The sequence below is a fragment of the Tamandua tetradactyla genome, chromosome 4 (assembly GCF_023851605.1).
Source record: "Tamandua tetradactyla isolate mTamTet1 chromosome 4, mTamTet1.pri, whole genome shotgun sequence".
NCBI classification, from domain to species: domain Eukaryota; kingdom Metazoa; phylum Chordata; class Mammalia; order Pilosa; family Myrmecophagidae; genus Tamandua; species Tamandua tetradactyla.
This window is the reverse complement of record NC_135330.1, coordinates 4195801-4650416: the sequence shown is the minus strand read 5'-3', so window position 1 is coordinate 4650416 and position 454616 is coordinate 4195801. Positions and strand designations below refer to the sequence as shown.

Below are 454616 nucleotides of genomic sequence, written 5' to 3'. Positions count from 1 at the left end.
AGTGGTATGATATATTTAAGATACCGAAAGAGAAAAACTGCCCACCAATAATTCTATATTTAGCAAAACTGCCCTTCAAAAATAAGGGATAGTTTAAAACATTTTCAGACAAACAGATACTGAGAGAGCTTGTGAAAAAGAGACCTACTCTATAAGAAGAAATATTAAAGAAAGCACTATAGGCAGATGTGAAAAGACAGGAGAGAGAGGTCTGGAGATGAGTGTACAAATGAAGTCTATCAGTAAGGATGAAAAGGGAGAAAAATAATAAGATATGATATATCAATAAAGTCATGATGCATGCAACAACATAGATGAATCTTGAGGATGTTATGTTGATTGAGATCAGTCAGAAACAAAAGGAAAAATACTGTGTGGTCTCATTAATATGAACTAACATTAAAGAGCTAACTTTGAGAATTAAAGCTGAGAACACAGGTTATCAGAAGATAGAAAGAAGGCAGAGATTAGGCATTTGATGCTGAATGAGTACGGAATGCTTAATAGGATTGATTGTAAAGATCCAGAAGTGGAAAGCACAATAGTATCTGATGGTAGCACAATAACGTAAGTACACTGAACTGAGCTGAGTATAATTATGGTTGAAAAAGGAAGGCTAGGTGCATGTATGAGACCAGAAGAAAAGATAGAAGACAAAGACTGGGACTGTATAACTTAGTGAAACCTAGAGTGGACAATGCTGGTGATTAAATGTACAAATATAAGAATGTTTTTACATGAGAGAGAACAAATGAATTTCAGCAGCACAAAATGTTGAAAATGGGGTGGTATATTAGTCAGGGTTCTCTAGAGAAACAGAACCAACACATATCTGAAAATATGAGATTTATAAAGGTGTCTCACGTAACCGTAGGAATGGAAGAGTCCAAAATCTGTAGGGCAGGCTGTGAGGCTGGTGGCACTGATGAAGGGTCTCAACAAACTTCACAGGCGAGGCTTGCTGGCTGAGGAAACTGAAAAAGTCTCTCTTCTCCCTTAATAGTCTTCAACTGATTGGATTATTTTGTTTAAGGGAGACATGCCCTTAGTTGATTACAGATGTAATCAGCCACAGCTGCAATCAACTGCTGATGATTTAATAAATCAACCTCTGGTCCATCAACCAACCACGAGCTATCCTTGCAGCTACAATCAGGCCAGTGCTTGCCTGTGGGCACATCACCTGGGCCAGGTTAACACCAGAACCTGGCCAACACAGAAGGTTTATTGAAAAAATGCAATCAATACAAACTAGGGTCTATAGTTCAGTAACATTGCAATATACGTTTATTAAGTGTAATAAAGGCAATATGCCAAAGATAGATGTTAATAAGAGGTGGATATAAAGGAAGGAAATGGGGTTTTGGTATTGTTTATTTTTTATTCTTCATTTTTCCCCTCTTCTTTCTTTGTGGAAGAAATGGAAATGTCCTCATGTAGGTTGTGTTTGGTGAATGCATAGCTATGTGATTATGTCAGGAACCATTGATTTTTTACTTAGGATGGATTTATGATGTGTGAATAAAACTGTTTAAAAATAAACAGAAGGATACAAGTCCTGTATGAAATGTGGAGAGAGAGATACACCTATTCACTGTTGTTAGGGAAGTAGACTGGTGCAGCCCCTCTGGAGGGCAGTGTGGGGTTCCACAGGAGGCTAAGTATAGCGTTGCCATATGAATATGCAAACCAGCTATTAGGCAAATACTTGTAAGAAGTGAAAGCAGGTGTGGTAGTTAGGTTCAGGTGTCAACTTGGCTAGGTGAAGGTGCCTAGTTTTATTGCTGTGGACATGAGCCAACGGCATGTGAACCTCATCTGTTGCTAATTACATCTACAGTCGGCTAGGAGGCATGCCTGCTGCAATGAATGATGTTTGATTTAATTGTCTGGTGCTTAAATGAGAGAGCTCAGTGTAGCACAGCCAGAGCAGCTCAGCCCAGGCCTTTGGAGATGCAGAAAGGAATAACCCCGGGTGTTCTAGTTTGCTAGCTGCCGGAATGCAACACACCAGAGACGGATTGGCTTTTAATAAAAGGGGATTTATTTTGTTGGTTCTTCAGAGGAAGGGCAGCTAACTTTCCACTGAGGTTCTTTCTTACGTGGAAGGCACAAGATGGATGGTCTCTGCTGGTCTTCTCTCCAGGCCCCTGGGTTCCAACAACTTTCCCCAGGGTGACTTCTTTCTGCATCTCCAAAGGCCTGGGCTGAGCTGCGAGTGTCGAGATGAGGAATGCCAAGCTGCTAGCAGTGCTACGTTGCAATCTCCCATTTAAGCACCAGCCAATTAAGTCAGACGTCACTCATTGCAGCAGACACGCCTCCTAGCTGACTGCAGATGTAATTGGCAACAGATGAGGTTCACGCACCATTGGCTTATGTCCGCAGCAACAAGACTAGGTATGCTCACCTGGCCAAGTTGACAACTGAATCTAACTAACACACCGGGGAAGGTTGTTGGAACCGAGAGGCCTGGAGAGAAGGCCAGCAGAGATTGCCCTGTGCCTTCCCACGTAAAAAGGAACCTCAGTTGCAAGTTAGCTGCCTTTCCTTTGAAGAACTATATGTTAACTAAATAAATACCCTTTTATTAAAACCAATCCATCTCTGGTGTGTTGCATTCTGACAGCTAGCAAAGTAGAACAGCAGGGATATGAATGGACATTTGCACACTGGTGTTTATGGTGGCAGTATTCACAGTTTGCAATGGATGGAAGTGGCCTAAGAATACACTGAATGATAAATGGAAGGCTGAACTATGGCATATGCATACAATGGAATATTGAGCAGCTGCAAGAAGGAATGAAGTTGTGAGCTATGCAATTAGGTGAATGAACCATGAGGGCAGAATGTTGAATGAAATAAGCCAGTAATGAAAAGACAGATATAATGCCTCAATTATATGGACTAACTACAATGCGCATACTCTGAGAATTGAATTTGAGAGCAGAGATGATCAGAAAAGACTTATTGTAAAGGTTCCTAGATTGCAGGCTCTTACAGCAGTCACATCTATTCCTGAGAGTTCTTTGTATATAACCTGGTTGTTCCCTGGAATTTCAGGTATCTGTGTGAAACTTGCGCCTCAGAGCTACAGTTCTGCAGCTATGAAAGTCAGCATTACCCCATACTGCAACTGCTAAAAAAAAAAAAAAAGCTGAAAAAGAAGTCAGCCTTCAATTAAAGACATGAACAAAGCTGATCTGGTTAGGACTAAGGTCAATCAGATGAAAGGTTAAAGGATGATATTGACTGTATTTTAAAACTTCAATTTCTGTGTGAGACCAAAGGAAGAGATATTTATTTGGTGCAAAATTTATATTTTCTATGGCACACTATCTAATTTAATTTGTATGGGCAGTTTATTCGAACACAATAATTACATGGAACCTTGAAAAGGGAGTGAGACTTTGTTGGTTTGTACAGGTTAGTGTGATAATCTGATACATCCAGAGTAACCTGGTACAGAAGATTTAAAAATCCCATTGAGGAACTAGGGAAAAATGTGGAAATATTAAAACTTCTCCACTTGGGGAAACCCTGCTTCCTCACAAGCATTTGTGTGCTGGTTTGAAACTGTTATGTACCCCAGAAAAGCCATGTTCTCTTAATCCTAATCCAATCTTGGGGATGCAGACCCATTGTTTGGATGGGACATTTTGATTATATTATTTCCATGGAGATGTGACCCCGGCCATTCAAGGTGGGTGTTAGTTAATTTACTGGAGTCCTTAAGGAGCCAACACAGACAGCAGACATAGACATTTGGAGATGAAAACAGAAATACTCTGGGTGCTGAGCAAGAACTCACAGAAATAGCCAGAACCTGGAGAAAGCCAAGAGAAGCTGAGAGATGAAATCCAGAGTTTGCCTCAGAGAAGTTTTAATGTACAAACAAATCAGCCTGTAGGCTTATTAAAATGCAAATTTGGATTTGGCACATCTTGAGCAGGACTGGAGATTTCGAATTTTGAACATATTTAGTATGTTGAGTATGCAAGGCCTTAGAGCATGAACCTTTACAATGAGACTTTCCTGACCATCTCTGCTCTCAAATTCAATTTTCAGAGTATGCACATTGTAGTTAGTCCATATAAGTGATGCATTATACTATCTGTCTTTTCATTACTGGCTTATTTCACTCAACATTCTGTTCTCATGGTTCATTCACCTAGTTGCACAACTCATGCTCTAAGGCCTTGCATGTTGAGTAAGCAAGGCCTTAGAGCACACTTCCTGCATCTCTCTGCTGATTTCTACAGGACTGACCACTTTAGCTTTCTGGGCAATGAAGAAATCAAACTGGAATATGATGCTCCAAGCAGCTCCTGTTTTTCCTCACCAGACCCACCTCCCCCACAAAGACACTGGAAAGCTGCAAGAATCTAACGGAAATATACTTAACCAGGGCATAGCAAAGATTTCCCTTCATTCAGCATACATTAAGGGGCCCCCTGTGTAGGTGCTAGGAGAAACAAAGGTCATTAAGACAGACTCTTGAGTTGATCACAAGCCAGAGGAAACAAACATACGCAAGTCAACTCACTAGCGGAATGAACTAAGGCAATGGAAACACAGAGGCAGGAATTAATCCTGCAGGGGTGAAGCATGGAAATATGTGCAGATATAAAATTTATAAAAGTGTCTCACATAACCGTGGGAACGTAGAGTCCAAGGTCTGTATGGCTGGCTGCAAGCTGGCAGCTCCGATGAAGTTCCTCATGAACTCTTAGGAGAGGCTAGCTGGACAACCACAGGAATGGATGACTCCAAAATCCACAGGGCAGGCTGTGCAGCTGACCACTCCGATGGAGGGTCTGGACAAACTCCACAAGAGAGGCTCGTGGGCTGAAGCAGGAAGATAGCTGTCTCTTCTGAATCCTCCTTAAAAGGCTTCCAGTGATTAGATTAAGCATCACTCATTGCAGAAGACACGCCCCTTGGCTGATTACAAATGCAATCAGCTGTGGGTGCAGCCAACATGATCATGATTTAATTGTATGAAATGTCCTCATAGCAACAGACAGGCCAGCACTTGCCCAACCAGAGAAACAGGTACCACCACCTAGCCAAGCTGACACATGAACCTGACCATGATAGTGGTCTAGGACAGTTACTCCTTTTTGTTTAGTTTTTTTTTATTTAAGGAAACAAATAATATACTTAAAACCAACAAAAATGAATATCTAAGTTAGCTTAACCATAGGCATAAATAAAGTGTCCATATAATTATTGTAAAGCCTGTGTTTGCACAAGTTTCATAAATCAGTTTAAAATTAAGGCAACAAGAAAAAAAATCTACATATTCAGATAGCAAAGTTCTTAAACTCTAAGTATTAAAAACTAAGATATCATTTGATCAGCTGTCAAAACTGTGAATGTTCTCAAAATATCTAGTAGAAAGTTCTTACAAATATCTGCATTGCTATAGTAATGATCTATATTACTAAATATTTTCCTCATTTCAGGAAAATATAAATATACAAATATTTTTACCATTGACATATGGGAATCTTAACCACCTAAAATGGATATCCTAGTTAGCTTATCTACAGGCATATTTAAAAAAAACCTAAGGAATCATCATAAAGCCTGTTTGTACAATATGTTTCATAAACCAATTTAAAATTAAAGCAAGGAAGGAAGAAAATCTATAAATACAGATATCAGAGTTACTTGAACTGTAAACATTAGACATTATCTTAAATACCATTTGATTAGGCATTCTGTATGCACTCTCAAAATATCAAGTAAAAAGTTATCACAAATATCACCTTTGCTATAGTAGTGATCTATGTTCCTAAATATTTTCAAATTTTTATTTCAGGTGTTTATTTTATCTAGTATTACTATAATTGCCTATAGTTTTTTTTAAACCATTTTTAGTTGTAAAATATAACATACAGAAAAGGAAGAAAAAAAACAATTTTCAAAGCACACTTCATAACAAGCAGCTACAGAACAGGTCCCACAGTTTGTCACGGACTACCATGCCCTCATCTCAAATTTTTCCTTCTACTGCTCCAAAACACTGGTGGCTTTAACTTGATCACAGTCGTAAAAATGGAATCATACAGTATCTGTCCTTTTGTGTCGGACTTATTTCACTCAGCATTATGTCTTCAACGTTCCTCCACATTGTCATATGCTTTGGGACATCATTTCATCTTACTGCTGCATAATATTCCATCACATGTATATACCACATTTTGTTTATCCATTCGTCTGTTGACAGGCACCTGGATTGGTTCCATCTTCTGAAAATTGTGAATAGTGCTGATATGAACATCAGCATGCTCATGTTTTAAAACAGAACCTTTAAAAGGAAGTGAGTGACATGATCAGAACCACATTTTAGAGCTACATGTAGAATTAATCTACAAGACATGCCGTTTAGGAAGCTCTGGAAGTTTTCCTGACGAGAAAAAAAGAGCTAAAAGAAAAATAAAAATAATGTAGAGGAGGAGAAAGCTATAGTAAACATTTCCAAACTAGGACAAACAAGTATTAATGTTTCAAGAGAAGATCTTTGCTAATCAGAGTGTGAACTGTTACCTTTTTGCAAAGTAATTTCTACTAAAATGAAAAATGTACCTATCTTTTGCTCGAGATTCCATTTTGGGGAATCTTTTCAACAAAAAAGTACTACTTCAAAATAATGTTAATGTTTTGCATTGTTGCATTGTTTGTAGTGGCTGAAAACTGCAAACTAAATTTCTAAATATGGTTTAACTATACTACGAACTACTATATAGCTGTCAAAAGGGTATTTTACCTTTATTAACGTCAAGGGATATACCCATGTTAAGTGAAAACAAAACAATTTCCATACATGAATGTGTATGTAAGCGCCTCAAAGGAGTAGGGGAAGTGACGGCGGAAAGGGGAGGAGATTACATTTTTCTAACTACATCTTGTTACCTTTCGACTTGCTAAATTCCTACGACTTAAGTAATAATACAAATTCAAATAAAAGTGAGAAAAGAACTCTAAATCTAAGTGTTTGCCGAGTGAGTCTTTACACGATAAATGTAGCTCTGTCGCTACCAGCAGAGAAGCACCGCAGGATTCTTCAAAGTACCGGACCCGCGAGCAAACGCTTTTCACGTGTGCGGTAGCCGACTCGGCTTCACGCATGCGTGGTTGCCTTAGTTGGCCTAGACTCTCTGGGGACTCCGCGCGGCTTTGGGTTTGACCCCGTCAGGCTACCGTCGCCGTGACCGGAACAGTGTTTAAGGTTTACTTCCGGGCGTGTCTGCAGCTTCCCCTTCCCTCTTTCGCGTTTCCATCCCTCCCCCTGCTCCCTTTTCCCTTCGGTTTCGTTGTTTCCTTTTCCCGTGGAGGCCGATCCCTAAGTCGTAAGTCTAGGATCTGGTTGGTAAAGCAGAGCTTTTGGAGCGGGATGCGGGGAGGTTTGGGGTCTACTGTTAATTGAGGTATTCGGAGCCTAAAGGCCCGGGTGGGATTTTTGTTTGCGGGAGGAGGTCGGGTGGGGGTGAAAAGGAAGTTTCCCCACGAAGCGAGCGTGGGCGGGACTCAGCCTGGATTGCGGGTGGGTGGAACGTACCCCTAAAATGGGTAGCACGGGGGAGGGGCGAGTGTGAGGAAAGGAAAGATGGAGGACAGAGAACTGGCATAGAATTCAGCATCAATCTTTCTTTAAACCCAGAATTCGGTATCAGTCCTGCTTTAAACTTTTGATCGAAAAAGAATTTCATACTAACGAGGGTTATTTTGACTGTGAATTTTATTTGGTAGCCATATTTTATTCCCAGACTAATTTATTTCTCTTTCCTTCGAAGAAACCTCTTTTTGCTACACGCTTGCCTGTGCTTACGCATTGTAGCCTTTTAAGGGGCATTACAAACAACAATCAAATGTAGATGTACATTTTCTCATGGAAGCAAAGTAGGGGAATCAAGTGTAAAGTAAGCTACAGATAATCTTTCCCCGATTGAGGGTATTTGTTCAAATTTGGCATAATATGTAGACATAGTTCTGTTTCATTAGTCAAATAAAGAACATATTAGGTCAAAAAGATTGACCTGTAGATTGATTCTCTTCAGTTTCCTAAAACATTTCAGTAGCTCCGTATTACAAAATGAATTAAATAAAACTTATTCAGTGGGACTCTCACGTCATTCTGCAATACGGCCCCCAAGTTAGCTTTTCAGCTTCGTATCTCACCACCACCTATGGTTTACCCCCAAACATCCGAAGTTGTTGAAACGCTTTCATGGATTTTCCCCACGTGGAATGCCTCCAACTTAATTTTAAAGGCTCATTTCAAAAGCTCTCTCGCTGGCTTAAATGTTACATGTTACATGTTAGATGCTGCATAAAAAAAAAAAAAGAAAGGACAATGTAAATATAAGCAGTTCCTGACATTTGGTAATATACTGATATGAGATGCAGGTACAGAACTTGACAGCTAAAATAAACATTTATATGTTGTGAGTTTTAAGGTAAGATAACTAGATAGCCTATGGGATCATGTTCTCCATGCCCTCCCAAAATTTTAAATCAATCCTCTTAGTCTGTAGTGTGAGCTGAGAACTCTACAAAATCTCAGCAACAGGTTCTGGAGAATTGGAAGAGAGAATATAGAATCAAATTTAACTGTTTTTTTTTTGTTTTTTTTTTTTTGATAACAGCACAGTAGGAATAAGTCTATTAGTAGGAATAAGTTCCCTATTAGGGAACTGAAATTCTTTATTAATTGTGGTGATAATGACCCTAAAGGTAATTTTAGTTTTCTGTTCCATGCAGAGGACAACAGGATGTCCTCCCTCCCTGGGTGCATTGGTTTGAATGCAGCAACAGCTGCAGTGGAGTCTGAAGAGATTGCAGAGCTGCAACAGGCAGTAGTGGAGGAGCTGGGCATTTCTATGGAGGAACTTCGGCAGTTCATTGATGAAGAATTGGAAAAGATGGACTGTGTACAGCAACGCAAGAAGCAGCTAGCAGAGTTGGAGACATGGGTAATACAGAAGGAATCTGAAGTGGCCCATGTTGATCAGCTCTTTGATGATGCGTCCAGGTGAGGACTGCATGAAAACGAGAAGGAACTCTCTCCGTTGGCGTTTTTTAAAGTATAATTGTTCATGACACAGTGCCAAACACATTATGCTTTACTACTTTTTTCCCTAGTAAGATCACCTAAGGAGTGAGGATTGTCATGAGTTTCTGACTTATGTGGTTATGGAGCATTAATGAGTTCCTAAAACTTCTATCAGCTTCTAAACCCCAAAAAGATTAGTTTCTGGTGCCCTCTTTGTCACTGAGAACATATTTTCAAATAATCACAAAGTAAATTATGAAGTAAGGTTGAAAAGACTTTGAACTTATTTTCCAGATTTTCAAGGAACTAGTTTGGAAACCATACCACCATTTAAAATGTTTTTCTATGGTAAGCATTCCAAATTCTAAACAGACACTTTGGAATATGGTCTGTAAGTTAAGGGCAGTCTATATTTAAATATATATAAATCCTAACGACTCTTACACCTACCTTCTCTGCTTTTCTACATATATTCCAATATTAGGGCAGTGACTAATTGTGAGTCTTTGGTGAAGGACTTCTATTCCAAGCTGGGACTGCAGTATCGGGAAAGTAGCTCTGAGGATGAAGCTTCCCGGCCTACAGAAATAATTGAGATTCCTGATGAAGATGATGATGTCCTCAGTATTGATTCAGGTAAGAGATAAGGCTTTGGATAGGGAAGTTTCAAAGATTGAAGTTGAAACTCTGAAAGAGGAGCAGATGAAAACAGAAGAGGAGAAACTGTTATCACTAACTTCATATTCCAAACTACCTGACTTGCCTGCTAGAGGAAAAGAATAGAATATTGTTAGCATAATAAATACAATGTCTAATTGCATTGTCCTCCTTTCCCTATCCTGGATAATCTCTATTCTGAATTCCCTTGCTTTTCTTTGTAGGTGGCATTAGTGCCTATGTGTGTATAATTTACATACCATAAAATCCACTCATTTTAAGTGTATGGTTTGAATTTTAGTAAATTTACACAATTTTGCAACTTTCCCCACAATCCAGTTTTAGAATACTTGGATTACCCCTAAAAGTTCCCTTGTGCCTGTTTCCCATCAATCCCCATTTTCACCCCCAGGTACCACTGATCTGCCTTCTGTTGCTCTAGTTTTTCCTTTTCTAGAAGTTTTTTAAAAACAGAATCATTCAGTCTGTTGTCTTCTGTGTCTGGCTTCTGTCATGTAACATAATGTTTTCAAGTTTCATCCCCAGTGTTGCATGTATAAATAATTAGTTCTTATTTTGCTGCCTAATATTCCATTGTATGAACAGACGACATGTTTTTATCCATTCCCTGGTTGATAAACAATCTAGATTTTTCCAGGTTTTGACTATTCTGGGTAATGTTGTTATGAACGTTTGCATGTAAGTCTGTGTATATTTCATTTCTTTTGGATATATATCTAGTAGTAGAATTACTACCTTTTATGGAAAATGGATGTTTGACCTTTTAAGAACTGCTAGACTATAGTAACTATACCAGGCTACATTCCTACTAGCAAATCATGAGTGTTTCGTTTCCTGCATCCTTGTCAGTGCTTTCAGTTGTCAGTCTTTTATTTCAGCCATTCTGGTGGGTGTGTAGTGGTGTCTATCACATTGTGATTATAATTTGCATTTCACGAATGACGATATTGAGCTTCTTTCATGTACTTATTTATCTTTTATATATATTCTGAAAGAAGTAACTCTTCAGATCTTCTGCCTTTTTGGAAAGTTGGGATGGTTTACTTTCTTTCTATAGACTTAGAAGACTTATTCGTGTATTCTGGGTACAATTCCTTTATCAGATATGTTTTTCCAAATATTTTCTCTGAGATTGTGGCTGACCTTTTCATTTTCTTAATGGTGTCTTTTGAAGAGTAAAAGTTTTTAAAGTAAGGGTTGAGGATTTTGTTTTGCATGTCACTATCAAGTTCCACCACCATTTAATGTAAAGGCTGTCCTTTGGAACATTTGTCAAAATCAAAAAAATAAGTAAATAAACAAAAAATACATTGACCATGGGTGGGCCATGGTGACTCAGCAGTCAGCGTTCTTGCCTGCCATGCTGGAGATCTGGGTTTGATTCCCGGGGCCTGCTCATGCAAAAAATATATATATATTCATTGACCGTATATGTGGATTATCTGTTTCTGAATTCTGTTGTGTTAATTACATTGATCTAAATATCTGTCATGCTCACACTATAACTTTTTGGTAAATATTGAAATCAGTGTAAGTCCTCCATGCTTATTTGTATTAATATATATCCCATATAAATTTTAGGATGTTTGTCAATTTTTGCCAAAAAGCCTGCTGAAATTTTTGATAGGGACTATGTGGAGATCAGTTTGGGAAGTATTGGCAGTTTAACAATATTGAGTCTTCTAAACCACAAACACAGTTTATCTATTTATGTTTTCTTTAATTTCTCTCAGCAATGTTTTATAATTTTGTGCTTTTTGTTAAATTTATTTGCAAGTATTTTATTCTTATTGATGCTAGTGTGAATGGAATTATTTTCTTAATTTCATTTTAGGATTCTTTGTTGTTAGGATGCAAAAATACAGTTGATTTTTGTATATTTATCTTGTAGCCTGCAACCTTGATAAACTCACATATTAGTTCTAGAAGCTTCTTGTGGATGGGTTCCTTAGGATTTTCAATATAAAAGATCATGTCTGCAAATAAAACTTCTTCTTTTCTAATCTGGTTGTCTTTTATATCTTTTTTCTTGTCTTATTACACTCACTAGAACCTCCAGTACAATATTGAATAAAAATTTTAAGCACTGACTTCCTGGAGGGTGCCAGGGTAGTTCAGTGGTAGAACTCTCGCCTGCCATGCAGGAGACCCGGGTTGGATTCCTGGCCTGTGCACTTCCCTCCTTGCCCCCCACCCCCAATTGTTTTTCTTTTCAACAAAACAATAATATGCTGTAATAATGTGATAGTCATCAGAGCAGACTTCTTTTCTGTGTTCCTGATCTTAGGCAGAAAGCAGTTTGTCTTTAACTGTTAATTATGTTGTTAACTATTGTTTTTTTTTGTAGATGTCCTTTATCAGGTTGAAGGAAGTCCCTTCTATTCCTAGTTTGCTGAGCGTTTTATCATAGCAGTGTATTGGGTTTTGTCACATACTTTTTCTGTATCCTCAGATGATCACATGGCCTTTGTCTTTCATTCTCTTCGTAGAGTGTATTACAATAATTAATTATTGGATGTTAAACCAACCTTGCATTCCTGGAATAAACCTGTTTTGGTCTTGGTGTATATATTTTTTATATATTGCCAGATTAGATTTAATTATATTTTGTTAAGGAGTTTTGCATCATGTTTATCTGGAATAATGGTTCGTAGTTTTCTTGCGCTGTCTTTGTTTGGCTTTAGTATCAGGGTAATATGGGCCTTATAAATTAAGTTGGAAAGTGTTCCGTCCACCTCTGAGTTTGTGTGGAATGGTCTTATTTCTTCCTTAAATGTTTGATAAATTTACCAGTGAAGTCATCTTGCCCTTGACTTTTCTTCATGGGAAGACTTTTTAAACAACATTTTAATTTTACAATAATTCTTGATTTAAAGAGCATTTGGAAAAATAGTATGTAGAGTTTCTGTATACCTTTCATCTAGTTTCCCTGATTGTTAATATCTTATGTTACCAAAGTACATTTGTCAAAACGAAGAGGCAAACCTGGTACATTACTTTGATCTAATATACTAAATTTCACTCAATTTCTGTTATTTTTCTGTTTCCGGATCCAGTCCAATATATCATATTGAATTTATTGTGGGATACTTTTTAATTACTAATTCATTTTTTGGCTTAATGTATATCTTTTTAGGCTTTTCTGTTTCACCTTGGATTGGTTTTGGTAATTTGTGTTTTTCTAGGAATTTCATTTAAGTTGTCTAATTTATTGAAAAAATTGTTCATAGTATTGTCTTAAATTATCCTTTTAATATCCGTGAATTCTGTAGTGATGGCTCTTCTTTCATTCCTGATTTTGGTAATTTGTTTTTTTCTCTCTCTCCTTTTTCTTTGTTCATCTAACTAAAATCTATCAGTTTTGTTGCTTTTTTCCTAAAAATCAGCTTTTGATGTCTTTTTTTTCCTGTATTAGAGAAGTTGTGATTTTACAGAACAGTCATGCGTAAAATACAGGATTCCCATATACTACTCCATTACCAAGACCTTGCATTGGTTTGGAACATCTGTTACAGTTAATGGCACATTTTAATAATTGTACAAGTAATTAAAGCCCATGTTTATGTTAGGGTTGACTGTTTGTGTGGTGTAGTTGCATGGCTTTTTTTTGTTAGTTTTATCCTGTAACCATATATACAATATAACGTTTCCCCTTTTAATCATACTCAGATATATATATATATTTCAGTAGTGTTAATTACTGTTCACGGTGTTGTGCTACCATCACCACCATCCATTACCAAACAGGAACCGTGTACATTTTAAGCCTTAACTTCCCATTCGCTATCCTCATCCCATCCCCTGCGAACCCGTATTCTAGATTCTGATTCTATGAGTTTGCTTATTCTTATTGTTTTGAATCAGTGAGATCATACAATGTTGTCCTCTTGTGCCTGGCTTATTTCATCCAACATGATGTCTTCAAGTTTCATACATGTTGTCATATAAATCAGAACTTCATTCCTTTTTATAGATGAATAATATTCCATTATATGATATGTACCACATTTTCTTTATCAGTTCATTGGATGATAGACACTTGGGTTACTTCCATCTTTTGGAATAATGCTGCTATAAACATCAGTGTGAAACTATCCTTCAAGAACCAGCTTTCAGTTCTTTAAGGTATATACCTAATAGTGGGATTGTCAGGGCATATGATAGTTCTATACTTAACTTTCTGAGGAATTGCCAAACTGCCTTCCACAGTTTGTCAGTCTTCCATTTCACATTGCCATAAGCAGTGAATGAATATACCTATTTCTCTGCATTCTCTCCTACACTTTTTATTTTCCATTATTATTTTTTTTTAGTAGCAGCCATTTTACCTTCATGATAAAGTTCTTTGAGACACAAAAGTTTTTTATTTTGATGAAGTTCTATTTATTTTTTCCTTTTGTTGTTTGTGCTTTGGCTGTAAAGCCTAAGAAACCGTTGCTTAACACAAGGTGCTGAAGATGTTTTCCAGTGTTTTTCTGAAAGTTTGATAGTTGTATCTCTTCTGTTTAGGTCTTTAACCCACATGAGTTACTATTTATATATGGTGTGAGGTAGGGGGTCCTCTTTTTTTTTTTTTTTTTTTGTAAATGGAGATTGAATTTTCCCAGCATCATTTCTTGAAGAGACAGTTGTTTCCCAAGTGAATAAATAGTCTTTGCCATCTTGTCAAAAATCAGTTGGCCTAAGTCTGAGGATTGATTTCTGAGCTCTTAGTTCTATTCCATTGGTCTGTATATGTGACCTTGAGCCTCTCTGTGCAGTTTTGCTGGTGCCTTTTACCAGTACCATGTTACTGTGCCTTTGTAATAAGTTTTAAGATTGGGAAGTGTGATTCCTCTAACTACATTCTTTTTCAAGATGGCATTAGCTGTTTGGGGCCCCGTATCCTTCTGTATAAATTTGATGATTTGTTTTTCCATTTCTGCAGAGAAGATTGTTGGAATTTTGATAGGAATTGCAATGAATTTATAAATTGTTTTCAGTAGGGCTGATATCTTAATTATATTTAGTCTTCCAATCCATGAATATAGAATATTCTTCCATTTATTTAGGACTTCTTTAATTTTTCTTGGTAGTGTTTTCTAGTTTTCTGTATGAAGTTCTTGCTTAAATTTAGTCCTAGATATTTGATTCTTTGGGTTGCTCTTGTGAATGGAACTTTTTTCTTGATTCTTCTGATTGTTCATTACTTATGTATATAAAACACTACTGTTTTGCCTGTTGATCTTGTAACCTGCAACTTTGCTGAATTTATTAGCTCTGAGAGCTTTGTTGTGGATTTTTCAAGATTTTCTTTATATAGGATCATAGCATCTGCAAACAGGGAAAATTTTATTTCTTCCTTCCCAACTTAGATGTCTTTTATTTCTTTTTCTTGCCTAATTGCTCTGGCAAGAATTTCTGTACAGTATTGAATAACAGTGATGACAGTGGGCATCCTTGTCTTGTTCCTTATCTTGGAGAGAAAGGTTTTAGTCTTTCACCATTAATTAGGATGTTAGCTGTGGGCTTTTCATATACGCCCTGTATCATATTGAGGAAGTTTCCTTCTGTTCTTAGTATTCTAACTTTTTATCATGAAGGAGAGCTGGATTTTATAAAATGCTTTTTCTGTGTCAATTGAGATGATCATGTATGTATTTTTTTCTTTAATTTTGTCAATATGGTGGGTTACATTAATGGATTTTCTTATGTTGAACTAACCTTGCCTTTTAGGGATAAAGCCTACTTGATCATAGTGTACAATTCTTTTTTGAGTTGTTGAAGAGTTATAATTTTATAGTTCTTTGAAAAGAACCCAAGAGTAAAAATTTCTTAGTCCAGTAAAACAATTTCCAGTGGAAATGCACTTCTGTACTCAATTGTGTGGGAACCTCCCCTCCCCTTATGTTCACTGATTGCTTGATGGGAAGCCCATCTCCTGCCCTACCTCAGGGCTTTTAGATCCAAATACCCAAATACCCATTGCTCTCAGTCTTTTTTCTCCAAACAGAAACATGGGGTCAGCATCTTCTCCATCAAAAGTCATATTACTTAGCAACACCTTTTCATGCTGTATCGAAATTCTGGAACAAAAGGCACTCCCCTGGAAAACACGGAGTCCCATCCACCCACACTTGGATAGAAAGCAAGGGTAGGCGTTGCCATGTGGACATGACAGTGGGGAAGGATGGAACGTGAGGGACAGGGGCAGAGGAGCTGGGAGCAGCTTCCTGAGGTGAGTGGAACAAACCTGAACTGACCATGGTTATGTCTGATCAAAGACAAAAGCCTGGGTGAATGCAGGCTGAACAGGCTGCTGTCAGCTCCTCCTGAGGCCCTGCCATGTGGGCCAGGCAGGGCTTTCCTGCAGCGGCAACATTCAAAGCCCCAAAAGAGCCCATGTCCTGAGTGATCCATCAGATTGAATCAGGCCATCTGTCTGGTATAATGCTTGCCCCAGGAAGGGCCCATGGTGCATTCATCCTCCTTCTAGGAATCAGGAATTGAGTTCAGGGTCTGGACCACAGGACAAGCAAGATCTAGTGCAGTCCATTGGGGGTACCTGGGTGCCAGGGCTCCCCTCAGAAGCACATTATCCAGCCCAGGGCCTCAGGCCTCCTGCCACACTTCCCACTCCCCATACCCCTGTGTAGGCAAAAATCCTGCCGGCTGCAAGGGAGTAGGCTCAGGACCACAGTGGGCTGAGAGTCTGCAGACTGAAATCCTGGAAAGGTGTAGGTGACAGGGCCCAAGCTTGATGGACACACACAAAAAGAGGTGGACATAGGTGCTGCTGACTGCTCACCACCACCACATCCCTCTGCTTCAAGGGCTGTCCTCGAAGTAGCTGAGACCTTGCCAAGCAGCAGTGGTTTATACCCCCATTGACCACTGGTGCTGAGCAATGAGCAGCATCAAAGCAACTGAAAAAGTGGCCCACCCTGACACTGGTTCTTTTTTTTTTCTTTTTCTTTTTTGGCTAAGACAATGATCATTTATTGCCTAATGGTTTTGAGGCTAGAAAGCCAAAATCAAGGCCCTGGCAAAACCATGGTTTCTCCCCAAAGACTTGCATTCTGGTGTTGGCTTGTCACAATCCCTGTGATTCTTTGGCTTGCTTCTCTGCTCCTATCATATGGCAGTCTCTCTCTTCTTGTGTCTGCTTTTCTAGTTTCTGCTGATTTCCACTGACTTCCAGCTTCTGTCTGTGGCCTTTCCCAACTGCTGGCTTCTGGTTTCCTCCCTTTAAAAAGCCTTCAGTAATATGGATTAAGACTCACCCTTACTCATTTGGCAGCACCTTAACTAAAAATAGCATCTTCAAGAGGTTTTGTTTACAATAGGTTCACACCCACAGGAATGCAGATTAAGAACTTGTATTGGGTACATAATCCAGTATACCACAGAGATATATAATCTTGAGTTAATTATTTATAATATTTTCATTTTTACATATAATTACTGATGTTTTCAGATACTTTGCCAACTCTACAATTTTGTTATTACCTTTCCTTGAGAGCATAAGTGTCTTAGCAGGGATTTTTACATTTTGCATCTCATTTTCTTTTGATTATTAACATAGCATCATATCTGTAGGTTTATCTTTGTTGTCTTTCCTAATATAGTGAATTTTACTTCTTTTAGTCCATATAGAAATTTTTATGTTTATTGCTTTTCAGAAAAACAGTCTCACAGTCTCTTATCATTCATTCTTTCTAATGAGTTTGTATATCACAAATTACTTTATGAAGTGCTCCATGCATTTTAGTATTTTAAATTTTAATTTAATTTCTGCTTTTGTAATTGAATGTTTTATTTTCCCCTAGTCTATTTCATAATTAAGTCCAATAAAGGCAATAATTTTCTTTCAGAAATGTATACATAGGAAGTTCAGTATGTCTTGTTCAATTAGTTATGTGGTTATATCATGATAAAATAGAACTCTAAATTTAATTTTATCTTCCTCCTAGATGTTTTTATTTTCTGAGTGGACTTTACACAGTTTATCCTGAATATATAGTTTATTTTATATTCAGAGAATGTTGCCATTGGCATTTATAATCTATTGAGATTTTGATGAGCCCAGTGCATGATTTATATTTCAGGTTTTTATTATTATCTATAATGAATGGATTTTCTTATTAACAATGCCCAAAATTCAATGTGTTTTAATTAAATGAAGAATATTGATTATGGATTATGTATTCAATTATTAAATAAACTTTTAGTTTTATATTGGCCCAAAATCATATTAATTTTGATATTTTAACAACCCTTCTACTGGTTTCTGAAAATCACATCTGTTTTTCCCATTTTCAAATGTAATCAGATTTTTTGTTTTAATACTGCGTGACTTCAATTACTGTTTTTTTTTCAGTATTTCCCTCCAGGAATCTTACATGTATGGTGTGGTAGACGTTGTTGGTTGCTTGACAGTGTTTATATATCTATACTTCCATTTAAGAAAAGAGACATACTTAGCAGGTATGCAGACTTTATCCTTTATTCTTTCCCTGGCTGGGTATTGGATGATATATTCGCTGAGGAAAGACTGTTAGCATCTGGGGTTCCTCTGTTCCTGGGAAGAAACGTGGTGATGTCTACTGGTCCTTCTCTCCTGGGCCTTGGTTTCAAAATGGCTCTTTCAGTTTCTGTGGGCCTTTCGGACTTCCCTTGGTATATTTTCTTTCTCTCTCCTCATACCAGTTCTTTTTTTAAATTATTTTGTTATTATTATTATTATTAATTAAAAATTTTTTTTTAAATACCAAAAAACTCCAAACGCAAACGTTCGTAACTTTTGATCATTTCATTCTACATAAATAATCAGTAATTCACAATATCATCACATAGTTGCATGTTTATCATCATCATCATTTCTTGGAACATTTGCATCTATTCAGAAAAAGAAATAAAAAGAAAACAGAGGGCGGGCCGCGGTGGCTCAGCGGGCAAAGTGCTTGCCTGCTATGCCGGAGGACCTCGGTTCGATTCCCGGCCCCAGCCCATGTAACGAAAACGGAGAAACAAAATACAATAAAACAAGAAAATGTTTAAAAGATGTTTCCCTTTCTTCCTCTCTTCCTTCCTTCTATCCTTCCTTCCTTCTCTCTGTCTTTCCTTTAAAAAAAAAAAAAAAAAAGAAAACAGAAAAATATTCATACATACCATAGCCCCCACGCCTTCCCCTCACCGATCACCAGCATTTCACTCTAAATTTATTTTAACATTTGTTCCCCCTATTATTCATCTTTATTCCATATGTTTTACTTGTCTGTTGATAAGGTAGATAAAAGGAGCATCAGACACAAGGTTTCACAATCACACAGTCACATTGTGAAAGCTATATCATCATACAATCATCTTCAAGAAACATGGCTACTGGGACACAGCTCCACGTTTTTTTTCTCTTTAAATTTTTTTTATTAATTTTTAAATTAAAAAATAATTACAGGAAAGAAACACAAACATTCTTAATATGTGATCATTCCATTCTACATATGTAATCAGTAGTTCACAGTATCATCACATAGTTGCATATTCATCATCATGATGATATCTTAGAACATTTGCATCAATTCAGAAAAAGAAATAAAAACACAACAAAAATAAAAGGAAAACAGAAAAAAAAATTATACATATCCTACCCCTTACCCCTCCCTTTCATTGATCACTAGCATTTCAAACTAAATTTATTTTAACATTTGTTCCCCTATTATTTATTTATTTATTTATTTTTAATTTCCCCTTTATTTATTTATTTATTTTACATGGGCAGGAACTGGGAATCAAACCCGGGTCCTCTGGCATGGCAGGCAAGCATTCTTGCCTGCTGAGCCACTGTGGCCCCTATTATTTATTTTTATTCCATATGTTCTACTCGCCTGTTGATAAGGTAGATAAAAGGAGCATCAGACACAAGGTTTTTGCAATCACACAGTCACACTGTGAAAGCTATATCTTTATACAATCATCATCAAGAAACATGGCTACTGGAACACAGCTCTACATTTTCAGGCAGTTCCCTCTAGCCTCTCCATTTCCTCTTGGATAACAAGGTGATATCTACTTAATGTGTAAGAACAACCTCCAGGATAACCTCTTGACTCTATTTGGAATCTCTCAGCCATTGACACTTTGTCTCATTTCACTCTTCCCCCTTTTGGTGGAGAAGGTTTCTCGATCTAGGGGCCTATTTTTAGTAGTCAGAATTTGTTAATTAATTCCACAATTGGTGTTTGGTTGGGCTCAGCCCCTGCTGCTGGTAAAGTCCCTTTTCTTTCCCCTCTGGGAAGCAGCCTGTGGGGGAGGGGCGCTGGCTGCCACAACTTGGGGAACTCATGGTTCTGGGGGGGCCTGCAGCCGGTCCAGCTAGTCCAGACTGGGGTATGCTGTATGTCCAGTCACTGACGTGGCCCCAGGAGCTGTTCTGTATTGTTTCTGGTTATTTAGTAGTTGTTCTGGAGGATGAACTAAAACACACACATTGCTAAGCCACCATCTTGGCCCCTCCACATATTTCCTGATACCAGTTCTTGATCCAAAGATTTCTCTGGAACAGGAAGGCATTTTGCCATAACTGTTACACAGTTATCAAGGTGACTCTCTTGGATGCCAGTAACCAACAAAGGCACATGGACATCTGACATTGCTCAGGATATCCTGAGTGAGGGACGAGCTGGGGTTGGCATTTCTGATGTGGCAAGAAGCATGAGCTGTAGGCAAAGGTTTTCCCTTTCATTACATTCATATGGCTTCTCTCTGGTGTGAATTTTCTGATGTTTTAGGAGATTTGTACCACAGTTGAACGCTTTCTGCATTTGCAAGTAAAGGGCTTTTCTCCAGTATACATTCTGTTTGGTGACGTTGGAGAAGTATCTGAGCATTTTCCTGTGCTGAGCATGCTTAGAGTGCTTTGCTCTGGCATGAACTTGCTGATGATAAATATGATGTGTCTTGTACTTAAAGATTCATCCACATTCATTGCATTCGTAGAGTTTCTCTGGAAAGCAGTGGATATGGGAACCCTCTTAAAGTTATTGTTGGATGAAACATCAAAGGCATCAAATAGATATTTCTAATGTTTTGGGCTCAGGTCTGGCCCCTTATGCTTTCTGGCCAAGATGGACCTTTTGTTTAGGTTTTTATTTTCTGACACTTGCTCTTCTTGGAGAATATCCTTCTATACCTCTGCTTTTTTTTCGCTGGAGTCTGTGTCTCCTTTTTCTTGACCATAGGTTTTTCTATCCTGTTCTGGTCCCAGGAAGGAAGAAGGGCCACATGGAAGCCAGTAAGGATTCAGGGTGCACAACCCTGCACAACCTTGCAGGGCAAGACCAGGGACGAAGTTTTTTTTTTAATAACTTTTTAAAAATTATTTATATTGATAAATTTTCACACACATACATTCCATACATTGTGTATAATCAGTGGCTCACAGTATCATTACATAGTTGTGTGTTCATCATCATGATCGTTTTTTAGAACATTTGCATCATTCTAGAAAAAGAAATAAAAAGAAAAAACTTATAGATACCATACCCCTTACCCTGCCCAATTTATTTTACCCTTTGTCTTCCCTATTGTTTATTTATTTTTTATCCATATTTTTTATTCATCTGTCCGTACCCTGTGTGCCAGTTTGAAAGGATTATGTAACATAGAAAAGCAATGTTTTAGTCTTGATCCTCTTGTGGAGGCAGCCATTTCTTTTAATCCCTATTCAGCATTGTAGGTTAGAAGCTTGATTAGATTATCTCTATGGAGATGTGGGGCGCCCAAGTGTGGGTCTTAACCTTTGATTAGATGGAGCTGTCCTTCCACCCATTCCAGGTGAGTCTTGATTACTTTACTGGAATCTTTTAAAAGAAGAAATACTTTGGAGAGATCATGCAGAGCCACAAGAAAGCCATGAGAACCACAAGAGCCCATGCACCCAAAAACCTTTGGAGATGAAGAAGGAAAATGCCCCTGGGGGAGTTTTATGAAAGAAGAAGCCTGGAGAGAAGCTAGCAGACATTACCATGTTCCCCCATGTGCCTTATCAGTTGAAAGAGAATCCCTGAACTTCATCAATCTTTCTTGAATGAAGGTAACCTCTTGTTGGTGCTTTAATTTGGACATTTTTATAGACTTACTTTAATTGGGACGTTTTCACAGCCTTAGAACTGTGAACTAGCAACTTATTAAATCCCCCCCCCCCCCCCCTTTAAAAGCCTTTCAGTTTCTGGTATATTGCATTCTGGCAGGTAGCAAACTAGAACATCCTGGATAAAAGAAGCAACAGACAAAAGATTTTCACAATCACACTGTCACATTGCAAAAGTTATACCTTTATACAGTCATCTTCAAGATTCTAGGCTATTAGAACACAGCTCAGCAGTTTCAGGTACTTCCCTCTAGCCACACCAGTATAGCGTAAATGAAAAAAGGATTTCTATGTAAAGCATAAGAATAACCTCCAGGATAATCTGTCAACTCTGTTTGAAATTTCTCAGACACTGAAGTTTTATTTTGTCTCATTTCTCTCTTCCCCTTTTTGGTCAAGAAGGTTTTGTCAATCTCTTAGTGCCAGGTCCTGGCTCATCCCTGGATTTCTGCCCTACATTGTTAGGGAGAGTTACACCCCTGGGAGTCATAGGGACAAAGCTCTTGAGTCATATGAACATCCATCCTTGTGTGTCATTTGTAAGCTGTCAGATTACAATATACCAGAATTGGAATGGCATTAATAAAGGATATTTAATGAGTTATAAATTTACAGTTCTAAATCTATAAAAATGTCCAAACTAAGGTATCCAATAGAAAATACCTTAATTCAAGGAAGGCAGTTGGTCAGGAACACCTCTCTCAGCTGTGTAGTCACATGGCTGGCATCTAGTCCCTTACTCCTGGGCTCTGTTGCTTTCAACCTCTGCTCCTGTGGGGGTTCTTCACTTCACTTCTCCAGGGCTGGCTTTCATCTCTTGGCTTCCCTTGGCTCTCTCCAGGTTCTGGCTTGTTTAATATCTTGTGGTGACATCTGCTGGGCTCCAAGCATCTCCAGACATTTGTCTTTATTGTTTAAATGTTGGCATCTGTGTCAATTCTACTCTAAAGTTTTTGTTGGCTCTGTCATTTCTGACTCTCTTTAAAATGTTTCCTCTTTTAAAGGATCCCAATAAACTAATCAAGACCCACCTGGAGTGGGTGTAGTCACATCTCCATCTAATCAGATTGGGTGTGCAACATCTCCGTGGAGATAATCAAATTTCCTACCTATAGTGCTGAGTCAGGCTTAAAAGAAATGACTGCTTCCACAAGATTGAGTCAAGATTAAAATATGGCTTTTCTGGGGTACGTAATAGATTCAAACCAGCACATTCCACCCTCTGGACCCCAAAAAAGATAATGTTTTTCTATATGCAAAATACATTTGCTCCATCACATTATCACAGAAGCCTTAAACCATTTCAGTAACAAAATCACATCAAAATCTGTTACAGACATGGTCTGTTCTAAGGCAAAAATTCTCCTCTGACTCTGGACCTGTAAAAACTCAGAACAGATTATCTGCTGCCAATATACAGTGCAGGGACAGTCAGAGAATACATATACCCATTGTCATAGGGAGAAATTGAAAGGTGAACAGGGATTACTGGACCAAAATGGTTCAGAAAGGCTGTAGGAGAAACTCCACTAGATTTCAAGGTCTGAGAGTCATTTAGCATCAGGGTTTTAGAAAGCACAGTTCCACCCTTCCCAAGGGCCTTTCCAGTGGCCTTGCTCTCTCTCCAAAGGCTGGAGTGTGTTGCTACACTGGGGCTTGTTGTGGGGACTACCTTTTTCTCGGTTCCAACCTCTCCAAGCTTCAGGGCAGCATCCAGGCTCTCTACCATCTCCCGGGTACATGCTCAACTCCTCCAGAACAATGGGGTGGCAGCTAGGCTCCCCCCAGTCTCTGGTTTATGTGTTCCACCCTCTCCAGGGCCTGAGGTGGCACAAGTCTTCTCTTAACAGTGAAGTGGAAGGCCCACCCTCTCCATGTATATGGGTTGGTCTGCTCTCCTGGCCCAAGGTTTCCTCGCTCCAGACTTTAGCCTCCATAGTTCTGCCTCTGAAGACATTTTTCCTTTACTTGTCCCTTTTCTGTCCCTTTTAGTCCAGACTGGCAGTGGTTCCATTCAAACATATTCCTCAAGACTCTTGTTGATTTTCTATGCAGTGTGCTAGGATTATATCCGTCAGATAATAGGACTTTCCATAAATCCTTTCTAGATAACCCCATCTCAAATCCCTGCTTGTCCTGTAATGACTGACAACTACCATGCTTGGATAAATCCTCACATGGGCCCTATTCACTGGGGTCTCACTTTCTGGAAGCCCTAGAATTTTCCAGAACAGCAATTTCTATTTTCTTTGTGTGCAAGAATTCAGTTCACCACTTACCTCTTTCCTCTCACATTTTACTATAAGCTTCAAGGAACAGCCTGACTGGCATGTTACACATATGGTTTGAGATTTTGTCTGCTTAATATCCGAGTTCATCACTCAGATTCTGTCTTCCATCTACCAAGAATGTCTTCCTTCCAGTTTTCAATGACATGCTTATCATTTCTCTCTAAAGCTCTATCAGAAATATCCTTAGAATCCACATTTCTACTGACAGTCTCTTGAAAGCATTCTAGGCCTCCTCTGTTAAGTATATCACAATTCTTCCAGAATCTTCCCCTTATCCATTTAAAAAGCTATTCCAGGGCGGTGTGATGGTAGCTTAGTGGCAGAATTCTTGCCTGCCATGCTAGAGACTTGGGTTTGATTTCCAGTCACTGCCCATTTTAAAATAAAAGAAAGTAAAAAGCTATTCCAACATGTTTGGTTTTTGCAAACTACAGCAGCATCCCACTTCTCTGGTACCAAAATATGTCTTAGTTTATAAGCTGCCAGATTGCAGTATACCGGAATTCCCTTCTATAAAGGTAATTTAATAAGTTATAAGTTTCCAGTTCTAGGCCTTCATAATATCCAAACTAAGGGATGCAGGGAAAGATACCTTAATTCAAGGAAGGCCAGTGGGTCAGGAACTCCTCTGTCAGCTGAGTAGTCACATGGCTGGCATCTTCTGGTCCCTTGCTCCTGGGCTCTATTGCTTTCAGCCTCTGTTCCTGTGGGGGTTCTTCACTTCGCTTCTTCAGGGCTGGTTTTCATCTTTTGACTTCTCTTGGCTCTCTCCATGTTCTGGCTTGCTTAACATCTCACGGTGATGTTTGCTAGGCTCCAGGCATTTCTAAGCATCTGTGTTTCTGGTCTCCAAGTGTTGGCATCTGTGTCAGCTCTCCTCTGAAGTTTCTTTTGGCTCCATCATTTCTGACTCCCTTCAAAATGTGTCCTCTAAAGGATCCCAGTAAACTAATAAATATCTACCTGGAGTGGGTGGAGTTACATCTCCATTAAATCAGAAGTCACACCCACGGTTGGGTGCATCACACCTCCATGGAGATAATCTAATCAAGTCTCCTACCTGCTAGTGCTGAATCAGGATTAAAAGAAATGGCTTCTCCCACAAAATTGAGTCAAGATAGAAACATGGCTTTTCTGGGGTACATAATAGATTCAAACCAACACACTTTATAATTATTTCTTTGGAAATGTCTCACTTTTGACACAATTCTTAATTTTGCAAGTTTGTAACCAAAACTCTGGTGCTGAAAATCCTCTGGATGGCCTCCTACTGACCATGTGAACGTGCCTAAGGGGGAGGCAGCTGCATCTGTATCAGGGCCATCTTGACCCTCTATATCTGGATGAGACAGCTGGCAAGTAGAAATCCAGTAAATACCTTCCTATGAGGAGCAAAATGAGACCCTCCCATTGTGAGGCACCACATGCACCCTAGTCGCCAGAAAAACAAGCAAGAAGGCAGACACTCCCTTTGTCGGTGCCCTGCCACATGCCAGCCTTTCCCACAAGCGCCTTATCTGCATGGTGCCACCTGGGTAGGAGACCACTGAGGGTTCCGCATCTGTCCAGTACTGAGGCAAGGATACTTGGCACCTGATGCTCTGCTCACTCTCTGTGCTGGTTTGAAGATATTATGTACCCCAAGAAAAGCTGTGTTTTAATCCTGATCCAATCTTGTGGGAACAGCCATTTCTTTTAATCCTGATTCAGTCTTGTGAGGCGGAATGTTTTGATTAGATTTATCTACAGATATGTGGCGCACCCAGTCGTGGGTGTGACCTTTTGATTAAATGGAGATGTGACCACCCGTTCCAGGTGGGTTCTTGATTAGTTGACTGGAATCGTTTAAAAGAGGGAACATTTTGGAGAGAGTCAGAGCTGATGGAGAGAGAGCCAACAGAAACCTCAGAGCAGAGCTGACTGGCAGAGAACAGAAACATGATTATTTGGAGATGCTTGGAGCCCAGCAGACATTGCCTAAACAAGCCAGAATCTGGAGAGAGCCGAGGGAAGCCAAGAGATGAAAGCCAGCCCTGGAGAAGCAAAGTGAGGAACCCCAACAGAAACAGAGGCTAAAAGCAATGGAGCCCAGGAGCAAGGGACCAGCAGATCCCAGCCATGTGATTTTCCAGTTGATAGAGGTGTTTCAGACCCATCAGCCTTTCTTGAGCCAAAGTGTCTTTCCCTAGACACTTTAGTTTAGACATTTTTATAGTATTAGAACTGTAAGCTTGTAACTTACTAAATTTCTCTTTTAAAAGCTATTCCATTTCTGGTATATTGCATTCTGGCAGCTTAACAAACTAATACACCCTCCCATATAGTTCTTTTTTTTCTTTAATTTATTTATTTATTAATTTAAAAAAATTGACAACAAACATGATTCACATATGATCATTCCGTTCTACATATATAATCAGTAATTCACAATATCATCACATAGTTGCATATTCATCATTTCTTAGAACATTTGCATCAATTCAGAAAAAGAAATAAAAAAAGAAATAAAAAGAAAACAAAATACCATAACCCTTACCCCTCGCTTTCATTGATCACTAGCATTTCAAACTAAATTTATTTTAACATTTATTCATTTTTATTATTTATTTATCTTTTATTTATTTTTATTCCATATGTTTTACTCGGACTGTTGACAAGGTAGATAAAAGCAGCATCAGACACAAGGTTTTCACAATCAGAGTCACATTGTGAAAGCTTTATCATTGTTCAATCATCCTCGAGAAACATGGCTACTGGAACACAACTCTACATTTTCAGGCAGTTCCTTCCAGCCTCTCCATTACTTTTTTTTTTTTTTACATGGGCAGGCACTGGGAATCAAACCCAGGTTTCAGGCATGGCAGGTGAGAACTCTACCTGCTGAGCCACTATGGCCTGCCCTCTCCATTACATCTTTGCAACAAGGTGATATCTTCTTAATGCATAAGAATAACTTCTAGGATAATCTCTCAACTCTGTTTGGACTCTCTCAGCCATTGACACTTTGTTTCATTTCACCCTTCCCCCTTTTGGTCGAGAAGGTTTTCTCAATCCCTTGATGCTGAGTCTCAGCTCATTCCAGAATTTCTGTCCCACATTACCAGGAAGGTCCACACCCCTGGGAGTCATGTCCCATGTAGACAGGGGGAGGGTGGTGAGTTTGCTTGCTGTGTTGGCCGGAGAGAGAGGCCACATCTGAGCAACAAAAGAGGTTCTCTTGGGGGTGACTCTTAGGCCTAAATTTTAAGTAGGCTTGACCTATCCTTTGTGGGGTTAAGTTTCATATGAACAAACCTCAAGACTGGGGGCTCAGCCTATAGCTTTGGTTGTCCACACTGCTTGTGAGAATATCAAGAATTCAACTTGGGGAAGTTAAATTTCTCCCCATTCTCACCATTCCCCGAAGGAGGCTTTGCAAATACTTTTCCACTCGCTGATCAAATCACTCTGGGATTCATCGGGGCATCACTCTGGACAAACCAACAAAATCTCATGTCCTGCCCAAGATTCCAAGTACTGATGGTGTTCAATCAAGCTATCTAGATAAGTTATATTAGGAAATGCACTAGTCAAAATATAAATTTTGTAACAAATAAACATTTTTTGCTTTAGTCTCACACATAAGTTGAAATTTTAAAATATTAATCACCATCTATTTTCAGCACCTTGTAGTATTGACATTCCTTTGTTCTTTCTCATGCAAAAAGATTTTTAAATTTGTACATTTAGTCACTCTCATTATATACTCTAAGCATTCCTAGATTATACCATCTCAGTCTTGATCATCTATCTTTCTTTCTGATTTCATTTATGCCCCCAGCCCTCCATATAGTTCTTTTAATATGCTGTTGGATTCTGTTTGCTTGTATTTTGTTGAGGATTTTGGCATCTCCGTCATGAGAGATAGTGGTCTGTAGTTTTCTTGTGGTAGGAGGGTGATCTTGGCCTTAGCGTGAATTAGAAAGTCTTCCTGCCTCTTCAGTTTTTTGAAAGAGTTTGAGCGAAATTGGAGTTTGTCTTGGAATGTTTGATAGAATTCCCCTGTGAAGCCATTTGGCCCTGGACTTTTCTTTGTTGGGAGGTTTTTGATTACTGAGTCAGTGTAGTTACTTTTTGTGTTTCTAAGAATTTGCCCATTTCATCTAGCTTATCTAATTTACTGGCATACAGTTGTTCATAGTATCCTCTTATAGTCCTTTTTATTTCAGCAGGGTTGGTAGTAATGCCCCCTTTTCATTTCTAATTTTTGTTGTTTGTGTCCTCTCTTTTTCTTTGTCAATCTAGCTAAAGTTTTTTTTGTCAATTTCATTGACCTTTACAAAGAATCAATTTTTGGTTTTGTTGTCTTTTTTTGTTCTATTTCATTTATATCTACTCTAATCTTTTATTTCCTTCCTTCTGTTTGGTTTGGATTTAGTTGACTCTTCTTTTCCCAGTTCTTTGAGTTTTGAGGTTAGGTCTGTGATTTGAAGTCTTTCTTCTTTTTTTAATGTGAGCATTTAGAACTATGAATTGACCCCTCAGCACTGCCTTTGCTGCATCACCTAAGTTTTGATATATTGTGTTTTCATTTTTGTTCTCTTCAAGATATTTAATAATTTCACTTCTGCTTTCCTTTTTAACCATTGGTTAAGAGTATGCTGTTTAGTTTCCACATATTTGTGAATTTTTCATTTGTCCCTCTGTACTGATTTTTAGCTTCATCCCTTTGTGGTCAGAGAATATACATTGGATTATTATTATTTTTTTTAATTTACTGAGACTTGTTTTGTGACCCAACATATGGTTTAACCTGGAGAATGATCCATGTGCCGTTGAGAAGAATGTGCCTCAAGGTGCAGGCAAATTCTGGAGGAGGGTCACCCCAGAGAAAACTTTCCCAAGTCAGTCTTTCCAGCCAAAACGGGGCCAGGGACCCACAAAGCATGTGTAGACTGGCTCCCACATTCTCTGGGGAGGGTGATCAGGTAGGGTACCAAGGGCTTCTCTGATGGCTCCCCATGGCTGAGCTTTTCTTTCCTGCCAAGCAAATGGAGCCTGTCAGTTAACTGTCTCCCGCAACCCTGAGGAAGCACAGCATCTTTTCAGTCCCACCACCACCACTTCTATCTTGGGAGAGGTGAAACAATGGCTGCTGCTGCATTTCTCCAGGGCTGGTTGAAACCGTAGCTGTGTTCAGAGCCAGCTCCCCAGCAGTCTGAATTCACTAATCAAAAACCATGATTAGATCTTGGGGAAGAGGATGTTTATGTTCCTTTCTGTCATCAGCGAGCTAGCCAGGGACTGGCCCCATAGTGGCCTGCTGCAAGAATGGGAGATGGGCGCTGGAGTGTGGAGAGCACAGTTTATTGTTCTTTACTGTAATTTATTAGCCTCTTCCTCCCACTCTTTCCTGAATGCTGTACAGTGTTCTTCTGGCCTCCAGAGTTTCAAAATATTTGTTTCAGTCAGTTCCTGCCTTATTAATAGTGGTTTTGATGGAAGGATTGAGTCTTTGTGCTCCCTACATCACTGTCTTCCCACAATCATCTGCATCCTTGATTTCTCTCTGCTCTTTTTCTGTTTGTAATTGTATTTATTTACACTCTGATCTTTATTAATAGTTCTTTGCTTTTACTCTGAGTTCAGTTTTTTTCTTTTTCTACCTTCTTAAAGTGGAAGCTTAGATTATATTGATTTCAGACCTTTCCTTCTTCCTTCCTATGTAAACATTTGAAGCTATAAATTTCCCTCTAAATATTGCTTTGCTGTGTCTTATAAATTTTTATGTTATGTTTTCATTTCCATAGTTTTAACTTCCCTTGCAAATTTTATTTGACCCATGGGTTATTTAGATGAATATTGCTTAATTTCCAAATAATTGGTAATTTCCCAGATTTCTTTCCATTGGTAAATTTTAATTCAGTTTCGTTGTCTTAAGAGAACTTAACTATCTGTGAGCGTAATCTTTTTAAATTTGTTTAGACTCGTTTTACAGCCTAGAATATGTTCTCTGCTGGAGATTGTTCATAAGTGCTTAAAAAGAGTTTGTATTCTGCTACTATTGGTTGGAATATTCTGTAAATGTCTGATTAAGGTGGTTGATAGTATTGTTCAAGTCTTGTATATTAGTGATTTTCTGCCTGGATTTGAAAATTCCTTGAAAAAGAGCTTTGAAATCTCCAGTTAAAATTGTTGAATTAGAGTAGTGGGCATGCACATGAGAAGTAACTGCAGAATCAGAAAGATGGAGAAAGAGCCAAGAAAAAAAAACTCTGTTTCCAGAAAATCTCCTGAAAAAAAAGAGGAAGGCTTATCAGGCCCTCAGAACCACCCAGGCAATGCAGGCACTTTTGGAAAACAAGCATAGAAAAGGAAAACAGTTCACTTTTAAGCAACTGGAATCATTCTTCATTGATTCACAGCAGCAGCAATGTGATAAGATATGCCTCAAATGGCTAGAAGTGAAACCTCATGGCTTGGGTGCCAGATGAACATTCCTTGTCCCCTGTAATATGATTGCAAAGATTCAACTGAATAGGTTTACTGGTGCAGAGGACTGTTGAAAGACTTCACTGGAGGAAGATTTTCAGTGGTGTATTTGTGAAAGTGACCCCCACAACCCTGAAAATGCTGCATACAGTGGAACATTATGTGACCTGGGGATTTCCAAATCTGAAGTCTTTCTGGGAACTCATCTTGAAACGTGGACAAGCCAAAGTGAAAAATAAGAAAGTCGCATTAACAAGAAAGTAAAAAGACAGCCTACACAATTAGAGACAATATTTGAAAACAATATGTCAGGTAAAGGTCTAGTATCCAGAATATAAAGAGATTGTTCAACTCAACAACAAAAAGACAGACAACCCAGTTACAAAATGGGCAAAAGACATGAACAGACACTTCTCAGAAGACGAAATACAAATGGCCAAAAGGCACATGAAAAGATACTCAACTTCCCTGGCTGTTAGGGAAATGCAAATCAAAGCCACAATGAGATATCATCTCACACCCACCAGAATGGCCATTATCAAAACAGTAAACGACAAATGCTAGAGAGGATGTGGAGAAAGAGGCACATTTATCCACTGTTGGTGGGAATGTCAAATGGTACAACCACTGTGGAAGGCAGTTTGGCGGTTCCTCAGGAAACTAAGTATAGAATTGCCATATGATCTGGCAATACCGTTGTAGGTATCTACTCAGAGGACCTGAGGGCAAAGACACAAACGGATGCTTGCGCACCAATGTTTATAGCAGGATTATTTACAATTGCCAAGAGATAGAAACAGCCCAAATGTGCATCACCAGATGAGTGGCTAAACAAGCTGTGGTATATACATACGATGGAATGTTATGCAGCTGTAAGACAGAATAAAGTGATGAAGTATGTAACAACTTGGGTGGACCTTAAGGTCCTAACTGTACTACAATAATGTTAGGACACTGAATGAAGCTGAATGTGAGAATGATAGAGGGAGGAGGCCTGGGGGCAGAAATGAAATCAGAAGGATCTAAAGATAGATGATAAAGACTGAGATTGTATAATCTAGGAATGTCTATAGTGTATAATGATAGTGACTGAATGTGCAAATTTAAAAATCTTTTTGCATGAGAAAGAACAAAGGAATGTCAATACTACAGGGTGTTGAAAATAGATGGTAATTAATATTTTAAAACTTATGTGTGAGACTAAAGAAAAATATTTTATTTGGTACAAAATATATTTTGACTAGTGCGTTTCCTAATATAACTTATGTGGACAGTTTAATTGAACACCATAAGTACATGGAACCTTGAGTAGAGCATGAGATTTTGTAGGTTTGTCTGGAGTGATGCCCTCATAAATTCCAGAGTGATTTGAATGGTGAATTCAAAAGTATTTGCAAAGTTCCCTTCAGGGAATGGCGAGAAGGGGGGAAAATTCAACTTCCCCAAGTGGAGAATTCTTGATATTCTCACAAGCGGTGGAGATAACCAAAGCAATAGGCTGAACCTTCAAAGTTGGGGTTTGTTAATATGAAATTAACCCTGCAAAGGATAGGCTAAACCTACTTAAAATTAGGCCTAAGAGTCACCCCCAAGAGAACCTCTTTTGCTTCTCATATGTGGCCTCTCTCTCAGCCAACACAACAGACAAACTTACTGACCTCCCCCTCTTTATGGGGGACATGACTCTTAGTAGTGTGGACCTTCCTGGCACTGTGGGACAGAAATCCTGGAATGAGCTGGGACTCAGCATCAAGGGGTTGAGAAAACCTTCTCGCCTGAAAAGGGGAAGAGCAAAATGAGAAAAAATAAAATGTCAGTGGCTGAGAGATTCCAAACAGAGTCGAGAGGTTATCCTGAAAGTTATTCTTATGCACTAAATTGATTATCACCTGTTCAGTGAAAGTGTAATGGAGAGCCTAGAGGAAACTGCCTGAAAATGTAGAGCTGTGTTCCAGTAGCCATGTTTCTTGAAGATGTTTGTATAATGATATAGCTTTCACAATGTGACTGTGTGATTGTGAAAACCTTTTGTGTGATACTCCTTTATCTACCTTATTGACAGATGAGTAAAGCATATGGATTAAAAATAAATTAAAAGTGGAAACAAATGTTAAAATAAGCTCAGTAGATTGAAATGCCGATGATTGGTGAGGGGGAGGGGAGGCGGTATGGTATGTATGAATTTTTTTCTTTTTTCTTTTTATTTCTTTTTCTGAATTGATGCAAATTTTCTGAGAGGTGATTGTGGTAATGAATATACAACTATGTGATGATATTGTGAGTTATTTTTTATGTACCAAGAATGGAATGATCATATGGTAAGACTGTGTTTGTATGTTGTTATGTTTGAAAAAGAAAATTTTTTTTTAATTATAAACTAGCATTATGATTCTGACTTCCATCCGTGCTGACTTTCACAGGTGAGACAGAATGGAGGTGTGGGGAGCAGTTCGTAAAAGAAAGGAGACATCACATGGACAAAAGGGAAGTAAAGAAATAGTAAAGAGAGTGAGAGAGCAAGAGAGAGATAAAGGAGAAGGAATTGTACTAGGACGAGTCTTAGAAGATCCCTATTACTTACGTTGGTTTACCAATCAAGGGTTCAAAGAAAGGGAGGAAGGAATGAATGAATGGAGCATGGGGACTTTTTTCATCCTTTGCAGGGCATTCTATATGATATTGTCATGGTGGATTCATAACATTATGCTTTATGTCAAAGTCTGTAAAACTGTGCATTATAAAGAGTGAACCTAATGTAAACTATGGACTTTAGTTAATAATAATGTGTCAGTGTTGGTTCATGAATTGTAACAAATGTACCACACTATTGCAATATATTTACATAGAGGAAACTTAGGATGGGAGGGGTATGTGAGAACTTTGTTACTTTATGTGTAACTTTTCTGCAAACCTAAAACTGCTGTAAAAATAGTTTAAAATAAATAAACAAATTAAAAGAAAAAAAAAAAGAAAATCCCGTTGACAGCACAATGATTGAGAAGCACCTGGGGAGGTTTGGTGTCATTTGCTTGGAAGTCTCATTTATGAAATTTCCTTCCCGGGTCATGATTTCCAGAGGATCTCCCAGTTCTTGTGCCCATTCCACCTCTCAGTGGTCCATCATGCTATCAGGAGTAAAGTTGGCTTTTTCAAGGAGATGGGCTCACCTGGTTATCGGGGCAAAAGCATCAGTCAGCTCATCCAACAGCTGAACTAGACACAGAATCTCTGAAAGCACATTACATTGGAGGCCTCTGTTTGTCTTTTGAGTAGTGAAATATCTTCAAAGAAAATTGTTTTCTACTCTGTTTCCCAAACTGAAGGGAAAGGATCAGATGAAAGACAGTGGGTAATGTGCATGGCAGACATCTCTCATATCACAGCCTGGTTCTGAGAGAAAGTGCCAGTGTATTTTTCCACATTGCCACTACCTCTTCTGAAATGAACAAAGAACACGTAGTTGCCACAGAGAAGGGAGTTCAGGTTTTACATTGGCCTGGGGTTTAATGTAGGTGAAAACCCAAGTATGTATACCATACTCCCGACACCCTGCAGCGGTGGACCAAGCTCAGGGCATACATGAATCTGGGGGTTCATTCCTAGGACTTTGTTTTGGAAAGAACTTGAAATATAGTTAGAAGAACACACACACACACACACACACACAATTGTTGACTTATCTGCTTCTCTTTTCAGTTTTGTCAGTTTTTCCTACATTTGTATCTTCCTGGTATTTTGGATATTTTACTACTATAAAATTGCTCATTTGCCTCTAGTAATATTCCTTGCCTTAAATGTGACATATTAATGTAACCTTCCTAACTCAATTATGGTTACCATTTACATGGAGTATCTTTTTTCCATCCTTTTACCTTCCATCTGTTTTTTTCCCTTTGAATTTAGAGTACCTCTCTTACAGACAATACACAGTTGATCAATGTCTTTTTAAAATCCATTCTCACAATCTCTGTCATTTAATTGTAATGTTGAGTCCATTCACAGCTAATTTAAGTCTCAACATAGCGTGATTTACATCTGCCATTTTGCTTTTTCCCTGTCTCATGTCTTCTGTTTCTCTTTTCCTTCTTTCTTCCCTTCCTTTGTGTCAGACAAATGTTTCAGTACACCATTCTAACTTCTCTGATTTTTTTTCTTGATAGTTACATCTTACCTAATCATAATGTACCACAAGTTGGTACTGTCCCAATTCCAGTAAAATATAGCAACTTTGTACCAGTAGAGCTCTATTCTACTCTTCCTTTGTGCTACTATTGTCAAATGTATCACATCTACATATGTTTTAAAGTCAACAGTTTATTTAATTATTGTTTTATATAGTCTTATATTTAAGTTAAAGAAGAGAGAAAGAGTTACCATCTAATGTCATTTTTCTCCTTTAATATGTCTTGTAGTGCAGGTCTGCTAACAGTACATTCTCTCAGTCTTTGTTTATCTGGGATATAAAATTCTTGATGGACAGACTTTTCTTCCAGCATCCTGAACATGCCATTCCAGTTCCTTCTGACCTCCATTATTTCTTGAATTGTATTTTATAATGTATGCTTGAGTCAGTTTATTATTAATAGTAAATCCTTATAGTTGTATAGCATTTTACAGTTTTGAAAGAACTTTAACATATACCAATTAAACCCTGACAAATTCCCTGTGAGGTAGGCAGAGTAGGTGTTACCTTCCTAATACTAGAGAGGTAACCAAGGCTCCGATGTGAAATAAGGTCACACAGTTGGTAAATGATGGAGCCAGAACTAGAACCACGGCCTTCTGATATGCTGCCTCCTTGAGAACATTTAAGTTATGATAGCCTGTGCTTTATAATCAGCATTTCTCTCCTACGATGTTAATCAAATCTGTTTTTTTGTTGTTTTAATATTTTTATTGAGAAATCTTCACACACATATATTCCATATTTGGTGTACAATCGGTGGCTCACAATATCACATAGTTGTTGTGGTAGTTAGATTGAGTTGTCAGCTTGTCCAGGTGAAGGCACCTAGTTCTGTTGCTGTAGACATGAGCCAACGGTACATGAACCTCATCTGTTGCTCATTACATCTGCAGTCGGCTGGGAGGTGTGCTTGCTGCAATGAATGATGTTTGACTTAATTGGTTGGTGCTTAAATGAGAGAGCACAACACAACACAGCACAGCTCAATCAGCTCAGCATACCTCATCTCAGCACTCACAGCCCCGCCCAGGCCTTTGGAGATGCAGAAAGGAATCACCCCGGGGAAGGTTATTGGACACCAGAGGCTTGGAGAGAAGGCCAGTAGAGGTCATCCTGTGCCTTCCCACATAAGAAAGAATCTCAGTCAAAAGTTAGCTGCCTTTCCTCTGAAGAACTATACTTTAACTAAATAAATCCCCTTTTATTGAAAGCCAATCTGTCTCTGGTGGTTTGCATTCCAGCAACTAACAAACTAGAACAGATGTGGTACCAGAAGTGGGGTGCTGCTGCGGTTTGCAAATACCAGATATGTTGGAATAGTTTTTTTGGATGGCTAAAGGGAATATTTTGGAGGAACTATGAAGAGAATGATGGAGAAGTCCTGGAGTGCTTTAAGAGACTGTTGGTGTAAATGAAACCACTGCCAATCTTGACAAAGAAGGCCACAAAAAGGAAAAATTGGGGTTTGCAGAGTGAGAACCATGGAAGCTTGGATCTGAAGCCAAGAAACCTTCGCCAGGAGAGTGGACCCATCCATATACATGGAGAGGGTGAGTTTACCCTGAAGGGTGAGGATGAGTGTTCCACCTTGTTGCAGTGAAAGAGTCATGCAGCCTCAGGCCTTGGAGAAGGTAGAGCACGCTCCTTGGGGGACTGGGGAGAGCCTGGCTGCAACCACATGGAGGGGTTGAGTGTGTGCCCCAGAAATGGCGAGAGCCCAGGTGTGGCCCTGATGTCTGGAGAGAGTGGAGCCAAGAAAAAGGTGGTCTCCTCCATGTTCCCCGAGGTTGATTCGAAAAGAGGCAGGCCACTGCATAGGCCCTTGGAAAGGGTGGAACTGCCACTTCGTAAACCCAAAGGATGAATGACTTTCAGATTTTGAAATCCAATGGTGTTTGCCCTGCAGGTTTTACATCTGTTTTCCTTCTAATTTCTCCCTATGGAAATGAAAACCTGTATCCTGTGAATATCCTCCTTTGCATATTGGCATCAGACAACTTGTTTTGAGATTCACAGGTCCACAGTCAGAAGAGAATTTTTTGCACCTTAATATTGTTTAAGGTGATGCGTGTAGTTGCCAAGTTGACAAGGGGTGGACATGTAGTAGTTAGATTCAGTTGGCAACTTGGCCAGGTGAAGGCACCTAGTTCTGTTGCTGTGGACATGAGCCAGTGGTACGTAAACCTCATCTGTTGCGCATTACATCTGCAGTCAGCTAGGAGGTGTGCCTGCTGTAATGAATGGTGCTTGATTTAATTGGCTGGTGCTTAAATGAGAGAGCTCAGTGGAGTACAGCCCAAGCAGTTCAGCATACCTCATCTCAGCACTCACAGCTCAGCCCAGGCCTTTGGAGGTGCAGAAAGGAATCACCCCAGGAAAAGTTGTTGGAACCCAGAGGCTTGGGAGAGAAGACCAGTAGAGATCATCCTGTGCCTTCCCACGTAAGAAAGAACTTCAGTTGAAAGTTAGCTGCCTTTTCTCTGAAGGACTATACTTTAAATAAATCCCCTTGAATTGAAAGCCAGTCTGTCTCTGGTGGTTTGCATTCCAGCAGCTAACAAACTAGAACAGTTGTATATTGATTGTCATGATCATTTTTTAGAATATTTTTATCACTCCAGAAAAAGAAATAAAAAAAAAGAAAGCTCATACATCCCATGCCCCTTACCCCTCCCTCTCATTGACCACTAGTATTTCCATCTACCCCATTTATTTTACCCTTTGTCACCCCTATTATTTATTTTTTTTACCCATATACTTTTATTCAGATCTTATCTGTTTTTAGTAAGTTTGATAGCACCTTTCTTTAATATCCAGAACGACTCAAACTGTGATGGACATTTCTTTTCTGCTTTTTTCTTTTCTTTTTAAATATTTTTATTATAAACAACAAACAACATACATTCTTGACATAGTTACAATCAGTGGCTCACAATATCATCACATAGTTTTAGATTCATCACCATGATCATTTTTTTGAACACTTACATCTCTCCAGCAAATGCAAGAAAAAATAAAAAACTTGTTCATGTCATACCCCTTAACACTCCCTTTTATTGACCACTAGTATTTCAATATATGGACATTTCTGCCCTGTTACAGAATGATTTCTTTCAGACTTATCAAGCATTATCCTAAGATGTATCCTCGGCTATAATTCTATTTTGTGACATGAACAATTTGTTTTAGAAAATTCTGCAAAAGTATTTCTAACTCAAACTTGCTTAAACTCAGAAAATACAGAACGGGTCTGGTTATATTTGTGAAGGCTTTGCTGTCTTTCCCAATATAATTTTTTAGATGTATATAAGTGAAAAATAAGGAAAGGTGTTTAGCAGCATAGCTATTCCAGGAAACCTATGCAGAGTGCACCTAAATGCAACTTATCACACACATTTGTTTGGCCTTATCAAGGAAGGAGAACCTTTGTTGGCTTTATTGAGGAAAGAGAATAATTAGAATCTACTTTGAGTTTGAGCCCATCTTGTATGTGACATCCTCAACAACAAACTAGAAAAAGGGTCTGAATTATACCAGTAGGAGGGTTCAAGCAGTAGTGACCAAAGCCCTTTGCATGTGCTAGAAAGCAAGAAAACACATAATTCTGTAGTAGTTTTCCTTCTATCCATTGTAAATATACTTTATCAAGGCAGATTTGAATGAGGTATGCATCGTCTGTGTTAAATTTATTCAGTAAAAGATTGAAACTGAATGTACTGACTGCTTGTCAAAAGCAGAGTAAGAGTGAGCAGGTGCTAAGGCTTGCTTTTGTGAAGCTTTTTTCTATAGTGGAGAAGCTAACCCTACTAGTTATGCCTAAGAACTACTTGCAGAAAACCTTTTTTTTTAATTGAAAAATCTTCACCTACATACATTCTATACATGGTATACAATCAGTGGCTCACAATATCATCACATAGTTGTGTGTTCATCTCCATGATCATTTTTTGGAACATTAGCATCACTTCATAAAAAGAAAAAGAAAAAATTCATATATCCTATATCCCTTAACCCTCCCTCTCATTGACCACTAGTATTTCCATCTACCCAATTTATTTTAACCTTTGTTCCCCTATTATTTATTTATTCATATTTTATACTCATCTCCATACCCTGGATATAAGGAGCATCAGACACAAGGTTTTCATAATCACTTGGTCACATTGTAAAAAGTACGTAGTTTATACAATCATCTTCAAGAATCAAGACTACTGGAACATGGTCCAACAGTTTCAGGTACTTCCCTCTAGCCACTCCAGTGTATCATAAACTAAAAAGAGTTATCTATATAATGCATGTAAGAATAATTTTCAGGATAACCTCTCTACTCTGAAGTTTTGCAGCCACTGAAACATACTTTGTCTCATTTCTCTTTTCCCCTTTTTGGTCAAGAAGACTTTCTCAGTCCCTTGATGCTGGGTCCTGGCTCATCCCAGGCTTTCTGTCCCATGTTGCCAAGGAGATTTACACCGCTGGGAGTCATGTCCACGTAGGAGGGTGGGCAGTGGGTTTACCTGCTGAGTTGACTTAGAGAGAGAGGCTGCATCTGAGCAACAGAAGAGGATCTCTGGGGGTGACTCTTATGCCTAATTTTAGGTGTTCTCATTTGCTAGCTGCCAGAATGCAATATACCAGAAACAATGGCTTTTTAGAAGGGGGAATTTAATAAGTTGCAAGTTTACAATTCTAAGGCTGTGAAATTGTCCATATTAAAGCAAGTCTATAGAAATGTCCAAATTAAGGCACCAACAGGAGGTTACATTCCCTCAAGAAAGACCAATGAAGTTCAGGGTTTCTCTCTCAACTAGAAAGGCACATGGCAAACGGTGATATTTACTAGCTTTCTCTCCACACTTATTGTTTTATGAAGCTCTCGTGGGGTGTTTTCCTTCTTCATCTGCAAAGGTCTCTGGCTAGTGGACTCTTGGCCTTGTGGCTCTGCTGTGGTTCTCCGGCTCTCTTCTTATCTCAGGCTTCTTTCCAAAGTGCTCCCTCTTTTAAAGTATCCCTGTAAGCTAATCAAGACCCACCTGGAATGGGTGGAGTCATATCTCCCTCTGTTCAAAAGTTCAGTACCCACAGTTGGGTGAATCACATCTCTATGGAGATAACCTGATCAAGTTTCCAACCTATAGTGCTGAATAGGGATTAAAAGAGACAGCTGTCTTTACAAAATGGGATTAGGATTAAAACATTGCTTTTCTAGGGTACATCAATCCTTTCAAACTGGCACATTCCATCCTCTAGACCCTAAAAAAGATGTTTTTTCCCCATATACAAAATACATTAATTCCATAACAATATCAGAGAACTTAAACCATTTTGGTAACAATACAAAATACACTGCAAGGTTAAAACCAATACAGAGTCTCATCAAAGTCAGCAACAGGCCTGATCTGTCCTGAGGCAAAATTCTCCTCTGGCTCTGGACCTGTTAAACCTCAGAAGAAGTTATTTGCTGCCAACATACAAAGGAGAAACAGTCATAGGATACATATACCATTTCCACAGGGAGAAATTGGAAAGAACATGTGGGTCACCAGACCCAAGCAAGTTTGAAAACCTGCAGGGCAAACTCCATGAGATATCAAAGTCTGAGTCATTTATCTTCAGGGCTTTAGAAAATGTCAGTCCCACCATTTCTAAGGGCCTAAGCAGTGGCCCGCCTCTCTCCAAATGCAACCTTGGGAGACATTGGGGAGACCCCTTTTTCTCAGCTCCACCCTCTCCACACATCAGGGCCGCACCTGGGCTCTCTGCCATCTCTGGGAACACACTCAACCCTTCAGTGTGGTGGCAGCCAAGCACTCCTCAATCCCCAAGGAATGTGCTGCACCCTCTCCAAGGCCTGAGGTAGCACCGCTTTTCCACTGCAACGAAGTGGAAGGCCCATCCTCTGCCTTTGGGTCATACTCAACGTCTCTATGTGTTTGGGTGGGTCTGCTCTCCTGGCCCGAGGTTTCTTGACTTTGCACTTTAGCTTCCATTGTTCTGACTCTGAAATTATTTTTCCTTCAACTGTTGGCTTTTTTGTCCCTCTCAGTACAGGCTGGCTGTGCTTCTCTACATTCAGATCCTGCAACACTCTTTTTTCATTTTTTTTATAGTAACCTTGGATTGTGGCCATCAAACATAAGGACTTTCCACAGATCCTTCCTGGATAATTCCATTTCCAATCCTAGCTTTCTCTGAAATTGCTGACTGGTTCCACATTTGGCCAAATCCTCATGTGGGGCACTATTTTCTGGGGTTTCCTTTCCTGGAAGCCCAGAATTTTCCAGAACATCATTTTCTGGTTTCTTTGTACCCAAGAGTTCAGTTCTCAGTTTATCTCTTTCCTGTCACATTTCACCATAAGCTGCAAGTAGAAACCGGGCTGTACTTTCCACCTTTAATTTGGAAAGCTCTTCTGCTAAATGTCCAAGTTCAACCATAAGAACATGGAACCTTGAGTAGGGCATGAGATTTTGTTAATTAGTCCAGAATGATGCCCTGATGAACCCCAGAGTGATTTGAACAGTGAGTAAAAAAGTATTTGCAAAGTCCCCTTGGGAGAATGGTGAGAAAGGGGGGAAATTCAGCTTCCCCAAGTTGAATTCTTTTTTTTTCTTTTTTTTTATTGATTAAAAAAATTAACAAAACATTAAAATATCATTCCATTCTACATATACAATCAGTTTCATCACATAGTTGCATATTCATCATTTCTTAGAACATTTGCATCAATTTAGAAAAAGAAAAAAAGATAACAGAAAAAGAAATAAAACAGTAATAGAGAAAAAAGAGATTATACATACCATACCCCTTACCCCTCGCTTTCATTTACCACTAGCATTTCAAACTAAATTTATTTGAACATTTGTTCCCCCTATTTATTTTTATTCCATATGCTCTACTCTTCTGTTGATATAGTAGCTAAAAGGAGCATCAGACACAAGGTTTTCACATTCACAGAGTCTCATTGTGAAAGCTATATCATTGTTCAATCATCATCAAGAAACATGGCTACTGGAACACAGCTCTACATTTTCAGGCAGTTCCCTCCAGCCCCTCCACTACATCTTGAACAACAAGGTGATATCTACTTAATGCATAAGAATAACCTCCAGGATAACCTCTTGACTCTGTGGAATCTCTCAGCCATTGACACTTAGTCTCATTTTACTCTTCCCTCTTTTGGTCGAGAAGGTTCTTTCAATCCCTTGATGTTAATTTTCAGCTCATTCTAGGGTTTTTCTCAGTCCCTTGATGCTGAGTCTCAGCTCATTCCAGGATCTCTGACCCACGTTGCCAGGAAGGTCCACACCCCTGGGAGTCATGTCCCACGCAGAGAGGGGGAGGGTGGTCAGACTGCTCGTCATGTTGGCTGGAGAGAGAGGCCACATCTGAGCAACAAAAGAGGCTCTCTTGGGGGTGACTCTTAGGCCTAAATTTTAAGTAGACTTGACCTATCCTTTATGCAGTTAAGTTTCATATGAACAAACCCCAAGACTGGGGGGCTCAGCCTATAGCTTTGGTTGTCCCCACTGCTTGTGAGAATATCAAGAATTCATGAATTCTTGATATTCTCACAAGCAGTGGGGACAACCAAAGCAATACGCTGAGCCCCACAAAGGGTAGGTCAGCTTAACCCCACAAAGGATAGGTCAAGCCTACATAAAATTAGGCCTAAGAGTTACCCTGAAGAGAACCTCTTTTGCTCAGATGTGGCCTCTCTCTTCAGCCAACACAACAAGCAAACTCACCGCCCTCCCCCGTCCACGTGGGACATGACTCCCAGGGGTGTGGACCTTCCTGGCAACGTGGGACAGAAATCCTAGAATGAGCTGACACTCAGCATCAAGAGATTGAGAAAACCTTCTCAACCAAAAGGGAGAAGGGCAAAATGAGACAAAAGAAAGTGTCAATGGCTGAGGGGTTCCAAACAGAGTCGAGAGGTTTTCCTGGAGGTTATTCTTACACATTAAATAGATATCACCTTGTTAGTCTAGAAATAATGGAGAGGCTGGAGGGAACTGCCTGAAGATATAGAGCTGTGTTCCAGTAGCCATGTTTCTTGAAGATGATTGTATAATGATGTAACTTTCACAATGAGACTATATGATTGTGAAAACCTTTTGTGTGATGCTCCTTTTATCTACTTATCAACAGACAAGTAAAACATGGAATAAAAATAAATAATAGGGGTAACAAATGTTAAATTTAAATTGAAATGCTAGGGAGGGATCAATGAAAGGGAGGGGTAAGGGGTATGGTATATATGAATTTTTTTCTGTTGCCTTTTTATTTCTTTTTCTGAATTGATGCAAATGTTCTAAGAAATGATCATGATGATGAATATGCAACTATGTGATGATATTGTGAATTACTGATTATATATGTAGAACGAAGTGATCATAAGTTAAGAATGTTTGTATTTGTTGCGATATTTTTAAAAAATTTTAAATTAATAATAAAGAAAAAGTCAAGTTCATGGTTTTTAAAATCTGCCTTCCACCCAAAGCCACTAGTCTGTTTTGCCACATTATCTGCCATTTTGAAACAAGAATCACCTTCCTTCCAGTTTGCAATAACATATGCCTCTTCTCTGTCTAGAGCCTCATCAGAGATATCTTTGGAGTCCACATTTTTACCAGCAGTCTCTTCAGGGCATCCTAGGCCTTCTAGCTTTTCACAGCTCCTCTAGAATCTTCCCTTTAACCATTTAGAAAGACATTCCAGCATGTTTGGTATTTGCAAACCACAGCAGCACCCCACTTCTCTAGATTTTACCAAAATCTAGTCTAGTTTTGTAGCTGCCAGAATGCAATATACCAGAAACAGAATGGCTTTTTATAAAGAATTTAATAAGTTGCAAGTTTACATTTCTAAGGCTGTGAAATTGTCCAAATTAAAGCAAGTCTGTAGAAATGTCCAAATTAAGGCACACCAGTAAAAGGTTACCCTCCCTCAAGAAAGGCCAGTGAAGTTCAGGGTTTCTCTCTCAGTTGGAAAAGCACATGCTTTTTCTCCTGGCGTAAGAAGTCTCCAGATTTCTTACTAAAGAAATCAAACAGTTTGGCTAAAGTGAAAATTTTGCAGCTACATTTAAGTTTTCTGAGATACAATTTGGGAATATCTAGAATGTTCTAGTTCAGTGTACTGAGCTCAGAACCAACTAGATTTCTGAAATACATCTAGGCTAGCTTACATTCCTTCCGTCATTGTCATCTTCTTCATATTTTCTCCTCAGTGGGTTAGATTCATTGGCAGCATTCTGTGATCAGAGCATGTTGGTGGTAATAAGAATATTTGGGGGCCCAGTCATTGAAGGATTAATTAGAACATTTTGAACTGCAGTTGCTGCAGGAACTGGTTTGGCAGGTGTGGACTGAGAAAGTGGAATCTGCGCTGTAAATCTTTGACTTGTCACTGGTACTGGCGTTACAACTTTATTTAGGACAGATACTCTTTGTGGGGCCGCTATCTTAGGAGTGGTAGGTCTGCTCTAACAGCAACAATGCTTAACCGTTGAACTAGTCTTCCATGGTTAGGTCCCTTTTGTTTTTTCAATCTATTTAATTTATTTTAACATTTGTTCCCCCTTTTATTTATTTATTTTTAATCCATATGTTTTACTTCTCTTGGCAATAAGGTAGATAAAAGGAGCATCAGACACAAGGTTTTCACAATCACACAGTCACATTGTGAAAGCTGTATGATTATAGAATCATCTTCAAGAAACATGGCTACTGGAACACAGGTCTACATTTTCAGACAGTTCCCTCCAGCCTCTCCATTTCGTCTTAGATAACAAGGTGATATGTACTCAGTGCATAAGAATAACCTCTAGGATAACCTCTTGACTCTGTTTGGAATCTCTCAGCCATTGACAGTTTATTTTGTCTCATTTCGCTGTTCCCCCTTTTGGTCAAGGTTTTCTCAATCCGTTGATGCTGAGTGTCAGCTCATTCTAGGATTTCTTTCCCATGTTGCCAGGGTGGTCCCCACCCCTGGGAGTAATGTCCCACATAGAGAGGGGGAGGCAATGAAAATGAGTTTGCTTGTCGTGTTGGCTGAGAGAAAGAGAGAGGCCACATCTGAGCAACAAAAGAGGTTCTCTTCAGGGTGACTCTTAGACCTAATTTTAAATAGGCTTAGCCTGTCCTTTGCAGGGTTAAGTTTCATATGTACAAACCCCAAGATTGGGGGCTCAGCATAGTAGTTTGGTTGTCCCCACTGCTTATGAGAATATAAAAAATTCTCCACTTGGGGAAGTTGAATTTTCCCCCTTTCTCGCCATTCCCCCAAGGGGACTTTACAAATACTTTTTTATTCACTGTTCAAATTCTTCTGGGTTTTATCGGGGCATCACTCTGGACAAACCTACAAAATCTCATGCCCTGCTCAAGGTTCCTTGTACTATGGTGTTCACTTAAGCTGTCCACATAAGTTATATGAGGATATGCAGTAGTCAAAATATAAATTCTGTACCAAATAAACATTTTTTGCTTTAGTCTCACAAAAGTTTTAAGTTTTAAAATATTTATTACCATCTGTTTTCAACACCCTGCAGTATTGACATTCTTTTCTTCTTCCTCATGCAAAAAGATTTTTAAATTTGTACATTTAGTCACTATCATTATACACTCTAGGCGTTCCTAGATTATACTATCTCAGTCTTTATTGCCTCTCTTTCCTTCTGATTTCATTTCTGCCCCCAGGCCTCCTCCCTCTCTCCTTCTCACATGCAGCTTCATTCGGTGTCCTAACATTATTGTATTACATTAAGGTAGTATTGTGCTATCCATTTCTGAATTTTTACGATCAGTCTTTGTGCTGGTTTGAAATGATATATGTACGCTGGAAAAGCTATGTTTTAATCCTACTCCCATTTTGTAAAGGCAGCCATTTCTTCTAATCCCTATTCAGTACTGCGTACTTGAAACTGTGATTAGATCATCTCCTTGTAGATGTGATTTGATCAAGAATGTTTGTTAAAAGAAAAAGAAATACAAGGCATCAAAATTGGAAAGGAAGAAGTAAAACTATCACTGTTTGCAGATGATATGATACTATACGTCGAAAACCCTGAAAAATCCACAGCAAAACTACTAGAGCTAATAAACGACTACAGCAAAGTGACAGGTTACAAGATCAACATTCAAAAATCTGTAGTGTTTCTATACACTAGCAATGAACAAGCTGAGGGGGAAATCAAGAAACGAATTCCATTTACAATTGCAACTAAAAGAATAAAATACTTAGGAATAAATTTAACTAAAGAGACAAAAAACCTATATAAAGAAAACTACAAAAAACTGCTAAAAGAAATCACAGAAGACCTAAATAGATGGAAAAGCATACCATGTTCATGGATTGGAAGACTAAATATAGTTAAGATGTCAATTCTACTTAAATTGATTTACAGATTTAACGCAATACCAATCAAAATCCCAACAACTTACTTTTCAGAAATAGAAAAACCAATAAGCAAATTTATCTGGAAGGGCAGGGTGCCCCGAATTGCTAAAAGTATCTTGAGGAAAAAAAACGAAGCTGGAGGTCTCACGCTGCCTGACTTTAAGGCATATTATGAAGCCACAGTGGTCAAAACAGCATGGTACTGGCATAAAGATAGATATATCGACCAATGGAATCGAATAGAGTGCTCAGATATAGACCCTCTCATCTGTGGACATTTGATCTTTGATAAGGCAGTCAAGCCAACTCACCTGGGACAGAACAGTCTCTTCAATAAATGATGCCTAGAGAATTGGATATCCATATGCAAAAGAATGAAAGAGGACCCATATCTCACACCCTATACAAAAGTTAACTCAAAATGGATCAAAGATCTAAACATTAGGTCTAAGACCATAAAACAGAGGAAAATGCAGGGAGATAGCTTATGAATCATATAATTTGGGGCGGTTTTATGGACCTTACACCTAAAGCAAGAGCACTGAAGAAAGAAAGAAAGAAATGGGAGCTCCTCAAAATTAAACGCTTTCGTACATCAAAGAACTTCATCAAGAAAGTAAAAAGACAGCCTACACAATGGGAGATAATATTTGGAAACGACATATCAGATAAAGGTCTAGTATCCAGAGTTTATAAAGAGATTGTTCAACTCAACAACAAAAAGACAGCCAATCCAGTTACAAAATGGGAAAAAGACTTGAACAGACACCTACCAGAAGAAGAAATACAAATGGCCAAAAGGCACATGAAGAGATGCTCAATGTCCCTGGCCATTAGAGAAATGCAAATCAAAACCACAATGAGATATCATCTCACACCCACCAGAATGGCCATTATCAACAAAACAGAAAATGACAAGTGCTGGAGAGGATGCGGAGAAAGAGGCACACTTATCCACTGTTGGTGGGAATGTCAAATGGTGTAACCACTGTGGAAGGCAGTTTGGCGGTTCCTCCGAAAGCTGAATATAGAATTGCCATATGACCCAGCAATACCATTGCTAGGTATCTATTCAGAGGACTTAAGGGCAAAGACACAAACGGACATTTGCACACCAGTGTTTATAGCAGCATTATTTACAATTGCAAAGAGATGGAAACAGCCAAAATGTCCATCAACAGACAAGTGGCTAAACAAACTGTGGTATATACATACGATGGAATATTATGCAGCTTTAAGACAGAATAAACTTATGAAACATGTAATAACATGGGTGGACCTAGAGAACATTATGCTGAGTGAGACTAGCCAAAAACTAAAGGACAAATACTGCATGGTCCCACTGATGTTAACTGACATTCAAGAATAAACTTGGAATATGTCATTGGTAACAGAGACCATCAGGAGTTAGAAACAGGGTAAGACAATGGGTAATTGGAGCTGAAGGGTTACAGACTGTGCAACAGGACTAGATACAAAAACTCAAAAATGGATAGCATAATACTATCTAATTGTAATTATGTTAAAACACTGAATGAAGCTGCATCTGAGCTATAGTTTTTTTTGTTTGTTTTTTGTGTTTTTTGTTTTTTTCCTTTTTTATATATTTTTTTATTATTTTTATTTTTTTCTCTATATTATCATTCTGTATCTTTTTCTGTTTTGCTAGTTCTTTCCTAAATCGATGCAAATGTACTAAGAAATGATCACACATCTATGTGATGATATTAAGAATTACTGATTGCATATGTAGAATGGAATGATTTGTAAATGTTGTGTTAGTTAATTTTTTTTAATTAATAAAAAATAAAATAGACGAGTGGCTAAACAATCTGTGGTATATACATATGATGGAATATTATGCAGCTCTAAGACAGATTAAAGTTATGAAGTATGTAACAACATGGATGGACCTAGAGAACATTATGCAGAGTCAGACTAGCCAAAAACTAAAGGACAAATACTGTATGGTCTCACTGATATGAACTGACATTAGTGAATAAACTTGGAATATGTCATTGGTAACAGAGACCATCAGGAGATAGAAATAGGGTCAGATAGATAGAAATAGGGTCAGAGACCATCAGGAGATAGAAATAGGGTCAGATAATTGGAGCTGAAGGGATATGGACTGTGCAACAGGACTGGATACAAAAACTCAGAAATGGACAGCACAATACTACCTAACTGTAATGTAATTATGTTAAAACACTGAATGAAGCTACATGTGAGAATGATAGAGGGAGGAGGGCTGGGGACATAAATGAAATCAGAAAGAAAGATAGATGTTAAAGATCGAGATGGTATAATCTAGGAATGCCTAGAGTGTATAATAATAGTGAATTGTACAATGTACAAATTTTTTAAATGTTTTTGCATGAGAAAGAACAAAGGATTGTAATTATTGCAGGGTGCTGAAAATATATGATAACTAATACTTTAAAATGTCACATTATGTGTGAGACTAAAGCAAAAAATGTTTATTTGTTACAAAATTTAGATTTTGACTAGAGCATTTCCTAATATAACTCATGTAGATAGTTTCGTTGAATGTCATAAGTACTTGGAATCTCAGGTAGCACATGAGATTTTGTTGATTTGTCCAGAGTGATCCCCCGATGAATCCCAGAATGATTTGATCAGTGACTGGAAAAGTATTTGCAAGCCCCCTTTGGGGAATGGTGAGAGTGGGGAGAAATTCAACTTCCCCAAGTTGAATTCTTGATATTCTCACAAGCAGTGTGGACAACCAAAGCTATAGGCTGAGCCCCCAGTCTTGGGATTTATTCATATGAAACTTAACCCCACAAAAGATAGGTCAAGTCTACTTAAAATTTAGGCCTAAGACTCACCCCCAAGAGAGCCTCTTTTGTTGCTCAGATGTGGCCTCTCTCTCCAGCCAATATGATGAGCAGTCTCACCACCCTCCCCCTCTGTGCGTGGGACATGACTCCCAGGGGTGTGGACCTTCCTGGCAACGTGGGACAAAGATCCTGGGATGAGCTGAGACTCAGCATCAAAGGACTGAGAAAAACCCTAGAATGAGCTGAGAATTAACATCAAGAGACTCAGAGAACCTTCTCAACCAAAAGGGGAAAGAGTAAAGTGAGACAAAGTGTCAATGGCTGAGAGATTCCGAACAGAGTCGAGAGGTTATCCTGGAGGTTATTCTTACGCATTAAGTAGATATCACCTTGTTCAAGATGTAGTGGAGAGGCTGGAGGGAATTGCCTGAAAATGTAGTGCTGTGTTCCAGTAGCCATGTTTCTTGATGATGATTGAACAATGGATATAGCTTTCACAATGAGACTCTGTGAATGTGAAAACCTTGTGTCTGATGCTCCTTTTAGCTACTATATCAACAGAAGAGTAGAACATATGGAATAAAAATAAATAATAGGGGAAACAAATGTTAAATTGTTTGAAATAGTGGTAAATGAAAGCGGGGGTAAGGGATATGGTACATATAGTTTTTTTTTCTCTGTTATTTTATTTGTTTTTCTGTTGTCTTTTTCTTTTTCTAAATCGATGCAAATGTACTAAGAAATGATAAATATGCAACTATGTGACGATATTAAGAATTACTGATTATATATGTAGAATGGAATGATTTCTAAAGGTTTTGTTGTTAATTTTTTTTAATTAATAAAAAAAGTTTAAAAAAAAAAGTGGTTGTTAAACTGGATTAGGTGGAGGCGTGTCTCCACCCATTTGCGTGGGCCTTGATTAGTTTACTGGAATCCTATAAAAGAGGAAACATTTTGGAGAAAGCTAGAGATTTCGGAGAGCAGAGAATGCTGCAGCACCATGAAGCAGAGAGTCTACCAGCCAGTGCTTTGGAGATAAAGAAGGAAAACACCTCCCTGGGAGCTTCATGAGCAGGAAGCCTAGAGAAGAAATTAGCAGAAGATGCCATATTTGCCATGTGCCCTTCCAGCTGAGACAAAAACTCTGACCATGTTCGCCATGTGCCTTCTCACTTGAGAGAGAAACCCTGAACTTCATCGGCCTTCTTGAACCAAAGTATCTCCCTGGATGCCTTAGATTGGACATTTCTATAGACTTGTTTTAATTGGGACTTTTTCTCAGCCTTAGAAATGCAAACTAGCAACTTATTAAATTCCCCTTTTTTTAAAGCCACTCCGTTTCTGGTATTTTGCATTCGGACAGCTAGCAAACCAAAACAGTCCAGTTGTACAATTTGTGTCCCTTCAGCTCCAATTACCCAATATCTTCCCTGTTTCTATCTCCGGATGGTCTCTGTTCCCAACTGAAATTTTCCAAGTTCGTTCACTAATGTCAGTTCATATCAGTGAGACCATACAGTATTTGTCCTTTTGTTTCTGGCAAATCTCACTCAGCATAATGTGGTTAGATCCCTTTTTTTTTTTTTTAAGCATACTCATATATATATATATATATATATATATATATATATATATATATATTTGAAGGAACATGGAGACAGGTGTGGAAAACTAGTGGGTATCTTGGATGGCCTAGGGAAGTGATTGTAAAATTTTAACATACTTCAGAATCACCTGAAGGGTAGAACGGGAGTTTTTTTTTTTTTTTTTTGCCAGAGGAATTAAGGGTATTTATTTTTATTTTTATTTTTTTTTATTAATTAACGGCAAAATAAAAAAGAAATTAACCCAACATTTAGAGATCATACCATTCTACATATGCAATCAGTAATTCTTAACATCATCACATAGATGCATGATCATCGTTTCTCAGTACATTTGCATCGGTTTAGAAGAACTAGCGACACACCAGACAAAGATATAGAATGTTAATATAGAGAAAAGAAATAAAAGTAATAATAATAGTAAAAAACAAAAACAAAACAAACACAAAAAAACAAACGAACAAGCAAACAAAAACAAACAAACAAACAAACTAAACCTATAGCTCAGATGCAGCTTCATTCAGTGTTTTAACATGATTACTTTACAATTAGGTATTATTGTGCTGTCCATTTTTGAGTTTTTGTATCTAGTCCTGTTGCACAGTCTGTATCTCTTCAGCTCCAATTACCCATTATCTTACCCTGTTTCTACCTCCTGCTGGACTCTGTTACCAATGACATATTCCAAGTTTATTCTCGAATGTCTGTTCACATCAGTGGGACCATACAGTATTTGTCCTTTAGTTTTTGGCTAGACTCACTCAGCATAATGTTCTCTAGGTCCATCCATGTTATTACATGCTTCATAAGTTTATCCTGTCTTAAAGCTGCATAATATTCCATCGTATGTATATACCACAGTTTGTTTAGCCATTCTTCTGTTGATGGACATTTTGGCTGTTTCCATCTCTTTGCAATTGTAAATAATGCTGCTATAAACATTGGTGTGCAAATGTCCGTTTGTGTCTTTGCCCTTAAGTCCTTTGAGTAGATACCCAACAATGGTATTGCTGGGTCGTATGGCAATTCTATATTCAGCTTTTTGAGGAACCGCCAAACTGCCTTCCACAGTGGTTGCACCATTTGACATTCCCACCAACAGTGGATAAGTGTGCCTCTTTCTCCGCATCCTCTCCAGCACTTGTCATTTTCTGTTTTGTTGATAATGGCCATTCTGGTGGGTGTGAGATGATATCTCATTGTGGTTTTGATTTGCATTTCTCTAATGGCCAGGGACATTGAGCATCTCTTCATGTGCCTTTTGGCCATTTGTATTCCTCTTCTGGTAGGTGTCTTTTTCCCATTTTGTAACTGGATTGGCTGTCTTTTTGTTGTTGAGCTGAACAATCTCTTTATAAATTCTGGATACTAGACCTTTATCTGATATGTCATTTCCAAATATTATCTCCCATTGTGTAGGCTATCTTTCTACTTTCTTGATGAAGTTCTTTGATGCACAAAAGTGTTTAATTTTGAGGAGCTCCCATTTATTTATTTCTTTCTTCAGTGCTCTTGCTTTAGGTTTAAGGTCCATAAAACCGCCTCCAATTGTAAGTTTCTTAAGATATCTCCCTACATTTTCCTCTAACTGTTTTATGGTCTTAGACCTAATGTTTAGATCTTTGATCCATTTTGAATTAACTTTTGTATAGGGTGTGAGATATGGGTCTTCTTTCATTCTTTTGCATATGGATATCCAGTTCTCTAGGCACCATTTATTGAAGAGACTGTTCTGTCCCAGGTGAGTTGGCTTGACTGCCTTATCAAAGATCAAATGTCCGTAGATGAGAGGGTCTATATCTGAGCACTCTATTCGATTCCATTGGTCTTGATGCCAATACCATGCTGTTTTGACCACTGTGGCTTCATAATATGCCTTAAAGTCCGGCAGCCCGAGACCTCCAGCTTCGTTTTTTTTCCTCAAGATGTTTTTTGCAATTCAGGGCACCCTGTCCTTCCAGATAAATTTGCTTATTGGTTTTTCTATTTCTGAAAAATAAGTTGTTGGGATTTTGATTGGTATTGCATTGAATCTATAGATCAATTTAGGTAGGATTGACATCTTAACTATATTTAGTCTTCCAATCCATGAACACGGTATGCCCTTCCATCCATTTAGGTCTTCTGTGATTTCTTTTAGCAGTTTTTTGTAGTTTTCTTTATATAGGTTTTTTGTCTCTTTAGTTAAATTTATTCCTAGGTATTTTATTCTTTTAGTTGCAATTGTAAATGGAATTCGTTTCTTGATTTCCCTCTCGGCTTGTTCATTACTAGTGTATAGAAATGCTACAGATTTTTGAATGTTGATCTTGTCACCTGCTACTTTGCTGTACTCATTTATTACTCTAGTCGTTTTGTTGTGGATTTTTCCGGGTTTTCGGTTAGATCCCTTTTTATTAGCACCACACTCTAACCAACTGAGCTAGCCGGCCGCAGATCCCTTTTTAATCAAGGACTTCAGCCTATAGTTTGGAGCTGTTAAAAGAGTATCTGTCTGCGCCTGCGCACCGCAGCAGCCAAGCCGCCCGCCCTCCTTCTCCCCCCTCCTTCTCCGCCGGCCCGCCGCCCGGCGCCCGCGCCCCGCAGCAGCCGAGCCGCCCGCCCTCCTTCTCCCCCCTCCTTCTCCGCCGGCCCGCCGCCCGGCACCCGCGCCCCGCAGCAGCCGAGCCGCCCGCCCTCCTTCTCCCCCCTCCTTCTCCGCCGGCCCGCCGCCCGGCGCCCGCGCCCCGCAGCAGCCGAGCCGCCCGCCCTCCTTCTCCCCCCTCCTTCTCCGCCGGCCCGCCGCGCGGCGCCCGCGCCCCGCAGCAGCCGAGCCGCCCGCCCTCCTTCTTCCCCCTCCTTCTCCGCCGGCCCGCCGCTCGGCGCCCCCGCCCCGCAGCAGCCGAGCCGCCCGCCCTCCTTCTCCCCCCTCCTCCCCCTCCTCCCCCTCCTGCTCCAGCTGCTCTCCAACCACCACGGTGCCCTCTTCCCCCGCCTTCACCGTGCTCCTCCGCCACCAGCCTCGACAGCCTTGCCGCCCTCACCTTTCCTCCTCCAGAACAGCTACTGGGGGAGTGGAGATAATACAGAGCAGCTCCCGGAGCCACGAGGGAAATCAAAGGGACAGCGTACCCCATCCTGGAACGGCTGACTATCTGGGAGAACCAGCTCCGGTGAGATCACCAAGGGGCACGGGCTTTCCTGGGTGGGACGGCAAGCGACCGGAGTCCCTCCCTTCCACCTTCCCGGGCCAGCTGGTAGAGTTGGACAGGCGGTCCCCTTAGGCCGCGGCGGCTGGTGCCCCCACCACACGAGGCCCCCCGGAACAACTGAGATAGTTGGTTCGGAAATCCCCAGACTGCGGAGAACAGTGACCGGGGGATCCCTTCCAAACACGTGACTCCCCCGTCGGCTGGGAACAGTGCACTCTCCCGGGCTGCGACAGCTGGCGCCCTCCCGCCACGCTTGGTGCCCCGGGCCGACTGGCTAATTTGGCCGGACGCTCTCCTGTGCTGCGACGGCCGGCGACCCTCCCCGCGTTTGGAACCCCGGGCCGGCTGGCATTCTTCCAAGACGCTTCGGTTGCCGAACCTCCCCTACGGCGAGAGTTTTCCAGAGTTGAGGGACCCACAGCAACTTTCGCTGGTGGAACCCACAGACAGGCGTGTGCCACGAGCGCCACCTACTGGGCAGGATAGGAAGAACAGAACCCAGAGATTGCACAGAAAAATCTTTCCACCTGTGGGGTCGAACACCCGGGGAAATCTGACTAAATGCCCAGACGCCAGCAGAAGATAACGGATCACGCTCAGAAAATTGAACATATGGCCCAGTCAAACGAAGAAACCAATAGTTCAAATGAGATACAGGAGCTGAAACAACTAATGCTGAATATACGAACAGAAATGGAAAACCTCTTCAAAAACGAAATCGATAAATTGAGGGAGGACATGAAGAAGACATGGGCTGAACATAAAGAAGAAATAGAAAAACTGAAAAAACAAATCACAGAAATTATGGAAGTGAAAGATAAAGTAGAAAAGATGGAAAAAACAATGGATACCTACAATGACAGATTTAAAGAAACAGAAGATAGAATTAGTGATTTGGAGGATGAAACATCTGAATTCCAAAAAGAAACAGAAACTATCCGGAAAAGAATGGAAAAATTTGAACAAGGTATCAGGAAACTCAAGGACAATGTGAACCGTACAAATATACGTGTAGTGGGTATCCCAGAAGGAGAAGAGAAGGGAAAAGGAGGAGAAAAACTAATGGAAGAAATTATCACTGAAAATTTCCCAACTCTTATGAAAGACCTAAAATTACAGATCCAAGAAGTGCAGCGCACCCCAAAGAGATTAGACCCAAATAGGCGTTCCCCAAGACACTTACTAGTTAGAATGTCAGAGGTCAAAGAGAAAGACAGGATCTTGAAGGCAGCGAGAGAAAAACAATCCGTCACATACAAGGGAAACCCAATAAGACTATGTGTAGATTTCTCAGCAGTAACCATGGAAGCTAGAAGACAGTGGGATGATATATTTAAGTTACTAAAAGAGAAAAACTGCCAGCCAAGACTCCTATATCCAGCAAAATTGTCCTTCAAAAATGAGGGAGAAATTAAAACATTCTCAGACAAAAAGTCACTAAGAGAATTTGTGACCAAGAGACCAGCTCTGCAAGAAATACTAAAGGAAGCACTAGAGTCAGATACAAAAAGACAGAAGAGAGAGACATGGAGAAAAGTGTAGAAAGAAGGAAAGTCAGATATGATATATATAATACAAAAGGCAAAATGGTAGAGGAAAATATTATCCAAACAGTAATAACTCTAAATGTCAATGGACTGAATTCCCCAATTAAAAGACATAGACTGGCAGAATGGATTAAAAAACAGGATCCTTCTATATGCTGTCTACAGGAAACACATCTTAGACCCAAAGATAAATATAGGTTGAAAGTGAAAGGTTGGGAAAAGATATTTCATGCAAACAACAACCAGAAAAGAGCAGGAGTGGCTATACTAATATCCAACAAATTAGACTTCAAATGTAAAACAGTTAAAAGAGACAAAGAAGGACGCTATATACTATTAAAAGGAACAATTAAGCAAGAAGACATAACAATCATAAATATTTACGCACCGAACCAGAATGCCCCAAAATACGTGAGGAATACACTGCAAACACTGAAGAGGGAAATAGACACATATACCATAATAGTTGGAGACTTCAATTCACCACTCTCATCAATGGACAGAACATCTACACAGAGGATCAATAAAGAAATAGAGAACTTGAATATTACTATAAATGAACTTGACTTAACAGACATTTATAGGACATTACATCCCACAACAGCAGGATACACCTTTTTTTCAAGTGCTCATGGATCATTCTCAAAGATAGACCATATGCTGGGTCACAAAGCAAGTCTTAACAAATTTAAAAAGATTGAAATCATACACAACACTTTTTCGGATCATAAAGGAATGAAGTTGGAAATCAATAATAGGCGGAGGGCCAGAAAATTCATAAATACATGGAGGCTCAACAACACACTCTTAAACAACAAGTGGGTCAAAGAAGAAATTGCAAGAGAAATTAGTAAATACCTAGAGGCAAATGAAAATGAAGACACAACATATCAAAACTTATGGGACGCAGCAAAGGCAGTGCTAAGAGGGAAATTTATTGCCCTAAATGCCTTTATCAGAAAAGAAGAAAAGGCAAAAATGCAGGAATTAACTGTCCACTTGGAAGAACTGGAGAAAGAACAGCAAACTAATCCCAAAGCAAGCAAAAGGAAAGAAATAACAAAGATTAGAGCAGAAATAAATGAAATTGAAAACAATAGAGAAAATCAATAAGACCAGAAGTTGGTTCTATGAGAAAATCAACAAGATTGATGGGCCCTTAGCAAGATTGACAAAAAGAAGAAGAGAGAGGATGCAAATAAATAAGATTAGAAATGAAAGAGGAGACATAACTACTGACCTCACAGAAATAAAGGAGGTAATAACAGGATACTATGAACAACTTTACGCTAATAAATACAACAATTTAGAAGAAATGGACAGGTTCCTGGAAAGACATGAACAACCAACTTTGACTCAAGAAGAAATAGACGACCTCAACAAACCAATCACAAGTAAAGAAATTGAATTAGTTATTCAAAAGCTCCCTAAAAAGAAAAGTCCAGGACCAGATGGCTTCACATGTGAATTCTATCAAATGTTCCAGAAAGAATTAGTACCTACTCTCCTCAAACTCTTCAACATAATCGAAGTGGAGGGAAAACTACCTAATTCATTCTATGAAGCCAACATCACCCTCATACCAAAACCAGGCAAAGATATTACAAAAAAAGAAAACTACAGACCAATCTCTCTAATGAATACAGATGCAAAAATCCTCAATAAAATTCTAGCAAATCGTATCCAACAACACATTAAAAGAATTATACATCATGACCAAGTAGGATTCATCCCAGGTATGCAAGGATGGTTCAACATAAGAAAATCAATTAATGTAATACACCATATCAACAAATCAAAGCAGAAAAATCACATGATCATCTCAATTGATGCAGAGAAGGCATTTGACAAGATTCAACATCCTTTCCTGCTGAAAACACTTCAAAAGATAGGAAAACTTTTCCTATCTTTTTCCTTTCCTGCTGAAAACACTTCAAAAGATAGGAAAAAAAAAGTTCAAGGGAACTTCCTTAAAATGATAGCGGGAATATATGAAAAACCCACAGCTAATATCATCCTCAATGGGGAAAAATTGACAACTTTCCCCCTAAGATCAGGAACAAGACAAGGATGTCCACTATCACCACTATTATTCAACATTGTGTTGGAAGTTCTAGCCAGAGCAATTAGGCAAGAAAAAGAAATACAAGGCATCAAAATTGGAAAGGAAGAAGTAAAACTATCACTGTTTGCAGACGATATGATACTATATGTAGAAAACCCAGAAAAATCCACAACAAAATTACTAGAGCTAATAAATTAGTACAGCAAAGTAGCAGGCTACAAGATCAACATTCAAAAATCTGTAGCTTTTCTATACACTAGTAATGAACAAGCTGAGGCGGAAATCAAGAAACGAATCCCATTTACAATCGCAACTAAAGAATAAAATACCTAGGAATAAATTTAACCAAAGAGACAAAAAACCTATATAAAGCAAACTACAAAAAACTGCTAAAAGAAATCACAGAAGACCTAAATAGATGGAAGGGCATACCGTGTTCATGGATTGGAAGACTAAATATAATTAAGATGTCAATCCTACCTAAATTGATTTACAGATTCAATGCAATACCAATCAAAATCCCAACAACTTATTTTTCAGAAATAGAAAAACCAATAAGCAAATTTATCTGGAAGGGCAGGGTACCCCGAATTGCTAAAAACATCTTGAGGAAAAAAAACGAAGCTGGAAGTCTCGCGCTGCCTGACTTTAAGGCATATTATGAAGCCACAGTGGTCAAAACAGCATGTTATTGGCATAAAGATAGATATATCGACCAATGGAATCGAATAGTGTGCTCAGATATAGACCCTCTCATCTATGGACATTTGATCTTTGATAAGGCAGTCAAGCCAACTCACCTGGGACAGAACAGTCTCTTCAATAAATGGTGCCTAGAGAACTGGATATCCATATGCAAAAGAATGAAAGAAGACCCATCTCTCACACCCTATACAAAAGTTAACTCAAAATGGATCAAAGATCTAAACATTAGGTCTAAGACCATAAAACCGTTAGAGGAAAATGTTGGGAGATATCTTATGGATCTTACAACTGGAGGTGGTTTTATGGACCTTAAACCTAAAGCAAGAACACTGAAGAAGGAAATAAATAAATGGGAGCTCCTCAAAATTAAACACTTCTGTGCATCAAAGAACTTCATCAAGAAAGTAGAAAGACAGCCTACACAATGGGAGACAATATTTGGAAACGACATATCAGATAAAGGTCTAGTATCCAGAATTTATAAAGAGATTATTCAACTCAACAACAAAAAGACAGCCAACCCAATTACAAAATGGGAAAAAGACTTGAACAGACACCTACCAGAAGAAGAAATACGGATGGCCAAGAGGCACATGAAGAGATGCTCAATGTCCCTGGCCATTAGAGAAATGCAAATCAAAACCACAGTGAGATATCATCTCACACCCACCAGAATGGCCATTATCAACAAAACAGAAAATGACAAGTGCTGGAGAGGATGCGGAGAAAGAGGCACACTTATCCACTGTTGGTGGGAATGTCAAATGGTGTAACCACTGTGGAAGGCAGTTTGGCGGTTCCTCAAAAAGCTGAATATAGAATTGCCATACGACCCAGCAATACCATTGCTAGGTATCTACTCAAAGGACTTAAGGGCAAAGACACAAACGGACATTTGCACACCAATGTTTATAGCAGCGTTATTTACAATTGCAAAGAGATGGAAACAGCCAAAATCTCCATCAACAGAAGAGTGGCTAAACAAACTGTGGTATATACATACGATGGAATATTATGCAGCTTTAAGACAAGATAAACTTATGAACCATGTAATAACATGGATGGACCTAGAGAATATTATGCTGAGTGAATCCAGCCAAAAACTAAAGGACAAATACTGTATGGTCCCACTGATGTGAACGGACATTTGAGAATAAACTTGAAATATGTCATTGGTAACAGAGTTCAGCAGGAGTTAGAAACAGGGTAAAACAATGGGTAATTGAAGCTGAAGGGATACAGACTGTGCAACAGGACTAGATACAAAAACTCAAAAATGGACAGCACAATAATACCTAATTGTAAAGTAATCATGTTAAAATACTGAATGAAGCTGCATCTGAGCTATAGGGTTTTTTTTGTTTTTGTTTGCTTGTTGGTTGGTTTGTTGTTGTTGTTTTTTACTATTACTACTACTTTTATTTCTTTTCTTTATATTAACATTTTATATCTTTTTCTGTTGTGTTGCTAGTTCCTCTAAACCGATGCAAATGTACTAAGAAACAATGATCATGCATCTATGTGATGATGTTAAGAATTACTGAGTGCATATGTAGAATGGTATGATTTCTAAATGTTGTGTTAATTTCTTTTTTTTCTTTCCGTTAATAAAAAAATAAAAAAATTAAAAAAATTTAAAAAAAAGAGTATCTGTCTGAATATGCAACTATGTGATGATATTGAGAATTGCTGATTGTATATGTAGAATGGAATATGTTAATATTTTTGTTTGTTAATTTTTTTTAATTAATAAATTATAAACGTTAATAAAAAAAGAGTATCTGTCATCATGCAATTCTATAATTGACAAAAAGGCATATTTTGTAGACCACTGATTAAATGTTTAATAATTTGTCTTTTACAAAAAAAAAAGTATCTGTCAGATAGCAGTCTAGGGCCTGCATATGGTTTAATCAGTGGTAGAGGGGCCTTGCAATATCCAGTAAAAAAAAAAATCTTAGGGAAGGGAGGTAAAAGATTTGTCAGCAGCACACTGGATTGCCAGTCTCACAGCATCTGCATCAACATTAGCTTTCTTAGCATGGCTTAAATAAATTTTTGCCTCATCCAGAATCATAGTCATGTATCAGAACACTAAGTCCAGCATTTGATTTGTAATCTTTGGTTCATACTCTGTAATTCCCATGTCCTTCAGGAGCTGTGCCATCACCAAGGCATCTCTCCAAGTGTTTTTGGGAGCCTCCATCTTGGTCAGCTCCATGTTATCCAGCCAGTCCATCCATTGTGTTTTCATATACTTCTTTCTGACCCTTTCCTTTTCCCCTCCCCTTTTGTAACTCCCATTACATATATGGTGGAGCACTTACCATTAACCCACAAGTCTCTGAGACTGGGTTCATTTTTCTTCAGTCTTCTCTTCATTTTTTGGATTGGATAATTTCTCAGTACAAATGTCTATATTCTGGTTTACTGATCCTCTGCCATTTTAAATGCATTAACCCCTATAATGAATGTTTCAGTTCAGTTTTTGTGCTTTCAACTCTAGCATTTCCATTTGATTCTTTGTATAGTTTCAGTTTCTCTCTTGAATGTCCCCCATTGACTAATTTTTAGCTTCTTTTCCTTTAAATCTTTGAAGATCATTTCCTTTAGTTCTTTAATTATATTTAGAAATTTAAAGGGTCCACTGAGAGTCACTTTGTATGACAGCATTTTTTCCTGAGGATAAATCAGTTTCCTGTTTCTTTACATATCTCATCATTTTTTGTTTAAAACTGGACATTTCAGATGATGTGGCAACTCTGAATTTTAATTTGTTTTTCTGAGAGTTGCTGGTTTTCTTTTTTAGTAATTTTCCCAGACTTCAACTTCTGAGTCTTTCTCCCTTTAATATGCAGGTGTTGTTGACTCGGTTCAGTTTTTTTAACTTTTCTTTTTTAAGCTGGACTCCTAAGGATCACCCCTTTTTTTTCAGTTTATTGGTGATCTAATGAGTTTTACAGAGGTATGGGGAATACATTTAGGGTTGCATCTAGTTCTCAATTCTCCCTTTACTTTCACTTTTTATCAGGTTCTTTTGGGTATTCACTACATATGCACAGTTTAGCAGTCAGCCAAGAATGTGTCTCACCCTTTCAATGGCTCTTTTATTTTTGGGATCTCCTTGTTAAATTTTTGACTGGTTTGCTGCTCATTCTAAACCAGAGCTGCAATTTTTGGGCTAGCAAAACTACTCATTGTCAGGACCAGCCCCTTGCTAGTAAAGCTGTATTTTTTACCCACTGGACTGGAAATGGGGTACTGTTGGCAGCTTCTCCATGCAAGAAGTCTACAGTCTTGCCCCTGTCTTACTGGAATCTTTAGAAAGTTTGTAGGAATAAAAATATCTTAATTTGTTGTTGCCTTTGATCAATTTCTAGTGCTTTGAAGTGATTATTTTGATAATTTTGCCCAGTTTTATACTTGCTTTCTGCATATGGGAACCTTTCTGACATTGCCTATTTTTCAACTGTATAAATGGAATGAGACACACTGTATATGCATTCTTCAGTCAGTATTTGCTTCTTTTCTTCAACATCATGGTGATGCATGATAGTTCAGTCACTTCTTGTGATATAATATTCCACTGTATTAATATACTACAATTTATCTAGTATTCTGATGGTGGGCATTTGATTTGTTTTCAGTTTTTTTGCAGTTACGAATAATGCTACTCTGAATACTCTTTAACATGTCTCCTGATGTATATGTGCAAGAGTCTTTTAGGTATTTATACTGTAAGAGTAGAGTTGCTAGTTCCTAGGATGTGGGGATTTCAACCTTACTGGATAACAGCCAACAGATTTCCCAGGTGATGGTTCAATTTATAGTTACACAGTGGATGAAAGTGTTTGGTATCGATTGGAGTTTTCATTTTGCCAGTAATTTATATAACAAAATTTGCTGTTTTAACCACTTCAAGTGATTCAAGGCCATTAAGTACGTTCACAGTGTTGTATAATTGTTGCCACTATCTGTTGCCCAAAACTTTTTCATTTTTCATCACCCCAAACAAAAATTCTGTATGGGGAATAAAGCTCTAACTCCGCATTCTCCCCTTTCCCTTAGTCCCTGATAACTTAATCTACTTTCAGTCTCTGAATTTGCCTGTTCCAGATACCTCATACAAGTAAAATCATATAGGTGGAATTGTCCTTTTGTGTCTGGCTTATTGCACTTAGTGTAATGTTTTCAGTGCTCATCCATGTTGTAGCATGTATCAGAATTTCATTCCTTTTCATGATTGAATGATATTCCATTGTATATATACACCACATTTTGTTTATCCATTCATCTGTTTATGGACCCTTGGTTTGCTTCCCCCTTTTAGTTATTGTGAATATGTTACTGTGAACCTTGGTATACAGATATCTGTTTGATTCCTATTTTCAGTATTTTGGTTTCTATACCTAGAAGCAAAATTGTAGAGTCATATGTCATCTATGTTTAACTTTTTGAGGAATCGCCAAAAACTATTTTCTGCAATGGTTGTGCCATTTTATATTCTCACCAACAATGCACAGAGATTCCAGTTTCTCTAAATCCTCTGCAATGCTTATTATCCTTTTTTTTCTTAATAAGAGTCATCTTATGATTATAAGGTAATAGCATGTTTAGTCTTGTTTTTTAAACAATTTTTTTCTCACACTATGCAGTCTGTCCAAACTGTGTAATCAATGGCTCTTGGTATAATCAGAGTTGTGTATTCATCACTAGCATGGTATTTTTTAACTTTTATTTTGAAATAATTTCAAACTTACAGGGCAATTGAAAAATAATACAGACCCCATACAGAGAACTCCTATATACCGCCACCCACCTTGATGCCCAGATCTACCAATTTTAGCGTTTTGTCACCTTTGTCATATTATTCTGTATATTTACCATCTGTCTGTCTGTTTCTGAACATTTAAGAACAGGCTGCACACATCATACTCCTTGGACATATAATATTTCCATGTACACTTGCTATGAAGTAGGATAGTCACTTACATAATCACCTTAAGTATACAGTTATCAAGGTGAGGAAATTTAACATTGATATAAAGCTTACATTATATATTCTAAGTTTTTCTTATATCCCAATAATGTCCTTTTGAGCCTTTTCTCTTCCATTCCTAAATCCTAAACAGTATCACACATATTGCATTTAATTTTCATTATCTCTTTAGTTTCTCTTTTTTCTCATTGAGATTTTGATTTGCACTTCCTAATGAGTAAGGATGTGTCTCTTCATATGCTTATTGGCCATTTGTATGTCTTTTTAGATGAAATGACTGTTTTGAGTCTTTTCCCCATTTTTAATAAATTGGATCTCTTTTGTTGTTGCTGTTGAGTTGTTGGAATTCTTTCTATATTCTGTATATTAGTCCCTTATCAGATATATGATTTGCAAATATGTTATCACATTTTGTGGGCTATCTTTTCACTTCTCTGATGGACAAAAGTTTTTAATTTTGCTGAAGTCCAATTTATTATTTTTCTGTTGACTGTGTTTTAAGTGTCATATTTTTTAATAAACCTTTGATAAATCTAAGGTCATGAAAATTTTCTCTTATGTTTTCTTCTAAGAATTTTATAGTTTCAGCTCTTAAATTTAGGTCTTTATGCACTTTGTTTGTATATGGTGCTAATGTAAAGGTCCACCTTTATTCTTTTGAATGTGGTAATCCAGTTTTCCCAGCGCCATTTATGGAAAAGACTGTCCTTTCCTCATTGAGTGGTTTTGGCACTTCTTATTGAAAATCAGTTGCCTAGCAAGCCACCAAAGCAAGAAGCTGAAATCATAAAACTCAGAAGAGAAGGCAAAAACCAGCTGAGGAGGTAGGGATCCTGGCAGCGCACTCTTGGGATTCTCGATTTGGACATTTTCCCAGACTCTAACCTTTAACCACACATGGATGGTGGCCAAACTTCACCAAGTTGTTCCTTGGTTTTTCCCACAGTAATTCTCTACTTATTTGGATTCTTCTCAGTGATGAAACCATCAGAACCATTTGTTGTGCCTTATTTATCAGCAACAGATAAAAATATGAACCTCAGTGAGATCACGAAAGTTATCCTTTCTCTTTGGAAATGTTCTTACCTGGTGCTTCTGCTTGCCTTGTTCGTTTTCACCGATTATGTCTGCTACAAGCCAATTATCTTAGAAGGCATCAGCTTCATTTTGACCTCGGTGCTGTTCATATTTGGTCAAGGATTAAAGTCATGCAAGTGTTAGAGGTCACTTATGGTTTGGTCTCTGTCACCGTGGTGGCCTGCTATGCCTACATCTACAGTGTGCTCAGCCCAGAACATTACCAGAGTGTGAGCAGCTTCTGCAGGAGTGTGACATTGGTGGCCTACACAGTGGCCTCTGTGCTGGCTCAGCTCCTGGTGTCTCGGGCCAGCCTGTCATACTTTATCTCAACATCATCTCCTTGGCCTCTGTCTCTGTGGCCTTCCTTTTCTCCCTTTTTCTACTGATGCCTAAAAGAGCATATTATTTCATGCAAAACCCAGGAAAGAAACTCCTCAGAAGTCATCAGGGAAAGATGTTTTATTAAAAGAGCTCCATAAGGATCACCAACCAGTCTGCCAAGCTTCTTTCAACATATCAGGGCCTGTGGATGATGGTCACTTGAGCAGCCCAAAGCCAAATAATGTGGCTTAGAGAGTTTTTACCCAGTGATTCCAAGATTTCAGGGAGTGCTACTCCTCAAAGCATCTTTTTTACTGGTCCCTCTGGTGGGCTTTATCCATGGCAAGTTTTAATTAGGTTTTGAACTATGTTCAAATCCTGTGGGATTACGGAGCACCATCTCATGTACAATCTCTAACGGAGCCATGAAAGCCCTTTCAACCTTTGGAGGGGCCATGGCAGCCTTCACTGTACGCTACATGAAAGTCTACTGGGATCTTTTGGGAGAATTGGCATTGGGGATCTTCTCAGCAGCAGATCTCAGTGTTACACAACTAATATTTGGGAGTGCTATGCTGGTCTTTTGCTATTCAAGTCAGGTTACATGTTTCTTATGACCATAGCAGCATATCAGATTGCTGTGAATCTCAGCATGAGTGCTGTGCCCTGGTGTTCAGAATCAACACCTTTCTGGCCTTGACCATCCAGACCATCCTAACTGTGATTATGGTGTGTAATAGTTCGGTTCAGGTGTCAACTTGTCCAAGTGAAGCACCTAGTTCTGTTGCTGTGGACATGAGCCAAAAGTACGTGAACCTCATCTGTTGCTCATTATGACTGCAGTTAGCTAAGAGGTGTGCCTGCTGTAATGAATGATGTTTGATTTAATTGGCTGGTGCTTAAATGAGAGAACACAACATAGCGCAGCCCAAGGAGCTCAGCATACCTCATCTCAGCACTCACAGCTCAGCCCAGCCATTTGAAGATGCAGAAAGAAATCACCCTGGGGAAGGTTGTTGGAACCCAGAGGCCTGGAGAGAAGGCCAGCAGAGATCACCTTGTGCCTTCCCATGTAAGCAAGAACCTCAGTTGAAAGTTAGCTGCCTTTCCTCTGAAGAACTAACAAAATAAATCCCCTTTTATTGAAAGCCAATCCATCTCTGGTGTGTTGCATTCCAGCAGCTAGCAAACATGGTAGAAGACCAGGGCCTGGGGCTCCCAGTCAGTATTCAGTTTTTTTATTTATCGAAGTTATTTCTCAGTCATTGCTGGAGTTTTCCTGGTGAGAAGCATTTACATAATCTGTTTAGCCAAATGCAAAAAGAAACAATGTCCTTCTAGTGATCAGAATCCAAATGGATTATTTCACCCAGTGCCTGATATGGGCAGAGTAACACAGTTTTAGCCTGATCTCACCTAACATGGTCTCAGAGCATGGGTGACTGAAAATATATGGTACTGTGTGTATGTCCTTTGGCATTTTAATGTTTTGTCCTAGATTAACGTATTGTGAAAATGGGGATCGGATGCTTAATATGTGCAGAATTTTTAACTAGGAGGAAATTAAATCTTTGGGCATGGAGAGAGGTAAAGGTAACACAATATGATGCACTGAATTATGAGTGTGATTGCAGTTGAAAGGGGAGTTTCAAAGTTGAGTGTAGCACTAGAAGGAAAGCTCGAGAATAAAATATGGGGCTCTAACACAGTGAACCCTGTGGTGGAGGATGACAGTGATTAAATGTACAAATATAAAAAGGATCTTACATGAACAATGTATGCCACTAATACAAGAAGTTAGTAATAGAGTGGTATATATTGCCAACTATGGACTATTGTTAAGAGTAGTATTTTAATATTCTTCCCTCGACAGTAACAAATGTACCACACCAGTGTTAAGGGTCAGTGGGGATCGAGGATAATGGGGATGGGATGTTCTGTGGATATTTATTGTACACTTTGGATGAGCTGTATGATGTATGAGTGTATCTCAGTAGAACTAAAAAAAAAACAGTTTCTTTTAGATGTGAGAGTTTATTTCTGGACTCTATCCTTTGGTCTATATTTCTATCCTTTTATTACTGCCATGCTGTTTTGATTATTGTACCTTTGTAGTAAGTTTTGAAATTGGGGAATGTGACTCCTCCAATTCTGTTTCTACTTTTCAAGATTGTTTTAGTTTGTGGGGGTCCCTTGAAATTCCATGTGAATTTTAGGATGGGTTTTTCTATTTCCACAAGAAATGCCATTGAAATTTTGATTGGGATTGCATTGAATATGTAGATCACTTTGGGTAGTGGTTTTATTAACAATATTAAGTCTTCTGATCCATGAACACAGGATATCTTTCCACGTATGTAAATATTTTTAAATTTCTCTCAGCAATAGTTTATAGATTTCAGCGTGCAAGTCTTTCACTCCTTGATTAAATTTATTCCTAGATATTTTTTTCTTTTAGGTGCCATTGTAAATAGGATTATTTTATTGATTTCCTTTTCAGATTGTTCATTGCTGGTTTATAGAAACAGCTGATATTTGTGTGTTGATCTTGTGTCACAACGTTGCTAAATGTCTTTATTATAGCATTATTGCTCTCTTATGGATTCTTTGGGATTTTCTATATATACGATCATATGATCTGCAAATAGAACTAATTTTACTTTCTCCTTTCCAATTTTGATGCCTTTTATTTCTTCTTGCCTAATTTCGCTGGCTAAAACTTTCAGGACATTGTTGAATAGCAGTTGTGAAAGAAGTCATCCTTGTGTTTGTCTTGACCTTAGGAGGGAAGTGTTCAATCTTTTACCATTGATTATGATGTTATCTGTGAGTTTTTCACATATGCCCATATCTGTGTTGAGGATGTTCCCTCTATTCCTAGTTTTCTGAGTATTTTTATCAAGTAAGAGTGTTGGGTTTGTCAAATGTCTTTTCTGCATCAATTGAGATGATGACAGATTTTCTTCTTTATTCTGTTCAGTGTATTATACTGATTGATTTTCTTTTGTTTAATCACCTTGTATTCCTGGGATAAATCCCTCTTGGTCATAGTGTATAATCCTTTCAGTGTGCTGTTGGATTTAGTTTGCCAGTATTTTGCTGAGGATATCTGCATCTACAGTCATAAGGGATATTGGTTTGTAATTTTCTTTTCTTGTGATACCTTTAACTGGATTTGATATCAGGATACTACTGACCTCATAGAATGAGTTAGAAAGTGTTCCTGCCTCTTGAAATTTTTTGGAAGAGTATGAACAGGTTTGGTGTTAATTCTCCTTTGAATATTTGGTAACATTTACTGTCCTGGGCTTTTCTTTGTTGAGAGGATTTTTATCACTGATTCCTTTTCTTTCCTTGTTATTGGTCTGTTAAGCTTTTGTATTTCTTCTTGAGTCAGTTTAGGTAATTTGTGTGTTTCTAGGAAATTGACCATTTCATCTAGATTATCTAATTTGTTGGTACACAGTTCATAATATTTTCCTCTACTCCTTTTTATGTTTTGTAAGGTTAGTAGTAGTGTCCCCACTTTCATTTCTGATTTGAGGTATTTGTGTCTTTCTTTTTTTCACACACATGCATTCTATATATGATATACAATCAGAGGCTCAAAATTTCATCACGTAGTTGTGTTTTCATCACTGTGATCATTTTTTAGAACATTTGATCACTTCAGGAAAAAAAAAACTCATATGTACCATACCCTTTACCCTCACCCCTCCCTCTCACTGACCACTAGTATTTCCATCTACCCAATTTATTTTACCTTTTGTCCCTCCTATAATTTATTTATTCTTTATCCATATTTTTTACTCATATGTCCATACCCTGAATAAAAGGTACAACAGACATAAGGTTTTCACAATCCTGTCACATTGTGAAAGTTATATCTTTATACATTCATCTTCAAGAACAAAACAAAATATGGTTTAGCTGTACAATGGAATATTATTTGGCAATAAAAAGGAATGAAATACTGACACATGCTACAACATGGACTGACCTTGAAAACGTTAAATGGTAAAAGCCAGACAAAAGAGACCTCATATTGTATTTTGTTTATATGAAATGTCCAGAACAGGCAATTCTGTGGCAACAAAAGATAGATTAGTGATTGTCAGGGGTTGGAGAAAGGGGGGAATAAGGAGTGACTACTAATGGGTACGAGATATCTTTTGGGATGATCAAAATGTTCTGAAATTAGTGTTGATGGTTGCCTGACTTTGGAAATATACTATAACCCATGAAATGTATATTTTAAAAGGGTGAATTTTATGGTATGTGAATTATATCTCAATTTTTTTTTTACTTAAATGAAATTTAAAATTCATTTTCTCAGTTGAACTAGCTACATTTCATTTGCTTGGTGGCCACATGTTAAGGGATTAGACAGGAGAGAGATAACATTCCCATCATTGCAGGAAGTTCTGTTGGAGAACTCTACTCAGGAATAAACATTTTTGCTTAATTCATTGTCCACATCTTGTTTTTTAAATTGCACAAATAATTCATAAGTAAATAATTATAAAACTTCAGATACACAATGAGCACCCCAAATCCCACAGACGACCACCTGTCCCAGTACTGTATCCAGAGTTTAGCAGTGTTATCCATTTGCTGCATATCTTTCCAGATCCTTTTGAGTGCTTTACATGTATTTAACTTTATCTAAATCATTTTCAGTTATTATCAATAATACTTCAATTGTAATGCTTTCAAGTAGCTTAGTTCTTGATTTCTCTGAAATTCTTGCATTTAAGTCTTTTACGCTGAGAGTTCTTCTCATCCATAGGTGATGCTGGGAGTAGAACTCCAAAAGACCAGAAGGTGAGTTCGGGTGTGTCAGGGAAGGATGAGCAATAAGAGTATGAAGATGGGAGAAAATGGTCCGATTCATTTACTCAGTTCACGCATTGACATTCATCCTGTAATCAGCCCTCTGCTTTGCAGTCCTGTAGTAGTCAAAAGAAGTTACCAAGAGTTGCATGCACTAAGTACTGAATACCTAATGAATGTAAAATTTAAGTGGCCAGCCAGCAAAGATTAATCAAGGAAAGTTTCCTAAAGATGATTTCTGAACCAAGTTTGCAAAAAGGGGAGCTTTTGCCTGATAAAAGTAGCCATGTAATGCCAAACATAACTCATTCCATTTTATTTTTTGAAAGACAGATTATTTCTAACCCATGCTACTATTTTGGAATTTGTTTCCCTCATCCCCTCCCCTATAGCTCCGTGAAGCTATGGCTGCCTTAAGAAAGTCAGCTCAGGATGTCCAGAAGTTTATGGATGCTGTCAACAAAAAGAGCAGTTCTCAGGACCTGCATAAAGGTCAGGATCAGGAGCTACCTGGATATGGGTGGAGGGGATGAGGAGTCTATTCGTAAAGGTTTCATAGATAACTGGCTTTTCATTGGCAGCTCAGAATCCTTCTCCTCTCTTGGTTTTTCTTTCTTTTACATCACTATCTGTGTGTCCACATAAGATTATTTGTGATTTTGTTTTACTTCTTGTCTGCTTAAGCCTTTTGTCCGCTGACGGTGACATGCCAGACTCGTTATCCTTAATAGTTATTAAGTCCAGTTACAGTGATGTTGATTTCCTAGTCTCTGATGGCTTTAACAAATACCTTTTTAGCTCCCCACATTTAGGCTGTTTGCGTGCTCCTGATTACTTTTGCCAAGTGAAGATTAGAAAAAGAAGAGTGACCAGAATTCCTATAAAGAGGTCTGAAGGAGCTTTGCTTGTGGAATGAGGTGAATTGAGTCAGCTGTGTCTTATTTGTCTGCTTTTGGCCAAGAGAACAGGAAAAGTGGTTAGAGATCAAAGACCAGCCCATTTCTCCTAATTACCCTACTTCCTTCTTCACCTTTCCAGTCTCTCCTCAGTCTGTGACATAACTCTTTAGAACAGCTTTGCTCCCTTCCATAGGAACCTTAAGTCAGATGTCTGGAGAACTGAGCAAAGATGGTGACCTGATAGTCAGCATGCGGATTCTGGGCAAGAAGAGAACTAAGACGTGGCACAAAGGCACCCTTATTGCCATCCAGACCGTTGGTATGTTCAAAGTAGAGGAAGAACTAATGAAAGGCATCCCTGCACATTCCCATTGCTGCGTGCTTTTTTCCTCTGCAACCTTCCCTTCTGTCTTTCTTATAGCAGCAAGGATTTATACAGAAACTAATCGTCCTTTCCTTTTTTTTTTTTTTTAATTTATCTTTCCCTTTTACTCAGGACCAGGAAAGAAGTATAAGGTCAAATTTGACAACAAAGGAAAGAGTCTGCTGTCGGGGAACCATATTGCCTATGATTACCACCCACCCGCTGACAAGCTCTATGTGGGCAGTCGAGTGGTGGCCAAATACAAAGATGGGAATCAGGTCTGGCTCTATGCTGGCATTGTAGCTGAGACGCCAAACGTCAAAAACAAGCTCAGGTACATGAACAGAGGATTGTCAGGGGAATGGAGACTGGGAATGTCTTCCCTGTTTAAGTCATAGTCCAGACCTCACAATTGGCTTTTGGGTTCTTAGTCCCCAGTGGCCAGGAACCCAATCTCCCAAGAGCCAAGTGGGTGATTGTTTCTCCTTTTCTTTTATTTTTTTTTTGTTTTTTCCTTCCCTCAAGAAGAAAACTTGAAGGAGGAAAGTTTGAGGAGAGTAATCACGATTGGTTAGGGAACTAGGGAATTTATGTAGAAGGAAGAGATGAAGTGGAGACTAAGTAAGTGGTTTTCTTTTTTTTATATTTTTATTGTAAACCTTACCAAACAAAAATGCAAACATTCTATACATGACATACAGTCAGTGGCTCACAATATCAACTCAAAGTTGTATATTCATTACCACGATTATTTTTTTGAACAGTTGCATCTCTCCAGCAAAATAAATAAAAAAGAAAGAAGAAAAACTCATACATCCCATACCTCTTACCCCTCCCTCTCATTAAACGCTAGCATTTCAATCTCCCCAATTTATTTTTTTTTTTAAAGGAAGGAAAGACAGAGAAGGAAGGAAGGATGGAAGAAAGGGAAACATTTTTTTTTAAACATTTTCTTGTTTTTTTATTATGTTTTGTTTGTTTGTTTGTTTTTTACATGGGCTGGGGCCGGGAATCGAACCGGGGTCCTCCGGCACGGCAGGCAAGCACTCTTGCCCGCTGAGCCACCGCGGCCCGCCCTCCCCAATTTATTTTAACCTTTATTCCCCCTGTTATCTCTTTTTTATCCATATTTTTTACTCATCTGTCCATATCCTAGATAAAAGGAGCATCAGACACAAGGTCACATTATAAAAGCTGTATCATTATACAGTCTTCAAGAAACATGGCTACTGGAACACTGCTCTACAGTTTCAGGCACTAAGTGGTTTTCAACAGCATAGGAATCTGATAGTGGAATAAGAATAAATGATTTTTGAGCATGTGGAGATATGTTGTTAGTTTTAAAGGAGAATTCCTAACTCTTAGGGTAGAATGAAAGAATAACAGGAAGAAAGGAGTAAACTGGAGCACATTCCCTGGGGTGTGTCCTGTTTGTGACCCAGAAGAATAGAGGCTGTGACGAAACAATTTTAGTAGGTCGTGTGAAGTATCTCCTGTGTTCATTAGCCTCAGATCTTTCCACTATCCCTCTTCCCTTACAGGTTTCTCATTTTCTTTGATGATGGCTATGCTTCTTATGTAACACAGTCTGAACTGTATCCCATTTGCCGGCCACGTGAGTGCCTCCCTCCTTCCTCCTTAGTTCTATCCCTTCCTCCTTTACTTTGTAGTTTTTCTTATAGATGCCCAGTTGAAAAGTTGTGGTTTTTATTTGGTACATAGGAGTCTACCCCAATCTTGAGTTAAAGGTTGATTAATGTCTTTTGAAAGAGACAGGTTTACATGTGGGGGGGGGGTGGGAGTGTTTATTATTTTATAAAATAGTTTCAAACTTACAAGACAGTTGCAAAAATGATACCACTTCCATACAGAGAATTCCACCATACCCCCCACCCAGATTCACCAGCTTATGTTTTACTGCATTTGCCACATTCTGTCCGTCTTCCTGTTTACTTATTTTCCGCATCTGGGAAAGTAGGTTGTGTATATCATGCTCCTACAACACTTAATACTTCTATGTGCATTTATTTCCTAAGGGCAAGGATAGTCACCTAATGTAACCGCCTTAAATGCAGTTATCAAATTCAAAAAAGTTAACATTGCTCTAAAATTTACAGTTGGGAGATAGAATTTTATTCGTTCATCTTTAGTATTGGATTTTTGTAGCCAAAGAGTGAGAGACTAGAAGATCATAACTGACCTTGGGTGGACTGCTCATACTATAGAAGTATTTTTTATTTCTTTGCTAAGTGGTTTAGATTTGCGATGTGATTCCTTTCCTAGTCTCAGACTTCACCCCACAGGTGTGATCTGTAGTCTGCATAGTGCTTTTCATAGAAGCTGTATTAGATAGGGACTTCACGGTATCCTCTACACTCATGACCCTAGCTTAGGGACAGACTCCTACAGAAGCAACTCTTTTCAATTGTAAGAGAGTCAACCAACACTGCTTCCACATAACATGATGGCAAACACATTCATGGTCCCTGAAAAGCCTTATAAAAACTGAGACAGATGGACAAATTTTAAATTTCATGTCATGATACCAGCTGATGCTTTTTGATTTACCACGTAACTTATATCAAGAAATTAGCAGGAATTTTCCACTTGAATTTTCCTGAGGAGAAATATCCATTCATATGAAATCGTGACTCATTTATATTTTACATTGTTTATTAGGTATTTGATTTACTTGATTTGATGTGCATTTGCACATTAGGTTTAAGTTAAGTGGTCCTGTTTTTTATTTTATTTGAGGTTATGAGTTGATTTATTTTTTTTCTCCTCCCTAACGTGGAAAATACCAAATATCACCCTGCCAACCTTGTTTCCCTTTCAAGACATGCCATATTTGCCCTCTCTCAGAACTTCTTCTTCCTTGGGACAGTGAAAAAGACATGGGAGGACATAGAAGACATCTCCTGCAGAGACTTTATAGAAGAGTACATCACTGCCTACCCCAACCGCCCCATGGTGCTGCTCAAGAGTGGCCAGCTTATCAAGACAGAGTGGGAAGGCACCTGGTGGAAGTCCCGGGTGGAGGAGGTGGATGGCAGCCTCGTCAGGATCCTTTTCCTGGTGCGGGTCCTCCCCTGAGCTGTGGGGGTGGGGCAGGGGTAGGTTGGGGCCATAGGAAGCAGTAATGAGAAGGATTTCATATGTATACCATAGTTTCTCTTATTTGTTGTCTTACCTGTTTTCACTTATTTGTGATCAGATTTTACCTTGTCTTTTAGTTCTTTTGGGAGTGGCTGTTGAGAATGAATTCCATGAATTTAATTATGACACTGATCTGTGTGGTTTTATTATTATTTTTATTATTATTATTGTTATTATTTGGCATGGTCAGGCACCAGGAAGCGAACCCTGATCTCTGGCATGGCAGGCGAGAACTCTGCCTGCTGAGCCACCATGGCATGCCCTTTTATTATTTTTTAATCTCTAGGAATACTCACATTGGATTTAGGTACAGAGAAAGTAGGAGGTTCAGTTTACCCAGATTTAGAGTATTGGTAGGAAGGACAGTGGGAAAAGAAGAGGCATCAAGGAACTGAAGTTCTTGATTTTTCAAGGCTCGGTTTAACTCTTAGATTATCTGTACCCTTTTTTTTTGTTCTTCATTTTTATAATTTTGTGATTTCAAGAATGTTATACAAATGGAATTATATGGAATGTAACCTTTTGGGATTGGCTTTTATAACTCAGCAAATTCCCCAGATCCTTCTAAGTGGTTGTGTTCTTTCCTTTTTTAACTTATTTTTTTTTAACTTTTTTATTGTGTAGTATAACATACATACAAAGCAAAGAAATTTAAAAAGCAATAGTTTTCAAAGCACTCTTCAACAAGTACTGATCCCAGAGTTTGTGGTGGGCTACCATACAATCCTTTCATATTTTTTCTTCTAGTTGTTCCAGAATATAGGAGGTTGGAGGGTTTAAATATTTTTTTTATCATCACAGTGGACTTTTTTTTTTCCTTTTTTGTATGTAAAATAAATATGTACAAAAAAGCTATAAATTTCAAAGCACAGCACCACAGTTAGTTGTAGAACATATTTCAGAGTTTGACATGGGTTACAATTTTACAATTTTAGGTTTTTACTTCCAGCTGCTCTGAATACTGGAGACTAAAAGAGATATCAATGTAATGATTGAGAATTCATATTCATTTGTTAAATCCTGTCTTCTCTGTATTATACCCTTTCTTTTCTCCTCTCTCCTTGTTAAAATTATGTTTCTTCACTGTGCAGTCTCAGCCCTTTGCTCCCAAGTCCTGTGATGTTTTTCATATTACAGTACTTAGTGTAGACATAGGTTCCTCCTGTTATTTCTTAAACAAGAAATACATTGTTTTCTTCCTTATATACCTGATGTCTGCCGTGGTAAGCAAATATGCTCCACAAATAACAAGATATCCCCCCCACTCATCCTTCCCCCGAATCCCCCAGGATGACAAAAGATGTGAATGGATCTATCGAGGCTCTACACGACTAGAGCCCATGTTCAGCATGAAGACGTCCTCAGCTTCTGCACTGGAAAAGAAGCAAGGGGGACAGCTTAGAACACGTCCAAACATGGGTATGTCCTGAAAGATACTTTGGCAGTGCCAGACCAGCAAGAGATTATGTTCAACAGCTATGATGAACAGCTTTGTTCATCAGGGTGACACTACTGACTTATTGGAACCAGGACATGTGTCCTGAAGTATTTCTACTATTAGTGATGGCTCTGTGGTGCTGCTTCTACATGCTATGGTGCTGATTCTCTTTAAACAATGACATAAAGATCTGAAACTGGTTTTTGTTAGATTTATTAGAGATAATAACTACCTCTGTTATCCATGTGAGAATTACCTGCTTCCTGTGTTACCCTTGATCAGTTTTTTTATATGTATATATTTTATTGAGAAAACTTAACACACATACAGTCCATACATGGTATACAGTCACTGGCTCACAGTATCATCACGTTGTTGTTTATTCATCACCATGATCATCTTTAGGACGTTTGCATTACTCCAGAAAAAGAAATAAGAAAAAAGTAGAAACTCATACATCGCATACCCCTCATCCCTCCTTGTCATTGACCGCTAGTGTTAAAATCTATCTAATTTTTACCCTTTATCCCCCCCAGTATTTACTTATTTTTTTACTCAGCTGTCCATACCCTGAATGTAAGGAGCACCAGACACAAGGTTTTCACAATCATATGGTCACGTTGTAAAAGCTATGTAGTTATACAGTCGTCTTCAAGAATCAAGGCTACTGAAACATAGTCCAACAGTTTCAAGTATTTTCCTCCAACCACTCCTATATACCATAAACTAAAAAGGGATACCTACATAATACATAAAAATAGCTTGCAGATAACCTTTCAGCTCTCTTTGAAATCTCTCAGCCATTGAAACTTTATTTTGTCTCATTTTTCTCTTCCCCCTTTTGGTCAAGAAAGCCTTCTTGGTTTAACGGGTGGTTCAGTGGTAGAATGCTCACCTTCCATGCGGGAGACCCGGATTCGATTCCTGGACCATGCACCACCCCCCAAAAAAGAAGTCTCTCAATCCATGATACCTGGTCCCAGCTCATCCTGGGAGTCCTGTCCCACATTGCCAAGGAGATTTATACCCCTGGGAGTTACATCTCATGTTGGGAGGGGGCGGTGTAGGGGAGGGCAGAGTGTTCACCTGCTAAGTTTGCTTAGACAGAGAAGCTGTATCTGAGCAACAAATTCTCTGGGGGTGACTCTTAGGCATGATTATCAATAGGCTTAGCTACTCCTTTGTAGGAATAAGTTTCATATGGGTGAACCCATAGGCTGATTCAATTCAAAGGCTCAGCCTATTGAATTGGTTGTCCCACTCCTTGTAAGAATATTAGGAATTTCCCAGATGGGGAAGTTAAATATTTCCTCATTTCTCCCAAGTCACCTGAAGAGCACTTTGCAAATACTTTTTTGTTTTCTTCCCACATTACTCTGGGATATATTAGGGCATCACCCTAACCTGTACAGACCAACAAGATCTCACACTCTGTTCAAGATTCCATGTAATTATGGTGTTCAAATAAACTGACCATTCAGTTAAATTAGATAATGTGCTATTCAAAATATAAATTTTGTACCAAATAAACATCTCTTCCTTTGGTCTCACACAGAAGTTGAAATTTTGAAATAGGATCATTATGATCAATTTTTTAACCCCAGATGGATTTTTTTCCCCCACTATTCTGGGCATGCTTTCTGGTTGATTTTTCCACCAACATTAGTTCTTCAAAAAATGCGTTTTTGAAAATACTTTAACAAAGCAACATGATCACTTAAGTAAATCTTCAGAGGCCGAAAGATAAAGTGTTATTTAAGTCAAAGCCCAGTATAAATGTTTGATATATATGCGAGCATTCCCACTTATTGATGGAACTGATAGTCTTAGCACCTTTTCAAAATATTTCCATTGCTTCATTTTTTTTCATAAATTGAAGATTAGATGTGTGGATGAATACAAACGACACAGCTCTCATCCTCACACTGGTCAGTTTTTCCTTTTTCCTGTAGGTGCTGTGAGGAGCAAAGGCCCTGTGGTCCAGTATACCCAGGACCTGACCAGTACTGGAACCCAGTTCAAACCATTGGAGCCCCCACAGCCAGTAGCTCCCCCTGTCCCACCCGTTCCACCCGCCCCACCTCTGTCTCCCCAGGCAACTGACAATGAGTGAGTGCTGTACTGTCTTTTTTTCCAGTTTTTTGTTTGTTTGTTTTCATATTTTCTGCATCCCTTATTCCGTGATCTCTTCTATTCTCCCCTAGAAGCTTAGAAAGCCAGCTTGCCCAGTCACGGAAGCAGGTAGCCAAAAAAAGCACATCCTTCCGGCCAGGATCTGTCGGCTCTGGGCATTCCTCACCTACATCCCCTGCGCTCAGTGAAAATATCCCTGGTGGGAAACCTGCGATCAGCCAGACACACAGGTGAGGAAATCTCAAGTTTTCTGCTGGTGGGTTGGCAATGTGGAACAAGCAGCCAACATATTAGGGCTCCAAGGGGCTTGGTTAAGGTTATGATGGTAAGGAGTACAGACTTGAAAAAGGAAACTTTAACCTTATAAGTTTCTGCAGATATTAATAATTGAATTAGAAACTGGGTGCTTGGAAATAATGACATCACCAGAAAGTCATTTGTTAAAACGTCTTTAACATGGTGTCATCATTGATACAAAAGAAAGGAAACACAGCTTCTTCCCTTGATTTCTGGGAGTTAGTAAAGTTATTTATAGGACACAGAAAAAAAAGCAGTGTTAGAAGAATGGACTTGACTTCCATAATTCATATGCAAATAAATTTTAGGAAAATGTGTAAAGGTATAGTGTTGAAATAGAGGATAGATCAGTGAAGAATAACCAGAGAGAGTCATTGTCCATATTGGGGACTGAATTGGCAAGAGAAGATCTTACTTTGTTCTGTCATCTTTAGCTTCCAGGCCACAGATTTTTGAAAGTTGAGAGAGATGGCTTACCAGCTGGATGGGGCAATTGTACAGCAAATAGATCCTGCTGCTTTCTGATCGCTTGCATCTCATTTACAGATCACCTTTAGGTTCAGCAACCTCTGCCCCAGCACTCCCAGCACTCCCTGCACCCCCCCCAGCACCTCCAGCCTTCCATGGCATGCTGGAGCGGGCCCCAGCAGAGCCCTCCTACCGTGCCCCTATGGAGAAGCTTTTCTACTTACCTCATGTCTGCAGCTATACTTGTCTGTCTCGGGTCAGACCTATGAGGAGTGAGCAGTACCGGGGCAAGAACCCTCTGCTAGTCCCACTACTCTATGACTTCCGGCGGATGACAGCTCGACGCCGAGTTAACCGCAAGATGGGCTTTCATGTTATATATAAGACACCCTGTGGCCTCTGCCTTCGGACAATGCAGGAAATTGAACGCTACCTTTTTGAGACTGGCTGTGACTTCCTCTTCCTGGAGATGTTCTGTTTGGATCCATATGTTCTTGTGGACCGAAAGTTTCAGCCCTATAAACCTTTTTACTATATTTTGGACATCACGTATGGGAAGGAAGATGTTCCCTTATCCTGTGTCAATGAAATCGACACAACTCCCCCACCCCAGGTGGCCTACAGCAAGGAACGTATCCCGGGCAAGGGTGTTTTCATTAACACGGGCCCTGAATTTCTGGTTGGCTGTGACTGCAAGGATGGGTGCCGGGACAAGTGAGTTGGGTGGGGGAATTGCTGTCCTCGCTTCCAAACTCCATGTGGTTTCCTTTCTCTCCACCTCTTCCTTTGCCTTATATCTGCACTACTTTCCCTACTTTCCCCACCTTGCTTTACTTCCCTTCTCAGCTGAAGCTCCTGCCATAAGGACTCTTTGAAAGCCATTATGAGGTAGAGGCTGCAGCTGAGTAATCTTTGGTAACTGGTGTTTGTGTCTTTCTCGATTCTTCCCCTTTTCCTTTACTTCCCTCCATCATGCTCTCCACTGTCATTTTGTTTCTTTTGCCATCTCTTTACGTTACTCTTGTCTTTTCCTTTCTCATTTCAATGTATGACACACAAAAAAAAGAAATTTCATTACATTACCCCCATCCTTTTATTAGTCCTTCCTGCCCCTGAAGAAAGTCTCACAGCCCTTGTCATTTCCTCCTGTCCCATACAGATCCAAGTGTGCCTGCCATCAACTGACTATTCAGGCTACAGCCTGTACACCAGGGGGCCAGACCAACCCTAATTCTGGCTACCAGTACAAGAGGCTAGAAGAGTGTCTGCCCACAGGGTAAGTAGTCAGGGGAAAATGGAGCACCTCAGAGACCATGCTCCTTAGCTTGTTCTTGTTTTTCTGTACTTGTATCAGAGCCCATCGGAATTCTAAAAATAGTAAGCAAAAAAAAATAGGATACTGAAACAGGAATTTTATTATATTAATTAAATCATATTTTCTGAATTTCCATCACATATTTCTTTCTTGAGCTTTCCTTGAAGTGAAGACAGCATGATTGAGTAGTCTCTAGCAATTTTCTTTTGTAGTGAAAGGTGATCTTTCATAGCAGATTGAATGACCTGACAAATTGGCAAGTCAAATCTTTGAAAATGAATTTTCTAGGAAATACATTACTGAGAAGGACAGAAAAGAAATGGAGGGCATGATCTCTGTTCTTAAACAGTTTCCTGTTTAGTAGGAAATAAAAACACACGTCATCTAAAAATATTTAATAGGTTTATTATAATGCAGGTAGAGGTATGCACTGAAGAAGAGCTGTAAAACTAGAGGAATCACAGTGGGGTTGACCAGAGAAATCTTCCCAGAATAGAAGACCGTTAAGATGATTTTGACAAGTGGTCAGGGATTTGAACTGGAAATAAGGTAATATCAAAGTAAAAGAGGTAGCATGGCACCCAGGTCTTTGAAGTTAAGAGTTTGTCAAAAAATGAAAACCTGGGCGGGTCATGGTGGCTCAGTGACAGAGTTCTCACCTGCCATGCTGGAGACCTGGGTTTGATTCCTGGTGTCTGTGCATGATAAAAAAAAATGAAAATCTGGTGTAATTACCAGGTAATTACATACATACTTACATATAGGTAAGTATATGAAACAAAAGAAACACTTTTTAAATGGCTGCCAGAGAAATGCCCACTGTTTAGAACAGAACCTGGCTCAAGGTAGGTGCCCAAGCGTTTGTTAAGTGAAGGGGGAGGCTTTGGACTAGCTACTGCAGATCCATAAACCCTGTCTTTGATGAGCTTACAGTCTAAGAAGACACGTTTATATAAACACATAAAATATATGCTGTAAAAGATGCATTAGTGTAGAGGGTATGTGACCTAATCTGACCCTAATTGAAGACCAGCTGTGCCATACTCAGTAACACATTCTTTGATGTTTTGCCATTCACTCAATATTTTGTCCCATGGTGGAGGACACAGAAAAAGCATATCCTCAGGGGTTGTACATGTTGGCTCTTTTACTACATGCATATTTGTAATATGTGTGGAAATCATTACATGAAATAGGAGAAAAGAAGCAACTGTGGCTGTTTTAATAACTTGAAGAGGAACATATTTTTGTTGAATCTAACTAACAGTGAGAGAAACCTGTGGATTAGTAGAAAAGACCTAGATAAGTTGAGACTTTGGTTCTGCTCCCTAGGTGACTTTCTAACCTTGGACAAACCTCTTGTTTAATTATGTTTCCTAATTAGAAAGATGAGTTAATTACTTAATTGGTCTCTAATTGGTTTAAGAGTTTCCTTCTCTGAGGGCAAGATTAATTACTGTATATTCTCAGTGCCTGGCACATACTAGGTAGTTGGCAAACATCTGTAAAATGATTTTATTCTTTCAATAAATACATATATTGAGCACCTGCTACTGTACTCTAGACATTATTATAAGTGTAAAGGTTTAATAATAAATAAGATGGATGAGGTCCCTTCTTGAACTTCTACTCTACTGGGGACAGGAAATAAAAGAATAAAAATAGCAGATAGTGATAAGTGCTGTGTAGAGGGAAGAATAGTTGTCTGCTTTTGTTTGAGTGGCCAGGGATGTTCTCTTGTAGGTTAAGACTTTAAGCTTATATCTGAATGACCAGATGGTAGTAGCCACACAAGTAAAATAGAAGGAGCATTCCAGATTGTGAAAACTCTAAAGCAAAAATGAGCTAGGCAGATTTAAGAAAGAGGGGAAAAAAAGAAAGAAAGAGGAAAAAAACTAGTTGGCTGGAACATTGTGCTCAAACAGCAGAGTTGTGAGAGGTGTTCAGAGAGAAGAGATAGGCAGGGATCTGATTCTGTAGGACTCTGTAAACCAGAATGGAGAGTTAGAATCAAATTCCAGGTATGATAGGAAGCCATTAGAGGATTTTAAGTAGGCAAGCAATATGAACTGCCTTTTTAAGATTATTCTGGCTTCTCTGTATAGACTAAGTCTTAGGGGAGCAAAGGTGGAATTAGGAAGACCAGTTAATGAGGAGATCATTATAGGAGTGTAGGTGAGAGATGGTAGTGGCTAGGGCTTGAACTAGAGTGGAGGTGACAGTAGAGATGACAAGGATGGATTTGGGGTGCGTTTGGAGGTAGAGCTACAGAACTTGATGAATTAACTATGGAGTGGGAAAGAAAGAGACGAATCCAAAACAATTCCTAAAGTTTGGGGCTTGAGCAGCTAAGTGTATAGTTGTTGGTGCTTCCACTGAGAGGGAAGACCAGGGGAGTTGCAGGTGTGAGGTGCATTCAGTTGCTATATTAGCCATGTTAATTTGGCATGCCTGCTAGGCAGTCCACATGAAAATGTCAAAAAAAGGCAGTGGGGTTTCTGAGAGGGAAGACATAGGAAGATTTAGGAATCATTACCACTAGAGTAGTATTTAAAGCCTGGATGATGTTATCTAGAGAGAATATTGACAAAACGAAAGAAAATGGAGTCCAGGAGTGAGCTTGGAGCTCTCCAGCATTAGAGGTTGGGCAGAGGAGAATCAGCCAGGATTTGAGATTGAAAAAGATTGGCCAGCAAAAGAGGAGGACAGTAGAGTGGGATATAACATGATATACTGCTTATACATGAAGAGGCGATTTGATCAACCTAGTGCTTCAGATGTAAAACGAACAAAGAGAACAAAAAGAAAAAGAAGAGAGAATGCATCAGTGATGTAATTTAGAAAATGTCCCAGAATTGAAGGGGCTGTTTGCAAATTGAAAGGCCCAGTCAGGTCCCAGCATGATGGATGAAAATAGATCCCCACCAAGACACGGGATCATAAAATGTCAGAATGCTGAGGACAAAGAGAAAATCCTAAAAACTTCAGGAGATGATAGACTGCATTAAAAAATAAAAAACTGAAATGCCTTAAGATATCTGAAAACAACACTCGAATATTTGTCTATAACCTGGTCATTCCCCGAAACTTTGGGTGTTTATGTGCCACCTGAGACTCAGAGTTGGAGCAGTGAAGCTGTGAAAGTCAGCATTGTCCCATTCAGCAACTGTTAAAAAAGATGAAAAAGTGGTCAGACTTCATCTGTAGATATGAGTGAAGTTGATCTGGGTAAGACTAAGGTAAATCAGAATACTGGGTAAAGGATGATATGGCCCATATTTTCAAACTTCAGCCTCTATGCAAGATGAAAGGGAGAGATGTTTATTTGGTGCAAATTTTATATTTTGGGTAACACATTACCTAATTTAACCTGTATGGTCAGTTTATTAGAACACCATAATCTTAAATAGGGCGTGAGATCTTGTTAGTTTGTACCGGTTAGTGTGATACCCCAATATATCCGAGAGTAATTTGGGCAGAGAATATAAAAAAGTATTTACAAAGTCCCCTTGGGGAACTGAGGAGAAAGGAGGAAAAATTCAACTTCCCCATCTGAGGAATTCTTAATATTCTCACAAGATGTGGGACAACCAGTTCAATAGGCTGAGCCCTCAATCTTGGGGCTCGCCCCATGAAGCTTATTCCTGTAAAGGAGAAGCTAAGCCTACTGATAATTTTGCCTAGGAGTCACCCCCCAGAGAACCTCTTTTGTTGCTCAGATGTGGCCTCTCTCTCTAAGCCAACTTGGCAGGTGAACTCACTGCCCTCCCCTCCCCAATATGGGACATGACTCCCAGGTGTGTAAATCTCCCTGGCAGCATGGGACCTAAATCCCAGGGATGAACTGGGACCCGGTATCATGGTAATGAGAAAGCCTTCTTGACCAAAAAGGGGAAGAGAAAAATGAGATAAAATAAAGTTTCAGTGGATGAGAGACTTCAAACAGTCGAGAGTTTATCCTAGAGGTTGTTCTTACACATTATATAGATACCCCTTTTTAGTTTATGCTGTATTGGAGTAGCTGGAGGGAAGTATCTGAACTGTTGAACTGTCTTCCAGCAGCCTTGATTCTTGAAGAAGAAGACTTTATAACTATATAGCTTTTACAATGTGACTGTGATTGTGAAAACCTTGTGTCTGATGCTTCTTTTATCCAGGGTATGGACAGATGGGTTAAAAAAAAAAAGGATTAATAAATAAATAAATAATAGGGTGAAAAAAAAACACTGGAAGCTGGAAGGCACTTGGGAAATCTATTCAGAATTCTAAAGGAACATTATTTCCAATCTAGAATTCTAAAACCAGGCAAACTATCCATTAAGTGTGAGACCTGCAGTGCCTCAAAATTGATATCTGAAGATTCTCCTTCTTGGGAAGCTACTAGAAATGTACCAAAATGAGGGGGAAAGCCAGGAAAGAAGAAAGCATGTGCTCTAAGAGACAGAGAGCCAAAAGGAGTGAAGGGAATCGCTGGATGGTAGTGAAGTGTGCTCGCAGGCTGACAGCTTTGCACTAGTAAAGCAGTTCAAATGACTTACAAGAGACGCTTCTTCAGGAAGATGGGATTAATAGAAAATCTGGTGTTATCTGTGTTTTTAGAGGAGATTGAGACTACTGGCGAGATCTGGGAATGAATTTGTACTGAATACATAGAGAACTAATCAAAGGAAAAGATAATTATTCATTTCAGTTGCATCACTGTGTCATGCCTTAATTATAAACAAAAATCTGAACCCTGTAACAGTGTTCAGATTTGATAGTGTTAGATGGTAACTACAGGAGTGTTTTAAATACCTGTTTTTTTACAAGTTTGAAATGTTTCATAAAAATATTTTTCAATAACAACTTTGGTGGTTATTTAATAAGCGTTTATAGTTTTAATAGCTTCCCTCTGCGCTTGTATTTCATTCTAACTCTTAACTTTGGGTTCCGAGGCACCCTATTATCTGTCCTCTTGTTATCTCTCTCCCTCCAAGGCTGTTCCAATCACATTAATATTCTTCAGTTCTGGATCTAGCTCATCCAGTACTTTTCTGCCTACCTTTAGGGCACTTGTACATGCTGTGTCCTCTTCTTGGCATCCTTCCACTGTTCTTTGTGTAGATATCTTTGTCCTTGAGTTCTCATCTGTAATCTCACCTCCTCAGTAAGACCTTTCCTGGTCACTCTAAAACTAGGTCATTTGCACTCCCTGTATTCTCTCGTTGAGCGCCACGTTTGTGTCTCTGTCTTTCCCATGATACAGTGAGCTCCATGAGGGTGGGGACCTTGTCTTCTTATTTGTCTTGCTCACCTTTGTAGCCACCAGCAGCTAACTAATCCCGTGACATAGTAACTGCTCAAACAAATTTTGTTGAATGAATGAATGAATCTCAGTGTAGCTACTCCAATGGTTTCCTGTGATGGGTAGACCTAAGTTCAAATTCTGGCCCTGACTTTTCCAAACTGACTCTGTTATACACCTATAAAGAGATTAGCACCCCACCCCAACCCTCAGTGGGGCTTTTAGAGACCTAGTAAAGTGGTTTCTTGATCTTGTGCCATCTGGTGCCACTTACACGGTGTGTTTATGACAGTTCAGTGAGTTGTCAACTAATGTGTGCACTTTTCTCTATGAATAAACATAGAGATTTTTCTAAATAAAGAAAAAAACACCTTAATAGGGCTGCTTTGAGGATAGGATAAGAGAATATATGTAAAGTATTTACATAATGGCAGAAAAAGTACGTGCTCTTTCTTAGATCTTTATTTTACAGGATAACATCTCTTTAGCTAGTGGGCTCTGACTAATGTCATTAGCCAACTAACTTTAAATGTCTTCCTTAAATTTATGTATCGGGGAAATAAGTAAAATCCTAACACAGCAAAGCATATAGAGCAGAAATATTGATACCTGAAAAGATAGCAGTTTTCTCAGTGTAACTATATGATCTTCCTTTAATGTTGACGTTTGTTAGATCCCTCTGATAAATTGTTAAGTTCTTAAACTAAACAGACTATGAGCTCCCTAAGTGCAGAGATTATGACCTTTTTCATTGTTGTATTCCCAGTACCAACCACAGCTCTTGTTGCTTAATTAATGTTGACTGAATAAAAGAATGAAAGTCAGCTTTACTGAAAAAAAGAATCTGGTGAATATTAATTAGTATCAACTCCTCCCATCTCTTGACTTTCTTTCAGTATCTGTCTCATATTTTCTGCTTTTCTCACATATTTTTTAATCTGTTTCTACAAATTCATATAGTCTATGTACTTTTTTTAATGGACTTTTAAAAAATGGATTCATATCATAGTTTCCTTAGCTTTTCTCCAGGTGGTAGGTATTGTGGTATTCATTGTTATGAACTGTACTATTATAAATATCTGTAAATCACTTTTCCCCTTTCTAAATTATTTCCTTGGGATAAATATTCCCAAATGAATCAAAGGGCTTAGACAGCTCAATAAATCCACTCACTTATATCATTACTTAATTTTCAGTCTTTATCCATGATGAATTATAAATGACAATACTTTAAGAATTATAACAGTTTTGTGGATTTATTGGATGTTCTAGTGATCACATCATTTTATTCTAATCTCTTCCTAGGGTGTATGAATGTAATAAGCGCTGCAAATGTGACCCAAACATGTGCACAAACCGGTTGGTACAGCATGGACTGCAGGTTCGGTTACAGCTATTCAAGACCCAGAACAAGGGCTGGGGTATCCGCTGCTTGGATGACATTGCCAAAGGCTCCTTTGTCTGTATTTATGCAGGTTGGTGATGAAATATAAGGGTTGATTTCTGAGTTGGGACATGGTGGGGAAACTGAACCAGAAAGAAGTTGAACATGAGGAGAAAGTGCTTGTCATGTGGCTGGGAATAAAAGGAGAGCAGAATTTTCTTATGCAAAGAACATGATGAGTGATGTGCCTGTCTGGATGGACCAAGGAGGGACAAAAGTCTCCATAAAGACAAGAATGAAAGGGATGACACTGTTAATAAAAGTGATGGGGTGGGCCACGGTGGTTCAGCAGGCACGGTTCTTGCCTGCAGTACTAGAGACCCAGGTTCGATTCCCAATGCCTGCCCATGCCAAAAAAAAACAAACAGAGTGATGATGCTTCAGAGGGGGAAACATGATTGTTCAGTGTATCGTTTTCTCCCATATCTCCCCACTTTACCACCAGAGCCTTTTAGCTTAGCTGAGAATTTTCTTTAGGATAAACAGAGCAAAGGAAAGAAATGGCAAGAGGGAAGGTGTGAGATTATAGTAACTTCCCCATGCTTTCGCAGTTAAGACACTAAAGAAGGAGGTATCATCAGAGAGAGAAATGAGAGACAGAAATCAAGTCATTTTAATTGTGTGCTGGTGATTGGGTACTGACGGGTATGACCCTTATTCCTTCTAAAAGGTCCCTAGAAGGCCTTTCATTCTCTTTCTTCCCAGGCAAGATCCTGACGGATGACTTTGCAGACAAGGAGGGCCTGGAAATGGGCGATGAATACTTTGCAAATTTGGACCATATTGAGAGTGTGGAGAACTTCAAGGAAGGCTATGAGAGCGATGCCCCCTGTTCCTCTGACAGCAGTGGCGTGGACCTGAAGGACCAGGAAGATGGCAACAGCGGTACCGAGGACCCTGAGGAGTCCAACGACGATAGCTCGGATGATAACTTCTGTAAGGATGAGGACTTCAGCACCAGCTCTGTGTGGCGCAGCTATGCCACGCGGCGGCAGACCCGGGGCCAGAAGGAGAATGGATTGTTGGAGATGGCTTCCAAGGACTCCCGTCCCCCAGACCTCGGGCCCCCACATATTCCTGTTCCCCCATCAATGCCTGTAGGTGCCTGCAATCCACCTTCTTCTGAAGAGACACCCAAGAACAAAGTGGCCTCATGGTTGAGCTGCAATAACGTCAGTGAAGTTGGCTTTGCTGACTCTGACAGCCGGTCATCCTTCAAGACCAGCGATGGGGGGGATGGTCGGGCTGGGGGAGCCCGAGGGGAAGCTGAAAAGGCCTCTACCTCAGGACTGGGCATCAAGGATGAGGGGGACATCAAGCAAGCCAAGAAAGAGGTAAGCAGTGGTAGAAAACTCTGAGTCGAGGCTTTGTTTCACTTTGGTGCAGAACAGACTCACTATATGAGTCCTCACGTGTAGGTTATACTTGGTGGACATTTCTGTGGCAAACCTTATTAAATTTCCTCCTCTAGGCAGCACATTCCTAGTGTTTGTTTAAGGAACCAAATCATTTTGGGGGTGTGGAATAGAAGTATCTGATAAATTCCAAACTGAAGTGATTTTTAAGTTTTTTATTCTGTTTTATGTTATCTACATGACTGCTTTCTTCTACTAGACCAGAGAAACAAGAATGGATTCTAAATATATTTTTGATGCTATTGACAATTTCCACAGTACAGGAGGTACACTTTGTTCCTGGTCTCTGTAAGACTCTGCTTGTGGCATTTTCCATGAGTATGATGCCCTGTCATTGGGAAGGGTCAGAGGTTTCTCCCATGGGTTTTTGGTGATGGGAATATGGTTGTGCTCTGAAGTTACAGAGTAATTTCTCACCCATACCCCACTTGAGATTGTGTAAAGAGGCCATTTGAGATAGTCCAAGTAGTGGAAGTGTTACCTTGGACCCTAAAGCATTTACCTCTTCACTTATTTTTATTCCAGGACCCTGACGACCGAAACAAGATGTCAGTGTAAGTGTCATTCTTTCCCATCTGTTCCTAAATCTGATTCTCCATTCAAGCTTAGGTATACTGAAAAACAGCCAATAACCTGACCTCTTTTCCCATTTTTTCTTCTGCCATCAGATTTACTGAAAGCTCTCGAAATTATGGTTACAATCCGTCTCCTTTGAAGCCGGAAGGACTCTGCCGCCCACCTAGTAAGACTAGTATGCATCAGAGCCGACGACTCCTGGCCTCTGCTCAGTCCAACACTGATGTAAGCACCTTCTCAAGTTTACCTTACCCAACCTTCTTTTTATTCAGTCTGATTAAATGAGTAAAAAGGGCATCCTCCGCACCTCATCTCACCAAATCCTTTACTATATTTCTATTAGGTCTTTTGTTCTCCAGCCTTGCCTCATTTTCTTTCATCCAACATTTAGTCTTTCTCTTGCTACAGTCTCAGCTCCTTCCTCCCTTACTAAAAATAAGAGCCAGGCCTTGAAGGGGCCCTCTCCATTTACTCTTCTTTCTTTTTCTCACCTTTCTGCTTCCTCAGGATGTCCTCACACTGTCCAGCAGCACAGAAAGTGAGGGGGAAAGTGGGACCAGCCGAAAGCCCACTGCTGGTCAGACTTCAGCCACAGCGGTTGACAGTGACGATATTCAGACCATCTCCTCTGGCTCTGAAGGGGATGACTTTGAAGACAAGAAGAGCATGTCTGGTAGTCTGGCAGAATTGGGCACGGGGCAGTGGGTGGGGGGAGAAGAAATGTAGCAACACTGAGATAGGGTATTTTTTAAGGGAAGGGGAAAAAATCCAGATCCTAAGAGTTGAAGTATCGCTTACCAGGCTTCCAGACCCCTAGAAGACCTGTTACTATTGTTCAACCTGTTTTCTTTCCAGTTCCTCACTCTTTTCCCTTAGTTCCTTTGTCCAACAGATTTGATCAGCTTGAAAAAAACTGATATATAGGAGCCCTGCCTTAGAGTTGTAGCTTATTGGTATTCAGATGCAATGGGTGGGATGAAAAGAGAGGTAGAGTGTCCAGCCATGAGTTGGGATGGATCCTGATCCCATTCTTTTTTCCTGCACAGGTCCAACAAAGCGCCAAGTGGCAGTAAAATCAACCCGAGGCTTTGCTCTTAAATCAACCCATGGGATTGCCATTAAATCAACCAACATGGCCTCTGTAGACAAGGGGGAGAGTGCACCTGTTCGTAAGAACACACGCCAGTTCTACGATGGGGAGGAGTCTTGCTACATCATTGATGCCAAGCTTGAAGGCAACTTGGGCCGCTACCTCAACGTAAGATCCTTCCACCCGTTCAGATGCTGGATTATCCTGTTGTCCTCACGTTTCTAGTTCTTTTAACACCACTGTATATAATCCTACCTCCTTTTCTTGTTAAAAATTCTTGATTTCAGAGGATCTTAAAGAATGCTTTCTTCCAGAACATCTCTGCTAAAGTTGGCAGAGTCTGATGGCATCATTTGGCTCCCAACTTTTACTCACCCCCCAAAGCCATATTCTGTTTATTTTCTTGGCTCTTATTCCATCCTATCCTTAAACCTACAGCACAGCTGCAGCCCCAACTTGTTTGTCCAGAATGTTTTCGTGGATACTCATGATCTCCGCTTCCCCTGGGTGGCCTTCTTTGCCAGCAAGTAAGAGGGAGTCAGAAGGGATGGCTGTGGGGAGGGAGAAGCAGCCCAGAGCTGGAGAGGGGAAGGACCACTGGAATCCTAAGGGCCCCTCCTCCACCCATGTGCCAGTTCCCCTACAGAAATGTATAACCCTAGATGCCTAGTTTACTTGTTGTCTTCCCCACACCCCCATCCTTTTCTTCCTCTTCAGGAGAATTCGGGCTGGGACAGAACTTACTTGGGACTACAACTACGAGGTGGGCAGTGTGGAAGGCAAGGAGCTGCTCTGCTGCTGTGGGGCCATTGAATGCAGAGGGCGACTTCTTTAGAAGGATGACCTTCCACATCTTCACCCCTCCTGAGCTGACCTTTCCTCAGGAACTGACCCTCAGATCTCCAGTCTAGCTATTCCTGAGCTCCTACTAGAAATGGGGATTCAGGTTCAGTCCCTTCCACTGTGGTGCTAGCCGACGGGGTGGGGTGCAGAGTCTTTCCACCTCCTGAGGCGCTGGGGTGGGGTGGGGAGAGGTTGCCACCAACCCAGGCTGGACGTGCTGCCCCCCCTGCCTGTTCAAGTGCTCATACTTCTAGCAGACTTGATTCCTCGGATGGGGCTTGGCTTGTATTGTTTTTTTTGAAAGTCTTTTAACAGGTGGTAACATAAGACTGTGATTTAATTTCTCTCCCTCACCCTACGTACACCACTTCTGGGTCTTTCAGTGAAGTCCACCCAGCCCACCCTTCCCACTGGGCAGCTGTCACTCATCTAGTACCTTGGATTTTTCTCGTTTGCCATGTGAAGTTAAAGAAAATATTATGTAATTGTGAGAAAAGCATAAGAAAAATTATCTTAGTTTATTTAGTTTTTCATCTTAATTCGTAAGTCTCAGACACTTGTTGCCATGTTTTAATCTTTAATATATTTTAATTAAAAAAAAATTAACAGTATATTTTGGTCTGAAATGGTCCCTCTGCTGAAATGTCAGGTGCTAGCTGTAATTCTGGCTTTAAAACCAAAATCTCAAATGTTTAATAAATAAAAATTGGAACTAGTTGCCATTCTACTCCAGACCAGCTAGCCTAGCTGAAGGGAAAGGGGGGATGAGGCCAGAGAAAGGAGGCAGCTAGATCTTGGACCTGTGGCTCCAGGGCCGGCCGGCAGAGAAGTAACCAGAAGAAAGCCCATCTGAGCAGTCCCCAGGATAGACCCTCGTTTTTGGCAGAGGTAAGATAAGGGTCCTACGTATGCCTACACTAGATCCTTTTGTGCTGGGAAGGAAGAAGTTAAAGGCAGCTCAGCTTTGGTTTGAAGGTGAACCTTGGTCCAACGTTGGCAGAATGAGGCCCGCAGATGGGACAATAAGGCACGACCCTGGCTCCCAAGACCAGGGAGTCAAAGGCAAATAGGTATGGCCAAATTCTGAAGTACAAGGAATGTGAATTGTCATCCCTATCCCAGAGCCAGGGAGAGGGCTCAAAAGCAACAGGGGGGACAACCTGGAAGACAGAGAGGAAAATAAGACCATCTCCCTCTAACAGAGGCTATAACTTATCTCCCCTCCACCTGAGGAAAGAACAGGTTAAAATTTGGTTTCAAGGCAACTGGGTGGCAAAGAAGCACGGAGAGAGGATACAGAGAACTCTCCCCTCATTCCTCCTTTCTCCCCAGAGCTTAAAGTGACCCTGTGGGAACAGGGTAGTTTCTTGGCTTTAGGCATCCATCTGAGGAGCAGCTGGGACCAAGGTTCAGTCAGTCTTAGGGTGGCTGTTATTGAGGAGGGGGTGCCCGTTGGCTAGTGGCCGGCTCTTGGTGCCCGCCCCCGCTGCAGCCTCCTCCCCCTCCGAGCTCTCGGTTTCTTCCCGGTCGCTGCGCTCATCTTCAACTAGCTGTGAAGAGGGATGAACAGGTTACACGAGGTCCCAGAATGCCTCAGGACTCCCTCCTTCACGCCTGCTCCAGGTCTATCTGGGACCCCACACTAGTTTCTTAGAGGGTTTTGGGCATAGGAGGGGATTGGGCAGTTTCTAGACGTAGGGGTTAAAATGGGGGCAGAGCCTTCACCTTTCCAGTTATGAACTTGTGGGCCATGCGCAGTATGAGGTAGGCCCAGAAGATATGCAGCAGCTGCAGCACACCCATCATGGAATTGAAGAAGTAGTAGCCAAAGAAGGCAGGATAGAGCTCCAGTGGGTACACCAAGGTGCAGTGCAGGATCCTGGCAGGGGAAGGGGAGGACAGACTGTACATGTCAGTAAGAGGGGAGGGGAGGGACTGTAGATAACTGAGGCGGGGAAAGGCCGGACTTTGTATGGTCTGTCGTCCTCCTCACCAGAAAGGCAGGATGACGAGTCGAGTGATGATGAAGACGATGGCGAAGATGATGAAGATACTGTTGCAGGTGTTCTTCCATCCCGCGTAGTTGAACATCTTGGCTGACTACACAGAGAGCCCCCCATCCGCTGTCACAGCTCCTGCCTCTCCCGTATAAATTCACATGTAATGTACATCCCAGTTAACACGACCACCTCCCTGGTTCTAGAAGTGCCCTATCCTCCAAAAAAAAAAAAAAGACGGGGCTGGAGCACTGGCTCTCGGTGTGAGGGAATACCAGAACACCTGACCTCAAGCAGGTAGTCAGAAGAGTCGTGCAGAGCCATGATGAGAGTCCCTGCCCGGATGTAGTTGGCAAACCAGGAGAAGCTGATGAGGATGATGGTGGCCACATGATGGATGACCTGCTCCTTGAAATCCTGCAGAGGAGGTAGAGCCTCCAGGGACCTTTTTCCTACACCCAGGTCCCACCAGAATCTTCCTCCCCCTCACCTGCAGTTCTCCATAGCCCAGAGAAAAGGCTCCATCCAGAGCACCCAGAAATCAGGAGGCCTTTGATCCCAGCGCCTCATTTTGGCCCCTGGGCTTAAGGAACAGCATCTGGACCTACCTTTCGTTTGACATCAGAAGCGATGCTGAAGAGCAAGGACCAGTAAAAAGAAAGTTCAATCATGTAGTACCAGTACTGGGAAGGGATGGTGCTCTGGGAGAGAGAAGAGTGTAAGGGATCCCGCAACCCTGGACCCAAGGGTTTCACATCTCCAGACCCAGCCCTTCATTCCCAAGGTTACACTCGGCTCCGTGACCTCATCCCTTCTAGCACATTTGAGAAAATCTCCACAAGAGCTGGTGTGTCCTAGTCCTATGCTAAATGGTTCCCTTAATCTCAATCCCCATAGAAGGAAACATGACCTGTCTCGTACCTGTATGGGATACCCCTCCCAAACTTTCTTCATGTCATAAAACCAGGGTTTCTGCAGAGAGATGGTAACAGGTTAGAAGAGGAGAGACCCAAGTTCTATGGCCTCACCCCCGCCCCCTTCTCCAGAGAACCTACTCCCCACCTCCAGCAGCCCCCACTCACGTCCACGATGACAGCCATGCCCGCGACGAAAGCAATTAGATAAAATGTGAATCTCCAGCTGGAAGAAGCAAAATGCTAAGAGCAGGTAGGAGAATGGCACAGCTGTCCAGCAGCCCCCAGATACACTCTCTCAAGAATATTCTTAAAACCAAATTCACCCCCTCGCCTCGATACTCTCTCCCATAGTACTGCCGTGGCCCATCCCTCCCAGCGAGGCACCACGGACCTTCCTCTGCCACCCAGCTTCTCCTGCCCCAACCTCCAACCTGGCTTCTCGGAACTTCTTGAGGAGACTAGGCCGGTCCTGGTTGCGGCGGCGGCGGAACCACCGCTCTACCTGGCGCCCGGAGAGCCCACTCTGCCGAGACAGAAGCTCCAGCTCTACCTGCATGTGAGGACGCAGCGGTTAGGCTCAACCTGGGAACACCTCCGCCTCCCCACCTCAACCTGGGAGCACCACCGCCTCCCTACCTCTCCCATGCCTTCCCATCTCTTTATCCACCAGAGCTGGCCAGGCAACCCGAGCCATTCCCTCGCCCTCCCACGGAACCCAGCAGCTCCCAGTCAGGGTCTGTGCTTCGTACCTGCTTAGGCTGCTTGCCGCTGGTCAGGTAGAAGTGCTCCAGGGTGGGGTTTGGGGGGGCCCGCAGCCGAGTTTTCTCCTTTACATTCAGGAGGGCGGCCAGTGGTGTAGCCACGTACCTGAGGAAGGGACACGAGTGAGAAGGTGTCTGGCACTGTTGAAGCACCTCGATTTCTCGGTAGCCGTAGGCTGGAGAAGGGAAAGGACTGCAAGCTCAGGCTACTTTTCTGAGCCTCGGTTTCCCCAGTTTCCTAATACCCCCCCCCCCCCGCCTCGCTTCCTGGGACTGCCCACTGCTGACAAAGCTGCTTGTGTTCTCTAGCAGCCAGGCAGGGGGGAGGACAGAGTACAGAGTGAGAACAAATAACCATTGAAGGAAAGGGCCTAGGGGTGCTGTGCCCTCAGGGAGACAATGGAGCCTTCAGTGGGGGGCACACAGTGGGCCAGGACAAGGGCAGTCAGAACACAGAGGTCCAGGAGCAATTAGACAGCAACAGACAGAGCCTGCCGGCCAAGACGCTGGCAGGCGGCAGCAGGAGACTGGTGTGCTCACAGCTCAAAGAAGTATCGGATGATGAGGAACAGCAAGGCCATGGGCAGCGTGACGTAGAGGTCCGAGGCCTTGGCGTAGACGCGCCCGTCCCGGTCTTCTAGGTCAGCCCAGGTTAAGTTCACGGGCAACCACAGCCGTTCCCACCAGAAATAATCATACAAGGTCTGCAGCATCCTGAGTGGGAAGAGGGGAGGCGTGGGGAGGGAGAGAGGAGGAAAGTCCCTGGTTGAGCACAAGAGAGCAGTGGCTGGAGACTAAGAAGCCCTGGGGTCTGGTCCTGGTTTGTTTCCTCATGCATAACGTGGGGGCTTCCCACTTCTAACACTTACTCTCCACAGCAACTAAGGTGATGCTGATACTAGAGATTCAACGGGAGAAGGGAGGGACAGGCAGCATACCCTACTCCCCAGTAGAAAGCCTGCAAGTCCTGCCTGCCTGAAACCTCACCGTCACCCAATCACTTTGCTCACCCAACCTGGGAGCCTGCAGGACTTGGCTGGAGGAGCAGAGCCAGTGCACCAGCGAAAGCTTCGTCTCCACCTTCCAGCCCTGTTCCCAGCCCCCTCCTCCAGCCCCCAGGCTAACACACACCTGGCAGTTCCCCCCCCCCGGGGGGGGGGGGGAGGGACAGGCCCAAAAAGCAGATTACAGAACTGAGGCAAGGCTTCCTTCCCTTTCCCTACAACCCACCCACCTGGGCAGCAGGTCTCTAGGGAAAATCAAGAGGCCAGGGTAAGGCAGAATTATGTCCCCAAGTGATGCTGGGCTCCAGGACAATCAGTGGACGTCAAGCTACTGCACACAAGCCTGACCCCAGGCCACGACCCCTAGCTGAAGCCTCTTTACAGAAAGAAGGTGACAACGAGGCTCCTTGGAGGGGGCAACGGAGACAGCAGAGCCGATGTCTGGAGTAGCCAGGAGCCACTCCTTAGAAGGGCTCAGCCAGAAAGCAAAAGCCTAACTGCAAGGAACGGTCATCACAGACACCCCTCTGCACAGGAAAGGGCTGGTGCCTACACCCTCCTCCCCCTTTCCTCCACCAAACAAGAAATGTACGACAGGGGCGTAGCCACCACTTGAATAGCCACATGAGGTGGGCAGTGGTCTGTCCTGGGGGGAGGGGGGGCGGCGGGGGTCAGAGCTGCTTGAAGCAGCGAGGTTGGTCCCAAAGGGTCAATGGTGCTGGGCTGGGCCCCGCCCCAGGCCTGGCAGTCCCAAGATCCAACTTTCAGACGAGAGGCCGAGACGAGGGAAGGCACTCCCCTCCCGCCGGGGAGAGCTGGGACCCAGCGGGCCTGCTGCCTCCCCGGGCAACTCCACCCCCGCCAGCCACTGAAGCACTTGCGAAATCCCTCGCCTGTCACTGGGCCGCTATTCCAGCTCCAGGACTTTACCCCCTTGTCCCCCTCAGCTTCCCGCCCCTGGTCACCTGGATGAAATCAGAGGTCAACACTGACAATAAAGGAGCTGCAGCTCCACCCCACCCCCTTCCCCGTTAAAACACACACATTCCAGGCTTCCTGGGCACCCTAGGGCACTGCCCGGGCCCCCTCCAACTTAGCCAGAATAAATGTTTAATTAAAGAGATGAGAGCCTTTTGAGGTGAGCAAAGTCAAATGTAATCATCCACAGTGGAATTTTCCCCATGCAATCACACATGCGCTTATTTTTGTAGAGAAAATCTATAAAAAATTGAATAGAGGACGAGGGTGGAAAACTGAGCAGAGGAGGGATAAGAGGGCATGCCTAGCCACGTCAGCTCACCTCCCTGTCTCCCTCTCCACCTTTTCTGCGGAGCCCGACTGGAGGGAGGGAAATACACCTGACCCACCTGACCGCTGTGTCCTCCCGTGAGCTCTGAAGCCAAGGGTAGAGCAGGCCTAGAAGCCGCTCCCCGTCACCCTGGGAAGTTTCTCTAGCCAGGGGCATTTGAGGAATAAGGACCCAGAGGGCTGGAAGTGCTGGGGTGAGTGGAAGGCCTCTCTCTGACTCCAGCTCCCAAGGAGGGGAGCTGGGGAGGGTGGCAGAGAAGGTACAAGAGGGCAGGCAGGGGAGAGGCCCAGACAGTGCAACTCTCTCGACCCCAGGACAAGTGGACACTGATCCCCTTGCATGTGAGTGGGTCAGGAGTGGGGATAACAAGATTGCTGGGGCTCTCACACGTGGTTTCAGGCTTTCTGGGAGCACAGTCCTCCCTCCCCGCCCCTGCCTTGCATTATCCAAGCCAAGAACCATATCCACCTGCCCCAGGGGGACACACCCGTTCAGCAGACCCAGAGCACCTGTCTGACTCAAGGGGCCGGGGGAAGGGAACATGGTGGGGGCTCCCAACCGACCCGCCTCACATTCCCAAAGAACCCAGAAGTCTAGTCCCCCTGGCTGCCTGGTGGTCTTTTGGCATCAGCACACGGAGTCAAGCAAAGAATCCCATAAGTGAGAGGCTGGGAGACAAGCCCTGGCCTCAGGGCAGTGACTGGTGGGGCCTATGGAGGTTTGTCTGTCACAGAACTTACCCTACGCATGTACAGCCAGGCTGCCTGTGTCTTTCCCTATGGTTCCCTCCCTGTCTGTCTGTCCTTTGCTCTCACTGTCACAATAGCATACCAGGAGGCGCAGCCGCCACCTTGCGAGGGCCTGGCTGGAGAGTGACGAGCTGAGCGGAGCTCTCAGGGCACTGGATTCCCGGGAACTAAAGCAAGCCCCCCAGCCCCAATGCCTTGCACCAACGCTGACTGAGCCCCACCCCAGGAGATCAAAAGGGGAAAAGGATCCCCCCCGACCCGGGGGCAGAAGTTTGGCCTGAGGGGAGGGACTCACAGACCTGATGTGATGCCCCCACTGGCTCTCACAGCTCCAGGGAACAAGAGGAAAATATACAGGGGGCAGGGAGGGAAGAGAATGACACACTCCCAACTTCTGGAATCTGAGGGACCACAAAACAAAACAAAAAGGTGGAGGACTGAATAGTCTTCCTTGCTGGAAACTTTTTCTTTTCAAGCAGCAGCAGCAGGTCATGAACTTGAAAGGCTGCAAGCATGGATGGGGCGGAGGAAAAGTGTGGTATTACCCGACGGTGCTGTATAGGTCCAAAGATGGGATGGGGTGGGAGGTAGGAGCAGCGATCCTCAGGTCTGGTCTGGGCTGCTTCACCAGACCCCACCAGGGGACGCGGCCCTCAGGGGCAGGGTGCGGCGAGCAGGTAGACGCAGGTGGGGGAAGGTGCAGGCCAAGCAGCCTGCAGCAGTGACAGGAAGAAAAAGACCACGTTCCTTCCAGGAGAAAGCTGGCCAGAGGCCCCAGGGCCCCACACGGAGCTCCCTCTAGAATGGAAAGTCTGTGCAGGTCACCCCATAGTCAGGCCAGCCCCCGGGGGCCAAGCCTCTACTCTCAGGGCCCATCACAGGTGCAGTTGGCGACTCAGCCCAGTCCCTCCGACTCTGGGCGGCGACTATTCGTCCCCTCCGCCCCTGTCCTCATCCTAACACAGAGCTGGGGGGGGGAGGGTGCCCGCTGGAGGCCGTCTCTGGGCCCACTTTCTGGGAAGAACAAACCTGCAGATCCTCAGAGCTCTCTGTTCCCGGGCCTGACACTAGGGGCCAGGCTTGGAGAAAGAGAAGGCCCGGCGCCCGAGCTGAAGCTGAGCGCCGCACACCTGCAGTCAAGCCCTGCCAAAGGCCTCGGGCCCGGAACCCTGCAAGCAGCCCCTGCGCCCCGAGCGGCCCACACCCCATAACGGTCCAGGGCCCGGGCCGGGCTCGGCCGCTCCTTCCTGCTTCCCGTTAGGCAGACAGGCGCTCCGGCCTCCCGGCTGGGCGCCGCGGGCTCCGAGAAGAGGAGGCGCCCTGCCCGCCCGGCCCCGGCCCCGACTGCGGCCCGCGAGGCTGCCCGGGGACGCCGAGGCGCCAGGCCAAGCTACCCCAGGGCGCAGGGGCCGGCCGGCCGCCATGAGCGGCCCGGACAGGCCCTGCCGCGCTGCCGCCCCTGCCCTGCGACCCGGGGCCGCCGGCTCCCGTGTCCTCCTCCCGGCCCCTCCGCGGACCGCGCCCGGGAGGCCCCCGCCCCTCCAGCTTTCGCGCGACCCCTCCCCGCGCCCACCCCGCGCCCTCCCGGCGCCCTCCCGGCGCCCACCCCGCGCCCTCCCGGCGCACTGCCCCGGGCGCGGGTCCGGACTCACTTGGCCGCGGCGTGGACTGGCGGGGCCGGGAGCCAAGCTCCGTGTCTCCTCGGTCCGGGCTCCGGGCCCCCCACCCGCGCGGCCTGGCTCCGCTCGCGCCTCTCCTCCCCCTTCCGCCCGCCGCCTCCCTCCCCAACTCCTCCCGCCGAGCCCAGCCGAGCTCCGTCCGAGCTCAGCCCGGGAAAGAAAGGCAGCGGGCGGCACCGGAGCCGGAGACCGGTCGGGGGCCTGAGGCCGGGGCGGGGACGGGGGGAGTGGGGAGGAGGGGAGGAGGGGAGAGGGGAGGGGAGGGGAGAGGGGAGGGGAGGGGAGGAGAGGGAGGGGAGGGGAGGGGAGAGGGGAGGAGAGGGAGGGGAGGGGAGAGGGGAGGAGAGGGAGGGGAGGGGAGAGAGCTGGAGGGGAGGAGGGGAGAGGGGAGGAGGGGAGAGGGGAGGGAGGGGCCCCTGCGCGGGGGCTGCTGCATCCCAGGCCCGGCCCGGCCGGAGCGCACCCCGCGGGACGCCTGGCCTCCGCCCGCTCACAACACAGGGCGCGGTGGCCCCGCAGCCTCCAGCCTCCCCGGGGGGTGGGAGGAAGCTCCGCCCGCGCAAACCTGGCCGCCCGCGAGGCGTCCTCACGGGTGAGGCACACACTTGGCACCCCGGGGCCCCGAAGGCGCGGGGAGGGCGGCCCGGCTCCGGGCGAGTGCCGCGCCCTCAGGTCCGCGGAGCCTGCGGCCCTTCCCCGCCCCGAGCCCCGGCGCCCGCCGGCAGACCCGGGAGCGTGCGGGGCCCGGCTGCTGCTGTGCACGCGTGTGTGCCGCCGCACCACTGTATCCTCGTTTCCCTTGTACAGGGGGTTTGTCCTGCGTGGTCTGGTGAGATGGACGTTTCGGGGCAGATGGCACCCGGTCACCCCGCAGCCCTGGAGGGCCGGCCTCCCACGCGGCCCCGGCCGGGCTGAGGTCTGGGCGCCTGAGGGCGCTGGGCCTGGAGGGCGGAACGAGCTCCGGACCACTCCCCAACGGTCCGTCCGCTCGCCCTCGGAGTGGGACCCACACCCGGGGCTGCCTCCGCGGAAACGGGGCCCGTACCTGACCCCCAGCCCTCGCCCGTGTTTTACACACACACACACACACACACACACACACACACACTACACACACCCCCGCGGCAGGAAGCGCAGCTCCCCACGCCTTCCTCAGACTCCTGTTCCCTAAACGCACCTCTGCCAGCGGGCCCAGGGCATCCTCTGCGGCCCCTCGAGCCTTTATGTCCCTCTCTACCCCCCCCACACACACTCTCACACACACACTCTCTCTCACACACACACACACCTCACTGTCCGGCCTGGCTCCCCTCTAGCCTCTGAACCCTTTTCGCGGGCGGGCTCCTAGCGCGGCCCGGAGCCGTGTGGGTCCCCACCAGGCCCTTAAACGCGGCCCCGGGAGGGCTGAAGGCGGCCTCTTTTTAATTTTTTTTCCAGATAGGAGTGGGGCGGAGAAGCTTTGGGGCAGAAGTTGAACGCTGGGGCCTGAAGAAATACAGATAAGAGGGTGTCCCCCTCCCCCAGGACGCGGAGGAGAACGTGGCTGCGGAAGGGGCCGGCGGGACCTGTGGCGGCAGGACTGCCGGTTCCGGCTGAGCGCGCTGACCCGCCGGCCCGGCCCCGGGCACTCCCGCTCCCTGCCCTTGTGCCCCACCCCGCCCCCACCGGGCTCGTAGGGCCACACCCGCAGGGCCCCAGATGCCTGCCTGGTGGTGACTCACTTCCTCTGCCTGGGCCGCGGAGCCAGTCCTCAGCCCAGGATCTAAGGGCCTGAGCTGGCTTCTGGGACAGGCCAAGATGCAAAGCCCAGCTGTGGAGGTTGGGTCCTTCCAGGTCAGCTCTAGCCCTGCCACACTGAAGTCTGGGCAAAGGAGTAGATCCCGACGAGCACCTGAACAGAAAGCCTTCAGGTGCCAGGGGTTCCCGAAAGAAAAAGTTTCCTAATAGGAGGAAAAATGGCAAAGAGGAATTTCTATGTATTCTGAAATAATGCGGTGCAAACTATTAGCAGAAAAGTAATATGGGTCAGTGGTAGAACTCTCACCTGCCATGCAGGAGATCCGGATTCAATTCCTGGCCCATGCACTCCCCCCACCCCCGCCCCCCCCAAAAAATCAACAAATGGTGGTGCAATCAAAAGAATGAAATGTGACCCCACCATACAACACACAGAAATAAAAAAAAGTAATATGGGGCTCCTGGTTGAAGAAGTGTTCATGGACCAACAGGCGAGGCACCCTATGTCTCTGCTTATTAACCCTTGCACAGTACTAAGAGGGAACCCAAATCAGCCATCCCTTCACCTGAGTGATGAAGAAAACATTCAGGAGTTAGGAGACCTGGATTCTGGTCCCAACTCTGTGGCCTTGGGAACCCACCTGGCCTCTATGGTTTAGAGCGTGGGGGTGGAAGGTGAGTTGGACAAACCAAAACCCGGAGCTGATGGGAATGAGACCCACCAGTCTCAGTGACACGATTGCAAACGCAGCACACCCAGTCCTTACACCCAGCCACCGAGGACTGGGCTTCGGCCACCCCCCCGGATTCTGTCCAGCTTCTCCGATTTCAAAGTTCAGCCGTGCTGTTCTGCCAGGAATCCCTCATAGAGGACTTGACTAGGAAAACAAGGATCTTTGCCCTCCCTGCATGTCTCCCCAAACCTGCTGGCATATGTGGCAATAAGAAACTCTGAAAGGCATAAAAAGCCAAGGACATGGTGGCCCTGCCTGTGGAGCGGCCAGCCAAGGAAGTCACTTGCGTGTGCCCAGAGGTCCATCTCTGCTGAATCCCTTGAGCAGATGTCCACCTGAGGCTCCTCCTCTGGTTCTGCCTGCCCACCAGGTATACCTACTAACATGGGGAATAGAACTCTGCTGTCTGGGGGTGACGCCGGAGCCACAGGGTACCTCAAGTGGTCACTAGAGGGCGCGAGGGACTCAGTGGCTACTGGTGCCCTCTTGTGGCCAGATAGGGTATTGGCAAGGAAGACGCAGCAGAAATACAAGGGAAAGGAGTAAGGATAACCCATTATAAAATAATATCATAACAATATTTATTATTATATATTACTCAACATTTTGACCATGTGTATGTACCACAATTTCTCCAGCAGTCTTCTAAGTGTTTTTATGCTTGCTAATTAATTTCCTTCACAACAACCCATAATATAAACACTATTGTTATCTCTATTTAGATGATGAGGAAACTGAGCAGAGAAAGGGTAAGTTAGTTATCCAAGGCCACTAACTTGGAATTCTAATTCCAAGGAACATGGGTCCACAACGTTTACTTTCAACTGCCATGCTGAGACTCAGTCCCATTTTTCAAGTTGCCAGGTAAAATACAGGACGCCAATTAAATTGGGATTTCAGATAAACAACAAATAATTTGTCAGCATAAGTATATCACATGCAATATTTGGGTCATGCTTATACCAATAAAGTATTCATTGTTTATTTGAAATTTTAATTTAACCGGATGGCCTGCATTTTTATTTGTTAAATCTGACAACCCTAATTTACAGGCACTTTTTCCTTCTGAGTCCCAGCACACACAGTGCTTCCTTTACTCCTCCAAAGATACCTGTCCTCAGATGCCCCCTGTCGCCCACTCCACCCACACCCCATCCTCTCCCAATATTGTCATTTTTCCAAATGAAGAAATTGAGATACAGAGAGATGAAATTATTAGCTAACAGATGACAGAGTAGGAGATCGAAGTTCTCCAATTCTAAAACCATCCGATGTTCTCCACTTTAATGGGAGAGAAGAGCTAGAAGGAGTGATTGCCAGCACAGAGTTCTTCCCCATAGCCCCTCCTCAGTCCTGGTCTGCTCTGTGGAAACCCAGCAGGTCCCTCCCGAGGTGAGGGCTCTTGTGAGGGTCTTCCTGGGTTGAGGGTGTGGCAGAACGGAGGAGATGGCCCTCTAGCTGCTGTGCCCAGGCCCTATCTTACCTCTCTGGGGAGGCAGGAAAGAATCTGCTCCCACAACCAAGGGAGCAGGCTGTGAGGTCTGAGCAATCCTTAGGGGCAGGCAAGGCTCCCTGGGACTGTTCACCTGCTGCGCTGCGCTCTGATGGCCTCGAGCCCAGCTGCTGGTGTTGCATCATGCACCTAAACCGGCCCAAGAGCCCTGGCTGCCAAAAGATCACAGCAGGGGCCCAGGGAGCCTCCCCAACTTCCTGCCACCTTTCGGGAGTGTGGTGCTTCCCTCCTCAGGAAACACCCTTTGCATTTTTCTCTCTTGACTCTGCAGATTTGCTCCCACTCCCAAATAGCCATGTCCTTCCTTCCCTGCAGCCGTAAACAGCCCCATCACCTTCCCTGCCCAGCCCGGCCAGCCGTAGGAGTCAAGGCAGTTTCCGGGCTGGGACCACCTCTGGGGTGTGGGTTGGGGTGTCCTGTTGGTATGTGCCCCAACAGGTTTTCCTCCATCAGCCTCAAGATCAGCGCGGAGCTTGTCTGACCTGCCCCCTCAGGGAGCTGGAGCCAGAGGCAGAGCCAGGTCAGAAGCTGGACTCAGAGACAGGGCCACTGCGGGCCCACCTGGCCCCACATGGAGAGCAGTGCAGAGCCTCCTGTGGCTGGGACTGAGCTATGGAGAAGCCAACTGGGGCTCACTTGGTGGGGCGAGGCCTGGTTCCTTGGAGGAGAGGTGCTAGGTGGGGAGGTGCCTCTAGTTGGGACTGCCTGGCCCTCTCCCACGCCTGGGAGGGGCCAGAGCCTAAGACAACAGCCGGGCTGGGCTGCAGGAGACGCCCCCTCAGCTCTCCCCGGCTGCACAGGCGGGCGCTGCTGCCAGAAACTACCAGGCCCAGCGCCTCTGGGTAAGCACTGGACCTAGGGTACCTTGCTGATCCCTTGGGGAGGGAGGGGTGAGTTGTCCTTCTCCCACAGGACAGCCTGCTCCCTTGCTCAGGCACCAGGTACCCACAGAAACTCACCTTGGCTTGGACACTGCACCTGCGGACCCGAGACTACAGCCTGAGACTAAGGGGGAGCTAGGCCGGCAAGCAGGTGCGCGGGGCTCTGGGCACGGGGGTAGGGGGCTAAGGAGCTGTTATCTTCCCCCCACCTCCCCCCAACTCCCCTGTACTGCCCCGGGGGTCCCTGAGCTGAGAGCTGAGCCAGGCCACGGAGAAAAAGGACAGGGTACCTCAATCCAAGGGCTGAGGACTTGGGGAGGGTTTGTCTGCGGCCGGTGCTAGCAGGTGTTTGAGCATCTCTGCTTCCCGAAAGGGGGTGTGAGATGGGGAAGGTAGGGGCTTTCTTTCTAGCCCTCCACTTCAGCTCCAGGGCTGGCTCCCAAACCTGCCAAGCAGGTTGATGTTATTTATTTATCTATTTTTTCCTGCAACAAGGGAAAGGACCAGGCAGTGGAGGCCCAGGCTGCAGAGTCTGGGGATCATGAAGACGCCCAGAGGGCTGGAAAATACATTGTGATTAGCTCCTGTTTTCTCTCCCAGGGCAGACACTACGCCATGTCTGTCACCAGAGAGAAGATGGTCCCATCCCTGAGCCAGCAGACCCTCGGCCACCTGGGCCTTGCCAATAAGGTTGGGGCTCTTGGGATTTGGGGATCATTTTAAGTATCTGGACTCGGGGTTGTGAGGTTGGGAGAGGGTCGGGGGATGGGAAGAGGAGAGCAGGCCATGGGCTGTGCGAAGGCCGAGCACCGGCAGGGGCCTGGCACCTGTGATGCCTCCTGCCCGCCCCCCCCCCCCCCGCCCCCTGCTGCTACTGGCCACCCTGTGCCTTCACAGGCGGCAGCTTGGGGCACCTTGGGCACCCTCAGGACCTTCTTGAGCTTCAGTGTGGACAGGGACGTGCAGAGGCTCCTGACGGCCATCGCAGGCCAAGGTGAGCCCCAGGCCCCCTTGCCCTTGGGGAGCTTCTGCAAAGGCTCCCTGCAGACCCAGGAGCCAGAAAGGAGGAGCTAATGATGCTCACAGAGGCTTGTGAATGCCTTCATCCCTGTATGTCCAGTACCAGGGTAGGTGGGCCCTCCCCAGTCTGGCAGTGCCCCTGCCAGGTAAGTCGTGTTATTTCTATCTTACAGATAAGGACCGATAAAGAGGCTTCCCCAAGTTCACGCGGCTCATAATGGCAGAGCTGGGATTCTAACCTAAATCTGCCAACTCCAAAAAGCCTTTTCTTTTTTCTACCAGGCCAGGCCACCTTTCCCTACATTTGAGTCACGTTTGCATGTCTTTTGGGCAGTTTATTTGCATCTCCTTTTAAGACCAAATGCAAGTGGGAGGGCAATTGGAAGGGCCTCTGCTCCTTCCCTGCCCAGTTCTCCCCTGGATCTCTTTCTGTCCTCCCTGGAGGCCCCACGTGGGTGGAAGAGGGGGTCCCAGCCCTAGGCCAGCCCTGCACGGGCTCTGCAGGCTCACAGCCCAGCCCCCATCTTGGCTCAGGTGTGGACAGCAGCGCCATCATGGATGTGCTGACCAATCGGAGCAGAGAGCAAAGGAAGCTCATCTCTCGAGCCTTCCAGGAGCGCACTCAACAGGTGAGGCTGCTCTGACATCCAGGAATCAGTGGCTGTGGGGGGAAGCCCCTGGAGGGACTGTGGGGTGTAGCAGTGGCCACAGAGGCCAGCCCTGCCCACTGGCCAAACAGAGCTGCTGCCTCTGCCTGCAGTGAAACCCAGCTGAAGGCCACGGGAAGGGGTTGAGTCTTGCCAGGCCCCCGCACACTTCCGGGGCCTTCAGCCTCACCCCTGTGCCTCTGCCGTGGGGACGGTTTGTTGTAGGACCTGCTGGCATCCCTGCAAGCCGCGCTGTCCGGCACCCTCGAGAGGACTGTGGTAGCTCTATTGCAGCCTGCAGCCCAATTTGATGCCCAGGAATTGAGGGCAGCTTTGAAGGTACCAAGAGAGGAAACTTGCTGGGTGTCTGGGAAGTGAGGGCACCAGCGAGGGAAGGAAAGGGCGAGTCACCCATGCCCACTGTAGAGCCTTCTCTAACCATCTGTATTGCTGCAGGGACCTGGTCCGCGCCCTTAGAAGGAGAAGTGGTCAGCATTTGCTCTCTACCCCCAGGTCTGCCATCCTAATGACAGACCCAGTCTGAGTGGCCTCCCATTTTCTTGTAGGGCTCAGTGTCTGCTGAGGATGTGGCTGTGGAAATTCTTGCCACCCGAGCCCCACCCCAGCTGCAGGAGTGCCTGGCCGTCTACAAACAAGGTAAAAGCACAGAGGAAAGGGGCTTCAGGAGCCGGAGAGGGATCCAGAGGACAGCCTGATCGTCTCCTGTACTCCCTATGGCCTCACTCTCCAAGTTCTGTTCCCTCGGGAGTCTCTCCCCACTCCCCCACCAGTGCCTCAGTCTCCCCAGGGGAGAGAGCCAGATGTGAAGATGTGTTCATTAAGAGATCACATTATGAGAGGCAATGATTAACCCGCTTAGTCTGGAGCTCCAGGGCAAATTCCAAACTAATGACAGTGCCATCACACCACATCCCAGGCCTGACAGAGCCTTGCTGCACCCTGGGGGGAAGTGGGGACTCTATAAACTGTGGGCATCTCTCTCAGACCCCCGACTCCTGCCATCCTGCCTGTCTGCCATTCATCTCGCCCAGCACTTTGTAACTCTCCTTTTCTCATTCTCATCTTCACCACCACTCCCCTTTTTCTTGCTTTCCCTGCTTTTCCTTTGATATCTCATCTTGCCCTATCTTCTTAATCTCGCTCCTGCCTCTCGCTTCTGTTTTTCTCTCTTCCTGTCCTTTTCTCCCTCTTCTGCTCCTTCCCTTCATCACATCCTACCTCATTCGTCCATGCCTCCGATGAGGGGTCCAGGCACTAGTCTAGTGTCTTGGCTCATAGGCCGGGCTTCCCTGACCCATCCACACTGCCTTGCCACAACTCTACTAAGAGACGTCGCTCAGCCCCGGCATTTTGGTACTTTGAAACAAGACCACCTGCCCGGTGTCCACAGTGCATGGGCTACTCACAGCTTAGGGCTTTTCAGAGGTGGCAATGATGGTCCTTCCACGTAACATCCTGGACCAGGAACTGGCAAGCTCCTGCAGACAGGAGACTGCAGGGCTGCCAGGTGTAAGGGCATTTGACAGATCTGGGTGTATCAACACTGGGAAAAATGAGGAGGAATCAGAGAACTCCCAACACCACCCCAGATTTCCAGGTGGAGGCTGAGAAGGACATCAGGTCTGAAACCAGTGGCCTCTTGCAGGACCTGCTTTTGGCCTTGGTCAAGGTAAGGAGGGTGGAGCCGCAGGGGAAGGAGGGCTCACTTAGCAGGGGAGAAGACGGGATAGACGCGGGAGCACTGCTGTGGGACAGTGGACAAAAGGGGGCTGTGGGTTGGTTTGCTGGCTTGACCCTCAAAAAGTTCTCCAAGAACAATTCCTCTTCCTAGGGGCGCCGTGACAGCTACTCTGGAATCATTGACTACAACCTGGCAGAACAGGACGTCCAGGTGAGCAGACAGCTCGGTACTTTGCACAGCTGCACAGGACACCGTGGCCCTCCATGTCGCAAAGCCGAGTGAACCCTAACCTGTGCACCCATGTGTCCTGCAAACCCGTCCCTGCCTTTTGCAGTGACTGGAGGTGGAGGCTGGGGCCGCCATACCTGAATAACCCCTCTAGCCCCTGACTCCTGAATCCACAGGAAGTGAGCCTAGCATCAAGTAGATTCTCCACTTTGGCAGCTAAGTGGGGGAACCTACCGCAGACCCTCCCTTGAAAACTGTTTAACTCCTTCAGCACCAGGAGTTTTCCAAATTGGGGAACACAGTGAGGGCAGAGTCCCTAAATCCTGTTCCTTTTATTAAAGTCACCAAAACAAACAAAAAACCTAATTAATCCACAGTCTCATTTTAACCTTCTCCACCCTTTAATCCCATCCAACTTCTATGGCTGTGTTGCTAGACTGATAGATTCTGAGAACATCCTAACTGTGGTTCCCAGCGCCAACCAATGAATGAATGATCTGACGACCAATGCTGACCATGATTCAAACACCTAGATATGATTTAGAGGCAGTTTGTCGGCAGAACGAGGCATTTACATGGGAAAATAAACCATTGTCTTTTACCTTCTGGATTAGGGCAGGGAGGCACCAGGTCACCAAGGACCCCCAACCCCTCAAGCCCCCCAAGTTCTGACTTCAGTGTCTTGCTTACTAGTAGAGCTGCCAGCCTCCTTCCCTCTCCAGTCCCTCTGCCTCAGGCAAGGACTTAGCCAAAGCAGGGTTTGATGGAGGAAGGGTTTGTCTGGGAGGCCAGGAGAAGTGGGAAAATGGCAAACCAGGGCCCTGGACTGACCGCGGTGAGGGTAGAGCTCTGAGGCTCTCGTCTGCAGGCCCAGGACCCAGTGCTGGAGGCCTCCACTGCTCTCCAGGCCCTGGGGGCAGGTTGGAAGAAGCCAGAATACAAGCCAGAGATTCATCAAAACATTACCGTCCCTGGGTGCTTGTCCCCCACCCTCTTCCTGGTTCACCCTTCCTACCAGGCATTACGGGGGGCCGAGGAACCCAACACAGAGGAAACGTGGATCCTAATCTTCACCCAGCGAAATGCTGAGCACCTCATCCGAGGTACACCCAGGAAGGTGGAGGGGTGGGGGGGCTCATTCTTTTCTATGACAATTAACCTCCCCCCCCCCCCCCACCAGTGTTTGAGCAGTACCAGCGGCTCACAGGGCAGGAGCTGGAGGAGGCTGTCCGGAAGCGCTTCAATGGCGAGGCCCAGGCAGCGTTGCTCCACCTGGGTAGGGACCTGCTTGGACTCAGTGGGGCAGGGTCTCCTCTGGGGCAGGAAGTTGCAGCTGTAGCCCCTGCTGTCCCTCTTTCCCTCTTTGCTTCCAGCCTCGGTGATCAGGAACACACCGCGGTACTTTGCTGACAAACTTCACCAAGCCCTCCAGGTGAGAGGGGCACTCCTTTCCCCTCCCTTTGGAAAGAAAATTGGGCCACACCTCCTGGGCAGGAAAAGGGAAGCTTCAGGCTGCTACTAATGTAACAACCTCACATCTACTTTATAAACACACAGTAGCTCCCTTCCCCTGGGGTTACCATCTGTTTCCTCAGGAACAGAGGAGTGAGGTGTGGTTGGAGCTGTTGACTCATAATGGAACCAAACCTAAAATTTTGGCCTCATTAATGGCTAGCTGGCCAAATGGAGATGCAGAGTTGCTCTATAAGACAGTGCCTTGTCTGGTTTCAGCTGTTGCCAGAAGGTTGATGATAAATGTAGCAAGAATAATAACCAGAGCCAGCATCTCTTAGGTGCTCATTATGTGCCAGGGCCTTTGCTGAGCACGTAACACACAAAGCAGTTAATTCTCACAATCAAGCAACAGTATTACCCTTGTTTTATAAATGAAAAACAAAACAAAACAAACCTGAAGCACAGAGAGGCCAAGTATCTTGTCCAAGGTCACACAGCTAGTCAGTCATGCTGTTTTCCTACAAAACACACACTGATCCTCTAAGACAGTTATTTAACTGCCACATGTCACCTTCTGGTCTGCTGTGCCATAAATGTTCTCAGCACCAGGGTCACCTCTCTCCACGCTGTGGTCAGACTTTGTTCCATATTAGCTGTACCTAAATTGGCAACCCTGGGTTAAGTGATTTCACCAAGGATTCTGCTCACTGAAGCAGATCTCCTATTAGTAGAACTGTCCCCAAACTATAAAGTAAATTCACCATGTTAAGGAAAATGTAAAATTTGAAGAAGCCAAAGGTAGTTATCATCTTGGCTGATGGAAAACTTTCTGTATACTGGTCGAGAAACCATTATGGCTTGTTGACTGTCTTCAACAGGCAGTGCATGTAAACTTATGTTCTGTCTTGCCAACATCTCCGTCTTGACAGTAGATTATTGTGCTTGCTTAATAAAACCTGTACTATTATAATGAATCAACACTAAGATTCATCTGAAGAGTTGTGGTTATCTGTCTAAATTTCTGTCATAAAAGCAAGCCTGTATGCCAGCAGTAAATTGTTACAATGCATGTAGATTACGGGACCCATGCTCTCAAATGAAAAACACCAGATTTATCTTAGAAGTAGGAGTCATAACAATGAGATGGGTTCATTCATCTGGAATTTTAAGAAGAGGGAGAAAACTCAATCAGGATATTTCTGCACTTTTTGATGAGAGACATGTGAAAGCATAGACTGGGTAGAATATTTATTGAGAAAAATAACGTTCAGTGAAGGATGAAGATTTCAGATATACTTGGATCAAACGCAACCTTATAATGAATATTCATTATGAAGATCCTGGGGCAGATGAGATGCCAAATACATTCTCAAGTATCACGAAAACTAGAATTATATTTACTAGCTTTGGTGTAGGTAGGGTGAACATCATATTCGAATTCTTTGAAAATGACTCTCCTATGGATAGTATAGACAAGAAGTACACCCATGAGTATATTCAGTTAGTGAGCAACTCTCTCCCCACTATACCACTTTGGAATAACAGGACTTGGAAAAAGGGGAGGGTGGAGATTGGGGAGCAACTGATGATTTCTATCACAATGCAGAACCAATGACGGGAGACTTAGAATAAGGTGCCTTGAGGCCTACCGACAATGAGATTGCGAGTCCCAGCGAGACACACCGTTCTGTTTTACTTCGTCATTTTCTTTCGTTCCTTCCTGGGAGTTTATGATCTGTGGGGATGCCGTGAGTGGGGGCTGCAGGCAGCGCTGGGAAGGTTCTCTTGAGTCAGGTGACTCAGAAAGCTCTGAAAAAGAGGATATTAGGAAATGGTGACAGCACCAGCGCTTATCTCTTGACACAAATAGAATTTTTGTAAAGACAAGTTTTTATTTAGAAATTTCGTCATTATGACACATCCATAATCATCTATGATTTGTTGATTTATTGTACCTCTACGATTTTCCAAACTGGACCCTCCATTACTTGGACCAAAAAGCACAAGGCCTGGTGGAGACACAGGAGGAGCACAGCGAAGCTGAACCTCAGAGGGCCGGCCAAGGAAAGCCATGTGTAGGGAAGGGCACACGACACAGCCCTGACGAGCCAGGGTCGGTATCAGAAGCCCAAAACCCTAATCCCTATTGCTTCCATGGGCAGGAAGCAACTCCACAGTCACTGATTTGGAAGTTAAAAGGCCTTCCTCTTTACGCCGGAAGTCTCTATAGGCAGTAGTAGGTCTTCTCTAGTCTTGTCGGCATGTCTGCTTTGGGGCTGCTCGAGGGAGGAAGGCTCTAAACTAGCGGCAGGGCCGGGAAACACGAGCGGAGGGAACGAGAGCTACACTCCAGCTGCTCCCACGGGAGACAGGCTCGTGCCTCCTGCATCATCTTCCATGAGGCGAACACAGGATTTTTGCCCTCAATGAGTCTGCTTCTCTTTTCCTTTGGCTCTCACCTCATCTCCACTTCCTAGACTAATTCACCACGTGGTCCAGCCCCTAGACTTAGTGAGAATCTTCCTAACACTCTGCAAAAGCTGTTTCTTCCTCTGCCAGGAAATGGAGCCCAGTTACCAAGTTCTGACACGCATCCTCATCTCTCGGAGTGAGACTGACCTCCTAAGCATCCGAGCTGAGTTCAAGAAGAAATTTGGGAAGTCCCTCTATTCTTCCCTCCAGGTGAGACTTAGCTAGTTCTCGGCATGGAACCTCAGAGTCTCCCTGCCCAGCTGCCACCCCGAGCCCCCCTGCACACAGCCCAGCCTGTGGAACTCACGAGTCCTTGGTTAACTTAGGGTGGGCCTCCTGGCAGCAGGGAGGGACCTTCCCTCCCAGACGAGTTACGGAGGGGACAGGTGCTTGGGCCATGGCAGTGGTGGCTCCTTCTAACATTTGACTCCCTTGTCTGCAGGAGGCAGTGAAAGGGGATGGCCGGTCAGCCCTACTAGCCCTGTGCAGGGCTGAAGACATTTGAGCCCTCCCTGCCCCCACCCCGCATGGCATTCAAGGATCTGAGAGTCCCAAGTTGGGTTGAGCCAGCAGGAGACCAGCTGGGCCTCCAAACAGATCAACCCTTCCCCGAGCACCACATACCCCAGCTTCTTGTTGTGGAACTCCCAGATTTCTTCTAAATGCCCCAGTCCCTCATCAGAAAGTGCTGTCTGCACCTGGGTCCTCTAGCAGTGTCTTGGGTATGGGGTATGGGATCGCTTTGATTGTTTCTGCCTTACTCATTTTTCTTCTCATACCCTTTTGGCCTAGAACATCTCATTGCAACTTGAATTCTTTTGGCAAACTTCACTATAGTTTGCGTTCCTGACTGAAGTTTGGAGCAGGACGTGGGCTGGGAGGGGGCCTCAGAGTCAGAGGCACCTTCGATGTGCATTTGGATCTTCAACAAGAACCTTGTTTCTGGCTCCAGTTAGCAATGCTACTCGCCTGTTTCTCCCCCTCCCCTACCCCATTTTTCTCTCTTACCCAGGAAATTTCAGGCAAAATAGTTGACAAGTAGGTACCAGGACGAGGTAAAAAATGAGGTTAAATGACTAGGATGAGAGGAAGGTCAGAGGTCGCAAAGGACCATCTGTATGAACTGGGAAGCAAGCAGAAGGTCAAACTGCCCTGCCAACCTGAGAAGTCCCAAATACATCTCTCCAAAGCAGGGACCTGGCAACCCACCCCCAAAATTAGAGCCCTGTTTCCCATAGAAGACCTATTAAAATCAGATAAAAACAAAAGAGAAAAAGGCACGCGTTGGCTCCCCCTGCTGGTACTATTAGAAAGGACAAGCACCCCACAGACGCTGCATTCCTCAAGTACTCAACCCCACTCTTGCAGGGTAACAAACAACAGATCTCGGGAAAGAAGTTTTATTTCCAAGCCCCTAGGAAGGCATTACAAATAATGGGGCTAGAACCCACATCAAACCCTGAAACAAATGGGGACGAGCCCGCTGGATAGCCAGAAAGACCCAGCAGGTCAGGGTGGTAAGTAAGGGAGAGGCAGTCTCGGCAGGGACTCACCCTGGAGTCCGAGTATGAGCGTTAGTGTGATAGTTCCCGGGAAGGGGAGTTAGGGATCAGAAATCCTCACCTCGCCAACCTCAGCGTTGCCCTGGGTGGTTGAGAGGAAGAGAAGGCAGCAGCACATGAGGGCAAGGACCTTACCGAGTCTGACCTTGGCATTTATTGCCTGCTCGGATCCCCAACCATCCACAAATAAATGACCCTGCGGATCTCAGGGGTTGAGGTAGGCGAGCAAGCCCAACAGCCACAGTGACAACCTCTGGTATTGGGGCAGAGCTAGAGGAGAACACAGTCTGACTCCTGCTTCGGCCTCTGCCGACGCTCCCCGGCTGGGCGTCCAGGTGTGGCTCCTCTCCCCTGTATCAGATTTAACAATTGTTTAAACATCCATCACCCCTGAAGGACCACAAGGATAGAGCTCCTAGAAGGGGGCAGGTGTTAGGATTGGGAGGGGCGGTGGGGAGAGAACAGGATGGGCACCGGGGCGGGGGGACAGGCAGAAGAAGAGCCCCAAGTGAAGCCTTGAAGAGAGCAAAGCAGCAACTACTTTCAGCCCCTGCCTCAGCTGGGTGTCCTGGCCCAGGAGGCGCAGGGGCTGGAGCAGTGGAGCGCGGGTGCAGGAGGCGGGCCCTGCAGGCTCACCTGTGGCGAGGGGGCCCGGAGCTGTGCAGGCTGGGCCGTGGGCTGCTGCTGGTACTCCTCCTGCTGAAGCTGCTGAGCCAGCTCCAAGTCACTGAGACCCAGCGCGCCTTGTGGCTGCTGCTGCAATGACAGGGCGATCAGATAGTCCTAGAGAGAGAGGGGAACAAGAAGAGGAGTTGTGCTGCAATGACAGGGCAATCAGACAGCGCTAGAGAGAAAGCAGGAGGAGTACAGGAGTTGTACGGTGGGCCAAGGCCTGCGAGGATATTCAAGCCACGGTTCCAAAATAGACTTTTCCCTTCTATCAAACTCTCAAGCTCCTTCTCCCTCCAGAACAAAATGACACAGCCAGGTGTGGTTTGTCTTGGTGGTGCCAGACAATACACAGTGGGGAGATGGCCTGTAGGTGGTAACAGTGAAGGGCCATGGATGTCACATGTTGTGCTCTCTAAGTGATAAAATGCATGCAGTTCATCCATGGCAGAAGGCTCTCTGAAGCAAACAGAACCTCTGCACGTTCCCCAGTGGTCCCACACACCTGGTCCACCTGCCGCTGCTTTTCTGGGGAGCCACTCCCACCTTCTGCTCCAGACCCCTTGCCCAGGGAGTGACTTAGGTGAAAGTCGGCGTCACAAAAGCAGCTGTCTCCGTCCACATTGTGCAGGCTCTCCCATACCACCTGCTCCTCCTGTAGAAAACCCTGGTCGGTGACCAGTAGGTACAGGTGACTCTGCAAAGAGAAGGACAGAGCTGATTGGTGGGAGAGGTGATACGGAGGCAGTTTCCTGCAGGAGAGCGTCCGTGATTCATAGGTAGAGTCCCTCTGAATCGACTGATGTGTCAGCTGGAACATGCCGGCAGGAGCAGGTGTGGATCTTTTCTAAACATGCACAGCTGTGGGAAGAGGGGGGGCCTTCGGGGTGTGTCTCCAGTTGGGTGTGTATGTGCTGGTGACTGCACTCAAGCAGAGCTCTCAGGGTTGGGGTGCTACACAAGACCCTGCTCCCCGTGGGTTCCCTGATGGCTTCGCGGATAAATCCCTGAGGCCAAATGCCTCTCCCTCTCCTCCTCAATTGCTAGGAGGCAAAGGCAGTTCTAACTGAAAGACTACAGTATTGTTCAAACATTCCACTGCCCTTTCCTGGGAGAGGATTATAGTTTCCTGCCCCATTAACGGCAGGCTCAGCCCTACAGCTCGCACTGGCCAAGGAGGGGAAAACAGAAATGACACGTGTCATTTCCAGGCAAAAGCATTAAGAGCTAGTGCAAGGCGTCCCCCTTCCTCTTCTCCCCCAAATATTCCAGATAAAGGCTGCCTGGGTTCCAGGGTGAAGATGGTATAGAGCACAATTGCAGTCAATTTGCAGTGGGCACGTTGCATGAGTGAGAAATAAAGCTTCATTGTGGTAAACCTCTGGGATTTTGGGGTCATTTGTTATTGCAGCTTAATCTAGCCTCTCCTGACTGAAACAATGAAGCTGGAGGAAAAGACATAAGGAAATGATAGCCCACCAACTCCTACCTCCAAACCCTCATCACCTTGTGCTTTATCATAGTGCTAAAGTGGTTGTTCCGGAAAAAGACGCTAAGTTCGCCCTCCTTGGCGGCCGCCGTCAGCTCACACAGCCCATGGTAGGTCAGCTGTGCTGCCGTGGTCTCCAGGAACTGCTCGGCGATCAGGCCTGCCAGAAGGCACAAGACGGGGTGCAACTTGACTTCGCTCCCAAGTCCACAATGGGCAGGATCACGCAGAGAGCCCCTGTCCAAAGCCCTAGGGGTCAGACCCCTTCAGAAATCCCTTCCTTGCAGCCAGGATGGACTCATTCGTTCACTCAACAAATACCTATTGAATACCCAGCCTGGTCCAGGCACTGCACTAGGCATTAGAGGGAACTTCAGTGAAGAAACTGACAAATCCCCTCGTGGCACTTACATTCTAGTGAGATGGGGCAGGGGTGGGAAGAGAAAGACATAACATAGTAAATGAGAAACCTAAGTGGCCACCATTTCCTCCATGCACGGCGAGGGCATGAGTTCTGCAGGGAAGGCGGGACAATACCTTCGGTCACAAGGTTGGTGTCGCTGGAGTGTTTGCAGGTAATGATCTTCTCTACAAGCTGGTTGTAACTCAGTTTCCCAACTGCGTTCACAGCCTCAGGACTCTGCAGCAGGGGGAGGGTGGGGTAATAAAAAAAAAAAACCTGAAATCTTTTCAGGAAGAAAATTAACTTCACCAGGACCATAACCTTATAACCAAAGGACCCAGAACTTTCGATGACTAAAGAACTGCCCCTAACTGTATATGGTTTGCTTGCATTTGAGTATTAAAAAAAAGTTCAAGTTCAAGGAAGTCTGTACTGGGTCTTGCCTCTAAACCTTATTCCTCCCGTAGGCCAGTCTGACCCTACTGCCACCCCACAAAGCTGTGCCTCCCTCGTGTCAGTGCGAGCAGGATGAGAGTATCTTTGGGGCCCTCCTGTCCTCACCTGTGGGTCGACAAGCCAGCCGTGGTACAGAGGTATGCCGAGGAGGTCAAAGACACTGCACTCCGGCGTGTACTCAAAATCAGAGGTGCCTGTGAACCGCACATTCACATCCAGGCCTGTGGCCAGCTTAGGCAGCACCGTCATCGCATCATCCACATTCTGGGGCAGAAAAGAAAAGGACGGGGGTCCTGGTCTCCCCTCCCTGCCCTGCCTCCACTCCCACTTCCAGAAAGACAAAATGAATCCTTTCACTCTTCTTCCCTGGTTCTCTGACAAGTCATTCCATTCCTCCCTTGCTTCAGCCCTTCTTTGTCTTATGTGAATGAACATATTTTCTCGGTCAGAGATATACCCTCCTCCTCCTCTTCCTGCAGAAAGAAATAGTCCAAGGAACCCTCTTGAGAAGAGGCAGAAAAGCAGCTCTTAATCGTCCTGGGTGTCCACTTACAAACCGCAGCCCTTCATGCTGATTTTGCCTCACCTGCTGAAAATTCAGCTGAAGTCCCTCTGACTTCTCCTGGGGCTTGATGGACAGGAGGCAGTCTCCTACAAGACAGGATCCCTTATCAGTTTACCCACCAACTCTTCCAGAAGTTCAGCTTTTTCTTCTCCCGGAAATGTGGGTACTGTCTCAGAACCACAGACATTTAGAGCTGGAAAGGGCCTGAGAGTCCCAGGGACCCTCATTTCTCAGAGGTGAGGGACCCACCCATAGTCGCCTACAAAAGCTATGGGCAGAACTGACGCTACAGCTCGGGGCTCCTGGCAACCTGACTTCTGCTTTTCCTTCTCCAGCTTTGCAGGGAAGCCCCGTGGTCCCTCACCCTCTCTGCCACATCACTGCCCCAAAGGGGAGTTTCTCAACCTTCTGGATTTCTGGCTGGGTCAGCTGTGGAACCCCTCGGTCGGGTGGTTCCTCTTCAAGGCGCAGTCACTCACCAAGGTGGGCCATGAGCTCATCCGACGTGATCACTTCCTTCTGCGGGGGCAGCTTCACCTGGAGGCACAAGGGACGAACAAAGGGTTAGCCATGGGCATGCTCTGGAGGAGGAACCCCGAGAAATGGGGGTCCGGGGCCTAATGGGGTGGGGAGAAGAAGGTTTGCATGGAAGGACCATGCAGGCATCCCATCATGCTGGAGAGTAGGAGAAACATTTTGTTTTGTATTTAGGAATATCTCATCTCCTTTGTTCAAGCTGGAGAAATAGGAAGAATAATCTGGAAAGTTTTAACTGGTCTGAGAAAATCAGGATAACCAAAGAGGTGGGTCAGGGAAGCGTACTCTTCCTCAGTCTCTTCTGAGCTCCTGTCCAAGCCCTCTCTTACCTTCCACTGAAGAAAGAGGATGTTCATGATGGCCAGAAGAGGGCAGGGGCCATTACTGCTCTGGGTGATGATGGGTGTGCGTTCTCCCTTCCAGGGGATCCACTTCACACAGTAGAAATCTAGCTCAGCCGGCCGGGCCCTCGGGGACGGGGGCAGCTCCTGGGGCCTGGAGCACGCCCCCAAAGTCTCTACCTCAGGCCTTGGCCCTTCTTGGCTTGGGTTACCTTCAGGTGGAGGGGACTCGAGATGCCCCTGGCCCTGGGCAGGCAGCAGAACTGGGTCTTCTGGCTCCTGCTGTCCGGCCGCCCCACCAGCATCTGCGGCACCCTTTTCCTGAAGGTGCTCGCCTGGTCCTGACAGAACCTCGTCATCTTCAGGGGTGACTGCCTCCGTGGCACTCGCCTTATCAGAGGCCGGCTGCTCAGACTGATGGCACTCCATGGCCAGAAAGAGTCCACTGAGGAGCACTGAGGGAAGTTTTCTCACCTCAGGGACTTGCCTGAGCACGCCCAGGCTTGGTATGTTACAAAAGGAATGGTCCAGACAGAAGGAAACCAGCAGGGTGGAAACAGATCCAGGAGAGCCTTGGAAAAGAAATGCAGCGTGGAGGGCTGGAAAGCATCTGCACCCTTCTCCTGGCTATGGGTAGCACATGTGCTTCTCAGTTTGTGTCAACAGGGGGCCCCAGGCTGAGCTCTTTCCACTTCTAACTTGCTGTGATCAGATGGAAGCAAGGCGAGCACAGGGTTTTCAGGCTTGGGGGTGGTGATTCCAGCGGGATTGAACACATCAGACAGAGTCAGCTTTCCTGAAACACAACAGGAAATGGAGAAAAGACAGAGAGGGAGGGATAGTGAAAAGGAGGAAGACAGAAGAGACAGAGATGAAGAAAGAAATATTAAAACTATATACTGGTATATACACCATATACACTTAATACGGTGCTCTTTAGCGCACCCTGTAATTACGTCAGCACCCCATCACACCACACCAGACCCTGCCCCTGCCTCGTCACAGAACACCCTGAGCACATAGAGTTTCTCGCATCCCTAGGGAAAACTTCCCTCTATCTCGTCCCAAGGGATGAGAAGATTAGGAATCGCAAAGTGCTTGGGGAGAAGCGGCGCGATGCAGAGAGTCAGTATCATACCCCTAGAGATGAAATTCTGGTGAGAAAGGAGAAGTCCGTCTTCTCACAAGCCTCCAGTGAACCTTACACAATCCCAAACCACAGCAAAAAGACCTAGGGAGGGGCTGCCTGTAGGTTAGAGGGGAAATGGAGGCCAAGGGGACTTGAAACAGGCTGGCTCTGATAAGTAACCAGATTAGAAGCACAGAAAACCCTCCTCTCAGATTCCTGCAATAAGCTTCTCTTGACAGCTGGAGTTGAGAGAGCAACTTCTTAGGCCCGCTTTGTTCCAAGAATGGCCTAAACCTGGAGATATTCTCTTTGCCCCTATTTACATGGAACATGAAAACACGGATTAGTGATTTCCATTAAACAAGTACTTCCTCTACATTCATCGGCCTGCGTGGATGTTCTTTATTTCTATTCCCCTCATTCTGGCCACTTTAGACCTGAACTCTGAACCTGTTCAACCTGCTCTCTATCAGCATCGAGTCAATCAGGGAAGCATTTATTTAATGCGGTGGGTGGTAAACAATAAAAAGCCACAAACTCCACCCTCTGGAAAACATCCTCCTTGAACCTCCTTGCCCCCTCCCACTTACTCAGAATGGGAAAAGAATTGTTAGAATTCTTGTCTTTTCTCTGGCATCCCTCCTAACCCAAGGCAGTGCTACCCTCTCGTATACAGGCAAAAATTTAGGCGTAGGGGAAAGCCTCAGAGATGAAGTTGAGGGACAGGAAGATTAAAGAAATAAGCCTAGTCACCCAAATTGATCACCCTTCTGATCCGTATAATGTATGCTAGCTGCATCTCATTTTCACATTGCTTTAGAGTCAGAGTAGCCAAAATTTGCCTGTAGGCCTTACACCTTTTCTTGTTTTTCTCTTTCTTCTTTCTTCCTCCCCTCCCAAATGGCACTTAGGGTGAGCCTCAGAAGCAGACACTAGGGCCTGGGAAACATAAGAAAGCCTGGAGAAAAGTGGGGTTCATGTCTTATCTTTTCTGTTTGGTGCCAGAAATGAGCAATAATTAAACGGGGCTGGGCAGCCAGCTGGCTTGGGGTACGAGCCAAAAGAAACCAGGAGCTGGACACTCAAGGGAGCTGGATCTCAGAGACAGGGCACAGCTAAATGGGTTGAGCCTTAGGAGGCAGGGACCGGAAATGCAAGGGAGGGTTTCCACCCTACAAGACACACCCCTAGTATGTATCGTGAGGATTTCAGGGTAGCGATGGTTGAGGGTGGGGTGGGGTGGGGTGGGGTGGGGGAGGGTTCTTGAACAAACCGAGATTTCATCCTTTTCCTCCTCTTTCTCGGATTCTCAAATCCCACACTTTCTTTCAGCTGGAATTATCCTCTGGTCGTGGGTGAAAATAGGCTTTAAAATGGCCCAGGCCCCTCCCTCTCCAGTGCCAAAAAAACAACAGTGAGAAGTCCGAAGGGGAGAAGTCTAGAAAATGGGCAGGAACCTTCTTCTCCTGCCAAGTCCCCTGCCCAGCCTTCTCCATCTGACCCAAATCCCCGTGCAAGAAACAGCTCAGATTTCCCCTCAGAGGAAGCCAAACAGCACGGCGGGAGGAAACGAAGAGGCTGAGCAGCATCCCTTTGCACATACACGCACATGCACACAGGCGCGCACACACACGCACATGCACACGCGCGCACACACACACAGCTCCTCTAGCAATTCGGGTTCGCAGAGACCCGGGCTGGGAGGACAGTCAGCGCCAGCTCGCCGGGGCTGAAGAGAAAAGAGCCGGGGCAGCGAGGCCCGGTCACCACGGATTCGTACCTCCCGGCGGCGGGCGCCGCCCCGGCCCGGCCACCTTCCAGCTGTCAACGCCTCCGGGCCCAGGGGTCTGGGCCACGACCCGGGGAAGGGGGTGGGCGCGGCAGGGGCGCGGCCCGGGTCCCCCCCCACCCCCGCTCCGGGTGCCCTCCGGGTCCTCAGCCGCCGGGTCGAGGCGCGCGCTCCAGGCCCCGACGACGAGCTGGGTTTAAAAGGAAGCTGGTGGGTTTTCTTTTCCTTCCTTCTCTCTCCCTCTCCCTCTCCCTCTCCCTCCCTCTCTCTCTCTCTCTCTCTCTCTCTCACTTTTCTCCCATCGGGACAAAGAAAAATTAGTCCAGGACAAGCTCCCCGGAGCAGGGGTGGCCTGCCCGGCACTGGAAGGTTCCCATCAGGGCTTCCTGACTCGGTCAGCAGCTTGGTGATCAACAGAAAGGGAGAGCGAGAAACAAGGAGAGGAAAACAACAGACCCTTTCTCTTTGCTCTGCCTGCGCTGGAAGGGCCGGAGCGCTTGTGCCTCTCTGGTGAGACGTGGGAAGAGCAAGTGCCCTCGCTGGGCGGGGAGGAGCAGGGCTGGACAGCAGCAGCACGCCTGGTCTGGGCGTCCCTCTCCCTCCCTCTCCCCCTCTCCCCCCTCCCTCTCCCCTCTCCCCCTCCCTCTCCCCCTCTCCCCCTCCCTCTCCCCCTCTCCCCCCTCCCTCTCCCCCTTTCCCCTCCCTCTCCCCCTCCCTCTCCCCCTTTCCCCCTCCCTCTCCCCCTCTCCCCCCTCCCTCTCCCCCTCTGAGTGGCAGCGTTTTGCTCTGGACCCACAGAGGGTCCAAAGAGCATGATATTTGCACATTCACTCATTTAACGTAAAAAAACAATTCCCGATCCTTTCCAAGTCCTCGATGTGTTATTTATTGTCTATAAATGAACCTGGTTGAGCTGTACCCCAGGTGGTGCAGAAAAAGACGTGGGAGAAACCCCAAGCTCTGGGAAGAGGTGAAGCAAGGAGAGCCCTGGGCTGAGCTTGCCCCTGTGCTCTGGTCCCTGTTCCCACCACAGACCTCGGCTTCCCAACTGTCACCGCCTCTAAATTCCCAGCTTGGGAGCTAGAAAAGCTGGTGCCAGGCTAGTGGTGGGAATTAAAGTGAAGATCAGTAAATGGGGAACATCGGAGTACGTTTATTTGCAGTACTCTGCGCTGCGCTGGGATTGGAAGGTGGCAGTTAAGGGAGATTGGAACTGAACTCCACACTCCCACAGGCTCCCAAACTCTACCTACGGGGCTGCCACAAGATGAAGGGCACAGGACAAGGGCAGTTAGAACAATGAAGGAGCAGGGAGCGAAGAAACAAAGTTACAACAGTCCAGAAGAGGAACGACAAAACGCTTGCAGTGGCTGTGGAGAAAACAAGCCTACAGATTTGTAGAGGAAGCAGCAGCAGGAATTTGCAACAGGCAATAGGTATTAAAAAAAAGGTCAAAGATTTTTCTGTTTTCCTTGCACGGGCAACCACAAAGTTGGTGGCAATGAGTCTATTTGGTAAAGGGGAAATTCTGAGAAAGGAAGATGAAAAGCTGTTCTTGCCACGTAAAATTTAAGATGCCCACAAGACGCTCGGTTTAACAAATGGAAAGATGCTGTATTACTAGCCTGACCCGAGACGGAAAGTTCGGACTCCACAAAGGGAAGTTACCGTGACACATGAATTTGTGTGTCGAACGAGTGACCTCAGAAAATTCTCTTTCCCTCAATCCTTGGGGCCATTTCGAAGCTTCTGGACTACATTTCCCAGGACACCTCGCGCCACGCACTAATCCGCGCCTCGGAAAGACATCCCATGAGCCTCTAGGCGCAAGACGCTGCGTCCACCGCCCGGGGGCGGGGCGACGTCGGACTCCCGGAGCGCCTGATGACGCACTTCCTGCAGGGGCCGGAGCCAAAGCGTCTGGTGGCGGGTTCGAGTCCCGCCTCTTGACACGCGCGTCTCAGCTCTGAGACTGGGGCGGGGCGCGCTCGCCGGGTAACCTCTCCTCAGCGAGGGGCGGCGGCCGCACACCTTGGGCTTCACCATGGAGGTTTACCTGCAGGGTTGTCGAGCTGCTCTGCAGGTAACGGATCCCTGCCTGTGACCGTGAGGGATGGAGCGTGAGGTCCAGGAAGGACGGAGACGAGGGTCCGTGTGGAGGGAGCGCCGGGTCGTGGGGAGGGGGCGAGGGGTCTGATCGGGTTTGGGGCCCGATGGCCGAGGACGTGGCTTACGAGGGTGAGAATGCCGCCAAGTGTCCCGCTTTTGGGCGTCAGCCTTCAGGGGCTGCCCCAGAGCCGGGAGGAGAAGCGGCGGCTCTGGGTTTTCCCGGGCGCCTCTGCCGCTGTAGCCTGGAGCGGTTCCGCCGGAGGACGAGCCTTGCGTTTATTCGTGTTCCCCGCTCCGGGCCCGCTGGCTCCGGGAGAAACCCGGGGAGACGGAGGGTACCCTCAGGGCGTTTCTCTCTGGTGGGCTGCACGCATTCCAGATCCGAGGTGGTGAGGGACTTTTACTTTTAAATCTCCATATTTAGGCTAAACATGCACAATTTGCCAGGCATGTCTGTTGACCCACAACCTGCATTCCTTCCTTTGCCTCCAGGTTTCTCCCTTGACCTTAACGCACACAAATTACATAAAAGTTCTTGGCTTGGAAAGGGTAAGCACAAAGCGTGTTTGTAATCAAAACTATAAACCCGACTCCTGAATGGTTTGTTGCTTGTTTTTAGTAGCCTCTGAGCCTCGGACTCACCCAGTTATGCTGACTGGTCCGGCAGGCTAGGCTGCTATCCCCAGTTAGCTGCAAAAACTGGCTAGAGAGTCACCTCGTCCCCTTACTGGAAGTTATGCCGCCCCTAAAGAAAGCTAGACACATGATTGAAACTAGAAATTCTGGACAAGGGATTCTGATTTTTAAACATTGGTAAGAATCACCTAATTTCTGCAGCAGACCCAATTAACTGAAATAAATGAATGTTCTTACTTGAAGAATAGAGGTGAAGTTTAGTTTTTACACTAATGTCTTCTTTATGAAGTACACTTGTTGGGAAAGTTGTTTCAGTGCGTAAGACAATTTGGAACCAGTTCGTTCTCCTTACCTCTGATTCCACCACTGGGTTCCCATTGCAGGACTAATGTAGAGTCTTTGTGGCACTGTTCTAAGGGCTAAGCAGTTGTATCCACCCTCCCCCTGTAACAACCCAAATGGCTGGTCTCTTTTCCATCAGTTGGCAAAGAGCCCTTTAGATCTGAAACCTCCCCAAACAGCATTTCTTCACATGTATCTCCCCTCCAGCATAGGTCCACATCCCTCTGTTTTACAGTATATCCTCTATAGCAGGCTGTTCAGTAGGAAACTGAAAAATACTTGGGTTGCTGGCATCCTGACCCTTCTCTCCTTGTATTCATTCATCCTCCGAAGAGCAAGATCTAGGTCTTCCTTTTTCCAAACTTGTGAACTTGTGGAAGGTGAGATTGTATCTTCGAGTTCTCATCATCACGCAGTCTAGCAAGGGCAAGGAGAAATAAGAAAATTAGACTCTAGAAGTGTTAGTGGGTGAAGAAAGCTGATAATCTGTCTCCTGTTGATACTATATTTTTAGCATTTGATATAAGATGAATTTTCTTCAGCCTCTGCTGCAATAATAGGATGTTCCATTTAAAAGAAATCCTGTATAACTAAATGTCCTGTTCTTGTTGACTCACCTTTCATTTCTAGTATGAAAAAATCATTCGCTTCAGTGTGGGGCTGCATTCAAATTTAGTTGTTCACCCAGGCACCTCTGCATAATCTGTGTTTTCTGTTTCTCAAGCATGAGGCAGGAATCAGGAGTGGCCAGCTGTCTTTAGAATTTTGCAGTCCTGGCATTGGTCCCATTTTCTTAACTAGGTGGGCTTCTTTATCTCTGTCTTCTTACCTCATTTTTTCCTCCCTCATTTGTTATTTTGAAAAGTAGGCATCAGACCAAGTTCAGCTTCAGAAGGAATGTGGTTTACTCTGCCAGCCCTAGGACCCCCTCCTGCCTGCCACTTAAAGCCACAGACAAAGAAAACACCAGGACAAGAGTGAATTTGACTAATGGGTCCTTTCTTTTTTCTTTTTTTTTTTAAAGACAAAGGAAGTCTACATTTATGTGTAGCCCTCAAGTTGTATTTCTTCCATCCATAGTTCAGGCTTCCTCATGCTGCTAAGTTTAGCCCTATTTGCCCTGAACCCTTTCTCTGATGGTCAGAAAACTGAGGCTGTTTGTCTTGTGCCTTCAGCTGGTGGGGGAATGATTTGGGGTTAAGAGTTACATGTGTTTTTCCTAAATGAAGAGGAGCAGTTCCTTAGAAGATGGTGACTGTATACCTGATTTGTTCAGTGCAATCCTCATTTACTCTGGCATAATCATTAGCAGCATCCCTTTTCACTCACAGAAGCTTCCTGGTTTGACTGGCAAAGTTTATCATCACCCGAACTCAGAAGCCATGTTAAGGACTTGGGATAAAGCCCATAAAAAGATATGAACTCCTGAAGGTAGAAATTCCATATGAGAGCCAGGAGTGGTGGAAGACAGATATTAGAAGAAGAGAATTACTCTGGTCTAGGTGGTCCAAGAAGCCTTCACAAGAAAAGGGGGCTTTAGGTAGTGCTTGAATGGATGGGGGGTGAGGTGGGGTGGGCGGGTAGAGAAAAGGAGGACATGGAAGGGAGCGGCAGAATAGGCACTAATACTGCATTTGATTTTATCCTTGTACCTCCGTGGAATTTGCTACAATAGTATCTTCATTCTTATATGAGGAAAATGAGACTCAGAGAGGGCAGATTCCCACAATAAGTAAGAAGCAGAGTGAGATTCAACCCCAAAGTCTGTGATCTTTTCAAATGGTGTCTCTGCTCGCTTCAGGCTGGGAAGAACAAATAGTGCCAGAGGGCAGAGCCTGGAATGTGCATGTCATGTTTTGGGGGTGACCAGCCCAGTCAGGTCACTGCCAGTGGGGCTGGGAGGCAGTGGTGAAATGCCACTGTCTCCCTTGGTCACTCCGGTTCCAACGTTGGTTATGAGTCCCCGCGTATTCCTTTAGGCTGCTCTCTGGGCTTCCCTGAACACAAGGGGAGAACTGGTTAGTCGTTAACCTTCCTCTAGAGATTATTTCCCCTCACCTCAGCCATGAAGTTGTATTTGTTCCGTACTTTCTGCTTAGCTTTCTCTTGATGCAGGGGATCTGACTGCTTCAGCTACTGTTTAGAGTGAAGCAGCGCTAAGCTAAATGAGCTTTGATAATACTTTCTGAGGGGCTCTTCGTGTCCAGCAGTAGGGCTCTCCTCCTTGGTCTGCCTTTTCTCTGTTGCTCTTACCTTTTTTCTCCAGAGTCAGGGCAATGTGGCCTCTCAGTGTTTATTTAGTTGCCTTTTTAGAGAACACAGTGCCCCCACTTACTGCCTCAGCGAGCATGTTATCTCTGCAGCCACTTATCTCAAGTGCCTTGCTGTCACTTTGGTCCACAGCCATCTGGGCAGTTTTGGTACCTAGGAAACAGGGCGCCTTCTCTGATATGGGGAGGAGGAATTACAAGTGAGTGGTTACTGTAGGACTAAGGTCTCGGATACAGAATCCTCTTATTGTGTAGGGAAAGTTTAATGTCAGAAGAGAATCTTCCCTTCCGGGAGCTGCTCAGTAGTACCAGGCTGGCCTGCCCCACTCTCAAAAACAGGCCTAGAGAAATGGGTGCAGGGGAGAACCTGAGGGCAAACTCCCCAGGGGCCCTTTGTCCAAAATCCTGACAAATAATTTCTGCCTTGTATACTTCTCTCTAGAGGTAGGAGTAAGAGATGGAGAAGATGGTAGTTTAAAAACAAAATCCTGTCTAGTAACTAGACAGTTTTACCACCAGAAATCTCCTAAAATTGCCCCTTTCTAGTTTTGGCTATTCAGTGGCTGCCTGGGAGGTAGGGTGGGTAACTTACAGAGGCAGATAGTTCCTTATTGCCCTAGATTCTCTTTTTTTTCCCCAGAGTTATGTTACTTGAGAACTGTTTCTTGCTGTGTTTTACTTCTTTGAACCCCCCTTCCAACTTTTTCAAACTCTTCTACTAGTAAATCTTCCCTATTGAAAAAACCAGAGTATATTGATTTTCACCTTCCTATATCCCAGTAGTTTACAATCGGGGGCCATTCCTGTCTGCCAGGGGACATTTGGTAAATCTGGAGACATTTTTGATGGTCACAATTGGAGGTGGCTCTGGTGTCCAGTGGGTAGAGGCCAGGCATGCTACTAACCATCCTACGTGCAGGTCCCACAACAAAGAATTATCCAGTCCAAAATGTCAGGAGTGCTGAGGTTGAGAAGCCTTGCTATAACTGGTATGTCTCATTCTGTCTCTCCTTATCCCTCTCTCAGGAGCAGGCTAAAATAGAAATTCAAAAGTAAAGTAGCAAGAGAGAATTCCTATGTTGTAAGCTGAGCTATAGGCTTTATGGTTTCATTCCTCCCAATAGAATGCTCATATCTGAAATAAAATGATAATTCTTAAAATACCTACCTGCCTTATTGGATTGTTTTGAAGATTAAATGCTTAGTTAATGTCTGTAAAAATGTGAGAACAGTTCCTGGCACACTCAGCAAATGTTAAAAGCAAAGCAAAAACAAACCCTTCATTTGCTACTGTGGATGCTGCAGATTTTAATGTATCTTATTTTTTAATACTTTGATAGCCAAGGGGACACCAGGGAACAAGGCTAATAATAGCAGCAGAAATCCCTCCCTTTTCAGAGTTCTTACCAGCAGCTTTAAAAATAAAAGCTCAAGCAGCAGCAGCAGCAGCAGCTGTTCTTGCCTCTGCCCTTTAATGTGAACCTGCTTGGTAGTGTCTGTTTCCTGAGTTGTGAGAGGTATTGGTTATGTGTGATTATTGTTGAAGTTTCTCAGGGTAGGGAGAGTTTTCATGGACATCTGGATAGTTGACAGTTTTATTCTCATGTTTTACATTCTTTTCCCTATTTTGTAAATGGAAAAAAATTAGGTTTGATATGCCCAAGAAGCATAGCTTTGATATAACAGCAACTCCAAATGCTCTACCTTTCACTTCCTCTGTAGTACCCAAAGAAGCATAAGATAATCGGAGATTTGCTATTGTTCTTCTGTAAGTTACATTTAAGGAGACAGTGGCAGAGAGAGAAAAGAGTGCTTTTCAATTACCTGAATGTGTGACTTAGCCAAATGCTTGTGCTCTGACTGCTAATATCCTCTTCCATAAAATGAGGACCCGTAAGATTATCTGACTTACCCTGTCTTTGAAGACTGGTGAGAGGATGTGTGTGAAACCCTATATGAATTTAAGGTGGATGGGAATGGATAGAGATATTTTAGTTGGTATTCCATTCTCCTTTCTTTCCAGGAGTCCCGGCCTCTACATGTTGTGCTGGGAAATGAAGCCTGTGACTTGGACTCCATGGTGTCTGCTCTCATCCTGGCTTTTTACCTGGCAAAGGTGAGTACCTAGAAACTGAGTCTCTTAGAATGAAAAGATTTGGATTCAAGACCCAGCTCTACCATTTATCAGCATTTACCCTTGGGTAAGTTAAATCTCTTAACTTTGCTAAGTTGCATGTCACCATCTGTCAACTTAAAGTGATAATATTTTACAGTGTTGCTGTGAGGAACAAATAAGTAAATGCATTTTGTATTTGTAAACCATAAAACAGTATTCAGTTTATTGACTTCCTTATAGTTATCCATGATCCAGTGCATATTCCTCTTGTCTGGATCAGCTCTTGGAAACTAGTTATCCTTTTCCTGCCGCATCTAGAATAGGTCTTTTCTATCTGCTACCTTGTTGACCTTCATGTTATTGCTAAGAAGAAGGGAAGGCAAGAATGGTATGTTCATATTTGTTGATTAGGTGACTATGGCTTTGAAAAAGGCAGTAACCTGCCAAGATTATGTCTCCCTCGTCCCAGTGGTTTTGTTACTTTTTCCTTTCTCTTCCAAAACATTTCAATAACCTTCTCACTTTCCTATTCAGACAACAGAGGCTGATGAAATCTTTGTGCCCGTTTTAAATATAAAACGTTCTGAGCTGCCTCTACGAGGTGACAACGTCTTCTTCCTTCAGAAAGTTAACATTCCAGAGTCTGTCTTGATCTTCCGAGATGAGATTGACCTTCATGCACTGCATCAGGCTGGCCAGCTCACCCTCATCCTTGTTGACCATCATGTCTTACCGAAGTAAGTGGAAGGATGTTAAGTTGATACTTATCATGTGCCTTGCTAGGGCTCTGAAGAACAAAATATAAAGGAAAGAAGGAAGAATTTTTGCTGTGATATAAGGGTCTCGCAGACTGATTGTAATTGATAGGTCATATGAGATGCAGAAAATCAACAGAAAATGTTGTTAGTTTTCTAGTTGTGCAAGTAATAAAAAAAATTGAAACATGGAGAGTTTTCAAATTAAAGGGCAACTAAATCATTTCAATGTGCCTTTGGTATCATTTTAAGATTTTGCAGCAGGTTTGCTATAATAGAATCCTTTGGATAATGGTTACAACTCTAATTTTTAAAAGGCTAGTAAAATAATTTTCTCTATAAACTCTTGGTGACTTTAGAATAACATACTATGGTAGTCTAAATATCTCATTAGTGTCTGTTTAACAAATGTGCACACATCATAATTCCATCCTTAGTTTAAGATAGGGAAAAACTGGCAAAAAAGCGACACTATTATAACACCAAGTGTGTCTGCCTACCGTTAATATTAAAAGGCATATTTTTTTTCTTGAGCACATTGTGGTTGTAGCAGGACATTGGCAGAGGGTAGCTGAAGGATTAACGCAACCTGTCGAGCTATGAGAATGAAGGGGAAGCAGAGTCCTGATCCTCAAGGAAGTTTCAGGAAGAGAAAGCTAGGCAAGCAGATCAATGTAATGAATGTTAAAGATGAGTATTAACTGTCTCTCTAGGGCGCAGTAAGTACACAAAGGATGGAATGGTTAATTTTACCAGAGGGGAGGAGAAAGCATCAGGAGAGGTTTCCTAGCAGAGTTTACCCTTGATCGAAGTCTTGAAAGAGGGCTAAATGTTCATTTGGCCAACGGGGAAGGGAAAATAGTTAGAAAAGGTATTCCAGGTAGAGGGAGTTATTAATATAAGCGAAGGCAGGTAGGCGTGAAATAGCATAGTGAGTTAGGAGAACTGGATTTGTTTTGCACAACTGGAGCAACAAGTGTGAGGGAAAAGTAGGACATGGGAGAAGATTAGAGTGGTAGGCAGGGGGCAAATCCTGGAGGACTTGCTAAGGAAAATGAACTTTATTCTAGGGCAGTGGGAACTGTTATTAATTTTTATTTATTCAGTGTCCTAAAAGATTCAAATTTGCATTTTCAAATGATCACTCAGCTTAGAATGGCCCAGGACTGATAGGTGTTTGGTTAAGACACTATTGGAAAGGTGATGGTAGAGTTATACAGGGAAGGTCAAGTTTAACAAATGAGTATGAGTGCTGAATCATTATACTGATACTTCTTTTAGCCTCCAGTACCTTAGAGCAGCTAGAAATAAAAACCTAACATTGTGGAACAGTAACCCATACCGAACTCTGAAATCTGTTTTACAACCAGTTGTTCTGATATACTTTGAAATTTATTGCTTTTATGTATATGTGTTATTTAAAGAGAAGGAGGAGTATAAGAGAGAAGATAGGATTTAACAAGTGAGTAGGACTGCTAAATCATTATATTGATATTTGTGTTAGTCTCCAGTGTCTTGGGGCAGCTAGAAGAAAAAAGGGAAAATCGTGGAATTGTAACCCATACCAAACTTTAAAATCTGTTCTATAACTACTTGTTAAAATGTACTTGAAAATTTATTGCTTTTTTTGTATATATGTTATATTTCACAATAAAAAAAAAGCTAAAAAAAATACAAAATCCATACACAGAACTCCAGTATACCCCACTCCCTCTAGACCTAGATCAGCAAAGTTTAACATTGTATATAATGTTTTAATAATGTTGCAAAACAATAATCCCAAATCTTTTGCATTTCATACATTTAGTATCAAGTAAAAGTAAGTTTTTCAGAAATTTCTTCTTTGATTGTTTGTGAATCTCACAAGGAAATGCGTGTGCCCAATACTTATTAATTATTAATGTTGTTTTAACTTGTGGGAGGAAATTTATTTTGTACACAAAATTATATCTTGAAATTCTTCCTCATTAATATTAATTGATAGATATCTGTGACCATTTATGCTTAACCTTTAATAAATCCAATTGTGTTTTAAAAAATAGGATTGAGTAAACCTTCTCAACTGAAAGGGGGAAGTGAGAAATGAGGCAAAATAAAGTGTCAGTGACTGAGAGATTTCAAATGGAGTCGAGGGGTTAGCCTTACACATTGTATAGATAACCCCTTTTTAGTTTAAGGTGTATTAGAGAGGCTAGAGGAAAGTGTCTGAAAATGTAGAGCTGTATTCCAGTAGCCATGTTTCTTTAAGGTGATTGTATAATGATATAGCTTTCACAAAGTGACTGTGATTGTGAAAACCTTGTTCTGATGCTCCTTTTATCTATGTTATGGACAGATGGGTAAAAAAAGAAAAAGAAAAAGAGACTATTGGAACAGTCCAGATGAGAGATAATGACGGCTGGTGTAAGGCAATAGCAGAGGGCTGGTAAGGAGGATTGGATAGGAATTAATAATGTGAAATAAGCCACAGGACCTAGTGACCTGCATGGCATTTTGAAAATGAGTGGATTGAGGGAACAGGAGAGATTTAGAATGTTGCATGTAAAGGGAATGCAATTCGGGATAAGATATTTGCAGTAGATAACTTTACCAAATTCACTTATACACTATTTAAAGATGACTTCAGTTGTAACATTAAAGAAACAAGTTGAGAGGGTGAAGCCGAGGTAGAAGAACTTTGTCTTGGGCAGAGTTCTAAGCCTTTGCCCAAGATATCCTGTATATATCATGTGTAAGGTGAAGATTGGTTAGATGCTCCTGGACTTCCCCTACCGTTCTTTCTCTCTCTTTTTCCTGTTCTCCCCACTCACACAGAAGTGATGCTGCCCTAGAAGAGGCAGTTGCAGAGGTGCTAGACCATCGTCCCATCGAGCAGAAACACTGTCCTCCCTGCCATGTTTCAGTAGAGCTGGTGGGGTCCTGTGCTACCTTGGTGGCGGAGAGAATTCTGCAGAATGCACCAGAGATCTTGAACAGGCAAATTGTAACCCTCCTGCATGGTAAGGGTGGCTAGTTAGTGGTTTCACAACCCCACTAGGTATACTAGTACCTCGATTCCCATGCTAGAGAAGGGTCATTAGAAAGTCTAGACTCTTCTGGCCTAACTGTACCATCTCAGATGTTAGGCACAAACCAAAGGATGGGATTCCTTCCCAGGACAATTAGGCATTTGCTGAAAGGCCTTTGGGGAAAAAGAGAGTTGGGCTAGACTGTCTTACAGCTCATAAGAGTCTCTGATGGTATTTGGCCTGCTGAAAACGGCCATCTCTCTCTGACTGGATTGCACAAATCTTCAAGGTTTGGGATGTTCAGGTTTCCTTTCGTTCTTTCTCCCATTTCCCTGCCTGCATTTTAGTTTGGATTTGGGAGGTTTTATGCAGGACACAATCAGTCACAGTATTTTGTTTTGTTTTGTTTTCAATGAGTTTGCCACGCGATCTCCTCTGTATTGGGTCCTTTTGGTTTGTGGGTTCTGTGTGTTGTGGTTGTGAGTAGAGGGCCACAGGATTCAAGTCCTGCCATCTCCTTCTCAACAGGTACTATCATCCTAGATTGTGTCAACATGAACATGCAACTTGGAAAGGCAACCCTAAAGGACAATAAATATGTGGAGAAACTGGAGGCCCTTTTCCCAGATCTACCCAATAGAAACGATATCTTTGATTCCCTGCAGAAGGCAAAGTTTGATGTATCAGGTATAACGTGTAACACTGACTGTCCTCCCTGCCACCTGAGGAAACAGGTGGACTGACTTGTTCATTATATTCTTAAACACCATCAGAACAATTTCAGAACATACATAGTGATTTAAACTTTAAAAATATGTATTTTTTAATTAATTAATTTATTTTTAAAATATAACGATATACAAACATGAACATTCTTACTGTATGATCATTCCATTCTTGATATATAATCAATAACTCACAATATCATCACAGAGTTGTATATTCATCATCATGATCGTTTCTTAGAACATTTGTATCAATTCAGAAAAAGAAATAAAAAGAAAAAAGAAAAAAAGTTCATACATACCATACCCCTTACCCTCCCTTTCATTGATCACTCACATTTCAATCTACTAAATTTAAAATATATATATTTTTAAGAAAACGAACAATACACTTAGAACCATCAAAATGGATATTTTAGTGATTTAAGCTTTTTAACTAAGTAAGTATGAGCCAGAGAGAAACTAAGGTAGCATGTGAGTCTGCTCATGAACTAATCAATCATTTGTTGGATTGTTCTATCTTGGTACTTAGATAAGATGAAGAGAAATATATTAAGATTCTCAGAGGTTTCAAGTCTACTTAGAGAATATAGAACTTATAAAGTATGCTGAGGGAATATTGAATTAAAGATCTAGGTAATAGGGTAGGAAGTCAGAAGAAGCATATTTAGGGTGAACATCAAAAGTTTAAAAGAAGCAAACAAAAAATCTACATAATCTGTACCCAGATGTCACCTGTTAACTTATAGAAACGAGAGAAAGAAAACTACCACATATATAGAGATAGAAAATTAAACAGTACAGAAAGAGACAAAATCAAAAGTAAAAACATCTCTTCTTCTTCACCCCTTCTCTCCAAAGTCCCTTGTTCCAAAGGTAATTTTTTTTCTTAAATTAATTTTTATTACTAAAACCAGTCAACATACAATATGAACATTCTTTTTTTATTGTATGGTTGTATATTCATCATCGTAATCATTTCTTAGAACATTTGCATCAATTCAGAAAAAGAAATAAAAAGAAAACAGAAAAAAATGCATACATACCATACCCCTAACCCCTCCCTTTCATTGATCACTAGCATTTCAGTCTACTAAATTTATTTTAACATTTGTTCCCCCTGTTATTTATTTATTTTTAATCCATATGTTTTACTCATCTATCCATAACATAGATAAAAGAAGCATCAGACACAAGGTTTTCACGATCACTATGCAAAAACTGTATCATTATACAATCATCTCCAAGAAGCATGGCTACTAGAACACAGCTCTACATTTTCAGGCAGCTCCCTCCAGCCTCTCTGTTACACCTTAACTAAAAGGGTGATGTCTGTTTAATGCTTAAGAATAACCTCCAGGATAACGTCTCGACTCTGTTTGGAATCTCTCAGCCATTGACACTTTATTTTGTCTTATTTCACTCTTCCCCATTTTGGTCGAGAAGGTTTTCTCAATCCCTTGGTGCTGAGTCCCAGCTCGTTCTAGGATTTCTGTCCCACATTGCCAGGAAGGTCCACACCCCTGGGAGTCATGGCCCACGTAGAGAGGGGGGAGGGCAGTGAGTTTGCTTGTCATGTTGGCTGAGAGAAAGAGGCCACATCTGAGCAACAAAAGAGGTTCTCTTGGGGGTGACTCTTAGGCCTAATTTTAAGTAGGCTTAACCTATCCTTTGCAGGGTTAAGTTTCATATGAACAAACCCCAAGATTGGGGGCTTAGCCTATTGCTTTGGTTTTTCCCATTGCTTGTGAGAATATCAAGAATTCTCCATTGGGGAAGTTGAATTTCCCCCCCAAAGGTAATTATTGAGACCCAATAATTTAAATAAATTTTTTATTTTATAATCACGATTTCAGTTATCTCCCATCTTCACTGCCCCAAAAAGATGCTGTTTTTCCTTTTCTGTGGCCCATTTTGGTATCTTCAGCTTCTTGGTCTTGGGACCCTGGGCTCTCCTGTTTGACCCCTACTCTCACATCCATCTTCTAGGACTGACTACCGAGCAGATGCTGAGAAAGGACCAGAAAACCATCTACAGACAAGGCACCAAGGTGGCCATTAGTGCAATATATATGGATTTAGAGGTAAGTGCAAGATATGGGCACAGGCAGAAAGAGAAAACCTCTAGTTATATATATGTAACCTTGTCTCCCACCCCAAATTATACCCAATTACACCCAATCTATTAAACAGGCCTGCTGGTTCACATACAAAATATACCTTATGTTGTCTCCTTTTCTTCATCTCTGCTGCACCCACCACAGCCCATCATCTCTCAATAGCCTCCACACTGGTTTCCCTTCCTCCAATTTTGTATCTTGCAAACCATTCTCCCTGCAGCAGCTAGAGTGATCTTTTTAAGAAGTAAATCAAATCATATCAGTTCCTCCCTTCACTGCCTTCTCATTACACTCCTGTTAAAATCTAAATGCTTTACTCTGGTTTACAGGGCTGTATTTGATCTGGTCCTAGTCTTTCTCACTTCAGCTCATTCCACTCTACTCACAACACTGGCCATGGTAGTCTTTCCATTTCTTGAAACTACTAAACTTATCCCCAGCTCAGTGCCTTAGCAGTTGCTTTTGCCTTTGCAAAGCTGGTTCCTCCTTATCATTCAGCTCTCAGCTCAGATGTCTCCAATTTTGGTAGGTTTTTCCTGACCACTCTAACTGAAGTATTGTCCCCTGTGCTCAACAATCTCTAGCAGTTATCTTGTTTTGTTTTCTTCATAGCACTGAACACTCTGAAATTATCTTGTTTCATGGTTTCCTTGTTTATTGTCTATGTCCCTCTACTATTTTATTGACTCCACTAGAGCAGGATCCCTGTTTCTTTTGTGTCTGCTGTATCTCCAACACCTTTGGCAGTGCTGGGCACATAGTAGAACTTGTAAATTTTGTTGAATGGGTGAATGAATATTACATTGATAATGATGATTTCTCTCTCTATATATATTTTTTTAGAGAAGTGTAGGTTTACAGAAAAATATTATTATAATTGCACTGTTAACTGTGGTCCATCGTTTACAAAAATTAGACTTCACTCTTTGTGTTGTGCAGTTCTCTGTTGTTGTCTTTTAAAAACTTTTATACTAGCAAAATATATAACTGAAAATTTCCCTTTTTAACCACAAATATATAATTCACTGTTTTTAATTACGTTCATAATGTTATGCTACCATCACCACCACAGTACCAAAACTTTTCCATCACCCTATTCTGTACTAGTTAGGCATTAACTCCCCATTCTCTACCCCCACTATAGTCACTCCTAAACTATATTCTAGTTTCTTATTCTATGAATTTGCTTATTCTAATGATTTAGTGTTATTGAGATCATACAATATTTATCCTTTTGTGTCTGGCTTATGTCACTCATCATCATGTTTTCAGGGTTCATCCGTGTTGTGGCATGTATCAGAACTTCATTCTTTTTCATGGATGAATAATCTTCCAAAGTATACCTACGTGTATGTATGTGTGTGTGTATATATATATATATATATATATACACCACATTTTCTTTGTCCATTCATCTGTCAATGTACGCTTGGGTTGCTTCCATCTTTTGGCAGTTGTGAATAACACCACTGTGAACATCGGTGTGCAAGTACTTGTTAAAGTCCCTGCTTTCAGTTCTTTTGGGTATATATCCAGAAGTGGGATTGCTGGGTCATATGTTAATTCTATACAAAATTTTCTGAGGAACTACCAAACTGTTTTCTGTAGTGATTGAACCATTTTACATTTCCACCAATAATGAACTAATGTTTCTATTTCTCCATATCCTCTCCAACACTTATTTTCCATTTTTTTAATAGTAGCTATACTAGTGGGTATGAAATGGTATCTCATTGTGGTATTGAATTGTATTTCTCAAACAGCTAATGATGTTGAGCATCTTTTCGTGTACTTTTTGGGCATTTCCTTTTTCTAGTAGCCTCAAATCTTGTTTCTACATTTATGTGTCGTTCACTTTCCTTGGACATTAATTTTAATTATCCAGATTATATTTTTCCTATTCTTGTTTGTGTTAAAAATTAGACCTAATAAAAAGCATTTTACTCTTAAAACAAAAACAAAACAAAAAGGAAATGCTTTGTTTCAGTTTACTGTGTTTCCATTTCCATTGAGTCTATAATTTATGAATATGCAACCTTGTTTACTTTTTATTTTGTTTATTTATTTATTTTTTGATCATTCAGTTATACATATATAATCAGTAATTCACAATATCATCACATAGTTGCATATTCATTGTTTCTTAGAACATTTTCATCAATTCGGAAAAAGAAATAAAACGAAAACAGAAAAAAAAAGATTATACATGCCATACCCCTTACCCCTTGCTTTCGTTGACCACTAGCATTTCAAACTAAATTTATTTTAACATTTGTTCCCCCATTATTTATTTATTTATTTATTTACTTATTAATTTTAAAAAATTAACAAATGAACTAAAACATTAATATGTAATCATTCTGGTCTACATATAATCAGTAATTCACAATATTTATCACTTAGTTGCATATTCATCATTTCTTAGAACGTTTGCATCAATTCAGAAAAAGAAGTAAAAAGACAACAGAAAAAGAAATAAAATGAAAACAGAAAAAAAAAAGATTATACATACCATACCCCTTACCCCTCGCTTTCATTGATCACTAGCATTTCAAACTAAATTTATTTTAACATTTGTTCCCCCTATTATTTGTTTTTATTCCATGTGTTCTACTCGTCTGTTGACAAGCTAGATAAAAGGAGCATCAGACACAAGGTTTACACAATCACACAGTCACACTGTGAAAGCTATATCATTATTCAATCATCCTCAAGAAACATGGCTACTGGAGCACAACTCTACATTTTCAGGCATTTCCCTCCAGCCTCTCCATTACATCTTGAATAACAAGGTGATATCTACTTAATGCGTAAGAATAACCTCCAGGATAACCTCTTGACTCTGGAATCTCTCAGCCATTGCCACTTTGTCTCATTTCACTCTTCCCCCTTTTGGTCGAGAAGGTTTTCTCAATCCCTTGATGCTGAGTCTCAGCTCATTTTAGGTGTTCTCTCAATCCCTTGATGCTGAGTCTCAGCTCATTCCAGGATTTTTGTTCCATGTTGCCAGGAAGGTCCACACCGCTGGGAGTCATGTCCCACATAGACAAGGGGAGGGTGGTGAGTTTGCTTGTTACATTGGCCGGAGAGAGAGGCCACATCTGAGCAACCAGAGAGGTTCTCTTGGGGGTGACTCTTAGGCCTAATTTTAAGTAGGCTTGATCTATCCTTTGTGGGGTTAAGTTTTATATGAACAAACCTCAAGACTGGGGGCCCAGCCTATAGCTTTGGTTGTCCACACTGCTTGTGAGAATATCAAGAATTCAACTTGGGGAAGTTGAATTTCTCCCCACTCTCACGGTTTCCCGCAGGGGACTTTGCAAATACTTTTGAATACTTTTCACTGATTGAATCACTCTAGGATTCCTCGGGGCATCACTCTGGACAAACCAACAAAATCTCATGTCCTACCCAAGATTTCAAGTACTTATGGTGTTCAGTCAAGCTAGCTACATAATATCTACATATTAGGAAATGCACTAGTCAAAATATAAATTTTGTACCAAATAAACATTTTTTGCTTTAGTCTCACACATAAGTTGTAATTTTAAAATAGTAATTACCATCTATTTCCAGCACCCTGCAGTAATGACATTCCTATGTTCTTCCTCATGCAAAAATATTTTTAAAATTTGTACATTTAGTCACTATTATTATAGACTGTAGGCATTCCTAGATTATACCATCTCAATCTTTATTACCTATCTTTCTTTCTGATTTCATTTATGCCCCCAGCCCTCCTTCCTCTATCATGCTCACATGCAGCTACATTCAGTGATTTAATGTAATTATATTACAGTTAGGTAGTATTGTGCTGTCCATTTCTGAGTTTTTATATTCAATCCTGTTGCACAATCTGTATCCCTTCAGTTCCAATTACCCAATATCTTACCCTATTTCTATCTCCTGATGGTCTCTGTTACCAATGAAATATTCCAAGTTTATTCACTAATGTCAGTTCATATCAGTGAGACCATACAGTATTTGTCCTTTTGTTTTTGGCTAATCTCACTCAGCATGTCCTCAAGGTCCATCCATGTTGTTACATACTTCATCACTTTATTCTGTCTTACAGCTGCATAATATTCCATCGTATGTATATACCGTAGTTTGTTTAGCCACTCATCTGTTGATGGACATTTTGGCTGTTTCCGTCTCTTTGCAATTGTAAATAATGCTGCTATAAACATTGGTGTGTGGTTTTCTTTTTTTTTTTTGGTGGGGGTGGGTGGTCGTTGGCGATGCATAGTCTGGAAATTGAACCTAGGTCACCCACATGGAAGGCAAGCATTCTACCACTGAACCACCTGCTGGCTTACTTTTGCTTAACCTAGATAATATAACACAATTTCTTTTGTTTTCCTCTATAATTTACTTTTTTTTTTTCTGTATGGCCCGGGTCACATTTCATTCTTTTTTCATGCGAGTATCCCATTATTACAACACCATTAATTGATTTTGGGAGGGGGATGATGGCGGGGGGAGTGCATGGATCAGGAATCGAACCCAGGTCTCCCGTGTGGCAGGCGAGAATTCTACCAGTGAACTGCCCTTGCACCCCTACTTTTGTGTGTGTGTATATATAGGGGGCGGGGGATTATTTCCTAAATATAACTTACTTTTACCATTTATGATTTTCTGCCTTTGAAGCATCCCAATTGGGTTATGAAATTGGAATGTAACTGCTGATTTTAGTTCAATGTGTCTGTAAAATGCATTCTGCTATCCACGCAATATTTCTCATTTCTTGTTCTTTTAGCTTTATGTATGCATAAAACATGCCATAGTAGAATTGTCTGTCATTTGTACCTCATGCTTATAAAACACATTCTCCAGCGTCTTTACCTATGGTCTTGAAAAAGGCTTGTGTACTCCATAATGATCCGCCACTCTTCATCTGTTCAAAGTCTTCTGCGTGAGCCAAAAGGCACAACCCCTCAGGGTAGGGCTTGCCACAGACTGGGTAGAGGGACTCCCAGTCATCTTTGCTCAGTTCAGTGCCAGAGGAGTTACGAGTGATGATAAAAGCATGTCTGTCAGCTTCAAACTCCAGAATGGGGCATATAATTTTTGTATTTCTCCTTTATTCTTTTGTGTATGGATATCCAGTTTTCCCAGACCCCTTTATTGAAGCTGAGTGGACTTGGCACCCTTGTCAAAAATCAGTTTGGCGAGGGTGGGCAATGGTGGCTCAGTGGCAGAGTTCTCGCCTGCCATGCTGGAGACCCAGGTTCAATTGCTGGTGCCTGCCCACACAAAAAGAAAACAAAAAAACAAAACAAAACAAATCAATTGGCCAGGGCAGCGCAATGGTGGCTCAGTGGCAGAATTCTCACCTGTCATGCTGGAGACCTGGGTTCAATTCCTGGTGCCTGCCCATGCCAAAAAAAAAATCAACTGGCCATAGCTGTGAGGGTCTATTTCTAAACCCTTAATTTTATTCCATTGGTCTGTATGTCTGTTCTTGTGCCAGTACCATGGTGTTTTGACCACTGTAGCATTGTAAAAATTGTTAAAATCGGAAAATATGAGTCCTTCGACTTCGTTCTCTTTCAAGAAGATTTTGGTTGTTTGGAGCCCCTTACTCTTCTATATAAATTTAATGATTGACTTTTCTATTTCATTGAGTGCCAGGAGCTAACAAAAACATACAGACCAATGCAGAAAATACCTTTCATCATATTGGCCAAATTGGCTCAGCTTTAGCCAGTGCTCTCCTTCAGGGTTTAGACCTCTTGTCAAGATCAGTCCCAGGCAAATGCGAAGGACAGGGTCCTCTCCCTCTTTTCTCAGTGCATTTCTTGTCCTGGGTTTGTGTTTGTTTTTGTCCTTAAGCATTCCCCCACTTATGGGCCTTCAAAGGTTCCCTCTACTCTCTATGAAAGAGACTTTCTCCACCTCCTGGGTGCTCTGTATTGTGATTTAAAGCAGGTAATCAGGTAATCTTTTTTTTTCTTTGAAAATCCAGTGTGTATGTGTGTGTGTGTGTATATGTATATATATATATATATATATATATATATATATATATAAACTTTTTTATTGAATAATATAACATATATACAAAGCAAAGAAATAAAAAAGCAGTAGTTTTCAAAGCACTCTTCAACAAGTAGTTACAGGACAAATCCCAGAGTTTGTCATGGACTGCCATCATCTCAGATTTTTCCTTCTAGCTGCTCCAGAATTTAGGAGGCTAGAAGGCATAAGTATTTTTTATCACCACAATCAACTTTTTTTCCTTTTTGTGGAAAATAGCATATATACAAAAGAGCAATAAATTTCAAAGCACAGGAAAAACAAAACTATAGGCTGAGCCTCCAATCTTGGGGTTTGTTCATATGAAACTTAACCCTACAAAGGATAGGTCAAGCCTACTTAAAATTAGGCCTCAGAATCACCCCCAAGAGATCCTCTTTTGTTGCTCAGGTGTGGGCCCTCTCTCCAGCCAATACAACAAACAAACTCACCACCCACCCCCTGTCTATGTGGGACATGAATCCCAGGGGTGTGGGCCTTCCTGGCAACATGGGACAGAAATCCTGGAATGAGCTGAGACTCAGCATCAAGGGATTGAGAAAACACCTAGAATGAGCTGAGACTCAGCATCAAGGGATTGAGAAAACCTTCTCAACCAAAAGGGGGAAGAGTGAAATGAGACAAAATAAGTGTCAATGGCTGAGAGATTCCAAACAGAGTCAAGAGGTTATCCTGGAGGTTATTCTTACGCATTAAGTAGATATCACCTTGTTATTCAAGATGTAATGGAGAGGCTGGAGGGAACTGCCTGAAAATGTAGAGCTGTGTTCCAGTAGCCATGTTTCTCAAAGATGATTGTATAATGATATAGCTTTCACAGTGTGACAGTGTGATTGTGAAAACCTTGTGTCTGATGCTCCTTTTATCTACCTTGTCAACAGACGAGTAAAACATATGGAATAAAAATAAATAATAGGGGAAACAAATGTTAAAATAAATCTAGACAGAATGCTGGTGATCAGTGAGGGGAAGGGGTGGGGGGTATGTTATATATGAATTTTTTTCTGTTTTCTTTTTCTGAATAGAGGCAAATGTTCCAAGAAATGATCATGATGATGAATATGCAGCTATATGATGATATTGTGAATTACTGATTATATATGTAGAACGGAATGATCAAAAATTACGAATGTTTGCGTTTGGTATTTAAAAAAAAAAATTTCAAAGCACAGCACCACAATTAGTTGTAGAACATATTTCAGACTATGTCATGGGTTACAGTATCACAATTTTAGGGTTTTACTTCTAGCTGCTGTAAGATACTGGAGACTAAAAGAGATATCAATTTAATGATTCAGTGATCATATTCATTTGTTAAATCATGTCTTCTCTGTATAACTCCACTATCACCTTTGATCTTTCTGTCCCTCTCTTTAAAGGTGTTTGGGCCATGGCCATTCTACCTTTTTTATGTTGGAAGGGGGTGTCAATAATATGGGGTAGGGCGATGGAACTAGCTGATGGTCTCGAGAGGCTGGGCCCTCTAGGTTTCAGGACTTATTTGGTCCACCCATCTGGAGGTTGTAGGTTTCTGGGAAGTTACACTAGTACACATGGAAGGGTACACTAGTACCCTTATAGAACCTTATGTAATTTTCTAGGATATTACATAATATCTTACATAATAGCCTTTAGGATTGGCTGGAATGGTCCTGGTTGGGGGTTGGCAGGTTATGATAGGTAGCAAGGTCTAACTGAAGCTTGCGTAAGAGCAACCTCCAGAGTAGCCTCTTGACTCTATTTGAACTCTCTCTGCCACTGAAACCTTATTAGTTACACTTCTTTTCTTCCTTTTGGTTGTGATGGCATTGTTGATCCCACGGTGCCAGGACTAAATCTATTCTGGGAGTTGTCTCCCATGCCTCAAGGGAGATTTTTACCCCTAGATGTCATATCCCATGTAGGGGGGAGGGCAATGATTTCACTTGCAAAGTGAAAATTTAGAGAGAATGAGGCCACATCTGAGCAACAAGAGGTCCTCCAAAAGTAACACTTAGGTATACTTATAGGTAGGCTAAGCTTCTCCACTGCCTATGTAAGCTTCACAAGAGTAAGCCTCAAGATCAAGGGCATGGTCTGTTGATTGGGTGTCCCTAAAGTTTGACATAGTATCTGGGGGTTCCCTGATGTAAAGTTTAATAGTTCCATATTTTTTCTCCCACCCCTCAAGGGACTTTGCCAATACTTTTTGATTATCTGCTTAATGTACTCTAGGATGTAGCTAGGCATTCCATTAAGCTATACAGGATTAAACAATCTCCTTCTTATTTTGGGCTCCCTGTGTTTCAGTTGTTCAAATGAGCTATACACATAGGTTAGATTATGCACTATAGATAATTTTGGTTCCAGACCAAATAAACCTTTCTTCCTTTGGTCTCAAAGAGTATGTGTGATTCTAAAATATAAACAATGTCTTCCTTACCCCTGTGTTCTGAATTACTTTAACCCCAAAAGCAGGTAATCTTTTAAGGCCACTTCAACTTGATGTTTCTTACACTACTTTAGCTGTCAGCAAGCTGCTTCTACCTGCAGGATAGGTTTTGAGAGTGCGAACCAGAGATGAGTTTCCTAGTTCATTGGAGGAAATAAATACTGTACTAGATTTTGGAGAAGAGTAAAGCATATAAATTGGCAAAAAAGGAAGAGTCAAAAATACAGTTGTCATATGTCTGTTCTTATTTGTATGTACCATTGTTCTGTTTTAGAATAAATACCTACAAGGCAAAGATTTGCTGTTTGATTGCAAAAGCAGTAAAGTCTTGTACTTTACATACATTACCATTTTTTAATTCTTAAAGCAATCATATTTTATAAGTATTTTATCCTTAGTTTATAGATGAAGAAACTGCAGTTTAGGGGATAACATGACTCCTTGATCATATAGCCAGGTAGTCAAAGAACTGATCTTCACACCAATTCTGTCTGAATCCAAAGCCTTTCCTCATTCTACCACATAGTCTCCTAGCCCATATGTCCCTCTTTTATGGAGCACAAGTCCCGGGTTAACATGCAAAGAAACCATAAGAACTTTTTGTTGATGATAACAAGGATGATCCAGCTGTAGTCTTTATCCCTCTTTTCCATTTCTTCTCTTTCAGACCTTTCTGCAGAGGGCTGGCCTCATTGCTGATCTCCATGCTTTCTGCCAGGCACACAGCTATGATGTCCTGATTGCCATGACTATCTTTTTCAACATGCACGATGAGCCGGTGCGGCAGTTGGCTATTTTCTGTCCCCATGTGGAGCTCCGAATGGTGGTGAGTCTGTCTCTTCTCCAGTTGAGGGTCCTGCAGAGCTCTGCCTGTAAGGGTTGCTCTGTGCTCTAAGTTCTTCTTCTTAGTTGTTGTATTTACACAGAGGTCCCTTGTCCTATTTTGCGAAGGTCCCCTCCCCTTTTTTCCATCTTCTGTATATGTGAATAGGCTTACTCAGACTGTTACTGAGAAAGGGAGAGTCAAAGAGAATTAGAGACACATTTAGACTAAATGTGTTTTAGAAGGATGCTTACTTAGAAGGAACTTGAAATCTAGTTAGATGCAAATGTTATAAATCTGGGGTTGAAATTCAATTCTTGGTTTAATCATAAATCAATTAATTCCTTTCTTTTTATCCTATTGCCTTAAAAATTGGAAACACACGGGAAACCTTTTCTGTTCCTTACTATGCAGGGATTAATTACTCTATATAGTGAGAACTTTGTGATCTGGGAGCAGGTTTGATTTCTTTCCTGATCTTCAGTTTGGCCACCTTTCCCCACTTCCTCCCCCTTCTTTTAACTACTGAAAAACCCAGAAGAATTTAAAAGTGGACTTAAGGCAGTCTAGGAAACTCTTTGGTTTGCTTGGGTTATATGAGATTGGTGAATCTTGGTGAAGGCAACTGGATAATCCTTTTTACTCTTAAACTGTATGTCTGCAGGCCACGGTGGCTCAGCAGGTAGAGTTCTCACCAGCCATACCAGAGACCCGGGTTCAGTTCCCGGAGCCTGCCCATGTCAAAAAAAGAAAAAAAAAAAATGTATGTCTGTCCTTTTCCTTTTCCACTGCTCTTTTCCTTTGTCTTCCCCCCCCAGGAAGCAAATATAATACATTCAGTGGAAGGTAGTTTAACACCATGGAAAGAAGTATTATTTTTAAAATGCAGGTGGACTTGATTTTCTGTCCTAGGTTTTGCTACTTACTGGCTCTTTGGACCAAGGCAAATCAGTTAACCTCTCTAAGTCTATTTCCTCATATGTAAATGGCATCATGGCACCTACTTCAATGGTCTAATACTGTAATTAAACATAATATATGTAAAGTACATTGCTGGACACACAGTAAGCACCCAGTAAATGGTGGCTATTCCTAATCATAAAAGAAAGGGAGCTTTGGCTACAAGAAGTACCTCTTCCTACCTTCCTGAATCTAGGGCCTTCTGTGTTGCTGTTTGGAAGCTAGGTAGAATATCAGATGACTCCACCATTGCCCAGGCTGTTTCTGTCTTTGGAAATAGGAGTCCCCTTTTCATGGGCTGCTCTTCCATTCCCTCTCTTCATCCTGTGTTAGGGGTAGTATTATATAGTGATGTAGAATTCAGGCTTTAGTGCAAACCTAGTTTCGACTTTCAGCTTTGCTTCATATTCCCATGATATTAGGCAAGGTACCTAACCTCCTTAAGCCTCAGTTTTCAATTTCCCCACCTATAAATGAGGGTAATAGAAATGCCAATATTATAAACTTTTTGTGAGGAATAAATGAGATAATATCTGTAAATGGCCAGACATGGCACTGTGCCAGGTAAAGTCTCAATATTTTATATCTCCCACCCTGACTTTTGTTTATTCATTCCTTCTTTCTGCCTTAGTTCTTCCCCTGACCTCAGGAGAGAGATAATCTCTTCCCAGTTAAGCATAGGGCTCAAGTTTTTAAGTAAGGAATATACTTGGACGCAACACTAGATTAGCTGCTGGGGGACCTGAGTTCTGGTTCAGATTCTGCTGTTACCTACGTGATTTGCTTAAGGTACTTGGTCTCTCTGAGCTTTGGTTTACTCATCAATAAAATGAAATATATGATTGCAAATATTTGTAAAACACAATGGATGTTAGCTGAACTTCCTTGTGTTGCAAGCAATAAAAGTAAACTTTGGATGACTTAATTTAAAAAGTCTTTTCTCCTCTATAAGGAGAAACCTCTAATTTAGAAGCCTCAGTTCTTTGCTACTCCAACTGATACATCATACCTCCATTCTTGTCTCCTCCTCAGATATGCCGAGTCCTGGAACACTCCTACTCTCCCTCCCTAAACCTGACCCCAGCCCCAAGCACCCACCCTAACCTCCAAGCCTATCATCAAGGCAACACCCAGGTCTCTCGGAAGAAACTTCTACCTCTGCTCCAGGAAGCCCTATCAGCATATTTTGACTCCATGAAGATCCCTTCAGGACAGCCTGAGACAGTGGGTGTGTCTAGGGAGCAGCTGGACAAGGAAATGGACAGGGCAAGTAACTCCCTGATCCCTGGAATAAGTCAAGATGAGGAGGACCCTCTGCTGCCCCCCACACCCATGAACAGTTTGGTGGACGAGTGCCCTCTGGATCAGGGACTGCCTAAGCTCTTAGCTGAGGCCATCTTTGAGAAGTGCAGCCAGATCTCACTGTCACAGTCTACCACTGCCTCCCTGTCAAAGAAGTGACTCTTGGGAGGGGAAGGGATAGTGGGAGAGGCTGCTTGACCAATCCCAAATGCATGTTTTGAGATGTTTGGAAATTTCAGCAGTTCTGTCCTCATTGCTCCAGGATCTGGTGTATTGTTCTCATAAACCTGGAAGTAGAAAGAAGTGAAGGAAAGCAGTTGCTTTCAGTGAAGAATGGTTTTCTAGCTTTTCTCCCCAATTGACCAATCATAAAAATGCTATTATTTAATTTTATTCTTTAGATCTACACTGACTTTCCTCTATTTAATTTGCCAGGGTGCAATGCAATACATCTTCAGTCCCAAGAAAGTAGGACAAAAAGAATATGTACTCCAAAAGTGCCCTTGGCAAGGATCTTGAACAGAGCTAATATCTGTCATAGAACCATGGATTCTTTGATTGTCTCCATGTATTCTTTATTCACTTTATTCAAGTATTTATTGAATATCTACTTAAAATTAGATGCATTGTAGAGTGTGCTTTGGAAACTTGCTCCACAGTTCAGCCTTTAGCAGATTTCCATTTCCGTGACTCTTCTTTCTACCCTCTGTTGGTAATACAGCTTGATTCAGAGATGGCTGACTTTCCATTCTGAGTTTATTGTGACTATTGCAGGTCTTGTTTGGGAGCAGATTGGAGGCTTTCTTCTGTCCTGATCGGGTGGCCTGACTGTGAGGTTCTTTGACACCCTCTGTCCCAGAGCCACAGAGGCCCTGAAGAGACCTTGAAGACTCCCTGTTCTTGAGAGTTCAGGAGGCACCCAGGAAGGCCTTTGGGCCTCAAAGGCACTCCTCCAAAAGACAGCAGAACCAGAGTGAGAGCCCTGGTTCCATCCCCTGCCTTGGCAGAATTATCACTTTCTTATCCATCTCTTCCTCTTCCTGCTCATATTAAAAGGAAGCATGAACTAACTAACTGGATTCTAATACTGACTGCCACGAACTGTGTGTAGTTTGGTAAGACACTTCACTTCTCTGGGTCTCAGTTACCCTGTCTGTAAAACTAATGGTTTGAATTAGATGTTCTCTGATATTCTGTGATCTGCCTCTTACCTGCCATCCTTTGTCTCCTCTGCTTCTCTGAATTTTTGTTCTCTTTTCCCTGGGAATGCTCAGGGTCACTCGATTGTCTGTTTATGTGGGATCGTACCGAAGGACTCAATCTAGTGTAGCATGTACAAGGGGATGATTCATACCATAGTTGTCCAGCAAAGAGCTCCCTCCCGCTGACTCTTGGTTCTGCATGTGGAGAGTCTCCCTTTTTTCTTGGGACCGACCCCCACCCCCAACCCACTGCTCTGTTCCATGTAGGCTGCCAACAACTTCACTGAACAGTGAGATATGTGATGGTTTTGATATGACGTCTTCCAGTACGAGGGAGGCAGTCTGCCACTTAGAGGGGACAATGTCTGTAGCTATTTGGAAGGTAAAAATAGTAGTGTGATCGCTGAACCAAAGGAATTTATGTTTTGTAACTTGGGTACTTAATTTTACATTTTGTTAAAGTATTAAATATTCTTTTCCTGTTTGGAGTCTTACTGTCTCTTTTTATAATTATAACTGGGTCTTTCCCTATGATAATTGTTTTAGCCTCCTAAAGATTCATGTCCCTTCTTCCTGTTATACTTACTGTCTTCTTTCTGATGACACTTTTTTGGGAATAAGGAGCAGCACAGGCTTCCAACTTCCCTCATTCTCAGCCTTTCCTTTAGCTTGTTTTTCTACCAGAACTCTCCTTATAACAAACTTCTCTCTTCCCAATTCTGTTTATGCTCAAAAAGTAGGCCCAACATAGTCTTATAACCTAAATGGCTACTACAGTTCCTTTTTAAACAAAGTTGCTTCCAGAAGGTTATAAGGGGTCTGGAAAGAAGAACAAATTAGCTTCCTGGACTCACCCAAGACTAGTCACCCTAGGAAATGCACTCTTCTCCCCAAAACCCGCCCCCACACGGGAGGCAGGGTTTTTCTTTTGGACAAACCTGCTCCTTGGGAGAAGAGGTAGCAAAACCTGTTTGAAGATGAGTTTACTTCCCTTTCACACCTCCCTCCTCCTTGGAGGCAATAGCAACAGCAGCTGAGACAGAAAAAGGGTAAAGAAGTGTTGGGGAGCTGGCCACTCCAGCTCCCCAACAATTCCAAGTGTTTAACAGAAGGAGGCAGGAAGACTTAGAAGATGGGAACTATACAAGAAGCAGAGGAAAACGCACTAGATTTTGGGTGAGTATTGGCTTACTTTTTTGGAAATGGGGAGTGAATAGTCTGAGGGACTTTCCCACTGTCCCACTCTTATAGGTCAGATCTCAGGGTTCCTGGAGTAGATGAAACTGTAACAATTAATTTGCAGAGAACAGCTTAGAGTGGCTTTAAGTAGGAAGTATTCGTGTGGTATGGGAAATGAGAAATGGAATTCCAGAATAATTCCCTGGCCAAAAAAAGAAAGGAAGTTTCAATATTTTATCTGATGAATCTACCCGTGATCTTTGTTTTCCATCCCCCTCCCTCCAGAATGACCATCAGGAAAGCTAACCCAGAAATGAGATGAGGTCCAGGTTCCCCATCCCAGCTCATCTCTCTTCCCCCTACCTCCCCCCACCCTTCCACCTAGGCCATGGTTTCTCTAGCCACTCCCCAGCATGGTGGAGGGAAGGCAGGCCTGACTAGGTGCAACTTTGTCCCTTGACCACTGGGCGGATCTCTCTAGGTTCCAACCCTTTATAATGCGGAACACCTCTGCCCTCTACTTGGCAGGTAGAGCAATTGCCTTAGAAATAAAAATGATTAGCTTCGTAGTGCATTCTTCCACCGTTCCTAAACCCAACAGTACAAGTAATCTTCCAGCAAATGGTGAAGTTGGGAGAAACATTTGTCTAGGAGATAAGAGATCTGAGTTCTTTTTAAGGCCTTTCCTCTGCTCTGTTCCTTAATTCTTCAATACAGTCTTTTCTACCAGTTCCTTAAGACACTGCCTAGATTATCGTCTCATGAAAATCCTCTCTTGGGGGACTATCTTAGGGCCAGGGAGAACACAGAAGCAGCAGAACTAGGAGCAGCCTTGAGACTTGGGGAGCTGGAGTTGAAGGAAGAATGGCAGGATGAAGAATTCCCCCGGTGAGAAAGTGCGAAGGAGGTTGGGAGAAGGGGGGATTGGTCACAAATGGAGGGCAGGGATGGTGAATTAGGACTTGAAGAAAAGAAAGGGAAAAAAGAAAGAGGCAATAAAATCATAGCAGGTAGAGAGAATTGATAAATTGACACCTGGTTGGATGCCTTCAACCCACATCACTGCCCCTTTTAATCACTTCCTCTCTAGATTGCTTCCGGAGGAGGCTGGCCCTTCTGAAGATCCTGAAGACTCCAAAGGAGGCTCACAGGCAGGTAGGTGAAGTAGAGAGTAGGCCTCAAATTCCCAATTCTAGTCTAGCAAAGGGCTGTCCCTTGTCAATTCTACTTCTGCTTTCCCGAGTGTCCTGCGTCCATCCTTCTCCAGAGTTGACCCCATATTATTTCATATATAGGAATTATAATCAGGTCTCCTCCCCGCAACACACATGCATCTTTCTATTTTTTTCTCCCCTCCTTTAACCCCAGGTACTCCCAGCACTTTAGCCTTGTGTGGCCATCGCCCCATGCGTAAGCGTCTTTCTGCCCCAGAGTTGCAGCTGAATCTGACTGAGGGGACAGGAGATAATGAAACTTCTCCCATTCACTCTGCACCTTCCTCTCCTGATGGCAGTTCTGACCTGGAGATAGATGAATTGGAGACGCCTTCAGACTCGGAGCAGTTGGACAGTGGACATGAATTTGAATGGGAAGGTGGGAAACAAACTTGGGGTTTGTTAGTAATAGTAGAAGCCAGTAGTAGTAGTAGTAGAATCCAGTGTTAAAGAAGCCCAGGATGGATTTAATGGGACTGAAAATAGAACTAGCAAGGTGAGGACCATGAGGTAAGGCCACAAAATCAATTTCCTCAGAATGGAAAGGTAGAGCTTACAGATTGAATGTAAGAATAGTTAGTAGAAGATGGAATCCTCTATTTTTGGAGGAAAGCTTTATTGAACGATGTTTCATGCTATCACTGAGCTAGGACTGGGGTTATAAGATGAATAAGATAGTCCCTACCCTCAGGAAATGGGTGCAATTAAGGGTTATGATGTACATGTATATAAGTTACATCGCAGGCATAGAGAAGGAAAAGGTCGGGTCTGCGGAGAGGTGATTCTGAGATGATTTTTTTTTGCATGGCAGGCACCGGGAATTGAACCCGGGTCTCCAGCATGGCAAGCAAGAACTCTGATACTGAGCCACTGTGGCCCACTCCTGCTTTAGATGAATTTTTTTTGATTTTTAAATTAATTTTAAAAATTTTTTAAAAATATGACAAGAAAGAAACACAAACATTTCTAACATATGATTATTCCGTTCTACATATATAATCAGTAATTCACAATATCATCACATAGTTGCATATTCATCATCATGATCATTTCTTGGAACATTTACATCTATTCAGAAAAAGAAATAAAATGAAAACAGAAAAAAAATTTATACATACCATACCCCTTACCCCTCCCTTTCATTGATCACTAGCATTTCACACTCAATTTATTTTAACATTTGTTCCCCCTATTATTTATTTTTATTCCATATGTTTTTCTCGTCTGTTGATAAGGTAGATAAAAGGAGCATCAGACACAAGGTTTTCATTATTGAGATGAATTTTTGAAAGCTAAAGTTGATGTCCATTAGGTAGTTGGAGAGAGTGCATTCTAGGTAGAAGAAGCAACTTGAGTATAGCATGGCTATTCAGCTGTGGAGATGAAGAAACAATGACAAAAGAAAATGCTGGGAATAGTAGGTAAGGGTCAATTCACGGAGGCCCTTACTGTCATGCCAAGATTTTGCCTAGAAGCAATGGGGAATCGTAAAGGGAGTAACATGATCAAATTTGATGGCTCTGAAAAAATTGGAAACAACCTGAAGTTCCATCAGTACAGTATTAACTCTGTAATTGTACACCTATACAATTTACTACTATGCAACTATTTTTTTTAATGAGGAAGCTCTTTCAATTGCTATTGAAAGATTGGGCAGAATGGTGGATATATAGTAGGGGAGAAAAGACAGCCTGCTCTGGCAGTGGTGTAGGGAGTGGAGTGAAGGAGCTCAAGACTGGAAGCATGGACACCAGTTAGGAAGCTAGTATGAAGTCTTGGTGAGAACACTAATAACATGAACCAGGACCATAGTAGTGGAGAAGATGATGAAAGAAAAGTATGGAGGCAGGTGGAAAAGGATGTAGGGTCCAGTTAGTTTTAGGGCTGACAGAGAAGAGTCTCAGATGACACACAATTTTCTCTTTCAGGTAGCTAGATGAATGATGGGATAATTCATGTAGACAGGAACCATGGGGGAGGGGGAGAAGAGAATGTGTCTGAATTCCACTTTGGGCCTGGTGAATTGGAGATGACAGTGACAATGTCCACTCTAGGCATTTAGGGATATGGGTCTGGAGTTAGGAAAGAAGTCTGGGTTAGAGGGCAGATTTTGGAATCTTTACCTTACTAGTGGTAATTAAAGACATGGGAATGGATTAGCTCATCTAGGGAAAAGCATGTAAAGAAAGAGAGTCTAGAAGAAACTGTACTAGCAATGGCCATAGACCTGCCATAGTGCAAGATCATCCCAGAGCCATAATTTAATGAGAAGGCAGGGGTAATGAATGAGATACAGTGGGGAGGAACCAGGAAGGGATTGAGTTGATTGGACAAATTAGGCATGAAGAGTCAAGGAAAAAGTTGAAGAATAAAAGGTTGGAGTAGTAAACTCTAAGAATCTGGGAAATATTAAAAATATGTAAGGTAGGAATTCTGCCTTGTTGATCTTTCCCCATCCTTCTCTTTTAGATGAGCTGCCCCGAACAGAGAGCATGGGGGCCAGTGAGGCAGCTGAAAGCCTGGGCCGGGGATGTATGTGGGATGTGGCTGGAGAAGATGGTCGCCGTTGGAGGGTATTCCGAACAGGACAGCAGGAGCAGCGAGTGGACATGACTGTCATTGAACCCTATAAGAAAGTCCTATCTCATGGAGGTATTGGCTGGCATAAGTAGAGGGGTAAGAACTGTGGATTCTTGGAAAAAAATGCAAAACTGAGAACTCAGTTATTGGGTTCAAAATCCTTCCTATAATTTCCAGAGACCTCAAGACTCCCTCAACCTGTATAAATGCACTTGGCTCTTTGTTGATAATGAATTTTCCCTGTATGCACCTCAGGTTACCATGGTGATGGCCTCAATGCTGTCATCCTCTTTGCTTCCTGTTATCTACCCAGAAGCAGCATCCCCAACTACACCTACGTCATGGAACACTTGTTTAGGTGAGGTGGGAGCCCAAAGACAGGCAGAGAGGTTGTTCAGGAAGAAAAGGCAAAGAAAGAACCACTTCCAAGATCAGTAGTTGATTACAGAGTCTATAATAATGTCCCTCTCATTCCCCATTGCCCGACACACACACCTTCCCTGGTAATTTCATCCCTACAGGTATATAGTGGGAACTCTGGAGCTACTAGTTGCTGAAAATTATCTGCTTGTTCACTTGAGCGGAGGCACAAGCAGGGCCCAGGTTCCAACGCTGAGCTGGATGCGCCAGTGTTACCATACCCTGGATCGGCGGTGAGACTCTTAAGACAAAAGGGCTCCAACCCTCTTAATCTTTTTTCCATCTTTTCATTCTTACTTCTGCCATTTAGTCCCTTCCACTCTTTCTGTATTCTTCTACATCCCTTTCTAGCTCTGTCCTATCTTCTGTCCTCTCTTGGAGTAAGAAAAATCTGGTTTCAAATCTTTAACATTTATGACCTAGGCCAAATCACTTAACCTGTCTGGGCCTCAGTTTCTCTATCTGCAAAATGGAAATGATAATACAATTGCTTTGCCACTGGGTATGTGTGAAAATCAAGTCAATAATATAGTATTTTGCCTGACATGTAGAAGGCGCTCTTCATTTTCTCCTAGTTTTGCTCTTTATTTAAATTTCCACATCTCCATTGTCTTCTTTTCTTTTTTTACTTCATCACTGAGCCACGTGTCCTTTTAACCCGTGATGTTCCTTTTTTTTCCATTGTTTCTACCATCTTTCTTTGCTCACTTTTCTCTTTCTTCCTGCCCCATTCCTTTTTTCCCTCCTTACTGGTCTTTTCCCACCTGGAGTTTTGTAAATAGTTCTGATCATGGAGGGATGGAACAAAAGTAAAAAAAGGTACAGGAATATGGAAGGGAACAAAGAACTTATGTGAGGTAAGGGCACAGGAGAGAAGTAGGGTAGCCAAAACCAGGAGGCGGGATTCTGAAAGGAGAGTTTTCTAAAAATGAGGAGCATGGGGGGCTAATAAATAAGGTGGATGGGGCTGAGATTGCAGCTAAATTTCTGGGACAGATAGGTCCCAGAAATCTAGAAATAAGGAAGTTAAAGTACTCTACCAGATATCCATTAGATAGCTCCACCTGATCTTCAGGCACAAAGGTGGAAGTACTAGGATAATCTCACATTCTTCTTCAGGCTCCGGAAAAACCTGCGGGCCCTCGTGGTTGTCCATGCCACGTGGTACATGAAGGCATTTCTGGCATTGCTTCGGCCTTTCATCAGGTACTCGCCCTGGGGACAAGGGCCCCTTCCCTCTTTCCCCAATTTCAAACTCAAGATAAAAAAGATCTTGTCCCACCCTGACCCTTTCCAGCTGTAACCACTGCATTTCCCTTTGTAAGAGTATCCAGGAGCTCTCTTCCCAGTACCAAACACACACTGGTTTAACCCCTCTTTCAGCTCCAAGTTCACACGAAAGATTCGTTTTCTGGACAGCCTAGGGGAGCTGGCACAACTCATCTCTTTGGATCAAGTCCACATCCCTGAAGCTGTCAGACAGTGAGTGCTGAGCTTAAGAATGAAGGTTTGGGGTGGGATGTGGAAAGCCAATCCCCACTTTCTTAATGCTTTGGGGGAGATAGAAAAGAGCTAAAAGATTGAGGCCCTGCTTTCAGCTGCTTCAGGGTATATGGGAAAACAAACTGCAATATGTTCCAAGTCGAAATTAAGGAAACTACTGCATCTACCAAGAACAGATGGAAAAACTGCACAGAAAAGTGCTGAGGCACCAAAGAATAAAAGAATAATCACAATACAGGGGTTAGAGGAGATTCAGTCCAGCTGTAGAAATTAGGAAGGGATATGTTGGTAGTGAATAGGAGAGTATATCCAGCGGGAGAGGGGTACAGGGGAGTAGAGGATCCTAAATGATGACTCAAGCATCCCATCATCCAGCTCTTCCAGTTCATCTGGCTTCTCTCCCCAGACCAGTAAGACCCAGACCATCTTGTCCGTCTGCCACTCTGCTCCCCACCCCCTATCTTTGTTCTAGGCTGGACCAGAATCTCCGTGCCTCGGGAAGGGCCTAGCCCGGGACTGATAAAGGGCCTTAGGACCAAGTGAAAATATTGATCTGCCTGTCCCCTAGTCCCTGAAACATCTCAGCTGTTTTTGTAAACTGTCTCATCCTCGACTCTACTGGCACTGACTGGCTCTTCACATCTCCACGGGGTTTCATCCCTTCCATGACCCTGCCTTCAGCTGCTGGGTGACTTTCATTTCACCTGTGGGGGAGGGAGGCCGAGGGCAGTGGCAAAAGCATTTTGTACGGGCAGTGGGGAGCTTTGGGTTTTAGTCCTGCTTTGGCTGTAGAACGTTAGAACGTTGGGTTTATTTCTTCATCCCTTTGGGTCTCATTCCGCCCCCCTCCCGAATGAAAGGGCTGTAGTCCTTTCCGCCTAGGGCTTGGCAGCAGTTTGTGAAGGTGAGGGAAGAGCTGGGCTTAACCCCTGCCCGCGGAGGGTCCGGAGACAGCGCGGGTCCCAAGCGGCCCGAATCAACTCGTGAAGGACTGCTGTGTGCCTGCTTTCCTTCCTAGGCCTGGCTGCTGCCTGTGACCCTGGGAAGGCGTGCTTTCAAACCTGGATGCTTGCTCTCTTCAGTAAATTCAGATGTATAGCGGTTTAATAAACTGCGATGAGTTAAGCACTGGGCCGCGGAAATAAGCCACACTTCTTTCGGCCCCTTACATCACCATCCGCCTCCCAGTTCTGCCACAGGGTTCTCCTGCCGGGGTTCCCTGGGACGCTCAGCTCGGCCGCCAGGCTGCGGGGCGGGGCGCCGGGCGGGGCGGGGGCGCGGGGCCGAGGGCGGGTGGCCAGGCGCGGGGCTCGGGGGGCGCGGGGACGGCCCTCCGCGCGCCTCGGTTCAAACGCCCCGGCGGGTCGAGAGCGGAAGGGAAGGAGCGAAGGTAGGCGCCCGGGCTCCGCAGTTGGCCCCCTCCCAGCCCCGAGCGCCCGGCCCCATGGTCCCCGCCGCCGGCGCGCTGCTCTGGGCCTTGCTGCTGAGCCTGGGGCTCCGAGCGGCGGGGGCCGAGGAGCAGACCCAGGAACCCGTAGGGCTGCAGCGGGTCAGTTTCCACTTCGGGGGCCTAGTGGCCGGCAGCTCCGCGCCCACCGCCCGAACCAGTCGGAGCCCGAAAACGAGGCTAACGCTGGAGGATGAGGAGGAGGAAGACGCCGACGACGCCGCCGCCACCGCCGACCGCCTGGCGGTTCCGGCCGCCGCCGAGCTCCTGGCCGCCTCGGTGGCCACCGGCGTCACCCGGCCGCAGGGGTCCGGGGAGGAGGAGGGGGCCCTGGAGGAGGAGGTCGTGATTGACGCCGGAAAGAACAACTCCAACAAAGCCGGGGCCCGCAAAATGACCCGTACAACTGAGGCGCCCAGCACGAGGTTTCGCGCGAATTCCCAGCCGCCCGAGATCAGGCTGACCACAGGCCTGCCCCCCCCCTCGTCGAGGTCCTCCACCGACCAGCCGGTCACCGACGTCAGCCTGAACCAGTGGTCGACGGCTGGGGCCACCCCTAACCCCTGGCCTCCGCCCTCGAACACGGCCATGCCGCCTGCCGAAGAGCTGCGGCTGGTGCTAATGCCCTGGGGCCCGTGGCACTGCCACTGCAAAGCGGGCACCATGAGCCGCACCCGGGCGGGCAAGCTGCAGGGCCTGGCCGGGCGCCTTCGGGCTGGCGCGCTGAGCCAAATCCGCACGGAGCACCGGCCGTGCACCTACCAGCAGTGTCCCTGCAACCGGGATCGTGAGGAGTGCCCCCTGGACGCAGATCTCTGTCCAGATTGCAAGTCTAGGGCACAGCCCAACTCCAGACTCAGCCCCAGCCCCAGCCCCAGTTCCAGCCCCAGCCCCAGCCCCAGCCCCAGCCCCAGCCCCAGCCCCAGCCCCGCTCTTGTTTTTTGGAAACGGGTCAGGATTGGACTGGAGGATATTTGGAACAGCCTCTCTTCCGTGTTCACAGAGATGCAACCAGTAAGTGTGGGGTGATATGCCAGGATCTTTTTTCATGAATCTGTAAATTCCTTATATCCAAAACCCTCTTGCTATGTCAGACAGTACACTCTCGTGAACTGTTACTGACTTATCTGCTAGATTATCAATTCATAGTATACATTGTTTACTGATTGGTATTGTTGTTGGCTGTTAATCCCAGTCGTATTTTATTTCTTGAGCAACTGCTGATTGGTTAACAGGCCACATGCTTTATTAGTCATTAGATGGTTACTAACCAAATAGTTAAGACTGTAAATACATAAAGACTCTTGATGTACAGATAATGGTTATAGAGGGATCAAATATTTCATTAACCATTTTGTTGTCCACTTATTAATGCAGCTAAACAGTACCATGGACAATATTCGAGGTATTACTGTGTGCTAACTGATCAATCCTCACTACAATCCTACGAGATATTATCCTATCTTTTTTTTTTAATTTTTTTTTTATTTATTACCTATCTTCTCTTTTCAGATGAAGAAACGGGTTTACAAAGGAGTAAGTGGCAGAGCCACACGTGGGATTCAAACCTGGGATTGTCTAACCCAGAGCCCACGACTATAGGTGTCGCCCTATAGTGCACCCCAAAGAACTGCCCTTTGGGGATTCTTCCCAGCAACCTGAGAATTCTCGAGGAAGGGCAGTCCCCTGCTGGACCAGGAGTTACCAAAAGTTTGATTGACCCGATAAAGTATTCTAAATTGATACAATGACAGATTCTTTGGGGAGGAAGGGCATACAATGTGCTATATTTCGTCACTTTGGCAATTTGTTTTTATCCTTCTCCTTGTATGTCCAATATCATGACTGAATATAAACAAGGAGCATTAGTGAGGGAGAAGTTTTGAGGGAATAAGAGTGTGTTCCAAGAGGGAGATGAAGCAAGGAAGGGAAAATATAGATGTGGTTGTAATTTCCCCTTTTCTCTATTTTTCTTCCTTCCCCAGATAGACAGAAAACAGAGATAATGGGCACTTCATCCACAGAAGGTGTCAGCATCTCAACCTCTCTTCCTCTTTCAATCCCAGCACCCACTGGATATTTTTAGTACAGAAAAACAAAACTGAAAAAAAAAATCGTTTGGTCTTGTGTCTTTTTACAGAGGTATCTGAGAGGGGAGAGACCTCTCAAACTACAAGGCTGACCAGACTGGCAGCATCTGGCTTAGTGCCCAACTCCTTGACCCCCAGGATCAAATGTGATGTTGCTCATTTTCCTCCTTTTCCCAGTTGTTTTTAAACAAGTACATCTTTAAAGATGAAAAATCCCAGTCGCACACTAAGAAAGGGGGATAGGAAGAGTGAGTGGAGCCCTTCAAAGATGGTGATCTTTGCCTTGCCTTCACAATACATGGCCCTCTTGCCTCAGAAAGGGCAATGTTGGCACAAAATTCCATCTCAGCCACTTTAAAGAGTTACCATCATTGGGGCCCTATCTATCCTTTAGCCCAACACACACCTGTAGTGATTACTCTGCAATTATTTTGCTTAAAAAACTTTTATTTGAAAAAAAGGCATTTAAAAGTCCAACACTTTTTTACTATAAATTATGATTCTCAAACCCATTCCCAAGTGATGGTAGCATACACGTTAGAAAAGGTAGCTAAAGGCAACAGCACCAAAGGAGAGGGAAAGCCGGGTCCAAAGGACAGATAGGAGGCTGAACGAGACTGAAGACAGGAAACCAGAAAATTTGGGCCGTCCCCCACCTTTCTACCCTATGTTGTTAACCCTTCAGATCTAGTAAAGCCCTCAGGTTATTGAGCTACTTAATGTAACAAGATGAGTTATTTTCAGAGCAACCAGCTTGACTGGAACTGAGAGTAAATTGGGAATATATCTCTATGGCCAATGTTAGACCCTGCAAAACTGCAGAAAATATACTGGCATTTGTAAAAATTAGAACCACAGTCACCGTAGGTGGAGACAAACCCAGTAGATGATGGAATTAGAAGAGTGGATCTGCCCATGTTCCTTACCCCCACTAACAACAGGATATTTTTTAAATTACAGAGCTAATGAAACACCCCAGCCTTCTTGTCTCCGAGTAGGCAGGAGACATTTGTCTTGTTCTGCCTTCCCAAATAAATCACCCTGTAAGAAGAACCAGAACATAGAACACCTGAGAAAACTAAAGGTGCTTAAAGACCCTGCTCCATATTGCTTTCCCACCTAAAGCAGGCTCTTCAGTCTGGTGGAAGTGGGACCTGGTCTTCAGACAAAACTCCCTGAGTTTTATGTGTCTGGTTCCAGGATTTGGGCACAGAAATACAGCTTAAAATTTGGGGAGGACAAGCTGGGGTGTATTCAGCACTACTGCTTTTCTCTCCCCTCTTCCTACCCCCATCATAACTCTGTTTTGTAGGAACCCCCCCTCCAGACAGAATGAAGGAGCATGGTACATGACCATCAGAGACACGAACCCAGGCAAGCACATGAACACACTGAATAAGGAATTGTTTGGCGATAAGTGCAGCTCTACCCACCCTACTGTACAAGGGATCCTAGTTCATGCTCAGCCTTAGGGTAGGCAGTGGGATGGAAGTGGGGGTGGGGGTGGGTAGAAATCACATGAGAAAAAAATCTTTATTCTAGAGCTGTGTCCACTAGGGCACATTTGGCAATGTCTGGAAACATTTTTGGTTGTCACAAACTAGGGTGGGCCAGGGATGCTCCTTAACCTCCTATAATGCAAGGGCAGCCCCCCCACTACAGGTACCCAGGCCAAAACATCACAAGTGCCTAGATCAGGAGACCTTGCTCTAGAGCCTCTGTGTTTCCATGCTGTGAGGATCTTTAGGCCCCTCAATTCACAGTGCTTGTTTTCAACATGCTGGTCTCTACCCTCCCATCCTCAACGTCAGGAAGTCCTCCCTGAGATATAATGCCTCATTTTGCTGCCTTCTAGGTTTCTCTCCAGACTGCTTTACCTCCCCTCACCTGGGCCAGCAGAGAGGTTGGCAGAGGGCAGGCCAGGTCCCCAGGACTTAAATGAGTGAAAGGAGTGGTCATCAAGCAAAGATCTACCTCTTAAATCTTATTCAGTGGGAAACAATAAGGTTCCTAATAGGGATGGAGTGAAGGGCAGAGGTAGTAGTAAGATGGGAGTAATTAAGAAAACTCATCTTAAATTAATATTTTAATTAATTAAAAAAAAAAGGAAAGTTACTGGGGAACAAATAATGCTACAGCAACTTAGGTTACAGGCCTAACTAGAGAAAGATCCTGTTACTGGCAGAGAGATATTGCGGGGCTGTGAGCTTAAGGTCTGCAATCTAAAGAGTGGACTTGGAAGTAGTCACTTAGCCCCTGCCTGAAATCTGCTTCAATTCATTCCAGGAAGAGAAAGGGAAAGGGTGGGGAAGAGCAGGGAGGTAGGGAGCTTTTCAGCAAAACCAGCTTCAGCTTTGTAATCTCACCCACCTACCCCATTTAAGAGTTCCATAGTAAGAGTTTAAAAACACCTGGTACCCAGACCATCATTCAGGAGACCAGAACTCATTCCAGGTTTCCGGAGAACTCCTATCTCAGACCTGAGGGTGTCCAGTGCTTCAGCTGAGTGCCTCTGGCCAACGAGTAGTCACTTGGTCAGTCCTGCTGCCTAAACCCCATCTCCAGGAGGGGCTATAGCCAGAGGGAGTAGAGGGAGTCCAGCCCCCAAGCCGTTTGAGGCACTGTTAGGCAGACGGGAAAAAGGGGCCGTAGGTAACTGGTTCTAGGGGGGTTTGGTAGGGGCAGCATCTCTTCTGGGCTGGACACAGTAGGGATTGCAAGACGGCAGAACCTGGATTTAAAAAAATAAAAGGAAGATCCGCTTCTAAGAAAACAGAGGCCTTAGGGAGAAGACATCACCTAGTGCAGACCCTTAACTATTCTTTTCTAGTGTTTCTACCTATCTGCACGACCCCCTCTGCTTTTCTGGAATTTACATTCTTGAATCTTCCATTCTAATTTTCTCAACCCCCTTTATGTCCCATTCTTGCACCAGGAGATGAGGGTTCTGAGGCAGTGAACAGGATGTGTTGGTAGGGAGCTGGAGGTGTTGGGTGGGTTTCTCTAGCCACTCACCATTCCTATTGGAGCTACAAGCCCCTAGAATTGCTCCATGGCCTGTCCCGATTTCCCTTGGATCTCATCTGCTCCTGAACTGCACCTGTCTGTGAAAAAGCACATGTAAGACACTGTCTTGGGCTTCCATCTCTCATATTAAGATCTCTCTTTTACCCTCCAGAGGGCTTGACCCTACCTCACTGACATCTTAGACATTATTTAGAACAGAAGTGGTCAGCCTTCTTCCTGCCCCAATATGCCCAAATACAGAATAACTTACTGTGATACCAAGATAGTTCTTAATCAGGAAGAGAATTATGATTTTCAGAAAAAGCCCTCCAATTAATTCTAAGACATAAATACGCCACCCCCATGCCCCATGAAGAATAACCTGCTAATGGCAGGCCCAGAGACCAGAAGTACAGGGTCTCAGGTTACAGTTATTAACCAGAACTAGAATCTCAGATTCTTGCTTTCCATTGGGTATTTTTTTTCAGCAGTTTTATTGAGATATATTCACATATCATACCATCAAGTATTTTTTTTATGTCTCCCGTTTGAAACTTCTAAAAGGAGACCAGTTCAAGACTACACACTCACATTGACCTCTCCCCATCCCCTTGTTACCATGGCAAGTCCGTCTCCAGCACCCATCTCCCCAGAGCCAATGTGAGTCAGGTGGATGAAATTCATGGGTTCCCCAATCATGGTCCGGTCAATCCGTCTCCTCTTCTTCTTCTGCTTGGACAAGACAGGGGAATCATGTCTGAAGCCCCCTCCCACACTCACAGCCGAGGAAAGGAAAAGAATCTTGAAAACCACTAGGGAAGAGCTAAGTGCCTGGTAGGAAAAGAGGACATAACAAAAAGACAGGGCAATCACTAGTGTGTGAAAGGCAAGGCGGAAACAACCACAAACGCCAGGAGGACAGGACTAGGCTGGGGAGGGCAGGGGCTGTAGAATAGTAGACAAAGAAAAGACAAGTCAAAGACACCTCTGGCTGATGAGGAAACAATGGGGAAAGCTGACAGGCATCAATCTCTACCTACAATCCCTGCCCAGCTCAGAATGGATGGGAACAGGAAGTGACAGCTAGCACTTCTTCCATCACCCAGTCCCCTTTATTAGGTATACATACCTAATATACCTAATATGTATACCTAATAAAGCTTGGCCACAGAAACTATCCCGACAGACAGGGAGGCAAGGGGTATACATTTTAGACAGCAGATCCTACGTGGTTCACAGAATATGGTAACTGATTCCTGTATGCTGGGGTGGGGTGGGGTGGGGAGACTCACCGGCTGGGGTTTCTCTACCACGCAGCAGCCAAGTTTGTGCCAAAATTCACTCATGTTCCCTGATGGTTCCAGTTTCACTCCTTTGCCTGAGGCCCCAGAGGGCTCTTGTTGTGGTGCCTTGACCGCCACTCCTCACTGACCCCAGGTATGACAGCACTCTGATAGTACTCAGCCGGATGGGTCTAGAGAAAGTGGAGTCCCTAGAACCCTTAGCTGATCAGAAAAGTTGGCATCTCAGACGCTGAGAGACTAACAGGGCCAGAGGGCAGGGTGTGAAGGCAGGCACAAGGTTATCTCTTCCTCAGGTTTGGAACACTGGATTAACAGAAAGAAAAGAGAGAACAAATGTTAATCAGAGATTCCCCTCCTCCCTTTGGAAAACCTGATGTGCCCACATTTTTCTGGCTCTCCCTTAGTGACCCTAGTACTGTACAACACTAATCCCCAAACATAAGGATCGCACAATCTGACCCTCAGAGAAAGGACTGAACTAGAACGATGCCAAAGGATTAAGGAGCAGTGAACAAGGAAGAAGAAAGAGGCTAGGATAAGAGATGGGAAGAGACCAAGGGATAGTGGCAGAAAAGGGCAAAGTTTGGGGTGCTACAAGTTTCAGCTCCCTTCTCTCTGAGTTTGGGTAGAAGGGGGAGGAGCATTTTGAAGAGGAAATAGTGGTTTTTCTCATTTTCACAAACAAGGCCTCCACCCTTGTCCCTTCCGTTTACCCTACCTTGCCCTGAACTCCAAGATTCTCTTTAAGAACAAGCCAGGCCTTGACCATCTAGGTCCTAGGAGATCAACTGGAGCAGGGCAGAGGACTTCAATAAAGACTTTCTAGAAAGAGTGAGGAATTTCTTCCCTCTTTGCATCCACTGTTCTTGTTCGTTGCCCTCAACTGAGATTCACCTGCTCCCAAAGCCATTTAGCAGTTCCTTTATTCCTGGACCTTGACATCCGTGGTGAGCTTTGTGTGCACTCCCTGCGTCTGTGTCCTGTCTCTCAGCACTCCTGAGTGTGCACCTCTGTTTGCACATGTGTGGCATGGCCATATCTCTGCGTGTCCTGTACAGATCTGTGTATAAGTTGTAGGTACATGTGCCTGGTATCTTGTCCCATGGGGAATCTTTTTCCAGCCTCCCCACCCTCTTTACATGTTCTGTCATGCCCAAATCTGCTCTCTCACACCCTATAGGCCTGGGCCTCCCTTCCTCCTCCCCTCATGCCATGACCTGTTCTCTCCTCCCTCCTTAACACCTCCACCCTAAGGTTCATTAGCCAACCAGAGACATGTAACTTTCCAATGGTCCTAGTATCTAAGGAAGAACTTCCTCCCTTTCCCATTACTGCCCAGCTAGGGCAGGGCACGTTTGGGTTTCTTCTATATGCACTGTCTTTTCCTAGCCCTTCAGTTCACGTACCCACAAATATTCCAAACAGAGCAGTTACATGAATATTACATGACAGCATGAACAGGAATCTCTCTTCCTTCCAGGCCCGGAACTCTGAGGCTCTGGCACCCTCCATGCATCTAAGAACTGAGATTTTTTTTTTAAACAGGCTTGAAGTGAGGTCACACAAATCCCAAGACACAGCTTCCAGGAGAGGGAAGGACCCAGGAGCTGGGCTTTTTCTTACTTTCCTTCCTACTACTAGGGAGGAGGAGTAATCAGACAGGGTGCAAGTCAGAACACAGCTGTCCGAAAGGGGAGCTGTGGTCAGCAGGGAAGTCAGTCACAAGGTTTGCCCTGATGGTGGTGGTGGTGGTGGCAGGCTGTTTAAGAGTTGAGGGGGGGAGATGGAGAAAACAATGAAGAATCAGAGGAAACCTTTCACCCCACCCACTGACAGGCTTTATTGAGACGACTCTCCCTGGACACCCCCACCCCAACCCTGTTCAAATTGGAGTGGACAGAAGTGGATGGTGCTGGGAGGGGAGAGGAAGGAGGAGGAGAGAGAGGGAAAGGGGCAGGAGAAGGAACAAGGACGTTTCTGTTCCTATTCCAGGGACTTGGCCAGAGCTGGGTAAAGGGAAAGTGTGTGTGTGGGACTTGGCATGAAATGACCAATGACGATGAGAAGTGACCAGGAAATTCCATTCCCCAGGACATTAGGGACTCTGGAATTGGGGAGTGGAGTGAGAGTGTGGTGAACACCGGGCAGGGTAAGTGGGGTGGTGGGCAAGGCCAGAAAAGGAAGTACAGGCAATTGGCTGCCACTCTCTTTCTTGAAAGCAGCCAGAGAGAAGAAAAAGGCAGTCCTGAGCTGGTGAGCTCGGAAGGAAAAGGCTCTCAAATCCACTGCCCTCTATTTCAGCCCCACAGTGAGAGGCTGGGAAAACAGGAGGGATCAGGATTAGACTGCATAAAGCCACATCGCCTGGGCTGAATAATGCTGAGAACTCAGTCTCTCTGAGTTCCCAATAGGAAGAGTGAAATAAAGAGCCAAGAAAGATACCCACCCACCCACCCAGGTCACAGCAGTCGGACTTAAGAGGAGGACTCCAGCCTGGCTCCCTGCCCAAGCCAGAATTTCTCTTTCCTCCTTCCATGCAAGAGAAAGACGAGGTAGCAAGGCTTGCTTTAGAGAACTCCAGGCCTTCAAGGTGACCCTGCCTCCGAGTCCTCAAAGCTGTAGGGGAAAGGGCAGGGAAAGGGGTAAGAGAAGGGTCGCGGGGAGAAGGATGTGTAGAGTTCCACCTCCTTACCTCCCCGGTTCTGTTCTGGCTCCAAACCGGTTCTCCCGGTCCCGCTGCCTCCACCCCAAATCCTCCAGCCCGCTGCCCGACAAGCCTTCACAAGAAGCAGCTGCAGAGAAAGAAAGAAAAAGAGAGAACTGAGAGAGTGGACTGGACAGTTCTGGCTATAAGCCCCGGGCTGCAGCTGATGCCCACTGCGGAGCCCACCCCCCCATACAAGGAGGCTGCTGGGGGCCGGACCCCACGTCTGGGCAAAGTGACAAGCATCTGGCCCCGCAGCAGCCCTGCTTTTCCCCCGGGAAGGGGCCGGTGGAGCTTAACGGGAAAGAGAAGCAGGCGTTGAACACCCCCCCCACACACACAACAGACTATCACACGGACGCCATTTCTGCCCCCCCCCCCCCCCCCCCCATCCAGAGATTCTCTGCATATCCCAAACCCAGCTCGGACTGGGACTTCTCTGGGGATCTTCCGGACTCCGTCTGTTTTCTGTGGCTGCCTCAGTCTCCGACTGGGGCCTTCCCGGGCCGCGCCCTCCCCGGCTGTGCCTGGCACACGCCGCCACCGAGACGAGCTGGGCCCGGAGGAGCCGCCTCCCCGCCTCTCCCCGCACCGCAGCCTGCTCCTTCCAGTCCCCTCGTCAGCGGCCTCGGCCGACGCGCGGCGCGAGCGTGGATGGACCTGGGGGCGGCAGCCCTGCCCGGCCCGGGCCCTCGGCGCCTCGACGCCCTCGGGCCCCGCAGCTCCCGCGCGCAGAGCGGGCGCCCGGCCGGCCCCCGCCTCACCTGCTCCTCTCCCACTCCGAGGCGTCGGCGCAGCTGGCGAGGGCCTCCCACCCGGCGCCGGCCCGCTGGGGTTCCCAGGTCGCTCCCGGCTCGCAGGGGGAAGCGGAGGGCGGGCCGGCAGAGGTGCGGCCGGCCGAGGGCGGAAACGGCCGCGACGCGCTGACGAAACCCGGCCCCGCGCGGACGCGCAGCTCCCCGCCCGGACGGAGGCGGCCCTGCGCGGCGGGGCTCGGGGGAGGGCTTGGGGGTGGGGGGGCCCGGACAGAGGCGGCCCTGCGCGGCGGGGCCCAAGGCCCCGGAAGGCCGCCGCCCCCGCAGCGGGCTGGGCACCCGAGGGGCGCACCCGCGAGCCTCGCGTCCCCTTTGCGCATCGGACGCTGCAGGGCAAAACGGCGCTGAGGCCTGCCTGCCCCGCACCCCAGACCCGCCGAGCCCCCAGACTCTCAGAAACGCCCGCCCCTCCCCACTCCCACTCCCCCGTCCCCTTGTGCTCTACCCGCCATGGAATACTGCGAGTTTTATTTTCTCACTGTGGGGGTGGGGACACGAGTCGGGAAGGGTTCGGGGAGGGGTGAAAATATTTCTGATTTTCAAAAACACCTTCATAACTTAAAGGAATAAAGACCCTTCCTTCTTTCCATTGTTGATTTAGGATTAAGATCTTAATCCATCAACCTACAATGAAAATGAAGGACAACTAGCTGCTCATTCATTGCACCCCAGTCAGCTTGGGGTGCTGAAGGAAGTGGGCGCAATGTAACAGTCCAGCCCAGTGAGCCTGTGGCGATGCGGGAGTCCGCGATCCCTCCTGCGGTCTGGACCTGGCGAGTGAATTAGCCGAGTCAGGCTGGGAGGGAGAGGGGCGGGGAGTCCTTCCGCTCTCCTTAGGAGGGGCTGCGCTGCAGGGAGGCAGCAGACTGGCTCAGTCCCTGGCGAGGGAGAGGGACTGAGAAGACAAAGCCGACCGCGACCCAACAGCTCTCTTTCTCCAGCCCAGAGCACACCCGGAGCCCCCGAGGCGCTCCCTCCACCCTTGGAGCACACTAGTAATTCACAGATAACAGGTAAAATAAACTGAGGGAAGGGAGTGGGGTGGGGGCTAGGGGGCTGCAAAGGTAGAAGAGCAGCCTCTTTGTGGTTAGGTTGTAGACCCCAAATGAGGATGAGGTAGGGGACCAGGAGGAGGGAAGAGGGCGCTCCGAACAATGGGTAGTTATTTAATCGCCGCTTTGCATCTCTTTTTGAAAGACCTCCATCCATGCCTTGCTGTCCTTTCCATAGACATTATTTTCTAACAGCTTTACATTAGGCATTATTTCTCAGCATTTACCTCCTTATTTTGAGTCTCTTTTCCTATAATTCATTGTCCTGTGTATTTTAACATCTTCAGTCTATATCTTCCTTTTTAAGCTATTATAATTCGGTCTACCTGTTTTTTTTCTTGATGACTCTTTCTTTAGCCCTACTATTTTACTCCAGCCTCTTCTCTATATTTCCCAATTTTTCTTAGTGTTTCATTGCAACTCTGTGCTCACCCTTGTCAAACTTATCTATCTCCATTTGGGGAGGAGTATGGTATAATATTGAGAGTAATCCTGACCTCAAAGGTTTCCTTCTCCCATTCTCACATTTTACCCCAAAGAAAGAGGCAGCTTGAGATAGGAAAGGTGGGCCTCTGTGTCGGAGAACTGTTGGACCCCATATTGACACAAGTACAGCCCCAGGAACTAGGTATGGGGACAGATTCTGGAAAAAGATGTTTATTTGCAGCTCATTGGAATAGGTAGGGGAAGAACATGGCTAACAGGAAAATCCAAAATCATAAGAAAATGCCCCAGAGCTTCCATCCCCTGTAGCATCCCTCCCCCTCCCCTCCCCACCAGGGCTGCATGACACAGCAAGGTCTGCTGGGTACACCCTAAGGCTCACTAAGGCCCACTGAGGGTTTGGACAAAGGGTGTGTCTTTTTAATCTGTATATTCTTTCATCAGGCATCTCTAAGAATATACGGAGTGATATTTAGAAATTACCTTAGCCTAAAATATCTGGATAATTTTAAATGAAGGACAGTGGGAAGCTTTTATTGAGTATACATTGTGGTACAGGATACTATCTAAGCCCTTTAAGATAAGTAAATGACAGATAAGTGACCATGCCACCTTGAGCATGGGTGGAAAGCATTGGGGGAGCAGGGGGGAAGGTAGCTGGAAAGGGTCCTTTTGCAAAATTTGAAAAACGTGGATGTTAAATCCATACTATATTAAATCAGAAATTTCATTGATATAATGAATATTTTAGCTTCAATTTTCTGTATAATCTTACCTTCTAATCCTGACATGATTTTAAAAGCCATGTCTGCTTGGATGAGTATCTTTCTGGAATGCATTTGCATTTTCTGTGCATTTCTCTGGATCACTGTCATCAGAGATCATAAGGCCTTTAATATTTTGTAAAAATTCCCTTAGTATTTTTTACTTGCAAAATAAATTCTGCCAAACACATAGGGGCTGTTTGCGCAGTTTTTATACTCTGGGTATAAAAGAAATGAGTCAGTCTGCCCAAAAAACCTTTGTCCCCTTCTCAGATTCTAGCTTGCTCTCTACTGCGTTTGGCATTTTCACTATTCAGATTAGAAGCACAAACTATCAACATCTAACCCAATGAATAGCTGTTTTTCAAGAATGAGGAATTCTTGCAAGCTTTGAGAATCTTGGTATAGGATTATATAAAGCTGTAGGCAGCAATCTATGATCAATACATTGAAGAGGGATCAGATTGGGAACTGAGATCAGGGTTCTATCCAAACTGGCCGGAAGACTTCATAAATCACTAGACAATTTCTAAGGTGTCTTCTACTTTTACAATTTTTTAGTCTTACCCCACCCCCACCCTGCCATGATTCTACTTTTTTAAGAGCCTCTTATGTGCCCAGCATTCTGCTAAACTCTGAGGGTAGGGTGGGGTGGGGGTGGGGTGTGCTCTTAAGGGAGGGATATAAAAGAAGCCAGGGAAATATTGATAAAATTATTGGGGAAAAAAAATCCCTGAAGGCAAAAATCAGTAATGCTATTGACTCCTGGGGTTTGCTTCTTAGGATCTCTGTGTCCCCAGGTCCATGGAGAGGGTTGGTTAATAGCTACAGTCATTTTCCATATCTTTCAGTGCACATGTCTCTGCAAATGACTATGGAGATGATCAGAGCTAAATATTGTAGGATGATGACCTCACCTTTCCAACATGCTTCCCCACCCTTCTCCAGTCCTCCCCACATTACCGTCCTTCTAAGTATCTTCTCTGCTGAGTAATGCTCAGTTTCCAGGGTTTATTTTGGAGCTTGAATCTAAGAAGAAAAAGGGCCACTTAGAATTTGCTTTTAATTTTAAAAACATCCTAGTTTACCCACTCACCACTCATAATGCCCCCACACTCTCATATATAACCCTGTTCTAGATTAATGTTTTCTTTTTCTGTCTTAATAGAGACATTTCATATTAGATGGGACATTTTAAAACTTGTTTAAGGCCACTATTTAGGAGAGTCAGGGATGAAGAGAATAATGGAGTGTGTTGGAAGGAGGCCTTTGGAAACAAGGTTCTATTTCTGGAGACGGGAATGTTCTTTAGCAGGTAAAGCAATGCTGCTTGCCCCTTTGCTTGGTTAGGTAGTAGGAGGGTGGAGGCTGAAGGTATTGCAGCCATATAACATCAGGGTGGTGGTGGGGTGAGCAAAAAAGGTGACAGAACTGCTCTTGAAACCATGGGAAAGTGTCTGATTCTTTTAAGGGACCTTCCCCTTCCAATCTAAACTTTGTTCTCCTTACCTAGAATTTCCAATCCAGTTGGTCTCACCGCAATCAGGTATATTTTAGCACCGAGATTAGAAAAAAGAGATCCTGTTATAGCATAGGAAAATTCTTCTAACACCTGGATTTTGCTCTGAAGGAGAGAGACATTGCTAGGCTGTTAAGGCATATCTGTGAGCTCACAGATGGGAGTGACAAGGCATTCATTGTAGTTAGGGAAATTGGTCAGCAGCCTGAGTGTTTTTTGGTGTGTGCAAAGCCCAGCACTTGTGGAGAATGTTCAGAGAAAGACTGGTTTTATCCTTGGGGAGACTCAGTCCAGGCATGTTGGTGTGAAGTTTATAAGCAAGGAAAGGTCATGGGCCACAAAGAGGTTGCTACAGCATGAAGACTGACAAGTGGTTTCTTTCTAGGGAGCTATGAGGGACCCTGTGAGTAGCCAGTACAGCTCCTTTCTTTTTTGGAGGATGCCCATCCCGGAACTGGATCTGTCAGAGCTGGAAGGCCTGGGTCTGTCAGATACATCCACCTACAAGATCACAGGCAGCAGCGTTGGCAAAATGACGGGGCCAGCAGCCGAAGCAAAGCGGGAGAAAACTCCGGAAGGCGATGCCCTCCTCCAGTACAGCACCTTCAACTTCTGGAGAGCTCCCATTGCCAGCATCCATTCCTTCGAGTTGGACTTGCTCTAAGGCCAAACCTCCTCTCTCCCACCACCTTGCTGTCAGTCTTCCCTTTCCTCCCCTTTGCAATTTAATCTTGCTCTCTCCTCTCCATTGTGTCAAGGTGGTGCTGATGAATCTGCTAGTTGTATTTATTTATTTATTTATTTATGTATATTTATCTATTATCTTCTCTGTTTCTCTCAAGCCTTCAAGTCACAAAATAGAGGGTTCGAGCAATGTAGTATTGGGTTAAGGGATTCCCCAATCTCCCCAGGTATTAATTCTGAAAAGGAGACCTGATGGGGCACTACAGGGGGTAGTACTGTAGTGCCAAATGGAGGACTGAGTTTTACTCCATTTTATCAACTTCAGAGATTGAACAAACCTTCCTAGTGGCCTGTTTCAGCCCAGTAAAAAGCATCTCTTCAAGGGATGAAGAAAGCCTTGGGAGTTTTAATTTGGGATTATTTGCTTCAAAACAGTAGGATTTCTAAAAGGCTAAATTGATAAGACTTGCTTTTTTTGATCCCTGCACATTCTTGTAATACACTGTTTTCCTCAGCCAAAATGGGGGTAGTCAAAGGTGTAAAACAAGAAGAAATGACATATTATGGAAAGTGAAAACAGGGGAAAGCATTGAACCATTTCAGAAATAGCAAAGCTCCCTTCCTGGAAATGTGTTCCTTCTTCAAGCCTGCTTTTGCTCCTAACTGTGGTTTGAAAAACCAAGTTGAGGAAAATCATTTAGATTTCAAGTCTTAAAATGCAATTTTGCTGACTATTGTGATAAGTTATAAGGTTTTGGTTCAGCCTTTTGAAAGCACAGTGTTTCCTGCTTGGTATTTCAGTCTTGCCTTCTCCTTATATTTGCCATGCATAATGCTGATCAGTGGGCCTGGACAGTTCTTCTGCTCCTTTGAGACTATGGAATGAACAACCACATTTTGCCCCTACCCCTTGTCCTCACCCCTCCCAGAGTTACTGCTGCTAATCTGTGCTGCCATTTACTCATTTATTTAATAAAGACATTCAATCCCAGGACTGAATTCTAATTTTCCTCTGTTTACAGGGGAGCAGTTTAGATCTCAGAAATTAGCCTTGCTGTCATGGTCAGCTTATATGTTTTATCACTCTAATATTTATTATTATTTTTAAACTTTTTAATTGTATAGTATAACATATATACAAGGCAAAGGAATAAAAAAGCAATAGTTTTCAAAGCACTCTTCAACAAGTGGTTATAGTACAGATCCAAGAGTCTGTCACGGGCTACCATGCAATCCTCTCATATTTTTCCTTCTAGCTGCTCCAAAATATAGGAGGCTAGAGGGCTTAAATATTTTATCATTACAATCAACTTTTTTCCTTTTTTTTGTGAAAAATAACATATATACAAAAAAGCTATACATTTCAAAGCACGGCGCCACAATTAGTTGTAGAACATATTTCAGACTTTGACATGGGTTACAATTTCACAACTTTAGGTTTTTACTTCTAGCTGCTCTAAAACACTGGCGATTAAAAGATAACAATTTAATGATTGAGCATTCATATTCATTTGTTAAATCCAATCTTCTATTATAACTCCATCATCACCTTTGATCTTTCCACACTACTCATTGGGGTTGTTTGGGCTATGGCAATTCTAAATTTTTTATATTGGAAGGGTCTGTCACTGACATGGGGTTGGGAGATGGAACTATCTCATGTTCTGGAGAGGCTGGGTGAGGTTTCAGGACATATCTGGACCAGGGAACCATTTGGAGAGTGTAGGTTTCTGGAAAGCTACTCTACTGCCTGGAACCCTTGTGGAATCTTATATATTGCCCCAGCTGTTCTTTAGGATTGGCTGAAATAGTCCTGGTTGGGTGGGGGTTGGCAGGTTATGATAGGTAGTAAGATCTAACTGAAGCTTGCACAAGAGAAACCTCCAGAGTAGCCTCTTGACTCGACTTGAATTCTCTCTGCCCTGACACTTTATTAATTACACTTTTCCCCCTTTTGGTCAGGATGTAATTGTTGATCCCAAGGTGCCAGGTTTGGATTCATCCGAGAATTCTCTCCCACGTTGCCAGGGAGGCTTTCACCCCCAGATGCCATGTCCCAGGTAGGGAGGAGGGCAACGATTTCACTTGCGGAGTTGGGCTTAGAGAGGCTGAGGCCACATGTGAGCAGCAACAGAGGTTCCCAGAAGTAACTCTTAGGCATGCCTGCAGGTAGTCTAAGCTTCTCCACTACCTACATAAGCTTCACAAGAGTCAGCCTCATGATCGAGGGCATGGCCCATTGATCTGGGTGTCCCCAAAGTCTGACACAGTATCAGGGGATTCCCTGATGGTAAAGTGTAATAGTTTCATATTCTTTCTCCCCTCCCTCAGGGGACTTTGCCAATACTTTTTTTTTTTTTCTTTATTAACGGAAAGAAAAAAAAAAAAGAAATTAACACAACATTTAGAAATCATACCATTCTACATACACACTCAGTAATTCTTAACATCATCACATAGATGCATGATCATCGTTTCTTAGTACATTTGCATCGGTTTAGAGGAACTAGCAACACAACAGAAAAAGATGTAAAATGTTAATATAGAGAAAAGAAATAAAAGTAGTAATAATAGTAAAAAAAAAAAAACCCTATTGCTCAGATGCAGCTTCATTCAGTGTTTTAACATGATTACTTTACAATTAGGTATTATTGTGCTGTCCATTTTTGAGTTTTTGTATCTAGCCCTGTTGCACAGTCTATATCCCTTCAGCTTCAATTACCCATTATCTTACCCTGTTTCTAACTCCTGCTGGACTCTGTTACCAATGACATATTTCAAGTTTATTCTCGAATGTCCGTTCACATCAGTGGGACCATACAGTATTTGTCCTTTAGTTTTTGGCTGGACTCACTCAGCATAATATTCTCAAGGTCCATCCATGTTATTACATACTTCATAAGTTTATCTTGTCTTAAAGCTGCATAATATTCCATCGTATGTATATACCACAGTTTGTTTAGCCATTCTTCTGTTGATGGACATTTTGGCTGTTTCCATCTCTTTGCAATTGTAAATAACGCTGCTATAAACATTGGTGTGCAAATGTCCGTTTGTGTCTTTGCCCTTAAGTCCTTTGAGTAGATACCTAGCAATGGTATTACTGGGTCGTATGGCAATTCTATATTCAGCTTTTTGAGGAACTGCCAAACTGCCTTCCACAGTGGTTGCACCATTTGACATTCCCACCAACAGTGGATAAGTGTGCCTCTTTCTCCGCATCCTCTCCAGCACTTGTCATTTTCTGTTTTGTTGATAATGGCCATTCTGGTGTGTGTGAGATGATATCTCATTGTGGTTTTGATTTGCATTTCTCTAATGGCCAGACTTTGCCAATACTTTTTGATTACCTACTTAATATTCTAATATTTACTTTCAAGGAAGAATGACTTCAGTAGCATATATACATAAAAATAGTGAACTTCAGGTTGCACAGGTAGGTAACAGGAACGGAGGAATCAACTTAAGATTAGAAAAAACCGCAACCAACCACTCTCCTGAAGGCATCTGCTTGTCCACTGAGTACCCACCTCATCCAAAAACACTATTTGAAACTTAAAAATGGTTTGTGTACCTACCATATAAAAAGCACTGAACTTGACGGTGTAAGAGGATGTAAGCAGGAATGAGAATATACCCCTCAGAGAAACCGCAAATGCCAATATGGATAATGGTGGGCCTTAAATACTTAAAAAGTGCACTGACTCTAGAGAAGTTCAGAGGAGGGAGACGTGCACCTCCAGCCCAGGCTTTAGAGGCCCACCATCAACGACAAAAGCCAAAACCCAATAAAGGACAGGGCCAGAAGAATGCTGCTGCGTCCTTCCTGTGTTGACTGATTTTCAAGAGCTTCTTTCCCATGCCACTGGTTATGCGGAGGGCCAGGGTCAAATGCTCGGTGAATAAAATGACTTAAGTGGATCTGCAAACCGCAGGCTTCAGCCTCTCCCAGCCCCTCAAAAACCAATGGGCGAGGTGTCGGCTTCGCGGTTGGCGCAGATCACCCGGCCGTGGTGCTCACGTTCGGGTTCCGGCGGGAGTCATGTGCCCGGCACAGAGCTCGGCCAGGGGCGAACTCAGCCACGTCCCAAACAGCTTCGCTGAGGCCCGGACAGGGCGGCACATGTTTCTCTTCAGCCCCAAGACCGGTCCGGAAGCCACGGCCATGAAGGGGGACGCAAACTACAGCCACAACCTCCAGAAGGTCTGACTCCTCCACAGCCCGCTGAGGCCTCGGCGCCGACACAGAACACCGGGCCGGGTTCCCCGGAACTACACGCGCCTTGTCGGTAACCCTCCGCCCCGCTAAGTAGTTCTGCTTACGGTGTTTTGGATGCCTATTTCTTCACCTCAGAAGACCTTCGATAAATAGGAAGTGCATCTCGAGAGCGCGTCCCCTTATGTTGAAGTGGAAATACGGGTTTTTCGAATCATTTTTCCCTCATAGATCCCTCCGCTAGAAAGTGCGCCCCGGCGCTTCCTTTTCCGAGTCCGCCATCTTGTTCCCTCCCTCCTTCCACGAGGGGGGGTTCCCGGCCCCCAAATATGCACCTAGGAAAAGGCCAAAAAGTAGCCGTCACTGACAGGGACTCCTAGCTAGCGAAGGAAACGCGACCAAGCTGGCGGGCTCGGTGGAAGCGCAGCCGGCAGCGTTGCGGACGAGGAGGTGAGGGAAGGACGGCCGCGGGAGGCCCGGCAGGGCGGGGGCGGCGCGGGGCCGAGGAGAGCGCGCCCCCTCCCCAGGCCTGCATTTCTGGGCGCCGCACAGTGGGCCGCTCGCCGTGCGGGAGCACCGGGGACGGGGACGGAAAGGAAGGGGATGTTGTCGGGAGGAAGGGGAGGGGACTGGGAAGAGGTGAAGGAGGAGGTGGGGGTGAGACCTGCGGCCGGGGAGCGGGCGGGGAGCCGGGCCGCCGGCGTGGCCGCTAGGGGGCTGCGCCCGGGCGAGGCCTTGTGTCCGGCCCGCGACGGACGCCCTTTTCCCGAGACAGTTTGGTGTCAGGACTTGGGGGGTTTGTGACAGGGAGGAGCGGAGGCTCATCTCCCACCTCAGTGATAATCTGAGGGTAATTTAGTGGGCCCAGTAACCTGAATTTGAGTAAAGGCTCAGTTCTTTATGGGCAATAAGTAGCATTTGTTGGTTCTTGCACAGTTGTTTGTACAGCTGGCGGCCCAGTGGGGACGTGTGCAATGCAAAAAGAAAAAAAAAATGGGATTCTTCTGTTCCAATTCTCTTTCCCGTTAGCTTTCTCCTATTCTTACAGATTTCCTTGAGCCAGCGCTACCCTGCAAAGATCATCCTACTCCTATCTTCCTTCCCAGAAGGACTACTTTCTAGGGTCTCTTTTCTTTTCTTTTATTATTATTTTTAACGTCTTTGGAAAAGGAGATCCTTTGGCTTATCTTCAACACTTTAACAACATTTTTGGCCATTTGGAACCATTTTTGGACCGTGCCCTTTGGCCCACCAAGTCCAGTAAAGTGTTCTTAAGCATCTGTTTTCAAGCATGCTTTGAATACAATGAGAGGAGAACTGCCGCACCCAAATTCTTATATAAACAAAAATAATTATATTAATAGAATCCATGAAAGGCAAGCTCAAGAACTTCATAATTTATAAATTATTAAAACACACTTATTGAAAGTTCTCATGTGTTTATTTGGGAGGAGGGGGCACTTTGTGTTATCTTATTCATTTGTGTTATTTTATTCATTTCCATAAATCTAGGATTTTGGATTTAGGCAAGTAAGGCCTGGTTTTGTTTCATTTTATATGTAGGGTCAGTGGAGCTCCATACAGTAAAGGGGAATCCCTTTGTTAGTGATGTGGGGGGGCACACTGTCCTCTTCTGGTTTGTCTCTTACCTGGTACTACTGCCACTGTTGACATAGGATACCGGGAGAATGGCATGTAGTCCCAAAATTGCTTTTACTTAAAAAAAATACGTGTTACTTTTACTTGAGAGGAATGCTTTAGGTTAACTCAAATAACTAAGGTTAGGGGAAGAAAAGAGTCTTGAACATATTCCTAGGAGACCCGTTTTAAATCAAGTGATAACTAGTGCACCCTATTTACTTGCTAATGCCAAATTTAACTAAATCTTTGTAGAATAGGGAATAAGAGTTTTCATGGCCTATTTGAAGAATGGGATGACATATTTGGGTCAGTTGCCATTTATTGGTACTAATGATACACTACTCACAAATATGATTAAAGAAAAGATAAAATAAAAATATTTATGAAAGCAGACTATAGTGGAAAAAGTTGACCACCTGAAAATATTTTACAAGAGATTCGTGTTGAAGACACCAGCTACAGTGTGATGAAATCAACTTATTTAAAAAATCAGTTTCCCAGGAACGCAAAGCCAACCAGATTTCTCCTTAAGCAGATATCCCAACCTCCAGCTGAATTTTTGTTTTTTGTGGTAGGGATTAAAGTTGAAGTTTTAGTACTCAGGACAGATTAATCCTGCTTAGTGTCAGCATTTCTGAGCATCCCTGTCTAGGGCATTCTCTCCCTTTCTGATCAGTAGTTGTAGAGGTGTTTAGACTTCTATAAATAGTTCAATTTGAAAAAACATGAGTCATTTCTGACTAATAAATCACCAAAAAATTTGTTCTTGTTTTTAACTCTTCTTGATAAGATAATTAAATTGAAAAGAAGATTTGGTATTTTAAAAGGAAGATAACCATGGTGAAATGTGGAGCATCAGTGTTCTGAAGAACATTTTGCTATCATTTCTTTCTCTAGCATATTTTCTTCAGTTCCAAAATCTGATACTTGATCACTTTATAAAAGTTCACGTTCTACCCCTGAACATGCTAATTCAGAGATTCAGAGGGTCTAGACTGGAGCTTTGGGTTTATTAATTTTGAACAAACTATTCCTGTGGTCTCCTGGATACCCAGCTTTGAGCACAAAGCTCTATTATACACACACACAATATAGCTCTATAATATATAGATAGGAAAATGAAATCACAGAGTGGCAGAATGATTTGCCTAAGCCAGCGGATCTCAAATTTCTTATTTCAGGACCTCTTTAAACTCTTAAAAATTATTCAAAGTTCCAATGTATTATGTCTATTGATTATTTAGTGTTCTGGAAATTAATTTTCAAAATTGTTTACTTATTAATTAGCTTAAAATAACAATAATGAACTCATTACATATTAACATAATAGCACATTTTTATGAAAAATAAATATCAAATGAAGAAATAGAAGAATGGCATTATTATATATGAAATATATATTCTCTAACATCTGGCTTAAGAGGGTCAACTGGATTTTCATGCTTCTTCATTCAGTCTGTTGCAATGTGTACTTGGAATAGGGAGGGGTATTTTAATAGCTTTTTCAGATAAATTTGGGGTATGCTGGTTTGAAAATATGTACCCCAGAAAAGCCATATTTTTTAATCCTAACTCAGTCTTGTGGAGGCAGCTGTTTCTTTGAATCCTAATTCAACAGTGTAGGGCAGCAACTTTTGATTAAGTTATCTCCGTGGAGATGTGGCTCACCCAGTTGTGGGTGTGACCCTTTGATTAGCTGGAGATGTGACTCTAACCATCCTAGGTGGGTCTTGATTAGTTTATTGGAATCCTTTAAAAGAGGAAACACTTTGGAAAGAGTCAGAGATGTCAGAGCCGACAGAAACTTCAGAGCAGAGCTGACTCAGATACCCACACTTGGAAAACAGAGACACAGATGTTTGGAGATGCTTGGAGCCCAGCAGACGTCGCCATGAGATGTTAAGTAAGCCAGAACCTGGAGAGAGCCAAAGGAAGCCAAGAGATGAAAGCCAGCCCTGGAGAAGCAAAGTGAGGAGCCCCCGCAGGAATAGAGGCTGAAAGCAATGGAGCCCAGGAGCAAGGGACCAGCAGATGCCAGCCACGTGACTACCCAGCTGACAGAGGTGTTCCTGACTTATCAGCCTTTCTTGAATTAAGGTATCTTTTCCTGGATGCCTTAGGTTGAACAATTTTATACAATTGTAAATTTGTAACTTATGAAATTCCCCTTTTTAAAAGCCATTCCAGTTCTGGTATATTGCATTCCAGCAGCTTGCAAACTAACACAGGGAGTATTCTTCTTTGATGCTGTTCAGAAATTCATCAAATAGCAATTTCTTAGAAGTTAGTTGCAGTGAAGAATCTGAAACCATATTGATGAGGTTTTTGTATTGTTACCTTAAATCCCACTGGTCTGTCTTTCACTTCTAATGAATCTTTTTACCCATTCTTGATTTTGTAACATCATCCATTAGTCATCTGGGAAATATTGGTCACCAAAATTTTCAGATCTTCCAAATATAAGTATATTTTATTATACAGCATCTAAAATCACAATATTACCCCTAATTTCATCAGCAAAGTCTGTAAGTTTTAGGAAGCTATCAAGCTCACAGTGATGGAGACAGGTTTTCAACAATTTTCTTTTTTGTTTGAAAGCTCAAATTGTAATTGATAATTTAGCAATAAATACTGTTAGTTGTTTTCCTTGAAGTAGCGATCTCATTTTGTTCATTTTCAGGCAGATGTCTTGCCATACATCTGAGTCTCAATACCCTTCATTTTTCTGTTCATAATTCTTTCATGTAAAAGTGGTATTCCATGAGAAAGCAATTATTACAACTTGCAACTTTTCCTCAAGAAAACTATTGTATTTCAGTATGCAGCAGAAGTGCTTTATGCGTATTTCTCATTTCATCAAGCAGAATTTATGAAAACATGTAATCAGGAGTTGAAATTTGATAAAATTGATCATTTTTACTGCTTCATCAAGGACGTTAAGTAGAGCTGGCTTTTTCCCTCCCTGAGAGTAAATGGCAGTGAAGAATGAGTAGTAAGTAATACAGTTTGACATGTGCTTATCACACTAATCTTTAAAAAGAATTTCCTACTTATATTGTACCTCATGTCCATTTAATTCTAAATAGTCCAAAAAAAGAAAGGAAAACACATGTGAGTCTGCTACTTGACAGTATGTTGCAATTATATGGGGGAACTCTACAATATGTTTCCATTATTTTATTACTTAATACATTGATTTATATCTTATTTCATCAAACATCTTTCACTTTTTACTCTTTGAGATATTGCATAATATGTTAAAATGAAAATACTTACCTGGAAGTAAATGGTTTAAACTGGGAGAACATATAACATTCAAGTTGGAAGGTCTTCCTGTCTAAGACATATATAAGAAAAGATTTTAAAACACAGATACTAAGAATTAATACATTATTAATTTCTCCAAGTTCCCCCAAAGACTCTTAATTCCTATGGATGCCCCCAAAGTACAAATTATTTCTATTTGTAACTCTTTCATTATCTAAGTTATCCTATCTTTAAATTCTGCTTGACACGTATTACTTAGAAGCTTAAGCTCCATTGAAATACACTATAGTGTACACATATGATATCTGCCCTTGCAGATGTACCATTAGTATAAATATTAACATAATGAAAGAGGGAAATAATGTCTTAGTAATATAATAAAAATGGTTTTCATTTAGTGGACCCCTGAAAAGATATCAGGAAACACCAGGAGGTCATGAATCATACTTTGTGAACTGCTCGCCTAAGCAGATAACTATTTGAGCACGAGTTTGAGTTTATTATATCTTTTCACCGTAGTCAGGAGATAAAAACAAGGATAACAAATGTAATTTGATTTAGAAACCCTGATGTGTCCTGTTTTGTTGTGCCATCTGAAGAAATAACAAACCTCCAGGAAGAATGATTCCTAATAAGGACTCCATAATTTTCTGTCCAGTTGCAGCTTCACAGTTGGGCATCCTGCTTATTCCCTGTCTAAAGATCAGGGTGAATGTTTCCTTGCTTTGTACTGTGTTCCTCAAAATAATGTTCTACCCATTGAATTTCATGGGGATGAAATGCTTTCTTATTGATTCCTGGGTCTAGAAAGGTAGAATTAGACTTGTTTAGGGGTGTATTGTGCATATTTTCCAAATATTTTTCTGGAGATTGAAAGTGTGGGAGTCATCTTCTAAGACCTGAACTTTCCCAAATATCTGATTGCTTGTTTTAGATGAGGTAGGAAGGAAGTGACCTACCAGCCTGTCAGCTTGAGAAATTTCTTACATACATTCACAAAAAAGAAGTTTTTAAAAGACATTTTACAGGCAGCCTTCCTTGTTTTTGGGTTTTAGCCTCCTGAAAACTTTTCTTTCTATGCATAAAAGATGTCTTTGGTGGACTTGGGGAAGAGGTTACTAGAAGCAGCAAGAAAAGGCCAAGATGATGAAGTGAGAACACTGATGGCAAATGGCGCCCCATTTACCACAGACTGGGTAAGCTCCTTGGAAAGATCTCTTAATTTTACCCAATGTGTGATTTTACCTGCCTTCTTAAAGGCTAAACAGACTTTACTGATTTTTCTTTATTTCCTCTCTGCTTCATTCCCCCCTATAAAAGTTTTATTTTCATTGTCTCATTTCAATATGGTTTTCTTTTTCTTTTCATTTTCCAATTTGATAGAGTCTCCTTTGGATGTATAGGTGGCAATTATGAGGTATTATGTATTTGTGATTTTTTTTTAATGTGGTTTTTTGGGGGGTGGGTGGGGGCAGTGCATGGTCCAGGAAACAAACTCGGTTCTCCCACATGGAAGGTGAGCATCCTACCACTGAACCACCCGTGCACCCTTAATGTTTTTTTAAAGTATTTTCTAAAGGTTTAATTCTCTCTGGAGTGTACTTGGCTTATAGACTTTTGTAATTAGCTAGAAATCCAGGAAAATCGGCATAAGAATGTATTTCTAAACTAATGAATGCTTTGGTTCACTTCTCTAATATGTCCTGATTAATAAGAAATAGTCCAGCCATTTTGTTCCCTATACCTTAAAAAACATTCAAGAGGAAGGTGTAATTTCAGGAGCCTAGACAGCCAACTAGGAGAGGAGAGAATTTCAGTAGATCCAAGTTCAGGCTTATAAAAAGGTCTTTTTTAAAATTCATAGATGTTGTAAATATTGCCTACTTTTGACAGTTTGTGAGAAAGCATCCTCTATTATGGGGTGATTAATTCATAACTTTAGAGGCCAGCAGGTTCTCAGTGCTTCAGAAAAGGAAGAAAGGAAATCCATGAGGTGATCGTTTCTATAAATAGACCTGAAGAACGGTGTGAATTAAATCCAGTCAGGCAGAGAGGCTGAATATATGAAAAGCAAAGAATAAACTAAATTTGCTTAAAACAGAGAGCATAACACAAAGAATCTACATCTGGCCAAAGTAGATGCCAATAGATAACTCTTCTAAGATTTAGCTTGAGGTAACACAGACTTGCTTTTTGCTGTTGACACACCATTGCTAAATTTTTATTGCCTTTTCATCTCATCAGTCTTGTTTGCTTTGCTTTCCTGTAGCAACACACTTTTCTTCCAACCAAATGTATATCACAGATTACATGTGTAAAGTTCTAATCTTTGCCCTTTCCCTAAGAATTGTTTTGAACCTACCTCTCTCTTCCTGTTACACTTGACTCAGAATGCTCTTGTCAGTCCTTTTTTTTTTTTCCACCTTCTTCTAAGCTCTGCTTAAAATAATCATGTCCTTTAGGGAATCTTACCTGATAAATCCACCTGACTTATTTAATTGGTAGAATATTTATTTTCCCTTTAATGTATTGTTTATTTTTAAAATTAAATGATTTCTTCAGTCCTGTCTGCCCAACCAGATTCTCTCTCCAAGGACAGATGCAGTAGGATTCACCTCTTGTTCATTTGTCTCTGCAGTAATGCACACAGTAAATATTAAATGAATATTATCTTCCCACAGCTTGGAACATCACCCCTCCACCTTGCAGCCCAATATGGTCATTATTCCACAGCAGAAGTGCTCCTTCGAGCAGGAGTTAGCAGGGATGCCCGGACCAAAGTGGACAGGACCCCTTTGCACATGGCTGCAGCTGATGGACATACACACATTGTGGAACTCCTTGTTAGGGTAAAGCAAGAAGACTGGTGGGCTATGTTGAAAAAAAGGACATTCACCTTCCTCTTTGCTTGCTTGAATGGGTGCTAGGAAACTGGGTTGGAAAGAAATAAGTTAGGACAGTTTATAGCATTGAGTTGCATTTCTTTCAAAAGTCATCACGGCTATGAGGAATTCGTTTTCTAGTCTTTAAAAGGCTGAACAGATTTTATTGATTCTTCATTCCCTTTCTGCAGGTGTTCCCTTCATTTATGCCTATTTTTTCAGACACTCGGCTCTCTGTTAATTAATGCAACAAAAATCTGTTCTTTTCCCTTCCTTTCCCATCTGTTATAATTTCCCAGTAATGTCCTTAGAAGACCCACTCATTGAAAGTATTATGTCTGTCAGCATTCAGGAGAATTTGAGAAATATTTTCCATTGATATTCCTTAAACAGGAAGTTGAATATGTATAATTTTTATGGAAATCTTCTGTATTTGGTGATGTATTTGGTGATTTGCACCTGTGTCTATTTGAAAAATTACTTTTTCTATGACAGAATGGTGCAGATGTGAATGCAAAGGACATGCTGAAGATGACAGCTTTGCATTGGGCCACAGAGCACCACCATCGAGATGTCGTAGAGCTGCTTATCAAGTATGGAGCTGATGTCCATGCTTTCAGCAAATTTGATAAATCTGCCTTTGACATAGCCCTGGAGAAGAACAATGCTGAGATTCTGGTCATCCTCCAGGTATGGTTCTTTTTTATGTTCCCCAGAGTATACTTGAGTTGAAATTAAAATTTTTTTTGTAGGTACTAAATCAAAACTGAATTTTCCCGGTCTTTCAAAGTAGTATTTATAATATTTCTCAATTTTGTGATACAGTGGTATTTTTTATTTTAAAGAATAACATTCTTTGAAGCCCTGAAATAGTCATAAAGAACAATGTTATAGCCAACCCATGAAAAGTTCCTTTTCTAATTAAGCTTGACTTGGAACAGTATAAAAAGCAATTTTGTGTTTTCTGAATGTACATCCACAGATATGAGCTAGTACATAGCTCTAAAGCATATTGAGTCATAAGGAAGCCACCTCAGAATTAAAATCAGCTTCAGTTATTTCATTCGTTAATTTATTGAGCAGGCACCTGTATATCAGTCACTGTTCTAGATTGGGGACAAAAGGATGAGGGATACAAAGATTATTAGGACATAGCTGTATCCTTGAAGTATTCACAGGATGATGGCACAAAAAAGACAGGAAATAAAGCATTAGAGAACTACAAGATAAATAGATGTGTAGCAGGTATTTCGATAGCACAGGAGAAAGAGTATTAATGATGCTTTAGGGAAGTCTTAAAGTATACATAAAATTTGATCTGAGTCTTGGAGGAAAAGTAGGCAGAGAAGTGAGAAAATATTTCAGGCTAGGAGAACAAATCAAAGAGAGTTGTCCTGGTGACATGGATGTTCAGAGAAAATATTCAGGAAAGAGTAAGTAATTCTGTAACGAGAATGGCAAAGGAAGTAAAGTTTGAAGGGGCAGGAATTAAGGCTTGGAGAGTTGGGCTAGGCAGTGAATGTAGAGGTATGCACTGGCATTCTATGGCATTTGGATTATTTTGTGGGTGATGACGATCCAATACAAACATTTAAATAGAGAACTGATGGGAATAAATTAGAAAAATGAGTGGAGTCTGGTACACAGACTAGAGAGAGGAGACAAGGCTGAAGAACTGTTTAGTGACTTTCATTAATCTAGACAAGAGCCAATGAGATGGAATCTTGAATAGGGTGTGAGATTTTGTTGGTTTGTCCAGGTTGGTGTGATGCCCGGATAAATCTCAGAATGATTTGGACAGTGAAATAAAGAAGTGTTTGCAAAGTCCCCTTGGGGGAATAGTGAGAAAGGGAGAAATACTCAACTTCCCCATTTGGAGAATTTCTGATATTCTTGCAAGCAGTGGAGACAACCAAATCAGTATTCCTGCAAAGGATAAGCTAAGCCTACTTAAAATTAGGCCTAAGAGTCACCCCCAGAGAACCTCTTTTGTTGCTCAGATGTGGCCTCTCTAAGCTGACATGGCAAATGAACTCACTACCCTTCCCCCTCTGTGTGGGACAGAACTCCCAGAGGTGTAAATCTCCCTGGCAACATGGAACAGAAAACCTGGGATGAATTGGGACAAGCATCAAGGGATTGAGAAAACTTTCTTGACCAAAAGGGGGAAGAGAGAAATGAGAAAAATAAAGCATCAGTGGCTGAGAGATTTCAAACAGAGTTGAGAGGTTATCCTGGAGATTGTTCTTACACATTATATAGATATCCCTTTTTAGTTTGTGGTGTATTGGAGTGGCTAGAGGGAAGTAACTAAAACTGTAGAGCTGTGTTCCAGTAGCCTTGTTTCTTGAAGATGATTGTATAATAAAACACCTTTTACAGTGTGACTGTGTGATTATGAAAACCTTGAGTCTGATGCCCCTTTTATCTAGGGTATGAACAGATGTGTAAAAATTATGGATTAAAAAAATAAATAATAGTTCAAACAAATTGGGTAAATGGAAATACTAGTGGTCAATGAGGGGGGCTAAGGGGTATGGTTTTTCTTTCTTTTTCTGGAGTGATACAAGTGATCATGGTGATGAATATACAACTATGTGATGTTATTGTGACCCATCAATTGTACACCATGTATGGAATATATGTAAAGAATGTTTGAATGTTTGTATGTTGTTCTAGTTTGCTAGCTACTGGAATGCAACACACCAGAGATGGACTGGGTTTTAATAAAAGGGGATTTATTTCATTAGTTCTTCAGAGGAAAGGCAGCTAACTTTCAACTGAGGTTCTTTCTTACCTGGGAAGGCACAGGGTGATCTCTGCTGGCCTTCTCTCCAGGCCTCTGGGTTCCACCAACTTTCGCCAGGGTGATTTCTTTCTGTATCTCCAAAGGCCTGGGCTGAGCTGCAAGTGCTGAGATGAGGTATGCTGAGCTGCTTGGGCTGTGGTACATTGACCTCTCTCATTTAAGCACCAGCCAATTAAATCAAACATCATTCATTGCAACAGGTATACCTCTTAGACGACTGCAGAGGTATTCAGCAACAGATGAGGTTCACACGTCATTGGCTCATGTCCGTAGCAACAGAACTAGATACCTTCACCTGGCCAAGTTGACAACTGAATCTAGCTACCACATATGTTAAGTTTTATCAATAAAAATATTAAAAATAAAAGAGCCAACGAGACCTTCAACTAAGGAAGTAACAACAGAGGATAGAAGAGGGGGCAGATAAAAGAAGAAATTTAATAGTAATTTAAATTTACTGAGAATGCATAATCTGTTTAAAGCTTTTAGTTAAGGGGACAATACTATATGAAAAGTAGATAGCCATGAGTGAACCTTGAAGAACATTTTCATATTGAGTGAAATAAGCAAAACACAAAAGGAAAAGTATTCTATTCCACTTATATGAAATATCTAGAATATGCAAATTCATCGAGATGGAAAGTACATCATAGGTTATCAGGCGCCACGGGAAATGGGGAGTGATAGTTTATTGGGTGCAGAGTTTCTGTTGGACTGATGAAAAGGTTTTAGTAATGGATGGTGGTAATGGTAGCACAATATTGTGAATCTACTATCATTGAATTGTACACATGAAAGTGGTTAAAATGAGAAATTTTGTGCTATATATATGTTACTATAATAATTTTTAAAAATTAAGAAAAAAACATGTAAGTGGAAAATTTAAAAGATAAAGAAGAGAAAGTATCACTTAAATATATATTGTGGTTATCTCTGAAAGGAATTGGAAGGTGTGGTAGTTAGGTTCAGGTGTCAGTTTGACCAGGTGGAGGTGCCTAGTTCTGTTGCTGTGGCCATGAGCCAATGGTATGTGAACCTTATCTATTGGTCATTACATCTGCAGTCGGCTAGGAGGCATGCCTGCTGTAATGAATGATGTTTGGTTTGATTGGCTGGTGCTTAAATGAGACAGCTCAATGTAGCACAGGCTAAGCAGCTCAGCCCAGGCATTTGGAGATGCAGAAAGAAATCACCCTAGGGAAGGTTGTTGGAACCCAGAGGCCTGGAGAGAAGGCCAGCTCACCCTGTGCCTTCCCTCGTAAGAAAGGACCTCAGCTGAAAGTTTGCTGCCTTTCCTGTGAAGAACTAACAAAATAAATCCCGTTATATTAAAAGCCAGTTCGTTTCTGGTGTGTTGCATTCCGGCAGCTAGCAAACTAGAGCAGAGGGACACTCAAAAGAAATTGATGATGTACTAATTCATACGTGGATTAGGGAAAAATGGATATTTATTTGGTTATTATTTTACAAATTTGCTCGTACATTATATGCGGCATTATTCATGATATTTCATAATAAAAAGGTTAAAAAATAAAGGAAGATAAAGAGATTTATAAAATAGCCATTTCTACTGTATTTTCAGGGTTGATTTGTTTGTTTTTTCTGACAGATGGCTCCCTATAGATAGGTTATCTTCTTCAACTTTCATTTCCTTGTTTGGCATCCCTTTCATAAGTGGACAGTTTTAGTAGTGATAATGTTTGTAGAAAAAATGCCTCTGAAAGTAAAAAATATGTATATAAAATAAAGATAAGCATCTTTTCACTGAAATTGAACAGATATCCCTGGAAGCAAAGTACAACATATGAAACTAGACTTTAAAATCTGGCACTCATTTGTTTGCTTGTTCTGTATTCTCCTAGGAATTTCTTCAGTAGCAGAATGAAACAAATAGTTGGACAAAACTCTGGAGAATATTTTTCTCTGTAAGGAATAGGGACTGTCTTCCCAACACATTAATTTATAGATAATTTATCATGAAATATTACTGCTGTAAATTATTTTCTAGAGTATTTAAGCCAGTTTCCTCATTTTTTAAATGTAAAACCAAGATCCAGAGATGTTAAGCAAATTGTTTAGAAGTTGCGAAAAATGCACCTTGCTTTTTGAAAGTAGAAACAAGCTTGAGAAAGCAACTTAACATCTCTTTGCCGTGGTCTGAAAACAAACAACAGTCTTAATGAGAACTTTGAGCTACCTGGGATATTGTGTGCCACTGGAACTAGTTCTGCTTGATAAAGTATTGTTAAGAATTGGGGATGGGTTGGAAAAGACTGGATAACTTAGGTTAGTAAGTATTCTGACTTTGAAATATCCTGCCTTGTTTGGTAGGAAGCAATGCAGAATCAGGTGAATGCTAATCCCGAGAGAGCCAACCCTGTGACTAACCCTGTGAGTATGGCTCCTCCATTTATCTTCACATCTGGAGAAGTTGTCAACCTTGCTAGCCTTGTTTCTTCAGCCAACACCAAAACAACCTCAGGTAAAGTTCTGATAATGTTGCATTTATTTTAGACTTAAAAATAAACAGAAACCCAGGTTTTTCTATGAAATGAATGGATAACCTGTCTGAAACACTCTTTTATTATAATATTCTGCAAAATAGAAGATTTCTAAAAGATCTAAACTAATACGCTTATTCTTTCTGGGAAGAAATATTACTTAAACTGAGGAAAAACCAGACACAGAAATTATATGTGGATGCTTATTCTGATAAAATGTTCTACAGATTAATCTTAAAAGGCTATGCCTGACCCCAGAATGAAAGTATAAAGGTGTTTCAGTAGAATACTGCTAAGGAAAATAGTTGAATATTCACAGTATAAAACAGTAGCAAATACAGCAGAAAAAAACACAAGTGCTTGATGGACTGCTGACATAATAGTTTGATTATTTGAATAAAGATAAGGGTCTTGGTTTGTCCTTCAGAACATATGTAAAAATAAAATAGCAGGGAAAAGCATGTGGTGTTGATCTTTTGAGACCCATGTGTTTTTGTTTGTTTGTTTGTTTATTGTTGTTTTTTACATGGCCAGGTACCAGGAATCAAACCTGGTCTCAGGCATCTCAGGTGAGAACTCTGCCTGCTAAGCCATCGTGGCCCCTGCCATGTGTGTTTATTGAAAGCTTCTCTCTAAAAAGGAGAAAATGAGTTTATTTTAAAAATTTCCTCTTATAAATATTTGCTTTATAATGGAGGAAATTGTGTCCTCATTTAAATAATTTTTCCCATTGACTCTTAGTTTCTTTTTTTGTTTCTGACTTTAATTTAAAAAGAAAAACTGTGTTCCTAGTTAAATTTGTATAATAGCCAAAGAAGGAAAATTAATAAAGTATTATTATTGAAAGGCAGTGTGGTAAAATAGAAGGAACATATGTACAGTCTACATAAAATTTTAGATTCAGAATTGGCTTTAAATACTGGTTTATTAATTGACTAGCTGCTTGACCTTGGGAAAGCTACTTCTCTAAGCCTTGATTATTTATCTGCAAAATTGGGAAACAATAATGCCTACTTTATAAGGCTGTTTTGAAACTTTGAGATTTTGTATTTCAGTACCTATTTCATAGCAGAGCTACAATAATAACTATTGTTAAATGAAAATATACCTTCTTAATGAAGGTTTTCTGTCATAACCACAAGGGGGCAATAGTGACCTTTATTCTGTAGATCATCAGCACTAAAAATTAACCACTTTAATTTGCCTTCAACTGGATGATTCAAAAAGTTTGGCTTAAATATACATAGACATGTAAACAGGATGTTCACAACCCTTTGGATTTATAATGTTCAGGCCACATTTATTAGAATTAGTGCTTTTATAATCCAAAAATCTTCAAAAGCCAACAAAGTTATGTATTTACAAACATGTGAGAAGAGCTAGAGTTGACCTTTGGTCTAATTACTGAAATTCTGCAGACTCTGATCTAAAATGATAAAGTTGAATACATTCAGGATAGAGATTTTTTGCCTTGGTTTCCATAGGCCAGTAATGTGTTTATCATCTTGTTTTCTACAGAGCTATTCTTTTTTCTCTTCTCTGTACATTGTCAACTACAAATTGAAATTGCTAGACTATCACAAGATAGAGCTGAAGCAGTTCTACCCAGCCATGTCCCTTTAGGTGGGTGACCTACTAAAGCTTAACCAGTACAGATGAAAGAAAGGGAAAAAATGATAGGACAGATTCAGGTTGCATTAGTCAACCAGTTTAAGGATTTTTTTTTCCTGTATAGGGTAAATAGGCTTCTTGTTTCTCATTAGCCAAGATTATTATTATTTTTAAATAACTTAAAGTAGAGATGCATGGTAGTTCAGTGGTATATTCTCGCCTGTTATGTGGGAGATCTGGGTTCAATTCCTGGCCCATGCACTCTCTCCCCCTTGCCCCCCCCCCAAAAAATTCAACAAATGCTGATGCAATAACAGGATATTCACGTGGAAAAGAATGAAATGTGACCCCCACTGCACAGCATACAAAACAAAACTGAAAATATCTTGGGATTATCATTTTGGTGAATATTTCTGATACAAACTCCAGATTGTAAAGTTTGCTTTTAGCTTTCCATGTGTTCCTAAAGATATCAGTCATCATCAAAGCTACCGTCAAACTGCAGCCACTTGGGAAAGCAGACTAATTTAAACATTAATCAAGGCAATACACAATTATGAAGATGAATTTCCTGTTCCTGTAGAATCATGAGATGCATTCCAAAGTCAAATGTAAATAGCTTTATATTAGTTCATAAATGGACCAGATGAATGAGGTTCCAATCTGAGCTCTGACACTTTGTAGCTATATGACATTGGGCAAGTTACTTAGTTTCTCAGCATCTAGATTTTACTAACTCATTGAGATTGTCTAGCCTACCATAGTATACTTTGTTTTCCTACATCCTGGCCTGGAGAGTTTATTTATAAAAGCCATATTCCAAATAGGTTTCATAGTCATCACTGATAATACCTCCTCCCTTCCAAACGTAATAGAATCCAATGTATCTTACTTTGTTTGATGTTAGGTCTTATATTAAAGAGAAGAAATAAATGTACTTTATTTTCCTAGAATGCACTGGGATAAGTTTAGAAAGGTAATTTGCATTGTCTCTTATCAGTTTCAACTGTGTATGTCAGAATACTAAACATGATTTGTCACAAATATTCTTTCTTCATTTTGCTGTTAATAAGTTGGGTGAGTTACCATGTTTGAAGCAAAGGGAGTGCACTCTTAGGTTGAAATCTTCATATGCTAAAAAGTACTTAATGCCTTTCTCATGAAGCAGTTCTACCTAGCTGTCTCCTCATATGCTAAAAAGTACTTAATGCCTTTCTCATGAAGCAGTTCTACCTAGCTGTCTCCTCCTTAGCCAGGTGCCCTACCTGATGCCTTGTTACTTGAACTTTAATTATAACAGCCTTATTATTAATTTATTTATTTAAACATAACAACATATGAACACGAACGTTCTTACCATACGATCATTCCATTTTTTTTTTTTTTTGACATGGGCAGGCACCAGGAATCGAACCCAGGTCCTCTGGCATGGCAGGCAAGCGTTCTTGCCGCTGAGCCACCGTGGCCTGCCCGATCATTCCATTCTTGGTGTATAATCAATTACTCACAATATCATCACATAGTTGTATATTCATCACCATGATCACTTCTTAGACATTTGCATCAATCCAGAAAAAGAAATAAAAAGAAAAAAATTCATACATACCATACTCCCTCCCCCTCCCTGATCACCAGCATTTCAATCTACTAAATTTATTTTAACATTTGTTCCCCCTTTTATTTATTTATTTTTAATCCATATGTTTTACTCATCTGTCCATAAGATAGATAAAAGGAACATCAGACACAAGGTTTTCATAATCACACAGTCACATTGTGAAAGCTATTATCATTATACAATCATCTTCAAGAAACCTGGCTACTGGAACACAGCTCTACATTTTCAGGTACTTCCCTCCAGCCTCTCCATTATACCTTAACTAAAAAGGTGATATCTATATAATGTGTAAGAATAACCTCCAGGGTAACCTCTTGACTCTGTTTGGAATCTCTCAGCCATTGATACTTTATTTTGTCTCATTTCACTCTTCCCCCTTTTGGTTGAGAAGATTTCCTCAATCCCTTGATGCTGAATCTCAGCTCATTCTAGGATTTCTGTCCTGTGTTGCCAGGGAGGGTTACATTCCTGGAAGTCACATCCCATGTAGAGAGGGGGAGGGCAGTGAGTTTGCTTGTTCTGTTGGCTGAGAGTGAGAGGCCACATGTGAACAACAAAAGAGGTTCTCTGGGGGTGACTCTGAGGCCTAATTTTAAGTAGGCTTAGCCTGTCCTTTGCGGGGATAAATTTCATATGAACAAACCCTCAGATTGAGGGCTTGGCTTATTGCTTTGGTTGTCCCCACTGCTTGTGAGACTATCAGGAATTCTCCAAATGAAGAAGTTGAATTTTCCCTCTTTCTCGCCATTCCCCCAACGGGACTTTGCAAATACTTTTTAAAAAAAAATTTTTAATTTATTAATTAAAAAAATTAATAACAAACAAACAAAAATATTAACGTATCATTCCATTCTACATATACAATCAGCAATTCTCAGTATCATCACATAGTTGCATATTCATCATTTCTTAGAACATTTGCATCGATTTAGAAAAAGAAATAAAAAGACAACAGAAAAAAATAAAATGATAACAGGAAAAAAAAAGACTATACATACCATACCCCTTACCCCTCGCTTTCATCTATCACTAGCATTTCAAACTAAATTTATTTTAACATTTGTTCCCCCTATTATTTATTTTTATTTCATATGTGCTACTCATCTGTTGATATGGTAGATAAAAGGAGCATTAGACACAAGGTTTTCACAATCACACATTCACATTGTGAAAGCTATATCATTATTCAATCATCATCAAGAAACATGGCTACTGGAACACAGCTCTACATTATCAGGCACTTCCCTCCAGCCTCTCCACTACATCTAGAGCAACAAGGTGATATCTACTTAAAGCGCAAGAATAACCTCCAGGGTAAGCTCTGACTCTGTTTGGAATCTCTCAGCAATTGACACATTGTCTCATTTCCCTCTTCCCCCTTTTGGTGGAGAAGGTGTTCTCAATTCCTTGATGCTAAATCTCAGCTCATTCTAGGGTTTTTCTCAATCCCTTGATGCTGAGTCTCAACTCATTCCAAGATCTCTGTCCCACATTGCCAGGAAGGTCCACACCCCTGGGAGTCATGTCAGAGAGGGGGAGGGTGGTGAGACTGCTCGTCATGTTGGCTGGAGAGAGAGGCCACATCTGAGCAACAAAGAGGCTCTCTTGGGGGTGACTCTTAGGCCTAAATTTTAAGTAGACTTGACCTATCCTTTGTGGGGTTAAGTTTCATATGAACAAACCCCAAAACTGGGGGCTCAGCCTATAGCTTTGGTTGTCCACACTGCTTGTGAGAATATCAAAAATTCAACTTGGGGAAGTTGAATTTCTCCCCGTTCTCACCATTCCCCGAAGGGGGCTTTGCAAATACTTTTCCACTCACTGATCGAATCACTCTGGGATTCATTGGGGCATCACTCTGGACGAACCAACAAAATCTCATGTCCTACCTGAGATTCCAAGTACTTATGGCGTTCAGTCAAACTATCTAGATAAGTTATATTAGGAAATGCACTAGTCAAAATATAAATTTTGTAACAAATAAACATTTTTTGCTTTAGTCTCACACATAAGGTGACATTTTAAAATATTAATTACCATCTATTTTCAGCACCCTGCAATAATGACATTCCTTTATTCTTCCTCATGCAAAAACATTTTTAAAATTTGTACATTGTACATTTCACTATGATTGTACACTCCAGGCACTCCTAGATTATACCATCTCAATCTTTAACATCTATCCTTCTTTCTGATTTCATTTATGTCCGCAGCCCTCCTCCCTCTATCATTCTCACATGCAGCTTCATTCAGTGTTTTAACATAATTATACTACAGTTAGGTAGTATTGTGCTGTCCATTTCTGAGTTTTTGTATCCAGTCCTCTTGTACAGTCTGTATCCCTTCAGCTCCATGCAAATACTTTTTTCTTCACTGTTCAAATCACTGTGGGATTTATCAGGGCATCACTCTGGACAAACCTACAAAATATCATGCCCTATTCAAGGTTTCATGTACTTATGGTGTTCAATTAAACTGTCCACATAAGTTATATTAGGAAATGCACAAAATATAAATTTTGTACCAAAGAAACTTTTTTTTGCTTTAGTCTCACACATAAACTAAAGTTTAAAATATGAATTACCGTCTATTTTCAGCACCCTGCAGTATTAACATTCCTTTGTTCTTCCTCATGCAAAAACATTTTTAAATTTGCACATTTAGTCACTATCATTATACACTCTAGGCATTCCTAGATTACACGATCTCAGTCTTTGTCGTCTGTCTTTCCGTGTGATTTTATTTGTGCCCCCAACCCTCCTCCCTCTATCATTCTCACATTCAGCTTCATTCAGCGTGCTAACATTACTGTATTACAGTTAGGTAGCATTGTACTATCCATTTCTGAATTTTTACAATCAGTCCTATTGCACAATCTGTATCCCTTCTGCTCCAATTACCCAATATCTACCCTTTCTATCTCTTGATGGTGTCTGTTCTTAACTGAAATTCTCCAAGTTCATTTACTAATGTTAATTTATATCAGTGAAACCATACAGTATTTGTCCTTTTGTTTCTGCCTAATCTTACTCAGCATAACATCCTTGAAGTCCATCCATGTTGTTTCATACTTCATAACTTCATCATATGTATATATCACAGCTTGTTTAGCCACTCATCTGTTGATGGACATTTTGAACAGCCTTTTTTTTTTTTACTTTTATTATTATTATTATTATTTTTATATACCAAAAAACACATAACATACGCAAGCCTTATTTTGATCATTCTGTTCTACAATATATAATCACTAATTCACAATATCATCACATAGTTGCATATTCATCATCATGATCATTTCTTGTAACATTTGCATCTATTCAGAAAAAGAAATAAAACGAAAACAGAAAAAAAAATTCATACATACTATACCCCTTGCCCCTCCCTTTCATTGATCACTAGCATTTCAAACTAAATTTATTTTAGCATTTTGAACATCCTTATTGTTTAATTGCTAGTGTTTTACTGTTAACGTTATTCCAACCTCCACAAGGAACATATATCAAAAAAGTGCTTGTTTGTCTCATTTGAGGAAGAGTTTGTGTGTTCTTATGTCAGCATTTGGTATGACAGGCCGAGTGATGAGAAAAGCATCAATCAAGCAGGAGAATTAGGGAACAAAGTGTAGCTGAATCTTTCTTTTCATAGAGTCATTAGAGACTCCTTCTGAAGGTCAAGGCTTTGTTCCACTCAGACCATTTGGTTCTCTAAATATTTATGAGAAAATTAGAAAAGAACGGAGGTATCATTACCCCCTCCATCCTTATCCCCACTCCCACACTCATCATCCAAAAGCTTTGAATAAGCTGGTTCAGCTCTTTGAGAGGTAGTACACAATAATCCACCTTTTTAAGGAAAATCTTCTGAAATTCAATCTATAAACAAGTTAGTTTACCTAGATTAGTCATATTAGAAAAAGTCTCTTTGCTCTGAGGAAATATTCACTCTAAGGAGTGCTAAATAGGAGTTTCCTTAAGTATTTTACAAATAGCTGACTCCTTAATAGAAGAAAAGATTGAAAAAATCTTTAGGCATAGGTAATGGGAGAACTTAAAAATTAAGAGTACATATAAAAAGGAGATAAGTATGCCAGTCAGAGTCCAGTCAGGAGACAAAACTATACAATAACATATGCTTTAATTATAAAAATTTATATATAGTTTCTAAATTTTATAAATGTATAATTTTATATATAATTTATAAAGAATTATTAACTAATAACAATGGATTAACTACTAAGGGATAAGGAGAACTCTGAAGAATATAGGAATTGCAGATATATGAAGTATCCCCTACATCTGTTCTGAGAAAGCTTTATCATGTGCCAGTTGACAAAAAAGAAAGATTTATAGGGTCTAACGCCAGTATCACAGGGCAAGGCAAAGAAGGGTGGAGTTGGAGTTGAGAGGCAATAAATTAATAACTTATACAATAAATATCTCTGAAATTATAGTAAAAGACATAGAGAAATGAAATTCATTTATAAAAGTTAGATTTATGTAAACCTGTTGAGTAACTTTTATTCATAAAGTTAGGCATGCCAAGTCGGACCTATTTCTTCACCACTGTATAGCTTGGGGTGAGCTATACCTTGTGTGCTTACTGCCTGTTGCCTAGGGGAGCTCTGTACAGGCAGCCTAGGGAGTGGGTCTATTGCTCAACACTGGCAATGCCAGTAGACTGATTGAATGAGGGGAATGCAGTACCAAGCATATTTATTTAATCAACTTGAAGAGTTATGGTTGTTTTGTTTTGTTTTTTTAGCAACACAATAATTGGTTTATATCAGTTTGCATTAAAGAACAAGAGTAAGGACATTAGAGAGAAAACTGGGGTTTTAATTTAATAAGTCATTTTTAGTTTGTCTCAATTTACTCTCTCCACTGGACCTCATTTGCCTTTTTTACTAAAATAGGTGATCCCCATGCCTCATCAGTACAGTTCTCAAATTATACCACCTCAGTGCTGGCCACCCTTGCAGCTCTTGCTGAGGCATCAGCCCCCCTCTCCAACTCACACAGAGCTACAGGTAGGTAAGGGATATCTGCTAGGTGAATCACTATTTTCTTCTTTTGTTTTTAAGCCTCCAGCAGATTTAATTTGCATGAAATATTAAAGAATTGTGATTAATTAGAGGCAGCTAAGAAAAAGGGATATAGAATCATTGAGCATCAGATAGAAAAGTTGCTAAGTGAAATAATCAGATAGCTGAATACTATCAGAGAATGACTGGACTATTCCTTTGTATTTCTGCGGTTTAAAATTTGTTTGCCCTGACTCCAGTTGCTTCAAATTCAAATGTTTAGTCATATATTAGCAAGTTTTTTGGTGACGTTGTGCTTTGATTATGCTATCATAGAATGATTCAAAATAGCAGCCTAGATGTTTTGAATTAAACTATCAAAATATGTGGGACTGCTGCCTTTCTTTGTAATATCCTATGTCCTTCAGGTTGGCTTATTTTATTTTCACTGGAGATATTACTTTGGCATTTCCAGTGGAGTTGGGTGGGCAGATTTGTGGTGTATAGCGCCCTTCTGATAGTTAAAAAACGAAAGAATTTCAAGACACTTAGCCAGAGCCAAGGGTCTGTAGGGAAAAGGCCTCAGTAGATAGGGACAAAAGGCTCAATAGTCGTTTGGAAATCTTTCTGGGACCCTCTAGAAGTCTGCTCCATCATAATTGAAAGCAGATTGTTCTGATTTCTTTCTGCCATTGACATTTGGGTGGTGAGAAGATTACTGCAATCCCATTTTTCCTACCAGCTGCAATTATAAAGTATCTAGTTAGATGTAAGTGGGCAACATGTCAGAGAGGAAAGTGATGGATTAAACTTGTCCTTGCTATTCTAATTGATTTGCTCTTTGATCTTGGATAAATCACTTAACTTTTCCAGGTCTGTGTCCTCGTTTCTAGCATAATGGTTGGATTAGGTTATCTGTCAAGGTCCTTTCAGTGATCACATTTCCTAGTTTTGTTCGAAGGCTCGGTTTCCATTGAACTACTTTCATGTGTGATTCAGATAGCCCACATCCAACTTCTTGTAAAGTTCTACCTATGACTCTTTAGATAGAGAACTTCTGTAGTGGTAAGGACTGTTTCCCCTATTAGTGCTTGCTTTATTTGATATAATGACTAACCAAACTGAAAATTCTTGATTCTACATGATATGTGTTAAGCTCTTGGAAAGGTACCTGACACATAGTAAACAGTAAATATTAGCTGCTATGAGTATTGTTGACCTGTCAGATGGGAGGAGCCATGTCCTATTTTTGTCTATCAACCTTCTTCAGTATTTTGACTTGACATATTTTGTTAATTTACTATTAAATCTCTCCATTTTCTTTTTAAAATACATCAACTCTAATTTATAGATCTTTTTCTAAGATCCACACATTTATTTAGGCTTTCAAGATGCTCTCTGAAAAATGGGTGCTAAGATAAAATATGTTTTGGGAAATTCAGTATATCTTTTGGAGAGTCACAATGCTCATTAGCCTATTAAAGTCTCTGATACTTCTAAAAAATAAAAAAAAAAAGCCTAAAAGTTTAAGCATATTTAAATGTGCATTTTGAAAATTTATTTGTACATAGAACCCATCTTTAGTGGAATCTAATATCTCACTGAAGACATTTTAGAAAATACTGTTCAAGTGCATTTTCTATTTTGTTTTCTCTTCTGACTTAGCGTTGTTAAATGCTAACATTTTTTCTCTTTTTGCATGGGCAGGCACTGGGAACCGAACCCAGGTCTCTAGTATGGCAGGTGAGAAGTCTGCCTGCTAAACCACCGTGGCCCAAATGCTAACATTTTTTTTTCAAGGTTTTCTGTCCCTGAATTTGTCAATTCAAGGAGGCTGAAATTGCTATACTCTTGTTTAAAAACAAACATACAAACTGAAATTTTAAATTTACTTTTGTCATCTCTAGCCAATTCAGAGGAAATCGTAGAGGGAAATTCTCTTGACCCATCAATCCAGCAGATGATGGGGAGTGGAGGCCAGAGGGTCATCACCATAGTGACCGATGGAGTCCCTCTGGGTAATCTCCAAACTGCAATCCCTACTGGAGGCATTGGCCAGCCATTTATTGTAACAGTGCAAGATGGACAGCAAGGTGAGTTTGTCCCATTTAGACAATTATTTATTAAAACATATTTTGGACTCCAAAATTCCCTAAAAATGAGGCATTAAGACAAGTTTTGGGAGCAAGAGAATGAAAGTATAAGATGGGGGCAAAGAAACTCTGAAAAACAAAAAGAAACCAGATTTGCAAAAGGTAATTTCCCTAATACATACAAAATTTGTGAGTGAAAGCCAATAATTTAGTAGAAAAAAGAGCAAATAATTTAAGTAATATGCACCAATAGTTCCCAGGAAAAAAATACTTATGGCTTTTAAAAATGTGAAAATATGTTCCACCTACACTTCATAGCAAAAGAAATGCAAATAAATACTGTACTGACCCCCACTGCTCTCAAGATAGTAGAGTAAGAAGCTTCAGGGCTCCATCCCCCAACAGAAGCTTTAAACAACCATCAAGAACTGGAAGAAACATCTTTCTCAAGGTTCCAGAAAACAGTTAAAGGATTGCAGTAACAGCAGGTGCTGAATCAAGCAAAGGGCCTCTTAAAAGCAATGGGATCATGTGGTGCCCTCCCCTCCCCTCCCCCACCCATCACCAGCCTGGAGTGGTAAGGTTCTCTGGTCCTTGTTCCAGAGGGAACAGAATAATCCCTGTGCACTTCCTGGGAGTGTTAATGTCTGATCTAATTTATTTGGTGGTGTCCTGAGGGACTTAACTGTCCAAAATTTGCCCTATATGTAGAAGGTAGCTAACAAAGCACTCCTACAAAGTACTGTGAGAGAGCAGACAAGTAGCTGATTGGGGCAAGGGATTGCTGGCTATCAGACATACAGTGCTATGCCCAGGACTGTGAAGAAACTGTTTCCTAGGGAAGAACTGTCTCTGTGTAGTTGGGGAATTCCTAGAGCCAAATGCATGTACCCAAAACAATGTACTTGCTACAAAGGACCTGGGAGGTCCCTGTACTTTGATCTGGAGCTATCCTCTAAACTCTTGGTATGGATAAGCCATGAAGGAGAGCACTGGTCAATCTGCAAAGACTGGGAAAGGTGTTTTTTTTCCCTTCCTCCTCCTTATTTATTTATTTATTTTTTGTTAGTTCCTGGCATTCAAGGAAAACTCTGCCATTATAGTAGCTGGATACAAGCTTAAGGAACTTAATGCCTCAGAGTCTAAATTCTAGTGATAACACATTTAAATATCAAAATATCCAGGTTTCAACAAAAGATTACAAAACATACAAAGAAACAGGAAGCAATAGCCCAGGCAGAGGAGAAGATTAAAGTATTAGAAACAATTAGTGAGAAAGACCAACTTTTAGAACATAACAAAGACTTTTAAAAAATGGTCCTTAATGTACTAAAAAAGGTAAAGGAAAATGTGGACAAAGAACTAAAGGAAATCAGGAAAACAAATATTGAACACAGAGAATATCAATCGAAAGGTGGAAATTATGAAAAGGAAGCAAACTGAGATGAAGACCACAGTAACAGAAATTTAAAATTTCCTGGAGGAGATCAGCAGCAGGTTGGAGCTGACGGAAGAAAGAATCAGTGAATTTGAAGGTAAGACAATTGAAACATCAGTCTAGGGAGCAGAAAGAGGAAAGAATGAAGAAAAATGAACAGAGCCTGAGAAACCTGTGGGACACCATGAAGCATGCCAATATATTCATTATAGGAGTCCCAGAAGGAGAAGAGAGAAAGGGGCAGAAAGAATATTCAAAGAAATAATGGCTGAAAACTTCCCAAATTTAACAAAAGACATGAATAAACATACATCCAAGATGCTCAACAAACTCCAAAGATGATAAACCCAAATAGACCCACACTATGCCATGTTATTATCAAACTGTCAAATGCCAAAGACAGAAAATTCTGAAAGCCATAAGAGAAAAGTAATCTGTCATATAAGGGATCCTAAATGAGAATAAATACTGATTTCTTTTTGGAAACCATGGAGACAAGAAGGCAGAAGGATAAAGTGTTTAAAGTGTTGAAAGCAAAAAATTGCCACTCAAGAATTCTATATCCAGCGAAACTCTTTACAAATTAGGGAAAGGTCAAGGCATTTCCAGATAAACTAAAGTGGAGAGAGTTTGTCATCACTAGATGGGCCCTACAAGAAATACTAAAGGGTGTTCTGTAGATTGAAAGGAAAGGATGCTGAAAAATTGACTGAAGCTACATGAGGAAGTAAAGACCTCTGATAAAGATAATGACATGGGTAAATACAAATACCAGTACTATTGTGCTTTTTATTTGTAACTCTGCTTTTTACTTCCTACAGGACCTGAAAGGCAAATATATAAGACACAATAATATATCAATGGTTTTGGACTCTCAATGTAATATAATATGTATATTATATTTAATATATATTATTTGTGACAAGACCTACATAAAAGTGGGAGGATGGAAGGGTACAGGAACATAGTTTGTGTATGCTATTGAAGTTAGTTATTAAAGCAAATGAGATGATTATAGATTAAGGATTTTAAATTTAAACCCTGTGGTACTACAAAGAAAATATCAGAATATGCAGATTCATAGAAACAAAGGGGGGTTGCAGCAGGGGAAATGGGGAGTTAATGCAAAATAAGAATAGAGTTTCTGTTTGAGGTCAAGGGAAAGTTCTAGTAATGGATAGTGGTAAGGTACTGCAACATTGTGAGTATCAGTAATCTCACTGAATGGTATGCTTGGGAGGGGTAGGGGTGGGAGGATTTATGTTGTATATATAGCTCTACAATTTAAGAAGAAATATAAAAAGCCTTCTTGACAAAAAAGGGGGAAGAGAGAAATGAGACAAAATAAAGTTTCAGTGGGTGAGAGATTTCAGAGTAGAGCAGTTATCCGTTAGGTTATTCTTATGCATTATATAGATAACCCCTGTTTAGTTGATGGTGCATTGGAGTGGTGGTAGGGAAGTATCTGAAACTGTTGAATTGTATTCTAGTAGTCTTGATTATTGAAGTTGGTTGTATAACTTTATAGCTTTTACAGTGTGATTGTGCAATTATGAAAACCTTGTGGCTGATGCTCCCTTTATCCAGGCTATGGACAGGTGAATAAAAAAAAAAGAACAAAAAATACATACAAATAAGTCATAAGGGATGGGGGAGAAGAGAAAAAAAAATTGGGGTACCTTGTAATACTAATGGTCAATGAGAGGGGTATGGAATGTATGGGTTTTTTCTTTTTTCTCTTTATTTCTTTCTGGAGAGATGTAAAATGTTCTAAAAACAATCATGTTGATGAAGACACAATTATGTGATGTTGTGAGCCACTGATTGATTTTTAGTGGACTGTATGGTGCGTGAAGATATCTCAATTAAAAAAATAGAGAGAAACTAAAGGGACAAGGACAAGTAAATGCAATACATAATACTGGATGGGATCTAAGAATGCAGTAGAAAATGCTCAAAATAACACTGGGACATAAAAAAATTGAAATATATAATGTAAGCTGTATGTCAATGTTAAATTTCTTGAACATGATAAGGTAATTACCTAAGTGAATATTCTTATTCATAGGAAATATACATGGAAGTATTATGTGTTCATGGAGTATGATGTGTGCAGCTTGCTCTCAGATGTTAAGAAAGTTCGTAGATAGATAGAAGACAAGACATGCAGATGACAACAGATAGATTGGTAGATTTGGGTATGTAGGGGGTTGGGGGTATGTTGTAGTTCTCTATACGGGGATTGCTTATTTGTTTGTCTCTTTCAACTGTCCTGAAAGTTTGAAATTATTTCCAAATAAAAAGTTAAAAAAAATACTACACGAGATACCATTATAACACACGGTGTTGTTAAGGGTGTGGGGGAACGGGCAGTTCTGTAAATCCCTGGTGTGAGTGTAAGTTAATGCAACTTCTAAAGGGCAAATTGGCACATACTCTTGGCTTAAAAGTTGTTTTTCTAGGAATTTATGTTCATACAGAAATGACATGTACAGGAAGTTATTCACTATAATATTATTTAAAATAGTCAGATTGAAAAGAACCTAAGTATAAGTGAATTGGGGACTAGATAAATAAATTAGGCAACACCAATACAATGAATTGTTTTTGCAGCTATAAAAAACAATGAGGAAACTTTATATATGATCCAATCTACAAAATATTATAAGAGCAAGAATCAGGACACTGTATATAGTATACTACATTTGTATTTGAAAGAGGGGAAATGTATGTATATAAGCTATTATAATCATAAACTCAGGCCATCTCTGGAAGAACATTCAAGAAAGCGGCAATTTTGGTTGCATTCAGGAGGGTCACTTGGTAGCTGGTAGGGGGCTTTTCACTATATAGATTTTTATAGATCTTGATTTTTAAAAAAATTTTTAAATTAATTTTTAAATTTTTAAAAAATGACAACACATTCATTTTTAAAAAATGTATTAATTTTTAATTTTTTAAATACAAAAAACCACCAAACGCAGACATTCTTAACTTTTGATCATTCCGTTCTACATATATAATCAGTAATTCACAATATCATCACATAGTTGCATATTCATCATCATGATCATTTCTTGGAACATTTACATCTATTCAGAAAAAGAAATAAAATGAACACAGAAAAAAAATTTATACATACCATACCCCTTACCCCTCCCTTTCATTGATCACTAGCATTTCAGACTCAATTTATCTTAATATTTGTTCCCCCTATTATTTATTTTTATTCCATGTGTTCTACTTGTCTGTTGACAAGGTAGATAAAAGGAGGATCAGACACAAGGTTTTCACAATCTCATACTCACATTATGAAAGCTGTATCATCATACAATCATCATCAAGAAACATGGCTACTGAAACACAGCTCTACACTTTCAGGAAGTTCCCTCCAGCCTCTCCATTACATCTTGACTAACAAGGTGATATTTATTTAATGCGTAAGAATAACGTCCAGGATAACCTCTAGGCTGTTTGGAATCTCTCAGCCATTGACACTTTATTTTGTCTCATTTCCCTCTTCCCCCTTTTGGTCAAGAAGGTTTTCTCAAGCCCTTGATGTTGAGTCTCAGCTCATTCTAGGATTTCTGCCCCATGTTGCCAGGAAGGTCCACACCCCTGGGAGTCATGTTCCATGTAGACAGGGGGAGGGCGGTGAGTTTGCTCGTTGTGTTGACTGGAGAGAGAGGCCACATCTGAGAAACAAAAGGGGTTCTCTTGGGGGTGACTCTTAGGCCAATTTTTTTTTTTTTTTTTTTTTGCGCCAGCGGAGCCAGGTGAGCATACCCATGCCCACCACTCGGCCCGTGGTGCTCTTAGGCCTAAACTTGAAGTAGGCTTGACCTTTCCTTTGTGGGGTTAAGTTTCATGTGAACAAAACCCAAGACTGGGGGCTAAGCCTATAGCTTTGGTTGTCTGCACTGCTTGTGAGAATATCAAGAATTCAACTTGGGGAAGTTGAATTTTACCCCTTTCTCACCACTCCCTGAAGAGGACTTTGTAAATACGTTTTTATTCACTGTTCAGATGACTCTGGGATTTACTGAGGCATCACTCTGGACAAACCAACAGAATCTCATGCCCTACTCAAGGTTCCATGTACTAATAGTGTTCAATTAAGCTGTCTACATAAGTTATATTAGGAAATGCACTAGTCAAAATATAAATTTTGTACCAAATGAACATTTTTTTGCTTTAGTCTCACACATAAGGTAAAATTTTAAAATACTAATTACTATTAAGTTTCAATACCCTGGAGTAATGACATTCCTATGTTCTTCCTCATATAAAAAGTTCTTTAAATTTGTACATTTAGTCACTATCATTATACACTCTAGGCATTCCTAGATTATACCATCTCAGTCTTCATCGTCTATCTTTCTTTCTGATTTCATTTATGTCCCCAGCCCTCCTTCCTCTATAATTCTCACATGCAGCTTCATTCAGTGTTTTAACATAGTTACATTACAGTTAGGTAGTATTGTGCTGTCCATTTCTGAGTTTTTGTATCCAGTCCTGTTGCACAGTCTGTATCCCTTCAGCTCCAATTACCCAATATCTTACCCTGTTTCTATCTCCTGATGGTGTCTGTTACCAACGACATATTCCAAGTCTATTCCCTAATGTCAGTTCATATCAGTGAGACCATACAATATTTGTCCTTTAGTTTTTGACTAGTCTCATTCAGCATAATGTTCTCAAGGTCCATCCATGTTGTTACATACTTCATAAGTTTATTCTGTCTTAAAGCTGCATAATATTCCATCGTATGTATATACCACAGTTGTTTAGCCACTCATCTGTTGATGGACAGTTTGGCTGTTTCCATCTCTTTGCAATTGTAAATAATGCTGCTATAAACATTGGAGTGCAAGTGTCTGTCTGTGTCTTTGCCCTTAAGTCCTCTGAGTAGATACCTAGCAGTGGTATTGCTGGGTCATATGGCAATTCTATATTCAGCTTTTTGAGGAACCGCAAAAGTGCCATCCACAGCAGTTGCACCATTTGACATTCTCACCAACAATAACAGTGAATAAGTGTGCCTCTTTCTCCACATCCTCTCCAGCACTTATCATTTTCTGTTTTGTTGATAATGGCCATTCTGGTGGGTGTGAGATGATATCTCATTGTGGTTTTGATTTGCATTTCTCTAATGGCCAGGGATGTTGAGCATCTCTTCATGTGCCTTTTGGCCATTTGTATTTCCTCTTCTGAGAAGTGTCTGTTCAAGTCTTTTTCCCATTTTGTAATTGGGTTGGCTGTCTTTTTGTTGTTGAGTTGAACAATCTCTTTATAAATTCTGGATACTAGACCTTTGTCTGATATGTTGTTTCCAAATATTGTCTCCCATTGTGTAGGCTGTCTTTTTACTTTCTTGATGAAGTTCGTTGATGCACAAAAGTGTTTAATTTTGAGGAGTTCCCATTTATTTATTTATTTCTTCAGTGCTCTTGCTTTAGGTGTAAGGTCCTTAAAACCGCCTCCAGTTATAAGATTTATAAGATATCTTCCTACATTTTCCTCTAACTGTTTTATGGTCTTAGACCTAATGTTTAGATCTTTGATCCATTTTGAGTTAACTTTTGTATAGGGTGTGAGATACGGGTCCTCTTTCATTCTTTTGCATATGGATATCCAGTTCTCTAGGCACCATTTATTGAAGAGACTGTTCTGTCCCAGGTGAGTTGGCTTGACTGCCTTATCAAAGATCAAATGTCCATAGATGAGAGGGTCTGTATCTGAGCACTCTATTCGATTCCATTGGTTGATATATCTATCTTTATGCCAGTACCATGCTGTTTTGACCACTGTGGCTTCATAATATTCCTTAAAGTTAGGAAGTGTGAGACCTCCAGCTTTGTTTTTTTTCTTCAAGATACTTTTAGCAATTCAGGGCACCCTGCCCTTCCGGATAAATTTGCTTATTGGTTTTTCTATTTCTGAAAAGTAAGTTGTTGGGATTTTGATTGGTATTGCGTTGAATCTGTAAATCAATTTAAGTAGAATTGACATCTTAACTATATTTAGTCTTCCAATCCATGAACACGGTATGCCCTTCCATCTATTTAGGTCTTCTGTGATTTCTTTTAACAGTTTCTTGTAGTTTCTTTATATAGGTCTTTTGTCTCTTTAGTTAAATTTATTCCTAATATTTTATTCTTTTAGTTGCAATTGTAAATGGAATTTGTTTCTTGATTTCCCCCTCAGATTGTTCATTACTAGTGTATAGAAACACTACAGATTTTTGAATGTTGATCTTGTAACCTACCACTTCGCTGTACTCGTTTATTAGTAGTTTTGCTGTGGATTTTTCAGGGTTTTTGATGTATAGTATCATATCATCTGCAAACAGTGAGAGTTTTACTTCTTCCTTTCCAATTTTGATGCCTTGCATTTCTTTTTCTTGTCTAATTGCTCTGGCTAGAATTTCCAACACAATGTTGAATAACAGTGGTGATAGTGGACATGCTTGTCTTGTTCCTGACCTTAGGGGGAAAGTTTTCAGTTTTTCCCCATCGAGAATGATGCTAGCTGTGGGCTTTTCATATATTCCCTTTATTATGTTGAGGAAGTTCCCTTCTATTCCTATCCATTGAAGTGTTTTCAACAAGAAAGGCTGTTGAATTTTGTCAGATGCCTTTTCTGCATCAATTGAGATGATCATGTGGTTTTTCTGTTTTGATTTGTTGATATGATATATTACATTAATTGATTTTCTAATGTTGAACCATCCTTGCATACCTGGGATAAATCCTACTTGGTCATGGTGTATAATTTTTTTAATGTGCTGCTGGATTTGATTTGCAAGAATTTTGTTGAGGATTTTTGCATCTGTATTCATTAGAGAAATTGGCCTGCAGTTTTCTTTTCTTGCAATATGTTTGTCTGGCTTTGGTATGAGGGTGATGTTGGCTTCGTAGAATGGGTTAGGTAGCTTTCCCTCCTCTTCAGTTATTTTGAAGAATTTGAGCAGGATTGGTACTAATTGGTTCTTGAATGTTTGGTAGAATTCACATGTGAAGCCATCTGGTCCTGGAATTTTCTTTTGGGGGAGCTTCTTAATGACTGATTCAGTGTCTTCACTTGTGATTGGTTTGTTGAGGTCGTCTATTTCTTGTCGAATCAGTGTTGATTGTTCATGACTTTGTAGGAAGTTGTCCATTTCATCTACATTGTTGAATTTATTAGCATAAAGTTGTTCGTAGTATCCTCTCATTACTTCCTTTATTTCTGTGGGGTCAGTGGTTATGTCTCCACTTCCATTTCTGATTTTATTTACTTGCATCCTCTCTCTCTTCTTCTTTTTGTTAACCTCACTAAGGGTCCATCAATCTTATTGATTATCTCATAGAACCAACGTCTGGTTTTGTAGATTTTCTCGATTATTTTCATGTTTTCAATTTCTTTTATTTCTGCTCTAATCTTCATTATTTTTTTTCCTTTAGTTTTCTTTGAGGTTAATTTGCTGTTCTTTCTCTAGTTCTTCCAAGTGGACAGCTAATTCCTTGATTTTTGCCCTTTCTTGTTTTTTGATATAGGCATTTAGGGCAATAAATTTCCCTCTTAGCACTGCCTTTGCTGCATCCCATAAATTTTGTTATGTTGTGTTTTCATTTTCATTTGCCTCGAGATATTGACTGATTTCTCTTGTAATTTCTCCCTTGACCCACTGGTTGGTTGTTTAAGAGTGTGTTGTTGAGCCTCCATATATTTGTGAATTTTCTGACACTGCCTATTATTGATTTCTAGTTTCATTCCTTTATGATCTGAGGAAGTGTTTTGTATGATTTCAATCTTTTTAAATTTATTGAGACTTGCTTTATGACCCAGCATATGGTCTATCCTTGAGAATGGTCCATGAGCACTTGAGAAAAAGGTGTATCCTGCTGTTGTGGGGTGTAATGTTCTATATATGTCTGTTAAGTTTAGCTCATTTATTGTATTATTCAAATTCTCTGTTTCCTTATTGATCCTCTGTCTAGATGTTCTGTCCATTGATGAGAGTGGGGAATTGAAGTCTTCAACTATTATGGTAGATGTGTCTATTTCCCTTTTAAGTGTTTGTCTCAAGTATTTTGTAGCATTCTGGTTCGGGGCATAAATATTTATGATTGTTATGTCTTCATGCTGAATTGTTCCTTTTATTAGTACATAGTATCCTTCCTTGTCTATTTTAACTGTTTTACATTTGAAGTCTAATTTGTTGAATATTAGTATAGCTACTCTTGCTCTTTTCTGATTGTTATTTGCATGGAATATCTTTTCCCAACCTTTCACTTTCAACCTATGTTTATCCTTTGGTCTAAGATGCGTTTCCTGTAGACAGCATATAGATGGATCCTGTTTTTTAATCCATTCTGCCAGTCTGTCTTTTGATTGGGGAGTTTAATCCATTAACATTTAGTGTTATTACTGTATGGGCAGTACTTTCTTCTACCATTTTTTCTTTTGGATTTTATATGTCATATCTAATTTTTCTTCTTTTTACCTTTACTGTTAGTCTTCATATCTATACTCTTCTCCGCACCTCTCTCTCCTTTCTTAACTTATCTGTCTCTAGAGCTCCCTTTAATATTTCTTGCAGAGCCGGTCTCTCAGTCACAAATTCTCTCAGTGAATTTTTGTTTGTAAATATTTTAATATCTCCCTCATTTTTGAAGGACAGTTTTGCTGGATATAGAATACCTGGTTGGCAGTTTTTCTTATTTAGTATCTTAAATATATCATCCCACTGTCTTCTTGCCTCCATGGTTTCTGCTGTAAAATCTATGCAAAGTCTTATTGGGCTTCCTTTGTATGTGATGGATTGTTTTTCTCTTGCTACTTTCAAGGTTCTCTCTTTCTCTTTGACATCTGACATTCTGATTAGTAAATTTCTTGGAGTACGTCTATTTGGATCTGTTCTCTTTGGGGTATGCTGCACTGCTTGGATCTGTAGTTTTAAGTCTTTCATAAGAGTTGGGAAATTTTCAGTGATAATTTCCTCCATTAGTTTTTCTCTCCTTTTCCTTTCTCTTCTCCTTCTGGGACACCCACAACACGTATATTTGTGCGCTTCATGTTGTCGTTCAGTTCCCTGAGTCCCTGCTCATATTTCTCCATTCTTTCCCCTATATATATTTTTTGCTTGTCAGATTTCAGATGTCCCGTCCTCCAGTTCACTAATCCTATCTTCAGACTCTTGAAATCTGACATTGTAGATTTCCATTGTTTTCTTCATCTCTTATACTGTGCCTTTCATTCCCATAAGTTCTGCGATTTGTTTTTTCAGACTTTTGATTTCTTCTTTTTGTTCATTTCTTGCCTTCTTTATATCCTCCCTCAATTCATTGATTTGATTTTCGATGAGGTTTTCCATGTCTGTTCCAATATTCTGAATTAATTGTTTCAAGTCCTGTATCTCATTTGAATTTTTGATGTGTTCCTTTGACTTGGGCCATATCTTCAGTTTTCCTAGTGTGATTCATTATTTTTTTTGCTGGCATCTGGGCAATTAATTACCTTAATTAGTTTATTCTGGGGAGTGTTTTCACTTTTTTTTTCCTAGGATTTTCTTGCTGGATGACTTTGTTGTCTACCTGTTCTTTGACATTCACTTCAGCTTATTTAGTCCTCCAGCTTAGGTTTTGTTTAATAGATCAGAATTTTTCAGTTCTTGTTTTTTTTGTTTCCTGCCCTGCCTGTATGGTACCTTTCCCCTACCCCTTAGGAGGGTCTACTGAGGTATTATAGACCCCAGTCAAATTTTCCTGGACCAAACTGGTCTCCTCTCAGGAGGAAAGAGTCACCTGATTCAGTTTTCCCTGAGGGTGAGACCCAGCAGATTAAAAGATTTTCGTACGTAGTCTCTGAACTCAGCATTTTTCCTACTCTGCCCAGTATGTGGCACTTTTCTGCCTGCAGGTCCCACCAGCATAAGGTGATGCGGTACCTTTAACTTCAGCAGACTCTCCCTGTGTTCTGGGGGGGCTTGCAGCCGGTCCAGCTGGTCCAGACTGGGGTATGCTGTGTGTCCAGTCGCTGATGTGGCCCCAGCAGTTGTTCTGTACGGTTTCTGGTTGTTTATTAGCTGCTCTAGAGGACAAACTAAATCCCACACCTCGCTAAGCTGCCATCTTGGCTCCTCAGATCTTGATTTTTGAACCATATGAATATATTACTTATACAAAAGATAAGTAAAATATTTTTAAAAAGAGAAAGAAACTGTTCTAGTTTGCAGGCTCCCAGAATGCAATATAACAAAAACCGAACTGCTTTTAAAAAGGGGAATTTATTAGGGTGGAAGTTTATGGTTCTAAGGCCATGAAAATGTCCAAATTAAGGGAAGACTATAAAAATGTCCAAACCAAGGAACCAATAAGAGATTACCTTACTCAGGAAGGGCCAATGAAGTTCAGGGTTTCTCTCTCTCAACTGGAACGGCAAGTGGAGAGCCTACTAGCTTTCTCTCCTGCCTTGTTTCATGAAGCTCCCCCCGGGGCGTTTTCTTTCTTCATCTCCGAAGTTCTCTGGCTACTTGGGCTCCTGTGATTCTCATGGCTCTTGTGGCTCTCAAGCTTTTTCCAAAATGGTTCCCTCTCAAAGGGCTCCAATTAGTGATCCCACTTTGAATGGGGGGAGACACATCTCCATGGAAATAATAAAAAAAAGCTCCCAGCAATATTGAATGAAGATTAAAGGACATGGCTTTTCTGGGATTCACCACAGATTCAAATTAGCACAGAAACCAAACTATCACAATTTTTTTTAATTGACAAAGCAAAACAACATACAAACACAAACATTCTTACCATAGAACATTCCCTGCTTGGTGTGCAATCAGTGGCTCACAGTATGTGTCATCACATAGTTGTCTGTTCATCACCATGATCATTTCTTAAAACATTTGCATCACTCCAGAAAAAGAACTGAAAAGAAAAAACTCATACATACCATACCCCTTACCCCTCCCTCTCATTGACCACTAGTATTTCCATCTACCCAGTATATTTAAAATAATTTTTTTTATTAATTAAAAAAAATTACAGAAAGAAACAAACATTCCCAATATGTGTTCATTCCATTCTACGTATATAGTCAGTAATTCACAGTATCATCACATAGCTGCAGATTCATCATCCTGATCATTTCTTAGAACATTTGCATCAATTCAGAAAAAGAAACAAAAAGACAACAGAAAAAATAAAACAAAAACAGAAAAAAAAACCATACACACCATACCCCTTACTCCTCCCTTTCATTGATCACTAGCATTTCAAACTAAATTTATTTTAACATTTGTTCCCCCTATTATTTATTTTTATTCCATATGTTCTACTCATCTGTTGAAAAAGTAGATAAAAGGAGCATAAGACACAAGGTTTTCACAATCACACACATTGTGAAAGCTACACCATTATACAATCATCATCAAAAAACATGGCTACTGGAACACAACTCTACATTTTCAGGCAGTTCCCTCCAGCCTCTCCATTTCGTCTTAGATAACAAGGTGATATCTACTCAATGCATAAGAATAACCTCCAGGATAACCTCTCCAACCCGGTTGGAATCTCTCGGCGATTGACACTTTGTCTCATTTCACTCTTCCCCCTTTTGGTCGAGAGGATTTTCTCAATCTCTACCCAATATATTTTAACCTTTGTTCCCCCTATTTTTTTCTATACCCCTTACCACTCCCTTTCATTGATCACTAGTATTTCAATCTACTCGATTTATTTTAACCTTCGTTCCCCTATTATTTATTTATTTTTAATCCATAGCTTTTACTCATACCCATAGACAAAAGGAGCATCAGACACAAGGTTTTCACAAGCACACAGTCACATTGTGGAAGTTATATCATTATACAGTCATCTTCAAGAAGCATGGCTACTGGAACACACTCTACAGTTTCAGGCACTTCCCTCTGGCCTCTCTAATACACCTTAAACTAAAAAGGGGATATCTATATAATGCATAAGAATAACCTCCAGGATAACCTCTGGACTCTATTTGAAATCTCTCAGCCACTGACACTTTATTTTGTCTCATTTCTCTCTTCTCTCTTTTGGTCAAGAAGATTTTCTCAATCCCTTGAAGCTGAGTTCCAGCTCATTCTAGGATTTCTGCCCCACATTGCCAGGGAGGTTTACACCCCTGGGAGTCATGTCCCACGTAGAGAGGGGGAGGGCAGTGAGTTTGTTTGCTTTATTGGCTGAGAGAGAGAGGCCACATCTGAGCAACAAGGGAGGTTCTCTGGGGTGACTCTTAGGCCTAATTTTAAGTAGGCTTAGCCTGTCCTTTGTGGGGATAAGTTTCATATGAACAAACCCCAAGATTGAGGGCTCTGCCTATTGCTTTGGTTGTCCCCAGTGCTTGTGAGAATATCAGGAATTCTCCAAATGGGTAAGTTGAATTTTCCCCCTTTCTCGCCATTACCCCAAGGGGACTTTACAAATACTTTTTTTTTTTTTTTAATTTTAAAATATGAATGACCATCTATTTTAAACACCCTTTGTTCTTCCTCATGCAAAAACGTTTTTTTAATGTGTGCGTTTAATCACTATCCTTGTACACTCTAGGCAATCCTAGATTATACCATCTCAGTCTTTATTGTCTATCTTTCCTTCTGGTTTCATATGTGCCCCCAGCCTTCATCCCTCTATCATTCTCACATGCAGCTTCATTCAGTGTACTTACATTATTGTGCTACAATCAGGTAGTATTGCGCTATGCATTTCTGAATTTTTACAATCAGTCCTTGTGCACAATCTGTATCCCTTCTGCTCCAGTTACCCAATCTCTACCCTATTTCTCTCTCCTGATGACCTGTGTTCTTAACTGAAATTCTCCAAGTTCATTCATTAATGTTAGTTCATATCAGTGAGACTATACTGTATTTGTCCTATTGTTTCTCAGCATAATGTCCTCAAGGTCTATACACATTGTTACATGCTTCATGACTTTATTTTGTTTTACAGCTGTGTAATATTCCATCATATGCATCCACCACAGCTTGTTTAACCACTCGTCTGTTGATGGATATTTGGGTTGTTTCCATCTCTTGGCAATTGTAAATAATCCCGCTATAAACATTGGTGTGCAAATGTCCATTGTGTCCTTACCCTCATGTCCTCTGAATAGATGACTAGCAATGGTTTTGCCAGGTCATATGGCAACTCCATACTTAGCTTCCTGAGGAACTGCCATACTGCCTTCCACAGCAGTTGTACCATTTGACATTCCCTCCAGCAGTGAGTAAGTGTGCCTCCTTCTCCACATCCTCACCAGCTTGTTTTCTGTTTTATTGATAATGGCCTTTCTGGTGGGTGTGAGATGATAGTTCATTGTGGTTTTGATTTGTATTTCCCTAATAGCCAGGAATGTTGAGCATCTTTTCATGTATCACAATTTTATTCCTTAAAAATGTTAGAGGGGTTGAACAGGGGAGCATTGGTATAATTGCCTTTCTTTGTTTTACCATAATTTTGGCTTGACCTAAATGATTATATGGATTTTATAGTTTTCACGTTATTTGAGGAGATGGATCTCTGCAGTATGGGAAGAAAAAATAGGAATTAAGTCTTATTTATAATTCCAGCTTTGATATAGTAAGTTCTTCTTAGTTCAATCTGGAAATATGCTACTGATATTTTTATGAAGATGGTTTTTAAATCTTTTAAGCCTCCTTGGATAGTTGAGGACTTGGCTTATAATACAGATAAATAAGAACCAAGTTGTTTTGGAGAAAAAGAATAGAACTTGATATTTTACCTAGATAAACCACACTATTTTTTAAATAAATTTATTTAACCTGGCCCAAGAAGGAAAACTAAAATTTTATTTTATCTGCAGCAAATTTTAAATCCCAATTTAAACTTTCATATTTACTCAACATATATTTGAGTTGCTTTCCATTGCCATTAGTTGATGATTACTCAAGAAATACAGGCTACTTTTTAAATCAGTCAAACCAAATAATCAGATAAATTTTCTGTTTAAGAAAAATTATAGTGCATCTTGAAACCTAAAATATCTTTTAAACGTTTTATTTGAGATAATTATAGACTCATTTGTAGTTCTAAGAAATAATACAGAGATTTTATATTTCCACCACCTGATTTCCCCCAATTGTAACATTTCATGTAACTGTAATATAATATCACAACAAGAAAATTGTCAGTGATACAATCCCTTGACCTTATTGGGATTTTTTCCCAGTTAAACATGCACTCATTTCTGCACGTGTGTATGTACTTAATGCTGTCTAATTTAACACATCTATAGATTTGTGTGAGTACCACTGCAGTGAATATACAGAACAGTTGCATCACAAGGATCCCTTGTGCCACCCTTTTATATCCACAGCCACCTCCCTTCTAATCCATGGCAACCAATGATCCAATCTCTACTTTTTACTTTTGTCATTTCAAGAATGTTGCATACAGATAACATCATACAGTATGTAACATTTTGAAACTGGCTTTTTCATGCAGCATAATTCCCTTAAGATCTATCTAAATGGTATCAAAAGTTCATTCCTAGTGTGCATAATGGTTTGGTGGTAGAATGCTTACCTGCCATGTGGGAGTCCATGTGCCAAAAAAAAACCTTCCTTTTTATTGCTGAATCTTATTCCATTGTATGGATATATTTTGGTTTATTTAGCCATTTACCCACTGAGGGACATTTGAGTTTCCAGTTTTTGACCATTACAAATAAAGCTTCTCTGAGCAATCACATAGAAGGTTTATGTAGATATAAGTTTCATTTCTCTGCGATAGATACCTAAGTGTACAATTGCTGGATCATATGGTAAGTGGATGTTTTGTTTTGCAAGAAACTTTTATTTTCTACAGTGTAATTTCTACATTAGTATTAGCAGTGGATGAATAATCCACTTTCCCTGCATCCTCATCAGCATTCATTGTTATTACTACTCTTTATTTTATCCATTCTGATATGTATATAAAGCATCAAGCATGTGTTATGTGTATGTGTGTTTGTGTAGACTCTTCTGTCACTCATCTCTGAAAATAAAAATAACTCAGTGGCAAACGACTTTCATTAGAAGTTTCTCAAAAATCTTATGTAAAGATTTCAAGCCTTCTTTAGAAAGGTCATTCCTGCAAAACAGATAAGCTAATTGGTCATAACTGCTGACCCAGGGTCAGACATCTTTATATATGAGCATCAGACACGGAATTTATATGTAATGTTTCCAAACCTACAAATCTATATATACCCTTCCTTCCTGAGGCCTCCCTAGTGCCTCTCTAATCCTTTGTTTCTCTTTGCAGGGCCACAACTTAACCTGTTGATTCTAAAGTTCAAAGAGATATAAAAAATAAGATCTCAGAGAACATATTTTAGTTTGTTTTCTAACTAAAAGCAAGCAAAACACCTTTGTTTCATTATGTATTCATTACCTGTAATTGATATCCTTTGGCTTGTAGTTCTAACTGTACCTGCTGGTCAGGTTGCAGAGGAGACCATAATTGAAGAGGAAGAGGAAGAAGCAGCAGAGAAATTGCCACTGACTAAGAAACCAAGGATAGAGAAGATAACAAACAGTGCGGAGGAAACCAAGGTAATGGTTTTTGCAGTGGTGGAAGGAAGATGAGAGAAAGAACTGGAAGCCGTAACCTATAAGGCCCGAACTCTTCTTCAACCTTTTGTCCCCTTTCTAGATATTCTATGATCAGGAATTTTTGCCTGGTTTGCTTTTACAGGAAGACAGTGAAAGAGAGCTGCTACAGCAGCAACTCCAGGAAGCCAATCGAAGAGCTCAGGAATATCGACACCAGCTCCTAAAGAAAGAGCAGGAGGCAGAACAGTACCGTCTCAAGCTGGAGGCTATGGCCCGGCAACAACCCAATGGAGTTGATATCACCTTGGTTGAAGAGGTGGCTGAGGTAGATGCTGTGATAGTTACAGAGGGGGAGGTAGAAAGAGAGGAACAGAAGTGATTGGGGCAGCAGAAACCATCGAGCCTCATACTGGAGTTTCCATGGAAACCATTTAATCTTAACATGCAAGGGCCACAATGTACTGTGCCCATTTTTTTTTCTCTTTTAAAAAGAAAATATGGGGGGCATACATTGTATAAAAATTAAGAATGTCCTTCAGAAGAAAACTATAGCAAGGTACAGTGCTTGGGCTCAGGAAGGCTCTCTGTGCAACTGGAAAATTCAAAACCAAATTTACTTAGGGGACAAAAGAATAAGGACCAGATTTGTCACCTCATATAATTGCTTTAAACACAGAGGTAACATAATGCTGGATGTTGTGGATTGATTGTTTTTAAAATAACTTTCTATTGAGAGATTTTAAGATAACATTCCTGGGGGGGTGCCTGAGTGGTTCAGTGGTAGAATGCTCGCCTTCCATGTGAGAGACCTGGGTTCGATTCCCAGATCATGCACACACACACCCAGACAACAACAATGACAACAACCAAAAAGTTAAAAAGATAACATTCCTAATATATATACACCCAGAGCCTTTAATAATCATACCACCAAGTGACCTGAAAATTTCCTTTGGGTTTATGATTTGTGTGTATTGAGGAAAAAAACCTATTAGGAGGGAGTTTAGAAGCAAACTTTGGTGAAGAGAGAAGGAAAATACTCCACTCCAAAGGAGGAAGTGCACCTAACTATTCTGAGTTAATTTCACTGAAAAGTAATTTGTGCAATTGCCTGACAAATTTGCACCTATTGTGTGTCATAGCTCAGATACCAGTTTGAGAAACTGAAATAGAGTTTTTTTAAAAACTGGAAAGGAAAGAAACCTTGTTTGTGTGGGAGAAGTATATTTAAAACCAAAATCCTCCAGGCTGTGCTTCCACAATGCTGGAATGTGGCCAAGAAGAGGCTTGTAGGGTTATGAAACAATCTGGTCTTAAGATATAAACTTTTCCCTGGCTGGAGTTTGTAGAATAGCAATCAGGAGGGTAGTCTTTTGTCAGAACAACTTGTTTCCAGACATTTCTTTAGATAGTATCAAATTAAAACTCTTTAATTTTATAAAATTTTGTTGAATTTTCTAAGTGTTATTCAGAACATGTGTGCCTTCCTTTCTGTGGAGCTTAGATGGTATGCTCTTCTATGCAAAACAGAGGGGGGAGAGGGAGAGACAGAGAGAGAGATGAATGCTGAGGATGTTGTGTAGTTTTGCTACCATTTGGTTTGGGATGAGTAAATTGTCCTGTTTCCTTAAGCACAGGCCTAATATAGAGCTCTATGTCTTACAGGGTTCAGTGCTTATGGGCAAAAGGGAAAAAACCGTCAGTGCCTTACAAACCAAAGATCCTGGCCAGTATTTTGTCTGCCTTCCTCCCTTCTCTTCCACATGCCTGCCCCACCACCCGGACCTTTACTAGATTTTCTTTGCATGTCAGCATGGAGTTTCTTTCAAAAGAAAGGAAATATGGCTGGAGAGAGAGGTTGAGGAGAGGTTACATTACAGAGGTCATTGCCTTTGAAATTGGGACCTCATTATTCTAGACTTGCTTTCTTTGTTGTAAATTAGAAGAAGAAACCAGAGGGGGATTGCCAAGTAAACATCTGAATGACTGTTTAGAATACTGTTTTCTTAATTAGTGATCACGGGGAAAACATGCATTTTTAATTTGGAAAAAAATTTGACAGCTATCATGGCTCCACTTACCTTGATTAGTGAAGTAATTTATTTGCTGTGTTTTTCCATAGGTACAGAATGATTTTGAACTCAAAATAGATTAAAAACATAATTCCCAAACCAAATTTAACAAACAGAATTGGGTATTAGAGGCTGTAGGCAAAAAGTCAGTTTTGTCCCAGGTTTCAGCACCAAAAAGAAAGAAAAAATCAGTTTTGAAATTAGTCTTGGCTACTGGCCACCTTAACTAGGTTTCTTCCACTGACTTGAGTACTTCCCAGATGATCAGAGATTACTTTGGATACTTGGGGCTGATGGGGGTGGGAGAATGCAGCACAGGGGCTAGGTAAGGATGAGGATGAAATTATGGTTATCTCCTGTCAGATCATTCTGTTCTTGTCATGTTTTTCTTTTTTCTACTTCCCTTTGGGGATCAGGTGCTAACAGAAAGCTATGTGCTCAATTGCAGAGCCTTAGCTTAATTAAAGGGACCAAGTTTCATTTCCAATGTCTTTTATTTATGTTCTTGATTTATATGTTGACTTTAATTCCTTTTTTTTTTTTTGTAGGTGGGTGGAGGTTAACTCTATAGATGATACTGAGGCCCAACCACCTTTCTCTGGGATAGCTAATGATTAGGGGCTGGGAGTGTCCCTTTAGTGCTCTTTTCTAAGTGCACAGAGTCCCAACTTCTGGGAGAAACTGTTTAGGAATTCTTATTTTTTTTCTCTAGGTGGCTATCATTCCAACCCTGCCCCCCAAATTCTTTAGTATAGCTCAAGTCATTTTTGATGACAGTCTCTGAGATAGGAGAGTTTGTTAGAGGAGAGTCGAATAGGAAGGGAACTGTCTGGAAAGGGGTGGTTAGCAAAAATGAATGTTTTTTTTTTTGGAATAGACCTGTTAGCATCCTAGAGAAGAGAAATAGGATCTGATTTCCTGTTGTATTGCTATGGGAAGAATGGTGCATTAGGATGCCTTGAATTATTCAAGTTAAACATTAAATGCATTAACAGCAATACAGTTTCATGATTTTGTATATCTTTCCGGATCAACCAGGGAAGTTGGATAAAGTTGCTTTAGATCGTCTGAGTTAGTGGATTCCAACTAGTTTATTAGCAAGGTTGAATTACAGAGAATCAAATAACAGTTCCCATTCCCCAGACAGGTACTTGAGCAGGAGAAATTTGGAGCTTAGGATGGTGGCCTACTTTAGGATAAAGCTGCTTTAACAATATCAGTATTAATGTCAGGAATTTTGAGACTCTAGTTTGCATTTTGGTTGTAAGCTTCTCCCAACAAGAGAGGAATATCTAAGTCTTGTATTTTTGTTCCAGGGAAATTAATTATAAAAATGCATTCCCTTCCTGTTACTACCTCTGTGGGATCTTAATTGTCTTGCCAGAGTTAGGGGTCTCTTTTCAGTGAAATATGGGAGAACTCAGCTTTGGGTTTTCTGTGTTTTTGAGCCCAGTGCCTTAAAAGACATTCCTTTTCTCTGTCAGATGTCTGTTTAATTATTTTTGGTTTTGCCTTTCCGTCTTCTTCAGCCTAACCATTGCATTAATTCATTTTTCTGTGCACTCAGTAACGTTAGGTATTTATGGCATACAAAATGTCTTTCTTTATATTGACATAAAAATAATGAATTTGCTAGTGGGCTTTCCAGTTGAAGTTAAGTTTTATGTGACCAGAGCATTTTTTAATACCCTTTCCGGATTTATGTTAGTGTGTGCTTTTATAAACACATACGGATTTTCCCACTTTTACTCTTTGAGGTTCAGCTCTAAATATTTTTATTTCATTAAACATAGAGTAAATTTTTAGGAGTCATTGAAATGTGCCAAAATAGGGTGCTGAAGAACAAAAAGCATCACCTTGGCCCTCTCTCTGAGAGATGCATCTGTTGGAGGGAGCTCTAAGCAGCAGTCATGAGAAAGCTGAGGAGCAAGGCTCCTGGGAGAGCCAGTACCTGGTTTGAAAGGGCTTTGTTTAGCATATAATGTGATGACACTGTGTGCTGGAAGATTCAGAGCAGTGTCCGAGGTAGAGGTGGGACTGCCCCTCTAGAGGGCAGACGTCCTTTCTACTCCTTGGCAGCTCTTTTGACTGGCACCTGTAAATCTTTTACACCTCAAACAGGAAAGAAACCCCAGAAAAAGAGCCATGGCGGAAGGAACAGACATTCTATATATCTGCTTTCCTAGTTTAGAAATAGCATGCTAGGGAGAAAGCTTGTTGTGGCTCTCTCCTGATATTAATGGGGCCTCCAGAACTAAAAGATTGGGGCATAAAGTGAACTTTTCCCAGAAGTGGGAAGTATTTCTGGTCCTATTTCATTGGCGAGTGGCCTCTTATTCCCTACTCCTGTGGGCAGACCTGTCTCTGTAGGAACAGAAAAAGAGTTTTAGAATGGAATATATGTCAAGACCACCTATGTCCTGCTCTGTTCTTATCTCTGCATTTTACATGATGAATATTTCTCCTTATGCCAATTTAGTTAACAAGAGACCAAGCGCAGGAAGGGTGTCAAATAGCTTTGAGTCTCTGATAGTGCCTTTTTCTGCGCCTCACTGGGATTAGGGGGTGGGGTGACATTCTTAGATTATACAGTAGCAATTAGTCTTGTTAATGGCAGGAAATTGTGATTCCCTATCTCTCTACTTTTTCCCCCCAACAACTTCTGCTACTGTGACCCCATTGTTATCTCAATGGGTCTTTTCCAGGTCTGAACTTAATTAGTAGATCATTTCTAATTAGTGGGCCTTGTCTCTTCCCTCTGTATTCCTCTTTCCCCACCACATATTATATGTTTATGCTGAAGAGATTTTTTCAGTGAATTAACCTAAGTCACACCCTACACCCTGTGCTCCCTCTTGGCTTCAGTCCTCTTTGCTCTTTCAACAATAATGGTAGCAACTCCCTTCCCTCCCTTTGTCCCGGGCACTCTCCAGGGCCATTTATGAAAGTTGGGGTGAGGGGAATGCCTGGAGTCTTCTCAGTTGCCCTTAGTTTTCAGGTTGCCTGACAGCTTTATGTACAGTATGTTTTTAGAAAAACTTAATTATACTTTTTAAATTTAGGATTGTAATGAAATAAGAGTTTGACTCTGATGAGCAAGTTTGTGTGTATGTATATCTGAGTGTGCACTGTGTATATATACCTATACGGATCTATATTATATATACAGTTTTTGTACTATCATTTAAAATAAAGATGTTTTTTAATAAAATGTCAGTCTTACCATTTCAGTGTGTCATTGAATTTTTTTTTTCATCTCCTGGGCACTCCCTGATCACAGATTTATCTCAATAGCAAGCCCTCCCTGTCCAACTGAGCTAATGAGGTGAGCATGGGGAGGGTTCTTTTTTTTCCCTGTAGGGATCTCTTTTTATCTTTTCATATCCTATGCATTGTTTTTATCTAGCTACCCATCTCAGCCTGATATTCTTGTCAGGCAGAGAAAGTTGAGGTAGAACTGAGGTGAGAATGAAGAGAGTTTTTGACTGTCTTGTTAAATTTACATGTCTACCTTCTTTGTCTCATCACTATCCGTCCCCCTTTCCCTAAAAGCAAATAGCCAAAGGAGAACAGGAGGTGAAGGAAATGATTCCAAGCCCTCATGTATGAGCAAATTCAGTACTGAGATGTGTGTGTATGTGTGCAGTGGGTGAGTGGACATCAGGCTCAGGGAGGCTTGGAAATAGCGGATTTCTTTTACTGACTGTTCAGCTATTCTTAGTTAATAAGTTGCTTCCTTCTATCTTGGTTCAATTCAGCACACATTTATTAAGCAGGTATAAGAGCAGGACTGTGGCCTAATCACCATGGATAGCCAGGGCTGAGGAGACCAATCTTGGGTGCCAGGTGGTGTCCCCATTGAGTGTGTTCTCTAAAGGTGCTCCTTGGCAATACGGATGCCTATCTGTGAAAAAGATCAGGGACACATGAGCACCTGAGCTCAACAACTGGAGTCTCCAGGCAGGCTCTCAGAGTCCATTTTAGGAAATTGAACACCTAGCATGTACTAGGCTGCATGTGGATAATTACTTGTTGGTAAATACACATAGCCAACAAAACTGAACACATTAATTACAAGGTACTTCTGGCAGCTACCTCATAATTGTACATGTAGTCTTTGCTGTGCTGACAGAAAAAGAGTAGAGACTTGAGAAGCTTTAAGAAGCAAAGAGATAAAGAGTCTTGTTGAATTCAAATTCAGGTAAATCATCAGGATATGGGAAGGATTGAAAGGAATAGGATAGAAACCTAGGGTTCTCTAAAAGGTAATATTCTTAAGTGATGGGAAAAACACATAAACTATGGCAACTTTTGTAAGATTTTATGTGAACTGAGCACTCCACCCCAGGAAGATCAGTAGGTAGAAAACACATGAAAGGGTTAAAGTAGAAGCAATCTAGTGATTACACCTGTGTAGGACTCGTGCAAGCTGTTTGGTAGGTAACAAGGTAAGTTAGTTCAGATTACAGGAGACTCCTAAGCATGTGTGGGGCTGCATACTGCTTCCATAACCAAGACTAAAATTTAAGAAAAATTCCTCATTGTGGAGGAAAGTGATGTTTGCGATAGGAGCCAATGTTAGAAATGATAGTAGTTACCATGTTTAACTATTGCTGTTATGTCTAGCAACAAGCTGCATAGACACATATATACTGATCGTTTAAGGTGGATATTATCTTCATTATATAGTTAGAAAAATTGGTTGTGATTTTGCCCAGAGTCAAACAGCTTACAGAAATTATTCTCATCTTTTCTAAAACTACAGTTTCTACACTGAGTTATAAGTATTCTTTTGCTATAATTTCTCTTCTAATCAGAGTACTGTCTTATTCACTTAACTTTGGGCAGTGTACTCATCTAAGGTTGCAGTTAAGAAATGGGGAGAAGAAACTTCTCCAAGTAGCCTTTCTTGGAAACCCCCGAAGTAAATTTTGCTCTAAAACTAATTCCAGGGATACCTTCATAGAGGTGCTGGCCAGCAGTGCTTGAGCAAGGAGAGTTTTATCCTGGGAGGCTGACCGGTAAGAACTGCATCAGTGGGCTTCCCTGGGCTTTGGCTTCAAATTGGATTCAACCAATATGGTGCCCTGTCAGGAGACTGGAAGGAGGGAGGAATGAGATCAGTGTATTGATTTCCCAGGCTCGCTCCCTTGGGGTCACCTTGGCCTAGCCATGCCATTTGGTTAATGTTCACTGCTCCTCTCAAAGCAGCACTCCCCTTCTAGGTCCCAGGAACCAGGAAATTGGAGAGATTACCTTTGTCCTTTCCAGCCTAAGGCTATTACTAGTCTAGTTACTGAACTATTCCTTGCCCTTACTTTAAAAAAAAAATAGATCGTCATTATTTTGAGCATTTCTTGGGACCTTGTCTGATACACCTGGTAAAGGTAGATAGATGATCTTATGATTCATAGGCTACAGGTTTTATCTATGTACTTGAACCTTATTCTTATACATCTAACCTTAATTTCTTGAGTCAGTAGTTCTCAAGGGTCAATTCTGGATTAGCAGAGAGTGACTCATACCCATTCCCAAGGGTGGCGGTAGCCTCAAGGAGACATAAATCTGAGAGGCAGTAATAGCTCAGGCCCCTGTGACTTAGCCCCCAAAGAGCGCAAGATGCTGAACAGCTTTTCAAGCTTTGTGACGGTGGAACCTTCTGTGTTTCAGATCCCCAAAGCCTCATACAAGCTGATAGATTCTGCCTGTTGGGGCCCTGGCTTCTCCATAACCTCCCAGGATGCCTCTGAGAAATCAGCTTAGAAATCCCTGAGGAGAAAAACTATACTCCTATTGGCAAATTCTGATTTTTCTAAAGACAAAGCTTGAAGTAATAGATTCTGAGTTTTTAATCAAAAGACTATCAGTAGGTTCTTTAATTGGGGTCATTTACTCCTCTATTGTCAGTGGTAATTTATTTGAAATCATCCTGTTAACTTACTATTCATTACTCTGTCCAGAAGTATTTTATGAGTATTTAAGAATTACTTTTTGGTAGTAGTCTACTTTATTTTGGGCAAATACTTTCTCACAAAGCACTTAATTGAAACCTATGCTTGTATAGGTTGTCATATATGTTCTGTCCATTCTTTACAAAAGAAACTGAGGTTCAGAGACGTTAACTGAATTGTCCAAGGTCACACACAGGCCAGTGAGTGGCAGAATTCAGGTACTGCTGCTCTCCCTGTAACATGGTTGCTTGCACTAACCCTGAAATGGTCTGAGAGTCCAGTTCAGACACTGGGCTAGACAGGTCTCCACCTTCTTAAAAATACTAATAAATGAACCTCCTTCACAATTAAACAACAACCAGGACTTTGACCTATAAATTGCTGGCGCCTGCAAAGGGTAATAAGGTTAAGTTTCAATTCGCCTGCAAAGGGTAATAAGGTTAAGTTTCAATTGCATGTACCTAAACCTGAAGATCATTTGCCCTTTTTTTGGGCAAGAACTGCATTTGTAAAATTTGTGCTTCAGAGGTCTGTAAAGGGCTGCATCCTGGAAATTTTGCCTTTCCTTGCTTTAACACCTTGAAGAGGATAATAAGGTCACGTGAGTCGAGACTGCCCTCTCCGCCCCGGCTCTCCCCCACGCGTAGGAAACTAGCTCTGCGCTCAGGGCATCTCGGTTTCACCAGGGCGCCCAAGGGCCCCTCAAACCCGGGAAATGAGCTCCGCCAGGGAGCCGGGCTCCCAAAGACAACGAATTAAGGAGTGAGGAGCGTTCCGAGAGCACTGAGAAACCTTGAGATAGAACCTATAAACGAAGGTTCTAAGGATGTAAAGGAAAAGGAACTGCTTAGTCAAAGTAGTTTTCCTTCTAATACCCAGCTCGGTCAGGAACAGCCCTAGGCGCACGTTCAGAGTGTTTTCCCTTAATTAGCATCCCGTCCGAGCCTCTCAACAACCCCATTTCACAGGCTGAAAACGGAGGCACAGGAGAGTATTCAGGGCCTTCCAGCCGAGGACGCTGGGGCGGCGAGTCCGGAGCAGGCTCCTAGCGCGGCTCGGACGGGGCGGTGGAAACGGCCACGCGCCAGCCACTGGCCTGCCTTGTAAATCCACAAAGCCGCCGCCGCTCCCGCGCGAGGTCTTAAGTGGCCTTAGCGAGAGGACTGGTGGGTGGAACAAGAGGGCCTGATGGCCCTACCCATTGGCTCGCGAGGTAACGGACGGGCATCTGCAGCCAACCCCGAACAGACTAAGGAATCAGCGCGACGGCCGCGCTGGGCCCGGCGGGAGGGAGCTGCGCATGCGTACAATGACGGTCGCCTCCCGCTACCTGACCCGGAAGCGCTCCTCATCGAACAGGGACAGGCTCAGTCCCACAGAGCGAAACGTCTGCTGTTTCTGCAGCCCACCAGCTGTTCCAGCCAGCTTCTTAGGACAAGATTTCCTGATGTGCGACTTCATTGTCTTTCACAGCAGCTTCATCTTATTTCCCCTAACATACCCCCGCTGCCCCACCTCCTCGTACACACATTGGCTACGACAGGGAAAAAACCCTTATTTTTCGGCCTAGAAAGTGCTGCGCCTCCGCGTGCGCTCCCCAGCCTCGCCTAAACCCCGCCGTGGTCCCCCGGGCCCTGGCTCATCCCCTCACGTCATTTCTTTGTTGTCTCCTTCAGGAAACTCCTGATTAACCCCGGTGGGCCTCCAGCCCTCCCAGTGACTCGGGAGAGCGCTCGGGACGGAGGAGGCGGCGGCGACGCCGGGGCAGTGGCGGCCCGAGCGCGGCGGCCGGTCCCCGACGCGCCCGTGCCCCGCGAGTGAAGGCAGGAGGCGGCTCGGGACACAGCTGTATTGGGAAGCGGAGGCTCCTACACAGTAGGAGGCCGTCCCGGGAGGCCCGAGGCCGGAACGCCAGTGCGTGGCCCCTGCCCGTCCCCCCGCCAGCGGCCCGCCGGGGGCCCAGTTCACGGAGGAGGCCCGGAGGGGCGAGTTAAGGCAGCGCGGCTGGGAGGGAGGGGGAAGTGGGAGCCTGCCTGTCCCCCCCAAAGCTGGCTCACTGAGGGGACGGGCGTTTCCTCTCCCACTCCTCTCTCGGGGACAGGGGAGGACAGTCAACAGTCAATAAATAAACCCGAGGCGGCGAGGAGGCGCCGGGGACTCGCAGAGTCCAGGGCGGCAGGAGGCGCGGCCCCTCAGAAGCTCAGATGGCGGCCGCTCGCGACGGCCGGCGGGGCCGGGGGCCCGACCCAGGGGGCCTTCGGGGCCAGGTGCGGCTTCTCCACGTCCACCCTCTTCAGGGCGCGGCCTCGATACCCCTCGGGCCGGCCCAGGTGCGGGAGGTGCCTGCCGGGGCCGCCTGAGGGGACCCGCGTGAGCAGGGCGGGGGGCGCCCGGTGCGGGGGGCAGGGCAGCCTGCGGGGGCCCCCGATGCCCAGCCGGGGGGCGGGGGCGGGCCGGACGCGGGGGGCGGCGCGCTGGCCCTCGGGGGGCACGTCCAGCCGCAGGGGCGGGGCCCGGTCGCGCGGGCGGGCGCGGGAGGCGACGAGGGGCGCGGCCAGGGGCCCGGGCGGCTGCGGCTCGGCCGCCCTCTTGGGGGGCTGCGGGCCGTGAAGGTAGCGCAGCAGTTCCTCCAGGGTGGTCACCTCCACGGCCTGCCCGGGGCGGTCGGGGGGCGGCGGCCTGACCAGCACGCGCGGCGCGGGGCCGCCCGCGGGGTTCCCGGCGCGCACGCGGCCCGGGCCCTCGGTGGCGTTGTTGCCGTTCTGGTTCCACTCCCAGGGCACCCCGGCGGCGCGGAGGCGCTTCACGGGCAGCTCGGGCGTGGACTCGGGCGTGGGCAGGCAGGCCAGCTCCGGCGGGGCCGCGCCCTCGGCGGGGGGCAGGAAGGTGGTGTAGAGCTGGGGCGCCGGCCCGGGGTCGCCGTCCTTAGGCGGGGCCGGGGGGTCCGGGCCGCCCCCGTGCAGCCGCGCCAGGCTGCGGAGGGAGAGGGCCCGCGGGAGCCCGGCAGTCTCGATGTCCTTATTCCGAGGTCGGTGCGCGCGGCGACAGGCGCAGGAGACCAGGAGGCCGGACACGGAGGCGCCCAGGGCGAAGGCTGCGGCCACGCTGGCCAGGAGGAGAGGGACCGGGACGGCGCGGGCGGCCGAGGCTGGGGGTAGGTCCCGGCGCACGCCTGCCGACCGAGAGGGAGGAGGGAGGCTCAGCGGGAGCGCTGCGGGCCGGAATGGCGGACCCAGAGGGGGCCTCGGCAGGTTGCGGGAGTCTAACTCGTCTCGCCTGCTGTTGCTCAGCTGCACCGCACACAGCCTCGACCTTTCTCAGGAGTCACCGCCCCTTCCCCTCAATGCACACAGCCGGTCACACTCCCCCATCCCAGCTCTGGCCCCTATAGCCATGCCAAGAGCAGCTGCCATACTTTGCCAGCGCAGAAGGAGGGCGGCCTGGGGCGCCCAGCTCTGGGGAGGGGAGTCTCCAAACAAGCATAGTGAGCACCAAACAGGAGTCAGAGAGGGGCTTAGAATTCTCCAAGAACCAGCAGCCCCACACCTCACTCTTACCCGCCCAGCCAGCCCCCTTACCCTGAGTGTGAGCTCCAAGAGTGGAAGACTGGGGCCGGGGGTGGGCATCACTGGGGGGGCTGGGGGTCTCAGGGGAAGGACCAGGACCCAGAAGCACTGGTGACAGAGACCAGGTCAGAGCCAGTGAGGTTCCTGCTCTCCACCTCTGACACCCATCCAGGGATCTCCCACCCTTTGGAACCCAGCCTCTACTTTCCTGTGGGAGTGGGGAAGGGCTCACCATGCAGGAGATTTCATTCATTTATTTGTTCAAAAACTATTTATTAAGCACCTACTATGTGCCAGGCACTGAGCTAGACACTGGGTGTTTGGAGGATGCTGACCCTTTTCTGAGACTCTCAGGGTGTTCAGCCAAGAGAACTGCTGCGGCCAGGGGGGCACAGACTGGAGTACGTGGAAGCTGAGCAAGGGAAGGGGAAGTTGGGACAGGAGGACTCACCATAGGTGGAATCCCCTAGGCCAGACTGACTCCCGGTAGCTCCATCTATGAAGAAGGAGAAAAGAAAAAAAAAAAAAAATAGGGGGAAGGATAGATGTGGGGGGAAGCTTGGTGAAGAACTGACTGGGGTGACTATACAGGAAGAAGGAAAGACGGGAACCCATGCCCAGGATGGTGCCTGAGGCCTTCAGAGCCACGGGCAGCTCTGACAATGGCTGCAGCCCGTCCTTTTGTTTACCTTGGCAGTCGCCATCCTCCGCGGACTCCAGGTCCCCAGCTTGATCCACCTCAGTCCTGAGAAAAAAGAGGTGGTGGATCGTTGCAGTTCTGCTTCTTGCCTTCAGCCCCCACCCTGGCCTCTCCTAGTGGTGGGGAACTTTCTTCTCAGGAGCCACAGGTGTCCCGCACTTACCCACCAGGTCCCCTGATATCCATACAGCCTCTGGAGCTGTGCCATCCACAGTACGGGTCCTGAGAAGCCCGACAACTCCTAAGGAGAATTGAGTCTGTCGAGGCTCCAATCACCTTCCGTCCCCTGCTTCTTCCTCTCTCTGCCCTACAGGAAGCCCCCAGCCCCGACCCTATTCCTGACCCTGGTTATGCCTACCCACAAAATGCTCGCGGCAACTTTCCCCTCCTCCCCACAAAGCCTGCCCGGCCAAAAGCACCTCTCACCTCCAACAGGCCCCGTGCTGGGCACAGCGACTGAGAGGGAGGTAGACGATACAGCCAGAAAAAGCCACAAAGAGCCTATGACCCTCAGTGTCCAGCTCCAGCCCCATGACCCGCTGTGCTGTTTGGGCTGCCCGCTTCCCGCTGCACCTGGGGTGAGGCCGGAAGGAAGCAGGGGTAGGCAGCTGAAGGCTCCCTCTTCCCTAGGCGAGGTGAAGAACAGAGGTGGCCGGGAGGATGCAAGCAGCTGAGCACAACCCACGGAGCTGGGGCTCCTGAGTGGTCGGTCACCCGGCCTCTCCAAATCGTCCGGCCTTCTTGCAAAGCCCCTTTTTCTACTCTCACCTCCTGCCAAGCAGGAGCCCATGTTGGAGTTTCCCAGCCCACACCGGCCTCCCACGGCCACCTCCCGTTCCAACCCTGCTCTGTGGAGGGCAGCCCTCTGAAGGCCTCACCGGGAGGCGCTGTAGGCATCAATCTCTTCCAACACGATGGGCTCAGGGCTCGCAGACCGCCCCCCCGCAGGCAGCACCTTCAGCACTGTCCCATCATTGGAGCCAAGGAACAGGACTGTGGTGTTAGCATAGGGACCAGCCGTCCCGTCCACAGCTATCTGGGTCAGTAGGGCCCTGGAAGGATGGATCAGGGTGACTCGACAACGATGTGGAAGCTTGAGCATTTGAAAGGCAGCCCAGGCGTCCTAGCACCCGCTCCTGGGTCTTCCCCCACGCTTCAGGGTTTAGTTCTCTCCCTTACTCTTCCTCTCACAATGCAATGTGCCTTGCGGGATCAGAGAAGGAGGAGGAATCTGGGGAGTCTTACTTGCTGGTGAGGGTGAGCAGCGGTTGATGAGTGGCAGGTGGCACAGCGGGGTCTAGCAGTGGGTGAGCCTTGATGAAGGTCAGGACATCATCAGGAAGGTCTCGAGACGAGGGGAACGCAGCAGCTTCACCTATTCCCGCACAGGACCCCGGCCTAGAGGGCACACGGGAAGGAGCAGCCCGAGGGTGAGGAGGCAGGCTCACCTAGGGCTCCGTGCCCCCCCCCCCCCCCCACATGACTGATGACCCTGGCTCCCCCTACATACAGCAGGTCGCACCGTTGCTTCCACTCCCGATGTAGCCCTCCAGTCCCGCTGCCCACCTCTTCTTGGAATCTAGGTTGGGGGCCTCCAACCCTGGGGTCTCTCCTGCAGTCAGACCACTATGGTTTCCCACCCCCACCCCCTAAGCTTTGGACACCTTAACCACCACCCCCACTCCCATCTTGGGAGCAGATTCTACTTGTTTCTGCTCTCTCAAAATCCATCCCCATGCTGGGTACCTGGGTGAGGGGACTCTGTCCTCGGACACGGGGGTCCAGGCCCCATCCGGACTCCGCTGCTCCTTGAATTTGCCCTCAAACCCACGCTCAATATCGTCCAGGTAGAAGGCGCACACCGCAGAGCCTGGAATGCTGAACAGCCAGAAAAGGATGGTGGGCTAGGCGTTGGAAGGGGCCGCACGGTTCTTCCTGGGTAAGAGGTGGGGTTACCCTTCATACACTGCGCTGGGAGGTGGAGGCTTGGGAGGTGGGAGCCACCGGGAGCTGGGCTAGGAAGGAAAAGGTGGGCAGAGCAGCAGCCTGGCCTTGAACGGCGATTCCTTTCACCGCCTGACGATAGTCTCTGGAGGGGGAGCTTGGAGAGTGCTGGGGCAGGGGACAGACAGGCCATGCCGGCCAACCTGATGCCCACCTATTGGTCTGCGTGGTGAAGACCCCAAAGAGAGCAGAGCGACCTTGGAGGTTCACAGGCCCAGTCATGGCCTGCAGGACATCAAAATAGAAGGTTGAGTCCCCAGGGACGGAGCAGTTGAGCCGCAGCTTCAGGAAGGACGTCCAGTGGCGGTCCAGGGCCCGCGGGGAGCCGCCCACGTCGCGCTTGCACACGCGGGCCACGCGGGAGAACTGCACCTGTGGGGGGCCGTAGGGCCAAGTGGGGGGAAGCAGTGTTGCACATTTAGAGCACCGAGAGGCAAATGTCGGGGGTCAAAACAAAGGGCACAGTGCAGGTGAGGGGCCCAGCAGGATATGGAGGCGAGGCCAGCGGGCTGCTCCGTGGTGCTGAGGTTAGCATCAGGAACTCTCCCCTGACCCAGACCAGCTCTGCAGGATCCCCTGAGCCTCCGGCCCAAGCCCCTCCTTGCTCACCCTCCCCAGCCCAAGCCCCTCCTTGCTCACCCTCCCCAGCCCAAGCCCCTCCTTGCTCACCCTCCCCAGCCCAAGCCCCTCCTTGCTCACCCTCCCCAGCCCAAGCCCCTCCTTGCTCACCCTCCCCAGCCCAAGCCCCTCCTTGCTCACCCTCCCCAGCCCAAGCCCCTCCTTGCTCACCCTCCCCAGCCCAAGCCCCTCCTTGCTCACCCTCCCCAGCCGGGCGTCCTCCACAGAGACCTCTCGGAAGAAGAAGTAGACATGGTCTCCGTGCTCCAAGGCATGGACGAAGTGCGGCTCTGAGGGGGGGGTGGTGGCAGCAAAGGGAACGGTAGAGCTTCTGCACCTGCCCAGAGACCCCTGGCCCCAGGCTCGCCCCCAGCACCGCCGGGTGCCGGCGCCCCCGTGCCGATCCTCCCCCCCAACCTCCCCCCGCGGCCGGCCGCCGCCCTCCCCCAGGCCTGCCCTGACCTCGGAGCCACTTGGAGTCGTACTTGGCGGAGCGGAGCGCAGGCTGGGGACCCAGGCTCCTGTAAACCACGGCGTCGCTGGCCTGGAAGTCCGCGGCTGTGGCCGAGTACAGGCTGCCCTCTGGGGGACAGGTGGCAGGGACCAGGACACGGTCAGGAGTGTGTCCTGGCTCGTCCTGGGCTTCCCACACCCCTACCTTGGCCTGGGCCCGCCCCTTCCTCTAACCCTCCCTCACGGGACTGGAGAAGAGACCAGGCTGGGAGACGGGCTAAGCTGAGAGCGCCCTCCAGCCTCGTGCCTCCGTCCTGACTCCCAGGTCCGCACCTGCGAAGACAGCCACGTTGGACTGGGTGGCATCAAAGGGGCAGCGGGCCTGCCCGCTCAGCTCCTCACCCTCCTGCTGCAGGGAAGCTATCTGGGGACAGAGAGAGCAGATTCTGGGAACCCTTGGGGTCTCGGAGTCTGACTTTAAAGCCCACTTCTTCAGGCTCCTTTGCCTCCTTCCCCGTCCCACCCTCACCCTCTGGGGACACCCATCCCTCCCCACTCAGTTGCTGGTCCCGCTCCAACAAACGGATGGCCCATTTGGGCCCCCCTTCCCCCTCCCCCTGTACCCCATAGCTGCGGCAGGTGGGGCTGAATGAGTTTGTCCCGCAGGCAAGGAGCGTCTGGGAGTCCCAGGGGAGAAGAACACGGATGTAGTTGTAGCACTCGTCCTAGAAAACCCCAAATTCCAGGTCAGTGGCTGAGGTCCCTGGGAGTGGGACTAGGGGTCCCAGGCAGACCAGTGAGAGGCAACGCCCAGCCGGGCCATCTGTCAGCTCTGGAGCGTGGGCAAGTCCATCCCGGCCTCTCTGAGCCCCACTGTTCTTTTTCCGGGAAGCATGGAAGGGAAGCTAAGGATCATTATTTCCCTTCCCTTCCCACGCGCGCTGGTCCGGCATGGGAGAGCTGTGTGGGAGACGGGGCATGCTGGGGACTGCCTGGACACAGCCTAGAGGCAGAGAACTCTCCTTCCCTCGAAATCCCCATGCGGGTCCTCACCGTCAGCTTCCCCCGCACGGCACAGTTGCGTACGTCTTGGCTCCTCCACGTCAGAAACTGCAGGAGGAGGAGAGGGAAAAGCATGGGCCCCGCCGCCCTTCATGGTTCCTTCCCGCCCGCTGGGCCCCACTGCAGCCCCCCAGCCTCATCACTGGCCGCCTCCCACCCAGCCCCGCACCTTGCTGGGCACCAGCCCCTCCCCTTCTTCTTGGACTTGAAGATCGAAGGAGAAAACGTGGTCCCTGAAAGGGCAGGGAGGGAGGGGTCAGAGCCAAGCCAAGGCACCCACCCAAGCTCTTTTCCTTCAGCAGATGGGGGACAAACAGCGCGGCCCTCTGGTCCCGTATTCTCCCCCTGACCCCAGGCCTTGGCATCTGTGCTCTGGGTGCAAACATGTCCCATGGCCTGTGCCCCTGCGTGTGTCCCTGTGAGGTGCTGCAGCGGCCATGCAAGCCCCATGCCCTAGGAGCACGCATGTCCGCCCCACAACTGTGCCATGGTGTTTACCGGGCAGCCACCAGCAAGGTCCGGTTCAGGGTTAGGAATTTCTGGAAGTCCAGCCCAAGTTCGGCAGCCACAGCATCATCATCCAGGCCCCGGAACCAGGATGATGGGGACGCCCCTGGAGGACACGGAGAAGCGGGGAGCTGAGGGCCAGCCAGATACCACACATCCCCCCAACACCCTCCCCAACCCATGAGAGTGGGAGCAAGCCACCCGGCTGTGGCCATGAGGGGTCTGCGAGGTGAGGTATGAGTGCCCTGGGGCTATTAATAATACTAAGAACAGTTTAACCTGGGCAAGCGCTGTACTAACACTTGGGACGCACCCTTCATTTAATACAACCGCCCTAGGAGGGGCACTCACGGTGGCCCCACTTCCCACAACAGAAGCCTGAGCTCAAAGCCGTTAAGGAACCTGCATAAGCTCTTTGAGCATGGCGGTGGCTTCCAGATTCAGATCTAGGTCTGTCAGAGCCCGGTGCCTTTTCAGAACTGCTTTAGGGCCCACCCTGGGCACCGACTCATCTTGAAGCATTTACTCCTGCCAGCTCCCCACAGCCCCTCTTTCTGCAGCCTCCCCTCGAGGTCCTGCAGGCTCTCCAAGGTTTCCGCCTCTTCCGACCAATCCTAGCATCCACCTGACTGTCCGCCTGACATCACCACAGTCATCAGAGCCCAGGGGCAGCCCTGAGCTCAGGGAGAGATGATTTAACATTTGCATAGCACTGAGAACTGCGTCTGCACATTTCAGTGTTTGCTGTTCTTATTTGTCCCCCAGTAGTTCCCCCCATAACCTAACTGCAGTTCCCCTGTAGGCAAAATTGCTCTCAATCCTATGTACATAACCGGAGCCTGTACGTAAAGGTTCTTCTTTAAAAAAGTGGGTTTCTGGTTCCTGTCATGGTGAGCCCAGGCTTGAGGCTGGTCGGACAACTGGGGGAGAGGAGGTAAGTCCCAGGCCTGCATTTCGCAGCTGGTAATAATAGCAAACACATATAAAGCACTTACTTGGTGCCAGACAGTGTTCTCAGCACTTTCTGTGTACTGCCTCATTTATCCCTAAATAGTGCTATGACCTGGAATACTAACATTCTCACTTTGCAGACGAGGAGACTGAGGCAAACCGAGGTTTGATAGCTGGGCCAAGGTCACACAACTAACGGGCAGCTCAGCACAGGGGCACATGTGCTCGGGTTTGTTTGGGCTGAGAGTCCACTCAGGGAGGAGACGTGCCTGACCCGAGGGGCCGGCTCTGTCTGCCTTTCTGTACCCCTTTGCTGGTCAGACTCTTGGCTTCTTTGTGGCTGGGAAGCTCGCACCACCTGGCCTCCCACGCAAAAGCCTCTACTTGCGGACGCATGAGCTCATGCACAGGGGCACGGTCCCAGGACACTCACCTTGCAGGTCAGAGGTCAGCAGAGGGAGGGGGTCCTGGGGAAAGGCAGCCTGGGTATGGGGGAGTGAGAGCAGCAGTAGCAGTAGCAGCAAGGGCATGGAGCAGGGGGCACGGGGCATCCTGGGCGGGGCCACTCAGGCCCCAGGGGGTGCCCCCTCACCCATATGCTGGCCCTGAAAGAGAGACAGAGAGATGTGGGGGAGGAGGCCAAGTTACCCCACCCCTGAGGACGCAGGGCTCTTCCTCTGGTCTGTCCCCAGGAGGCCCTGTGGGGTGGGGGAACCGCTCTCCCTGGCACCGCTGCAGGCCTGCCGGCTGTCACCGCCACTCAAGGCCCTTCCCTCTCCACTGGCCCAGGCTGGCCGGTGTGAGGCCGGCTGGCGATGACCCACTGAGGACAGGACCCGGGCCCTCTCCCAGCCTTCTCACTCGGCCTTTCCTACTCCCGAGGTCTGGGACATTTGGTAGGTGACACCTTCTGGCATCCCTCTTGCTATCCCCTTCTCAGCTATTATTAGACACTGAAGCCCTAAAATTAAAAATAGTGACTCCCTGGCACTGGGAGAAGGAAGAGGGCATCATGTCTGCTTCCCCCTCCCTTGCAGACCACCACACCACCTCGGAGCAGGGCAGGCATGGTGCCTGGGCAGCGGCAGCTGTGCACGACCACCCTCTCTCTAAGACGGAGGAAGAACAGAATCTTCCTCAAGAGGGGAACAGCCTGGGGTCATGGTCCTGGTCTCAGTTCCCGCTTCATGGGCCCTTCCCAGGACTGGGAGAAGCTGGGTAGAGTGGGGAGGTAGAAGGGGGGCTGTCTTAGCCAAAAATGAAGCTGCATCAAAGCCAGATCAGAAGCTAAATTTAGCGCTGGCTGCAGCTGTTTCTCTGACCACTGTGCCCCCTTCTAGCCTCTCTAGCCCCCGTTCCCTCCCGGCTCCTAAGAACCAGTGCACGTACGTGGGGGGAGAACGGACCCACCCCTTTCCAGGAGCCAGGGACAGAAAGGGCTACAGAGGTGAGGGGAAATGGCTTAGCATGCCCCTTTCCCTTCCTTCCCTCATCAGGCCGCCTCTGAGATTGAAATATAAATAATTCAATGGCAGGCAGGCAATTGTAGCCCAAAGTCCAGGAAAAGATGGGTATGGTGGAAGGGATGGTGAGCCAGCCTTCCTTCCGCCCATGGGGGCCCAAGCCGCCTGCCCCTGGATGCACAGCGGGAGGTACAGGCCAGCTTCCTGCCTTCCCCTGAAATTGAAGTGAGGGGCTGAGCAGGCTCTGGAAATCAGGTCAGCAGGCATGAGAATCCTCTCCTCTGTGAACAGGCAGCTACCCTTCACCAGTCTTCCCTTACCTATCGCCCATGCCCCTAAAAGAGACACCCGGGCGTCCTGGACCAGCCCCCTTCCATCCCCTTAACAATTCCACTCCTGGAGCCAGAACCCAGTTTCCAAGTACCCCCCCCCGTCCCCCCCCCCGCCCCACCCAGCGTCACTGGGGGGAGGCTGACGTCAGGTGGGGCCCAAGAGAGCTGGAGGAGGGAACGGGTGGGAACACCTAATGATGCCCCCGCCCCAGGGGCAGATCTAATGCCCCTCTGGTGCTGAAGGCCGAGCTGCCCTCACCCGCCCGGGCCCGCCAGGTTCCGGATGCTGGCGCTCCCAGAGGAGAAAGGGACATGGCTTGTCTCTGATCCTCCTTCTGCCCCCTCCCTCAAGTTGCCCTGGGCAACTAGCATCTTCACCCTGGAAACAACTTTGGTCTCCAGCAAGTGGGGAGAGCGGCCAGACTATCCTGTGGCTCCCTGACCCCGGCTTCTTCCACCCCCCGCCCGCAGGAGCCGCTGCCTTTCCCTTACCTGGGGTGGCGACTCTTCGGGGGGCCTGAGGAGAGCAGAAGAGCTTGGACCTGACAGAAGGGGAAGAAGAAGGGAAGACGGAGTTATGCCTTCTCTGCCACATCCCTCGGAAGCAGATGTGAAAATTCAGGAAAAGTCTGCTGAGGCTGGGGTGGGGAAGACGCTGCCTGGAAAGCCAGGGGCTGCTGGGACTTGGGCTTGGTTACAAAGGCCCAGCGTCGCAGGGACACTTCATGTCAGGGATGGGAGGGCAGGAGCCCCAGCCAGATACTCCCGGAGCTGCATGACCAGCCTTGGGGAAAGGGGCCACTGGGAGTTTGTGGGGTATGGCGGCCACTCCCACATTAAAACCCCGGAATCCAGCAGTCTTCTTAGCAATAGCGCCCTGGCTGGGGACAACGGAGGCTAATTTGCATCTCATTTACATGCTCTTCATTTCATCAGGCAAAATGCTCTAATAGCAGCACCCCAGTCCCTTCTTTTCTTCCCTGAGAGCAGGCCCTGCTGCCCTCCCTTGCAGTCTCTCTCCTGTCACCAGCTGAGGTCGGACTAGTCCAGCCTCTAAACCAGGGGACTGGCCCCCGCTTCGCCCTCCGGCCCCTCCAGGGTACAGCCTGAGAACCTTCCAGCAGCATTCCAGGGGCCTCGCCTGCACCCTGGCCTAGGGCAGGGCTCACTGGGCCCTGGGAGCAGTCCCAGCTGCTTCCTCCCCTCCAGGTCCCCCCCTAGGTGGGCAAAGGAAGCACCCCTTCCTTCCCTCCCCCCAGCACACAGGCACCTCTGGGGGAGCCTGGAGAAAAGGAGACGGGGTGGGGACAATGGCAGGAAGCCCTCGGCCTGGTCGCCTGCCCGCCCCAGGACTTTCCTGGGGGCGGGGGCCGGGGGGAGCGAGGGCCGCGGAGCTGGCGCGTTCCCGCGGGAAGACGCCTCGCCCGCCTCGCGGTCTCGGGTGGGCACTTGGCCTTCCTCGTGCCCGGCACCCAGCGAGGATGATCCAGTGTCTAGAGCCTCGCACGCGGGGCCCGAGGCTCGACGTGTTTCCCCCTCCCTGGCTCTGGGGCTCCGAGAAGGGGCGGGAAGCAGAATCCGGGCCGGGACCCGGTCCCAGAGCCACGTTAGCGGGAGGAGGGGCTGGAGGGCCTGCGGGCGCTCGGGGTGCGGGGCCGGGACGCGGGGCGCCGGGCCGGGGTGCGCGACGGCGGGTCTTCCAGGCCGTCGAGCAGGGCCGGACCCCGGCCAGCGCCAAGCGGGGTTCGCCGACTCGGGATGGGGCGGCCAGCTCGGCTGCGCCCCGGCAGACCCCAGCCTAACAAAGCTCGGACCAAGGAGGATGAAGGAAGAGACGCGCGCATGGGGCCGGGGTCTCCAGGACCCCGTTCCTTGACACGGCGCCGCCGCCCCTCGGCGGGTGTAGGCTCCGCCGGCACCAGGAGAGGGGCGCAGCGGTGACCCGGGTCACTACGCGCCCCCTTCCCAGCCCTGCAGCGACATCGCGAGTATCGGATTTTCGGTGGGTCTCGACACCTCAGTTTCCCTGCCTGGGCGGGAAGAGGCCAGGTCTGGCACCCTCGGGACGATGCGCGCCTCAAAACGATCCCGGTGCGCGCCCCCAGCCCAGGGGACTCGACCCGGAGAAAGCACAGCCCGAAGCGCCCCGATAGTGCGCCCTCGGCCCCCGCGCCCCGGTGCACCCCGACTCGGGGTTCACGGCGCGCGGCCTGCCCCGGGCGCCCCCCGCCCCCCGTCCCCGCCCCCGCCCCGGGTACTTGCTCCGGGGCTCGAGTCGGCGGGGTCGAGCTCGCAGTGGGCGGGCGGGGGCCGCGCGCCGCGCCGGGGCTGCGCAGGCAGGTGACCGGCGTCCAGCTGGATGGAGCCTGGATGCGGGATCCGGGGCGCTGCGGGGCCGGCGAGACCCGCCGCCGCGCCTCGACCCCACTCGCGCCGCGGCTCCGCGGAGGAAAACAATGCGACCGCCCCGAGCTCGGGCCCGGCCCAGCGCCCCTCCCGCTCCGTGGGCCCGCCCCCGGCCCGCCTCCGAGCGCCGCGGCCACCGCCTGCCCCGCGCCGCCCACCCGCCGCCCGGCTCGGGGCGGGCACTCCGGAGCCCCGCCCACAGGGGTGGCCCTGCCGGGAGGCTGGCCCAAGACGGGGACGCGGACCCGCGGGCGGTCGCGGAGACCCGGGCTGGGGAGGACGCACGGAAGGGGAGACCGGCTGGGAGCCGAGGGGTCCCAGCGTGAACCAGGAGAAGCGCCGCGGAGACAGCTCACAGGGAGGAAGGAAGGGACGCTGGGAGAGGAGACGGGAAACCTGGGGGCCCCGGCCGGCCGGGCGGGCTGAACTTTAGGGCCAGGGCCACAGCACCTCCCTCCCGTCCCCAAGGGCTCCACCGCCTCTGGCCCTGCTCACCCAGCCTCGGGTCCATCTCAGCCCCCTCATTTCCACCCTTGCGCCTCCTCAGGGTCTTCCTGACCCCAGCATGCGCCCCCCCCCCCCCCCACACACACACTGTCAAAGCTGGGTGGGCTCAGGCCACTGGGCCAGGACCTAAGGACCCGGGAAGCCAGGGTGGCTGGAGGGCAGGTTATTGGCTGATGGAGGATGGGTGAGAGGAGTCGAAGCCAAGTGACAGATGTGGGGATAGACAAACTGTCTCAGAATCACACAAAAAGAGGAGTAACATGGAGAGAGGGAGAGAGGGAGGGAGGGACTGGAAGAGAGAGAGAGCCGCAGAGCTTTTCTGCCCTACAGCACTGGCCTGATAATGCCCCATATTTCTTCAGAGCACCCCAGCCATCCCTCCTAACAGCAGAACTCTCTCGCCATCCCTGCCCTCCATAAAGTATCATTGATTCTGGGAATGCCAGCTTGGAAGAAGAATGAGGCTACCTCAGATGCACTGCTTGGCTCCCACCTTGGTGGGATTCTTTCCCGCGTGGGGTGGGGCTGGGACAAAAGACATTTTCAAAATTCCCAGAAAAGTGGGTGGCCTGGGAGACACTGGCATCCTTAGATTGTTTTATCTGAATGGGCACTTCCCCCACATTCTGGTCTCTGGACTGGAGATCAAAGATGAGTGTGGGAGACACAGATAGAGAAAGCCAGGTGAACAGTGAGATAGCAAGTCAGAAACGATGGAACAATGCCTTTGCAAGATTAACCTCTGAGGAATCTTGGGTCCAAGACAATTCAGTGAACAGTTGTGTCTGTTTTAAAGGCTAAAGAGAGGAGAAAGACAGAAGCACTCAGAGGTTGAAAAAAATCTCCCCAGCTCCCTCCCCAGGACCTAGAATGTAATAGGTCCACAATATGTGCCTGTTGAATAGATTAGTGAATGAGGATTAAGGCAGAATTTGAAGTCTCAGGGTCCAGTTCTGATTTCAGTTCAATCCAGTAAGCATTAAGTACGTACTTCAGCCCCAGTACACTGCGGCATATGGTCCCACTCTTGAAAATGACCATCTAAAGCAAGACTTCAATATAGTAAATTATTTTTTAAGCTAAACTGAACATCAGTTCCCAAATGTAAGAATAAGGGAATAAATGCACTTTATGGGAAAGATGTTGAATACAGTTTATTGTGGACAACAGGAGAATTTTGGTGGGAATTGCTTTGGTTTAAAGGAAAGAAGAAAATGTTCCAAAGAGGGACACAGCTTAAGCAAAGGCTTTTACTTGGTGAGCATGGGATCTGAAGCATCGATACCTAAGGTCCTACGAGGCTGATATGCAGGAAAGGCCTGGTTAGAAGGAGGGGCAAGGGAGGAGGAGACAAATTATGAAAGGCCTAGAATGCCAGTTGAATAGGTTAAAATAATCTGATAGAAACACAATAACATTTAAGTACTTGAATAAATTTGTAACTTGTCAAAATTGGTGTTTTAGTAAGAACATGGGGGATCCACTAGCAAGAAGATAGAGAAGTTCAAGGATGAGGAGAGGGGCAATCAGTCAAGGGTGGTAGCACTGGGCATGGAAACAAATGGATGAATGTGAGTTACTCCAAAGGACAAATCAAAATGCCTGTTTCCGGGCTGATGGAAAAGTTTTGTTAATGGATGGTCGTGATAGCAGCAGAACACTGCGAATGTGATTGGTACCACTGAACTGGTTACTTAAAAACGGTTAAAATGGGAAACTTTATGTTGCATATGTAACCACAATAAAAAATTAAAGAACAAACTCTGTTCCTACTGATCCCCAGGACTTCTGCAGCAAATCACAGTCTTGTACATCAGATTCCAAGGGCAGGGATATCCAAACTTGGAAAATCGCCTTCTCCTAATCCCTACGAGTTGCTATTTCACACTTCGACCTCTCACTGCATGTTCCTTACCTCACCGCTGTCTTTCTCATCTTAGCAGCAACCACAACCATCTTCAGAGAACACAGAGGTGGTAAGGTGAGAATTCCACCAACTTTCTACCTCTTACATACACATTTAACTCCCTCCTCACATCTCTCATCCCACTGCATGAAGTGTCCACACCTCGTCCCCATGGTGCGCCCTTCCATCCTACTGTAACCCCCACGTAGACAAGCAGGGACATGTCCACCTTGCTCACTGCTGGTATCCTCTGCATTTATCACAGCACCCAGCACAAAGTAATAGGTGTAACTTAAGGGCTTTACTCCACATCCTCAAAGCTTTTTTCCTTCCTTCCTTCCTTTATTTATTATTATTATTATTGCATGGGCAGGCACTAGGAAATGAACCCAGGTCTCTAGCATGGCAGGCGAGAGCTCTGCCTGCTGAGCCACCGTGGCCCCCTTCCTTTATTTTTAACTTTCCCTTTTCTACTGACATTTTCCCCTCAGCAAATATACAAGTACCTCCCAGGTTTAAAATTTTTAAAATTTCAAACTTGCTCTTGTTTCTTGCCTGCATTTAACTACCACTCAATTTCTCTCTTCCTTCACAGGTAAGCTTCTAGAAAGTCATCAATATTTGTTGTATCCATTTTCTCAATTTTCACTCACTTCTCAAGCAGTTGCGGTCTAGTTTTTGCCCCATCAGCCCACTGAGATTGTGCTCATCAAGACCGCTAATGACCTCCTGACACATTTAATGAATATTTCTTCAGTCTTTACACTCTGAAACTTTTGACATTGTTGACTCATCCCTCCTCGAAATATTTCCCTCTTTTGGCTTCTGTGGTCCTCCTTTCTCTTGACATAAATTAAGGACTTAATAAATATATTTTTCCAAGATGAAAAAGAATGGCTTCACTTCCATTCGTACTGCCTCTCTAAGGCTGAGTCTGTCATCTGTGAGTGGACATATTACCTTCCTGCCAAACTTACAGGATCAAGGTGACGTAGGTAAGAATATTTTGTAAATTCTAAAGTGTCTCACACATCTAAGATACATAACCTTTTTTTTTTTTTTGCAGACAGACCTAGCTTAAACAAAGGCTTTTACTTGGTGAGCGCAGAGACTGAAACATGAATAGCAAAAGGTCCTCTATGTGGCTGATATGTAGGAAAAGTGCTAGTTAGAACAAGGGGTAAGAAAAGAGGGGGGCAAATTATGGTAGGCCTGGAACCTTTTTTTTCACCTCTTTCCTCACTCAGAGACAGCCCTGTGAAACAGGAAATCAGTGAAGACCCCAAAACTTAGTATATACATAGTCAATACTATTTATATGCTCCTTCTTCATGGCTAAGAATGACATAATTTTTAATCATCTGCTTTTTTTCCCCCAGTCTTCTCTTTTATGTTAGCTCTTATTGCTATCAGTGGTATTGCTTCTAAAAGCTCCAGCCTTTTAAATTTACTGCTAGTTATATGCTGTGGGTTTGGAGAGTACTAGAAATAGGTATAGATTAAGAGAAAATGTAAGATTTTTAAACTTCAACTTCTGTGTGAGACCAAAGGGAGAAATATTTATATGGTGCAAAATTTATATTTTTGATAGCACACTATGTAATTTAATTTGTATGGTCAGTTTATTCAAACACCATAATTACATGGAATCCTGAATAGGGAGTGAGATCTTGTTGGTTTGTTCAGGTTACTGTGATGCCATAATACAGCCCAGAGTAATTTGAGCAGACTGCAAAAATATTTGCAAAGTCCCCATGGGGGACTAGGGAGAAAAGAGGAAATATTAAATTTCCCCCCCTGGAGAATTCCTAATATTCTCACAAGCATTGGGGACAACCAAATTAATAGGCCCAGCCTTCAATCTTGGAGCTCACCCCTATGAAACTTAATCCTGCAAAGAAGCAGCTAAGTCAACTTATAATTATGTTCAACAGTCATCCACAGAGAACCTCTTTTGTTGCTCAGATGTGGCCTCTCTCTCCTGCTAAGCCAATTTAGCAGGTGAACTCACTGCCTGCCCTGCTACATGGGACATGACTCCCAGAGGTGTAAATTCCCCTGGCAACACGGGATGTGACTCCCAGGGATGAGCTGGGACCTGGCATCAAGGGATTCAGAAAGCCTTCTTGACCTAAAGGGGGAAGAGAGAAATGAGACAAAATAAAGTTTCAGTGGCTGAGAGATTTCAGACAGGTTATCCTGGAGGTTATTCTTATGCATTATTGGAGAGGGAAGTACCTGAAGCTGTTGAATTATAGTCTAGTAGCCTTGATTCTTTTTACCTTTTTTTTTTTTTTAACATGGGCAGGCACCGGGAATCGAACCCGGGTCCTCTGGCATGGCAGGCCAGCATTCTTGCCTGCTGAGCCACCGTGGCCCACCCAAGTAGCCTTGATTCTTGAAAATAATTGTGTAACTATGTAGCTTTTACAATGTGACTGTGTGATTGTGAAATCCTTGTGGCTGGTGTTCCCTTTATCCAGGCTATGGACGGATGAGTAAAACAATAAGAACAAAAATAAAGAAATGATTGGGGGGTGGGATAAGGGGTAAAAAACAAAATTGGGTAGACTGCAATACTAGTGGTCAATGAAAGGGAGGGGTATGGGATGTATGTTTTTTTTCTTTTTATTTCTTTTACTGTAGTGATGCAAATGTTCTAAAAAATTATCTTAGAGATGAATACACAACTTGTGATGATATTGTGAACCACTGATTGTATACTTTGGATGGACTATATGGTGTGTGAATATATCTCAATAAAACTATTAAAAAAAGAGAAAATATAAGAAAGGCTTCCGCATTAGTGAAGTAAATGAACACTATTACTTGTGATTTTTATATTGCTACCATTGTCCTCTTATCTCTGTCTTGGTTGTGTTTTAAATTTATTCTTTCTGCAAATATTTACTGACAGGCACTGGGCAGGCACTAAAACATAATCCCTGCTCTCATGGAGCTTACAGTCTAGTGGGGAAGGCAGTTAACAAAGTCACAAATTATAGTGAAGAGTGATTATTACAGTAGGGAGGCACATGGTTCTATAGGACTTATATAACAGAGGGTCTCACGTAGATTAGGGAGTCATGGACAGTGTCATAGAAGATGTGACTTTCGAGTCAATACCTGAAAAATGAGTAGGCATTAATGTGGGAGGGAACAAATATGCCTCAAAGGAGAAGACAGGAAATGGGAAGGTCTAGGGTAAAAAAAGAAGAGAGAGACAATAATCATGAGTTAGTAGTGAAGGAACTAAGAGAATTCCAATATGGCTAGAGCAAAATATGAGAAGGGAAAGAGAAGGGGTGAGGCTGCAGTGTACAGGTAAGGTATTGGTTGCAGAATTCTGGATTCAGAAAGTGTTATTGTATTTGCATCTTCTTTTCACTTCCCTTATTCTCACTTTCCAACTAGGTTGTATCTTTCTTGAAAAAAGGACATTCTTTTCCTGTGATTTTGGTAGTGCCACCTAGTATTGTCCCCAGAATGTGTGATATGTGAACTGGTAGAGTATAGAGGTAGAATGTTGACATATTCATTATGAGGTTGAAGTTATTACCTCCTAACATTGTAAGGTAATTATCAGAAAAAGCATAATCATGAGAATCATGCAAGTCTGCCATTTACTAGTTCTATGACTTGGGGACAGGTAAGTTAATCTTTTTAAACCTGCTTCTTCATCAGCAAAAAGGATATGTGACATTTAATCCATAAGGTACCATGAGGATGAAATGAGAGATTTATATAACATCTAACAGAATGCACTCAACAAATGGCTGACTCCCTTTCTCTCCTCATACTTCGCTCCCTTGAACTTAATGTCATTCATTTCCATCTGCCTCACACTTTATTCCATCATCAACCCCTATCCTTTGCATCTTCTAAGCCTCCCTCTCCACTGGCTCCTTCCTTTCAGTCTACGAATGTTTAACCCCCCAGCTAAAAATAACCCTTATCTCAGTCAGCTCCCCATTCCCTTAAACTATTTTCCCATTTCTCTATATTCCTACATACTGTTTTTATGAGTTGTCAACATTTCCCGATCCAAGTTGTACCATGGACCCTCAGCTCTGGACCCTGGGAGTGATGAAGAGAGAGGTGGGCATATGGAAGGAGCCAAGACCCAACCACTCTCTAGGAGGACCACAGGTTTTGGAGACAATGGTGTGCTGTCTCCTCTTCCAAACTTCAACACTCACTTTCTTCCTAAGCATGCCCGTTCCTCAGTTAAAAGTTCACTGAAACATATAACACATTCCAAATACTGAGCTTCCCGAGTATGCCCTGTATTATCATTATTCCTGCCATTTGCCTATGCTGTCCCATCATCTGGGAGGCACTTCTTCCCATCTTTAGCTAATAAGTAGTTGAATCCTTCCTTCCAAGTCTGCCTCTTCAGAAAGGCTTCTTGGAATCCTCCTATCAGAATTACTCTATGCTCTCCTTTACCCTCATAATTCTTTAAACCTCGATTATGCTAATGCCATTATTTGCCTTGTACTATAGTTATCCATGCTTAAGTTTATCTCCCTGACTAGGTTGTAAGATTCTTGATGGTAAATATTTTTGCCTCATTCAGGAAGTAGGACTTACTCTTATTTCTGTATCTCTTCTAGAAGCTACACAGTTCAGAAGGCTTCTTCCCTAAAGTGGGTCAGTGCTGTGCTGACACCTGCTGGTCACATGTGGTTCAGCAGCCCTGGCCCCAGCACCTTTCTCCCTCCAGCATTAAGGTCATGACAATCTGGACCACCCTTCCCCAGCCAGGCCTCGATGTATATGCTTGTGGTAGCACTGCCCCATTGCACCACCTCTCCCCGGAGACTCCAGGGACCTGGTCTGTCCCTGGAGTCTCCAGCCTTTCTCCACTTTCTTTGGTCTTTGCAATGTTCCCCCACTAACCCCAGTCTCAGCATTCTGAACTTCACTTCGGCACCACAGAAACATAAGAACAGGGTCTCCAGGAACTGAGCATGAATGAAAGGAAGGAGACAAACACATGGAGACTGAGGGATGTGCAATCCCTCTCCTCACTCCCTCAAAGAATCAACACTGTTTCCCCCTGAGTTCTATTCCTTTTGGACTTTGTCTTATTTCTAGAAGGTTCTTGGGTGGTAGACCTTCTTGGGGATGGTGGTGATGAACCGGAGGTTGAGCAGACAGTAGGTAGGCGGGGCTTGAGGGTGGGGCCAGGCCACAAAGCCTCTGACTCAGGAGCTTCTCCATTCTGTCAGATCTCCGGGAACATTCAAGGCAAGACTGGCACCAGCGCAGGGCAGGTGAGATCCCGGCAACAACAGAAGGGTAGGTTTTAGGAGCAATGGTGGCAGGAGAGACTCTTACTTTGGCCTTAGCTTTCCATATTGAGACTCTCATTTGTTAGAGATAATTCTCAGTGCCCCAGTGGAGATGTCTAGCTCGATTTTCCTTGGGGCAAGGCAGCCTCAGAAAGACATGGTTGGGATGGATGGGCCAGGAAACGCTGAGGGATGGAGGTGGATATGGGTGTGCAATGAAGCCTTGAGCAACGCAAGGAGATCTCAGGAGCCATGGAGGTAGATGGGTAAGGGCCAGGGGGAGAGTGTGGCCAGAAGCTCAGAGGGTAGGACCCAAATAAGAGAAAAACAGAGGCTGAAACAAGGAGAGAGGGAGAGAACAGGGGATCAAACATGGACCAGACGGCAACGGGGGCCCTGGAAAGCTGGGTAACAGGAAGGCCAAGGAGGAAGGAAGGCTCACATGGAGCAATCTCCTCTTCCGGCTGTGGAGTACGACCCAGAAAGCCCCTGCCCAAGCTGGGAGCAAAGCAAGGTTCCAAGTTCCCACTGGACTGACTCCGCTGGGGAAGAAACCCCTGCAGTTACCGATCTCCCCTGCCTGATCAGACTCCCAGTTTGGTTTGGGGGAGAGGGTGAGGCTGCTCCTCACTGCGGTCACAGCCACATCCTGCAGAGCAGGGGAGGGGGAAGTTAGAAGCAAAACAACCAGAAGAACCATGGGCGAAGACCATGGAGAGAGAACTCTGGACACATGCAGCTGGTGTGCCACCACAAGGGTCCTCAATCCAACCCAGCAGGAGACCTCAACCCTCTAGCACTGCCTGTCCCTCCTGAGGTGCTTCTTTCTCATGCTTCCTCAGTATGCTTCAGAGTTGGCAAGAGCCAGGGAAGGGAAGGAGGTTTATTTGGATTATTTAGGTTGAAGGCTATTTTTGTCATTTACTAGTGACTTTGACCAAGTTGCTTAATCTCTCTTAGCTTCTGTTTTCTCATTACATAGTGAGGATATCTACCTTATAGAAGGCAGGGAAGACTGAGATTAAAGGACTTGACACACAGTTAGGTTTTCAACAAATGCTAGTTATTATTCTTATTAGAATTCTGGAGACCCTTAGATTTCTTACTTCTTTAAAGGCAGTACAGCGCATTAACTAAAATGGGCTTCTTGAGTCAGAAAAATTTGTGTTTGACGTTGGGTAAGTTATTTAACATAGAAGCCTAAGTTTGTTCAGCTGTGAAATAAGAATCGTAGTTTCCACACCTCATAGATCTATGGTATATGGTGTACAAATGCAGCTGTAACAATTATCTGCCAGGCCCGATATTCTCCATTACAGCAGCAACGGCCTACTTCCCCTTAAGACTTAACTCATGGCGGGCTGGCCTCTGTAACCCACGTTCCTCCAGCCAAACACCTCACCGCCCCTCTGTGCTACTCTGGAGATAGAGGTTTCCTGCAGCACTAAAGGGGGAAGGTAGGGGCAAGGCCCAGGAATGAGAGGGCCCGGGGGAGAAGGATAACAAAGATAATGATGAGGCAGAAACCAAAGAAGAGACAAAAAGGTGAAAAGCCATTTCTCTCTTTCTGAGGAAACCTGTGGCTTTTCTTCTAGTGACTGACCATACCCCACCCCTACCCCCCAGGAACCATGGAGTCCTTCAGCTCAAAGAGTCTGGCACTGCAAGCAGAGAAGAAGCTACTGAGCAAGATGGCGGGTCGGTCTGTGGCTCATCTATTTATTGATGAGACAAGCAGCGAGGTGCTGGATGAGCTCTACCGTGTGTCTAAAGAATACACACACAGCCGGCCCCAGGCGCAGCGGGTCATCAAGGACCTGATCAAGGTTGCTATCAAGGTGGCAGTGCTGCACCGCAGTGGTTGCTTTGGCCCCAGTGAGCTTGCCCTGGCTACCCGGTTTCGCGAGAAGCTGCGGCAGGCTGCAATGACAGCGCTTAGCTTCGGCGAGGTGGACTTCACCTTCGAGGCTGCCGTGCTAGCCAGCCTGCTAACTGAGTGCCGAGATATGCTGCTGCAGCTGGTGGAGCACCACCTCACGCCCAAGTCACATGGCCGCATACGCCATGTGTTCGACCACTTCTCTGACCCGGGCCTGCTCACAGCCCTCTATGGGCCTGACTTCACTCAGCACCGTGACAAGATCTGTGATGGTCTCAGGAAGCTGCTGGATGAGGGGAAGCTCTGAAAACCTCGAACCCTGCACATTCCTGCTTGGGACAATGGTTAGCTGAGAAAACAACAGATAATGGGCTTTCTAACCCTGCTCATCTCCACCAATGCTTTTCAATCCTCAGGCGTCAGTCCCTCCCAAGAATGTTTTTGGCTCTGAAACCACCCTGCCCCCAAACTGCTGGTGGAAAAGGAGCAATGCTGTGGGGTGAAGCCTCTCTCTCACTTCAGTTCCAGGACAGGAAACAAAGCTGCCTGAAAAAGACGAAGTGAAATTTGGATCTCTACTACCCCCATGAGGGAAGTTTGAAATAGGGAAGCCCCCTCTCCTATGAAACAGGGGAAGGGGCACAGCCCATCTAAGCCCTCTGAGGACACTAAAGGGGGAAAAGAGACCCTTAGAGACATCCTAGATCTCCATCTCTAGGCAGAGGCTGGACAGATACCAGAGTGCAGGAAGAAGGGGAGAGTCTCATCGGTGAAATAAAACTACTAAAACGTGCACAGGGCTCGATGTTTAATTTCTCCAGCTTCTCACACCTTATGATCATCACAGAGGAAAAGAGGTATATAAACACCACTGATCTCACCTCTTACCATTTTCATATAGGAGACTGTGGCATATATCCAGTATCAATGTAGTTGTTTTGCCTACTTCTTCTGTTTAAGAAGCTAAAAACAAAAACAAAAACAAAACAAAACAAAAAACCAAAAACCTGTACCGTAGATCAGTGCTACAAATGGCAAATAAATATTCAGTGAGGAGCAAGCCATAGAGAAAGAGGCTGTGGTGGGGTGGGTGGGTAGAGGGTAAAACAAGAGATGCCCACAGTAGGGGAGTCTGGCCTCTTCAATGGGCAAGCGAACTTGAATCCTTCTTCCATATCCTCAGCCCCACCACCGGCTGAGCAAAGGAGCATATAAGAAGGGTGAACCGGTGGATGGAGAGTTCAGGTCCCTAAACTGTTGCTTTTTCTCAGAGCAAGAGCTGTGAAGAAGTTATAGAGGATTGGTCAGTCAAGGCTGAGCCCAAATCCTTTACTTTCAGACTGGGGGAAAGGCCTGGCACAGCCCCCTATTCTCTGCAGTAGGACTAGATCATCCCCAATAACATGCTTGGATAAGTAGGTGGGAACCAGCAACCACTGGCTCACTATTCCTGGGTTCCCCTCACCCAGCAGCTATAGAAATCCCATTTTTCAGTCAAGAGTGGGAAGGAATAAGATACAGCAAATAAATATTACTTCAATATAGCACCAAATAAATTAGATAACATAGTTGGGGCTGAGAGGGCATAGCTGGGAACTGGGAGAGTCCTTGCCACCCTGTTCTAAGACCAAGGAATTGTAAAAGGGATAGGAAAGGAAGCAGGGATGTAAAAAGAGCCTTTTGAATCTAAAGGACAACTTTAGATTCAGCCATAAAACTGGGAAGGAATCTATTCCCCATCCTCTACTCTTGCCAACTGTAAAACTTCCCTAGGCCAAGAAACCCTTGGATGGACAGGGAAACTGGGGAAGATGGCAGGAGTGGAGGGAGGTGGGCTGGGAAGCCATGTTCTCGAGCCTCACCTCACACTCCTCTCCCCCTCAAGTTGCTCCTTCAATATCTTGCTTCTCTCAGTCAGTTCTGGGGATATCAGAGTTTGAAGATTTCATCCTCCTGGTCCCGTAGTGTCTGGGTCCGAGAGGTCCGGGTCAGTGGCACAGGACCTAGGACTGCTCGTTGCTGCATCCGAGGGGAGCTCAGGTGGGGACCTGCATCCTCCTCAAGTACCCTGCAGGCGAGAAGGAGATGGAAAGAGTGACAGATCAAGGGAAGAACCTGAGAACGGGCAAGCGAAGAGGTATATGGGAAGGCGTACTTCCCTAATACATGAGCTGGTTGCTCTGAGTCACAGTACCTTTTGGATGAACCCTAACCCTCATGCTCCCTCAGGGATCATCAGAGCAGTAAGAAAAGTCAACTGTTTTATTCCAGTGAGAACCCAGAACGTAGTTCCCCACTGCCTCTACCCATTCCAGCAGCCACTGGCTCTGCTCGTCGTCTTGAGGTCACCTGGGGGAAAGGTATCACCTTGCTTCTGCTAGCACTGTGCTTACGTGTGTGGTAAGTTAAGGTTAGAAGAGCAGAGGAGTTCATGGAGGGACTTAGAAGGAACCAGTCAAGACTTACCTGCTGTCCCCTTTTTTCAGCTTCTGGGCAGCAGCCTTCTTTGACAGACTGATCTGTGAATCGAGCTTCTTAAGGAAGTCAGAGGCAGAGAGGTCATGGGTGGGTATAGGGATTTCCTGGCCAGGTGTGGGGAGGACTTCACTACGGGCATGTCCTGAACCTGTCTCTTGCTTCTTCCTCTCAGCTGAGTGTGGCCCAGCTTCATCCTTATGTATCTGTACCTCTTCCTCTCCATCTTTCTCTTCCTCAGAATCCAAACCATTGAACAGGTCTCTGGGCTCTCTCAGGATGGGGATGTAGAGGGTTTTCTTCAGGAATATAGAGTCATTAGTATAAAGGCGGTTTGCACGTTTAATCTGTTCCATCTTAAAAGAAAAATCACCAAAAATTAATAATAGTGATAACAATTAATCCTACATTTGTAGAGCATTTCATACTTTTTAAAGCAATTGCATGGTCTTCCCTGACTATAACAAGCAAGCCAAAATGGGAAGGGCTGATTTTATTCCTATTTATAGATCAGAATTTTTCACACTTTTGATCCCAGGGCCCCTTTACATTTTTTTAAATTATTGAGGACTCCAAGAATATATGCTGGGTAGGAGGTAGGGAATGGAGAGTTAATGCTTCAGTTGCATAGAATTTCTATTTGAGTTGATTGTAAAGTTTTAGAAATAGATGGTGGCGAATGTAATTGACCGCACTGAATTATATATGTGAATGTGGCTAAAAGGAGAAATTTTAGTTTGCTCATATGTTACAGAATAAAAATTAAAAGAAAAAATAGGACTGTATGACACAGTGAACTCTATGGTAAATGATTGACTATAGTTAATAGTACAAATGTTAATATAAAATAGTACAATTGTTATAATTTCATGTATAACAACAATATACCACACTAATGCAAGGTGTTAATAATATAACAATATACCACACTAATGCAAAGCATATGGGGAAAAATACACTCTAATGTAAACTATGTACTATAGTTAATAGTACAATTATAATATTCTTTCATCAACTGTCACAAAGGTTCCACTAATGCAAAGTGTTCATAATAGGGGGAGTATTTGGGAATTCTGTATTTTCTGCACGGTTTTTCTGTAAATCTACAACTTTTCTAATAAAAAAATTATTCAAAAAAATTTGTTGAGGACTCAAAAAAGCTTTTGTTTATGTAAGTTAAAGTTATCGGTACTTAATGCATTATATATTAAAATTGCAAAATGCAAAACACATGATTTAAAACACACCCATCAAATGTTACCACAAATATTTTAATGAAAAATAACAATATTTTCCAAAGCAAAACAAAAAATGTAATGAGGAGAAAGGCCTTGTTTTACATTTTTGCAAATCACTTTAATGTCTGAATTATTAGAAGACCACAATTCTCGTATCAGCTTTTACATGTGCTGCAGTATCAAATCTTTTGATGCCTTCGGAAGATTCCACTGCACACTCATGAGAGAATGAGAATGAAAAAGGCAAATAATATTATCATACATAATAGTTTTGACCTTGTTGACCCCTCAAAGAGTCTCAGGGACCCTTAGGGGGTCTCTGGTACTCACTTTGAGAACCACTGTTAAAGATAAGGAACTGATGCTCAGAGAAGTTAAGTTACTTGCCTAAGATTTTCTAACAGGTTAATGATAGGGCTAGAACTTTAACCATGGGCCTCTTTATGCCTTCTGGGAATGGTTTTCCCATTACAATACATATATATGTATTTTTTAACTTTTTTATTGTATAATATAACATACAGACAAAGCAAAGAAAGAAAAAAGCAGTAGTTTTCAAAGCTCTCTCCAATAAGCAGTTAGTTACAGGACAGATCCCAGAGCTTGTCATGGGCTACCATACTATCATTTCAGATTTTTCCTTCCAGCTGCTCCAGAACAATAGACGCTTGAAGGAACAGTTTTTTTTTTTTTTTTATTAATTAAAGAAAAAAAAGAAATTAACACAACATTTAGAAATCATTCAGGAACAGTTTTTTTCATCAACACAATTGACTTTTTTTGTGAAAAATAATGTATATACAAAAAAAGCAAATTTCAGAGCACAATGCAACAAATAGTTGTAGAACAGATTTCAGAGTTTGGTATGGGTTAGAATTCCACAATTTTAGGTTTTTACTTCTAGGTGTTCTAAGACACTGGAGACTAAAGGAAATATTAATATAATGATTCAGCAATCAAACAGATTTGTTAAACCCTACCTTCTCTGTTCAACTCCACCATCCCCTTTGATCTTTCTCCCACTCTTTAGGGGTATTTGGGCTATGCTCATTCTAACTTTTTCATGTTGCAAGGGGCTGTCAACAATACGGGGGAGGGAGATGGACCTAGCTGATGATCTGGAGAGGCTGGCCCCTCTAGGTTTCAGGACTTACCTGGTCCAGAGACCCATTTGGAGGTTGTAAGTTTCTGGAAAGCCCTAATGCATGGAACCTTTGTAGAATCTCATATATTGCTCTAGGTGTTCTTTAGGATTGGCAGGAATGGTTTTGGCTGGGGTTTGGCAAGTTATGATGGGTAGCAATGTCTAACTGAAGCTTGTGTAAGAGTGACCTCTAGAGTAGCATCTCAACTCTATTTGAACTCTCTCAGCCACTGATAGTACTTGTAACACTTCTTTTTTCCCTTTTGGTCAGGATGGCATCGTTGATCCCACCATGCTAGGGCCAGACACATCCTTGGGGGTTATCTCCCACGCTGCCAGGGAGACATTCACCCCCGGATGTCATGTCCCACATAGGGAGGAGGGCAATGAATTCACTTGCAGAGTTGGGCTTAGTGAGAATGAAGCCATATCTGAGCAACAAAAGAGGTCCTCCAGAAGTAATTCTTTCCATTACAATACTAATAATTTCATTGAGCAGATATCTATTAAGTTAACTGTTTATTCATCATTGAGCACAATGACTATCATCACTATCTATATTCCTGGTCTCTCCAAAGTAGAAAAATCAATGTCATCCTCAACTCACATTTTTCGTCCTCCACTCATACCCACCTGGTCAACAAAAGTATTTCAAAAATCTCTTTCATAGCTGGTCTTTTTTTCATATATGCCTCAGAAAAGACCTTTATATTTCTGCAACAGTTTTTAAACTGGTCTTTCTCGCTCCATTCCTACTTACCACCCACACTGCTGACATCCACCTTTCTGAAAAAAAATTCAGATCAAACCACAAAGCAATCTCACTTATAAACCTCCTATGGTTCCCTACCAGCTAAACAAGAAATCCAAATTAGCATTCAAGGACTTTCTCAATAGAGCCCCTGTAGAAAATGTAAACCCTCATCTCTCTTCTTCTGCCAATACATTTTGTAGTCTCAACTTTGCACTGTTCTTTGAACATTTCATGTTCTTTCACATTTTTGTGTCTTTACTCATAATATTCCTTCAGACTGAAATGCTTCCTCGTAGCCCCTTCTCTGCCTGGAAAACTTCTACTTATCAACTATCACTATCACCGTCTTTGTGATAGTCCTTCTTCAGGGCTCCCAAAGCATCTGTAAGTATTGCTGCAATAATACTCTCCTATTACACAGTTAATCATCTCTGCGTTTTGTCTTGCCTGCCAGCCTGTGTGTCCTCTAAGGGCAGTGATGATAACTTGATGTCTCTATATCCCACGGTGCTCTTCAATGCTCCACAATGCTTGGCACATACCAGGGGCTCATGAATGCTTTATAATAAATAAACCAGATAATAAATAGAGAAACCATAGACATAACCTATCAGTATTTTACTATCAGAAAGTCAGGTTGCCAGTTTTACTGAAAACTCACCTCATATTGGCACCAGTACGGAAAGCATATTTCTTATATTTGTCAAATATCAAAGCTGTTTCCACCCTGGGGGAAGACTACTATAATAAACTTGACCAACAAAATCTTATTCTATTATAATACGTTTAAAAAGAAAACTGGATTAAACTGAACAATTAAAAAAAAAAGTAAAACTGGCTTGTACTTTTGTACTTTAAACTTGCTAAGTGCTTTCATGCTTTTAATTTTAGTTTGTCTAGATAATATCCTAGGTCCCTTCCAGCTCCAAGACGCTATGAGTTACTCTGAATTTTCTGTTGCTTTTATTTTTTCCTGGAAATGTAACTACATGCTATATATATGTTACCACTATTAAAAAGGGGGATATAATTGAGGCCAAAATTTAGCCATAGCCACAGAGCTAGAAATGCCTTTAGAATCTAGTTTGTGTAAAAGAGCAGTTAAAAGTGAAGGTTTCAGAAGGAGACAATTTAGCCTGAACCCTATCTCTACCAATATACTAGTTGCATTGATATATGGCAGGTTATCTTATCTCCCTAAGTCCTAGTTTCCTCAACTTTAAAGGGATAGTTACACCTACCTCACAGAGTCTTACAAAAATAATGAGATAATACGTTTATGAGCTTGACACATAGTAAATAAATGGTAGGGAGATAATAACTTTACTATCATTATTATATATTATATAATTATATATCATTATTTAATACATTTCTTCATTTTACAAATGGTGAAGAAACTGAGGCCTCAGTAAAAGGAAATGACTTACGTGGTCACTCAGCTAGTAAGCAGCAGAATGGGTCTAGAACATAGGACTCTTCTTCCTTAGACTACAGATATTTGCACACTAATGTTCATAAGTGACATAATTCACAACTGCTAAAACATGGAAGCAACTCAAGTGTCCATCGATAGATGAATGGATAAACAAAATGTGGTATATACAACAGAATATTACTCAGCTGCAAAAACAAATGAAGTTCTGATACATGTGACAACTTGGAAGAACCGTGGAGACATCATGTTGAGTTAAACAGGCCAGAGACAAAAAGACAAATATTGTGTGACCTCACTGATATCAAATAATTAGAATAAGAAAACTCACAGAGTCAGAATCTAGAACATAGGTTACGAGGGGATGGGAATGTGGGGGCAGGGTAGGGAATAGGAAGTTAAGGCTTAAAATGTACAGAGTCTCTATTCAGGACGACAGAAAAGTTTTGGTAATAGATGGTGGTGATGGCAGCACAATATGGTGAACATAATTAACAGCAATGAGTTATACATTTGAATGTGATTAAAAGGGGGAAATTTTAGGTTGTATATATGTTACTAAAAGAAAAAAAAATCCATGGCACTGCACAACACAGTAAACCCTAATTTAAACTATGGACTATAGGTAATAGTACAATTATAAAAACGTGCTTTCATCATCTGTAACAGATGTAGCGCACCAATGCAAGGTGTTAATAATAGGGTGGCATAAGGGAATCCCGTATTTGATGCATGATTTTTCCTAAACTCACAGCTTCTCTAATAAAAAGAATATACATATATTTTAAAGTAACATTTAAGCAGAGACCCAAAGGCTGAATGAGAATTAGCCAGGTGAAAAAGAAAAGGGGAATGATAGCAACGATAATTTCTAACATGTATACAAGCATGCATAATTTCCAAAGGTGAAACTGAGAGAAAATTCAGTTTGGCAAAACGTGGTGAGGTTCTGTTGGCACTGTAGGCATGGCAGTTCTTCACTGTGGGGGTGCCCCAGGCAGTGCTGCACGCTTGACACCCCAGGCCCCTGCGCACTAAATGGTGACAACTCCCACTGCACACATTCCCCAATGCTCCCTGGTCATGTAAGGAGAACTGCCTCCAGGGGAGAACTGCTGGGTACATGATCTAGCGTGTGCACACACGAAAGCGTGTGAGACAGAGGGTGGCTAGGGGGACACGGAATGGGAGAAAAAAAAAATTCTCTGATATTTATTGTAAATATTAAATACTAAATGATTCACTGGTGGCTCAGATGCATCTATGCATGGCTTCTAGGCCCCAGCTGAGACCCAGGGGCTGTCCTGTACTTCCATACCAGCTTCCTTTGCTGAGGGCATTCCCTATACTTGAAATATTTTCTTTCCTATACTCCATGGATAGAAATCTTAGCCATATCCATTCAGTCATTCAAAAAACATCTGTTCAGCTTCTATGTGTTGCGCTGTGCCAGACTCTAGGAATATAAGGTTGAAATGGTTTCTACCCTTAAGGAGAGTATAGGCTGCTGGAAAGACAAAGATGGCAAACAACTGGTATTACATAGTAGAGGGGGCCACAGAGGAAGGAACTTCTAAGTCTTTCAAGGTCCATGGTGTTGGCTCCCTGAAAAATCTGCACTAGTGTTCCCCCCCTTGTCCCCCTCTGAATAAAAATTAACCTCCTTTTCTGATTTCCTGCTCTTTATTAAATACCTCTACTAGTTCACAACACAGTCTGCCACCTGCAGTCACTATTTGTGTCCCTGTCCACTTCACATTAGACTGTAAATTACACGATGGTAATGACCACATCTCTCAAGATGGTTACCACAGTGCTTTAAATATATGAAGCATAAAAACAAAGTTGGCTAAATCCAATACTTGTTTGTTAGATTGAACAGGATATGGGGAAAAATTCACCAACTTTAATGTGCTCAAAGTAAGCGCTAAAGGGGAGGGTCTGTGCAATATATTTTTACACTTGTCAAAAATACCCCATACATGACCTGAAATACTTGGGGAAGAGAGTACCTTACCAGAAAGAAGGCAGAGCACGGAAGGAGGGAAATACAGCAAGAAAAGATAAGCACCCAGGAACTTAGAACTAAAAATCAGCTCTCCATTAGCTACTGTAAATATTTAATCACTCTCAATTAAAAAAAAATCTATGTGGTTAATAGCCACAAAAGCTAGTAAGGCTTCAGAGTCAGACAGACCTGTTTGAATTCCAACGCTGACACTCATTAGCTATTTGACTCGGGTCAAACTGGTTAACCAATCTGTCTCAGTTTTGTCATCGGCAAAAAGAGGACAATAGTCGTATACTTGATAGGGACATGAGGATCAAATGAGCCAATGTACGTAAATCAACTAGCATACTGGCTGACATACAGTCGGCTGCTCCTCTCTATCGGGATAGTGGGAGAGGATCTGTCCCGACCAGACAGTGCAACACTGAGAGATGTCAGCAAACGAAAGGATATAGGTAAACAGAACACGAGCACAGCCTCAGTTAGGAAACATTCAGGGGAAGTTCATCTTGAGGAGCCAAAGCATTCTTCTGAGGAATAACTCTCCTAATTGGGAGACTCACCGTTACCCCGTATTTGAGTGCTAGTCCAGCCAGCGTGTCTCCGGGCTCCAGCTGATGCTCCAGGCGTCTTTCTCTCACTGGAGAACAGGCAGACTGCACCAGGCTACCATAAGAACGAGCCCGGCTTCCCTGAAGCAGTCCTGAACCCCCAAGAGGAACCTGTCTAGAGGGAGAAGCCATCTCCTCACCCTGCCGACAGCTGAGTCTGCGACTGAGAAGGCCCGGCTAAATCCAGGGTATTCCTTTCTTCTTCTTTCCTAAATCTTCCCCAACCCACCCCCTCGCCCTTAGCTCCCCTTTATTCCCCCAAACCTCCTCCCGCCTCTGTCACTCCACCCCCTTCCCCGCCCTCTCTCCTTTCAAGCCCCTTTTCCCACAGTCCTAGTTCTTGAATATTCAGTTTCCCGAGTCTCCCTTTAGCCACCCACCAACCTTCGACCTCCCACAAGTCCTCGCTCCACTGACCTCTGACTTTTGAACTCTAGGTACCCTCGCAACACCCTTTTCTCAGTTTGTTCTCTCAGCCGGGCAGCCCGGCCTCCCCCACTGCGGCTCCGCCCCGTCCAGGGGTTGGTCCGTTAGGGTCAGGAACAAATCAGGCCTACTCGGGGTGAGCTGTCGCCACAGACGAAGGGCTTAAGGATGGCGAGCGTTTGTAGTCCACTTCCATTCAGGGACTCTAAGAAGCCAGCTCAGCATCACATCGGTCACACTCTCAAATCCGGGCTCAAGCATCAGCTCCACATCTAGGATCTTGTGCCTCCAAAGGCCTCGAATCTTCCAAGATGCAAGGGCCTTGGTTCCAGCCCTTTGAGAAAAGACTTCATCTCCCGAAAGGCCCCGCGCGTCGGGGGCGCCGGGAGCCAACGCAGAGCCGCTTCCGCCCCCTTCGCCGTCGCGCAGTGCATACAGGGAACCGCGTCCCCGGAAGTCGGGCGGCCAACCGGAAGGAAACCAGGAGAGGGAAAGCAGACACCTTTTACCTGCTAAGATGGCTTGAAAGGTGCGGGTGATGCATTGCTAGCGAGTTTATGGCTGCTGGGACTCACGATAGCGATGTCTTTCAAGAGGGAAGGGGACGATTGGAGTCAACTCAATGTGCTCAAAGTAAGCGCTAAAGGGGAGGGTCTGGAGCAGCTTCAGCCGCCCTCTGAAGTTTTTGAAAGAGCTTTGCCGGGTTGCTCAGGCAGCAGCTCCGGGGACGGGAGGGAGCCAGGCGACTAGAGCTGGAGGTGCACCCCCTTTTCGCCCTTTGATCGCTGTTCTCTCTATGGTCATTATTACCTTTGATTCTTCATCACTATAATTTCCCTTCCATACTTTGTCCTGCTTATTTCTTTGACCCTGTTCGATTTCTTCCCTCGCACCCCCTGCAGAAACGAAGAGTCGGTGACCTCTTGGCCAGTTATATCCCGGAGGATGAGGCACTGATGCTGCGGGATGGACGGTGAGGGCAATGAGTGACGCAAGTCTGAGGTTTCTGCGGTTACAGGTCCAATAAACTGTTGTTGTTAAGGAGAAGACTGGGAGTTACTAGGACTCTGGTGCGGCGTGAGGGACCAGAAGAGATAGGGATATGGTTGGTAAAGATCGGGAAACCTGAGAGTGGCCTATGAAAAGGACTAGTGGGACAGGGTGGAACCTGTAGGAGGAACCCTCCTGATCCAGTTATCCTCTTCTCTCACCTCCCTAGCTTTGCTTGTGCCATCTGTCCCCACCGACCTGTACTGGACACCCTGGCTATGTTGACTGCCCACCGTGCAGGCAAGAAACATCTGTCTAGTAAGTTTGGGGGGAAGACAGGAAACAGAGAGTAGACCCTCGAAATCTCTGCAGGTCACTCTTGGTACATTGCTTGTAATTTCCTTTCCGTTGCTCCTCAGGCCTGCAGCTTTTCTATGGCAAAAAGCAACCAGGAAGGGGAAAGGAGCAGAATCCAAAACAGCAAAATGAATTGAGGAGGGAGGAGACCAAATCAGAGGTAATCAAGAGGTAATCCTAGGCAGGGCTCTGCCACACACGCCAGGCTGGAAAGGCTTTGGCTCCTCTCTAGCTCTGAAGGCTCTGATTCGGTCTCCTGTTTCCCTGCCAGGCTCCTTTGCTGGCCCAGACTCGATTTATCACCCAGAGTGCGCTGCACAGAGCCCCCCACTATAACAGTTGCTGCCGTCGGAAGTACAGGTCTGTGGGATGGGAAAGCCAGAGGAAAATATGGTGATTTGAGGATGAAGAATAGGGAAAGAGTAACTTTGCTATTAGTTCTTACATTTAGGTCCATAATCATTTTGAGTTACTTTTGGGGTGGGGGGTGGGGGGTGGTGCCTGGTCTGGGAATTGAAATGAGTTACTTTTTGTATATGGCTTGAAGTAAGGGTCCAGTTCATTCTTTTGCATGTGGGTTATTCAGTTGTCTCAGCATCATTTGTTGAAAAGACTGTTCTTTATCCACTGAGCATTACTGCATTAGGAAAAATTAAGAATTGAAGAATAACTATGAAAAGTTATTTCACTTCACATTAGTTAGATGGAGACAATGGATGGAAAAATATATATGGTATGGGAATCAGTCTTAAGGCAGGGAGGGACCTAGATAGATGGAAGGCAAAAGGAGATAGATAGCTCTAAAAATATTGTTTTCCAAATTGTATTCTGAGGAATTTGAGAGTTCTAGAGATATTAATTGGTATTTCAGGAAAAAGAAAACTTTGTGATTTTAAATAAAGTTTGGGAAATAGTACTTTGTACTCTTACTTGAGGAATAGTAATATCAGCATATTTTAAAGGCTCTACAAAGTCTTAAAATTAAAAATATATATATTTTAAAAATTTTGTTTACTATAGGCTTTTCCTAAATTCATTTGATTACAAATTCCTCATATGCAGAACACTTATTAATATCTTGAGAAGCAGTTTAGGAACCAGTTGTTTAGGCAACACTGCTTTTAGGGGGTGGGAGTCATAGAAGAGTTGGTCTTTTCCTTTATGGCATTTATATACTTCTATCCTTCTCTCCCTAGACCCGAAGCCCCTGGTCCTTCTGTCTCCTGTTCTCCTTTACCACCCCCAGAGGTTGAACTCCACAGTGGGATAATCAGCAGGCAGCCTGAGTCTGGGGCTGGCCCACAGGCCAAGGAGACAGCAACTGTCTTAGCCCCCCCACCCATGAGCCCCACAAGAAGACGAGCCCTGGATCGTTACCTCACCCTTCGAAGGTGAGTATGCAAAATCACTTTCCTCGGATTTTCTCTTTGCTCTCTGTCTCTCCTTTTTGCACACATACTTGATTGTTGTTTTCTTATCCCCATTAACGACTCAAACTTCCTTTTTCTCATTCTGACCAATTCTGTTTTCTCTGATGTTTTTCCAGCTCTGGATGGATCCCAGATGGACGAGGCCGATGGGTGAAAGATGAGAATGTTGAGTTTGACTCTGATGAGGAAGAACCCCCTGATCTCTCCTTGGACTAACACTGTCTTTCCCCATTTAATTCACAAATAAACTACAACAGGTGCTGGGAGCCTCACTTTTCTAGAGTCTGGTTCTTGTCCCATCTCAGGATTTCAGATCTGGCCACTCCTTCCCTGCAATGTACACAGCTCCCCATACTTCTCACCCTTCCCCCACTTTCTACCAAAGTCATGCCAAGCGTCAGCTGCATGCAACCCGGTGCCCTATTAATAAGTCTGTCAGAAAGGTCTTCGCCCTTCATGTTGTCTGTCTCTTTCCCTGTCTCCACTCAGAGTTTGTCCCCCTTCACATCACATGAGGTATAAGGTAGGCACTGGGGGGCTTGGCCACATCTGGAAACAGGGGTGAGGCTAGGTGCCTTGACAAAGTAGAAGAGACTAAAGGCATTGGCAGAGGGTTGTGGGGAACACCAAGGGAGGGAGCCCCCACCTCCTCCTAGTAACCTGAACCTCCCTGCCTGCTGATCCCCAGAGTATAAATAATACCCTGATGAACTGGCAGGAACCGTTGGGAGTTAGTGCCAAGATTCCCACCCCATAACCCCAGGAAGAAGTTCAGGCAGAGTGGACAGAAGGGCCTTTATTTACAGGAAGGGGGATAGATGAGGATTTAAGTGTCCAAGACTTCCAGCTCTAGTTGGTACAGGAAAAGGCAGTGTTATCTCTTTTTTTGCTGGCGACCTGAAAAGGAGGAAGAGTAAGCACAAATCTTTGTTCCATCTCTCGCCTTCGGCAGAGGCACTCTTCTCCTTTTCCAGTTCTTTAACTAGACTCAAAAAAGTAGTGTCTTAGGCTGCCTTATTGGCCTACCTCTCATTAATGAAGCAAGAAACCATATCACATGATATTGAGAATTGCTGATTGTATGTGTAGAATGGAATGATATGTTAATATTTTTGTTTGTTGTTAATTTTTTAAATTAACAAATAAAAATAATTAAAAAAAAAACACATCACAAATGAAAGTATCATGCCTCAATATACATATACCTCTAGCTTCCTTTCCACCTCTCCACTGGTTTATATTTGGGGTAGGGGACTTTTCAATCTACTTTCTGATCACTCATGGGATTTGAACTTTTGAGTATCTCTTTGGCAGCAACCAACACTGTTTAATACTAAGTCTTTCGTGAAGACCCACCAGTTTCTGCACCTCCTTCCCCTCTTCCCCACACATCATGTTTGCAGTCACTCACGGAGTTCATTGTTCCGGGTCATGGCCTGGGCTGCCCGAGCTCGTGGCCCCTGCTGTGTGAAGTGGTAGCCGAAGCGGACAATGGAGGGACACTGCTCTAGCATGGTGGCCATCTCCATCTCCACCGCATCACCAGGCCACTGGCGCTGAGATGGGGAGAGGCACAAGCTGTCAGCCACCCTCTCTGTGCTGTACACCATTCCAGACCTTGGACTCTGGAAAAACTCTTGTTTTTGAACTCTTGCTTTTCCAGAGTGGGTGACTAGACTTGCTGACTTGGTCCCCCCTCATAGAGACAATGAAGAAGAGAATTAAAAAAAAATTTTTTTTGACTAATTCATTTAATCAATTAATCAAAAGATTAAGAGATCGGTGCCCTAGTGGCTGGCTCAGGAAGGGGGCTCAGTGAGTAGCTGAATGCAAAGACCAGGGGAAGAGCGTTCTGACCTGGTTGTCCACGCGGAGCTCGGTGAGTGTGGCATTTTCCCGAACGGCCTTCAGCACAGCCATGAGCCCTGTGCTACTAATGAAGTTGGATTCAATGTTGAGGCTCTGGAGGCTACGGTTCTCACGCAACATGCTGGCCACCGCCTGCAAGGTAGGGACTTATGTTAGAATTCAGGGACGGTTTTAAGATGACTGAGGGAAGAAAGAACAGGTTTAGGAGGGAATCCTGTTCTTTGTGAAGAATCCTTGAAGAACTGTAGGTGGGGTTAGGAGGGGACAGAAGTAAGGGTAGGTAGGTTTTAGGGGAAAGCAAGGGGATTAATTGTGCTGTGGAGTTCAGAGTGTTACAGGGGATGTAGCTCTTTGGGAAAATGATGTGAGCATCACAGAATTGCAAACTTCAGGGCTGAGGATAGTCTCCATCCTATCTCTCCAAGAGAGCAGGATAGGAATAGCACCCCCTAGCACAACGCTTTATGACAGGCCTGCCAGGGCTGCATGTCCAGGTGGGGAGAGGGCTGGGGACATCACCTAGCCTTACATTGGCAATGGGGTCACCACTCCTTGTGGCCACCAGACTGAAGCTCCGGATGTAGGTATTTGTCTTCATTGCTTCACACAGCTCAGTTAGCATGGGTATCGGGATGTCCTGTCAGCAAGAGAATGGAAATTGTGGGCTGGGGGACTCAGGCATCAGCAGAATTATCCTAGTATGGTTTGGAGGCTCCTGCTTACCTGTATGTTATTAAGATTCACCTCATCCAGCTCCTTGTCATTGCTCTGAACCTTCTTTAGGATCTCCTCGACGTTTGTGGGATTTGGGGGCTCATCTGGTACTGGCTTATACTTGTCAGGCTGTACCACACCTGGTGGTTGAGGGCAGGAAGGGAACCCCAACATGTCCCCCAACCTCCCCAGGGGTTCTCTTATCACTCATGCCATTTGCCACCTTTCCTCAGACTTCGGGTCTACCTGCCAAGAGCCCTGGGGGGGCCACACTCCCCAAACACACTCACTGCTAATGCCTTCGGTGTTGCAGATTTCTCCACTGCAGATGGCATCATAATATTGCTTGTTGCTCATCAGTGTGTACATGCCCAGAATTGCTAGAGAAGGTAAGCAAGAGGCCACGGGGAATGAGGAGAAGGGACCCATCCAAGCAGCCCCCACCCCAGTCATTCTGAGTCTGCTGTGGCATTTTCGTAGTCTGACCCTTCCACTCCTCCAAAGAGGTTTTCTACCCTCCCCAAGCCCCAGGGGTTCCTTCCATAAAGGCCCAAGGCAGTGGTTTTTCAAACACTGAGATAGGGCTAAGGGAAGGTCTCTAAGGGGCCACTAGAACATGAAGGAGTCTGCGCAAAACACTTTCCTGATTTTGATTTTGGCTAAAATAGCTCTTTATTTGCTTTTATAATCCCTGTTAAAATTTGCTTTGGAGCATTAACTTACTCAATTTAAAAATGAAGGAGTTAATTCCTGCCAACCCTAAAGAAAACCTAGGGCTTCATCTGAGATTCAACAAAGGTTCCATGCACTATGATTACTTTACAGAAACTTATACCCTCCAGATAGGCTCCTAAGCCAGGTATGTCCTGAAACCCAGAACATCAACTAGTTCCATCCCCCTATGCCATATTATAGACAACCCCTTCCAACATGAAAAAGTTAGAATGGGCATAGCCCAAATACCCCTAAAGAGTGAGAGAAAGATCAAAGGAGAAGGTGGAGTTACAGCAGAGTAGATAGGCTTTACAAATAAGTATGACTGCTGAATCATAATGATATTTCTTTTAGTCTCCAGTGTCTTGGAACAGCTAGAAGGAAAAACCTAATATTGTGGCATTGTAACCTATACTAAACTCTGAAATCTGTTCTATAACTAATTGTTGCAATGTGCTTTGAAATTTATTGCTTTTTTGTATATATGTTATTTTTCACAATAAAAAAATAAAAGAGTTGGCGGGGCCGTGGTGGCTCAGTGGCAGAGTTCTCGCCTGCCATGCTAGAGACCCGGGTTTGATTCCCGGTGTCTGCCCATGCAAAAGAAAAAAATGAAGGAGTTAATATATAAAAAATAAAACAAGAAAAACTTAAAGACCACCACCTTAGAGGCTTTTTCAGACTTACACGTCCTGGTTCAGGGCCTTTCCCACCAGGCGCATGCCATGGCTAGGACACCCCTGCCCCTCATCTTTCCATCCTCTTCAACTTCCCACAGCTGCCCACCTGCAATATCACACATTTCAGCATCTGTGGCATGGGCCAATGCCTCCTCCAGCTCAGGTTCCAGGGTGATCTGCTCCTCTGCTGGGATTTCCCTCTTGGGCTGAATAAAGGGTTTCCCTGATGGGGAGAGGAAGGATGGTTCAGGGACAGGCCATTTCTCAAGGTCCTGGCCTCCAGCTCCCTTTCTATGGGAGTTGGAATGCTGGGATCACGAGGGAACATTGGAAAGCTTCGGTCCTCTACAAGCTCAGGAATCACTACTGCTGGGTCCCTGCTCTTAGAAGGACAGAAGTGCAAGCCTGGCATGTGGGCATTAGGGCCCCAGAGTCCCTGGGAAGCAAGAAGTTGGGAGGTAAGAAGAAAGCTGGAGGAGGATACATGACAGACAGTCATTTGGGTTCTGGGAGGCTGGGATGTCAGGGTCCCCATACCCTTTTTCTCGCCTGTGAAGGGCACCAAGTCATCACGCTCTTTGACTTCTAGTGCCTGTTGCTCCAGATATTGCAAAAGGGCCTCTCGGTCCAGTGGCCCCGTTGGGCTCTTCTTTGTCTGGTCACGTTGTCTTAGTCCAGCTGGCAGGAGCATGTTCTTAGGGATGGGTTTTGGGGAGCAAGTCAGACCTCTCTGACCTGGGGCCCTTCTAGGGTTCCCTAGAACATCTTCAGACACCTCTTCCCGGTCTCTTGGGACTCTGTGCCCTTTTGGCCGCCCTGGACTCAGCCACCCAGGGCCCAGCACCCTTCCCAAATGCCTAGGGACTGCCCCTGGTTCCTTGTGGATGGTCTGGACTCTCCGCTGGAACCCCTACCTCAGGGTCCATCTCCTGCAGCTCACAGTCCAGCTGCTCTAGCTCCTCGGGGCTCAAGCTCCTTAGGATCTCATCTTCATCTATGTCTCTGTATTTCTCCAGTTCCTTCTGATACGATGACATGGCGGCCCCCACCCCCTCCCCACTCTGTGGAGCTCACGGAGCCTGGGGACATGAAGAGAGCGGTTGAACAATGGAAGAAGTTCATGCACAGGGTAGGTACACAAAGAGACTAGTCAAACGGCAGAACAAGAAAGAGACCTGCCAGGAGGCAGTAAAAGGACCTGGATGTCATGGAGGTTAGAAATCTAGTTGGGATGGGGCAGTGGGGGAAGAAGGTCAGGTTGTTTGGAGTCAGAACCAGAGCCTCCTTCCTCCTTCCCCAGAATCCAGTCACTCTGGATGGGGACCCAAGGCATCCAAGTTGGGTTTGCCCTCTCACTGCAGGACAGAACCCTTGGCAGCATCCACCCCCTATAATCTCGCTCATCAGTGCCTCTTGTGCTAGCACAGCTGCCAGGAACCTGCCAGCACAGCTGGCCCCATGCCTAGTTCCTATGGAAAGGAAAGGGGGAGGCAGGGAGCGTCAGGGAAATTCCTCTTCTTTTCCTCATAATCCAGCCTTTTCCCCAAACTGGCTAAGTAAAGCAAGGATTTGGGGAGGCGGGGGGAGGGAAGGAGAAAGGGGATGGTTCTCTAGCCCCACACCCGTTTCCTTTGTTATTGGGTGGGGCGCAAGATCCAATTCCTATGTTTGCTAAAATTCTAAATCCTAAGGAAAGCAAGGGTTCAGAGTCTGGGGGACTTTGAGGCTGGGAGAAGGGTGCTATTGTTTCAGAGAAGGCCTTATCACCCATTATTTGTGTCTGACTTTGGAAAGGAAGGTGATACCATACTAATGGGTGGGAAATGTCCTAAAAATTGGATAAAGTTTCTTTAAAAACAGTGAGAGGATTAAACTTGTACAATCTTTTACAAAATGAAAATTACACACAAGCTGCATATACACCCCATGCTGAATATGAACCATCTACAAAGTGTGAGACACTTACATTGACAATATACACTATACACAGTTAAGGAAAAGGACGGATAGTGGCAGAAACATACACAGTGACAGAGGCACAGTCCATATCCTTCCCAGTGGGAGCCACTCTTCCCTCCCATCCCCCACGAGGCCCTGACCCCTAAACCCCTGCCTTCCCCACCTACCCCTCTCACCTCCCCTTCTGTCGGTCTCTTTGCTCTGCTGGAGTGCCGGCCCAGCAGCAGGAGGAGCCCGGTGCTGGGGAGAGGTGGAGGAACAGTGAGCTCAGCATTTTATTATTTTAGCTCTGGCCAGGTGGGGGTAGTGGGAGATCACATATACACACCCCGCACTGGCCCGGCCCTGAGAGCCTCTAGTGGCCAGCACAGCCACGCACAGCCTCCCTTTGTCCTCATGTGAGCCGGTCTCAGACACTCAAGTGCTGACAGCATTGGACAGTTACTGCTTATTTCGCACCTATGTCCAAGGCAGTTTTCTGGGCTATAAAGACAAATATTAGGATTTTGTTTTTGTGTCTGTTTTTATGACATTTATAATCCACTTAAAATATGTAATTAAAAAACCCTATAAATCATTAAAAAACATAATAAATGCTACAAACTATAATGACCCATATACATTCATTCACAAATACTTCTTACTCCTAACCCTATAGTAGACATAAGACAAAAAGGATCTTTCTATTTTATTAGATTAAAAAACACAAAACCAGCAGGAAATAGGAGGAAGGATGGGAAAAGTAATACAGAAAAGTTTTGGGCAATATGATCAGAAATGCCAGAAGGGAGGCACATGGAGAGAAGAGGGAACATCAAGAGCCCTCAACCAGGGCAGGACAGAGGTTTCTAAGCACTAGGCATTTTTCATTTGATGACAATTTTCTGGCGCAAGGCTCGGGGCCCAGGGACAGGGAGGGGCTCAGGTGGAGGGGGGCCAGGGCCCAAGGCTGAGGCAGTGGGCGGCAGTCCATGGGCAGTGATGTACTTCTTGTAGGCCTCACGGATGATCTTGAAGGCTCGAGCCGTGGCATATGGTATATCTGTAACAGGATCCCGGTACAGGGCTGGGCGATGGGTCACAGGGCAGACCTCCCGAATAGGAATCTTTGGGGGCCGCCCTTGAGGGAACCATTCCTCAAATGTTGCATCATCACTAAAGGTGATGAAGGTACGTGAGCAGCGGGCAGGGGGAGCGACTGGTCCAGTCCCAGCATGAGGAGTCAGTGTAGATGCCATGGGAGCAGGATCAAGTCTGAGGGCAAAACAGAGAAACACAAAGAGCTAAGAAGTCAACAGATGCAGAAAGAAAGAGATCAAAGAAGTGAGGAAAGAAAAAAAAAAGAGGCAGAATGATACGGAACAATCTGAGAGAATCTATAAAGTGGTAGAAGAAAAGAAAGCTGAGCTAGAAGGAAAATCAGGAAAAGGAGAAGTGTGAGGCTAAAAGAGAAAGAAATAAGGGGCTGAAAGAAGAAAGGAATCCAAAAGATACCCAGGTGTTAAGGAGAGCTGTGTGAGGAAAATAGGTGAACTAGGACTGAGCAGACACAAGCTCAATATGGAAGGGAGAAACCTCTCTTCATTAGTCCCCTGCAGATTCACTCACCCTTCGACATCGACATTCTCTTCCTTGGGGCCTGCCTCCCCAACAAGTGGCACTGTCACAGAATGATAGGTGACTATGGGCCCAGGGCACTTCCGCTTCTTATGAACCTGCTTCTTTTTGTCAGCTTCAAGCCGCTCATATGTCTCTTCAGGGTCAAAAAAGGAATGAAGGAATGGTCAGATTCCCCCCTGCCCGTCCCAAGTTTTCTCCCATAATCTCTCCATTATCTCCCTGGCCAGGGAGTCCTCTAAGGCTTTTCGAATATCTGTTATTTTATAAGTTTTCTGCTTGATGCTTGATATACCCTCTCTACCCCTACCTCTCAAGTATACTTGGTTCAAGTATACTTAACTCCCACTCCTGCGTTATTCTTCCTCTAAAGAGCTTTAGGGCCTCTTTTGATGATGAACCTGTGCATCCTCCCCACGGAGATACCAAATCTCATCTTCAGCCGCGACATCAACTCACTCCCTCCACAGGCAGCTCATTACTACTACAGGCGTCTCTATCCGTGACAGTGTTTTTGCCTATTTTGAGCTGAAATGTATTTCCTAATGATACTGTTTTACCTTTCAAGGTCATAAAGATCACAAATCTGATCTGTTTTCTACATGACAGTCCCTTCTATAGTTGAACTTAGTGCCCATTTCTCCACTGAATCTTCTTCAGGTTGATCACAACACTCATTTCATTGAACCACTCATCATACAACATGGTTTTGAGTTCACTCCCTTCTTTTGCCGACCATAGTACTTAGTATACACTTCTACTACTGTACTTATTGCAGTCTGTGGCAGAAGTTGCAATCTGTAGTCCATTTACATGTTTTGTTTGAACTGAACAGTATTTTAAAAATAAATTTGAATTAGTTTCTGATGTTTAAAAATTAGGAAATTTAAATTTAAACATGGAAACGTCTGTTCCCTCCTGAAAAATAAGAAAATCTGGCAACCCTGGGTCTACATTCTCATGTGGTAACAACTGGCTAGAACCGAGCAACTGCTCCTCGTTTCTGACACTCCTCTCCAGTTCACCATAATCCGTCTGCTGACTACTGCTGATGCTACCCGGCCCAGTGTCTGAGACACTGCAATGTGTTGCCAATATACATGTCTCCTCTTTTAAGGGCAGTGACTGTGACCTATTATCAGAGTCATGCAGTGTTCTAGCACATTACAGTCATTCAATAAATATTTGTTAATGAATAATTAGATCAAAATATTCCTGATCCCTTTCCTCTGAATGAACTCCAAATTTCCATGTCCTTTTTAAACGTGGGAGAGTATGTACTTGAACACAGTCCTCTAGATAAAGTCTGACTGGAAGAGTCCTTCAGTAAACACCTCCAGTGATTTAACCTCTTTTGTACTTCAATTTTGGTTGGTAATCTTGCTTTCCCTCTTCTGACCAAACCTCCACCCCATTTCCTTCTCAAGAAGACTTCCCTATACCTTCTGGAATTCTGGCTCTATAATCAGCAAACTCACCTTTACCTCTGAGTTCCTCACTCAGCACTCCTTCTAAACTTGCCTTACCTGAAACCTGACTACCTGCTAAGGCCTCCACTCTCCCCACTGCCTTCTGGTGGTGGCTGCTCATTTTCTCCATCCCATGCAGGATATGCCTGTGTTCTAGCATGCCCCACCCTGTAGCTTTTAGATCACTCCTCCACTATCCACCTGCAAATTCCCTGCTAAGACCTGTGACAATAGTCCAGCTTACCTTCTCACCCGCCTGGTCATTAGTCACAGCTACTCCTTTGCTTTGGCACTAATTTCCACTTTTCCTCTCCTTTCAACTCCTATCATCTTAGGTCACCCTGGTAACTTCCAAGTCCACATGAACAGCCCCTTTGACACCACATCTCTGGTTTCTTCACCACCTCCTCTCTAACAACCTTATCATGCACTACACTACAGTTAGTTACTGCATTCTATTACACCTACAATCTACACTTTGTCATTGCTTTAAAGTGCCTCAGCTGAAAATATTAAAATCATACAGAGCAGGCCACGGTGGCTCAGCAGGCGGAGTTCTCGCCTGCCATGTAGAGACCTGGGTTTGATTCCTGGTGCCTGCCCGTGCAAAAAAAAAAAAAAAAAAATCATACATCCCAGCCTCTGATCACAACATTCTATTTTGTTCCATTCCTCTTGATAACCCTGTGCACCTCTACCTTTAAGTACCCCTAGTCAGGGATACCCTCCTCATTCTCCCTACCCAGCAGCCCCCTCCAGCCTTTACTTTTCTTTTTTAGTCCAACTTTGATTCCTCATTGTATTATTTCAGTCATTCTTTTGTCAATAATCTAAACTCCCTTGCCTAGATCTGGATTGCTGACTGCTACTGAAGAAAAATGACTTGTACCATCATAAATTTAGGTTGCAAACTTCAACAGGTCCCCTAATAATCCTATCTCAATAACTATTTCAAACATCCTTCACTTTCCCAAACTTCCAACCTCACACCCAACATTTCACAGATGACAGTACCTTCTTCCCATTAGATGAGAACCACTATCATGTCCCACTCTGGATTTACAAAGCTACAACTACAAGCCATTCACCCCTTCTCCCCTCTCTCCTCCTGTTTTAGGCCAATTCCTCTACCACCTGTGCTGTAACTCCCACTCCTGTGTTATTCTTCCTCTAAAAACCTACACTACTCATTACCTCCTCTTTCTTCTCCCTCAAAAACTCTTGAAGTTGCTTTTTACCAAAGATACTTAAAATTAAACAAAAAACAACTCTACCTTGATCCCAGGTCCTCGTACAGCTTCTGTTCCCTTTCCTACCTTTTACAACTCCTCAATCCACTTTAATACAGCATGGACAACAAAAAGTGTCCCTAAGTTCCTCTTTGACCTTCATGTCACCAAAACCAGTGGGTTCTTCTCATCTCTCCTCTTAATCAGCTTCTGTACAGCACTCATCAAACCTTCTCACTCTTCCTTTAAGCATTCTCTTTCCTCATCATCCTAAACACAGGATTTCTCCAATTCCCTGGCCATTCTTCCATGGTTGTATACCCAGTAGCACATAAACAGAAGAGATTTTCAAGAATAATTTTTACTTTAAACTAATTCACAATACGAAACAATTGACTATGAATTTCCAATTCTCATGATTATCATTAAAAGCAGGTTATCACCCCATTTTGTGAACCAGGAAAGCAAGATGCAAGTAGGTTAAGTAACTTGCTTACAGGCTTACAGCGAGTGAACAGTAGAACCAGGACTTGAACTCAGCTCTATACAATGTTTAATACCTAAAGGCCTCAATACATCTTGTTCTTCAAACACCTCACAACTACCTGGTCCTTTGCTCCCCGTTACCTACTCTCTTCATTTATTTCTCCTGATTCCCTTGTTTCAGGTTTTACAGCTTGCCCCACTACCCACTGTTCGTGAAACCACAGACTGACCCAGAGAACGGAGGTTGAGCTCTTCTGTAATCTTGGCCTCCCTGAGCAACTCCTCCTGGGTCAATGGTCGCTCACAGTGTGGCCCCTTTCGCCGCCGTGACTGGCCCTGCCTCTCCTGTACCCGAAGGAACGTCTGTCGCGTATGCTCAGCTGTAGACTGACGCATGGACTTCCGACCTGGGAAGAGAGTCAGACAAGAAGATATCTTTGAACTCATGACCAGGCCCTTTATATATATATTTTTTAATTTTTAAATTCAATTTTTTTTTGAAATGATTTCAAAAAGGTACCAAGAAGGTACAAAAACAGTAAAAAGAATATTCATATGTACTTTTTGTTAACATTTTACCATTTACTTTCTGTGCGGGTGTGTGTATTGTTTTTTACTTCTGAACTATCTTAGGGTTAAGTTGTACAAATTATAGCCTTTAATCCCTAAAATACTTCAGGTTATATTTCCTAAGGATAAGAATATTTCTTATATAACCATAATAAGTAAATTTCAGTAAATTTAACACTGATACAATACTTTAATCTCTTATTCAGATTTCAATTTTGTCAAGTGACCCACTAATGTCCCTTATAGCATTTTTACTTTCTCCAGTACAGGATCTAGTTTAGAATCACACAGTACATTTAATTAGCACATCTCTTTAGTCTCTTTAATCTGAAACAATTTCTAAGCCTTTGTCTTTTATGATACTGACCCATAACCACCTCCTTTAAAGGAAGCCTACTCATGATATTTGCAGTCCCTTTCTCCCTTTATAACTAGTCAAGAGGCTTTTCCCTTGATATATTTGACACAAAAAACTTGATTATTTATACTAATGGAAGGGAACAGATCAACAGATCTTTTAAATATAATTAAAAGCTTACTAGCTTGCAAATGCTTAATTTTTTTCCTTCAATGACAAAAAGATTTATCTTCCTGTGACTTGCCTGAACTAATATTAAAAATAGTTACTAACCTTTCAATTTGAGAAGAACATTCTAAAAATAAATGGGTTGCAAAAGAAAACTACTTTGAGATAAACATAAGTAGGTAAGATTTTAATCTCAATAGAAAATTGAAATTTGGATAATTTGTGCCTTTATGCATTTCTATGGGCTATAAATAAATTTTTTTTTCCATCTCACAAAATGGGCTATAAACTCTCTAGGAAAACTCTGTTCATACTGATATTAAACCCTTACTATAAGGCTTTGCATTCTAGGTGTGCTGAGGAAATTCTGTATATTTATTACTGATAATTATCAGATCCTAGGTCCCCCATCACCTGTCCTCTAGTGTCAGAAGTAGTAAGATTACCTCTTCCCAAAGTCAGTATGCAGGAAGAAAGGTTACCCCACACTTCCAAGTATCCCCACTCACTGTCAGAGCCGTCATCCTGTAGTTCCAGAGGCAGCAGTGCCTTCTCTTCTTGGGCCTTCTGAGAGCTGCCAGCTGGGGTGCTGACCTTTCGAGGCCTCAAGCTCTTGAGAGGCTCCTAGGAACAAAATGGAATCAGAGATCAAGGAATAGAAGACAAAGAGAGGAGGATGAGGATCTCGAGAAGAGAAAACCAGCCTTGAAGTCAATGGTACTGGTGTCGGGACTACTGCGACTTGATGAAAGAGAGAAGAGGAACTGAAGAAATCCCAGGAGACCAGGATGCCCCCTGTACCTTATAGGCCTTGGTAACTACTCGGCGCTTCCTTCTTGGCTCTTCTGCTTCTCCATCACTGGATGGTTCATCCCCTTCATCGATGTCAAAGTCAGAGTCCACTTCATCTTCTGTGTCTGACTGGTCCCCTTGATACTCATCATCTCCTGATTCCTGAGGGCACAGGAAGATGAGGGCTGGCATCGGTGTCACCAATGCCCCACCAGGAAGAACAGAATCTCTGTTTTCCTGCTAAGAGTGCCCAGCCCAGCTCTAGCAAGAACCCTTCCTGGCTGACAGCCTTTGGCTCCAGTACTGTTCTGTCCCAAAATTAATTGATTGCACTTTATCTATAGCACATGGTCACCTATGTTAAGTGCCAGGGAACAAGGAATATGGTTTGGTTTCTACCTTGGGGGGTAGAGGCATAGGACACAATCATAAAAAGAAAAGTTTTAATACACGGCAACACAAAGTACCAAATGGCAATAAAATGCTCGAGTTCAATGGAAGGTACACTTGCTCTGGGCTGGTGGTATAGGCAAGTCTAACTTTAGACTCTAATCCTTTAGATTGGGGTTGGCAAACTTTCTCTGGGAAGGGCCAGAGAGAAACAAGCAGTGGTTAGATATGGCCTGTGAGTCAGTTTGCTGAACCTTGTTTTAGACTCCTAAGAGGAAGAAGACTTCAGCCATGGTTTAAAAACTTGGAAGTATTTAGATAGCTAAGAGTAAAGAGGAAATCATGGGTAGACAGAACAGCAGAAACAAAGGTGCCAAAGCAGGAATGAATATAGAATGTTTATGGAATAAGGATTTCAACCTAAGCAAAGCAGAGTGTTTCTGGTAAGAAGTCTTCCTGGCTGATTGCCTTTGGCTCCATAGTCTCCTTCAACATTAACTGATTACCTTCCAGATATGAAAGATTTGAAAAGGAGACTGCATTCAGTCTATGGCAAGGCTTAGTAGTCAGTCTAATAAACCTATGATTTTTAACCTGCAGGCCAGTGATTCTCAGTTCCCTCCATCCCCTTACTTGTCCCAACACTGATGATGAGTAAATTAGTATTGATTTAGTAAAGTTACTGAGAGAAGTATGTCTCATTCCTTAGATGTGTTGGGGCAGTAAAAGAGTTGGGTACTCCTACAATGGGGAACAGAGAGTCACTGAAGATTTGGAGGAGGGGAAAACTGTGTATAAAAGGTGTTTCAGAAAGTCTGGAGGTGGTTAGATGGGCTGGAGCAGCGAGCACGAGGTACAGCCTAGACTTAGGCGATGCCGTTTAGGGCTAAAATAGCAGCCACAATGCAAAAGAAGAAAAAGCACTTTGGGGAGGAAGAATCTACTGGGCTGGGTAGCACCTCAAACATGTGGCTCTCTTTTCAATCTATGATGCAGACTAATGGGCTAACCTTGGTACACTTGCAGCCAAAACAAGCAAACAAGATGCTTTACACTCCAAGCCAGTCAAAATTCCATCTTGCACTGATGACTATCATTTCTTCCCACGTGATGTTTGTGAAAGACAGCCTGGGAACATATTAATCCCCTGAGTTCTAATCTGGTATTAAGTCATATCACTACAGGGTAGTAGTTCAACTGCACATTAGCTTAATGCTCAATGAAATGCTTTCACTAAATTATGGGTTTACCACCATTTCTTTGGCTTTTATTTGAGGGTCCTTAATAGTCATGATTAGACAAGGGAATTTTTTTACATCACTTACAAAACCCTGTTACTTTATACATCTTATAGAAGGATGCTATGATAAATTCCTTTTAAGATTTAATACTGAATAAGTTTGTCACTCTTGACAAACTTACATGCTTCTTTCTTACAAAAATAAATAAATAAATTCAGGATTTGGCTGCCAGGAAACTCACAGCTAAATTTACTATCAATTGCTATTACCATTTTAGCATAGGCTCCTGGTACAATTACTTCTCATCTGTCTCTATTTTTACTGTTCCTACTTTTTGTGTATAGTGTAAGCCTCCTTAAACTATTTTTGGAAGTACAACTGGTACATATTAAATAACTCGTAAAATGACAAAAATAGGAAAATGGGGAGAGGGGACTTGGCCTTGTAGGAGGGATGAGACATTTCTATTTTAACCTAGTTGGTTAGGGTTATGTAAGTAACGATTCCCAGTCAGTCATCAAGTACTGTGGGTTATAGTTCTTTAATTTCTTTGTATCATCTAGTCCATGTTTCCCTACTTTCTCTGCCACAAATTCAGCTCAGGCCACCATCACCTCTATCTTTCCTGGATTCTACCTAATCTAGTTTCCCTGCCTCTAGTTTTGCCACCTTTGAACCATTCTCCTCCTTAAAGACTGATCTGTTTAAAACAGAAATTTGATCATGCTATTCTGATGAATCTCCTCAGTCCTCTGAAGAGTAAAACTCCTGAACACGGTTCTCAAGGCCCTACACCATCTAGCCCAGCCTCCTCCCTCCAGCCTCACCAATCTTCATTCTCCTTCATGCTCTGGAGGATGACTTGCAGATTCCAGGCCAGACCAGGATCTCAGCGCCTTTACATATTCTACTCCATGCCTTCTGGAGACTGTTTCCTTTGCCTTATTCCCAGCCCTACTTCTCTTCATCTAGCCAAAGCTTACTTTTCAAACTATTCTCAGCTTAAACATCACACCCCCGGGGATCTCAATCCCAAACAACTCTGGCTTCCATGATACCATAGCCCTCTATGCCTGTCTCTTATTTTAGTGCTTATCATACAATTTTTAGAATACGTTAGCTGTTAACCTGACTAGTTCCCCCACTGGGATTTGGAATATGTAAGAATAGAGCGGTGTTTTTAATACTTTCTGTTCCCCTAGAGCTTATCATAATGCTTTGTATGCTCTGGGTGCTCAGCACATAATGAACAGATAGATTCGGTCAATAAAATTTAACGAATGCCAGTCCAGTCCAGACACCGGACTAGTCCCACTGGTCTTTTACTGTTGAACACGGGCCATCACGGAGTTTACAATCTAATAGGAAAGCATTAACATGTAAGCAAACCAAATTTAATTACAAATTGAAACATGTTCTATGAAGGAAACAAATGGAGATACTTTTACAACAGTTAAGGAAAGGTTATTTAAGGAGATATTGAGACTTTTAAACTGAAAAAGGAGTGGGCTAAGCCCCTTTACTTTTGCGGAAGGGTCCTTTCTACATCTCAGGTGAATAACCAAGCAGTTAACCAAGGAATATATATCGAGCGACCAGATGTGCCTTGCGTGTGCTGGACGTCAGAAATGGGGTGAGACATGCAACTAGAGAAGTAGACGCTTGGTTTCTGCCACATGTTAGGGTCTCCCACCGAGAGCCTCTCCATTCCTCAGCCCACCAACCCCGTCCAGGACTCTCCCTTTTGGACTACCCCCCCACCCCCTTCTTGAGTATCAGCTTCCAGGGCTTCTCTCTGTTACCCGCTCCCCACTTCTTTGTCCGGGGTTTGTCCCTTCAGGATTCCACTTTTCGCTTCCTCCCCTCCCTCTTCCTGGGCCCGGCTCTTGCCTCTGTGAAACCCCCATAAGTCGTCTGGTAGAACTCATCTTCCTCCTCTGCCTCCAGGAGCCCAGAAAGCCGGTTCCCCGCTGTCTTCCGGGGTGCTCGGCCCCCAGCCAAACTCATACTACCCACCGAGGCTGCGCCCCCACCAGCATCCCGTCACCTAGCTCGACTCGGGACTCGGCGCTCGACACCACTACCTGCGGATGGCCGTGGGCGGCAGAAGCGGAACGTGTACAGTCAGAAGCAGTAGAGCATCGAGGAGCTCTTAGCCCCGCCCCCTAGGCCGAGCTTTACTCTTCAGCCCCGCCCACCCCGGGCGGAAACCACGCCCCCTGCTCTAGTCCGCCAACTCGAGTGACGGAAAAATTCCACTTGGAGACGCTGACGCCCCACCTACTACCGTAAGTCCTGAATTTGGAAATCAACCAATTTTCTTTTAGAAGAGGTCCGTTTCCCTTTGCTCCTATTCGTTTTCCACTCTGCTACCAGTAGGAACTTTTCTAAAAACCCAGACTGGACTCTGTCACTCTTTTGCTCAGAAACCTTTTAATAACTCCCCACCCTCATGAAATAAGGTGCTAACTCGAGCCAGAGCAGTAACCGTGGTCAAGGGCACAGCGTTAGAGCCGGACGGACCTGAGTTCGAATTTTATCTAAGTTCATCTAGTTCTGTGACCTTTGGCAAGTTGCTTTACCTCTCTGCCTTTGTTTTCTCATCTTACAGATGAGACATACTTGTAATACCTACCTGTGGAGTCTGTGCTGTTATGAAGATTAAGAGATAATTCTTGCAAATGTCTTAGCACAGTGTTTAGTAAGCATGTAGTAGATATTTGTAGGTCAAAACTACCTTCATAATTTAGCTTTCCCCTGCCTTTCTAGACTCACCTCCTGCCACATCACTACATTCATCCTATTCCAGCATCACTCCCCTAAGACCCAATTCTCTGGTATGCCCCCATGTGCTTCCTTCGCCTTTGAATCCCTTGCCTTTCTCGTCTAAATACTTATTCTGAATGCAGTGAAGTCTTCCCTCACACTCATCCCTGACTTTTGAGGTACAGATCCTGTAACCAAGGGGATCATGCCTTCTAGATTTTCTGGAGTATCTTCTAATTTCATATCATCTGTGGTATCGTCAAGACTCTGTGTCTACTTTTTTTCTTCCCCCCTATTATTTATTTTTATCCATATGTTCTACTCGTCTGTTGACAAAGTAGATAAAAGGAGCATCAGACACAAGATTTTCACAATCACACAGTCACATTGTGAAAGCTATATCATTATATAGTCATCATCAAGAAACACAGCTACTGGAACACAGCTGTACATTTTCAGGCAGTTCCCTCCAGCCTCTCCACTACATCTTGACTAAAAGGTGATATCTACTTAATGCGTAAGAATAACGTCCAGGATAACCTCTCGACTCTGTTTGGAATCTCTCAGCCATTGACACTTTGTCCCATTTCACTCTTCCCTGTTTTGGTCGAGAAGGTTTTCTCAATCCCTTGATGCTGAGTCTCAGCTCATTCTAGGGTTTTTCTCAATCCCTTGATGCTGAGTCTTAGTTCATTCTAGGATTTCTGTTCCACGTTGCCAGGAAGGTCCACACCCCTGGGAGTCATGTCCCATGTAGACAGGGGTCCGTGTCTACTTTTGTTCCCACTTTTTTATTCTGAAAATATGGTTGTCAAACCATAGCACTTATACATACTCTATGGTAACACCTCTACACATTATCGTAATGATTTATGTGTCTGTCTCCCTCATTATTCGTGATCTTTTTGAGGGCAGGGATTTTGTATATTAGGAACTCTCTACAGTGCCTGGGATATAGTTGGGGCTAAATAATGTTCCTTGAATGAATTAATAAATGACAAGTTGAATGGTTATGGCATCCATCTTCTTATTCTTGCTTCTCATTTGCTCTTGCCAGCCTCTTGCCCCTTCATTCTGACCTTGGGAACTGTTCTAAGTCACTAAAGGAAGTTTTTCTAAAGTCCTGTGGGCGTATGTGTGCACATGCATGTGCAGGTGCCCGTCTGTATGTTCATGTCTCCCTGAACCCTTCTTTGAGGTCACCAGAATGCCCCCTCCCTTCCCAAAGTATGTATTGGTGAACTCCCTTCTCCACTTCCTTGGGAGCACCAAGCCAACTTGTCCTGCACTGCCCCTGCTTCCACACCCTGCCACGTCACTCCAGTTCTGCTATGTCAGGAATGTTACTGGGGATGAATGGCTCCATGACTCAGAGAGTACCCCAGGAATGGAGTGGGAGTGAGCACAGAGACAAGGTTTAGGGGGGAAAGATGGGTGATACCTGCTTCTTAAACACCCCTAGCCCCATTTCTTGAATTTTGCCTTCATTCATTCATATATTCAGAGCACAGATATTGGACAATTACTCTCTGCCAAACACCATTCTAGATGCTTGAGAAGTGAAAATGGGTAAGATGTAATCTTTACCCTGAAGTGGTCACAGTCTTGTGAGGGAGACAAAAACAATACAAGGTGGTAAGTATAATAGTAAACATTTTCTGGTACATAAAGGAGAAACAAAGACTCCTAAGGAGCTACAAAAGAGGGATTTCTTCTTCCAAGAGGGATGAAATAGAATTTACTTTTTTTTTTTTAAAATATGGAACGCTTCACGAATTTGCATGTCATCCTTGCGCAGGGGCCATACTAATCTTCTCTGTATCGTTCTAATTTTAGTATATGTGCTGCCGAAGCGAGCACGAATTCACTCTTTTATCAAAGTGATAGATTAGATTCCAGGGAGAAAAGCCCTCTGTTTGACCTACTGCCTCTGTCAGTTAGGGCTTTATTGGTCTTTTACCAATTGTTAATCAGAAACAGCTTTACATCTACATCAAATGATTGCTAAAGAAGTAATTCAGGAAATGCTAACAATCTCATGCTTTAGATGGAAACAAGGATAATTTACTCAACAGGTATTTATTGAACACCTACCACGAATCAAATCCTTTGCTAGGCAGTGTGCCCCCACCCTGCTATTCCCTATGGTGTTTCTTTGGGGGTGGGTATTGCTATAGCCAATCATAATATAATTCAGTACTTCACAATTTCACTACTGTAGAATTAGGGGTGGCAGTCTAATCATTTGAAGCTTTTCGACCCAAAGAAGGAAAAATAATCCAGCAGGTGGCAGCAAGAAAACAATTATCTTGGATCTTGGTGGGAGGAGGGGTAGAAGGCCGATGTAAGTATGTTGGGGATATTTTATGGACTTTTAGGTTCTAGGTTCCCTTTCAACAACTCAGAAGACATCAGGATGGAGGATAACTAGGCCATCTTGAGGGCTGTAAAACCTGGATATTTTCCATACCTCTTCATTTCTTCATTCTACAAATAACTTTTGAGCCCCAACAATGTAGTCACAGCGAGGAATTGGAGGTATGAGTGACCCAAACACAGTCCCTGCTCTCTAGCAGTTTACAATCTGTTCAGAGACTGTACCGAACCTCGAGGGCACTTTGTTAAAACTGAGTAGACTTAGTGCGAAGACTAGACCATGAGAATGGGGGAATTTCTCTATGTCTAAAGTCCTTTGGAACTCAGAGACTCGAGAGTTGGAGACTAAAGCCTTGAATCGCGGGAAGATTGTACCATGGTCTAACTGCTTTCTGTGGCTTTTTTCCCCCAAGTGTCCATACTTCATTTATTACATATTTACATATTTACTGAACGCTGTCACTGTGGCCAGCATCGTGTTGGAAGCAAACCAAACGTAGATGTGCACAGAACGCCATTCGGAACTAAGATAAGCACGCACCTTAAACTAAATAGTAAACAAGGCGGTAACGCCGGAAAAGAGTCAAGATGGATCCTTGGTGACACGTATTGTTTTACGATATGCAACTGTTTAACGTCTCTGACTCGGCACCAGCGCTGCTCTCCAGAGCTCTTCGAGAAGTGGTCCCCCACACTCTTGCCGAAGTTCGGAGAACGCAGTCCAGAGCCGGCAAAGAAGGTTCCTAGACCGACTCGCCAAGCCTCCGTAAGAGAGGTGAGCCGACCGAGGCGCGCCTGGCTTCCACCCGAGGATTCGTTAGGGCACGAGGAACCCGCCTCACGTGATCGGTAACAGCCTCGCGATTGGCTCGGCTCCCCTCAGGGCCGCCCACCCCTCCGCACCGAGAGGGCTGGAACGCTGAGATCAAACAGGCGCATGCGCAGTGCTCGGATTTCCCTTGACACCGGGAGCCGAGCGGTAGGGTTGGGCGATTAACCCGCTGTGGCTGAGGAAGAGGGGGAGGGGGCGGTCTCTCCGCCGGATTTATCCCCCCGCCTCTTATCCCTTTGGGATTGGTGGGCCTGAACGTGGGTCGCGGCAGCTGGCTTGAGCCTAGTCCCTTGTGAAGGTGGAAAGCAGCCTCCTTCGGAAACCGGCTAAAGTTGCGGAGGGGGGGGCTCTCCCCCTGTGCCGGCGGAATGGTGCGGCCCTGAGCCGGTCCGGGAGCTGGCCCGACGTGTTTGAGGGAGGCCCCGGAGGGGCGGGGAGGTGGCCCGCAGGACGCGGGTTCTGTGAAGAGACCGGGGCAAGATTCGACTCCGAGAAGAGGAAGAGCTGGGTTGAAAGTGAAGGAGGGCGTTGAGGGGGGAGGGGGCTGCCAAGATGGCGACGGCCGCCTCTGGGCCGTCGACGGTCGGATTTTTATCTGCGGATTCCGGAGTGCCTCCCTGCACTTCGTCCTCAGGTAAGCAGGGCGTGGGAAGGGGGCTGGTGACGGCTGTGTGATGGGACAAGAACAAGATCGGGGGGGGCACCTGTAGCTGGACTGTCCCAGGGGTTGCCGGCAGGAGACCAGAGGACTGAGCTTTCAAATAGCGGGGATTTCTGAGTGGATCGGGTAGTCTGAAGAAAGGATGGGTTTGATTGAGAAAAGAGAAGCTGTTGAAAACGTTCGAGGAGACGGGGTTGAGGACTTGAAGGAGGAGGGTCAGAAAGGGATGGAATGGAAGGTGGGGATAGGAGGGAAACCGGAGGGAGTGGAGAAACTAAGGTAAATGGAGGCCCGATAAGTAGAGAGGAATTAGGATGAGAAGCAGGTACAATCGAAGTTGATTGCGAGGTTAGTTGGATAAACAATGTGGAAGACAAGCCATAGAATTTAAAAGGTATTGAAGAGTTATAGGACACTTGGGATATCTGGGGAGTTAGGGAATAGTGAGTTTTCTTGGGTGGGAGTTGCTGGACCCTTAGTCTCTAAGGTCCTTTTCCTTAGAGACTCAGGATGCGTCGTTCCTTCTCACTGCCCCTCCCACCCACCCCCCTTACAAGAACACACGCGAGCACACATACACATTTTCTCAAACATTCTCGTTTGGTGACTCTCATCTCTAGCCTGCGCAACTTTGGGAATGGGAATTTTTAAAGAGAGCTTGAAGATTGTGGAATTTTAAGGTCAAAAGACCCTAAAAATGGTCGAGGAAGGTGGAATAGACTTGAATTGCAGTGGAGGTGGAGCGAAGCGATGTGGGGAATTGGTCCTGAGAAAGAAAGATGGGGTGGAAGGGGGTGGCCCTAAATGCTGTGTGTGTGTGTGTGTGTGTGTGTGTGTGTGTGTGTGTGTGTGGAGTTGTTGCATAATAGGAAATGGACTGGAAGAATGCTTAGGATGCATCAGGAAATTGACTTGAAGAGTGGAGTCAGAAAATATAGAGAGCTCAAAGTAGTTAGAAACGAATGAAGATTAAGGGAGGATTGAGGAGCCCACAAGAGAAGCAACAGACTGTGTGTAGGAGGGAAAATGGGGGCTGGGGGTGGAGCAGGGAGGTTTGAGTCAGAAACTGTTCTAGAGGTTCTATCAAAAATGTCTGTGACTGTTGCTTCTGCAATGTAAACAGGAGAGACTGCCAGATGTTGGATGCTTTACTTGAGATGTTGACATCTCTTTAGGCCTGGTGTTGGATCCTTGCCATTTTGAATTGGTTCCAGCTTTCACATGCTGGCTTAGATGAATGAATACCTAGTTAGAAATATTTTCTTCATAAGCTGCAGTTTAATTTATCAAGAAATCATCTCACAAGAGATGATTTTTTGCCCATCCTAAACCAGTATTATAGGGTCAGAGCAACTCACATTGCGCTCTAAACTTGAAGAAGGATAAGATAAAACTGACAGGTTTTTATATAGCAGCTCCTTAATTTGAACCTCCTCTCTAGTAATCCAGAAAGAAGAACGGTTGTTTTGTGGTCCTTAGCTGATAGTTCTTAACTATCAGGTCAGGTATTCTCTCTGTTAGAAACCAGATAATCTTAATTTTATATTCCAAAATTTGTTTCAACCTCTATTTCTTGGAGGTTCTGACTGTATGGACAGTTTCAAGAGTAACAAAGGAATAGTTCTTTGTCACTTAATTAGTACATCTTCACTCTGCACTATTACTTCGCACAGTCTTAATACCATCTTTTTTTAGATGTCACTTTTTTTTAGTTATGTTTTCTGACAGATCCTGGGGCTAGCAGTTAATGTTACTGACCATATAAATGTTTTTTTTTTCCTGTTGTGTTTTCACCAGAAAGTCAGTTGTTTCAGTGGTTCTGTTATTTTCACATGTGAATTCAAGGCATAAAAATGTCCAAGTAAAAAACTTTATTTTTAAATTTCTTCTTCCACTTCTGTTTCCTTAACACCCTCAGTTCTCAGCTTCTTTTGCAAACAATTGAAACAATTAGACTCAACTGTGTTTAAATTAAGAAAAATTCTGTTCATAAATATACCTGAAAACATTAAGGGATTATTATGTGCTGATATGCATTGTTGTCTTTTTGCGTGTGTGTAATAACACTGTGTTCACTTAGGTTTGGCCTTAGTGAATTTAATAAGATTTTTTCTTTTAAGGATATGTTTTTTGTTTTTGTTTTTATTATTTTTTAAAATTTTTTAAAAGAAATGTAGCAAACACAAACATTCTTGTTTTTTTTAATTTTTTTATTTTAATTTTTTTATTAATAAAAAAAAGAAAAGAAATTAACACAACATTTAGAAATCATTCCATGCTACATATGCACTCAGTAATTCTTAATATCATCACATAGATGTATGATCATCCTTTCTTAGTACATTTGCATCGATTTAGGAAAAGAACTAGCAAAACAGCAGAAAAAGATATAGAATGTTAATATAGAGAAGAAAATTACAATAATAATAATAATAAAAATATATATATAAAGGAAAAAGAAAAAACAAAAACAAAAGATACAAACAAACAAACAACAACAACAACAAAAAACTTTTTTTTTGTTAAAGGTGTTCAGATGCAGCTTCATTCAGTGTTTTAACATAGTTACATTACAATTAGGTAGTATTGTGCTGTCCATTTCTGAGTTTTTGTATCCAGTCTTGTTGCACAGTCTGTATCCCTTCAGCTCCAATTACCCATTATCTTACCCTGTTTCTAACTCCTGCTGGTCTCTGTTACCAATGATATATTCCAAGTTGATTCTCGAATGTCGGTTCACATCAGTGGGACCATACAGTATTTGTCCTTTAGTTTTTGGCTAGACTCACTCAGCATAATGTTCTCTAGGTCCATCCATGTTATTACATGCTTCATAAGTTTATTCTGTCTTAAAGCTGCATAATATTCCATCGTAGGTATACACCACAGTTTGTTTAACCACTCGTCTGTTGATGAACATTTTGGCTGTTTCCATCTCTTTGCAATTGTAAATAATGCTGCTATAAACATTGGTGTGCAAATGTCCGTTTGTGTCTTTGCCCTTAAGTCCTTTGAGTAGATACCTAGCAGTGGTACTGCTGGGTCGTAATCCATTCTGCTAGTCTATGTCTTTTGATTAGGGAATTCAGTCCATTAACTTTTAGTGTTATTGCTGTTTGGATAATATTTTCCTCTACCATTTTGCCTTTTGTATTATATATATCATATCTGATTTTCCTTCTTTCTACACTTTTCTCTATACCTCTCTCTTCTGTCTTTTCATATCTGACTCTAGTGCTCCCTTTAGTATTTCTTGCAGAGCTGGTCTCTTGGTCACAAATTCTCTCAGTGACTTTTTGTCTATAAATGTTTTAATTTCTCCTTCATTTTTGAAGGACAATTTTGCTGGATATAGAAGTCTTGGTTGGCAGTTTTTCTCTTTTAGTAATTTAAATATATCATCCTACTGTCTTCTAACTTCCATGGTTTCTGCTGAGAAATCTACACATAGTCTTATTGGGTTTCCCTTGTATGTGATGGATTGTTTTTCTCTTGCTACTTTCAAGATCCTCTCTTTCTCTTTGACCTCTGACATTCTAACTTGTAGGTGTCTTGGAGAACGCCTATTTGGGTCTATTCTCGTTGGGGTGCGCTGCACTTCTTGGATCTGTAATTTTAGGTCTTTCATAAGAGTTGGGAAATTTTCAGTGATTATTTCTTCCATTAGTTTTTCTCCTCCTTTTCCCTTCTCTTCTCCTTCTGGGACACCCACAACTCGTATATTTGTGCACTTCATATTGTCATTCAGTTCCCTGATCCCCTGCTCAAGTTTTTCCATTCTTTTCCCTATAGTTTCTGTTTGTTTTTGGAATTCAGATGTTCCATCCTCCAGTTCACTAATTGTAGCTTCTGTCTCTTTAAATCTACCATTGTAGGTATCCATTGTTTTTTCCATCTTTTCTGCTTTGTCCTTCACTCCCATAAGTTCTGTGATTTGTTTTGTCAGATTTTCTATTTCTTCTTTTTGTTCAGCCCATGTCTTCTTCATGTCCTCCCTCAATTTATTGATTTGGTTTTTGAAGAGGTTTTCCATTTCTGTTCGTATATTCAGCATTAGTTGTCTCAGCTCCTGTATCTCATTTGACCTATTGGTTTTTTCTTTTGACTGGGCCATATCTTCAGTTTGCGTGATCCGTTATTTTCTGCTGGTGTCTGGGCATTTAATCAGATTTCCCTGGGTGTGGGACACAGCTGGTTGAAAGATTTTTCTGTGGAATCTCTGGGCTCTGTTTTTCTTATCCTGCCCAGTAGGTGGCGCTCGTGGCACTCGTCTGTCTGCAGGTCCCACCAGTAAAGGCTGCTGTGGCTCCTTTAACTTTGGAAAACTCTTGCTGAGGGGGCGGGTCGCCAGCCGAAGCGGCTTGGGGAATGCCAATCCGAGCCTCGCAGTCGGCCCAGGAAACCACGCGTGGAGGGGGGGGGCGCCAGCCACCACGGCTTGGGGGAGTGCCGGTCCAAATTTCCCAGTTGGCCCGAGACACCAAGCGTGGCGGGAGGGCCCTGCTATCCAACGTTCCCAGTCGGACCCGGAAGCCACGTGTGTGGAAGGGACCCCGGTCGCCAGCCAGCCCGGGGAAGCACGCGCCCCTCGGTGATCTCACCGCAGCGGATTCTCCCTGCCCGTTCAGCCGTTCCAGAATGGGGTATGCTGTCTTTTTGGCCTCTGTCGTGGCTCCGGGAGCTGTTTTGTATCGTTTCTGTTTCTTTAGTTGCTGTTCTGGAGGAGGAACTAAGACCCGCGCGTCTTACTAAGCCGCCATCTTCTCCGGAAGTCAATTGTTTTTTTTTTTTTTTTAAAGGAAAGATAGGGAAGAGGTAAACTTGAATTTTTTTCCTTCTTACAAAAATGCTCTTATAAAACCTAAGTCAACCATTTGATGTGATTATCTGTAGCAAACCTTTCATTTCTTCAAAATGCTGCTTCTGCCAACAGAATTTCAGGTTCTCTTCTTTACAGATTGGAACTCCTTTACCGTCCAACTGTAATTTCATTTGTCCATCAGAAACCTCAGTGTCATCTACTTCATCTTCTTCAGATCTTCTTCATCTTCTTCTTTCAATCAATCCCTTGTGCTTCGTACAGATCCTTTCACTGTACCTCCAGCTCCTCCACGATCCAACGCGGGTCCCCATTGACCACCCCCACGGCCAGGACCGCGCGAGTGGATGCGGAGTCTCAGCCTCCGGGCGAACGAGGAAGGGCCGCGGTGGCTGTGGCTCTGACGCCGGCGTTGCGGGCCGGGAACCTGGGATCCGCGCCCAAACACAAACATTCTTAACATGTGATCATTCCATTCTGCATATATAATCAGTAAAGGGATATGTTTTTTAAGAGGACAGGATGTTTGATTTTATTAAGAAAAGGTTTTATCCTAGAGTAAACTATGGACTATAGTTAATAGCAGAGTTATAAAATATTCTTTCATCAGTTATACAAAATTACCACACTAATGCAAAGTGTTAATCATGAGGAGGCCATTCATGGGAACTTTTGTATTTTCTGCATGATTTTTCTGTAAATCTACAACTTCTGTAATAAAAATATTTTATACAAAAAAATAAAGTTTTGTTTGTGATTAGAGGAGAGTACTTTTCTGTCTGGATGGTAGCAGGAGAATTAGAACGTTGGCAGGAATAAGAGTTGGTTCATGATTTCCTAAATTACTCAAGGCTAGAAGCTAGCTTTGTAGAAACCCTACATGTGTATTTGTGTTTGGATGTTTTACTGATCCTAAAACCAATTTATTGTTCTTAGATGTTTAGATGAGTACTTAAGTTTTTATGAAACTCTGAAATTCTAAAGTCAGGGTTTTCTGGCAGTGTTGAAAATAGATATAAAATAAAAATGTCAGAGTTGAAGTGACAGGTTCACAGTTTTAGAGAAGCCACTTATAACTTTTAGGGGCTCAGAATCTTTTAGCATTCAAATAGGGAAGGAGCAGTTATTTAGAAGTGTTCTCTGCTTGTATTAAACCCTTGTCTAGATTGTTTTACCATCAAGTCAGGCTTGGTCTTTTATGCTACTGACAAGTGAAGTACAGATGATAGAGCAAATCATAAGCTCTAAGAGATATTTAACATCTTTTCCTACTGGAGTAATGGCCATTGGGGGAGATAGTTATAAATGAGTATCAGCTTAGCAGCAGCCACCATCATATGTTAGTCCTTACATTTTGGTTGTTAAAAGGTGATATAGTTTGCCAAGTAGTCTGAGCTTTTTGGTGTGTCTAAAGGAAATTTATTTCTTCTCTTCCTTTCTCTCCAAACCTCATTATTTGGACAATTGCACCACTTAATAAAAACCGCCCTAATGAGATGCTCTTGACAGTGTGACCATCTGTCACACCAGTGTTGAGAGCTTCTTTTCCTATACCTAGTTTAATTTTCTGTAGTCCATCAAGAACTTGAAATTCAACTATTGAGTCCCCTTTTTACTACCATGAAGGGAGTAAGGAATTTCTGTCTTGGAGACTTGCTTTGAAGTTAGTGGAGGGATTAGAAGGGAAATTTAGAATGCTAAAGTGAACACTGTTGCCCTGAAATAAGAGCTCTGTGATTAAATCATGTGTGACTTCTCTAAGGAAAGGCACTTGAAGCCTTAAAGGATCACAAACTGCAGCTCTTTCTGCTTCAGAGCTGAACATTTCTGAAATTGTCACCCTTCACCTATACAATTTTATCATGTGCTCAAATGATTTGGCGATAACTTTCCAGCTCCTTTCCTGACTTTTTTCCCCCCTTAGTTGCTGAGGGAGATAGCAAAGAATACAGGATTGAGGCATTTTTGTCTGGTACCTTTATAGTGTGGCCAGCCTCATTAGTTCATGATTTTGGGGGCCTTGTTCTTCCCATCAGTACCCCAACAATAAACTGACCTGTAATCTGAGAAGTTGGCATAGTAGGGGTTCTTGCTGAGGAATTTTTGTCTGTGGTTTTTGTATACGTAAAATCATTTCTATGTTGATCTTTTTCCCTTAAATTCTTCTACCCAAGTGAAAAGTGGTGTTACTTAAGCCTCTTTGCTGGAGCAGTAAACTGGAATTGGACATGTAAAGGTAGAAAAGAATGTTATATAGTCAGTATCTTACCAAATCCCATTTTGCCTGACATTTTAGAAGTAGGGAGAGAGTTTTTCAGTTTACTCTCTCCACAGGGAGGTTTGATCCTCTTTTCTTTTGCCCTTTGTAGATTATGCAGAAAACTGTTTATGGTTTGACATCAGAATGTCCTTTTTTTTTTTGATTGACCATTTATTTCTGCCATGGCTGCTTAAGACCAGTGTCAAGTACTCTTCTAGGTATCCAATGTCTGATACTAATTGTTAATGTGTACTTACAAGTTAGCTTTGACTATCAAAATAGTATGTTTTGTTTGTTAGTTTCTGTGGGCTCTTTTGGGCTCCTATAAAACTCTTCTGATTAATACCTTTGTTCAAATATGCACTCGCCTAGTAGCAATTGAATATTTTATTAGCCTGTTTTTCTTTGATAATATAATGGAAGCTAGGCTGTGAAGGTGAACAACAGAGAAAACACTGGGCCAGCGGCAGAACTGGGGAGAGGGAAGGTGGTTATTTTATCCTTTAAGCTAGTTATTTTCTTTTCTAGAATTTTGAGGTATTCTTGCTTGGCATAAAGAAAGCAACAAGAAGACCAAAATTGTCTGTTTCTCCTTCTCCCTTCTTTTACTGTGTGCATTTGTACTTCAGGAAGTATGCTATTTCCTGATAGTCTGCAGAGGAATCGCTGTCTTTTTGTGTTTCAAACCCAGCCCACTATTCAGGCTCAAAGAGAAAATATTTGGACTAATGATGTTTCCTAGAGGAAACCCCATCCTAGCCCATTTCCCCTATTTTACCTCACTTCTCCACCCTTTCCCATCAAAAGAGCATTGTTTAGTCCCTACATTTGTGTTATCCTGTTTTGTTCATATCTCATGTGAGCTGTATTGATTCTTTTATTGTTTTCTGTTTGACATGAACTTTTTTCTTTTCTCTTTTTAAACTTTGTCTCTAATCATTTTTCTTTCTCCTGTGAAATTCCAGTCTGTTTATTTGTAAAGGCTGTATACACTATGCATTAGTTTGTAAACGTCTAGTTCCTGGAAAGTTTCCTTGCTGTTAGTATCTGAAGAAGCCTTTGTCAAAAAGAGAGAGGAAGTCAGGTTCTGTCTAGGGATTTCATTAAATCTCATTACTTGCCTTGTATACTTAACTGAGCAATATACTTAACCCAGAATAAGCACTATCCCAGAGGTTCAGTGATTTTGATAGGGATAGGGATGGGCTAAGGGAAGGTAAGCAAGGAAAGTTGGGAAGAGGCTTTTTTTTTTAGAATATGTAATTGATCAGAGTATGGTGTATTAGTTTTTCTATGCAGCTTTGGTAAAGAAGTCTGGTAAACTTCAAGGTTCTCATTTAAGGAATCATTTTTAAAGGGGCCTGATGACAGAGAAGTAACTTGGCCATATATCTCATTTTCTTGGGGGTTAATTGTCTTGAAGGGCATTGTTGGGGTTGTTTGTTCTCATATGACAGTCATTAAAGTTAGGCTTTCTTTGCTGAAATAAGTCCATTCTAATCTAGCAGTATTCATTACTCTTTTCAAAATAGGTGGAGCTGGGTTTGGAAGTAGAATTGGGAGGCGGCAGTCTGCCCCAAATCCCAAATGCCTCTCTCTAGTCAGTGTCTGTCTTAGTCAGTGTTGGCTGTCTTAGTCAGTGTTCTCCAGGGAAACTGACCAATCTTTTAATGTGAATATTATGAGATTTATTATTGGAATTGGCTCCTATGACATTCTGTAAGGCAGGCTCCAAGGTGGGGACTCCAGTGAGATTTTGATGAATTTCCCATGAGAAGCTGGCTGGCTGGCTGAAGGAGAGATGAAAATTCTTCCTTCTATCATCCCTTCCTGTCTCTTTCAGTACAGTCTGGCAGTGGTTCTACTCATACACATTTGGCAAAAACCTTGTTGGTTTACATGTGGTTTACAGGACTCCAAATCATCAGATAGTAGAACCTTTTGCAGATCCTTCCTACATGACTGTATTTTTAATCCTGACCTTATCTGAAATGGCTGACTGGATCCATGTTCAGTTAAACCCTCACATGGAGCCCTAGTCTTTAACTCACCTTCTGGAAGCTCAGGGAGGTCCTGAAAAGATACAGCCTGGTATAGCCCCATTTGACCCTACTCTTAGAGCCAACTATCTGGATGGACTGAGAATTTTCCAAACAGTCAAATTCTGATTTCTTTGTGCTTGAGTTCAGTTCTCAGCTTATCCCTTTCTCTGTTGTTTTGCTATATACTGCTGGGAGAAATCAGACTGTATCTTCCACATTAGCTTTGAAATCTCCTCAGCTAAATATTATCATTGATCTCTTTCAAGTTCTGCCTTCTATTCAACATCAGAATTCAGTTTTGCCAAGTTCTCTGCTACTTTAAAATAAGAATCTCCTTCCCTCCAGTTTTTAATTCACTATTCTTATTTATTATTTCTTTCTAAGGCCTCATCAGAAGTACCTGAATATGCTAAAGGTCCATATTTGTACCAACAGTCTCTTCAAAGCAATGTAGGCTTTTTCTCTCAGACATCTCAGAATTCTTCCAGCCTCTACCCTTTACCCAATTCCAAAACTTCATACATTTTTAGATATTTGCAATAGCAGCACACCACTTTCTGTTATCAAAAACTGTTTTAGGTTCCTCATTGCTAAAGCAAATACCATACAAGGGTTTGATGTAAACGATGGGAATTTGTCGGCTTATGGTTTTAAGGCTAGAAGTCCAAAATTAGGCGTTGTCAAGATTATTTCTCCCAGGAGACTTGGCGTTCTGCGGCTGGCTGCCAATGATGATTGATCCTTGCCTTTTCTGTCACATGACAGTGCACATGGGGGCCTCTCCTGGCTTCTACTTATCTTCCAGGTTCTCTTGAAGTCCAGCTTCTTGCTGCTTCCTCTGACTTTTTCTTTCTCTGTAACTTTTCTCCGAAAGGTCTTCAGTTACAGGATTAAGACCCAACCAAACGCAGCTGGGCCACATCGTAACTGAAGTAACCTCATCAAAAGTTCCCTCTCCCAAAAGTTCACACTCACAGGAATGGACCAAATCTAAGAACGTGTTTTTTGGGTACACAGCTCCAAACCATCACAGTTGCTTATCCAGAAGACCTAGCTCCTTTAAAGAAATACTTGGGTTTGTTTGTTTTTCATAAAGTTAACCAAAGTTTTGGTGGTAAGGGATATATACCTTTGAGTCCTGAAAAAATGTGAAAGTTGCCCTTATAGAATTAGAAGCAAAAGTTTATCATCAAAAGAAAATGTAGAGCTATTTTAATTTAACCTCCTCATTTTCCAAATTAGAAAACTGAGGTTCAGAGAGATTGTTACTAATGGCAAAGATGTTGCATAAGAGCCTATGTCTTCAGGATAAGTCTTAGCAAACTGGTGCATTCCTTACTCTCAGTTGAAGTGACCCTGCGACTGACTGGTAGGACAAACTGCTCTCAAGCTTTTTCTTCTAGGAGCATCCTTTGCCTTTCTGGCTTTATCTTAGAAGATCCTTAGGAAAAGTTGACACATGCTAGGAAAGAAATTTAGCTTTTCTCTGTAATGTGGCTTTGTTTTCTTAACTTGCTTGATTCAGTCATTATTGAAGATACAGTGATTGTACAATTTTTTTGTTTTTCTTTAAAATGTTTATCATGGTAACGTATACAATATAACATTTCCCATTTTAACCACTTTCAGTACTCTCTCTCTCTCTTTTTAACTATCTCTTTAGAACTGTGTGCTCAGAAATACTTCTTAGGAGGCAGACTGACATTTCAGACACATTTCTGAGTATTTTCACTTAGAGAACATATGGTGCCTCCCACCTGCAGGGGTATAGTTAGAATGGCTTTCAATATTCTAGTTAACTAGGACCAGAGAGATTGGTTCACATGGTGCTGCAACAAATGAGTAATTGTGTTTTTATTTCGTGGGGGGTTTTGTTTTTGCTTTATTTTTCTTTTAAAATCTCTGGCTCTCAGTCTTATCAACCAACCAAAAAAAACTCTGAGAGCATTTTGCTTCTAAGAAGTATGCTTATCTGTTTGTGATCTATATAGGAATTATTGGCACATTTACATAGCAGTTTTGGTAAATCATTTTTGAGCTGGGTCTCTGGGATTGCTTCTTCTATGACCTGTTCAGGCAAAACTCCAGTTGTCTGAGGAATGCTTATCCGGTTAGCCTCTAGTGTCTCCAAATTATATGTGTACTTCAAACGCTGAAGTCAGTCACACACTGCCTCTTAGTTTCTCATGTGGTAGATGATGTCATCCTGTCTCCGACAGAAATGCTCTGCTCTGAAATTGCAGGGAGAGGCTCTGATATTAAGGCCAGTTCTGTTTTCTTCACACACTTGGGGGAGAAAATCCTCTTATTTCAGAGCTATTTACTGTCTAAAATACCTTTTAAGGTCCAACTCAGTTCTCTCTCTGAAGTTTGCTTTTCACGCTTCTCAGAATTATACTGATAAATTTTCTATTCTTCATGATTTCCTTTTTCTCAATAGTGACTGTTAGTCTCTTGAGGCTCAGATTTACAGAGAGTCACAGTGGTGCTTTGTCAAGTGACCAGAAACTATCCCTTCTAGTACTGTTTTACTACAAACACAATCCAGAGTGGGACCAAGCCAAAAATGGAATGCCTCCTTAACACTGGTACTGAATTAATTACTCAGAATTAATATAAACTGTGGCTCAGTGTTACACTCAAGTTTGTATTTTTAGGCAAGAATTGACTGGGCTGTCTGTGTTCAGTTTGGCACTTGACTTGGCTGGTTCATTTGTTCTAAAATTATTTTAGTAACATTGAAGGTTTCCTCGCTTATTTTCAGAATTTAGAAGCTAGGTCTTATTTTATTTTTCTGGCGATAATGTTGAAATTAGGTGGCCCTGTTTTATAGGAGAATATTGATATTATGAGGGATATGAAAGGTACATCTTTTTTTTCAGAGAGCCTCTTATCACTGTGCTGTTTTAGCTTTGTTTCTGGTTTTATAAACATCTCAAAGTAATATGTAGTTGAGAAAGAGGGTGTGAGTGGATAGGAATCATGCTTATTTATTTCTAGCTTGGGATTGTCAGTGGCATTATGGGCATTTTCTTTTCACATTTTCCCTTCTAGCCTTTCTTTGCAATCATGAGTTTGAGTTAAAAGTGGTGGGGTGGGATTGATGGCAGACTGTATGTATGGGACTACTGACTGTGGTTATTGAGGAAAAAATGGATTATGATGCAAAGAGAATGACAGTAAACCATCCCTGTGTTTCTATTTTCTTTGCTTTTTTTTTTTTTTTTTAATTAGAGAAGTTGTGGGTTTATGGAAAAATCATGCATAAAATAATAGAATACATCAAAGGTCATGGTAGAATTATGCATAGAAGATGGGACTTAACAAACAAGTATGAATGCTGAATTGTTAAATTGCTATCTCTTTTAGTCTTCAGTATTTTAGAGCAGCTAGAAGTAAAAACCTGAAATTGTGAAATTGTAACCCATGTCAAAGTCTGAACTATGTTCTACAACTAATCATGGTGCTGTGTTTTGAAATTTATAGTTTTTTTGTATATATGTTATTGTTCTCAAAAAATGAAGGAAAAAAAGTCAATTGTGATGTTAAAAAAGTGTTTTAGCCCTCTAGCCTCCTATATTCTGGAGCAACTAGAGGAAAGAATATGAGAGGATCGTATGGTAGCCCATGACAAACTCTGGGATCTGTCCTGTAACCACTTGTTGAAGAGTGCTTTGAAAACTATTGTTTTTTTATTTCTTTGCTTTGTATATATGTTATACTGTGCAATTAAAAAAGTTAAAAAAAAAATACAGGTTCCCTATTATGAATACTTTGCATTAGCATGGCACATTTGTTATAATTGATAAAAGCACATTTTTATAAGTGTACTATTATTTGTAGTCCAACATTTACCTTAAAAGTCACCCTTCATGTTGTACAGTCCCATGTTTATTTTAAATTTTTATTTTAGTAACATATGTAATCTAAAATTTCCCCTTTTTTTTTTTTTTTTAAAGAAAGACAGAGAAGGAAGGAAGGATAGAAGGAAGGAAAGGAGGAAGAAAGGGAAACATCTTTAAACATTTTCTTATTTTATTATATTTTGTTTGTTTGTTTGTTTTTTACATGGGCTGGGGCCGGGAATCGAACCGGGGTCCTCCGGCATGGCAGGCAAGCACTCTTGCCCGCTGAGCCACCGCGGCCCGCCCTAAAATTTCCCCTTTTAACCACATTCAAATATATAATTCAGTGCTGTTAATTACATTTGCCATATTGTTCATCACTACCATCCATTACCAAAATTTTCCCAATATCCCAAATAGAAACTCTATGCAATTGAAGCATTATTTTGTACAATTTAAGCATTTATTTTCTTTAATTGTTCTTTTATTTCTTTATTTGTTAAATTTTCTGTGTAATATACATGTTGAAAATATTTGAAACTTGTATAGATAGAAAAAATAGAAACTTAAAGTTACAAAAATAAAAATCAGTCTGAGTGGGTGCAGAGGTAGTTCAGTGGTAGAATTCTTGCCTGCCATGTGGGAGACCTGGGTTCGATTACCGGCCCATGCACTTCCCAAAAAACAAACAAGCAAGCAAGCAAAGAAAGAAAACAAACAAAAAAATTCAACAAATGGTGCTGCAATAACAGGATACTCATATGGAAAAAAGAATAAAATGTGACCCAAGCCCTAAACATACAAAACAAAACAAAATCATTCTAATCCCACTCTTCCAGAGGTAGAGTAACATCTTGGTATAAAATCTTTTGGTCCTTTTCTATGTTGTTCTAGTTTGTTAGCTGCCAGAATGCAATATACCAGAAACAGAATGGCTTTTTAAAGGGAAATTTAATATGTTGCTAGTTCACAGTTCTAAGGCCGAGAAAATGTCCCAATTAAAACAAGTCTATAGAAATGTCCAATTAAAGGCATCCAGAGAAAGATACCTTGGTTCAGGAAGGCCAATGAAGTTCAGAGTTTCTCTCTCAAATGAGAAGGCACATGGCGAATACAGTTAAGGTTTCTCTCTCGGCTGGAAGGGCACGTGGTGAACACTGTGTCATCTGCTAGTTTTGTCTCCTGGCTTCCTGTTTGATGAAGCTCCCCGGGAGGTGTTTTCCTTCTTCATCTCCAAAGGTTACTGGCTGGTGGACTCTACTTCATGGTGCTACAGCATTCTCTGCTCTTTCCAAATCTCTCTCCAAAATGTTTCCTCTTTTGTAGGATTCCAATAAACTAATCAAGATCCACCCAAGTGGGTGGGGACATGCCTCCACCTAATCCAGTTTAACAACCACTGTTTTTTTTTTTTTTAATTTAATTTAATTTTTTTAAATACAAAAAAAACACCAAGTAAACGCAAACATTTCTATTTTGATCATTCTGTTCTACATATATAATCAGTAATTCACAGTATCATTACATAGTTGCATATTCATCATCATGATCATTTCTTGGAACATTTGCATCTATTCAGAAAAAGAAATAAAACGAAAACAGAAGAAAAAAAATTATACCTACTATACCCCTTACCCGTCCCTATCATTGATCACTAGCATTTGAAACTAAATTTATTTTAACATTTGTTCCCCCTATTATTTATTTTTATTCCGTTTGTTCTACTCGTCTAGCAACCACTGTTGATTAAATCACAAATCCAAGGAGATGGTCTGATTACAGTTTCAGACGTACAATACTGAATAGGGATTAGAAGAAACAGCTGCCTTTACAAAATGGAATTAGGATTAAAACAGGGCTTTTCTAGTGTACGTACATCCTTTCAAACCAGCATGTATGTGTATAAAGTTATGTAAATTTATAGATAAATGTTCCATAAAATGACATTATACTATGTCTTCGACCTTTTCCATTCAACTGTTTCTGTGATATCCTATCCAAAAATATACATAAAAATAATGGTTATATATATTCCATTTTATGACTGTGCCATAATTTGTGTTACTAATCCTCTATTGTTTGTTTAGGTTCTTTCTAACTATAGCTACTGTACACAGTGCTGCAATAAACATCCTTGAGTATAATTTTTGTCTACCTGACCTATTATTTCCTTAGTATAAATTCCTAGAAGTGTGGACTACTAGCTCAAATTGCGTGTATTTATTTTTAACTTTTTTTAAATTGTGAAATATAGCATATATTCAAAAAAGGCAATACATTTCCAAGAACATTTTAACAAATAGTTATAGAACAGATTTTAAAGTTTGGTATGGTTTGCAGTTCCATGACTTTTTGTTTTCTCCTCTAGCTGTTGCAAGACAGAAATATCAATAAAATGAAACAGTAGTCATACTCATTTGTTAAATCCTATCTTTTCTGTTATACTCCTCTTTAAATAACATATACATAAAAGCAATACATTTCAAAGTACATTGCAACAAATTACTTGTAGAACAGATTTCAGAGTTTGGTATAGATTACAATTCTACAACTTTAGGTTTTTATTTCTAGCTGTTCTAAGGTACTGGAGGCTAAAAGAAATATCAGTATAATGATTCAGCACTCATACTCATTTGTTAAACCCAACATTCTCTGTATAATTCCACCATCACCTTTGCTCTTTCTCCTACTCTTTAGGGGTATTTGAGCTATGCCCATTCTTACTTTTTCATGTTAATCCAATTCCTTTTTAATACTGGAAAGTATTCCATAGTATGGATAAACTGCAGTTTGTTTGACTGTTTAACCATGGAAGGGCATTTGATTAGTTCTCAGATTTTGGTTATTACAATAAAGCTGCTCGGAACATTTGTGTACAAGTTCCTGCATAATAATAAGTCTTCATTTCTCTGGAAGCATGCATTTATTTTTAAGGTTTTTTTTCTAGATATTGCCAACTTGTCCTCCGAGAGTACAGGACCCTCAACTAAAATATATGTGCGTTCCTTTTTTTTCAGTTGTGAAAAATAGCATATGTACAAAAAAGCAATACATTTCAAAGCACACTGCAACAATTAGTTGTAGAACAGGTTTCAGTGTTTCATATGGGTTGCAATTCCATAATTTTAGGTTTTTACTTCTAGCTGTTCCAAAATACTGGAGACTAAAAAGAAATATCAATATAGTGATTCAGCAATCATGCCCACTTATTAAATCCTATCCTCTCTGTTATTAACCCCACCTTCTCCTTTGATTTTTCTCCCAGTCGTTGTTAGTATTTTGCCTATGCCCAGTCTAACGTTTTTTCATGTTGGAAAGGGCTGTCGATAATACAGGATAGGGGGATGGATCTAGTTGATGTACCTTCCTTTTTTAAAAGGATGGAAGCCTGCATGTAAAGAAACCTTATGCCTGAAATTTTTTGCCAATCTGAAATCACTCTAAGGTGAAATGGTTTGGGATCCAAGTTTTGTGACCACTTCTAGATCATTTCTGCCAGAATTTTTCTCCTTTTCCCATTTTTGGACATTTGCCCAAAACTGCAAAAAGTCATCTCACATTTGACAGTATGATTTTGAGGATCAGGCCAGATCCTCCTGTTCATATTTTTAAACTTTAGAGTTTTTGTTTTCTTTTTAATGTGCTTATTTTACTGAAAGCAGGTAGTAGCCCCAAAAGTAAGTATAACTTTCTGTCTTTCCTCATTTAGGTTTCAACTTTTTATGCTGTGGGGTCAGCCATCAGAGAGGTAGAAATGATGTGTGTTTTGTGCCCGAGAATGCCTGAGCTTCTCCCAGTAACTAGCAGCTAGCTCCTCTTCCATAACAGTTGCAAACTTTTTATAGTGATAGTGCATGCAGTCTTCTGCTGGGGAGGCCGTGGATGTTTACAAGTGTTATTTGACTATACTTCTCGTATCCTGACTTCTTCCAAAAAAAAAAGCTGTCTTAACATAAAAGTATCTTTTCTCATAGTTCCCCATTATAAATCAACTGCCTTTTGTCTCCCTCAGAAGCTTACCATAACTTAGCTCCTTTTGTTTCAGTAAAGTATTCTCAGCCCTTTTCCTTTTCCCTTCTTGCTGTACCTCATTTCCCCTAATCCTTCCTATACTGTAGATGAGGTTTCATTATTCACAATAATGATAATAATTGCCATTATTTGTAGAGTATTTATAATATAAGTACTCTACTTGATTTTTCTCATTTAATTCTCTTAACAACCGTGAGATTCATGTTGCTGTTTCCACATTTTAAAAATGAGGTAACCAAAGCTAGAGAAATTTTAACCAACTTGCCAAGGTTACCTAGTTAGTAAATGATGGATCCGGTATTCAAACTGATGTGAGAGTCCACATGCCTACCCATTATGCTCTTATTGCTCCCCTCACTAATCTGAAAGTCTGTGTATGAACTAACTTGATTTTAAACCAGATTAAATATTTGTTGCTGAAATGATACTACTGGAACCAGGGGTCCTTGGTGAAGTAAAGGATAGTACAGAAGGGAATTTCTAACCTTTAAACAAAAATCTTAGCTCCACTGTCCATAGGATGTGGAGTTATTGACCATTCTTTGAGATAATATTTTATAATTTAATGTGGACTTATTTCAAGGATTGATAACTGATTCTGTGATCAGTACCAAGATCCCTAAAACACAACAAACAAAAGAATTTGCCCATCAGAAGTGTTCATTTTGTCCAACAAATTCAATAGTTACAAACCTTATGCTTTTAATCAGAGCAAGTCATAGTCCCACATACACCAAAATAAAAAGTCAAATCTGAGATCAGTGGAATTAGAGATCAATGAACTTTTTTCTTTATACTTTTAATTCTTATTACAGAGACAAAACAGTACTTTATACTACTAAGGAGGACCTAAACTTTTGTAAAACTGTGCAACTACTCTTGCAAATAATCAGATTTGAAAGACAGTTTTTGCTTCCCTAGAATACTTATATTTTCTAATACAGAACAAGGGTAGCTTCACTTAAAGAAGTGAAAGGTACCTTTCTGCTGTTTTTACCGGTGACACTGATGGTTGCTGCCAGAGTTTCCTTTTCGTTAATTTCATTGAGAGGAACTGAAAGAGAAGGACTGTGATCTTAATCCTCTGTTAATGAAAATGAAAAAATAGATTTCCTTGACTCATGGGAAGAAAGGGGTACCTCAAGGGAAGAAAATATGTGTTTGTTTTGTTCATTAGTAATTCTGAGATTAATTTGGTTTGTTAGAACATTTTAGTTCCCTTGATTCTTTTTTTTGGTTCCACCCATACTCTAAGTGGCCAGGAACAGACACAGGCTTTACACTGACTATATGGATACTTTATTTAAATATGCCTATGATTAAGCTAACTAAGAGATCCATTGTTGGTGGTTCAAAGTATATTGTTTGTTTTCTTAAACAAAAAATATGTAAAAAAAAAATTTAAAACGAAAGAGGAAAGAAAGATGAACTCTCAGGGTTAGGAATGTGGTTTCAATTCTGGCTCTGTCATTACCTTTGCTCTGTGATTTTGAGCATATCCTTTTTCCTCTGTGCTCCTATTTGTTAAAAAAGAGGATTAGACTAAAAAGTTCAAAGGCTCTTTCTGAATGATTCTTTCTAACATAAATGATGTTGATTTGTCACCTTGAAAATGGGCAGGTGCCTTCCTTTGACCATGAAGGAGCTAAGTTCTCAGTTTGGTCTGTTTAAAAATCACCTTTCATTAATAGCCATAGATTGCAGCTAGGCTGAGTAGGACCTGGCCAGAATTTAAATTTAAAAAAAAGAAAGAAAATTCCCAAAATAAATGCCCCCTTGCTCCATTAGGTGTTTTGTATTCTGTCTTCTTTCTGCAGGGGCACTGGGTTTCTTAATTGTCGTTATTGACTATTACTGACCCATTCCAGAATAGGTTATTTGAACCATTATTGTTTGTTTTCAGATGCAGCCTGTTTGTCTTGGCTTTATTTTTTTGCTTATAATAAAGCCAAATTAGTTATTTAGAATGTTTCTTGATCTAGGGCCTATTAATAAAGTAGGAGTCCCATAGTCATGAAGGAAACAAACACTGTGAATGCGAATTGGGAAGTTTATGGAATATAAAAACAATTTTACTGTTAGAACTTCAGCCTTGAAGCTTACTTTTCCATGAGAAAACCTTTCAGAAAGAAACCAGCTCAGAAAAAGTTTAATTATCTAGACTTGTTTTCTTTTCTTCTGTTTTTGTTTGTTTTATTATGAAAATTTTCAGATACACACAGAGTAGAGAGAACCTCTATGTACCATTATCTGGCTTTAGCAGCAACACCTTGCCAATCTTGTTGTATCTGCATTTCCCTATTCTCCCACCACCATTCTCTGGAATATCCTAAAGCAGGCTAATACTCACGTTATTCCATCCATAAATACTTCAGAATTTATTTCTACATTGTTTCGGTTTGCTGAAGTTACTGATATGCAGTATACCAGAAATGGACTGGCTTTTAATAGTGGGGATTTATTAACTTACAAGTTGCAATTCTGAGGCTGTCATGATGTCCAAATTAAGGCATCAACAGGAGGATACCTTCTCTGAAGAAAGGCTGCCAGCATCTGGGATACCTCTGTTACATGGGAAGGCACATAGCATCTGCTGATTCTCTCCTGGGTTTCATTGCTTTCAGCTTCTGGCTTCAGTGGCTCACTCAGCTTCTGTTGTTGTGTCCTTGTCTTTCAGTTTCTCTGGGGGTTTTTCTCTTCAGACTTCTCAGATTGTTTCTCTCCAAGCTCTCTGGGCTTTTACTGTCTTTCATCCTCTCATAAAGAACTCCAGTAAAAGGATTAATACTCGCCTTGAATGGGGTGGGTCATATCTCAGTTGAAATAACCTAACCAGAATGTCCCACCTACAACCAGTCTGTACCTACAGGAATGGATTAAAAGAACATGGCCTTTTCTGGGGTGCATAACAGCTTCAAACCACTACATAAGGATAAGAACTTTTTTTTTTTTTAGGGGATGGGCGTTATAACCACAGTAGCATTGTGTCACATTAAAAGAGTTAACAATAATTATTTAATTTCTTCTTTCAAGATTCCTGCATCAGAAATGTCTTTTTATAGTTTTTTTTCATTTAGTCAGGATCCAAACAAATTTCTTACATTATATTGGTGGATATGTCCCTTATGCCCTAATTAAAATAGTTCCCCCTCCATGTAGTATTGTCTTGAAGGTAAATGAGATATGTTTAAAAGTTTTTAAAGTGCTATGTAAATATAAAGGGTGCATGGTTGGTTTAGTGGTAGAATTCTTGTCTGCCATGTGGGAGATGGGTTCAGTTCCCTGCCCATGCACACCCCCCCCCCCCAAAAAAAAAAAACAATTGTTGGGTCAGAGGAGAAAAATTAACTTTCTAAAAATGTATGAGTTATAGTTTGGTGTTATAGTCAACATTAAGGAGAAATAGGAGAATGTGTAGATTTTTGTCCAAGTGATGGAGAAAAAAAGGAGAAATAATTCAGCATTGAACTGGTACTGAAATGTATTAAAATTGAACCAATGAATAGAAGCTGGTTTAGGATCTTCTCTACAGCATTTATAGCTAAGATATCAGCCCATATGGTGGATTTGATGATACCTATCCTTGGTTAATGTGCCATCCTCTCTTATACCATATGCCACATATCCTAGTATGGACCAGTGATAGTAGTGGGTATTTTAATAATGATTGTCATTGTCACCTTCATGTGTCAACTTGACCAAATGGTGGTACTTGTTTGTCTAGTTGGGCAAGTGCTGGCCTGTCTGTTGCAATGCAGACATTTCATAGAATTAGTAATATCATGATCACGTCGGCTGCATCCACAGCTGATTTCATTTGTAATCAGCCAGGGGGAATGTCTTCTGCAATGAGTGGTGCTCAGCCTAATCACTGGAAACCTTTTAAGGAGGATTCAGAAGAGATAGGCTCTCTTCCTGCTTTGGCTGGCAAGCCTGTCCTGTGGAGTTCATCCAAACCCTCCATCGGAATCGTCGGCTTCACAGCCTGCCCTGTGGGTTTTGGACTCTGTTCCCATGATCACATGAGACACTTTTATAAATTTTATATTTGCGAGTGTTCCCTGTTGATTCTGTTTCTCTAGAGAACCCTAACTAATACAGTGATGCTTTAGAGTTTGACTTGGATGGGGAGAGAGAGGTCTTAAAACACTCAGCAAAAAGATTTTCCCCGGAGGTAGAGTAAATTTTAATATTGGAATTCTGCCCCATACTCAGTTCCCACCCACCTGAAAAGTGGAAAATATTCTTCAGAGAATTGTTTTTTTAAATATATATGAGGAGGCTTATTATAGGAAGTGGTTCATGTGATGGTTTGGCAAGTACAAATTCCATAGGGCAGGTAGCAAGAGGAACTCTGGTGAAGTTTTCAGTAAATTCCCCCAGGAGAAGTTTGGTCGCTGAAGTAGAGGTGGAAATTCTTCTTCCGGACTGCTGAAATTGTCAGTGCTACCTTTAAAGCCTTCATCTGATTAGAAGAGACCTCTCTCACTCCTGAAGGCAATCTCCTTTGTTGATTATGGATGTAACAAGCCATGAATGTGCTCAACTGACCGCTGGTTCAAATCCATACACTATCCTCTCAGAAACAATGAGGCCAGTGCTTGCTTGACCAAACAACTGGAAACTAGAACTTAGCCAAGTTGACATATAAACTTAAGCATCACAGATCCCTAGCAGTGATAGCCCAAAGGCTTATTCACAGTAAGACAGAGCAAAAGTGTGACATCTGCATGTCTTCACCATTTGGGGGTCTTGAGAAGTTTCTGGAGTCCTGTAAAAGAGGAAACATTTTGGAGAATGAAAGAGATTCAGAGAGAGCAGAGCAGAACGACATAGCTATGAGAAGCAGAGTCCACCAGCCAGTGACCTTTGGAGATGAAGAAGGAAAGTGTCTCCCAGGGAGCTTCATGAAACGAAGCCAGAAGAAGAAGCTAGCAGATGACACCGTGTTTGCCATGTGCCCTTCCAGATGAGAGAGGAACCCCGACCATGTTCACCATGTGCCTTTCCAGAATGAGAGAGAAACTCTGACTGTTCGCCTTGTTCGTGTGCCTTCTCACTTGAGAGAGAAATCCTGAACTTCATTGGCCTTCTAGAACCAAGGTATCTTTCCCTGGATGCCTTAGATTGGACATTTCTATAGACTTGGTTTTTTTTTTTTAAGAGGAAACTTTTAAAAATTTTTTAATTTTTAAATTAAATTTAATTTTTAAAAAAATTTTTTTTAATTAAATTTTTTAAATTAAAAAATATATATTATAAGAAAGAAACACAAACATTCTTAATATAGGATCATTCTTTTCCACGTATATAATCAGTAATTCACAATATTATCACATAGTTGCATATTTATCATCATGATCGTTTCTTAGAACGTTTGCATCAATTCAGAAAAAGAAATAAAAAGACAACAGAAAAATAAAATGAGAACAGAAAAAAAAATTATACATACCATACCCCTTACCCCTCCCTTTCATTGATCACTAGCATTTCAAACTAAATGTATTTTAACATTTGTTCCCCCTATTATTTATTTTTGTTCTGTATGTTCTACTCATCTGTTGACAAGATAGATAAAAGGAGAGTCAGACACAAGGTTTTCGCAATCACACAGTCACATTGTGAAAGCTATATCATTATACAATTATCATCAAGAAACGTGGCTACTGGAACACAGCTCTACGTTTTCAAACAGGTCCCTCCAGCCTCTCCATTACATCTTAGATAACAAGGTGATATCTACTTAATGCGTAAGAATAACCTCCAGGATAACCTCTTGACTCTGTTTGGAATCTCTCAGCCATTGACAGTTTGTCTCATTTCAGTCTTCCCCCTTTTGGTCGAGAAGGTTTCCTCAATCCCTTGATGCTGGGTCTCAGCTCATTCTAGGATTTCTGTCTGACATTGCCAGGAAGGTCCACACCCCTGGAAGTCATGTCCCACGTAGACGGGGGTGGGTGGTGAGTTTGCTTGTTGTGTTGGCTGGAGAGAGAGGCCACATCTGAGCAACAAAAGAGGCTCTCTTGGGGGTGACTCTTAGGCCTAAATTTTCAGTAGACTTGACCTATCCTTTGTGGGGTTAAGTTTCATATGAACAAACCCCAAAACTGGGGGCTCAGCCTATAGCTTTGGTTGTCCACACTGCTTGTGAGAATATCAAGAATTCAGCTTGGGGAGGTTGAATTTTCCCCCATTCTCACCATTCCCCAAAGGGAACTTTGCAGATACTTTTCTGCTTACTGATCAAATCACTTGGATTCATCGGGGCATCACTCTGGACAGACCAACAAAATCTCATGTCCTACCCAAGGTTACATGTACTTATGGTGTTCAACCAAGCTATCTACATAAGTTATATTAGGAAATGCACTAGTCAAAATATAAATTTTATGCCAAATAAACATTTTTTTGCTTTAGTCTCACACATAAGTTGAAATTTTAAAATATTAATTATCATCTATTTTCAGCACTCTGCAGTAATGACATTCCTTTGTTCTTCCTCATGCTAAAACATTTTTTAAATTTGTACATTTAGTTACTATCATTATACACTCTAGGCATTCCTAGATTATACCATCTCAATCTTTATCATCTATCTTTCTTTCTGATTTCATTTATGCCCCAGCTCTCCTCCCTCTTATCATTCTCACATTCAGCTTCATTCAGTGTTTTAACATAATTGTATTACAGTTAGGTAGTATTGTGTTGTCCATTTCTGAGTTTTTTAATTCAGTCCTGTTGTACAATCTGTATCCAATTACAGCTCCAATTACCCAATATTTTACCCTATTTCTATCTCCTTTGATGGTCTCTGTTACCAACGATATATTACAAGTTTATTCACTAATGTCAGTTCATATAAGTGAGACCATACAGTATTTGTTCTTTTGTTTTTGGCAAATCTGACTCAGCATAATGTCCTTACATTACTTACATACTTCATAACTTTATTCTGTCTTACAGCTGCATAATATTTCATCGTATGTATATGCCACAGATTGTTTAGTCACCTGCCTGTTGATGGCTAAACATTTTGGCTGTTTCCATCTCTTGGTAATTGTAAATAATGCTGCTATAAACATTGGTGTGCAAATGTCCATTTGTGTCCTTGCCCTCATGTCTTTTGAGTAGAGACAGCATATAGATGGGTCCTCTTTTTAATCCATTCTGCCAGTCTGTGTTCTTTTATTGGAGAGTTTAATCCATTAACATTTAGTGTTATTACTGTATGGATAGTACTTTCTTCTACCATTTTGCCTTTTGGATTTTATATTTCATATCTCATTTTCCCTCTTTTTACCTTTACTCATAGTCTTCCTTTCTACACGCTTCTCCACACCTCTCTCTTCTGTCTTTTTGTATCTGTCTCTAGTGCTCCCTTTAGTATTTCTTGCAGAACTGGTCTCTTGGTCACAAATTCTCTCAATGATTTTTTGTCTGAAAATGTTTTAATTTCTCCCTCATTTTTGAAGGTCAGTTTGCTGGATATAGAATTCTTGGTTGGCAGTTTTTCTCTTTTAGTGATTTAAATATATCATCCCACTGTCTTCTGGCCTCCATGGTTTCTGCTGAGAAATCTAGGCATAATCTTATTAGACTTCCCTTGTATGTGATGGATTGCTTTTCTCTTGCTGTTTTCAAGATTCTCTCTTTCTCTTTGACCTCCGACATTTTGATTAGTAAGGGTTTTGGAGTACGTCTATTTGGATCTGTTCTCTTTTGGGTACACTGCAGTTCTTGGATCTGTAATTTTAAGTCTTTCATAAGAGTTGGGAAATTTTCAGTGATAATTTCCTCTATTAGTTTTTCTCCTCCTTTCCCCTTCTCTTCTCCTTCTGGGATACCCACAACGCGTATATTCGTGCGCTTCATATTGTCCTTCAGTTTCCTTAGTCCCTGCTCATATTTTTCCTTTTTTCCCCCTATATTTTCTTTTTCTTGTTGGATTTCAGATGTTCTGTCCTCCAGTTCACTAATCCTATCTTCTGCCTCTCAAAATCTGCCATTATAGGTTTCCATTGTTTTTTTCATCTGTTCTGTACCTTTCATTCCCATAAGTTCTTTGATTTGTTTTTTCAGACTTTTGATTTCTTCTTTTTGTTCCTTCCTTGCTTTCTTTATATCCTCCCTGAATTTATTGATTTGGTTTTTGATGAGGTTTTCCATGTCTGTTCGTATATTCTGAACTAATTGTTTCAGCTCCTGTATCTCATTTGAATTGTTTGTTTGTTCCTTTGACTGGACCATATCTTCAGCTTTCCTAGTGTGAGCTGTAATTTTTTGTTGGCGTCTAGGCATTTAATTACCTTAATTAGTTTATTCTGGAGATTGCTTTCATTTCTTTTACCTAGAGTTTTCTTGTTGGATGAATTTGTTGTCTATCTGTTCTTTGACATTCAATTCAGCTTTTTCTGGACCTCTGGCTTAGGTTTTGTTTAACAGAGGAGAATTTTTCAGTTCTTGTTTTCTTGTTTCTTGCCCTGCTTATATGGTACCTTTCTCCCCCCACCCTTAGGAGGGTCTTCGTAGGTATTATAGACCCCAGCCGGATTTTCTCAGACCAAACTGGCCTCTTATCAGGAGGAAAGAGTTACCTGCGTCAGTTTTCCCTGAGGGTGAGACCCAGCAGATTGACAGACTTTCCTGTGAAGTCTCTGGACTCTGTTTTTCTTATCCTGCCCAGTATGTGGTGCTTGTCTGCCTGCAGGTCCCACCAGTGTAAGATGATGCAGTACTTTTAACTTTGGCAGACTCTCCCTGCTGAGGGCATGGTGGAGACAGAGGAGAGGTTGTAGGCTGATTTTAATGGCTTCAAATTACCAAGCCCTGGTGTCTGAATTCCTTGAGGGAGGGATTCCACCTGAGCTGGGTTTCACCTCTCCCCTGGGGAAGGCACAGGCTCCAGACAAGCCCTCAAACGAGCTTGTTTCTGCCTATGCCTGGGGCAGTTGCAGCCTGAGAAGCCCTGACGCTGTATCCGAAGGCAGTCAAGCTTTGTAGAAACACAGCCACAAAAACCTCTGTTTCCTTTTTTTTTTTTCTTTTTCCGTCAGTGCTGCCCCCTTGGTGCTGGGGCAAAAATGAGCGAACTCTGCCTTGACCAGGTTCACCTGAGCTGGGGGCCTGTTTTAAGTAGTCAGTATTTGTTAATTAATTCCACAATTGGCGTTTGGTTGGGCTCAGCCCCTGCTGCTGGTAAAGTCCCTTTCCTTTCCCCTCTGTGAAGCAGTCTGGGGGGTAGGGGCGCCAGCGCCATCACTTCAGGAACTCACGGTTCTGGGTGGTTTTGCAGCTGGTCCAGACTGGGGTTTGCTGTGTGTCTGATCACTGACGTGGCCCCAGGAGCTGTTCTGTACTGGTTCTGGTTATTTAGTAGTTGTTCTGGAAAACGAACTAGAATGCGCACATTGCTAAGCTGCCATTTTGATTCTATATAGACTTGTTTTAATTGGGACATTTTCTCAGCCTTGGAACTATAAACTAGCAACTGATTAAATTCCCCTTTTTAAAAGTCAAAAAAACAAAAGTGTGACATTTGGGCCAGGTATAACAGACTGTTAGCGCTTCCTGTGAGTTTACATAGAAGGCATGGGGTTCTTGAGCAATGTACTGGAGAGTTCTGTGGCAGCACAAATAGCACTATTGTGCTGCAGTCGGATAGTATTGTCCTATCCATTTCTGAATATTTACAATCAGTCCTATTGCACAGTCTGTATCTGTTCAGCACCAAATACCCGATCTCTACCCTGTTTCTATCTTCTGATAACCTGTGTTCTTAACTGAAATTCTCTAAGTTCGCTCATGAATGTTCATTCATATCAGGGAGACCATACAATATTTGTCCATTTGTTTCTGGCTAATTTCGCTCAGCGTAATGTCTTCAAGATCCATCGATGCTGTTACATGCTTCATGACTTTATTCTGTCTTACAGGTGCATAATACTCCATTGTATATATGTACCACAGCTTGTTTAGCCATTCATCCATTGATGGACATTTGAACTGTTTCCATCTCTTGGGAATTGTAAATAATGCTGCTATAAACATGGGTATTCAATTTCCGTTTGTGTCCTTGCCCTTCAGAGAATATTTTTGATAAAAATACTAGAAAACAAATATTCTATTGAAGAATATTCTGGTCTTATCCATAGGGATGAATCTCATTCCCCTTAAATATGGTTTTACCTGGCATTACTAAGCTGCCATGCTGAGTTGTTTTTAAATTTTCTTTTATATTTTCCCGTTTTCCTTTTCCTTTTCTTTTTTTCTTATTTCTTGGCACTGTTTCCCACATGCATAAAGTACTTAGGTACTTATAGAAGAGAAGGCTTGATTGTCAGATAAACAGGTACAGTGCTGGTGACTTTTCAGTCTCATGGACTTCCTCAGTAGACAGTTTCTCATTGGCAGAGCCTTCTTGGGCCAAGTGATCAAGCCTTAACAGATGGTATCTGGTTCCCAGAACTGCCTTTTGCTCTTCATTGGGTTTCTGGATCACACTGGGTATTACAGCAACATTTTGGTAAAATTCCCTAAGTTTTTTTTTCTCTTCCCTTCCCCTCTTTAGTAAATTGGATCTCTGGATGTATACCCTAAGGCCAAAATAGCTGGTGAAATGGTTGTGTCCCATTTCTTCTCCCTCTGCTATGTGATCTGCGTGTTATTCTTTAGGTCTCAGTATTTTCCTTTCTTCTGGCTTTATCTGTTGTGCTCTTGGGATTAATCCAAGATTTGCAGTTGCAGATAGCTAAGAAATTGGCATCCAAATTTCACTGAGTAAAGTCCTCCCACCCTTATTCTGGTACTTTGCAAGAATATAATACCCCTAGAGTTACATGTCCTGTATAATAAAACCACAAAAGATAGCAAAGTATAATTTTTTATAGGGAGTAAGTAAAAAATGTAATTTTTTACAGGGAGCCTACTCTCTGCCTTGAAATTCTTATCTGCTTTTCTGTTCATTGCTTAACCTTGTCCAGTGACTCCTTGCGAATGGAGGTTGTTATTTTCTTTATGGTACTGCCAGACTAGGATTGGATGCCAGCTCTTCATTTTACCAGATTCCCTTCAGACTCTGTCATCTGAGATTAAAGAGGAAGGGATAGGCCAAGGACTTGATCAAGGAGTCCAGAATCAGTGTTTGATTTCTTGACTGTGAAAGCATACGGTTTTCCTCATTGCGATCACTGAATCTGTAGTTGTGCGTGTATGTAAGTATGTTTGGAACGGGGAAGGGGAAATAAGGCATTTGGAGGAGCCAGTTATCTTGGGATGTTAATTAGAATTTTGTGAAGGTATTACATTCACAGTGTTATGCCACAGTCACTACCATCCATGACCAAAACTTTTCCATCACCCCAAACAGAAACTCCATACCAATTAAACATTAACTTCCCATTGCCCACCCCTACCCAGCCTCTGATAACTCTTCTGGTTTCTGACTTTGTAAATTTGCGTATTCTAACTGTTTCATATGTGTGAGATCATACAATATTTGTACTTCTGTGTCTGACTTATTTCACTCAACATGATGTTTTCAAGGTTCATTACATTGGATAATATTCCACTGTATGTATATGTCACATTTTGTTTATCCATTCACTGGTTTATCCAACCTTTTGGACACATGGGTTGCTTCCACCTTTTAGCAATTGTGAATAATGCTGCTGTAAATATCAGTGTGCAAATATCTGTTCAAGTTCTTGCTTTCATTTCTTTTGAGTGGCATTGCCAGGTCATATGGTAATTCTATACTTTCTAAGGAACTGTCAAACTGTTTTACCTAGTGGCTGTGCCATTTTACATTTCCGCCAACAATATACGAGGGTTCTTGTATCCTCTCTAACACTTTTTATTTTCCCATTTAAAAATATTTTTTAATAGTCTTTGGCCATTTTAGTGGGCATGAAATGTTATCTCATTATGGTTTTAACTTGTATTTCTCTAATGGCTAATGATGTTTAAGCATCTTTTCATGTGCTTATTGGCCGTTTGTGTCTCTTTGGAGAAATGTCAACTCAAGTCATTTGCCCATCTCTTAATTGAGTTGTTTGTCTTTATGTTGTTTCAGTAGCAATTTTGATCATAAATCTGAATTGTTCTAGCTTATTGTTGCATAGAAGCCTTAAAGTTCCAGCCATAAACTTACCTAGTCTTTCATCAGCTGAAATAAACCTGATTGAAGATGAAAACATATAGATTATTGGGCTCTCCTGGAGAGAGGTAGGAATTTGAATTGGTCTTTTTCTAATTTGTCGGTCATTTTTTGCAGCACATCTTTTTGCAGTTATTTGTTTTGCCCCCTTTTCAGGGAAGAGAGGAAAGAAAACCATCTGTTTCCTTTTTTTGGCACCTTGCCTCACTATGGGGAAGGAAATTTTGCTATCTACTTATTGTTGCCATAAATGCTTAGTCTGTGGTCTTTTTAGTACTAAGGGCTGTCACAGCCTCTCTTCTGAGCCCAGCTATATTCAGAAATTCAGAGGGCCCTTGATTATTTGTGTTAAACAATCATAATTAGGATCTTACCTGATTGGGATATATCCCATGTAATTCTTTTGCTGTCTCACTATTAATTCCTAGATATAGATTGGAACTGGGATTGTCTTGCTTAGATATTAATTTAGGTTATTGAAGGTTTGACCCCTTTGTGCTCCTCTTTTTAATTTTCATTAATCTGGCTAATACTTATTCCCTTTTAATAGAACTAGGTTGAAGTGATACCTCTGTAATCTTTGAGGAAGACTAGAACAGAATGAACTATGCATAAGGGTTCTGTGTGTATAGAGGAGGAGGAAGGGATTTAAAATCCTTATGCAAAAGGATCTGGGATCATTGAGCTAAAGGGAGAAAGAAGCTATTGTCGTGTTTAGTTTGACTCAAACGTAGATCCTTTCAGAGTGCTGGATAGAGATTGCATGAGTGTGTATGTACACATTTATGATTGTATTTTATTTATTTTTTAATAGCATCTGGAATCAAGAGACCTGTGGCATCTGAGGTGAGTTTCATTTTGATACAACGGTTATTGAAACTTTAATTCTGGTATAGAAATAATCCTGTTTATGCATTTCTCTTTTCCCCTGCTTGGTTCTTGGAAGCGAGACAGGGCTCTTTTTTTTCTTTTTTTTTAAACCAGAAATGGAATGGCTTTTATAAAGGGAATTCAGTAAGTTACAAGTTTACAGTTGTAAGCCTATGAAAATGTCCAAACTAAGACATCCAGGTAAAACTACCTTAATTCAGGAAAGGCCAATGGTTCTGAGACACTTCTGTCAGCTGGGTAGTTACATGGCTGGCATCTGCTGGTTCCTTGCTCCTGGGCTTGGTTGCTTTCAGCCTTTTTTCCGGTGGAGATTCCTCACTTTGCTTCTCCAGAGCTGGCCTTCATCTCTTAACTTCTCTTGGCTTTCTCCAGGTTCTGCCTTGCTTAATATCTCAGGATGGCACACAGCAATTTCTTCCAAGCATCCATTAAACAGGGTTCTTGAATCTCTTTTGTAGACTAAAAATTATACAACTCTACCTTTGTTGTAGTTTATTATGAGTATTAATGTCTCACCTAATTATTAAGTACAATTTTTAATATACTTAAGACTGTGCTAAGTGCTATTTATAGATATATTTTATTTAATCCTGAAAACAGTCTCTCTGAGGTAAGTACTGTTGTTACCTTTGTTTATGGGTGAAGAAAAGAAAAGTGAGACTTCTTTAGAGGTCTGTAACTAGCATAAGGTTACACAGTTAATGAATGGTGAAGCTGGGATTCAAACCCAGGCAGTCTGACACCAAAGTCTACTTACTCTCAACTATTTTGCTCTACCTTTAGTGAATATGGAGACATTCTTTTAACTACACAAAAGCTGTTAATTTCCAAAGTTTCTCTTTGTGCAGAACACCTTCAGTTTACTTAACTTTCTTCCCATGGAGTATTTCCCCAACTCTCTTCTCACTTTTTTTTGCCTCTGTCCTCGGTTCTGTGACAAGGACCTCAGGTTGCTGGTCCTTTTGACAGGTATCCTGAAGGTTTTCTGGTACTAAGGGCCTTGGCAAGAAAAGTAAAAAAAAAAAAAAAAAAAAAAGTTGGCACGTAGACTATTTCCACTAGTCCCTTTACTTTCTAGCTTATTAATGAGTATTGACATCATGAACAGTGCTTTTATGTCTGTGACCGTCATCTTGTCTCTTGAAACTACCTTCTAGGCTCTGCTCTAGTAGTCTTATTCCTCCCTTATTTCAGAGGCAGTTATGTGATTGGAAGACAAAGCCTTGTCACATTGTCAAGAATCTCTTCAAGGCACTGTGACACTCTGGCTCCTATTTCAGAGGAGCCATGTTATTGCTTCAGTCTTAGGACTCCTGGACTATAGGATTACTTGCAATTTTTAGCAGCTGGATAATTTCTGTTGGTGGATTCAGTTTGGGCAGATGCATTCAGGTTGGATTGAGGACTAAAGGGGTAATAATTTCTAAAAAGAAGCTGAAAGAAGGGGTCTGTAAAACTGCATTTCTAATGAGTCTTGTTTTTGTAAATTGATGTATAAATAAGTATATATATATATACACACAGTTTTTTTCTGGGACTGCTAACCCCTATTTACTCAGTTTCTGCTTTTCTTTAATGACACTCATGTTTATTTTTTTCACACTTTTCACATGTCCTTACCTATTTTAATGTATTGGAAGCCAGCACTATAGTTGTGTGCATGTAGGGGTTGGGTCTTCTGAAAGTTTTATATAAACTGCTGAAGATTTTAAAAACTATACTTAACCTAGAAAGGGTGTGTTTGATTTGTTTTTTTTTTGGTGTTGTACCATCACAGTAGCTGTTTGTTGTATTATATGGAAACCGTATACTAATCTTGATTCTTCTTCTAGGTTTCTTATGCCTCTGGCATGCCCATCAAGAAAATAGGCCACCGAAGTGTTGATTCCTCGGGAGAGACAACATATAAAAAGGTGTGTCTGGGTAGAACCTTTTCATCTTAACTCCAAGAACCCAGCGGGGACAACTCTGTCCCCTTGATATTATTCCCCACATTCTGTCCCATTTCTTTGCACAATAACCATCATACAACTTGAATTTATTTTGTAAAGCATGAATTGTCTTCCATCTGTGTATATATATATTTTTTCAGTGATTATAAATTTTTTTTAATTTTTAATTTTTTTTAAACATAACAAACACATTCTTACCATATGATTATTCCATTCTACGTATATAAGTAATTCACAATATCATCACAAAGTTGTATATTATCATCATAATCATTTCTTAGAACATTTGTATCAGTTCAGAAAAGGAAATAAAAAGAAAACAAAAAAATTCATGCATACCATACTGTGAATGTGTATTTATTTTATTTTATTTATTTTTGCCTGGGCAGGCACCGGGAATCGAGCCCGGGTCTCCAGCACAGCAGGCGAGAACTCTACCTGCTGAGCCACTGTGGCCCGCCCTGTATGTGTATTTAAATGACAATGTTCTCAATGGACGAATCTGACATTGGGTGCTATTTTATTGAACTGAAGGTACTAGGTTTCCCTATTAGATATAAACATGTAACTAGGTCCTTGATTACCTTGCCACAGAGACCCATGTCTCTTGAAGTTTTCATCTTTCTTCTGGTGTTGAATATACATGAGATTAAGGCCATATCCCAGACTGGTGATAGAGGGGTAGGAAGTAGGTCAGGTTTTTTTCTTTCTTTGTTTTAAGAAGAATATAGTTTCAGCTGGTGAATAGTGCCTAAAACACCTGCTTTTTGAACTATAGATATCAAATGTAGTGGGAAAGTAGTAGTAATAGCCAAAAAGAGAAAAATTTAAGGGGAAGGGAAAACAGTAGGTAAGCATCTTCTGGATGAATTTAGAGATGCTTAGACTTCTAGGGATAGTATTCAACTTCCCATCTAGCATTTGTACCTTGTCTTATACAGAGCCTGAAGAGTTCTTGCTGGCCCATATTAATTTTTCTTTGTCTCTTCTCTGCTTTTGTTGCATTATCCCAAGTAGCAGAGGTATATAGTCAGTCACCTTCCTATCCCCTGGAATTGGTTATGAGACCCATGTCAATTCAACAGATACTTATTGAGCTCTTTTTACGTGCCAAACATTGAGATAAAACAAATGAATTTCTATTAGTTATAATTTTAATGCACAATGAAGAATAAGGAGAAATACAAGTCATGTCTAGATGGGAATGAGAGAAATCATTTAGAGCAAAGCTTTCCAATAGAACCTTCTATAGTGATCAAAATTTGCTTTATCTGTGCTGTCCAACATAGTAGCCATTAGTCACACTTGAAATGTGGCTAGTAAGACTGAGGAAGGGAAAATTTAATTTAATTTTAATTAACTTAGGTTTAAATAGCCCATGTGGCTGGTGACTATTGTAGATGATGTGCAATTTTCCCATGTGATCGGCATTATCGATTGTGAAAGTGAGGCTGTTATATTTGTGTTTTGATCATGGTATGATAATTAAAAATCTGAATACTTCTTTCTCAGAAATAATTTGAGTTTTCATGTTTCTTCCTCAGTTGGTAGTTCATTTTGCTACTCCCTTGTCCTTGGGACATTAATCTGGCCTTGCCTTAGAGGACTGAAAATCTCTAGCCAGATGGCCCAGGTATTGGTTAGTTGTAGTGACATTCCATGTCAGATGAATAAAATCTTTGGATAGCTTCAGATTCTCTGGGAGCAGGAACCTCAGGAGTGAGACTTGAGATTTTTCTCTCACTACAGTGTACCTCCTAAGTATAAATACGGATCTCAAATTTAGGCAGGTTGATAGGAGGGAACACATTGCCCAGCTGAGACTGCCTCAGACTATCCCGTATTGGCTATTTTGTATCTTCATTGCCCTTCCAATCTTTGCTAGGCATAAACACATACATATAAAGCACTGTAATGGGGAAACTGGATTGCTCTATCCTAGTCTAAATTTGTGGAAGGGCATTTGTTTTCAAACAGTCCCTATAGCTCCTCTTGGATTTTTACTTTTATGGTCGATTTTTATGTAGTGCTGGAAACTTTGCTCTTGTTTCTCTTCTATTTCTCAGACAACCTCATCAGCCTTGAAAGGTGCCATCCAGTTAGGCATTACCCACACTGTGGGGAGCCTGAGTACTAAACCGGAACGGGATGTCCTCATGCAAGACTTCTACGTTGTGGAGAGTATCTTCTTCCCCAGGTACCGAGGTTAATGTTCAGGGAATTGTCCTGCAAAAGTTGGCTTTTTTCACATCAGCCCCAGGCAGTTTTAGGATTTCAAGTCTGATTAATGTAGTACCTTTCCATTATTAACCTGGTCTTAATCCAGTGAGGCAAACCAAGGTAATGTGGATCTCTGTGCCCATGTCTTAATCCAACATTGTGTCTGTCTCACAAAGTACTGACTTATCTCATTCCTCTGGCTCTCTCAGGATGGGAGGTATTGGCCTGTCTGTGGGTGACTGTGTGACTCTTAAGTATCTTGCCAGGAGTAGACTCCCTGGTTGATAGGAACTAGTAGTTATGACATCTGTTAAATCCCACAGTGAAGGGAGCAACCTGACCCCTGCTCATCACTACAATGACTTTCGTTTCAAGACCTATGCACCTGTTGCCTTTCGCTATTTTCGGGAGTTATTTGGAATCCGACCTGATGATTACTTGGTAAGCTCCTGGATTTCAGGACCCTGTGACTCCAGTATCAGAGGGATATTCCCAAAGGAAGACCCTATCTCTCCAAAGTATTGCTCTAGTTTTTCTTTGGAAAAGAACTGCATCTCTAATTGATTTCAGGTTGGGCAGGCCCTGGTATCTCTGAATCTTTTGCTATTGTCTTCTCTCTGGGCCCCAGTACTCTCTTTGCAGTGAGCCGCTGATTGAACTCTGCAGCTCTGGGGCAAGTGGCTCCCTCTTCTACGTGTCCAGTGATGACGAATTCATCATTAAGACAGTCCAGCATAAGGAGGCTGAGTTTCTGCAGAAGCTACTTCCAGGATACTATATGGTGAGGGGGAGAAGACCCTCGTCTGGCTGTTTCTGAACAAGGCTGGGGAGGAGTTTTGAGAACATAATTTGTTTTTGTGCTTTTTGTCCCATCTCTGTGGTCTCAGAGGCTAAAAGGGATTTTTACTTATCTGTTCAATTTTAAGTGCTGTTTGGCTTAGGCTGTCTTACTTAAAGGCCAACTTTTCTCACGGGTTTCATTGAAAATTCACTACTTGATCTCCTACTTCCTTTTACTTTTGTACCCTCAGAATCTCAATCAGAACCCTCGGACTTTGCTGCCTAAATTTTATGGACTGTACTGTGTACAGGCAGGTGGGAAGAACATTCGAATTGTGGTGATGAACAATCTCTTACCACGATCAGTCAAGATGCATGTCAAATATGACCTCAAGGGCTCGACCTACAAACGACGGGCTTCCCAAAAAGAGCGAGAGAAGCATCTTCCCACCTTTAAAGACCTGGACTTCTTACAAGACATCCCTGATGGCCTTTTTTTGGATGCTGACATGTACAATGCTCTGTGTAAGACTCTGCAGCGTGACTGTTTGGTGAGTTTGTCATATTTCCCTCTCAGACACCAAAAATGTCAATCACTAAAACAACCTGGTTGTTCTTAGGCATTAAGTCTGTTCTTTAGCTCCATGTCCCAGTCCTTATTCTAACTTTTACATTACTTCATTGTCATATCTTAACCTTTTTAATTTCTCTGTGCTCATCATCCCCCAGTCGGACTTCATTTCTCTACCCAGCCTGGGCTTCAAGTCAATCATTTACTTATTTTTGTACCAGCACCATCACTCCTCAAATCTTGGTCCTGCTTGCTTTCTCCAGACTTATATGTAGGAACTGAGTACTGCTGAAGAAAATCACACAAGTATGATGATATCTCTACAGATTTATGATATCACACTCTACCTGGGCCCTCAGTATTGCTCATCAAACCATTTTTTATTCCTCTCAGCAGCATTTAAGATGTTTGTCACTCTTTTCAAACCATTATGTAGCTCCCATCTCCTTCCCTTGTTTCCCGGCAAATTGTCTCAGCTTTCTGTCCTGTCCTTAACCCTTTTTGTTGTCCGTATCACCAATTTATAATTTTATCTACACTTAAAAAAAATTTCCTAATCTTTCTTCCCATCTTGGTGACTTATTCAAGATCAATCCCTTTTGTGCTCTGGATCCATTTCCTTAGGACCTTATTCTATCATTTGCTCCCTTTTTCTCTTATAGCCTCTATTAGCTCTTTTCTTTCTATAGCAAATAGCTTACCTTTTCTATCTTTGAGTTAGGAGAGAATTTTTTTTTTATTGTGGTAACATATATATACAACACAAAATTTCCTGTTTTAACTCCTTTCAGTACAGTTCAGTGACATTGGTTACATCGACGGTATTATTTTATCACCAGCAGCTGTTGCCAAAATTTTTTGATCATCCCAAAGAAAAATTGCATCAATTAAGCAGTAATTCCCCTTTCTCCTCTAACCCCGCTCCCACTGGCAACCTATAATCTGCTTTCTGTCTCTGAATTTGCTTTTTCTAAATATATCATATAAGTGAAACCATACAATATCTGTTCTTTGTGTTTGACTCATTTCGTGCAACATGGTGTATTCAAGGTTTATCCATGTTGCACATGTATCAGACCTTCATTCCTTTTTTGGCTGAATGATATTCCATTGTATGTTTATTCCTTGCTTTGTTTTATCTATTCATAGCTGAATAATGCAAGCTCTAAACATTGGTGTACAAATACCAGTTGAAGTCTCTCAATTCTTTTGAGTGTACCTAGAAGTGGGATTGCCAGGTTATGTGGCAGTTTTGTGTTGAACTTTCTGAGGAACTGCCAAACTGTTTTCTGTAGTGGCTGCACTATTTTTACATTCCTGCCAACATTGCATTGAGGGTTCCTATTTCTCTACATCCTTGTCAACACTTATTTTCTGTTCTGTTAATAATAGCCATCCTAGTGGGTGTGAAGTGGTATCTCATTATGGTTTTGATTTTCATTTCTCTAATGGATAATGATGTTGATTATCTTCATGTATTTATTGGCCATTTGTGTATCTCGCCTCTGTTTAGTGAAGCTCCATTTCTCCTTTTCCTTTCTCAACCCCTAGTTCTGCCTCAACCTGCTGTTTTCTGGCTTTGTTCTTACCACTTCTATAAAACTACTCCCCAGTGACCACCTAGATACCAAATAGAGAGTACTTCTCAGCCCTTCCTTGAACTTTTTGAAGTGCTTGACAATCGACTGTTTCCTTCTCAGCATATCTTCTTTTAGCTTTTTTTTTTTTTGCTTTCCCTATTTATTTTTCTGTATTTCTGATTGTTCTTTCTCAAACTGCTTTTACAGGATGGCTTCTTCTGCTCATTTCCTAGTATTGTCAATCTCTGCCCTTCTTGCACACTTTACATCCACTTCCAGGATAATGCCTGTTTTTGTTTGGCTTCTTTGGTTGTAAGAAAGAAGCCAATATTCAAGGAATGGAACAGAGAGTGTTTTCAAACTACACTCAAGAATCAGTCCTGTGCTCTCTTTATCCCTCATACTACCCACCTACCAAAATATCCCTGGTTGAACTGTATAATCAAAATGAGCTGCTGGAATTGATGGTAGTGGACTCTGTTTTTGTGTATGTGGGGGTGGGGTGAGGGCCGTAAGGGAAGATGGTTGTTTGAACTACGATATATATAGTCCAGGCTCCTTAACATGACGTATCAGGCCTCTCATTGTCTTGTCCCTGCCAACCTCTCTAATCTGCCACATCTACATACCCTTTGTATTTTATGTTCCAGAATACCAAATTATACTTCCTGCACATAATTTGCTATTTTATACCTCCAGGTCAGTATTCATTCCTTTGTTAATTTACCTGGACTTATTTTCTCTCCAGTTTATCATTCGTAAAACTTCCTGGTCTCAGTACTACTCCTCTCTCATGTACGTGCTTCCATCATTACATATATTAGACTATATTGTATTGATTTTATATTTGGTTCCCCTTCCTAAATTATAATATCCTTGAGAACAGAAACTCCTTCTTACATACCTTAGCTTCCCGATAACCAGGCTCAGTGTCTACATAAGGTAGGGATTCAGAAATATTGAAATGAATTGAAGTTGGTAATTGAGATCCTACAACAGATCTGCTTTTTCATGAAGTATACTTTTATCAGAACCTCCTTATGGATTCTTTTTTATCTTTTTTCTTTTTTTTGGCATAGGCAGGCTCCAAGAGTCAAACCTGGGTTTCTGGCACAGTAGGCAAGAATTCTGCCACTGAGCCACCGGTGCACCACCCTTATGGATTCTTTATAACACAAATATGTATTCCTTGTTCCCTTGAGAACAATTGCTATTGTGAAGACATAAAAGGAAAGAATAATTAAAGAGGGCCTTGAGGGCTAGGCAGTGGGACTTGAAAAAGTAATTTGTATTTACTCAAATGAGAGATAGTTATGAGCTTGTAAATAAAGAGTGGCCATGAACAATTAATATGCTCTTTTCTGAGGAGTGGGAGGAACAAAGATCCTATAGTTAGTGCTGAAGGTTCACTTTCAAGAATGATTGGATCATGAAAGCTGTGAGATCTTGAAAGATATCTTTATACTTCTCAAGGAACAGATCATGTTTTTTCCTTCCTTAGGTGCTGCAGAGCTTCAAGATAATGGATTATAGCCTCTTGATGTGCATCCACAACATAGATCATGCCCAACGAGAGCCCTTAGGCAATGAAGCACAGTACTCAGTTGACACTCGGAAACCAGCCCCTCAAAAGGCTCTCTATTCCACAGCCATGGAATCCATCCAAGGGGAGGCTCGGCGGGGTGGCACTATGGAGACTGATGACCAGTGAGTGGGCTCAGGAAGGAGAACTTGGGCTCATAGCACTTTTTCTTAAGGAGGGATATAGCTGCTGGGAAGAAGTAGCATTGATTCAGCAGTTAAGTCAACACTGATGTTTACAGAACTATGGAATCAACTTTCTTAGGAATACAAAAGGAAAGGGAGATATCTTAAAATTTGACATTTGTCATACATCAAGGAAGGAGAGCTGTCCAAGATTAAAAGACTTGGGGGAAAAAAGAGTATACTCAGAATCATATACATATGTCTGCAAATTGTGTTAGAATTTTATCAAAAACATTTTACTATAGACTTTAAGGAAGGACCATCATGGATTACCAAGGAAGTGTAGCTCCTGGAAGTACCACAGATATCTTTTAGGTAGCTTAATTTTTTTATTGATAAATTTTAGTACACAAATTTGCCATACATGGTCTACAATCAGTGGCTCACAATATCATCACATAGTTGTTCATTTATCACCGTGATCATTTTTTAGAACATTTGCATCACTCCAGAAAAAGAAATAAAAAGAAAAAAATGCATACCTTACCCCTTACCCCTCCCTCTCATTGATCACTAGTATTTCCATCTACCCAGTTTATTTTACCCTTTGTCCCTCCTATTATTTATTTAATTTTTATCTATATTTTTTCACTCATCCATCCATACCCTGGATAAAAAAGCTTCATTTTTAAGGTATGCCACAACATGACTCTAAAGAAGAGTGTCTCACTGGGCTTAAATTAAGATAAGATACAAAAATACTGAGAAAAAAAGAGTTAATTTGAAAGAGTATTCCCAAAATTGCTCTGTAGAGTGATTTGAGATTCTGTTTGGTGGAATTGGAGTGGAGGAGGCAGGCAAGCAAGATTTAAGGGGAAAGAGATTATAATATATATACTGCATGGTTCTTGGGGTTGGGAAAAGGATCTCACTTTTCCCAAGTTTATGGAAGATGGAAATAGTTGTATTTGAGTCCTAGTTCTGTTCCCTGATTAGACTTCAGGTTGAAAATTGCTTCTACCTGCTAGTCAAAAGTTTCCCTTACTCTCTCCTTCTTATCTTCCTCAGTATGGGTGGCATTCCTGCCCGGAATAGTAAAGGGGAAAGGCTGCTGCTTTATATTGGCATCATTGACATTCTGCAGTCTTACAGGTAAGGAGCAAATAGATATCAGATTGGGAGGAGGAGAGGGTGATACAGATAGTCCCTTACATTTCTCTTTTAGGTAATTTATCACCTCTTCCTCCTGAAACAAGGACCTTCAGTTGCAGTCTGGCTACTTACCTCATTGGGTTTCAAATGGTGGTTTATTTCCTCATTTTTGCCTCTCACCCTGGCTTCTTCACTCCACCATCTCCCCTAATGACATATACTTTCTGTGGAAAGCTGAGTCAGTCCCCAGAAGCACCAGGTAAAATACACCATCTGTCTGGCTCCTCCTTTGTGAGAAACCTGTGAGATGAGTCATACTCCACATTGGGGTATAGCTGGAAGCACGTTCCCTTTTTTCCATGGTGAAAAAACAAGAGGGTGACTGTGGTCTGTAAAAAATATTTGTCTGTGGGATGAAGAGGTAGTGAATGCTAGTGAGGAAAGACCTGGAAAATGTTAGACCCCAGTTATGCTCTTGTAACATTTCAGGTATTAATGAGGATAATTGATGATTTACTGATTTGAGGTATTATCATTCAGTTTTTTTTTTCTTTTTAACTTTTCCATCGTATAATACAACATATACACAAAGCAAAGAAAGAAAAAAGCAATAGTCTTCAAAGCACTCCCAAACAAGCAATCACAGGTCAGACCCCAGAGCCAGCCATGGGCCACCACCCCACCATCCCAGACTACCCCTTACCCTCCCAGCTGCTCCAGAACACAGGAGGCCAGAAGGAACAAACATCCCTTTATCACCATAATCGACCCCCTTCCCTTCCTCTTTGTGAAAAACAACATACTAAAAAAAAAAAAAAAAAAAACAGCAAATATCCAAACACAGCACAAACAACCAGTTATAGAAGAGACTCCAGAGTCCGGCACGGGCCACAAATCCACAAACCCAGGCCCCTACCTCCAGCTTTATCATCCAGTTTTAACTTCCCCTTTCACACATACCATGCAATCCATCCAACGTATGCAATCAGTGACTTTTAGTATATTTACAGAGTTGTTCATTCATCACCAGAATCAATTTTGAGAACATTTTCATTACTCTAAAAAGAAAAATTACATACCCCTTGGTGGTCACTTCTTAATCCTTCCCCAGCTCTACATAACCACTGATCTATTTCTGTCTCTGTAGATTTATTTATATTTCATTACATAAATGGAAATATATAGTAGTATCTTCTACTTAGCTTAATGTTTTTTAAATTATTATTGTATTTTTTTAATTAGAGAAGTTGTTACCGAAAAGTCATGTAAAAAATACATTGCCATATACCTATACAACGACCCCCCCTACTGTTGACACTTTGCATTAATATAGTGCCTTTGTTACATTTGATGGAAGAATTTTAAAATAGTGCTGTTAACTGAAGTCCATAGTTTACATTAATTGTATTTTTTCCCATATACCACCCTATTATTAACACTTTGTCTTAGGTGTCATACATTTGTTATAACTCACAAAAAAGCATTCTTATATTTGTAACATTAATCCCAGACCATGGTCCACAACAGGGTTCATTGTGTTAAACATCCCATGTTTTATCTTTTTTAATTTTTTGTAATAAAACCAATGAACATACAATATGAACATTCTTTTTTTCATCACATAGTTAGTTGTATATTCATCATCATGATCATTTCTTAGAACATTTACATCAATTCAGAAAAAGAAATAAAAAGAAAACAGAAAAAAAATTCATATATACCGTGCCCCTTACCCTTCCCTTTCATTGATCACTAGTATTTCAATCTACTAAATTTATTTGAACATTTGTTCCCCCTATTATTTATTTATTTTTAATCCATATGTTTTACTCATCTGTCTATAAGGTAGATAAAAGGAGCATCAGAAACAAGGTTTTCACAGTCACATAGTCACATTGTGAAAGCTATTATCATTATACAATCATCTTTAAGAAACATGGCTACTGGAACACAGCTCTACATTTTCAGGCACTTCCCTCCAGCCTCTCCATTATACCTTAACTAAAAAGGTGATACTTAATTAATGTGTAAGAATAACCTCCAGGGTAACCTCTCGACTCTGGAATCTCTCAGCCATTGAAACTTTATTTTGTCTCATTTCACTCTTCCCCCTTTTGGTGGGGAAGGTTTTCTCAATCCCTCGGTGCTGAGTCCCAGCTATTCTAGGAATTCTGTCCCATGTTGTCAGAAGGTCTACAACCCTGGGAGTCATGTCCCATGTAGAGAGGGGGAGGGCAGTGAGTTTGCTTGTTGTGTTGGCTGAGAGAGAGAGGCCACATCTGAGCAACAAAAGAGGTTCTCTTAGGGGTGACTCTTAGGCCTAATTTTAAGTAGGCTTAGCCTATCCTTTGGGGGTTAAGTTTCTTCATATGAAACTTCATATGAACAAACCCCAAGGTTGGGGCTCAGCCTGTTGCTTTGGTTGTCCCCTCCACTTGGGGAAGTTGAATTTTTCCCCTTTCTCACCATTCCCCCAAGGGGACTTTGCAAATACTTTTTATTCACTGTTCAAATCCTTCTGGGATTTATAGAAGCATCACTCTGGACAAACCTACAAAATCTCATGCCCTACTTAAGGTTCCATGTGCTTATAGTGTTCAATTACGCTGTCCACAGTAAGTTATGTTAGGAAATGCACTAGTCAAAATATAAATTTTGTACCAAATACTTTTTGCTTTAGTTTCACACATAAGTTAAAGTTTTTTATTTTTATTTTTTAATTTCTTAAAATTTTTTATTAATTAAAAAAATTACAAGGAAGAAACGCAAAGTTAAAGTTTTAAAATATTAATTACCATCCATTTTCAACACCCTGCATTAGTGACATTCCTTTGTTCTTCCTCATGCAAAGCATTTTTAAATTTGTACATTTAGTCACTATCATTATACACTCTAGGGGTTCCTAGATTATACCATCTCAGTCTTTATCATCTATCTTTTCCTTCTGATTTCATTTGAGGCTCCCAGGCCTCCTGCCTCTTATCATTCTCACATTCAGCTTCATTCAGTGTTCTAGCATTATTGTATTACAGTTAGGTAGTATTGTGCTATACATTTCTGAATTTTTACAGTTGGTCCTGTTGCAAAATCTGTATCCCTTCAGTTCCGATTATCGAGTATCTACCCTATTTCTATCTCCTGATGACCTCTGTTCTTAACTGCAATTATCCGTGTTCATTCAGTAATGTTAGTTGTTATCAGTGAGACCATACAGTATTTGTCCTTTCGTTTCTGGCTTATCTCACTCAGCATAATGTCCTTAAGGTCCATCCATGTTGTTACATACTTCATAACTTTATTCTGTTTTATAGTTGCATAATATTCCATTTATGTATATACTACAGTTTAGCCACTCATCTGTCTGTTGACGGACATTTGGGTTGTTTCCATCTCTTGACAGTTGTAAATAATGCTGCTATAAACACTGGTCTGCAAATGTCCATTTGTGTCTTTGCCCTCATGTCCTCTGAGTAGATACCTAGCAATGGTATTGCTGGGTCATATGGCAATTCTATACTTAGCTCCCTGAGGAACCGCCAGACTACCTTTCACAGTGGTTGTACCATTTGACATTCCCACCAACAGTGGATAAGTGTGCCTCTTTCTCCACGTCCTCTCCAGCACTTGTCATTTTCTGTTTTATTGATAATGGCCATTCTGCTGGGTGTGAGATGATATCGCATTGTGGTTTTGATTTGCACTTCCCTAATAGCCAGGGAAGTTGAGCATCTTTTCATTTGCCTTTTGGCCATTTGTATTTCTTCTGAGAAGTGTCTGTTGAAGTTTTTTGCTCATTTTGTAATTGGATTGTCTGTCTTTTTGTTGTTGAGTTGAGCAATCTCTTTGTATATTCTGGATACTAGATCTTTATCTGATACATCATTTGCAAATATTGTCTCCCATTTTGTAAGCTGTCTTTTTACTTTCTTGATGAAGTTCTTTGATGCACAAAAGTGTTTAATTTTGAGGCGTTCCCATTTCTTTCTTTTTTTCTTCAATGCTCATGCTTTGGGTGTAAGGTCTAGGAAACCACCTCCTATTATAGATTTATAAGATATTTCCCTACATTTACTTCTAAAAGTTTTATGGTCTTAAATGTAATGTTTAGGTCTTTGATCCATTTTGAAAATTTCTAACACAATGTTGAATAGCACTGGTGATAGTGGACATCCTTGTCTTGTTCCAGATCTTAGGGGGAAAGTTTTCAGTTTTTCCCCGTTGAGGATGATGTTAACTGTGGGTTTTTCATATATTCCCTTTGTCATGTTGAGGAAGTTCCCTCCGTTCCTATCCTTTGAAGTGTTTTCAACAGGAAAGGATGTTGAATTTTGTCAAATGCCTTTTCTGCATCAATTGAGATGATCATATGGTTTTTCTGCTTTGATTTATTGATATGGTGTGTTACATTAATTGATTTTCTTATGTTGAACCATCCTTGCATACCTGGATGAATCCTACTTGGTCATGGTGTATAATTCTTTTAATATGCTGCTGGATTCGATTTGCATGAATTTTGTTGAGGATTTTTGCATCCATATTCATAAGAGGTTGGTCTGTATTTTTCTTTTTCTTTTAATATCTTTGTCTAGCTTTGGTATGAGGGTGATAATTGGCTTCATAGAATGAGTTAGGTAGCTTTCCCTCCTGTTCAATTTCTTTAAAGAGTTTGAGCAGGATTGGTAGTAATTCTTTCTTAAATCTTTGGTAGAATTCACATGTGAAGCCATCTGGTCCTGGGCTTTTTCATTTTGGGGAGCTTCTTTTTTTTTTTTTTTTATTAACGGAAAGAAAAAAAACAGAAATTAACACAACATTTAGAAATCATACTGTTCTACATATGCACTCAGTAATTCTTAACATCATCACATAGATGCATGATCATCGTTTCTTAGTACATTTGCATCGGTTTAGAGGAACTAGCAACACAACAGAAAAAGATATAAAATGTTAATATAAAGAAAAGAAATAAAAGTAGTAATAATAGTAAACAACAACAACAACAAACAAACAAGCAAACAAAAACAAAAAAAACCCTATAGCTCAGATGTAGCTTCATTCAGTGTTTTAACATGATTACTTTACAATTAGGTATTATTGTGCTGTCCATTTTTGAGTTTTTGTATCTAGTCCTGTTGCACAGTCTGTATCCCTTCAGCTTCAATTACCCATTGTCTTACCCTGTTTCTAACTCCTGCTGAACTCTGTTACCAATGACATATTTCAAGTTTATTCTCGAATGTCCGTTCACATCAGTGGGACCATACAGTATTTGTCCTTTAGTTTTTGGCTGGATTCACTCAGCATAATATTCTCTAGGTCCATCCATGTTATTACATGGTTCATAAGTTTATCTTGTCTTAAAGCTGCATAATATTCCATCGTATGTATATACCACAGTTTGTTTAGCCATTCTTCTGTTGATGGACATTTTGGCTGTTTCCATCTCTTTGCAATTGTAAATAACGCTGCTATAAACATTGGTGTGCAAATGTCCGTTTGTGTCTTTGCCCTTAGGTCCTTTGAGTAGATACCTAGCAATGGTATTGCTGGGTCGTATGGCAATTCTATATTCAGCTTTTTGAGGAACCGCCAAACTGCCTTCCACAGTGGTTGCACCATTTGACATTCCCACCAACAGTGGATAAGTGTGCCTCTTTCTCCGCATCCTCTCCAGCACTTGTCATTTTCTGTTTTGTTGATAATGGCCATTCTGGTGGGTGTGAGATGATTGCTCATTGTGGTTTTGATTTGCATTTCTCTAATGGCCAGGGACATTGAGCATCTCTTCATGTGCCTCTTGGCCATCCGTATTTCTTCTTCTGGTAGGTGTCTGTTCAAGTCTTTTTCCCATTTTGTAATTGGGTTGGCTGTCTTTTTGTTGTTGAGTTGAACAATCTCTTTATAAATTCTGGATACTAGACCTTTATCTGATATGTCGTTTCCAAATATTGTCTCCCATTGTGTAGGCTGTCTTTCTACTTTCTTGATGAAGTTCTTTGATGCACAAAAGTGTTTAATTTTGAAGAGCTCCCATTTATTTATTTATTTCTTCAGTGCTCTTGCTTTAGGTTTAAGGTCCATAAAACCGCCTCCAGTTGTAAGATTCGTAAGATATCTCCCTACATTTTCCTCTAACTGTTTTATGGTCTTAGACCTAATGTTTAGATCTTTGATCCATTTTGAATTAATTTTTGTATAAGGTGTGAGATACGGGTCTTCTTTCATTCTTTTACTTATGGATATCCAGTTCTCTAGGCACCATTTATTGAAGAGACTGTTCTGTCCCAGGTGAGTTGGCTTGACTGCCTTATCAAAGATCAAATGTCCATAGATGAGAGGGTCTATATCTGAGCACTCTATTCGATTCCATTGGTCGATATATCTGTCTTTATGCCAATACCATGCTGTTTTGACCACTGTGGCTTCATAATATGCCTTAAAGTCCGGCATCGCGAGACCTCCAGCTTCGTTTTTTTTCCTCAAGATGTTTTTAGCAATTCGGGGCACCCTGCCCTTCCAGATAAATTTGCTTATTGGTTTTTCTAATTCTGAAAAATAAGTTTTTGGGATTTTGATTGGTATTGCATTGAATCTGTAGATCAGATTGACATCTTAATTATATTTAGTCTTCCAATCCATGAACACGGTATGCCCTTCTATCTATTTAGGTCTTCTGTGATTTCTTTTAGCAGTTTTTTGTAGTTTTCTTTATATAGGTTTTTTGTTTCTTTGGTTAAATTTATTCCTAGGTATTTTATTCTTTTAGTTGTGATTGTAAATGGGATTCGTTTCTTGATTTCCGCCTCAGCTTGTTCATTACTAGTGTATAGAAAAGCTACAGATTTTTGAATGTTGATCTTGTAGCCTGCTACTTTGCTGTACTCGTGTATTAGCTCTAGTAATTTTGTTGTGGATTTTTCTGGGTTTTCTACATATAGTATCATATCGTCTGCAAACAGTGATAGTTTTACTTCTTCCTTTCCAATTTTGATGCCTTGTATTTCTTTTTCTTGCCTAATTGCTCTGGCTAGAACTTCCAACACAATGTTGAATAATAGTGGTGATAATGGACATCCTTGTCTTGTTCCTGATCTTAGGGGGAAAGTTTTCAATTTTTCCCCATTGAGGATGATATTAGCTGTGGGTTTTTCATATATTCCCTCTATCATTTTAAGGAAGTTCCCTTGTATTCCTATCTTTTGAAGTGTTTTCAGCAGGAAAGGATGTTGAATCTTGTCAAATGCCTTCTCTGCATCAATTGAGATGATCATGTGATTTTTCTGCTTTGATTTGTTGATATGGTGTATTACATTAATTGATTTTCTTATGTTGAACCATCCTTGCATACCTGGGATGAATCCTACTTGGTCATGATGTATAATTCTTTTAATGTGTTGTTGGATACGATTTGCTAGAATTTTATTGAGGATTTTTGCATCTGTATTCATTAGAGAGATTGGTCTGTAGTTTTCTTTTTTTGTAATATCTTTGCCTGGTTTTGGTATGAGGGTGATGTTGGCTTCATAGAATGAATTAGGTAGTTTTCCCTCCACTTCGATTATGTTGAAGAGTTTGAGGAGAGTAGGTACTAACTCTTTCTGGAATGTTTGATAGAATTCACATGTGAAGCCGTCTGGTCCTGGACTTTTCTTTTTAGGGAGCTTTTGAATAACTAATTCAATCTCTTTACTTGTGATTGGTTTGTTGAGGTCGTCTATTTCTTCTTGAGTCAGAGTTGGTTGTTCATGTCTTTCCAGGACCCTGTCCATTTCATCTAAATTGTTGTATTTATTAGCGTAAAGTTGTTCATAGTATCCTGTTATTACCTCCTTTATTTCTGTGAGGTCAGTAGTTATGTCTCCTCTTCCATTTCTAATCTTATTTATTTGCATCCTCTCTCTTCTTCTTTTTGTCAGTCTTGCTAAGGGCCCATCAATCTTGTTGATTTTCTCATAGAACCAACTTCTGGTCTTATTGATTTTCTCTATTGTTTTCATGTTTTCAATTTCATTTATTTCTGCTCTAATCTTTGTTATTTCTTTCCTTTTGCTTGCTTTGGGATTAGTTTGCTGTTCTTTCTCCAGTTCTTCCAAGTGGACAGTTAATTCCTGCATTTTTGCCTTTTCTTCTTTTCTGATAAAGGCATTTAGGGCAATAAATTTCCCTCTTAGCACTGCCTTTGCTGCGTCCCATAAGTTTTGATATGTTGTGTCTTCATTTTCATTTGCCTCTAGGTATTTACTAATTTCTCTTGCAATTTCTTCTTTGACCCACTTGTTGTTTAAGAGTGTGTTGTTGAGCCTCCATGTATTTATGAATTTTCTGGCACTCCGCCTATTATTGATTTCCAACTTCATTCCTTTATGATCCGAGAAAGTGTTGTGTATGATTTCAATCTTTTTAAATTTGTTAAGACTTGCTTTGTGACCCAGCATATGGTCTATCTTTGAGAATGATCCATGAGCACTTGAAAAAAAGGTGTATCCTGCTGTTGTGGGATGTAATGTCCTATAAATGTCTGTTAAGTCAAGCTCATTTATAGTAATATTCAGATTCTCTATTTCTTTATTGATCCTCTGTCTAGATGTTCTGTCCATTGATGAGAGTGGTGAATTGAAGTCTCCAACTATTATGGTGTATGTGTCTATTTCCCTTTTCAGTGTTTGCAGTGTATTCCTCACGTATTTTGGGGCATTCTGGTTCGGTGCGTAAATATTTATGATTGTTATGTCTTCTTGCTTAATTGTTCCTTTTAATAGTATATAGTTTCCTTCTTTGTCTCTTTTAACTGTTTTACATTTGAAGTCTAATTTGTTGGATATTAGTATAGCCACTCCTGCTCTTTTCTGGTTGTTATTTGCATGACATATCTTTTCCCAACCTTTCACTTTCAACCTATATTTATCTTTGGGTCTAAGATGTGTTTCCTGTAGACAGCATAGAGAAGGATCCTGTTTTTTAATCCATTCTGCCAGTCTATGTCTTTTGATTGGGGAATTCAGTCCATTAACATTTAGAGTTATTACTGTTTGGATAATATTTTCCTCTACCATTTTGCCTTTTGTATTATATATATCATATCTGACTTTCCTTCTTTCTACACTTTTCTCCTTGCCTCTCTCTTCTGTCTTTTTGTATCTGACTCTAGTGCTTCCTTTAGTATTTCTTGCAGAGCTGGTCTCTTGGTCACAAATTCTCTCAGTGACTTTTTGTCTGAGAATGTTTTAATTTCTCCTTCATTTTTGAAGGACAATTTTGCTGGATATAGGAGTCTTTGCTGGCAGTTTTTCTTTTTTAGTAACTTAAATATATCATCCCACTGTCTTCTAGCTTCCATGGTTTCTGCTCAGAAATCTACAGATAGTCTTATTGGGTTTCCCTTGTATGTGACAGATTGTTTTTCTCTCGCTGCTTTCAAGATCCTCTCTTTCTCTTTGACCTCTGACATTCTAACTAGTAAGTGTCTTGGGGACCGCCTATTTGTGTCTAATCTCTTTGGGGTGCGCTGCACTTCTTGGATCTGTAATTTTAGGTCTTTCATAAGAGTTGGGAAATTTTCAGTGATAATTTCTTCCATTAGTTTTTCTCCTCCTTTTCCCTTCTCTTCTCCTTCTGGGACACCCACTACACGTATATTTGTACGGTTCACATTGTCCTTGAGTTCCCTGATACCTTGTTCAAATTTTTCCATTCTTTTCCCTATAGTTTCTGTTTCTTTTTGGAATTCAGATGTTTCATCCTCCAAATCACTAATTCTATCTTCTGTCTCTTTAAATCTGTCATTGTAGGTATCCATTGTTTTTTCCATCTTTTCTACTTTATCTTTCACTTCCATAAGTTCTGTGATTTGTTTTTTCAGTTTTTCTATTTCTTCTTTATGTTCAGCCCATGTCTTCTTCATGTCCTCCCTCAATTTATCGATTTCGTTTTTGAAGAGGTTTTCCATTTCTGTTCGTATATTCAGCATTAGTTGTTTCAGCTCCTGTATCTCATTTGAACTATTGGTTTCTTCGTTTGACTGGGCCATATGTTCAATTTTCTGAGCGTGATCTGTTATCTTCTGCTGGCGTCTGGGCATTTAATCAGATTTCCCTGGGTGTTCGACCCCACAGGTTGAAAGATTTTTCTGTGCAATCTCTGGGTTCTGTTTTTCTTATCCTGCCCAGTAGGTGGCGCTCGTGGCACACGTTTGTCTACGGGTTCCACCAGTGAAAGTTGCTGTGGGTCCTTTAACTCTGGAAAATTCTCGCCGTAGGGGAGGTTCAGCAGCCGAAGCATCTTGGAAGAATGCCAGCCGGCCTGGGGTTCCGAATACGGGGAGGGTCGCCGGCCGCCGCAGCACGGGAGAGCGTCCGGCCGAATTAGCTAGTCGGCCCGGGGCGCCAAGCGTGGCGGGAGGGCGCCAGCTGTCGCAGCCTGGAAGAGTGCACTGTTCCCAGCCGGACGGGGGAGTCACGTGTTTGGAAGGGATCCCCCGGTCACTGTTCTCTGCAGTCTGGGGATTTCCGACCCAACTCTCTCAGTTGGTCCGGGGGGCCTCGCGTGGTAGGGGCACCAGCCGCCGCGGCCTAAGGGGACCGCCTGTCCAATTCTACCAGCTGGCCTGGGAAGGAGGAAGGGAGGGACTCCGGTCGCTTGCCGTCCCACCCAGGAAAGCCCGTGCCCCTTGGTGATCTCACCGGAGCTGGTTCTCCCAGATAGTCAGCCATTCCAGGATGGGGTACGCCGTCCCTTTGATCTCCCTAGTGGCTCCGGGAGCTGCTCTGTATTATCTCCACTCCCCCAGTAGCTGTTCTGGAGGAGGAAAGGTGAGGGCGGCAAGGCTGTCGAGGCTGGTGGCGGAGGAGCCGGTGAAGGCGGAAGAGGGGAGAGGAGGGCGGGCGGGTCCGCTGCTGCGGGGCCTTTGGGGAGCTTCTTAATGACTGATTCAGTTTCTTTATTTGTACTTGGTTTGTTGAGGTCGTCTATTTCTTCTTGAGTCAATGTTGGTTGTTCATGTCTTCCTAAGAAGTTGTCCATTTCATTCACATTGTCGAGTTTATTAGCATGAAGTTGTTCATAGTACCCTTTCATTACTTCCTTTGTTTCTAGTGGGGTCAGTGATTATGTCTCCTCTTCCATTTCTGATTTTACTTATTTGCATCCCCTCTCTTTTTCTTTTTGTCAACCTCACTAAGGGTCCATCAGTCTTACTGGTTTTCTCATAGAACCAACTTCTAGTTTTGTTGATTTTCTCAGTTGTTTTCATGTTCTCAATTTCATTTATTTCTGCTCTAATCTTTGTTATTTCTTTCCTTTTGCTTGCTTTGGGGTTAGTTTGCTGTTCTTTCTCTAGTTCTTCCAAGTGGACAGTTGGACAGTTAATTCCTCAAATTTTGCTCTTCTTTTTTTGATATAGGCATTTAGGGCAATAAATTTCCCTCTTAGCACTGCCTTTGCTGCATCCCATAAATTTTGATATGTCGTGTTTTCATTTTCATTTGCCTCAGTATATTTACTGATTTCTCTTGTAATTTCTTCCTTGACCCACTGGTCGTTTAAGAGTGTGTTGTTGAACCTCCACGTATTTGTGAATTTTCTGGCACCCTGCCTATTATTGATTTCTAGCTTCATTCCTTTATGATCTGAGAAAGTGTTTTGTATAATTACAGTCTTTTTAAATTTATTGAGACTTGCTTTGTGACCCAGCATATGGTCTATCCTTGAGAATAATCCATGAGCACTTGAGAAGAAGGTATATCCTGCTGCTGTGGGGTGTAATGTTCTATAAATATCTGTTAAGTCTAGCTCGTTTATTGTAGTATTCAAATTCTCTATTTCCTTATTGATCCTCTGCCTAGATGTTCTGTCCATTGATGTGAGTGGGGAACTAAAATCTCCAACTATTATGGTAGATGTGTCTATTTCTCTTTTCAGTGTTTGCTGCATGTATTTTGGAGCATTCTGGCTCAGTGCATAAATATTTATGATTATTATGTCTTCTTGTTGAGTTGTTCCTTTTATTAATACATAGTATCCTTCTTTTTCTCTCTTAACTGTTTTACATTTAAAGTCTAATTTGTTGGATATTAGTATAGCTGTTCCTGCTCTTTTCTGATTGTTATTTGCATGAAATATCTTTTCCCAGCCTTTCACTTTCCACCTATGTTTATCTTTGGGTCTAATATGTGTTTCCTGTAGACAGCATATAGATGGGTCCTGTTTTTTAATCCATTCTGCCAGTCTATGTCTTTTGATTAGGGGGTTTAATCCATTAACATTTAGTGTTATTACTGTACAGGCAGTACTTTCTTCTACCATTTTGCCTTTTGGATTTTACATGTCATATCTAATTTTCCTTCTTTTTACCTTTACTGATAGTCTCCATTTGTACACTCTTCTCCACACCTCTCTCTCCTGTCTTTTCATATCTGTCTCTAGAGCTCTTTTTAGTATTTCTTGCAGAGCTGGTCTCTTGGTCACAAATTCTCTCAGTGATTTTTTGTCTGAAAATGTTTTAATTTCTCCCTCATTTTTGAAGGACAATTTTGCTGGATATAGAATTCTTGGTTGGCAGTTTTTCTCTTTTAGTAATTTAAATATATCATCTCACTGTCTTCTCACCTCCATGGGTTCTGCTGAGAAATCTACGCATAGTCTTATTGAGCTTCTCTTATATGTGATGGATTGCTTCTCTCTTGCTGCTTTAAAGAGTCTTTCTTTCTCTTTGACATCTAACATTCTGATTAGTTAAGTGTCTTGGAGTATGTCTATTAGGATCTATTCTGTTTGGGGGTACAGTGCACTTCTTGGATCTGTAATTTTAAGTCTTTAATAAGAGTTGGGAAATTTTCTGTGATAATTTCCTCCATTAGTTTTTCTCCTCCTTTTCTCTTTTCTTCCCCTTCTGGGACACCACAACATGTATATTTGTGCACTTCATGTTGTCATTCAATTCCCTGAATCCCTGCTCATATTTTTTTCATTCTTTTCGCTATATTTTCTTTTGCTTGTCGGATTTCAGATGTCCCATCCTCCAGCTCACTAATCCTATCTTCTCCCTCTTGAAATCTGACATTGTAGGTTTCCATTGTTTTTTTCATCTTTTCTACTGTGCCTTTCATTCCCATAAGTTCTGTGATTTGTTTTTTCAGACTTTCAATTTTTTTTTTGTCCATTCCTTGCGTTCTTATATCCCCCCTCAATTCACTAATTTGATTTTTGATGAGGTTTTCCATGTCTGTTTGTATATTCTGAATTAATTGTTTCAGCTCCTGTATCACATTTGAATTGTTGGTTTGTTCCTTTGAATGGGCCATATTTTCAGTTTTCCTAGTATGATTCATTATTTTTTTGCTGGCATCCAAGCATTTAATTACCTTAATTAGTTTATTCTGGAGATTGTTTTCACTTTTTTTTACCTACAGATTTCTTGCTGGATGACTTTGTTGTCTATCTGTTCTTTGACATTCAGTTCAGCTTACTCTGGACCTCTAGCTTAGATTTTGTTTAACAGATCAGAATTTTTCAGTTCTTGTTTTCTTGTTTCTTGCCCTGCCTGTATGGTGCTTTTCCCCCCAATCCCTTAGGAGGGTTTAATTAGACCCCAGCCAGATTTTCCCAGACCAAACTGGCCTCCTGTCAGGAGGAAAGAATCACCTGTGTCAGTTTTCTCTGAAGGTGAGACTGAGCAGGTTGAAAGGCTTTCCTATGAATTTTTTCTGGGCTCTGTTTTTCCTATCCAACCCAGTATGTGGCACTTTTCTGCCTGCAGGTCCCACCAGCATAAGGTGATGTGGTACCTTTAACTGCAGCATATTCTCCCTGCTGGGGGCATGGTGGAGATGGAGGAGAGGTTGTAGGCTGGTTTTAATCGCTCCAGTTTTCCAGACCCTGGGGTCTGAACCCCTTGAGGGAGGGATTCCATCTGAGCTGGGCCCCAACCCTCTCCTGGGGAAGGCACAGGCTCCAGACAAGCACTCAAATAAGCTTAATTCTGCCTATGCCTGGGGCAATGGAGCCCGAGAAGCCTTGCAGCTGTTTCCAAAGAGCAGTCAAGCCATAGAAACACAGCTACCACAACAAAAGAGAAAAATCCTTTTCAGAGCAGGACCCCAGTTCCTTGGGTTTGCCAATCAAGAGCTTAAGTTGGTACATTGCTCTGTGTATCTCCAGGTCCTGTGTGCCCCCTCCTTTCCTTCAGGGCCCAGACCATTTCAAATCCAAAAAAACCTCTTTTTTTTTTTCCCTTTGTCAGCCCTGCCCCCTCTGTATTGGGGCAAAAACCAGCAACCTCCACTTTTACTGGAGGTTCAGCTGAGCTGGGGGCCTATTTTTAGTAGTCAGAATTTATTGATTAATTCCACAATTGGAATTTGGTTGTGCTCAACCCCTGCTGCTGGTAAACTCTCTTTCCTTTCCCCTCTGGGAAGCAGTGTGTGGGGTAGGGGTGCATCAGACACAAGGTTTTCACAATCACACAGTCACATTGCAAAAGCTATATCATTATATAGTCATCCTCAAGAAACATGGCTACTGGAACACAGCTCTGTATTTTCAGGCACTTTCCTCCAACCTCTCCCATATATCTTAACTAAAAATGTGATATCTGTTTAATGTGTAAGAATAACCTCCAGGTTAACCTCTCGTCTCTGTTTGGAATCTCTCAGCCACTGGCACTTTATTTTGTCTCATTTCTCTCTTCCCCCTTTCAGTCGAGAAGGTTTTCTCAATCCCTTGGTGCTGAGTCCCAGCTCATTTTAGGAATTCTGTCCCATGTTGCCAGGAAGATCCATACCCTTGGGATTCATATCCTACATAGAAAGAGGGAGGGCAGTGAGTTTGTTTGTCGTGTTGGCTGAGGAAGAGAAGACATCTGAGCAACAAAAGAGGTTCTCGTGGGGGTGATTGATATGTTGTGTTCTTGTTTTCATTCGTCTCAAGGTATTTACAGATTTTTCTTGCAATTTCTTATTTGACTCACTGGTTATTTAGCAATGTTTTGTTTAACTTCCATATATTTGTGAATTTTCCAGTTCTCCACCTGTTATTGATTTCAAGCTTCATTCCGTTATAGTCAGAGAAAGTGCTTTTTATAATTTCAATCTTTTTTAATTTACTGAGACTTATTTTGTAATCCAGGATGTGGTCTGTCGTGGAGAATGATCCATAAGCACTTGAGAAGAATGTATATTCTGCTGTTTTGGGGTACAGTGTGTATGTGTCCGTTAAGTCTCATTTATTTATCATATTATACACATTCTATGTTTCCTTATTAATCCTCTGCATAGATGTCCTTTCTGTCTATTGATGAGCGTGGTTTATTGAGGTCTCCAACTGTTATTGTAGAAACGTCTCTTTCTCCCTTTAGTTTTGCCAGTGTTTGCCTCATGTACTTTAGGGCACCATAGTTAGGTACATAAATATTTATGATTGTTAATTCTTCCTGGTGGATTGCCCCTTTTATTAATATGTATTGTCCTTCTTTATCTCTCATAACGGTTTTACATTTAAAGTCTGTTTTGTCTGTAACTACCCCTGCTCTTTTTTGGTTACTATTTACGTGAAATATCTTTTTCCATCCCTTCACTTTCAGCCTGTTTGTGTCTTTGAGTCTAAGGTGATTACTTTATAAACAACACATAGATGAATCGTATTTTTTTTTTATCCATTCTGCCAATCTATGTGTTTTGATTATGGGTTTAATCCATTAACATTCAGTGTTATTATTGTAAAGCAGTACTTTACTTTCGGTTTTGACTTTCGGTTTTTATGTGATATCTTTTTAAATTTTTTTGGCTCTCTTTTACCCTGTTAGTTACCTTTATTAATAATCTTCATTTCTACACTCTCCTCCAAAACCCCTCGTTCCTCTCTTTTTCTTTCAGCCTCCTTTTAGTATTTCTTATAGACAAGTCTCTTGCTGACAGATTATTTCCGTTTCTGTTTATCTGTGACTATTTTAAACTTCTTTCATTTTTCAAGGACAGTTTTGCTGGATATTGAATTCTTGGTTGGCAGTTTTTCTTTTTCTGTACCTTAGATATATCATACCACTGCCTTCTGACCTCCATTGTTTCTGATGAGAAATCGTCATTTTGTTTTATTGTGGTTCCCTTGTATATGACAAATTGCTTTTCCCTTGCTGCTTTCAGGATTCTCTCTTTATCTTTGGCATTTGACATACTAGTTGGTATATGTCTCAGAGTAGGTGTATTAGGATTTATTGTTAGACATACATTTTGCTTCTTGGACGTGTATATTTATTAGTCTTTTGAGTTGGGAAATTTTCAGCCATTATTTCCTCAGATATTCTTTCTAGCCCCTTTCCTTTATCTTCTCTTCCTGGGATACCCATTATGTGTATATTTGTGTGCTTTATGCTGTCATTCAAATCCCTGAGACCCTGCTCAGTTTTTCCATTCTTTTCTCTCTCTCTGTTCTTCTGTCTGTAAGATTTTGATTGTCCTGTCTTCTAGTTGACTGATTCGTCTGCCTATTTAAGTATGCTGTTGTATACCATTAGTGTACTTTTAATTTCTTCTGCTGTGGCTTTTGTTCCCGTAATTTCTGATATGTTTCTTTTTATACTTTCAAATTCTTCTTTGTGCTCATGCAGTATCTTCTTACTATCCTTTATCCGTTTCTTTGTTGTTTTTTGTTTGCTTGTTTTTGCATGGGGAGGCTCTGGAAATTGAACCTGGGTCTCTGGCATGGCAGGTGAGAATTCTGCCACTGAACCACCATTACACTGCTGACTATCCTTTATCTTTTTAGCCATGTCTTCCTTCATCTCCTTGAATTGAATTAGGAGATTTGTTTGAACATCTTTGATTAGTTGTTTCAAAAATCTGTGTCTCCTCTGAAGTGTTAAGTTGTTGCTTTGGGCCATATCTTCCTGTTCCTTAGTATGGCTTTTAACTTTTTGCTGATACCTAGGCATCTGATTATCTTGATGGGTTTTCTCTGAAGGTCAATTTCTCTCTCTTGCCTAGAATTCTATTGTTGATTGGCTTTGTGTTAAGGCTCTTTGACACTTGATTCAGTGTATTCTAGACCTTCATAATAGCCCGTGTTTAATTGATCAGACTTTTTCAGCTCTTTTTCATTTGATTCTTGAATATGCAGGACAGTTTTTTAAGATTGCACTATTTGTACAATTGTTCCACTCCCAGGAGAAGGCTTCCTTTTCTCTCTGTCTTCTTTGGGAATCTTGATCTGTTCTGTTTGTTTTTTCTTTTCCATTATATGTCTCCCCCCCCCCCCCAACACACACACACTTCTTTTGTTGTTCCTCGCTGCTTTTGCCTGGAGGGCAAATACTGGGGGGATGGTCACCCTGGAGAGGACTTTCCCAAGACACTATCTTCCAGTCAGAACAGCCAGGGACCCACAAAAGGGCCATAGACTGACTCCAAAGTGCCCAGGGGGGACAGGACAGAAACCACAAAGCCTTTTTGATGGCTCCCTGAAGCTGTGCTTTCCTGGCCTGCCAGCAGATGGCACCCTTCAGCAAATTCTTCGCCGTTGCTCTAAGGAGACACTGTGTCTTTAAACCTCCATGGCCTCCTCGCCTGTCGGGGGCAGGGTTGAAGCAATGGCTGCCCCCACTTTTATCCAGGAAGGGTTGAAATGATAGGTCAGAACTAGGCCTTGGTGATTTGAATTTGCTAATCATAAGCTGTGATCAGTGCTCAGCTGTGCCCCTCCCCACCTCCTCTTCTTGGGAAGAAGAGTTTTATGTCCCTTTCTGACAGCAGCAGGTAGCCGGGGGCTGGATCCCATGGTGACTAACCCTGAGAGTGGGGGAAGGATGGTGGCAGCTGCTGCAGAACAAGCTACTCACAGTTCTTTATCGCAGTTCATGCACCTCTTCCTCCCACTCTTCCCTAGATGCTATACAGTGTTCTTCTGGCCACCAGACCCTTAGAATAGCTTCTTCGGATGGTTCCTGTCTATTTACTTGCTGTTTTGGAGGAAGTGAGTCCTGGATCTCCCTACTTCGCCATCTTCCTGCATTTTGATTGCTCTGCCTCTCCTTTTTTTTTTTTTTTAACTTTTTTTATCGTATAATATAACATATATATATATATATATATATATAAAGCAAAAAGCGATAGTTTTCAAAACACTCTTCAACAAATAGTTACAGGACATATCCCAGAGTTTGTCATGGGCTACCATACCATCATCTCAGATTTTCCCCTCTAGCTGTTCCACAGTATAGGAAGCTAGAAGGAGTGATATCTTTTTATCATCACAATCGATTTTTTCTTTTTTTTTTTGAAAAATAACATATATACAAAACAATAAATTTCAAAGCACAGTAGCACAATTAGTTGTAGAACAGATTTCAGAGTTTGGCATGGGTTACAAGCCCACAATTTAGGTTTTTACTTCTAGCTGCTCTAAGATATTGAAGACTAAAAGGAATATCATTAAATTGATTCAGCAAGCATATTCATTTATTAAATCCCATCTTCTCTGTATAATTCCACCATCACCTTTGATCTTTCTTTCCCTCTCTTTAGGGGTATTTGGGCTGTGGCCATTCTAACTTTTTCATGTTGGAAGGGGCTGTCATTAATATGGGATAGGGAGATGGAACTAGCTGATGTTCTGGAGAGGCTGGGCCCTCTAGGTTTCAGGGCTTATCTGGTCTAGGGACCCAACTGGAGGTTGTAGGTTTCTGGAAAGTTACTCTAGTGCATGGAGCCTTTGTAGAATCTTATATATTGCCCTAGGTGTTCTTTAGGATTGGCTGGAATGGTTTTGGTTGGGGTTTGGCAAGTTATGATAGGTAGCAATGTCTAACGGAAGCTTGCATTAAAGCAGTTTCCAGAGTAGCATCTCGACTATTTGAACTCTTTCTGCCCCTCATAGTTTATCAATTACATTTCTTTCCCCCGTTTTGGTCAAGATGGAATTTTTGATCCCATCGTGCCAGGACCAGATTCATCCCTGGGAGTCCTCTCCCACTCTCCCAGGGAGAGTTTCTCCCTTAGATATCATGTCCCATGTAGTGGGGAGGGCAGTGCTTTCACTTGCAGAGTTGGGCTTAGAAGAGAGTGAGGCCACATCTGAGCAACAGAAGAGGTCCTCCAGAAGTAACTCTTAGGCATACCTGTAAGTAGGCTAAGCTTCTTGCTACCTACATAAGCTTCACAAGAGTAAGCCTCAAGATCAAGGGCATGGCCTATTGATATGGTTGTCTCTAGAGTTTGACACAGTATCAGGGGTTTCCCTGGTGGTAAAGTTTAATAGTTCCAGATTTTCTCTCCCATCCCTCAAGGGACTTTGCCAATACTTTTGATTATCTTCTTAATATATTCTAAGATGTATCCAGACACTCCATTAAGCTATACAGGATTAAAGGCCCTCTTTTCTTACTCTGGACTCCCTGTGTTTCAGTTGTTCAAATGAGCTGTACAGACATGTGCTACAGAAAATTTTGGTTCCAGACAAAATAAACCTTTCTTCCTTTGGTCTCAAAGAGTATGTGTGGTTCTAAAATAAAGACAATGACTTCTTTACCCCTGTGTTCTGAATTACTTTAACCCTGACCTAATCAGCTTCGCTCTTACATCTAAATACCAGGTTATATATAAAATAGCCTCTCAAAATCCAAAAATAATAATTACCACTCTGGACTTAATGTATCTGCTGTAAGAGCTTACAGTCTAGTTTGCCTCTCCTTTTACAAGAAATATTCTTGCCCCTAACTTGCCATGGATATATTTACTATCCTTTTCGTAGGGAAAAACAGCATTGGTCTCCATGCAGAACAAACACCACTATACCTATTCTTTGGAAAGCCAGCATACCCTAGTGGGAAAGCTTTCTCAGCTTCTGTTTTTCAAGTTTTTCTACTACCATTGCCTCTTTTAGCCCCTAAAATAAAAAAAACACTAAGATCATTCATTCAGAAACTGAGTGCTTAATATAACTTTTTCTTGACAGGTTTATTAAGAAGTTGGAACACTCTTGGAAAGCTCTGGTACATGATGGAGTGAGTAGCGATCAACTGGAGGCTTTCCCCCCTCCTTCTGTCTCCCCTATTTCTGAATTTCCCCCTCAGTTTCTTCTGTTTATTACTTATTTCATTTGTGGGTTTTTTCCTTCTGCTAGGGTCTCAGCCTAGGGGAAAATGTCCCTTGGACAAGTGATCCCTTTGTTGGACCTCTCTCTTTCTAACTCTGCAGCCATCCCTTCTGCTCTGCAGGACACTGTATCGGTGCATCGCCCAGGCTTCTATGCTGAACGGTTCCAGCGCTTCATGTGCAACACAGTGTTCAAGAAGATTCCCTGTAAGTGGCTTCTACCAGATGACCCCTCAGTGACTCCCTTACCCCAGGAGATGGGGAGGCAGGACACCTTGGCAGGGAGCTACCAAGGCCAGAGGCCTCTCCTGTGCCACCCATATCCTGTGAGAACTGCTGCCCATCCTTGTGTCAGTCAGTCTTTCTATCCCAGCTGTTTCCAAGTTGCTGTGTTTTCCTTGGCTCGCCCTACATGTGTCATTGAGGTGAGGGGCATTTCTGGGGAACTGATGGGATTGCAAAAAAATGTAGAGTTGTGGGTATAGGAGCCATGTCACAGGCTGAAGTAGGCAGAGCCAATTCCAAGAACCAAGGCGCGTTCTCAGACTAGGATCAAGTAGTTGGAGAAGCATTTACTGATTTCTGCTTAGCAAAGTGTTCTTAGTCTCTTCTCTCAACTTTCTAGGAAGTTCCAATGTTCTTCTTCTTTCCAGAGTTTCCAAGCTGTTGCCACCAGCAAATTCCACCTCCTTCCATCCCTTCAACATAGATATCAGTTGTCCCTCAGTGGGGCAGTAGAACCTAGGCATGCCAGGCAGTCTTAAGAAACTTAGAAGAACAAGTATAAGTTACTATCTCCGTGCTTACTGTGTGCTAAGATATAAAGCAAAAGGGTTGTCATCGTCAGATTTTATTGGACAATGCGATTAAAGAAGGGAATTAAGGAGTAGAGGACATTTCATCAAGTGGAAGCTACATCAAGGTTGTGGGTTGGAGGTTGGAGGTGTGTATGTATTCCTTTTCCTCTAGGTCCCTTCTTTCCAAAGCAAAGTCAGATTCTTTTTTCTGGAGAGTAGGTTAGAGCCCATCTCTGTTGACCTTAATCCTCTGTCTGCTTTGCAGAACAACTTTGGGTGTGTTGGGGGCACTAGCAATTTGTATCTATATCTTGGTGATGGTTTCTGAAGTCGGTGCTAAGTAGGCTCTCTCTTTCCCTTTTGAAGTGAAGCCCTCTCCTTCCAAAAAGTTTCGATCTGGCTCATCTTTCTCTCGGCGGGCAGGCCCCAGCGGCAACGCCTACATTGGCCAGCCATCGGTCTCTGGGGAACACAAGGCACAAGTGACAACAAAGGCGGAAGTGGAGCCAGGTCAGCGCAAGGGCTGGGGTCCCCATGTGATTGGGCACACCCTCCCTTCTGAATCCTTATCTGTCCAGGAGAAGCCAAGTTGTTATATATATATTTTTGGTTGTTGTTGTTGTTATTGTATGTTTTAACATAAATTCCCTTCACCCCATCTTCTTTTGTTCTATTTAATGAATTCTTCCCTTCATTTTCCTTCCAGGTGTCCACCTTGGTCGCCCTGATGTTTTACCTCAGACACCACCCATTGAGGAAATTAGTGAGGACTCACTTACTTCTGACCCCAGCTTCACACCTGTAGTTGGAGAGACTTTGCAGATACTAAGTACAAGGTTAGTTCCTTGACCCCTTTCTCCATGTAATCTCACTTCTTCAGGTCCTTAGGTCCATATTCTCCAGGAAGACACCTGTAATTCTGTTTTTTTTTTTTTTTTGTAAGAATCATTGTCTTTTGTTCTTTGCTAGATTTGTACAAGTTCCTAATAATTCATCCTTAGGTATTTTGAAAAGAATGTCAACAGTGCTGTATCTTTAGGGAGTGGAGAAAGCTTTGTGTGTGGACTTTTCTGGTATTCAATCAGAATACCCCAATTAACCCTTCATCTTCTGATGAGTTGAGTGAGAATTCTCAGCTTAGCATATAAGTCTGGAAAGATCCTTAGATGGTGAAGACAATGAACAGTGTTTCAAAAGGGTCCAAGTTTTTAAATTGTGATTTGATTTTGTTACCTGGTATGTTATTTCTCTATGCTTTGTAATAAATTACCCTAAAACTTAGTGGCTTAAAATAACGAACATATATCTTAATTTTTGTAGATCAGGAATCTGGGTGCAGTTTAGCTAAGTCCTCTGGCTCAAGAACTTTCATGAGATTACAGTTGTACTGTTGGCTGGGGCTAGACTAGGGTTTCATCTGAAGAATCAGCTTGGGGTAGATTTGCTACTAACCTCACTTGTGTAGTTGTTGACAGAATTTAATTCCTGTGGTTGTTGGACTGAGGACCTTACTTCCTCTATGACTGTTTTCTGGAGGCTTCTGGCCTCCCTCAGAGATAATGATAAAAAAAAAAATGTACCTAAGCAGAAGCCATGGTATTTTTGTAACGAGACCTCAGAATTGACATCTTATCATGTGTGCTAGGGTTTACACATAGGTCTGAATACCAGAAGACAAAGATCATTGGGGAACATCCTAGAAACTGCTTATCACAGTTTGCCCTCTTGTCCCAATGATTCACATCCCTCCCATGTGCAGAATACACTTGGCTCCCCACCTCCACCCCTAAAAGTCTTAACCCATTATAGCATTGGCTCAGAGTCCAGAATTTTGTCATCTGAATCAGGTCCAGGTGTGGACATGGCCACCCAGGTGTATTTCTAAGCACATCTCCTTGAATACAGTTTCTCTCAGTCTGTGAACCTGTGAATCTGGAGAGACACGTTATCTAAGTTCCCCAGACACTGAGCATACATTGGTAGGGTAGTCATAAGATTGCTATACATTCCTCTTCGAAAGAGGGAAAATGGGAGGCACCAAAATTCAGGAATTGGAAGTTTTCTGATTAGGTCTCAAAGCATGGGAATAATTCTGCACTGGCTTTTGACTCCACCCTCTGGGCTCTCCGCTTTACCTTCTCAGTCTTCCTTTTTCATTAATGCTAGAATGTGTTTGTAGCTGATTAGTTTCCTATTAGAATTTGGGGAAGCAATAGTCTCTTAATTTTTGCACTGTTTTTGTTCCTTTCAGTCCACTCTGGCAGTGTTTCAGCTGATAAAATTCTCTCGAAAATTTTTGTGGGCTGCCTGTGAACCTCACTGAGATTTGCTTCAGGAGAGAAAAACCGCCCCCACAAATCTCTTCTTGATAAGTCCTAAGCTTTTTGGATGTTTTAGTTTTCAGTTGACACACCCTTAATCTCCTTGAAGACCTTTCGTATGACTGATAGTATTCTGAGCCATCACCTTTGATCTTTCCCAGATCTTGAAAAAATGTTTCATAGTCATACCCTTAACTTCATCTTTAGACCACATTTTCCCAGCAGTGCCCTGAATTTTAGTTCTTAATTTTAGCATGGTTTGTCATCTGAAGAGGCAGAGGATTTTTCAAAACTATCTAGTCCTGACTTCGGTTTGTTTAACAGTCCTTTCCTCAAGTTATTTGTGTCCTCTTTTACATTTTACTATGAGCAGTAAGAATAAACCAGATGACACCTTGAACACTTCTGCCCAAGTAGAAGCCACAGTGCTTTTGTAACCCAATCTCAATATCACCAGTGCTACATTTTAAGTCACTAAAGAGGAATGACTAATCCATCCCACACTCAAGAGGAGGATATTGAACAAGGCCCTGAATTTCAGGAGGCAGGAATTTTAATGATCATTTTAGAGGCTCCCTACCATAGCTGGGTATTAAAGACAGGGGTGGGTACTAGGAAATATTTTATAGTACTCAAAAAACTAAAGTTAAAATAATGTTCTCTAAATCTAGTAGCTTCTTAATTTCTTCGTTCTGATTGATTCTGAAATGAAAGTTGGAGAGAGTATAAGATATTTGACTTGAGAGGAGAGTCCTCTTTATTTTTTATCTTCTAATTCTTCTCTCTGCCTCTATTTTTTCTTTTTTTTTTTCCTCTCTTGTTAGTTCAACGCTTGAAGTTGCAGAATCAGAGGTCACCCATGTGAGTGTCTGGGGTGCAGGGGAGGTGAATGCTTTGAAGGGTTTTGAAGAAGATCACTTGTGGAATGGAGCAAGATGTTAAATGGCAAGGTTGGAGGGATTAAGTGTTCGCTAAACCTTGCTTTTTAAACATTTTGGGGTTTTTTTGTACCCTTGCACTTGGAAACTGAAATTGAAATAGAAGAAAACATTTGAACTGTGCCATCCAGGTTGAAATTAACTTGAATTCCATTCTTTCCTCCTCATCTCATATCCCCACATCCTTAACTTTACACTCTTTCCCTTTTCAGTGAGCAAAACACCTCAGAAGATCTGGAACAAGATTCTGCCATCTCTGTGATCTCAAAACATCAGCCCTGACCCAGCAATGCTGAGTTTCCTTCTTATTCGTCAAAACAATGGGTGTAATGGAGGCTAGGGAAACTCTTTGTCTCCTTGCTGAAGAAGACCCTCTTCTCCTTCCCCTTCCTCTTGGATGGGCATTTGGGCCTCAGACAGTTGAGGTCAACACCATCCCTTCCACATCAGAGTTGGATGGCAGGACTTTTGAACTGGTGAGCCTTGGCTTCCTCAATTGAATTTTTCAAACTCCTGTTCTCCATGCTGGAAGCGGGGTTGCTGGACTTGGTGGTTTTCTTCCCCCCTCATCTACCTTCACCAGGAGCTGGACTCGCTTCCCTCAGGACATGATTGCTGGCGCATTGGTCTCTACCTAAGCTCTTTCTCTCCAGTCCCTGGAAGAAGCTTCCTGTAACTTCTGTAAGGGTTTTTCAAGGAGTAAGGGTATTTAACCTACCAACCTTCTTTTTTTTTTTCCTTTATAAAAGGGAAAGAAGAAACAGTGCATAGCACACAATTTTAAGGCAGACAAAGAGATGCCTATTTTTGGTTTCCCTCAGAAGAGTTCTGGTGTTCATGATGCAAAAGTGTGGTGGTTGCTCTTCCAGGAGCAGCTCCTCTTTAATTCCTCCTCTCTTTATGAATTTCTTAAGACTGAAGGAATGGAAAGAGTGGGACATGGGGTAATCGTTATCCCTTTTGTTAAAAAAAAAATGAAACAATCATGGGGCTAGGAAAACAGCCCCTCCTGGACAAGACCGTACTTACTGCCCAGCTGTTATTTCTCTTTTGCAATTTGATATATATTCTGGTTGTTTTTCTAAATATGAAAGCTTATCAAATGAATTTTAGATCTCCAAAGGAGATTTCCTCTTTGCTCTTACCTTTCCCAACAGATTTTTGCTGTTTGTAGAACTAAAGTGCTATTTAACAGGCAGTCCGTATCTATGAAGCTAGAGAATATTTTCTTAAACTCATGAGGAGCCAGCAGGTATTTGCTTTGGTGAGGTCATTGCTGTATCACATGCCCTGCCTTTCTTTCTATGCATAGAAGTTGGACATAGGGGCTACGTAAGCCCTCTTCTCCAAGGATTGTGGTTCTTGATCTCATCCTTCCAGTCTTGTCAGGGAGAGAAGGGGGCCTGGTGTCTCAGGCATATTGTTGAATTCCCATACTTTGCCCTCTCCATCCCACCCTACCTTAATAGTAGGTTAGTCCATACCCAAGTAACTGTCTATATTAGACACCCCAAGCCAGTTTCTGGCTGCCTGTCTTTGCTGCCATGTTCTTTTTTACAAGAATGAAAGAAACAGTTCTTGCTAATTTTTTTTTCATAATTTACTATTTATGATGTATTTAAGTGTTTTATTCAGGACAGAGTTCGGGGTGGGGGTTGGATATTTGAGGGAGGGCTGGGTCTTAGGGAAGGGAATTCATTTTTATGAAGTGTCACTGTTTGCCTCTACTTTGTATTGTTCAGAAATGGCAAATGCAGTATAAAAGTAATAAATATCTGGACTTAATGTATTAAACTTTTATTAGTTATTTAGATTTCTTGTTTCTTCCTGTTTTTTTCCCCATACACTATACCGCATCTGCGTCCCTGATACCTCCAGGCTCAGTTTTGTTCAAAAGCCGAATCCTTTCTAGTTTCCCTCACTCTAGTTTCAGTGTAACTCAGGCTTAGAGAAATGGCTTCATTCCCTACCTCCCTGGCATCCACCTCACCATCTTAATAGCGTGAACTTGACAAGGAAAAGCTGTGACTGAATATGAGGGGATTTACTTTAGTTCTCTTGCTAGTTTGTAAGCCAGTGTAACTTAGGGATTTAGGGATTGAAGCTCAAAATTTACTCAGTTTTAGAGGAAAGAGTATAGTGGGAAAAACCAGCTTGAGGTAGCTTAATTCCAGGATTCTCTTCCTTTGCCTTCTCTGACCTGGCTCTAGGGATATTACTTGTAGAAAAGCATAGAAGCATAAACACTGCTTCCCTCAGCTTTGATTTTTTTTTTTTTAAATAAGGTTGTAGGCTGTTTTATTGTGATAGGGGCCTAGACAAGGTGGGCTTGTAACAAGGCATATGGGGGTGTGATGGACACAGGAGAGAAGTGATTAAGCATTTTCTCTTTCTATACCTCTATTCCATTCCCCATTCTGGTTAATATAATGTAATCCTATAGATATTTATGCGGCAGGTGGATTTCAAAAGAAGTAATTGCTCTTCAACGATTTACAGTATGGGGGAATACATACACCCCTACACAAAAGCAGCGTGTTAGATGTGATACAGTTAAGGATATAAATTCTCTAAAAGACTGGTACAGAAAATAAAGGATGGTATTCGGGATTGGAGGGTGCACCTCCACGCCTTCCTCAATCCAACAACAAAGTAAATGAAGCTAAATGGGCATGTGGAACCGAAAAGCCCCTTCACGGTTCAGAAGGAGAACAGGGCAGACTTCCTCTACTCTCGGAAAGCCTGAAGGGGAGCCGGCCAATGTCAGGACCGGGCCGCTGCGGATGGCTGGCGCCCACTGCACATGCTCTGCCGCCCGCTCCAAGCAGGAAGAGGACGCACTCGCGGATGGTCTTGGCCTGGCCCGGGTGTCGGCTGTCTTGGCTTCCTAGAGGAAGGCGACGTGAGGGGCAGAAGTTGTAGGGTGGGCACAGAAGTGAGGGAGAGGGAAAAGAAAGGGGGAGGAGGCTGCGGGGGACAGAGTGGGACTGCTCCCTGGGTTGCGAAGTGGTGGCCGCTGACTGAGCTTGCTGTCTTCTTGCTACTGCTTGGACTCCCCAGTTCCCCCCAGACAGGCAGGGGAGTCTGGCTTGAAGGGTCAGATAGCTACGTCTCACACCGCTAGTCCCCAGCCCCAACAGCATGGAGCAGCAGGCAAGGAGGAAGATGACCGGATGGCCGCAGGCCTGTGTGGTGGACTATGGTACTGGGTACACAAAACTAGGGTATGCTGGAAATACAGAACCAAGTGTACCCCCCCTTCCTGTATTGCTACTAAGGAGTCAGCAACAGCGGATGTTCTAGCCCAGAGGAGGGTGGTGAAAGCTGTGGATGATCTGGACTTCCTCACTGGTGATTAAGTAATAGAAAACCCTTTGTATGCAACAAAGTGGCCAATCCACCACAGAATAGTTGAAGATTGGGACTTGATGGAAAGGTTTATGTAGCAAGTGATTATTAAGTATTTAAGGACAGAACCCAAAAACCATTATTTTCTTTTGACTGAACATCCCCTGAATACTCCAGAAAACAGGGAATATAATGCTGAAATAATGTTTTGCGTCCTGCAGGCTTGTATACTACTGTGTAGGCTGTTCTTACTTCAGCTACATCCTGGACTTCCAGACAAGTAGAATGGAAGGTGACTGTACGTACGGTCATAGTAGAGATGGTGTCACTTATGTCATTCCTATGGCTGAAGGACATGTGATTGGCAGCTGTATTAAGCACATTCCAATCACAGGACAAGATATAACATGTTTTATTCAGCAATGGCTGAGAGACCGAGAAGTAGGAATTCCCCCAGAGCAATCCTTGGAGACAGCCAAGGCAGTAAAGGAGCACTATACTTATGTATGCCCAGATTTAGTAAAAGAATTTAACAAATATGACACAGATGGGTCAAAGTGGATTAAGCAGTATACTGAAGTCAGTGCTATCTCAAAGAAAGAACTTTCCATTGTTGTTGGTTACGAGTGATTCTTCAGACCTGAAATGTTTTTTCACCCAGAGTTTGCTAATCCAGACTTCACATAACCTATCTCAGAAGTTGCAGATGAGCTAATTCAGAATTGTCCTATTGATGTCAGACATCCTCTCTACAACAACATTGTCCTCTCTGGAGGTTCAACCTTGTTCAGGGATTTTGGAAGTCACTTGCAAAGAGTTTTGAAAAGGACCGTAGATGCCAGGCTGAAATTAAGTGAGGAATTGAGTGCCAGGGGATTGAAGCCAAAGCCTATTGATGTACACGTGATTACGCACTGCATGCTGTGATGTACAGTTTGGCTTGGGGATTGATGCTGGCCTCCATGCCTGAGTTCTACCAAGTATGCCACACCAAAAAGGATTACGAAGAAATTGGACCTAGCCGTTGTCACACCCAGTGTTTGGAGTCATGTCATAAAATTGACTTCTAGTTATCAGGGCCAGGGAGGTGGGGAAGAGAGAATCTTTCTGATTACCTGTTTTGTCTAGATTGCTACTTTGAAGTTTTAAACCTGACCTGATAATAATACCAAACAAAATTATACAGGAATATTTTAATAAGTGTATCAACATGCAAATGTAGAGAAAAGCTAGAATGAATAAGTGTTTTTCTTTAGATTGAATATTAACTCTTATGTATAACAAAAAGAAGTGGATTTTAGTTCTTTCTGTGCCCTGATATTTTGTATATTGAATTATCCAAGATTTGATGGGATTCATCGGTATGTAGATAACTCTATAATGCTTTAATTGTACACATCTAAGTGTGCAGTGCAAGAGCTTGTTTATATTTCATACTTTTTATACTTTGTGGAAAAAGTCAAAGAAAGCTATAGTATTTGAGGAAAAACAGTGACCAAGTAACATATATTCTATAAATAGCCTCATGAGACTTGACATACACACTCATGGGGTTCCAGTTATTAGGAATTGCTTCCATCCCTCTCCATGGGTTATTTTTGCAAGGGTTTTTGGAACTAAGAAGCTAGTATTTTGGTTTAATTGATGCCTTCTGGTGCTTTTTGATTACTTGCATTCTGTTTCTTGCTTTAAAAGAAAAGTAAAGACATGGTTGTTGGACCAGTATTGCAATTCTGTACTGTCATTTCTTAATAAAAAAGCAATAATTTGACGATCAGAACTGTTGTATTTAAAGCCTAAGACCAACTTAATAAAGGCACAAATTTCTTTAACAAAAAAAACATAGAGGGTTGAAGAAAAGTAGAGGTTATAGGTTACTGTGAACTGGAAGTGTTGGGAAAACTTTCATATCCAAACAAGGGCCTGGAGGTGTGAGAATAGTATGTTTTTTGGACAAGGACAAGATCATGGTGAAAGCATTTGTGGAAGGAGGTTTGATTTTAAAGATAGAGACAACATTGGAAACCCTGAGTGCTAGGCTGAGGAATTTTTTTTCTTTTAACCCATAAGATTTTTTTTTAATTGAGAAATCTTCACACACATACATTCTACACATGGTGTGCAATTGATGGCTGACAATATCATCACACAGTTGTGTTCATTACCATGATCGTTTCTTTAGAACATTTGCATCACTCCAGAAAAAAAAATAAAAAGAAAAAACTCATACATCCCATACACCTTAACCCTTCCTTTCATTGACCAGCAGTGTTTCCATCTACCCAATTTATTTTACCCTTTGTCCCCCGTTATTTATTTATTTACCCATATTCTTTACTCATTTGTATATACCCTGGATATAAGGAGCAGCAGACACAAGGTTTTCACAATCACACAGTCATATTGTCAACATTATATCTTTATACAATCATCTTCAAGAATCTAGGCTATGGAACACAGCTCAACAGTTTCAGGTACATACCTCTAGCCAATCCATAAACTAAAAAGGAATATCTATATAATGTGTAAGAATAACCTCCAGTATAACCGCTTTACTCTTTGCGATCTCTCAGCCGCGGAAACTTTATCTCATTTCCCTCTTTCTCCTTTTGTTCAAGAAGGCTTTCTCAATCCCTTGGTGCTGTGTCCTGGCTTATTCTGGAATTTCTGTCCCATGTTGCCAGGGAGATTTACACCCCTGGGAGTCATGTCCCATGTAGGAGGGAAGGCAGTGAGTTCATATGCTGAGTTGGCTTAGAGAGAGAGGCCACCTCTAAGCAACAAAAGAGGTACTCTGGGGAGTGACTCTTAGGCCTAATTTTAAGTAGGCTTAGCCTGTCCTTTGCAGGAATAAGTTTCATAGGGACGAACCCCAAGATCAAGGGCTTATAGGCTGAAGAATTTTTATTTTAAACTATAGGCAATGGGGAATCAGGGAATCTGCTCCTAAGAAGGACATGATCAAAACAAAATAATTCGAAGACTAGTCTGTTAAAATAATATTAGAGTGAAAAGAAAAGGAAAAAGCAGATGGCTTAAACTAATAATTTAGGGGGAAGAGGCAGGGACTGTGGAAAAATGGAGAAGTAGAAAGCTCCAGGAATTAGTCCCTCCACCAAAACAATTGTTGAACTGGTAGGAACTGTCTGTATCGAGTATTTTGGAACCCTAGAGACTACAGGAACACTTGCAGCATCCAGGGAGAGCTGGATGAAGAAGGTGGTAAATAGCAAATTTCACCTTTCTTCTGTATAGCGGCTACCATCCCCAAACCACTAAGCAGGCAATTTTGGGGACTGCAGTTCATGTCTAGTGCACCCTGTTGGTGCATAAGTACCTTGTCCACAACTCACTGCTTATTACTGCTTTTCATTGCTCCTTTAGATCATGGGAGCCTAGCAACAAGGGTAGCCATTGTTTCAACACCACAGGCAGAACAGCAGAAGAGTCCTAAAGAAACAGTAGTTTTAATTTTTTTTTCATTCTTTCCTTTCCCTGTTTGGAAGCAACAGTAGGTTGGAAAAGCCACAAACTGGCAGCTCCAGGAGTCGGAGAGTAAGATTTCCAGTTACAACTTAATACTCAAAATACCCAGTTCTTAACAAAAGATTACAAAATATACAAACAAGAAAGTATGGTCCATTCTCAGGAAAAAAATAATTTGATAGACACCATCCCTTAGGAATGGTGTCTATATACATTGGAAATATTAGTCAAAAACGTTAAATCAACTGTCTGATATATATATATATATATATATATGTTCAGCGAGCTAAAGAAAACCATGGACAAACAATTAAAGGAAATTAGGAAAACTAACAAAGAAAAGCAATAGAAATTATAAAAAGCAGCCAAACAAATTCTGGAGCTGAAGAGTTCAATAATTGAAATGAAAACCTAACTAGAAGGTTTCAACTGCAGACTTGAACAGGCAGAAGAAAGGATTGATAAACTTGAAGACAAAATTGAAATTATCCAGTGTAAGAAGCAGAAAGAAAGCACTGAAGAAAAATGAAGAGGGCCTAAGAGACCTGTGGGATCTGTCAAGTACCAGTATATGCATCAAGGCAGTCCCAGGAAGGTGAGAAAGAAGGGGCAGAAAAAGTATTTGAAGAACTAATGGCTAAAAACTTCCAAATCTGATGAAAGACAGGAATATGCACATCTAAGAAGCTCAATGAACTCCAAGGCCAGGTACACTCAAAGGGATCTGTACCAAGTCATATTATAGTGAAATTGTCAAAATCCAAAGAAAAAATTTAGAAAGCAACAAGAGAGATGTGACTTATTACCTACAAGGGATCCTCAGTTAGCAATTAATATCTCATCAGAAACCATGAAGGCCAAAAGGCATTGGGATGACATACTTAAAGTCCTTAAAAGCACTGTCTATCAAGAATTCTACATCCAGCGCAATTATCCTTCAAAAAAAATGAAGGAAAATTTAAACCATTTACAGGTAGAAGCTAAAGGAGTTCATTACCAGAAGACCTGCCCTACCAGAAATGCTAAGGAGAGTCCTTCAGACTGAAATAAAAGGACACTACACAGTAACTTGAAGGCATAAAAAGAAATAAAGAACATTGATAAAGGTAACTACATTGGTAAGTAGAAACTCCTGTATTACTTTACTTTTGGTTTTTGTAAACCACCATTAAAAATCTATGTTAATGGGCATTCAGTATATAAAGATGTAATCTAAGAGAATATGAAAGGGGAGTATTCTAGTTTGTAAGCTGCCAGAATGCAATATACCAGAAATGAACGGCTTTTAAAAAGGAGAATTTACCCAGCAATATTGAAGGATAATTAAAGGATGTGGCTTTTCTGGGGTACACAATAGATTCAAACTAGCACAGGGAGCAATGGAGATATATAAGGGTAGAAAGTTTGTATACTACTGAAACTAAGTTGGTATTATTCAGATTAAGTTCTTAGTAACATTTAATTTGATAATTATAATCACAGAGGTAACCACAAAGATAATAATTAAAATATATAGAGAAAAGTAAAGATAATCAAAATACTATACAACAAAAAAATCAACTTAAATACAAAAGAGGCTGAAATGAAGTAATGGAGGAACAAATAAATATATGAAACAGGAAAAAAACCCAGATAAATGGCAAATCCTTTCTTATTAGTTATTACCTTAAGTGTAAATGGATTAAACTCATCTATTAAAAGGCAGAGATTGGCAGATTGGATAAAAACATGATCCAACTTTTTCATGAGTCTACATTGTAGCTTTATTTGTAATAGCTAAAAACTGGAATCAGCACAAATACCCTTTAATGGGTGGAACAGATAGACAAATTATGCTACATCCACTGTGTGGAATATGCTCAGCAACAAAAAAAGGATGAATTGTTGATGTACATAACTTGGATGAATCCCAAAGTCACTGTGCTGAGTGAAAGAAGTCAATCTCAAAAGGCTACGTGCTGTATGGTTCAGTTTATAAGACTTTCTGGAAAAGACAAAACTGTAGAGAACTCTGTGTGAACTGTGGGCTATAGTTAATAGTGTAATTATAGTAATATTTTTATATCAATTGTAACAAAAGAACCACACTAATGTAAAGTGTTAAGAAGAGAGAAAAGTGCATGTGTGAGGGGGTGTATGGGAACTCTGTATTTTCTTCATGATTTTTCTGTAAGCCTATAACTTCTGTAGTAAAATATATATTTTAAAAGCATTCTGTTTCTGGTATATTGCATTCTGACAACTTGCAAACTAAAACAATACCCGTCATAGGTGTTCTAGAAGGAGAGGAGAGAAAGGGCCAGAAAAAAATCTGTGAAGAAGTAATGGCAATAACTTCCTTAATCTACTGGAGGATATGACTATAGAAATCCAAAAAGCTCAATGCATGCCAATCAGGATGAATTCAAACAGATCTGCCCTGACATATATTATGATCAAACTGTTCAATGCAAAGACAAAGGGAGAATGTTAAAAACATCAAGACAGAAGCATGTATCATATATATGGAATCCTCAATAAAACTAACATCTGATTTCTCTATAGAACCTACAGAGGCCAGAAGGCAGGGGGAGGACATATCTAAAGTGCTGAAAGAAAAAAAAATCTTACCTGAGAATAATATACTCATCAAAGTTGTCCTTCAAAAATCTGGGAGACATTAAGATATTTTCGGACAAATGGAAACTGGGAGGTTATTTCCACTAGACCTGCTCTACGGGAAATGCTAAAGGGAGTCCTAAGAAAAGGACACTAGACAGTGTCCCGATGCTGGATAAAGAAATAAAGATTTCTGGTGTAAGTAAAAATATGGGTAAATAAATTTTCCAATATTATTCCATTTGCATTTGTAACACTATCTTCTTATAAGACTGAAAATTCAAATTCATTGAAAATAAGTGCAAGTCTTGGGTTCGGGGCCCACAACCCATAAAGAACCATGAAAGAGAGGGACAGAGGACCAGGGGTGCTGTGTGTAGGCCACTGAGGCCGAGCTGGAATCAACACAAACCAAATTGTGATGAATTTAGTGTGCTAAATGTAAACCTTATGGTAACCATAGAGAAAGTATCTAAAAAATCTATACAAAAGGAAAAGATAAGTAATTCCAAATGATGTATCATAAAATATCATCTGAACATTGAAATGCTAGTGATCAATGAAAGGAAGGGGTAAAGGGTATGGTATGTATGATTTTTTTCTGTTTTCTTGTTATTTCTTTTTATGAATTGATGTAAATGTTCTAAGAAATGATCATGATGATGAATATGCAACTCTGATGAAAAAATGTTCATATTATATGCTGATTGGTTTTATTAATAAAAATAAAAAATATCATCTAAACAAAAAGAAGGTAGTAATGGAGGCAAGGAAGGACAAAAAAAGATGTCTTACAAAAAGCAATTAACACTGCTACAAAAAGGAATGAAATTGTGAGGCATGCAATTTTGTGAATGAACCTGTGGGGCATTTGGTGAGGCAAAATAAATCAGAAACAAAAAAGCAATTATTGTGTGATCTTATTTAGAAAATAAGTATAAGAAAGCAGGGGCCTAGATGGTAAGCTCTTACAGCAGTCACATTTAGTCCAGAGTGGTAACTATTACTTCTGGATTTTGAGAGGCTGTTTTTTGTATGTATAGCTGGGGGTACATACAAAATTTTCATATGTATTCCTATTTAGAAATAGGAATGAAGCTGATCAAGTCGGGATTAAGGTAATTCAGAATACGGGGGTAAGGAAGACATTGTTTATATTTTAGAACCTCATCTACTCTTTGAGACCAAAGGAAGAAAGTGTTATTTTGTCCAGAACCTAGGTTTTCTATAAAACATAATCTAACTCAACCTGTCTGGACAGATCATCTAAACAATCCAAACACAGGGAGCCCAGAATAAGAATGAGAGCCTTTAATCCTGTGTAGTTTAATGTAACGCCTGGAAACATCCCAGAGTATACTGAGCAGATAATCAAAAAGTATTGGCAAAGTCTCCTCGAGGGATGGGAGAAAAATTATGGAACTATTAAACTTTACCACTCGGGAAACCCCAGATACTGTGCCAAACATTAGGGACACCCGAATCAATAGGCCAAGCCCTTCATTTTGAGGCTTGATCTTGTGAAGTTTATGTATGTAGTGGAGACGCTTAGCCTACCTATAGGTATGCCTAAGAGTCACCTCCAGAGGACCTCTTCTGTTGCTTAGATGTGGGCTCTCTCTCTATGCCCAACTCTGCAAGTAAAATCATTGCTCTCCCGTCTATGTGGGACATGACATCCAGGAGTGAATGTCTCCCTGGTGGCATGGGAGATGACTTCCAGGGATGGACCTGGCCCTGGCACTGTGGGATCAATAATGCCATCCTGACCAAAAGGGGGAAAAGAAGTGCCACAAGTAAGGTATCAGTGGCTGAGAGAGTTCAAATAGAGTCAAGATGTTATTCTAGAGGTCACTCTTATGCAAGCTTCAGTTAAACATTGCTACACATTTCCTAATATAACTCATGTAGATAGTTTGATTGAATGTCATAAATACTTGGAATCTCAGGTAGCACACGAGATTTTGTTGGTTTGTCCAGAGTGATCCCCCGATGAATCCCAGAATGATTTGATCAGTGACTGGAAAAATATTAGCAAGCCCCCTTCAGGGAATGGTGAGAGTGGGGAGAAATTCAACTTCCCCAAGTTGAATTCTTGATATTCTCACAAGCAGTGTGGACAACCAAAACTATAGGCTGAGCCTCCAGTCTTGGGGTTTGTTCACATGAAACTTAACCCCACAAAGGATAGGTCAAGTCTACTTAAAATTTAGGCCTAAGAGTCACCCCCAAGAGAACCTCTTTTGTTGCTCAGATGTGGCCTCTCTCTCCAGCCAACATGACGAGCAGTCTCACCACCCTTCCCCTCTCTGCGTGGGACATGACTCCCAGGGGTGTGGACCTTCCTGGCAACGTGGGACAGAGATCCTAGAATGAGCTGAGACTCAGCATCAAAGGACTGAGGAAAACCCTAGAATGAGCTGAGAATTAACATCAAGGGATTAAGAGAACCTTGTCGACCAAAAGGGGGAAGAGTAAAATGAGACAAAGTGTCAATGGCTGAGAGATTCCAAACAGAGTCGAGAGGTTATCCTGGAGGTTATTGTTATGCATTAAGTAGATATCACCTTGTTGTTCAAGATGTAGTGGAGAGGCTGGAGGGAATTGCCTGAAAATATAGTGCTGTGTTCCAGTAGCCATGTTTCTTGTTGATGATTGAACAATGATATAGCTTTCACAATGAGACTCTGTGAATGTGAAAACCTTATGTCTGATGCTCCTTTTGGCTACTATATCAACAGAAGAGTAGAACATATGGAATAAAAATAAATGATAGGGGGAACAAATGTTAAAATAAATTTAGTTTGAAATGAAAAAAATTAACAACAAACAAAAATATTAACATATCATTCCATTCTACATATACAATCAGTAATTCTCAATATTATCACATAGTTGCATACTCATCATTTCTTAGAACATTTGCATCGATTTAGAAAAAGAAATAAAAAGACAACAGAATAAGAAAAAAAACAGTAACAGAAAAAAAAAAGATTATACATGCCATACCCCTTACTCAACATGTCCTTTTCATCACAATATCACAAAAGCCTTAAACCATTTCAGAAACAATACAAATACAATACAAAGTAAAAAACAGCACCAAGGCTTATCAAAATCAGCTACAGCCATGGGCATAGCCCAAACACCCCTAAAGAGTGGGAGAAAGATCAAAGGTGATGGTGGAGTTATACAGAGAAAGTAGGGCCTAACAACTAAGTAAGATTGCTGAATCATTATATTGATATTCTTTTAGTCTCCAGTATCTTAGAGTACCTAGAAATAAAAACCTAAAATTGTGGAATTGTAACCCATACCAAACTCTGAAATCTGTTCTACAACTAATTGTTGTGATGTGCTTTGAAATTTATTGCTTTTTTGTATATGTGTTATTTTTCACAAAAAAAGAAAAAAATCAATTGTGATTATAATGCACAGCTGTGTGATGATATTAGGAACCATTGATTGTACAGTTTGGATGATTACATGGTATATGAATAATATATATCAGTTAAAATAATAATAATTTAAAAATTTGTACACTAAAAAAAAGAATATAGTTTTTTTGGGGTACATAACATTCAAACCAGTATATTCCAACCTCTGGACCCCAAAAAGAGATGTTCTTTCCATCCCAATATCACAAAAGCCTTAAATCATTTCAGAAACAATACAAATACAAAGTAAAAACAGTACCAAGCCTTATCAAAATCAGCTACAGGCATGGTCTGTCCAAAAGCAAAATTCTTCCCTGGTTGTAGACTTGTAACACTCAGAATGAGTTCTCTGCTTCTAATATACAAAGGAGGGGCAGTCATAAGATAAACCTTCCCATTTCCATAGGAAGAAACTGAAAGGAAAACAGGGGTCCAAAGTCCTAAACAGTTCCAAAAAGTTTCAAAGCAAGCTCCTTTAGATTTCAAAGTCTGAGAGTCATTTATAGAATAATTTTTTATTCTTGGGGCTTAAAAGTGGCAGCCCCACCCTCTCCAAAGGCTTATGGAGTGGCCCTGCTCTGTCTAACACTTTGGTGAGTGTTTTTAATATATCCCTCTCTGAGGCCTCGTGCACCAAAACTCTTCCTGAACATTGCAGGCCCACCCTCTGCCTCTGGGGCATACACCCTCTCCACATGCACGATGCATGGGTGGGTCTGCTCTCCTGGCCTGGTATTTCTTGGCTCCATACCTTAGTTTCCATGGTTCTACCTTTGAAGACATTTTTCCTTCAATTTGTCCCTTTTCTGTCCTTTTCATCCAGACTGGCCATGGTTCCATTCATACAGATCTTGCAAAAAATTTGTTGGCTTGGCAAGCAGCATACAGAATCACAACCATCAGACAATAAGACATTCCACAAAACCTTCCTGGATAACTGCATTTCTAATCCTGGCTTTTTTTTTTTTAATAGCTGTCTGGTTCCATGTTTGGTTAAATCCTCATGTGGGGAACTATTCTCTGGGGTCTCACTTTCTAGAAGCTCAGAATTTTCCAAACTATCAGTTTCTGGTTTCTTTGTGCAGTTCTCAGCTTATTGCTTTCTTCTTGCATTTTACTATAGGCTGCAAAGAGAACCCAGTTTGAATTTTCCATGTTTAGCTTGGAAATTTCCTCAGCTGGATATCCCAGCTCATCACTTTCAAATTCTCCCTTCCATCCAACAGCAGTATTTAATTTTGCCAAATTCTCTGCCACTTTAAAACGTGGGTCACATTCCTTCCAGTTTGCAACAACACATCTATCATTTCTGTCTAAGGTCTCATCAGAATATCTTTAGAGTCCGTATTTCTAGTACAGTCTCTTCAAAATAATCTAGGCTTTCTCTATCAAAAATCCTCACAATTCTTCCTGAATCTTCCCCTTATTTATAAAGCCATTCCAGAATTGTTGGCTTTGCAAATGGCAGTACCCCACTTCTCCGGCACCCAAATCTGTATTAGTCAGGGTTCTCTAGGGAAACAGAACCATCTGTAAATATGAGATTTTATAAAATTGTCTCATGCATCTGTGGGAATGCATGAGTCCAAATTCCGTAGGGCAGGTTGTGAGCTGGCAACTCTGGTGAAGGTCTTTGATGAGTTCCCCAGGAGAGGCTGTCTGGCTGAAACAGAGAGAGATTCTCTAATCTGATTTCTCTTTTGAAGCTTTCAACTGATTAGATTAAACATCTCTCACTGCAGAAGACACTCGTCTTAGCTGCAGATGTAATCAGCCATAGACGCAATTAATGTACTGATGATTTAAGTCCACAAAATGTCTCCACAGTCACAGATAGGCCAGGGATTGCTTGACAGACAACTGGGTACCATCACCTGGCCAAGTTGGCACCTGAACCTAACCATTACAACCTACTAGTCCGGATTTTTGCATGCCTGAAGAAGTGCTTCAGAAGTCAATATGCAGCTTGAATTAGCGGGCTAGTTTCATTGATGCAAATGCTGCTTAATATGATTTTTCCTTCTTAACATTCTGTATTTGAAGTGCTTATCGATTTTTTAATCAAATTTTTACATGACCACTCAAAATCTGTTAATATAGTGCATAAGAATTGTGTTAATTAGTTTTAATAAATATGTAAAATTATACCTATTGTAAATTAAAGATCTATCTTTAGCTTTATTTTTTCCCTCTGAGATAGTTTCCCTTGTACAATTTTTTGCTTATGCATGTGTATTTTTGTTCATGTTTTCATAATAAAGCAAACCTATATGATAGTTTAACTACTCTTGGGGAAGTTTTTTTTTTTTTAAGCTGTTCAGTTCGCATACCATATGGTCTATCCAATGTGTACGGTAGTGGCTCTCAGTGTAGTTGCAGAGTTGTTCTTTCAACACCACGATCAATTATAGAACAATTTTGTTGCTCCAAAAGGAGAAACCCCATGCCCCTCGTACCCCTAGTATTGTCACTTAGCATTGGTGCGCTACCTTTGTTACAATTGACGGAAGAATATTGTAATATTACTGTAAACTATAGTCCTTAGTTTGCTTTAGGTATATTTTCCCCACATAACACCCTGTTTCAACACCTCGTAATAGTGGCATGCATTTGTTCTAGCTCATGAAAGAATATTTCTTGTATTTGTACTAGTAACTGCCTTCATCATCCACTACAGGTTCACTATACTGTGCAGTCTCATATTTCATCCTCTAGCTTTCTTTCTGGTGATGTACATGACCCTGGGCACAATAGTATGCTGCCTTCACCTCTGTCCATTTCCCAAAACTAACAACTTGTTGAAGGTTCTGCACAGATTGAGCATCAACTCCCATTATCATCTGCCCTTACTCTATCATCTGGCAACCTATATTCTAAATATTAACTCCATGAGTTTGCTCATTATGTTTGGTTCATATTAGTGAGATCATACAGTGTTTGTCCCTTTGTGTCTGGCTTATTTCACTCTGGCTTATTTTATTCAACAATGTCCTCAAGGGTCATTCATATTGTTACATGCATCAGGACTTCACTTCTTACTGCTGGATGGTGTTCCATTGTTTGTGTATACCACATTTTATTTATTCATTCACTGGTTCATGGACTCTTGGTTTGTTCCATCTTTTGGCAATTGTGAATGGTGCCACTATGAACATTTGTGTGCAAATGTCTGTCTGTGTCCCTGCTTGCTGTTCTTCTGAAACTGAATCTGGTAGGATCGTCAGATCGTATGAAAGTTCTACACTTGGCTTCCTGAGGAATCATTGGGGCAATTTTTAAGTTCTGCTTGATTCTTCCCCATGTACTATCTTCATACATTGTATAATGATAATGCAAAGTAAAATTTTGTCACAACAAGGATGTCAACTTTAAAAATGGAAAACCCTATATAGTGAATTAAAAAGGGTACAAAAATTTTAAAAATCACAAGAAAAGAAAATTACAGACTAAAATACTAGAAAACTAAATGCAAAGGCATATTATAAAGATTATAAACTTGACCAAGTAGGATTTATCCCAGGAGTGATTCAATATACAATTATCAATCAATATAATAAACTACAGTAATAGAATGAAAGACAGTAATTATCTCAATAGATATGAAAAGGCATTAAAAATTCTTTTTTTTAAGAAACATCTCTTTTAAGTTTTTAAATTAAAATTTCACCATGGTGAGAGTCAGGTTTGGAGATTGTAATGTTTGGGTTCAGGTGTCACCTTGGTCAGGTGATGGTGACCGGTTGTCTGATCAGGCAAGCAGTGGCCTAACCATAAATACAAAGATATTTCATGGCTGGTTGATAAACCAAAAGGCTGATTTATTAAATCATCAGTCATTTGATTGCTCTGTGACTAATTACATCTATGATCAACTAAGGGTCTGTCTTCCACAAATGAGAGAATCCAATCAGTTGGATTTGGCCCAATCAATTGAAGACTTTTCAAGGGAGAGAGAATTTTCACTGCTTCTTCAGCCAGTGAGTCTGTCTTTTGGAGTTTGTCTAGACCCTTCATCAAAGTTGTCAGCCTTGCAGCCTGCCCTGTGGACTTGTGTGTGTCCCTATGCTTGCATGTGACACTTTTATAAATCTCATATTTACAGATATCACTTGTTGGTTCTGTTTCTCTAGAAAACCCTGACTAATACAGCTTGGGGCAGAGAGTGGTTCTTAAGAAACAGAATCTTAAAATCGGTTTACAATTGGTTTTCTACTCCGAGTAGACACAAAAGCATATCTCTAAAAACCAGATGCAAAGTCTTATTGTGCAATTAGCATATTTACAACATAAACTAAATTCTCAACCTTGTAGGGTGTCTGCTGTTAAAGTAAGGGCTTTGATTGGAAAAGAATGGGATCCTGAAACTTGGGATGGGGACATCTGGGTTGATAATAATGGCAGCGGGGACACAGAAACCCTGGATTCTGCTGAGTCTTTGCTAGGTAGACCTGTAAGTCTGTCCTGAGGAAACAGCCACCCCATCTCCAGCCTGCCTTGAGGAAGCAGTTTCCTGGCCTCTGGTCCACCCTGAGGAATTGGCCATCCAAACTATACCTAAAGAGATTAACCCTTCAGTACCTACGAAACCTGTAACCACTTCCCCTGGGGAAGCAGTCCTTACTGCTCTGTCTGGAACAATTAATCCTATTTCACCAGATGAAACTGCAATGGAATGCTTTGAGGCAATTGGCTTGAAAGACACTTCTAATTCTTTTCATGACCCACCCCAACCACCCCTCTTTTCTTCAAGATCTATAACTAAAGTCCCAATAGGCTCCTAAAGGGAGGTACAATGTGAAACCAATGAGGTACACTATATTCCAAATGAACTGAATGTGTTTTCAAATTTATATAGACAGAAGTCAGGAGAATATGTGCAGGATATTAAGCATGTGGGATAATAGTGGAAGGAATATAAAGCTGTATCAAGCTGAATTTATTGATACAGGCCCACTAAGCCGAGATTCTACATCCAGTGTTGTAGCTCAAGGGGTTGCAAAGGACATTAACAGATTGTTTGGATGATTGGCTGAAATATGGATCAAAAGGTGGCTGACATTACCCAAGGTTGAAATGCCAGAACTGCCCTGGTATAATGTAGATGAGGGCCTTCAAAGGCTTAGAGAGACTGGAATGTTAGAGGAAGACCTGCTCACACATACCAGGAATGTCCAGAGGACACGTTCTTACCAGAACTTTGAGGAATAAATTTGTGAGACTAGCACCATCATCCCTGAAAAGCTCTGTAGTTGACCTTCTTTGTACAGCAGATATTACTATTGGAGCTGCTGTCACTGAGCTGGAATCCTTAAACATAATGGGGATGATGGGATCCAGAGTTGGCAGAAGCCAGCTGGTGACAGTTAATAGACATAGAGAAGGTGGATGTGGCCTCCATAATAGACAGCAGACTCAAAGCAGCAGTCAAAATAATCTGACTCTCAGAGACTTGTGGCACTGACTAGTAGATCATGGGGTAGTAGAAGGCAGCCTACTAAATTCTTATTTGAGCTGTATAAGCAGAAGAGTTCTAGATCAAGTGAACAAAAGTCTAACATGAATTACAAAAACAAAGAGTTATGTCCCATTAATCAATTCCTGGACTTGAGACAGTTTATAGACCCTTGCATGAAGGGAAGGCCAGGTACCACTGGGGAAGGACCTTGTCACACTGCCACAAATTTCTACTCTTAACTTTTCTCCCAGCTTTTCCCAAGGAAAATGGCTATTTTAAAAAATCTTTAAATTGAGAAACATCTTCACACACACGTTTTCTATACATGGTGCACAATCAATGCCTCACAATATCATCACCTAGTTGTGTATTCATCACATCATCATTTTTAAAGAACATCTGTCTCAGCCCAGAAAAAGAAATAAAACGAAAAAACTCATACATACCATACACCTTACCCTTCCCTCTCATTGACAACTAGTGTTTCCATCTACCCAATTTAATCTACCCAAATTATTTTACCCTTTCCCCCCTATTATTTATTTATTTATTTGTATCCATATTTTTTACTCATCTGTCCATACCCTGGATATAAGGAGCATCAGACACAAGGTTTCCACAATCACACAGTCACGCTGTAAACATTATGTTTCTATACAATCATTTTCAAGAATCTAGGCTACTGGAAGACAGCTCAACAGTTTCATGTACTTCCCTCTAGCCACTCCAATACAACTCCAATAAACTAAAACGGGATATATATATAACGTATAAGAATAACCTTCAGGATAACCTCCTGACTCTGTTTGAAATTTCTCAGCCATGGAAACTTTATTTTTTCTCATTTCTCTCTTCCACACTTTTGGTCAAGAAGGCTTTCTCAATCTCTTGATGCTGGGTCCTGGCTTATCCCAGGTTTTTTGTTCCATGTTGCCAGGGAGATTTACATGTCCCAGGTAGGAGGGAAGGAAGTGAGTTCACATGATATGTTGGCTTAGACACTGAGGCCACATCTAAGCAACAAAAGAGGTTCTCTGGGGGTGACACTTAGGCTTAATTTTAAGTAGGTTTAGCCTATCCTTTGCAGGTGTAAGTTTCATATGGATGAACCCCAAGATTGAGGGCTTGGCCTATTGATTTGGTTGTGACAGATGGTCTTTTACCAGGGTAACCTGCATTGGGGAAAAGAAAATGATTAGATATTTTGTGGATTCCTAGATACTAGCTCAGAAGTGGCACTAATTCAAGGAGATTCAAAACATCTTTCTGGTCCACCAGTCAGAGTAGGGTCTTATGGAGATCAGGTGATTGATGGATGTTTAGCTCAGGTTCATCTCACAGGGGGTCCAGTGGGTCCCCAGAACAATTTTGTGGTTATTTCCTCAATTATGGAATGCGTAATTGCAATTGACATACTCAGCAACTGGCAAAATTCCCACATTAGTCCCCTGACTCATAGAGTGAAGGCTATTATGGTAGGAAAGGCCAAGTGGAAGCCTCTAGAACTTTCCCTCCCTAACAAAATAGTAAATCAGAAGCAATGCCAGATTCCTGGAGGGATTGTAGAGATTAATGCCACTCTTAAGGAATTGAAGGATGTGTGTGTGGGTGTGTGTGGGTGATTCCCACTACATTCCCATTCAATTCTTTTTTTTGAGCAGAATACAGGTGGTTCTTGGAAGATGACAGTGGATTATCACAAACTTAATCAGGTGGTGACTCCAATTCCAGCTACTGTTCCAAGTGTGATATCATTACTTGAGCAAATCAGTGCATCCCCTGGTACCTGATATGCAGCTATTGATCTGGCAAATGATTTGTTCTCAATAGCTGTTAGTAAGGACCACCAGAAATAGATTGCATTCAGCTGGCAAGCCCAGCGGTATACTTACACTGTCCTACCTCAGGAATATATCAACTCTCCAGCCCTACTTCACAATCTTTTTGGCAGGGAATGTGATCGTTTCTCCCTCCCACAAGACATCACACTGGTCCATTTTATGGATGATATCATGCCGATTGGACCTAGTGAGCAAGAAGTAACAACTACTCCAGACTTATTAATAAGGCATTTGTGTGTCATGGGATGGGAGACAAATCCAACAAAAACATAGGGGCCTTCCACCTCAGTGAAATTTCTAGGTGTCTAGTGAGTGGTGTGGGGCATGTTGAGATATCCCTTCTAAGGTGAAGGCTAATCTATCGTATTTGGTCTCTCCTACAACCAAAAAAGAGGCACAATAACTAGTTGGTCCTTGGATTTTGGAGACAACATATTACTCATTTGGGTGTGCTACTCTGGCCCAATTATTGAGTGACCAGAAAAGCAGTTAATTTTTAGTGGGGACCTGAACAAGAGGAGGCTCTGTGACAGGTCCAGGCTGCTGTACAAGCTGCTCTGCCACTTGGGCCATGTGATCCAGCAGATCCAATGGTGCTGGAAGTGTCAGTGGCAAATAGGGATGCTGTCTGGAACTTTTGGCAGGTCGCTATAAAAGAACCACAACTTAGGCCCTTAGGATTTTGGAGTAAAGCCTTACCATCCTTTGTGGATAACTATTTTCCTTTTGAGAAACAGCTTTTAGCCTGCCACTGGACCTTAGTAGAAACTGAACACTTAACCATGGGCCACTAACTTACCATGAGACCTGAGTTGCCAATTATGAGCTGGGTGTTATCTGAAATAGCAAACCACAAAGTTAGATATGCGCAGCAGCATTCCATTCATAAAATGGAAATGATATATAAGGGATAGGGCTCAAGCAAGTCCTGAAGGCACAAATAAGTTACTTGAAGCAGTGACCCAAATGCCCATGGCCCCCATTCCTGCCACATTACCTTCTCTTTCTCAGCCCACAGCTATGGCCTTTTGGGGAGTTCTTTATAGTCAGTTGACCGAGGAAGAGAAAACTCAGGCCTGGTTTATGGATGGTTCTGCATGATATGCAGGTACCATCTGAAATGGACAGCTGCAGCACTACAGCCCCTTTCTGGAATGTCCTAGAAGTGGTGAGGGGAAATCCTCCCAGTGAGTAGAACTTTGAGCAATGCACCTGGTTGTTAATTTTGCTTGGAAGGAGAACTGGCCAGAGGTGCACTTATATACTAACTCATTGGATGTTGCTAATGGTTTGTTAGATGGTCAGGGACTTGGAAGGAGCATGACTGAAATTGGTGACAAAGAAATATGCAGAAGAGGTATGTGGCTAGTCCTTTCTGAGTGGGCAAAGAACTTGAAGATATTTGTGTCCCATGTGAATGCTCACCATACAGTGAGTTCAGCAGAGGAAGTTTTTAATAATCAAGTGGACAAGATGATCTATTCTGTGAATACAAGTCATCCTCTTTCCCAGCCATTCCTGACATTGTCCAAAGGACTCATGAACAAAGTGGGCATGGTGGTAAGAATGGAGGTTATGCATCGGCTCACCAACATGAGCTTCACTCACCAAGGCTGACCTGGTGATGGCCACTGCTGACTGCCCAATCTGCCAGCAGTCTCCAATATGGCACCATTCGCCAAGGTGATAAGCCTGCTATCTGGTGGCAGGTTAATTACATCGGACCACTTCCATCATGAAAGGGACAGTGATTTGTTCTAACTGGAGTAGACACATACTCTTGATATGGGTTTGCCTTCCCAGCAAGCAATGCTTACACCAAAATTACCATCCATGGACTTACAGAATGCCTTATCCACATGACATTCCACACAGCACTACTTCTGATCAAAGAACCCAATTCACAGCAAATGAAGTGTAGAAATGGGCACATGAAATTCCTACCATGTTTTGCATCATCCAGAGGCAGTTGGGTTGATAGGACGATGGAATGGCATTTTGAAGACCCAATTACAGCACCATCTAGGTGGCAATATCTTGCAGGACTGAGGCAATGTTTTCCAGGAGGCTGTGTATGCTTTGAATCAGTGTCCACTCTAGGGTGCTGTTTCTTCCATGGCCAGGATTCACGGGTCTAGGAATCAAGGGGTGGAAATGGAAGTGGCACCACTCACTATCACCCTTAGTGATCCTCTAGAAAAATTTTTGCTTCTTGCTCCTGAAACCTTAAGCTCTGCTTGTCTACAGATCTTAGTTCCAAAAGGAGGAGTGCTCCTACCAGGAGACACAACAATGATTCCACTGAGCTGGAAGTTAAGACTGCCGCCTGGCAACTTTGGGCTTCTAATGCATCTGAATCAATAGGCAAGGAAAGGGATTACTGGACTGACTAGGGCAATTGATCCTGAATATCAAGGGGGAAATAGGACTGCAACTACACAATGGAGATAAAGAAGAGTTTTCCTGGAATACAGAAGATCCCCTAGAGTGTCTTTAGTAATACCATGCCCTCTGATTAAAGTCAATGGGAAACTACAACAACCCAATCCAGGCAGGACTACCAATGGCCACAAAGTTCAGGAATGAAGGTTTGGGTCACCCCACCAATGAACCACGACCACCTGAAATTCTTGCTGAGGGTAAAGGGAACATGGAATGAGTAATGGAAGAAGGAAGTGATATATATGAACTATGACCACTTGATCAGTTACAGAAACAAGGGCTGTGATGGGTTGAGTATTTCCTCCTTGTTTAGTTATGAGTATGTTGTATTTGTACATAGAGTGAATATCTTGTTTTCTTCTTATCATATGACATAAATTGTATTGTTCATTTTATACAATTAAGTTATAAGATATCAAGTTTAAGAGTGAATGTCACCTAAGGACTTGCACCCTATTCTGGAGAGATTTGTGTGTTTCTGGTTGTACACAGGACAGTTGAGTATTGTTAGGCAAAACATATGTCTGTTACTGTGTTCTATTAGAGATGAAATATGGCTTAAGGTGATGCGTATAGCTGCCAAGTTGACAAGGGGTGGACTGTGATGGTTGGTTTCGGGTGTCAACTTGGTCAGGTGATGGTGCCCAGGTGTCTGATCAGGCAAGCACAGGCCTACCTGTTACTGCAAGGATATTTCATGGCTGGTTGATAAACCAGAAGTCTGGTTTATTAAACCCTCAGTCAGCTGATTGCATCTGTGACTGATTACATCTATGATCAACTATGCTTCCACATGCAGCACGAGACAGACAACCCTGTGAGAGCTGGCTGCAGAGCCACCTGAGGTTCCACCACAAGCAGGTGGGCAGGGAGACAGGGAGGAAGCCTGGGGCTGGTGGCTTCTGTGCTGGGAAGTAGGGAGAGCCTTGCAATGGTAAAGGGAGCCCTCCACGTCCTCTATGGGACACCCTCCTGCAGCCTCCTCCTTAGCTGACCCAGAACTGGGGTGGTGGTGGTCCCCTCTCTCCTCCCCAGATTCCAGAAGGTGTGACTTTTGTGAGGGGACAGCTAACAGACACTTTTTGAGTGGCAAGATAATTTCATCTGATTTGGAAACACCCCTGTGGGGCTGCGGCGGAGAAAGAGTTGATGGGCTTTTCTCACAGCCCTTCTCTTCTGACCCCAACACCCCAGGTCTGCATATACATAATAGCTATATATTAAAAAGAGGGGGAGAAAAAGTTGACTGAAGAGAAACTCCCGAGGGACCCAAGTGACGAGAAGTTTACTGCCCACACAACCCACAAAGGTAATTCTTTTATAAAATCTTCCAGTGCATTCTTCAGGAGCCTCCCCCCCCACCCCTCATCGGCCCCATCTCTAGCCCCTCGCCCTCCTCAGCTCTCCTGCTACTCTGGACTCCCCGGCTCCAGCCCTAGGATGGCCACAGTTTTCTGCTAGGTGGTGCAGGTGGTGGAAGCTGTAGCCCCTGGGGGAGGAGGGTGCCGTCCAGGTTGCCTGGTGCCTGGGGGTCAGGAGGATGAGGTCCAGAATGGGCTGAAGCTGCAGGGGGTGGGGGAAGCAGGCCACGGCAATCACGGGATTGCTGCTGCTCTGTAGGCTCTCAGAAGGGAGAAGCCTGGAGGACTTGGCCAGTGGGTGGGGAAGTTAGGGTTGTGGCAGGTGAGTTTCTGGGAGTGCACATCATCTGGTGGTGACAGGGGCCATTGGGTGTTGGTTTCTTGGAAAAATGCCGGGACCCTTTCTTGTTAAAAACACTCAGAAAAGTAGAGGAGAACTTTTTCAATATAATAAGTGCTGTTTATGAAAAACCCATAGCTGACATCATACTCAAAGTGAATTACAAAACAACATTATCAAAACGGTGTGATACTGGCTCAAAGGTAGACAAATACATCCGTGGGACAGAATTGAAAGTCCTGAAACAGATCCACACTTCCATGTCCAGTTCACTTTTTTAAAACATTTTTTATTGTAAAACATATATACAAAAAAAGCTATAAATCTCAACTTGTGTTTTCATTCATTTATTTTTTTTAACATGGTTAGCCACTGGGAATCAAACCCGGGTCTCTGGCATGGCAGTACTCTGCCACTGAGCCACTGTTGCCCGCCCTCAACTTACATTTTAACAAGAAGTTCTAGAGCAGATTTCAATGTTTGGTATGGTTTACAGTTCCACAATTTCAGGTTTTTCCTCCTAGCTGCTCCAAGACACTGGAGATTAAAAAGAAATATCAATAAAATGATTTAGTAGTCCTACTCATTAATCCTGACTTCTCTGTGTTAACTCCTCTTTCTCCTTTGATCCTTCTCTCAATCTTTAGGGATATTTGGGCTATGCCCATTCCAACTTTTTCATGTTGAAAAGTGGTGTCAACAATATGGGAAAGGGGGATGGAAGTGGTTGTTGTCCTTGGAGAGATGGGCAACTCTGGGTTTCAGGACTTGTCTGGCCTAGGAACCATCTGAGGATTGTAGGTTTCTGAAAAGTAAACTTAGTGTGTGAAACTTAGGTAGGATCTCAGATAGAGCCCTTCATGTTCTTTGGGCTTAACAGGAATGATGTTGGTTGGTGTGCCAGTTTGAAAGGATTTACGCACCCTAGAAAAGCCATGACTTAATCCTAATCCAATTTTGCAGGAGTAAGGGTCTCTTAATCCCTATTCAACAATGCAGTTCAGAATAACTTGATTAGATTATCTCTGTGGAGATGTGACTCACTCAACTGTGGGTATTAACTTGGATTAGAGGGAGCTGTGACTCCATACATTCCAGGAGGGTCTTGCTTAGCTTACTGGAATCCTTTAAAAGAAGAAGCGTTCTGGAGAAAGCTTCAGAATGACAGCCATGAGGAAGCCACAACAGAGCAGTTGAAAACAGAGAGCCCACGCAGCCAGAGACCTCTGGGGATGAGGAAGGAAAACACCCTGGGGGAGCTTCATGAAACAAGAAGCCAGGAGAGAAAACTAGCTCATTCCTGGGAGTCATATCCCATGTTTGCCAGCAAGACTTGCACCCTTGGATGTCATGTCCTACATAGCGGGGAAGGTAATGATTTCACTGGCGGAACTGGGCTTAGAGAGAGAGAGGCCACATCTGAGCAACAGAAGAGGACCTCCAGAAGTAATTCTTAGGCATAATTATAGGTAGGCTTAGCTTCTCGGCTACAGAAATAAGTTTCATAAGAGCAAGCCTCAAGATCAAAGACTTGGACTATTAACTTGGGAGTCCCTAGTGTTTGAGAAAGTATCAGGGGTTTCCCCCAGTAGGAAAGTTTAATAGTTATATATTTTTCCTCTGTCCTTCAAGGGACTTTGCCAATGCTCTTTAATTATTTGCCCAACATAATCTGGGATGTATTTGGGTATTACATTAAGCTATATAGAATTACAAGGCCTCATTCCCATTCTGGGCTCCACGTTTTGGGGTTGTTCAAATGAATTATCTAGACAGATTGAATTAGATTTTGTGCTACGGAAAATTTAAGTTTTGGACAAAATAAACCTCTTTTCCTTTGGTCTCATATAGTAGGTGAAGTTCTAAAATACAGACCCTGCCATCCTTTGCCTTCTATTCTGCTTTACCTTAGTTCCCACCAGAATCAGCTTCGTTCTTATCCCTCATTGAAGCCTGATTTCTATTTTGGTTTCTTTAACAGATGTTGTATGTGGCAATGCTGACTTTGAGAGCTGCGGAACTCCAACTCTGAGTTAGGTGTCACACAAGTACCCACAGTTCCAAGGAAATACCAGGTAATACATAGATGGCACAGCCTCTCAGAATCTAGAAATAATACTTAAAGCTCAGGAATAAATGCGACTGGTATAAGGGCTAACAATCTAGGTTCCGATTTTCTTAAAAGTGTTTTCTAAAAGAGACCATACAATATTTGTTTATTTTGTTTCTGGCTTACTTTGCACAACATAATGTCCTCAAGGTTCATTCACCTTATTGCATGCCTCATGACATCGTTCCTTTCTGTAGCCACACAATATTCCATCATATGTGTATACTACAGTTAACCTTTTTGCTTCTCAGTGCCTTTGGCCCCCTCCATCCATTGGGCATCATAGATGATGTCCAAAATAACAATCCGTGTCTCCAGTTTCCTCGCTTAGTTGTATAACTGTCATCGGTCTCAACGTTAGACATTTCTCATTGCTCCAAAGAGAAAATAACAGATTAACACACCCTCACCAAAGAGAAAATCCAAAACTCCCCTTAACTTTTGCCCCTCCTCCCCAGTTATTTGCCCCTAGTACTGTTGATATCTTCCTGTTAAATGTAGGCCATAGCATGGAATCGTAGTTTTCCCCTTTACCCTTCTAGTATTGACTCTTTGTATAGGATTCATTCCTTTGAAGTAGTTCATGCAAGAACTTATTTATATTTGTGGTCTTAGTGGGATATATGGCTCTATACAACCCCTTTCAATCATGTTCACCTTCAATATGGCAATATTACTTATGACCCACCAATGAACTACCATCAGTTCTATTCATTTCCTTACATTTAATTCAACCTTATTAGCTAACCTTTCACCTATCTCCAGCTTCTGTGTGTATCTAGGTCCCTCATATTCTACATTATAAGATGCCAAGTTTACCTTTATCAAGGTCATGTTAGTGAAATCATATGGTATCTATCCTTTTGTGTTTGGCTTATTTCACTCACTATTATGTTCTCAAGGTGTATTCATGTTGTCATGTGCTTCAGGACTTCATTCATCTTACTGCTGCATAATTTTCTATTTTTGTATATACCACATTTTGTTTATCCACTCATCTGTTGATGGGCACTTGGATTGTTTCCATCCTTTGGCAATTGTGAATAATGTCGCTATGAACATAGGTGTGCAAATGTCACTGCTTTCACTCTTACTGAGCAGTGGTATTGCCAAATCATAGGGCAACTCGATATTTAGCTTTCTAAGGAACTGTCAAAATGTTTTCCACAGCAGTTGTACCATTATACATTCCCACCAGCAGTGAATATGTGGTCCAATTTTTCCACATCCTCTCCAACATTAGTAGTTTCCTGTTTATTTAAAAGCAGCCAGGTGTGAGATGATACCTCATTGTAGTTTTTTTTTTATTAATTAAAGAAAAAAAAGAAATTTACCCAGCATTTAGAAATCATTCCATTCTACATATGCAATCAGTAATTCTTAATATCATCACATAGATGCATGATCATCATTTCTTAGTACATTTGCATCGATTTAGAAGAAGAACTAGCAAAACAACAGAAAAAGATACAGAATGTTAATATAGAGAAAAAAAATAAAAATAATAATAATAGTACAAAAAAAAAAACAAAAGACAAACAAACGAACAGACAGACAAAAAAAAAACCCTATACCTCAGATGCAGCTTCATTCAGTGTTTTAACATGATTACTTTACAATTAGGTATTATTGTGCTGTCCATTTTTGAGTTTTTGTATCTAGTCCTGTTGCACAGTCTGTATCCCTTCAGCTCCAATCACCCATTATCTTAGCCTGTTTCTAACTCCTGCTGGACTCTGTTACCAATGACATATTCCAAGTTTATTCTCGAATGTCGGTTCACATCAGTGGGACTATACAGTATTTGTCCTTTAGTTCTCTAGGTCCATCCATGTTATTACATGCTTCATAAGTTTATTCTGTCTTAAAGCTGCATAATATTCCATCGTATGTATACACCACAGTTTGTTTAGCCACTCGTCTGTTGATGGACATTTTGGCTGTTTCCATCTCTTTGCAATTGTAAATAACGCTGCTAGAAACATTGGTGTGCAAATGTCCGTTTGTGTCTTTGCCCTTAAGTCCTTTGAGTAGATACCCAGCAATGGTATTGCTAGGTTGTATGGCAATTCTATATTCAGCTTTTTGAGGAACCGCCAAACTGCCTTCCACAGTGGTTGCACCATTTGACATTCCCACCAACAGTGGATAAGTGTGCCTCTTTCTCCGCATCCTCTCCAGCACTTGTCATTTCCTGTTTTGTTGATAATGGCCATTCTGGTGGGTGTGAGATGATATCTCATTGTGGTTTTTTCGTCCAGGGAACCCCGCGCCCCTCGGCGATCTCACCGGAGCGGGTTCTCTCAGCCAGTCAGCCGTTCCAGGATGGGGTACACTGTCTTTTTGATCTCTGTCGTGGCTCCGGGAGCTGTTCTGTATCGTTTGTACTCCTCTAATAGCTGTTCTGGAGGAGGAACTAAGATCCGTCTTACTAAGCCACCATCTTCTCCGGAAGTCCCTCATTGTAGTTTTGATTTGCATTTCTCTTATAGCTAATGAAGATGAACATCTTTTCATGTGTTTTTTAGCAATTATATTTGCTCTTTGGAAAACTATCTATTCATATCTTTTGCCCTTTTTTATATTAGGTTGTTTGTTCTTTTGTTGTTGAGTTGTATGATTTCTTTATATATATTGGATATCAAACCCTTATCCGATATATGGTTTCCAAATATTTTCTCCCATTGAGTTGGCTGCCTTTTCACCTTTTCGACAAAGTCGTTTGAGGCACAGAAGCATTTGATTTTGAGGAGTTCCCATTTATCTATTTTTTGCTTTCATTGTTTGTGCTTTGGGTGTAAAGTTTAAGAAGCTACCTCTTGTTACTAGGTCTTGAAGATGTCTCTCTCTATTTTCTTCTAGGAGTTTTATGGTACTGGCTCTTATATTTAGATCCTTGATTCACTTTGAGTTAATTTTTGTATAGGGTGTAAGGTAGAGGTTTGGGTATTAGAGTGATGTTAACCTCATACAATGACTTAGGAAGTGTTCTTTTCACCTAATTTTTTTGCAAGAGTTTGAGCATGACTAGTGTTAGTTTTTTTTTTTTTAATGTTTGGTAAAATTCCCCTGTGAAGCCATCTGGCTCTGGGCTTTTCTTTGTAGGAAGATTTTTAATGACCGATTGAATCTCTTTACTTGTGATTAGTTTGTTGACACCTTCTATTTCTTCTCGAGTCAGTGTAAGTTGTTCTTATGTTTCTAGGAATTTGTCCATTTCATATAAGTTGTCTAGTTTGTTGGTGTATAGTTGTCCATAGTATCCTCTTATGATTTTTTAATTTCTTCAGGATCCATGGTAATGAAAGTATTATGTACCCCAGAAAAGCCATGTTTTAATCCTGATCCGATCTTGTGGGAGCAGCCTTTTCTTTTAATCCAGATTCACTAGTATAGGTTGGAAGCTCTGGATTAGATTGTCTCCATGGAGATGTGACACACAATTATGGGAGCGGCCTTTTGATGAGATGGTGATGTGACCCCATCCATTCCAGGTAGGTCTTGATTAGTTTCCTAGAATCTTTAAAAGAGGAAACATTTTGGAGAAACCTCAGAAACGGCAGAGCCACAGATACTTCAGAGCAGAGCTGACACAGATGCTGACACTTGAAGAACAGAGCACAGATGTTTGATGATGCTTGGAACCCAACAGACAGTGTCATTATATATTAAGCAAGCCAGAACATGGAGAAAATCAAGGGAAGCCAAGAGATGAAAGCTAGCCCCAGAGAAGCAAAGTAAAGAACCCCCACAGGAAGTGATTGAAAGCAACGGAGCCCAGGAGCAAGGGACCAGAAGATGCCAGCCACGTGTCTTCCCAGCTGACAGGTGTTCTAGACCCATCGGCCTTACTTGAGTAAAGGTAACCTCATTGGTGCCTTACTTCGGACACTTTCACTTCCTTAGGACTGTAAATTTGTAATTTATTAAATTCCCCTTTATAAAAGCCATTTTATTTTTGGTATAACACATTCTGGCAACTTGAAAACCAAAACAACCCCCCTCTCATTTATGATTTTATTTATATCCTTTCTCTTTTTCTATTTATCAGCCTAGCTAGGGGTCCATAGATTTTATTAATTTTCTCAAAGAACCAATTTTGGGTTTTATCAATTCTATGTATTTTTGTTTGTTTGTTTGTTCTCTAATTCATTTATTTCTACTTTAATCTTTGTTCTCTTCTTCTATTTGCTTTGGGGTTAGTTTTCTTGTCACTTTCTAGTTCCTCCAGGTGAACAGTTAATTAAGGCCTTGATTTTTGCTCTTTCTTCTTTTTTAATACAAGCATTTAGGGTAATAAATTTTCCTCTCAGCACTGCTTTTGCCTCATCCCATAAGTTCTGATATGTTGTATTCTCATTTTCATTTGTCTCCAGATATTTACCTATTTCTCCTGCAATTCCTTCTTTGACCCTCTGATTGTTTAAGAGTGGTTATTTAATCTCATACATGTGTAAAAGTTCTGGTTCTTTGGTGGTTATTGATTTCCAACATCATTCTGTTGTGGTCAGAGAAAGTGATATGAATAATTTCAATTTTTAAAAATTGATTTAGACCTATTTTGTGTTCAGGAATATGATCTCTCCTGGAGAACATTCCTTGAGCATGGGAAAATAATTTATATCTTGGTGTTTTTGGTGTGTAAAGATCTATATATGTCTGTTAAATCTAATTCATTTATCACATTGTTTAGATTGTCTATTTCCTTATTGATTTTTATGCCTGGTTGTTCTAACTATAGAGGAGATTGGTGTATGGAAGTCTCCCACTATTGTTGAAACATCTATTGCTCACTTCAGTTTTGCCAATGTTTGCCTCATGTATTTTGGAGCTCCTTGATTGGGTACATAAGTATTTATGATTATTATTTCTTCTTGGTGAATTGTCCCTTTAATTAATATGTAGTGTCCTTCCTTGTCTCTTATGACATTTTACATTTAAATTTTATGTTGTCTGATATTAGTATAGCTACTTCTGCATTCCTTTGGTTACACCGACATGGAATATCTTTTTCCACCAAATGATTTTTGACATGGGTGCTGTGTGCATGCCATGGGGGAAAGAATAGTCTCTTCAACAAACGGGGGTGGGGGGAACTGGATATCCACATGCAGAAGAATGAAATTAGACCCTTACCTCATGCTATATTAAAACAAATAAACTCACATGGATCAAGGACCTAAATATAAGATCTAAAACTATAAAACTCTTAGAAGATAACATCGGGACAAATCTTCATGACCTGAGATTTGGTGATGCATTCTTAGAAATGACACCAACAGCATGAGCAACAAAATAAAAAATAGATAAATTTGATTTTGTTAAAATTAAAAATTGTATGCAAGGAAATTATCAAGAAAGTGAAAAGAAAATCTACAAAATGGGAGAAAATATCAAACCATATATCGGATATAAGTTTACTATCCAGATTATATAAAGAAATGATAAAACTCAACAACAAAAACAATTTTATTTTCATTTTTGGTTTTCTTTTCTAAGACACAATTTTTTTAAATGGACAAAGGAGTTGAATAGACATTTCTCCAAAGAAGCTATATAAATGGCAAATAGACACAGGGACAGATGCTCAACATCATTTCCTAATAAGTAAATACAGATTAAAACCACAATGAGATACCACTTCACATCCACAAGGATGGCTATTACTAAAAAAAGAAAAGGAAAATAACAAGTGTTGGAGGGCAACCGAAGAAATGGGAACTCTAGTGCTTTGTTGGTCAGAATGTAAAAGTGGTGCAGCTATGATGGAAAGCAATATGACAGTTCCTCAAAAAATGAAATACAGAATTACCATTTTCCCAAGCAATTCCACTTTTAGGGATATATACAAAGAGAGTGAAAACAGGGTCAGAAACAGTTATTTGTATTCCAATGTTATAGCAGCATTATTTGTAATAACTGAAAGCTGAAAACAACACAAGCGTGCATCAACAAGTGAATGGATAAGCAAAACGTGGTACGTACACCCAATGGAATAGTATTTGTCCCTAAGAATAAATGAAGTCACGAGACATGCTCCAGCATGGAAGAATTTCAAAAACATGCTCAATGAAATAAGCAGGACATGTAAGGACAAAAATTGCATGATATAACTTATAAGAGATGACAAGAAATAACAAAGTCACAGACATAGAAAGCAGATTTCTAGGCAGGGGTGGAAGTGTTTGTTTAGTTAAAAACAAAACAAAACAAAACTAGAATGGGGGGTCTTAGGAGAATCAAGAATGGGGGTCGTTCATAGACAAAACTTGAAGGTCCACATCTGGGCTTCGTTCCCATTCCCCAACCCCCAAAATGATTTTCAAATTATGTATATTTTACCAGAATAAGTAATGTAAAACATCCAGCTGTGAGGTTATGTGGGTCGAGGAAAATGGTGATAGCATTTGAAGATAAGGGAAAGAACTGAGGTGACAAGAAAGAAAAACAATTTTATGATAGAACAAGTACTGGGAATGAAAGAGGAATCGTTTAAGCCTCAGGCTTGGCCCTCTGTTAGGTTAGATAAGAAGACAACTCTTCCCTCCTAAGAACCGAATCTGACCATGTTTCAGGTGTAAATGGTTTTCCAGCAAACCCGAGGCCCTCCCTCAGTTGTGTCTGTTCAACTGCAGAGTTGATGGCATAGACACCCTTTTAGGGTCAGAGTCTCCCTCTAGCGGTAAGCAGCAGCTGCTGTACATACAGTCTGTATGCAGACACAAATAGTTTCCATTAGTGTAAAACCTCTATAATTAAAAGTTAGTGAGATCAAAATCATAGATAATGAACCTGGATACCCTCATCCGGTCTGCTGGACTCTTAAGCATGTCAGGGGTAGCTACTGTGCAAGGTGTATATTGATCAGAGCTGGGGTTTCATTCATCTTTCAACAAAGATTTGCCAGTTAAAATAGTTTCCAGATCAAACTGTTTATTCTTTAGTTTTTCAAGGTTTCAAGGACACGAAAAGAAGTTGTGTCCTCTCCCCTAAAATTATTTTAAGTTTAGTCTGCTATAAAGCACCTACTTGCTCTTATCAATTTCTCTCCTCTCATTTTCTCTCTCTTTTTTCTTCATATAACTTTTTATAATGGAAATTTCTAAGCCAAAAGTAGAGAGACGGTATGGTGGGCCCCATGTCGCATCACCCAGCTTCAATAATTATCCACATAAATAAGGCCAAATCTATTTAATATATACTCCTTACCCCACTCCACTTTCTCTCTGAACCTCCACAGGATTCTCAACATAAATTCCAGACATCATATCCTCTGATCCATAAATATTTCAACATATTATGCTATGAGATAAGGGCCCTTTTTCATAGCCATCACACCATTATCATGCCTAAAATATTAACAACAATTCCTTTATATCAAATATCCAGTCTCTTCAAAGTTACCCAGTTGTTTCGCAAATGAATTTGTTTTTCAGACTTAACTTTATTTCTCTCTATCCATGGCAAAATAAACTCTTCAAAGACTTAAAACCTCTCAAGTTGGAAATTATTGTTAACTAGTTTTTTTTTTTTTTTTACTGTTGAACTGTATTCCAGTAGCCTTGATTCTTTTTTTTTTATTTTTTTATTTTTATTAACGGAAAGAAAGAAAAAAAAAAGAAATTAACACAACATTTAGAAATCATACCGTTCTACATATGCACTCAGTAATTCTTAACATCATCACATAGATGCATGATCATCATTTCTTAGTACATTTGCATTGGTTTAGAGGAACTAGCAACACAACAGAAAAAGATATAAAATGTTAATATAGAGAAAAGAAATAAAAGTAGTAATAATAGTAAAAAACAACAACAAAAAAACCCTATAGCTCAGATGCAGCTTCATTCAGTGTTTTAACATGATTACTTTACAATTAGGTATTATTGTGCTGTCCATTTTTGAGTTTTTGTATCTAGTCCTGTTGCACAGTCTGTATCCCTTCCGCTCCAATTACCCATTATCTTACCCTGTTTCTAACTCCTGCTGGACTCTGTTACCAATGACATATTTCAAGTTTATTCTCGAATGTCCGTTCACATCAGTGGGACCATACAGTATTTGTCCTTTAGTTTTTGGCTGGACTCACTCAGCATAATGTTCTCTAGGTCCATCCATGTTATTACATGTTTCATAAGTTTATCTTGTCTTAAAGCTGCATAATATTCCATTGTACGTATATACCACAGTTTGTTTAGCCATTCTTCTGTTGATGGACATTTTGGCTGTTTCCATCTCTTTGCAATTGTAAATAACGCTGCTATAAACATTGGTGTGCAAATGTCCGTTTGTGTCTTTGCCCTTAAGTCCTTTGAGTAGATACTTAGCAATAGTATTGCTGGGTCGTATGGCAATTCTATATTCAGCTTTTTCAGGAACCGCCAAACTGCCTTCCACAGTGGTTGCACCATTTGACATTCCCACCAACAGTGGATAAGTGTGCCTCTTTCTCTGCATCCTCTCCAGCACTTGTCATTTTCTGTTTTGTTGATAATGGCCATTCTGGTGGGTGTGAAATGATATCTCATTGTGGTTTTGATTTGCATTTCTCTAATGGCCAGGGACATTGAGCATCTCTTCATGTGCCTTTTGGCCATCCGTATTTCCTCTTCTGGTAGGTGTCTGTTCAAGTCTTTTTCCCATTTTGTAATTGGGTTGGCTGTCTTTTTGTTGTTGAGTTGAACAATCTCTTTATATATTCTGGATACTAGACCTTTATCTGATATGTCATTTCCAAATATTATCTCCCATTGTGTAGGCTGTCTTTCTACTTTCTTGATGAAGTTCTTTGATGCACAAAAGTGTTTAATTTTGAGGAGCTCCCATTTATTTCTTTCTTTCTTCAGTGCTCTTGCTTTAGGTTTAAGGTCCATAAAACCACCTCCAGTTGTAAGATTCATAAGATATCTCCCTACATTTCCCTCTAACTGTTTTATGGTCTTAGACCTAATGTTTAGATCTTTGATCCATTTTGAGTTAACTTTTGTATAAGGTGTGAGATGCGGGTCTTCTTTCATTCTTTTACAAATGGATATCCAGTTCTCTAGGCACCATTTATTGAAGAGACTGTTCTGTCCCAGGTGAGTTGGCTTGACTGCCTTATCAAAGATCAAATGTCCATATGCCGCTGATAGCTTCAGCCGGGCCGCACGACCGGTACACTGGGTGGGTTTGGGGCGAGCTCGCGGGAATTACCCTGGGTAAGCTGAAGCCGGCGCTTTCCCCAGCCGGCGGTCGCGAGAAAAGTCTTCACTGAGGCCAGATTCGGGTTTTAAGCTTTATTGTTACACTCCGGGATGGGCCACCCGGGAACCCGAGGAGTGAGACGTCTGGGGTCCGAAGACCCCGGGGCTCGGACGACCCAGAGCAGGGTAAGCGTGGGGCTTAAGTACTCTCGGGGAGGGGTGGAGTCTTGGGCGCACACGTCAGGAAGGGACAGCCAATCACACAAGGCAGGAGGCAGTTGCTAGGCTGAGGGCTTAGGTTAGGTATAGAGGAGTGAAGAGAATAACAGGAAGGCTTGCGGTTTAGTGGTGAGCTACGGAAATGGGCGGTCTACAACAAGAGGGGGAAGGGGGAACAGAGAGGACGGTTACAGGTACGGAGGGCAGAGAGTGAATGTAGAGAGGGAGAGAAGGATTAAAAAATTTTAAGCATGGCTAGGCTCCAGTCCCTGAGAAATATGCCACATCCATAGATGAGAGGGTCTATATCTGAGCACTCTATTCGATTCCATTGGTCGATATATCTATCTTTATGCCAATACCATGCTGTTTTGACCACTGTGGCTTCATAATATGCCTTAAAGTCCGGCATCGCGAGTCCTCCAGCTTCGTTTTTTTTCCTCAAGATGTTTTTAGCAATTCGGGGACCACTGCCCCTCCAGATAAATTTGCTTATTGGTTTTTCTAATTCTGAAAAATAAGTTGTTGGGATTTTTATTGGTATTGCATTGAATCTGTAGATCAGTTTAGGTAGGATTGACATCTTAATTATATTTAGTCTTCCAATCCATGAACACGGTATGCCCTTCTATCTATTTAGGTCTTCTGTGATTTCTTTTAGCAGTTTTTTGTAGTTTTCTTTATATAGGTTTTTTGTCTCTTTGGTTAAATTTATTCCTAGGTATTTTATTCTTTTAGTTGCAATTGTAAATGGGATTCGTTTCTTGATTTCCCCCTCAGCTTGTTCATTACTAGTGTATAGAAAAGCTACAGATTTTTGAATGTTGATCTTGTAGCCTGCTACTTTGCTGTACTCATTTATTAGCTCTAGTAATTTTGTTGTGGATTTTTCCGGGTTTGCGACGTATAGTATCATATCGTCTGCAAACAGTGATAGTTTTACTTCTTCCTTTCCAATTTTGATGCCTTGTATTTCTTTTTCTTGTCTAATTGCTCTGGCTAGAACCTCCAACACAATGTTGAATAATAGTGGTGATAGTGGACATCCTTGTCTTGTTCCTGATCTTAGGGGGAAAGTTTTCAATTTTTCCCCATTGAGGATGATATTAGCTGTGGGTTTTTCATATATTCCCTCTATCATTTTAAGGAAGTTCCCTTGTATTCCTATCTTTTGAAGTGTTTTCAACAGGAAAGGATGTTGAATCTTGTCAAATGCCTTCTCTGCATCAATTGAGATGATCATGTGATTTTTCTGCTTTGATTTGTTGATGTGGTGTATTACATTAATTGATTTTCTTATGTTGAACCATCCTTGCATACCTGGGATGAATCCTACTTGGTCATGATGTATAATTCTTTTAATGTGTTGTTGGATACGATTTGCTAGAATTTTATTGAGGATTTTTGCATCTATATTCATTAGAGAGATTGGTCTGTAGTTTTCTTTTTTTGTAATATCTTTGCCTGGTTTTGGTATGAGGGTGATGTTGGCTTCATAGAATGAATTAGGTAGTTTTCCCTCCACTTCGATTATTTTGAAGAGTTTGAGGAGAGTTGGTACTAATTCTTTCTGGAATGTTTGATACAATTCACATGTGAAGCCGTCTGGTCCTGGACTTTTCTTTTTAGGGAGCTTTTGAATGACTAATTCAATCTCTTTACTTGTGATTGGTTTGTTGAGGTCATCTATTTCTTCTTGAGTCAAAGTTGGTTGTTCATGTCTTTCCAGGAACCCGTCCATTTCATCTAAATTGTTGTATTTATTAGCGTAAAGTTGTTCATAGTATCCTGTTGTTACCTCCTTTATTTCTGTGAGGTCAGTAGTTATGTCTCCTCTTCCATTTCTGATCTTATTTATTTGCATCCTCTCTCTTCTTCTTTTTGTCAGTCTTGCTAAGGGCCCATCAATCTTATTGATTTTCTCATAGAACCAACTTCTGGTCTTATTGATTTTCTCTATTGTTTTCATGTTTTCAATTTCATTTATTTCTGCTCTAATCTTTGTTATTTCTTTCCTTTTGCTTGCTTTGGGATTCGTTTGTTGTTCTTTCTCCAGTTCTTCCAAGTGGACAGTTAATTCCTGCATTTTTGCCTTTTCTTCTTTTCTGATAAAGGCATTTAGGGCAATAAATTTCCCTCTTAGCACTGCTTTTGCTGCGTCCCATAAGTTTTGATATGTTGTGTTTTCATTTTCATTCGCCTCTAGGTATTTACTAATTTCTCTTGCAATTTCTTCTTTGACCCACTTGTTGTTTAAGAGTGTGTTGTTGAGCCTCCATGTATTTGTGAATTTTCTGGCACTCCGCCTATTATTGATTTCCAACTTCATTCCTTTATGATCCGAGAAAGTGTTGTGTATGATTTCAATCTTTTTAAATTTGTTAAGACTTGCTTTGTGACCCAGCATATGGTCTATCTTTGAGAATGATCCATGAGCACTTGAAAAAAAGGTGTATCCTGCTGTTGTGGGATGTAATGTCCTATAGATGTCTGTTAAGTCTAGCTCATTTATAGTAATATTCAGATTCTCTATTTCTTTATTGATCCTCTGTCTAGATGTTCTGTCCATTGATGAGAGTGGTGAATTGAAGTCTCCAACTATTATGGTATACGTGTCTATTTCCCTTTTCATTGTTTGCAGTGTATTCCTCACGCATTTTGGGGCATTCTGGTTTGGTGCATAAATATTTATGATTGTTATGTCTTCTTGTTTAATTGTTCCTTTTATTAGTATATAGTGTCCTTCTTTGTCTCTTTTAACTGTTTTACATTTGAAGTCTAATTTGTTGGATATTAGTATAGCCACTCCTGCTCTTTTCTGGTTGTTATTTGCATGAAATATCTTTTCCCAACCTCTCACTTTCAACCTATATTTCTCTTTGGGTCTAAGATGTGTTTCCTGTAGACAGCATATCGAAGGATCCTGTTTTTTAATCCATTCTGCCAGTCTATGTCTTTTGATAGGGGAATTCAGTCCATTAACATTTAGTGTTATTACTGTTTGGATAATATTTTCCTCTACCATTTTGCCTTTTGTATTATATATATCATATCTGACTTTCCTTCTTTCTACACTCTTCTCCATATCTCTCTCTTCTGTCTTTTTGTATCTGACTCTAGTGCTCCCTTTAGTATTTCTTGCAGAGCTGGTCTCTTGGTCACAAATTCTCTCAGTGACTTTTTGTCTGAGAATGTTTTAATTTCTCCCTCATTTTTGAAGGACAATTTTGCTGTATATAGGAGTCTTTGCTGGCAGTTTTTCTCTTTTAGTAATTTAAATACATCATCCCACTGTCTTCTAGCTTCCATGGTTTCTGCTGAAATCTACACATAGTCTTATTGGGTTTCCCTTGTATGTGATGGACTGCTTCTCTCTCGCTGCTTTCAAGATCCTCTCTTTCTCTTTGACCTCTGACATTCTAACTAATAAGTGTCTTGGGGAACGCCTATTTGGGTCTAATCTCTTTGGGGTGCGCTGCACTTCTTGGATCTGTAATTTTAGGTCTTTCATAAGAGTTGGGAAATTTTCAGTGATAATTTCTTCCATTAGTTTTTCTCCTCCTTTTCCCTTCTCTTCTCCTTCTGGGACACCCACAACACGTATATTTGTGCGGTTCACATTGTCCTTGAGTTCCCTGATACCCTGTTCAAATTTTTCCATTCTTTTCCGGATAGTTTCTGTTTGTTTTTGGAATTCAGATGTTGCATCCTCCAAATCACTAATTCTATCTTCTGTCTCTTTAAATCTATCATTGTAGGTATCCATTGTTTTTTCCATCTTTTCTACTTTATCCTTCACTTCCATAAGCTCTGTGATTTGTTTTTTCAGTTTTTCTATTTCTTCTTTTTGTTCAGCCCATGTCTTCTTCATGTCCTCCCTCAATTTATCGATTTCGTTTTTGAAGAGGTTTTCCATTTCTGTTCGTATATTCAGCATTAGTTGTTTCAGCTCCTGTATCTCATTTGAACTATTGGTTTCTTCCTTTGACTGGGCCATATTTTCAATTTTCTGAGCGTGATCTGTTATCTTCTGCTGGCGTCTGGGCATTTAGTCAGATTTCCCTGAGTGTTGGACCCCACAGGTTGTAAGATTTTTCTGTGAAATCTCTGGGTTCTGTTTTTCTTATCCTGCCCAGTAGGTGGCGCTCGTGGCACACGTTTGTCTACGGGATCCACCAGTAAAAGTTGCTGTGGGTCCTTTAACTCTGGAAAACTCTCGCCGTAGGGGAGGTTTGGCTGCCGAAGCGTCTTGGAAGAATGCCAGCCGGCCCGGGGGTCCGAACGCGGGGAGGGTCGCCGGCCGCCGCAGCACGTGAGAGCGCCCGACCAAATTTCCTAGTCAGCCCGGGGCGCCAAGCGTGGCGGGAGGGCGCCAGCTGTCGCAGCCCGGGAGAGTGCACTGTTCCCAGGCGGACCGGGGAGTCACGTGTTTGGAAGGGACCCCCTGGTCACTGTTCTCCGCAGTCTGGGGATTTCTGACCCAACTCTTTCAGTTGGTCCGGGGGGCCTCACGTGGTGCGGACACCAGCCGCCACGGCCTGAGGGGACCGCCTGCCCAATTCTGCCAGCTGGCCTGGGAAGGAGGAAGGGAGGGACTCCGGCCGCTTGCCGTCCCACCCAGGAAAGCCCGCGTCCCTCGGTGTTCTCACCGGAGCTGGTTCTCCCAGACAGTCAGCCATTCCAGGATGGGGTACGCTGTCCCTTTGATCTCCGTCGTGGCTCCGGGAGCTGCTCTGTATTGTCTCCACTCCCCCAGTAGCTGTTCTGGAGGAGGAAAGGTGAGCGCAGCAAGGCTGTCGAGGCTGGTGGCGGAGGAGCCGGTGAAGGTGGAAGAGGGCACCGTGGTGGTTGGAGAGCCGCCGGAGCAGGAGGGGGAAGAGGGGAGAAGGAGGGCGGGCGGGTCGGCTGCTGCAGGGCGTGGGCGCCGTGCGGCGGGCCGGCGGAGAAAGAGGGCTGTTAACTACATTTAAGTCCTAAATACATTCAGAGAAAGCATCTGTGGTAGTTAGGTTGGTTCGGGTGTCAGCTTGGTTAGGTGAAGGTGCCTAGTTCTATTGCTGTGGACATGATCCAATGGCATGAGAAGCTCATCTGTTACTGATTACACCTGCAGTCGGCTAGGAGGCATGCCTGCAGCAATGAATGATGTTTGACTTAATTGGCTGGTGCTTAAATGATGTAGCGCAGGCCAAGCAGCTCAGCATACCTCATCTCAGCACTCGCAGCTCAGCCCAGGCATTTGGAGATGCAGAAAGGAATCACCCTGGGGAAAGCCGTTGGAACCCAGAAGCCAGGAGAGAAGGCCAACAGAGATTGCCCTGTGCCTTCCCATGTAAAGAGAGAACCTCAGATGAACGTTAGCTGCTTTTCTCTTGAAGAACTATAAATTTTTAACTAAATAAATGCCCTCGATTGAGGTCAGACCCACAGAGGTGGTGTCAGATGGCGGGGTGACAGCCCTTCTGATGGCCCCAGTGTCAGTGGCAGTGTGTCCCGGCGAGGTGGAGACTGAGGGCTTCCAGTATGACAAAGACTTGGAGACATATTTCTACCCCTGCCCATGTGGGAATGGCTCTGCCATCACGAAGGAAGATTTGGAGAATGGGGAAGACATGGCAACATGCCCTAGCTGCTCTCTCATTATAAAAGTGATTTATGACAAAGATCAGTTTATGAGTGGAGAAAAAAATCCCGGCACCTTCCACCAAAAGAATTAGTTAAATGCTGAAGAAGCCTGGAAGAATCCAACTCTCAAACTGTTGAGAATGAATTAAGATGGATAAATCAAATGCCAACGTACAGACCTCTTCACAAGATAACCTTTTTGTGGTTTGTTGTTCTGTTAGATTGTGGATTCTTTCATCAACTGCTACGTTCACCTTCAATTAAGGAGCAACCCACAGCATGACAGACCTGGATTTCATGCATAAAATTTTGAATTGCAAGTGTTCGTAAGTTTCCATCCAAATTTTTTAAAAAGATCATTTCAAATCAGTATATTTTTTCCTCTCAGTTTCAACATTTTTATATCTTAAATCTAATTATTTAGTATCTGATAACAGAATCACTTACCTCAAAGTCTTTAGTATTCCTTGGCAAAAAATGGATTGTATTTTTAGTTGATTATTAAGATTATTAACATTAGCCCCCTCCTTGAAATTTGACATCAATTTGCTATTCTAAATTTAAGAAAATTAGTCTCTCCTCATTTGTGTCACTGTTAGAATGCTGATACTCTGGTAAGCATGCCTTTTCTGTTATGCTTGTTGCATATGGTGCTGGCTGTGGTATTAAAGAGAAAATATGGCTAGGTCATAATTTCTCCAGAGTCAAAGTTAATGAATAAGAAGGAAAATTTAAGTGAAATGGTCAAAGAATTTTAGTTTCCTTTTCAATTTTCTGTAAGTTCCTTGAAAATCAGGATAAGATAAAAAGACAAGCCGCCAAGGGAAGCAAAATTGTGAGCAGAATAAGAAGAGCCAAACATATGAACTTAGTAGATGAGATGTTTGAATGATTTTGCCAGATCAGAACAAATACAATTTCTGTATCTAGGTTTTGTTTGTTTCTTTTTAGAAAAGGCTAATGAAATTGTACTTCAGATGGGGTCCAGTCTTTATAGCTGGAGGCAATGCTTTCAGCATGATTACAGTATCATGCCACTGTGGCTAAAGGGTGAAGCCTCTACAGTGGCTTCTGTTTACCAAAGATGAGTGTGAAAACTGGAGGTCTATTCTGAATAAATATGTCCATGGGACACATGAGCTCCTACTAAGCTATTGCTCTGGAGAAAAACAGATATATGAACATAGGCCATTCATCTTTCTTTGCTGCAGTGCTGAGAAGTACCACAAAATTAGAATCATTCATGTGGAAATTAAAAATTTCCCTTTATATATGCAGCCCTCCTGTGTACATATAAAGTTGAAAAAATGAACTGATGTCTGGCAGGTTGTTTGGGAATTGGGTCCTGCAATTAAAGAGAAAACTGGCTTGCTAGAATTCAAACATTCTTTTACTGATTGATAAATGTGATACGTATGTTCACTGGTAGCCTCTTACTTGCTAGCAGCATGGTTATATGCAGCCATTAGGCTGAGACATGATAAATCACCATGGTACATCGTGTGAAGCATTCATTATATGGCATATTCTTGGTGTGCTGAGAAATCTCATTGCTACGTGGGATGCTGACCCCCCTGAAGTTATCCACAGCTGCTTTGCAAAAACACTGATGCAGCATCAGTGGCTGTTCAAATGAACAGAGCAGGATACATGAAAGCTGACCTGAATGAGCTGCCTCAAACGCAAATGTTGATGGTTTTTAGATATTGATACTATGTTAACTCCTTCTGCTGATGTCGAATTTCAAACAAGAACAGACACCCTTGACATAGGTCTTTTATGAACTCAGAAGAGTGGGAAGAAAAGTTGCCAAAGTTGAAACATCCCAGGAAAAAAGAAGCATGAACGGCACTGGCAATTTATGATTTATGATGGGTGATGAACTGCTATTGTCGGAAAGATTTTGTTTCCAAAGCAAATGAATCACCAAACATATTTGTGAACTACAAAGGAATCATCAGAATTCAATCTAATAATATTAAACCAAAAGTAATAAAACCAGGGTTGTTTAACATATGACAAGAGTTCCATGTGATACATGTGCCTTATTTAGCCCAACAGATATTTCTGAAAGCTTCCTAAGAAACAATTTGTAGTCTAGGCTCTGCCTCTTACTAGCTTTTGTAATCTTTGACAATGCCAGTGGATTCCTATCTGTACAATTAGGTGACTGGATCAAATGATTTCTGAATTGTCAGTTCCATAATGTCAGATTTGGTTGCCTGCAGGCACTGAAATGACATCTGAAATCTTCATAAACTCAAACTGTCTAAATCATGAATTACAGAGAAAGAGACTCTACTCTTCAAAAACTTCATGTTACCACACTTGGATTTGAAAATTATAAGGACAGCTGTTAAAATGGTTCTACATAACACTTTAGTGTACACCTCCAGTATACACTTCCTTGGAAAGCACCCAACATTTTTTTGAAAACTGTACAAATTAATTTATTACCAGGATAAACTATTGGTATGCTAAATAAAGTCAGACAAATTAAAAAAAAAAAAGCCAATCCATCTCTGGTGTGTTGCATTCTGGCAGCCTTAGCAAACTTAAACAGCATCTAATACACTAGGTTCAAATGAGACAACACTGAAACAAGCACATGTATACCTTAACAGATAAAACAATAAGTCAAATTCCTCACAAATGAATTTTACAAATAGTTTATTTGATCCCATTCTCTCTTGAGATTGCTCCAAGTTTTTGCCTCTACCACCAAACCAAAACATCTGTTAAGGTCCCCAATGACCTCCACATTGTTAAGAATGTCAGTCCTCATCTTTCTTGACATGTCAGTAGCATCTTGTGCTGGTTTGAAGCTATTATGTACCCCAGAAAAGCCATGTCCTTTAAGCCTCATTCAAAATTGGTAGGTGGGATCATTTTTTTTAAAGGGAATTTATTATGTCATAAGTTTACAGTTCTGAGGCCGTAAAAAATGGCACCAACAAGAGGTTACCTTCACTTAAGAAAGGCTGATGCCATACACTAGTAATGAACAATCTGAGGGGAGAAACAAGAAATGAATTCCATTCACAATTGCAACCAAAAGAATAAAATATTTAGGAATAAATTTAACTAAAGAGACAAAAGACCTATGCAAAGAAAACTACAAGAAATTGTTAAAAGAAATCACAGAAGACCTAAATAGATGGAAGGGCATACCGTGTTCATGGATTGGAAGACTAAATATAGTTAAGATGTCAATTCTACCTAAATTGATTTACAGATTCAATGCAATACCAATCAAAATCCCAACAACTTACTTTTCAGAAATAGAAAAATCAATAAGCAAATTTATCTGGAAGGGCAGGGTGCCCCGAATAGCTAAAACTATCCTGAGGAAAAAAAGTGAAGTCGGAGGTCTCATGCTGCCTGACTTCAAGGCATTTTATGAGGCTACAGTGGTCAAAACAGCATGGTATTTGCATAAAGACAGATACATTGACCAATGGAATCGAATAGAGTGTTCAGATATAGACCCTCTCATCTATGGACAATTGATCTTTGATAAGGCAGTCAAGCAAACTCACTTGGGACAGAACAGTCTCTTCAATAAATGGTGCCTAGAGAACTGGATATCCATATGCAAAAGAATGAAAGAGGACCCATATCTCACACCGTATACAAAAGTTAGCTCAAAATGAATCAAAGATCTAAACATTAGGTCTAAGACCATAAAACAGTTAGAGGAAAATGTAGGAAATATCTTATAAAACTTATACTTGGAGTCGGTTTTATAGACCTTGCACCCAAAGCAAGAGCACTGAAGAAATCAATAAATAAATGGGAACTCCTCAAAATTAAACACTTTTGCGCATCAAAGAACTTCATCAAGAAAGTAAAAAGACAGCCTACACAATGGGAGAAAACATTTGGAAATGACATATCAGATAAAGGTCTAGTATCCAGAATATATAAAGAGATTGTTCAACTCAACAACAAAATGACAGCCAATCCAATTACAAAATGGGAAAAAGACTTGAACAGACACTTCTCAGAAGAGGAAATACAAATGGCCAAAAGGCACATGAAGAGATGCTCAACTTCCCTGGCCATTAGAGAACTGCAAATCAAAACCACAATGAGATATCATCTTACACCCATCAGAATGGCCATTCTCAACAAAACAGAAAATGACAAGTGCTGGGGAGGATGTGGAGAAAGAGGCACACTTATCCACTGTTGGTGGGAACGTCAAATGGTGCAATTGTTGTGGAAGGCAGTTTGGCAGTTTCTCAAAAAGCTAAATATAGAATTTCCATATGACCCAGCAATACCATTGCTAGGTATCTACTCAAAGGACATAAGGGCAAAGACACAAACAGACATTTGCACACCAATGTTTATAGCAGCATTACTTACAATTACAAAGAGATGGAAACAGCCATAATGTCCATCAACAGAAGAGTGGCTAAACAAACTGTACGATGGAACATTATGCAGCTGTAAGACAGAATAAAGTTATGAAGTATGTAACAACATGGATGGACCTTGAGGACATTATGCTGAGTGAGATTAGCCAAAAACAAAAGGACAAATACTGTATAGTCTTACTGATATGAACTGACATTAGTGAATAAACTTGGAATATGTCATTGGTAACAGAGACCATCAGGAGTTAGAAATAGGGTAAGATAATGGGTAATTGGAGCTGAAGGGATACAGACTGTGCAACAGGACTGAATACAAAAACTCAAAAATGGACAGCACAATACTACCTAATTGCAATGTAATTATGTTAAAACACTGAATGAAGCTGCATCTGAGCTATAGTTTTTTTTTTTGTTTTTTTAATACATTTTTTGTATTTTGTATTTTCATTTTTTTCTCTATATTATCATTTTATTTCTTTTTCTGTTGCCTTGCTATTTCTTTTTCTAAATCGATGAAAATGTACTAAGAAATGATGATCATACATCTACGTGATGATATTAAGAATCACTGATTGCATATGTAGAATGGAATGATTTCTAAATGTTGTGTTAGTTAATTTTTTTTTTAATAAAAAAAAATTTTAAAAAAAGAAAGGCTGATGCCATCTGGAACATTTCATCAGCTGGGGAAGGCATGTGGCTGGCATATGCTGGTCCCTTGCTCCTGGGCTCCATTGCCTTTAGCCTTTGTTTCCTGTGGGTTCCTCTCTAAGCATCTGTGGGCCTTCACTTACCTCCTCTGGGATACAATTCTGTGTTCTGGCTTGCTTAGCATCTCAAGGTTAGGAACATGGCAACATCTGCCATGCTCTGCATCTCCAAATGTCTGTGTGTGGGCATCTGCTCTGTCTGTCAGCACTCCAAGCATCTCCAAACATCTGTGTCTCTGTCAGCTCTCAAGCAACTGTTCTCCAAGCATCTGCATCTGAGGTTTCTCCAAAGTGTTCTTGCTTTTTAAGGGCTCTAATAAACTAATCAAGACCCACCTTGAATGGGTGGAGCCATATCTCCATCTAACCAGAAGTCCACACCCACAACTGGGCATGTCACTTCTCTGTGGGATAATCTAATCAACAGAGTTTCTACCCTATGATACATTTTAAAATTTTTTTATTGATATATATTATATATTCACATACCATGTGTGCCGGTCTGAAAGCATTATGTACTTTAGAAAAGCTATGTTTTAATCCTGATCTATCTTGTGGAGGCAGCCATTTCTTTTAATCCCTATTCAGCACTGTAGGTCGGGCGTGATTAGATCATCTTGATTTTATTATCTCATCCAATTATGGGTAGTAACGTTTGATTGGAGGGAGATGTGACTCCACTCATTTAAGGTGGGTCTTGCTTAGTTTACTGGAATCCTTTAAAAGAGGAAGCATTTTGGAGAAAGCTTCAGAATGACAAGACAGAGAGAGAGCCACAAGAACCACAAGAGCCCATACAGCCAGAGATCTTTGGAGAAGATGGAAAATGCCCCTGGGGAGCTCATGAAACAAGACACCTGCCGAGAAAGCTAACAGATGTTGCCATGTTCGCCACATGAACTTCCAGTTGAGAGAGAAACCCTGAACGTCATTGGCCTTCTTGAACCAAGTTATCTTTCCCTGATGCTGTAGATTAGGCATTTTTATAACTTTGCTTTAATTTGGACATTTTCACAGGCTAAGAACTGCTAACTAGCAACTTAATAAATTCCCCTTTTTAAAAGCCATTCTGCTTCTGGTATCATATTCCAGCAGCCAGCAAACTAGAACACCATGTAATCATCCAAAGTGTGCAATCAGTGGTTCACAAGATCATCATATAGCCATGCATTTATTATCTCAATGGACCTTTTTTCTTTTTTTGTGAATAATAACATATATACAAAAAAGCAATACTTTTCAAAGCACATTGCAACAATTAGTTCAGAACAGATTTCAGAGTTTGGTATGGGTTACAATTCCACAATTTTAGGTTTTTACATCTAGCTGCTCTAAGATACTAGAGACTAAAAGAAATATCAATATACTGATTCAGCAGTCATGCTCATTTGTTAAACTTGACCTTCTCTGTATAACTCCACCATCACCTTTGATCTTTCTTTTACTCTTTAGGTGTATTTGGGCTATGCCCATTCTAACTTTTTCATGTTGGAATGGGATGTCAATAATATGGGGTAGGGGGATGGAACTAGCTGATGTTCTGGAAAGGGTGGCCCCTGGGTGGGATCTTTTTTATTGTTTCTATGGAGATGTGAGCCACCCAATTGTGGGTAGTAACTTTTGATTAGATGGTCTCTATGGAGCATCCATTCAAGGTGGGATTGCTTCCTGGAGCCCTTTAAGAGGGAACCATTTTGAAAAAAGCTTTAGAGCTGAGAGAGCCCGCAAAACCAACAGAGCCAACAGAGCCCACACAGCCAGAGACCTTTGGAGATGCATAAAGAAAATGTCCCCAGGGAAGCCATTAAAGATGCCTTCAGAGAGAGCTAGCAGACGTCGCTATGCACCTTTCCAGCTGAGAGAGAAGCCCTGAACGTCGTTAGCCTTCTTGAACCAAGGTATCTTTCCCTGGATGCCTTAATTTGGACATTTTTACAGGCTTAGTTTGGAAATTTTCACAGCATTAGAACTATAAATTTACAGCTTAACAAATTCCCATTTTAAAAGCAGTTCTGCCAGAGACCCGGATTCTATTCCTGGTGCCTGCCCATGAGAAAAAAACAAAAAAAGAAGCAAAAGCAGTTCTGCCATGGCAAACTCTGGGATCTGTACCTGTTTGTTGAAGAGTCTTTGAAAACTATTGCTTTTTTCTTTCTTTCTTTGTTTTGTATATATGTTATATTATACAATAAAAAAGTAAAAAAATAGTCATAAAAAAAGCAGTTCTGTTTCTGGTATACTGCATTCTGGCAGCTTACAAACTAGAACACATCTGATAGTTTATTACTGCTTCCTTCATGAAACATTGTCTTCATTTAGCTTTTGGGATACTTACTTTATCTTGGTTGCCCTTACCAAGGGGTTGCTCCATCTCCATTCTCTTTTCTGGCTCTTCCTTTCCTCTCTCATATCTAAATGTTGAAGTGTGGCAGGATCTAATTGTAGGGCCCTTTCTCTTTTAGTCTACATCACTCACTAGGTAATATGAAAGTCGTTACAATGGCTTAAAGGCTGTACATTATCTGACCAACTCCTCTATTACCACATAATTTAATACCTCATAAATACTACTTAAAAATCCCAAATTTCTATTGCCAATCCAGACCTCTTTCCTGAACTGCAGAATCATAATTCCAACCACTTACTTAACATCTCCACTTAAGTGTCTGATAAGCATCTAAAACCTAACATGTCCAAAGTTGAATTTCTGCTTCCTGCCCCTCCTAACCCACCTTAGGAAATAGTAGCTTCATTCTTCTCATTTTGGAGACCAACACCACTGGCATCTTTCTTGACACTCCCTCACCCCTACATCCTCCATCAACTCCATCAGCAAATTCTGTCAGCTTTGTACCTTTACAATATACTCAGAATCCAGCCAAGTGTCACTACTTTCACCTCTTGTTACTACCCTAGAGTAAACCACCATCATATCATCTGATCACTGAAGTAGTCTTCTGTTTTCTCTCCTTCTGCCCTTTCCCCCATGGTTTGTTCCTAACACAGCTGCCAGAGGGATCCTATAAAAACATTGTCAGATGTTTAAACTGCCCCCTGTTTAAAACTTTTCAGTGGCTCCTTTTCTCACTCCTCCTTCTCCTTCTTCTTCTCTCCTTCCTCCCACACTCCCTCCCTCCATCGCACTCTCTTCCTCTATTCCAGCCTTTACTGGACTCATCGTTCCTCACATAAGTCAAGTATGCACAGGCTTCAGGGCATTTGCACTTGCTTTTTCTCTGTTCAAACATAAGGCTTCCCTAATATCCTATTTAGTTAAACTAGTAACCACCCCCCCACCCCACCCCACGTATATGTATTGATTGTCTGTCTCCCCCCATACAATGTAAATACAGGAGGGCAGGACATTGTTTTGCTCCCTTCCAAGTGCCTAGAATAGTGCCTAACACAGAGGTAAATGGATGGATTGTTTTTGTTTTTGCTTTTTTCACTATATTGTTTTAGTCCTGGTTCTGTCAGATTTCATCTTTTGTGTTGCAACTCACATGTCTCTCAATTAAAAAGCTTCTGATAGATTTCTAACAGAACTTCTCTATTTCCTGGATTGAACTGAATCAGTCTCATGGGACCTATTTTTCACTTTGTATGATCACTATATTTTTTATTCTTTCCAATTTCTCCACAGCCTTTTAAAAGTTTAGTAATAGAAACTGATCACAATCTATTAAATGCCTGATTAAAGCTTGAGTTTTGTGGAAGGGGACACCTCCCTGCACAGACATCATGTTTCATATTTTCCCAGAACATTGATGACACGATTCATTCAGCTCCTAGTCAGTTTGTTTGGGTCACATGTTTGTCTTTGTTTACGTCTTCATTTAAAGGAACATTAACTTATAATTATCCATCATGTTCAACTTGATTTTGTAGTTGCATTATCCTGATTAGCCCAGAGTAATTTTTTTGTTCATGAATTTTATCTTTAATGAAATACCCTTCCTTGATCTGATTTCAGTTACTTGTATTGGTTTCTATTTGGTACAATATCAATATAGCTACATGTGCTTTCTTTTATTATTGCCTAATATATGGTTTCTTCTAGCCCCTTTATTTTCAACTATTATTGCCCGTCAGTTTGATGCGTCTCTATCGACAGTGTGTAGCTGTTTTTTAAACATAATTTTTGCCTTGTTTAATGGCAGGTGAGAATTCTGCCACTGAGCCACCGTCCCACCGCCCTGCCATGTTTTTAGAAAACATTTTGGTTGCTACATTTGAACTTATCTCGTCATTAATTTTTTCCTGTGCTTTTCTACTTCCCTCCCTTTCATATACGGCTATAGTGACAGGTGTTTTGTTTTGTTTCGTTTTTCTCTCTTGCAGTATGGATTATTTTACTCTACAAGCTGTGATGGTTACCAATACATTTTGGACCTACCCATCAAAACTTTGCTAACATCTAGGTAATATCTGCACATTTCTTCCTTCAGGTCTGCTGTTATGTGACCACACCTGGCCCAAATACCTTCCGAGGCAGATATCTGGGATTTTCTAGTTTTCCCTGTGTGTGTATGTGTGTGTGTGTGCGTGTGCGTGTGTGTGCGCGCGCGCGCGAGGGGTGGGTGATTCAAAGCATTTGGAATGTTATCCTCGGTCAACAAATCGAGATGGTTGGCTGGTTTGCCTTCCATTCTGTGGAAGATTCAAATTACTGATTCGTCAAACTTTTTCTGAGCTCCTACTTTGTGTCAGGCTCTGTCCCGGGCTCAGGGATTGCAAAGAGTGACTGACATCTTCCCTGCCCTTCATTAGATGGGGGAGACGGATCCGGAAACCAATTCAATGCCGGGGGCTGAGGGCTGTAAGAGACCGACGACCCAAGCGCTACCGGGAAGGGAGGACTGGAGGACGTCCTTGGTGATTGCCACCTTTAAAAAATGACCGCGCTGGAACACACCCACCCACAGCACTTTCAAACGTCCCTCCACAGCGTCTCTTAGATCCGGGCAGCAGAGTACCTTGATAGCTAGGGTGGCAGCGAAGAAGATGACGACGGGACCCACCTTTTTTATGTTACCGGGGTGACCCGCAACACCCCTTTTATTTCGGCTGCGCCTACAACTCCCAAAAGGCAACTCGGCGATGGAGGCGGAAACTACGCGCCGCGCCGAGGCCTGTGATTGGCGTTGAGCGCTAGGCCAATTGGAGGCCGAGATCTGTGATTGGCGTTGTGCACTGGGCCAATTGGAGGCCGAGGTCTGTGATTGGTGTTGCGAGCTCGGCCAATTGGAGGCGTTGTTGTTTGGCGGTCGCAGAGCCGTCGGGGAGGGAGAGAGGTGGCAAGATGGTGTTGGAAAGCACTATGGTTTGGTGAGGAGCTATCTCGGGGCGCCTCGGGGGGTGGCTGGACTGTGTCGGGGTGTGTGTCGCGCGGAGGCCGGGCCGGCCTAGGATGGGGACGGGGCGCTGGCGGGCGAGAGGCAGCTTTGGGCCCTGGGAAACGAGCCCCGTCGAGTCCCTGAGTCATCCCGGGCCGGGAAGAGGCGGACCTCGACCCAATCTGCGGCCAGGCATTCCCGGAGGGCCCTGACCGGCCTGCTCCAGGCCAGCGCCTTCTCCAGACCAGCCTCGGGTCTGTCTTTAGCCTGAGTCATTCTTCTGCCCTGCGCTCCTCTCCTCAAAATAATGGAGATTCAGAAGAGAGATTATAAACCCCTTCCCCGCCCCATTTATTGGGCTCCAATTCTGCTATCTTTCCACTGTGGTATCGTCTCCACAGTACCATTTACAGATCGTTTGCTCTGTTAGGTATTGTTGGTTTGTTTGCATGGGCAGGTACCGGGAATCGAACTGGGTCTCCGGCATGGCAGGCAAGAAGTCTGCCTGCTGAGCCACCGTGGCCCGCCCTCTGTTAGGCATTTTATTTACTTAATCTCACTTAAACCTCAGAGCAACACTTTGAAGTAAATATCCATCCCTCCATTTTACAGATGAGGATACTGAGTTTCACTGATTTTAAATGACTTGCCTAAAGTCATAATTAGTAAGTGTTGGAGCCATGATTTAAACCCAGGATTAGCTGACATAAACTCTCTTATCGAGTGACTGAGCTGCCTCGTCTGTTCATCAGTCTAAAATTGGGGTGAAGATGTATTCTGCTTGGGATTAGAAACTGGGGACAGAACTTTATACAAGATTTCAAGAGTTGCTTCTAAGTGTGAGCATAGAACATAATATAGAAATAGTGTCCGGACACACACAGATTGCCAAATAGGTGGAACAGACAACTGAGAGGTTTCTTCTTTTTTCTTTTTTTTGGGGGGGGTGAGGCAGGAGGCAAGATAGCATTGCCAGATAAAGTAGGCTTCCCAGTTAAATTACATAAACAATGAATCATGTTTAGTATAGAAAAAATCACTATAAACATGTCCCAAATATTGCAGTGTAATGTATTGAAAAGTTGTTTATCTGAAATTCACATTTAACTTGGCAAGTTGGATTTTTATTTGCTAAATCTAGCAACCTCTGGTGAAGAATATATTAGATTAGAAAGGATAAGCTTTGGAATTCCAAATCCTGTGTTTTCAGGTACTTAGAGCTGGGAAGTAAATGTTAGTTAATCCCTCTCTTTATGTATAAAATGGAAATAATAGTAATATTTACTTATCCCAATAGTGCAGGATTGTTGGGAAGGTAAAATAAATGTGGTTGTGCTTTGTAAACTGTAGAGCATTGAACATATGTTAGTTGCAGTGATAGTTGGAGCATTCTCCAACTATCCAATTTAATATGAACCTTGACAAGACTTGGACAAATGTGGAGGAGAGGTCATTCAGGTAGGGAGAAGGGCATACACAAAGCTGCTGAAGTGTATATGCCCAAGGCATGTTTAGGGAGCAGGGAATAGACCAGTGTAATTTTAATATAAGGTTGGTTTTTAAGGTAGTTTCTTTTTTATTTCAATGTTTTGGAAAGGTAGATGGGACCAGACAGAAGACCACAGGTGTCAAGCTGAGGAGATTGAGCTCTGCTCTGTACCCTTCAGTGGAGGAACAAGTGTTGAGGGTGGTGGAGGCAGAGCCATGTACAAAATGGCATTGAAGAATATTAATCTCATTTGATGCAGAGGAGGAAAGCTTAAGCCCAGAAAGACTTATTGGCAATCTGTTGTGAAGCCCAGGCATAGAATGATTGTGAAGTCTGCCCTCTTGTTTTTGTGGGGCCTCACAAAAAAAATTCTTCTTCAGAATCCTTTAGGGGAGCTTATTAAAAATGCAATTGCTGACTGGAGACATTCAAGTCAGACTCTCCCAGCCAGGCAAGTCCAGGCTTCTGTGTTCGTTTACTTTTTTTTTTTTTTTTTAATTCATTTACTTTTAATGAAAAATAGCTGGATATTGTCTTAAACCATTATTTTGATATGAAATTTTTGGGGAAAAATTACCTACTGTTGAGCAAAAGTAGACAAAAAATATACATATGTATATTATTCCTTCATAAAAAGTTCAAAATTGGGACTTCCTATTTTTTTAAGGATCCATACATAGATGGTAAGGCATCCATTTTTAATCTCACCTTACTGCAAAGTGATTCTGATGCATAACACAGTGTGAGAACTACTGCCTTGTTCTCCATATCAGTTCTTCCTAATTCTCAAGCCCCTTTTTTACTCTAATGCCTTTTTTCCAGCACCCATCCTTCTGCCAGTCTGGTCCACAATCCAACTTTCTCCTTATACTTAGTAGCTATTCCATCTGGACTATGTTCAAAGCCTCCATTGTTTTTCATATTTGTATTTATCACTGTGTTTGAAGTTACAGAGTCCATTTCTTCCCTACTGGGGAAACAATTGGAAATAATGTATCAGGAAAGAAGAATATAATGAATGTTCAGGAGAATCAGCCCTTGATCTCCTTTAAATAGATTGTTTAGAGATGACTGGGTTTCCACTGCAGGAACTAATCTTTGCTTCATGTGACTGTCAGGCATTGTACTTTACTAATCCTCATATCGACCCTATAAGAGCAAGTGTAATAAAATGCATTTTACAGATGAGGAAACCAGAGCTTAGAGAGAAAATCTTCCTCATGGTCATAGAATTAGTAAAGTAGCATAGTAGAGATTTGAACCAATGCCTGTTTCAAGTGCCTGATCACTACCCTACATTGCCTTTTGTTTTCTAGTAGATTCTTAATTACTCTCGTCACCATTTTTAATATATACTTATTTCCAGACAGAGCATAATTTTTAAAAATTGTCCCCAAACCTGTATTTTGCTTGCTAATAGAAATGTCCTATCTCATCTACAACACTGCTTTCTTCCATTAGCATAGATAGAATCTTTGACTGTTAGAGCTCTGAAGGATCTCAGAAGTAGTCAAGAATTGATCCTGTATGAGGGCTTATATAACCACTTCACTTACCTGCCTTGTTTTGGTTTCTGAGCAACTAGAGCTTGTACTTTGTATTGTCTGAATTATTTTTGGTTATGAAAAGTTGCAGGAATAGAAGATGTGAGGAAACTTGGAAACACCAAACCCATGAAATCTCATTTTTACAGTTTAATCCAGCTGCCAAAGCAGTTAAACACTTAACCAGATGAGTACTTTCCTGCATTCAGTGTTGCCAAATGTGTGTGAATTTATAAATATTTTTAGTTGCCTTCTTCATTTCCTACCTTTGGAGTACTCCTGTTTTAATGGCACTTGAGAGATGCATACAGGACAAAGCTTAGTAACACTGTAATGCAGTTTATAAAAAGGTACTTAAGTTACATCAGTAGATGGCCACCTTTGCCGCTTGTCAGGATCGCTTGGGGAGCTTTAAAAATTTTTCATCCCCTGGTCATTCTCCGTCAGTCTGGGGTAAGGCGTGGTCATCCGTAGATGTTAAAAAAAAATGTTGCAGGTGATTCTGTTCCTCAGAAACTGAGAGTCACTGCTGTACAGGGACGATGCTGAAGGGGTTCCTGGGACTGCAAGGAATGTTTCAGAGAGATCCTAGAATATTTCTTCTTCCTCCTCGACCCCTAACCTGACAGCGTGGATAACAGCGAGTACATGCGGAACGGGGACTTCCTGCCCACCCGGCTGCAGGCCCAGCAGGACGCTGTCAACATCGTCTGTCACTCCAAGACGCGCAGCAACCCCGAGAACAACGTGGGCCTCATCACACTGGCCAAGTACGCGGTGGGTGGGCGGCGGTTTCCCAGGCGCAGCCTGCTTTGGCCTGTCACTGCTTTCTTCACTCTTCATTGTAAATGTAAATAGCAACTTGTTTTTAATATTAACCTGACTTTAAACGTTATAAAGCTAAATCTTTTGGGTGAAATTTCACAGTGTATTTTAAAGTCAGTGAAAAGCGATTTTGGATTAGAGCCTCTGGGCATACAGCACACGTCCTGCACCATAAATTGTTGGTTTTAGCAAGTGTTAATCTTCAAACGAATAACCACCCGTCCCAGTATACAGGCTGTTAGCTGGGAAATTGGTCCAGGTATGGAGAAGGAGGAAAGAGATACAAAGTAGCATCCAGTTATGGAGGATTCTGGCCCTGAGGGGAGGATGATATGTGAGGAGTTGGGGAAAAACATCGGGAGGAAGAAGGCAGTTTTCTGACAAATCAGTCATTTATCATTTCTGTATTTGGTATCTACTAAACACTAGATATTGGACTAAGAATAGAGATGACAGTTATTATCAAGGTCCCTAAAGAAAGGACGAATCAGATGCTCATCTGCTTCCCTCCACATTGCAGTGACTGTGAAGTGCTGACCACACTGACCCCCGACACCGGCCGCATCCTGTCCAAGCTCCACACTGTCCAGCCCAAGGGCAAGATCACCTTTTGCACTGGCATCCGCGTGGCCCACGTGAGTCCTGCAGGACCCCCTTGATTGGGCCTCCCTGCACCCAGGTTCTGCCTCTCACGTCTTTCATTTCTCCTTTGGAAACTCAAACTAGAGCAAGGAAGGGAAATGCTTGGGTAGCTGGCCTGGAGTAGAAAGGGTGTGGTGGGGTAAATTCTGGGATTGATGAGGATTGTGTAGGGAAGACTCCCTCGAATTGGGAATTAACTCTCTCTCCTTACCCACAGAGAAGCACAGCAAGAGGGGACGGGTGGGAGAAGTGGCTTAGTCCTTGGGTGAGTTTCATGGGAGGCTTGAGTTACGTAGACACCATAGAGGAAAGGAACAGAGTGACAGAGGGAAGGGCTGGGTGGCTCTCCTGGCTGACGGAGAAATGCCTCTTCCTTTACAAGCTGGCTTTGAAGCACCGACAAGGCAAGAATCACAAGATGCGCATCATTGCCTTTGTGGGAAGCCCCGTGGAAGACAACGAGAAGGACGTGAGTCCACACGTTGGGGATACGGGCGGAGTGTTTAGGAATGGAACCTTTCCGCCCTTAGGAGGCTTTGGATGGTCATCAGTTTGGGGCAAGGGGGATTGTAGATCTAATATCGCTTCCCCCTCCTGGTGTGGGACAGATTTCCTCATTTCTGTCCCCTTCTTCCCAGCTGGTGAAACTGGCAAAACGCCTCAAGAAGGAGAAAGTAAATGTTGACATTATCAATTTTGGGGAAGAGGTGAGTAGAGGCTGGTTAGGGGGGCTTTGATGTGATTTGATTATAAACAGGGAACCTGAGGAGTGCCTGCTCTGTGAGAGGGTAGCTCCAGACAGGATCTGAAATGACAGCAAGGTATGAAAGTGAGCCTCCTGGGGTCTTCCTTCCCGCAGGAGGTGAACACAGAGAAGCTAACAGCCTTTGTAAACACATTGAATGGCAAAGATGGAACCGGTTCTCATCTGGTGACAGTGCCTCCTGGGCCTAGCTTGGCAGATGCCCTTATTAGTTCTCCAATTCTGGCTGGTGAAGGTGGTGCCATGCTGGGGCTTGGTGCCAGTGACTTTGAATTTGGAGTGGATCCCAGTGCTGATCCTGAGCTGGCCCTGGTGAGCTAACCGTGACCCCAGGTACAGCCCAGGTCTGCCCTTCTGTATGGACGCACACATCACATAGGCTGTCTAGGTTGGACAGTCCTAAACAACCCCACAGCCATCACTCATCTTCCCAGCTCCCCTTTTGCTTCTTCCCCTTAATTCTGTCTGATCTCTGAGGACACCAGTGTTAGACTCTTTCTTGTTAGCTTCTCCTGATTAAACCCCAGGCTTCCCTCAAGTCCATTCTTTTTTTTCCCATGTCACCTCTTTTCCCTCCAGCCTTTTCTCCATATGCCTAAATTAGAAGCTACCGCTTTATGCTCCTTTCCCACCACCCTGGCTGACTTCCCCAGCACTGAGTAGGAGTGAGGTTGGGAATGTCTGACCCTGCCCTGCCCTGTGCTAGGCCCTTCGTGTTTCCATGGAAGAGCAGCGGCAGCGGCAGGAGGAGGAGGCACGGCGAGCAGCTGCAGCCTCTGCTGCTGAGGCTGGGATTGCTGCAACTGGCACTGAAGGTGAAAGAGGTGGAATCTGAAGTTTTGGGACTGCAGGGCTCTTGGTAGAAGCTACGTGTAGACATTGGAGTGGGAGGTGTGGCAGGGTGAGAATCTGTGGAGGAGCTTGGCCATGTAGAATGTGGTGCTGGCGTGACCCTGCTGCTCTCTTCCGTTTTTCCAGATTCAGATGCTGCCCTGCTGAAGATGACGATCAGCCAGCAGGAGTTCGGTCGCCCCGGGCTCCCTGACCTGAGCAGCATGACTGAAGAAGAGCAGATTGCGTATGCCATGCAGATGTCCCTGCAGGGAGCAGGTACGCCGAAGCCTGCATGGTTGTGCTTAGGCAGAGAGGGCGGGGTGAGGCCGTTGAACTGAGTGTACCGATCTCCTTTCCTCAGAGTTTGGCCAGGCAGAATCAGCCGATATTGATGCCAGCTCAGCCATGGACACGTCTGAGCCAGCCAAGGTGAGGCCCAGCAATGATCCTCCATCCCCATCAGGCTTAAAATCCCCTGTGTTCAGCTCCTCAGCCCTCCATGCCGGGGACGTTCCTCTCGGGGTCTCAGAGATGAGCTCTGTGAGTAGAAGGAGCATATAGATAAGACTTTCTTGCATGTAAACCTTGCTAAGGCAACAAAATGGAGAAGTGTCCTGGTGTTTTCTCATTTTCCTGTGTTGCTGTGGGACAAGTCTGGACATTTCTTTAAAATAACAGCTTCCCAGGAGGGTGAAAAGAGGACTTGGGAAAAAGAAAAAGGATGGGTGGTGCCTGATAGCAGGAGGCTTGAACATCATGGCAGATGCTTTTACCCTCTGAACTCAAGAAGCAGAGTTCTCGAGCCTTTCCTCTCTCTGGTCAGTGACGGGCGTTTGAGTCCATTCCACACTTAGGCACCGGCATGCTGCTGAGTCCTTTCCTGCCCGTGCCCTTCAGTGCCTTCCACCCAGACAGGGGAAGAGGGGCTCGGGCCGCAGCAGTCCGTGTCTCCCGTGCTCGTGGCCGGCTCACCCAATGCCTTTTTCAGGAGGAGGATGATTATGATGTGATGCAGGACCCTGAGTTCCTCCAGAGTGTCCTGGAGAACCTCCCGGGTGTGGATCCCAACAACGAGGCCATTCGAAATGCTATGGGCTCCTTGGCCTCCCAGGCCACTAAGGACGGCAAAAAGGAAAAGAAGGAGGAGGACAAGAAGTGAGACTGGAGGGAAAGGGTACTTGAGCCTGCTCAGGAGACTGCATAGGGTGGGACGGTGGCAGGGTTGGATATGCTCTATGTAACCATTACAACCTAAATAAAGTTTGGCAACTATTTCTTTTCTTTTTGCTTCAAATAGTGGTGGTTCTGAATGGGAGAGAGGGGAGGAGGGCATGGTGTGAAGGGGGGCATTTCCTGTTGGGTTCTCTATGTCTCCGTGGCTTCTAATCCCGACCGGCTCCCCTTCTCCCATTTCTTTAACCTGGGATTATTTTACTTTCTTATTAAGAGCAGTTTTTTGAGAGCCCTTTGTGTTAGGTGCTAGGACTACTGAGGAAAATAGAAAACATTTTGTCCTGACCTTTGGGGACTCAGAGTCTAGGGAAGAATCCAGCAGGCTGAGTGATTATGTACGTCTGATAAGTGCCAAAAGAGAAGTATGGACCGTGGAAACAGGGAGGAGCAGGGACCAAATTCTGGCAGCCCCTTCGAAGGCTCCCGGAGGTAACATCTGAGCCCTCTGAAAGGGCACAGCATTCATCCAGCAGGTGAGGAAGAGGTGGGAATGTTTCCAAGCAAGAAGAATATGTGCTAATGGCATGGAGAAAATTGAGGAATTTAATAGCTCAGAGACTGATTGGGTAAGTTGCATGAGCTAGGGATCCAAAAGTGACAACCATCAGAACAAGTTTCTTGCATTGCTGACTTCCCTGGGGAGGGCCTGTGGGGGAGGGGGAGGCTCCTGTGGAGCCACATGATAGACGTGGAGTCCTGGGGCACCTTCCTGAGCTCTCATTTAGAGGCCACTTTGTGTGTTATGTAGTAGAATGCAAAAGTCACGTCTCCCCCTGCCCCCTTATGTGCCAAAAGAGGTAATATGTGACAAACATACAAAGTGTATAATCTCTGTATACCTATATGTATGTGGAGCGTAAGAACAGAAATGAGGATGTGTGAAGCCACTAGATAGAGCGGTGCTCGTTCCTTGTGTCTGCCTGGGGGGCCTTGACCCCTTCCCACTACCTCCCCCAGAGACACTGTTATCCTGAATTTTCTGTTTGCTTCTTTTTATCCTCTATGGTTTTCTCATATATATAGATCCATAACCAGAATATATTTAGTTTTGCTTGTTTTTGAGCTTTATAAAAAATAGTTTTATCCTGTAAGTCTTCTGAGACTTGCTTTTTTTCACAAAGCATTTTTCTTTCTGAGATTCAATAAAGTTGTAGCTGTTGTTTATTCATTTTTAACATTTATATAGTATTCATTGTGTGAATATATTACAGCCTAGCTATTTGGATGGACATTTGTATTATTTGCAGTTATTTTGCTATTAGCAGTTGACTTTGGAGTTTTTGGTGCTTATCTGCTGATGGACCTATGTAAGAGTTTCTTTAGGATACTTTACGGGTTGAGGCCAAATTGTTTTTCTAAGTGGTTTTACAAATTTGTACTCCCTCAGTGTAAAAATTTCTATCAGCCATGCCCTCTCCAGCCCTTGGTGTTCTTAAGACTTGTTAATTAATCTAGTGAAGGTATAATAATTCATTGTGGTTTGGGTTTGCATTTTTCTGATTAGTAATGAGCTTGAGCATCTTTTCATATGCTTCTTTTTTTTTAAATAGGCCTTTTTATTTCCACCTTTTTAAAATGTTTCTTCGAGTCTTTTTTCCATTGTTATTCACCTTTTGATTAACATTTTGTATGTGTTCTTTAAATGTTCTTGCTACTAAATTATTAGTTACATGTATTGCAAATATGTTCTCCTAGTTAATGACTTGTCTTTTCATGTTTTAAGAAACATGTTTTTTATCAAAGGGGATGGTGGAATTATTCAGAGAAGGTAGGATTTAACAAATGAGTATCATTGTTGAGTCATTATATTGATACACCTTTTAGTCTCCAGCAACTTAGAGCAGCTAGAAGTAAAAACCTAAAGTTGTGGAATTGTAACCTATACCAAACTCTGAAATCTGTTCTACAGCTAATTGTTGTGGTATGCTTTGAAATTTATTGCTTTTTTGTATATATGTTATTTTTCACACACACACAAAAAGTTGATTATGATAAAATAAAAAGTTGTCCTTTGGTGAACAAAGTTCTTAATATAGTTGAATTTCTCTATCAAAGTTAGTTACTTGTGTCTTGTTTAGCAAATTTCCATATCCAAATGTCAAAAAGATAATCTCTGTTTCAAAAAACAAAAGTAATTATCTGTTACTATAACACCTACCAGGTGGTTCAATTTAACCCTTTACCTTTGGTGGTGAGTTTCACAGCCAGCATCAGTGCCAACACAGGACTAATTGTCAGTTTAGAAAATGAATTTACTCCATTTTTTTAAAAACAGACAAGTTGTGGAAGTTTCTTAGTCTGACGGTGGACTCGATATGTACCTTATCTTCATTGTACCAGGCAAATACCTGTCCAGTCATCTTTAGACCACAATAATACTTGTATCCATGTACTCAAGAATGGGTCCCTTTTTGCCTAAGAAAGAGCAAATAGATATAATTTCTGGACAGATTGTTATATTTCCTTGTGTAAGGTCTGTTCTTATTTAGTGAGATATGGGGACACTACAAAAATGGTTCAGTCTGTCTCAGCTCCCATGGAGTTAGTTCAGTCACCACATAAAAGATTCTCTTCAGTGGGTCAGAATCAAAGCGGGACATTGGTCCACATGAACCATTAAGTGCCCCCTATTGTGTAATACTCCCAGGCCTTCAGAGTGAAACAGACCCTTTTTTAAAACATTGATATTATATATTCACATACCATGTTATCATCCAAAGTGTATAATCAATTGGTTCACAATATCATCATACAGCTGTGTATTTATCATCACAATTGACTTTTATTTCTTTTTTGTGAAAAATAACATATGTAAAAAAGTAATACATACTAGTTGATGTTCTGGAGAACTTGACCCCTCTGCATTTCAAGACTTATCTGGTCCAGGGACCCACGTGGATGTTGTAGGTTTCTGGAAAGTTACCCTAGTGCGTGGAATCTTTGTAGAATCTAATATAATACCCTAGGTAAATTTAGGGTTGGCAGGAATGGTTTTGGTTGGAGTTTGGCAAGGTATCATAGGTTACAATGTCTAACTGAAGCTTGACCTCTAGAGTAGCCTGTGGATTCTATTTGAACTCTCTCAGCTACTGATACCTTGTTCGTTACAATTCTTTTCCCCCTTTTGGTCAGGATGGCATTGTTGGTCCCACGGTGTCAGGGCTAGATTCACCCCTGGGAGTCATCTTCCATGCTGCCAGGGAGGCTTTCACCCTTGGATGTCATGTCCCAAATAGGGGGGAGGGCAATGATTTCACTTGCGGAGTTAGGCTTAGAAAGAGAGAGGTCACATCTGAGCAACAAAAGAGGTCCTCCAGGAGCAACTCAGGCACACCTATAGGTAGGTGTTCTAGTTTGTTAGCTGCCAGAATGCAGTATGCCAGAATTGGAATGGCTCTTAAAAAGGGGGATTTAATAAGTTGCTAGTTTACAGTTCTAAAGCCACGATAATGTCCCAGTGACATTAGCAAGTCTATAGAAATGTTCCATCAAAGGCATCCAGGAAAAGATACCTTGGTTCATGAAGGCCGATGAAGTTCAGTGTTTCTCTCTCAAGTGAGAAGGCACATGGCAAACACAGTCAGGGTTTCTCTCTTATCTGTAAAGACACATGGTGAACACAGGGTTTTTCTCACATCTGGAAGGACACGTGGTGAACACGGCATCTGCTAGTTTTTTCTGTTTTATGAAGCTCCCTGGGAGGCATTTATTTTCCTTCTTCATTTCCAAAGGTCGATGGCTGGTGGACTCTGCTTCTAGTGACGATGTCATTCTGCTCTGCTTTCTCTGAATCTGCTCCATTCTCCAAAATGTTTCCTCTTTTATAGGACTCCAGAAACTTATCAAGACCCACCCAAACGGGTGGAGACATGTCATCACCTAATCCAGTTTAATAATCACCCTTGATTAAATCACATCTCCAGGGAGATGATCTGATTACAGTTTCAAACATACAGTATTGAAAAGGGATTATTCTGCCTTTACGAAATGGGATTTTGATTAAAACATGGCTTTTCTAGGGTCCATACATCCTTTCAAACCAGCCTAGTAGGGTAAGCTTCTCTGCTAAATAGATAAGCTTCACAAGAGCAAGCCTCAAAATCAAGGACTTAGCCTATTGATTTGTGTGTCCCTAATGTTTGACACAGTGGTTTCCTCAGTGGAAAAGTTTAATGTTTCCATACTTTTTCTTCCATCCTTCAAGGGACTTTGCCAATACTTTTTGATTATCAAAACAGACCCTTTTGATTGTGAATAATAATGAGGATATATTTTTCTTCATACTAAGTTTTATTTCTTTGCACTGAATGTAAGGAAGATAAAATGGCTTAGCAAAAGTATTAAAATCAGTACAGTCACTAACTTTCCAATGTGTATATTATTTCTCAGAGGTTGCTGCTCTTTACCTAAAAGCAAATTATAACTAAGGAGTTTTCCCCCAACTCTGGTTACTTTAACCAATCAGTGTTTTAATATTTGTTTGCTGTTTATAAAACTTAGATGTGATCTGTTATTGAACTGTGCTTCCAATATTGGTATGTATATAAATTTGATGATACAATCATTGTTTTCAAACATGAATATAAATAAAATAGTATCTTTAAGGGTATAGTTTGAGCATAGTATAGGTCTCTTTTTTGAGACTTTTCTTCCAAAAGTTTAAAGGACATAGTTAACTTAATTCAGTCTTTAACACATGTGAATAAACAATGAGTGTTTCTTGTAGGTATGGGTCTGGAGACTCTTTTACCTAGAATAAACTGTCAACTGGAAAAAAATCACTGCAGAGATCAGTCAAATGTCACTTCTGGTTTTCAGAGACATACTGATTCAGTACATCTTGGGCAGGGTAAATAATCTACATTTAAAAATCAGCATCTTAGGTAAAACTGACAGATATTTTAAAGGCCATATTATGGAAAACATTTTCATATGTGAGAGAACAGACAATTTATACACAATTAGAGACCTCTATAAAATACGATAATATGTGTAGAAAATTCCTACATTTTATGGAAAAAGCACATCAGAAAGAAAATAAATCTCTCTGATGTCCTACTGCTTTTAGAAATGTCACTTTGAAGTTTTATCACAAATTCTGGTAATAAAATCCTTAGTTCGCATTGTGTTTCAAAGATGATAGAAGTTTGAGAACAATATCAGAGGAGAACAATATCAGAAAATGTCAAGATTCAAATCCTGTATGACCCAATTCATTCATTCATCCATCCATTCATTTATGTATCAATTGTAATAAACATTATCTGACATGGATGTGACCCCAAATTCTTATTTATTTTTTGGTTTATAGTTTTAATTGTTGCAGAAGCATCACATGCTGGTGTGCTCTTTTATGTGTAATAAGTATGATTTAGAATAGATATAGTCATGTTAAGGTAGTACAAGGAAGTCTTTTTTTTTTTTTTTCTTGGCAAGGGCAGGCACCAGAAATCGAACCTGGGTCTCCAAGATGGCAGGTGAGAACTCTGCCACTGAACCACCCTGGCCTGCCCATAGGGAAGGTTTCTAAAGAAATCCTCTCACCTCAGAAGGTCAATGGAGCGTCCTAAATATGCATACAGAAAAGCTGATATCAGGAGTACTTAAAAATATATAATCTGGATATTTCACAAGGTTTCCTTTCTTGAAGAAAAATTTGAAATCTAGAATATCATTTCTATCATATATAAACGTCAGAGTTTCATAGAAATTATACCCCATCATAAGTTTTAACAGAAAGTTCCAATGAAATGTGATACCAACCTTATATGGCACACAATAGGTTTCCTTCCATATCTAAGTATCAGCAATTAAACTGTTTCACCAAATACTGATAATTACTTTGTCAATCTATAAAATCTAGTCGTAAAAGCTGTGCCTTAAACAGTTGACTTCACTGAAAGACATTTTCTGTAGCGGGATATTTCTCCTTATAGCTCCCAGATGAATTTCCCAGATGTCATGGTCACCTTGGCAACCTGGTCCCCTGATGCCCTTTGAAGTGTGGCCTTTGCTGCACCATGCCCTGGGTGAGAGGAGTCTCTAGGAATCATAAAAGCACACGTCACTTAATTAAGAATCCAGTGGATCATATTTCAGTTATATAGATGTATATACATATATAATTTGAGTTACATAAGAGTGATACTTTATCCAATGATCTTTATTCCTTCTTCTGGTTGAGGTCTTCCATCTGGGATCATTTTCTTTCAAACTTTCATTGACCTGAAAATGTCTTCATTTTGCTTTCATTCTGACACCATCAAAAAAAATTGTGATAAGTATGAATAATATAAAATTTGCCCTTTTAACTGTATTTTAAGTTAATTAATATAATTAAATGGCATTAATTATATCCACACTTGCGCAAGCATCACCACTATTTCAAAAACTTTTCATCACCCCAAATAGAAACTCTTTACCCGTTAAACAGTAACTCTTCATTTCCACCTCCCTTTAGTGCTTGGAACCTCTAACCTACTTTTTGTCTCTGTGATTTTGCTATTCTAGATATTTCATGTATGTGGAGAAGTACAATATTGGTCCTTTTGTGTCTGGTTTTTTCATTTGTCATATTATTTTCGGAATTCATCCATGTTGCCTCATATCATAATTCATTCCTTTATATGGCTGAATATAAAGCCATATAAATGTTGTATGCTGTATGTTGTATGTGTATACTACATTTTGTTTATCCACTGATACATTGAACTGTGTCCACCTTTTGGCTATTGTGAATAACACTGCTATGAATGTTAGTATACAATTATCTGTTTCAATCCCCATTTTCAAGTCTTTGGGGTATATTCCTCAGAGTGAGATTGTTGGGGCAAATGGTAAATCTCTGTTTAAATTTTCAGAAACTGCTAAGCTGTTTTCCAGAGTAGGTGCACCATTCTACAATCCCACCAGCAAAGCATGAGGGCTCCAAATCCTTGACATAATTAACAACACTTGCTATTTTGTTTTTTTTTAGTATAGTCATTGTAGTGAGTGTGAAGTTGTATCTCACTATGGTTTTGATTTGCATTTCCCTAATGACTAATGATGTCAAATAGCTTTTCATGTGTTTATTGCCATTTGTGTATTTTCTTTGGAGAAATATGTATTCAACTCCTTTGCCCATTTTTTTTTCCTTTGTATGCTGTATGGTGGGGGTCACATTTCATTCTTTTTCCCTGTGAATATCCCCTTTATTGTAGCACCATTTGTTGAATTTTTACTTTTGTTTGTTTATTTTGGGGAAATGCTTGGGCCGGCCTTTGCCCATTTTTAAATAGAGTCATTTGTCTTTTTCTTGTTTAATTGTAGGAGTTCTTTAATAGTTCTTTAATAATTTTAAGTAAAGCCCTGGTCAGAGAGGTAATTTGCAAATACTTTCTTCCATTCTATAGGTTGTCATTTCACTTTCTTGATAAAGTCCTTTGATGCACAAAGGTTTTTAAACTTGATGAAGGCCAATCGATCTATGTTTATTTTTTTTGCTTGTGCTTTTGGTGTCACATCTAAGAATCCATTGCCAAATCCAAGGATATGATTTTCCCCTAAGAGTTTTATGGTTTTAGTATTATGTTTTGGTCCTTAATCCATTTAGAATTATATTTTGGTGTGAAGTAGGCATCTAACTTCATTCTTCTGCTTGTAGAAATCCAGTTTTCTTAGCACTGGATTTGTTGGTGAGAGTATTCTTTCGCTGTTGAAAGGACTCAGCACCCTTGTCAAAAATCAATTGGCAATGAATATTTGAGTTTATTTCTGCACTCACAATCCTATTTCATTGGTCTGTATGTCTGTCTTTACACAAGAGCAACATGATTTTGATTTCTACTGGTTTCCAGTAAGTTTTGAAATTGGGAAGTGTGAGTCCTCCAATTTTCTTCTTCTTTTTCAAGATTTTTTTTACGTGGGACTCCGTACATTTCCATATGAATTTGATAATTGTCTTTTCCATTTCTGCAAAAAAGTCCTGTTGGAATTTTGACTGGGATTGCATTGAATCTGTAGATCACTTTGGGCAATACTGACATCTTAAAAATATTTAGTCATACGATCTATGAACACAGTTTGTCTTTGAATTGATTTAGGTCTTCTTTCATTTCTTTCAGTGTTTTATAGTTTTCAGTGTACAGATCTTTCTTCCTTGGTGTCATGGTCAGGGACATGTGTCAACTTGGCCAAGTTGTGGTACCTGTTTATCTGGTTGGGCAAGTGCTGGCCTGTCTGTTGCAATGAGGACATTTCATAGAATTAGATCATGCATCCACAGCTGATTCCATTTGCATTCAGCCAAAGGGGAGTGTCTTCTACAATAAGTGATGCTTAATCTAATCACGGGAAGACTTTTAAGGAGGACTCAGAGGAGACAGGTTCCATTCCTGCTTCAGCTGGTGAGCCTCTCCTTTGGAGTTCATCCAGACCATCCACCAGAGTCATCGGCTTCACAACCTGCCCTGTGAATTTTGGACTCTGCATTCCTGCGGTCACGTGAGACACTTTTATAAATAGTATATTTGCAAGTGTTCCCTGTTGATTCTGTTTCTCTAGAGAATCCTAACTAATACACTTGGTTACCTTTATTCCTAGATGTTATTCTTTTAGATGCTGTTCTAGTTTGCTAGCTGCCAGAATGCAACACACCAGAGTCGGATTAGCTTTTAATAAAGGGGGGTTTATTTCATTAGTTCTTCAGAGGAAAGGCAGCTAACTTTCAACTGAGGTTCTTTCTTACCTGGGAAGGCACAGGATGTTCTCTGCTGGCCTTCTCTCCAGGCCTCTGGGTTCCAACAACTTTCCCTGGGGTGATTCCTTTCTGCATCTCCAAAGGCCTGGGCTGAGCTGCGAGTGCTGAGATGAGGTGTGCTGAGCTGCTCTGGCTGTGCTACATTAAGCTCTCTCATTTAAGCACCAGCTAATTAAGTCAAACATCATTCATTACAGTAGGCATATCTCTTAGCTGACTGCAGAGCTGACTGCAGAGTAATCAGCAACAGATGAGGTTCACGTACCATTGGCTCATGTCCACAGCAACAGAACTAGGTATCTTCACCTGGCCAAGTTGACAATTAAATCTAACTACCACAGATGCTATTGTAAATGGAATTTTTTCTCGTTTTCCTTTTCAGGTTTTTCATTGCTGGTATATAGAGGCACTTATTTTTGCATGTTGATCTTGTATCCTGCAACTTTATTGAATTCATTTATAAGTTCTAGTAGCTTTCTTGTAGATTATTTTTCTGAATGGAATCATATCATCTGTGAATAGGGATACTTTTACTTCTTCATGTCCAATTTATTTCCTTGCCTGATCGCTCTGGCTTGAACTTCCAGTACAACATTGAATAGCACTGATAAAAGCGGGTTTTATTCCCGATGATAGGGGGAAAGGTTTTGATCTTTCACCCTTGAGTATGATGCTATCTGTGGGTTTTTCATATATGCCCTTTATCATGTTGAGAATGTTTCCTTCTGTTTCTAGTTCTCTAAGGATTATTGTCTAGAAAGGTGCTAGATTTTATTAAATACTTTTTCTGCATTAATTGGGATGATATTTTTTTCCCTCATTCTATTAATATGATGTATTGTGTTAATTGATTTTCTTATTTTGAGCTCCCCTTTGCATTCCTGGGAAAATGGTTTATAATGTGTTTAATGTGCTGTTGGATTCAGTTTGCTAGGATTTTGTTGAGGACTTAGGCATCTATATTCATGTAGGATATTGGTCTGGAATTTTCTTTTCTTATGATAATTTTATCAGGCTTTGGCATCAGGATGATACTGGTTTTATAGAATGAATTAGAAATGGTTCCTTCCTCTTTAAAAAATTTGAAGCAAGTTTGGTGCTAATTTATTAATTCTTCTTTTAAAGTTTGGTGAAATTCACCAGTGAAGCCTTCTGGTCTTGGAATTTTCTTTGTTGCGAACTCTTTTTTTTTTTTTTTTTTTTTGGTTTATAAAAAGTAATTTTATTTTATGTTACTCTGCCACTACATAGGGCATAACATTTTCACAAGGCTCTTTTGAGACTACAGTCAATGATTAGCAACACACAATAGTGGCCCAACTCTCTAAACAAAGTGGATCCCCTCTCACATGTGTACAAATCTGCATGGAAAAGTACTAAAGTTTTAGATTTGGACTTGTGTACTTTAAATTTATATCCCCTTTCTAGTGTATCAAGAAATGACATGCTCTTTAATTTGCCAAAAGCAATGCTTGTATTCTGGCAGCAACATGCTACTTCTATTTATATAGTAAAGTTAATACCAGAACTACAGCGGCAAGATTCTAAGTGAATTTTTATTGGGAAAGGAAGTTGTCAACTTAAACAGCAGCATGTGAAGAGTGAGTAAGGAAACTCCCTGGTGTCACAGATATACGTGACCTCCATTCTATATCTCTATCTATCCTTGGGAATTATCTATTGTTTGTTTCCCACCATCACCACATGCCACTTCAGCAAGATAGCGGAAGTCATCCCCCTTCATTTTCAGAGAGAAGACCTCACTCTCTGGATTAGTGTGCATTGGCTATTAAATACTTAACCAACAGTTCCAGGACCTTGGTGCAGGTGGACCTCAGTTCCGACTCCACTTTCTCCGGATAGTCCTTAACTTCTTGTTGGAGCTGTCAGTTTTCTGTTGGATATTGGAGATGGATGATGGAGGTGACCCTCCAGGGGGCCTGCGGCCCCGACCATGTTCTTGTAGGCCACCAGCGCAGGTTGTGCAACTCCTTGGACAGCTCGGCCCCCTGCTCTGACAGGGCCTTCATGCAGGTGGCCGTGGTGTGGTAGCGCTCGGCCTGCTCGGCCAGCTTGGCCTTCTGGATGAGCTCCATGTTCTCCACGGCGCGCGGGGCTGGGGGGCACGCGGGGCTGGGGGGGGGGGCGCGCGGGGCTGGGGAAGCGCGCGGGGCTGGGGGAGCGCGCGGGGCTGGGGGGCACGCGGGGCTGGGGGAGACGTGGGGCTGGGGCGCACGCGGGGCTGGGGGAGACGTGGGGCTGGGAGTGGGGGCGCGCAGGGCTGGGAGGACGCACGGGGCTGGGGGGGCGCGGGGCTGGGGAAGCGCGCGGGGCTGGGGGAGCGCGCGGGGCTGGGGGAGCGCGCGGGGCTGGGAGGTCGCACGGGGCTGGGGGGGCACGCGGGGCTGGGGGAGCGCGCGGGGCTGGGGGAGCGCGCGGGGTGGGGGGCACGCGGGGCTGGGGGAGACGTGGGGCTGGGAGTGGGGGCGCGCAGGGCTGGGGGAGGCGTGGGTCTGGGGGGATGAGGGCCCGGCAGCGAGCGCTTGAGGCTCGAGGGTGGCCGGTAGCCGCCCGATCCTGTTGGGAACTTCTTGATTACTGATTCAATCTCTTTACTTCCTGTTGGTCTGTTGAGATCTTCTATTTCTTCTTGAGTCAGTGTAGGTGATTTGTGTGTTTTACAAATTTGTCTATTTCATCTAGAACATCTAATTTGTTGGTATACAGTTGGTCACAGTATCCTCTTACAATCCTTTTTTTTTCTGTAAGGTCAGTAGTAATGTTTCCCTTGTCATTTCTGATGTTGGTTGTTTGTATTTTTTCTCTTTTTTAAATTATTTTTCTAAAGTTTTGTCAATCTGTTTATCTTTCCAAAGAGCCAAGTTTTGGTTTGCTGATTCTATTGTTTTCTCTATTTCTACTTAACTGATCCCCTCTGTGATCTGTACTATCCTTCCTTTTGCTGACTCTGAGTTTAGTTTGTGCTTCTTTATCCGACTCCTCCAGGTGTCACCTTAGGCTACTGATTTGAGATCTTTCCTATTTTATTATGTAAGCACAATGTGCTTACTGTAATTTCTCTCCTTTAAAATGAGAATTTACAGTTATAAATTTTCCTCTTAGCACTGCCTTTGCTACTTCTTATACATTTTGTGATGTTGTGTTTTCATTTTCATTCGTTTACTTCCTGATTTCCCTTGTGATTTCTTCTTTGACCCGTTGGTTGTTTGTAGAGTGTACTGTCTGATTTCCACAGTCGTGAATGTTAAAGTTCTCTGTTGATGATTTTTAGCTTCATTCTATTGTGAGCAAAGAAGTTACTTTGGATGATTTCAATCTTTTAAATTTTCTTGAGAATTGTTTCATGACTGAACATATGGTCTGCTCTAGAGAATGACCCGTGTGGACTGGAAAAGATTGTGTATTCTGTTTTGTTGGCTGAAATGCTGTGTGTCTGTGAGGTCTGGTCGGTTTATAGTATTGTTATGCTCTGTTTTTTATCTTTTGGTTCATGAATTGAGCCAGGGTCTCCTGCATGGAAGGTGAGCATTCTACCACTGAACCACTCATCCACCCTGATTTATAGCATTGTTAATGACCTTTATTCCCTTACTGGTCTTCAGTCTAGATGCTCGATCCATTATTAAAAGTGGTATGTTGAAGTCTCCTACTATTAATGTAGAACTATTTCTACATTTCTCCCTTCAAATCTGCTATTGTTTGCTTCATTTATTTTAGGACTCTGCTGTCAGGTGCATATGTGGTTATAATTGTAATATTTCACAAATATATTGTGTTCTTCTTTGTACCTTCTGACATTTTAACATGAGGTCTATTTTGTTCTGAAATGAGTATAAGCACATCCACCCTCCTTTGGTTATTATTTTTTTAAAATTTTTTTTTGAGAAATCTTCACACACATAGAGTCCATCCAAAGTACACAGTCAATGGCTCACAATATCTTTACATACTTAGGTATTCATCACCATGATAATATTTTGAACATTTGTATCACTGCAGAAAAAGAAATAAAAAAGAAAAAACTCATGTATCCCATAACCCTTACTCCTCCCTCTCATTGGTCACTGGTATTTAAACCTACCCAATTTTTTTTTTTTACCCCTTATCCCCTATTATTTATTTTTCCTTATTTTTTATTCATCTTTCCATACCCTGGATAAAAGAAGTATCAGACACAAGGTTTTCACAATCATACAGTTGTGAAAATTGTAGTATTTGTCTTTAAGAATCAAGGCTATTGGAACACAGTTCAGTAGTTTCAGGTACTTCCCTCCAGCCACTCCAATGCACCATAAACTTAAAAAGGGATGTCCATATAATGCATAAGAATAACCTCCAGGATAACTTCTTCTTCTTCTTTTTTTTTGTTTAGTTTGTTTGTTTTTACATGGACAGGCACTGGGAAATGAACCCGGGTCCTCTGGCATGGCAGGCGAGCATTCTTGCCTGGTGAGCCACCATGGCCTGCTCTCCAGGATAACTTCTTGACTCTGTTTGGAATCTCGCAGCCACTGACACTTTATTTTGTCTCATTTCTTTCTTCCCTATTTTGGTCAAGAAGGCTTTCTCAATCCTTGATGTGGGGTCCTAGTTCATCCCCAGGAGTCATGTCCCATGTTGCCAGGAAATTTGTACCCCTGGGAGTCATGTCTCACATACAGTGGAGGGCAATGAGAGGCCACTTCTGAGCAACAAAAGAGGTTCTCTGGGGGGTGACTATTAGGCATAATTATCAGTAGGTTTAGCTTCTCCCTTGCAGGAATACATTTCATGGGTGGGGCCCCAAGATTAAGGGCTCAGCCTATTGAGTGGTTTTCCACACTGCTTATGAGAATATCAATAATTCCCCAGATAGGGAAATTTAATATTTCTGCCTTTCTCCCCAATCCTCCAAGGTGACTTTGCAAATACTTTTTTATTCTCTTCCCAAATTACTCTAAGATACATTGTGGCATCACACTGACCTGTACAAACCAAAAAGATCTTACACCCTACTTAAGATTCCGTGCACTTACGATAGTCGAGTAAACTGACCATACAAGTTGAATTAGATTATGTGCTACACAAAATATAAATTTTGCACTAAATAAGCATCTCTTCCTTTGGTCTCACACAGAAATTGAAATTCAAATATAGACCATTTTATCCTTTACCCTGTATTCTGATTTACCTTAGTCCTATCCAGATCAATTTCATTTGTATCTCTCGATGAAGTTTGATCATATTTTCAACTTTGTAAACAACTGCTGTATGGGTAATGCTGACTGTCATAGCTTCAGGGCTCTAACTCTGAGTCTTAGGTATCACATAAATACTTGAAGTTTCTGGGAATGAGCAGGTTATGCACAAATAACTCAGTTATATTTCTAGAATAGATGCGACTGCTATAAGTGCTTATAATCGAGAATCCTTTGGTTATTATCTGCATGTTATGTTTTTCCATCCTTTCACTTTCATCCCACTTGCAACTTTAATTTTAAGATGAGTTTCTTGTAAACAGCATATACTTGGGTCAAGTTTTTTTTTTAAATCCATTTGTCAATCTCTGAATTTAGACTGAGAATTTAACCCATTTACATTTGAAGTAACTAGTGATAATGCAGAACTTAATTATGCCATTTTGGTCTCTGGTTTTGGATATCTTATACCATTTTTGTCCCCAAGTCTTCCATTACTACCATTTTTGTATTTATTTGATCTTTGTAGGTCACCTTTGGGAATTCTCTTATCATCTCCTTTTGTGCAGATTTTCTGATATTTTCTTCTTGACTACAATGGGAGCATAAATTTTACATCATATAAAAAAAATCAACTCAAAATGGGTCAAAGATGTGCTATGGTGGCTCAGCGGCAGAATTCTCATCTGCCATGCCAGAGACCTGGGTTCGATTCCCAGTGCTTGCCAATGTAACAAAAAAAAGGATCAAAGATCTAAATATAAGAATGAGGACCATAAAACTCATAGAAGAAAATGTAGGAATCATCTTCAAGATCTTGTGGTTAAGAAACTAAAGTCAATAGTTTCTTAGACTTTACACCTAAAGCACAAGCAACAACAACAAAAATAGATAAATGAGACCTCCTCAAAATTAGAACTTTTTGCTTCAGAGGACTTTGTCAAGAAAGTGAAAAGGCAGCCTACTCAGTGTGAGGAAATATTTGGTAACCACACTTCTGATAAGAATTTAATATCCAAAATATATAAGTAAAACCTACAACTCAGTAATAAAAAAGACAAAAAAAATTTTAATGGACTGAAGACTTGAATAGACATTTCTCTAAAAAAGAAATACAAATGACAAAAAAGTACATGAAAAGATGTTCAACATCACTAGCTGTTATGGAAATGCAAATCAAAATCACAATGAGATATCATTTCACACCTACAAATGTGGCCAAATAGTGACCAAAAACCAGAAAGCCACAGTGTTGGAGAGGATGTGGAGAAATAGGAACACTCTCATGCATTGCTGGGGAGATTGTAGAATGGTGCAGCTGCTACAGAAGACAGTTTTGAAGTTTCTCAGGAAGCTAGAATTACAATATGATCTGGCAATTCCACACCTGGTATGCACCTGGGAGAACTGAAAACAGGGACTCAGATAATTTGAACACCGATGTTCATAGTGGCATTATTCATAATTGCAAAAAAGTGAAATCAACCCAAGTGTCCACCAACCAATGAGTGGATAAACAAAATGTGGTATATGCATGTGATGGTATGTTATTCAGCTGTAAGAAGGAATGAAACCCTGTGTCACGCAACAACACTGATGAACCTTGAAGACATTATATTGAGTTAAAGAAGCCAGACACAAAAAGATAAATATTATATGATATCACTGATATGAACTAATTCTAACAAGCAATATTAGAACTAATTTTAATAGCCTCGATAAGAATAGGTTACTGGGGGTAGATTGCAGGTGAACACTGGGGAGCAAATGCTTAATTGGTACAGAATTTCTTTTTAGGTTGATTGTAAAGGTCTGGAAATGGATGACGGAAATGATAGCACATTACTGTGAGTGTAATTAATAGCATTGAATTATGTGTGAATATGGTTGAGAGGGAAGTTTGGGGTCATGTATGTTCCTAGAAGAAAAGGCTAAGACGTGGACTATATAACACAGTGAGCCCTGTTGTGGACGATAACTGTAGTTAATTGTACGAATATAAGAATATTATTTCATGAATTGTAAGAAATGTATGTCACTATTACAAGATGTTGATATTAGGATGGTATATGGGAAAAATACACCTAATGCAAGCTATGTACTATAGTTAGCAGTAATATTTTAATATTCTTTCATCAATTGTAGCAAAGGTACCATGCCAATGCAAAGTGTCTACAATAGGGGATATTTTTACGTGACATTTATATAATTTGTACAACAATTAAAAGAAAAATTAATTTTAAAAATTATGCTAAGTGAAAGAAACCAGACACAAAGTACTAAATAGGCTAAGATTTCATTTTTATAAAATGTAAATATAAATAAATGTGTAGAGACAGAATTAAAATAGTGGTTTTGTAGGGCTGGGCAAGAATAGAGGGAGTCTGACTGCTAAAGGGTATTGCGTTTTTCTTTTTGGAGCTATGAAAATGTTCTAAAATTGTGGTGATGAATGCACAATTCCCGGGTTATACTAGAAGCCATTGATTGTACATTTTAGATGAATTGTGTGATATGTGATTTGTGAATATATCTCAATAAAACTGCTTTTTTGGCCTTATGCTAAAACTAAATGTCAACATCTTACATTTTTGATGGAACATGGGGAGGGTGTGGATTCTGTGAGGAAGAAAAGGAAATGTCTTCATACAGATTATAGTGGCAAAGTCATGTATATTTGCTTAGGTTAGATTGTATGACATATGAATAAAATTGTTTAAAAATGAACAGAGAGAAAAAGTGCTAGAGAAAATGTGGAGAAAGAGATGTGCCTAGTCACTGTTGTAGGGAGGTGCAGCCCCTCGGAGGGCAGTGAGGTGGTTCCACAGGAGGCTAGGGGTGGGGTTGCCATAAGATCCTGCAACCCCACCGCTAGGAATATACCTGGAGGAACTGAGAGTGGGGACAGGAATGGACATTTGCACACTGGTGTCTATGGTGGCAGTGTTCCCAGTTCACAATGGATGGAGGTGGCCTAAGGGTACATCAGTTGAGGAATGGAAGGGGGAACTGTGGTGTATACATACAATGAGCAGCTGCAAGAAGGAATGAAGTCGTGAGGCATGGAACTAGGTGAATGAAACTTAAGGACAGTATTTTGAATAAAATGTCAGAAACAAAAAGAAAAATATTGTCATGCCTCACCCATATGAATTAACTATAATTTACAAACTCAGAAAATTGAAGCGAAGAGCATGGGTTATCAAGTTGCAGCCTATTTAAAAGTTCCTAGGTTGTAAGCTCTTACAGCCGTCAAATATATTCACTTGTAACTGATATTTCTAGATACTGAAACTTTTATATATAGCCTGGTCATTTCTTGAAACTTCAGGTATTTATGTGACACCTAAGACTTAGTGCTAGAGCACTGAAGTTGTGAAAGTCAGCATTACCCCATTCAGCAACTGTTTAAAAAGCTGAAAAAGTGATCACACTTCATCTAGAGATGTGAATGAAGCTGATCTGGATAGGACTAAGGTAAATCAGAATACAGGGTAAAGGATGATATGGCCCATATTTGCAAACTTCAACCTCTCTGTGAGATCAAAGAAAGAGATGCTTATTTGGTGCAAAATTTATATTTGGAGTAGCACATTATCTAATTTAACTTGTATGGTTAGCTTACATGAACACCATAATTACATGGCGTGCCAGTTTAAAAGGATTTATGTATCCGAGAAAAGCCCTGTCTTAATCCTAATCCAATTTTGTGGAGGAAGCTGCTTCTTTTAAACCCTGTCCGATAATGTAGGCTGGAAACTTGATTATTTACCTTTGATTAGAGGGAGATGTCACTCCAGCCATTCCAGGTGGGTCTTGATTAGTTTTCTGGAATCCTTTAAAAGAGGAAACATTTTGGAGGGAGTTCCTTTGAGAAGAACGAGAGATCCAGAGCCACAGAGCTCACACAGCCAGAGACCTTTGAAGCTGAAGAGGAAATATGCCCCTGGGGGAGCTTCGTGAAGCAAGAAGCTTGAAGGGAAAGCTAGCAGATGTTGCCACGTTCATCATGTGCCTTTCCAATTGAGAGAAAAACCCAGGACTTCATCAACCTTTCTTGAGTGAAGGCAACCTCCTGTGGTGCCTTAATTTGGACATTTTACAGATCTGCTTTAATTGGGACATTTTCATGGCCTTTAAACTGTAAACTTGCAACTTATTGAATTCCTATTTTTGAAAGCTGATCTGTTTCTGGTATATGTCGTTCTGGCAGCTAGCAAACTAGAACACATGGAATCTTTTCATTTTTTAAAAATATTTTTATTGACAAATCACACACATACATTCCATACATGGTGTACAATTAGTGACTCACAATATCATCACACAGTTGTGTATTTATCACCATGATCATTTTTTTAGAACGTTTGAGTTGCTCTGGAAAAAAAATAAAAAGAAAGAAACGTATACAACCCATACCTCTTACCCCCCCTCTCCTAGTATTTCCATCTACCCAATTTATTTTACCCCTTATCCCCCCTATTGTTTATTTTTATACATTCTTTTACTCATCTTTCCATACCCTAGATATAAGAAACATCAGACACAAGGTTTTCACAATCACACAGTCACATTCTGAAAGCTTATATTTTGTAGACTGTATAAAGATGATTTTATACAATAGTCTTCAAGAATCAAGGCTACTCTGAATGTGAGAATGATAGAGGGAGGAGGGCTGGGGGTACAAATGAAATCAGAAAGAAAGATAGATGATAAAGACTGAGATGGTATAATCTAGGAATGCCTTGAGTGTATAATGATAGTGACTAAATGTACAAATTTAAAAATGTTTTTGCATGAGGAAAAACAAAGGAATGTCATTATTGCAGGGTGTTGAAAATAGACGGTAATTAATATTTTAAAATTTTAACTTATGTGTGAGACTAAAGCAAAAAATGTTTATTTGGTACAAAATTTATATTTTGACTAGTGCAGTTCCTAATATAACTTATCTGGACAGTTTAATTGAATACCATAAGTACATGGAATTGTGAGTAGGGCATAAGATTTTGTAGATTTGTTCAGAATGATGCCCCAATAAATCCCAGAGTGATTTGAACAGTGAGTAAAAAAGTATTTGCAAAGTCCCCTTGGGGGAATGGTAAGTAAGGAGGAAAATTCAACTTCCCCAAGTGGAGAATTTGTGATATTCTTACAAGCAGTGGGGACAACCAAGGCAATAGGCTGAATCCCCAGTCTTGGGGTTTGTTCATATGAAACTTAACCCTGCAAAGGATAAGTCAAGCCTACTTAAAATTAGGCCTAAGAGTCACCCCCAAGAGAACCTCTTTTGTTGCTCAGATGTGGCTTCTCTCTCCAGCCAACACAACAAGCAAATTCACCATCCTACCCCGGCTTTGTGGGACATGACTTCCTGGCAATGTGGGACAGAAATCCTAGAATGAGCTGGGACTCAGCATCAAGGGACTGAGAAAACCTTCTCAACCAAAAGGGGGAAGAGCAAAATGAGACAAAATAAAGTGTCAATGGCTGAGAGATTCCAGAGTCAAGAGGTTATCCTGGAGGCTATTTTTACATATTAAGTAGATATCACCTTGTTAGTCAAGATGTAATGGAGATTTCCTCCCTCAAAAAAAAAAAAAAAAAAAAAAAGATGTAATGGAGAGGCTGGAGGGAACTGCCTGAAAATGTAGAGCTGTGTTCCAGTAGCCATGTTTCTTGATGATGACTGAATAATGATACAGCTTTCACAGTGTGACTGTGTGATTGTGAAAACCTTGTGTCTGATGCTCCTTTTATCTACCTTATCAACAGACCAGTAAAACATATGGAATAAAAATAAATAATAAGGGGAACAAATGTTAAAATAAATTTAGATTGAAATGCTAGTGATCAATGAAAGGGAAGGGTAAGGAGTATGGTATGTATGAATTTTTTTCAGTTGTCTTTTTATTTCTTTTTCTGAATTGATGCAAATGGTTTAAGAAATGATCATGATGATGAATATGCAACTATGTGATGATATTGTGAATTACTGATTATATATGTAGAACACAGTGATATATGTTAAGAATGTTTTTGTTTGTTGTTATATTTAAAAATTTTTTAATTAAAAAAAAAGAATCAAGCCTACTGGAACACAACTCTACAATTTCAGGTACTTCCCTCCAGCCACTCCAATACAGCATAAACTAAAAAGGGATATCTATATAATGCTTTAAAAGAACCTCCAGGATAACCTCTCGACTATGAAATCTCTCAGCCACTGAAACTTTATTTTGTCTTATTCCTCTCTTCCCCTTTTTGGTCAAGAAGGCTTTCTGAGTCCCATGATGCCAAATCACAGCTCATCCTGGGATTTCTGCCCCACATTGCCAGGGAGACTTATACCCCTAGGAGTCATGTCCCACATGGGGAGGTCAGTGAGCTCACCTGCTAAGTGGCTTAAAGAGAGAGGCCACATATGAGAAACAAAAGAGGTTCTCTGGAGGTGACTCTTAGGCCTACTTTTAAGTAGGCTTAGCCTATCCTTTGCAGGAATGCATTTCATAGGGATGAACCCAAGATCAAGGGCACAGCCTATTGATGTGGTGGTCCCCACTGCTTGCAAGAATATCAGAAATTCTCCAAATAGGGATGTTGAATATTTCCTCTGTTCCCCACCCTGTTCCTGAAGGGAACTTTTCAAATACTTCTTTAGTCACTGCCCAAATTACTCCGGAATATATTGGGGCATCACACTAACCTGGACAAACCAACAAAGTCTCATGCCCTATTCATGATTCCATGTACTTATGGTGTTCAACTAAACTGACCATTCAAGTTAGATTAGGTAATGTAGCTCCCAATATATAAATTTTGCACCAAATAAACATCTCTTCCTGTGGTTTCACAAAGAACTTGAAGTTTTAAAATATGGACGATACCGTCCTTTACCCTGTATTCTGCTCTACCTAGCCCTCTTCAGATCATCTTCATTCATCTCTTTACTTGAAGCTGGATCCTTTTTCAAATTTTTAAAACGTATCTGTATGAATGTGACTGTGTGATTGTGAAAACCTTGTGTCTGATGCTCCTTTTATCTACCATGTCAACAGACGAGTAGCACATATGGAATAAAAATAAGTAATAGGGAGAACAAATGTTAAAATAAATTTAGTTTGAAATGCTAGTGATCAATGAAAGGGAGGGGTAAGGGGTATGGTATGTAAATTTTTTTTTCTGTCTTCATTTTATCTGTTGTCTTTTTATTTCTTTTTCTGAATAGATGCAAATGTCCCAAGAAATGATTATGATGATGAATATGCAACTATGTGATGATATTGTGAATTACTGATTATATATGTAGAATGGAATGATCAAAATAGGAATGTTTACATTTGCTTTGTCTTTTTTGGTATTTAAAAAAAGAAAAAAAGAAAGAAAAGAAAAAAGAAAAAAAGTTTCTGTATGGAGTACTGCTGACTTTCACAGCTTCAGAGCTCTCACTCTGAGTCTCAGGTGTCAAATAAATACCCAAAGTTTCAAAGATTGACCAGGTTATATACAAACAGCTTACTATCTCAGAATTTAGAAATACTGGTTATAACTCCTGAATATATGTGAGAGTTTTAGTTCATCCTTTCCAATTTAGATGCCTTTTATTTCTTTTTCTTTTCTAATTGCTCTGACTAGGAGTTCCAGCACAATGTTAAATAACAGTGGTGACAGTGGGCATCCTTGTCTTTTTCCTGATCTAAGACGGAAAGTTTTCAGTCTTTCCACATTGAGGATGATGTTAGCTGTGGGTTTTTCATATATTCCCTTTAACATGTTGAGGAAGCTCCCTTCTATTCCTTTCCTTTTAAGTGTTTTCAGCAAGAAGGGATGTTGAATTTTTCCTAATGTCTTTTCTGCATCATTGAAATGATACTGTGGTTTTTCTACTTTGATTTGTTGATATGATGTATCATATTAATTGAGCTTCTTGTGTTGAACCATCCTTGCATACCTGGAATAAATCCTGCTTGGTCCTGGTGTATAATTCTTTTAATGTGTTTCTGGATCCAATTTACAAGTATTTTATTGAGGAGTTTTTAATCTGCATTCATTAGAGAGATTGGTCTGTAATTGTCTATTCTAGTAGTATCTGGATTTAGTATTAGGGTGATATTGGCTTCATAGAACAAGTTAGGTGGCCTTCCCTTCTCTTCAACTTTTTTGAAGAGTTTGAGCAGAATTGGTACTAATTCTTTCTTGAATGTTTGGTAGAATTCACATGTGAAGCCATCTGGTCCTGGACTTTTCTTTTTGGAGAGCTTCTTGATGACTGATTCAATCTCTACTTGTGATTGGTTTGTTGAGTTTGTCTATTTCTTCTGGAAGCAATGTTGGTTGTTCATGCCCTTCTAGGAAGTCGTCCGTTTCATTTACATTGTCTAGTTCATTAGCATATAGTTGCTAATGGTATTCTCTCATTACCTCCTTTATTCCTGCTGGGTCAGCAGTTATATCCCGTCTTCCATTTTTTATTATATTTACTTGCGCTATCTGTCTCTCTCTGTCTCTCTCTCTCACTTACTCTCTTTCCTTCTCTCTCTTCCTGTCTGTCTGTCAACCTAGCAAAGGGTCCATTGATTTTCTCAAAGAACCAACTTCTGGTTTTGTTGATTTTCTTCATTGTTTTCATGTTCTCAATTTCATTTATTTCTGCTCTAATCCATGTTATGTATTTCCTTTTGTTTGCTTTGGGTTAGTTTGCTGTTCTTTTTCTAGGTTTTCCAAGTGAACAGTTAATTCCTCAATTTTTACTCTTTCTTCGTTTTTAAATATAGACATTTAAGGCAATAAATTTCCCTCCTAGCACAGTCTTTGCTGCATCCCATAAATTTTGATATGTTGTGTTTTCATTTTCAGAAACCATATTTACTGATTTCTCTAGCAATTTCTTCCTTGACCCTCTAACTGTTTAAGAGTGTGTTATTTAGCCTCCATATATTTGTGAATTTTCTGGCCTTTTACCTGTTATTGATTTCCAACTTCATTCCATTATGATTCAATAAAGTGTTTTGTATGATTTCAGTCTTTTTAAATTTATTGAGACTTACTTTGTGACTGAGCATATGATCTATCCTTGTCATGGTCAGGTTCATGTGTCAACTTGGCCAAGTGGTAGTACCTATTTGTCTGGTTGGGTGAGTGCTGGCCTATCTGTTGCAATGAGGACATTTCATAGAATTAAATCATTATCACATCAGCTGCATCCACAGCTGAGTCCATTTGTAATCAGCCAAGCAGAGTGTATTCTGCAATGAGTGATGCTTAATCTAATCACTGGAAACCTTTTAAGGAGTATTCAGAAGAGACTAGGCTCTCTTCCTGCTTCAGCTGGTGAGCCTCTCCTGTGGAGTTCATCCAGACCCTCCATCGGAATCGTCGGCTTCTCAGCCTGCCCTGCAGATTTTAGACTCTGCATTCCCACGGTCACATGAGACAATTTTATAAATTTTTTATTTGCAAGTGTTCCCTATTGATCCTGTTTCTCTAGAGAACCCTAACTAATACACCACGTGACAGAAAAGCCCCAGAACACCTGCCCCAGATGCCGTAGTCTTCAGGGAGAATGCCTCAAACCCATTGTTTAAGCCAACCCATTTATGAAACTTGTTTTGGTTGAGAAACAATTACAACTTCAAGTCTGTTTTGAAATTTTTTCCCCTGTTAGAAATTGAAACCGCCCCCTTCACATGCACACACCTACACCCACACACAAACTAGAGTTTTAATGCTATTACATTAAAAAAAAAAAGATTAAGATGATAACGAGCCAGAAAGCTAAGTAAGCTACTAATCAAAGCTTCAGACACACAAATACAATTAGTGTTTTGGGAAAGTTGCTCTGAAGATTCTTGACTAATCCTGAGATATCCAGAGGCCTCACATGGGAATCCCCATCCCCACCAGCCATGGGAAGGCACTTCCTGCTGTAGGTCTCTGGTTTTTTGTGTAGCTCCAGTTAAGACCATGCAAAATAAACAACAGAATTTTGCTCAGACATCACATTCCCTTCTAAGAGGAAATTACTACATTCACTTTTTAGCTCCTCTTTTCGGAATATATGTTCTGGTATTTTAATTTTTAAATTCCCCAGCCCCTTGATCACCTTTTAGGAAAATGACTTGTGTTTTCTAATCTAATAGACTCAAAGCTCACCTTTTGAAAATGTCTCTTTGCTTTAGAAAATTTGCCCAAATAGCAAAAAAATGCCATTGGGCAAGATTCAACATCCCCACGTTCCACGCAAGATCACCCATAGACCTGAATCATGATATTCTATGCAGTGAGAAAAGCATGTTATAAAATCCCATGCATAATATGAGTCTGTGTGCAAAATGCATGTGTGCTCATATGAAGAATGTCTGGAAGGACAGTAGTCTCTTACGGAGGTAATTAATTTCTTCTACATACACTCCTGTGTTGTCTAAATTTTAAAAATTAATACATTATCTCTATAATAAAAAGAGCATTTTTATTTGAAGCAACAAAAAATAGGGTTGAAGGATAAGAAATAAAATAACCGGAAGAGAAGAAAATGAGAATAGGGACTGAGGTTAGCACTTGAAATCCCTCTCAGCCTCTTTTCCCAGCAACTCCTGTCATTGCCCAATGGGCTCATGAATAAAGTGGTGATGGTGGTAGGGATGGAGGTTATGCATGGGCTCAGCAGCATGGACTTCCACTCACCAAGGCTGCCTTGGCTACAGCCACTGCTGAGTGCCCAATCTGCCAGCAGCAGAGACCCACCCTCAGTCCCCGATATGGCACCATTTCCCGAGGTGAACAGCCAGCTACATGGCGGCAGGTTGATTACATTGGACCACTCCCTTCATGGAAGGGGCAGTGATTTGTTCTAACTGGAATAGATGCATACTCTGGATATGGGTTTGCTTTCCTTGTATGCAATGCTTCTGCCAAAACTACCATCTGTGGACTTACACAATACCTTATCCATCGTCATGGTATTCCACATAGCATTGCTTCTGATCAAGGAACACACTTCACAGCAAATGAAGTGTGGGAATGGGCACATGCTCATGGAATTCTCTGGTCTTACCATGTTCCCACCATCCAGAAGCAGCTGGATTGATAGAATGGTGGAGTGGCCTTTTGAAAACTCAATTATGGTGCCAACTAGGTGGCAATACCTTGAAGGGCTGGGGTAATGTTCTCCAGGAAGCGATGTATGCTCTGCATCAGTGCCCGCTGTATGGTGCTTTCTCCCATAACCAGAATCCATGGGTCCAGGAACCAAGGGGTGGAAATGGGTGTGGTACCACTCACTATTACCCCTAGTGATCCACTAGGAAAGTTTTTGCTTCCTGTTTCTGTGATCCTGAGCTCTGCTGGTCTAAAGGTTTTAGTTCCAAAAATGGGGAGTGCTTCCACCAGGAGAAACAACAATGATTCCATTGAACTGGAATCTAAGACTTCCACCTGGTCACTTTGGGCTACTTATGCCCCTGGATCAACAAGCCAAGAAGGGGATTACATTATTGTCTGGGGTGATTGACCCTGACTATCTAGGACTGCAAGTATACAATGGAGGTAAAGAAGAGTTTTCTTGGCATATAGGAGATCCTCTAGGGCGTCTTTTAGTACGACCATGCCCTGTGATTAAGATCAATGGAAAACTGCAACAACCCAATCTAGGCAGGACTACCAATGGCTCTGAAACTTCAGGAATGAAGGTTTGGGTCACCCCACCAGGTAAAGAGCCACAGCCAGCTGAAGTGCTTGCTCTGAGGGTAAAGGGAACATGGAATGGGTAGTGGAAGAAGGTAGTGATAAATATGAACTATGACCACATGACCAGTTACAGAAATGAGGACTGTAATGCTGCTTTGTTCCTGTTACACTATTTTAGTTGTAAGATATCAAGTTTAAGAATGAATGTTACCCAAGGACTTGCACCCTATTCTGGAGAGATTTAATGTGTTTCCAATTATATGCAGGACAGTTGAGTATTGTTAGGTGAAAGAAAAAATGTGTTTTATTGTTTTTTATTTAGAAATTAGGTATGGTTTAAGGTGATATGTATAGCTGTCAAGTTGACAAGGGTGGACTGTCATGGTCAGGTTCATGTGTCAACTTGGCCAGATGGTGGTACCTGTTTGTCTAGTTGGGCAAGTGCTGGCCTGCCTGTTGCATTGAGGACATTTCATAGGATTAGATCATGATCACATCAGCTTATCCACAGCTAATTCCATTTGTAATCAGTCAAGGGGAGTGTCTTCTGCAATGAGTGATGCTTAATCTAATCACTGAAAGCCTTTTAGGAAGGATTCAGAAGAGACAGGCTGTCTTCCTGCTTCAGCTGGTGAGCCTCTCCTGTGGAGTTCATCCAGACCCTCCATCGGAATCGTCAGCTTCACAGCCTGCCCTGCAGATTTTGGACTCTGTGTTCCCATGATCACGTAAGACACTTTTATAAATTTTATATTTTCGAGTGTTCCCTGTTGATCCTGTTTCTCTAGAGAATCTTAACTAATATAATCCTTAAGAATGATCCATGAACATTTGAGAAAAATATGGATCCTGCTATTGTGGGATGTAATGTTCTGTAAACGTCAGTTAAGTCTAGTTCATTTGTATTATTCAAATTCTCTGTTTCTTTATTGATCTTCTGTCTAAATGTTCTATCCATTGATGAGAGTGGGGAATTGAAGTCTCAAACTGTTATGGTAGAGGTGTCTATTTCTCCTCAATATTTGCCTCGTGTATTTTGGAGCACTCTGGCTCAATGCATAAATATTTATTATTGTTATGTCTTCTTGTTGAATTGATCCTTTTATTAATATATTGTGTCCTTCTTTATCTCTTTTAATTGTTTTAAATTTGAAGTCTAATATGTTGGATATTTGTATAGCTACTTCTGCTCTTTTCTGATTATTGTTCGCATGAAATATCTTTTCCTAACCTTTCATTTTCAACCTATTTTTGTCCTTTGGCCTAAATTAGTCTCCTGTAGACAGCATATAGATGGGTCCTATTTTTTAATCCATTCTGCCAGTCCATGTCTTTGATTGGGGAGTTTAATCCATTAACATTTAATGCTATTACTGTAAAGACAATACTTTCTTCTAGCACTTTGTCTTTTGGATTTTTTTTTATGTCATATCTATTTTTTTTTCTCTTTACCTTTACTGATAGTCTTCACTCTATACTATTCTCCAGAACTCTCACTTCTATCTTTTCCTGTCTGCCTATAGTGCCCCTTTTAGCATTTCTTGTAGAGCTGGTCTCTTAATCAAAAATTCTCTCAGTGACTGTCTGAAAATATATTAAACTTGCCCTTATTTTAAAATGTTTTTAAATATTTTTTTATTGTGAAACATAACATATATACAAAAAAGCAATAAATTTCCAAGTATATTTTAACAAGTAGTTTTAGAACAGATTTTAAAGTTTGGTAAGGTTTACAGTTCCATGATTTTTCATTTTTTCTTCTCGCTGCTCCAAGACACTGAAACATCAATATAATGATTCAGCAGTCATACTTATTTGTTAAATCCTATCTTCTCTGTTATACTCCTCCTTCTCTTTAAATAATACATATATATATAATAATATATGTATACATAAAAGCAATACATTTCAAAGTACATTGCAACAATTAGTTGTAGAACAGATTTCAGAGTTTAGTATGGATTACAATTCCACAATTTTAAGTTTTTATTTCTAGCTGCTCTAAGGTACTGGAGGCTAAAGGAAATATAAGTATAATGATTCAGCAATCATACTCATTTGTTAAACCCAACCTTCTCTATATAACTCCACCATCACCTTTTATCTTTCTCCACTCTTAAGGAATCTCCCCCTCATTTTTTTTTTTTGTATGCTGTATAGCAGGGTCACATTTCATTATTTTTCCATGTGAGTATCCCATTATTGTGGAAACATTTGTTGAATTTTTGTTTATTTGTTTGTCTTTGCTTATTTGTTTTTTGGGAAGTGCAGGGACTGGGAATTGAACCCAGGTCTCCTGCATGACAGACAAGAATTCTACCACTGAACTACCCTTGCACCCCCACCTCTTCATTTTTTTTGGCATTGGCAGGCACCGGGAATCAAACCTGGATCTCTGGCATGGCAGGCAAGAACTCTGCTGGCTGAGCCACCATGGCCTGCCCCCCAACCCCTCATTTTTGAAGGACAATTTTGCTGGATATAAAATTCTTGACTGGCAGTTTTTCTCTCTTACAGTCTTAAGTATATCATACCATTGCCTTCTTGCCTCCATGGTTTCTGCTGAGAAATCCACATATAGTCTTATTGGGCTTCCCTTGTATGTACTGGATTGCTTTTCTTTTGCTACTTTCAAAATTTTCTCTGTCTTTGACATTTGATAATCTGATTACTATGTATCTTGGAGTATGTCTATTTGAATCTATTTTGTTTGTGGTGTACTGAACTTCTTGGATCCATAATTTTGTGTCTTTCATAAGAGATGGGAAATTTTCAGTGATAATTTCCTCCATTAGTCTTCCTCCTCCTTTTCCCTTCTCTTCTCCTTCTGAGACACCCACAACACGTATGTTCATGTGCTTCATGTTGTCATTCAGTTCCCTGAGATCCAGCTTATAGTTTTTCATTCTTTTCCCTGTATTTTCTTTTGTGTTTTGGATTTCAGATGTCCAGTCTTTTAGTTCACTGGTCCTTTCTTCTACCTCTTCAAACCTAGTGTTGTAGGTCTCCATTTTTTTTTCATCTCTTCTATTGTGTCTTTCATTCCCATAAGTTCTGTGATTTTTTTTCAAACTTCTGATTTCTTCTTTATGTTTTCCCAATGCCTTCTTTATATCCTCCCTCAACTCAATGATTTGATTTTTTTTTTTTTTTTTTTTTTTTTTTTTTTTTAAAGGAAAGACAGAGAGAAGGAAGGAAGGATAGAAGGAAGGAAGGAAGGAAGAAAGGGAAACATTTTTAAACATTTTCTTGTTTTATTGTATTCTGTTTCTCCGTTTTTGTTACATGGGCTGGGGCCGGGAATCGAACCGAGGTCCTCCGGCATAGCAGGCAAGCACTTTGCCCGCTGAGCCACCGCGGCCCGCCCAATGATTTGATTTTTAATAAGATTTTTCATGTCTGTTCAAACATCCTGAATTAGTTGTTTCAACTCCTGTATCTCACTTGAAGTGTTGGTTTGTTCTCTTGACTGGGCCATATCTTCGATTTTCCTAGTATGCCTCATTATTTTTGCTGGCATCTAGACCCTGATTTCCTTAATTAGTTTATTCTGGAGGTTGTTTTCACTTTTATACATAGGATTTCTTGCTGGATGGCTTTGTTCTCTATCTGTTCTGTGACATTCAGTTCAACTTATTCTAGACATCTAACATAGGTTCTGTTTAACTGATTAGAACTTTCTAGTTGTTAGTTTTCTGTCTCTTGCCTTGCCTATCCAGAGCCACCAACTTTTTTTTTTTTTTTTTTTGAGGTGGGTCTTCTAAGACATTGTAGACCCCAATCAGGTTTTCCCAGACCAGACTGGTCCATGTCTCAGGAGGAAAGAGTAGCCAGCGTCAGTTTTCCCTGAGGGTGAGACCCAGCAGATTGAGAGGCTTTCCTAGGAAGCCTCTGGGCTCTCCGTTTGTCCCATCCTGCCCAGAATGTGGTGCTTGTTGCCTGCAGGTCCCACCAGCATAAGGTGATGTGGTGCCTTCAACTTCAGCAGACTCTCCCTGCTGGGGTGTGGTGGAGACAGAGAAGAGGTTGTAGGCTGGTTTTAATGGCTTCAGTTTTTCAGACCCTGAAGTCTGACTTCCTTGAGGGAGGGATTCCACCTGAGCTGGGCCTCACCCTTCTCTTTGGGAAGATACATTCTTTAGGGAATTAAACTCCTTTCACCTGACTAGTCACTTTGTCTCTCAAACAAGCTTAATTCCACCCTTGCCCAGGTCAGAGAAGGCTTCCAGTTGTATCTAATGAGTGATTAAGGAGTAGGAAAAAAGCCTTTTCAGAGCCTAACCCCTACTCCTTGGGTTTGCTAGTCAAGAGCTTAAGTTGGTACCTGGCTCTCTGTATCTCCAGGCTCCATGTGTCCCCTTTTCTTGGGGTCCAGCCCTTCTCCAGTATTTGCGCTGTCCAACTCAAATAGCCTTTTGTTGTTGTGGTTTCCCCATCATCCCCACCCCTTCTCTGCTGGGGCAAAAACTCCTAGTACCTTTAGCTCTTATTCCAGGATTACTGATCTGGAGGCCTGTTTTCAGTAAGAATTTGTTAATTAATTCCACAAGTGGAGCTTGATTGAACCCTTGCTGCTAGTAATGTCTGTTCCCCTGGGGAAGCTAGTCTGCTGTGCCTGTGGAAGGGGAGGTAATCAACGGCTTGGGGGACTTATGTTCTGTGTGGGGTCTTATGACTGGGAAATCAGGATTTAAAGGATGATTTTAGCTACTGAATCATTATATAAATTTTCCTTTTGCTTTTTGGGATTTTGGAGTAGACAAAAGGCAGTACCTGGGAGCCCTAAACTATAATTAAGCTGTTTGGATGCCTTGAAGGACTGTTAAAGCCCTTCTCTCTTAGCTGGTGCCTGTGTAACTGTAAGGGCTGTCGTGCCCTTTATCTGGTTATATTCTTGTAGGCTCTAACTAAGGAAGACGGTCATTAACTAGCCTCATTCCCTTAAATTTGTGAACCATTTCTGCTAGGCTCTGCCATCTAGAGACAGATAGCTCTGCCGCCACTCCTTTCAACTTATGTTAACACTGTTTTCTTGTCTGCTTCGAATTTACTATCCAAAATTACCTTATATCCTCTTGCTAGAAACCTTAAAAACCTCAAATCCTCTAAACTTGGGGAGACAGATTTTGGGCCATTAGGCTGTCTGCTCTCCCGCTACGTGTGTCGTAATAAACCCTTTCTCTCTTTGACACCCCAGTGTCTCGGGAATTGGTTATTGAGTGCATCAGGCAGAAGAATCCAGGGCCTTTGTCCGGTAACAGTCTCAGCCGGTCCACCTGGTCCAGGCTAGTGTACACTGGGTGTCTGGTCACTGATGTGGCCCCAGCAGTTGTTCTGTCCTGTTCCTGGCTATTTACAAGCTGCTCTGGAGGACGAACTAAATTCCACACCTCACAATGCTGCCATCTTGCTCTGCCTACATGGAATCTTGAATAGGGCGTGAGATCTTGTTGGTTTGTCCAGGTTAATGTGATGCTTCAATATATCTCAGAGTAATTTGGGCAGTGAATAAAAAAGTATTTGCAAAATCCCCTTGGGGGACTGAGGAAAAATGAGGAAATCTTGAACTTCCTCATCTGGGGAATTCCTGATATTCTTGCAAGCAGTGGGGACAACCAATTTAATAGGCTGAGCCCTCGATATTGGGACTCACCCCCATGAAGCTTATTCCTGCAAAGGATAGGCTAGGTGTACTGATAATTATGCCTGAGAGTTACCCCCTTTGCTGGTTTGGAAGGATGTATGTCCTCTAGAAAAGCCATGTTTTAATCTAAATCCCATTTCATAAAGGCAGAATAATCCCTATTCAATATTGTATGTTTGAATCTGTAATTAGATCATCTCCCTGGAGATGTAACCCAATCAAGAGTGATTGTTAAACTGGATTGGGAGAAATGTGTCTCCATCCATTTGGGTGGGTCTTGATTAGTTTCTGGAATCCTATAAAAAATGAAACATTTTGGAGAAAGAAAAAGATTCAGAGAGAGCAGAGCAGAATGACAAAGCCACGAGAAGCAGAGTCTGCCAGACAGTGACCTTCAGAGATGAAGAAGGAAAATGCCTCCCTGGGACTTTCATGAAACAGGAAGCCAGGAATAGAAGCTAGCAGATGACTCCGTGTTCGCCATGTGCCTTCCCACTTGAGAGAGAAACCCTGAACTTCATTGGCCTTCTTGAACCAAGGTATGTTTCCCTGGATGCCTTTGATGGGACATTTCTATAGACTTGCTTTAATTGGGACATTTTCTCAGCCTTAGAACTGTAAACTAGCAACCTTTAAATTCCCCTTTTTAAAAGCCATTCCATTTCTGGTATATTGCATTCTGGCAGCTAGCAAACTAGAACCCCCCTAATGATACTCTTGTTGCTCAAATGTGGCCCCTCTCTCTAAGCCAACTTGGCAGGTAAACTCACTGCCCTCCCCCAAACCTACATGGGACATGACTTCCAGGGGTGTAAATCTCCCTGGCAATGTGGGACCTGACTCCTGGGGAGGAGCTGGGACCCAGCATCATCAGAATGAGAAAACCTTTTGACCAAAAGGAGGAAGAGAGAAATGAGATGAAATAAAGTCTTAGTGGCTGAGAGATTTCAAACACAGTTGAGAGGTTTTTCCTGGAGGTGATTCTTGCACATCATTTAGATATCCCTTTTTAGTTGAGGATATATTGGAGTGGCTGGAGGGAAGTACCTGAAACTGTTGAACTGTATTCCAGTAGCATTGATTCTTGAAGACAATTATATAACTCTGTAGCTTTTACAATGTGACTTGTGATTGTGAAAACCTTCTAACTGTTGATCTTTTTATCCAGGGTATCACAGATGAGTAAAAAAAAAAGGATAAAAAATAAATAAATCATGGGGGAGATAGAGGTTAAAAATTGTGTAGATTGAAATATGAGTGGTCAATGAGAGGGAAGGGTAAGGGATATAGGATGAGCTCTTTTTTTTCTTTTTATTTCTTTTTCTGGAGTGATGTGAATGTTCAAAAAATGATCATGGTGATGAATATGGAACTATGTGATAATATTGTGAGCCACTGGTTGTATAATATTGTTGGACTTTATGTAGGTGTGTATTTCTCCATAAAAATATCTTTTTAAAAAAGAGATATGGCTGTGTGATTGTGAAAACTTGTGTCTGATGCTCCTTTTATCTACCTTATCAACAGACGAGTAAAACATATGGAATAAAGATGAACAATAGGGGGAACAAATGTTAAAATAAATTTAGATTGAAATGCTGCTGATCGGTGAGGATGAAGGGTGGGGGTATGGTATGTATGAATTTTTTTCTGTTTTCTTTTTATTTCTTTTTCTGAATAGATGAAATGTTCCAAGAAATGATCATGATGATGAAATGCAACTATGTGATGATATTGTGAATTACTGATTATATATGTAGAACAGAATGATCAAAAGTTAAGAATGCTTGTGTTTGTTTGGTTTTTGGTATTTTTTAAAAAATTAAAAGAGAGAGATGGTATATAGTGATATCACAGTAAATGAGAGTATGGAAATATTAAAGTTAAAAAATGCTTTTTTTTTTTAAAGAGTTATATGCTTAGAATCCCCCCCACCCCGCCCCGCCCCACAAACCACAAGCCATTCGGGGTGAAAATCTCCCTGACAATGTGCGGATGAACCTAGCCCCAGCACCATGGGATCAGCAATGCCTTCCTGACCAAAAGGGGGGAAAGAACTGTAACAAATAAGGCATCAATTGCCAAGGGAGCCAAGAGGCTATTCAGGAGACTGCTCTTATGCATACTTCAGTTAGACAGTGCTAATTGCCGTGGTTTGCTAACCCCCAACCAACATCACTCCTGCTGAAGTTTAAGAACGCCGAGGGCTCAATCTGAGGCTGTATAAAGGCTTCATGTACTAGGTTTGCCTTCCTGGAATCTACAATTCTCAGAGGATTCCTAGGTAAGATAAGTCCTGAAACTCAGAGGGACCAGCCTCTCCAAGATTATCAATCAATTACATTTCCCTCTTCTTTAGGGTGGACACCCCTTCTCGACATGAAAAAGTCAGAATGGGCATGTCCCAAAGGTCCATATAGATTGCGAGAAGGATTAATGGAGAAAGATGAGGTATAGCAGAGAAAATGGGATTTAACAAATGAGAATGGCTGCTGAATCACTATATTAATATTCCTTCTAGCCTCCAGTGTTTTGGAGCAGCTAGAAGGAAAAATCTGAGATGGTGGAATGGTAGCCCATGACAAATAAAAATTCTATAATTACTTGTTGAAGTGTGCTTTGAAAATCATTGCTTTTTTTCTTTCTTTGCTTTGTATATATGTTATATTTTACAATAAAAAGTGTATTAAAAATGCTTAGAATTGTGCCCGATACACAGTAAATTCTCAGTCCGTGGCACTTATCCAGTTTATCTATATACAAATCATTCTTGAATGTTGATCTTGTAACCTGTTACTTTGCTGTACACATTTATTAGCTCTAGTAGTTTTGTTGTGGATTTTTCCAGGTTTTTGACGTATAGTATCATATCGTCTGCAAACAGTGATAGTTTTACTTCTTCCTTTCCAATTTTGATGCCTTGTATTTCTTTTTCTTGTCTAATTGCTCTGGCTAGAACCTCCAACACGATGTTGAATAATAGTGGTGATAGTGGACATCCTTGTCTTGTTCCTGATCTTAGGGGGAAAGTTTTCAATTTTTCCCCATTGAGGATGATATTAGCTGTGGGTTTTTCATATATTCCCTCTATCATTTTAAGGAAGTTCCCTTGTATTCCTATCCTTTGAAGTGTTTTCAACAGGAAAGGATGTTGAATCTTGTCAAATGCCTTCTCTGCATCAATTGAGATGATCATGTGATTTTTCTGCTTTGATTTATTGATATGGTGTATTACATTAATTGATTTTCTTATGTTGAACCATCCTTGTATACCTGGGATGAATCCTACTTGGTCATGATGTATAATTCTTTTAATGTGTTGTTGGATACGATTTGCTACAATTTTGTTGAGGATTTTTGCATTTATATTCATTAGAGAGATTGGTCTGTAGTTTTCTTTTTTTGTAATATCTTTGCCTGGTTTTGGTATGAGGGTGATGTTGGCTTCATAGAACGAATTAGGTAACTTTCCCTCCACTTTGATTTTTTTGAAGAGTTTGAGGAGAGTTGGTACTAATTCTTTCTGGAATGTTTGGTAGAATTCACATGTGAAGCCGTCTGGTCCTGGACTTTTCTTTTTGGGAAGCTTTTGAATGACTGATTCAATTTCTTTACTTGTGATTGGTTTGTTGAGGTCATCTATGTCTTCTTGAGTCAAAGTTGGTTGTTCATGTCTTTCTAGGAACTTGTCCATTTCATCTACATTGTTGTATTTATTAGCGTAAAGTTGTTCATAGTATCCTGTTATTACCTCCTTTATTTCTGTGAGGTCAGTAGTTATGTCTCCTCTTCCATTTCTGATCTTATTTATTTGCATCCTCTCTCTTCTTCTTTTTGTCAATCTTGCTAAGGGCCCATTAATCTTATTGATTTTCTCATAGAACCAACTTCTGGTCTTATTGATTTTCTCTATTGTTTTCATGTTCTCAATTTCATTTATTTCTGCTCTAATCTTTGTTATTTCTTTCCTTTTGCTTGCTTTGGGGTTAGTTTGCTGTTCTTTCTCCAGTTCTTCCAAGTGGACAGCTAATTCCTGAATTTTTGCCTTTTCTTCTTTTCTGATATAGGCATTTAGGGCAATAAATTTCCCTCTTAGCACTGCCTTTGCTGCGTCCCATAGGTTTTGATATGTTGTGTTTTCATTTTCATTCGCCTCGAGATATTTACTAATTTCTCTTGTAATTTCTTCCTTGACCCATTTGTTGTTTAAGAGTGTGTTGTTGAGCCTCCATGTATTTGTGAATTTTCTGGCACTCCGCCTATTATTGATTTCCAACTTTATTCCTTTATGATCCGAGAAAGTGTTGTGTATGATTTCAATCTTTTTAAATTTGTTGAGACTTGCTTTGTGACCCAGCATATGGTCTATCTTTGAGAATGATCCATGAGCACTTGAGAAAAAGGTGTATCCTGCTGTTGTGAGGTGTAATGTCCTATAAATGTCTGTTAAGTCTAGCTCATTTATTGTAATATTCAGATTCTCTATTTCTTTATTGATCCTCTGTCTAGATGTTCTGTCCATTGATGAGAGTGGTGAATTGAAGTCTCCAACTATTATGCTATATATGTCTATTTCCCTTTTCAGTGTTTGCCTCATGTATTTTGGGGCATTCTGGTTCAGTGCATAAATAATTATGATTGTGATGTCTTCTTGTTGAATTGTTCCTTTTATTAGTACATAGTATCCCTCTTTGTCTCTTTTAACTGTTTTACATTTGAAGTCTAATTTGTTGGATATTAGTATAGCTACTCCTGCTCTTTTCTGGTTGTTATTTGCATGAAATAACTTTTCCCAACCTTTCACTTTCAACCTATGTTTATCTTTGGGTCTAAGATGTGTTTCCTGTAGACAGCATATAGAAGGATCCTGTTTTTTAATCCATTCTGCCAGTCTATGTCTTTTGATTGGGGAATTCAGTCCACTAACATTTAGTGTTATGATTACTGTTTGGGTAATACTTTCCTCTACCATTTTGCCTTTTGTATTATATATATCATATCTGATTTTCCTTCTTTCTACACTCTTCTCCATACCTCTCTCTTCTGTGTTTTCATATCTGACTCTAGTGCTCCCATTAGTATTTCTTGCAGAGCTGGTCTCTTGGTCACAAATTATCTCAGTGACTTTTTGTCTGAAAATGTTTTAATTTCTCCCTCATTTTTGAAGGACAATTTTGCTGGATATAGAAGTCTTGGCTGGCAGTTTTTCTCTTTTAGTAATTTAAATATATCATCCCACTGTCTTCTGGCCTCCATGGTTTCTGCTGAGAAATCTACACAAAGTCTTATTGGGCTTCCCTTGTAGGTGATGGATAGCTTTTCTCTTGCTGCTTTCAAGATCCTCTCTTTCTCTTTGACCTCTGACATTCTAACTAGTAAGTGTCTTGGAGAACACCAATTTGGGTGTATTCTCTTTGGGGTGCGCTGCACTTCTTGGATCTGTAATTTTAGGTCTTTCATAAGAGTTGGGAAATTTTCAGTGATAATTTCTTCCATTAGTTTTTCTCCTCCTTTTCCCTTCTCTTCTCCTTCTGGGACACCCACAACACATTTATTTGTGTGCTTCATATTATCATTCAATTCCCTGAGCCCCTGCTCAAATTTTTCCATCCTTTTCCCTATAGTTTCTGTTTCTTTTTGGATTTCAGATGTTCCATCCTCCAGTTCACTAATTCTATCCTCTGTCTCTTTAAATCTACCATTGTAGGTTTCCATTGTTTTTTCATCTCTTCTACTGTGTCTTTCAATCCCATAAGTTCTGTGATTTGTTTTTTCAGACTTTCCATTTCTTCTTTTTGTTGATCCCATGCCTTCTTCATGTCCTCCCTCAATTTATTGATTTGGTTTTTGAAGAGGTTTTCCATTTCTGTTCGTATATTCAGAATTAGTTGTCTCAGCTCCTGTATCTCATTTGAGCTATTGGTTTGTTCCTTTGACTGGGCCATATCTTCAATTTTCCTGGTGTGATTTGTTATTTTTTGCTGGTGTCTGGGCATTTAATCAGATTTCCCTGAATGTGGGACCCAGCAGGTTGAAAGACTTTCCTGTGAAGTCTCTGGGCTCTGTTTTTCTTATCCTGCCCAGTATGTGGTGCTTGTCTGTCTGCGGGTCCCACCAGCAAAAGATGTTGTGGCTCCTTTAACTTTGGAAGACTCTCGCTGCTGGGTGTGTGGTGGAGACAGAGGAAAGGTTGTAGGTTGGTTTTAATGGCTTCAAATTGTGAATTCCTGGGATCTGAATTCCTTGAGAGAGAGATTCCACCTGAGTTGCGTTTCACCCCTCCTGTGGGGAAGGTTCAGGTGGTTGAGAGCCCTGAAAGCAGCCTGTTTCTGCGTTTGGGGCAGTTGTAACCTATGTAATCCCAGCACTGAGCCCAGAGGCAATGAAGCCTCTGTAGAAACAGCCGCAGAAGGCTCTGTTTTGCCCCCTTTCCTCTTTTTCAGTTAGCCCAATCGGTGATTTCCGCCTTGATCAGTTTCGCCTGAGCTGAGGGCCTATTTTTAGTAGTCAGAAGTTGTTCATTAATGCCACTATTGGTGTTAGGTTGGGCTCAGTCTCTACTACTGTTGGAGACTCTTTCCTTTCTTTCTGGGAAGTCACTTGTGGGGGAGGGTTGCCAGCCACCGCAGCTTGGGGAACCACTGTTCCGATGCTCCCACTGGCCCAGGAAGCCGCGTGTGGGAGGGCCGCCACGGCTTGGGGAACCGCCGATCCAAGGTTCCCAGCCGGCCCAGGAAGGAGGGAGGGAGGGGCGCCGGCCGCCGCAGCTTGGGGAACCGCCGATCCAAGGTTCCCAGCCGGCCCGGGAAGCTGCGTGTGGGAGGGCCGCCACGGCTTGGGGAACCGCCGATCCAAGGTTCCCAGCCGGCCCAGGAAGGAGGGAGGGAGGGGCGCCGGCCGCCGCAGCTTGGGGAACCGCCGATCCAAGGTTCCCAGCTGGCCCGGGAAGCCTTGCGTGGGGAGGGGCGCTGGCCACCGAGGCTTGGGGAACCCGATCCAAAGCTCCCAGACGGCCCGGGAAGGAGGGAGGGAGGGGCTCCGGCCGCCAGCCGCCGCAGCCCAGGGAAGCATGTGCCTCTCGGGGACCTCACTGCAGCGGAGTCTCTTAGCCGGTCCAGCCATTCCAGAATGGGGTACGCTGTGTTTCTGGTCTCTGTCGTGGCTCCAGGAGCTGTTCTGTCTACAAATCATTCTTAATGACCTGATAGAATGTTTGTACTGCAGTTTATTTAATCTCTACTTGTGGATATTCAGAGTATTCCCAATGGATATCTGCATGGTGTGGTAGTTAGGTTCAGGTGTCGACTTGGCCAGGTGAATGTGCCTAGTTCTGCTGCTGTGGACATGAGCCAATGGCAGTGAACCTCATCTGTTGCTCGTTACATCCACAGTCGGCTAGGAGGCATGCCTGCTGCAATGAATGATGTTTGATTTAATTGACTGGTGCTTAAATGAGAGAGCACAACATAGCACAGCCCAAGGAGCTCAGCACACCTCATCTCAGCACTCGCAGCTCAGCCCAGGCCTTTGGAGATGCAGAAAGGAATCACCCCGGGGAAAGTTGATTGGAACCCAAAGGCCTGGAGAGAAAGCCAGCAGAGACCATCCTGTGCCTTCCCACGTAAGAAAGAACCTCAATTGAAAGTTAGCTGCCTTTCCTCTGAAGAACTATACATTTTTAACTAAGTAAATCCCCTTTTATTAAAAGCCAATCCATCTCTGGTGTGTCGCATTCCTGCAGTTAGCAAACTAGAACACATATGTATTATAAAAGCACTCCAATGGACATTTGTATATCTTAGTGTATTTCTCTAGTTACCTATTTAGGACAAATTTCTAGAAGTGGGAATATTGGGTCAAACAGCAAGAACATGCTGAAAAATTTTTAAAAACTTTTAAAATTGTATAGTATAACATGTATACAAACAAAGAAATAAAAAGGCAATAGTTTTCAAAGCACTCTTCAACAAGTGGTTACAGGACAGCTCCCAGAGTTTGCCATGGGCTACCATATGATCCTCTCTGATTTTTCCTTCTAACTGCTCCAGAATATAGGAGGCTAGAGGGCTTAAATATTTTATCATCACAATCAACTTTTTCTTCCTTCTTTTTTTTGTGAACAATAACATATATACCAAAAAGCTATAAATTTAAAAGCACAGCACCACAATTAGTTGTAGAACATATTTCAGAGTTTGACATGGGTAAAGTTTTTTTAAATACACATGGTTAAGTGCCACCCAGATAGTGTGTGCCCCGTTACACTTCCACCCTAGAATATTTTCAGGCAGACTTGTGTCACAGCCCAACTTCACTCAGTCCTTTTCCACAGGCACAATTTCTTGGGATTGCTCTCATAGTAGATCCCTGTGGAAGGAAAGGGAAGGAAGCAAGATTGGGCAGAGGTAGAAGTCAAGCTGTGATACAGATTTAATGGAGTCCTCAGCCAACCCTGCAAAGCACTGAAGTTGAGAAGGCCCTTCAGAGTTGTCCCAGGTTGAGGGATGGGTGACTGGCCTTTAGTACCCCATGGTCAAGTCAAGCATCCATTAGGGCTCTCCAGGAAAGGGGTGAGATGGGGCGAGATGCTCCTCAGCTGAGATAGTCCCTGTGTGACAGCTGAGGGTGGTCTGCTCAGCAGCTAGGGGAGCAGGTCCTTCCTGTCTGAAAGGGAATCACAGTACAAAGCACAAGTACTTACCATGTGCCATACCTGGTGCTAGGTACATACGCATTCCCTCGTGTCATCCTCACAGAAAGCCGATGGCATTGGAAGTGTTATGGTCTCCATGTTCTTGAAGAAGAAACTGAAGTGTAGAGACATGTAATATGTCCAGTCACTGGGCAGAGCTGGTATTCAAATCCCAGTCTGTCTGATGGCAGAGTTCGTGTTCTCCCAAGGTCTAGCTGTGCCTTGGGGAAGCTTGCAATCCGGTTGAACCAACATGAAAAGCCAAACAATTTAAACTGTATGGGATTAAGTGCCATTTCAGTGGAAAAACAAGTTCTTGGAGTTGAATTTGAAAGTGATTCTCTGAGGTGAGTCAGGGTTGTTCAGAGTTTTTGGAGCTAAGATTTAGCCTCAGCCTGAAGGGGAAAGGAGGAAGAGGGACGGTAGTATATTCACTTCACATTCTGCATATAGTTGTCAGGAGGTCCCCTGGTCTTAAAGACTGTGCTGGATTTTCTCTGCATTGGAAGTCACACTACATGCCAAGGGCTGCTTTGAAGTCAGACATGACTGGGTTCAAATTGTGACTTCACTACTTACAAAGCTTTTGACAAATCATTTTACTTTTTTCTTTTAAAAATAACATTTGTAATGAAAAGTATTTCATTTATTTATTTTGAAAGAAAAATACAAAATATAGTACAAATGGCTAAAATTAAAGGTAGATGGTGACAAATATCTCCCTCCCACTTCTGTCCACCAATTCTGTTCCCCTCCCTAAAATCTATTGTTTCCAGTTTCTCATTTAACCTTCTCAAAATATTCTTTGCATAGTGAAAGCATTGCTTTTCCCCTCTACATGGGACATGACATCCAGGAATGAAAGTTTCCCTGGCAGCATGGGAGATGACTCCCAGGGATGAATCTGGCCCTGGCACCGTGGGATCAACATGCCATCCTGACCAAAAGGGGGAAAAGAAGTGTAATTAATAAATTATCAGTGGCAGAGAGAGTTCAAATAGAGTCCAGAGGCTACTCTGGAGGTTGCTTTCATGCAAACTTCAGGTAGACCTAGCCCTATCATAACCTGCCAACCCCCCACTGGGACCATTCCAGCCAATACTAAACAACACCTCGGGCAATATATAAGATTCTACAAGGGTTCCAGGCACTAGAGTAACTTTCCAGAAACCAACAACCTCCAGATGGGTCCCTGGTCCAGACAAGTCTTAAAACCTAGAGAGCCCAGCCTCTCTAGAACATCAGATAGTTCATCTCCCTACCCCTCATTAGTGACAGAACCTTCCAATATGAAAAATTTAGAATGGCCATAGCCCAAACACCCCTAAAGAGAGGGATGGAAAAATCAAAGGTGATGGTGGAGTTATACAGTGAAGATACAATTTAACAGTGAATATAATTGCTGAATCATTAAATTGATACCTCTTTTAGTCTCACAGTATCTTAGAGCAGCTAGAAATAAAAACCTAAAATTATGGAATTGTAACCCATGTCAAACTCTGAAATATATTCTACAACTAATTGTGGTGTTGTGCTTTGAAATTCATTTTTTTGTATATATGTTATTTTTCACAAATAAAAAGAAGGAAAAAACGTCGATTGTGATGATAAAAAATATTTAAGCCTTCTAGCCTCCTACATTCTGGAGCAGCTAGAAGAAAAAATCAGAGAAGATCATATGGTAGCCCATGATAAACTCTGGGATCTGTCCTGTAACAACTTGTTGAAAAGTGCTTTGAAAACTACTGCTTTTTTATTTCTTTGCTTTGTATATATGTTATACTATACAATAAAAAAGTTTTAAAAATATTCTTTGCATAAATAAGCATATTCCTTCTTTTATAAGCACAAGTGGTAGCAGTACATACACAATGTTTTCATCTTGCTTGTGCTAAATTTAGTTTTTATTTTCCACAAAATAAAGTTTTAAAGCTTATAATAGAAATTGGGGGACCCCTCTCCCACCATTCTGCCCTCTGGGTTCTACTCCCAGAAGCAACCAATTTCAACTCCTTTAGCTATTCCTTCCTGTATTTACTTCCTTGTTGCTAAATAATATACTTGTATGGCAATTTCTTAATATTTTAGCCATTATCTGTACTTCTTACTATAGAAAATTACACAACACACATCCCCTCCTCCATCTTCCCAATAGTAGATGGTAGTTTTTGAGAAATTATTATCTATATTTATATAATTATAACCATGTAACTTTTGTTTATAACTAAGCCACAAGTAGCATTGTGATTAAATTTGCTCTCTTATGCATTTTTTTGTTTGTTTTTCCTGGAATTCATCATCTTGTGGGTTTTTTTGGGTTTTTTTGCTCTATTTTGTTTTCATTCCTTCTGTGAGAAGTGTAAATCCCCCCTCAAATTGGTTAAGCAGTGAGTAAGCTGTTGACCTAGAGAATGGCTCTCCTGAGCTCGGCTGAGCTGTTGTTCAGCCCCTATGCCTTCATCCTGGGAATGCATTTTGCTTCTCTTCTGTGTAGATCCCCTATTTCTTGGATCCCATGTTTTGATTTTTCTTGGTCTCTTCTTTTGTTTAAGTGGAATTTATCATCTAACAGCTTCCTGAAAAAGGGAATACGGAAAGTAAATTTCTTGTGTCTTTGCATCCTGAAAATGTCATTATTTTTCATCTTACACTTGATTGATAGTTTGGCAGAGTATAAAATACTAGATCAAAAATAATTTTTCTTTAAAATTTCAAAAGTTTTGTTTTGCAGTTTTCATGGTAATATCAAGAAATCCAATGCTACTTTGAAGTATACAACTGAGTATCCTTTGTATGCAACCTGGTTTTCTCTCTGGAAACCTTTAGAAGTTCCTCTTGATACTTACTGTGAAATTTCATGATGATGTGCCCTTGAAAGTTTTTTTTTTTTAATTTATCAGTCTGGAAACTTATATCCTTCAGTTCTGGAAAATGTTGTTGAATTATTCCTTTAATAGTTTTCCTCCAACTACTTTATATATTTTTTGTCTTCTTGGCCTCCTATTGGATTTCTCTCTCTTGGATTGAACCTCTAATTTTCTTATTTTTTATTTCCCACTTTCCATTTCTTTGTATTTTATTCTACAATCTAGGATATTTCCTCACCTTTTTTTAGAACCCTTTTATTAAATGTGTTATTTTTATTTTCATGCTCTATATTTCAAGAAATTTTTTTTATTAATTAAAAAAAGAATTAACAAAACAATTAGAAATCATTCCATTCTACATGTACAATCAGCAATTCTTAATAACATCACATAGTTGCATATTCATCATTTCTTAGTACATTTGCATCGATTTAGAAAAAGAAATAAAAAGACAACAGAATAAGAATTAAAACATTAATAGAAAGAAAAAAAAAACAAAAAACCTATACCTCACATGCAGCTTCATTCAGTGTTTCAACATAATTGCATTACAATTGGGTAGTATTGTGCTGTCCATTTCTGAGTTTTTATATCCAGTCCCGTTGTACAGTCTGTATCCCTTCAGCTCCAATTACCCCTTCTCTTTTTTTTTTTAATTAACGGAAAAAAAGAAATTAACCCAACATTTAGAAATCATACCATTCTACATATGCAATCAGTAATTCTTAACATCATCACATACATGCATGATCATCATTTCTTAGTACATTTGCATCGGTTTAGAAAAACGAGCAACATAACCGAAAAAGATATAGAATGTTAATATAGAGACAAAAATAAAAGTAATAATAGTAAAGTCAAAACAAAACAAAACAAAACAAAACAAAAACCTATAGCTCAGATGCAGCTTCATTCAGTGTTTTAACAAGATTACTTTACAATTAGGTATTATTGTGTTGTCCATTTCTGAGTTTTTGTATCTAGTCCTGTTGCACAGTCTGTATCCCTTCAACTCCAATTGCCCATTATCTTACCCTGTTTCTACCTCCTGCTGGACTCTGTTACCAATGACATATTCCAAATTTATTCTCGAATGTCCGTTCACATCAGTGGGACCATACAGTATTTGTCCTTTAGTTTTTGGCTAGACTCACTCAGCATAATGTTCTCTAGGTCCATCCATGTTATTACATGCTTCATAAGTTTATCCTGTCTTAAAGCTGCATAGTATTCCATCGTATGTATATACCACAGTTTGTTTAGCCACTCATCTGTTGATGGAGATTTTGGCTGTTTCCATCTCTTTGCAATTGTAAATAACGCTGCTATAAACATTGGTGTGCAAATGTCCATTTGTGTCTTTGCCCTTAAGTCCTTTGAGTATATTCCCAGCAATGGTATTGCTGGGTCGTAGGGCAATTCTATATTCAGCTTTTTGAGGAACCGCCAAACTGCCTTCCACAGTGGTTGCACCATTTGACATTCCCACCAACAGTGGATAAGTGTGCCTCTTTCTCCACATCCTCTCCAGCACTTGTCATTTTCTGTTTTGTTGATAATGGCCATTCTGGTGGGTGTGAGATGATATCTCATTGTGGTTTTGATTTGCATTTCTCTAATGGCCAGGGACATTGAGCATCTCTTCATGTGCCTTTTGGCCATTTGTATTTCCTCTTCTGATAGGTGTCTGTTCAAGTCTTTTTCCCATTTTGTAATTGGGTTGGCTGTCTTTTTGTTGTTGAGATGAACAATCTCTTTATAAATTCTGGATACTAGACCTTTATCTGATATATCATTTCCAAATATTGACTCCCATTGTGTAGGCTGTCTTTCTACTTTCTTGATGAAGTTCTTTGATGCACAAAAGTGTTTAATTTTGAGGAGCTCCCATTTATTTATTTCCTTCTTCAGTGCTCTTGCTTATAGGTTTAAGGTCCATAAAACCGCCTCCAGTTGTAAGATCCATAAGATATCTCCCAACATTTTCCTCTAACTGTTTTATGGTCTTAGACCTAATGTTTAGATCTTTGATCCATTTTGAGTTAACTTTTGTATAGGGTGTGAGACATGGGTCTTCTTTCATTCTTTTGCATATGGATATCCAGTTCTCTAGGCACCATTTATTGAAGAGACTGTTCTGTCCCAGGTGAGTTGGCTTGACTGCCTTATCAAAGATCAAATGTCCATAGATGAGAGGGTCTATATCTGAGCACTCTATTCGATTCCATTGGTCGATATATCTATCTTTATGCCAATACCATGCTGTTTTGACCACTGTGGCTTCATAATATGCCTTAAAGTCCGGCATCGCTAGACCTCCAGCTTCGTTTTTTTTCCTCAAGATGTTTTTAGCAATTCGGGGCACCCTGCCCTTCCAGATAAATTTGCTTATTGGTTTTTCTATTTCTGAAAAATAAGTTGTAGGGATTTTGATTGGTATTGCATTGAATCTGTAAATCAATTTAGGTAGGATTGACATCTTAACTATATTTAGTCTTCCAATCCATGAACACGGTATGCCCTTCCATCTATTTAGGTCTTCTGTGATTTCTTTTAACAGTTTTTTGTAGTTTTATTTATATAGGTTTTTTGTCTCTTTGGTTAAATTTATTCCTAGGTATTTTATTCTTTTAGTTGCAATTGTAAATGGGATTCGTTTCTTGATTTCCCCCTCAGCTTGTTCATTACTAGTGTATAGAAATGCTACAGATTTTTGAATGTTGATCTTGTAACCTGCTACTTTGCTGTACTCATTTATTAGCTCTAGTAGTTTTGTTGTGGATTTTTCCAGGTTTTCGACGTATAGTATCATATCGTCTGCAAACAGTGATAGTTTTACTTCTTCCTTTCCAATTTTGATGCCTTGTATTTCTTTTTCTTGTCTAATTGCTCTGGCTAGAACCTCCAACACAATGTTGAATAACAGTGGTGACAGTGGACATCCTTGTCTTGTTCCTGATCTTAGGGGGAAAGTTTTCAGTTTTTCCCCATTGAGGATGATATTAGCTGTGGGTTTTTCATATATTCCCTCTATCATTTTAAGGAAGTTCCCTTGTATTCCTATCTTTTGAAGTGTTTTCAACAGGAAAGGATGTTGAATCTTGTCAAATGCCTTCTCTGCATCAATTGAGATGATCATGTGATTTTTCTGCTTTGATTTGTTGATATGGTGTATTACATTAATTGATTTTCTTATGTTGAACCATCCTTGCATACCTGGGATGAATCCTACTTGGTCATGATGTATAATTCTTTTAATGTGTTGTTGGATACGATTTGCTAGAATTTTATTGAGGATTTTTGCATCTGTATTCATTAGAGAGATCGGTCTGTAGTTTTCTTTTTTTGTAATATCTTTGCCTGGTTTTGGTATGAGGGTGATGTTGGCTTCATAGAATGAATTAGGTAGTTTTCCCTCCACTTCGATTTTTTTGAAGAGTTTGAGGAGAATCTGTACTAATTCTTTCTGGAACGTTTGGTAGAATTCACATGTGAAGCCGTCTGGTCCTGGACTTTTCTTTTTAGGAAGCTTTTGAATGGCTAATTCAATTTCTTTACTTGTGATTGGTTTGTTGAGGTCATCTATTTCTTCTTGAGTCAAAGTTGGTTGTTCATGTCTTTCCAGGAACCATCCATTTCATCTAAATTGTTGTATTTATTAGCGTAAAGTTGTTCATAGTATCCTGTTATTACCTCCTTTATTTCTGTGAGGTCAGTAGTTATGTCTCCTCTTCCATTTCTGATCTTATTTATTTGCACCCTCTCTCTTCTTCTTTTGTCAATCTTGATAAGGGCCCATCAATCTTATTGATTTTCTCATAGAACCAACTTCTGGTCTTATTGATTTTCTCTATTGTTTTCATGTTTTCAATTTCATTTATTTCTGCTCTGATCTTTGCTATTTCTTTCCTTTTGCTTGCTTTGGGATTAGTTTGCTGTTCTTTCTCCAGTTCTTCCAAGTGAACAGTTAATTCCTGCATTTTTGCCTTTTCTTCTTTTCTGATATAGGGATTTAGGGCAATAAATTTCCCTCTTAGCACTGCCTTTGCTGCGTCCCATAAGTTTTGATATGTTGTGTTTTCATTTTCATTTGCCTCGAGGTATTTACTAATTTCTCTTGCAATTTCTTCTTTGACCCACTTGTTGTTTAAGAGTGTGTTGTTGAGCCTCCACATATTTGTGAATTTTCTGGCATTCCGCCTATTATTGATTTCCAACTTCCTTCCTTTATGATCCGAGAAAGTGTTGTGTATGATTTCAATCTTTTTAAATTTGTTAAGACTTGCTTTGTGACCCAGCATATGGTCTATCTTTGAGAATGATCCATGAGCACTTAAGAAAAAGGTGTATCCTGCTGTTGTGGGATGTAATGTCCTATAAATGTCTGTTAAGTCTAGCTCCTTTATAGTAATATTCAGATTCTCTATTTCTTTATTGATCCTCTGTCTAGATGTTCTGTCCATTGATGAGAGTGGTGAATTGAAGTCCCCAACTATTATGGTATATGTGTCTATTTCCCTTTTCAGTGTTTGCAGTGTATTCCTCACGTATTTTGGGGCATTCTGGTTCGGTGCGTAAATATTTATGATTGTTATGTCTTCTTGTTTAATTGTTCCTTTTATTAGTATATAGTGTCCTTCTTTGTCTCTTTTAACTGTTTTACATTTGAAGTCTAACTTGTTGGATATTAGTATAGCCACTCCTGCTATTTTCTGGTTGTTATTTGCATGAAACATCTTTTCCCAACCTTTCACTTTCAACCTATGTTTATCTTTGGGTCTAAGATGTGTTTCCTGTAGACAGCATATAGAAGGATCCTGTTTTTTAATCCATTCTGCCATTCTATGTCTTTTGATTGGGGAATTCAGTCCATTAACATTTAGTGTTATTACTGTTTGGATAATATTTTCCTCTACCATTTTGCCTTTTGTATTATATATATCATATCTGACTTTCCTTCTTTCTACACTCTTCTCCATACCTCTCTCTTCTGTCTTTTCGGTTCTGACTCTAGTGCTCCCTTTAGTATTTCTTGCAGAACTGGTCTCTTGGTCACAAATTCTCTCAGTGACTTTTTGTCTGAGAATGTTTTAATTTCTCCCTCATTTTTGAAGGACAATTTTGCTGGATATAGGAGTCTTGGTTGGCAGTTTTTCTCTTTTAGTAATTTAAATATATCATCCCACTGTCTTCTAGCCTCCATGGTTTCTGCTGAGAAATCTACACATAGTCTTATTGTATGTGATGGATTGTTTTTCTCTTGCTGCTTTCAAGATCCTCTCTTTCTCTTTGACCTCTGACATTCTAACTAGTAAGTGTCTTGGAGAACGCCTATTTGGGTCTAATCTCTTTGGGGTGCGCTGCACTTCTTGGATCTGTAATTTTAGGTCTTCCATAAGAGTTGGGAAATTTTCAGTGAAAATTTCTTCCATTAGTTTTTCTCCTCCTTTTCCCTTCTCTTCTTCTTCTGGGACACCCACAGCACGTATATTTGTGCGGTTCATATTGTCCTTGAGTTCCCTGATACCCTGTTCAAATTTTTCCATTCTTTTCCTGATAGTTTCTGTTTGTTTTTGGAATTCAGATGTTCCATCCTCCAAATCACTAATTCTATCTTCTGTCTCTTTAAATCTATCATTGTAGGTATCCATTGTTTTTTCTATCTTTTCTACTTTGTCCTTCACTCCCATAAGTTCTGTGATTTGTTTTTTCAGTTTTTCTATTTCTTCTTTATGTTCAGCCCATGTCTTCTTCATGTCCTCCCTCAATTTATCGATTTCATTTTTGAAGAGGTTTTCCATTTCTGTTCGTATATTCAGCATTAGTTGTCTCAGCTCCTGTATCTCATTTGAACTATTGGTTTGTTCCTTTGACTGGGCCATATTTTCAATTATTTGAGCGTGATCCGTTATCTTCTGTTGGCGTCTGCGCATTTAGACAGATTTCCCTGGGTATTGGATCCAAAAGTTTGGAAGATTTTTCTGTGAAATCTCTGGGTTCTGTTTTTCTTATCCTGCCCAGTAGGTGGTGCTTGTGGCACACGTTTGTCTGCGGGTCCCACCAGTAAAAGGTGCTGTGGGACCTTTAACTTTGGAAAACTCTCGCCGTCCGGGAGGTTCGCTAGCCGAAGCAGCTTGGAAGGGTTCGAGCCGGCCCGGGGTCCGAATGCGGGGAGGGTTGCTGGCCGCCGCAGCCCGGGAAAGTGCCCGTCTGAATTTCCTAGTCGCCTGGGCGACAAGTGTGGCGGAAGGGCGCCAGCGGCAGCGGCCCGCCTGGGAGAGTGCACGTTCCCGGGGAGTCACGGGTTTGGAAGGGGCCTCCCCCACCCATCACCGTTCTCCGCGGCCTGGGGATTTCCGATCCAATTCTCTCAGTTGGTCCGGGGGGCCACGCGTGGTGTGGGCGCCAGCCGCCACGGTTTCAGGGGACCGCCTCTGCAATTCTCCCAGCCAGCCCGGGAAGGGGGAAGGGAGTGACTCCGGCCGCTTGCCACCCCGCCCGGTGAAGCCCGCGCGCCTCGGCGATCTCACCCGAGCGGCTTCTCTCAGCCAGCCAGCCATTCCAGGATGGGGTACGCTGTCTTTTTTTTATCTCTGTTGTGGCTTTGGGCGCTGTTCTGTATAGTTTCTACTCCCCTAGTAGCTGTCCTGGAGAAGAAACTAAGATCCGCGCATCTTACTAAGCCGCCATCTTCTCCGGAAGTCTCAAGAAATTTTTATTATTGTCAAATTTTCTTTTAAAAAATATCCTGAGTGTGGCACGGTGGCTCAGCAGGCAGAGTTCTTGCCTGCCATGCCGGAGACCTGGGTTCGATTCCTGGTGCCTGCCCATGTGCGCGCGCGCACACACACACACACACACACACACACACACACACTATATATATATATATATATATATATATATGTATTTCCTGTTCTTGTATCATGGGTGCAATATCTTCTCTTAACTCTCAGAAGATATTAATGCATTCTCATCTCTGTTACTCCTTGGTTCTATTCCTTTTTCTATTTTTTTGGCTTCAGTCTTTTATGTTTGGGGTTGGCGTCAACTCTCTGGTGGTTTTTAGTCATCTGTTCCTTCTTAATGATAAGGTACAAAGAACCGATTGGAAGTTCTGTGGAGGAAGCAGAACTTGTCACCTGGTGGCCTCACCATGGGTGGGTGAGGGAGGAGCCAGTCCTGAAGCACTCACAGACCTTTCTTCCTGGGTCCATCCTTATGCCCAAAGCAGAATTTTTCATTCTTTCTACCCTTGCTCTCAGAGGACTTAAAACTTTTAATTTGTTTAAGCCTTTCTGGGTTCCAAGATTCCAATTATTTTGCTCCTTTTTGGTTTTCCATTCCCCACCTCACAAATGAGCAGAAAATCTTCAAACTTATTTCAGTTGCCTCACATACATGCATTCCCATTTTTTGAAGTTATCTCTTTCATTTGCTCCAGGCTTCCTCTCTTTATCATTTGCTTTTATGCCTTTTTTAGTTCTTTACCCCCTGTTTTACTTTGCTAAAGCTGCTGGGATGCAATACACCAGAAATGGGTTGGCTTTTACAATGGGGATTTATTAGTTTACAAATTTGTATTTTATTCTACAATCTAGGATATTTCATGGTTCTAAGGCCATGGAAATGTCCCAATTAAGGCATCAACAGGTCAATAACCATCTCTGAAGAAAGGCTGCTGGCACACGGGGCTCCTCTGTCAGCTAGCAAGCCACATGGCCAGCATCTGCTGGTCCTTCACTCCTGGGTTTCACTGACTTCAGCTCCTGGATCCAGCGGCCTCCACTCTGAGCATCTGTGGGTCCTCTCTTAGCATCTCTGGGGCTTTTCTCTCTCTAAGCTCTCTTGACTTTTTCTGTCCTTTATCCTTTCATAAAGGCCTCCAGTGGAAAGAATTAAGACCCACCTTGAAGGGGATGGGTCACATCTCATTTGAAATGACCAAACCAAAAGGTCCCACCCACAACAGGTTTGCATCCACAGGATCAAAAGAACATGGCTTTTTCTGAGGTACATAACAGCTTCAAGCCAACACACTTCCATTTTAATGTGGTTTCTGGGGGGAATAGAGATAAATATGTGTGCTCAACCCAGAATATTTAACCAGAAGTTCCTTAACATCGTTAAATCTCAATTACATCATCTCTCTAACTCACAGGGTGCGTTGTGAAAATAAATGCAATAGTGCATGTACAATAGGATGTTGAAAGGGAGTTTTCCTGTTGACATATTTCAAACTGAGCCTTCAGGAAGAACGAATAGCATCAAAGTACCTCCACATTGTAATGAAAGACTTTTTTGGTCATACAGAAGAGAGCATAACTCTCCAACACTGACAGCCTCTATCATCACCTCAAGCCTAGAAAAGAGAAGATTAGAAAGTTGACAAGGGAATGAAGACAGTCACAGAGACAGAGCTGCTGGTCTACTCTGGAGTGCCTTGTTACCCCTCCTCCCCATTCTTAGAGAGGAGAGGAGAAACCACAAACCAAGTGAGGAGAACGCCAAGATGTCAACTCATACACACTGTGCGTGCCTGCAAGAAACAGAGATGTCACCTTATGCCCTGGCTGGATGCTTCCTGGGTGGCAGAACTGTTGTCCCAATGCTATCAAGGAGCCGGCACAAGCCATGCACCGTGAGAGGGTTCTGGAAGAATTTGACACGATTTTTCTGGCATTTGGGAGATACACATGAGCACAGATACAAGTGCCTGCTGAATGGCCTGGTAGTTGGGGTGTGGTGGGGCCAGGAGCTGGGTGGGGCACTAAGGAGAAGCCCGCTCCATCAGCATCCAGCACAGCAGGGGCATGGGAGTCGCCCCCGGACCAGGAGGACACATGGAGGGTACCCAGGACTGAGCCATCGGGGTGGACCCTGCTGGGGCAGGGGCACCAACAGAGGCAAGAAGACCTCAGTGGACTTCCGG

The 454616-nt window shown here is 42.0% G+C and overlaps 19 protein-coding genes, 2 long non-coding RNA genes, 2 other non-coding genes and 2 pseudogenes across 77 annotated transcripts; 14 read left to right on the top strand and 11 right to left on the bottom strand.

Annotated features, from left to right (window-relative positions):
- Positions 1-7226: 7226 nt before the first annotated feature.
- SETDB1 (SET domain bifurcated histone lysine methyltransferase 1) lies at positions 7227-90708 on the top strand. Of its 3 annotated transcripts, none has more exons than XM_077156080.1 (22): positions 7227-7358; positions 8770-9040; positions 9546-9697; positions 69329-69363; positions 69765-69864; positions 70465-70590; positions 70768-70969; positions 72177-72250; positions 73523-73713; positions 75084-75213; positions 77185-77341; positions 77440-77595; positions 78209-78844; positions 79290-79406; positions 86035-86204; positions 86879-87507; positions 88114-88142; positions 88257-88389; positions 88672-88837; positions 89211-89422; positions 89693-89781; positions 89972-90708. In XM_077156080.1, the coding sequence occupies exons 2-22, from the start codon at positions 8781-8783 to the stop codon at positions 90087-90089; spliced, it is 3882 nt and encodes a 1293-aa protein (XP_077012195.1). In that variant the 5' UTR covers positions 7227-7358; positions 8770-8780; the 3' UTR covers positions 90090-90708. The 3 variants fall into 3 exon arrangements, with proteins under 3 accessions (XP_077012195.1, XP_077012193.1, XP_077012194.1); XM_077156078.1 differs by having other exon boundaries at positions 77437-77595; XM_077156079.1 differs by lacking the exon at positions 7227-7358 and adding an exon at positions 7365-7436 and having other exon boundaries at positions 77437-77595.
- On the top strand, positions 59857-65879 carry LOC143679791 (thiamine transporter 2 pseudogene; annotated as a pseudogene).
- Positions 90583-102564, bottom strand: CERS2 (ceramide synthase 2). 6 transcript variants are annotated; one of them, XM_077156094.1, is made up of 13 exons: positions 98487-98728; positions 97380-97632; positions 97134-97235; positions 94313-94486; positions 93761-93878; positions 93443-93561; positions 93177-93234; positions 93016-93066; positions 92703-92795; positions 92383-92511; positions 92091-92197; positions 91823-91976; positions 90583-91647 (listed from the first exon to the last, which is right to left on the bottom strand). In XM_077156094.1, exons 4-13 carry the CDS (start codon positions 94483-94485, stop codon positions 91507-91509), a joined length of 1143 nt encoding a protein of 380 aa, XP_077012209.1. In that variant the 5' UTR covers position 94486; positions 97134-97235; positions 97380-97632; positions 98487-98728; the 3' UTR covers positions 90583-91506. The 6 variants fall into 6 exon arrangements, with proteins under 6 accessions (XP_077012209.1, XP_077012208.1, XP_077012210.1 ...); XM_077156093.1 differs by having other exon boundaries at positions 97380-97547; XM_077156095.1 differs by lacking the exon at positions 98487-98728 and adding an exon at positions 97864-97998 and having other exon boundaries at positions 97380-97547.
- On the top strand, positions 98986-114625 carry ANXA9 (annexin A9). 6 transcript variants are annotated; one of them, XM_077156105.1, is made up of 15 exons: positions 98986-99105; positions 99321-99491; positions 99951-103339; positions 103432-103529; positions 103979-104068; positions 104276-104372; positions 104933-105027; positions 105271-105384; positions 105612-105702; positions 106656-106735; positions 106898-106957; positions 107994-108078; positions 108156-108251; positions 108349-108407; positions 110990-111142. In XM_077156105.1, exons 5-15 carry the CDS (start codon positions 103994-103996, stop codon positions 111125-111127), a joined length of 990 nt encoding a protein of 329 aa, XP_077012220.1. In that variant the 5' UTR covers positions 98986-99105; positions 99321-99491; positions 99951-103339; positions 103432-103529; positions 103979-103993; the 3' UTR covers positions 111128-111142. The 6 variants fall into 6 exon arrangements, with proteins under 6 accessions (XP_077012220.1, XP_077012219.1, XP_077012216.1 ...); XM_077156101.1 differs by lacking the exons at positions 98986-99105; positions 99321-99491 and adding an exon at positions 111345-114625 and having other exon boundaries at positions 100160-101354; positions 102951-103339; positions 110990-111112; XM_077156104.1 differs by lacking the exons at positions 98986-99105; positions 99321-99491 and adding an exon at positions 111345-114625 and having other exon boundaries at positions 100159-103339; positions 103449-103529; positions 110990-111112.
- MINDY1 (MINDY lysine 48 deubiquitinase 1) lies at positions 108519-121634 on the bottom strand. Of its 7 annotated transcripts, none has more exons than XR_013173948.1 (11): positions 119834-120434; positions 116913-117720; positions 116526-116583; positions 116068-116132; positions 115587-115745; positions 115160-115262; positions 114640-114782; positions 113639-113830; positions 113101-113247; positions 110080-110239; positions 108520-109887 (listed from the first exon to the last, which is right to left on the bottom strand). XR_013173948.1 is itself a non-coding variant. In XM_077156084.1 (11 exons), the coding sequence occupies exons 3-11, from the start codon at positions 117351-117353 to the stop codon at positions 112735-112737; spliced, it is 1389 nt and encodes a 462-aa protein (XP_077012199.1). In that variant the 5' UTR covers positions 117354-117720; positions 119834-120032; positions 120299-120434; the 3' UTR covers positions 112289-112734. The 7 variants fall into 7 exon arrangements, 6 of the variants coding, with proteins under 6 accessions (XP_077012198.1, XP_077012199.1, XP_077012200.1 ...); XM_077156084.1 differs by lacking the exons at positions 108520-109887; positions 110080-110239 and adding an exon at positions 112289-112815 and having other exon boundaries at positions 119834-120032; positions 120299-120434; XM_077156083.1 differs by having other exon boundaries at positions 108519-110239.
- Positions 121635-121733: 99 nt separating this feature from the next.
- Positions 121734-147164, top strand: PRUNE1 (prune exopolyphosphatase 1). 5 transcript variants are annotated; one of them, XM_077156089.1, is made up of 9 exons: positions 121734-121925; positions 127223-127315; positions 127850-128052; positions 130885-131069; positions 131607-131765; positions 133793-133887; positions 143061-143219; positions 145209-145442; positions 146253-147164. In XM_077156089.1, the coding sequence occupies exons 1-9, from the start codon at positions 121887-121889 to the stop codon at positions 146304-146306; spliced, it is 1221 nt and encodes a 406-aa protein (XP_077012204.1). In that variant the 5' UTR covers positions 121734-121886; the 3' UTR covers positions 146307-147164. The 5 variants fall into 5 exon arrangements, with proteins under 5 accessions (XP_077012204.1, XP_077012202.1, XP_077012203.1 ...); XM_077156087.1 differs by having other exon boundaries at positions 145209-147164; XM_077156088.1 differs by lacking the exon at positions 121734-121925 and adding an exon at positions 126631-126716 and having other exon boundaries at positions 145209-147164.
- Positions 147165-147286: 122 nt separating this feature from the next.
- Positions 147287-154816, top strand: BNIPL (BCL2 interacting protein like). 2 transcript variants are annotated; one of them, XM_077156098.1, is made up of 10 exons: positions 147287-147856; positions 148652-148747; positions 148950-149014; positions 149228-149452; positions 151543-151725; positions 151909-152011; positions 152175-152306; positions 153193-153279; positions 153457-153555; positions 154049-154814. In XM_077156098.1, the coding sequence occupies exons 1-10, from the start codon at positions 147813-147815 to the stop codon at positions 154083-154085; spliced, it is 1071 nt and encodes a 356-aa protein (XP_077012213.1). In that variant the 5' UTR covers positions 147287-147812; the 3' UTR covers positions 154086-154814. The 2 variants fall into 2 exon arrangements, with proteins under 2 accessions (XP_077012213.1, XP_077012214.1); XM_077156099.1 differs by lacking the exon at positions 148652-148747 and having other exon boundaries at positions 154049-154816.
- A 42-nt stretch (positions 154817-154858) lies between these two features.
- C4H1orf56 (chromosome 4 C1orf56 homolog) lies at positions 154859-157828 on the top strand. 3 transcript variants are annotated; one of them, XM_077156072.1, is made up of 3 exons: positions 154859-156037; positions 156536-156625; positions 157009-157828. In XM_077156072.1, exons 1-2 carry the CDS (start codon positions 155021-155023, stop codon positions 156623-156625), a joined length of 1107 nt encoding a protein of 368 aa, XP_077012187.1. In that variant the 5' UTR covers positions 154859-155020; the 3' UTR covers positions 157009-157828. The 3 variants fall into 3 exon arrangements, with proteins under 3 accessions (XP_077012187.1, XP_077012188.1, XP_077012189.1); XM_077156073.1 differs by having other exon boundaries at positions 156536-156559; positions 157009-157821; XM_077156074.1 differs by lacking the exon at positions 156536-156625 and having other exon boundaries at positions 157009-157297.
- A 1432-nt stretch (positions 157829-159260) lies between these two features.
- Positions 159261-165035, bottom strand: CDC42SE1 (CDC42 small effector 1). 3 transcript variants are annotated; one of them, XM_077156076.1, is made up of 7 exons: positions 164892-165035; positions 164116-164215; positions 162830-162946; positions 161412-161726; positions 160738-160848; positions 160129-160217; positions 159261-159844 (listed from the first exon to the last, which is right to left on the bottom strand). In XM_077156076.1, the coding sequence occupies exons 4-6, from the start codon at positions 161463-161465 to the stop codon at positions 160143-160145; spliced, it is 240 nt and encodes a 79-aa protein (XP_077012191.1). In that variant the 5' UTR covers positions 161466-161726; positions 162830-162946; positions 164116-164215; positions 164892-165035; the 3' UTR covers positions 159261-159844; positions 160129-160142. The 3 variants fall into 3 exon arrangements, with proteins under 3 accessions (XP_077012191.1, XP_077012190.1, XP_077012192.1); XM_077156075.1 differs by lacking the exon at positions 162830-162946; XM_077156077.1 differs by lacking the exons at positions 162830-162946; positions 164116-164215.
- A 708-nt stretch (positions 165036-165743) lies between these two features.
- On the top strand, positions 165744-170396 carry MLLT11 (MLLT11 transcription factor 7 cofactor). 3 transcript variants are annotated; one of them, XM_077156071.1, is made up of 3 exons: positions 165744-165955; positions 168371-168517; positions 169107-170396. In XM_077156071.1, the coding sequence occupies exon 3, from the start codon at positions 169113-169115 to the stop codon at positions 169383-169385; it is 273 nt and encodes a 90-aa protein (XP_077012186.1). In that variant the 5' UTR covers positions 165744-165955; positions 168371-168517; positions 169107-169112; the 3' UTR covers positions 169386-170396. The 3 variants fall into 3 exon arrangements, with proteins under 3 accessions (XP_077012186.1, XP_077012184.1, XP_077012185.1); XM_077156069.1 differs by lacking the exon at positions 168371-168517 and having other exon boundaries at positions 165745-165955; XM_077156070.1 differs by lacking the exons at positions 165744-165955; positions 168371-168517 and adding an exon at positions 168612-169015.
- Positions 167170-168839, bottom strand: LOC143679783 (uncharacterized). The gene is made up of 3 exons (XR_013173947.1): positions 168712-168839; positions 168166-168231; positions 167170-167306 (listed from the first exon to the last, which is right to left on the bottom strand). It is a non-coding gene; the product is annotated as an uncharacterized LOC143679783 (long non-coding RNA).
- Positions 170397-173430: 3034 nt separating the features above from the next.
- On the top strand, positions 173431-219374 carry GABPB2 (GA binding protein transcription factor subunit beta 2). 12 transcript variants are annotated; one of them, XM_077156059.1, is made up of 11 exons: positions 173433-174071; positions 177110-177359; positions 179585-179725; positions 181211-181378; positions 181907-182101; positions 186552-186702; positions 194866-194979; positions 196881-197066; positions 213942-214075; positions 214218-214400; positions 215741-219374. In XM_077156059.1, exons 3-11 carry the CDS (start codon positions 179618-179620, stop codon positions 215867-215869), a joined length of 1368 nt encoding a protein of 455 aa, XP_077012174.1. In that variant the 5' UTR covers positions 173433-174071; positions 177110-177359; positions 179585-179617; the 3' UTR covers positions 215870-219374. The 12 variants fall into 12 exon arrangements, with proteins under 12 accessions (XP_077012180.1, XP_077012182.1, XP_077012181.1 ...); XM_077156056.1 differs by having other exon boundaries at positions 174670-177359; positions 179618-179725; XM_077156055.1 differs by having other exon boundaries at positions 174670-177359.
- On the bottom strand, positions 216670-223850 carry LOC143679782 (uncharacterized). The gene is made up of 2 exons (XR_013173946.1): positions 221106-223850; positions 216670-220051 (listed from the first exon to the last, which is right to left on the bottom strand). It is a non-coding gene; the product is annotated as an uncharacterized LOC143679782 (long non-coding RNA).
- An 83-nt stretch (positions 223851-223933) lies between these two features.
- On the bottom strand, positions 223934-235168 carry SEMA6C (semaphorin 6C). Of its 2 annotated transcripts, XM_077156053.1 has the most exons (19): positions 234247-235168; positions 232393-232564; positions 231000-231114; positions 230671-230734; positions 230493-230549; positions 230063-230164; positions 229773-229863; positions 229449-229568; positions 229188-229276; positions 228523-228740; positions 228111-228242; positions 227610-227762; positions 227243-227416; positions 226791-226937; positions 226528-226605; positions 226354-226409; positions 226116-226160; positions 225677-225772; positions 223934-225270 (listed from the first exon to the last, which is right to left on the bottom strand). In XM_077156053.1, the coding sequence occupies exons 2-19, from the start codon at positions 232508-232510 to the stop codon at positions 224291-224293; spliced, it is 2835 nt and encodes a 944-aa protein (XP_077012168.1). In that variant the 5' UTR covers positions 232511-232564; positions 234247-235168; the 3' UTR covers positions 223934-224290. The 2 variants fall into 2 exon arrangements, with proteins under 2 accessions (XP_077012168.1, XP_077012169.1); XM_077156054.1 differs by lacking the exon at positions 225677-225772.
- On the top strand, positions 229438-235107 carry LOC143679780 (uncharacterized). 5 transcript variants are annotated; one of them, XR_013173942.1, is made up of 5 exons: positions 229438-231242; positions 232281-232399; positions 232652-232855; positions 232997-233406; positions 234226-235105. XR_013173942.1 is itself a non-coding variant. In XM_077156068.1 (4 exons), exons 2-4 carry the CDS (start codon positions 233027-233029, stop codon positions 234298-234300), a joined length of 333 nt encoding a protein of 110 aa, XP_077012183.1. In that variant the 5' UTR covers positions 229438-232855; positions 232997-233026; the 3' UTR covers positions 234301-235106. The 5 variants fall into 5 exon arrangements, 1 of the variants encoding a protein (XP_077012183.1); XR_013173944.1 differs by adding an exon at positions 233495-233677 and having other exon boundaries at positions 229438-232855; positions 234226-235107; XR_013173943.1 differs by having other exon boundaries at positions 229438-232406; positions 234226-235104.
- Positions 235169-239130: 3962 nt separating the features above from the next.
- On the bottom strand, positions 239131-256258 carry LYSMD1 (LysM domain containing 1). 4 transcript variants are annotated; one of them, XR_013173941.1, is made up of 4 exons: positions 255370-256258; positions 248216-248580; positions 247612-247817; positions 239131-240704 (listed from the first exon to the last, which is right to left on the bottom strand). XR_013173941.1 is itself a non-coding variant. In XM_077156050.1 (3 exons), exons 1-3 carry the CDS (start codon positions 255547-255549, stop codon positions 247679-247681), a joined length of 684 nt encoding a protein of 227 aa, XP_077012165.1. In that variant the 5' UTR covers positions 255550-256258; the 3' UTR covers positions 240846-247678. The 4 variants fall into 4 exon arrangements, 1 of the variants encoding a protein (XP_077012165.1); XR_013173939.1 differs by lacking the exon at positions 239131-240704 and adding an exon at positions 240846-247028; XR_013173940.1 differs by lacking the exon at positions 239131-240704 and adding an exon at positions 240846-246712.
- On the top strand, positions 243755-246542 carry TNFAIP8L2 (TNF alpha induced protein 8 like 2). Of its 2 annotated transcripts, none has more exons than XM_077156051.1 (2): positions 243755-243877; positions 245497-246542. In XM_077156051.1, exon 2 carries the CDS (start codon positions 245502-245504, stop codon positions 246054-246056), a length of 555 nt encoding a protein of 184 aa, XP_077012166.1. In that variant the 5' UTR covers positions 243755-243877; positions 245497-245501; the 3' UTR covers positions 246057-246542. The 2 variants fall into 2 exon arrangements, with proteins under 2 accessions (XP_077012166.1, XP_077012167.1); XM_077156052.1 differs by having other exon boundaries at positions 243763-243852.
- SCNM1 (sodium channel modifier 1) lies at positions 255877-258886 on the top strand. 3 transcript variants are annotated; one of them, XM_077156049.1, is made up of 7 exons: positions 255877-256372; positions 256746-256816; positions 257063-257151; positions 257253-257350; positions 257462-257550; positions 258387-258581; positions 258737-258886. In XM_077156049.1, exons 2-7 carry the CDS (start codon positions 256800-256802, stop codon positions 258834-258836), a joined length of 588 nt encoding a protein of 195 aa, XP_077012164.1. In that variant the 5' UTR covers positions 255877-256372; positions 256746-256799; the 3' UTR covers positions 258837-258886. The 3 variants fall into 3 exon arrangements, with proteins under 3 accessions (XP_077012164.1, XP_077012163.1, XP_077012162.1); XM_077156048.1 differs by having other exon boundaries at positions 255878-256476; positions 257063-257133; XM_077156047.1 differs by having other exon boundaries at positions 255880-256476.
- Positions 258887-259401: 515 nt separating this feature from the next.
- Positions 259402-263634, bottom strand: TMOD4 (tropomodulin 4). Its single transcript, XM_077156046.1, has 9 exons — positions 263512-263634; positions 263135-263291; positions 262704-262820; positions 261494-261583; positions 261213-261343; positions 261019-261126; positions 260478-260621; positions 260032-260176; positions 259402-259517 (listed from the first exon to the last, which is right to left on the bottom strand). The coding sequence occupies exons 1-9, from the start codon at positions 263632-263634 to the stop codon at positions 259495-259497; spliced, it is 1038 nt and encodes a 345-aa protein (XP_077012161.1). The 3' UTR covers positions 259402-259494.
- Positions 263567-274977, bottom strand: VPS72 (vacuolar protein sorting 72 homolog). Of its 2 annotated transcripts, XM_077156044.1 has the most exons (9): positions 274767-274977; positions 271255-271407; positions 270963-271077; positions 269588-269764; positions 266165-266309; positions 265544-265810; positions 264885-265039; positions 264724-264796; positions 263567-263676 (listed from the first exon to the last, which is right to left on the bottom strand). In XM_077156044.1, the coding sequence occupies exons 1-8, from the start codon at positions 274881-274883 to the stop codon at positions 264729-264731; spliced, it is 1197 nt and encodes a 398-aa protein (XP_077012159.1). In that variant the 5' UTR covers positions 274884-274977; the 3' UTR covers positions 263567-263676; positions 264724-264728. The 2 variants fall into 2 exon arrangements, with proteins under 2 accessions (XP_077012159.1, XP_077012160.1); XM_077156045.1 differs by lacking the exons at positions 263567-263676; positions 264724-264796; positions 264885-265039 and having other exon boundaries at positions 265231-265810; positions 274767-274974.
- Positions 274978-275112: 135 nt separating this feature from the next.
- PIP5K1A (phosphatidylinositol-4-phosphate 5-kinase type 1 alpha) lies at positions 275113-346561 on the top strand. Of its 3 annotated transcripts, XM_077156041.1 has the most exons (15): positions 278949-279484; positions 309478-309509; positions 311387-311467; positions 313573-313703; positions 314050-314167; positions 314355-314507; positions 314758-315057; positions 318159-318364; positions 319433-319516; positions 339455-339503; positions 339717-339801; positions 340758-340901; positions 341098-341227; positions 343537-343573; positions 343863-346561. In XM_077156041.1, exons 1-15 carry the CDS (start codon positions 279403-279405, stop codon positions 343863-343865), a joined length of 1635 nt encoding a protein of 544 aa, XP_077012156.1. In that variant the 5' UTR covers positions 278949-279402; the 3' UTR covers positions 343866-346561. The 3 variants fall into 3 exon arrangements, with proteins under 3 accessions (XP_077012157.1, XP_077012156.1, XP_077012155.1); XM_077156042.1 differs by lacking the exons at positions 278949-279484; positions 343537-343573 and adding an exon at positions 275113-275164 and having other exon boundaries at positions 343863-346559; XM_077156040.1 differs by lacking the exon at positions 343537-343573 and having other exon boundaries at positions 343863-346558.
- Positions 277396-277502, bottom strand: LOC143681777 (U6 spliceosomal RNA). The gene has a single exon (XR_013174837.1). It is a non-coding gene; the product is annotated as a U6 spliceosomal RNA (small nuclear RNA).
- A 60-nt stretch (positions 346562-346621) lies between the features above and the next one.
- LOC143679770 (actin-related protein 3 pseudogene) lies at positions 346622-353251 on the top strand (annotated as a pseudogene).
- Positions 353252-395389: 42138 nt separating this feature from the next.
- On the top strand, positions 395390-402897 carry PSMD4 (proteasome 26S subunit ubiquitin receptor, non-ATPase 4). Its single transcript, XM_077156043.1, has 10 exons — positions 395390-395520; positions 399191-399331; positions 399907-400021; positions 400411-400497; positions 400667-400735; positions 400888-401103; positions 401498-401606; positions 401770-401901; positions 401987-402054; positions 402614-402897. Exons 1-10 carry the CDS (start codon positions 395495-395497, stop codon positions 402782-402784), a joined length of 1134 nt encoding a protein of 377 aa, XP_077012158.1. The 5' UTR covers positions 395390-395494; the 3' UTR covers positions 402785-402897.
- Positions 402898-430747: 27850 nt separating this feature from the next.
- On the bottom strand, positions 430748-430818 carry TRNAD-GUC (transfer RNA aspartic acid (anticodon GUC)). Its single transcript has one exon. It is a non-coding gene; the product is annotated as a tRNA-Asp (tRNA).
- Positions 430819-454616: the final 23798 nt, after the last annotated feature.

What these genes read in the sequence shown, in the direction of transcription:
- SETDB1 (XM_077156078.1), top strand. Translation starts at nt 8,781, where the DNA reads ATGTCCTCCCTCCCTGGGTGCATTGGTTTGAATGCAGCAACAGCTGCA. An exon ending in GAACTCCAAAAGACCAGAAG is followed by an intron (nt 69,364 to 69,764) that starts GTGAGTTCGGGT and finishes CCTCCCCTATAG; the next exon opens with CTCCGTGAAGCTATGGCTGC. An exon ending in GTGGCCTTCTTTGCCAGCAA is followed by an intron (nt 89,782 to 89,971) that starts GTAAGAGGGAGT and finishes CTTCCTCTTCAG; the next exon opens with GAGAATTCGGGCTGGGACAG.
- CERS2 (XM_077156092.1), bottom strand. Translation starts at nt 94,485, where the DNA reads ATGCTGCAGACCTTGTATGATTATTTCTGGTGGGAACGGCTGTGGTTG. An exon ending in ATCCGATACTTCTTTGAGCT is followed by an intron (nt 93,879 to 94,312) that starts GTGAGCACACCA and finishes TCCCTTCCTCAG; the next exon opens with GTACGTGGCTACACCACTGG. An exon ending in AAGAAGTTCCGAGAAGCCAG is followed by an intron (nt 93,235 to 93,442) that starts GTTGGAGGTTGG and finishes TGCTTCTTCCAG; the next exon opens with CTGGAGATTCACATTTTATC.
- ANXA9 (XM_077156104.1), top strand. Translation starts at nt 103,994, where the DNA reads ATGTCTGTCACCAGAGAGAAGATGGTCCCATCCCTGAGCCAGCAGACC. An exon ending in GGCAGCGTTGCTCCACCTGG is followed by an intron (nt 108,252 to 108,348) that starts GTAGGGACCTGC and finishes CTTTGCTTCCAG; the next exon opens with CCTCGGTGATCAGGAACACA. An exon ending in AACTTCACCAAGCCCTCCAG is followed by an intron (nt 108,408 to 110,989) that starts GTGAGAGGGGCA and finishes TTCCTCTGCCAG; the next exon opens with GAAATGGAGCCCAGTTACCA.
- MINDY1 (XM_077156085.1), bottom strand. Translation starts at nt 117,353, where the DNA reads ATGGAGTGCCATCAGTCTGAGCAGCCGGCCTCTGATAAGGCGAGTGCC. An exon ending in GCACTATGATAAAGCACAAG is followed by an intron (nt 113,831 to 114,639) that starts GTGATGAGGGTT and finishes TTCTCTTTGCAG; the next exon opens with AGTCACCTGTACCTACTGGT. An exon ending in TCCGGGCCCCCTCGCCACAG is followed by an intron (nt 112,816 to 113,100) that starts GTGAGCCTGCAG and finishes AATCTGATACAG; the next exon opens with GGGAGAGGAGCCACACCTGG.
- PRUNE1 (XM_077156087.1), top strand. Translation starts at nt 121,887, where the DNA reads ATGGAGGTTTACCTGCAGGGTTGTCGAGCTGCTCTGCAG. An exon ending in GTTGTCGAGCTGCTCTGCAG is followed by an intron (nt 121,926 to 127,222) that starts GTAACGGATCCC and finishes CTTTCTTTCCAG; the next exon opens with GAGTCCCGGCCTCTACATGT. An exon ending in ATGTGGAGCTCCGAATGGTG is followed by an intron (nt 143,220 to 145,208) that starts GTGAGTCTGTCT and finishes TCTCCTCCTCAG; the next exon opens with ATATGCCGAGTCCTGGAACA.
- BNIPL (XM_077156098.1), top strand. Translation starts at nt 147,813, where the DNA reads ATGGGAACTATACAAGAAGCAGAGGAAAACGCACTAGATTTTGG. An exon ending in TACCATACCCTGGATCGGCG is followed by an intron (nt 152,307 to 153,192) that starts GTGAGACTCTTA and finishes ATTCTTCTTCAG; the next exon opens with GCTCCGGAAAAACCTGCGGG. An exon ending in ATCCCTGAAGCTGTCAGACA is followed by an intron (nt 153,556 to 154,048) that starts GTGAGTGCTGAG and finishes TCTTTGTTCTAG; the next exon opens with GCTGGACCAGAATCTCCGTG.
- C4H1orf56 (XM_077156072.1), top strand. Translation starts at nt 155,021, where the DNA reads ATGGTCCCCGCCGCCGGCGCGCTGCTCTGGGCCTTGCTGCTGAGCCTG. An exon ending in TGTTCACAGAGATGCAACCA is followed by an intron (nt 156,038 to 156,535) that starts GTAAGTGTGGGG and finishes TTCTCTTTTCAG; the next exon opens with ATGAAGAAACGGGTTTACAA.
- CDC42SE1 (XM_077156076.1), bottom strand. Translation starts at nt 161,465, where the DNA reads ATGAGTGAATTTTGGCACAAACTTGGCTGCTGCGTGGTAGAGAAACCC. An exon ending in TGGTAGAGAAACCCCAGCCG is followed by an intron (nt 160,849 to 161,411) that starts GTGAGTCTCCCC and finishes TTGTCCAAGCAG; the next exon opens with AAGAAGAAGAGGAGACGGAT. An exon ending in CTGGAGACGGACTTGCCATG is followed by an intron (nt 160,218 to 160,737) that starts GTAACAAGGGGA and finishes GCTTTTTCACAG; the next exon opens with ACAGGTGCAGTTCAGGAGCA.
- MLLT11 (XM_077156071.1), top strand. Translation starts at nt 169,113, where the DNA reads ATGAGGGACCCTGTGAGTAGCCAGTACAGCTCCTTTCTTTTTTGGAGG.
- GABPB2 (XM_077156062.1), top strand. Translation starts at nt 179,618, where the DNA reads ATGTCTTTGGTGGACTTGGGGAAGAGGTTACTAGAAGCAGCAAGAAAA. An exon ending in CAACTCACACAGAGCTACAG is followed by an intron (nt 194,980 to 196,880) that starts GTAGGTAAGGGA and finishes TGTCATCTCTAG; the next exon opens with CCAATTCAGAGGAAATCGTA. An exon ending in ACAGTGCGGAGGAAACCAAG is followed by an intron (nt 214,076 to 214,217) that starts GTAATGGTTTTT and finishes TTGCTTTTACAG; the next exon opens with GAAGACAGTGAAAGAGAGCT.
- SEMA6C (XM_077156053.1), bottom strand. Translation starts at nt 232,510, where the DNA reads ATGCCCCGTGCCCCCTGCTCCATGCCCTTGCTGCTACTGCTACTGCTG. An exon ending in ACCTTGCTGGTGGCTGCCCG is followed by an intron (nt 230,735 to 230,999) that starts GTAAACACCATG and finishes CTGCCCTTTCAG; the next exon opens with GGACCACGTTTTCTCCTTCG. An exon ending in GGAGGATGGCGACTGCCAAG is followed by an intron (nt 226,161 to 226,353) that starts GTAAACAAAAGG and finishes CCTTCTTCATAG; the next exon opens with ATGGAGCTACCGGGAGTCAG.
- LOC143679780 (XM_077156068.1), top strand. Translation starts at nt 233,027, where the DNA reads ATGGTGCCTGGGCAGCGGCAGCTGTGCACGACCACCCTCTCTCTAAGA. An exon ending in CCAGGACTGGGAGAAGCTGG is followed by an intron (nt 233,178 to 233,299) that starts GTAGAGTGGGGA and finishes GCCCCCTTCTAG; the next exon opens with CCTCTCTAGCCCCCGTTCCC. An exon ending in GGACAGAAAGGGCTACAGAG is followed by an intron (nt 233,407 to 234,225) that starts GTGAGGGGAAAT and finishes CCCCGCCCGCAG; the next exon opens with GAGCCGCTGCCTTTCCCTTA.
- TNFAIP8L2 (XM_077156051.1), top strand. Translation starts at nt 245,502, where the DNA reads ATGGAGTCCTTCAGCTCAAAGAGTCTGGCACTGCAAGCAGAGAAGAAG.
- LYSMD1 (XM_077156050.1), bottom strand. Translation starts at nt 255,549, where the DNA reads ATGGCTTCTCCCTCTAGACAGGTTCCTCTTGGGGGTTCAGGACTGCTT. An exon ending in CACTCAAATACGGGGTAACG is followed by an intron (nt 248,581 to 255,369) that starts GTGAGTCTCCCA and finishes TTTTCTTTTAAG; the next exon opens with ATGGAACAGATTAAACGTGC. An exon ending in CTGAAAAAAGGGGACAGCAG is followed by an intron (nt 247,818 to 248,215) that starts GTAAGTCTTGAC and finishes TCTCGCCTGCAG; the next exon opens with GGTACTTGAGGAGGATGCAG.
- SCNM1 (XM_077156047.1), top strand. Translation starts at nt 256,426, where the DNA reads ATGTCTTTCAAGAGGGAAGGGGACGATTGGAGTCAACTCAATGTGCTC. An exon ending in CTGATGCTGCGGGATGGACG is followed by an intron (nt 256,817 to 257,062) that starts GTGAGGGCAATG and finishes TCACCTCCCTAG; the next exon opens with CTTTGCTTGTGCCATCTGTC. An exon ending in GGGAGGAGACCAAATCAGAG is followed by an intron (nt 257,351 to 257,461) that starts GTAATCAAGAGG and finishes TTTCCCTGCCAG; the next exon opens with GCTCCTTTGCTGGCCCAGAC.
- TMOD4 (XM_077156046.1), bottom strand. Translation starts at nt 263,634, where the DNA reads ATGTCATCGTATCAGAAGGAACTGGAGAAATACAGAGACATAGATGAA. An exon ending in CAACACCGAAGGCATTAGCA is followed by an intron (nt 261,344 to 261,493) that starts GTGAGTGTGTTT and finishes CTCAACCACCAG; the next exon opens with GTGTGGTACAGCCTGACAAG. An exon ending in GACCCGGAACAATGAACTCC is followed by an intron (nt 259,518 to 260,031) that starts GTGAGTGACTGC and finishes CCTCCTTTTCAG; the next exon opens with GTCGCCAGCAAAAAAAGAGA.
- VPS72 (XM_077156044.1), bottom strand. Translation starts at nt 274,883, where the DNA reads ATGAGTTTGGCTGGGGGCCGAGCACCCCGGAAGACAGCGGGGAACCGG. An exon ending in ATCCGTGAGGCCTACAAGAA is followed by an intron (nt 265,040 to 265,543) that starts GTACATCACTGC and finishes TTGTCTTTATAG; the next exon opens with CCCAGAAAACTGCCTTGGAC. An exon ending in CAGGGCCGGGCCAGTGCGGG is followed by an intron (nt 264,797 to 264,884) that starts GTGTGTATATGT and finishes ACCTCTCCCCAG; the next exon opens with CACCGGGCTCCTCCTGCTGC.
- PIP5K1A (XM_077156040.1), top strand. Translation starts at nt 279,403, where the DNA reads ATGGCGACGGCCGCCTCTGGGCCGTCGACGGTCGGATTTTTATCTGCG. An exon ending in AGAGACCTGTGGCATCTGAG is followed by an intron (nt 309,510 to 311,386) that starts GTGAGTTTCATT and finishes TTCTTCTTCTAG; the next exon opens with GTTTCTTATGCCTCTGGCAT. An exon ending in TACTTCCAGGATACTATATG is followed by an intron (nt 314,508 to 314,757) that starts GTGAGGGGGAGA and finishes TTGTACCCTCAG; the next exon opens with AATCTCAATCAGAACCCTCG.
- PSMD4 (XM_077156043.1), top strand. Translation starts at nt 395,495, where the DNA reads ATGGTGTTGGAAAGCACTATGGTTTG. An exon ending in CTGGCATCCGCGTGGCCCAC is followed by an intron (nt 400,022 to 400,410) that starts GTGAGTCCTGCA and finishes TTCCTTTACAAG; the next exon opens with CTGGCTTTGAAGCACCGACA. An exon ending in CTGATCCTGAGCTGGCCCTG is followed by an intron (nt 401,104 to 401,497) that starts GTGAGCTAACCG and finishes GCCCTGTGCTAG; the next exon opens with GCCCTTCGTGTTTCCATGGA.